The sequence below is a fragment of the Panthera tigris genome, chromosome C2 (genome assembly GCF_018350195.1).
Source record: "Panthera tigris isolate Pti1 chromosome C2, P.tigris_Pti1_mat1.1, whole genome shotgun sequence".
NCBI lineage: Eukaryota > Metazoa > Chordata > Mammalia > Carnivora > Felidae > Panthera > Panthera tigris.
In genome coordinates this window covers 149,414,758-149,991,473 of record NC_056668.1, presented here as the reverse complement: position 1 = coordinate 149,991,473, position 576,716 = coordinate 149,414,758, and the positions used below count along the sequence as shown (strand labels likewise).

Genomic DNA, 576,716 nt, shown 5'->3' with positions numbered 1-576,716 from the left:
TCTCAACTGTGTCCTATGATTTTATGTTATATTTACTTTATGTATTATGTCCTATTTCTCTGTGGTCCATCTTCTCTGCTGTTTGTTTTTTGTATTCCTTTTGGTATTTAGAAAAGTTTGTACTTTCGTTCTAGTCATTACCTTTATAGGAATGCCTTTTATAGTGTCCTTAGGTGTCTTTCTTTACTTAGACTTCCACTGATGATTTGTTCAGCCCTAAATTATATGCTTTTATTTAAAAAAAAATTTTTTTTTCTACACTTATTTATTTTTGAGAGACAGAGAGAGACAGCATGAGCAGGGGAGGGGCAGAGAGAAAGGGAGACACAGAATCAGAAACAGGCTCCAGGCTCCAAGCTGTCAGCACAGATCCCGACACGGGGCTTGAACCCACGAACCATGAGATCATGACCTGAGCCGAAGTCGGACACTTAACCGACTGAGCCACCCAGGCGCCCCATATACTTTTATTTTTAACTACCACTCATGCAGCAACCAATTAGATGATTTTATTTTCTCCTTTCTGTCTACCTTCTTCCCCTATTTTTAAGATGTTCTCCTAGAAAACATTCTGTTATTTTAAAAGTTTAACAGGATTTATCTTGAATACAACCATTTTAGATTAATTTTCAGTATTTAGATTTTGACTTTCTTTTATTTTTTAAACTATGTTTTATTAAAGTTTATGTATTTATTTTGAGAGAGAGAGAGAGAGACAGAGAGAGCAAGTGGGGGAGGGGCAGAGAGAGAGGGAGAGAGAGAAGGAGAGAGAGACAGAGAGAGCAAGTGGGGGAGAGGCAGAGAGAGAGAGAGAAGGAGAGAGAGAATCCCAAGCAGGCTCTGCACTATCAGTGCAGCACTGGTAGTGCAGAGCCTGAAGTGGGGCTCGAACCCACAAAGCCATGAGCTCATGACCTGAACTGAAACCAAGAATCAGACACTTAACCAACTGAGCCACCCAGGAGCCCCTATTTTTGAAAATACCTTTTAGAGTATAATTCCGTTATCCTCGTTCAAAGTTGAAAAGATATCTTAAAGACTCCAATCGTATACGTGTTGGTACTTTCTTACCTTGTTTCTGTCTCTGTTATTTTATCTTTGATTTTTTTCACTTCTTTCTTTATTTAGCTTTTGTTCTTTTGGCTTCTTTTATTCTTCTTCTCAGTGCTCCTTCTTTACATTTTTGGTCAAATCTGTTCTCTTTTGTGTACCTTACAGTTTAGTTCATTTCTGTAATGACTTTGCCTTGCTGTTGTTGTAATTTCTTTCTTGAACTTAACTCCCATTTCACATTTCCTGTGTTCTCTCCATTTCTATTACACATTTTAAGTGTTCTTATTCAAGATGATTTTTCATAATTACAAATGTTTGTTTATCAATATTTACCTTAGGTTGGGATGTCATGTAATTTTTTTTCTTTGCTTCATGGCTGGATTGTAGGGAGAAATATTAGGGGAAATGTTTTATTCCCATTTAAAAATTTCTTCTTGAGGTAGCTATGTATAGATGCAGCCTGCCATTTTCTTTTTTTATTAAAACATTTTTTTTAAATGTTTATTCGTTTTTGAAAGAGAGACAGAGTGCGAGCAGGGGACGGGTAGAGAAAAAGAGAGACACAGAATCTGAAGCAGGCTCCAGGCTCCAAGCCGTCAGCACAGAGCCTGACATGGGACTCGAACCAACAAACCGTGAGACCGTGTCCTGAGCCGGAGTCAGGCACCTAACCAACTGAGCCACCCAGGCACCCCTTCTGTCTCTTTTTAAAATGCTTATATTTTTCTGGGCCAGATGAGATCTGGGGCTAAGGAGTTTGGATAGCTCACTGGCTTTCTCCGTTCGAGACCATCCTCTCAGTTGGTACCGACGTGTAGTTTTTTTAATGGGTGGAGTGAGGAAGGAGGGATTAGTTAGCTTCCGAATTTTGTGACCCTTTGGCCTCTCAATGACCCTTACTCTCCACCTTTTGCCTCCTTCTTTGCATTTACCATGAAGATTCCACGAGACGCTCTCTCCTTTCAGTTGCCCCTCTTCCCCTGAGCAGTGTCTTTCCACAGTCTTCTCAATTTCCCCACAAACCACCCCAATCCCATCCCACAGCCAGTGCTCCGGCTTGCCAGGTTTTAGATCTGTTCTCATTTTTCTCTGCTTAGGGTGGGACCATCTCTTTCTGGTGAGTTTTATTTTGTATCTCATCACAGCTAGGCTCCTGCTATCCTCTGCTGCCCATGCAGTCTCTGGCCATGCTCCGTTTGGGTATGAATTCTGCAGCTGGCTCTGGCTTTGCTCTTTTGAATATTTATTCTATTACTTCCAGACAAGTTGATTATTGTAATAGTCCTTGCCTCCTGGTTATGCTATAGCATGGCTTATATGTGGCTGTCTTTGCTTTCTTTAATGCTCTGTATGTTTTCTGGAGGACATATAAGTAGGCTCTAATTTAGATGGGCCATTGTCCTTCAAAAACCTGGATTCTATTCACATCATTTTTGAAGGCATCAACATCTTTCAGACAGTCCCGAGGGTAAATCTGATACAAAGTCAAACTCTGGCATAAACTTGGCAATATAGAATGTTGGGGGCCTCAGAACACTTCTGCTCGGCCTTTTCTCTATTCTTGGGACAGCCGTTGAAGGGAATCAATGCAACCCCTCCAGAGAGCAGTATAGAGATCCTTGAGTTTGAGGTTGACTACAATCCCTCTAACACCAAGTATTCTACGGGTACCAGCTAGGAGCTTGCCAGTGATGCTTAATTAATAATAAGATTCAGTTCCCTGGAATGGCATCACAAACAGCTTAGTCAACTGATATTTCTTGGATTTTCCTCCTTTTCTTTAAACCACAGATTGTCTGGTAAGCGATCATAGAGACACAAGGAGTAGGGTGCACAGATGAATTCATTCCTGTGTATTATGAGCCCCTACCAGTGTGCTGAGTGAAAATCCCTATTTGTTATGAAAAATTGTCACTGTGCTAGAAAGCCTCCTGTCCCTGAAATGGAACTTTATAAGTGCTTTCTCTTCAATCATCATTTTCTGAAGGCTCGGTGCTGGATCTGCTAAAAATGGCTCCACAACATTCCCTCCCTCGTCTTGCTAATTGGCATCCATAAGCTTCCGTCGGCATTAACGAATTTTGAATTCCCTTCTGAGTTTCTGGTCTGATGCTCTTGATCCAACAGTCGGAAGCTTTTTCTAATCATGATGCTTCTTACCATGAATGTAGTTCTCTCATTCTTTTCCCTAAACCCTTTCAAAACCATTATTTCTCGAGACCCTTCTTGAGCTCAGCTGGGCAGGCATTCTCAAAAGTGTTTTATTTTTCATAAGATAAAACTAAGGCCAAGAGAACTGAAGTGACTTGTCGAAGGTCTAGTTGAGAAAACTAGATTTATACTTATTCCTAGACAAACGCACATCGTCCACTAGATTTCCTCAAATTTACAATTAACGTAGCCTAAAGTAGAAGGTGGGTTTTTTTTCTTTCCACTTTCCTAGCAGACATTATCCAATGGGCTGGTGTTTTTAACAAACATGTAGAGGGATGCATCAGACCGCACCACCAGGGCCAGGCCTCACAATATGTCGCTGGGCCATATTGCCACCTTCTACACATCTGGGCTCTGGCTGAGTCACAAGCACTGAAGGTGAGGGGTTGGCATCCAATACCAGGCATCATCTCAGCAAGAGCTGGCAGCAGTCGTCAGCGTGAGTGTGTTGGAAGGGAAAAGACAAGTGAACCAAAGCCCGGGAATCTCCTCCGATTCCCTTTCTTTACTATAAAAAAAAAAAAAATAAACAAAAACAAAGGAGCCTCCGCATCTCCCCAAGGCCTGACCCCACGTCACTTCCACTTCCGCCCTGACCTGCACGACCGATTTGTCCACACCAGCCGGGAATGGACGGGCGGTCTGCACTCGCCCTGCCGCACACTCCAGTTGCTCTCTCCCCAAACCAAGGCACAGAGAGCTGACGCGGGGCACCGCATGGAGGTGCTCTGCTCTGTCGACAGAGCCCGGAGGATTTCGCTGGTAAAGGGAGGGACAAATCAATACGGCTATTTAAAATGTAATGGCGGTGGCCAGACGGTGTCGGAAAGGCAATTTTAAGGAGGACAGTTTAGGATTCAAGGAAGAAGAGGAAGAATTTCAGTGGAGTTTTGTAAGCTTCATACTTTTGTCCTTCTTCTACTTCTAAATTGCCTGTTTCTGAAATTTCCTACTCCCCAATCTTGCGCAGAGATAGTAATACCTGCTCTTTCTTGACTACCTACAATGTGTCTGGAGGTTTGCACACAAAATCATGGGACTATTCACCCTAAAGATTTTTCTATCACTTCTATGACTACTAGGTTATTTCACAATTTCCAGTATATTTTGGGGAAAGATTTCTAGAAATGGGATCGCTGGGTCCAATAATGACAGGATAGCTAAAACAAAGGAGCTAAAGCAGTTTCTGGCTGGTTGTTGGAATACCCCACGCCACTGGAGAAGACTTCAATGGCTGGAGGCCCATGGAGGGATAGAGTGAGGTCATCCCAGAAGGGCCCATTTTCACTGGATTGGGCAGAAGTGCTTGATACCTTGGCCCAACCTCAAAATGGCTGCCTTTCTTTCCCATAATTTCTAGGACTGTGTGTGTTTATGCAAAAAGGATTGCACGGACAAATGTTTTCCATATAAGACCTTTGGGCCACAGTGCACAGAATTTTTGCAAGGAGGCAGTTGCCTAGACCCTAAACTGTGGCCAAAATGTTCCTCCTCACTTATAGGGTCATGAGAGGTTTTATCTTGTTCCATGAATATAGAGAAACGCAGCATCTTTGGCTTTCTTACTTGTAGTATTTACTACAATCCCTCTAAAACCAAGTATTCTACGGGTGCTAACTGGGAGCTTGCGATTGATGCTTTGCATTGATGTCCCACAGGTAAGACTCTCCACTCCTCATGACAGCTGGAGCTCTAAGAGGTTTCATCTTTTTTTTTAATGTTTATTTATTTATTTTGAGAGAGAGCAAGACAGAGAGGCAGAGTGTGCATGTGCACATGAGTGGGAGAGGGAGAGAGAGAGAAGGAGAGAATCCCACATAGGTTCCACCCTGTCAGCACAGACCCCGACTCAGGGCTTGAACTCACAAACTGTGAGATTACAAACTGAACCAAAATCAAGAGTTGGACGCTTAACCAACTGAGCCACCCAGGAGCCCCAAGTAGGCTTCATCTTATTATATTCCCCCCAAAAGTCAAAAACAGCATATCCTGACACCAGATAGTGTGTGTGTGTGTGTGTGTGTGTGTGTGTGTGTGTGTATTGGGGCATGTTAAAAGGGGAGGTGGAGGTGGGGGCAGGACACCAGACTAGGGGAGCAAATACCTAAATTATAGTTCTTCCCAAAGGCCTTAAAGCTACGGTTAATGAGAATACAACATAGAATCGATATATTTTGAAAATTAAAACCTTGAAAATTGAAGCTCATGTCTTCAATAGCCTGGCTTCCCACACAGGAAGGCTTGGTTAGCCTCGTTGTACCCACCTGCATAACCCCAGCCCCAGTCCCCTGGGATAAACTCTTCTCTTGTCCTTCTAAAATCCCCACGCCCTGTGAGACCAGCAGAAGGGACCCATCTAGGGAGGTGAGGAGAGATCATCTCTCTCTGGGAGTTGGTGTGCAGGCATTTTAGAAATACCTGTAATAAGACACCATTTTAAATGAAACTTTCCCAGGGACATCGATCCACTTACGTCTCCATGTTCTGGTCCCATTTGGCTTGGGTTCTATCAGGAAGTAGGAGTGCTAAGCCAAGACCCAAGATGTCCTCTTCCGTCCTTTCCAAACCCTTTCTTGATTTAAAGTATGTATACAGAAGATTTCAACATGATTAACAAGCTTGATCTGATTCATGTATATAGAACACTACATAAACAACAGCAGAACATTTACTCTAGTTGAGTCACACAGAACATTTGCAAAAATCATAGACCCTAAAGCAACAGACGTTTGAAAGGATTGAAATCATAAGGAATGCAATTAAACAAGAAATCTTAATAACACCACGCTGAAAAAATTGCATAAGTTTGGGTCAAAGAAGAAATGATAATGGAAATTTTAAAAATATAGAATTTTCGGGGCACGTGAGTGGCTGAGTCAGTTGAGCGTCTGACTTCAGCTCAGGTCATGATCTCACAGCTTGTGAGTTTGAGCCCCGCGTCGGGCTCTGTGCGGACAGCTCAGAGTCTGGAGCCTGCTTTGGATTCTGTGTCTCCCTCTCTCTCTGCCCCTAACCCACTCGCATTCTGTCTCTGTCTCTCTCAAAAATAAATAAACATTAAAAAAAATAAAGAAATATATAATTTTCAAATGAATGTTAAGAAAATGCTAAAATCAGTAATCGGAGTTTGCAGCTAAAGCTGAGCTTAAAAGAAAATGTATGGCCTTAAATAAGTATAATGGATATATTATAAAGTAAGAAAGGCCAACCATCAAACAAGTTAGAAGAGAAAATGAAACTCAAAACAGAGAAAGGAAATCATGAAGAGGAATAAATTAGTGAAACAGAAGGAAATTTAAAATATAGAGAATCTATAGCACCAAAAAAGTTTCTTTGAAAAGATTAATACAATTGCCATATACTGGCAAGATGGAAAGAGAAAGAAAGAGAGAGGGACAGGAAATTAACACAAATAACCCATATTAAGAATAAATGAGGGACATCACTGCAGACATTAAGATAATATTAAGAACAACTTCATGCCAGTAAGTTTGAAAATATACATGAAATTAATCAATTCTTAGGAAAAAACACATTAACAAACTGATCCAAAGAGAAATAAAATAGATCCATAGGTGTTAATGAAATTAAATGTGCAATTAAAAACTTTTTCAGAAAGAACTCCAGATCTAGATGGCTTGGCTGATATGTTCTATCAAATTATTAAAACTCTTCTAGAATATTGACAAAGAGAGGATACTTTCCAGCTTATTTTGCAAAACTAACATCACTTTGATACCAAAACCTGACAAATTCATTAAGGGAAAGAAAAATTACAAATCAATCTTACTAAAGAGATATTAATGAAATGTTAGCAAGCTGAATCCAGAAATAAAATAAAATAACCATCAAATATTAATAAAATTAACAAACTGAATTGAGCAATACAGGAAAAGTTTATTAGAATATGATCATGTAGGGTTTATTCAAGGCATGCAAGGTATGCTTGACAGTTAAAAATAATCAGTACAATTAACCATATTACCAGAATAAAGGAGAAAAATAATACAATCATTCCAATAGATGGAGAAAATAATTTGTAAAATTCAACATCTGTTTATGTTTAAAAAATGCTTTAAAAAATGGGTATGGAAGAGAACCTCTTCATTATAGTACAGGGGAGCTATAAAAATCTACAGCAGAAACTGTGCTTAATGTAATATGTTACCAAATATAAGCATATTTCAACTGGAAATTGGTATACTTATTCTGAAATTTATATGAAAATTCAAAGGGCCATGACTATCTTAAAGAAGAGAAGGTTGGAGGGATCACTATCTATCAAATTTTGTTGTAACCCTATATCAATAAAGATAGTATAGTATTGCTACAAAGGTAGGCAAACGGCCCACTGGAACAGAATAAAAAGTCAGAAACAGACCCAAATATATATGAAGCATTGACTTTGACACAGTTGGCATGACAGAGCAGTGGGGAAAGACCATCTTTTCAAAAAACAGTACCGAGTTGACTGGACATTCATGTGGGAAAAAAATGAATCTCAACCTCTACTTCACAGCATACACAGATCTATACACCATTCATGCCATACACAGATCTAAATGTAAAGGATAAGGCCAATAAGAATAAAAGGCCAAGGCATAGCGAAGAATATATTTCCAAGACATTTAAGTGACAAATGTTCACTTATAGAGCATGTGGAATATAAACCCAAAGAAAGAGACAGACAACCTAATATCAGAATAGGTGAAATGCATGAACAGGAATTTCACAAAAAAGGATAACCAAATGTGCAATTACCAAATGAGAAAAGCTCTGTCTCATCAGGCCAAAGGGAAATCATGATTAAGACTAGACGAGACCACCACACACCCTGCAGAGTGGGTAGAATTGATAAATAAAAACAAAGTAGTGTTCTGTAGAAACAGAATGGAACCTCAGCCCAAATTCGGTTTCAAAGTCAAGACTGATGATGCCACATACACACACCAAGAGGATCTGAATAGATTTCAAGCGGACATAATGTGGCTTCCTAGGGAGAGCAGTTCTGAAATGGCTTGAGGGAGCAAGGAGAAGCAGAATGGTTTGGGGTTTTTATTCTGGTTAATAAAAACCATAGTGTGGAGCTGCAGTGAGAGTTCCTATGCACGGTTGGAACTTAGCACCAATGCCCAAGGAGGAAGCACCTGGGCTTTCTTATCAGCCTCCCCAGATGTGAGGCACAGGAGAAGATCGAGGAGTGAAGCCTAAATCTTGTCAGAAATCAAAAAGTAAAGTCAGGCTCTTTATTACACAGACGATACCAAATATTGGCAAAGATGTGCAACACCTGGAACTCATTTACACTGTGAACAGGGGTGTTTTGGAAAACTCTTTGGTAGTATCTATGGTAGCTGTTTAAGGCAAAATGTCCAATTTAACCTCATGCTATCATAGCACCCAAGGTTCATGTGACATTTCCTCTCCCAAGGAGAGGAATGTCCTTTATGTCATCTCTCATCATGTCCTCACCTCCAGCTCCAAGGACCGACCTCACTGGATGATCTGAGACTACCTAAGGATGTTTCCCTCTCCCACCTCTAGAACTGCCGCTTCCTTAATTACTCTTTTCAGCCTCTTTATCTGACCAGAAACTTGCTTCTTAGAGAATTTCCTGATCTACTAGTCGGGCCTAGCTGCCTTTACTATTACTTTACTATTATTTAACTAATACCTGTTAGTTACCCCCATCGGAGTACATTTCCTGCTATGCTGTAAATGTTGATTTATTTGTTTGTCTCCCTGTTAGACTGTGAGTTCCCAGAATTTACTGTTGTCTCCCAGTCCTTAGTTGAGTGCCTGGCACATAGTCAAAAATCAGTGAACATACTGAATTGGATTGAATTGGTAAAATACTGTGGACTGTGGGTGTGAGTGATTTATTCTGTTTGCTTTGCTCTCTGTTTATTTTTTTTTCCCTAGAAAACACGAGATGTGGCAAGCCTTTATTTGCTCTTTTTATTCCTCAACTATTATAATAGAAGATGCTTCAGTGTCACCTAGTTCCAATTCCCAGTGCTTACTTATGAAGGAATTCTTTTCTGAGAAGTCTAGTCTAGCAATCCATTCTTCAATACTAACATCTAGGGAGGTCTGTACTTGCCCTCACCTTGAAAATATGGATGCTCAATTTTCTTAGCAACTAAAAGTTCAAATGAAACTATACTGAAATACCACTTTTTATTGACAAAATTAGCAAAAATTCAGGGTGGGTGAAAATGTATTAAATCTACTTTCCAGATGTAAAAGAATGAAGTTGCACCCCTACCTTGCACCATAAAAAAATTAACTTAAAATGGATTAAAACCTTAAATGTAAGAGCTAAAACTATGAAACTCTGGGAAGAAACATAAGACAAATGATAGTGGAGAAACCAGATCAACTGGACGTCATCAAAATGAAAAACTTCTGTGCTTCAAAGGAAGCCGTCAAGAAAGTGAAAAGACAACCCACAGAAGAAGAGAACATTTTGCAAATCGTATATCTGATAAGGGACTTGTATCTGGAATATACAATGAACCTTGTATATTACACCTTGTAATGTACAATATACAAGGTGTATATACATAATATACAAGGTGTATAATATACAGTTACCCCTTGTAACTCAATAGTGAAGACAAATAACCCAATTAGAAATGAGCAGAGCATTTGAATACACTCTTCTCCAAAAAAGATGTATAAATGGCCAATAATCACATGGAAAGGTGCTCAATATTATTAGCTATTAGAGGTATCAGGGAGATGCAAATCAGGGAGATGAAATACTGCTTCACACTCACCAGAATGGCGATAATCAAAAAGCCAAATAATAACAAGCATTGACAAGGATGTGGAGAAATTCGAATGCTCAGCAATACAGCCACTTTGGAAAACAGTCTGGCAGTTCCTTAAGTGGTTAAACATAGAGTTCAAATATGATCCGGCAATTCCACTCCTAGATATCTACTCAAGAGAATTGAAAACACATGCCAACACTAACACTTGTACGTAAACGTTCATAGCAGCATTCTCCATAACAGTAAAAAAAAAAATGGGAAAATCCAAGTGTCCATCAACTGATGAATGGATAAATTAAATGTGATATCCATATGACGGCATATTATTCAGCAATAAAAATAAAGGATGTGTGTTACATATGTGTCACGACATGGTTAAACCTTGAAAACATTACACTAAGTGAAAGAAGACAGGCACAAAAGACAAGAGGTTATATGATCACATTCATGTGAAATGCGCAGAACAGGTAAATTTATAGAGACAGAAAATAGTGGTTGCCTAGAGCTGAGGGGGCACGATGGCAGGGCAGGGGTGACAGCTCAGGGATATGGGGTTTCTTTCTGGGGCAATGGAAATGTCCTATAATTTGGTGGTGGATGCACAATTCTGTGAATACACTAATTGACTTTGGATTATATACTTTAAATGGGTGAACTGTATGATATGTGAATTATCTCTTAAAAATCTGTTTAAGATGTTTTAAATGTATTGAAACTATCACTCAACTCTATATTTTTAATCAGTATGAAATCTAATGCAATTAACTTGGATAGTTTCCTCAAGCATGTTAAAATGGATCTCTTTTGGTCCATTTATAAGGAAGGATATATGTTACATAACTATTGATAATAGTTAAAATTTAAAAACAACCTAATTTTCAGGGGCACCTGGGTGGCTCAGTCAGTTAAGCCTCTGACTCTTGATTTCGGCTCAGGTCATGGCCTTGGGGTCGTGAGATCGAGCCCTGTGTCGGGGGCTCTGTGCTGAGTGTGGAGCCTGCTTAAGATTTTTTCTCTCTCCCTCTATCACATGTGCTCTCTCTCTCTCTCTCAAACAAAACAAAACACTCCAAATTTTCAAAAATTAGAAAAGATTATAATGACATTGTAATTATACTTGCCCAACTTAAATGTGCTACATAGAAAGGCAGTCAACATCATCAGTCATAAGAGAAATGAAAATCCAGATCACGATGAGATACCATTACATACCCATTGGAATGAGTAAACAACACCAAGTCCTGGTGAAGAAACCGAGAGACTGAAACTCCACACTTTGCAGGTGGGAATGCAAAATGGTGCCACCACTTTGGAAGACAGATTTGCAGTTTCTTACAAACATACACCTGCCGTAGGACCCAGGAGTCATGAACACTTGAGTTCACACAACCGCCTGAACACAATGCTTATAGCAACTTTATCCATAATCTCCCCAGACTAGAAACAACTCAGATGTCCTTCCGCTGAGGAATAAATAAACAGTGGCATGGCGATGCATTGGGATAGTATCCATCAATAAAAAGGAAAGAATACTAATTACGTGCCACAGGAGGACGAATCTGAAATTCATCAAAGGGTTAAGGGAAAGTAGCCAGACTTAAAGGCTACATGCTGTAGCTACATGTACATTGTCATGACATTCTGGAACAGGTGAAGCTATAGGGACAAAACACCAATTGGTGGTTTCCAGGGGCTGGGAGTAGGGGAAAGGTTGACTACAAAATGGCACAAAAGATTTTTGGTGATAGAATTGTTCTATGTATTGATCGTGGTGAAGGTCACGTGCATTTGGCATGTACTTGTCAAGTATAAATTTGTCAAAACTCACAGAATTGTATGCTAAATAGGATGGCTTTCCCTGTATGTAAATCATATCTCAATAAAAAGTCTTAAAAAAAGTTTTTAAAAACTACTAAATACACCAAATTAATATACCTTTATTTTTGCTTCCCATTTTGTGTAAAATGTTGACCAAATATACAAAATCATGAAAACACATTTATGATATAAGAGTATGAAAAAATCTAGTGATTATATATTTATAGTATGAATAGAAATACTGTGCTTTTAAAAGTCTCACATATTAGGGACGAAAAGAAAAAAATGAACCAAAATGTCATTTATGACTGGAGGGGGGGCCCTGGGATGGCTTGTTGCTATATTTCTTTTCTCTTTTCTATGTGTAAAGTTATACTTAATATGTATGTATTGTTTTTTCACAAAGAAAATGGCATTTAAATTTATGAAAAGGAATATATAGGAGTGTGAATAATCCTTCCCACATATAAACATCGGCTCAGAGTATAAGTATATCCGTCTAAATAAAAGGTTCACTTTGTAAACAAGCCATTATTCCTTGTGCCTTTAGTTTACTTTTCTGCCAAATGAGAGGAATCCATGTGATAATTTTTGCTACCCTCACCTTGAAGGCAAAATAAACAAATGGCAGCTCATTCAGAGTGGGCAGCAAGGGGAGTCTGTAAAACCAGGAGCATTTATTTGCATGCCTTGACTTCAATTCCTATTTTCAATCAAGTATTTCCTACGGCTTCATTTCCCCCTTCCTGATGAAAATAGTAAAGCTCTCCCATTACTAAGCAACATGTTTATCTGAGCCACACTCTTATCCAGTCTACGACAGTGTGAAAGAAGGTCCCCTCGCTGAGCTCCGTTTCCATAGCACTGGCCAACAGAAAGCTATGTGGTACCCAGGCTTAGGAAGTGGCCCTTTGTTCGCGCAGGGACCTCCCCGATACCTCCAAGTCCAGAAGGAAAATGTGTTCTGACTCTGCCTGAGTAACCTCATGAGGGCCCACGGTGCTGCTGTGGGACTGTTTGTGGGATTAAAGGATTGTCTGAACTGAACAAGGAGCAAGGCCAGCCTACACATTTTTGAAAGATAATTGAGCCAACATACACTTTGGGATGCAATGAGAGAGTGACCTCAGGACCATTCTAACGTAAACAAACTGCCAGGAGGTCTCAGGGCTACAAAATCAGATAGACCTGGAGTTGACTCGGACTTCTACCTAAACTGATGGTAACAAATACCTCTTTAACTTCTGTGAGTCCCAGTATCCTCATATGTAGTGATGGAGATAATAAGGACTATTGTTGAAAAGTATAGGGATTAAATGGGGTAAATGACAAGTGCCTGGTATATAATAGGCACTTAATAAAATGCTATTTCTTTTCCACAGAGCTTCAGGGTGTTTTGTAAAAAAATAATAAGGAAGACTAACCAACTGTTCTAGAAAGAACAGTTGTGAGCGTCTTTGTGTGTGTGTGTGTGTGTGTGTGTGTGTGTGTGTGTGTGCATGTATGTGTGAGCGTGTGTGTGTTAGGAGTAGTGGTCAGAAAGAATCATGTGATGGTATGGATATACAATTTGAGGTGGAAAGTGAAGCCTAAAAGATTTGGAAGAGAGACTTCCAGACTCCTGGTGTAAAAGTTATGAAGAAAGAGAAACCATTAGCCAACCCATTTTAAAGGGTCAGGGAAAGCTAATTACAGGGTCATGGTATATTCTAGGTAACGTTATTTCCAAATTGATGGTGTCCAATTTTGTGTCATCTTTCAAGCAAAAACAAAACAAAACAAAACAAAACCCCAAGATTCAGAGAAGTGAAGGGAATTTCTGAAGGTCACACAATACTTGGGGAGCAGAAATGGGACCAGGACATTCCAAGGCCCCTGTTTCTGGAAAAGTAAGGCCCTCCTTGCCCTTTGAGAAACTGCTGACCCCTCTTTGAAATGTCTGTATAGATAGGCTCTGTGCTAGGTGCCAGCCAAAGTAAGGCGTGAACCCCCCCACCCCACACACACACATTCGCACACAGACCCTTACATTATATATGGTTAAAACTTGTTACTACTTTACATGGAGGGATCCATGAAGAAGCCATGTCTGCTCAGCAAAGAGAATCTGGGTCTTAAGAGATCACTGCAGAGGGTCGTAATGATGCTAGAGTTGCAAGGATTCTGGAAGGTTTTATCTGGCCACGTGACCTTAGGAAAGTCACTCAACAACCCTCTTCTCACTTTCACTTAAAAAAAAATTATTTACTTATTTTGAAAGAGAGAGTGGGGCGGGGTGGGGTGGGGGCTGGTAGGGACAGAGAGAAGGAGAGAGAGAGAATCCGAAGCAGGTTCCAAGCTCAGCGTGGAGCCTATGTGAAGCTTTATCATGGCCTGACCCAAAGTTAAGAGTCAGAAGTTTAATCGACTGAGTCACTTTCACTTTCTATTATGTTGCCTGAACATCCCAGGTCCTCACTAGCATGGGACTGCAACCAAGGTCATGGGAATGGCAATGGATAAATGAGTTAGAGCTGCCAGTTGTGTATTCAGAATGCCAAGCCCTTTTTCCAACTTCTCCCCTGTCCTTGGGAACTTCTAGTTCTTCTTGAGATATCTGGTGTCTCACCTACAATTTGAAGCCGATGTCTGCTCACTGAGCCTCAGGTGGCCCATTCCCAAAGGAGTGAAACTAATACGGGGGGCTTTACATTATCTTGAGATTCTGGGCTTTGAGCTGAGTGCAGGTCATAATGGGACCCCAGTTTGTCTCACTTACAGAAGAAGTTAAGAGTGTTCCCTATGTGGGAGGAAGAATAAATTGGATATTTGGTAAGCTACCGGACCGTGGTGGTGACCACTAGGTGTTGGCCAACACTGTTTTCCTTTTCTCCTAGGGTACACAGTGAGACTACACTTCCCAGACTCCTTTGCAACCAGGCACAGTCACATGAATAGTTCTGGCCAACAGAATGTCAGCAGACACTATGGTGTTATGGCGGAGGCTCTATCTGCATGAGGGCAGAGCTATGTGATGGAAAGAGCCCGGATCATGAGCCACTGAGTCAGAATTTACATAAGCAAGGAATCGGCTTCCACTGTGACACTATTGAGATTTGGAGGTTTGTGTTACACCTCTAGCCCACTCTACTTTCTACATTTCATTAACCGGAGATGTACACAATTCCGTATTTTAATATCCCTTCTTAGACTCGGTGAAATAAAGGACTGTAAGACTGTTAAGAGAGGCTTATCCACATGCTCAAATTCACACGGTTAGTGTGTTCCTGACATTCCACTCCAAGTCTCCTCGATATTGGACCAAACTTTGACATTCCACGTGGGGCTAATGAGGAGGGGAAAGCTACCTCATCACAGAAGCTGTTACTCTTGACTCACTCACCCACACTTTACTGTCATGGCGGATGGAACCATGGAATGGTATCCTTAGCATTTTGAATATTCACTCTCTAGATTCTGTGACCTACGTAGGGACCAAAGGCTGAACACTAGCTAGATTTGGGGGTAGTGGAGGGAAGGGCTGGTAAACCTAGTAAAGCACCGAGAGCCCTATTGTGTCCAGGAAAGGGGAAGCTTCTCCTTTGCAGAACGGAGCTCAATTTCCGTACTGTGAAAGGACAGAAAGGAGGTGCCTCTGCCTGCAGAAATAGTATGCGTCACCATCAAAGAGCCTTCAGATATTGGGTCTGCCATCAGTATCACGGTGTCTGGTGGCCAATGTTATAATGCTCTTCTTGGACAGAAAATCAAGTAATTGCCCCAAACCTGCAGTTAAAGGTCAGAGTGGGTAGAACATGCAGCCTTTCTGGCCTATAAAGGGAGAAGCATGCTGTAGGGAAAGCAAATAGTTCAGATTCCTCCTTTCAGGCCAAGCTGGTAAAAATGATCTGGGTTGAAACTTCAGAGATCAGCCCTAAATACGTGAGCACCTTGATAATGCCACAGTAAACCCATAACTGGACATTGGAGACGGATACTGGGAAACTGAACCCAAGAGCCCAGGTCTTTGAGGGGTCATGGTCCCACATGAATGACAGGTAATGGTGGAGAACTAGGAGAAGTACACGTCCCAGATCCTGTGTGTAACTTAAATAAAGTTTTGATTTTCTGCCATTTTGGAGCTCACAAGACTTAGGGATGGTGGGAGACATTCTCTGGCCAGGATCATTTAGTTCTGCAGCCAAAGCTTGAAGAGACAGACCACTCTGGCCATGGGGCCAGAGAAGTAACAGACTCAACTCTCAGGGAAAGGGAGCTACCAATTGCCCTGTGCTTGTTGCTTTTTATCCTTCTTATCATAATTTTCACTGGTATTGATGTTTTTAACAACATCGCTGCTACTTCTGCTTCTAATACTATGTAGTATTTCTGTCTACTGGTTTGTAAATAATGTCCAGTGAAAGCATTATAAATCCGGCACATGCAAGTGGCAGATGGGTAACTGTACAAAAACTCATAAACTGAAGTTTCCTTCCACATACCTTGGGTGCCCAGGGTACCCTTGGGTACCTCAGCAGTAATCAGTCTCAAACATTTCCTGTGTTACTTCGGAAAAATTCTCTGCTTATATAAAGACATATAAATATATTTTAACAGATGTGGGATTTAATATACATACTGTTCCTCAACATGTTTTTTTATCACTTAACACTGTGCCTTGGGCATATTTCCTTGTTAGCACCTATAGAGTTATATATATGAGAGATACAGATTTGGCAACATAGAACAGTAGAAAGAGCATGGGCTATAATTAAGGAGATGTGAAAAGATTTGACTAAGAGATGATAAGAGCTTCCTTCCTTCTTCATAATAGTGAGACTTTGGCAACGACCTAAGTGTCCATTAAAAGGAAATGTCATTATGGTATCATAGAAAAATACGTAGCAAAACAGCATGTTTTGTTTGACATTAAATTTTAATTGCCTTACACGAAATAGTTCTCAGACCAGATTTAGGACAATTTTTATTTCTCATGCTCCATGTGTGTAATTGATTCTTTTCCATAGCAGCTTGTTCAAGCTTCACGTTTCAAGAATTCTTTCTTCTCGCTCTGAAGCTATGTATTAAACATAGTTTAAATTTTTATTCTGAAGTCAGTCAGAGAAAGACAGATATCTTATGTGTTCACTCATGTGTGGATCCTGAGAAACTTAACAGAAGACCATGGGGGGAAGGGAAGGGGAAAAATAGTTACAAACAGAGGGAGGGAGGTAAACCATAAAGGACTCTTAAATACAGAGAACAAACTGAAGGTTGATGTGGGGGTGGGAGAGAGGGGAAAATGGGTGATGGGCATTGAGGAGGGCACTTGTTGGGATGAGAATTGGGTGTTGTATGCAAGCGATGAACCACAGAATCTACCCCCAAACCCAAGAGCACACTGTATAAAGTGTATGTTAGCCAACTTGACAATATATTATATTAAAAAAGAAAAGGAATTTATGTATTTATTTACTTATTTACTTCTTTCTTTCTTTATTTATTTAAGTTTGGTCTTCTTTCATATAGTTCATTCAGTCTGCTTGTCTTAAAGAGTGCTTATATTTCTTAGAGTCTGGGTTATTTTGTTTCAACAATTAACTTGGCTTAATGTGACTGAGGAAAAATATAATAAACCTAAGCCTTGAGCAATAAGCCTTGAGCCTTGAGCCTAAGCCTAAGGCTAAGCCTTGAGCAATAAACTTGAGCAATTCAAGCAATTTTCTTAGCTGAGTTAAGAAATGGATCAGGAGCATCTCAAGATGGAGAGGAAAGGAGTAGGTGTTGCCATCCAGGTTTCACTTAACCTTGTTAGTAACTTCCCACCTTTCTCAGGTGACTGTCATCCTTGAGGTACCTCTGCCCAGGAGCTTTTATTGTCTCTTGTAAAAGGCTCAACCACTGGATCAGGGGTGAAGGAACTGTGAGGTGGGGGGATGCTTGGAAGATTGTCAATGCGCTAGCCACGATTACTATTGGTTCCCCACTCCTAGCTAGGTGTAGCACTAGGGTGATCTTTGTCATGTATAAATGAGATCATTAACTTCCTGGCTTGAAAGTCCTAGCATAGCTTATCATTATACTAGAAAAAAAAAACCCAAAGTCTTTCTCATGGCCCACAATGCCCTGCATGATAGAACTCCTGCCCATCTCTCCTCCTTTATCTGCCCTCCCTCCTTCCAATCTTCAGGAATTCCCATTGGCCAAACCCAAATGGAAGCCAAAAGGACAAGAGAATCTATTAAGGTGATTCACGAAAGTCAGCACACAGGGGAAGAGAGCAGAATGGACAAAGTAGAGAGCAGGTCTGGAAGAGAAAGATATCCCAAGTGATAATCCCCCAAAGTTAAGAGGCATAGGTTAGTGGTTATTTAAGCTGAAATCCAGGACTTATTTGAGGAGGTATGTCTTACCTTGCCTCAAAGGTTATAGTCACTTAGTGTGAGGAGAGTCTGTATGTGGGGTGGGGGGCAGGAATGCTGACATCCCCCCCAGAAGGCACTCTTCTCTTTAGCCCTCCACCCCATGGGAATCAGACAATGCTCAAATAAAGTGAGGGGCAGATTTCCATTCTCTCCAGGACAGGTACTTTGGTTGACCTTAAGCGTCAACCGAACTTGCTCTAGTCAAGGTAAATGTTTTAGTCTGTACGTGGCACTTGCTTATAACATCTTGAAACCTTAGTCCAAGTGCTTCATGAGCATCAAGATACATTATTTTAAAAAAGTCTTTACAAATAGAACATTTTCTTAGCGACCGATGCAGAATCCTATTATAAAAAGAATAGAATGTAGAGTTTTTCTACCTAAGAATGTGCGAGTGTGCTTAAATGTTTGTGTGTGTGGAAGGAGGCCAGCTGGATTTCTGTGTGCTCCTCATTTTCCTCACCTCAGCAGCACTTGAGATAGCGGTTTGGAAAACAGTAGTAGAGTCTTCTACATAGCCCCATGTCACTTCATGGACAGGGAGCCCAAAATGAACTTAGAGTTCATACGGGGACCAGAATTCTGAATCTCTTAATGCTTGGTCTAGGGCTCTGTCCAGCTCCCTTTTCTGCCTCCCATATGGTTTCTGGTATGATCACAAATATGTCATTAAGCAGACCCAAAGCATATTTGATTTGGGAAGCATACCACATAGAGTGGTGGGGTAAGAGTAGGCAGTAGGACAGATTGAGGGAAGGAGAGTGGTACATGTCAAAAGAAAAAAAAAGCAAAATATGGAGCAAATATTAAATACAAAATGTGTTTTCTGGTGACTTTATTTTCTCCTCAAAAATGCCAAATGCTTATGTTTGGAAATGAGCAAGTCTTAATGCCATCATTTTATCAACTCATTAATCAAAAGGAAAGGCTTCTCATTCTCACAGATGTTAAGGATGAATTACTCTCAAAGCATGCAGGCCATAGATGACAGGTACTCTATCAGCCTAAAGTATTTTTGGAAGCAGGGCAGTCAGTGAAAACTGACCTGGTTACTGAAGTTGGTTGGAATGCAGCGCCATTTTGATGGTTACCACAGGAAGCAGATGCTACTGAAGAAATTATTGACTCGTCTGTTAAAAATCATCTAATTAGGAATTTGGGCTTTAGTCTCCATATAATAACAGACCAAAGGCCTTATTAAAGCTGTTCTGAGAAAAAAGCCAATCTGCCTGCCTTTCAAATTTAAAGCACATACCAAGGTGTCCACACAACTAGCTTTTGGGACATTCTCTTGTTGTGTCTCCAAGTTTTTGCATTTCCAAGTTTGGGCACCACACCTACCACTTCTGATGTGTGTGCATTTTCTTTTCTAGAAAAGCTCTAAACATTTACTGACATTTATTATCAAAAGTAACATTTTTAAAGGCGACAGTCGTGACAGCAATGCTACCTTACTGGAGAGGACAAGAAATGGAGGTTGGATTCAAGCCACTTGATTGCTCTCAATTCTGCTTCAGTGATTGAAGAGCTTGGGGTATTAGTCACTGGAAGACAGTAAATCTTGTTGCAAACCTAAACTCTTTGTGTCTTTCAACCAGTATCCAACTGTCTTCATCTTTTGTTGTTACTCTTATAAAAAGTTAAACCTAAGTTCTTGAATCTGTCATCTGCTCACCCAGAACCCATTTATCTTCTGTGTTTTCAGATACATGTGACATCCACGGCTATGTGGCTTCCTGACCCACTCAGAAACACACTGGAAACAGAAAACATGGTGGGATGACGGTAGCGGCAGGAATACAGGAAGGATGAGATGGACACGTGTGAGGAACAATAACTCCACTCACAGACCTTTTTTTAGTTTGCTAAAGCACGATAAAAAACAAGTTTGAGATCAGTAGGCTATGCTCCCTCCAAAGGCAGTAGGGAAGGGTCTGGTCCAGGCTATTCTCTTGGCTCCTGGTACTTCCTTAGCTTGTGTCAATATAACATCAATCTTTTCATGGCATTCCCCTTTTGGCTGTCTGTATCTAAATTTCTCCTGTTTACGAGGATATTGGTCATATTGATTTAGGGGCCTATCCTCCTCATCTTAACTAATGCATTTACAACATCCCTATTTCCAAATAAGGTCACATTCGGAGACTGGGGATTAGGACTTCAACATATAAATTTGGGTGTGGGGCAGCAGGGAGGGACAGGATTCTACTCAAAGATCTCAACAGCCTCTGATGGTGAAATCATATCACAGGAAAATCCACAATGAACTGTCATGAAGGGGCTACAAAAGAGGAATGATGGACTAGATTGGCCCTGAATTAAGATTTAGATCTGTATTCTTTCTAGCTGTGTAACTGTGGTCTCATTTCTTAATGATTCTGAGCCTTTTTTTTTTTTAATCTATAAAAGGAGATAATGAAAACTTTTCTTGTCTTGGGATGGTTGGAATCAAAATAAATGTGAAAGCCCCTTAAAGTTTCAAATTCTATTCATGTAGCATATAGTAAATGTACATAATCTACTTCGAGCTAATATTGTAATGATTTCCTTGCAATATAGGTTCAGTTATTTTCCATTATTTTTCATACTATAGGTGTCAAATGTACTACATTTTTATGCATTATAAATTTGACAAGGTAATGTATTAAATTTTACTTTAAACAGTCATATGTATTTTAAGCCATGTAAGAGAAAAAAGATCTGTTATATTTACCCAAATATTTACCATTTCTAATGCTTTTCCTACCTCCTTAAAATCTGAGTTTTCCCTTGGTACCCTCATTCACAGTAGCACATCTTTTGGCAAAAAATTCTTAGTTTTCTCCTATTCAAAATGTACTTATTTTCCCAAAATTCTTGAAGGATATTTTTGTTGGATATAAAAACGCCAGATTAACTGGGTTTGCTCCCCTTTGCTTGTAGCACCTTAAAAAGTGTTTTCCACTGTCACCTTGGCCTCTATGGTTTCAGATAAGAAGTATTCCCTATTTCAGATCATGCTCTTATATGTAACTTGGCATTTTTGTCTGGTGCTCTCAGGATTTCCACTTACCTCTGATTTTCAGAAGTTTGACTATGACATGTTTTAGCATGGTTTCCTTTTTGTTTATCCTGCTTGGAGTTTGCTGAGATTCCTGAACCTTTAACTTTATGTCTTTCATCAAACTAGGGAAGTTTTTGGCCATCATGGGAGGCTACCCCACCATTCCAGATGCAGAATTTCTATACTATAGTGGGTTAGAAGCTAAAGACTGGCAGAGCTATCTTGAGATGTCATTCCACATGGCATGTGGAAGTCAGAATTCCTGGGAACTGAGCACAGATGTACCAAAGACTCCCAATTAAGACTCTTTGCATTATTTCTCAAGAGAGACGACAGACATCTTTGTCAGCAAATAGAAATGGTGTACTGAAAGGACTAGGGCTTTGGGCTTTGTGTTGGGTAAGTGGGTCCTAGCTGCATATGAAGACATCCAGAAATGGCTAGAAAGGCATAAACTGGTGGGATATCTGCCTGAAAGCATTTGTTAGGTAAGCCTACCTAGTGGTGCCCTCTCTTCCACATGGTGTGTCTGATGGCTATGTGAGTCTGCAAAGCACTGGACATGTACTAATAGGTGGCTCTGATTGTAGAAACATACAAAGGGCCATCTGTTTTCTTTTCTCACAAGACTTTACTAGTACATATCCAGGCTTAAGATTCAGGGTCTCATCCATCTGAGCCATGAATTACAGGACAGAGGCTTGTATTCACTCTTAAATGCCTGTGGTACTGCTTTTCACTCTTCTTTCTTCTGAATTAATAAACTGAACAAAATTAAATGTGAGAGGTTATTACGCTGTGACTTGTGAACATAAAGTAGCTCTATCTGAGTTAAGGGTGATGGCCTTCTTAGGTCAGAATAAATAGTGCTTATACCCAAGCAGATGGTAGACTGAATATTTCAAGACACTCGTGTTTCCTCTGAGTTTTTAGTGCTTATTGGAAATCCGACAAATCAAGCAAGTTCCTGCTCTTAAACTAGACCACCTATCAGAGAGTCACAGCTTTTCTTCTGCAAATTATTTACAGCAATAGAAAAATCACTGATGTGTGATCCAGACTCTCTAGCTATGATTCATCAAGAATGAGCTTTAGTTAACAGATTAAATGCCACACTGTCTTTGGAAAATTAGGACATTAACCTCAGATTCTACTTAGAGTGTGTGAGTTTTAATTCAGGAAACAGAACGTTTTCTCCTATCATCAGTGTGTCTAAGAACTCTAGAAACGAGTTTTTGTTCAAAAGCACTGTGGTTACCAAATGCAGAACCTGAGGGCATTTTTATCTATGACCAGAGCATATGGGCCATGAGGCTAGAGAATCAGGACACTGGAAACTCTGATAAACTTTTGGATTTTTATAAAACAAAGATTCTACTGTGAGAATTTTCAGTTCTGGTAACAGTAACTAAATAATTCAGACCAACTTCTCACTAAGAACAATAGAAGAAAACATTTTTGAAGTATGTGTTTAGAGGAATCAATGAACCAACAAGAGAGTGAAGAATTACAGGTCCAGGATCTGGGAGGAAAGCAGAGCACAGAGAAGTGATCTGATCATTTGAGGCCACTATTTCATGGGGTTAGCACTATGGGAGGAGAGGATGTTAATCAATGTTCAACTAATCTGATGGCAGTTGGTAAAAGCTGCACACCCAGCATCTTTCTCACTCAACCCCTTCTGATTTACTTTGGAGAGTTTTCTATCCATGCCTTATACAACTAGTGGGGGTTCTAATCATGGCTCTCAACAGGGTAGGCATATGACCCAAGCTGGGGCAAACAAACAATATGCCATTCAGGAGAACAGCATTAAGGTAAACAATAAGGTGAGAACTGAATGGTGAAGAATTCCAACTCACAGAGGTACCTAGGGGATGGGTAGTAGGAAGAGAACCACATAGTGTGTGATCAGTCACATCAGGAGTGAGTGGCATCCATGGAGCCCAAGAGAAGAAAGTGTCATGAAAACCGAGGCCAACCATGAAAGATACTCCTGAGAGGTCAGAATGACAACAAAGGTGTCATTATATATGATAGCATGGAGTTTGTTGGTGACTTTTGACAGGAGAAATTTCAGGAAAAATGGTAGGAGAGAAGCCAGATTGGAGTAGGAGGAGAGATATCAGCTGATAAGGGAATGGAAACACTGTGTAGACAATTATTTTGTGATTTGGGTTTGGAGGGGGTAAAAAATGTGGCCATATCTGGAGGTCGATAAAAAGTCAAGGGAGTGTTTGTTCTGTTTTACTTTGCTTAAGATGAAAGATATTCAGGCCTGTTTGTATGGCTGCTCTGAAGTTGAATCCATTTTAATTATACATGAAACCAGCTTTTGTTCTAGTTTTAAGTTCTTATTCTTACACTGTTCTCTACGACCAACTTCTTGACATCAGATGTTGAGAGTAGATAAATTTGTAAGGCCTGCATTTAAACATAAATATTTGGGAGCTTTAGAATTGTCACTAGTCCAATCACAATGGGTCATGCTAAGCCATCTTACAGTTGGCTAATGACAGGATCTTGTCCTTGAAGACTAGGGAAGCCAGACATAGAACTTTAACTTCTCTGATGAACCTAATGTTACACAGGGCTCACATTCACTCTCAAAACTTTAAAAAATATATGTAAAGAGAAACAACTCCAAAACCTCCTTCCCCCAGTCTCCTGAGAGTGTGTGATACTGTTCTTTAGACCATGATCATGTTTGGGATATCGATAACATTGAATCTCTAGACCGTAATGTGTGTGATAGTGTTCTTTAGACCATGATCATGTTTGGGATATTGATAACATTGAATCTCTGGACCATAAACCTGGGGGTTGGGCCTTATAACTGGGCAAAGTTGTTGATGTACATTATGAGCCCCTAACTGGCCAGTTGGTTGGAATCTTCAGCTAGTAGGTCTATTTAAGGGAAGAGAGAGTTCGACATTCAATTTTCTTAATTCTTAATCAGATAATTGGCCCAGTGGGGGTCTCTTTCAGTTCTAAGCACCAACTCAGAATCTAGGCAAAGTTGTGAACTAAGCAGCCAGAATATAATGCTTATTTATGAGCACTTTTTGTAAGAAAGTGCCAAGAAAGAGCAAAATATGTGAGCAGGAAAACAAAAACAAAATCGAAGAGTAAATTAATATGGAGTAATCAAGCATTTGAAGCTTTCTAAAAATTTCTCTCAAAAAAGAGCAAATAGATGACTATCTTAAGCAATTGTCAAGCATCAGATTCAGCCTACGTGACTGAATATCACCTATCATGTATAGGTGACACAGCAAAATCAAAGTCACAAGTTTATTATCTCCTTAAAAACCCAATTCCCAAGTCCTTGTCACGGTCTGCAAACTTCCACAGATATAAAATTACTTGAAATAGATTGGAGCCCTCATCCCAGAGAAGCATCTCATGCAAGTATAGTTGTCATTACTAAAACAAGCAGTACTTTCAACAGGATATTAAACATCTGGCTCAAGACTTAAAAATCTACGAAACTACCAGATTTATGAAAGTGCCAGGCTTGACTACATTTGGTGTGCAGGCTGGGGTGGGGGTGTGGAGTGGGGAGCAGGGGCTAATTCTATATTTGAGCAAGGCATCGTTTTGAAAACTTTCGGTTTTTCAGGACTTCCTGTTTTCTTGTGAATTAACTAGGTTATTCCATTCTTTACTTAAAAACGTTCCCCTCAAAGATGCAAATAAGCATGTATGTACACACACACACACACGCGCGCGCGTGCGCGCGCACGCAGGCGTGCACCACACAGTAGATGAATGTCTTTCTTCTAGAATGATTGATAATAAATTTTTTTGCAGTTTTCCTTTTTCAACAATGCAAATTTTGATGAAAAACTGGGCAACATCAAGTTGGTGACATCGAACCCATTTCATCACGGAAGTGGCAGTGATTTGTCCTCACTGGAATAGGTTCTTGTTTAGAGAATGGATTTGCCTTCTCTGCTGGCACCAGCCCCACCATCTATGGATTTATTGAGTGCCTTAAAATTCATTACGTAACCCACACCACATAGATTCAGACTGAGCAACCCAGTTCACAGCATGAAAAGTATGCCACTTGGCTCTCACCTCTGGAGTTCTCAGGACTCACCATCTACTCTATCACTGAGAAGGAGCTGGCCACCTAAAATGGTTATGTTGCTAAATGGAAAACAAACCGCTGGGTGATCAGGGTGCTATCTCTCGGAATGTGGTATATATATTCTCAACCTGCAGCTGGTATGTAGAGCTTTAGAACACTACTACAAAGTTGTAATGACCCCTCTCATTATTACTCTTAATGATACAGTTTTTGCTTCCCATCCCAGAACCCGGAGATCTCTTGATCTAAAGGTCTTCATTGCCACGGGACAAAGAATGGCCGCATCAGATTTGAAACACAGGCTGTACCTGGCCAGGTTGGCTTCCTTATACCACCGAAACAACAGGCATTGAGACAACGTTAGTTGAAACAGTCATTGCAATGGGGCCAGTAACCATCTAGGGTGATTTGTTCCGATAAGTAACGGGAAATTGGGTTTCTGCTATGAAATGGTTTGGAAGTAGTTTCGTACGGAGGTTGATTTCTAGGTCGCCTGGAAATTTCCTGTTTGGCTTCTTAGCATTTCATCATCGGTGCAGCCAATATCCTGCATTAAATTTCCTCTGTTTAAAATATTTAGAGTGGTTCCTTAGGACCTTGATCGATACAGGCGTTGGTATCAGGAGTGGCCTCATGAAAAGCCCCTCAGGGTGGGATTCTAAGAATGAGATCTCATGTCTTTGAGCACAATTTCAGGGTCGTCTACCTTAACAGAGAGAAAATGGTTTGCCAGTACCCTCGGCATGAGCACCTTCTTCCTCTGCAGTAGAATCTCCGTATGTTATCTGAGCCCATGGCCACCCAGAATAGCTATCAGTTTGGGGCAACTTGACTTGCACTACGTATACTCATGTGATTAAGTCTGGCCAGTGGAATGTAAACGGAACTAGTATGTGTAACGAGCCATCTTTAAAGGGAGGGGATTGCAGCTCCTTTCCCCTTTTCGACTGCAATGTACACATGGAAACTGGTACTCCAACAGGTTTCTTGGACTATCCTTTAGGACAGCAGAAAAGAAAACTTGAAGGAGACTCGGCCTCCAATGAACTTAAAGAACTTTCTTATCTGCCCAAGGGCTGGATAAAACCACTGACATTGCCAGTGGCCCCGGGGAGGCCAGAGGCTCTTTCTCAGAGATAAGCAAGATCCAATATCTTAACTGGAGACCATGAAAACCTAGTAAGCAGGACGCCAAGAGGCCTCTCCTCTCCCACGAAAGGGAGATTTCTAAGGGTCCCCTTACACCCATTTGCCACACTGCGAAGGAGATTGAAGAGAGGGATTTCTGTGATAAAGAGATGATATTCAAATTCCCTGAATATCCACCCTAAAAAGACTCAGAGATCCAAAGAAAATGGTTTTAGCCAGAAGGGACTGAGACGCCATACACTGGAACATTCAAGGTTTATTTTTCCTTGCAACCCAGTGGGTGGGGACAGAAGGGGGACATTAGATCAGTCACAGGAAATAAAAAAGCAACATCCTCTTTGAATATGTGGGTATAGAGGGTGTGAACATCTGAAAAAACTGAGTTTTATATGGCTGACTTGGTAGAATGCTAGAGTCATAGTTAGGGAGGAATTATGCTTGCTAAAACCAGAAAGTTCTCACATTCTAGTATGGCTGAAGTCGTCAGGCAGAGCACGCCAGTCATTTCTTGTATCAGGAAATTCTATGTTGTAAACAAATGCCCACAGTGATGAAACAGCAAAGACTCTGATGAGCTTTACATGTACAAGAATAATTCACATACCCTGCAGCGATCTCTGCCAACATCAGTGCAAGAAGACATCTGTAAGCAAGTTGTAGAAACTTCAGGAAACGCCTCAGCCCAGGTCCTGATAAAACCAAGATCCTGAGCGTTGGTGACGAATGTCAGTCATCCCCCACTGGAGCCCAAGTTCCATAAAAGCAGTGACGGTGTCTGCTTTTTTGACCGTGTGTACCCAGTGCTCAGAACAAGGCCTGGCATCTAGTAGCTGTTCAATAAAGATGTGATGAATGTACAAATAGAGAGAGAGTCCATAGCCTTGTCTTTACTTTCAAAATCTTCAACCACAAGGAGATAGTGTATTTATATTTAGAAGGAAAGAATTATTAACATCTTCTTAGTAAATATGAAATGTAGTACTTTAAAAAGTTTCCCTATTGGTGTCTCCGAAAGAAAACACCAGAAGATAATGGAGCAAAAGCTACATACACTGGAGGAAGAAAGTTGTGACTTAAGTAGGGGAAATAGTGACGGGGGTCAAGGGCTTCTAGGACGCAGGGGACCAGGACTGCCACAGAGGGGAGGTGGGAGAGCCAGAGGCAAGGATGGGCACCATGGCGACATGTTGACTTTTATTTTCTCCCAAATATTTGGGGTGGCTACTAGAGGCAAAGCACTGTTCTGGGCATTTTATTTCTGTATCTCCTTTAATTCTCATAGCAATCCTGTCAGATAGGAATGATTCCCATCGAACAAGATCAGAGAGGTTACACAACAACTTGCAAAAAGTCACACAGCTGGAGGCAACTAGAGTGAGACCTGATTCAAGCTGTTTCACCCACAAGCTTGGGCTGATACTTCCAGACTTACGTGAAACGCCAGCTCAGGGGGGCACCCCTCTGCTCACTGGCTATCTCTGCTCCTCTCTTACCCCGGGCTCTGACTGACTTATTTCGCCTAGCATTATACTCTCTGTATCCACCCACGTTTTTTGCAAATGACAACATTCTTTTTTATGAGTGAGTAGTATTTCATTGTGTATATATACCACATCTTCTTTTTTTTATATTTATGAAATTTATTGTCAAATTGGTTTCCATACAACACCCAGTACTCATCCCAACAGGTGCCCTCCTCAATGCCCATCACCCACCCCCCCTCCCACCCCCCCATCAACCCTCAGTTTATTCTGTTTTTAAGAGTTTCTTATGGTTTGGCTCTTTCCCTCTCTAACTTTTTTTTTTCCTTCCCCTCCCCCATGGTCTTCTGTTAAGTTTCTCAGGATCCACACAAGATTGAAAACATATGGTATCTGCCTTTCTCTGCCTGACTTATTCCACTTAGCATAACACTCTCCAGTTCCATCCATGTTGCTACAAAAGGCCATATTTCATTCGTTCTCATTGCCAAGTAGTACTCCATTGTATATACCACATCTTCTTTATCCATTCATTGATCAAGGGACACTTGGGCTGTTTCCATAATTTGGCTATTGTAAATAATGCTGCAGTAAAAAACAAAACCTGTATATATGGCTAATAAGCACATAAAAAGATGTTCAACATTATGAACTATCAGGGAAATGCTAATCAGAACCACAATGAGATACCGCTTTACGCATATTTGTCTGGCTATAAGGATGTGGAAAAATCGGAACCCTAATACACTGCTGGTGGGAATGTAAAAGGGTGCAGACAACTTTAGAAAGCACCCTGGCAGTCCCTCAAATGGTTAAACAAAGAGCTGCCATATTACCCAGTGCTTCCATTCCTAGGTAGATACTCCAAGGACATGAAAACATATGTCTACCCAACAACTTGCACAGGATGGTCATAGCAGAATGGTTCATAATAGTAACAAAGTGGGAACAATCTGCCAGATAATAAATGGATACATGAAATGTGATATATCCGCACCATGGAATATCATCTGACAATAAAAAGGAATGAAGTTCTGATACATTCTACAACATGAATGAACCTTGAAAACACGACGCTAAGTGAAGAAGCCAAGCACAGCGGACCAAATATGGCAGGATTCCACTTATACAAGATGTCCAGAAAAGACAAATCTATGGTGATAGAAAGTAGATTAGTAGCTGTCAGGGGTTGGGGCTGGGGGGACACTAGGATTGACTGCCAGGTGGTGTAGCACAGTGAAAACTAGACGGTTCCCAGAAATCTATATAGATGAGGGGCTGACAGGGATCCCAGACAGGAGAGTGGCTGTCACACGGTCACATGTCAATTTCGTCCAGATTTTCAACTTTATTCCTATGGTAATATTTTGTCATGAACAAAATCTATTTCTTATTATATGACTATTATAATGTCTAATGCTGTGTATTTAGTTGGGCTTTCTTTATCAAATAGTAGGTAACAGTTATTGACTACTTAAAATGTTCTGGCAGTATATGCTGATACTAAGAGGACAGACACTGGAACACCATGAATGGAGTTAAATGTAGCCTCACCACTTGCTGTGTGACCCTCAGTCAAGTCATGTAAGCTGGGATGAGTTATCCAAACCTGCCCTGGTTGCTTACCTGTAAAATGGGAATATAATAGCTCGATATCATTGGGTTGCTGTGTAGTGCTGAGAACAGTGTTGGTGGGTAATAAGTGTTGGCTATTTTTCTTTCTTTCTTTACTGTAGCAGAATTATTTAGTCATGTTTATTATTAACCCTCCCCCCAAAAAACCAGTACATGACCTAATTTACCAGTTCTATTTTGTTGTTTCATTAAAACATAGTATATATGTGTATATATATATATATATATACTATATATATATATATATATAATACTATATGTCTGAGGGTATTATGTATATCTACATAATAGTAGATATATGTATTATATATATTAAAATATAGCAGATATGTTTATCTACTATCTACTATATATTTTATATATGTACATTAATATATAGTATATATATCTACTATATAATAAAGTAGATATATATATATATGTATCTAGTTTATTTTAATGGCATTTTAGGTTCACAGAAAAATATAATGGAAGGTACAGAGTTTCCATATTGGCCCTCACAATATGCACATAGTGTCCCCTATTATTAACATTTTGCATTAATGTGGTACATTTGATACAACTGATGACCCAATATTGATATGTTATTATTAATTAAAGTCCATAATGTACATTAGAGTTCACTTTTTGTATTGTACATTAATTGGGTTTTGACAAATCTCCAATGATTCATATCTATTATAATAGCATATAGAATAGTTTCATTGCCCTAAAAGTCCTCTGTGCTGCTTATTCATCTGTTCCTTCCCCCGAACCACTGGCAATCACTGATCTTTTTACTGCCTCCAGAGTTTTGCCTTTTCAAGAATGTCATATAGCTGGAATCATACAGTATGTAGTCTTTTCAGATAATCTTCTTTTCACTTACTAATATGCATGTAAATTTCTCCCGTGTATTTTTGTGTCCTGATAGCTCATTTCCTTTTATCACTGAATAATACTCCATTGTCTAGATGTACCAGTTTGTCCATTAACCTGCCAAATTACATCTTGGTTGTTTCCAAGTTTGGACAATTATGAATAAATCTGCTGTACACATTCATGTGAAAGCCTCTGCGTGAACATATGTTTCCAGCTCATTGGGGGTAAATACCAAGAAGCATGATTGCTTGATTGTATGGTAAGAGTATGTTTAGTTTTCTAAGAAACTGCCAAACTGTCTTCCAAACTGGCTATCCATTATGAATTCCCATCAGTAATAAATGAGAGTTCTTGTTGCTCCCATCCTTGCTGGCATTTGCTGTTGTCAGTGTTTTGAATTTTGGCCATTCTACTAGGTATATAGTGGTATCTAATGTTGTGTTATTTGCAATTCCCTGATGATATATGACATTGAACACCTTTTCATGTGCTTATTTGCCATCTGTATATCGTCTTTGGTGAGGCATCTGTTCAGATCTCTTGCCCATTTTTAAATCTGGTTGCTCATTTTCTTACTGCTTAGTTTTAAGTGTTCTTTGTATGTTTTGGATACCAGTCCTTTATCAGATATGTGTTTTGCAAAGATTTTTCACCCCGTCTCCTGCTTGTCTTTCATTCTCTTAATATATTTGTTTTTCTAACTCATTAATATCTTCTTTAACCTTGATGTAATTCTCCTGCTCTTTTTCAGATTTGTTCATTCTAACTTTGCGAGTCAAATGTTTATTAATGTAATTTCTTTATTTGCTTTTGTTTAACATGAAAATGTGCATGCTTCTGGATTGTCTTCTTGGTGCATTGTTGGCTGAATCCCATTTTTTTTAATAACTAAGGTTTTCAAAATAATGATGAGAAGTGATAGATAACATGGAAATTAAAAATAGTAAATTAGGATAAAAATGAAAAGACATGTGCTATATGATAAGAAATTATTAAACTTAAATGAGAGAATACGATAGAGTAAGTTACAACAGCCTGATGCTCCCCCAAGATTGACTAGGGAAGCTGGATAAAATACAAAATCCCATCTGTCTGGAGACCACAGAGAACTGGTGAGTACTCTGGGGGCCACGATTCTGGAGAAAGATGAGAAGAAGGCAGATTGGTGAGTAGACATTCTAGGGTTGCTCTGCCCTCAGGGAATTCTCCAATTCTTGGCACCAACCCAGGCAGAAGGCAGAGAAAGGAAGAGATTCATTGCTTAGAGCCAAGAAGCCAGCAGAAATTCTAGCAATCTCACACATCTGGGGAGGTAAAGGGGAGTTTGGGGTTGACCAAAAAGCCACAAGAGACCCCAACGGGAGCAGCTGGTCGTTGGAAGCGAGTCTGATGCTGTTGGTTTTTCTGGAGGCGTTTGTCAAATTCTTAAACAGTACAGGAAAGAAATATAAGACACTGGGAAGAGGGGCACCTGTGTGGCTCAGTCGGTTAGCGTCCGACTTCTGCTCAGGTCATGATCTCACAGCTTGTGAGTTTGACCGCCGTGTCGGGCTCTGTGCTGACAGTTTACAGCCTGGAGCCCGCTTTGGATTCTGTGTCTCACTCTTTCTCTGCCCCTCCCTCGCACCTGCTCTCTCTCTCTCTCTCTCAAAAATAAACACTAAAAAATTTTAAGATACTGGGAAGAAAGACAAAGGACAAAGCATATTTTTTTGCTCATGGTACTGAGAAAATAAAAATTTGAGTTCAGGACTGATCATAGGAGATAGGGCTAGTTAACAATCTTGGAGCTCAGTCAGGAACCCCAAAGGGCCACAACCTCGGAAGCAAGGGGAATCAGAGGTCGACTGTGCAAAAAGTGCAGTCCAACCTTGAATTAGCTCAGTCCCTGATTGGATTAAGGTAATCCATCACTTCAATGATCTGCTTGCCAGAGGATAGATTGAGCCTTCTTAGATAAAGAAAATACTGCTCAGAGTTGCTACAATTTGACACACAATACACAGCACTCGGGAAGAAATCGCAAAGCCTTCCTAAGAAACTGGACCAAGAGAAAAACAAACAATAGAAGCACGTTCACAGATGAGACAGCTGTTGGAGATGACAGACAGTGACTTTGAAATTTTTATAAATAACATGTTGAAGAAAAGAGCATTTCACAAGAGAACTGTAATATGTAAGTGAGAATCAAATGGAAATCTTAGAATTAAAAAATGAAATTACCCTCTGATCCAAGAATTCTACTCCTCAATATATACTGAGCAGAAATTCGCCCGTATGTTTTCTGAAGACCTGTATAAGAATACTTTTAGACTGTTAGTTTATAATAGCCCCGAGCTGGAAACTACTCAAGTGTCCATCAGTGGGCGAACGAATAGACCTGCTGTGGTGTAGCCACACAATGGAACACTACTGAGTGACAAGAAGGGAAGAACTATCAAATACACTGAACTCTTCTTTCCACATCCTCTCCTTTTCTCCGTCAAGCCCGCCCCTCCCCATCTTTGCTCAGAACAAAACTGTTGTAGTCAACTTTGACTGCCTTCGTTCTCTAAGATATGCCCTACGAGCAAATCAAGTTGACTCTGCTTTCAAAACATGCTTCTCTCAAAATAGCAATTTCTTTTCAAAATTTTGGTTCCAGACATTTCTCATGACTCCCCAGTCATCACACCGTGATCATAAGCCATGATCATTTCTCTCCTAGAGTCTTCAGGTGGGCTTCCTGCTTCTGTACTTGCCTTCCTAGCACTCCCAGATGTGAGCCTTCCGAAATTTATCTCACCTGCCCATAGCCATCCAATGATGCCCATCTCACATGGAATCACATCCTGAATGTCCCACATGCCACATATCATCTCTCTTCTCTTGTCAAGCTCCAGGTCCACAGGCCCTCTACTCGCCAGACTCCTCAGGAATTTTCTCTCTATGATCTTCTCAGAATTACCCTTGACTGATAAGGCCTCCTTACTTGGAGATGACTGGAAGGTTAATCTCCACTCCCAGGGAGTCTATTATTAACATAAGGCTATAAAACACTATCCCCTTGCCTCAAGGTGGGACAATGTTGGGATAAAATATACGCTCCAGAGCCTGGCTGAGGTTCAGGCCATGGCTGGACTTCACCTGGGACTATATTCTTGCTCAGCTACGTCCCCTGCCTCTTTTTGCTTCCCTCCAGCCCCTTCTCCTACCTCTTCCCCAATAAACTGCATGCATCCAAATTCCTTTCCCAGACTCCGCTTCTAGTTATCCAAACCTAAGACACAGAGCTATTGCAGAAGAAAGTGCAGTGACTTGGTTGAAGATAAAGGCTCTCATAGCCAGTTTCCTGTGCCATTTATATAAGTGGTAGGTTGCCCATTCTGTTCAGAGTGTCCTTGCGGATTTGGGAATTTCAAAACCTCAAGTCTTCAATGAGCCTACGAGTTAATTAACAAAATTTTAAAATTTAAAGAAATTGATGAACACAGGTAAGGGCTGAACTCTCAGACATCACTGTCAGCAGGGCAAAAGCCTTGGCATGTGGTCAACTTGGAAAGTTCAAAGTCTGGAAACCAAGCCAAAATAGAGAATACCAAGATAAGAGGTCCATAAATCTTATAGCAAAAGTTATGCCTGAATCCAGAGTAAGGAGTGGTTTCTCCTTTGAGTAATTCTATATTTAAGGAGACTTGATGGAAAAGTTCCAGGGAAAAAGCCAAGTGTTTCCAAGAGGAAAGATGTAGAGCCCGCTAGATCCCATTCCCGGGAACTGGGGGTTTAATTTCTCAGACTGCTACATGTTGAGGCAGCTTCCACCAGCCAGGGCAATCTAGGGAGTTCGCCCACATCAGCCTCTAGCTGCAGCGACTGTAGTGGTGGGGGATGGGTATGCCAGGTGGTAAAGAGAATTCAGGAGGGCATCAGCAGGGTTCATCATACCCTGCCGTCACTAAAAGCTATTAAGAGAGTGGGATATGAATCTCTGAGAGAGACAATAAGAAGCCAATTTCCTCCATGTCACTAAAAAGTAAATTACAGGGCTACTCAGGACTCCTGCCTTTTACTTCTCTGAGGGTAGCTATGAGTTTGGAGGCTTTTCCTTTATAAATATCCAATCCCTTCTTCTTGGGTTTCACATGACCGGAAGTGTTCCTCTTTACCCCCAAATGTGGGCTATCATAAACTCCTTACTCCTACCACCTAAAATATTAACCCAGTGCGAGTTCAAATTTTCACAGAAGCATATTCAGCGGACTGTCCCCACTCGGGACCTCTGGAGCCCCCAGCCTAAGCCGGCTGTCCTCCCATAGCATCTCATGACCTTCTCAGCCACGGACATGTGAGTGTCCGTGGGGCCTGCTGTAAATCATGACTCGAGCTGAACTTCCTGGTGAGCCCCCCTCCCCTCTCCTTTAGTTGAATTTTGCTTGAATCCAAGTATTACTCTTACATAAATGTAAAGATCAATGTCCCCAGAAAGGAGTCTTCCAGTCTCTTTCCCAAGATGCGTATGTCTGACACCAGAATTACTATGTCAGATGGGAAAGAGGCGCGTGAGGTGCCATCACCCAGGACACGGGCTCAGCTCCTCTGCTCCACATCTCACCACATCCTCAGCTGAGAGCGAATCTCCAGAATCCTCCTGCCAGTACGTTCCTAGGCCGCCGAGGGTAGGGGACAGATCTGATGGGTGGGTTCGATCACCTCCACGTTGACGCCATCAGCAAATTCTCTTCAGTGTCCCACCACAGACACCCTCCCGCCTCCCACAACCCTCCCAGGTAACTGGTGTGTGTAGCTTCTGCATCTCCTTTGATTCTGGGATGGAAGTTCACTTGTTTCTTGCTGCCTTCACCAACGGCAGCACCCGGTTCAAGGTTACCCGGTTAGTTACCAGGTAACCATTTCACTTTTAGCCTTTGGGAATTTATGGGAATTTATGTCATCTCCAGTTTTGTTGGACTGAACTCCTGTTCTCTTTGTTCTTACGAACTGATGGACTTCTTATTCTTTACCTCTCACTTTAATGGGTTTGTCAGGGAATAGACCTTCATGCTTGGGTTCAGCCTGGTGTATTTCCGGCCCAGACTTTTCAGAGTTTTGTATGTTAGTGGATCTTCCTCCACAGGCTCCTTGCTCACATCCATAGTAATTATCCAGAGAATCTGAGGTGGATTACAGAAAATATATGATTTTACTTTTAACCTTCAAATAAAGACCCAGGGAGAACGGAAAGGGCGAAGTCTGGGATGGAGGGGCCATCCCAGGGCACACCTGCCTTGTCCATGCCAGCATCTTTTTCTGGAAAGATTGCTGGAGCTGACAGTACCCCATCTACCATCCCAGAATCCAAACTAAAAATAAGCTCCTTCCAAAAACCATCGGAGTGGGGTTTTCTTCTATTCTAGACTTTCCTATTTTCAAAGGTGAGCTAGGAAAGATTGCTTCTATTAATTTGTGTTGTGAACGTTGACCTCACGCTTTAAATTTACAGAGAGCTTGTTCAGAAATAATCTGTCACTTCTTGGTGGTAATCAAAAAACATACAAGTCCTGCCAAAGAGTGCCCTTTGACTGTGCTTGGCTGGATCCAGTGTCCAGAATATAATTTTTTTTCCTTGAAAATATGGTCCTACTTCTAACTTGGTTAATTTCTAAGTCTGAAGTGTGATCCCGCGGATGGCCATTAGGGGGTGCAAGAATTTTAACTGTAAGGTCCTAGAGGATGCCACTCTTATCTTCCATTTAATGGGCAAAAGTGGACTTTTTCTTATGACTTTTATTTATTTATTTTAAAAAATTTTTAACGTTTTTTATTTATTTTTGAGACAGGGAGAGACACAGCATGAACAGGGGAGGGTCAGAGAGAGGGAGACACAGAATCTGAAACAGGCTCCAGGCTCTGAGCCGTCAGCACGTAGCCCGACGCGGGGCTCGAACTCACGGACCGTGAGATCATGACCTGAGCCGAAGTCGGCCGCTTAACCGACTGAGCCACCCAGGAGCTCTTCTTATGACTTTTATAAAAACTTTCAAACCACTGCATATTTAAAACATCATGTAGATCACCAAATGCGAACAAAGGAAGAAAGAAAAAGCAAAGAAAAACAAAAAACTAATAAATAACCAGACTACTGGTCCATGTTTCAGCATGAACCCATTCATTCATCCATTCAACAAATGTTTATTAAGTACCTACTGCCCACCAGATACTGACCCAGATGTTGGGGATTCAGCAACACACATGCATTCCTGCAGGTCTCACAAGTACTCAACTTGCTTTCTCTTCTTCATATTGCCTGTCTATAAGAATTCTGAATTCCAGAGACTTCCAGCAGATGACATCAGAATATTTCAGGGAAATTTTTGGCTAAAGGCCAGAGAAGAATCCTTTCCCTTAGCTAGGTACCAAATGAACTAACGGGTTCCTTTAAGAAGGTCACAAGGAGAACGTTTGGAACTTTAGAGACATCAATCAGCAAAGGATTTGGACAGAATTCAGTACTTTTCCTACTCAAGATACCATTGGGTAAAAATCTGAGGATACCTTCCATTTTTTCTCTATTCTCTTCTGGTGATGCAACCATCCTTTAATTGTTTCAAAGGGCAATCATACCTGCCCTGGGATCACCCAGGGTCACCCTCCCTGCAGTCTTAGGAGGAGACAAATAAAAAGTTCATCTATTATGAAGCGCCATTGACATGAACTGGTCAGTGGTTCTCCCTCAGGATAGCCTGTCTCCCTCCTTTATGTCCATGATGACTGATGATGATAAAGCTTATTCTGGCTTGCTTATTTATTTTTTTAATTAATTTGAAACAGAGATTGAGAGTGTGTGCCCACAAGCAGGGGAGAGGAACCAGAGGGAAAGAGAGTGAGAATCCCAAACAGGCTCCACGCCCAACATGGAGCCTGACTTGGGGCTTGTTTGCAGGACCCTGGCATCATGACCTGAACTGAAATCATGAGTTGGACGCTCAACCAACTGGGCCACCCAGGCACCCTGAGGCCAAGGCTTTGCCTACTCTCTGAAGAGGTATTTCAAAGTAGTAAGTGGGCAAAAATTTTATGCGGTGGTGCAAGAGCATCACATTCATTCATTTATTCTTTTCCTTTCTCGTAACATAACATTGATCTCAAAGAAGTGGAGCGACCCAGGCATTGCTGTACCCTGCTCTCCTATTGACAACTTACTATCCCATGTTCCCAGATCATAAGAGTTTTAGCACATGGTGATGGTCCTGAAGTCCTCTGGGCCTGATGAGGAAGGGCTGTTCCAAGATCTCAGGCATATGCTCATCTTTATATGCCCTTTGACGGGAAATATGGCCACCGACAACTCCCGAGGATTATTTCTTATTAATTGTACCACTGGAAAGAAACATTAACTCTCTAGATCCCAATGCAAAAATAACTATAACAAACAAACATACACACAAATAAATACTCAGATGCTATCCCTGGAACAAGCAAATGTCACCAAAAGGGGGGAATCGTGGGCAGATCGTGGATGGGAACCTCAGGGCAGTAGTGGAACAGCCGTTCTCAGAAGAATGGGCATGATGTGAAGACATAGCCATAGGTGTCCACTGTGGCAAAGTTCACCATTCCTTTTCAATATAAAATTAATTCTCACTTTTGGATACAGAGCTATTTTGGGTGTGATTGATATGGAAAAAAAAACTTTGGCTTTTCTTTTTTTTTTTTTTTAAACAAGAACACACAAAAGCTTTCAAGAATGGATCCTGGTTAAAATTATACTGAGGAATCCTTGGAGTCATGCCATATGGTATACCACAAAAAGGTAAAACACCATCAAATGTCACTGATCCCAGCGAAACTCAACAATGAATCTTTCATCTAGCATAAATGGAACTTAGCACAATTCCTAGTGAAAGACATACTTTCCCTGACCCCGTTAAATATCCTGTTTCCAAACCCCTTACATTCTCAACTATGATATCTATGGGCTAGTGGCAGAAGAAAAGAAGTTGTTTTAATTGCCCCATCTATAGAAAGAAGGGTGATCTCTAGAGAAACACAGTTTGAAAGCATCTGAATTTAGCACCTTTAAGTTAACAGTGGCAAACAGGAAGATCCTGCATCTGGCAGAGGAAAGACTTTCAAGTATGTAATGGAATTTAGTTCCTGCAGTCTGAAAAAGCCCTAAATATAAACTTTTGGGAGCGGCCTAAAAGTGTTTGTGGCTTCTCTGTTTGGATGAATTTGTTTTTTGCTTTGTTTTTCTGAGAAGTTTCATCCTGTAATTAACAAACGTGAAGAGGAATTTTAAGACATTTTCATTTCACATTCAGGGTTACACTAAAATGGTTGAACTTGTATTTCCAAAGATAGATTTTATTTCTCAGATTGTTACATAATACCTACTTAGAAAAAAAAATTTTTATTGAGGTTTAACATTCATCTCAAGAATACAGCTGGATGAATTTTTACGTGTGTATAATGTATCTGTGTGGTCACTACTGAGATCAAGATGTAGAAAACATCCAACACCACAGAAGACTTCTCATGCCTCAGTGTGGTCAACTCCTACCCCTACCCCTGGTCCTAGAGGTAACTTTTTTTTTTTTTGAAGTTTGTTTATTTATTTTGGGAGAGAGAGAAACCATGCACATAGGTGGGGAAGGAGCAGAGAGAGAGAGGGAGAGAGAATCCCAAGCAGGCTTTTGCTATCAGTGGAGATATGGGGCTCGATCTCACAAACCACGAGCTTATGACCTGAGCCAAAACCAAGAGTCAGATGCTTAACCAACTGAGCCACCCAGGCGCCCCCAGAGATAACTTCTATTCCAACTTTTATGACTATTTGAATTTCATAAAAATGGAAAAATTTGGTATATGCTGTCTTATGACTGGCTTCTTTCACTCAGTGTTATTTGCCTGGGATTCACCCATGATGTTTCATGTAGCGGTGATTCATTTGTTCTCATTATTCTATATTATTTCATTGTACGAATAGACCACAATTTCATTATCCGTCTATTGTTTTATGGTAGACTTATGCATTCATTTCTCCTAAACATACCCCTGGAGTGGAACTGCTGAGTCATTGGGTAGGCAGGCATTTATCTTTATGAGATAATGACAACCAGTTATCTAACTTGATTGTGCCAATTACACTGCAGCAAGAAAGTTGTTTCACGTTCCTAACAACTCTTGGTTCTAATCAGGCTCTCTAATTTTAGCCATTCTGGTAAGCACAGAGTTTTCTTGCTGAAGTTTTCCTTTGCATTTCCCTGTATGCTGCTAATGTTGTGCTGCTTTTCATATGCTTGATGTTATTTGGATTTCTTATTTTGTAAAGCGGCAGCTCAGTTATTTTGCCTATGTTTTGTTGGGTAGTTTGCCTCTTTCTTTCTTTTTTTTTTTTTAAATTGTCTAATGTTTATTTTTGAGAGACAGAGCACAAGTGGGTGGGGGGGGGGCAGAGAGAGACAGAGAGGGAGACACAGAATCCAAAGCAGGTTCCAGGCTCTGAGCTGTCAGCACAGAGCTCGATGTGGGGCTCAAACCCATGAACCGTGAGATCATGACCTGAGCCGAAGTCAGACACTTAACCACTGAGCCACTCAGGCATGCCTTTTTCTAACTGATTTATGGAAGTTCTTTATATATTTTGGACATGGGAACTTTGTGGGTTGTATGCATTGCAACTATCTTCTCCTAATCTGTAGGTTGCCTTTTTACTCTCATATTGATGCTTAATGAAAGTCAATCCATCAATTTCTTTTTCTAGTTAATGGCTTTTTTTTTGAATCTTAAGAAACTTCTTTTAGTTTTGAAAGAATCGTAGATCCATAGAAAGTTGCAAAATAGTGCAGAGGGTCCGTATACTCCCACTGGTTTCCCACAAAGGTAGCATCTTACCAAACTGTAGTGGAATAACTAACCAGGAAGTGGACATTGATTCAATTCAGAGTTTATTCCCATTTCACATCTTATATGTACTCATTGTGTGCACATGTGTGTGTGTAGTTCCATGCAATTATTTCACGTGTGTATATCATGTAACCACTACCACGGTTAAGATACAGAAGTATTCCAGCACCACAAAGATCCCTGGGCTACCCCGTTATAGCCAAATTCATCCCCTACCAACCACTAATCTGTTCTCAATCTCTAATTTGTAATTTCAAGGATGTTCTATAATGGAATCACATCGTATGCAACTTTAAGAGATTGGCTTTTATCACTCAGCACAATGCCCTTGAGATGCATTCAACTTATTACATGTACCGATGGTTTGCTCCTTTGGGCTATAGCAGTACCACGGTGTGTTTAATGATTGGCCCATTTAAGGACATTTGAGTTGTTTCCAATTTTTAGCTTTTACCAATGAATCTGCTGTGTATATTCATATACAAGGTTTTGCATGGACATAAGCTTTCATTTCTTTGGAGGAAATGCTCATGAGTATGGTTGCTGGGTCATATGGTAAATAGGTATTTTGTTTTTTCAGAAACTGTCAAACTGTTTTCCAGAGTGACTGTATCATTCTATGTTCTCACCAGCAATATCTGAGGAATCCAGTTCTCCACATCCTTGCCAGCATTTGGGACCATCCCCTCCATGTGTTGTGTGATAGTGTGGCATGATGTGATAATGAGGCTTTTCCCTCTGGTGTCTATTGTAACTTTTACTTCTTTAGGGTTTTTTTTTTTTAATCCCAACCAGTCATTTAAAACCCAAGTAAACACAGACCTGGGAGCAGGGGTTGGACACTGCACCTCCCTCCTACTCACTGTGAACAGCAGTGGTAAAGAAAGAGGGGACAGGAAGGGTGGCTAAAGTGAAACAGCACAGAGCCATCTCCTTCCTTCCCCAGGCTCTGGCTGGAGCCCCTCTGGCTAGGGGTGTGGAGTGGACAGAACTCCCCTCTAAGCCCTCTCCCCTCCTCAGATAGCCTTCCTGAGTGTTCAACCCATTTCTTCTGGCAAGAGACTGAGGCACAGAGAGAGGAGAAGTGGGAGAAGAAGACACTGGAGAGGCAGGGATGTGGAACAAATGAATTCAGAGGTGAGGCATGGTGAGGCCCCTGTTTGGAGGCCTCTGTCCACTTACCCCATGTCCAGCCCGGGGAGGGGTAAGGAAGTCATTCCATCACATCATATTTTTTATTTTAGTTTTTCTAATAAGTATGTAGATAATATATTGTCTTATCATGATTCCATTTCCCATGGATTTCCCATGGATTTCCCATGATTTCACATTTCCCTAAGGACTAATGACATAGGACATCTTTTCTTGTGCTTGCCAGTTTTTCCAATAAAATGTCTGTTGGTGGGCTAGACTTGACCCATGGGCCACAGTTTGTCACCTTTAGTTCTAGATTATTTGTTTGTTCTTTGCCTCTCCATTTCTTCTTTGTCCTAATTGTTGTGTTCTTTATTTTGAGTCATATGTCCACTTGCTTCTTTCATGTGACTACTTGTTCTGCATCATATTACCAATCTATCCTTTTATCTTAATGAAGATATTGATTGTGCATTGTCCGTGTCAATAACTCTACTTCAGACGATATATGTTACTTACTTTTTGTCTTCGGAACTGTGAGATAGTATGATGTTTAAAAGCTTTGGTGCTAGAACCTGTCTGCCTGAGTTCAAGTACTGGCCCTCCACCTACTGGTCAGTTAAGCCTCTAAGACTCTTGTGTAACTCCAGGAAGTGATAAAGTTCCTCCAGAATGACTGATATTGGATCACCACCAGTATAGCAAGTGGGAGCTTGGGGCCCAATTGAATGTGTCTCATAAAAATAAAACAATGTATTGTACTTGCATTGTGCACAGTGGAGCTAATTTAAGGCCACAACATCTACATCTAGTAACCATAATTATGATATGCCACATTGGAGAAGCTGAAGTAAACAGAATCTTAAATGTGAATCCGATAACATTGTATATTAGTAAAAAAGATGTAGTATAAACTTTATGAAAGAATATAAAAAGAGCCTTAAAAAATTCATGCCCTTTGGCCCAGTAATTTCACATCAAAAGCCTTTTTAAGCAAATAGTGGACATGTAAATATGGAGACAAGAAGCATATGTTAAGGATGATAGAGCAGGGACATAGAAGGAACTTGACTCCTGACAGAAAAATTGAGCTGCTCTGTCCCTCTCAGACCCTGTATCTCCCAACTTATTGTTGGACAGCTCAAGGCAATCCTAACTGATAGAAACTCAAACTCCCGACTACCAAAAATGATAAGTAATATTGTAGTCCATTTATTAGACTAAGATTTTTATAAAATGCATTGTAATAGCATATCAAATAGTTTATGGCGGGGGTGGGGGGAGTGAGAGGCATGATTTTATGTGCCACGTGTTTAGAACTACAAGGAAAGACATTTCCTACCAATGTTTATGCTTTAAGTAAGTTCTTGTTTTTTTTAAGTCTATTTATTTAGAGAGAGAGAGAAAGAGAGAGAGCATGAGTGGTGGAGGGGCAAAGAGAGAGAGAGAGAGAGAGAATCCCAAGCAGGTCCAGCACTGCCAGCATGGAGACTGATGTGGGGCTCAAACTCATGAACCATGACATCGTGACCTGAGCTGAAACCCAGAGTTGGATGCTTAACCAGCTGATCCACCCAGCTGCCCCTAGGTCTTGTTTCTTATCCTATATTTCGAGTTTCCTTTTTTAATATTTCATAATTATGAATATACAAAATAAAAACAAATAGTGTTTTCAAAATACATTTTCCAGTGAAATACTGAATCTGGTAGAGAAGTACCAGAAATCTAATCTATGCCACAAGTGTATATTAAGTAATGAAATAATGGTGCTGGATGGAGAGGGAATGCAAACTTCTGAATTCATTTAAGATCAGCTTTGCTTAAATACAGGGAAGGAAAAAAGCCTATTCAGCATTCCTAGTTTCCTTATTCTTAGTTTCCTATTTTTATTCCTAGTCTTATAATACCTAGTTATGCTATTCAAAAACCAAAGACTCCAGGCACCCATTAAATGGATGAGATGGATATTTCCTTTGAGATTCAGTGTCTCTGCAATGAGGCTGCAAGTTGGCTATGTTCAGAGGGATTGTATGCACAGTAAAATCATAAGTATTTTTTCTTCGGTTGGATTGGGGCAAATGTTAGTAATAAATTATTCTCCTAAGCTTAAAAGAAGGCAATTGGCAATAAATTTGAATAATCACAGAAGACTGAGCATGTTGAGATCATTAACATGGCCCAGGCCATGCAAGTAACTTACCATATTTAATTTTTTAAGCCATATTTAATTTTTAAAGAATATATAAAAGAAAGTTCTAGTTTCAGCAATGTTGCGGAATGAGAAGTCTAAAACTCCTCCTACTAAAAACATTAAGAAATGATGGCAAATATAACATCTTTGAATTGTATTACCAAGCATTTTGGAAATTTTCAACTGTCAGAAACTAAGAAAACTAGATACCAGAGATGTAACTTCACGAGTTTATGTTTGTGGCTTCCACAGATGTCTGGTGGTGAGAAGAGTAGTTAGTTTCGCCTAAGGACTGACCTAAAGAATTGGGCTGTGTTGGAAAGGTAGAGAAGGGAGATAAAGCCCAGGCCCATGAAAGGCATAACCAAGATCCTAGAATAAAGCTAGAATCTTTCATAGGCTCCACTATCTGCCTTAACTGAAAGGGCAACCTAGGGGAAAAAATCAATTTTATCCCCTCACTAGCAGTGGGTGTGGGGGATAAAAAGAAAGTCCCTCAACTGAGACTAAGAATGTGGGCCTGTCCCTGACCTGGGCTTTAGGTTAAAAAAATGTTTTAACTAAATGATACAAGAAAGTAATGTGTAAATTTACAGTAATACTCTTGGCCATTGGAAGAAAAGAAAATAAATTACTCCGAAGAATATGTCCTCAGCTTGTACTCTATAGAATTCTCACAGATAAAGTTCTGTTAATGATTAGCTCACAATCCCAAATTACAAGACACAGGAGGAAATAATTCACCATGATGAAAAAAACTACATATGTGATATAATAATCTGACAGAAACTACACATTTTAAGTGTTTAAGATAATTAAAGAAAACTTCTGACTCTGACCATGATAGAATAATGGGTGTCAGACTTACACTCCTGGTATGAACATCTCTAAAACAGGACAAAATATGTGAAGAAATATTTAAGACTTTGGACCACAGACAACACAGATCTGTGATCCTTTAGAAAAAGGAAAAAAAAACACATGAAGTGAACCCCACATACATCCTGGCATCTGAGGCATCTTGAGGGCACTTTCCAAAATGGTAGCGTAGGGAAGAGAGCACAAGCAGAGATCAGTTATCTGCCTGAGCAAAGGAAACACATACTGAAAATCAGAGCTTTGGAGGCAACTGGAATTTGCTGAGCAGGGAAGCAGAGAAGAGGGAGTGTACAGAGAAGGAACCCAAGAAATATGCATAGGAACCCCTTGAAGTCTGGTCAAATACTAAAATGGACATAAGCAGAACAAGACTCCAAAAGGCTTGGCAGAGAACAGCTACTCGGCTGTAAGGTGAACAGAGATTCTATTCACCTTTGAGATGAACAGATGTTAGAGATGACAAAGATAGATACGGTTTAGAATTCCAACCAGTCAGAGTGGAATGATCTCATTGTGCACCTAAAAATTCTGCCGAGATCCTATAAAGGCCACAAAATAAGGGGGGAGATACCCCTCCAAATAAAAATTAAAATCAAGATTTGATAAGATCAAGCTAAGTCTCCAGTAAAGGAATTGTTGGCCAAAACAAAGCTCAACATTTTTTTTTAAAGCTAACATAATGCAAACTCTCAACTACATAACAGCCACAATGTTCAGAACATAGACATTTTTGAAACATACAAAAAGGCAGGAAAATGTGGGCTATTACCAGGAGGGAGAAAAAGTAAAGAGAAACACATCCATGGAAAATACACATGCTGGAATTCGCGGACAAGGACCTTAAAAATTTATGTAGATAAATTTAGAAAATAAAGAAAAAGACAGACTGAATGAATGAACAGATGGGTAATCTCAGGGAAGAGATGGAAAACTATTTTCTAAAACAACTAAAGAGAAATTCAGGAACTGAAAAGTACAATATTTGAAATTCCCTGGATGAGCTTAACACAAGGTGGACACTGAAAAAGAAATGATCAGCGAACTTAAAAATAGATCAATAGACACTATGCAAATTAAACAGAAAGAAGAAGCTATTGGAAAAATACACATCTTTGGTGACTTGGGGAACAACAGCAAGTGGTCTGATACGTGAATAATTGGAATCCTAGAAGAAGAGTAAAGAGATTGTGCAAAAAATGTTTGAAGAAATGTCTGAAAATTTTCTACTTTTGATTAAAAAAAAAAATCAATCCAGAAGTTCAGGAAGCTACACAAATCCATGCTGGTTACACACAAGGAAAGCCCCACATAAACACATCATATTCAAACTGATAAAAAACAAGATAAAGAGTAAGTCTTGAAAGAAGCAGGGGAAAAAATATACATAGAAACTAATGATAAGAATCTCTACTTATGTCTTATCAAACACAATGCTACCAGAAGTCAATGTAACAGCATCTTTCATGTGCTGAAAGAATAAAACAGTCAGCTTAGAACTATATATCCAGCATGAGTATCTTTTAAAAATTAGGAAGAAATATGGACTTTTCAGATCAACGAAAGCTGAGGGAATTTACTGCCAGCAGACCTGCACTAAAGGAAGTCATTCAGAGAGAAGGGCAAAAATGAAATAATGCCAGAGTGCAACCTGGATTTACACAAGGGAACAGAGATTGCTAGAAATGGTGAATATGTGGGTAAATCACAAAGCTTTTTCTCATTGATAATGTTTAAAAAAAAAGAGCAATAATAATGTATTGTAGGGTAAAAACTTATGTGGAAACAAAACAGGTGACTGGAAGAGGGTAAATAAAAATATTTTGTTATAAGATTCTTAGATTAGATATAAAGAATTATTATATTACAGCAAGGTACACTGTGAGTAGTTACAGATATGTAAATAGCAGCCCTAAGAAAGTCAAAGTCTCTGTATTAATATTCAAAGTACAGTTCAAGAGCGATCTTTCAGTTCATAAAAAGACATAGGGGTCCTAAATCATTATGTTTCTATGAACAAAAATTCAAAATACATGAAGCAAAATCACAGAACTAAAAAAAGGAATGGATGAATCTATAGTTATAGTTGGAGAATTTATGCCTCTTATCTAGTTACTATTTGGACACTTAAATAAAAAATAATGTGTAGAGAATTTGCAATACTATCACATAAGTTAACCAACTACACATTTAGAGAAAACTTCACTTCATTATTCACTGAATAATACACAGTCCTCAGAAGTGCATAGGGACTGTTCACCAACAGACACCATATGCTGGACCCCTAAAAATCTCAATAAATTGAAAGGGACTGAAATCATATGGAATATGTTATCTGACCACAATGGAACTAAACTAAAAGTTCAACAATAAAATGATACATGGGAAGTACCCAAGTATTCAGAAATTAAACAACACACTTCTATATGACCCCCAAGTCAAAAAAAAAAAATCTAAAAGAAGATCTAAAAACAGATCTAAAAGCTCTTCTTGTGGAAGAGCTGAACTAATGACCACTAAAACCTAATATACCAGCCAAAGAAGTCCTTAGGTGGAGTCCCAGCTCTGGAAAAGAATGCTACAAAATCAGTGATGTAGAATTTCATCTTTTAAAAAGGATAGAAAATAAGAGCAATTAAACTTTAAGAAGGCAAAAGGAAAGAAATAGCAAAGTGAAATCAGTGAAATGGAAGACAGTCACACAATAGAGAAAAGCAAAGAAACCAAGAGTGGGTTATTTGAAAAGATCCATAAAATTGATTGGTCCTATCTATCCTAATGGACCTCTCGTAGGACTGAGAGGAAGAGAAAGTACTACCAGAAATGAAAGAAGGGACATTGCTACACAACATACAGATACTAAAAAGTTACCAAGCAATACTATGAATTATTTTATGCCAAGAAATGTGGCACCTTAGATGAAATCCATAATTCCTTGGAAGACAGAATTACTCATAGTGACACTAAAAGAAGTTAAAAGTCTGAAGAGCCTTGTGTCTATTAAAGACATTGAATTCAAAGTTTAAAAAGAGCTTCTCACAAGGAAAACGCCAGGCCCAGGTGGCTTTACCAGTGACTTCTAGCCACCATTTGAGGAAGAAATAATACCAGTATCACACAGCTCTTTAAGAGAATAAAAAAGGAAGGAACACTTCCCAGCTCATTTTTGAGGCCAGCACTTAGAACAACAGATAAAGATGTTTTAAGAAGAGAAAAATAAAATTCAGGAGGCTGGAGCTAATATCTGAGCTAAGGGAGTGATGGCTTTTGCTGGGTCAATTTTTCCATGCTATAACCCCCAGTTATTCAAATGCCAATCTAGATGTTGATGGATGGGGATTCTGAAGATGTAATTAATGACCCTAATCAGTTGTATTTAAGTAAGGAAGATTATCCTGGATAATTTGAGTCAGCCTGACTTAATCAGTTGGACATCCTTAAAAACAGGGCTGAGGCTTCTGAGAGAGAGCCAGCGAGAAAAAAAAGTTCCCTCTGTGGCTAACAGCTTGGGCACAAGCTTGGGGCCTGCTCATGAGCTCTCCTTCTCTGGCTGAATCCTGACTGATACAGCTAGGGTAGCATTAGAAGTTAGAAAAGTGCACAGAACCCAAGTATGCTAGTTCTCACAGGCTGTGTTAACAGGAAGGGGTTTTTCAGTGTCGTTGGATATGAACAGTCATATAACCTGAAGGTTTTCCCAAGAACTTGCTTAATCAATACCAACTTCTGCCCATCGAACTAGAGAAATAAAATGAGATCATATATTGGTGAGTTTAAAGAGAAATTACAACCACTTTATCTTTGGGAACTATATCCCAGGGACACGGCTGAAATTAAAAATAGAGTATATATTTATATTTATATATGTCTATATTTTTCTCCTGCTGTATAACAAATCAGCACACATGTAGCAGCTTTAAATATAACACCCATTTAATAACACACAGTCCGTAGGTCGGAAGTCTGGTAGGACTCAGGTCCTGGTAGGAGTCATAGGACTGAACCTTACTGGCTGTCAGCTGGGGTCACTCTCATTCCGAGGGGCTGTCCACATTCCTCCCCACATGATCCTCTCTATCTTCAACAGAAAATCCCTCCTCACTCGGAATCTCTGTCATGCTTTGAATCTTCCTGACTTTGCACTCCAACCTCTAGACCCAGGTTCGAAGGGCTCCTGTGAACAGGTCAGGCCCACCTGGGAAATCTTCCCTTAAAGACAAGTGTCCCCCATAACTTAACGTAATCACATAGCGAAACCCACCATGTTCACAGTGCTGGGGTTATAAAGTGCATGCACGCCAGGGAGCTGGGAAGCTCAGCCCATCTTCAAATTCTACCCACCACAATATCTATATCAATGTGTACTCTAGATGTATAGATCGGTAGGCACACAGAATGTTTATTCATAATGTATGTGTATATTCAAATACGTGTCTACTGGATATAACTGAATTCCCAACTCTAGGCCAGCCAGCCTGTGGTAGATTAAATAACGAAATACTGTTATTGCTTTGATGTATGTGTCCTTACATATGTTTCTGGGACGTTCTTGCCTGCTCGCTACCTCTAATGGCAATGTAATATCACATGGAATAGTGTGTGTGCAGTGATAATAAGAATTGAAAAACTGCATATTAGGATTCCTACAAGGATCAGATTGAAAATTGGGAAGATGGGGTTTTTCATTATTTTGTAGTTGTTATAGGGTGGGGGATGGGCAGAGAAAGAGCAAATGCCTTCAGATAAACAAAATGGGCTTCTCCTGTCTTCACCATTTGGGGGCCTCTGCTCACACCAGGCAAAATTGTCCAACTAACGGGGCAGAGGTAGAATGAATTTGGCAAGCACACGCTTCCGGTTGAAGCCAGACTCCCAGATCATTTCAAGGCTGTGTGCAGTTGGCTTGCAGAGGCAGGGCGGCTGGGGAGAGGGGTTCAGTGAGGAGGGCAGCGGGGGAGGGGGACGGGTGACTCAGCTCCCAGGGCTCCCTTTGCTGAGAGGCTCTGTCTGCCCCTGACTGTTCCCTTCATCTCTGAGTCACTGATCGTGAGTGACAGCCAGAGTAAATATAAAGTCCTTTTCTCCTCTTTCCGGCCAGCCGTCCAAACTCCGTTCCCCTCTGGCAGAGAGGCCCCATCCTGGTTGCTGACCGATCTCCCCAGGCCTTGGACAACCTTCCTTCACACTCCAGGCAGCAGACTTCATTTTCCTTGCTTTCCCAAGCAGGCTGCCCTGTCGAAGGCCTGGAGGGAAGAGGCCAGGCAGGGGAGAGAGGCCAGAAGCTTGCCTTCACACTTCAGAGACTTTGGTAAATGAGTTTTTCTTCGCAACAGTAAGAGCACTGGGACGGAGGGGCCGTGTCTGTTTGAAGCTTGTAATTCAGACATCCATCTTCCTGGTGAATTCGTGTTGTAATTTTCTCGGGAATCAGAGTAAACTAAACTTAGGAAGGCCTCTGTGCTTTCAAACAGCTCAAGCTAGGTCAGAAACTGAGGTCCCATGATGGCTGCTCCTTCCAGTGGGTGGTTGGCTCCTACCCCTTCCAGTTCCTGAGTCGTCCTGTAAAGCTGTTCTCCCCATTTCATGAGAGTGTTTTTAAGCTTTAAAAAATGTCTCCTTTCTCTTGCTACAAGTCACTGAGGGCTTTGAGGAGCGTGATAAATTTTCCTGTGCTTGACATCTAAGAGACTTGGAACAAATGTGCGTGGGCTCAGGAGATGGCAGTGCAGCTGAAAGGCACAGAGCTTCTTCTTTTGTTTTGTTTTTCTCCCGTGCCACGGTCCCATCCCTGACTTGCAAACAACGCAAGCCCACCCCCGCTCACAAACATAGGTAGTAAATCTAGGCCCACCACAGGTGAGGTGTTTTGTTTGAAAACTTCCTGAAATCTCCATTCACGTTCACAGTAAGTCTCTGAACCAAAGATCCCCAGGTCAGTGACTTTCCCCTATTTTTCAGACGATAAACAGGCCAGTAGAAGGGCCAGAATGTAATAACTGAAACAAAAATCCCAGGAAATCAGAAGACTTACAACAAACGAAGACAAACATTTCCTAGGGAATATAAGAAAAAAATGCAAAGAAGGCTCCATTGTGAAATGCGAAACACCAAGGATTTCTTTCCATTTGTCCAAATGAAAAGAAAAAACCAGCCAATTTTGAACACAGTTTGGCGGTTTCTTTAAATATTAAACATATGCTTATCATATAATGATCCAGCCGATCCTAGGTATTTTCCCAAAAGCAACAAAAGCATATGTTCACACAAGGACTTGAACGTTGAGTGGTCACAGTGGTTTTATTTGTAAGAGCCACAAACTGGAAGCAATCTAAATGTCCAGCAACAGATGACTGAATAAGCAAACTGTGACACATGCATATAATGGAAAGCTACTCAGCAATAAAGAAGATGAACAGCTGATACATGCAACTACACGGAGGGGTAAAAAAATAATTATGCTAAATGAAAAAAGCCAGACAAAAAGAGATTGCAAATGGTATGCAACCATTTATATAAAATAAAAACTCATCTATACTGGCAGAAAGCAGATCACTTGTTGCTGGGGATGAGGTATGGGCTACCAAAGGCATGAGAAAACTTTTGGGACAATGGCCTTAATTGTGGCGATTGTTATATGGATGTCATCAAATTGTACTTTGTATTTATTCATTTATTTATATTTTTAAAAAATTTTTAACGTTTATTTTTGAGACAGAGAGACACAGAGCATGAATGGGGGAGGGGCAGAGAGAGAGGGAGACACAGAATCTGAAACAGGCTCCAGGCTCTGAGCTGTCAGCACAGAGCCCGACGCGGGGCTCAAACTCACGGACTGCGAGATCATGACCTGAGCCGAAGTCGGACACTCAACCAACTGAGCCACCCAGGCGCCCCAAATTGTACTTTTTAAATATATGTCCTTTATTGTGTCAATTATCTCTCCATAAAGCTGTAAAAAATAGCAATGATTCTTTCCTTCATTTCAAAATGAAAAGTAAAAAAGAATATGCTGTGTCTCCCCAAGACCTGTGAGATGATTTAGACGTTTGCAATGACATATACATAGACATAGACGCTTTTGACTTGAATGTTTAGGACTGGTTAGGAAGGCCCAGAGGTCGGAAAAATAATTTCTACTGTTTGGGCTCTCCAAAAATATATAATAATCTGATTGTTCTGAACTTGGAATAAATTTTATAGCTTCATTTGCGACGTTTCCTCACAGATGATGTGCCTGTAGAGTAAGAGATACTGATTTGGTCCATGGGATAGGATCTGTCAGTACGTCCATTGGGAAGTACTTCCATTGGGAAGACCCTTTGCCCTTACACACTTTCCATGGCAGGAGAAGTGACTTACCTGATGGGCGAGATTAAAAGACATGGTCCTCTCTCTGGCTGAGCCTCACGGACACAGGCTGTTATTTTCTTCTGTCCCCCCCTCCTTCTAATGGCAAGTACACCTGGGTTGGGCCCCTTGTCCACCCATCTGATGGGGCTTGAGGTACATTCCAGATGCATCATCCACATGACTATAGGAGTCCCCTGTGCAGATGATTCCACCCCCCACCCCACCCCCAACCCTTCGTGTAGAAGCAAGGTCTACGTTTAAGGGTGGGGGGGAGAGGTCATTGAAAACAGAGTTTGGCCTCAGGTCTGAATCATATTCTGTAATTTCACTAACAATAAAGTGGATACTATGATTCAATTCCAACCTGTCAGTTGGTTCGAAATCCATGGAGATGGGTGGTGTAACTAGAGGATGGGATCATAGCAGGTGGTGCTGTAACTGCAGTAGCATTCTGCATGGAATGGAACGATGGGTGGGTTGTCATATTCCCAACAGGAGGGGGACTCTTTCCATAAATAACGTAGAAAGTAGGACTTCCAGCTAGAAAATAGATCGATGATGGGAAAGTATGGTGACTATAGTTAGTAATGCTGTATTGTGTATATGAAAGTTCTTTGTTCACAACCCCCTCGGGAGCTTCCAGGGTAAAATCTGAAACTGGCCCCCATACTGGAGGGCAGGGAGAGGTGAAGAAGGAGGCAGACGACTCCAGAGCGGTAGGTGGCAGGTTTCTTATGTACCAGGTTTGCCTTGGGCAGCATTGTGTCAAGTGGGTCCTTGTACTCACACGCCAAATCTTAAAAGTTTATAGAGAGGCCTTAACTGGGTTTATTCACATATGCCATGCAAGTATTCTCAACATCACACCATTATGTTAAGGCTGTTTCCTTGGAGCAGGCTCCGAGAGCGGGAAAGGCAAGCCAAACCCACATTCCAAGGACTGGGGAGGGGGTGAGGAGCCTCAAATGCCCAGCTTAGGTCTTATGGGTCAACTGGCAGTCACATTCTGTCAGTGACTTCCCCCAACAAAAGTTACTGAAGAGTAGATCTTAAAAGTTCTCATCAGAAGAAAAAAATGTTTTGTAACTATGCATAGTGATGGATGTTAACTAGACTTTCTGTGGTGATCATTTCACAATTACCATGTTCTAGGTTAACTCTATCTCAAAAAAAGAAGAGGAAAAAAGTGTTATTTTTAAAAAGTAAAGGAAAACGAAAGGTGAAATCGTTGTCATATTCCTAAATTAACCAGAGTTTCTTCCCCTCATTTGGCATTTTGATATAACAATGATAAAAAGTGTTACACCTTTAAATCAATAGGTTCACAGAAGAGATTAATCACCCTTTTACGCTAAGAATGCCAATGCTGCTTGATAGTATGTTACAACATTTTGATATGTAAAGGTATTTTTTGTCATTCAGTTGCCAAGTTGTTTGAGAAGGATTTAGAAGATGTTGAAGATATATGGGAAGAATTGTTATATAACATTTAAATGAGTAAACTATGAGATTATTTTTCCTGCATTCTTTACGACTTTATTTCTCTAAAATAAGAAACCTGAGGTCCAAAAATAAAGGGAAGAATTTAAAGCCATTCAGAGGTCCTTTTCCCTTTGTTACACATCTCTCCACTAATTTTCGAACTTGTTATGGCTGAGGAAAGGTTCGAGAAGTTTTGCACGGGAAGAGCCGGGGAACAGAATTGCCACGCGCACTGTGTTCCCTCCGGGCTCAGGTCAAAGGACGTAGCCTTGACACCTGCCATTCTCCCACAGGCCCTCTGAAATGTGGGCCGGGGAAACATCGGAGTCCAGTGGGTACCACTCGTGAGAATTTGCGTTTGCTGCTTATTACCTAACCCTCAAGCAGTAGTGACGGCAGTAATTTTGAAACAACAGGTACTTTTTCTGTAGTGCTCACCATGTGCCAGGCATAGTCTAAGTGCTTTACGTGCATTATTTCATTTAAATCTCCTATCATATCAATGGAAAAGCTAGGACAAATCTTAATTCATTAGAGATCTTCAAGCCACATCACACCACTTATAAAGTCTTGTGATCACTGCAAGTTTCCAGAAGACAATTTGTATGTTGATTCGCACTCCCAATCTCTCTCTCTCTCTCTCTCTCTCTCTTTTTTTTTAATGTAGCTTTGAAGACTGGCCCAGACTATGAGCTGTGTGTTCAGGGCAAATAAATACGAAAAAGAGAAAGAAACGGTGCCCAGAGAATCAATCTGTAGTAATAAGTAAGAACTGACTGTCAATATAGGGGCTTAGAGTGCAGAAAAGAGAGGTGTGTGTGTGGCGGTGGTGGGGGAGGGTGGTATGTCTGGGTAGCTTAGTCAGTTGAGTGTGTCCAACTTTGGCTCAGGTCATGATCTCATGGTTCATAAGTTCGAGCCCCGTGTCGGGTTCTGTGCTGACAGCTCGGAACCTGGAGCCTGCTTCAGATTCTGTGTCTCCCTCTCTCTGCCCCTCCCCCACTTGTGCACGCTCTCTCTCTCTCTCTCTCTCTCTCTCTCTCTCTGTCTCTCTCAAAAATAAACATTAAAAAAAAAGAAAAGAAAAGATAGGTGTGATGGCCCCATGGAATGATATACCCACCATGCATCATTTTTTTCATGTCATAGTACTCTCAGTTAAAGGACTAGGAGTCTCAGGTACACTGCCCAGATGGGGCAGCTTTGTGAATAGTTTCTACCACACACTTGCTGAGGAGTGCTCTTACCTTCTCCCATCATCTGCCACTGAGCCTCATCTCTCCCCAGCCCCATTGATTCTCCATCTCTCTTTCTCCTTCTCTTCCCTCTTTCCATCTCCCTCAATACTCTTTAACTATTTTTCATTTTAAAACCAGCTCATTGAATACCTCTTTTTTTTTTTTAGGGACTTGAGAAGCCCTCTCCAGGTGCAGTGGAGAGAGGCTCCAAGTTCTTGGGTTGGACAGGAAGTGCCACCAAAATGGTTTAGAACACAATCCTCTATACCGCATTTACTTCCAGTTCATGCTGGACTAGTGTTCTAGTAAAACTGCTGTCCTAGAGAAAAGAATTTTGAGAGTTGGTTGGACTGTCTCCAAAATAAAAATTGGATTAATAAGAAGCTTCATGGGGAGAATGAGGATAAATTAAGTGACATGTCCAAGACAGAGCTGGAGCCAGCCAAGGTTTGAAGCCAGCTGCGTCTGAGTTCGGAATCACCCTCTCTAACCACTACTCTGTAGGGTCTCCCAGCTAAGGGGCAGTTTACCAATTACCAGCCCCAAGTAGGTCAGTCTGCATAACTGTGGTTGTTTCTTATAGAGCTTTACCTTTTCGTTGTGAGTGGGGCAGTCCATGGCAATGTCTTTGGTCTTTCTCTTTTAGGAGTGCTTCCCAGGGTCAAAGGCCTTCTAGTCTTCTTTCTAAGTACTATCATTATTTCAGGTGTAACTGATAATTCAAGAGCCTAGCACTTTTAATTCTTAGTGTAACCTATGCGCTGCTTCTTGTCATTCCACCTGCCATGGGTTCCCGGCCTCTGGTCTCACCCCAAAGCCAGCCTCACAACACTATTTACTTGTTTCCCCAATTCCAAATCCTATCTGCAAATGTAGATTTTACTAAAGAATTTGTAAGAGAGGTGGAGGAAGTACTTTACATAGCACGATAGATGTGTTCCACTCAAAAATTCCTAGATATCTTCTAATTCTCTCTTCTGGGACTTGCAGTCGCAGAATTTCCTTGCTCTCCTCCAGCCATCTTCCTGTAGGCTCCTCCTCATCTTCTCCTCTCAATTCATATGCAGAGCAATGTAGCTCTCTCTCTGTTTCCATATTCAAGTTTGCATGGCTCCACAAAACCACTGATAGCGTTGTCAAAGGTATTGTTTCTGAACACAGAGATTTTTGTTTGAACCAAGCAAGCAAATGATTCATCAACCATTTGATGAATAACCAACCAGCAAATGAATAACCAACCATTTTAAAGACAGTGGAATATGGTGAATACTTAATGCAGAAGGAAGCAGGGTAATCAGGGCTGATTAAAACCCATCTTGTCCAGGAGGATAGAGAGCCTTCTTAGAGAGTGACTTCTGAAATCTTTAGAATGAACATGTCTTTAGAATGAACATCTCATGGAAACGTTTGTTCCTGGAGAGGCTTCTTCATCTACAAATGGAAGAGGCTGGGAAAGACCTTTGACAGACCATTCATCTGTATGAGGCCAATGTAAGGACCAATGGGACTGTAATTCACATGTCTAATGCTAGAGATCTGGTGGGAGGGTCAAGACCTCCCCAGGAGAGGCCTCATACTTGACCCAGAGTTAGGTGGAAGAGCCAGTATTTTATTTGCTCCTGAAAGAGTTTTTAAAGAGTTAAGAGTTTGTGTCCAGCAAAGATCTATAATACATGGCAGGACAATGACAATGTGGACCAGGGTCAAAGAACTCCATTTATGTAGGCACTTATTCTAATATCTTTTTCTTTTTATCAACCTGTGTCCTGCCATGATGTGGAGAAAGATAGATTTTCGTGAGGTTTTGCACAAAACTGTAGAGATGACAGCAAGCTTCCTAGCATCTCACCGTCTCCCACCATGATCTTTCCTAGCTTCCCAGTACCTCATCCACTTTTCTCTTTAGCCAGAATGAATTATACAAGAGGCTCAGTCCTACGACTGTGAAGATCCAAGATCTGGCATTTGTCGTGGAGAGGCAACTACAATGGAAGGATGTATTGGTTTCTCGCCATTTTATGTGCGAATGTTGATCATTTCTTCCTGCCAACTACTGAAGATCCCGAATTTGAGATACGAGCGAGAATCAGCTCCCTCCCTCTGACCCAGGATAAGAACCTAAGCGTCTGCATTTCTCAAAAACACCGGCAGCTAATTTTTGTGCAAATTAAAGTTTGGTAATCACAATGATAGAAAGATTATGGATGGAAGCTACCAGGAGAATATATTGGGAAGGGTGAGGGAGCAGTGCTAGGACATATGGGCCGAGGATGGTTTGACAGGCTGGATTCATCTTAAGAATAGAGAGAGTTAGTGAGGCAACTTTTGGTGGTTCCTCCAGAACTTTCTTACCCCTTGTCAGATATCTTCGCTGGATTGACATATCCTTGGCTGACTACAAATCAGGTCTGCCACTGTCCCACCATCTCCCTCTTTTCCACAGACACAGAGCTGCTGAGGTGAACTGGTTCATAACCCCTTGAGAGGAGCAGTGATGACACATTTGCATTAACATCTGTCCCTTTATCTTCAGACACAGTCTGGGTGGCCTCATTTAGGTAGATGCTCTACACTCGTGTCCTCCTAATTATCTCCTGCAAACTGCGTGTAGTCTTTGCAGCTGTTTCTGGAGTCTCGAGGGGCATCCACCAGGCCCTTCTAGTTTCCTGCCCATCTGTCAGCCTTTCTATCCTCACTCTCAACAGTGGGACTCAGCTGTAGCCACTGCATAGAGGTCAGGGCTCCAGCTGGCCTTTACCTGCTGCATAAGCAAGCCAGAAGCAGGCAACAGTGTCTTGAGTATGTTTCTCTCTGGCTTTGCAAAGGCTCACTGAGGCTCCCCGCCTAGGTATCCTGAGACCTTTTCCCTGGAAGAAGAGATGGGACAGCAAAGATATCTAAAAACCTCCTTAGAAGTCAAGCCTGATCCAGAACTTTAAGTGTTGTGGTGTTCCTCCCTGGGTCAGAGCCAAGAGGGCTCAGGCCAGGGTTGGTAGCTGTGGGGAAAGAGGACCTTAACGTCTGTTCTGAGGCTTTCTCCTGTCTTGACTTTGTATCACCTTTGAAGCTGAAGTGGGGAATGGTTTGTATCTTGAGATAGATTCTGCACAGTCTCTTAGAGCAGACTCTGCACTGGCTGGCCTCCTATTAGGGTGTTTTTCCCCACAAGGGAGAAGATAGGCATGTAATAACCCTTTAGGGAACAGGGTCAGGCTCTTTGAGCATAAGTTTATTCCCAAGACCTTAGAGCTAAAGAGAAGTTTCCTTTAACCCTAATAAGAGGAATCATGAAAGACTGATGGATGCAGGGAGAAGGGAAGGGAGATAATAACCCAGCAAGCCTAGCCTCTTGGTAACCAGTAATGAGAAGTGTCAGAAAATCTTCCACTATCAGTGCGCCCATGTTATCAGACTTGTGCTCATCTGTCTTGAGTTGGGTTTCTTAGAACAGAGCCCATGAGAGACTCCAGGTTATGGAATTTATTGATGGAGTGCTTTTCAGGAAAAACCTGTGAGGAAGGGAACCCGAATAGGAAAGTAGAAAGAGCTAAAGAAGGATAAAGTCTCAGCCTGGTCCCTGGGTCCAGAGAAAGGAATACTCCCTATACCTCAGCCTTGACTTCACTCCCCAGGGATTCTGCACCTCATTCTTAACTGCTGCCTCACTCAGCTCCACAAGCTTTGCTGGGTGCTGGCGGTGGGCCAACATGTCCCTGTCTTGAAGAGCTCACAGTGGTCATAAATGACTGTAGGCAAGCAAGTATCTTTGTTCTCGCACTTTTTGCTATCACTGGATTTCTATACCTTATACTGGGAAGTGAGTTATTTCTAGTGAATCTGTCTCTGCTCTTGGGCACATCAGTTCATGAACACATTTCAAACCTAGTTTTCTAATGGTTCTGAAATAACCTTCCTCCCAGATTTTGCTCTGGGCTACAACGGTGGGTTATTATTCCTATTAAAAAAAAAACCCTGCAAACATTTACTTCCTTTTTTAAAATCTACTTCTATTTTTAGGAGAGTTGCTTGTAATTTGGTGTTTTAGAAATGATTAACATATTGAGGTTTTCCTATTTCTAACTTAAAGTTAATGTCTCAATCAAAATGAAGGGAAAAAGAAAAAAAGAGAGAGAAAAGGAAGCAAACTATAAGAGACCCTTAACGATAGAGAACAAGCAGGGTTGCTGGAGGGAGTTGGGTGGGGCATGGGCTAGATGGGTGATGGGTATTAGGAGAGCACTTGTTATGATGAGCACTGGGTGTTGTATGTAAGTGACAGATCACTGAATTCTGCTTCTGAAACTAATATTATACTATATGTTAACTAACTAGAATGTAAATAAAAATTTGGAAGAAAAAAATAAGATGCTAAAATCAGTAACTATACACCATGATTTGTAACATGTAGATAAAGTTAATTTTATTTTAAAATTAAAGTTGAAAGCTTTAAATAATATCATCTATTTGTTTAGTGTGTGTATTTCCATATACCTATATAAGTATATTATAATTCATGAACAAAGGAAGCCTATGCATGATGAAAAAGAGGGAACTAGTAGCTTAAACCTGATGCTTGGAGAATTTAGTTAGCTCTTAATAAGAGGTCATAAAGAGCTGTTCTCTCCACTTTGTGTAACCTGCCCCCAAAACAGACATTTCTTGTCTCCCCCACCCCCCCAAATTCTCACTTGAGTGCTGGATAACTTTGTGTCTTTGTGCTGACTTTTGCCATGCTCTTGAATTACGTTATAAGCAAACATCAAAAATTCCTTTGTCTAAATTGTTAAAGCTCCTAGGTTACCTTCTGTGATGTCTATTTTATTTTATTTTTTTAAACTTTATTTATTTATTTTGAGAGAAGGGGGAGAGAAAACACGAGTAGGGGAGAGGCAGAGAGAGAGGGAGAGAGAGAATCCCAAGCAGGCTCTGCACTGTCAGACACAGGGCTCAATCTCACGAACTGCAAGATCATGACCTGAGCCAAAATCAAGAGTCAGATGCTCAACCGACTGAGCCACCTAGGCGTCCCTGCTGTACCTATTTTAAATGTTGCATTGCCACTCTGGTTAATAAGGGACCCAAGCTATTAGCATTTTTTATTCTCAGGCTCCTATGCTCCTATCCTAATGAAGAGGCCAATCTCCTGCAACAATTTTTTTTTTCTGGATATAATGCAACTTTATTACCTTTAGAAACATCTTTTATACATGTGTCTTTTCAGAGTGCAACAACTTTTTTTTAATGTTGCACCCACTTAACAGGATGGATTGGAAGCCCCTGGAGAGATTTGTAAAGGCTCTCCACAGCTACAATATCTTCTTACCTTCAGGGTAATAATTCAGCCTGACTTATTTAAAAAATATATATGTGCATGTATACTTAGCATAACATTCTCCAGATCCATCCACATTGCTACAAAAGGCCATATATATGTGCATGTATACTTAGCATAACACTCTCCAGTTCCATCCACGTTGCTACAAAGGGCCATATTTCGTTCTTTCTCATTGCCACGTAGTGTTCCATTGTGCATATAAACCACAATTTCTTTATCCACTCATCAGTTGATGGACATTTAGGCTCTTTCCATAATTTGGCTATTGTTGAGGGTGCTGCTATAAACATTGGGGTACAAGTGCCCCTATGCATCAGCACTCCTGTATCCCTTGGGTAAATTCCTAGCAGTGCTATTGCTGGGTCATAGGGTAGACCTAATTTTAATTTTTGGAGGGACCTCCACACTGTTTTCCAGAGTGGCTGCACCAGTTTGCATTCCCACAAACAGTGCAAGAGGGTTCCCGTTTCTCCACATCCTCGTCAGCATCTATAGTCTCTTGATTTGTTCATTTTGGCCACTCTGACTGGTGTGAGGTGATATCTTACTGTGGTTTTGATTTTTATTTCCCTGATGAGGAGTGGTGTTAAACATTTTTTCATGTGCCTGTTGGCCATCTTGATATCTTCTTTAGAGAAGTGTCTATTCATGTTTTCTGCCCATTTCTTCACTGGGTTGTTTGTTTTTCGGGTGTGGAGTTTGGTGAGTTCTTTATAGAGTTTGGATACTAGCCCTTTGTCTGATATGTCATTTGCAAATATCTTTTCCCATTCCGTCGGTTGCCTTTTAGTTTTGTTGATTGTTTCCTTTGCAGTGCAGAAGCTTTTTATCTTCATGAGGTCCCAATAGTTCATTTTTGCTTTTAATTCCTTTGCCTTTGAAGATGTGTCAAGTAAGAAATTGCTGCGGCTGAGGTCAGAGAGGTCTTTTCCTGCTTTCTCCTCTAGGGTTTTGATGGTTTCCTGTCTCACATTCAGGTCCTTTATCCATTTTGAGTTTATTTTTGTGAACGTTGTAAGAAAGTGGTCTAGCTTCAACCTTCTGCACGTTGCTGTCCAGTTCTCCCAGCACCATTTGTTAAAGAGACTGTGTTTTTTCCATTGGATATTCTTTTCTGCTTTGTCAAAGATTAGTTGGCCATACTTTTGTGTGTGTGTGTGTGTGTGTGTGTGTGTGTGTTTATCAGTCAAAGAATTCTATCATCCTCCATTTTTAAATCTCGTTTGTCACTGCAACAGATTAAACATTCATTTTGTTTTGTCATCAGTAGGTGGTCTCTCTGCTCTCCTCTCACTTTGCCTGAGGGCCTATTATGAGTTACAGACCAGAACCTCCAGCTTCTGAAAGTAACACAAAGAAGGACAGCCTCAGAGCATCGTAGGAAAGGCTGCACCAGAGTCTGATACTGATACTGTAAGGAATATATTCAGGGAAAAGCATCCAGAAGGAATGACGCCCATAAATAACCAGGACAGCTATACCAGAATATACTGGTTGAAAATCCATTGCACAATTATCACCTCTCCCTTTCCTCTACACCCACAACTTAGATTCAAATATCACTCTATGAGATGCTGTATCTAACTGTGACAATGTCCTTGACCCTTTGGTCTTCAGCCTTTTTTATTTCCTAATGCATTCATTAACTTAGAGAAAGTAAATCGAATTACCTGTAAAGTCCTCCCTTTCTAGGATGTAGGCTTCTGGCTTCTTAATGTTTTGCTGACCTTTGAGGAGAATTTTTTTTTTTTTATCACTAGATAGTAACTATTTAGGTTCAACACAAATATATCCAGGCTCCAGGCCAATAAACCAATGCTGATTTGCATGCCTACCCAATTTAATCTTGTTATTATTTTAGTCAAATAATTTCTCATAAAAATAATTTACTAATGATTTGTACTTTCATTATTCAAAGAGCTCTTATAAGTACAAGTGTCTCTTCAGTGATGTAAAACTTCCTTTTCTTCAAGATTAAATACAAAATTTTAATTAAAATACGCAAAGCAATAAAGTAAAATTCAAATCCCTTTATGTAGTCAATGAAATGGAATTCAAAGAGAGAGGAATAGTGGATTTTTAAAAAATGATCCATCCAATCTTTTTAAAAATTTCATTAACTTTCAAAAATAAGTTATCTGAGATAATGTTTCCTCTTAACAGGTGGCAGAGTTTTCCAATGAAGTTGTTATTATTCAGTCAATAGTAAAATAATCAGCTCCAGGGGATTTTGCATCCCTAAAATAAATGTCTGGTCTGCTAATGGACACATACCACCTCTTTCTAGGCCACTTCCATGTAATTTTATTTTATGTAGGTATATCTCATCTCGGCGTTCGTTAGGGAAGTGGAGACAATTCTCTCATTTTAGGGACTGCAAATATGCCAGCAGCAAGCAACCGTGTCACGTAGAACTTTCAGAATTTGCTCTACAGCATTTTAGTACACACCATCCACACCTGCAATTTCCACACAAAGTTGCTTGGCCTAAGTTGCCATGAAAAAGGTTAAAGTTCACTTGATCCTACATATATATGTATAAGGGAGAAGTTCTCTCCACCACCACAATTATGCTATTACACATCTTGTGTACTGTGAATGACGAATTTAACTATTCTAAGTGTCTCTTCTTGCACAAAGTTGCCAGCTCCCTCCTTCTTAAGATGCATAAAACCTTAAAAAGCTAATATGTAGTAATTAAAAATTACAAGTAACAGGAGAAGCGTCTGTTGAAGATTAGAAGAAAGAATCGTCTTTGAGAAAATGACTTGTATAGACAATAAAATAAAACTTAAGAAATTGTCATGTTCTATGAAACGGAAGGGGAAAGCTAGCATTATGAAATGAGAGTCACTCTGCCTTCTTCATGAGCACATTAGAATGTTTGCCACATAGTACTCATTGAATCAATATTTGTCATTTTAATAGTTGAAGAAAAAAATTTCTGAACTAAAAAGAACACCAGGGTATGCATAGCAGCACAAAATGCATCATGGGTAAATTTTGTATTTAAAGAATGAAAGGTAGGTAGATAGATAGGTAGACAAATAGATGAGAGAGAGGGAGGACAGAAATTTCTATGAGCATTGAATAAAGTGGGAAAAACTGGGAATGGAAATCCGACTGGCCTCACATCTCCTTGGAAGGAAATACTAGACCCCAAAGTACAATGAAGAAACCTCTATAGACTTTAGGAAAAAGTTACAACTTTTTCCTAAAAATGGAAGAGAGAAAGAGAGAGAGACAGAGAGAGAGAGAGAGAGGAGATCATGAGTGGGGGAGGGGCAGAGAGAGAGGGGGAGATAGAGAATCCCAAGCAGGCTACATGCTCAGCACAGAGCCTGATATGGGGCTCGATACTACGAACCATCAGATCAGGACCTGAGTGTAAATCAAGGGTCGGATGCTTAACTGATTGAGTCACTCAGGTGCCCATTCTGTCAAACCTTTATGCTTAAAAGCAATAGAAAAATAGTTCAAACATTTTGTTCTTATAATTATTTTTGAAATATTACATAAATATTTTATTCCAGCAGTCTTCAATATAAGATACACTTACCTCAGGAGTATACAAAGATTCTTTAGGGAGATAAATGGGCAAGTTTCATGGGAATCAATTCCTATATCCTGAACATATGCACTATTTATTAGAACTAGTTTGCTTGGTGGGTTTTTCTTTCCAAACTCCCATTTAATGATCACCCTTATCCCACTTGAAAAAATAAAGGTCCACTTCTTACCCACCCAGAAAACTACTACTGTACATGATTGCCCTTGGTGTAAATATCTCTGGCACAATTCAGAATAATGGTGTCAGGATTGAAAAGGTGACCCTAAAGACAGTAAAAACACTTTTGGAGATCAGGGAAGTGATCACTTTGGAGTGATCACTTTGGAGATCAGATGCTGACAAACAGCATCTGTTGTCTTTAATAACCTAAATGGTAAGCTGCTGGATTGCTTAAAAAATTGTTTCACACTAGTGAATGTGATTTTTGACTTATAACATAGAAGTCTAAAGAACTAACATTGTTATAGAAAAGACTTTCTATTGCAATCTACTTAAACATTATTTTGTGCTTCCTAGAGTTTCATATAAATGTACTGTTTTCAGTCTGACTTCTTTCGCTCAGCATAATACCTTTGAAATTCATCCGTGTTGTTGCATATATCAACAGTTCACTTCTTTTTATTAATGAACAGTACTTGATCCTATGGATATACTACAGTTTACTTATCCACCAGCTGTCAATGTGCGTTTATGTTGTTTCAGGCTATTATAAATAAAGATGTTATGAACATTCGTGTACAAGGTTTTGTAGGGACACATGTTTTAGCAAGTATCTAATATGAAACAACAGTTAATGTTCTTTACTCTTTTATAGATATCTCGAAGTGGCATGAGCAGATCATATGGTAAGTTATGTTTAATATTTTAAGAGGCTGACAAACTCTTTTCCGGAGTGGTTGTGCCATTTTATATTCCCATCAGCACTGTACGAGAGTTCCAGTTCTGCCACATCCCACCAACATTCTGTAAGCTGAAGCGAAAGCAGTGCTTGTAGAAAACGTATAGCTTAAATGCTTATACTAGAAAAAGAAAGTTCTAAAATCAAGCATCGAGTCTTCCAAAACAAGGATCTAAAAAAAAAAGAGCAAATTATATCCAAAGCAAGCAGAAAGAAGGAATTTATTGACATACAAGGAGAAATCAATGAAATTGAAAATAAAAATAGAGTAGAAAAAAATCAAATGAAACCAAAGGCTGGTTACTGAAAAGCATTAATAAAATTGGTAAATCTCAACAAAAGCAAAAATGAACTATTGGGACCTCATTGAGATAAAAAGCTTCTGCATGGTGAAGGAAACAATCAGCAAAACTGAAGGCAACCAACGGAATGGGAGAAGATATTTGTAAATGACATATCTGATAAAGGGCTAGTGCCCAAAATCTATAAAGAACTTATCAAACTCAACACCCCAAAACACCAAATAATCCAGTGAAGAAATGGGCAAAAGACATGAATAGACACTTTTCCAAAGAAGACATCCAGATGGCCAACAGACACATGAAAAGATGCTCAACATCACTCATCATCAGGGAAATACAAATTAAAACCACAGTGAGATACCACCTCACACCTGTCAGAATGGTTAAAATTAACAACTCAGGCAGCAAAGATGTTGGCTAGGATGCAGAGAAAGAGGAACCCTTTTGCGCTGCTGGTGGGAATGCAAACTGGTGCAGCCACTCTGGAAAATAGTATAGAGGTCCCTCAAAAAATTAAAAATACCCTACAATGTAGCAATTGCACTACCAGCTATTTATCCAAAGGATACAGGTGTCCTGCTTCGAAGGGGCACATGCACCCCAATGTTTATAGCAGCGCTATCGACAATAGCCAAAGTATGGAAAGAGCCCAAATGTCCACTGACGGATGAATGGATAAAGAAGATGTGGTATATATACAATGGAGCATTACTCAGGAATCAAAAAGAATGAAATCTTGCCATCTGTAACTACATGGATGGAAGTAGACTGTATCTTGCTAAGCAAAATTAGTCAGAGAAAGACAAATATCATATGGCTTCACTCATATGTGGAATTTAAGATACAAAACAGATGAACATAAGGGAAGGGAAGCAAAAATAATATAAAAACAGGGAGGGGGACAAAACATAAAAGATGCTTAAATACAGAGAACACACTGAGGATTGCTGGAGGGGTTGTGGGTGGGGGGATGGGCTAAGTGGGTAATGGGCATTAAGGAAGACGTATGTTGGGATGAGCACTGGGTGTTATATGTAGGGGATGAATCACTGGACTCTACTCCTGAAACCATTATTGCACTATATGCTAACTAACTTGGATGTAAATTAAAAAAAAAAAATTGGTAAATCTCTAGCCAGATGTACTAAGAAAAAAAAGTGAAGATACAATTTAACAACAGAAGGAATAAAAGAGAGGCCACTGCTACAGATATGCCAAAACACTAAAAAGATACTTAATTCATCTGTCATAAAGATGACATTGAAGGAACTAAAAAGATATGGGAATATTACAAAAGATAAAAAGATTATAAGGGAATATTATAAAAACACTATGTCTATAAATTTGACAACCTAGGTGAAATGGATCAATTCTTTGAAAGACACAAACTATCAAAATTCATTCAAGAAGAAGGGCAGATAACTTGAATATTGCTGAATTTATTGAAGAAATTGAATAAATTATTGCTAATATCGTTTTAAAGCAATAAAGAAGACTCCAGGCCCAGAAGATTTCACTGGCAAATTATACCAAACATTTAAAGAAGAAATAATACTAATTCTACGCAACTGTTTGAGAATATAGAAGAAAAACAAACTTCTCAAAGACAGAAGAAATCTGTAGGTCAATATCCCTCGTGAATATAGATACAACCCCCCTCCAAATATTAGCAGATCGAATTCAGCTATACAGAAACAGGATACTGCATCACAATGAAGTGAAGTTTATTATGGAAATGCAAGGTTGGGTCAACACTGAAGAATCAATACCATTTACCATGTTAACAGACTCAAGAAGAAAAGTCTTATGATAATCTCCATAGAGACAGAAAGAGAATTTGATGTTTCCATCCCAGTACTACCTAGCAGTGACCTCAGGCCAATGTACTTTTCAGAGCAGAAAGACCCTGTCAGCCGGTCAATACTTCCATGGCCAGAGGTGAGCTATGTTTGCTTATGTGTTCCAAGAAATAAAGACGGCCTGGGTATAAGGATATCACCTGGACAATAATCTTTTCAAATCAAGCTCCTTGAGCCCTCTCTCATGAATGGAGAACAGGGGAGGGGGAGGGGGGGAGGAGGTGAGAAGGCAAGGACCTTTTCAACAAAACATTTCTGCCCCTGTCATCAACATTTTGCAAAGAGCTGAGTTTTAAGAGAAATGGAACAAGAGAGGAGATCAGAATAGCTCAAGGGCCATCAAACTTCTTTTGATAATGTTTTAACGAGATTTGTGAGTCTCGTTTTGTGGCTTAAATAAAAGTCCTTCTGTCGAGAATTTGAATAGTTTTCGTAGACTTCATCTTTGTTATGAGACAACAGAAGGCAGTGATGAGTCCCAAGCATTTTTCTTGGGAAATTCCTTTTCTTTTCTTTGAGATGTTTCCCCCCTTTGGCCTTTGAGACAACAGCTGTGGAATATCTTCTAGTACCTGGTATCTCTAATACCTGGAGAAGAGCTCGTGGTGGATATGTTCTAATTATAATAAGGGCTTGAACCTGGGGTGCCTGGGTGGCTCAGTCAGTTGAATGTCCCACTTTGGCTCAGGTCATGATCTCACAGTTCATGAGTTCCAGCCCCACGTCAGGCTCTGCGCTGACCGCTCAGAGCCCGGAGCCTGCTTCGGATTCTGTGTCTCCCTCTCTCTCTGCCCCTCCCCTGTTCGTGCTTTGTCTCTCCCTCAAAAAGAAATCAACATTTAAAAAAAAAAAATAAGGGCTTGAAACTAATTGCAGCCCTACTTTCCATTCATTTGCTCATTGTTCACAGTGAAATTCAAAGTTCTCATCCTGGCTCACGAGGCCCTACAACTCTAGCCTCTTCCCCTGTAACTCTGTCCTTTCTTCTCCTCGTTCTAGTCACTATTTCATAAAGCCTTCCTAAAATTTGCCTTCAGACACGCTGTTCCCTCTATGTGAGATGTTCTTCCCTTCATTCCCCACCTGCTTACCTCCTATTCATGCTTCAGGGGTCCACCTAAAGGTCCTCCTCAGAGATAACCTGTCCTGAGCCCACCACCCCAAGTAGGAAATGTTCTCCCCTACACTTTCTCTCAGCACCCCTACTACGGCTTCATTGCACTTAGAATGATTTGCTGCTTTGTACGCATTTGGGATCTCGTCCTTGGCACTTCTCCCACTAGGCTGTAAATTCCATGCAGGCGGAAGCAATGTTCACTTCACTTTTTTTTTTTTTCCAGAAAAACTTAACAGGTTTATTTATAATTGTTATACAGTTGAACTTGTTCACAGAAGCATTTTGACTTGCATTAATGCTTTCTGTCCCCGCATTTATTTTAAAAATTCACCCACAAATGAAAATGGAAAAACTGCCAATACCTGACTTGTGTCCCCTATTTTTCCACTCGCAATCGTGTACTTAGGTGCCCTTCGGCCCCATGGGGAAAAAATATCTAATGTTTGGAACTATCAATAACAGGAAGAAGAGATTGATCGATTTATTTCTTTATTTCTTTATTTCTTTATTTCTAGGAACGAAACGATTTCCATCATAGCACCATGTTAACTGAAGCACGCGTTCCTCTGTGCAGTGCGCTAGCTGGGTGTCTTCTGGCGTAATTATTACACGTTCGGCATGGACAGCCCACAGGCTGGTGTCTTCAAACAGCCCACCAGATAGGCCTCGCTTGCCTCCTGCAAAGCACCAAGAGCTGTACTCTGGAAGGGCAGAGGTGTTTTGAAGTCCTGAGCAAGTTCTCGCGCCGGGCGCTGGGAAGGAAGTTTGCGAATCAGACGTCCTGCGGGCGTCTGATAACGTCTCATTTCACAGGATCAGGCCCGTGACCACGCGGTTTCTTCACCCCTCCAGTAGAGGGCACACTCTGGCCAGCAGCTTTTGTAGCCAGTTGCTTCCTCTGTGCTTTACCACCGGCGGAGTTGCGGGCAGTCGGCACGGTGTAGAGACCCCTTCCTTGATTCTCCTCCTTGGACAGCAGCGACCTGAGCCGGAGGGGGCGCGGGTGTTAGCGAGCCGAGGAAGGCATAGCGGTAGAGGCTGCGAACCCCGCAGTGTTCGCTTCATACACACACTCCATACATACACTCCAGTGCGTAAACAAGTACTACCACATAGTAAGCGCTCAATAAATCCTTACTGAAAAACTGTTGAATGGACTTCCATTATTCTTCTGGACTTTCCTACTTGACCCAGAGTGAATACTCCGGACTTAAGCCCGGTCGAAATATATTACTGTAATTAAAAACTTTTAATAACATGGCATACCTATTAAAATCACGTGCACTATTAGAATGAAAATGAAATTAGTGTAGTCTAAAAGAAAAAGGCACGGTTTTGAATGTTTAGTTACCTTGGAGTGCTGGAGAGTCAAGCAACCTCACCACCTGTGCCATCCGGCATTGCCACCACGGGTTGCTACCAGGTATGATCAGATAGCTTAGAAAGAAGTCGTTCTGCAAACAATTTCCACTAATTTGTTTCCACTTTTCTCTACTTTTCCCACCCATTTCCTAGTAAATGCTCATGCAGTGGGAAACAATTAATCATTTTATTTTTCTAGTAGGCTACTCTGTGCTTGATGAAGTGATCAGCACAGGGAATCCAAGAAGTGTATGTAATACAGGCTGTCTCCTCTCCTGCTAAAAATAGGATGATATGTTGGTGTCATTTGTTATATTCTAATTTTTTCCATTTTAAAAAGCGCCCCAAAGTTGGGGTAAGGAGGTTGAAATACCCAGTCTGTCTTTGCCTTGGCAGCTGAGCTACACATCCGTACTTTTCATTTTTCAGTTGCTGGACCACTACTGTGTCTAGCTACGGAGTGACAATGATAAGGAAATTAATAATGTTGACCATTTTGCTCCTAGACTAATGGTTTGTTTAATTAATTGGTTGCCAGGCACAGCAAACAGTATTTCAATGTCTCAAGCCATCCATAATGGGGACAGCATCTCTAATAGACTCAGGATCCAAGAGGTAAAGGAGACTGTATTTGAAATCAGGCCAACTACAATGACAGCATTATAACTTCAACATGAAGACATATGGTTTGATAAATAATTTCAGGACACTGATTCATCATGTGAGATTGGAGTGGCTCCAGGAAAAATCAGAATCAGGTTATCGTAGCCAAAATGTAAAGAAGAATGTTTGGATTCTCCAGTGTCCAAGGCATCCTTCCGACCAATGAAATGGAAAGGGGAAGCGAAATGGAGTCACTTCCTTTGCAGCCTTCTTGGGACAGAAGGAAGGGGCTATTGGCCTGGGACCTGAAGTGGAAGAAAAACCATAAAAAGCCTGCATGATACTAGGACCCAGAGAACTGGAAAAATTAGCAACCATGGCTAAGAGCAAGACAGACAGAGAGAGAGAAAAAGATAGTGACAAAAGCCATCTGGTCACAGGGGGGACCAAACTGAGTGACATGATAGAATTCTGTGCTCATGGACAGCTGAGGATCTGAATGGGGCCCTACGGAGAGGTGAGGTAAGTACATTGTGCATGCTTTTGTCACCCAGAAATTCCCAGTGGCTCTTTTCAAACTACATGCTTAATGTTTTATATGTGTTGTGTGTATATATGTAAATAATATATATAATATATATATATTTGTGTGTTGTGTTATATAATACTACGTATATATACTATTATGTGTATATGTAATATAGAGACGTTATATATAAATAAATGTAGTACTCTATGTTATTTAGATAGTGCTTACCCAATGTTTCAAATAATCTTCCAAGTGGTTGGGACAGGGGGTTGTGGTATCTGGCAACATTCTATGAAAATCATTAACTGTTTTCTCTCTCATTCCTTTCTTTTCTAGAGTAACACCAAATTTATTGCCTTTTTAATAAAGCATGATTCTGCCCAACCCCAAGTCCCTGACTCTCCCCTCTTTCCATGAGGCGGACCCAGTTCCTTAAGTGGAATACAGAAATAACTACTGCTACAATTGTATATACAGTTGAGTTATATCAAGTGGCATGTAGGAATATTCAGAGTTCTTTACGTTCATTCTTTGGGGAAAGGGAGCCGTGCTTTAGGCTGGTATAGTCAGTGTTTCCTGTCCCAGAACCCCTTAATGGAGCCAATGGACCCATCCCCTAGTGGGTGTGTGCCCTCACATGGCTCTCCACTGTCCCCTTCCCTGGAGAAGAACTGTTTTTGGCCAAGGAGAGCTCTTTCTGGAAATGCCCGGGAGGTTGTGTCCTCTGCATCCCCATGATTGATTCATATGTAGCTAAACTACTGAGTTGTTTAAACTAGGGAGGTCTGAGCAGGGGACTACAGGAAATATAAAAACGGCATTGTTTCTTCCCCAGAGGACCATCCTTCACCACTTAACTGAATGACCTACCTGGGGTCATTCTTTTGCCCAAAGGGGTGAGGTGTAACATCAACATTGACCCTTACCTCCACAATGGGGAGCAGGCAGACAACTGGCTGAGCAAACAGCATAGAGTATAAAACCAAAGCGAGAGACTCTTAACTATACAGAACAAACTGAGTTTTGATGGAGGGAGTGGGTGGGGTGATGGGCATTAAGGAGGGCACTTGTGATGAGCACTGGGTATTGTAAGTGATGAATCACTAAATTCTGTTCCTGAAACCAATGTTACACTCTATGTTCATCAACCAGAATTAAATAAAAACTTGAAACAAAAAAATAATAATAAAAGCTAACCACCACCCCCAACCCCCCCCCCCCCACCACCACCACCACAATGGCAAGAAAAGCCATTTCTGGGGGAAATAAATAACCAGCAGCAAGAACTTTGGAGACGGCATGGAAGGACACTCCATGGAGGAGACTCAGCACTTAAAACTACATCTGGAAAATCTTAGAATCAGACCTAAAATTAGCTGCAATTGGTAATAAGAACCTTCACATAAAAATAACAGTAATAAAAAGTAATAATAGCTATTGTTGATTGAGCGCCTGCTGAGTCTGGGGCTCTGGGAGGCTCTCTGCCAGGTTCCTTACAGTTATTCATCATAATCCCTGCAACAAATGTGTAAGGCTGGAGTGGGGCCAGCGCCTGCCTCCAGCCACAGCGCCATATTGCCCTGTTCTTATTCCGGTACAAACTTGCATGGGAAAGAGGGGTGTGGAACATGTAAAAAAAGAGAAATGGAACCCATAGTATCATTTCCTTCTTAGCACACAACACAGTGAGTGCCTGGCTCTGGTAGTCACTCAATAAATTTTTATGGAATGAATGAAAGACCGGAAATTTACATACCAAAATTTTAATAATACTTAACTTTGGATGGTGGGGCCAGGAGGTGCACTTTTGTTTGTGTGCCCTCAAGCTTTCTGCATTAAATTAATTCTTTCATAAGTTGGAAAATTATGAGCATATATAACTACATGCCGATACTTAAATATTTTGGAAATTATGATCAAATTATGTATACCAAAAAATGCTTTAATGAAGAGAATTTTTTAGTTTTTCCATGTATCCCTTTAGGCTTTAATTTATTAGTACACATAAATCCGAAGTTGCATAAATGCCTCTTAGAAATAACTGTTAGCACCAACTATGGCAATTTGCATTATGCCATTATGACTCCAACTGTGTCCCAAGTTGAAGTGAGCTTCAGCTTTCCCTGGGGGAGGGGGCCACGGTTTAAGACATCTCTTCTCTATGAAAAGGGAACTTTTACTTTCATCTGTGGCCATACAAACGTCCCCATAAGAGAGAGTCCTGGACATGTTCTTTAAATCATGGGCCTGTTTTTCATAACAAACAGCAACAAACAAAAGAAATCTCAGCAAATGTGATGGCAGTCAGATTCAAAAATTAGGATTCTAAGAAGTCTACTTAGATTAAAATATGCCTGGGTGCCATGACTCCGTTTTCTGGAATTACACCTCGGTGAGATAAATGAAAATACTCTGGAATGCCATTTCTTTTCCCCAGTGAGCCGCTTTCTGACCAGCCATCAGTCCTCTGCTGGGTAACCTGGACCCAGAAACTGAATTGTGTTCCCATTTTAGATGAAGAAACCGAGGCTCAGAGCCGTCTGCCAAAGAGCACAGCTAGCTGAGAGCAAGTCTGAAATGAGAATAGTTTTCCTGGTTGCCCTATGCAATCTCTGTGGTACCCACTGATGAGCACAGTTTTTTCTGGTTCTCCTGCACACGTTCTTGTCCAGAGGCCACTCGGCTTCCCCATCTCACCTCTGCCTCCACCCCATCACCACTTGCTTCTGGAAGAACTCAGCATCTGGTCCATCTCTCCCTGTAATGCTTTCCCCATCTGCAGCTGACATTTTTCCTGCCTTCAACCTATAGGGGGCAGAGGTGGTCCTTCCCGAGGGTCACCGTGCCAGGAGCTCCAGGGCGGGGCCCAGCCAGCCCTCTCAATGCCACTTTCTCTGACCCCTGTCCCCGAGCAGCCCTTTTGGCTGATCCTGGTCCTTGGAGGCTGGGCGCTTTCTTTCAGCTGTGGTTGAATGAAGCTCTCACTAGGTTCCGGCCAAGCAGCCTCCCCATTTCCTCCTAGCTTGGGGTCCTCACACTTGCTGGGCCTCCTGGAGAAGGGCTCCTCTTAACTCCACCCTGCTGGGTGCTCACTACATATTCGGTTAAACCATATTATCCATATATTTTTTTTTTCACCTACGGAAACGTCAATTTCGTTTGGTTTAACTTAACATGGAAAAGTCCTGCACAAACACCAAGACACCAGACATTGTTGCATTGTAAGTGGGTGAGATTTGAAAGAAAGGTTATCTTCCAGGCATTGTACTTTCCTTTTTGGAAAGGCTTGACTTTTCTAGTCACTTCCATACCATATAGTTATACATCCTCCTGTATACACGTGCCTGTGCGTGTGCGTGTGTCTAAACGCGTTATGTCTTAATATGTGTTGATGCTATTCTCGCTGACTACCATTTAACATGGGAACATAACGGTTTATAATTGAAAGCGAAGCCAGGGCTCTAGGTCCTGTACTCTTAGCACACGTGGAGGGGCTCTGTTCACAGCTGTGCCCTCGGTGGGTGGATTCCAGCAGGGACCACAATCTTCAGATGTCCTTCAGTGGGCACAGCAATGTCATTCTGCCACAAGCTTGGTTCCCTGCCAAGGAAACAGCTAAGCTCCAGAACAGAGAAGCCAGCACATCTGTCTGCTTAGGAGGAAGTTTTGGCCCAGTCACGCAGAAGGTCTCAAAATGGGGCGGGAGCAATTTGCAATTAGGCACCCTCATTTGCATTTTTGTTACAAACAGCCATGTCGAGAAGAGCTTAGACATGCTGGCTAATGATTCTGGGAGCTGGGTCTGCCTCTATCCACAGACCTGCAGGCGGAAGGGATTTTACCAGAGCATCATTTAAATACTTACGGGAAAACACTTATGAAGCAGATATTCCATCTTGCTTTTTGTGTTAGTAATATTTTATCTGTTCTCGGGACTGTTTACTACAGCACATACTGGATTTCTCCATAGGCTATCTGGGTGAGCTTAGACAAAGCATTCAACCTTTCTAAATCTCGGTCTCCTCATCTGTAAAATGGGATAAGAACGTGTTCCTCATAGGATTGTTGTGAGATCACGGTTACATTGTGGTGGGGCGAGCATCCAGCAAACCATGATCGTACTGGTAAGTGTTTGTTGTCGTTGTGATGAATGATGAAAAGGAAGCATTCAGGACATCATAAGAGTCACTAATGGGGATCTGAGTTGGTTGGGAGTAACTTTACATCTTAGGGAAGATGTACTGAAGAATAATGTCATTATGATACCCAGTTAGGAAAAGACAAGGGGAGCGTCCTGCGATTATTACCAAAGTTTAGGTCTGGGATGCATGGCTTTGGGTAAAGGAAGGAGCTAAGACACCATAGTTATCAGTAGATGCTTTTGTATTCTGTTAGTATTTCTAAATGTGCTTGATGAAGCAAAATAAAGGAAGTGAATAAATCAGAGGTAGGCATTTACTTCTGGTTCAGGGTTTTAAACACTATTGACATTTTGAGTGGGGTAATTCTTTGTTGTGGGGATCTGTCCTGTGCACTGTAGAATACTTAGCCACATCCCTCAGGTCTACTAACCTCCTAGTCATGACATCCAAAATGTCTCCAGACACTGTCAAATGTCCCCTGGTAGGCAAAATCACCTCCCATGGAGAATCACTGTTCTAGTGAATTCATCTTAGAATCATAGCATTTGGAGTAGATAAATCAATAGCAAATAGTCCCCCACTTTTGAGAAGAGAATAGATAAAAATAAACAAGCGAAAACAGTAACAAAGGCAGCCCAAGACTTGGTCAGCGCGCAGGGTGGGTCTTTCAGCATGAGGACGTCTCCCTGAGTTGGCTGTGCTGGGTCTTTCTGCTGTCAACTTTGTAAGCTGGAACTAGATTTCTCAGAAGCCCCATCCCTGAGCGGCTTCAGACAGGGCTGGTCAACAGAGGAACCTGCATCGAATCTGGGAGGCCAAAGTGAGGCACCAGCCATCACTCTCAGAAGACGTTCAGGGTCTGGGGGCAGACACACAGCCAACTCCAGCTTGTCCTCATTCTCTTCCACTCCTTGTCTGGTTCTTCCCGACAGCTGGTCCTGCTGACCGACAACGACCCCAGTTCACCACCAGAAATGTGACTGTGGAGGGGCAGAGATGGTGGCTGAGAGACAACAGCTTTATCTCCATGACAGATCTGCTTGGGGAACCGGACAGGCTTGGCTTCTCAGAGATCCCTGCAGCCTCTGACTTGTCCACCTGACTTGTGCTTCAGGACGTCTGGTGAGGGCTTCTCTGAGCTCCTGATCTCTTTCAGAACTTCACTCCCCCTGCTTTTCCCATAGTTGGGCAATGTCCAACTTCTATAAATAACCCAACCCCTTATTCCATAACACTCATCACAGTTGAATGACGGATCTTTGAGACCACCTCTCTGTCCCTTAGCCTTCCTCAGAACTGGAAATTCAGGAGCCACTGCTATCTGAGCCATTGATAGTCACATCCATCCCAAGGGAGGACACTTAGGACATGAGTCATCACCCAGAACAGAGGCAGAGGGAAACAGGACAAGCAGTCAACTTCCTTCCTAATTCAATGGGCACTAATAAATTTATCTCTACTATGCCTGTTCCAAGAGCTCAATTTGTTTTGTCTGCCCTGGAAGATTGTAGACTAGAAGAAAATTAACTCTTTGTAGGCTGGAAGAATAAGGCTGTCCCCTGAGCAGCCTCAGGCTTTAGATTTAAGCTGTGGTGATAAGTTCAGTAGAGCGGCCCCCGGCCCCACATCCCTACTGAAGGTAGTAACCACAGTGCAACTGTGGGATTCTTCTGTGTCTTAGTTCAGGTTCCCCAGAAGCAGACCCAGAGGCAAGGATTTGAGGCAAGCCGTTTACTTGAGAGATGATGCCAAGAGACACTGAGAGAGGCATGGGGAAACGGGGCAGGCAGCCGATAAAGTGTTCGTTATCAAGCTAGTGGCTGTGTGGCTAACTGCAGGTGCATTCCACTGGGGGGCTCTGGGAACCAGCATAGAACACACTGGGTTAACCCACCTGGGGTTGCTGCCTCTTAGGAAGGAGGAGTATTATGTTACTTCTTGACACGTACTTGTGACGTGCTCTGCACACAGGCAGAAGACCCCAGCGTCCAGAGAATGCAGATGTTATAGCTGGACGTTGGCCAGTGGGCACTAAAATGTTAAGGCCTAAGGGAATATGCAGAGAGCCACTGACAGCATCTGTTGTTCTCTGCAACACCAGGTTTTGTGCCTAAGAGTCAATATTCAGACAGAACCCAGATCTTAGAAAAGAAGCACATCAAAAAATGTAAAAGGGTGTGTCGGATGTCTTGTCCCTAGCCTCAGGAAGTGTTTGGTACCACTGTCTTTGAATCTTGAGTCCCAGAACCTTAAAGTCTTCCTCATTCATGTTCCTCTGTTTGATTTAGAGTAATGTGGAGCACAACCCATGTATTTGCTCAGTTTATTTGTTTCCTATTCTTTCTGGATTTACATCATCTTCAGACTTGATGGTCATTCCTATGCTTCCTCTTGTGTTGGTACGTTGGGCCACAGAAAGGAAAGAGGTCAGAGGTTGTTCCTGGAAACTTCACAAAATGAAAAGGGTGACTCTCGAACATAGGGATATATACAGGTATCCAGGGAAAAGAGCAAACTCAGAATGAAATGCACCCATGACTGGAGTGCCACTTGTCTTGGCACTCAAGGAAGAGAGAGAGAGAGTGATTAAAGTCTGGGGGAAGGACGAAGAGGAAGGAAAAGGGAGGAAGAAAGAATAGACAGGTGGGCCATAGTGCTTCCTGTTGCCAGCCGGTGAGATGGTCTCATCTTAATTTCGTGGTGATGCCCCTTAAGCTCAGAGACATTAAGTGGCTTCCCTATGGTGATTTAGCCAGCATGGCCAGGCAATGCTCACATTCAAACCAGGTCCGACTTCCTCCAAAACCAATATCTGTTCTACTTTGCAACCCAGTGCAACAGTTGTAGTTAGCAGACAGCCTGGGTGTGTGGGTGTGGGGGTTCATGGTACAACTCCCTGCAGAGGTGAGAAAAGCCCAGTAAATGCAGTTACTCAAGTGTCACCGGCAATACCTTCGTCTATATTATTAACGATAAGTGAATGATAAATAGCATTTGGGAAATTACTACATGCTGTGCACTGTGCCTGTCACTTAATCGTCAGAGCAACTGTGATAACACTTTAGAATTACCTGGGAGCTTTTAACTACATGAACACTTGCTGGCTAAAATGAACAAATCAGGAGACTCTAGATGCTGGCGAGGATGTGGAGAAATGGGAACCCTCTTGCACTGTTGGTGGGAATGCAAACTGGTGCAGCCACTCTGGAAAACAGTGTGGAGGTCCCTCAAAAAATTAAAAATAGATCTATCCAGCAATAGCACTGCTAGGAATTTACCCAAGGGATACAGGAGTGCTGATGCATAGGGGCACTTGTACCCCAATGTTTATAGCAGCACTCTCAACAAGAGCCAAATTATGGAAAGAGCCTAAATGTCCATCAACTGATGAATGGATAAAGAAATGGTGGTTTATATACACAATGGAACACTACGTGGCAATGAGAAAGAATGAAATATGGCCTTTTGTAGCAACGTGGATGGAACTGGAGGGTGTTATGCTAAGTGAAATAAGTCATACAGAGAAAGACAGATACCATATGTTTTCACTCATCTGTGGATCCTGAGAAACTTAACAGAAGACCAGGGGGGAGCGGGAGGGGGGAAAAACTTACAGGGAGGGAGGGAGGCAAACAAACCATAAGAGACTATTAAATACTGAGAACAAACTGAGGGTGGATGGGGGGTGGGGGAGAGGGGAAAGTGGGTGATGGGCATTGAGGAGGGCACCTGTTGGGATGAGCACTGGGTGTTTTATGGAAACGAATTTGACAATAAATTATGTTTAATATAAAAAATAAAATAAAAAATAATAAAGAAACATTAACAATTTTTTTTTAAAAAAGAACACTTGGTGGGTCCACCTGGGATCAGTATATTGGACTTGCTTGGGGTTGGAACATGGCATTAGTACATTTTAAAAACTCACTGGGTGCTTGTAATGAACACAACCAGAGTGAAGCACAATGGCTTATGACAGTGGTTTCTAGACCAGCGTGCTTCAGAATGCCCCCGAGGGTCGGTAAAAAGGATTTCTGGGCTTCCCTCTGAGAGTTGATGATTCAGTAGATCTGGGGTGGGGACCACAATTTTGCATTTCATACAAGGCCCCAAGGGACCACTGATTTTGCTGGTCTGAGGACTGTACTATGTGAACCATCAATCTAGAGCAACTTTGAGGATGGTGTTAGGGTGATGTCCATTTTTCATTTAATAAACTGAAGCTTGGTGGTGACCAGGCAAGAACTTGCACTCAGGTCTGGGATGCTTAAAATCTATTCTCTATTTGCCTAATTTTATACACAAGTAGATCAGGCCTGACTTTGCCGATTACTTCACTGAAAAGCAGCTGCAGCCAATTTCCAGCATTGTGTAAAAGTCTGCCTGGTGGGCTGCATTAAGTCAGTTCCAAATTCTTGCCTAGCAAGAAGAAAGAAGCATTAGAAATGAGAAAGCTAATTTGGCTTCATTAATCAAGATAACATTAATTGCTCCAATCTTCTTAATGAAAAACTGCTAATGCATACAAAAACACTTTATCCAAGAAAACTTCCAAGTGCCTCCTCCAGGGCTTGTGCTCAGAATGAAAGCTCTTCTGGATAAATGTTCTCTCCTGAGTGGACTCAGCTGTCTGCACTGCCTGCCTAGGTAGCCAGGATGTTCCTTAGAAAGTACAACTTCTGTTCCAGCTGATCCCCGGGGCAAGCCCCAGCCGTCCCAGTGAAGGAGGGCTTTGGTCTATGGGGAATTCAGGGACAGTCCTGGGTGGATTTAAATCCGTTGTGAAAGTCGGAAGTTAAAGCCAAAGAACATCATAAACAAATTGATTATGAGTTCAATTTCCTCCAGGATATATATTTTTTTATTGCCATGGAAGTGAATTTTGAAACCTCAAGCATCCAAGTGATTTCACTCCTAACTTCAATCAATTCTCAATTTAACTTTTAGAACAGGCTGAGGGTCTCTCAGATTCTAGAAGGAGGCCAGCCTTCCGTGTATATGCCCTCCCTCCCAGATCCTCCCTCCATGCCATCTTGCTCCTTATAACAGTGGTCCTTTCACTTAGAAGAGGGGTATGGAGCTGAGACATGCTCTGATCAGATTATTCCCTGACCCTCCTCTCTCCCTTCCATTTCTCCCTCTCTCCCTATAATATTCCTCACTTCCTTCCTTCCTTCCTTCCTTCCTCCCTCCCTCCCTCTCTTCCTTCCTTCCTTCCTTCCTTCCTTCCTTCCTTCCTTCCTTCCTTTTTCTCTCCCTTTTTTTCTTTATTTCCTTCTTTCCTTCCTTCTTCTTTCTTTCTTTCTTTCTTTCTTTCTTTCTTTCTTTCTTTCTTTCTTTCTTTCCTTCTTTCATGAGAGCCATACCACCAACAATCTGAGAGTAAACATAGAAAACTATCTTATGTGGATTCTCTAAAAGCAGAACCTGAGATGGCTTATTTGCAAATAATGGAAGGAATGATCTCAATTCCCATGAGAGGGAGGAGAGCAGGCAGGAGAGGGAAAGAAGCCAGGCAAAGATGTGAGTCAGCTGAAGTCTAGCCTCAGCCTGACTTCACGAGAAGGGTGAGTACAGTACAGGGTTCCTTCCCTGAGGCCAGGGGGTCAGCCTTCTGTACCCTGTGTCAGTCAGTGACTGGTATGCCACTGGTGGAAAGGGCGTAATAGATAGGCATTTCCAGAAGTGATTCCCAACAGACCAAGGGCATATCTTGGGATAAAGAGACAGCTATCTGACATTCACAGAAGCTGCTTATGGGAGCACCTGCCTGATAAAAGGGATCTGGACACCAATAGCATCACTACGGGAACTTCACAGAATCAAGGAGATTCTTTCTCTTGTGTGCAGATAGCAAGTGCCACTAGGAAGAAATCGACATTTTCTTTCTACAGAAGGTCCTTTCTTTAGGACCGCCCAGGGCCCTTGGCTTTCCCACCTCTCTATTCATACCTCCTCTGTAGCCCTGGGGTATGTTAATGTGTTTATTGTGTCCTTCTCCACCTTGAGACCAAGAGGTCCTTGAGGGCTGGAACCCGGACTTACTCCATCTTTGTATCCTGAGACAGCACCTGGCACATGCAGGAGCCTCCTGGTTTGCTAAAGGTATGATCCAAAGCTTTCCTGTCCCTCCTCTTCATTAACACTTCTCAGTCCAGTCCCATCTGGGCCACTTTCAGTGAAAAAGACGGCAATCAGGATCTTAAAAATGCACATGTCTGGAGCTTAAGCATCTTAATGTAATTGCAATTGTGTAGAAATAAAGACCGATTATTCTCTCTGAATGGAAGACAGTGCCAAAAGATTTAGTTATTCTTGAACTTTTCTGGTCCAAAGAAAGACCCACTTACTGGATCTTTAAAGGACGAGGCAACAACCTGCACAGAGATTAACAAGAGAGACATGGACCATTCTTCAGGGTATTAACTGGCACATTCAGAGATAGCATTTTGTATAACAAAAGTTGTTATAGAGAATAAAGGCAGAATAACTTGGGAATAGACGCTCATTTCGCAAGGCCGGTAGCCTGTAAGTAGATATCACTCTGGCATTGTTATAATATGTAGAAATTGGGTTTTTCAAGTATATTCCAAAACATCTTCTACTTAAACTAAAACTCTTTCCTTTCCACTTATAACCATGAAAAGTTATTATTGCAATACAATAACCACAAGCAAAAAACAACTTGCACAGAATTGATGCAAATTGCATTTTAAGGAAAGCAAAGATTGTTTTTTTGTGGTTGTGTGTGTGTGTGTGTGTGTGTGTTTAGAGAGAGAGAAAAAGCATGTGAACCAGGAGAGGCTGAGGGAGAAAGAAAATCCTATGCAGGCTCCATGCTCAGCACAGAGCTTGATGCAGGGCTCGATCCCATGACCCTGGGATAATGACCGAAGCCAAAAACTAGAGTCCGATGTTCAATTGACTGAGCCATGAGGCACCCGAGGAAAGCAAAGATTGTATCATGATGGCCACTTGAATACATGGTTTTGCCTAAAATCTCTAAAAATCACACATAAATGATGAAATCAAGGTCTTGATTTTGATCGAGAAGATCAAAGAAGAGCTCCATCTGGACACAGTGTTTCTGAAAAGATTAGGAGTGTTGGAAAGGGTTCTCTTGGACCACTACCCACATACTTAGCTACTGTGACATTCCCTTCTAAGAATGCGACTGGTGGAAACTGGGCGATGTGCCTAATCCTAGTGCCATTTTCATGGTCCAGTGGGTCTTTTTTTTTTAATGTTTATATGTATTTTTTTCAAATATGAAATTTATTGTCAGATTGGTTTCCATACAACACCCAGTGCTCATCCCAACAGGAGCCCTCCTCAATGCCCATCACCCACCCTTACCTCCCTCCTACCCCCCATCAAACCTTAGTTTATTCTCAGTTTTGAAGAGTCTCTTATGGTTTGGTTCCCTCCCTCTCTAACTTTTTTTTTCCTTCCCCTCCCCCATGGTCTTCTGTTAAGTTTCTCAGGATCTACATAAGAGTGAAAACATATGGTATCTGTTTTTCTCTGTATGACTTATTTCACTTAGCATAACACTCTCTAGTTCCATCCACATTGCTACAAAAGGCCATATTTCATTCTTTCTCATTGTCACGTAGTGTTCCATTGTGCATATAAACCACAATTTCTTTATCCATTCATCATCCTAAATGGTGGACACTTAGGCTCTTTCCATAATTTGGCTATTGTTGAAAGTGCTGCTATAAACATTGGGGTACAAGTGCCCCTATGCATCAGCACTCCTGTATCCCTTGGGTAAATTCCTAGCAGTGCTATTGCTGGATAGATCTATTTTTAATTTTTTGAGGGACCTCCACACTGTTTTCCAGAGCGGCTGCACCAGTTTGCATTCCCACCAACAGTGCAAGAGGGTTCCCGTTTCTCCACATCCTCGCCAGCATCTATAGTCTCCTGATATTTTCATTTTAGCCACTCTGACTGGCGTAAGGTCGTATCTCAGTGTGGTTTTGATTTGTACTTCCCTGATGAGGAGCGATGTTGAGCATCTTTTCATGTGCCTGTTGGCCATCTGGATGTCTTCTTTAGAGAAGTGTCTATTCATGTTTTCTGCCCATTTCTTCACTGGATTATTTGTTTTTTGGGTGTGGAGTTTGTCGAGTTCTTTCTAGATTCTGGATACTAGCCCTTTGTCTGATATGTCATTTGCAAATACCTCTTCCCATTCTGTTGGTTGCCTTTTAGTTTTGCTGATTGTTTCCTTTGCAGTGCAGAAGCTTTTTATTTCCATGAGGTCTGAATAGTTCATTTTTGCTTTTAATTCTCTTGCCTTTGGAGATGTGTCAAGTAAGAAATTGCTATGGCTGAGGTCAGAGAGGTTTTTTCCTGCTTTCTCCTCTAGGGTTTTGATGATTTCCTGTCTCACATTCAGGTCCTTTATCCATTTTGAGTTTATTTTTGTGAACGTTGTAAGAAAGTGGTCTAGTTTCATTCTTCTGCATGTTGCTGTCCAGTCTCCCAGCACCATTTGTTAAAGAGACTGTGTTTTTTCCATTGGATATTCTTTCCTGCTTTGTCAAAGATTAGTTGGCCATACTTTTGTGGGTCCAATTCTGGAGTCTCTATTCTATTCCATTGATCTATGTGTCTGTTTTTGTGCCAATACCATGCTGTCTGGATGATTACAGCTTTGTAGTAGAAGCTAAAGTCTGGGATTGTGATGCCAGCTGCTTTGGTCTTCTTCAAAATTGCTTTGGCTATTTGGGTCTTTTGTGGTTCCATACAAATTTTAGGATTGCTTGTTCTAGCTTCAAGAAGAATGCTGGTCCAATTTTGATTGGGATTGCATTGAATGCATAGATAGCTTTGGGTAGTATTGACATTTTAACAACATTTGTTCTTCCAATCCATGAGCGTGGAATGTTTTTTCCATTTCATTATATCTTCTTCAATTTCCATCATAAGGTTTCTATAGTTTTCAGCATACAGATATTTTACATCTTTGGTTAGGTTTATTCCTAGGTATTTTATGATTCTTGGTGCAATTGTGAATGGGATCAGTTTCTTTATTTGTCTTTCTGTTGCTTCATTATTAGTGTATAAGAATGCAACTGATTTCTGTACATTGATTTTTGTATCCTGCGACTTTGCTGAATTCATGTGTCAGTTCTAGCAGACTTTTGGTGGAGTCTATCGGATTTTCCATGTATAATATCATGTCATCTGCAAAAAGTGAAAGCTTGAATTCATCTTTGCCAGTTTTGATGCCTTTGATTTCCTTTTGTTGTCTGATTGCTGATGCTAGCACTTCCAACACTATGTTAAACAACAGCGGTGAGAGTGGACACCCCTGTCGTGTTCCTGATCTCAGGGAGAAAGCTCTCAGTTTTTCCCCATTGAGGATGATATTAGCTGTGGGCTTTTCATAAATGGCTTTTATGATGTTTAAGTATGTTCCTTCTATCCCGACTTTCTCAAGGGTTTTTATTAAGAAAGGATGCCGAATTTTGTCAAATGCTTTTTCTGCATTGATTGACAGTATCATATGGTTCTTATCTTTTCTTTTATTAATGTGATGTATCACATTGATTGATTTGTGAATGTTGAACCAGCCCTGCAGCCCAGGAATGAATCCCACTTGATCATGGTGAATAATTATTTTTATATGCTGCTGAATTCGACTTGCTACATTCTTATTGAGTTTTTCTGCATCCATATTCATCAGGGATATTGGCTTGTAGTTCTCTTTTTTTCTGGGTCTCTGTGTGGTTTAGGAATCAAAGTAATGTTGGCTTCATAGAATGAGTCTGGAAGTTTTCCTTCCCTTTCTATTTTTTGTAACAGCTTGAGAAGGATAGGTATTATCTCTGCTTTAAATGTCTGGTAGAATTCCCCAGGGAAGCCATCTGGTCCTGGACTCTTACGTGTTGGGAGATTTTTGATAACTGATTCAATTTCTTTGCTGGTTATGAGTCTGTTCAAGTTTTCTATTTCTTCCTGTTTGAGTTTTGGAAGTGTGTGGGTGCTAAGGAATTTGTCCATTTCTTCCAGGTTGTCCAGTTTGTTGGCATATAATTTTTCATAGTATTCCCTGATAATTGCTTGTATTTCTGAGGGATTGGTTGTAATAATTTCATTTTCATTCACGATTTTATCCATTTGTTTCATCTCCCTTTTCTTTTTGAGAAGCCTGGCTAGAGTTTTATCAATTTTGTTTATTTTTTCAAAAAACCAACTCGTTTCATTGATCTGCTCTACAGTTTTTTTAGATTCTATATTGTTTATTTCTGCTCTGATCTTTATTATTTCTCTTCTTCTCCTGGGTTTGGGGTGTCTTTGCTGTTCTGTTTCTATTTCCTTTTGGTGTGCTGTTAGATTTTGTATTTGGGATTTTTCTTGTTTCTTGAGATAGGCCTGGTTTGCAATGTATTTTCCTCTCAGGACTGCCTTTGCTGTATCCCAAAGAGTTTGGATTGTTGTATTTTCATTTTCGTTTGTTTCCATATATTTTTAAATTTCTTCTCTAATTGCCTGGTTGACTCATTCATTCTTTAGTAGGGTGTTCTTTACCTCCATGCTTTTGGAGGTTTCCCAGACTTTTTCCTGTGGTTGATTTCAAGTTTCATAGCATTGTGGTCTGAAAGTGTGTATGGTATGATCTCAATTCTTTTATACTTATGAAGGGCTGTTTTGTGACCAAGTATGTGATCTATCTTGGAGAATGTTCCATGTGCACTCAAGAAGAAAGTATATTCTGTTGCTTTGGGATGCAGAGTTCTAAATATTATCTGTCAAGTCCATCTGATCCAATGGATCATTCAGGGCCCTTGTTTCTTTATTGATCCTGTGTCTAGATGATCTATCCATTGTTGTAAGTGGAGTATGAAAGTCCCCTGCAATTACCACATTCTTATCAATAAGGTTGCTTATGTTTGCGATTAATAGTTTTATATATTTGGGGGCTCCCGTATTTGGCACATGGACATTTATAATTATTAACTCTTCCTGATGGATAGACCCTGTAATTATTATATAATGCCCTTCTTCATTTCTTGTTACCACCTTTCATTTAAAGTCTAGTTTGTCTGATATAAGTATGGCTACTCCAGCTTTCTTTTGACTTCCGGTAGCATGATAGATAGTTCTCCATCCCCTCATTTTCAATCTGAAGGTGTCCTCAGGTCTAAAATGAGTCTCTTGTATGCAGCAAATAGATGGGTCTTGTTTTTTTTATCCATTCTGAAACCCTATGTCTTTTGGTTGGAGCATTTAGTCCATTTACATTCAGTGTTATTATTGAAAGATATGGATTTAGAGTCATTGTGATGTTTGTAGATTTCATGCTTGTAGTGATGTCTCTGGTACTTTGTGGTCCTTGCAACATATCACTCACAGAATCCCCCTTAGGATCTCTTGTAGGGCTGGTTTAGTGGTGATGAATTGCTTCAGTTTTTGTTTGTTTGGGAAGACCTTTATCTCTCCTTCTATTCTGAATGACAAACTTGCTGGATAAAGGATTCTCAGCTGCATAATTTTTCTGTTCATCACATTGAAGATTTCCTGACATTCCTTTCTGGCCTGCCAAGTTTCAGTAGATAGGTCTTCCACTAGCCTTACGGGTCTCCCTTTGTAAGTTAGAGCCTGTTTATCCCTAGCTCCTTTCAGAATTTTCTCTTTATCCTTGTATTTTGCCAGTTTCACTATGATATGTTGTGCAGAAGATCGATTCAAGTGACATCTGAAGGGAGTTCTCTGTGCCTCTTGGATTTCAATGCCTTTTTCCTTCCCCAGATCAGGGAAGTTCTCAGCTATGATTTGTTCAAGTGCACCTTCAGCCCCTTTCTCTCTCTCTTCCTCTTCAGGAATTCCTATGATACGGATATTGTTCCGTTTGATTGCATCACTTAGTTCTCTAATTCTCGCCTCATACTCCTGGATTTTTTTTATCTCTCTTTTTCTCAGCTTCCTCTTTTTCCATAATTTTGTCTTCTAATTCACCTATTCTCTCCTCTGCCTCTTCAGTCCGTGCTATGGCCGCCTCCATTTTATTTTGCACCTCACTTATAGCATTTTTTAGCTCCTCATGACTATTTCTTAGTCCCCTGATCTCTGTAACAATAGATTCTCTGCTGTCCTCTATGTTTTTTTGAAACCCAGCGATTAACTTTATGACTATTATTCTACCTTCTTGTTCCATTATACTGCTTAAATCATTTTTGATCTACTTCCTGGAGTTTCCTTTGAGGAGAATTCTTCCATTTCGTCATTTTGGGTAGTCCCTGAGGTGGCTCCAAACCGCAGGGTGCTTCCCCTGTGCTGTCTGGAGTAACTTGTGTTGGTGGGCGGGGCCACAGTCAGACCCGACGTCTGCCCCCAGCGCACATGGGGGGCCACAGTCAGACTGGTGTGTACCTTATCTTCCCCTCTCCCAGGAGCGAGACTCACTGTGGAGTGGTGTGGCCCCTGTCTGGGCTACTTGCACACTGCCAGACTTGTGGTGCTGCTTCGATGGGATCTGGCATATTAGCTGGGGTGGATCTGCAAGGTGCACAGAGGCGGGAGGGGCAGGCTCAGCTCACTTTGCCGTTGGTGGTCCCCTGTGGGAGGGTCCCTGCAGCACCGGGAGGGAGGCAGGCAGACCCGTCGGAGGAATGGATCCACAGAAGCACTGTGTTGGGTGTTTGCACGGTGCAAGCAAGTTCGGTGAACTGGTTCCCTTTGGGGTTTCTGCTGGGGGATGGGCGAGGGAGATGGCGCTGGCCAGTGCCTTTGTTCCCCACCAAGCTGAGCTCTGTTTCCCGGGGCTCAACACCTCTCCCTCCTGGTGTCCTCTCGCCCTCCTGCTCTCCAAGCAGAGCTGTTGACTTTTAACATTCCAGATGTTAAGTCCCACTGGCTGTCAGAACCCATGGAGTCTGGCCCCTCCACTTTTGCAAGTCTGACTCAGGGGCTCTGCCTCCCGGGCAGGCTGCCCCTCCACGGCCCCAGCTCCCTCCCACCAGTCCGTGTAGCGCACACCCCCTCTCCACCCTTCCTACCCTCTTCTGTGGGCCTCTTGTCTATGCTGGGCTCTGCAGAGTCCATTCTGCTAGTCTTATGGTGGTTTTCTGGGTTATTTAGGCAGGTGTGGGTGGAATCCAAGTGATCAGCAGGACGAGGTGAGCCCAGCGTCGTCCTACGCCTCCATCTCCCTAGTGGGTCTTAATCCAAAGGTGGTTTCCCAGGAACAAAGGCAGATCCTCTTGTCCTGCCCTGAGCAGGTACCACAGCATCCTCCTTAGAGCATGTATGTGCTAGAAGGAAAACTCTCCCTAGCGCTCATGGATATCAGGGCTTTTTTGGTCGATCTCCACTCCTGCCTACCTTTCCTGAGCTCCATTCCCTTTTTTTGTGGTTGGTGGTGAGCAAGGGGAGGGAGTTGCCATTTGAGGGGAGTCACAGAAAGAATTCCTAAAAGATATCATGGTGATAGGGGTAGGGAACCCTTCAACAAGCCATGATGATTCCAGGTTTTTCAATTGTTAAGATTCCTAGAGCTCTAACTCAAAGATTAGCCCTGGGAGGAAAGCCTGTGTTTGTGTCACTTTCCTCGCCATGCCCAGTGCTTTCCACCTGGGAGATGCTGTGGCCGATACAGGCATCAGTTGCTATTCTAGATCCTCACCAGAGTGATAAAACTAGTGAAAATCTCCTTGATCCTGGAAGTCTGTCTACTTTGGGGCATTGACAGGAGTGTAGTATGTTACTGGGACTATGCAAAAGGCTGCTCAGACTGCATTCAACATGTCATTTTTACACCCAAAACCTCTAACTTTTAGTGGAATGTAGTTAATGTGACTGCTTCTGCTTCCAGCTTTTTAATGCCTGAACCACTTGGATGCTTTACTACCTGATGTCTTTAAGACAGATCTTCCTTCCATACACTTATGATGCATGAACTTTGCTCACCTACATATTTTGGTGTGTTTTTAAATGGTTTTCCATAAATCAGTCAGAAAAATACAAATACCATGTGATTTCACTCATATGTGGAATTTAAGAAACAAAACAAATGAGCAAAGGAGAAAAGAGAGAGAGAGAGAGAGAAACCAAGAAACAGACTCTTAACTAGAGAACAAACTGATGGCCATCAGAGGGGAGGTGAGGGAATGGGGGAATAGGTGATGGGGACTGGGGAGTGAATGTGTCCTGCTGAACACTGGGTGATATATGGAATTGTTGAATTGCTATCTTGTGCACCTGAAACTAACATAACGTTGTATGTTAACTACACTGGAATTAAAACAAAATCTTAATTAAAACATGGTTTTCCATAAGTGTTACTTAACCTCACAAGAAAAATCTAAGTGATCTGATAAACACTCCTAGTATTTTATCTAGTTAATTTTTCATTTTTCCCAATGTTTACTTTTTAAAAATTGAGCCTAAAATAAACTGAACAAATATTAAGTGTACACTGTGATTATTTTTTATTATTAAATTCACATATAATTAAATTACAGTTAAACATATCAGTGTCAAGTGCACAATATTATATGATTCAACAAACGGTTTGATTAATTTGACATGTTAATCCACCCGGGAACTTTCTCATCCTCCTCCCATTCAGAGGGAGCCAGAAGGTAACCACTATTCTGATTTCTGTCATCATAGACTTGTTTGGTCTGTCCTTGAACTTCATGTAAATAGATGCTGTTTTCCTTTTTTTTTTTTTTTAAGCATTTGATTTACTTTTGAGAGAGTTCAAGCAGGGCAGGGGCAGAGAGAGGGGGACAGAGGATCTGAAGCAGATTCTGTGTGGACAGCAGTGAGCTTGATGTGGGGCTTGAACTCAAAAACTGTGAGATCATGACCTGAGCCAAAGTTGGGTGCTCAACCAACTAAGCCACCCAGGTGCCCCTATTTTGCAGCTTTTCAAAAATTTATTTAACATAATGTCATTGAGATTTATCTTTGTTTCTGCATGTATCAGTAGCACATCCATTTTTTTTTTTTTTTTTTTTTTTTTTTTTTTGCTGAGTGGTGTTCCATTGTGGGAAGATTTTTGTCCTTTTGAAATAAGTGTTTCTATTTTTATTGAAATATATAGGCATGGAATTGTTGGATCACAGAATAGGTGTATGGAAGTCATTTCTTGTTCCACATGAATGATGAGTGTCAGTGATAGTGATTTAACAATCACAGACATTGAAAGCCAGAAGTTAATTTAACCTGTTCTCATAATCAAATTTAACTATGGGTATGGGTGAATTGACCTATGGCCAGGACCTCCCTGCTCAACAGAAACAATAGCCATATAAGGAGGCCAATCAGAGACAGCTAGCTACCACCTCTGGAGAGATTCCCTGCCCTTGGTGTGCCTTTAGAACAAGAAGAATTAGGAAAGGGGATTGAGAGAGTCAGGGATACTAAACATGGAAATCTGGTTAAAACAATTTTATTTGGCAATGTAGTTCTTTGCTGAAAGGGTTGTGGAATGTCCTGTGGTCCAATATTCATGGCCATGGGTGGGGGCCAGTGCTGGATCATGAGGACATTTATCTGCCAAGCTACCCAACTTACATTATGTTGAAGGCAGCAGGAAACCATTGAAGGTTTATAAGCTGGAAGGTATTGGATTGAATTTAGACTACAGAATGATCTTTTTCATCACGGTAGGAAAAAATAGATTAGCAAAAGAGAAGGATCAGGAGCAGGGAGACTAGCTGAGAAGATGCAGGGGTCATCTATATGAGAGTCAGTGGGGTCTGAAACCAGAGACGTAGCGAGGATGGAGTATGAAGGATCAGAATCACCCTGGATCGCTGGGACTGCAGATGATGAGAAAACCAAGGAGGTAAGAATGACATTCTGATTTCTGACTTGGCTATTTAAGGGGATGCAATGCCATTTGCTGCTTCCCAAGACAAAGGAGAAGGAGGGGTTTTGACGTAATAGAGGCATAGAGATGAGTTTTGGACACTTTGAGTTGGAGATGTACCTGTGGGACAACCAAGTGGAGGTGTCTCAGAGACAGTTGATATTTTGGTCTGTATCTCATAGCAGAGCAGGTCCTGTGGATGTGCAGCGTGTGGCAGTCACACAGGGCCCCGAGTTCAGAATAACCCCCTGCTGGGCTTAATGTTCTGCTGTTGCCATCTTGAAATTCATGATAAGTTTTTAAAATGTATTTTTCTTAATGTTTATTTTTGAGACAGAGAGAGACAGAGCATGAACGGGGAGAGTCAGAGGGAGGGAGACACAGAATCTGAAGCAGGCTACAGGCTCCGAGCTGTCAGCACAGCCCCACGTGGGGCTCGAACTCACAGACTGTGAGAACATGATCTGAGCCGAGGTTGGCTGCTTAACCGACTGAGCCACCCAGGCGTCCCATGATAATTTTATTGTGCATCGGGCCCCACAAATTCTGTCACTGGTCCTACTCAGTAAAGTAATCAGTTCTGGGGATACAAATTTGTAAGTAACGAGTATACAGGTGGTCACTAGAGCCAATGGAGTAAGAATCAACATAGGAATTTCCACAAGAAGAAAGTATGGAATGAGAAGAATCTAAAGGTGTCTCTGGAGAAAGACATATTTAAAGGATGAGTAAGAAGAGCCCCACAAAGGGAATAGAAAGCATCCAGCGACATCAATGGGGAATGAATCCGTGGACATTATGGAACCAGCATCTAGAAAGATGGACATGGAGAAAAGAGAACATGCTTATAGAATCCTGAGAAAGTTACATGCAGCTTTATACTTTTGATGAATGCTATCTATTGGTCCATATGGAGACTTCTGTCAAACACATATGAGCCCTTTTCCCCCGATCTTCCTCCTCCTTCTCCCCTTCCCCAGGATTCATTTGCCTCTTCTACACTCCTATCCTTCCTTCAGGGAGCTCATTTGTGAAGTAGACACACAAGGTTCCTGGTCCATGACAGCAGATCTTGATGCTCTGACCTTAGGAGTAGGGGGATGGGAGGTAGAGGCAACAGATTGTAGCTCGAGGCCCTTCCGATCCTTGAGAGTGCTATCTTCAAGGTGAACGTATCTTTTTCATGCTTATATTAGCCATCTCCCGTGGCATACCTTTAAGCATTATTATAGCAAGAATATTTCTATCTCCTTACTTTGTCTTACCAGAGACAGACCTCCATCTGGACCAGGTAAAATATGGGGCGGGAGAGAAAGGATAAAGAAAAAAGGAAATCCCAACCAATCACTTAAATCAAAAGAGACGAGAGCATTAAAAGGATGTGGTAGTTACCTGTCAAATCAACAGACAAGTCAAATAATAGAAGATCTCACAAAACCTGCATCAAACTCTACAATGTAAAGATCACAATTGACTTCTTCCAATGATGATGGAATAGCTTGTAACAGACCAAGACTAGCCAGATCAGTTATTTAAAAAATATATTGGAAGGCATAATACAGATTCTGGGGCTCCCAGGACTTCAAGGCCAGTATTCTGGAACAGGAAATCCTGAAGAGGTGGGCCAGCACCCTATAGTTGGTTTTGCCTTGGGGCATTTGCCTTTTCTAGGATCAGGAAGAAGACTTGGGAATCTGAGTGGCTTCCATGCCAGAGAGCTACTGTTAACAAGCAGAGAAGCCAATACATTTTGGGGAAGTCTTGTAGACCTAAAGGGATAAAAATATGAGACTTGGGTGGCAATACTGTGGAAGAAGAGAAGACAAAGAGTGAATGGTAATGAAAATTTTGAGAAGTTTGCCTTCCAAGAGGAGAGCAGAGACTGTGTAGGGACTTTAAGGATATTCAGGGAAAACAAAGCGGTAAAAGTGAGGGTCCTAAGAACAAATTTGTAGGACTCAGATTAACTGATTCTAAGATTTATTATAAAGCCACAGGAACTGAGACAAAGTAATATTGGTGAAAGGATGGGCACATAGATCACTGGAATAAAATTAAGACTCTAGAAATAGACACATGAATATGATCAATTGATTTTTGACAAAGGTTCAAAGATAATTCAGTGGAGAAAGGACAGTCATTTCAAAAAACAGTGCTGGATCAATAGAACATCCACGTGCAAATAAATAAATCTGACCTATGCCTTGCATCATAGAGAAAACTTGCCATTCACAAAGGATCAAAAGCAAAAAAAAAAAAAAAATGCTTATGAGTACATTTAACCTAAGGGTGGAAGATCCAATACACTGCTAACTGTAAGGTATTGATGAAAGAAGTTGAAAAACACACAAATGGAATTACATCACGTGTGTATGAATCGGAAAAATTAACGCTGTTAAAATGTCCATACTACCCAGAGTGGGCTATAAATTCAACGCAGTTCCTATCAAGATTCCAATGGCATTTTCCACAGAAATAGCAAAAACAACCCTAAAGATGTGTATGGAACCACAAAATACTCCCAAATAGCCAAACAATCTTAAGAAAGAAGAACAAAGCTGGAGGCATGACATCTCCTGATTATAAACCATATTTAGGGCACTCTTTGGGATGAGCCCTGGATGTCATATGTAAGAGATAAATCACTGGGTTCTACTCCTGAAACCAATAATGCACTGTGTGTTAACTAACTTGAGAACAAAAAACAACACAAAACAACAAAAAGACCACCCCCCTCCCCACAAAGCTATAGTAATCAAAACAGCATGGCACTGGAATAAAAACTGGCACATAAACCAATGGAACAGAATAGGAAGCCCAGAAATAGCCCCCACATTTATGGTCAACTAATATTCGACAAGGGAACCAAGAATACTCAATAGAGAAAAGATAGTTTCTTCAATAAATCATGCTGGGAAAACTGGATATTCGCATGCAAAAGAATGAAATTGGGCCCCTATCTTACACCACTCACAAAAACTAACTTGAAATGGACTAAAGACATAAATGTAAGACTGAAACTGTAAAACTCCTAGGAGAATACTTAGGGGAAAAAACTCCTTGATTTTGGCCTTCACAATGATTTTTTGGATATGACACAAGAAGTACACGCAATGAAAGCAAAAATGAATGAGCAGGGCTAAATCAAACTAAAAAAAAACTTCTGTAGAGCAAACAGTCAACAAAATGAAAAGGCAACCTATGAATGAGAGAACATGTTTACAAACTAGATAGCTGATAAGAAGTTAATATCCAAAATACACAAGGAGGGGCGCCTGGGTGGCTCAGTCAGTTAAACATCCAACACTTGGTTTGGCTCAGGTCATGATCTCACCATTCTAGGGTTCAAGCCCTGGGTCGGGCTCTGTGCTGACAGCGTGGAGTCTGCTTGGGATTCTCTCTCTCTTCCTCTCTCTCTCTCTGCCCCTCCCCTGCTCACACTCTCCCTCTCTCTCTCTCTCTCTCTCTCCCCCAAAATAAATAAATAAACATTAAAAAAATAAACCCAAATTAAAAACAAAACAAAACAAAATACACAGGGAACCCACACAGCTGAGGAATTGGGGTGGGAGGAAAGTGATCTGATTAAAATGCGCAGATGAATTGAACAGACATTTTTCCAAATAAGAGATACAGATGGAACAAATACATGAAAAGGTGCTTGGCATTACTAATCACCAGGAAAATGCAAATCAAAGCCATAACGAGACACCACCTCACTTGTCAGAGTGGCTATGATCAAAAAGACAGAAGATAACAAGTGTGGGCAAGGATATGGAGAAAAGGGAACCCTTGTATACTGTATAAATTGGCACAGTCACAGTGGAAAACAATATGAGACTCCCTCCAAATTAAAATACAACTACCATATGACCCAGAAATCACACTTTTGGGTACATATCCAAAGAAAATGAAATCAGGATCTGGAAGACATATTTACATTCCTATATTCATGGCAACATTATTCTCTGCAGCCATCATGTGGAAACAACCTAAGTGTCCATCAACGGGATGGACGGATAATGAAAGATGTGATATAATGGGATATTATTCAGTCATGAGAAAAAAGGAAATATTTTCCACAACATAGATGGACCTTGAGGGCATTATGTGAAGTGAAGTAAGTCAGACAGGGAGGGACAAATATATGTGGAATACAAGAAAAGCTAAACTTATAGAAACAGAGGGATGAATGGTAGTTGCCTGGAGAGGGGAGTAGGGGAAGTGGGGAGATGTTGGTCACAGAGTACAAACTTCTTGTAAGATGAGTAAATTCTGGGGGTCTCATGTACAGCATGACAACCATAATTAACAATACTATATTATATATTCGAATAGTGCTTAGAGAGTACATCTTTTTTTTTTTTAATGTTTTTATTTATTTTTGAGATAGAGAGACAGAGTGTGATTGGAGGAGGGGCAGAGAGAGGGAGACACAGAATCTGAAGCAGGCTCCAGGCTCTGAGCAGTCAGCAAAGAGCCCGATGTGGGGCTCGATCCCATGAACTGTGAGATCATGACCTGAGCCAAAGTCGGACACTTAACAGACTGAGTCACCCAGGTGTTTCAGGACTTTGAATTTTAGAACTGGGATTGTGCTGAGTAGCCCAGGATAAGTTGGTCACCCTAGATCTCACCTTCTAGGCTCTGAGAGATGTTTGTCACAAGAAGGGATTTGCAGAGGCTTACTCCTCTAGGGTCTCATGTGACTCCTTTCATGAAACTGGGGGGCTCAGTGGTTCTCTTCCTACTTTCACCATGTGCCTTTGCTCTTCTCAGAAACCTGTGGCCCCTGCAGAGAACACTGTCTAGTAAGACTCAAGGAAGGAGAAACCAAGGATTGATTTTGTTTTCTTTCTCTCCCACTCTGAGGCTTTTTCTGTTTCCAGTTCCCATGTGAGTCTGGGAAGAGCAGACGTCCAAAGGTCCAATCAGTCACCAACCCCCTTCCCGTCAACAGTGCTTCTGGTGCTCACAACCACTAAATCAGAATTAATTTAATAATTCTGGATCTTGCATTTATATCGCCCATTGCTTCAAAACCTCTTTGAGAACGATCCCTGAAAGAGAAACAAAATAATTCTAGCTATCGATGGATTTCTTTAACTTTCTGTTTTGAATGCATTTCAAGAGAAATTTCCAGTTGATTTCACTGAGGTTTTTAAAGTCATTGCCTGCAGCAGATGCGTGTGCTGCCTTCCCATAATCCCTCACTCTTGCTTCCTCAGGGCATGGCTGTCCAACTTCCAACTGGCAGCACCTGCCTTTCTTTGTTGAGAGTTGTCCCTGGTCTCCCCCCCCCCAAAAAAAAAATCACGTGAGGTGACCCAGAAGTGCAGAGGAATTAACATCTGCAAGGAGCAGCCCCCGGTCCATGACTGAGCTGTAGTAGAAACAGCCTATAGCTCCCTTGCCTTCCAGCAGAATAACGCTGAGGCCTGAGTTTCCAGCTGGCTCCAAATTTCCCCTGTGGGATTAAGGTTCAGGTGCCCCCCGTGGTAGCTTTGCTTGATGATACAGCCCTGGTTGGCTGTCTTCCCTTTCCTGTCTCACTTCCCCACTCACCCACCAGTGTTTTCTTCATTTCGCTAGGAAGCTGCCTGTTCTCCAGGCTCTGTGTCAGGTTCTGCTTCTGAGGAAACCCAAACTACAGCTCTCCCAGTTACAAACCCAGAGCAGGTTGTTTTCTTTCAGAGCACGCTGTTTGTTTCTTCAGAGCACTTACCACGATGTAAGATTATTGGTGTTGTTTTTTTTTTTTAACCAATTTATTTATTTTGAGAGACAGAGCATGTGTGACTGGGAGAGGGGCAGAGAGAGAGGGAGAGAGAGAGAATCCCAAACAGGCTGTGCGCTGTGAGCACGGAGTCCAATGCAGGGCTCGATCTCACGAACCGGGAGATCATGACCTGAGCTGAAGGCAAGAGCCGGATGCTTAGCCAACTGAGCCACCCAGGTGCCGCACAATGTAAGATTATTGTGTTTACTTGGGTATTAACTCTCTCCCTAACAAGGTAAGCTACGTGAGTTTAGTCTATGCCCATGTTCCTCAAGCCTTTCTCCTTCGAACCCTCGCAGAGCTTTGCATACAGCAGGTGCTCAATAAATGGTTGTTCAATGAATGGATGAAAGAGTGAATTTGAAGCAAACTGACTCAAAACCAGGAGATCTACAACCAGCTTACCCAATTATGTTTCAAGGAACACACACACACGGTATGTGTGTGTCTACACCAAGCTTGTCTAATAAATGATATGCAAGAATATCCTCCGGTCGAAACTGGAACCTGAGCCACTAGACTGATGTTTTCATCATTTAAAAGCAGTTATTACCTACATTATTCCCAATCACAGAGGCTTCCTGGGATCATTACAGTACTGTGCGTACGACACAGCTGTGAAAAGCATTCCGCATGCCCGCCTCTGGCAGACACTGTCCATGTCTGTGCGTGTGAAATGGGAAGAATAGGACCCTTGTCTCTGACGGAGGTTGAGGGCATCCTCAAGGACGCAACATCTATAATCACAACCGGCTTTCCAGAAGAGATCCCTATTTCCGTAAAGCACCTGGGTACCTGCAGGGTACCCGAAGCATCTGTTTTCAGGATACTGGCCAGCTTGTTTGAAAAGTCAGTCTGCTTAAAGACAAAGAGGCTGGAGTGCAGGGAAAGCAATTAAGGAATAGGCCGAAGTGTGAAGCCACAGGCCCGGATGGACGAAGCTTGAAGAGGGTGTAAGGGCAGAAGGCCAGCTCGGTTCACTGGCTCCCACCATGGTTCCTAGGATACTTTCTCCTCGTCTTTCAGGATCCTAAAAACAAATCCCACCCCTTGCCTCATGCAGAGCAACTTTTACTTTTTTCTTTCTTTATTTACATTTTTTAAATGTTTATTTATTTTTTGAGAGAGACACAGTGCAAGTGGGGGGGTGGACAGAGAGGGAGACACGGAATCTGAAGCAGGCTCCAGGCTCCAAGCTGGAGCCCCACGTGTGGCTTGAACTCACGGACCACGAGATCATGACCTGAGCTGAAGTTGGATGCTTAACTGCCTGAGCCACCCAGACACCCCTTTCTTTATTTCTTAATACCTTCCAACACCCAGGCCCACAGAACCTCCTCCATTTACATGGCTGTGTAAGGTGGAGGTCCCCAGAAGTAGAGTCTGAGACAGGGATTCACGTGCACAGGACATATTCGGTATGTGCTCTCAGGGGGAGACTTGAAAGGGAAAGAGAGAAGCAGATAAGGTGGACAGAGGGGCTGAGAGAGAATATGATCTCAGCTGGGGTCCAGCTTCAGCCCGATCCAGTGGGGAGCTCAGGAGTATGAGCTCAGGAGTCGGTCCCACTCTGAGACAGGCGGCCAGTATTTGAATCCCTTTGTCAGTCACTCATTGCTGTGGGGCTGTCCTGGGCTGCCACCTTGTAGTAAGTCAGCTCTCCTCTGGCTGAGGGCATCATTTTGGAGAGGGGACAGCTGTGAACCATAAGAGGTCTACACTCACTTCTACCCTTCACTTCTCAGTACTACAGTACTGAGGTGATGGGGGCACCAATTGAATAATGGGGTCTGAAATGGGTATCGAGAGCAGTTAAAACGGGGGTATGGAGTTACTTCGCAAAATGGAGGCACCGAAGAGGACTTAGGTCTTGGAATCTCCAACATGCTCATTTGTAATTATGCATCCCCCTTTCTGCACGTCTTTGGATGAATGGATTAAAAGCTATAAGAAGAATCCTATACCGTCCGTCTTTTTTTTTTTTTTTTTTAATTTACATCCAAGTTAGTTAGCATATAGTGCAACAATAATTTCAGGAGTAGATTCCTTAGTGCCCCTGACGCATTCAGCCCATCCCCCCTCCCACACCCCTTCCAGTAACCCTCTGTTTGTCCTCCATATTGAAGAGTCTCTTCTGTTTTGTCCCCCTCCCTGTTTTTATATTATTTTTGCTTCCCTTCCCTTATGTTCATCTGTTTTGTCTCTTAAAGTCCTCATATGAGTGAAGTCACATGATATTTGTCTTTCTCTGACTGACTAATTTCGCTTAGCACAATACCCTAGTTCCATCCACATTGTTGCAAGTGGCAAGATTTCATTCTTTTTGATTCCTGAGTAATACTCCATTGTATATACACCACATATACATACCACATCTTCTTTATCCATTCATCCATTGATGGACATTTGGGCTCTTTCCATACTTTGGCTATTGTCGATAGCGCTGCTATAAACATGGGGGTGCATGCGCCCCTTCGAAACAACACACCTATATCCCTTAGATAAACACCTAGTAGTGCAATTGCTGGTTCATAGGGTAGTTCTATTTTTAAATTTTTGAGGAACCTCCATACTGTTTTCCAGAGTGGCTGCGCCAGTTTGCAATCCCACCAACAATGCAAAAGAGATCCTCTTTCTCCACATCCTCGCCAACATCTGTTGTTGCCTGAGTTGTTAATTTTAGTCATTCTGACAGGTGTGAGGTGGTATCTCACTGTGGTTTTCATTTGTATTTCCCTGATGATGAGTGATGCTGAGCATTTTTTCATGTGTCTGTTGGCCATCTGGATGTCTGCTTTGGAAAAGTGTCTATTCATGTATTTTGCCTATTTCTTCACTGGATTATTTGTTTTTGTGAGTGTTGATTTGATAAGTTCTTTATAGATTTTGGATACTAACCCTTTATCTAATATGTCATTTGTAAATATCTTCTCCCATTCCATTGGTTGTCTTTTAATTTTGCTGATTGTTTTCTTCTCTGTGCAGAAGCTTTTTATTTTGATGAGGTCCCAATAGTTCATTTTTGCTTTTATTTCCCTTGCCTCTGGAGACGTGTTGAGTAAGAAGTTTCTGTGGCCAAGGTCAAAGAGGTTTTGCCTGATTTCTCCTCTAGGATTTTGATGGCTTCCTGTCTTTCACCCATTTTGAGTTTCTTTTTGTGTATGCTGTAAGAAAGGGGTCCAGGTTCATTTTTTGGCATGTTGCTGTCCATTTTTCCCAGCACCATTTGCTGAAAAGACTGTCTTTATTCCATTGGACATTCTTTCCTGCTTTGTCAAAGATTAGGTGGCCATACGTTTGTGGGTCCATTTCTGGGTTCTCTATTCTGTTGCATTGATCTGAGTATCTGTTTTTGTGCCAGTACCATACTATCTTGATGATTACAGCTTTGTGATACAGCTTGAAGTCAGGATTGTGATGCCTGCAGCTTTGGTTTTCTTTTTCAAGATTGCTTTGGCTATTTGGGTCTTTTCTGGTTCCATACAAATTTTAGGATTGTTTGTGCTAGCTCTGTAAAGAATGCTGGTGTTATTTTGATAGGGATTGCGTATACCATCCATCTATATGCCACCTATATACTGACTTCTATAATCATGCATTTGTCACTCATATCAAAAACAAAAACTGCCTGAAACTTGTGACTATGCCCCATCCTAGCTAATATTAGTTGAGTGCTTACTCTGTGCTTGCCACGGATCTAAGATTTTTTCTTTTTTAAATTTTTTTTTAACGTTTATTTATTTTTGAGACAGAGAGAAACAGAGCATGAACAGGGGAGGAGCAGAGAGAGAGGGAGACACAGAATCTGAAACAGGATCCAGGCTCTGAGCTGTCAGCACAGAGCCCGACGCGGGGCTCGAACTCACAGACCGTGAGATCATGACCTGAGCTGAAGTCGGACGCTTAACCGACTGAGCCACCCAGGCGCCCCTGATCTAAGATTTTTATATGGGGGCACCTGGGTGGCTCATTGGTTGAGCAGCTGACTCTTGATTTCGGCTCAGGTCGTGATCCCAGGGTCGTGGTACTATGCTGCTTGGGATTCTCTGTCTTTATCTCCCCCTGCTCCTCTCCCCTACTTTCACACTCTCTCTCTAAAATAAGAAATTAAAAAAATATGTTAAGACCTTTATGTGTTATATGACCTAGCTCTTCCACAAACAGAGGAGGTACTATTGGCCCCAAAGTAAACTGCTCTGGAACAGAGTAGAAGAGGTCAGACTTCCAAATTCCTTTTCTAAAAACCAATATAACTCAGATACCCAAACCTGACAAAGAGCACACGAAGGAAGGAAGAAAAAAAGGAAGGAAGGAAGTAGTAGATCAATTTCACTTATAAATAGGGACAAAATCCTACAGGCAGGAAAAATTTAAGAATTCTTTTATCACTGTAACTATATAACACATATATGTAATATAACTAATACCCAATATGATTAGATAAGAGAAAGAACAAGAGGTATAAATCATAGGATATTAGAAAGGCACAGGCAAAAATATTACTATATGTAGATCTTGTAATTTTATATCTGAGAATTTAAGAGAATCCATTGTATTTTACAATTCAGTGATCATATTTTTTTTCCTTGAAGGCATTTTTTTTCCTGATCTAGATTTCTTTCTATATCCCTTGTTTTAAATTTTACACTTACAGTGGCGTTATGTTGTTGTATTTGAGTCTTTTGAACTAAGCAGGGAGGAAAGCAGTGAATTCTCACTTAAAATGCTGATGGCAGGAAAATTATTCACTGTGCTGAGAGGTAGGTATCTGAAGCCTGAAGCTGACTGATCCACTCTCCCCTTTTCAAACTATTTCCATGATTGGTGGATATTTTAGATTTTAGGCTAATTTACATATTAGTGAAATATAGTATTGTTACATGTGTCCCTTTCTATTAATAGGGCCAAAGTAAGTTGTTGGGTTTTTTTTTCTGACTGCTAGAAGGGAAAAAAAGGAGAAATTGTATACTAGCTTTGGTTGTTGTGATTTCTTATTTGTTTGTTTGTTTGTTTGTTTGTTTGTTTAAAGTAGGCTCCATGCCCAACATGGGGCTTGAACTCATGAACTCTGAGATGAAGAGTCATAAGCTCTACCACTGAGTCAGCCAGGCCCCCCTACTTGCTGTGATTTTGATGCTAATGTCAACTCCCTACTACATTAAACTGGAAAGATTTTGAAGGCAATATACATCTCAGCTGGGAAGCCTAAAGGAGGACTAAACAGAAGGAGTGTGGGATGGTAAGGAAGCAAGTAATCTTGCAGAGTATTTTCAATTCTCAAAAAAAAAATACATTTGAAAGTAAGCTTTGCCACAACAGGAAATATTAGAACTATTCCAAATGTCCATTAAACATATCATCAACCTGTCTGAGCAAAGCTAGGATTGCTTCCTGGGAAGCAGTAATATTTCCAGAAAATAAAAATGTAAACATTCTTTTTGCCTAATTCCTCTAATATGGGGAATTAGCAATTAATTACAAACGTAATAGAAGGGCTTATTAAAAAGACAGAAAGTATCAGGGTGCAACTCTTTTCCTGGTTCCTCCACTTATTGGCTTCATGAGCCTAGAAAAGTTACTTAACTTCACTGAGCCCATGGTTTGCATCTTAAAATGAAAAGAGTATATATAGTATGCCACTTTTTGTGTAAGAGAAATAATGAAATAATAACACTATGTATGTATCTGTATATTTTTGCAAAAGGAAACACGGGAAGGATTGTTGGAGACAATGAGGATGTGACCGCTGGTTGACCCAGAAGCTGGACGCGGGTGGGGTAGGGAGCAGGGGCTAGGGGGTGGGGGAGCAGTTGGAATTTTCTCACCCCAGCTGCTGTCCTTGGAATGTACACTCTCCCCAGCCTTCCCACAATGGGAGCCGTTTTCAAGGACGCAGTCTTCAGATAGTGATGTGATTTTGAGACCATCTGCAGGGTATATGTGACTCAATCCTGATAAGCCTCTATATACACTTTTAAGATTCTGGTGGGGAGGCATGGGGATCTGCTGGTCTTGTAGCCACCAGAGACAAGCATCATAAGTAAGTTCCCTTTGCTTATTAAATCACCACCCTTTCTCCTTGCCCTCCATGTATGGAGCCAGTTTGTGAACTGACAACGATAAACCAAAAACTAATGGGATTGTTTACCTAAAGGAGGTGGATGTGAATGGGGTGGATGGGTTGGGGGCAATAACTCATATTCCTCTGCGTATTTGGTTTTGGATAGTTTTGACTTTTGGAACCATGGTGGTGTTTCATATAAACAACAAGTAAAATTAAAAAAAAATTACCAAGGATAAGAAGGGAACCCTAAAATAGAATAAACAAAACCAAATGTATTTAATTATACTTCAAATGAATAACATAACCAAACTGAAGAGGGGAAAAAAAGAAATAACCAATGTAACTTCTCCACACAGTATTTTGACTAGATACCCTCAATCTGAAATTAATAAAAAACTTAAGTAAATATTGAATTCTAGTTAGTAAGTTTCTTTTTTTTCCCACCATTGTGTGTTAGCAATTCTAATACTGCTTTTTATACATTCTAAGATTGAGCAAATAAGTCAATATATTAAGGATGGAGAAGGTACGATCAAAGCTGTGGTTTTGGATTGGAATTGAAAGCATCAGCACAAACTTGTGGTTTCTGACATAGAGATACATTGATAGGTGATAGATAGAGATGAAGAGATGTGTATATTTACATGTACATACATACATTTCCTAGCTCTGTCCACTGTGAGTCTGGAAGCTATGATACAGCAGTAGTAGTAAATACATCTGATGCCCAGATTGTAGTTGCTAAATATCATCTTCTAATGAAGAAAACCAGAAGTCCTTGGAGAAATGGCTGATGCCAGGGCTGGGGCTGGAAGCGTAAAGGATAAACCTTGACATTTTGTCGTGCCATGTTGACATAAAAGCTAAGGTAGAGGAGCACACCAGGCCAAATAGGGGACGATGTGAGGACCAAACAGAATATTGGCAGTAATAGATTAGAACACATGAATTGGAAAAAAAATCCATGAGTCCATAGTGACACCCCAAAATAGAGATAAACAAGGAAAGACCTTTTCTTTAGAGAAGAAAGCTGGCTAACAGATAGAGAAGAAATAATAGAAATTAGGGAGGAAAATCACCATCTTGCAACCTGAGTGTCATAACTGATTTAGGCAAGAATTCACAATGGATGCTGATATCATTTGTTGATAAGTTATTGGGAAACAGAATATTCAAATGGTTTCAAGTTACCTTTCCACAAACTACTCATTTGCAAAGGGAAAAATTTACCTTCTAATGGGAGACACAGGATACTACTTTTGCTTAGGAGAGGTATTTACAGCAACCAAGATCAAATAACATACATAAAAGGACAAGGAATAGGAGAGAGGCCAGTTCGCTCATCTGATATACAAGATTATAACATAGAACTTTGTCATTGCAACAATACAAGAAATAGGAATATGAGATGCAAATATTCTTCTGAAAAGATTAAACTCTGCGTGTAGCTGGTATGGCTATATGTCTAGAAATTCAGGAGAATCAAATGAAAAGCTATTGTAACCAATAAGACGATTCAATAAGGTAGCCAGAAACATAACCAACAATTTAAAAATTCAATCATTTTCTATACATCGGAAAATGTTAATAGAGAAAGATTGATTCACAAAGGAAACCAAAGCTAACAAATGACACTGAATATGTGCAAGACTTGTGTGAAGGAAACTATTCAATTACCCAGAAGGACGCAGACCATCAAGATCCCAATGGGACGAGTCGATAATGTAACGTTAACCGTTCTTTCCAAATTATTCCGTGATTTAATTCAATGCAGTGTTAATCAAAGTCCTCAAAGTAATTTTCCAGGTCTGTTTTCTCAGATGACAAAATTAACAAAGATTGCCTATATATTTTTGAATAGCTTTAGTGACGTGAAATTTACAAACATAAGGTTAACTTGTTAAAGTGTACAGCTCAGTTTTTAGTATTTAGAGAGCTGTGCAACCATCATCAAAATCTAAGTTTAGGACATTCTCATCATCCCAAACAGAAATGTGGTATCCATTTTCAGTTGCATTTTTAAAATGATAGCTTTCTTGAGATATAATTCACATACCATAAAGTTCATCTTTTTAAAGTATCAATTCAGTGATTTTTAGTGCATGACAAAGTTGCTCATAGATTGCCACTAATTCCAAAACATTTTCATCACTCCGGAAAGAAACCTCAAGTCCATTAGCAGTCGCTCTCTATCTGTTCCTCCAACCATCCCTGGCAACCACTCATCTCTTTCTCCACGGATTTGTCTATTCTGGACATTTCCCTGTAAATGGAATCATACAGTAGTGCCTTTTTGTGTCTGGCTTCTTTTGAAAAAAGAAGAAATGGAAGAATTTTGCCTGATATTAAAACATACTGTAAACAGCACAGAATTTTGGTAGACATAGAAAAGCATATCCCGATGATTAGTGATGTTCAGCAATTTTTCACGTGTTTACTGGCCATCTGTATGTCTTCTTTGGGAAAGTGTCTATTCAGGTCCTTGGTTGCCAGGGGGGAGGAGTGTGGGATAATGGGTGAAACAGATAAAGAGGATTTAGAGTACACTTATCTTGATGAGCACTGTGTAATGAATGTATAGAATTGTTGAATCATTACATTGTACATCTGAAACTAATATAACACTGTATGTTAATTATACAGAAAGAAAGATGGGGCGTCTGGGTGGCTCAGTCGGTTAAGCGTCCGACTTCGGCTCAGGTCATGATCTCAGGGTTTGTGGATTCGAGCCCTGCGTCAGGTTCTGTGCTGACAGCTCAGAGCCTGGAGCCTGCTTCGGATTCTGTGTCTCCTCCTCTCTGTGCCCCTCCTGTGCTCATGCTCTGTCTCTCTCTGTCTCTCAATAATAAATAAATGTTTAAAAATTTTTTTAAAAAAATTATACAGACAGAACAAAAGAAAGAAAAAAAAGAAAGAGAAAATAATGAATCTCTCCCTCCCTCTCTCCCTCTCTCTCTCTCTCTCACACACACACGCACACACACGCACACACACACACACGCACACATACACACGCACACACACACACACACACGTGCACACACACACACACACACAGCAGAGACCACCACTTTACACATGATAATGGTGGCCATTCAAGCCAATGGGAGAGAATGTTAATACATGATGTTAGAATAAAAAGTGACATTAGGGCAAATAAAAGTAAATACGGAAGAAACAAATTTAGAGCCTTCTCTCATGTCACACACAAAATTGAATTACTATTAAATATTTAAACGCCATAAAGCTTCAGGGAAGTATTATTATTATTAAGGCGGCAGAAGCTGTTCCTCACAAGGTATAAAACACATAAGATATATGTAAAAGGTTGACAAATTTGAAAACACCGAAATTCAAATTTCTGTAATAAATTGAACGATAATCTGAAAACTAAAACATTCATAAAGCCATATCGACACAAAGGAATGACTGAAGAATAAAGAAATAAGTGGTGAAGGGGAAAACCTTAACAGAAGAATTTCATATAATAAATGTAGATTCTTTCCCCTATTCCAGGCGGCAGAGCTTAATTTCCTTCCCCTTAAAGTGTAAGCTGGATTTAGTGATTTGCTTCTAACAAACAGAGAATGGAAAAGGAAAAATAATGACTTTGCAATGAAGAAATCTGGCAGACACCATCTTCAGTGAGTGATGAAGGCTAGCGTCACCAGTGGAAGGTCATGTGGATATTAGGTACCCCCGATATGATGCGGTGACAAGGGCACTTCACCTCCAAGGTGTTCTTCCTCCAAGTCAGATTGTGAGAAAATGCCAGAGAAACCCAAACTGAGAACATTCTACAAAATACAGATAAACACTCACCAGAAGTATCAACGTCATGAAAAACAAAGACTGAGAAATTGTCATAGATTGGAGGCAGCAAAGGATACATGATAACCAAATGCATCAGGGTGTCCTGGATGAGATCTGGGACCAGAAAAGGGGCAGTAGTGTGAAATCTGGTGGAATCTGAATGAAGCCTGTAATTTAGCTAATACTATTGTACCAATGTTAATTTCTTAGTTTTTGACAAATACATAATGATTATATAAGATATTCATATTAGAAGAAGCTGGGTGAAGAGTATACAGGAAGGAACTCTTTGTCCTATCTTGCAACTTTTCTGTAAATCTAAAATCATCTCAAGACTTAAAAATGTTTAAAAGCTTGATAATAATGAAGAATCCACACCACAAAAAGAGACAATATTATAATGACAGAACAGAAAGAAAATTATACATACATACATACATACATACATAAAAAGCCCCTGAAAATCAATAAAAGGCAAACAGTCTGGTACAGAACTGGACAGAGAATGTGAAATGGAGGGGCTCCTGGGTGGCTCACTCAGTTAAGTTTCCGACTTCAGCTCAGGTCATGATCTCACAGTTTGTGAGTTCCAGCCCCTAACTGGGCTCTCTGCCATCAGCATGGAGCCTGCTTGGGATGCCCTCTGCCCCTCATTCTCTGCTCCCCCCTCTCCAGCTCATGTGTGCTCTCTCAAAAATAAATAAACATTTTTTAAAAAGAATATGATGGAAAACAAACACAGAAAGAAATTCCTATGACTGATATTTCTATGAGAAGATTCTAAATACTCAGAAAAATGCAAATCAAAACAAAAAGATATGGCATATGCCAACACAGATGGCAAAAAATGAAAAGAATGCTAATAATGGGGACTGGGGGGCATGGAAACTTACTTTTTACAGCTGACGGGCGTGTAAATTGGGGCAACGTCTTTTGAAGGCAATTGGCAACATCTATCGAGCTTTTAACTTGGGATAGTCTTTATTCACAACTCAACCATTGGGAAAATATTCTGGAGAAATGCTCTCACTCATACACAAGTGTATACACACAAGGATAATCATTAGAAATTTGGTTTATAAAATCATAAATGCTCTAAATGTCCACAGAGGAAGGTATTCAGAAAATTGACAACAATGTAAATGTCTAAAAAAGAGCATTTAGGGGCATCCGGGTAGCTCAGTCAGTTAAGCGTCTGACTTCAGCTCAGGTCATGATCTCACAGCACATGTGTTCAAGCCCTGAGTCAGGCTATGTGCTGCCAGCTCAGAGCCTGGAGCCCGCTTCGGATTTGTCTCTCTCTCTCTGCCCCTCCCCTGATCATGCTCTGTCTGTCTCTGTCTCTCAAAAATAAATAAGCATTAAAAAATTTTTAAAAAGAGAATTTAAATTAAATAAGTGTATGAATATATGAAATATCATGCAACTCTAAAAAGGAGGGAAGAGATAGAGAGGTAGATGATAGACGAATAGATAGATAAATAAAGAGAAATGATAGATATGTGCTTATTGTCTTTTCTTCCTTTGACGCGACTATGGGCCCTGTGATTTCAGAAATACAAGCAACAAGAGGGATGAGTGAAACAAATAACGTACTTATTTTATATCAAGTGTACTCTTTACGAATACCTGAGCTTTGTTAACTTTGGGAAGGGCAGTCTGTCTCCTTGTCTTTAATGATCTTGAAATAGGAAGAATATATGATCATTATTTTCACCTCAAATGAAATCAAGATGCTCCGCATTCTGAGTAATGCTGGGAGAAGGCTAACGTTTTTGTGTGTCTGTTTGGTGTTGCATAGATACGTGCTCATTGTTTTGCAGGAGTGTGCCTCTGTGCGTGTATCTGGTATTTTGTGTGTGTGTGTTGAAATGCGTTTGTGTGTCTGGGTTATAAGGAGGTGCTGCTTCTCGCCAGTCCAAGAACTGTGTAAATCCTCTGCTGTCCTTGTCTCCCTGGTCCCCTATTTCCACCCATGGCAGCTGCATTGGCATAGGAACGTTTTGTTCTGGCCAAATGATTGTGCGCAAATGGCAGTATTAATGTTTTTGGATCAGGTATGTGCCAAACTCTACCAAGGATAAAGGGGAAAGAATGTTTTCATGCCCTGTCTACAACCACTACCCAGGCAGGGCTCAACTTAAAATATTTTATTCTCCCTACAAATCAGAAAAAACAATCTTTGTCAGACAATGTATCTCACTTAGAGGTTCAAAAAATACAGCCATTCAATCCATACCAGGGGATACTATTCATCAATAAAATAGCCCCAACTTCTGATATTGACTGCCACACGAATAAACCTCAAAAACATTATGTTCAGTGAAAGAAGCCAAATGCCAAAGACCACATATTCTGGTTCCACTTACACTAAATGTCCAGAAATGACAAATCTGTAGAAACGGAAAGTAGATTAGTGTTGCTTGAGGTTCAGGGGTGAGAATAGGGAACGTTTGCAGTATATATCTTTTGGGAGTGATCAAAATATTCTAGGAGTGGATTGTGGTGATGTTTGCACAGCTTTGTAAATTTACTAAAAATCGCTGTACACTTAAAATGGGTGAGTGTGATGTTATGTAAACTATACCTCAATAAAATAGCTAAAGATATTTATACAATCTTAAACAGAACAGTCAGACAATGCTGAATTTACAGCATCTACGGGGTCTATGTGGTACTCAATGTGTCGCTGCCTACAACTAGACTACGTCCCATATCCACCGAATGAGAGTTGCTGTGGTTTCTCATCTGACGGCTTACTCATCCATCGGAAAGTGCTCAAAGGCCACAGTGGCAGGAGGTTGCCTTTAGCCATGGGCACACGGAAGCCCTCGCCTTCACATACTGCCCTCTCCAACCCCTTACATACACCAATCAATATACAACCAAACAACTAAAAGAGAGGAACAACCATCGATGTTGATAGACACAGAGGCTTGGACAAGGTAGGCAAAAGCATAGCTCAGGATCATCATTCACATAAATATTGGGCAAAGAACAAGCCCAGTTAGAATTGTCCAACTTATAACTTGAATAACAAGCAGGAACATCCACAAAACTAAGGACTAAACAGCTTGCAAGAGAAAGATGGAGAAAACATATGGATTACTGCAACAGATCCCATACCCCCATCACAGAGGCAGAGCCATGGCCCAAGCCGAGCCATTCTGTTCTTTGTAAAAAAAAATTTTTAATGTTTATTTATTTTTGAGAGAGAGACAGAATGTGAGCGGGGGAAGGGCAGAGAGAGAGGGAGACACAGAATCTGAAACAGGCTCCAGGCTCTAGCTGTCCACACAGAGCCCGACACGGGGCTCAAACCCACAAACCGCGAGATCATGACCTGAGCTGAAGTTGGACCCTCAGTCAACTGAGCCACCCAGGCACCCCTGAGCCATTCTGTTCTTAATCTTTTGACCACACTCACTGATGTAGGGATAGGAATGTAATCAGGCTACCTCCTAAACACTCCTTTCTCCCTCTAGCTAGAGAGAAAGTATTTTGTCTCCCACGATGAAGGGTTTGAACGAGGGCCTGTAGGAACCAGGTATACCATGAGAGAGAAGGAAATTAATCCAATGATACAAGTAGAGGCAGGAGACAGAGAGGCTGCCGATGGCATTATGCCCCTAAATCCAGCTCCAACCCTGCCCCTCCTGCAGTTTGGTTATGTGAGCCAATAAATTTCCCATTTGTACTTAAACTGGTTTGTTTCCATCAGTCGTAACCAGAATCTTTTCTAATATAAACTAACACCGGAAAAAAGAATCAATGACAACAGGGACTCAATGAAACAGGAGTTAAAGAGGAGACACAGCACTTCAGAGAAGCAATAAAGCAACAGAATGGGATGTAGAGGTAGCTAGCAGGATAAATTAAAGAGACGGAAAAGAAACCGAAAACCGCCTCAAAGCTAAACATTCAAACAAGAAACAGCAAGAAGTAGGATTGACCAAACAGGAAAGTGTATCAGGGATATGGAGTGCAAGCTTGAGGGTGAAAAATCACAGAGAAAAATTACACAGGGATTAATAAAGCAATTTTTTTCTGAGATAAAAAGGCCCGCATCTGTAGAGGGAAGGGATCCACAGATCCCAAGAAGGGATAGAGCCATCACCAACCTTTAATGCCAGCATGCAAAAGAAGCAGTACACTTACAAAGGAAAATGAACTAGACCAGCCTCAGAAGAGGATAGAACAACACATATGACTGCAGAAGACACAAGAATATCGATACCGAGTGCCATCTACATGATAAGAAGGTATAATGGAATTTAAAATGACATGGGAGGCATTGATCTTACACCCTTTGCTTTTGTTTGTCTTGTATTTATGACTGGATAACTGAAACTGTGCTATACTTGAATGTGGATCAACACCTGATAGTTGTAGCTTAAAACTAATCAGCCATGTGAAGTCAATACTGGAACGTTCTCTGGTGCGTGAATGTTTTCAGGGATCTATGTCACAAAGAAACAAGGTGGGAGGCAAGTGTGTATGAATGTGGGTCAAAAATGACCTAAAGGTCTGAGTTAGACACATTTGAGGAGGAAATATTCCAAAGGCATTAAGGCCACAGAATTTACCTACCATCTCTGTTCATGGGCTATTCAGGGACTTGACCTAAGTGATATTCTGTGACACCAGAAGGAGAAGGACCAAACACTTTACACCGCTGTTCCAACTCAAACGTGTGAGGCCTTGGCGGTCCATGCCTGTCAGATAGTTCCAGAGCACCACAAGCGGAGATCCCAGTGTGCCCCTCAGCCCCACCTCAGCTGAATAATTACGGGAGCCAGCAATGGCTAGGTGTCGAGACTAGATTGGAAAAGACACAATTCCCCAAGATGGTGGAACCCCAGCCAAAGGAACACCCTGTCTTGAAAAAAACAGGAAAAGTAGAATAATGGTAGTTGGGGCCCTATCATGATTTCAACAAATTATATCCCAGTAAATGTTTCTATACTCCAAAAGCCTGGCTACCCAGAGAGTTCCATGTTATCTGTTTTAGGCAGATTGGGAAGAGAACTGGAAATCTTCGACTCCACTCTGACCGGGGCCATCCATCATAGAAGTCTTGATGGAGATGTGATCAAATATGCCAGGAAATCTAAAACGAATGCTCTCTAATGAAAGAATTTACTTCAGGGTATAACGCAGCCCAAGAGGAAGAGAGAGAAAGGGAAGGAGAAGGAGGCAAAACGAGAAGAACTCACAAAGGGACAAGCTGTGGCAATAAAGGCACAGGAAGTCTTGGCTCCATTTAAATATATTATATATAAACAGATGTCAGTGTATGATATATAGATATATATTGGTACAATATTACTACACAAATATATAAATATATATTAATACGCATAAGATGTAATTACATATATTAATCATAGTCTAAATAATTACAGTAATCTTGATGACAAACATAATGTATGTGTATAGTTCCTAAATGAAAAGATAAATAATGTAAAATATAATTTATCTTTAAGACACAGAAATATAGCTCAGAGGACACTTGCAAATAACGGGAAACGGGGCCAGAGGTGGGAAGAAGTATGAGTTGCTAATTTTCCCACTTTAATTCGGAGAAAATAGAAACTTCTTGGTTTCTGAGGTTGTTACATTGGTGTTGGTGTTGAGATGATTGATTTTAATAACCAAACTTCTGTCTGGTAATATCTGAGGCTTTTAGGAACTGTAAGTGGCTCTTCTGGAGAGTAAAATGGCATAACCTATCCAAGGTCTGAAATACCTTTGTAAATGTTGATTAAAAAATTCTACTTTTGGGAATTTTCCTAAGAGAGTAATCAGATGTACACAGAAGCACACAGATACATGCAATCAGATGTACAGCAATTTGTGTGCAATTTTGTTTACAGCACCAGTATGTATGTGTACAAGAGGTCATTCAAATCCTGTACAATCAGGAAGGTGCCAGTGCAAGTTGCATTCTAGCCAGGATATTTCTGAGAGTGAAAGGCAGTGCTGTTAATAATTATACCAGGATGGCAGGTGCCAAGAGGGATGGTGTCAGACACCAGCGTGTACTACGAGTACCATAGGTATATATTACCTTTATAGTCAAGAGAAAAAGGGTTACTTTAAAATCTACTAAGTTCTGGGGCGCCTGGGTGGCTCAGTCGGTTAAGCTCTGACTTCCGCTCAGGTTGTGATCTCACGGTTCGTGAGTTCGAGCCCCGCGTCGGGTTCTGTGCTGATAGCTCAGAGCCTGGAGCCTCCTTTGGATTCTGTGTTCTGCTCTCTCTCTGCCCCTCCCCTGGTCATTCTTTGTCTCTCTCTGTCTCAGAAAAATAAATAAAAAACATTAAAAAAAATAAAAAATATATACTAAATTCTTTTTTTTAATATTTATTTTATTTTTAGAGGGAGGGAGGGAGAGAGAGAGAGAGAGAGAGAGAGAGAGAGAGAATCCCAAGCAGGCTCCATGCTCAGCACGGAGCCCAACATTGGGCTCAATCCCACAACCTTGGGATCATGAACTGAGTCAAGATTTGGGGGGCCTCCAGCATATACAGGCTGAGATGCTGACATTCTAGCATCACAGGACTAGAGCAATCGAGAAGCTTGCCTGGCTGCCTCTCACCACTCACCGTCCCCCAGTCTGCTGTAAGACAACATGACTTTGATGATTCTCTGTTGTATACCTAAGATCTCTTAATCCAGAATTTTCTTAACTTTTAGGACATCAGAACAATCTAGCAGTATCTTAACCACACAAGGAATCAAACATCCAACAAAAGAAAAGTCATCCACTAGTAGGAGCACGTTCCTTCACATACACCTGTTAATGCACCAGGAATGACTGCACACAAAGAAAAGCTCTCAGGGAGTTTTGTGGAGGCTCAAAAGGCTGTCTCATTTAGCCAAGTTTTCCTGAAGGAAATAGGATCAGGGAGGCTCTCAGAGAGGAAGAGACATTGAGGTAGTCTTGAAGGAAGTCTTCACATGTCGGAATTTCACGAAGTCTTAGTGTAGCTGGTGCAGAAAATATAGGTTGAAAGCCCAAAGAGAAGCTTCCAGAAAGGAAAGAGTGAAGAGATGCATGGGTCCTTCCACTGCACTGTCTCACAGGCCCCAGCCTAGTACCTAACAAAATCATCCCTTGTGTTAGGAGGGTAAGCGTTTGCTGGGCCAAGAACCAAGTGTGTTTCGTTGGATCTCCACGTTCACAGCCTCCCTGGGCATAGATGACAATACCAGACACTCAACTGCTCCAAGCCACCTTTGTCCCAACTCTGACGCTATGAAAATGTGTTAGGGTTGCAGCTGCTAACAGACCTAGGAGTGACTGCTCTTCCCTCACCATTGTCTGCCCAAGGAGAAGGGGAATTAGCAGGAGTCTTCTACCAATGGGAGCGCTTTGAACTCTACCCAGCGTGAGCAGACACTGTGGGGCTGACCTACAGGAGTGGTGTGAACAGCAACAGGTTGCCCAAGATCTCTGAGAGGATCGGCATTTCGAAAACAATCTTGCTACGGTTGGTGGCGTCGGACAAAGGAACTCAATGGCAAGATTATTGAAACTGTTGAATTTGTACCTGATACGCAGATCGAAGGCTGACTTTTCTTCTCTCCCTTCAATCCACTGATCACCACGACACCGAATGGGCAGAACTCATCACCATAAATCAATTTTACTTTGTTTCTCACTGCCTCTTTCAAGTTTGCTCAGTGGGAGGACTTCTCCGCCCCTAGTTCAAAACTCACTCAGTAAATTGTTTTCTGATCTCTCATAGATCATGGAAGATCCTTCACACATTTAAAAATAAAGCATAGGGGCGCCTGGGTGGCTCAGTCGGTTAAGCGTCTGACTTCAGCTCAGGTCACGATCTCGCGGTCCGTGAGTTCGAGCCCCGTGTCGGGCTCTGGGCTGATGGCTCAGAGCCTGGAGCCTGCTTCCGATTCTGTGTCTCCCTCTCTCTCTGCCCCTGCCCCGTTCATGCTCTGTCTCTCTCTGTCTCAAAAATAAATAAAACGGGGGCGCCTGGGTGGCGCAGTCGGTTAAGCGTCCGACTTCAGCCAGGTCACGATCTCGCGGTCAGTGAGTTCGAACCCCGCGTCGGGCTCTGGGCTGATGGCTCAGAGCCTGGAGCCTGTTTCCGATTCTGGTTCTCCCTCTCTCTCTGCCCCTCCCCCGTTCATGCTTTGTCTCTCTCTGTCCCAAAAATAAATAAAAAACATTGAAAAAAAAATTTAAAAAAAAATAAAAATAAATAAATAAATAAAACGTTAAAAAATTTTTTTAAAAATAAAGCATAGAATCTCCACTGAGAAATTAAAGTTCTAGTCACCTATAATAATTTAGATTCCAAACTTAATTCAAAGTTAAATCTTCCCGGCCTTCCTAGTTAGGGCCTTCTGTAATCTTTCCCTTATATCCCTTCTGCTCACCAGCCTGGTTTCTGACCCACATTTGCTTTGCCCTGGCAGGTTGCATGAGCAGCCTCTTTACTCCCAGCCACTTCAGCCTGTCAGGTAGCAGCCTGCGTCTCACCCTTTGTCTTCTCAGTCAGCCCTCGGTCCACTTTGTCTCTCCAACTGTAGGTGATACGGTACTGTGCTGTGAAGAGTTTCACTGAGATGAAACTCTTGGTCTGAGATGAAGGGAAGCATCGCCCACCTTCACCCTTGCTCACAGCCCATGAACAGCTCCCCACAAATCAGTCCAAACTATGATAAGCTCCCTCTGATGCCCAGAAACCCAATCCTTTTATACTCTCAGTGTCAACGAGGAGTTTAAGAGTCACGTAACTGGTTTCTACTCATTCCTTTGAAAATTTTCATTTTGGTTTAACACCTTGTTATTCAAATGTGGTCCAAGGACCCTGTAGCATCGTCTCAGCGCTTGTTAGAAACAGAGAAACTCAGGTCCCTGTCTCAGACCTACAAAATCAAAATCTGCATTTTAGCAAGATTTCCAGGCAATTTGTGTGCATGTTAAATTTTGAGAAGTGCTGCTTTAGAAACTCTTTTCGACTGTATTTTGGTGTCTCGGTCAAAACTTCCTATTTAATTTTCTGTTAACACATTTGTGGTTCAACCTCCTTAATGTAGCAGCGTGGGTTCTATTTTCAGAAAGGAGGGATGCTGGTGTCTGTCCTTTGCAAGTTCGGATCTCCAACCGCCTAAAGAACTAAAGTAAATGTCTTTCTGCTGAATTCAAACATTCCTCTGTTACTTCCAATTCAACATAACTTAAACCGAAGTCATCATTTTCCCCCAGACTTGACACCTCTTCCCGACTCCTTTTACCTATAAACCTACCCATTCTTTAAGACCTGATAAAGGTCAGTCTCCTCCAAGGCTTTTCTTGACTACTACAGACCACACTGATCGCTCCCAAGTCTCATCTCACACACCATATCATCCTTCAGCACTTCTTATATGCTGCTATGTTTCATTTAAGCTAGACTGCCCTGAATTGGTATTTAATTTTTTATTCATTCACTAATATTTATTGAGCACTTACTATGTGCCAATCAATGTTCTAGGAGCTGGGGATATAGTGAAAAGCAAAACAGATTAATTTTCTGCCCTTATGAAATGCATATTCTTGGGGAAGAAAGAGACAAAAAAATAGATAAACAGATAAATACATAATCTTCTAATGATGACTATCAAATTAAGATCATGAGTCCCAACCTCTCCCTTTACCTGTAGCTCATACAGTCAGTTCTCTGCTCAGTATCTTCACTTGGATGTCTGACATGTGTCTCTAACTTAACATATCCCGATCGAACTCATGATTTTCACCCTAATGACCCCTTTCTCAGTGTCCTCGTCTCAATAAACGGCATCCACGTCCCATCGATCTCTCCTTCTGTCCACCCCACTTCTACTCCATCATCAAGTCCTGGTAACTCTGCTTCTAAACTTATCCAAAACATCGCCACGTCTCCCCACCTCCTCTGCTGCAGCTCTGACCAACAGCTCCTTTGGACTGTGACAGTAACCACCCGCCAGGTCCCATGCTTCTGGCTCCATCCATCTACCACAGTAGCACTCAACACAGGAGCCGGAGCAAACCTTTTACAGGGTGAGTCTGAGCATTCCCTAGCTCAAACCCTCCAGAGGCTTCCCACTGCACTAAGAATTAAATCCAGAGACGCTGCAGACTCTAAACTCCTTGTGACCACTGACTTTACTCCCACCTCTGTCCCCATGCCTTTCCTAGCCCAGCCACCTCAGCCTACTTGATGTTGTCCGACTCACACAGCAGCTCCCTCCCTAGGGCTTTTGCAATTGATTGTAGCACTCTTCCCCCAGAGAAGGCCTTCTCCCACCTAGGAGGCTGGCCTTCTCACTTCCTTTAGATCTCTACTCAAACATCACCTCCTCTGAGAGGTCTTTCCAGATTACTTTACCCAACAAGGCACTCCCTCACCTTCTCCTTTTCTTTTCTTCATGACATTTGCCCACTGTCCACCCCTGCCGCCCCCCCACCCACCACCACACGGAAGCACACATTTCTTCATTCACCTGTTTATTTACTGTCTTTTCACTAAAATGTAATTACCCTAAAAGGTAATTTCTACAGAGAGCAAGAAATTTGTTGTTGTGTGGGTTTTTTTTTTTTAATTTTTTTTTTTAACATTTATTTATTTTTGAGACAGAGAGAGAGAGAGCATGAACAGGGGAGGGTCAGAGAAAGAGGGAGACACAGAATCTGAAACAGGCTCCAGGCTCTGAGCTGTCAGCACAGAGCCCGACGCGGGGCTTGAACCCACGGACTGCGAGATCATGACCTGAGCCGAAGTCGGCCGCTTAACCGACTGAGCCACCCAGGCGCCCCTGTTGTAAGTGTGTTTTTTTTTTTTAATTTTTTTTTCAACGTTTTTTATTTATTTTTGGGACAGAGAGAGACAGAGCATGAACGGGGGAGGGGCAGAGAGAGAGGGAGACACAGAATCGGAAACAGGCTCCAGGCTCCGAGCCATCAGCCCAGAGCCTGACGCGGGACTCGAACTCACGGACCGCGAGATCGTGACCTGGCTGAAGTCCAACGCTTAACCGACTGCGCCACCCAGGCGCCCCCCCTGTTGTGTGGTTTTAAACTATTTCATGCCAAGCCCCTCGACCAGTGTGTAGGGAGTCGTTATTCAGTAAATATGTGTTGAGTAAGTGAAGCATAATCAGAGTACCTAAGTTTGCGAATTATTGACTTTGTTTAATGACAACCCAAAGTGTCCCTGTAATTACATCACTGTCACCAACTTGTATTTTAAAATGCTTCCTTAAGTAGGATTACAGCTGGGAACTGGCCCTCGCATATTCCAGCCTGACAGTGTCATGCACATGAGTATCGTCCATCATATGCATGGCAGTAGAAGGAAAATTTGAGAGCAGTTGATCTAAAATACAATTTCCAGACCCGTTGTGCAGGTAAGTTTTTCTTCTGGAGGCATTAAGTGACAAGGCGGGAGCTTGGCCTCAAGAAGCTGTCCCCTGACCTTCTCTGAGGAGTTGGGAAGATGTTGCCTCCCACATGCAGTGAGGAATTCACCCTGCCACCACCTTGCCTGCATCAGAGCAAAGATGTGGACATCAGTTTGATGGCGATGTCCTCTCAGCACGGCTCTGACTGTGACCCCTGACTGTGCTGTAGACACACACAGAAGTTTTTAAGAAACAGCCACACCCCTAGAGATTCTGATTTAATTGTTTTGGGTGAGCCAAAGCATTAGCACTTCTTAAAAGCTCCCCTGGCGATTTTAATGTGCAGCCAGGGGGCCAGCGTCTGGTCTATAATCCCCGGGTGTTAGCGCCAGGGTAACACAGAACAGAGGCACATTCTGGGCAGAGCCAAGTACGAGGCACTTGGGGTGAGACCCGGGAACCACAGCTGGTCTCAGCCTCCTTGAAGAGCTCACGGCCCTGTGGAGGGCTTCACAGCTGTATGCTCATATCCCAGTTAGAACACTGGGAACACTTCGGGGTTCGACAGTTCTAGAGGTGTGGAAAACTTAGGAAGATTCAAGAAAAGAATGGATGGAAATATCTGCGGTGTTTGGAACATGAAATATATGAGGCAAAAGTCAAAAATTAGGTTTAGCTAGCTTGGAGAAGTAGAGTTGGTAGGAAAGTTAGTAGAAACAGAGTTAACTTTTCGATCATTTTTAAGTGATTACATATATACCTACACGAAGAAAGATCTAGTGTACAAAAACGTGTGAAATAGACACAAGAGAGGTTAATTATTTATGCCTGTATTATACACACAAATACACACAGATTAGTTACAGGCTGATATTTACACAGTATTTACCATGGGCTGGGTCCATTCTAAACTCTCTGTACAGCTGCGTGTATATTCACTCATTTAGCTCTTTGGATAACCCGATGAAATAGATACAGATATTATTCTTATTTTACGAGGAAGAATCTGAGGCACTCGAAGGTTAATTAACTTGCTCTTGTTACCATATGGATCTGGAACTTAAATCTAACTGGACTGGTTGCAGTGTGATACACATATACATATGTGTATATACATGTATATATACATAGATATATGTTATATACACTGTGAGTTTATGCATGTATATATCCATCTTTCTAGATACATACTATAGCTAGCTATGTAGTACTATGGGTGAGTATACCCACCCATCCACAGACATACAGATGCACATACGTGTGTAGTAATGTCTTAAAGAACACACATACACATTTTGCTTTACAAAAAGATGCAGTTTGCTTTCAACAATAAGCAATACTTATTTAAACAATAACTTTTAACATTGGGATTCACAAACAAGTAAGCAAGAATTTTGAAGAGAAAAACACTTCCGTGATCATGTGATAACCCATTACAAATCCCTTGTTGGGAAAGGTTTTTGAGACAGATTAACTGGAAGGCACGAGTAGTTCAATGGAAAGTCTCGTACATTTGTTCTGAGTTATTTTAGCATGTGATGGATAAATATGGTGAAAAATGTGTTCTTTCAGGATTTTCCTGAGGGAAAACATAAAAGCCTGGCTTTTAAATATTAAGGCTCTAAAATTCGGTGACTCAATGACTTATTGTTCTCTAACTGGCTAATTGGTAGGGGGGCAGGGGGGTTGGTATTGGGGAGGATGGCATGTTCTTGAGGAGACTGCACATCAACAGGGCCAATAAAAAGCTTGAGTTTGGGTTTGTTTTTGCTTTCGCTGTTGTTATTTTAATAAATTAGGCAAGGTGCTTAAAGGATTGCCCAGGGAAGTAGTTGAAATGCCAGTTTTACAAATACCATCTAAAATTTTCTTGGAAATAGGTCTGGGTTTAATGCGATGATTTTTTTTTTTTTTTTTTTTTAATGTTTATTTATGTTTGAGAGGGAGAGAGAGACAGAGTGCTAGTGCAGGAGAGGCAGAGAGAGAGAGGAAGACACAGAATCCAAAGCAGGCTCCAGGCTCTGAGCTGTCAGCACAGAGCCGGACACGGGGCTCAAATCCACAAACCGGGAGATCATGACCTGAGCTGAAGTTGGACGCTTGACTGACTGAGCCATCCAGGCGCCCCATGCAATGATCTTTTAAACGACGAATATGCACATGGTTCTAAAAATTAAAATATTCTTTTATTTTCTATTGGTTTACTTGAGAGACAATTTAGAAACCTTCCTATGTGGGATTGAAATTCTTTAATTTCCTAAATATTTGTGATTTGATCATTATAATGCAAACTCAGCTGAAAGGTTAATTCAAAATGAACTCACAACATAATCATTTGGTCAATTTAATTAAGTAGTACTGAGTGTAAAGAGTGTGCAGCAATAATGAACAAACATAAGCTGAGGGTGAGGGGTGAAAGTCTCCGAAGGTCGAGGATGATGAATAAGTAAGGAGGGTGATACCAGTTACACTGGCCCTTGTTCCATTGTCCCGAAGTTGTTGATAGTTAATGAAATGTTTGAGTATCAAAGACAAGAGACAAAGGTGCTTTATGGAATACTGGTGACCAAAGTCTTCTTGTGAAAGGGCAGCCGCTCAACTTGGTTGATGCCCATTAAGGGCCAAGTTAGCCTATTTTTAAAACACAGAAGCCCTGCAGAGCCATCCTTTCCCTAGTTTCATATTCCCCTTTGTCTAGTAGGATGTGTGCTGTGAATGTAAATGGACTCTTCAGACGTAGTTACGAAGTGACTCGTGGAGCATCCATAGCATTTCTGTCCTGTCAGCCGGATTTCCTCGGGGGGCTGGGTCTGCCACCTCCCCTGCCCTGCCCTGCCCTATCCGGTCTCCCCTACGGTTAGGGATCTCTGGGGGACAGGGAGCGTTTTCCCCTGCAGCTCGCACCCTGCCCATTCTTAGCCAAGCTTTCTGCTCCAAACCTTTCCTTGTGTCCTGACTCTGGTGGTGAGTGGAGCTACATCTCTCTCGAAAAAGACCAAAAGCAGGTAGCAGGGCCACTGCCTATCCCATGCCCCTCCTCCTGGCACTGCCCAGATCTTGTCATCAGAGGCGACCTTCCACACAGGAGGTACCATTAGATCATATCAGCCCCAGGAGAGAAAAACCATCCAGCACTAGAAGAAAAAGGATGGCAAGAGTCTCAAAGAACTTATTTTAATCATCTTCACTTTTCCAGAGCTACCAACAATACCTGGCAGTCACGGGTGTTCAATAAATACTGGTTGTACTGAACTTAGACTCCTTTTCTTCCTCCTCCCAACGTCACCTTCAGGATCAGCAGCCCTATTGGGGGTTTCTTATGAAATTACCATAAAATATTTTACTTATAATGCCTCGCATGTGAATTGTCCCAGGTCAACAAAATTTCCAAAATTCAGATGCCTTAATTAAAAAAAAAAAACTTTTTAAGAGATAAGGTATGGTATATAATTTGGAATATAAGGCATAATAGTAAAGAAATGAGTTTTAAAACTCTGTAAGTGTTAAAAACTGGCAATTACCAAAATGCCCTTTAATAGTGGAATGGATAAATAAACTGTAGTATAGCCACACACTGGAATACTATATAGCAACAAAAATAAGCAGTCTACAGCTACACAGAAAAATATGAATGCATGTCGCAAATATAATATTCAGAGAATTAAGCCACATACAAAAGAATACAGTGTAGGAGTTCATCTATATAAAGCACAAAGCAGACTAAATGATCTATGCTATTAGAAGTCATGATAGTGGTTGCCTCATAGGCAGAGGTTCTCAACCAGGAGTGGTTTGGTCCTCAGGGCATATTTGGCCATATCCGGAGAGATAGTTTTCATTATCATGCCGGAGATGGGAGTTGCTACTGTGGGTAGAGGGTAGAGGCCAAGGATACGGCTCAAGATCCTGGAGTACATAGGACAGCCTCCCCCACCCCCAGCAAAGAACTCCGGCCCAAAACATTAATAGTGCTGGGGTTGAGAAGCCCTATCTTAAGAGGAGTCATGGCTGAAAACATACAGAGGAAAGCTTCTGGGGTCTGGTAATATTCTGTTTCTTATCTGCTTGCTGATTACACAAGTGTGCTCCATTGGAAAATTCATCAAGCTATACACATGGCACGTGTACTTTTCTAGATGTACATTATCTGTCAACAACATGTTTTTAAAATGCTGAAAAGCTACCTATGCTTTGGTAAACCTTTGTTTAATAAAAAATATACCCTAGGATTCAAACAAAGAATATGCTAAGCAGCTCTCAGCTTACATTAACCAAAATCATCTAGACTTAGTAGAAAACAGAAAAAAACAAGTAACATGTTATAGAAAACCCTAAATGTTTAATGATAAGACACAATTTAAATCTTTCACTCATCGAATCTTGCACTGAATATTAGAATTTAGGATGCACTTTAAAATGGCAATGACAATTTCATAAAAAAGAATCATGCACTAATAAAAAATGCATGAATGTTTTATTTACCAGAAAATCCTGCTTGATCTGTAGGTAGGAATCTGGCCAAGTCACTTAGAATCAGAATTTGTTGTGTCAGCATCTGCAGAGACCAAAGAAGAAATTATCTACTTTAAAATGCCTCAGTGCTTTCCATAGCTTCTTCTTGGGACCTCTCTTCAGCCTGCACATCTGCAGCGTCTCCTGCTCTGGGGTTGTTGGTTCGCAAACCAGACCCATACATGGAGGCCAGGCAGAGACCCAAGGAAAGGGTAGGCCACTCCAGATTGTCAGATGGCAGGTTTAACAAGCAAGGGAACTTACTTGCCAGGCTTGTCTTGGGTGGCCATGAGATGAGTAGACCCATACCTACTGCCAGAATCTTAAAAAGTTTACATAAATTCCTGGACAGGGTTCAGTCATGTATAACGACCTTCCAGAGGGTCTCAACACCACCTACCTCACTATCTCGAATCTGTGCCCTTGAAAATGGCTCCAGTTGTAGGAAAGGTGGGCAGAAGTTACATTCCAAGGACAGGAGAGGGGTTGGGGAATCTCTCATTACCCACTAGCAGCTTGTGGGTCAACTTGGGATCACATCCTCTTGATGACCTTCCCCAACAGTGATGAGGTCCTTTGGCCCATGAAATTTACAAGATTTTCACTGAATGAATTGTTCTCAACAGAGCGTTCTGAATGAGAAAGTCTACTGTGGTCATCCTGTCCTCACCTCCCATTTATATGTTGTATGTGTTGAGGGCAAATAACTTCTCTTCTTAGTTCCCAGGCCTCCAATCAAGCCTCATGTGGAAGGGGGTAGGTCCCAAAACCATGGACTCCAATCCAGATGGAAAGAGATCTTGGAAGGGGGTAAGTCTATTTTGCATGTAGAGGAAACAGGAATAATTATGGCCAGAACATAAGGCTGTGAAAGATCATTTACAAAAATGGCCATAGTTACTTTCTTCCCTCAATCTAGACCTCCATGAACCATGACTTTGCAGTTCTTTCCCTGGGGAGATGGAGTCCATTTCACCCCTGCTTGAAATCCGGACTGGACTTGGGGCTTGTTTTGATTAAAAGAGTGTAGGGAAAGTGAGGCCATTCCAGTTTGGAGCCTAATGCTCAAGAAGTCTGGCCCACTTCTGCTTACAAGAGCCATGCCCGTGCCTCGTGAATAAGCCTGGGCTGGTCAGCTGGATAATTAGAGACCACATGGAGTAGAGACAAGCCATTCCAGATGAGGTCATCTTAGACCAGCCAGGTCCAGCTAATCAAGGGGATGCCCACAGATATGCAAGTGAGTCCATCGAAGACCAGAAAATTAACTCAGCTGAGCCCAGTTCATATTGGCAGCCCACAAAATCATGAACCAAATAATTTAGAGTGATTTCTTGTATACCTTTGTCCTCAGAAAGATGACTGTAAGCAGCTCTGGCATTTATTCTATTCATGTCAAGTCCAGTTTTATGAATAGCCCCTCTTTCTCAATAGTTGGCCTAGCTCACGTAGCGTAACACTGTGGCCAGGGTGTTGGATGCTTGGTGGCCATATCTTGGTCCTTTTCAGAAACTGGGGTGATGGGATAGACTGTGAGATAGTGATGCTTCCCAAAAGGCAAAAATGCACAACGCACAGGTTGCACCGTATCTCATTGCCTCTAATGTGAGAATTTAGCTGCTACGATGTTTCCAACTGGTTGGTCACTCATTGCTTTGTAGATTCTGTCCTCACCACGGACACCAGAGAAATTCATTTATTCGTTATTCTACTTGCATGATTTGAAACATGAAGGATCACGAGGAAAAAAAGTCAATCAAAACAAGTTTTGTCTTTTGAACGCTTCAGTGTTTGGATTTCTGGATGACTTATCTTCTACCATATTTTATCCTTGAAGTATATCAGAGATCTTTTCTCCTGAGAGTGAAGGAAGTGTTGGCCAATTTTACACTGTGACATGTTACGGAATGACCCTCCTTATAGCAAATGCTCCTGTTTGTATGGAAAGTAGAATTAGAAGCATAAAATGAAGAAAGAGATGTTAATGCTTGAATAATAAGTACAGAGCATTGGCAGATAATGGACAAAAGAACACTATTTCCTTTAATCTTACTTAATAAGCTTTGTCTTCTAGCCTTTTGATTTTTTTCTGGCTGACTGCGGATGCGCTTGACTTGAATTTATTTACTTTAAAAAATAATGAACACTAAGAGGTGGACACGGTGCGCGAGTGGGAAATGCAGTGGAAAGCACTGACAGAGCTTACTAATCCTTCAGGAGATGAAGAGTGTGTGGGTTCCTTCTGTTGAAACATTGGTTTTGTGATGGGTAATTCACCAAATCATCCTGGTGCGTAAACCACTCAGGAATCAAGAAATGAATTCTAATACATTCATAGGATGGAATGATCTGCAGCTGTTGAATAGTGACAAGGGGAGTCTACATAACATTTTGCCAAGTGAAAGAAATTTCTAGCAGTATATTATATTATCATTTTCATTACACACACACACATATGTGTGTATATATATATATGTATGTATATATATATGTATATATACACACACACACACACACACACACATATTACATATATATTACCAGTGGGGTCTCCAAAGACAGATCATTTGAGTGCATTTCTCCCTTTAATGTTTCTTTATGTTTTACAGGCTCCCAGTGTTAGAATATATATATATATATATATTTTTTTTTTTCTGTGTCTCCTCTCTGCCCTTCCCCCACTTGTGCTCTGTCTTACTCTTTCAAAAAAAAAGAAAAGAAAAGAAAGGGGAGTCTGGGTGACTCAGTTGGTTAAGCATCCGGCTTTGGCTCAGGTCATGATCTCACGGTTTGTGGGTTCGAGCCCTGCATCAGGCTCTGTGCTGGCAGCTCGGAGCCTGGAGCCTGCTTCGGATTCTGTGCCTTCTTCTCTCTGCCCCTCCCCCACTTGTGCTCTGTCTCTCTGTGTTTCAAAAAAAAAAAAGAATATATATATGTATATAATATATATATATATATATATATATACACATATATATTACCAGTGGGGTCTCCAAAGACAGATCATTTGAGTGCATTTCTCCCTCTAATGTTTCTTTATGTTTTATAGGCTCCCAGTGTTAGAATGTATTACATTCATAATTATAAAATATAAAAATGTAAATGTATCAATTAACTATATTGATAGTCATGCTGACAAAATATTTGCAGCCAGAAAAAAACTGATTCCCTCCCTCCTCAAGGTGTGTCCCTCTTGTATGAATTTTGAAATCAGTATTGTAGTCTGATGGGGATATTCTTTTGAGGGCTGCTGGGTCTAAGCTAAACTACATAATTCCTGACATCTACAGAGGACACGCTCTATGTCAGACCCTGTTCTAAGTATTTCATGAGCTTACGCTCATGGGATAGTCACAATATCCTATGAGGTGGTGACTACTGTTATCATTTATGATATCATTTTATTTATCATCTCATTCCATGAGAACATGGAAGCGTGGAGATTTGAAGCTCAGACTCCAGGGTTCTTGCTCTTGACAAGTATTCTACAGTTCTCTCCTGTCTTGTGAGACCGGCCTTTCCAAGTATCACTCATCTGAAAAGGAAGCACCTCTTAGAGAAGAATGTAGAAGTGTGAACGCAGAGCTGAGGTAGCCACAGAAGGTCCTGATGTTCTTCCCTTTGTCTCTTCATGGAGGAATTCACCTTGAGTTTTCAGGACAGCATCTACCATTTAGAAGCTGAGAAGGATGTAGGGAAGAAGAGACTCCGGCACCCTATTTGCCTTATGTGGGTCCCCTTTGTAAGGCTTGGGATACAATTCAGGTAACCAAACTGATATCTCAGGACATGGTGTCCATAAGATATTGGTTGTGTGCTAAGATAAAATGTTCTGTACTTGAGAATCGCTGCACTAGGAAAAGTTAGAGGTCTGTTGCAGGACTGCTCAGAGCCTTTATTATGCCCATGTACCTTTTAGTATCCGTGAGTTAGATACAGTGTGCACCACTGCCCAACTTCGTTCAACCACAAACATCTTCTCATGGAGCAACTTCTATTAGTGCCCCCAAATTAGTGTTCTGTGGGGCAAAATTTGAGAAACACTAGTCTCAAATAATGGTATTCTTTTAAAAAAATTTTTAACATTTATTTTTGAGAGAAAGAGACACACACACACAGAGTGCAAGCAGGGAAGGGGCAGAGAGCAAGACACGGAATCTGAAGCAGGCTCCAGGCTCTGAGCTATCAGCAAAGAGCCCCATGCGGGGCTCGAACTCACGAACCGCGAGACCATGACCTGGTTTGGAGTTGGCCGCTCAACTGACTCAGCCACCTAAGCACCCCTCAAGTAGTGGCATTCTTGATGTTATTTCCATTTTTCCTAGTCTTCAGTGATTTTTTTTAACATCCCAACCTTATCTCAAGTGTTCTCTGGAGACACAAGGGAAAGATTTGTGTCCTTGTTTGGGTATGTTGATTAGAAGAAGAGTAGAAATCCACTGAGACCAACACGGTGGAAGGAAGGTGGGGGAAATAAATCTTGGTGCTGGAATAGGAACAGGGTCTGAAATTTCACCAAGTCCACCGTGAGCTCTCTCTCCATCTACAGTAAACTGTGGGAGGTTTATTGTTAATGAAGCAGTGTTTCCTTCTAGTAATGTTAGTTGAGCTTGGCCTGTTGAACTGCAGAACTTACTATATGATACACATGGTTACCAGAGGAGCATATGGAGGAGCTCATCACCAGTGACCTGATTCAAAAGGCACGATGGGGTGGGAATGATGCTACATTCTCGTTTTTTAGATGGCAAAGGAATGAGAGATGTTTATATAACTCAAAAGGTCGTGCAGAAAGTCCTTTTCCAAGTTTGCCTCCTGCACATGCTCATCTTCAAAAATACTGTAGAGTATATATTTGGTTGAGTTGTAAGGTTGTACATGGAAAGAAGTTGAACATTCATGCTAAGAAGAGACTGCCGGTCAATTATTAGGAGCATTACTGTGCTTGGTAATACAACCAACTGATAAATATTTCAAAAACGTTTTTGTGCGTGCCTTGGAATTACAACTATGTCTTATTTAAAGAATGGTGGAGAGGGAACAAGAATAATGAGGGAAAAGCATAGAAAATCACTAAAATAATTTGTTAGATGGCCTCTGACTTACAACCCATTTCATTCAGTTAGTAAGGCTAAGTTATCCGTTTGGCAGATGACCCACTTCCTCAATGACCCCAGCAAGATCAGCTGAGCCAGTCCAGTCCCAAAGAACCACCCAGCTACCCCATAGAATGATGAATTAGTAAGTGCTTATTGTTTGGGTTTTTTAAAAAATTTTTTTTTTTTAATTTTTTTTTTTTTAAATTTTTTTTTTCAACGTTTTTTATTTATTTTTGGGACAGAGAGAGACAGAGCATGAACGGGGGAGGGGCAGAGAGAGAGGGAGACACAGAATCGGAAACAGGCTCCAGGCTCCGAGCCATCAGCCCAGAGCCTGACGCGGGGCTCGAACTCACAGACCGCGAGATCGTGACCTGGCTGAAGTCGGACGCTTAACCGACTGCGCCACCCAGGCGCCCCTTTAAAAATTTTTTTAAATGTTTATTTATTTTTGAGACAGAGAGAAACAGAGCATGAATGGGGGAGGGTCAGAGAGAGAGGGAGACACAGAATCCGAAGCAGACTCCAGGCTCTGAGCTGTCAGCACAGAGCCCGACACAGGGCTCGAACTCACGGACCGTGAGATCATGACCTGAGCCGAAGTTGGACGCTTAACCGACTGAGCCACCCAGGCGCCCCAAGTGTTATTGTTTTAAGTTGCGACGTTTTGATGTGGTTTGTTACACAGCAACATCTAACTGATGCAGTGTCCTTGGCATGGTGAAGATTTGGAGTCTTTCCCTTGATGACCTGACCCCACTTTGGCTCTTAACGTCATAACAGAACCTCTGAACTTCAGCCAAATCCCACATCAGGTCTCTGGCCTTGGCAAACCACCTCCCATCCCCTGCAACAATATCGCCTACCCCCTCCCGACAGTGCCCCCTGCAGGCTTGCTGGCCCTCAATAATCAGTATCTTCCACTCCATACAGGAAGTATGCAGGCATTTGTGGATTTCTTCCACGCTGTATAACAGCTGAGGGAGTGTCGGGGTTCCATCTCCTATTCTTTCTCACCTTAAGTTGGACACAGTTCCACTCCTGCTTGGCAGCGGCTGCTCTGTGTTGCCAGATGGGAGCCACGCGGGGCTGTCTCCTTCCAGAGTCCCAGATGAGCTATGGAAATAAAGGAGTACCATGCAAATAAGAAAGCCACCATCGCTTGCATTTGGTAGAGTCAAAAGCAGACAGGAGAGTAGGAAAGTTTTATAACTAAAGAGAAAAGGAAGGTATTAAGTATGATCTGATTGGAAGCTGTCGGCATAGGAAGTCTGGATGCAGTCTAACTAGAAGCGGGGCATCTTACACGATTGGTTTAGAAAGTATATTTGGCCTTCTCTGTTTGATCCTGATTGGAAGCTGGGGCAAAACAATTAAAAAGTTGGCAATTATTAACAAAATGCTAATTGTTCTGGGCCAGATGCTACAGAGGTTGTGTTTTTGCTTCCTGAACTGGTTGCTGCAGAGGTTGTGAGCCAGCATTCTATTGTCATACATGGTCTGGTCATTTTCCTTTGTATATTCAGTCTCTCAGTCTTCCTTTTGGCAACTCTCTCACTCCTGCGAGTGATGGGTTGGCCAATTCAGGGAAGGCTACAGATCCAGAACTTCACTGTGGGGATGGTTCAGTTGTCTCCATGGTCAACTGCATAATTGCAAGATCACCTTGAGCTTTTGGTTGTTGTGTTGTCACGGTGATTATCTGTCAAGAGAGGAGCTATGCAGTAGGATTTACTATTCTGGATAGGATGCCAGAGACCAACATCATGACCACTGACAAAAACCAAGAATAATTAATAGTCCCTGTAAGACACTTACAAGAACCAGGAATCCCAACTGCCCATCCCAGGCCCAGTAAATGAATCCCAGGGGCCATAAAGATCAACCTAAAAATGTCAAGTAGCTGTTTCCCTAAGGCAACGTATTACCTGTTCTACTTTGCCTGTTTCTTTAGTCTAAGTATTAGCGAAGACTAGCAATGGCACAGATATCACCAAGACTAGCCAGCAAAAAATCTAGGGTAATATAATTGTCCATCGTTACTTGTGCCAGTGAGTTGAGATTGGTCTGTACATCATCTAGGGTGGAGGTGGTATTGTTAATCATTTCTGCCAAAGTTAATAATTATTTATTTATTTAGAGAGCACGTGCGTGAGCGAGTGAGCTAGGGAGGAGCAGAGGGAGAGGGAGAGAGAGAATCTTAAGCAGACTCTACATTCAGCATGGAGCCTGATGCAGGGGCTCAGTCCCATGCCCCCTGGGATCATGACCTGAGCTGAAATGAAGAGTTGGACACTTAACTGACTGAGCCACCCAGGCTCCCCACTGATAAGTTTTTTTTTCTAGATTTTCTGCTTATAAGATTTCTCCATTGGAAACACTGCTGTCATTCTTCACATAAACAACTGGTTAGTAATTTCTCAGAATGCCTGGATAATCAAGAATGGGCTTGTTTGGGAACTTGCATCTCAGTTGGAATTTGCTATGTTCATGATTTCTAGAATTAGGATCTCTGTATAGCGATGTCTTGGCATACTATTGCTAAAGTGCATGAAGTATGAGTCAGAGGCAAACAAGACCAGGCATTCTGGCTGCAAAAGAAGTAGTATCCAGTAGGGGGCACATGGAGACCCAGGAGAAAAGGAGTCCCTGATGGTGGAAGAGGAGGTCTTACATTAGCCCAGTTACAGTTTTGATCGCTATTAATGTCTTCCAGGTGGCAAGTAATTGGCCCATCACCCCATGAAGGTGGTTGAATTCCAATGTCTTATAATAATTGGTTCTTTTTCTGAGAGAAGGGCACTACCAAATTCATGTGTTGATTTAATTAAGGTCATTTGTCTATTTTGATGCAAATGCCATTCCTTATGGCCTTGCTTATTAAGACTGAAATCCCCCCGGGATTTTTTATCATGATGATCTGGTGATGGATGGCATATACAGCAATCAGCGAGACTCAAGGCAGTGGTTACTGTTTGGGATAATCCAAGAATGGCATTAGAATGCATATGTGCTGACCTAACAGTTATAATAAAGACCAAAAGGGCCATTATGGGTGGACAATAACCAAGGGTCTATAGGAAATGAGGAGAATGGTTATAAGTGAGCAGATGAGCAAGCTAATTCCAAAACAAGAATTAGCCAGGAGCCTCGTCCTATGTCTCAGGCAGTGACTGTCCACTATCCTAAGTTATTCCCATATTCCATAGACCTTGGGTCAGCTACCTACTTCCAAAAGTTGGCTGCTACTAGAGGATATCTGAGAATTTGAAATTTGAGGTCCTTTAATGTAGTAGACTGCCAACTGTGTGGAATTCTGAATGCTTCTTTAATTATGAAACATGGACCCAAGGATGGACTCCCTGGAGTTTCACTGCTATATTTGTTGCCAACAGTATGTGATAGGGTCCATTCCAATGAAGTTCAAGAGTAGTTTTTCTTTGAGGTCTCTTCTAATAGGTGAAATTTTCTGGTTTAAGATTGATAGGAGGCTGAAGCTGTTTAGGAAGATGTTGTGGGAGGGCAGCCTTAACCTGTTGATGATGGGAATGAGTACATGAGTCCTTTGCAATGTTTTGCCAACTCTGCAAGAAACAGGGTAGAATATCAGAAATGAAATCCCTAAATGTGTGGGTCTTGCAGTTACGAGATCATAGGGGGATAATGATGTGTGCCTGAGGGAGTGGACTGAATGGCCACAATCTCCTACAGCTCATCTTTTCTTTTTGTGTATGATTAAATTATGGTCTAATAAAATTCTGTTGGAAATGTTTTGGGTATGTCTTTTAGCAGACTTTTCTCTAATTTGGGGGGCCCTTTTGTACCCTCAGGATTATTACAAAAGAGTGACTCATAGACCCCTTTCTGTGTTTGTTCGATCAGTTTTTGCCATCCAGGATTTAGCATCTGATGTTTTGATCAACACGTGTACAAGTTGATATAGTTCAGGTAACCTTGGGACATATGCACCCAAAAGAAAGGTAAATTCTATCAATAGGAGCTGGCCTTCTCTGGGTTAGGGAAATTCTGAATTCTAACTGTAAATTCAGCTTGGATCCAAGGCATACCTGACTCATGGCAGGAATGAATTTTTAGAAGCAACCAGCATTTAGGGGTCTTAGGAAAGTCAGTAGGAAAAGATAGGGGATCTGGACAAGGGAAAGAAGAGAAAGAAGTTATCAGAAGTGTGGAAAGAGAGAGATCAGAAGGAAAAGAGGGATGAAGGAGAGCTGGATATAAAGAGGGAACTGGAGGACAAAGAGGGAGAATTTACTCAGGAAATGAGTCTAATTTGTCATTGCTTAGGATTGTCAAGCTTCTCATTGGCTTCGGCCAAAGAATCTTATGGTGAAGCAATTTTTTCAATCAGAATTTCATTTGGAGGCCTCTGCATACCAGTAAAAATGCTGCCTATTAAATCTGAGAAGTCTTGGATCCTTTGTTTTCTAAGGCACCTCCCAGATGAACAATTTTATTCAAGCCAAGTGTTCCCAGGGTGGCTACTGAATCTCCAAATCATCGCTGGTGAAGAAGTGCCATATTTTGAGAATTAGGATTATAAGAAGAGTTCAGGTAGAAAGCAGGAGTTTCTCCTGGAGGAGGAGGAGTAAAGGATTTAGACCGAGATGGTCCCTTGGGAGCAGGCAACCCTGTGTAAAGTGATGCTTGTGCACTTTGTAGCTTGGCCCCCAACCTGATGGTTTGGCTGCCTCTGAACACAGACTTGACCATCAGCACCTCCAGGCAGGCGGAAAACCGAAGAGAACATTCAGCAAAGAGAACATTTTCTCTGGATCAAAGCCAAGCTTTCAGAACAAAAAGAACAAAAAATGTGGTAGAAGGAAAATCTCACCCCGTCTTACAGGTAACGTGGCAAAATTTGCCCCAATGGGCTTTGCTTTGCTGGGAACCACAAACTCAGGCTCAAAGGGACCTATGCTTGCTTCCTATTCTGTGATTCTCCTTCCTATGGCAAACACTTTTGAGAGCACATCACACAAAACAGAAGCGCAAAAGAGCAAAACGGGTAAAAAAAAAAAAAAAAAGCCTGATTACATTAAGGGTGCCAAGCCAATAGGTACCAAGAACAGAACCCAGGTACCGAACTGAGAATAAATAGTGGAGGAATTCCACATCCAGAGAGCGGGGCTCAGGACCAGGGCTGGTTCGCAAATGTTTGGTGAGAACCTGACAAGCCACAGTGGCGAGGCACAGGGGGCCTCTGTGGGCACCTCGCCTGGTAAAGGCTGGGGTCCGTGGCGGTGGGCAATGCAGTTTGTCTCAGTAGAACCTTTAGGAAAACTGGAAATAAATGAAGACCACCCAAATGAAAATAAACAGAAGCTTTTTGTTCAGCACTTGTGTTTGGCAGAGGCTCAAAGGCAGGCAGGGGAATAGGAAAGCTTTATAATGAAAAAGAGGAAAGGCTTCCAGCAACCTCCCTTAATGCAGGCTGGGGCACGAGGAAGCCGGAAGCAGGCTACCTAAAAGCAGGGCAACCCTACGTGATTTTGGAGCGTATTTGGCTTTCTCAGTTGTCCCTAAGTTGGAAGCAAGGGCCAAAAAATAAGGAAGCCGGTAGCCAGTGACCAAGTCCTGATCATTGAGGGCTGATTGCCGCAGAGGCTGTGGTTTGGCTTCCTGCCTGGTTGCTGGAGAGGTCATGGGTCAGAGCCCTGTTGTCATCTCTGGTCTGGCTATTGTCCGTTTGTACATTCAGTCTCTCAGGGGCTCAACTCCGCCAGCCCCAAATGCTATGTGGTTTTCAATGTCTCACCACCTTTCCTCATTTGCTATTCTCAGCGCCCTGGGGACCAAGAAAGATTCACAAGATTCAGTCCTGCATCTTTGGGAGAACCAGCATTATTTTTTACCTACCACACTCATTTCAAATGATTCCCTTGCTCTTCTGGTAGAGAGATTTCTTCTTTTTCCTCCTCCTCCTTGCCTTCCTCCTCCTCCTCCTTCTCCTTGTCCTTCTAATTCTCCTCTTCCTTCTCCTCCTTATTTTTCTTCCTCATCTTTTACCCCTTTTTCTTCTCCTCCTTTTCCTTCTTCTCCTTTCCTTTTCTACAGGACAGAATCTTCCTCCACATTATATCCCCTTTCTTTCCAGATCTTTTTTGTCTCCTGGAGTCATAAGCCTCTTGGCTCTGCCTTAAAGGTAGTGATGATCATAGTGGAGGGGGGAATTACTGAGAGGAGAAATATCCTCAATGAACCGTCAACACTGCAGCCAGCATGGAAACGCTTCATCTCTGGAAAGAATTTCAAAACACATGAAAATTCAGGTCACCTGACTAAAAAAAAAAAAAAATCAATGTGAATATTCAGCATGCGCAAAAGCTTCTGAACATCTTTGAATTGTAAATGTTGGTGGATGAGCATTTTCTCTGGCATCTTCATTCGTGTAATAAATATTTATCCAGCACTTCCTATGTGCTAGGCTCAGTGAGCAAAACAAAAATCTGTGCCCTCATGCAGCTTATGCCCTAGTGGGGAAGACAGACAATAAGTAGTAAACAGAATAAGAAAGTTAATAGTGTGTTAAAGGGTGACAGGTGCTATGGAATAAAGAAAATGCAGAGCAGGGCAGCGAGGGAAAGAGGACAGGTTCACCTGCCTGGGGATGCCTGACTGCCACTGCAATGGCAACTTCATTGCTAAAGCCTCAGTGAATAAGATCACGGCAATTAAACCATCCCTCAGGCTTTGAGGATTGTTACGAAGGGGATGCACACTCACACACAGGGCACTGGCTAAGTTTCCGGGCATTATTGCTAATGTTATTAGTCCCCAGCACAACGGCAGGCTGAATCAGCTGCTTCAGACCTCAACTGGTTCAGGGTTCAGCGAAGCGTTCTATCTGATTTGGCTGTAGAGGTTATCAACCAAGCCTGGGCTTTATCGTGGGGACCTAATTTATAGTAAGAAAATTCTAAGAGAAGACAGTCGCAAATGAAGGCTCTGTAAGTTGGTAATCATCTATACTCCCGTAAAATAACATTTTGTATCAGTATCTCTTAGCAGCAGCAGGATTCCTTATTGGATACTGTAATCAGTGAATGACAAGATTCTATAATTACTTCTATACTGTCCTTCCAAGATAGAATCAACCTTACTAAAGAAGGCAATAAAGCTTTTTAGAAGCCATTATTTAGTAGGGAATGTATAGCTGTATAAAAAATATTCATTGTTCCAAAAAAAAAAAAAACACCTTGGAGAAAAATACTGTACTTACTAGAAACAATGAATTCTTTTCTAAGCATTTCTATTTCTAGTTCTGTTTCGTCTAGTATGATCTATGTCATCAACGCAAGATACACATATGGTCACATGTCTTTTGTTTTTCCAGTTAATCACTGCTGAAGAGCAGAGTCCAGGATGTCCATTTTGAAGCCTCCCATTTCTCCTTGGATTGTCCAAAAACATGAGTGTTCACTTAGTGAACACTAAACTCCATCCTGTTTCCTCATACGGCATGCAGACTGGATGTATGTTGTGGTCCTCTGCTCTCCTACCGTGGTGGGTGGAGCTCTGAGGACTGGTCCTATGCAGCTTGGTTTGTCAAAGTTGGTGTGAACGCATACGTTTTCATTTCTCCAGGACAAAGGCCCAAGGTGAGATCGTTGGGTTGTGTGGTAGGTTCGGTTTTTGTCGGAAAAGCAATAGCCACACTGTTTTCCAGAGCGGTTGCACCTTTGTACATGCCTACCAGCAATGCGTGAAGTGTCACAGTTTCTCTGTCTCCTCGCCGGGATTTGGTGTCGTCACAATTTTGTTATCCTACCCATTCTGATAGTATGTAGTCATACTTCATGGTAGTTCTCACTTCCATTTCCCTTGGCTAATGATGTCGAGCATCTTTTCGTGAAATATCTCTTCATGTCATTTGCCCATTTTCTAATTGGACTGTTTGGGAGTATACTATTGAATGTTGAGAGCTCTTTATATATTCAAGATACAAGTCCTTTGTCAGAGGTGTTATTTGAAAATATTTTTTCCCAGCATACCACTGTCTTTTCATCCTCTTAATAGGGTCTTTTACACAACAAATGGGTTTAAAACATTTTTTTGATGAGGTCCAATTTAGCCAATTTTCCTTTCACCCACTTGCTTTTCATTCAACAAATAATTACTACATGTCTACGGTTTATCAAGATAATGTTCCAGTTGCCCATAGGAATCAAAGATGTGACATGGTTCCAACTTCAAGGCATTTCCAGTCTAGTTGGGGAGATTGGTGATACACCCAAATAACTAATATTACCTAACAAGTGTTACGTGGAATGGAAGAGGTAGAGATACATGTTTCAGAATTTTGTTTTTGAAAATCAGATATTATGTTTTGGCTGACAGCAAAGTAGTGGGCAAAGGTTTCATCACTTCTATGCCAGCAGATGCCACAAAATGGTATGGAAACTTCCTTTATAAACTCGTTTTTTCCCAGATTGAAACAATCGTTTTTAGATAGCTAACATATTAAATCTCATTATGTGCCAAGAATTTCACAAACATTGTATCAATAATAATCTTGCCGGGCAGTGGAGAGGATTATACCATATTTTAAATTTAGAGAATCTAGGATTCAGCAAAGTTCAGTAACTTGTCCAAGGTCACAAAGACAGGAAGCAGTAAGGTCATAGGAGCACCCTGGTCTTTTGTGATTTTTAATTTTACCCAGAATCCTCCTGAGACATGTCCTTTTCCTGCCAGTATAAACTCATCAATCTTCTGGCTAAGAAATGGACTGTCTGATTTATGTTTTAAAAAGATGAGATACACATCCTTGGTGCACAAAAGTCAACGAGCTCTTCTTGATAAAGGAAGAATCCATTCAAACTTTTACAGTGGTCAAGATGATGCAAAAAAATGGAAAAACAAGCACTACCTGTGAGTCAGGAGAAGCAAAAGAAGGGATGGATGTTGCTGGAATTCAGTAAAATTTTGCTGAATGACAGCCCAGGATGGAGTGGTCAAGGGGGTAGCACTTTAGGTCACCTTCTAGCAGGCTGATTGTTACCCAAATCATTTTCGAATGCCAAACCTTTCGGGAATGTTTTAAAAAAAGTCACTAATAGCTCAGCAAAGGATGGATGCTGTGCCTGTTTCTGACCCTATAAGACAACAGAAAGGGAACTGGGGCTCTTTCTTGTGCATAATGTCCCTGGATTTCCATCCGTACTTTCTTCCTGTCTTATTTGTAACCTTGCCCAAATCGCTGAACCCTTCCACATTTATTTTTCTTTTGAAATGTTTATAACTTAGGAAAGATGTTAGGATCTTGATTCTGAAAGAGGCTGTAAAGTGGCGAATTTATAGATTAGGACAGTTTTGCAAACACTTGCATAATGTCAAATAACCTTCGAACCCAGTCCCCGTTCTTGCCAGGATGCAGCCACTACTCAGCAACCCCCAGGTGGAGAGTAAGTCACACCTTTACTCTGCTGGCCTGTGCCAAAAGTTAGACCTACCATTTTGCATAACAAAAGGCAAAAATGGGAACACGGGACAAATACATCTGGTTGATTACATTTTCTCTAGGAGGGTAACCGGGAACAGGACAGCAATGGGGCCCCCCCAGGGAGAGGAAATGAGAGGCTGGGAGCGTGGGTGGGAGGGTGTCTTGTTACCTGTGTACCCATTTGGACTTTCTGAATTTCGTCCCATGCTAATGGTATTCAAGTACAGGTAAATAAAATTAAAACTGAATGTAAAGAAAAAAGGAACAAAACACAAACTTTCTTCCACTTTAGCCCGTCTGTGGATAATAAAATCCCTTTAAGAGAGGAAATCAGATCTTTAGAGAAATCAACTCATTTTACCTTCCAAGTTCCCTTCCTAAAGGTTTTTTTCTTCCTTCCTTCCTTCCTTCCTTCCTTCCTTCCTTCCTTCCTTCCTTCCTTCCTTTTTTCTCTTTCTTTCTTCCTTCCTTCCTTCCTTCCCTTTCTCTTTCTTTTTTCTTTTCTTTTCTTTTTTCTGCTGCGGACAGATCAGCAAAGGAGCCATCCAATTCTACTGAGCAAATCCACACGGAGAGGACACTCTTAATCCACCGGCCTGCGAGAGGATTCCCAGGGCTTTAGGAGTCACCAGTGTAGGGCAGCTCCACAAACGAGTTATTTTGATGGAGTGACTCCCAGGCTGCAGCTAAAACCGACAATGTGTTTTCAGTCTAGTTGTCGGGGCTGAGGCAGTCAGTCTCAGGAAGATTCCCGGCCCTGCGCCTGAAGGATGCAAAGGCGCTAGGAAGCCCTGGCCTGGGGGGGAACCTTTCAACTCCCGGGCGTTCTTCCAGGACCTGGACCCCCTCCCTGCCAGGGGCCCGAATGCATCCGTCACTTGCGGCCATCCTCGGGCATCCTTCTGGCAGCGCGGGCTCACTAACCCGGCGGTGCGACGGCGAAGGGGTCTTGGGAGGTTTGCGCGCGCAGTAGCCCGGGGCGGACCCCGAGCCGGTGCGAACGCAGTCGGGGCGTGTTGAACGACTGGGCGGCGCTACACAGCACATTCCCGGGAGAATGAAAGGAATCCAGCTCAGGGAATGGGTCACCACGGTGACTTTAAATACCCAGGGACTGTGAAGAGAGGAAGAGCTGTGTTTGGAGAAGCGCCACGCCGGCCCTGGTGAGGCTCGGGAAAGAGGGCGCCCACACTCCGGAGGGCGAGCGGCAGCGCTGGGAGAGCCAGGCCCACCCCGGATTCGGGTGACGCGTCACTCCGCGGTCTGGGGGGGTCCGGGCCCCCGGGGCTGAGGGGCAGGGGACAGGAAACACCTTCCTCCCAGGCTGATAGCGACCTGAAGTCTCACCTAGGGGCTCCCGGGCCGTGGCCCCAGCACTGCACTGCGCCGCCAGGAAGAGCCCGAGAAGGGGCGCGGGTCCCCGCCCCGGGCGCGCGCAGCCCCAGCCCCGCCTCCTCCCCAGGCGCCCCGCCCCTCCCGGCGCGTGCCGCCCGCGCGCCCGGGGAGCTTCCGAGGAACCGGCCCGGCGGGCACCCCGTGCCCCGGCGCAGGCGCGAGCGCGCGCCGCCCCTCCGGCCGGGCGCCCCGCTGCGCCCCCCCCCCGCCCCGCCTCCGCACGCGCCCCCGCCCCGGGCGCCTCTGATTGGCCGTCGGCCGGGCCAGCAGGTGTCGGCGGCGGCTGCGGCCAGGCTGGCCCCGGCTGCCTGCGGCGCGGGCGCCTCCCTCGCAGCCGCTGCCACCGCCGCGCTCCCGCCTCCTGCCCGCTCCCGGGCTCCCGCTGCGGCTGCGGTTCTGGCGGCCGAGCCCCCGCGGCGCTGCAGCTCAGATCCGGCGCGCCGAGCGACCCGCGCGCCCCTGCCTCGCCGCTCGCAGCTCCCTCATCCACGCGCCGCGCTGCGGCAGGTGCCCCGGGCGTCCTGAGGCGCGGTGGCCTGAGCGCGGCCGCCATCGGTGACCCTGGCCAGGGACCTGCTCCAGCCTGGCCACCCCGCGTGAGTACCGTCTCCTGCCCTCCGGCGGCTTTGCGCCACTGTCCCCCTTGCGTTGCCGCAACTTCGGGGGTGTGTGTGTGGAGGTGCCTCTCACGCTCCCCCACGCCCGTGCGAGTCCTGAACCAGGAGGGTCCCCGGGCACGGCCAGCCTGCCTCTGCGGACTGGCTTGCGGGGGGCGGGGGCGTTGAACTTGCTCGAGGTTCGTCGCAGAGTCGCAACCGCCCCTTTCCCCCCTTGGCCGCGGCCGGAGCTCGTCCCTGCGTTTCCCTCGCGTTCGCCGTTCCCCGCCGGCCACGTAGCTCCTGGGCTGCGGTTCGCCGCGCACCTACTACGCTGCAGGTGCATCCGCCGGGCGCCTGGAACCACCGGGTAAGCGCCCGGGAGCAGCCAGCGCGGCGGACTTGGCTCTCTCGGACTCTTAATTTCTGTAAAATGGGGCTAGTCAGAGACTCACTCAAGGTCATGGCCCGTGCGCGGAGTAAGAACCCTAGTCGATCGCTTCCGGCCGGGTCCGCGGACCGCCTGGGGAGGGGCGCGCTGTGGCGGGTGGGTGGTCACTTCGGCTTCATCCCGATCTCTTCCTCTTACTTCCTTCCCTCCAAGTCCGCGGGATTTGCAGACGTCGGGAGCCGGTCCCGAGGGACCCTACAGAGGTTTGGGGGCGTCCGTGGGGGACCTTTGGGGGGAGCGCGGTACCGAGCGCTTCCGCGGCGGAAATCCCTGACCTGAGACATTTGCAGCATCCCCTCCAATCCCAGTCATTTAATTTGCTAACGTCTCGGCGGGGTAGGGGCATTTTCTAGGTGCCTGCTCTTAGAGAGTCCTGCTCCGTTTCCGTTTCCCAGATAGGCCCTGTCCCCAAGATAAGTATGGGAGAGACGAACTGGACATGTCAATTTGGGTCCAGGGACTTTGTAAGAGAAGCGGGTTCGCTCTGCTGTTGGTTTAGCCAACCCTGGCTCCCATCTGCTCTAGGAAAATGCCTGGAGTCTGGCTTCATTCCTGCCCTCCCTACTCCCTGCCCCTTGATCTGGGTTTGTTGCACACTTTCCCTGGGGAGGGTGGAGTCCAGTCCCAGAATGTGTAACTGTTGCCGGATGTCTGTCGTTTATTCCAGATCCTTTGAGGCAGTTCCAGTGGGTTGTGGGCGGTTCTCAGAGCTTTGGGCTTGGGAGAGACTTACCCCTCCTCTTTTGACATTGTTTCTCTGTCCCTCCAACTCAGCCTACCCCGCCCTTACTCAGCGATCACATGGCCACTTGGATAGTTTTGTGATGCGTGACAAACATCTTTGAGCCTCAACTTTTTTTCTTTTTAAAGCAAGCTCTGTGCCCAACGTGGGACTTGAACTCATGACCCCAAGATCAAGAGTCGCATACTCTGTAGACTGAGCCAGCCAGGCGCCCCCGAGCCTCAATATTTAAAATCTATAAAGCAGAATAATCCTTGTGTTACAGTCTTTCCAAGGCGGTAAGGGTTCAGGGGACATGGTGGAGGTGAAGGTAGAAGGCAGATGGTTCCAGACGATCTGAGCTGTGGGTGGAAGTGGAGGTGATTTCAAAAATTTTTTTACAGCAGTCTCTGAGACCCTAGGCACAGATGTAAAAATCTTTGTTTCTAGAGAAATTTACTCTGCCAAGACTTTGAAAATACTACTTTTCATCTTCCAGTTGATGTCTCTCACTTGGCCATGGGCAGCTACATCTCTCCTAATTACCCCCTGCCCCATCTGTGGTCTTTGTGGGCAGGGAGCTGGCTGTCTCTGCCGGGCTGGGGGCTGTCTGCGGTGGTGGCGAAGCACTGTATCTGTGTGTGGGGGTGTTGTCTCTGTGAAGGTGAAGTGTATCTCTGTGGGGATGTGTGTATCTCTTTGTGGGCTAGGTTTCCTGTGGAGGCGGAGGGACAATTGTTTGCTCCAGGGTCTGCTCGTTTTAGGAAAAGTGAAGGGCTAGCCAGGCTCAGCAATGTAAACAGTGGTATGGATTGTATCCTGTCTCCTTCCTCCCTGTCCAGAAGGATAGAAGGGAGCTCCTCTGTGGCCTTGGTCTTTAGAGAAGTCAGTTGGGGCAGACTGGAATACCTCAGAGAGAAATGGGCATCCCCTGTTTTGGGTTATTATTGTTTATGCAGTCTTTTGTTTCAAAGGCGAGTTAAAGAGGGACGACGGGTCTGAACTTGGTGACTTTATTTTAACGTTATATTCAGCTATGACATAATAACAGAAAATAGCACAGATCTGAACTGTACTCTCAGTGGATGTTCACTAGCTGGACACACCTGCACCTGCCCAGATTAAGACCTAGAATATTCCTCGTCTCCCCATGTCCTCCATAGATCTTATCCCTCAAGGGTAACCATCATGCTGCTTAGTTTTTTCAGGTGAGCTTGATTTTTATTTTCATTATTATTTATTTTACCAGTTTAGTGTCAAAGGTAAAACGAAGCTGCTTGGTGATTTTCTACTTCTTCTTTTAACGGATGCTAACCAAAGGTAGTTGCACATGAACCAGTCCAGAAAGCTCGTAGGGAGGATTTGGGCTTAAGATCTAGGTGGAATCTAAACTGATTGTCTCTTCCTCGCCCCCCAGCTGGTTCTTGGGTGGTGAAATAAGCCAGACCGCAGATACAACAGCACTGACATTGAGACATTGAAGCCAGGTTGTTCATAGAGTGTATTTGAATAGAGCAGACCTGAAATAGTATCATGAGAAAATATACATGAAAAAACATATGAATTAATTCTCATTTGAAACATAAAAATGGGAATATTGTGAATCTCTCAATGTTAAAAATTGGTAGAGGACCACAGAACTTCAAGGCTGAGTGATTTATAAGCCGTTTGTGCTGTTACCACATGGTGGCGCCACCTTGGCTGGAGAACGGCACTACCGAGCATTCTTTCCCAAGCCCCCAGTAAGGAATCCCAGGAATAAAATCCAACAGTGCAGTATCTCCGGAAATGATTTCCAAAGTGTGTGGCAGGCAGGCCTCCCCTCTGGCGCCTGCTACCCTAAATCCACGGATCGAACCCTATCCCAGCTTTTTAGGAGGGTGGCTTGTGTGTTGGAGAAGGTGGAGTTGGGACATTATGGCCTCTCTTTGGTAGTATGAACTGTGGTATGTCCTTGGAAATTTTTTTTAAATTTTTTTTCAACATTTATTTATTATTTTTGACACAGAGAGAGACAGAGCATGAACAGGGGAGGGGCAGAGAGAGAGGGAGACACAGAATCTGAAACAGGCTCCGGGCTCTGAGCGGTCAGCACAGAGCTCGGCGCGGGGCTGGAACTCAGGGACCGCGAGATCATGACCTGAGCCGAAGTCGGACGCTTAACCGACCGAGCCACCCAGGTGCCCCATGTCCTTGGAATTTTAAAGAGGGTTGACTGAGAAGCTAGCTCAGGTGTGTTGTGATTATTTTGGACTCATTTCACCCCGGAATTCCCCCAAAGGTATGAGAGAAGGAGTTCTCTTTCCTGAGCCAGGTAGCTATAGTCACACCGCACTGTCCATGGTGAACTCGAAAGAATAAATAGGTATAGGTGTAGTCAGACTGCTGCCCTCTGAAATGCCCTCTGTGTTCCACACAGAGGTGGGGGCCAAGTCGCAAGGGGAGACCACAGGGTGTGGGCTTTTGTAGCCAGCTGTGGAGAGGGCTAAGCAGACCATTCTAGTGCCTTTTCCCTTCACTGTCCGTGTGATCAAGATGCTGCCTAGAAGACTGTATTCATGATGGCCACCATGCTAAGAGTATTGCATATTGGCCATGTGCTGGACCATATATACATATATATCCCTGTATTTTATATATATATATATATATATATATATATATATATATATATATATGTATATGTATATATATACACATACACACACATATACACACACACACACATACACACATACACACACATATATATCCCTGTATTATATGTATACATATATATAATATTATATATATATATGGATATATGGATATATATGGGGTTGAGTCCATGCAGCCTGCAACATTGGGACTGAGTGTGTGCTCATCAGAATGTGTAGTCTTACTTTATGGTTAAAATTTTAGGGGCGCCTGGGTGGCTCAGTTGGATAAGCAACCGACTCTTGATTTCGGCTCAGGTCATAATCTTGCGATCTGTGAGACTGAGCCCCAGCGTCGGACTCTGCACTGACAGTGTAGAGCCTGTTTGGGATTCTCTCTCTCCCTCTCTCTCTCTGCCCCTCCCCTGCTTGCATGTGTGCTCTCTCTCTTTCTCTCTCTCTCAAAATAAATAAACATTTAAAAAATTTATGTAAATGAAGGTCTGTTAATTTATTTTTGTACTTTGCTGTTTTTCACCTAACATTGTTTTAGAAGCATATGTTGATAGCATTTGTTGATAACTGAAAGTTTAGTTGATGCATTTTAACATAGTATTTCCTTGTTTGGTATCATCAATACCTCATTGATGGACAAAAAGATATTTTTACTGTTTGCTATTATGAGAAATATTGCAGGGACTATCCTTGATAAGGTCTTGTAGAAATGTGTAAGTGTCTCTAGGATATATATCCCCAGAAGTTGAATAACTGGGTAGTAGGATATGCCTGCCTCAACATCTGTCTGTTACAGGTTTTGCAAATTGCCCTCCGTAGTAGTTGGCCCGCATTATATTCCTACTAGCACCGTGTTGGAGTTCCTTGTGTCCCCATATCTTTGTGCATCAGATGTTTTGATTTGGGTTCATCTGATAAGCATAGAATGTATTTCACTTTGCATTTCACTTTTACTTTGCATTTCCCTGAGAGTTTTTTTTTCTTTAAAGATTTTACTTTGGGCAATCTCTCCACCCAGTGTGGGGCTTGAACTCACACCGCTGAGATCAAGAGTCACATGCTCTACCAGCCAGGTGCCCCTCACTTAGAGATTGTTAAAAAATACATTTTGGTTTTCAAAGTTTCTTTTCTAGGCATTGCCATATTTTACTAGAGAAAACGTTCAGATCTTAAAACTCCTCTGAAATTTGTATTTCTGTATTGTGTGAGGCAGGGATCTAATTGTTTTCCATACTCAAAACCACTTCTCGCATTATCATTTATCGAATAGTTTCCTATTTTCTCACTTATTTTATTGCAGTCTTCATAATATGCCAGTTTGGTTACAATTTTGGATCTGTTTCTAAACTCTGCTTTATTAATCTCTTATGATTCCTCAGCTAATACCATTTTATTGAATTATTAAGGCTGTATAATCTTTTCTTCTTAGCTTTTTTCTTCAAAATGGTCTCGGTTATTCTTGACCCCCTAGGCTTCGACATGAATTTTAGGATCTTTCCTAAAGATCCATTTTAATGAAAAATATTATTACGGAAATTTGGTAAAATACCAAATAAACTATATTTTTGTGTTTCTTTTTCTTCAAATATGTATTGTGCTCATCAAAACTTTTAATTTCCCATAATTTGGTCTCCATTTTAAATGGATTCACTTTATGTGACTCTTCTCTGGCACCAGATATCTTGAATAATAAGGACCATTTGAATATGATTTTTCAAACACATATAGGATCATTTTTTAAATTCAGCAACATACGAGCAATGTTAAAGTCAATGATTATTCTTCTGTGACATTTGTATCCTCGTAATAATTCATTTCATTTATGTACCATAATCTATTTAACAAATCCTTCTTTTTGTTAAAACCTGAAGCACTTTATACTTTTTATTGTAACTTCATCCTTGTGCACATCTCTGTTTCATTTGTATGAATTACTTTGTTGAAAGTTGTTTACTTTTCCTTACATTTTTGGTACACATTGCCAATTAACCCCCCAGGAAAGTTTATAAATTGATTTTGCTATTAGTCGCATATGAGTATGACAGATCCCCATGACTTGCCAGCGATAAATACAATTATTCATCATCATTTCCAGTTTCACGGGCAAAGGAAAAAAGCCAGAATCCTGGGTTGTTTTGTTTATTCGTTTAGCTTTTCTTTTCTAGGAAGACAGAACATATCTTCATGTTTATTGGTTCTTCAAAGCTGACTTCACTATAGAATTTTCCACGAGGGTTGTTTCTCTTTTACTTTCTGTAAAAGAAACTTGCATTATCACTCTGCTTTTTTTTTTTTTTGAGAGAGAACAGATTGTTTTATACAAATCATGTTCATATTTTTAATGTTAAATATTCTGTCATATGAAAATACCGTATTTCAAAAAGCTGTTCCCCCGTGATGGACTTTAGATTATCTCTGTATTTTTTGGCTATTACGTATATACATGCAATAAACATCCCGGAAATGTATTTATGTGCATGCAAAAGAAATTCTTGAGGATCTGTGCCCAGAAGTGGGATCGCAGGGTCATATTATACGCAGTTTCACAGCTTGATGACCTGTTGCCAAATTGCTCTCCAAAGCGGCCATACTCAGTTAAACTTCCGTGGCACTGTGTATGGATACTGTCTGGCCCATAAAGGAACCGATACTATTAGAGAAGGGAGAACAAAGGCGTTGAAAGAAAACCTAGTAGGTATGTATGTTTGTGTGTACGTAACTATCCTAAAGTTCGTTTAGCAAAACTCAGAGGTTGTTGACCTTTTCATTTAGAAACTTGCATCATAGAAACGATTACATAGAAGTACATAGAAGTAAGACCAGAACAGCATGAAACTGCTAGAAGGTTAGTAGGGAAAAAGCTGGATGAGGAACTCGGTTGGAAACAGGCTGGAAACTTTACTGAAAGAAACCTGACCCCATTCAAATGTACTCTGAGAATCAAGTCTGCATTTGTGGAAGGGACCTAAAAAGAGCCTAATGAAACTGCGTAAATGCTGTCTGAAAACTGTTTCTGGTTTGGTGTTCGACCATGTGTTATATTCCCCCATTTTCTTCTGTCAGTAATTATGAGTTCGTTTTTTTTTTTTTTTGTATATATTTATATATCATCAGCTGGGGAAAGAAAAACACTCTGTAGAAAGTTCTTTTGTGGCTGTGATTTACAGCGTAATGCCACAGATACGACAGACACGCGGTCTGCAGCTGGGATGCACAAATCCATTCTGTGGGCTGACAATTTAATCTCACTGAGCAGACACTTGAGAAAAGAACGCAAGACGTGCAAGGAAGGGCGGGTGCGTGGAGGACGGAGGTGCCCGCCCGTGGCCCCAGGATCTGTTGTGGCTATTTGCCAGAGTCCCCAAATCATCTTCTGACACTGACTCGTGACTCAGATAACCATGTCCTTCTATACGGTTCTTTCTTTGTGGTATGAAATAGAACTACCTCAAAGTGTGCAGGGTCATTTTCTAGGCTTGGATGTACTATCTATATCACTGCCGAAAAGGAAAATTACCCGTCTCTTTGCATTGTTTTCTCTGAAGATTCACAGTCTGGATAAGCAGTGCTTCTCGCCCCAAACATCTTCCTAACCTCCTCTTGAAAACCATTGTCTCAAGCGTCATTTCACTTTATCTGTGTAGCTCCAGACTCAGAAAATATGGAAGGTGCTGTTTTGTGTTTGTGTTATATAAATGTGGTTTGGGTGTTTTGCCTTTTTTTGAAAAGCAATTTATTGATCATTAGGGACTTTGATTTACTAGAATGACATGTAACCAGCATAGTCAGGATTAGTCTCTTTTATGGCTAATTAGAAGAAAAAGAAAAAATGCTGTTTTAATTGAATCTTTGTTTAGTCTTTTAGAAATCTGTGAGTTGGTTTTTCGGCTTTGCAGTCCAGTAAATGTCAGGTGCCTCTCCCAGGACGGCAGATCTTGCAGTCTGGTGCCTGAATGCTTCGGAAATCCCCTAACTGTCCCTTTGGGCCCCCAGTCTCGAATCTCTCCCCCTCAGCTTCCGGGTACCTGATGCTTCCCTTCCCACTGTGGTCACCCTCACTTACTGCCTCAGTTTCCTTCCCTTCAGACTGCTGGTGGTGGTGGATGCCAATACAGTGCTGTTATCTTCCCCTTCTCTTCTTTAAATGATCCAGAACCGGTTAAGAGAATGAGAAACAAAAAGAGCCCAGGACCATTTTTGGCTAATCAGGGAGATGGTTAAAATTGCTTCCCCTAAGAGGAAGGGCTTCCCAAAGAAGTGAGATCTAGTGGGAGTGCTTTGGAGACGGGCAGATGTGCTGTGCTTGTTCAGTCAAGACCACTTCTCAGGAGGGCTGGGGCTTTTGGATGGACACAAAACCCAACTTCCTTCTAGGTCACAGTGGGATAAGAAAGCCTATAGAGTTGGCCACCACTTTCTACCCCCACAGCTTAGTGCTGTCCTCCTTTTTCTCTTGATCAATATCACTAGAGTTACAGTTTTTTTTCCCCAGATTTTCCAAAGAAATTTGGCTTTCTTTTCTCTATTGTGTCATTATTTTTTTATTTTATTAATCTCTGTTCTCATCCCTATTATTTCCTTCCTTCTACTTTCTTTGACTTCATTCTTTTTATAATCTCTTACCTTTACAAGATTTAACTCATTAACTTCCAGCCTTTCTTCTTACATACACATGCATGAGCCCAGTCAATTTGCCTCAAGTATTGCTTTAGCGATATTTGTATTCCACAGTTTTGATTTGTAGCGTTTTTACTGTTCACATGTAAGTTTTTCGCATTTTCACTAGGATTTCTTCTTTGACTTATGAGTTCTTTATATGCTTTTATTTTATTTTTTAAATTTCCAGAACCTTTTAGCCATTATTTTTTCTATTTTAATACATTGTGATAAGAGAATGTGGTCTACGTGAGTCCATTTCCTTGAAATTTGTGGCAATTTTGTGTTATGGCCTAGCACGTAGTTTTCGCAGATGTTCCCATGTTTTCGTGAAAATAAAGTAACTGGTTACAGTAGTCAATATATGTTCATTAGCTTAAGCCAGTTAATTGTGTTATTCAAATCTTCCCTCTTCCTTACTCATTTTTTGGCAGCTTAATTAATCAGTTATTGAGGGAGAATATATATAGAAATGAATTTGTCAATTTCATATTGGGCTGCTTTCAGTTTTTGCTTTGTATATTTTGAAGCAATATGTTATTAGGTGCATTCTAGTTTACTTTTTTTCCTGGTCAACTGAACCTATATCATTATGAAATACCCCTGTTAATGTCCAGTAATGCCCCTTGTTTTTAAGTCTGTTCTAATAGAGCTATGCCAATTTTCTTTTGCTTAGTATTTGCCTGTTTTATCATTTTCTTATATTTTCACTGCCAACAGTTATGTATATTTTTATTTCACTTGTGAAGCTGTTTTAAAGAGCATAAAGTTGCTTTTTTTAACCTGTATGTTTTAATGTGAAAGATACATTCATTTTCAGTGCTACCATTAATATATTTGGTTCTCTTTTACTGTTGTACTTTGTCCCACCTTTTATATGCTTAGTTACTCTATCTAGTTGCTTTCAGTATAATTTAGATCCTCTCTTCTACCCCACATTACACTTTCCCCTCTCACTTATTCAAAACTTTATGCTCTATTTCTGTTTTCTAGTGTTTATGATATGGTAATTTTAGCATACATGTTTACCTTAACAAAATTCAAACTGAGTCAGAGTCATTTCTGTCTTCCTGAGCAATTCAAGGACTTTATACTTAACTCTGATCACCTCCCTCCCCAATTTATATGTGAGTGCTGTCTGGTGTTTTAGTAAGATTTTAACACTTTATTATTATTTTTTTCACATAGTATGTGATGTGTTGACGATATTATTCCACTGTCTTCTAGCTTCTATTGTTTCATTCCAAGAATTCAGCTAATAATATGATTATTGTTCTTTTGTAATAATCTTTTCTTCCTGGCTGGTTTTAATTCCTTATTAGTGTATTTGTTGTTCTGAGTTTCACTATAACATATATAGTAATGGGCTTCTTTTTAATTGTCCCACTCAAGAATCACTGGATTTCTTAAATGTAAGGATTGCTGTCTAATCAGTGTTCTGGAAAATTCTCAGCCATTTTTTTCTTTGCTTCTCTTCCCCATTCTCTATTATCTTCTCCTGAAACTTTGATCAGAACCTTCTTCCTATATCATCTGGGTCCTTTAAACTCCTTTCTTATTTTACTTCTTTTCTTCCTGCTGCACTTTGGGTTATTATTTCAGCTCTCTCTTCCAATTTACCACTTATCTTCTCTGCTGTGTCTAGTCTGTTTTTTAGTATGTCCACTGAGTTTCCATTAACTTTTTCAAATAAATGTAATTTTTATAGCTTCTCGTTCACAGTTGCACTTTGATAAAGTCTTATTTCCAGAACCATATTAAGCATACTTATTTAATGTTTTGTATAAAATAATTTCATGATTAACAGGAATTTAGCAACTGGGGAAGACTGATCTGGCAGTCTAGTTCTGGGTTCTTTATTAATTTATTAAACAAGGGGTCATGTTGGGGACCACACGCTAGAACTCAGTCTTGCCCTCTCCAGATGCTCTACCCATGTCCCTCCCAAAGGGCAGTAGGGGTTTGTAAGCGTGAGTAGTACTGGGCTTCCTCTGGTATCCTCACCGTCCACGGTAGGCACCACAGGGCACCCTGCTCCCAAGCTGCCCCTGCTCAATAAAAGTTGAAAGGAGCCCCTCACGCTGGGTTAAAGGTCACGTCTACTTTGGCCTTCTGTTCTCCATTGACTTGGTCAAGAGGAAACTTGAAACACTCCTCCCTCTCCCTCTTGCCCCTTGTGACTCATGGTCCCACTCCCACTCTGCCTTGAATGGACCAGGACTCATCCCATCGTGCTCTTTATCCCCGTTTTTCAGTCCCCCTGACTCCAGGGCTGTTTCCTTTCAGTTCCTGATGACTTCAGCTCCAGATTTTCCACCACCCCCTGCAGCACTGCTCCTGCCTTAGAACTGGCACTTTGGTATACAGGTAGGGAATCCTTCTAACATCGAGGCCTCCCAGTTCCTTGACCTGCTTTGCTCTGATTTTCTGTCTTCCACCCCGTCCTGCCACCGACTTCCACAGTCATAGATGGACACTTTCATTCCCAGTAATGGCCAGCCCTTCATAATCAGTTTCGTGCAACCAACTTCCGTCTTCCAACCCTTTTCCTGTCTTCTTCCAAGTCCGGCAGTCCCTCAGTGCTCCTCACTCTCAGCCCATGACCCTAGACCCTTGAGGTCCTCTCCTCTGCCTTTTCCAGCCTATAACTCGTGGCATGCCCTGTAGTCAATCTTTGGAGCACACCCTCCGTTCACATACCCATCCTGGACAGCATCCTTCTCTCTGGTTCAGTCCCCATCTCTGCCTCTCCCTGCCTGCATCTTTGCCACTGAATGTGGCCGAAGGAAAACTCACAAGCAGTTGACTGGCCTCGTATGGCCATGAGCTTCGGGTGGGTGCCTGATATTTCCCTGGGCCTGGCCCTCTCCCGTTCTCTTCATTGATTGTTTCACACTCTCTCCCCTGCCTTCCCATTTGCCTCAGATGTGCTCACCTCTCCATCCTCATTCTTAAAGTGTCCCTGCTGTCACTCTCACTGAGAAAGCTGGAGCCATCCAGAGGGAGCTCCCACAGACTCACTCCACCATCTTCCCCCCACCTGCCTTCCTCTGTATCTACATCCTCTGCCCTGTGTTCTGGACTAACTATGAAACATCTGTGTTTGGATCTAAAGTGAGACCCTCCGCTCCCTGGCCCCGTAGCCCCTCCTACCTTGAATACTCAAAGATATCGCTCCGGCGATTCTCCCTCTGTATTGCCAGTTTTCTCTGTCTACCAGATAATTCTCGTTGGCTTACACACATGTTATTTCTCCTTTCTTGGAAAACACTCCCTCTGTAACTGACTTTTACCTCTAGCTCTGAGCCATTTCTCTGTTTTCCTATATACAAAAACAGCTAAAGAGAGTTGGTCGTCTAGTCTCACTGTCCACAAATTCCCTCCTCCCAGTCTGTGTTACCCCACCCTGCCCGCCGCAGATGGCCAGCTCAGTTTCACCAACTCCACCAGCAACTGCCTGATGATCCGTGAGCGACTCCACCTTACTGAACCCAAGGGCTGTTCTCACTCTCATCCTTCTTGTTCCATTAGCACCATTTGACTCCACCAGTCAGCCCCTCTTCCTCGGTATACTCTCTTCCCCAGGTCTGGAGGATACATTCGTAAATGCCTTCTACATCCTTCGTAGTTCTCTAGCTGCTGCTTTGTCTTTTGCTTGACCTCTGAATGTTGCAAGGCCCCAGGGCTGAGTCTTTGATCCGCTTTGCCTTTTTATTTCCATTTCCTCCCTACAGACCTCACCTCGGTCTTATTTCATGGTTTCAAATACCATCTATGCCAGTGATCCTTGACCCTTTATCCCTGGGCAAGACCTCTCTCTCAAGCTCCTCGAATAACTTACTTGCCCTCTCCTCCTGGATGTGTAATAATCATCTCAACTCTTTGAAAACCGAACCCTGATCTTACCCCCAAACCTCTTCTACCTTCTTTTTTCTCATCAAGTTGCTTAGGTCCCAATCAATATAATCAATCTAAAATTATTAATGCCTTCCTTTACCTTCTTTTTTGTTGTCGTACTACTCTTTGAAATCTGATGTGTACTTTTCAATCATGGAAGATCTCAATTTGGATGCTAAATTTTCATCAGAATTACTTGATTCAGGGGTGCCTGGGTAGCTCAGTTGGTTAAGCATCTGACTTTGGCTCAGGTCATGATCTCATTGTCTGTGGGATTGATCCCCACGTCGGGCTCTGTGCTGACAGCTCAGAGCCTAGAGTCTGCTTCAGATTCTGTGTCTTCCCCTCTCTCTCTCTCTCTCTCTCTCTCTCGCTCTCTCCCTCTCCCTCCCTGCTCATGCTCTGTCTCTTTTTCTCTCAAAAATGAGTAACCTTAGAAAGAATTACTTGATTCATAGTTAGATTTAGTGAAATATACAGTTAAAAAACTGCATCCACACACCCAAGTTGTTCTAAATTTATTTAAATGTTTTCCCATAGCTGAATTGACTATCATTTAACAGGAAAGGTTAGACTTGTTTTGCATAGCAGCTAGCTCTCTGTTGGTTAGAAGGAAGTCAAAAATTTTGTCTGGAGCAACTTTGCTCTCCTCTTTGGTGTCTACACAGTAGGATATTACCTAGGGTCAACTCTCTTTATAATCCTGTTGCTTAAATATCTTTGAATATGACCACAGTTTGAAGGGCCTAGCCGAACACCCTATTTTATCAGAAATATTTTCAGTGTCTCCTTCCTGAATAGGGGGGCAACCCTGGGTTATAACTCAAAACATAGCTGTAGCCACCTGGCATTAATTTTCTTCAAGTGATTCTTCTCCAGATTCATGGAAGAACTCCTCAAATAATTATCTTTCCAGGGGAAGGGATGTCTTGCTGTGTTTCCATTCCTTCTGTTAGAAACATGTGAGAAATTCACTTAATTGCCAGACCGAGACAGAGGCTGAGATCTTGTGTTTTTGCCCTTTTGGACTCATTATTCTGAAGTGGTCTTAGAAATAAGCTTTTGGGACTTGGGAGGACAGGCATTCAGTACTTAGTATTTACATCAGATACGCCTGATAAAATTGAAAAATTTTTAAGGAAGCACTATCAATGTACAGCCTGGGCAGTGTGGGCATATAACACTCCTTTCTCAGAAAGGGACTTACTGAAAACCTAGGCAGTGGCAAAAACAGGTTTTTAAAAAGAATCTAAAATTATTTGGGGTTCGGTGTGGAAGCAAAGGCCTAATTTTAGTGTAGAGCGGTGTTCCCGGTGAACCTGCACAAATGGGAGATCGGCTGTGGGCACACCATCATCTCTGTCCATTTTTGCTCATTAGGTGCCTTCACTGTTTAGATGCCGCCCTTCAGACATGCCGGAAAGTATGTCTCAGGAGCCTTATTGTACCCTTGGACTCAGCCATTTCATTTCTGGGAATCTAGCCTAAGGGGGAAAAGTCCTTAATGCGGAAAACCCTTGATGCACAAAGATGTTTCTCATAGTTCTCTGTGAAATTGTCCAAAATTAGAATCAACCCAGATGTACCACACTGGGAACGGGTCGATAAGGATATGCGCTGGATAAAATGTAATGTAACCATTAAGAGTGATGCTTAAAAGGGACTGTACCAACACAGAAATACACCGGAGGTAAGGTGTTTAGTGGACAACGGCACCTGTCTCTGTGCGTCATTGGACAAAACCCAAAAGTAGTCCCTACAAAGAGTGGGACAAATGGCACTTCAGCAAAGCCATGTGTTAGTATACGCTGTTTGTTCAGTAGTGTCATGGGATTAATTTTCTTTTATAACGTCATCCTATCTTTCAAATTTTCTTAAGTGAGCATTTTCTGGGGGTGCTGAAACCACACAAAAATTCCAAAGTAAAAACTCAAAAGGATGAGAAGGGGTGGAGATCTGTGAGAGGCTCCTTCTGATGAGCACCCGGGACATTGTTTCTCTTTGAGAACTGTTTCTGCAAAATTGAGAGTGAAAAAAAAAGGGAGAGAGATGGTAGAGGACAGGTGCCCCAGCTGGGCCAGATGGGGATACACATTGTTGGGAGGTTGTCTCCTCTGCCTGTCTGGAAAGGTCGGGCAGGGCTGCGTGCTGTGAATCTCAGTCCTCCTTTGTTGGACATATCTCTGGGCACACGGGGGCACCCCAACAGCGTTTGTTGACTGAAGAATCGATGGGCACAGACTGTAGCGGATTCCATTGGCCATGTTACAGAACACTGAAGATTATGCTCTTAGGGTGTTACCTTTGAATTTTGAGAAAAATCTGGAAGAAAAAATTTTCGCTTATATCCAATTTGAATGGAATGCCTATGGGCATTACTACTCAAGACTAAACTACCTTCCCCACCATCTCTCAAATTGCTGAACCCATTTATTTAAAATTTTTTAACGTTTGTTTATTTTTGATAGAACACAAGGCAGGGAGGAGAAGAGAGAGAGGGAGACACAGAATCTAAAGCAGGCTCCAGGCTCTGAGCTGTCAGCACAGAGCCCAACGTGGGGCTCGAACCCATAGACCATGAGATCATGACCTGAGCTGTAGTCGATTGCCCAACCAATTGAGCCACCCAGGCGCTCCTGAACCCGTTTATTGAAAATAAAGGTGTAGTTATTTTTGATTAGCTTCTGCTTCAGAGTTCTGTAATCTTGTCTATAGAATTTGTGACACACCTTTAATTATCCTCGAAGTAGCTAACTTTAATTAAAGCATGTGTCCCTGAACCCCCTGCTGATGGAAGATGTACTTCATAGCTGGGTTTGTGAAACCCGCCACAGATCAGGCTAATGTTAAAGATCATTAAATAATTTCCCTTCTGCCAAGGTACTGAATTGGAGATTTTTTTCTTTTATTGCCTAGAGCAGCTTTACTCTCTTCTTTGGTATCCAGTAGGATATTATCTAGGGTCAAATCTCTCTTTATAATGCTTTTGCTTATATATCTTTGAATATAACCACAATTTGAAAGGCCTAGCCTAGCACAATATTTTATTATAAGCTTTTCTGTCTGAAACTGTTTTCCCTTTGAAAATGTACACTCCAGTCTAGTTCAAACACTCATTTCAATGTTCACTATATTGAGACTTCAAAGAAAGAGAAAGAAAGAAAGAAAGAAAGAAAGAAAGAAAGAAAGAAAGAGAAAGAAAGGAAGAAAGGAAGAAAAAGCAATATATTTATCGCATGTGGGCCTTGGGTCATTGACGAAAGCACGCAGTTAAAAAGGATCAGATCGGAAAGGGGTTTTGAAAAGGATCTGGTCCAGAGGTAGAAAACTGGTGGGCCAAGAGTCATCAGTAGGTCATTCCCTTATCTCACCAGGTGATGTGCCATGTTGGTGAGACCAGTGAAGTCTATGGACATGAGCCCATGGCCAAACTACTTTTGCTGTAAAACGAGTTTCTTGGTCAGTCACAATGTGATAGAGGGAACCGTGGTAGAGAATGAAGTATTCGTCACTGACGGGCAAAGATACAGGCAGGAGCGTTACAGGCACAGTTGGCAAACCCCTGCTTGTCTATTCCAGGCAGGAACCAGTGCTCCCTGTGTGACAGAAAGGGACTAGTGTAATCACTCTCCACCAGGTAATTGGCTGGTTTCCTCCCCTCCACGTCCTGGGGAAGGGCTGGCACTGGTCTCTGCTATTGGGAAGACAGGCCTAGGCACTGAGCAGTGGTGACAGTCAGATGAAGCCTGCAGCGGGGAAGTTTGTGAGCTCGGACCCGCGTGTGGCCGTGTTGGTGGACCGTGTCCCCAGGGCCCACCGTATAGGGGCCCCGCTGGGGAAGAGGCCACCTGATCTCCCCACATGTCATCTTGTCCACCTGATTATCGAGAGCTTCCACAGAGATACTGAGACATTGCCCTGCTGCGCTCCTCTGGGGGGCCCATCGCCCACATACCTCTTCCTCACACCTCCTTGTCACTGGCTTCCCAGTCTTCTTTCCCATCCTGCCGTACTGTCAGCCACTGCCCCTGAATTGGTCTAGGTCCATTCTTCCAGACATCTCTTGGTCCAGACAACATGGAAAATCAATATACTGCTTGACATCCTGTCTGCCAGAAGGATTAACCTTCACTGTCACCCGTCGGGGCCACCCCTCAGCAGGGCTGTGATGTCATGGCTTTCCACTTTTGGAAATCTTGCAGAACTGTCTAAAGCAGGCTTGGGGGTTTTCTTCATGTTGGTGATCAGCAGCAACTTCCTGTGAGGAGATAGGTGTGGCTTGAGGGAGAGGAGACAGAGCACAGATACGGAGGGCGTGGCAGCCTGGGACGCCTGCCCACGCAGCTTACATCATCTGATGTTGCTTCAGCCTGATTGCCTCTATGCCATTTCCACTTAACAGTAGATGCCTACTGTCCAGCCTAACGAGAGGCTCAATGCTGGGTTCTTCTGGTCATGGTGGGGGGTGGGGGGTGGGGTCACTGGATGTCTCACTGTCACGTGTTCAGTACCAGAAGCCGTTTTGCACAAGGAGAACGCTTCTGTGTAGAAGAGGGCATGGCTGTGTTTTAACACCCTTAGAGGCCTTGTGAAGCCTCTCTTAGAACTTCCCAGAGGTCCTGCTCAGCATCTCTCTTTGTTACAGGCACTTCGTATGTCACTGGGTCTGTCGGATCCTGCGTAAACCAAGGGGTAGAGTGGCTTGCGTTGCTGCCCGGATCGCTACAGGGGCTTGTCTGACTTCGGGCCCCGCTCACTTCTGGCTGCCTTATAGTTTACTTAGGAAATGGCTGAGAGCAGCGTTCTTGTGTGTTTCTTATTTTTTTCTTTTTCTTTTTATTAAAGTTTTTATTTATTTATTTGAGAGAGAGCATGAGCATGGGAAGGGCAGAGAGAGAGGGAGAGAGAATCCCAAGGAGGCTCTTTAAGTGCAGAGCCCAGTGTAGGGCTGGAACTCACGAGCCGTGAGCTCATGACCTGAGCTGAAACCAAGAGTTGGACGCTTAACCGACTGACCCACCCAGGTGCCCCTGCTTATGTGTTTCGATGTGTCATCTTTGAAATCCAAAATAGCCCTCAAAGCTTCAAGCCTCTTTTTTTTTTTTTTTTACTGAAAGGCTAAAAGATGATGATGATGATGATGATAGCAATAATAAAACAACAACCCTAGGCTGTCTAGGATATTGATCAGAGAAATAACAGCTACACGCAGGTGGTTGGGACACGAGTCTGCAGCTGGCAAGGTGGGGTGCTAACTCTGTCACATCCTGGTGAGACCCAGGTAGACGGATAGGGGCGGGCACTCCTGGGGGCACAGATGCTTGTTCTTGAAACTCTTGGTTTAAAGTACTGTGGGAGCTGGTTTAGAATTAGACTTTTTACCGGGTGCCTGGGTGGCTCAGTCAGTCAAGTGTGTGACTTCAGATCAGATCATGATCTTGCAGTTTGTGGTTTCGAGCCCCACGTCGGGCTCTGTGCTGACACCTCAGAGCCTGGAGCCTGTTTCAGATTCTGTGTCTCCCTCTCTCTCAGCCCCTCCCCCATCTATGTTCTGTCTCTCTCTCAAAAAATAAATAAACATTTAAAAAATGTAGAATTAGACTTCTTACCATGGTTTTGAAACGTACCCCTCATTTGGGAGTTTATCATTTCTATACATTTCATTTCCTCTTCTTCAAGATTATTGTCTATATGTGTGTCTTTAGCTCATCAAAGGCCATGATCGGGGTCATTTTCTTTTCTATTTATGTATAGACCGTATCTCTGAGTTTCAAAGTCATATGTTGGGTTTTAGGCACTCGGTAGGCATTTGGGATGAACTTATTTGCCAGTTGGCACTGTCTTAGTAACAGCACTTGTGGCTGGATTTTATGAAGTTTGGCAAATTGTTTTTAATGGCCTACTCTGAAACCAGTCCAATAAATGCCACCAACCCATGAGTGACTGAGTAGAGGCAGAGGCTGGAAGGCCCCCTGGGTGCTGAGGGAATTGTCACCCACATGTTTTCCGAGCCCAGACACTTTTCTCAAGCCAAGTCTTTGCCAGTGAAGCCCTGCTGAACAGATACCCTGTGGCACCAGAGCCTCTCCCCCAGCAGAAAATCCATACTTCTGGGAGTCACCTGGAATCTGGATCTGAATACACAGATTGAAAAAGCTGAGATCAGAGGGGCGCCTGGGTGGCTCAGTCAGTTAAGCATCCGACTGAGGCTCAGGTCACGATCTCACGGTTCGTGAGTCGGAGCCCCGCGTCGGGCTCTGTGCTGACAGCTCGGAGCCTGGAACCTGCTTTGGATTCTGTGTCTCCCTCTCTCTGCTCCTCTCCCCACTCATGCGCTCTCTCTCTCTCAAAAATAGAGCTTAAAAAAATTTTAAAAAGCTTAGATCAGATTGAAATAATTTAAATTTACTATAAAACGAAACAACTTTCCTGCAGTCACAGAACGATTCCAGAACAGGCAGATCAAATAAGTGTGTGCCTTTGAAAGGGTGTACTAGAGAGTTGAAGTGTGTAGATAGTTTGGAAAATCTTGTTTTGAAAGATCTAAAATGGACTACAACAAGCACAGAAGTTGAAAGAGTTCCTTCCCGCAGCGTTCAGCACTTTTTCTTTTTTTTTTTTTTGAAGGCAAATCTATGAAGTATGTTGTTCCCAATTAGTGTCATCTCTTCCTAAAAGTAGTGCTAAATTTTTACACCAAGAAAGAGGAAGGCCTCATGAGCTATAATAATTTACAACTCCACGGGAGGAAGGAGTTGGAAAGAGAAAGGGGAGATCCAGGTCGAATATGCTAGAAGATGCTCAGGCTTCTGTATCAAACATGCACAGGAATGGTTTGCAGAGAAGGGAATGAATCACTTTTCAGTGTTCTTTCTTGCAGTTCAGCGAAGTTAAGAGAAAGTCTTTTATTCTGTGGAACCCATTTCTAAGATGTAGTGGGAACTCTGTGTTGGTAGATAAACCACAGCATTGAAATGGGAGCAGAAGGAAAGGACAAAGGATCTGAAATGATTTGCTGACACTTGCTTTACCTTCTTTCCACCATGGCACTGAACACCCCAATCCTCAAGTAGGCTTCCATGTCCCGTAACCAGGGCACGGTGAGAAAAGGGGTTTTCCCAGGATGCTTTGGGTCGTCCGAAGTTGGATAAAAATAGATAAAGCCATCTCTGGGCTCATCATTTATTTCTGAGTCTAAATACTGAAGACATCAAAACAACTACATTTTTACAAGGTGTTTTTAGTTGATGATGTGTTTGAAAAATTGTACCAGGGTAAGACTAGGGAGAGGTTTTCTTCAGTGCACAGAATGCCGCAGCAGGCCATGGGCGACGGAGGTCCAGCAAGCCCCGTGTAGAGATGGGAACTGCCAGGCACATCGTGGTGATTGCTTATAACCTGGTAACTTCTGATAACATAACTTGAAAGTGGGAACTTTCAAGTTGTCTCTCAGCCATTTTAATCTGGTAGAGAGGAGACATTTTTAAGACCGTAAACTGAAGAGTTCCTGTCCTCGGCAGTCCTTGGGCTTTGGTCTTCCTGCAGCCACATTTCATCTGACTCAGATGAGAGTTTCTTCTATAGTGGAGAGAGGCTGACTCTCCCTTAACAGACTGAGCTGTGAGGCCCAAAGGATGAAACGTGGGAGGTAGAGAGAAGAAATCCTGGCCCTTTGGGCCAAGCAGTTTGGGGGAGAGAGGAGAGAGAGAGAGAGAGAGAGAGAGAGCACAATGTGGTGAGGAGTGTATGTCCTGACCCTCCTTGCAGTGGGATGGAGGGCGGTGTGTGTGGATGCCATATGTTGGGCAGAGTAGAACCTTCAGCAGAAGGGACAGGGGTTCGAGAACATGGGGGGGAAGACTAGGCTAGAGGGCACTGCATCCCTCTCCGGGAAGTCCTGTATAACCACATGCACCGTGGCCCATGTGCGACCATGGAGCACTGATGGGGAGAGCCACCTCTCGGGTTGGGTCCCTCAGCCTGTGCAGGCCATGCAGGAAGCCAGGGGTTCCTGTGAGCTCTAGTGAGCGAGTGTTGAATGGCTGCATGGACAGCTGGAGCTGTCGAAGCCTGGGGTCCAGAAGGGGAGGCTGCCAAGAACAAGGACCTTGATGTTGAGATGCCTCGGTGGAGCCACGGTCAACAGCTCGGTGTGCCATTCATGACAAAGGACAGAGAGGGCTGGTTACCACTTGATAGATACGGTCCAGACACCAGACCGGCCCCCCTGCGGCAGAGCCCAGCCTAGAAGAACCCTCGTCTACTAGTCACCCTGTCCCTCATTGCCAAGAGAGCAGTAAAGCCTGCCCCTGGTGTCAGATGGCGTCTTGGGAAGGAGGAGGGATCACCAACACCTGGAAACCTCCCCATCTCTGGCTCCTCCTCCTTCTCTCCCACCAAGGGCAGTGACTCACAGTCCATTCCTCAGGTAGCCCTGACCACTCTGTACTTGGATTGCCCTTTATTGCCTGCTATCCTGACCTCCACTCAGTGAAAGTGTGAACAAACAGCACTCACCCCGGTCCCAGGATTAAGTGCCAGCATTTGTGACTCGGAGAACCCTCAGATCTGAGGTTTGCATACTAAAAACCCAGGCTCTGCAGCTGTTATTTGCTTACACTGTAATTGTAGTGTTTACATACAAACTGATACTTCTAAGTAAGTACCTGCTAATAATTTGCTCCCTTTGGAAGGTAAATATTCTCCTTTCCTCGTCTGCTATTAGTTGCTATTGGCTGTCCCTTTACTCTGAGAACAAATGGCTGAATTTTAGCCTACCATGTTTGATCACAAATTCAGAACTGATGAGGTCTGAATTAGTGAGGTTTTAGTGTGTATTTCTTCATAGTTTTATGTTCTCCGCTGTAATTATGTGATCTAATTCCAAATACAGCCAGCTGCCAACTCTTATCTTGATGCACTTTTATTACAGGCAGAAGAAATGTACCAGACTTTTATATAGCAGAGGGAGCAAAGAGCATCATTATCCAGTTGAAACTGAAGAGGAAATTCTCAGTGGGGAGAAGAGCTGTGTATTTTTATCGAGTGTTCATTAGCTGTCCTCTGTGCAGGGGATCTACATGAAAACACCCTTCCCTTCCCCAAAGGATGGGAAGCAGACAGAGAAAAAACCCAAACAGCAGGAGAGGCCTCACACAGCTTCCACTGTGTCCAGTGGCTCAGAAAACAGAAGTATGGGGTGTCAGGTGCTGCTTTAATGTCAAGATGGGAGAGAAAAGCGCTGGGCTTCATATAAACACTGGGCTTTTTTTGTCTCCTGTAAGTACAGTCATCACAGATGAAGCCAGAAAAATGCAATCAAGGTTTATTAAAGAGGTCAGGGTTGGTTTTTTTTTGTCAATAAAGTGTAATGTGTGTATGTATTAGGGTTTTCCACAAACAGGACCAATAGGATGTGTGTGTATAAATATACATATTTATATAAATGTGTTAAAGATATTTATCATGAGTAATCGATTACGTAGGGTGACCTATCCCATGTTTTGTGGCTGAAAACCCAGGAGAGTCAATGGTTAGTTCTAGTGTGAGTCCGAAGGACAGAACAGGAGAACCAGTGGTGCTGTTCCAGCCCAAAGATCAGCGGGCTTGGGAACCAGGAAGAGCTAATGTTTCAGTTTCAGTCCTGAAGCAGGAAAAAGCCAGTGTCCCAATTTGAACACATCAGGCAAAAAGAATTCTTTCTTACTTAGGGGGAGGGGTCACCCCTTTTGTCCTGTTCAAGCCTTCAACTAATTGGATGAGGCCCACACACATTAGAGAGAGCAATCTGCTATATTCAGTCTGCTGATTCAAATGTGAATTTCATCTAGAGATCCTTATGGACATACTCAGAATAATGTTTAACCAACTATCTGGGCACCCTGTGACCCAGCCAAGTTGACACATGGAGTGAACCATCACAGGGTCTGTGAGTGATTTCTGAACCCAGCGTCTACAATGATCCTAGTCCCTTATGCCTTCTTGTGGTGACAGTAATGACGGCCCCCTTGTGGACTCTGCTGGGCATGCCTGGGGATGCCAGGGCACAAAGAGCATGCTTTGCAGCTTTCGGTTTAGATCCGGGTTTCTCACCCATGGCATTATTGACATTTTGGACCAGATTATTCTTTGTTGTGGGGTACTGTCTTGAACATCACAGGATTTTGAGCATCAACCTCTGACCTGTACCCACTGGATGACAATAGCGTATCCCCAGCTGTGACAACTAAACAGCTCTTAGACATTGCTGATTGTCCCCTGGGAGGCGATATAATCCTCAGTGTAAACCATAAAACCACTGGTTTAGACTCCTATTCTCTTGCCCTTCCGCCAACCAGCTTCTGCTAACTCCCTCCCCTTTGTGCTTGGGGTGCGTGTGAGTGTCCTTCTACTGCCATTTCAAACTATCTCCTAATAGCTGTTGCCACCAGACAGAAACCAGTCCATAAATATGGGATATTTCTTCTGTGTTTAGTGTACAAGTCTTGAACTTCTTATGTTAAATTTATTTGTAAGTATTTTATTTTTGATACTGTTGTAAATGAAATTGCTTTCTTAACTTTATTTTTTGAGGATCAATTTCTAATGTTTAGAAATATGATCGATATTTATATACCAATCTTGTGTCCTGCAACTTTGCTGATCTCAGTTTTTTGGGTGTGTGTGTGTGTGTGTGTGTGTGTTCCTTAGAATTTTCAATATACAAGGTCGTGTTCTCTCTGAATAGAGATAGTTTTACATTTTCTTTTCCAATCTGGATGCTTTTTAGTTCTTTTTCCTGTCTAATTGCCCTGACTGGAGCCTTTAGTACAATACTGAATAGTAATGGTAAGAGTGACAATCTTGTCAATATTTGAGGAGAAAGCATCCATCCTTTCATCATGAAGCATGATGTTAGCTGTGAGCTTTTTGTAGACAGCCTTAATCAAGTTGAGAAAGTTCCCTTCTGTTCCTGATTTGTTGAGTGTATATATAATGAAAGGGTGTTGGATTTTATCAAATGCTTTTTCTTTTATTGAGATGATCATGTGGTCTTTGTTCTTTAGCTTATTAATATGCTGTATTACAGTGATGGATTTTCATGTGTTCAACCAATCTTACATTCCTGGCATAAGTCATATTTTTTCATATAGTATTCATAATCTTTTTTTATATGTTGCTAGATTTTATTCGCTAATATTTTGAGCATTTTTCATCTATATTCATGAAGATACTGCTGCATAGTTTTATTTTATTGTGCTATCTTTGTCTGCTTTTGGTGTAATAACCACTGAAGCCATCTAAACCTGTGCTTTTCTTTGTGGGAAGGTTTTGGTTACTAATCCAAAATCTTTACTGGTTACAGATCTGTTTTCTATTTTTCTTGAGTCAGTTTTTGTATGTTCTGTCTAGGAAATTTTTCGTTTCATCTAGGTTATGTAATATGTTTGCATACTGTTCTCAGTATTCATTTATAATCCTTTTTTATGTCTGTATTGATGTCCCTCTTACATTGTAATGATACAAATCTTGTATCTTTTTCTTGGTCAGTTTCACTAAAGGTTTGTCAATTTTGTTGATCTTTTCAGAGAACCAACTATGGGTTTTACTGATTTTTCTTTGTTGTCTTTCTATTTCATTTATTTCCTCTCCTGACTTTATTATTTCCTTCCTTTTGCTTACTTGGGCTTATGTGGTTTCTTTTTCTAGTTTTTAGGAGGTTATTGACTTGTGATTCTTCTTCATTTTTTTTTTTAACGTTTATTTATTTTTCGGACAGAGAGAGACAGAGCACGAACGGGGGAGGGGCAGAGAGAGAGGGAGACACAGAATCGGAAGCAGGCTCCAGGCTCCAAGCCATCAGCCCAGAGCCTGACTCGGGGCTCGAACTCATGGACCATGAGATCGTGACCTGAGCTGAAGTCGGATGTTTAACCGACTGAGCCACCCAGGTGCCCCGATTCTTCTTCATTTTTTAAATATAGGTATTTATAACTATAAATTTATCCCTAAGCACGGCTTTAGGTGCATAAGTTTTGCTATGTGTGTTTTCATTTTCATTCATCTCTAAGTATTTTCTTAAATCTCTTGACCCTTTGGTTATTTAAAAGTGTGTTGTTTAATTTCCATATACATGTGAACTTCCTACATTTCCTGCTGTTATTGATTTCTAATTTCAACCTACTGTGGCTGGAAAACATACTTTATATTATTTCACTTCTTGTAAATTTATTGAGATTTATTTTATACCTAATATATGGTCTATATGGAGAGTGTTCCATGTGCATTTGAGAAGAATGTATACTGTTCTATTGTATAGAATGTTTTGTAGATTTCTGTTAGGTCTAGTTAGCTTGTAATGTTCAAGTCTTCTATTTTCTTGTTGATGTTTTGCTGGTTGTCCTTTTATTGAAAGTTGGTATTGGAGTCTCCAGCTATAATTGCTGAATCCATTTCTTCCTTCACTTCTGTTAGTTTTTGCTACAAGTATTTCCTTTGGTATTTCTTGCAAGGCAGGTCTGCTAATCACGAAGTCTTTCTGTTTTTGTATATCTAGAATGTCTTATTGGCCTAATTTATCATTCATTACTATAGTTTTTCTGGGTATAGAATTTTTGGCTGATAGTTCTTTTCTTTCAGTTTTTTGACCTCCATGATTTCTGATAAGAAGTTTAGCAGTTGGTGGGATTGAGGATCCCTTGTATGTGATGAGTAACTTTTTCTCTTGCTTTCAAGATAATGTCTTTTTGGGTGGGTTTTTTTTTTTTTTTTTTTTTTTTTTGGCTTTTGATAATTTGACTATGATGTGTCTAAGTGTGCTTCTCTTTGAATTTAGCCTACCTAGACTTTTTGGTGAGCTTCTTGGATGAGAAGATTAATGCTTTTCATCATGTTTGGGAAGTTATCCACCATTATTTATTCATATATTTGTCTATGCCTTTTACTCACTCCTGTTTTTCTTGTGTGCTTGAAGGAGTTCCATAGGTCTCTGAGACTCTCTTCATTTTTCTTCATCCTGTTTTTTGTACCCCAGACTAGATCATCTCAATCTCAAAGAATCTCAAAACTTATCTTCAAGTTACCTAATTCTTTCTTCTGCCAATTCATATTTGCTGTTGAGTCCTTCTAGTGATTTTTTTCATTTCAGTTATTGTATTTTTCAAGTCCAGAATTTCTACTTAGTTCTTTTTCATAATTTCTCTCCCTTTGTTGATAGTATTTGATGAAATGTAACTCTCATACTTTGCCTTAATGATTTAGACATGGTTTCCTTCAGTTCTTTCATCATATTTATAATAGTTAATTTAAAGTCTCTATCCAGTAAGTCCAATATATGGTATTCCTCAGGAACAGTTTCTGTTGACTGATATTTTCCCCTGAGTCATTTGTCTATTCCTGTGTCATAATTTTTTTTAATTGGAGATTCCAAATAATATAGTATGGCCACACTGAAAATCAGATCTCCCCTTCCCCTGGGTTTGTTTGTTTCTCTTTGTTTGTTTAGTGACTTTTCTGGACTAATTCTGTAAATTCTGTATTCTTGGTAGTGTATGACCCCTGAGGTTCTTGGTTAGCTTAGTGGTCAGCGGATTAGACAAGAGATTTCCTTGGTGCTTTGAACCAAGTCTCCCAGCCTTTGCCAAAGGGGCTCTGTGTTTGAGTATGTTTTCAGTGCTGTGGCAGGCAATTTACACCTCTTAGTCTTCACCTCTTGCTTGCTCAGTCCCTGAAGGTTCCTCTAGAGATGAGAGATTGGAGTCTTTTCATCTCTTTCCTGAAGGTACACACAGCTCTGTGAATGCACACAGCTTTGTAGATTCCCAGGCATGTATTGAAGCTTTTCAGAACCTCCCATGGACATCTCATTTCTCAGTTTTTTTTTTTAAATGTTTTGACCAACCTCTTGTTATCCTTACTGGATATCCTGTCCTTATCAGTTATCCTTAACTACTCTATCCTTAGAGTACACTTACTCTAGAGTAACTCTTACTTTAAGAGTAACTACTCTATCCTTAGAGTAGTTAAGGATACTCTTTTCTGGGTCCCCTTATGTTCTTTTTACTCCTAACTTGTAGAGCCCTGTGCACTTCCTAGACTGAGCATGACTCACTTTCTATATGAGGTAGTCTGTTGACTTGCATATTTCCCCTCCTAAAGTACGATGCTTATCTAGACCAGTGATCAATACTTTTTCTTTTTGCATCTGAAAATGTGTAACATATTCCCAGATGTTTGTGGAACAAATGACTATTATGGACTCTGTAACACAAGGAAAATTCCTTATACATATGATATGTGGTGTTTCCATGTTGCATTTAAAGTTCTTATTTAGCACTCAGAATAGGAATTGTTTTTAGATAAACCTTTCTTTGCAACCTCTCACCTATTAGGCATAGACTTGAAATGTGGGAATTATTTATGTTTTTGAAATATGCTGAATAGCCTTCAGTTCCTGATGCTGGTTTGACAAGGCTGCTGGCTCTGGGTTGAACAGACCTGACCTTTTCAAACTAAGCCATAATTGTTACTGAAAGCTTGATATCGTTTACTAGAAGTATAGATTTTCCCGTTGGAACATGGGACAGAAGAGAGCTTGCTTCACATTCCTTAGTGTAAGCTTAAGTAGATGTGATATGAAACTGACATTTGTTTTTGGAAATAATAAATTTGACTCTATCTCTATCTCTACTTAGATATATTTTACTTATTTGATTTTAATTCCAATAAAATATATATATAACACAATACTTAGAACTGTAACCATTTTTAAGTGTGCAGTTCAGTAGTATTGAGTATATTCACATTGTTGTACAACTAATTTCTAAAGCATTCTACCAAAGACGTCCATTAGTACCTGTTTTTGCTAATTGAAAGAAATCCAGGGGCGCCTGGGTAGCTCAGTCGGTTAAGCATCTGACTTCAGCTCAGGTCATGATCTCATGGATGGGGAACTTGAGCCCCGCATCGGGCTCTGTGCTGACAGCTAGGAGCCTGAAGCCTGCTTCGGATTCTGTGTCTCCATTTCTCTCTCCCCCTCCCTGGCTTGCGCTCTGTCTCTTTCTCTCAAAAACGAATGAACATGAAAGAAAGAAAAGAAAAAAGAAAAAAGAAAAGAAAAGAAAAGAAAGAAGAAAGAAGGAAGAAAGAATGAGGGAGGAAGGGAGGGAGGAAGGAAGGAAGGAAGAAATGCAAAGAGGACTTTCGTATTTACCAAAAAAAAGAGGCCAAAAATGAAGATAGCATTCAGCTGTTTTCCAGTGAGCTAAGCCACTACAGAGGCAGTGTGCATCCTAAGCCACCAGACTGGTGCTGCCCAGCTCCTTCCCCAAGAACCTCACTCAGTGTCTCAGCATCAAGTGGTCATAGCTTTGAACTGTGTCTGTGAGCATCTTATTTTGATTTATTTTGTGCATCCATTAGCAAGATGTGTCCTAAGGTGTCAAAAAAGCCTAAGAGACGTTATTTTTGGGGTCTGGGAATGCTAAAAATTTTCCACCTGAATTAATGGTAATTGTGTCTTTGCTTTACACAATTTCAGCTTAAGAAAGTTTTCATAGAAACACTTTACTTTCAGATAACAGGGGAAACCTGTATTTTAAAAACTGAATTCTATAACCTGAAACTGTCTTGATTATTCAAGGGTGGTGAACCAGTTTTTGGAGATCCTTTGGGTCTGTGTCTGCCTCCCTGGTGAAGCAGTCTTCATACTTCATAATAAGCATGCTTGTTATCAGCCGCGGGGGAACCCAGAGCTAAAGGAGAGTGAGATCCATTTCTGTTAATCATAGGCAACTTCTATTACTGCACTGGTGGGCAAGGAGCTTAAGATATGGTAGGTGATGTTTGAGCCTTTTGGGTGGATTGCAATGAATCATGCTCTATGGAGGCGATGTGTCACAGGAGGCAGAGCATTGACTTTGGAGGGACACCATTGTTTGTTTTGAATAACTAGATTTGTAACCTGGGGTAAAGTACTGAATCTCTCTAAGCCTGTTTCCCCATAGGAAGAATGAGACTATTGATATCTGTTGCCTAGTTAGATAAGGATTTATAAAATTGCTGTTATTGACTGTCTTTTATTTGTTTGTGAAAACCAGAAAAACCAACTTTGTCTCCCTGTTACTTAGAATTTTGATCCCCTCCCCCCAAAAAACCCTCTACCATAAAAATAGCATAGTTATTTTTAAAAAGCTTTATGTATGCTTAGTAATAAGTTGATGCTTTCCAGCTTTAGTTTCACATGCCTAGAAGAGGATTTCAGCTTCTCTTCATATGTGGAAACAAGAGTCCTACTATTCATACGTGTGGGTGTGCTATTTGAAAATGATTTGATTGCAAAGGATAGGAGTAGCCTTTAGCTTACTCAAGCAGAACAAGGAAGTTTGGGGAAAGAGACGTGGAGGCCTCAGAGATTGAAACTAGGATGGCTGTAAGGATCTCGGCACATGGTAGTATGACCAGATGGAGAACCTCTTCACGGAGGAGCCCTCGGAATTACTCAGCTCCAATTATAAACAGTCTTTGGGCTACTTGGTACCAGAGTCACATTTTGGGGGAGAAAGTCTCATTGGCCTGGCATGAGTTCTGTGCCTGTGTTTTGCCTGGAGTGACAAAAACTTTAAAATAAATGGTTCTACCAAGCCTGCATGAAGTGTGGGACTAGAAGTTCCGAGGAATGGAGTTGGGTAGTATTACCAAATTGTTGGGCTGGGGGGTGGATACCGGGCAGGGGAAGACAACATGTATCTATTCTCCCAAGTACAACCTTCTAGGAATTGCCCGAATTGATCAAAGCCTGGTAGGCAGAAGCCATGTTGATGTGAACAGAATAAACACTGTGCTTTAAATTCAGAGGCGATAAGAACCATCTCCCCACCTTTTAAATTGTTTACAGTGTTTGGAAATTCCAGTGGTAAAGATTTATAAAGTAGTAGGTAGGATGGTGAAAAGTCATGTTCTCTGAGACATGGCTTCAGGATCTCGTGGGGTTCTGATATTGGTCTCTCAAGAGAGATACAGGATTCGTTCCCTCAGAATAGGGAGGTAGAGAGCCTAGAGCCCAAACTCTACCTGGATCTGACTCCATCTCTTTGATTTCTGTTGATCCTGCATCAGGCAAGTGTTTAATCAAGCTAAGCACCAGTTTTATCATCTGTAACAGGGGACTGATAATTTCACCCTTCATAGTTTTCATAGTTTCGTAGTTTTGTAACGTCATTACATGCAGCAGCTAGTACATGTTCTGATAGACCCAGCGTACTGATGTCTCTTCCCCTAAACTCACAACCCTCGAGAAAACATTTATTCAACCCCTTCTTGACTAGGCATTGAGGAAATTAAGACTAACAACATATGGTCTCTACCCTCAAAGAACTCTGCCATAAGCAGATGGTTGCAGGCTATCAGCACAAGGTGTGTGAAGGCAGACGGGTGGGCGGTAGGAAACGGGGGCATCTAGACTGATCAGGAAAGGTTTTCCAAAGCAGAGATGGATCCTGAGCCAGGGGGCACTGCATAGGTAAAATGATGAGGAGAGAAACCTGATGCACACAGTGCTTGGAGGGACTGCATTGGTTTGGCATGGCTAGAGTATAGTCGTACTCAGGGTAGGGACAGAGCTGGAGAGCCGGCCAGGGTTTACCTGGCTGGGAAGGACTAGGATATCAAGCCAAGAAGTTCTGTCTTTTCTTGTTCCTGGAAAACATCCTTCGCAAAGTGTAATCCTTCTGGGTTATCTTTACTTTGTCCTGAAAGAAGGAGGGAGGGGATATCTGATGCAGACTGAATAATTCTCGGGAATTTGGATGCCAGAAAAAGCTGGATCAGGTTGCAGCAGGCACCATTATTCTTTTTCACATTAACAGCCAACATGGCACAGAATTCTCAAATGATGCAGGTAGGATATGCTTTCATTTAACCAGAGCTAAGGCTGAGTTTCATCATAAATGTTTCCTCCTGGCTATAGGACTGCCTTAAGTTTAGCAATAATTTTTTTCCTTTTGTTTCAGTTTTTGATTTTCTATCCATTTTAGGAAATACTTATTTTAACGGGTATTTTCAATCAGTATTCCTGTCTTTCTCCCAAATCCTATAAATCAAGGAAGCCAAAGGAAACCAAAATATAAACTTGAATGCAAATTCTAGGTAATTAAAAAAAATCACTCCTTTTCATCTGCCTTACTCCTACTTAATTTGTGTTTTCCATTGACAACTTTAAATTCAAACAGACTTTATGAACTTAATTTCATCAGATGCTTCATCAGCTCTTTGAGCAACAGGGGAATGTGATAGCAGGAGTTTCTTTGGGTCTCGGCAAAAGATTATACCATAGTTGGTGATGTCCTGACAGATAAGTCTTGGTGAAAAATGAACAATGGCGTGTCTTCAGGTTTTCTGATCTTGATTCCTGCCAAAGAAATGATAATGTTTATATTCCAGTTGAGGATTTTCTTCTCTGCAGTCTCCCTTTTTGTGTGGGTAGGCTGTCAGACCTGCTGGAGTTTTACTGGGATTTAATGACACATCCCCCTGGGACCTTCCAGTTCTCTGTAGCTACATCTTCCACCAGAAGCCAGTGAGGGTTAATCTAATCTAAGAAGCTGGTACCTTTGGGGGAGGCAGATTGTATTCTGACAACCCCCAAGTAGGAAGATTCTGGGACATACGCTTGAATATATGCCACTTAAGTTAGATATTTTGGTTTAGCCAAGAGTTTCAAATGTATAAAACTGTTTGCAAGTTGGAATCTCAGTCACTTAAAACTTAAATGTAGGTTTGCATTACAAGTTCAACTTAAAATCAGCATGGACTTTGGGACTATCCTTTAACAGTCGTTTTCATACACATAGAGGGAAAGATTTTCAATGTGATTGCTTCTTATAATGACCCTTTGATGGTAGGATGGAGCAGGTTAGGAACAAGATTCTGGAGTCAAGTATCTTTAATTTGTAGGTTGGTACAGCCACTTACCAGTTGGTGACATTGAGTCGCTTGTTTAACTCAGTGCCTCAGTTTCCCTCAGTGAAAGAATAGGAACTATAATAACTGTGATTTTTGAGAGACTTTAGAGCAGAGCCTGCCACAAATAATACATTTTATAAAAAATGTTAGCCACTTTTGTTATTGTTAGTTAATGATAATCATCATTAATATCACTTAGACCCATATGTTTGGCCAACAGAGGTAGGGTTTGCAGAAAGCAGGAATGCTAATGTAGAAATTATGTCTGAGTTATTAGAATCATTTTTTAACTTTCTAAAAACAATTTCTAGTACTATTAGTATAAAGTAGAGAGAGTGATAAAAAGGGCTTACAAAGTGCCAACCATTATATATGTATTTTATAATATTGCACAAAATACATAGCAAAAATTGAACCCAGTACAAGCTGCTGTATATTCTGTAATTGTCTGCAGCTGTCACACATCATGGATGCCCCAAAGCTGTTATTAAATATTTTTGTATCTCTTTCTGTTCTTATCCCTGGAGGTGCATTTATAAACCATGGACTGCTGATGAATTTCCTGTCTCATGGCCCAGCTTTATTTTTCAGAAATCATGTAATTTTTCATTTACTTTCCCTCCCGATAAGAATAGCATATATACATATATTCTGTGTAATATCTATTATGTATGTGATAGTATATATATGTATACACACACATATATATGTATATATATAGTTTCTGGTTATAAAGTTAATAAATACTTAGAGGAATGTAAAGAATATACTATCTTAATAATTCTAACTCTTTCACTATGAACTTTGGTGTAATTTTTCAACAGTATGCACCTGGTACTTTCAGAAGGTGAATATTTTTGAGGATACTATGTATATTCATACCAAATAGGTTTTCTAATGCGTTTTTACTAAAAGATATAACAAGGAGATATCAATGAATGTAGCTGTCCCAAACTCTGCTCCTTCTTAAAGTGTATAGGTTATCAAACACATTGAATTTGTTACAGCAAATTGCCTTTGACATAAATACTGCAATTTCTGCTTTTTATATATTGTTTGATATATTTTTAATTATCTTACTTTTACCCTTTGAGTCTTTTTTTTATTAAATTTTTTTAAATTTTTTATGTTTATTTATTTTTGAGACAGAGAGAGACAGAACATGAACGGGGGAGGGTCAGAGAGAGAGGGAGACACAGAATCGGAAGCAGGCTCCAGGCTCTGAGCCGTCAGCCCAGAGCCCGACGCAGGGCTCGAACTCACAAACTGTGAGATCATGACCCGAGCTGAAGTTGGTCACTCAACCGACTGAGCCACCCAGGCGCCCCTCCTTTTGTTTTAAATATGCCTCATATATGGAATATAAAATTGGTTGTTAAATCTTTTTTGAGAGAGTCTTTTTTAAAAGTGGTTTTATTTCACTTACAGCTATTATAAATTATAGGCTGGTCTTAATTCCTGCTGTCTCATTTTTGTTTGCTAATCTTAACATCTGGGTTATCTCAGCCTATGTTTCCTTTTTCTCTTGGCCTTGAGTGACTTTTTTGTCCTATTTTTCCCATGTCTAATAATTACTGATTGTATATTGGACATTGTAGAGGATATATTGTAGAGCTCTAGTTTCTGTCGTTTTCTTCTAAAGAGTGTTGTGTTTTTTCCTTCAAGGCAGTTAAATCATCTTGATGTTATGGAGCTTGATTTCACACTTTATTAAGAGGGATGTATTTCAGGTTTTATCCTTAGACTTAGGGTGAATACCTTAATTTTGGGAAACAGTCTTTACTTTTGCACTGTGGCCCTTCTTGGTTTCAAAGGAAAAGCTTGAGGTGTTCATTCACCGAGATGCTGTAACTTGGCAGATCTCAAACTTTCTTCACTTCTTCAAAGAGCAGGAGCTGAAATCTCTCCTTATCTTTCTCAGTGTTCCATGTATTTATTGCTTTAAAATTGTGCTCCTTGGAATTCTCCCCCCGCCACCCCCCACAGGGATGAGGTCAGCCAAGGATGTGAGGGGAATTTATAGGTGGATTTTGAAGCTCCCCTCTAGGACTCCCCTTGTTCTGGGTCTACCCTCAACCCGCCACCTCAATTTCCAGCCACCCTGGCAACACTGAGCTCCGTCTTCCGATACTTCATGAGTTCCAGTCATCCTGCACCACACAGACTAGTAACTGTTCTCATTGGAGAAGCCCTAGAAATATGGAGGTTACCCCATGAATGTATTTCCCTTTTTTCAAGGGCCAGATCCCCTCAAATTTCTGTTTGCTTTTGATTGCTCCCTGGTACCTTCAAGCAGTTATATTTAATTTTTTCCAAAGTTTATAATTGTTATATGCAAGAAGTTTAGTCTGATATAGACTACTTGTCTATTACTGGAACACACTTGGAATGATTAAATTTTAATAGCTTGGAAAATGTTAATTTTGTAAGGAATAGGTGTTCTCAAATTTATTTAGCCATTTCCTCATTGAGGAAAATCTAGCTTTGTTCCTATATTTTTTTGCCTGTAAAAACCATATGCGTGCTAATAAGTCAGCTCTGGAACCAGATACCTTGGTTCATTTCATTAATCTCCTACTTCCAATATGTGTTACCTAGAGCAAGTTATGTGGTTTCTCTTTGCCTCCCTTTGCTCATCTGGTAAATGGGTATGATTGTTTCTGTCTCCTAAGTGTGATGATTAAATGGGTCAGCACATGTAAAATATGTAAATAATTATTTACCCATAGACTGCAATAAATGGTGGGAAATTGTGTTGTTAATCATTATTTAAACCATGTGTTCTGAAATTTGCTCTGATGTTCCTTGATGTAGGTCATTTTTTATTCATTGTTCGGGTCTCAGTGGATTCTTCTAATCTGGGAATGAATATCCCTCAGTTGTAGGAATTATTTGCATAATTTGTTTTGATAATTTATTCCTCTCCAGTCTCTCTGTTATATCTTTTTGTATCTCCTTTTCTTTTTTTCTTTTAGTCTTCAGTTTTCTGTTTTTTTGTTTCACTTCCTGGAGATTGCCTCAGTCTTCCAAACTTTTTTGTTGAATACGTTTTTGCCATTATGTTTTCGACTTACAGACGTTTATTTTTGTTCGTTAACTAAATATTTGTTTTTAATTTAGTGTCATTTTTTTTCTCATGGATGAAATTGACATCTTCCGTATCTTGGAAGGTATAGGGTGTTTTTTTTTTTTTTTTTTTTTTTTGCATTTTCTCTAACTCTGAGCATTGTATCTGTTTCTTCTATTAATCTTTTTGTTAGTTTTATTCTTTGTCTTAGCTGTGGCCTGAGCTGTCTGACCACCTGAGCAGGCTGTTTACTCATATTTATGTTTTTTTTTTTAAGTTTATTTATTTGGAGAGTGAACATGAGTGGGGGAGGGGCAGAAAGGTGTGGAGCCCTATGTGGAGGTTGAAGTCACGAACCATAGGATCATGACCTGAGCTGAAATCAGGAGTTAAACACTTCACTGACTGGTCCACCCAGGCACCCCTGTTAACTCATATTTAAAAATAAGTAATAGAATGCTGGTTAGAAGCTTCACGTGTGTGAGAGGCCTTACTGACGTATAGCCATCACCAAAGGCTGAAGTAACTTGCTGCCTTGCTACTCAAAAGTGAGTAGTACCTCCAGGGCTTTCCATTTGAACATACCAGTTTTTCCTCAAAGGAATCTTCTGGTCTTTTGTTCAGGTGTAAGCCTGAATGCCACCTTGCTGGGAACTGTGTATGGGGAGTGGGTTGGAGGCCCACTTTATGTAGATTTTTAATGAAGCCTGTTTTCAGGGTGATTTTACACTGACCTTCAGCTATGCCTATAGTTTGTGCATTCAGAGATTCTCTAGCTCAGTCTCTCCTGAGAGGAAACTATGTTTCTTCTTCACCCATCACCCCATTTTTAGTGGTCCTTGGTGCTCCCTGATTTTTTAATACTTTTTCAGCTGTTGTGGAACGGATCAGCTTTTTCCTGATGACTTTCCCCTCTGCAAACTTGGATTTTAGTTTTCTTAACTTCACCAAGTCAATTATCCTTCATCTGTGTGTTTCTTTCAAAATTTTGTTGACATCATTAATCTGTCTTTTCTTCTTTTGTTTCTTTGTTCCTGAGTTTTGTTTGGTTTTGTTTTTCTAATGATTTTTAGATTTCTTTACCATCTTTTTAAATAGCGTTTTGGGAGACGGAATAGAAGATAAATGCTTACTCCAGTATGTATAAATAGAAACATCCTTGTTAAATGTAATCCTTATTCTAATATTTTATCTAATTTATGAACATTAAAAATGGTATCTGAACATTTTTCCCTTTTCTTATTATGTTTTTTGCAGTGACTGTTGTATCTTGAGTGATGTACTGAAGTCATCCTTCAGTTTGAATACCTGTGGATTTATGCCCAGTCTATTCCACAAAGGTGGTTGATGCTTTGCATGTTAACTTCTTTTCCCTGTGGCCCCAGTTTCAGTTTAGAAGCTCTGAGAAAATTTCATCTTTTCTAGAATATCTTTCTCTTTTGCATCCCATAAGAGGATCTGTTGGGCCTGTCCATTGGACTACTTTGCATGCCCAGTTGGGTGCATTAAATCCTGTCACCAGTCTTACGATATTTTGTGAAGGGGGGTACCGGAATAGAGATTTAGGGACTCAAAATGGCATTGTAAGTGATCTTAAATATAATTTAATTTTTCTGTTCTTTTTCTAGAAAAAGATTATGCATTATTTCTGGATAGTTTCCTAATATGATTTTGAGAAATTTAACTAGGTGAGACTGCTTTGCTCGGTGGTTAGGGGCATAGACTCTGGAGCCAGTTACAGATGCATGATCTTGGGCAAGTCATTTGCTTTCTCTTTGCTTTAGTTTCTTTCTTTTTGAAATGAAGATAATATTAGTACCCACTTCCTAAGGAGGAAAAAGTTAATGCATGGAAAGTGTTTAAAACAGTGCCTGCTTTGTAGTCATTGTGATGCGTTTCCTGTTATGTGCTTTGAATCAGGCGTACAGAGTTAAGTAATCCACACGTAATCCTGTAATTTCCTCCTGTTTAAGATAGCAGAAGAGCATATCTGTTAATGGCAGATCAGGCAATTGGGACTTGCTCTTCTATTGATGATGACTGGAAACTCTGAATAAAATATATGGAAAAAATAACAAAATACCTCTGTTTAAGAGCGTTGGAGAGCTAACAAGATAGTGAAGACTCAATGGGCCAGAGCTTCGGTGGACGAGAGACCGTCATTTGGGGCTTTTCCCTGGGGCATTTGCCAGTTTGTGAGGCTGAGCAGTATTTTTGACAGCTTCTTGGGGCTAGGGAGATTGGACTTAGAGGCCTGACAAAGCCAACTTCCTTGTGCTGAGATCCCCAAGGGTTCCACCCTTCAAGTGGGGTGAACTGGGTGGAGAAAGCCTGTGCAGGAACAGCAAGCTCAGCTTCCGGTGTTTTCAGTTTTGAAGTTGAAGTTCAATCTTGAAGATAAGAGTGCTTGCTTGCGGTCACTACAAGGCCCCTGACACAAACAAACAAGAATCCTCCGTAGAGGAAAGTAACTACAACATAGGCTTCCATTTTCTTTTTTTTTTTTCAACGTTTTTTATTTACTTTTGGGACAGAGAGAGACAGAGCATGAACGGGGGAGGGGCAGAGAGAGAGGGAGACACAGAATCGGAAACAGGCTCCAGGCTCCGAGCCATCAGCCCAGAGCCCGACGCGGGGCTCGAACTCACAGACCGCGAGATCGTGACCTGGCTGAAGTCGGACGCTTAACCGACTGCGCCACCCAGGCGCCCCTAGGCTTCCATTTTCAAACCCAGTGTGCATAAAAAAATAATGGGGTACAAGAGGAAATGAGAGGAAATGAATACAAACAAGCAGGAAGAAAAGGGAAATATAAACAGACCTACAGAGTTCCCAGATATTGAGTTATCAGACAGATTCAAAAATAACTGTGTTACTGTATTCACGGAGATAAAGGAAAAGATTGAGAATCTAGAAAGGAAGAAAACAACAACAGAACAAGCAAGAAAGAATGAAATGGAAAATTTAGAATTGAAAAATTACCAATATTAAAAACTTAAACATAGATTTAATGATAGGCTAAAAATACATGAAGAGAAAATGAATAAACAATCAAAGAATTCTGACCTCAATTGGAAAAATATCCAGAATGATGTATGAGAAACAAAAAGGCATAAAAAAGAGACGAGTATATTGAGAAGGTCTGACAATCACATGTGCTTATATTACCAGAAAGAAAGAGAAGGAATAAAAGAAGTATTATTAGAGGGAAAAAATGCCTGAGAAATTTACAAAACCGATGGAAGTGTAGGAGTGTTACAGATCCAGGATTTCTCCACAAAACCTCTACAAAATGGAATGTAATTATGAAACAAAACACAACTGTGATGGCTAATTTTATGTGTCAACTTGGCCGAGCCACAGTGCCTAGATATTTGGTCAAACACTATTTTGATGTTTCTGTGAGTATGTTTTTTTTTTTTTTTTTGGATGTGATTAACATTTAAATAGGAATTTGAGTGAAGCAGATCACTCTCTATAATGTGCATGGACCTCATCCACAATCAGTTGAAAGCCTTAAGAGAACAAAGACTGACACCCTCCTTCTTCTACTGTGAGCAAGAACAAATTCTGCCAAGGGACTGCCTTTGGACTTAAACTGTAACTCTTCCCTGGGTCTCCAGCCTAATAGACTCCCGTATCAGACCTTGGATTCACCAAGCCTCCACCATTGTATGACCCAGTTCCTTAAAATAAATCTTTCTCTCCTCCTTCTCTCTATCCTGCTGGTTCTGTTTCTTTGTAGAACCCTGACCAATACAACAACCAAAGGAGAATTTTGAAAGAAGAGAAGCAAAAGCCAACTATCTGGGGAGCCCCGGACCAGAGAAATAACATAGTGGCATGGCATCTGATGATACTGGAACCAACAGCAGAAAATGACTCAGCTTCAGTGTTTCCTGAATTCCAACCTATAGGCTCATTCCTTCTCCAGGTTGAGCAGGCATCCTACAACAACAGCAGATGAACATGACACCACCCACAAGGGGAATCAATTGGGAGCCAAGTAGGGATTGGGAATCAAGTAGAAATGGGGAATCAGTGGTGGATCAAGTAGACAGGGCAAGCACCTCCCCCCCCCCCCCCCCCCCCCCCCCGCTGGAAGAAGGGGATGATTCTGCCCCAAGTACCTGGGTTGAGAAGCACTCGGTATCACCACAGGCTGGGGGTGTCTTACCACAGGTGCCCAGCCTGGGAAGCCTCTTCATCCCTATGGGGCTGATACCTTTCTCCCCACCTAGACATACTAGGAGGAATCCTGCCATAACAGGCAGTCTAGACCTAGAAGCCTCTTTACTTCCACGGGTGGGGTCCTCCTCACCACACTGGGCAATCTGGTTTAGGAAAGCCCAGCGCACTCCCTCATGAAGCACAACAGGGACCAATGTGAACCTCAGTGGCACGAGATAAGCCAAATGGATTTTTGAAGGCCATGGTAAGTAAATTGTCATTGGAACCTTAATCTAAAAAAGTAGGACAGGACCTTGTGCTAAATAAACCTAAACAGAGGTACTTCCTGTTACAACAAAATAACTAAATAGGACCCAGAGTCTCCTAACATAATAGCCAAAATGTCCAGGGTACAAATGAAAAACACTCATCATACCAAGACCTAGGATATTACAATTCGAATGAGAGAAGACAACAACTGATACTAACGCAGAGATGAATCAGATGTTGCAATTATCTGACAAGAATCTTAAAGCAGCCATTATAAAAATGCTTCAACGAATAATTACAGATCCACTTGAAACAAACGAAAAATAGGAAATCACAATAAAGGGAGTTATAAAAAAAAGAACCAAATAAGAAATTATGGAACTGAAAAATATAACCACAGAAAGAAAAACGAAAAAACTTGCTGGATTAACAAAAAAACTATAGTGGAGATGACAGAGGATCAGTGGACAGAAGGACAGACCAATAGAATGTGCCCAATCTGAACAAAGAGAGAAAACAGACCCCCCCCCCCCCCCCCGCCACACACAAAATGAGTAGAGCCTCAAGGACCTATGGGACAGTAACACAAGATCAACACGTTTAAGGGTAAGGGCAAGAGAGAGCAGGATGTGTTCTGATAACTTAATGTGCCTGTTGTTTCATAGAGATCAGGAAAGGTCAAAGTCAAGCCCAGAGAGAAGGAACAGGTTAGGATGAAGTCTTCAAGGGCCTTGGTGGTAAGCTGAAGTTCTCTGAAATTTGCCAACAAAACTGTAGGGAATAACAAAAGGTTTTTACGCATGGGGGTAACTTGATCAGTTTATCTCTTTTAAAACAGATTATATGTCAGTAAAACCTTGGATTATGAGTAACTTGGTCTGCCAGTGTTCTTCAAGACAAGCAAACATTTCTAATAAATTTTAACTTGAGAAACGAGCGATGTCTTCCAATATGAATAGTATGTGATTGCTCAATGTCACATGATCACAACTGAGCCAATGGTTTGCTTTGCTTTGATATGCAAGTGTTTTGGACTACAAGCATGTTTCTGGAACAAATTATGCCCGCAAACCAAGGTTTTACTGTATTTAAATTTAAAATATTAAATACACAATACATTTAAATCTTTCAAAATTTCAAAAGCATTAAAAAGTATGTTTCACATAGAACAGATGAACATAGGGGAAGGGAAGCAAAAATAAGATAAAAACAGAGAAGGAGACAAACCATAAGAGACTCTTTTTTTTTCTTTTTTCAATATAATTTGTTATCAAGTTAGCTAACATACAGTGTATACAGTCTGCTCTTCGTTTCGTGGGTAGAGTCCCGTGATTCATCACTTACATACAACACCCAGTGCTCATCCCAATAAGTGCCCTCCTCAATGCCCATCACCCATTCCTACCCCCCACCCCTAATCAACCTCAGTTTGTTCTCTGTACTTAAGAGTCTCTTATGGTTTGCCTCCCTCTCTGTCGTAAAGGACTCTAAATACAGGGAGCAAACTGAGGGTTGCAGGCAGGATGTTGGGTGGGAGGGATGGGCTAAATGGGTGATGGGTGTTAAGAAGGGCACTTGTTGGGATGAGCACTGAGTGTTATATGTAGGTGATGAATCACTGAATTCTATTCCTGAAGTCATGATTACACTATATGTTGGATTTAAATAATTTTTTTAAAAAAGTATGTTTCACATCCCTGACCATAGTTACCCTTCTCTTTAGGTAAGTCATGCTACTGGGTTTTTCCCATGCATTTTTCCAGAGATATTTATGCACATACAAGCAAATGTGTGTATGCACATATACATTAGAAACATATTTTGTTCTCTTTTTATACAAATGATGGTATGGTACACCTACTGTTGGGCACTTTGCTTGTTGTGCCTACTGTTGTGCACCCTGTACTTAACCCTGTATTTGAAGAATTTTCCGTATCAGCTCATACAGTTTCTTCATTTTTTTCTTAATAGCTACATAGTTTTCCATTGTATGACTAGCCCATTGTTATTTTTCACTTAGTTCTCTAGTGATCTTTCTAAATATGCCATTTTGCATAAACATATGTGTATTATCTCTGTGGGATGAATTCTTAGAAGTGGAATTGCTGAATGAAAGGATGTCTATCCATCCGTCCGTCCATCCATCCACCCATCCGTCCACCTACATATAATATCAATAGATATTAGCAAATTGTCCTTCACAGAGATCGTACATTTACAGTCCTCACAGCAATGGACAAGAGTGCCCGTTTTCTTAAAGACTTATCAGCACACCGTGATACTAAGCTTTTGAATCTTTGCAGATCTGATCGGTGAAAAAAAAGTCTTTCAATTTGCATTTGTCTTTTTATGTGTTTGATAGGTTTATGAGCCATTGGTAGTTCTTTTGGTGCACTCTATTTCTTTTTATTTTTATTACTCTCTTTGTCCATTTTTCTATTGGGTTTTTGCTCTTTTTTTTCTTACTCACTTGTCAAAGTTTTTATATTGAAGGAAATTATCTTTTTGTCTTTGATGTAAGATGTATTTTTCTTTCTTCTTTGTCACTTAACTCTGCTCATAATGTTTTGGTACCTTATTATGCAGACATTTCCAATCTTATGTTGAATTTATCCATTGTTTTCAATGGCTTCTGAATTTTGTGTCTTATTTAGTAATGGTTTTCCCCCTCTGAGATTATGAAAGAATTTTCTCCTGTTTTCTTTTATTACCTTTATGGTTTTATTTTTTTACCTTTAAGTTAGTCCTGTATTTTGGAATTATTCTGGTGCTGTGTGAGGTCTGCTCATGTTACCCATTATTTTTGTAGCTTACAAAAATTCAAAATTGAAAAGGTCATTTTTCCTTCAGACCCAGTGTAGTCTCAAAATCTTCAGGAATTGCTTATGTTCTAGTATTTCCATTTCCTTCTTTTGGGTCTCTTCTAGGTTTCCTCCATATCTACAATATTCTCCCCAATCTTACTAACTTTATTTGTTTCACTTTGGCCCCTTTCTCATGTCTTCTCCCTACCGTGTCTCTCACTTTGTTCCGCTGGTTTCTCAGCTACCTCGACTGCCTTCTTGGCATAATTTCTGTAGTGGTTGTAGTTTCCCCCACTCCTTTCCCAAGCACTGTCAATTCACATTTTATCATTTCTTGATACTTTGATATTTTTTCCTGTTTCTTCATTCATGGCTGTGATTTGATCAATAAGTGTTTAATTTCTTAAAAATCTTTGGTCACTCCATTGCTTCATCAAATGTCTTGTAATGAGAGATCTTCCCTTGCTGCTTGCCTTTCTTGCTCATTTGTTCTTCGAATGTTTTTATGTAGTTCCTGAGGGTTTTTTTCCTTTTTATTATTCATCATCAAAGGAGTTTAATTTTTCCTGAATAATTATTGTGGAAGGTTTATAGAGATTGGGGATATGGTTCTGCTAGGTGGAGTTTTGTTTTATTTTGTTTTGTTTTTGTTTTTGTTTTTTTAGAACTGGCCTTTATTTTACCAAAGCCAATGAAGAAAGGAAGATTTTTTTGTTTTGTGTTGATTTAACTCTTTTATTTTTGGGTAATGAAAAGATTGTGTTTTCTTTACGGCACAAAAGGAAGACCGCTTCCTGTAAATAAGTGTTCTTTGTGATTCCTTGTAAATTGTTGCCATTTTCTTTGTGGGGGAAGAAAGAAACAGACAAAACACTGGATCCACACAAGCTCATGGAGCCAGCTGGTCTACCTCTCCTGTTTCAAGCAAGAGTTAAAATGTCAGCCTGTGTCCTTTGCCTTCGAGAAGGGTAGTTTTGCCGGTGCTTGCTGAGACCTTCAGCTGCAAGCTCTGTAGCCTTTTCTCTTCTCTTCCTCCAACTTAATTTCCTCTGTTTTAGATGCTTTTCCACTTACATTCGGTCTCTGTAGTTTTAATTGTCTCCTGGTTTAGCTGAAATGAAACTTGCATTTTGTTTCTCATTTTCCTTGTTGATTTTTTGGATGATTTCCAGGGGGAGAAGGGGGAAATGTCGACATTCACACACGTGGCTTGAACTAGAAGTTAGTCTAGATTTTGTTTAAGCTACAAAAGGCCCAATAATTAACACCTTTATTTTAAAAGTCATTTGGTGGCATTTTCAGGTGGGATTGCAGCAGGCCACCAAGATCAACACACTCTAGCTGAATGTTAATAGCATTCCCCAGACAAGGGACTCTGCGATCCCTGGTCCAATCAGCTGTGCCCCAGTGGTGCAACGTGTCTGCTCTGGGCCATTCCTGTGTGTAGGGAAAGGGGGGGAGTCTCAGAGAAGCAGGCTGTTGTGGCAGGGATAGCCACTCTTAAAGGTGAAGGAATGAAGGTCATTGAGCCCTACAGCCCAAGTACCACTTGCTCCAAAGAACAGACCCAGTGAAAAATACATCTCGTGTGTGTGCGTGTCGGTGTGTATGTGTGTGTGTGTTTCTTTCCAGGTAAAGTTTTTTTTTTTTCTTCTTTTCTTTTTATCCTGGGAGAGTTCTAACATTTAGATTTTTTTCGAGGGCTAAGAACATTTATTTTCAATTCTAGTCAACATCTAGCCATGGTCAAAGAGGGCAGCTCCAGCTGTATTTACAGTTGTATCATTTTATCGCCTTCAGAATTTCGGACATTGCAAGTTAACCTTTTTACTTTTCTCTTTCTATTAGATTCATCATATCACACATTGTGGGTTTGTAAAGATCTCATTCAATTGTCTGTCCTTGACCTTTTTTCTTCTTAGTACCTTTCTAGAATGTCACTTGTGTAGATAGACACTGACCTTTTATGATGAACTTTCCGTAAATTATGTATGTATGCACTTAGTGTCCTTGGAGTTACTTTTTTTTTTTTTTCTCATTTGCGAAGTTTGTACTAACCAGTTTCCTGTAGAAGTGTCTGTGTCCTCCCTCATGGCTGTTACTTCTATCCAGGAATAATACAGACGATTCTACTTGTGTTGGGTCTTCTAACTTCAAAGTTATGAGCCATTTGCAGCTATAGAGAGCTTTGAAAATATAAAGAAAATCACTCCTGAACAACTGCTGCCAGGCATCTGCTCCTTTGTTACAATGTAGCTTCTGCTTTGCTTCTCAGGGTGGCTGACGCAGGTCGTTTTTTCTCTGACGCTTGCAATCAAACACCTCTTCCATAATGTCTTGCGGAAGTGCAGGTGAATACATGTGAGCACACTGCTGTTTCGTGTCACGTGGAAAGCCTCCAAATGGAAGCTGAGTATGATGAGACTTGGTTTGGTTTCCTGTCTAAGCTGCTGTCATCACATTTGACCACGCACAGGATTAAAACACTGTTCCGTCTTGAATGGGTTGCATGGTTTCATAAGTAAGACCCCCACCTCTTTTATAGGTGGGTTTTCTGTTCTCCACATTTTGAGAATTGTACTGTTTACAGACGGCCTCAGGCCAAGCTGTTTTCTTTTTGTTGGCCTATCAAGATTGGAAGGATTTACCCTTTTTTGCATGAATTATACTAAAATTTCCAATTATCTTTTGCGCGACCCCAGGTTTTTAAAGGTTTTCCAAGTCTTGAGATTTAAATATCTTTGGTTTCTGGAGCATATTAGGAACCTGAATTGATATGAGTTATTTATCAGTTGATGCTAATAGCGTATCCATCAGGCATTATTTCAAGGCTTTGACATAAAAAGGGATTTTTTAGTGATTGGTCTTATAGCTCTTCTTCTTTTAGGGTATCTGGAGCTATAAACTGATGTGAAATACAACATGATTGAGTAGTGAGCAGTTTTCAGACTCTTTCCTGTATTATGATAACATCAGGCTTCTCCTTTGACATTTTAGTTTTCATGATCCTGTTATAATGTCAAGATCATGTATTATAATTTTGGGTTACTCTTCAGTGTCATTACTAGCTTTGTTAGTGTTCAAAGTAACATTTATTTTTCATTAAGGAAGTAATCCATGTTCATTGTGGGAAAATTGGAAAGCATAAATAAGCAAAAACATAAAAAATAATTAAAAGCTTTAAGAAATCCAGTCATCCAGAAATAATAACTATGAGTGTTTGGCATATGATTTGTCATTCTATCCTTTTCATTTTTTTGGTTGTTCTTTCTTTTTAATATGAAATTTATCATCAAATTGGTTTCCATACAACACCCAGTGCTCATCCCAACAGGTGCTCTCCCCAGTGCCCATCACCCACTTTCCCCTCCCTCCCACCCCCCATCAACCCTCAGTTTATTCTCAGTTTTTAAGTCTCTTTTCATTGGAATTCACAGACTTTTTTTTAAGAAAAATAAAACAATTGAAATCACTTAATACAGTTTCCAGTCTGTAATTTTCAGTCATAAATATGTTGTGAGTATTTTTCCATGTCAATAATATATCATTTTTATAGCATTTGAATATACTGTCTCAGAGATACAGCAGATTTAACCAATGATCTGTCATTAGACATTTCAGTTGTTTAAACAGATTTGCCATTGTAAATAGCATTAAGGAGAATACCCTCATACATATCCTTGATAATGTGTGTTTAATTATTCAAATGGTGTTTATTGTAGAAGAAAGGGAAAAAACACGCCGAAGCGAATTTTCAAAAATTGCATCATACGAAATTTAACCATTCAGAGATAACCCTTGATAATATTTCTTGTGATTATCTTTCAGTGTATATTTTGAGTTTATCTGTTCACATCAGGATTTTACTGTTCATACTGTATTTTCTACCTTTTATTGAGCCATGTCACACATAGGAGAATACACAAATCGAAAGTGTACACGTTGGTGGATGTTCACAAATTGAACACATCTGTGTAACCGGCACCCAGGTCGGAAACAGCATTAACAGTCCCCAGCCTTGCCCTTTCTGGCCACTGTTTTCCTGCCCAGTGATGACCACTATCCTACTTTTCACACGACAGAATAGTACTGCCTGATTCTGAACTTTGTATAATTGGAATCTCCACGTCTAGCTTATTTTGCTTAGCATAATATTCATGAGATTCAGTCACACTGGTGTATGTAGTTGTAGTTTACCCATACTTACCGGCATGTAGTATTCCACTGGTGAATATACTACCCTTTAGTCTTCTATTGAAGAGTATTTGCCTAGTTCCTAGTCTGGGTCTATTATTCATAATGCTGCTTTGCACCAGATGCGTTTTCATCTCAGCAATAAATTTTCCATTTTCCTCTTCATTTGTTTTTATCGCTTTAGTTTCTTTAACTCACCAACAGGTGTCCTTAGAAATCTCACAAACCTGATATGATTGGCCAACTGACCCAATACCACTTATTGACCCATCTATCTATCTGACTTAGATGATCCATGAACAGATAGTTAGATACACAGACACACAGACACATATGGGACTTTGTTGGGACTTTCTGTCCTGACCTGTCCTAAGGTGGTCTCATGCCAGTAGTACACTTTAAAACCCACTATTGCAAATCACCTCGCATCATTTTTCCTTTTCAGAACTGTCTGGCTGACATTATCCATTTATGTTTCCAGATGAACCTTAAAACATCTTTGCCAAGCTGGGAGCAAAAATTCAAATGAATCTTTTATTGACTGAGGAATGTGTCACTTAACCTGGCAAAGATCTTCTGTCTTTACAGTATTAGGTATTCTCATAAAGGAGTGGAGAATAGGTAGGAGTTTATGCATACTTGATGATAACTTAAAAATAACACCCAACGTCTTGCTGCATAAAACAGGAAGTTCACATGGCAAAACATAAGATGAATAAAATTCAAAGGCCAGTGGCAATTCGGGGAAAAACAGGACAGATGATTATTTTAATATATTAAGCCTACTTTTAAAATACTAAGAAGTACATAAGGTTCTCTAAAAGATCAAATTACACAGCTCATGAAAGTAGATAATTCCACAACTATCAGGGTCCAAAACAAGGTTTAATGATATATTCCATATACTGGTAACCAAAGCACCGCTAATTATAATAACTTGCCATTTTCATTTAATAAGATTTGAGGAACACAAGCATTCATATATCCTAGTAGGAGAAATACAAGAATAAATGCTTTAATAGCAATCTGGCAGCTATTATCAAATATGCCTAAGCATTGACTCAGCTGTTTTGATCTAAGAATTTTCTTTAAGAATGTGCAAGGATATATGTACAAAGATGTTCATCTTAGTGTTGTTTATCTTTTTTTAAGTTTATTTGTTATTGACAGAGAGAGAGAGAGAGAGAGCGAACACAAGCTGGGGAGAGGCAGAGAGAGGGAGATACAGAATCCAAAGTAGGTTCCAGGCTCTGAGCTGTCAGTACAGAGCCCAATGCAGGACCCGAACCCACAGACCGTGAGATCATGACCTGAGCCAAAGTCAGACACTTAACCGACTGAGCCACCCAAGCGCCCCAATCTTAGTGTTGTTTATGATAGAAAAATATTGAAAATAAGCAGAAAGTATGTAAGTATGATTGGTTAAATTGTGCTACCGCCATACTATGGAATATTTTGGATCCATAAAACTGTCTTAAAAGGAAAGAATTTTATGACATATTAAGGGAAGAAATCAGATGAAAGATACAGCATGTAGTTTACCAAAAGTATGTGTTGTTACAATATTGTATTCTCTCTGCTACCATCACTTATAAACCAGAGAGACCCAGGAGCAAAAGCACTGTTCTGGAAACCAGGAGCTTCTGAACCAGTTTATGTGTTGGGGAACCCTCTTCCATTTCCTATGTTTACCCTCTCTCATCGGTAAACGAAGAGGTCATACCTAAGTGACCTGTGACTCGTGGATGTGAGGCTTCTCTAGCTCTGAGACGCTATTTCTGTTGTTCCATGGGAAATCTAATTGTGTTTACTCTAGAAAAGGAAGACACTTTCCCCATGTTCCCAAAAGGTTTTCTCATTGTTCTCCGCCTTGTCCATGTACAGCTACTTTATTTATTTCTTTACAGAAACCATGTATCCCTTTGGAGTCCCGATCATTCTATTTAGATTTGAGATGATCAGAGCTGCCACTTCTGTCTTTCACTAACTGGGCATCTTAGAAACTCAGAATTCTCAGAAGCCAAAAGCCAGTGAAGTGAAGTGAAGGGGACAGATAGGTCACTTTCGGGGAAACTCCAAAGTGCCATTATCACCATTAAAGGAATGGGGTGTTTTGAAGGAAGAAGTCAGTCTGCATTTTCCCTGTGCCCTCTGATCTGTTTCTTCCTGCTCATCGAGAGATTTGAAGATGGCAGTTTATGGAGTTCCCCTTGGCCTGGCAGCCTAAGAGTGGAGTCTTACTTCTAATTTACTTCTGCGGACCAGCAGGTGCACTAGGCTCTCTCCCTACCCCCACCGCCCCCACCACCCCACCCAACACCATGTGTGCAAAGCGGCCCACAGATTTACTTTTGACAAGTAGCCTAAGAGGCGTGAAAAATCTTTTTTCTTTTTTCAAATAGTTGGGACTCCTGTTGTGATATTTTAGCTAAATTTTGAGGTTCATTTGTGTCATACAGGCATGGGGTTTTAAAGTCATTTAGCAGAGGACGTTTAAGGACTGACACTTCTCTGTTCTCTGCGTTTGTTGCCATTATTTGGAAACTAAAAGAGCAGGTTACCTTTGTCTGAATAGCAGCCAAGTGATGGGATCCCCTGTTGTAACATGTTAGAAAGAGAGGGCAGGGAACTCTAGACCCCAAGGGTGAAAACCTGAGGTCTAGAGTTTCCCTCTGCATCTCACAGGAAGGCCTACACATGGAGTAAAGGTGTGGCCTCTGAGCCAGATACAGACCCAGTCAGACCCTAGCGGTCTTTTGTCATTTATCTGTTTTACAGCCAGAACGTGGAACTATGTATCCGCACCTTCTCATCTGTGAGTGGCGGCAATGGCTGTGGTTGCCTGTAGAATTTTGTGAGAGTTAAGAATATCAAGTGTAATATATCTATATCTGTATCTATATCTGTATTTATATCTGTATCTATATCTATCTCTGTATCTATATCTATCTCTGTATCTATATCTGTATTTATATCTGTATCTATCTCTGTATCTATATCTGTATCTATATCTGTATTTATGTCTGTATCTATGTCTATCTCTGTATCTATATCTGTATCTATACCTGTGTCTGTGTCTATATCTATATCTGTATCTATATCTATATTTGTGTATATATCTATCTGTATATAGATATCTGTATACAGATATCTATATCTGTATATCTGTATTTCCTCTGAAACATAGTAGGTGTTCAACCAGTAATGATCTATCAAAATCATTATTTAACAATTTACAATTTTTTATTGTTGAAGGATAGTTGGGCATACAGTGTTATTTGTGTTAGTGTCAGGTGCACAGCCTAGTGATTTGACAAGTTTGTACATTACTCACTGCTCACCACAACAAGTGTCGTCACCATCTGTCACCATACAGTGTTATTGGAAGATTATTGGCTATATTCTCCATGCTGTACTTTTCACCTTCACGACTTACTTATCAAAATCATTTTCATCATTTTTCTTACACTCCTCAGCATATTCGCTGGACAGTGTTTCAAATGTTTGCTCTAATGATGGTGAAATTACCTGAGTTTTGTTTAGTGTTATGTTTACTTGAGTTTATATGCTTATAAAAGATACCTTACAGACAAAAGTGTATATAAAAGTTGGACTTTTAATAATAATAAGTAATAATAATAATATACTATTAATATAATTATCACTTAATAATAACGGTAGTAATAATAAGAAGCAGCAGCAGTAACACTGTCTTTCCATTGAGAGCTGTGAAGCCTCTATGTAATTCTCCCCAAACCCTCCCTCTCCCTCAGTGATCCCATCTTGCTCTTTAGGGTTTTACCATATTTGTTCCTAAAAAATACATGCTTTGACTTTTTATGCTTTTGAACTGTTTATGAACAGGATTATAGTGTGTGCCTGCTGCACATGTGTGTACATATGGTGTGCTTTTCTGTCTCAACATTATGTTTTAAGATTCATCCATGTTGGTGGATAGACCTACGGCATGCCGTTTTTCACTGCAGTGGGGAACTCCATTATGTGAAATAAATATACATATCTGTTGACCTTGCCATTAATGGATGTTCAGGGTAGTTTGCAGGTTTTATTTGATTTGTTTTACTTTTTGTTTTACTTTTACTTTTTGTTTTACTTTTTTACTTTTTTTACTTTTTTACTTTGTTTTACTTTTTGTTTTACTTTTTTACTTTTTGTGACTGCTAGTAACGTCTCCTGCTAGGTCGAACTATGTGAAATAGACATTTTTATAAATTGGAGTGGTGCAGATTTAGAAATTTCATGTGAGCCAACCAAATCCCTACCTCTTGGTGCACGTTTGCAAGATTATATCTGAGGCATACACCCAGGTGTGGCAGAAATGCTAGTTCATAGGGTACATGCATCGTCAGCTTTGAAAATGATAATTGTGTCACAAAGCAGTCGGGTCAATATGTACGCGCTATGTGAAAGCCGCCATTGTCCCTCCTCCTGTCAACACTTGATAAAGGCTCTTTATTTTGGTGGGTGTGAAATGTGGTTTTGATGTGCAATTCTATAATTACAGGTGAAATTAAGCGTCTTTTCATCTCTTGTATTCTGTTATTTCTATGTAAACATGTGCAGGTGGCTTTGGAAGTGGCTCATGGGTGAAGGTGGAGGTGTCCTGAGTCACACGCTAGAAAAAGCCGAGGTTGCCTTGAGGAGACTGTTGGTGGAAATATGGATGGTAAAGGTGATGATGCTGAGGGCTCGGGAAGAAGAGAGGTACCTTCTGAGAGAATACGGGTATCGTTGTGAATAGAAAGGTGGTCAAAATGTGAATGTTTAAAGCACTTCTGTTGAGGGCTCAGGCAGAAATGAGGAACGTGTTATTGGAAGTGAAGGAATTGGATCCTTGTATAAAGTGGCCGAGAATTTGGCCAAGTTGTGTTCTAGTGTTCTGTGGAAGGTGGAACTTGTCAGTGAAGAACTTGGGTATTTAGCTGAGGAGACGTCTAAGCAAAGTGTTGAAGCGTGGCCTGGTCTGGCCTTGCTGCTTCTAGCAAAGTGTAAGAGTAGAGAGATGAGTTGAAGAAGAGATTGTTAAGCAGAAGGAACCAGGATGTTTAAGGTTTGTAAAGTTCTCAGTCTATCCATATTGCAAAACATGAGAAAGTGTGTCTGGGGAGAACATCAAGGGTGTGGCTGGACAGCCACTTGCTACACAGATTATGAGAACAACTCAGGGATCGAATCAGCCATTTCAGCAGAAACCAGGAACAGAGCTTTGGTTACCCAGGAGAGAGCTGTAGAGGACCCTCTTGTTTGATGGTTTGGCCTTCTGTGTATTGCATGGGAAGCCAACAGAGTTCTTGAGAATTCATATCAGCAGAAGCACTGCCAGTTTAGACTAAACAGAGACAGGATGAAATGAAAGCAGCCTGGCGTCCTCTGAGATTCTGCGGGATGTGGCCAATAGAGCTATCTGGCTTCACACGTTGTGTTATCCTTCAAGAAAGGGGAAGAATGAGCCCGAAGGCAATTCGGAGGTCCCTGGAGCTGGACTGCCACCATGGCCTGTGGGGTGGGACTCCTCCTGTGGCAAGGCCACCTCCTCAGTTTCAGCAGGGCAAGCTGCTGTGGCTACAGGGCCAGGGGAGTGGGATAGCCACCCTGGTGGGCTCAGAAGGGAGGGCCACTTGGGGGCACAGAGGAAGGGACTTATTCTTGAGGCTTAAAATCTAATGAAATTTGCTCTGCTCTCAGATATGCTTGAGACCCAAGACCCCTTTCCTCTGTTCAGTTTCTCCCATCAAGATTGGGAATGTCAATCCAATGCCTCTCCTGTGTCTTCCATTTTGGAACAGGTAACTTGCCAGATTTCACAGGTTCACAGCTGGAAAAGAATTTCACCTCAGGATGAATCATTGCTCACGACTTGCCTGTACCTAAATTAGATAATATTTAAAGGAGGGGTGCCTGGGTGGCTCAGTCGGTTAAGCGTCCGACTTCGGCTCAGGTCATGATCTCGCGGTCCGTGGGTTCAAGCCCCGCATCGGGCTCTGTGCTGACAGCTCAGAGCCTGGAGCCTGTTTCTGATTCTGTGTCTCCCTCTTTCTCTGACCCTCCCCTGTTCATGCTCTCTCTCTGTCTCAAAAATAAATAAATGTTAAAAAAAAATAAAAGAAAGAAAAGATTTGCCTTTAAAAAAAAAAATAAAGGAGACTTTGTACTTAGAGTTGATGCTGGAATGGGCTAAGACTTTTGTGGCTGTTTGGATGGGCTGAATATATTTTGCATGTGAGAAGGCCATAAATTTGGGGAACCAAAGGGTAGAGGGTGTGGGCCAAGCTGTCACCCTAAATCTCATATGTTGAAGTCTTAACCCCAGTGCCTCAAATTATGACTGTATTTGGAGATAGGACATTTAAAGAGGCAGTTAGGTTAAAATGAGGCTATTAGGGTGGACCATAATCCAGTATGTCTAGTGTCCTTATAAGAAGAAATTTAGACATTGATACATATAGAGAGAATACCATGTGAAAACACAGGGGGAAGATGGCCATCTGCAAGCTAGGGAGAGAGGCTTCAGAAGAACCCAACCCTGTAGACCCCTGGATCTCAGACTTCTAGCTTCCAGAACCATGAGGAAACTTTTTCTGGTGTTCAAGCCACCTAGTCTGTGGTACTCTGTTATAGCAGCTTTGGCAAACTAATACACCTGCCTGTATGTCAATACCACTCTGTCTTAATTAATGTAGCTTTATAATAAAGGCATTCCACACTGAGTAGAGGTAGTGAGAGTGGATGTTTGAGCCTTGTTCTTGACCTTTAGGGAGAGCATTTGGTCTTTTGTGATTGAGTATGATGTTAATTTTAGTTTAGGTTTTCTTTCTTTCCCTTTCTCTCTCTCTCTCTCTCTCTCTGTCTCTCTCTCTCTGTCTCTCTCTCTCTCTCTTTCTTTCTTTCTTCCTTTCTTTCTTTCTCTCTCCCTTTCTTCTTCTTCTTCTTCTTCTTCTTCTTCTTCTTCTTCTTCTTCCCTCTCTCTCTCTCCCCCTTCCTTCCTTCCTTCCTTCCTTCCTTCCTTCCTTCCTTCCTTCCTTCCTTCCATCAATGCCCTGCCCTATATATAATGGAGGAAATTTCCTTGTAGTCTAAGTTTGCAGAGGGCTCCTGTCACGAATGGGCATTGAACCGATCATATGATTTTTCCATTTTATTCTGTTAATGTGGTGAATTACACGGGTTGATTTTGAATGTTGAACCAACCTGGAACTGTTTAGATAAAACCCACTTGGTCTATGTATATAATCATCTTTTTGAAATCTTGCTGCATTGGTTCTGCTAATACTTTACGGAGGATGGTTGCATTCAGGTTTATGCTGGTCTTCAGTTCTAGGCGATTTTCTGGAATTATGTGTTTGATTTTATAAATGGATACAGCTCTTCATTAAAGATGATTTTCAAAAATACCGCTTCCCGTGATTTCTAGGCATGTGCGGCTGGGAGGTGCTCCTTTCAAATACCATCTTTTCTACCGCTGAGAAAATGGCTAAATAAGATGATTTTACTATATTTTTTCCTTTTGCAGAAGAGAGTTTATTGGTTTCTAGTTTATATTTTATAGCCATATGATTAAAAGATCAGGGGATAGGGTCTCCTGGGTGGATCAGTCAGTTAAGCCTCTGACTTTGGCTCAGGTCATTATCTCGTGGTCTGTGAGTTCGAGCCCCACGTCGGGCTCTGTGCTGACAGCTCAGAGCCTGGAGCCTGCTTCGGATTCTGTGTCTCCTTCTCTCTCTGCCCCTCTGCCTCTCATTCTCTCTCTCTCTCTCTCTTTCTCTCTCTCTCAAAAATAAATAAACATTAAAAAAGAAGTTCAGGGGTTATAGTGTATATAGGATATTTTAAAAAGTATTATAATTTATTTTATCTTGGAATTATAGATAATACTTAGAATTTAAAACTTCAAGTCACAAAAATTTAGAAGTTTTGGATCCTGTCTTTGGCATTTAGTGGCTAGGGCCACTAGCTCTCTTGTATGCTTGCTTCATTGCATCGAAAAAAGTAATTTATGTCTTTTTTTCTAATTTAAGGGTTGGGTGGGATGAATGAGACTGGCAGATGATCAGGTACCTTCTCCCTTTCTCTGCGGCCTGACATCGTCTGTAAATGTTTGCTGAATATGAGAGCAGAGCAAGGCACCATCTTAGATGAAACCGTATTAATTTCATGTGAATAAAAAAATGGGTTGATTTTGGTCCCTGGAGCGCATTCCTCTTGCCCTCAATTTGTGGTCTCTCCTTGATTTCTCAGGTCTTGTGTTATCGTCTGTGTTGGGTATTAAATCATGGGGAGGAAGCTGGACCTGTCTGGTCTGACCGACGACGAAACGGAGCATGTCCTCCAGGTGGTTCAACGAGACTTCAATCTTCGCAAAAAAGAGGAAGAACGGCTAAGGTGAGATGCGTCTGTTGCCCTCCTGGGTAGCACGGGACAGCTTTCCTGAGAATGTTCCTCTCCGCTAGCCCCGAGTTCGAAGTCTTTATGTCATGTACACACACTTCTGTTTATAGGAAGACTGCCCTGTCCTTCACAGAAAGGCTCACCAGCTTCAATGCTGGGCACCATAGTGCCCGTTCGGAAACATGCCTCCCCGTCAAGGTTTTCCTTGGGCTTCTCACCCTGCACAGTTTCAGCTGCAGGAAAAGTATACCTTGTGATGACAGTGGCTATTTGGAGCTTGCAACTTGGCTTTAATTTTCCTGTTGGCAGGTAGTAATCTTCCTGTTGCTGAAGAATAAAGTGTTAGGTGAACAGTTCTTGGAAGAATTAGACTCACAGAGTCTGTACAATCTCCTGTTAGAATACTCAACTCCCATGGTGCAGAAAAAGAGTTCCAAAGACCTGGTATAAGAAAAGTGCCATCTGGCTGGGCTGGGGTCACCTGGCCTAGCACCACCTTCCTCATTTTATAGAGGAGGATACTGAGGCCCAGAGGGGGGCTCTTCCAACGCTCTAGTTGGCATTTCCTCGTGGAATGTTCTGAGAAATACAGTTGCTGCTCATTTGGGTAGAAATGACTAAATTTGGAAGAGGTCAGAGTGATCAAAATGAGGTCATATGTTGGGTCTAGTGTGTTGGAACTAGAGAGTAAGTCATCATTACCTGCCCTCGTCCATCCGTCTGTTTTCCCTTGGAATCTGATGGGTTTATCATGGCACTGTCTTCTTCCTTAGCCACCGAGCTCAAAACCCCTTTGTAATTCCTCCCCTGACTTGGTCCCCACGCAGGGCTGGACCAGGCACTGCTGAATCTGCCTCCTCACCATCTGTCCCCGACTTTTCCCCAAGTCCAGCTTTTATCACTGTCATCCTGGGAACTGTCATAATCCTTATGGCCTTCTGCCTCCACTCCTCCAAATAGCCAGGGCTGTGCGACATCTGAGCCCCAACCATGTCCTTTCCTAATCAGCTTAAAATGTGGGTTTTTTTTTCCTTTTCACTTGGGGTACGTCAGACTTTCCATCTCTTTACGTATTACCTCCCTGACTAGATTATAAGCACTCTGGTATAATCATGTCTGTTTCTATCATGGGTTTTTTTCTCTGTCATATTATATATGGTTAATATGTGCTTGTTTGAAGGAAGACAAAAAAAAAAAAAAACAACCACCTGTTAATTAAATAATTAATTGATTTACAAACCATGTGCCAGGCACGGTTCAAGCTGCTGGGAACATGGTGAGCAAACCTAGTCTTTGTCCCATGGAGTTTATATTCTAGGCACCAATCATGGGTGCCTACCGAGCACTTGAAACGTGATGAGCCTGAGTTGGGATGTGCTGTGTGACATACACACCACATTTCAAATTTAGTGCCCGACAATGTGTCCTGCCTTAGTAATAATTTTGTATTGACTTCATTTTTGAAATGCTCTTGTTATACGAGATATACGAGGGGAAAGAAAAAAACATTAAATGTAATTTTCGCGGTTTCTTTTTACTTTCTCTAGTATGGCTGCTCGAAAATTCAAAATTCTGTGTATGTCTCATGCCATATTTCTGTTGGATGGCACTGCTCTAGAGGGAGGAGAGAGAGGGGAGATGAACAAATAAAAATGTGTTTAGATACGTTCAGTAGCGGTGAGAGCCATGAAGAAAGATAAAGCAGGGAAAGGGGCAGAGACTGGAGGAGGGTGGCAGGTGCTGTTTTTCTGTGGGCTGCTCAGGGAAGACCTCTCTGGGGACGTTGGGGACATTTGGGCAGGGATCTGAAGGAAGCGAGGGAGGGAGCTCTGCGGCTACCTGGGGGGACATTAGGCGCAGCAGAGGGACCCACAGAAGTCAAGTTTCTGACTTAAGGACATGCCTTGTATGTTTCCCCGAGGAGCTAGGAGGGAGTGAGCCAAAGAAACACAGTACAGAATGGAATCTCAGCAACAGCCTGAGCTCAAACCATGTAGTAAGTAGAGAATCTGTGGTAAAGCCCTGAATCTCACTCTAGGTGGAGGAATCACAGAGTTTTTAGCACAGGAGACATGGTGGCCTGACATCTGCTTTATAGGGTCGCTGTAGCTGCTCGGTGGGGGGTGGGGGGGAGGCATCACAGAAAGGCGGGACTAGCAGCGGAGGAACTGATAGGAGGCAGCGGTCCAGGTGAAAGGTCGGGCTGTCTCAGAGCAGGGGAGGTGCAGCGGGTGGTGAGTGGTGGTCAGATCCTGGATACGTGTCAGAGGTTGAGCCAACAGTGAATACTGCCGCATTTCCTTACTGGGATATGCAGTGTAAGGGGGCACAGAGTCAGGGAAGACCGTGAGGTTTGTGGCTTGGGTGACTGAGAAAATGAAGTTGCCTTTCACCGAGTGGAGAAGACAGAAAAGCAGAGAGATGTCAAGTCGGCAATTCCGTACTTGCATCTGGCGTTCAGGTGGGAAATCCAAGCCAGAGATAAACACTTTGTAATAGAAATGGCCACCAAAGGGCAGCAGAGTAGGCAGAGCCTGGAAGTACAGTATAATGCCAGTCAACACTAAGACTGTTGGGGGTTTGTGGCCACTCATTTCCACTGAGACCAGTTTCAGCACGGTAGTGTGTTTGCGCCGCGTTATCCAGCTTTTCTCCTCAACGGGACCACCAACAAGACTCATGTCTAACTCAGTTTTGTGCCTCAAGCTCTGGGCACTGGGCCTGGCACATAGTAGGCATGCCCTAAATATCTGTGGAACAGATGGATGAGTGTAGATGGGCTGTCAATCTATATGGCCATCTTTATGTGTGCCTTGAAGAAGCAGTCTTCCTATTTTCTAGGAGTCATAAAGACCAGCTGTGTATCATGCCTCATCTCCTGCAGACTCGGGTATGGGTAAACCAAGAGTGTATTCAGTGTCTTCTGACTGTGGATACTTGTCTTAGCTTCACTGGAGTCATGTGCTGGACTGCGTAGAAGAGTTGCTTTATGGCTTGGTTTAGGGAGACTTATTTTTAAGGGCAGTGCAGTTGCCATTACAGTAGCTTGCCAAGGTGGGCGCCATCTTTCTTTGAGGACTCTTGGCCTTTGGCCAGTAGTCAGTGACTCTCCTGCAGTTCCATACAAAAGCACACTCGTGGGAACCTGCATGTGTTAGGAAAGAATGATACTTGAAGCCATCAGTGCCTCAAGAGGAGTGACACAGCACCTCTTCTGTCCCTGGGAGTGGATGATTTTCCTCTGAAGACAGCCGTCACTATTGTCCTTCTACCCAAAGCCCAGTCAACATGCTTCCGTGAATGCTGACCAAACTCTGAATGATTTGGCCTAGGACCTTATTATTGGGTAAGAAGAGGTTGGGACATCACCACCTCAAAACCACCGAAATCATCAAAACATTTGCCTCACCTTTTCGGCATTGCTTGGATTTAGGGTGCATGGGAGAATCTAGGGAGCTGTGTTATAGCAGGCATTTTTGAATTCTTTAATATTTGCTTAAATGACCATAAGACTCAGAATGGAGGATTTTTATTTTAAAGTTTTAATTTGAATTACGTGTCTTTCCTCCTGATCAGCTGTTTTTTATTTACCTGGTTTCTCTCGTGAGCTTTGGTGGGGGTAGGATTGGGTTTAGAAGTTATGCAGTGTTTCTAATGATCTTCAGCGTGGACATAAAGTGCGGCAAATAAATAGGTGGTGGAAGTGTGAATTAAATGTCCTCAGAACAGAAGGGGAGCTAGTGGGACTGAAGAATTCAGCACAATTAGGTCATGGAAATGAATTCACGAAAAGAGAACTAGAAGGTGCAAAGCAGTCACCGTGAACTGGCACTGCCCTGGGTACTCTGTAAAGTCATCTTACTGCTTCCTCCCTGGAGTCTCTATAAGGTGGATCTCCATGTTACCTGGAGGCACCCAAGCACAGAGAGGTTGCAAAGCTTGCTCAGAGTAGCACGGCTCGTTGGGGACAGAGCCAGGATTTTGTTTCCCAAATTTCTCTCAGTTATATATACTAGATGAAGCCTTTTCAAAACTGTCTCCCTTCTTTCCTTCCATCCTCCCTCCCTCCTTCCTAGCCCTTTTTCCTTCCCTCCCTTCTTCTCTCCTTCTTCTCTACCCCTCCCCTCCCTTCCCCTTTCTGTATTTTCCTTTCCTTCCCTTTCTTTCCTCTGTCTTTCTTGTGGTTAGGACCTTGTTTAACCAAAAGATAGCCCGAGGTGGTGAAGAGAGTCTGGTTTTAGAGTTTCAAAGTATGAGTTTGGGTCTTAGCTTGAGCCCCAACCCTTAGAAGTACACTTACTCCTTCGGTTTAAATTGAACCTCTAAAAAAATGGGACTAAAGGCACTTGCCCTATCTATTCCATTATGTTGTTGTAAATACTGAAATAAATGATGCATTTAAATGTGTTTTATGGGGGCGCCTGAGTGGCTCAGTTGGTCGGCTCAGGTCATGATCTCATGGTTTGTGAGTTTGAGCCCCACATCTGGCTCTTCAGTGCCAGTGCAGAACCTGCTTGGGATTCTCTCTCTCTCTGCCTCTCTGCCCCTCCCCTGCCCATGCGCCGCGCTCTCTCTCTCAAAATAAATAAACTTTTAAAAAGTGCTTATGAGTTGTTAAAGATATATATGTAGATCATAGTAACTGACATAGATGGTCGGAGAGCATTGACCAGTAGTGGAAGCACCATGACTTGGGGAAGCCTTTCAAGATGGCGAGCCAGGACGGAATCCTCACGAACTGGAGTGACAGGCAGGTAGGATGGATAGTCTGTGCCTCAAGCCAATCTCTCTGTCCTGAGTTCAGGCCTACAGAGTACACTCTGGAGAACGGTTAGCACATGGCTTCCAGATGGCCCTCCCGGGACATCCCACAAGTACCTCCGTCTGCTGTGCCCAAACGGTGCACTCTCCCAAGGTGGCAGGGGATGGGGAGTCACAGACACTGGCCTGACTTTGTAGACCCGGCCTTCAGCAGGAGGAACAGCGGGCTTCTGCAGGGCCTTTCGGATTTCCCAGACATACCTGGGCGGTCCATTATGATTTAGTGTGCTCTGGGTAGACTTTAAAAAAAATAATGGCACATTTTAAATGAAGGTTAGGGCTCTTTGCTCAGTTTATTCCTAGGTTAAACTGCCTGTGGGCTGTGGGGAAACGATACTTAACAGACATTTATTGGGTGCCTACCATTTGCCAAACACCATGGTGGGTACTGAGTATAGAAGATTAGTGAAACAGTTACATGTCCTGCCCGGGGACAATGACACACATTAAGCAAGCAATCCTACAAGTGGCTATGTAACTTCAACTGTGGAGAGTGCTCTGAAGGAAAATTGCAGGATGCTTCATCAGAGCATACACAAAAGAACGGGTTAGATGCTGGGGGGCATAGAAGACATTCCCAGGAAACTGACATTCCTGCTCATCCTCAGGGCTGATCTGGAATGAGCCGCGTCAAAAGTTACGTGGATGTTTTGGTGGCAGCTTTGGTATGTGTGCCCAGGATCACGTTGTACCAGGCTCCCATCTCCCCACCTTGGGCAGTGGGATGGTGTCACTGAGCATTTATATACCAAACTGGTTTCAGCAATGCCTGTGCTTGGCTGTAGAAGGTTCTCTGGTCACAAAAACAGAATTAGATATAAGAGTATAAATGAAATGTGTGAAGAGGTGACAGGGCTTCTAAGCCGTTGCTTGGGAGCATTGCAGAATCTGCCCCCGGACCAGGTGTCTGAAGATTCGACACATCCTTTTTTCTGGTTCGCTGTGGAAGGGGGAGAGAGACTCCCTCACTGATGATGAGCCCACAGAGTAAAGTCATCATTAGACCTCACGCCCATGCTGTTGTGGATCTTGGTCCCCATGCTGACGTGTGGATCAATTCTAAGCCCATCTTGATAGGCTGGTGGAGAACTCAGTCATTATTAGGGTGGCCTGTCGCCCTGCTTCTGCAAAGATCCCAGGTGGGTATAGTCCTGAGGTATTGGAGATTCTCTCTGGTTACCTGTCCATCCACATAGGTTTCTTTTTTGATGCCCATTATCTCAGGCCACGTGGTCCTGTTGGTTGGGCTGCTGTGTTGCCACATCCAGTGTAGATGTCCCCCTGCCACTCTGCCTAACGACCTGTGGTCTCCTCCTGGTCTAATGGAAACCTTTCTTCGCGCCCACTTGCTGCCCTTAATGGTTGCCCTCCCCGCCTTGCTCTCCTCTGAGTCCCCAGGCAGCATTAGTAAGTAAGTTTGGAATCTATAAAAGATGTGAGGAGCCCTTAACTTCCAGCAACTTCTACTTCTTGCCCTGTAAAATTTCTGCAAGCCCAGAATTGACAAAAGCAAATAATACCCATAAATCTGTAGGGCTCGTATATGATTTGATACCTTATGTTGGCAAGTGACCTTGTCTTCTGTGCCCAAGGTATCTTCACTTGGCCGTGGTCTCAGTCATAATTGAGCCCTTAGCAGCTGTCCTCTCCAGAAGTCCAGAGTGAAATGTTTCTCCTTGGGCTAGCTTCTTATGTGAAGAACATAGAGTCAGGTTTGGGTTTTCATTTATAATGAGAAGTCAAACCAAGCATCATTGTATTTTTGTACGGGATTACATTTTTGGTTTCTAAGATGAATTTCACATAAACTTAAGTGCACATAGCTTACACGTGTAGTTGAACTTTGATAAATATATGCACAAATGGGTGTGCCTGGGTAGCTCAGTTGGCTAAGCAGCTGACTCTTCGTTTCGGTTCAGGTCATGATCTCACAGTTCATGAGTTCGAGCCCTGCATCGGGTACTGACAGTACGAAGCCTGCTTGGGACTCTCCCTTTTTCTCTCTCTCTCTCTCTCTCTTTGCCCGGCCTCTCTCTCTCTCTCTCTCTCTTTCTCTCTCTCTCAAAATAAATAAATAAATAAACTTTTATATACATATATATGTGTATATATATATATATATACATATATATATATATGGATGGATGTATACACACACACACACACATAAATGTAACCAATATGCTAATGAAGATGTAGAACATTCCATCATCTCCCACAGTTCCCTGCCTCCAGTCAGTCCCCTTGTCTCAGTAGTAGTGACTGTTTTGATTTCTTTATTTTTAAAAATTTTTTTTAATGTTTAGTTATTTTTGAAAGAGAGAGAGAGACACACAGAGTGTGAGCAGGGGAGGGGCAGAGAGAGAGGGAGACATAGAATCTGAAGCCGGTTCCAGGCTCTGAGCTGTCAGCACAGAGCCTGACGCGGGGCTGACTGTTTTGATTTCTATTACATGGTAGGTACTCTTTAGGATCTGGCTGTATTGATGTATGTATGTATGTATGTATGTATTTATTTTTGCTCAGCACGGTGGCTTTGAGATTCATCCATGTTGTGGTGTACATCAGCAGTTAGTTCCTTTATTTTGCTGGGTAGGACTCCCCGGGGTGATCCATGCTGCCCCAGCTTGTGGACCCCTCCTCCTGTTGTTAATTGCGTCCTTTCCAGATTCTAGCTGTTACGAACAAGCTGCTATAAGCGTTCTTGTACAAGTCTCTGTGTGGGCTGTGCTTTCATTTCTCTTAAGCAAATACTTAGAGGTCAAATTGCTTGGTCTTAAGGAGGTTCACACAAGTAGAAAGTACAAAAAACCAGCGTGTATCCACTCCAGTCGTAGCAACTACCGGCATCCAAAGGCAGTTGCGGACATGGTATTATTTTGCCTTGAAATACTTCATCATGCATCTCAGAAAAGGCGCTTTATTACGTGGCATAATGCATGTTCACAGCTAACAGAATTAAAATAATTCCTTACTATCCCCTGTTATTTGGTAAGTTTATCCGGTGGTCTTTTTTTAAAAGGTCTTTTTACGGTGAGTGTTTTCAACGGAGAATGAAAAGTGTCCACTCACTAATAAATGTTTTGAATCTAAAGTCCCTTAGTTTTGTCATGACTTCTGACTTAAATCAGCAGGCCAGAGCAGGACTGGGTGCCTTCCGGGAATAGTTTTACTTTTGATTTGTTGTTCTCATGGTCAGGCAGAGTTAGAGATGGAGCTTAGTTTTGTTGTAATTTTCCCCTAAGAAGGTCCTTTGTGGCAATTTTTTCCATTGATCTCCCTCCAAATTCTATTAAAAAATTTCTTATCCATAACTTAAGTGTTCTTTTTCTTCTCCCAAAACCATGTATTTAGGTTGGGTGGGATATTTTAACACATGCAGAAAGGACAGCATGGTCGTCAAGGTGGGTGAGTGGAGAAGGGCACAGTGTGGAATGTTACAGCCTCCATTTTTTCTAGGGCTCCCAGTGAGCGACCAGAAGATGCCTGTCCCCCACTCCCCCCAGCAGCTTATGATGGGCACAGTCACATCACAACTGGGGTGTATACATCAGCTCTTATGTATCACCTCTTATGCGCACGCAGAGGTCTTACTACATAAAGTGATTCTGTGGACCCCATATCAGTAAGATTGCGTGCTTTCCCAGTGCTGCAGATGTGGGGCATTGAACATTTAATTTCATGAAAGACTATGTGTAGAGTGGGACTGTTTGGAGAGAGACCAAGACCTGGACAGTCCTGAGACTGGTAGACATGCAGTACCAGAAAGCGGAGGGGACACTTATTTGCAAGTTCAGTAGAGTGAATGCCGATGCACTTAGCTCTAAGACACACAACAGCATTGAAGCTACAAAATAGAGGATGTTGGAGAACACAAGACATGTTGATTTCTGTTCCTACCTTCCAGGGAGCTTGGGTCTAATCTACTCAGGCACAAGTGTAGAAAATGCACATTATACTCGGTTGATTTTATTCTTTGCTTTTTCTGTTTTTGTCAGATGATTTCATGCAGACAGTAGAAATCAAAATGGTAAAGAAGATCTTATAATGAAAAGCACAATGCCCTCTGCTTCATGTTTAATCATCTTGTTCTTAGCTCTTAGTCTCCCTGGAATTACCCCCATAAATCTAAAAAGTATGCTTATGTTGCTGTTTCTTGATGAATCAATTTTAGACATTCCTTCAGTTCTCTGCTCTGAATGGGCTTTTGCTCACTCACGCTACCATTAGCTTTTGTTTCTTGATGTTTCTTATCTTTGTTTCTTGATATTTCTTGAATTACTTTTGGCCTGGTTTTCTCTTAGTCGTCTTTCAACCTTATATGATAGATACAGACCTTTGAGTCTTACCCCGTCAACTTTTCCTACCCCTTCTTGATTCTGACAGTGCAGATGTGCATATTGGTGCCCCTGCCTTCCCTCTACCACTCCTTCGGCTTTCTTTAGCTCACATCTATCTTTGCTCTTACATACTCAAGGCCGAGGCCATTCACAGGCTCTTCTGCAAACATACTTGAGCCTCTCCAGTTTTGTTCAGAAGTTGACACTAATGTTGAAAATCAGCAAGCAGCCCTTAAGTAATTATGATGGAACATATTATCTGTGCTCCCTCTCCTTTTTTAGAACTTCACTGCAACCTGTAGGTGGCTGATTGTTCTCCTTTTCTCTTTACTTTTATAAATTAATTGCACTTTTATTTCTTTGCTGTCATTTTGAAGTAGTCTTGGGAAGGAGGGAGAGGCAGCTAAGTGTTTGTTTAGTCTGCCATCTGGACTTGCTGGTCAGGGCCGTGAGGTGCAGAGGTGACGAGCACTCCGGTGGCATGAACCCAGAGCACACTCGCGGTCCAAGGGATGTGGATATGTCTCCTTCTATCACCTCTTCTCTTAGGCTTGGTACCCAGCTTCCTGAACCTGGGAGGTCAAAAGGAGTCCAGAAGAAGCTGGTTCATTGCTGTATGGGAACATTGTCCTATTCGCAGGAAAGTTGACATTTCTGGAAAGTCTGTCCTCACTTTCACTTCACCTCTGTGGATAGAGTGTTTGGGGGTGGGGTGGGGGGAAGGCAACCCATGCGATGGACCCTGTTCTTTCGGTCTTGGATCCATAATTCCAGGCATCAGCGATTCCTGCTGAGAGGCACAGCCTCTCATGGATTTCAGGTTTCTACATTTTTCTTTGCTTGACTGCCCTCTCTACTTCTAGTGTTGGTCTCCTTGACAGAGGAAACTGGGTTCAATATATTGTCTACACAGGATTTACTGAGAATAATAAAGTTAATTTGTATAAAAACTCAGTGTGTTCAATGCCGTGTTCAACGGTGTGCCCTAACAGCTAATGAGATTCGTCATCGGCGTGTGAAGTTTCTCTATTGCCTTCTTTCCTTAGTTATGCAACTCTTAAAGAATCTTTGTATGGTAGAAAAAAGTAACTAGACATATCTGCTGCACTGAAGGCCATGCTGTTCCAGAATCTTACCCAACCACTTTATTCCTTAGAATTTGAGTTTCTGGGGACGGTTGGAGTGTGGGAACCCCGGCCGGGATCAGTGTGGTATCTTTAGCAGCTCTGAGCCTGGCACCAGGCTCCATTGAAGTTCTGGGCCAGCCAGGATTTTGATGACATCATTTATGGCAGCAACAAAGCCTCAGAGGGGGAGCAAGGCCCTGATTGGAGGAAGAAGTGCTAAACATAGCTTCCTAGGCTGTAGGCAGACTAGTGGACAGACCACCATAGGGCAGTAAGGCTGAGGGTGGGGACGGCCAAGTCGTGCTGCTTCTTTGTTGGACTCCTCGTGCTTCCCATGTGACTCAGATCCAGGAGGCCCAGCATGCATCTGAGCGTGCCAGTCTCCCTGTGGTAGCCTACAGAGGGCCCGGCCCCGGACTTGTACCTCGTCCCTCTTCGGGGGGCTGTGTTCGCTTGAGTATTGGGCATTTGGCCTGGCGTTCCCTTCTATCTGCCTCTCTGCGTTTCTGGCATACTTAATTTGAAGAACTTCTTTTTCTTCTGTGATGTAGCCTATCGTGATGCTCTGTCAATATCTGCTCAGATAAACAGATTAAATTAGTAAAATAAATAAATGAGGTGTCATCCGTACGGTGGAGATAGAGAGTGCTCGCCAAATATGTCATGTGTTCCTGCACATTTCCCAGCCTCCCCTCCTCCCCTGCGGTGAGGTCGAGGCCATGTAACTAAGTCCGGCCAATAGGCTGTGGGAGGAAGGGTACGTGGCACTGTTGGACCAAGACACTTGAAAGCTGATACTCCTCTCTATCCCCCTGCCCGCTGTGGGGACCCTGGAGGCCTCATGTTGAAACGTGGCATCACCGGATGGACGGAGCCCAATCCCTAAGACATTGGATGGAGCAGAGTTTCTGATGGCCAGCAAGGGACTTTATGTGACAAAGAAATAAACTTTTATTGGGTTAAATCGCTGAGGCCTCGGGGTTTATTTGTAACAGCAACATACTCTAGTATTGCTTTGAATAATATAGTTTCTGGGAGCTCAAAGGGACCCGAGTATTCATTATTTCTCTGCCCTTGACTTGCAGCTGAAGAAGCAGGCTCAAACAGTGCAGATAGTGGGAGAGCCTGGCCAGGCCCTGAGGTTCTGGATGCCAGGGCTCCTGGCCTTCTTCCACCATCTGGCCCCTCGTGTGGTAGAAGATACCGTGGAAAGAACTCCAGACACGCAGCCGCATCATAGTTTAGACCCTATGATTTTACATCGTCAGGCGCGTTTACAAAGTGGTTTTAACAGTGACTGTTAATTGCACGGTACTCTGGTGTTCAAATTGAGTCTCGGAGGCATTTACGAGATAGACACAGCCTTTACAGGTTTTCATTTAATACATGCTTGCCAGAAGCTAGTTAGCAGCTGGATAACTTCCAAACCTTTGCTGGTGCTCTAGTGGACCTGTCTGTGGTGGAGCGGGGGTTAGAGGTAATGAAGTGGTTTCCTGTAACTGCGACTGGCCATTAGTTGTCAGCGTTCGCTGAACTGGCGGTCTCCTTAAGCCTACCACGCACCGCGGGGCCAGGCTGGACCGGGCCAGCGGAAGGAAGGGAGGGAAGGGTTGAGAGCGCTTCCTGCCTGTCTTTGTCTGAGAGGCTCTCGGGGATGGGGGATGGCAGTGTGCGAGCTTCTCCCCCTTTCCCTGTGTTAAGGAAAGGGAACCGAATGCACCTGGAGACCTGCTTCTGCCGCCCCCTGGTCTCAACTGCTCACTTCTGATAGGACCCGCACCTGCTTTGCCCCGTGTGGGGGAGGGCGGTACTCCACCGCACAAGAGTCAGGTCCAAGTGTCTTGAGGAAATAAGAGCTGCCAGGCGTGTGGAAGAAGCCCTGTAGGGAAGAGAAGCGTCTCCCCCGGTCTAGAAATAGTTTGTGTTTCTAGTCTGTTATACAGACGCTCCTTTGAAGATTCATCGCCCTTTTTTATTAAAGTAGAAAGAACACAGTACTTTTAATAAAATGGGTCAGTGATCCTTCTTCATTCAAAATTCATTTTAATTTTCAACAAATTAAAATCGTATTACAAGAACTTGAGTGTTCAAGAAGTTTCTTTTTCCAAAAGTAAAACGCCTTTGTTCTCAGTGTCTTTTGTTGGGACGCTTAAATCGAGCTAACGAATGAACAAAGGCCCCCGGTTGTATCCGTCTCTGAATTTGGAAGTCCGATGGCCTTGTCTTTACTCGGTTGGAATAAGTGGGCCCTACGGTTGATGAGATAGCTGGGCGTTCACGGAGTGCCTCTGCCTGACATCTCCACACCGGCCCTTTGTAGCCCCTCATACTCCACACTGACACCGTGGCACTGACCTGTCCAGTTAATGAATCTGTCATCTCAGAGGGGACAGGAGGGACTCCCTCCTCTGCAGCAATAAATCAGCGTGGCCAGCCAGTCACCTGGAAGGGCCCTGAAAGAAGAGAGCCCAAGAGCAGGTGCATTTTAAAGTCCAGTGGAAGGTCTGGTATGCTTCTGTTTGAATGTCACTTTGGGAAGGGGAAGGCCCTGTGAGAGTCAGAACCGGGAGACATCGGGAGAGAGCCTGGAGACCTGTGGGGACAGGTGCAGGGACCTCAGAAACAGGTGGGGGGCGCAGGGTATAGAGTATCAATCTCAAACTAGAGGGGACCTCCCAAGATTTTTTTAAGAATCTCCTTTTTACTTATTATTAGAATTTTTATTAATAATGAAAAGGTCAAATATACTAAATCAGAGTTGTTGGATTATTTCAAAATCATGGACTTAATGTCAGGACCCTCCTGGGCAAATGAGAAGGGAATGAAAGGGGCAGAGGGAGAGAGGGAGAGCTTTATAATTTTAATAAGTGTCTTAGCTCTTGAGGAATAGTCCAGAAGGTGGACTTACATGTATAGTTAAGACTTACATGTATAATTAGAATGTTCTAGAGAGTTAGAAATAAAAACATCAAGGGGCACTTGGGTGGCTCAGTCGGTTAAGTGTCTGATTTTGGCTCGGGTCATGATCTCACAGTTCGTGGGTTTGAGCCCCACATTGGGCTCTGTGCTGACAGCTCAGAGCCTGGAGCCTGCTTTGGATTCTGTGTCTCTGTTTCCCTCTGCCCCTCCCCCACTTGCACTCTGTCCCTGCCTCAAAAATAAACCTTTAAAATTTTTTTTTGAAAAAGAAAGAAAACCATCAAGGCAGACCCACGGGAATACCTACATCTCGGTGGAAGGTAGGAAAAAGGAAAGACTTCCTTAAGAGGGGAATTTTTAGATCTGATTCTTGAAGACGGACAGGATTTTTTAAGCAGATTAAAACAAAGGTCTGGGTAACAGGAAGCATCCTGGGCAAAGTAATAAGGACATGTTTTCTCAGTCCCACATCGGGACCTGTGGGGGGCCGTGGAGGAAGACAGTAGTTTTGCATCCACTGTTCCTGATCATAAGGGATAGAGTGTGGTGTTTCAAGAATGTCACCTCCTCTTATTTCTAGTGACCCTCAGAAAAACGGTTTCTTATCCATTGCCAAAAGGGAGAAACTGAGGATCCAAAAAGATGTTAAGTAACTTACTCAGATTGTACACAGTGAGAGGTAAATTCAAGCCGAGGCAGTTTCACCCCAGAGCTGAGGCCGGTAACTAAGATAGATAGCACATAGCCTTGGCATTGAACCAAGGCCACCCAGGCGCCATGGGACGTAGTAGGGGAAGTTAGGGCCATCTTAGAAAATCTGGTACCTGTGCTTGCTAAAGCTTTGCATATTGGAGGGGGGAGCTAGGAGGGCTTGATTCAGGATATGGGAAAGGGTAGTTGGGACATTATAGTAGTCGTTAGTCCCCTGTGGCATTGAGCTCTTCAAATATGGCTTGTCCAAATTGAGATGTAGTCCAAATATAAAGTACACTCTGGATTTCGAGGATCTAGTGTGAAAAAAAGCTATAAAAGATATCAGTAATCATTTTTATATTGAAAACAAAACGTACCTAAAATTACATTTTAAATAAAAATACAGTTAGAATTAATTTTACCCATTGTTTATTTTATTTTTATTTATTTATTTTAAATGTTTTTATTTATTAGAGGGGGGGGGAGGGACAGAAAGAGGGAGAGAGAGAGAATTCCAAACAGACTCCATGCTGCCAGTGCAGACCCTGACGCGGGTCTTGAACCCATAAACCATGAGATCATGACTTGAGCCGAAACTAAGTCAGATGCTCAACCCACTGAACCACTCAGGCACCCTGTTTTTTTGTTTGTTTTTATTTCTTTAATGTTTTATTTATTTTTGAGAGAGAGAGAGCACAAGTGAGGGAGGGGAAGACAGAGGGGAAGACACAGAATCTGAAGCAGGCTTTAGCACAGAGCCCAACGCAGGGTTCCAACTCACAAACCATGAGTTCGTGACCTGAGCCGAAGTCGGACACTTAATCGAGTGAGCCACCCGGGCACCACCCCCGCCTCTTTTTTTTAATGTGATTGCTAGACTACTTTATATACATGTTTCACATTAAGCTTTTATTGGACAACACTCGTTTGGAATGCAGGTTAAGCAGTTTGGAATTTATAAGACCAAAAAGTAAGCTTTCTTTCTCCATTTTGTTTGGGGCTAGTGCTTTTCTGTATGAGGTTTTTAGGTATCTGAAGGGTCCAGGCAATGTCTTAGCTACCAAATTGTATATTGACCTTTGCTTTCAAGTATTGTCGTCTCTCTCAAGTGAAGGTGGTCTCAGAATAATGTCCTGGTTTGGGCCTTACTATGTAGTTTAAAAGGAAAGTCCATTGTGTTCATGCTATATTCACTGCAGAAAGTTTGCACATCTCAGGATGGAATAAATCTTTTGATGTCTCTTTGAAGTTAATGGTTGACCAAGTATGTCATGACCTTTGAAATAATATGTGGCTTTAGAATAGCCTTATCTTCATAATTTGTATAGTGTCTCTGGCACCATAAAATTAAATTATCATATATTTGCCTATGGGGCCTGCCTTTAGGAATGGCCAGGGGAGTTTGTTGCTGCAAATGTGGTTGCAGGGTAAAAGGGAATGATACTAAAGCTTCCATTCACTTTTAAATGTGTAGCCCATCGAAGAAGTGTAGTTACTAATTGGGAGGTTCTGGTTCCATTCACCCCGTAATCCCATAGTCTTTAATAACAGTTTCTTACAAGGTTGCTTTTGTGGTGTTAAGTTCCTGATCTTATTTACTTTTCCGCTGCAAATGCCAGAGCTTCAACTCTGTTGGGCTGTGATAAAGCTTCTTGGCACAAATTCTTGGCCTAGCCCTCATTCCTCCAACCCCTGGCTGCGGAAGGCATTTCTTCGGCATTCGGTGTGCACAGATTTCAGAACTTGAAAGGGAGGAAGGAGGAAGGTTTCCACAGCCACTGAAAAAGCAGCTGTCTCTAACCACAGTAGTTCAGGCGCATACACAATCATCTCACCAGAGACACAGAGCTGGTGAGGGCAGATGGGCAACATGGAGATCAGAATTTCTTGTACTTCCTCGCCCTGTGCTGTGTTGCTAGAATAACTTGCTTGTTCCGTGAACAACTTCAGTTTCTGGATATGGACCCTAGCCTTGGTGGCCAGCAGCTGCCTTCCCTTCCCTCCCCACCAGCTCCTAAAGCCAACAGTTCCTAAGCTGACATGTTCATAAGGAAATTCATGAACAACCTGTTTGACTCACAGGTGACTTTTAATGGGCTCCTTCACCCCAGTGGGAGACTCCTGGTCCAGGGTAGAGATTCCTTTGCTGGAAATTGGAGCAAGGCCTCTAATTCGAAGAAGAGCTCGGCCCCAGGTGCGCCTCGAGTCCCAGCCTTCTTCAGCTCACCCTGGCCCCTGTTGGCCTGACTCACGGGCTCCCCTTCTGCATTAATTATTAATGTGTGTAAGCCTAGGAGGCAAGTATCCTGCCCTGGCTGATTCTTCTCCCCATGCCTCAGGCCAAACCCAGAGTGCCTAGCTTCTGCATGCCTAAGTAGATTCTGGGTCCCAACACGTTGACATACCCAGTAAGTTGCCAGGGTCTTTGGAATTAGTTCAGGAATGGAGTGTCTCCTTTGCCCCTACCAGGCTTCCCCAAATGTTGGTGTGTGGTCAGCCCCAGTAACTGTGCTGGTTTAATGCTGGTCGTCTCCCACAATGTAATGCTTCGCTTGCCTTTTATGTCTTCTGGGCTGAGCAACTCATAGCCACCAAGGCCTGCTTTGCCCCATTCCATGCCAGGAATGTGCCTGGAGCCTGCATTTCCTCCCTTCCCAAGGCTGCTCCTGGCCACTGGTTAGACAGACATGGTTTTGTATTGCTCTCGGAATCCCGTCTCTAGAGCTCCCTACCCTACTGCTCTACACACCGGGGCTGGCATCTACCTGAGTGCTCTTGGCAGATTGCCACCCTCCCCTGAACCAAGGCTCAGGCAAGGTCCGGTCAGACTGCCCGATGTCTATGGCTTGTGTCCCTCCCTGAGCCGCATCTCTGAGCCCCAAGAGGACCGACACTTCCCCAGACCCTGGACATTTGCCATATGGTCTTGCCGTACCCTGCTCTTGTGTCCTCCCCTTTTCTTCCCTTGCCTTCTCCTTCCCCTCCTGGGTCGGCTCCCCCACAACCAGGTTTATCCAACTGGGGGGTCCAGGACAAAAATTCTAGAAGCTTCTATTCCTGTGAGAGCATAAAAAACATCTGTGTGTGGTCCTGAAGCAGAGCATAATGGCCTACGTTGTCTGCCGTGCTTTGGTGACGTGTGGTGACAGAGGGAGAGAAAACTCTTAAAATTCATTGTTGACCGTATTTTTGATCCTCCTTCCTTGACACAGTATTTATTCATTTTTACATGAACCTCAGAGCAAAAGCGTGGGGGTGGTATGTAAGGCCAGATGCTCAACTGTACTACGTCTCGTTGAAAATACAAGAATGAAGGAGTTCATCAATGTTGGTTTGCTTTATAGCCGAAGAAGCCTCACCTGACACGTGACCATGGATATGTTCCTTGATCTTTTGTGCTCTGCTTTTCCCACTGTGCAGTAAGAATGATGGAGGTGCCTATCTGGGGGCTGTGAGGGTTCCATGAATTAATACACGGACAGCCCTGTGGACAGATTTGGGACATAGAAAGGACTCGGAAGAGCTGTTGGTGGCTTGCTTTTGGCCGGTTCATCTGGTGCAGGAGTTAAATCATTGCAGTTACGTTTATATTTTCATATCTGTTTAATACACTCAAATGGTTTTATGGCTTGGCTTTTCCTAAAGCGAGATACGTTCTCTTTTTGATTATTAGATGATTCTCGACAGGTAGAAAGGAATGCTCGAGTTTGTTTTATAGCCAATGCTTAATTGTTTGGACCTTTTAAAATAAGTTTTCATTTAAATTCCAGTTAGTTAACATATAGTATAATATTAGTTTCAGTTGTACACTATAGTGATTTAACACTTCCATATTAGTTTCAGTTGTACACTATAGTGATTTAACAGCACCCGGTGCTCGTCGTGACAAGTGCCCTCCTTAACCCCTGCCACCTATTTAACCCATCCCCACCCCACCTCCCTTCTGGTAACCATCGGTTTGTTCTCTACAGTTAAGAGTCTGTTTCTTGGTTTGCCTTTCTCTTTTTTCCCCCCTTTCCTCTTTTGTTTTGTTGAAATTCCCCCCGTGAATGAAATCATATGGTATTTGTCTTTCCAAAAATACTAATTATTTGAACCTTTGATGTCTGTCTCCACTTTGTATATTCACTCGAGTCCTGACCCACCATGGCCAAAGGAGACTTTTTTCCCTTAGATTTGGACACTCTGACTCCTTTTCATTTAGGGAGGTTGCTCTATATAGTTTCTGTTGCCCTGCATACCTTCTGTAGGGCTGTTTAGTAGCTTCTTTTCTTTCTGATTGTAGAAACAAAGTATTCCTATATGAAGTAGAAAATGGCTCAGTGGGCCCATGAAGAGTGGATTTATGAGAAAATCACACTTTCTGCTTTGACAGCTTAAGTATGAAAGGGAAGCTTTTAAATATAAAGTAGAAGCCCTGTACGCAGGCAGGCACCCCAGCGGGACTATAATTGACCTTAGGTGCTGCCACCGAGAGTGTTTGTTTTCTCTTGGAGCGACATTTCTGTCTCCAAGGCAGTTTCCAAAACCTTGCGTGTCACAGCTCTACAGTCAGCAGGGCCTCCGAGCACTGCACAGACAGCGTCCAACCTTTAGTCCCTTTATTCTGAAGGCTCTCTGCCCTCATGTGACATTAAAGCCCTCAACATTGCTGATGTGCTCAAAGCCACCTGACGCAGAGGTGATTCTGGTCCACCGTTGCCATTATTGGGGACAGCAAAGGATGCCTCTGGTTGGAAAAGCTTTACATTGAGAAGCCTGTCCCTAAAACTGACATTGTCAAACCTTCGTTTCTTCTCTGAAGTAGAGAGAAAATATTCCAGAGCAAATGACGGGTTTAAGAGCTAAAATAGGATGTAAACATCAGTCCTGAATTCAAGCATAGCCCGCTCGATTTATAAATGAGGAATCTAAGTCCCTGGGAGTTAAGCGTGTTACATAAAGCAACACAGTGAGTGATACTGGCAGTCTCATCCTGTTCCCTCAATCATGACAGCGTGTCTCTTGTTTAGTCTTTGTTTTGCAGTGCAGTTAGGCATTCACTTAAATGTCAGGAGAGCTACACTCCACGACCCCCACCTACTTTCAAGGGAATATTTAAGTTAAGCCCACTGTATTGTTGAAATACAAATAATCATGATTTAAAATAAATTTGTTTTTTAAGGCATTTGATTTTGAAAATTGAGAAATGAATTTGCATCCTTCATTATGAAACTCACGCATATTCACGTGGGATATTACAGCCCAGCTCTAGGTACGTTGTACAAATGCCAACAGCTGGCTGATTTCTGCTTCCGGGAAGTGGAACAGAGGTACTTCTCCCTATTCCTTCTGCTAAGTACAACTAAAAACGCCAGACACTATATCTAGACAAATGGAAGGAGACTGTGAAAGGTAGCTGGAAGAAGGCAGACTGGCTCAGTGCCCCTGGAACGGAAGAATGACACAGTGGCAAGTTCCCTGGGCTTTCTTTGTGCCTCGTATAAATCTGAGATTTGGAAGTAAAATATCTGGCAGCTGGAAATGCAATGGTCATAGACAAAAAGAGCCTCAACCCCCCCACCCTGCCACCCCCCAAACAAACAAGACCATCCAACAAAAGCCAAAGAACCAGGAAAGGAGTAGCTGAACAAGACTGAAAACTTGTAGACAACAACTGCTCTCCTCGATCCAAACACCAAAGAAGAGGATCTGGGGCTCCCAGCCCCACCCAGAGAAGGCCAGGTAGGGAGCTGAAGCTCTTAGCTTCAGTGGCCACTAACAAGCCCCCACCTCTCTTGTGGTGTAAACGGGGCCCTGTAGGGAGCCAGACTTCTACCTGCACCCGGCAGAAACAAAGTGCTTCTCCCCATCCCTGCCATGGTGGTGTCAGTGAAGGACTAGGGAAGAGTCAAAACTTCCAACATTGGCAGAGATAATGAGGCCATCTGCCCTATGGAGTTACTGAAGACCATTTGGGGGGGCTGCAGTTCCTACCCAGCAGTAATGAGGAGCCTCCTCCCTGGGTGTCAACAGAAGCCAGTGGGGAGCCTACGCTTCTCCCCCTATCTGGCAGCAACAATGCCACGCTGGTGTCAGAGAAAGCCAGCTAAAACAGGCTTAAATAAGACCTAGAGTCTTAGAACATAATACAAACATGTACAGGCTTCAGTAAACAAAAAAATTGCATACCAAGAACCAGGAACATCTCAAACTGAATGCAAGTGGACAGTCAGTAGATGCCCATGCTGAGATGACAAATAGGATGGGAATAGGCAGTATTTGGAAGCAGCCTTGATACAAATGGCTCAGCCAGCAATTTTGAACATGTTAGAAACAAGCAGACAAAACAAAACGAAAAGCCTCAACAAAGGAGTAGAAAGTTTGAGCAAAGAAATAGAAGGTATGATGAAGAACAAAATGGAAATTTTTGAACTGAAAAATATAGTAACCGAAGCTCAAGAACAGAAGGGAAGAGTAGAGGAAAGAATCAATGAGCCGGAAGATACAACAATAGAACTTACCAAATGTGAACAACAGGAGACCGTGAAATGAAACAAAAAAAGGAACAGAGCCTTAGTGGCCTGTGGGACTATCATATGGTATCTTACATTCGTGTTATCAGAGTTTCAGGTGAAAGAGGGCTGAAAAAGTACTTGAGGAAACAACAGTTGAAAACTTCCCAAAGTTGTCAAGAAAGAAACACAAGCCTACAGACTTAAGAAACGGATAGAATTTAAAACAGGGTGAACTCAAAGACACGCTCTTCTAAATTAAGAAAAGAAAAAATCTTGAAAACAGCCAGAGGAAAATGGCACCTTACATACAAGGGAAAAACAATGAGAATGACAGCAGATTTCTCAACAGAAACTGTGTAGGCCAGAAAGAAGTGGTACTATTATTATTATTTTTTTAGCTGCTGAGAGAACTGTCAACCCAGAATCTAATACACAGTGGAGACAGTCTTCAGGGATGAAGAGAAAAATCAAGACATTTTTAGGTGAAGAAAAACTAAAGACTGGCTAAAGAAAGTTCTTTAAGCAGAAATGAAGTGACAAAAGAAGTACATTGAAAACATCAGAAAAGAGGAATTTGATAAGCAAAAATAGGAGCAAATACAATATTTTTTATTCCCTGGTAAATATGTTTTTTAAATTATGCTTCACAGTTGAAGCAAAATTATGCCATTGTCTGATGTGATGCTAAATGTATGTAGAGGAAATATTTAAGGCAATTATGTTGTAAACAGGGTAAAAGGACTTAAAGGGAGATAAGATTAATATATTTCACCTGCGCTGGTAAAAATGACTACATTAGTAGACAGTACTATGTTTTGTATATATAAAATGTCATACCTACTAACCACTATAAAAGTTATACAGATAACATTCTAAAAACATTAGATAAATCAAAATGAAATTCTAAAAAAATGCCCAAGTAACCTGTAGGAAGACAGGACAAAGAAAATAGAGAATCAAGAGAATAAACAGAAAAAAAAAATAGCAAATTTAAGCCCTAACATATCAATAATTACGTTAAATATAAATGGCCTACATACACCAACCAATTAAAGACACAAATTAGCAAAGTGGATAAAAAGACACATCCCAAAGATATGCTGTCTATAAGAAACCTGCCTTAAACATAACAATAGAGGCTGGTTGAAAGTGAAAATATGAAAAAAGATATATCATGCAAAACTTAATAAAAAAAAAAAAAGCAACAGGGGGCGCACCTGGTTGGTTCAGTCAGTTAAGCGTCCGACTTTGGCTCATGTAATGATCTCACCTCACCTGAGTTCGAGCCCTGCCTCAGGCTCTGTGCTGACAACTCAGAGCCTGGAGTCTGCTTTGAATTTTGTGTCCCCATCTCTCTCTGCCCCTCCCCTGCTCATGCTCTGTGTGTCTCTCTCTCTTTCTCAAAAATAAATAAACATTAAAAAAGAACCAGGAGTGGCTATATTATAATGGATAAGCTATATTGCAGAGCAAAGAAAATCACCAGAGACAGAGGAAGAAGGCATTACATAAAAAAGGGTTGATGTACCAAGAAGATGTAGGAATCTTAAATGTGCATGTACCAAACAACAGACCTTGAAAATAGGTAGAGAAAAGCAGGTAGAACTGAAACCAGAAATCGTCAAGTCAACAATTAGAGATGGAAACTTCAACAACCTCTCTGAACAGTTAACAGAACAACTAGACAGATAATCAGGAAAGATATAGAAAAAACCCAACACCACAGTCAACTATGGAGAGGCAGTAGGTTACTGTGGAAAGAGTCCAGCACCAGGGTATAAAGAGCCACCATGGAGAAGAACATGAGTTGGAAGATGCCTCCAAATTGGAAATTGGTAACTTTGTCCATCAGTCTGTGCCCTCAGAGCGAGTCTTAGGTCTCCCCGTCAGTGTCTGCAGACCTAGTGTGTGCAGGGCCAGAAGAGGTCAGAGAGTCCCGCAGTCGATCCTGAGAGCTCACTCGGTCCTCCCTCCACTCTTGTGACTAACGGCACTGAGGCTGCTCTCCACCCCTGGTGGTCTGTGTATTAGGCACTGACAGTGCCCAGCGTCAGGGATGAGACCCTCAGGCCTCACTTGCTAGCAGTATGCTTGCATTTCCTCAGAGCATCGGCCCAAGCTTCTGAATTGGATATGTTAAAGCAACCATAATCTGCATATAAAATTTAAAGTTACATTTGCATGAATGGTGTTACCTCTAAAAATACGTAGACCAAATTTTAAACAAGGACAGAATGCACAGAATCTCTAGAACTACTTTAGAATAAGTGACCCTCTGGCAAACTGCATGAATCTAGAGGCAGCAGTATGAACTCTTAGCTTTTTAATTTCTTGCCTGATCAACCATCACTGAAAAGTTTATAGCTCAGCATTAGGAACCTTCTCGTGCAGAGATTGGCAAACGATGGACCCACGGGCCAAATCTGGACCGCCACGTGTTATTGTATGTGAAGTTTTATCGGAACCTAGAGAGCAACATCAGAACCATCTGGGAACTTGTTGGAAATGAAATTCTCCTGCTGCACACTATTGACTCAGAAACTCAGGGGGTGACACTCAGCACTGTGTGTTGGAGAAAAGTTGGAGAACCAGTGGATTACCCTGTCCTACCATACACTGGCTAATGCTGTGATATGGCAGTACCTAATACCTTTGTCTTCTCTAAGGATGCAGTTCAGCCAACATCCCTGGATGCTGTGGCCATGCAGCTGATCCCTTGCTGTGCCTGAAAGTACACAGGCTCTGGCCTCCCGGGGAAGCAGGCACGCAACCACAGTGTGGCGTGTGGAGTCTTCTAGGGATGCGTGAGCTCTGCAAGCCTGGAGCGAGGAGGACGGAACTACCAGAAGTCATAGACTTTTCTCGTCACGTCTGTGTTTCTGGAGGTAGGGTGTAAGGTCACCCTTGAGACGGGCCTCAGGAAGCAGGATGAGTGAGAGCCACGCCCAGGTTGCAGCGGTGAGCCTGGAGCCCAGGCTCGGAGCTGGAGGAGGACAGCCCAAACTGGAGTGCCAGGCAGACGGGATCACCACAGCCCAGGCAGCAGCAGACGGCTCAGGGAAGGACGAGACTGGGCCAGAGGGAATGGAAGAGTGTTGCTTTTCTTCTTTCTTTTGCATGCCTCGGTGTGCTGGGCTGCAGGATCTGAGGACGTGATTCAGGATAAAGAACCTAGCTCTGGAGTCCGGCTGGAGAAGAAGCAGAGAGCAGCAGTACCTGAGGTGTTCTTATTGTTTCTAAAAATCAGAGTCGCGCTCACAGATGAGAGGTGTTATGAGTCTCCAGCGAGGCATCAGCCAGGAGTTGAGGGTCAGAGGAAGTGATAGAACACTCCGTTATTCAGGTGTAATTCAGATGAAGGCTCCATCACTGAGACTGTAGCTACATGTAATCTGAAAGTTGCCCCACCAAAGAAGTGGGCAGAGCAGGTAGAAACTGCCTCTCTTCTAAGCTAAAGTGGCAAAAGTCATTTTGAAAAAGCCAAGAACCAGGTGACAGGGATACCTCTGTGATGGAGAATGAACCCAGACATCATGAGGCAGGAACGTTTGGTTAAAAGGTTGAGTTTAAAGTTGTCCAGAGACAGGGTCTGAGTGAGAACATGTTAAATACAAGTGGGAAGGTTCCAAGGCAGTGGCTGAACAAGGTCTTTGTCAGGTGGTTATTATGTGTTTATGTGGTTAAAGGGCCAGACACTGGATGGGATTGGTGTGTTACCCAAGATGTGGATAATAAAAATATGCAGTGAATACAAATGAGATGACCTTTAAAAAAAAGAGAGAGAGAAACCCCCAACTTGTGCTTCCTTCTCCCGTTCTCAGGCTGATCCCTTTCCTCCTTCTATGACGGGTGATGTTTTGTTTCACTCCCCTGACTTGTGTGTCAATGACAACATCCCTGTCTCTACTGGTATTGCTCTGTGCTCAGGCATTAACTGGGATAGGGGATCTGGGGCTGAGCTCTTTGCCTGGACACACAGCTCCCTCTCTAGAACACCACGCGTCCTGAGTTCAGATCGTGTTCCTTATGCTTTTCTGCCCCAGCCCCCAACCCTCAGTTTAGAATTCTTTTAACAGTGCTTGGACAGGAATCACAGGGTGAGGCAGCCATAAAGCGGGCCTCGAGGGACTGGAAAGTCTCCGACAGGGGTGTGTGCAGTTGGAGTGACAGTTGTCAAAGACGGGGAGCTGCTGGGGCACAAGGCAAGAAGGGATTCTGTAAATCACAGACAGTCGGCGCTCAGAGAACGGTGGAGTTAAAGCATAAAGCACATTCATGAGCTGAGTGGACTGTCGAATACAGCCCAGGAGTTGGGAAGAGGGCAGGAGCCTTCCTGCAGTTTCAGGGTGGGGAGGTGAGCCAGAGTGTTGGGGAAATAGCTGTGTGGGAAACAATGAGGAGAGCAGGAGGCCGGACATCCCCACTGGGAGTCTTGGCATGTGTCTCCACGTGGGGATTCCTTCCCAGCATGACTCAGGGTGTTTGCACACTTTCCCAAATCCCTAGAAAAATCGGTAGAGGCCTCATGACAATAGGAGGAAGTGTTAGAATTTTTCTGTGAGAAATGAAGCTTACCAATCAATGGAGAGATGTTAATTAGTTTGAAGGAATCCACTGATGTCAAGCAAGGGCAGGGACAAAAGCCACGGACACACGATGTTGAAGGTGAAGGTCAACATTTCTGGGAACAGGACAGAGCAGTCAGGAGAGAAGCAATCATGGTCTAAGTGGTCATTCTTGCTTACGTCTCTTTCCGTGTTACAAGTGTGGGTCTATAGCCCTGGCTGCTGTGAACCCAAGTCATTGTTTGCAAATGGAATAAATATTAAAAGTGTGTAGTCATAGTGTACTTTAGTCAAATTCCGTGAGTGATATTTCAAGATACAAGTTTTTGAAACAAAAGAAGTCCTTTTGGCCATTTCAACATTAAAGCCGTGTGGAATTGTTAACTTTGCTAGGAGATCAAATATTTCATTATTCATGTACCACCATGTAACGTTCACTCTTGTTTTCCAGTGTTTGAATATTTGGCGTAGACCACAGTCCTTTGTAAGTTCTACTAAACAGAATATTTGTTTTCCTTACACAGTTTTTAGGTATCTGTAGTAAAGACGAGAGGGTATGAAGAAGTGAGTATGGTGAAGTAAGTTTTCAAGAAACTTACGATTTTGAGCTTTCCCAAGAATGCCAAGAATTCTAGCTTCTCATTCTGAATCACATTATCTTTGGGGAGTTTGGGGACACTAGCTAGCTAGCTACGGTCCCCTCATAGGAGGAGACAGAACCACAGTATGGCCAGTGCAGCCTCTGCAGAGGAGCGCTGGGGATTCGTGGAGCTAGACAGAGACAGGAAGGAGCGAGAGACGGCCACTGAAGGTCAATCAGATGGCTGAGGCGTGAGCGTAACCTGGGAGCCCCGCTGTCTCCAGAAAGCCAGCACGATGTGGTGGGGTGGGCTGCCGATCTTCGAACAAAGAGGTCTCTCTGGGACGTTCACATTGGCCATGTCTGAGCGCACAGCCAGGTGTTTCGCAGTGAAACTCTGGAGATGGGAAGGGCAGGAAGAACCAGAAGGCAGATCCTGTAACAGCAGCATGTAGGCATATGTTTACATCATGGCAGAGGAGGACTTCTGGCAGATTCTTCCCAGGGCTCTAAGCACTCTCTTAAGCATTTGTGATTTATATTTAACCATATATATATAAAGGTATATGATATGTATACGTATACGTATACGTATATGTATATGTATATGTCTCCTTTGCTCTGAAGTTAAGTAACTGAACCATATTCAGGTTGTCATTCTCCACACCCTTGAACCTGAAGCCCGCCTGCATTTGTGGTCTGGCTTTGTTCAGCACTTTATGCACTTGGCCTAATTTAGTCCTCACTTCAATTGTGTGAGGTTAGGCATTATTGTCCCTAATTTACAACTGGAGGAAGAAAAGTCACTGACACAAAGTCACTCAGCTCCACCGGTGGTCAAGCCCAGACCTGCCTGTCCCTCCAAACCTTAACACCTGGCCACCGTGCTCCAGCCCAGGTGAAATCATCTGGTGCTTCCACCACTGGATCTTAGAAGGGCCTTCAGGAGATCACGGGCAGCCTGTCCCTTGCCTACAGGCAAGACGTTTTCATCCTCACGTTGGAGATGATCTGTCCGAGGTGTTAGCATTTTGCATGCGTTTTTGCACAGACCCCAGGAGTAAACTGCAGAAAGAGAGCCTAGAGCCTTGCGGTTCCTTCTGTCAAACGGTGCTGTGCTTTTCTTGGCTTGCACCATTAAGAATGGACAGTTTAGCTTAAGGGATCAACAGATAGTTTGAAAAGGTCATTGCAGACCAGACCTGTCCTTTGTTCCTGCCCTTGTCTGTCAGATCGCTGCCTGGCACGACTGGCCGTGGTTGCGTTAACGTCCGCCCATGCTGAGGATTCCTTTTCCAGCCAGGATATTTAACGTCAGGTGCATGAATCTGGCCGCTTTCCCGGTAACAGCGGCCTGACGTCGGTGTGTTCATCTTCCAAAGACAGACAAGGCTGCCTTCAGCATACTTGGGGGCAAGATGTGTGTTTGCCGGGACGACGGCAAGGTTGTTCCGTATGACTGCTATGCCGCTCTCACTGAGTACTCTTTTCTTAGGAGTCGGGGCCTCTGACACTTTTATTTACACCAAGGTTTCTGAGGCGGAAATCTGGTACATTGTACCCATGTCCTTCACCTCGTCATTTCTGAGTGGGAAAACGGTGTGCACATTCCCAGTGTGCTTTCTCTGTGCCGGGGCACCCCTGAACAGCATCTCAGGCTGGGGCGAAGCCTCTGCATCGGAGTTCCAACACGCGCCTGCTCTTTATCCTCAGGTCCAACTGGTCTCTGTGATGTGGACCGCCCAGTATTTATGTATTCAAGGCTCGTCACCATTCAGAGGGACTGGAGTTTGTCCAGTCACATCCAGTGTGGACTCTCTTAGACCTCCGTGCATGAGCCCAAATGAAAAGGGAGCTAACGAAAGGGGCTCAAATATGAGCTGCAAAATGCTTGAAGGCCTGAAAGATACGACTTAATAAGAAAAATGAAAACAACTAATGGTAGGTTAACTGGTACATTACGGCCACTGCTGGCTCTACCTTCCATGACAATAGTGAATTACGTGTTAGTGGTGCCGAGAGAGCGTTAGGTTTCCCTGAATTGTCACCAGGGGAGAATTAACCTCCTTCTGTATATATGATAGGTAGGAGCTTTTGGGGGAGGAAGAGGGATAATTTAGAACTTCAGTGAATTAAATCAGAGATAGAATTATAAAGAGAGAGAGAGAATAGGATCCAAATAAGAAGAAGAAATTAAGGATGAGGGCACAGAGAAGCAGCAGCCAGCCACCTTTAGTTAAACCGTGGTCTCTGTGCTGGAAGAAGACACGGGAGCTTGGCACCAACCTTGACACTGAATGCCCCCGTGTAACAAGCATCCGGATCGAGAAGCAGGACGTACGTGACCAGCTTCCAGAAGCCACTCTTCCCCCTTCTAGTCACTAATGCTCAAAGAGAAGGCCAATCTGTGCCTCTAGTGGCAGGATCAGTTTGGCCTCCTTTTGAGCGATAGACTCATAGAGTATATATTCTCTTCTGAGTTTGGCTTCTTTTGCTCAATATTGTTTCGAGATTCATCCACATGATACGTGTAATTGTGGATTGTGTATTCTCACTGTCCCATAGTATTCAGTGTATTCGACTGTCTGCGTGGGCATCTGCATAGTGCCTAGTTGGGGTCCTTGCAGATACATCCACCGTGAGCACTCTGTCTTGATGAGGCCACGTGGATGGGTTTCTGTTACGGACACACCAAGGAGTGGGATTTCCTGTCAGAAGCATGAGTGTATTGCCAGGGAAGATATTGTCAAACGGTTTTGCACCAGTTCGCACCTCTAAAGGTTCTGATTATCCTCATCAGAACTTGTATTTTCTCTCGTAATCTTAGCCGTTCTGGTGGCCACTAGGTAACGGAGGAGAAAGCTGAGGCACAGAGAGGTGTCTGATACTCCATACCTCCCAAGCGGTGAAGCTGGTGTTTGTACCCTTACAGCTGGCTCCGGGCTTCATGCCCCCCCACCCCACCCTCACGATCTTCCTTCCTCCCAGGAGATGCTTCCTTTCCTGTGATGACCCATGTTGGTCAGCCCTGGCCAGCCACCACACCAATAACTCAGTCAGCTTCTGTGGGCCCCCGCCTCAGATATTTTAACCAAGCTCTGTCGTCGGCCATTCGATTGTCAAACCAACCTCAAAATGTAATTTCTGGACCCAGAAAAGCTGCACGCTGCACCCCAAATCGCACTTTGGTTTCACATTTAAAATTCCAAATCCCATTAATGAATTTCCCAGCGAGCCCCAAAAGCGGCTGACTTGTGGTTCACTCTTTGTCTTTTCTGGCCAACCTCTGAGGGAAGAGGCCAGTTCTGTCAGACAGCAGGAAAAGAGCGACCAGCGAGAAAACGGAAACAGCCAGAGCGGGCAACATTTTTGCCTGAGAGGGTTCTTTCTGCAGACGTTCGTGGAGACTGTGGGAAATGGACCAGACATGACAAATAGGCAAGGAGTAGTTTAAAAAAAAAAAAAAAAGCAAGATCTAAAATGTTACGACCATTGAAATTACATCTAATAAAGCACGCCTGTGCACCTGAACATGTGTCTTTAAGCTAGCAAGAAAAAACAAATGGCTCATAGTGACATTGTTTTAGGTTGACAGGACAGTGCCTAGGGGTTTGTAGTCTCTTCTGTATTTCGTGGAATTTTTTGCAAATTGCTTACGTTAGTTTTGTAAAGGAAAAAAAAATCGCTTATATCTAAAAAGATTGTTTTCCTTTCATGTTTTTGCTGCTTGCATTTGGGGAAAATAATGTAGAACTGTAATCATTTGAAGCTCTGCAATCATTGTGTTTAAAAATCACAGAACCATCATGTAACAATTAATGGCAGGGTACTACAGTGAAATGAGTGAAAGCAGCCAGTGTTCCAATAAGGAAATGAATCTATATTAATAAAATGGGACCTATTCCAGAAGTAGAATTAAGGAGGTTATAATCTGTGTGTGTATAAATGGATGTATCAGTAATTATGCATATGTACATATATCTGCACATGTATACGTTGGTGTGTATGCAAACACATGACTCAGATTCACTATACACACTATATATATGTAATTTATCAGTCTATTTCTGCTCATTCTTATTAGTCTCCCTCTTTTTTTTTGAAGTTTTAGTTATTTTTTTTGACAGAGAGCATGCGAGCAGGGGAGAGGCAGAGAGGGAGGGAGAGAGAGAATCCCAAGCAGGATCCATGTAGTCAGTGCAGAGCCTGATGCAGGGCTTAATGTCATGAGCCATGAGCTGAAATCAAGTCAGATGCATAACCGACTGAGCCACCCGAGTGCCCTAGTCTCCCTCTTTTAAAGATAGACAGGGATGCTAAGGACCTGGGAAGTAAAATATGTATAAATGTGTATAATAGTAGATTATATATATCAATAAAATATATATGCTAAAGTATACATTTTGTAAGTGTGTATATTTTCATATAGCTGAATCATATATACACAGGTCTGCATGGAAATACACAAAATAACATCATTGCTATTTCTTGGTGGTATTATGAATAGTTTTCCTTTATACTTTATTGTATTTGAAGATTTTTTTACGATGAACATGTGTTTAAATGAAAAAAGTCGGAAGGAAGGTCTTAGGTAGCATTTGAAACTTCTAAGTCCCCTTTGTAAGGTGGGTGAGGACCCTATGAAGGAAAAGGCAGTGTTGTGGAAAGATATTGTTCTCTGTTTTTCAAAGGAACATTGAATTGTATTGTTCAAACCACAGCTCTCTTTAAGTAGATAATACAGTAAAAAAATTGTGAATGTTATGTTAGATTTTTTGCCAACAATGAGGATGTGTTCTTGGCTTTGTTCTCTTTTCAAGGTCTGTTTTATTTTCTATCAGATTTATGGATTATTAGACCCCATTTCTTGTCTTAACAGAGACAAAATGAATCCTTTTATTCTTCTTAATGCTCAATGTTCTGTTCTACTTGGATAGATAATGAGACATTATTCATTTTGTGCACTTATATGTTTAGTAAACCAAACAAGGGAATAGAAATGTATTAGGCAGCAAATAAATATAATTTCATCTATTAAAATTCATTTATTTAAAAATGTTTTCTGATTACAAACATGTGACAGCATACAAAACTAAGAAAAGGGTGTAGAAACTTAAAGAAGGGGTGCCTGGATGGCTCAGTTGGTTAAGCATCTGACTCTTGATTTCAGCTCAGGTCACGATCTCACGGTTCATGGGTTCAAGCCCCATGTCAGGCTCTGCACTGACAGTGTGGAGCCTGATTGGGGTTCTCTGTCTCCCTCTCTGTGCCCCTCCCACCCCCCCTTTATCAAAAATAAATAAACAAACATTAAAAAAAGAAACTTAAAATTTTGCATAATTGCACACTTTAGAAATAACCACTTTAGAAAACAGTGGTGAGTTGCCTTCTAGATATTCAGCATTTATTACCAGTTATTGCCTTTAATGGGTATTTACTGAGCTGCATGGTTTGCATTGCTGTATTCTGGGGAAGAGTTTGTGAGCAGGACAGACAAGATCCTGCCCCCACATAACTTACTGTGTCTGCCTGGGCATCACTGTGTGTGTGTGTGTGTGTGTGTGTGTGTGTGTGTGTGTGTGTGTGTGTTTAGAGGGGTATGCAAAAGGCAGAGGAGGGAGGAGGGAGAGCAAAACAGAAGAGTCCTCTATCAGTTCAGTGCGAAAAGTGCTATTATGGGGGAATTGTAGTCTTCTAAAAATTGTGTGCAAGTTTACACACATACATGCATACATATATACGCAAGTACGTGCATGTGTGTATACAGTAGCCAGATTGTTAAAAAGCAAGTTGGCATTCTATGTAATGTTTTCCCATGTTAATATTATATTAAGCAGTATCCTATGTTGTCAGATATGGCTATGCCATGTGATATTGCAGTGTCATATTACATCACATCATATCATACACATGCTTGAGAGCGAGGTTGAGAGAGAGGGTGTGCATGCGCCAGATAAAGGGGGGAGGGGCAGAGGGAGACAGAGACAGAATCGTAAGCAGGCTCCATGCCGAGTGTGGAGCCTGACGCAGGGCTCGATCTACCAACTGTGAGATCATGACCTGAGCTGAAATCAAGAGTCGGATGCTTAACCGAATGAGCCACTCAGGTGCCCTACTTGCTTCTTAATCTAGTTAACCCTTCCTTGATTGATATTTGGGATATTTATGATTTTTATACTATAAAGAATGTTGCAACAAATATCCTTGTATATAATGAAATTTTGTCATCTTCCCAGTCTTTTTTCCTTAAAATCCATTCCTGAAAACAGAATGACTGGCTTAAATGTGTGAGATGAAACTTTTCCAGGCTATGGGACACGCCATCAAGTTGGTTTCCAGAGGGTAGTGCCAGCTGCCTGCCCATTTTTTGCTCACTGGGGAAACCTTTCATATTTGCTTCTTCTGAAACTTGTGGACCGCATCCAGGGGAACACGCCCTGTGTTAAGATCTTTATGGCAAGTGCTGTTTGGCACGGTTCTCTGTTTATTGTCAATTAAGCAAATGGAGCTCAGTTCCACCTACAACATAACAGTGATAGCAGCCCCATGAAGTTAGTACCTCTCTGTGCATTCAGAATAGGAAATGGGGGTTAAGTGGAGGTCAGAATAACAAACGAGAGCCATGTCACTGGAGTTTCCTTTGATCTCATTTGTCTGGCTTGGAAGGCAGAAAGGACCACCACTAATATAAGAAACAACAAGCCCTATATACTTTGTTCCAGAATAAAAATTTTGTCATACGAACCCTGCCGAGACTCTCTCCTAGAAACTCATATCTGACATCTCAGATGTTTGGATTTTATAGAAATGGGAATTAGCAAACTTCTTTTGTGTTTTAGATATGTCAATTTAATCAGCAAAGACAAATAGCTTTCAAAAAATTAAATGAGATACTTGTTGGCTCTGGAACAGTGCTGTGCTTAAAGACACGATAATGGAGTGCCCATATAAGCACTCTTATTTCTGATGACCTTGACTCTTGACCCATCTGGGACACCCACGACTGAGACCATGTTTAGGGATGTAAAGCAATCTTCATGCTCTAGAGATTTTCTGTCTCTGATATGGATGAGCTATAGAGCTCATTAAACTTTTGGGCGTAATTGCTCGGATGACCACCATAATTTATGACAACATTCTTGTTAGTTCTATATTTTTATAGACCCTACCCTTTGGTTTAATATTGTTAAGGTTTTATGGTGGTCCCATCCAATGATGAAAAGTAAGTGGCAAACATCTTGCCCTGGTTTCCTGTGCTTTTTACCAGGCGGGTATCCCATGATAGGGCAGGTCCTGAAGGTGAAGTGAAAATGAGTGTCCCTTCAGTGTTGAGAGAAAGGTCTCGGTGGATGAGGGCTGAAGTGGGATGGGCTGGAGGCAGCATGACTGTGTGTCGCGGTGCCTCTGTGTAGTGCTTCGACTTTGGTAACTGCCTTCCCCTCCTTAGTTATCCAGTAGAAGACCACTGCTCTATGAGATCAGTACATTCCCCTGGAATTACCTCTTAATTAACTTTTCTGGTGCTTAATCATCATAAGCCTTATTTAATATCTAGGCAATGTAGGATAGTACCGGATGGGATTTCTTTTATTAGCAATAAGATAAGGTCCCCTGGAGCCTGTTAAATCAATTCTCATTAGACATTGATTCATGGAACCAAGAACTCACCAGCACTCTGCTGCTTTTATGTTGAGTTTAGTGTTTTTATGGGCTTTGTAGAGATGCTCACATTTAATGGATTCTGGACACTAATCATTTCAATATGTCCTGAAGCTTTATAGCGATAGTGTGTTTTGTGGTATTCATGTGTCATAGGGAGAAGAGAGTGAGAGGAGCCAGGATGTTTGGAGCAAAAATCAGAGCCCATTTGAGTCTTCTTCGCACACCCATCCCACACAGCCACACAAAAAACAAACAAAAAATTGGGGACAGAAATTTGAAAATACCATATAGTGTGCATTGGAGCTATTAAAAATCATGCTATATTTACTACCATACGACCCAGCAATAGCACTACTAGGAATTTACCCAAGGGAGACAGGAGTGCTGATGCATAGGGGCACATGTACCCCAATGTTTATAGCAACGTTCTCAACAGTAGCCAAGTTATGGAAAGAGCCTAAATGTCCATCAACTGACGAATGGGTAAAGAAGATGTGGTTTATATATATAACAGAATACTACTTGGAAATGAGAAAGAATGAAATCATGCCATTTGCAGCAACGTGGATGGAACTGGAAGGTATTATGCTAAGTGAAATAAGTCAGTCAGAGAAAGACCGATATCAAATGTTTTCTCTCATATGTGGAACTTGAGAAACTTAACAGAAAACCATGGGGGAAAGGAAGGGGGAAAAATAGTTACAAACAGAGAGGGAGGGAGGAAAACCACAAGAGACTCTTAAATACAGAGAGCAAACTGAGGGTGGACGGGGGGTGGGGTGGGGGAGAGGGAAAATGGGTGATGGGCATTGAGGAGGGCACTTGTTGGGATGAGCACTGGGTGTTGTATGTAAGCCACTTTGACAATAAATTATTTTTAAAAAGTGTCAAAAATTAAATCATGCACTTTGCAACCTTTTCAAAAAAATCATGCTATAGTAGGCTTATACATTACTAGATGAAAGTATAAATTGTTACTTGCTTTCTGGGGAGCAGTGTGGCTATAACTATCAAAATTACAATATGTGTAGCCTATAACCTAGTGATTTCATCATCTTCAGAACTATCCTGCATAGGTACTTCACACATTTGCAATGGCATACTTGAGGTTTTAACTGTAATATTGTTTAATATATATACCACTAAGTTATTGGGAAAATAAACCATGGTATATGTGGACAATGGAATATTGCACTGTTACAAAAAAGAATGAGGGAGGAAGCAGTCTTAATATACAAAGATCTCCAAGATATGTTAAGCAAAAAGTAAGTTTCAGGACAACTGAATGATACAATTTTATCAAAAGGAACAAAAAATTTTTAAAAAATATATATATAGAGAGAGACAGAAGGGCAGCAGGAAGAGGCAAGATAGAGGGGGAAGAGAGAGAAAGAGTCTATATATAGATGAAATATATCTGGAAGGATATATGGGAAACAAATAACTTGGTTTGACTGTAGGGAGGGCAGTTGGTAGCTGAAGGACAGAATTAAGGGCAAAGAAACCTTTCTGTTTTAAAAGCATTTTTTAAATGTTTTATTTATTTTTGAGAGAGAGAGAGAGAGAGACAGAGTGTGAGTGGGGGAGGGGTAAAGAGACACAGAATCTGAAGCAGGCTCCAGGCTCTGAGCTGTCAGCACAGAGCCCCACACGGGGCTCACACCCATGGATCTTGAGATCATGACCTGAGCCAAAGACGGACACTTAACCGACTGAGCCACCCAGGTGCCCGGGAGGAGACCTTTCATTGTAAACCTTTCCATACTTTCTAAACTTTGAGCCACATCACTGTAAAACAATTGTAAATGGAGCCTAAAAACAATCATAAGAGTCTTAATGGCTTATGGCATTGTTGGATGAATATTAAGGGTTCATCAGAAGTTTATTTTCTTTTCCCTAAATTGTAAAATAACGCGATTGTACATATCCTTCGAAGAAGTATTGTTTATAAGTTTCTACTTTCCTTTAGAAGCAGGGTACTGAGAGAAACATTTATTTTTTTTGTCCTTTGAAATTGTTTATCTGAGTAGCGTTGACACACAAGCTTACATTAGTTTCAGGCGTATAGCATAGTGATTCAACAAGTTTCTACATTATGCTGTGCTCCTCACAAGGACTGTACTACACTATTGCAATACCATTGACTAGATTCTTTATGCAGAAGTATTCATTTTTATATTTGTTGTCCCTCACTGTGTGACCGTGAATCTTTATACACGTATCAGTAGATTTCATTAATGTTTTGCTGGAACTTAATTTTTCTGCTTTTATGGAGTAGTGTGTTGATAGAATATTAATATTTTTATTTGTTTTACACAGTCTGGACTTGTGCATCTGGGAGAGTCTCTAAGGTGATCTGGTTGGGCCCCATTAAAGGATATGCATAAGGTCCGCAGCTAGTCAGAGATGCCGGGATGTTTTCATGGGTTTTTTGTTTTGTTTTGTTTTTTTCTGGTTTTGTTTTTGTTGTTGTTGTTGTTACCTTAAGTATATATTTTGGCCTCAGAAATCACAGTTATTCCTATGCACTTAACCTCATTCGAAAGGCCTATCAAAATAATAGGAGCTTCATCAACAAGCCAGAAACAAGGGAATACCTTCTAGTCCTCAACCCAAAGGACTCCTCAGCCCATCCAAGGACTCAGAATTGCTAAAATTGTCCAGTCAGTTAAAAATTTAATTGAAAGAGAGACCTCAGATTAAAGGAAAATGAAATATAAATAAGTAGTGGGTAATTAAATTTACAAAATTTGAGTTAGTGTTAAATAATTGTTCTTAATGATTGTACAGCTTAACATGACATCATTGTTAAGAGTCATGAAAAGCATTAATATTCTAATCTGAATAATAAGGCTATGATTCTTTCATGTGGCAGTGGCGGGGGGTAAGAAGAAGAGGGAAAGTTTCATAGGCCTATCTTCAGATACTGTTTTATTCTTTATGATGATAGAGAAAATAGGATTAAATAGTTTAAAAACATGCAGGTAATTGCTTAAAAAATTGAAGAGACTACATAGGACTTCTGGATGACCAGAGAAAGAGAAGAAAAATCAAAGGAAGCTTTGATCCCTGCAGGAAAAGATATTGAAGCTGGTAGGGGGGCAAGGGGACAACAAGAAAGCACAAGATAAAATGACACAGGAAGATCAAATATAGTCTCCCAGTTAATGTGAATTTGTTAAAGTTATTTATTGAAAAGTAAAGATGCTCAAATTTAATAAAAAAGCAAAGTCAGTGCTATTGTGAAAGATCCACTTAAACATGGTAATGTAGAAAAGATAAAAATAAAGAAATGAATGTGGTGCTTGGCAGAATTTTAAGATCATCCTCAAGGTCCACTCCATCTGACCCCATCCTGGTATACAAGCCCTGCGTATCCCCCTCCCCGCCCTATGATTGTGTCATGTGATCTGGCACAGCTGGCCATTAGGAAAGGGACTTGTCCAGATGGGCCTGACCTAATCCCATGAGCCCTTTAAAAGCAAAGCATTTTCTCTGGATGATAGCAGAAGGGAAAGTCAGAGAGATTACAAGTGTGACAGCAGGGATGTTCCCTGTCGCTGGGTGGGCACAGGCCACGTGGCAAGGGCCCGAGACCAGCCTCTAGGAGGCAAGTCACAGCTAGAAGACAACAGGGACCTCAGTCCTGCAACTGTAAGGAAACAAGTTCTGCCAACAGCCTGAGGGAGCTCGGGGAAGGATCTTCCCCTGGTCAGTGGAGTCCTCTGGTTGATATACCAGCTGGCAACGCTTTGATTTCAGCCTTACAAGACCCTGAGCAGAGGCCCCAGCTAAAACACCCAGAAACCCCTACCCCATGGAAATGGTAGATAGTACCTTTAGCGGCAAAGTGGTATTGCCACTGAGTTTGTGGTGATTTGTTACATAGCAATAGAAAACACACACACACACACACACAAACACACACACACACACACACACACATGTACAGTCTGGACAAGAAAGTTGGAGTGTTGCTATTAATGTCAGACAAGTTAGAGGTCACAGCAAGATGCATTACATGGGACCAAGTAGGCTTTTTAATTAAAGTAATTTTAAATAAGGTTAGTCTGGTGTGAATTGATTTTGCATTGTAGCTCGGTCACTTACAGCGGAACTTTGGACAAATATACTTGATGTTTAGGAGCCTTGATGTCTGCATCTGTATCATGGCAGTATGCCATGCACCTCACTGAGGTGGTGTGAGAACTAAAAGACATGTGATATCCAACAAAAAACCTTAGCTGTATATGGGGCCACAGATTGCAGTGATTTCTAACCCTTTGGAGTCAGCTTTTTTCCAAGAGCCCATTAACCACCTGTTTCATTGACTGTCTTTCTAGACTTTAATCAGGCATCGATTTGAAACTTTACCTTTAAAATCTACCTCCTTCTCTTCTCTCATTTGAAAAGCGGAATACCACTGATCTGGCTCAGAACTCTTGGTGTCTATCCTCAGAGACTATTGACAGTGATTTGTGATCACATTTGCAACTTTTGTGGGGGCCCCGATGTGATTTGTCTCAGGCAGGCACCTGGAAGTCAGTATAAGGCGCCTGTGTCCTATATTGTTTTAACTCATTTTACCTCTTGTCTTGGATTCCAGTTTCGTATTTAAACTGGAAAATAGTTTCTCCAGTGGAGAACATGAAAGAAAAGAAGATGTTGAAGCGCCCTGAATTTTCCACTAGGCTCCATGAAACAGCATTATACCACCTGCTCCAAGCAATATCACTTTTTGTTTCTTATTCTCATTGCCCTGTGACATAATTTCAGATACCATTTATTTTGAATGTCTTAGCTTATTCTGAGCTTTTCTGTAAATATTCTTGTACATCCATGCCCCTTTCTAAAATAAATTTTTAAACACACTCTTCAAAAATATGAGTTCTTCTGTGTTTAGTTTATGCTTTTAAAAATATGGCCTCATTAGAACACAGCACTCTGCACACGGCTGATATTCCATGTTTGTTGGTTTGTGTGTATGAGTGAATGAATCAGATAATTTTCCATATAGCCACACTAATGATCAGTTAAGATTTCTTACCCTTTATTCCTTATCAAGGGCACTCACAATTATATTATCAGTTTTCATTTATAAATATTTCTTTCTGAGTTGTCCTTCACGGGCTTCACCTTTTGATAATACACCTGTTTTTCATATGGTTTAAACAAATATACTTCCCTTAGTTCTTTTCTGCATTTGATCACATCCAGCTTTTATTTTTCCACCGTTACAAATTCCAGAACCGTGTGTTATTTCTGATTGTATCTTTCTGTTTTCAGGTTTGGTGCTCTTCAGCAGAAATCCTCCTTCTGGAGGTGCTTTGTCGCAGGGACTGGTTAATAGTGACCAGCTCAGTTAATGTGTCTTGAAACACTGACTGGGAGGCAGCAGTCGTCTTGGTCCCTTCTTTTCAGGAGACTCGAGAACAAGGTAGCTTTGTCACAGATAGGTACATTTAATCTGCCAGGGATTTCGTTTCAGATCACTGACCTAAAGCTCCTTTGTGTACTGATTTTCACAATTTGATGTGATGTGAAAATAAAACTCAAGGCCTCTGGTCTTGCATCCATGGTTGATGGAGAAGAGTGAACTGTAGTCCTGGTGACTGAAATCAGCTAAAGAGCTTTTTAAAAACTACACTGTCTGAAGTTTGTCAGTGTAATTCGTTGGGCAAAGGGGAAGGAAGCTGATGGAATTCAGTTGAGAATATTTTTTTTCAAACTCCCAGATGGTTCTAATGTACATTCAGAATAAAGAAGCACTACTTTAGAACAGGTGTTCCCTTTTTCTGTAAAGGGCCAAGGAGCAAATATTTTAGGTTTTGTAGGCCATAAGTTTTCCATTGCAACCACTCAGCTCTGCCTTTGTAGTACAAAAGCAGCCACAGACAATGTTGTAAAGAATGAGCATGTGTATACTTCTATGAACTTTATTTATGGACATTAAAATTACGACTTCATGTAATTTTCACATGAAATGAGAGATTCTTTCTTTGGGATTTTTTCAACCATTAAAACATGGGAAAACCATTCTCAGCTTATGGTGGATCTGAGCAAAATGGGTCGTGGACCTGACTTGGCCCACGGGCCAGAGTTCAGTGACCCCAGCTCTAGGTACCTCTGACAAAAGATCTCTCCTCCACTGAAACACTTCTCATGGTCTGGGAGGAGGGTTTCATCATTATTTTTTTTTTAACGATCACTTTTTAGTCACTGTGGTATTTGTCTTTTTAGGCTCTTTATCCCAGCTTTACTGTGGTTTAATTTACATGCCATAAATTAACCCATTTTAAGTGTGCAATTCAGTGATTCCGAGTAAATTTATAGATTTGTGTGCAATCATTACTACACCCAGTTTTAGAATATTTTCATTACCTTCCCAAAGATTTCTTGTGACCATTTGCATTCAGTCTCTTTTTCCATCCCAGCCCCAGGCAACCACTAATCTGCCTATCTTTGTAGATTTGCCTTTTCTGGATATTTCATATACATAGACTCATACAATATGTCATCTTTTGCATTTGGCTTCTTTTGTGTAGCATACTGTTTATGGGTTGTTCTATGTTGTAGCATGCATGAGTAACTTACTCCCTTTTACTGCTCCATAGTATTCTATTGTATGGATATACCACATCTTGTTTGTCCATTCACAAAATGGATTGTTTCTATTCTTTAGCTGTCATGAATAATGTTTCTGTGAGGACATTCCTCTTCAATTTCCTTTGTTGAGAGTTTTTGTCCCAAAAGAACATTGGATTTTGTGGAATCCTTTTTCCGCACCTATTAAAATGATCATGGATTTTTTTTTTGTCCTTTTCCTACTAATATGGTGTATAACATTAGTTGATTTTCAAATGTTATAAACTTAGTCATGGTATATGATCCTTTTCATATGGTCCTGGATCTGGTTTGTAATATTTGTTAAGGATCTTTGTATTTGTATTCCTGGGGGGTATTGCTCAGTAGTTTCCTTTAATTATGATATCTTTATGTAGCTTTGGTATTTGGCATTTGGTATTAACCTCATAGAATGAGCTGAAAAGTGTTCTCTGTCTTCTGAATGTGTTTGTGAAGGATTGATAGCAATGAATTTTCTTATCCGGCAGTGTCTTTATTTTGCCTTCATTTTTGAAGGATAGTTTTGCTGGATATTGAATTCTTTGTTGATAGGAATATGGATAGTGAGGGTCCTTTCCAGTCTCTACTGAGGGTGTGTACAGCCTTGCTCTTATACACTGCCTTCCAGAACCCCAGGGATATATGGAAGTTGAGGATTATCTACTGCGACTTCCTCACCTGCCATGTCTCCCTGGTAAATTTCTGGCTTGTCTGCTGCTCTGTTGTTTGGCTCAAATAAGATCACAACTTTTGTCTTTCCCCATTCTTTTGTCTCTGGGATTGCTCCTGTTTCTGACAATGCCTAGGGACGTGAGGTTTTTCCGTGTTCTGCTCCAAATCAGAACGGCTTCCTTTGGCAGCCTAACCACAGGTTTTCATGGCTTCCTTCACCTTGGTAGAATTATCAGCTGGCAAGTGGGGATGGGTGTGCGTGTGGGTGTCTGCCTCACGCTAAAACGTACAGACTTCCTCTGTTCTTACGTGAGGCTCAATAGTGTTATTTGAATAAATGCTTCTTAATTTGCTGTGTTCCTTTGGACCACTTCCAGAGTCCTGAAACAGTCGTCTTTGACTTTTTTTTTCTTTTGAATTTTGTCATTGCTTTTTGGAGAATAACTTTTTTGTGTTTTATCATTGGGGATTTGCTGAGCTACTCATGCTGCCATTCTACAGTCTTTTTAACTTATTGATTAATGCTTCCTTTCTTAGGCAGCTTATGGAAAATCTACTTTTCTTTTGTCACTGTCAATAAAATCTGTAACAGGATTATTGGCTCAAGAAAACTTACTGGATTTTATTCAGGGTATTCAAATGTGCTACTAAAACGGGATTTGTGTGGAGGAATGAAATTTTAATATTAAACAATTAGGTATTATTAAATATACATATTATAGATTAAGTGATAGCATAGTTAAATATATTTTTGTATAAAATAGTTTTCTTTCTGAGTGGTAGTCCTCCTGTCTAGCACCGTCACACAGAGTTCTTTCTTGTTCTGGGAGGGCCCTGAGTGAGCCAGAGGAATGAAGAGCCATGAAAAGCAGTTCATCCCTAGCCTCCTTGTCCACCAATGTAGGCAGGTTGAATTGAGCAGTCTTGGTATCAGGTGCCAAAAGGGTAGGAATGAAGACTATTGGGTAGAGTGGACAAGGCAGGAAGTGACGTCAGCTTCCTGGGCCCCCACAGCATCTCCCATTCCCAGAGCCACGACAGGCTGTTCTCTTGGTCTTGGAATTATCCCTGGAGATGAGAAACCAGCAGTAGATGTGACCATGACTTTCTCTTCTAGTCCCCGTTACTGGCCCAGGGTACATCAGAGAGTCAGTGGGTTTGGGTCTTGGAAGTTGGTGAGAAATGGAACCTACTACTAGTCCCACCTCCTGACCGTTGTTCAGTCTATTTATAGTGTCCCCTCCCACCATCCCCATTCTTTCCTGTCTCTGCCCTATCATGCTCTCGAAAGGCCATCACATCAAAGTAGGAATCAGTTCTCACTGAGCATCCTCTTGTAAGAGAGAGATGCTCTTGTAAGAAGCATGAGCCCAGGTAATAAAGCCATTAGTGAATTTTATGTAGAAAGGCAAGGCTGAATAAAAGCATGCAGTAAACTGTTTCTGCTTATGATTATGCAATTCTTCTGTTTCCTTTATTTCCCTGACCAAGGCATTTGTAGTTCATGGCTTACTTTCCCTTCTTCAGCCAGCAACCAGAACTTTAAGAAATCCATACAGCTTCACAGAAGAGCAATATTATGTAAAGACAACACTGTACCCACAATGAAACCAGTATGGCTAGCTTATATGTCTCTGTAATGCTATTGGCACCATGCACATTTGTTGGGCATTTCTTCTGGCCAAGTTCCAACTGAAAAGAATTGAGTATTCTGGGCTTCCATGTGGTGGTTTAGCCATAACAGGTTGGTAACCGGGGGATCAAGACAGAGGCAGATGTTGCCTTCAATATGAGCTTACATAAGCCACGTTAGTCAGTGCTGGGTTTTTTTTTTTTTAAGTTTATTTATTTATTTTGAGAGAGAGAGAAAAAGAGTACAAGCAGGGGAGGGGCAGAGAGAGAAGGAGAGGGAGAATCCCAAGCAGGTTCCGTGCTGTCAGCGCAGAGACTGACACAGGGCTCAATGCCAATGAACTGTGAGATCAAGAGTCAGATGCTTAACTGACTGAGCCACTCTGGTGCCCCATAGTCAGGGTTGGTTTTAAACAATTCCATTTCTTAGGAAGCTAGTTGCACACTGGATCTTCCTCCTAAAAATCAGTGCCTTTCCCCTCACGAAGAGGGCGCTATGCAGACAGGAACCTCACGGCAAGGAGAAGTGTCCCTTGGATTGTTGTTGTGCTTGTAACGTCCTGCTAAATGGAATGGGACTTTGCAATCTCTCAGCCCCAGCAGTTTCCTCTTCTCATCCAAATCGAAGCACACAAATATTTCCCTAACTATGGTTTGGATCCAGAATGTTTATCTGGCAGACCTGGGCAAGTTGAATTTTCTGGAAGGAAATCTAGCTTTAAAAAACATCTTAGAACATTGTGTCCAGGGTTGAAATCAAAGACCATGTTTCCCACACACGTTGTTTTCCAAGCAGATTTCCCTGAGGTTCACCCCCCACCCCTTCCGAAGATTGGAGCTTAAGGTGGGGGAGGGGAGGAAACAGCAGGAGACTCAGAGAGCAAACGGACCCACACACGTTTCCCTAGTGACATTTGCTTTATTCATTGACACCTCTATTTGACTTCAGAAAGGACTACTTGAAGTGGCTTCCTGATGTTACCACTTTCCGCCAGGCAAGGGGAAATACGGGGGTGGAAAAGCAAGAAGCGATGAACCCAGGTTACTCTCGAGGGAATCGCTGGGGATTCCTACCACTCGAGGCCCATTTTCCTCTATGCTCTGGAGACCCAGTGGGAAAGCAAAGTGTTGTCCGCATGGTTGAGGCTTGGGGGGTAGGCACCGGCTTTGCAGGACAAGATTAGCCACAACGCCCTCATTGCCTGGCCTTACCCTCTGAAAGATTCCAGATTTGGATTTTGAATGAACCCCTCTATTCCTAGTTGGGGTGTCTACTGTCAGAGGGCCACACAACTGCGTCTTTTTGCCCTCTTCCCTCTTTTTGTCTGTTTAGAATTAGCTCCGTCTGTAAGGCACATTTTTCCTGTTCTGCTGTGAGGTAGCCCCTCTTCATTATGGCAGTCAGCCACATCTTGCGGTAGGACCGTTCAGCACATGGGGAATTAAAAGGAATGGAAAGCCAATATTTCAGGTAGGACCAATGGCATAGGGTATTATGTGGCTGGTTACATGGATGGAGGCATCGGGATTAAACTGACTCACTGTGTGATTCTGTTTCATGAACAGAGGGTGAATGGACTTCCCTAAAAGATCTCCCAAGGCCAGTCACAGGCCCGGTAGCATAGCCTGCTGATGTAGACACTTCTTTCTTTTTAAAAAAATTTTTTTAAATGTTTGTTTATTTTTGAGAGAGAAGGAGACAGAGCATGAGTGGGGGAGGGGCAGAGAGAGGGGGGGAGACCCAGAATCCGAAGCAGGCTCCAGGCTCTGAGCTGTCAGCACAGAGCCTGATGTGGGGCTCAAACCCATGAGCCATGAGATCATGACCTGAGCCGAAGTCAGACACTTAACCGACTGAGCCACCCAGGTGTCCCTAGACACTTATTTCTAACCCCCTAATTCATCTGGGTACCAACTGCAGACCTGCCATTTTTTAGCTGTATGACCTTAAATAAGTAATTTAATTTCTCAGAGCCTCAGTTGGCCCATCTGTAAGATGACTGTAAGAATGCTACCTTTCTCTAGGTTATTATGAGGGTCAGAGAAGATTATGCACATAAAAATCTTAGGTATCACCTGATATGTGACAGTGCCTCAGAAATGGCAGTGGTTATTGTGTCTAAACCCCTGAACCTGTTGTTGTTATGACTTGGTAATTTTGCATTTTCATTGCTTAAGAGACTGACAATTAGAAGGAAAAAAATTGCCTATCAATCTCCTGGAGAACAATTTGGAGACGGGGAAGAACGCAGAGACACTAACAGCTATATGTTCTCTGAGTTCAACAAAGGGGCAAGAACAGAGCATCTTTAAAATTCGCTGTAATGTGGGGGTTCTCTGTAGGTGAAAGGGAGCTGTGTGCTTGTCCAGAGAAACACAGCCCACCCAGGAGGGCCTCAACTGCACCACAGAAGGAAGGGCTCGCGGACTCTGGTGCAGTTACCTCCGCCGAAGACATTGGTCCAGAACGTCCTCCACCAAGGACATCCCAGAGCTGGGACGAGGGGCCAGAGGCACCCCGAAATCTTGGAGAATTGCGCCTCATATTTTAGAGCCCTGCATTGCTGACTGTGGCCGTGACTTGGAATCACTGTGTAAGAAGATAGAATGTCTCCGCCAGCCCATTTCTGGCCAAGACACTCAGATAGATGCCAAAAATCACTTGACTTGGAAACTATTTCTGTGTCAGAGTGGTAGAATTCTGGATGATTGAGTTGTTTTCAACTCTGTTGTGTATTCTAAAGTTATCACCGCTCAGTCTTGGGAGAGAACATATGCATGAGACAAACGGAGCGAAGGAAAATTAACACAATTCTATGCATACAATTGCATAAGCTCGTGTATGAGAGGGCCCGGTACCATCTAGATGTCATAGAAAGGTAAAGAGGGAAAGAGCACACTTCGTGTCCTGGGTTTGAATCCAGTCTCAGCACTTTCAGAGTGACAGTGCCAGGGCATGTCCTGGCTCAGAACGTCGGTCTCGTGATGGACACTGTCCACCTGACTTAACAGCCGCACCCAACAAATGAGATGACGGGTGTGAACTGCCTGCCCGCATCCATTCCTGTGCATTGTCCCCAGCCGGGTTTGCGTGGGGGTGCTCGATGGGGTGAGGGGGGAAGCATGAGCGATTTGTGAAGATTTGTGATAGAGTGTTAGAGGGGGGAATGACTTCCACTGAGTTGCCGGTGAAGCTTGTCTGGTTTCTTTCTGTCCATCAGTCTGTCTTCCACCTTATTTATTCATAGATGCGTGCATTCCTCCACGGGTGCATTCCTGCTACCCGTGCAGCCCTTTTTATTGAGCATCCTGCAGTGTGCCAAGCACAGATGAACAAAATAGGAGTTGAGACATGGCACCAAACAGGAAGTGTAGAGATGTCACCTTCTTCCTTACACACTCTCACGTGCTGGTGTTTAGATATAAAAACACGGTCACATTGAACACATAAAGCATATTCCTAGAATCATCAATACCAGGAGAAGTTCGATGATCTGCGTGTCCAAAAGTGATATTTATACGTACGTGTGAACATGTGTGTATTTGTATTTCTACTGATCACTTATCTGTATTAGAAGTAAAAGCAGTGGGATCTCATTTCGCATGGAATCTCATTTGCTCATTGTTGTTTCCTGCGTCTTTTACCAATAAATCTGCATATTCATGTTATGTACCGGAAATCTCCATCTTCAAAGATCAGTTATTTTAGCTTTATGTTTAAGAACTACTCTTAAATTTTTTTGAGAGAGATAGAAGGCACAAGTGACTGAGGGGCTGAGAGAGAGAGAGAGAATGCCACAAGGGGCAGAGAGAGAGAGAGAGGGCGGGTGGAGGGAGGGAGAGAGAAAGAGAGAGAGAAACGGAGTTCACCTGAAGCAGGACTCATGTTTACCTGAAGCTGGCTCGAGCTTACCCGATGCGGGACTCAAACTCATGAACCATGAGATCATGACCTGAGCCGAAGTCAGACACTTAACCGACTGAGCCACCCAGACGCCCCTACTTTTTAGCTTTTTTTTTTTTTAATTTTTTTTTTTAACATTTATTTATTTTTGAGACAGAGCATGAACGGAGGAGGGGCAGAGAGAGAGGGAGACACAGAATCTGAAGCAGGCGCCAGGCTCTGAGCGGTCAGCACAGAGCCCGACGCGGGGCTCGAACTCACGGACCGCGAGATCGTGACCTGAGTTGAAGTCAGACACTCAACCGACTGAGCCACCCAGACACCCCTACTTTTTAGCTTTTAATTACCATTATGAGCAACTTGGTTCCGTTCCGGTTGTTTTACTTCAGAAGAAAACTTAAAAAAAAATTGTTTACAAAGTATTTTAAGCAGTATGAAGGGTTTTTGAATGGCATGCATGACAGTAGAGCAGGTAAGAAATTGCTGGCAGGCATTCCAAGCAAAGAGGCAGGAAGATATTACGTAGCGGCCCATGCAACGAAGAGGCTACAGCGTGGGGCCCTGCCGCGGGATTCTGGCCTGACTGTGAGGAGAAAGAACTTCTCTGTTCTCCTAGAGCCTTTTCTCTGAGTTATTGAGTGGATCTAGATAAATACTTGACATCTGTTCAAGGTCTTTGGTTCCTCTTTTTAAAAACCGGGTGCAGGTTGTTTTTTGGCTTTGGGTTTGTTTGGTTTTTTTTTTTTTTTTTTTTTTTGCTCACAGTGGAGTGCTATTCAGTGTTAAACTAATGACAAGATCACTGAGGCCTGAGTAGATGCTGTTCGTGAAACCCTTACTGCAGGGTCAGGCTGCCGGTAAAACATCATTTGGAAGAGGTCTGGCCTTCCAGGAAATTGTCATGAAACCGATCCAAGAAGAGCTTGGAATTCTAGACTGCTTTGGAGCGCGCTGTAGGCTGCGATGGAATTTGTTCACAGCTTTCATGGAAGATGACACTGTTTGTAGAAGTTGGAAACTTTTCTCATAGTCTTCATTTAACTGTGGACACATCTGATTGGTGTAGCTGCTTGGAGAATCATGCCAAGGATAAATCTTGGGTTATTTTGATACATACCCTTTCTAGTTTTGAGAGGAAGAAGGAGAGGTGTATTTGCTAGAGGGGTAATAAAGAGTCAATTTACAAACTCACAATGCTTTAATACATACCTTTGAAATACTTTAAATTTACAATGAAATTCATATTTGCGATCGTGTCTGAGGTGCAAGCTAACAATGCAGTGAAGTATTTTATGTAGAAGCACAAATTTAGTAGAAATTATTCTTTATAATTTTCTCCGTGTCTTCCCATAAATCCACCCTCCCCCCGCAAGTGGACATGTTACATATTAAATTTGGTTTTATTGAACTTATTAGTATTTTGACCCAATTGGAGGCAGCCTTCTTTATGTACATATTTGTGGATCCCAGGAGCCTCTAGGTGAAGCCCTTTGGACGATATCTCACACATTTCTTAACACCGTTTCCCGAATGCCACATAACTGTGAGTTGTATGAAAAGCGAAAGCATTTTATAGAACTAAATGTGATTTTTCTCAATTTAAACTTGGTATTCTTCCCATTTGGAGCTACTTAATGATTTGCTATTTTGTCCCTCTATCCCCTGCACCCCAAATCAGTGCAGCTTTATTTTTACTTAATTATAGCAATTAAGAATATTTTTAAACTCTCAACTTTTTACTTTTCCTAGTAGATATTTGTATCAGTCAGGGTCACCCAGAGGGCCAGAACCAGTATGGGATATGTGTGAACATTTATTGCAAAGAACTAGCTTCCGTGATTGTGTGAGCCGGCTGGGCTTGTCCAAAATCCACACAGCAGGCTGTCAGGAAGGGCAGGCTAGGACTCATGTGAGAGCTGAGCTGCTGTCCACAGGTTGAATTTCTTCTTTCTCAGGAAAGCCTCTATTCAGCTCTTAAGGCCTCTCAGCTGATTGAATCAAGCCTGCCCAGATCATTGAAAATAATCTCCCTTACTTAAAGTCGACTGATTATGGACTTTAATCACATCTACAAAATACCTTCACAGGACCACCTAGATTAATGTTTGAATCACTGTAGACTATAGCTTAGCCAAGTTGATACATGAAAAAGGAGCATCACAACATTCAAATGCAAGACATTTCAAATTCAGCAAAACCGATATAGATTTATGCATAATTATATTTGATATCAGCTGAAACCCGTCATTCCCTTGGTGTTGCAATGAAATGCACGTTTGGAAAATAAATGTTCAAGTCCCTCCTGTCTTGGCAGAGGGAAAAGGGCATTAGAGAGGTGATACGGGTGGTCGTCCCTTGTCGCAGACTTTGAGTCCGGAGTTCTGTCTTGTCCAGCAACAGAATGGATGCAGAATTGAATATGAGAGAGGCTAATGCCTGGGAGGAGACAAGAGCCCCAAACAGGGGTTTTGTCTCTGTATTTATTGAGCTCTCAGGTTTTCCATATGTGGTGAACGTGCAGAAGAAAACAATAAGATAGTGACCATTAATTTGTGTATGTAAGAAGCAAAGGGTTTGCAGGGTGAGTGTCATTAGAAGTTGAGATTAAAGTACAATGATATATTGGAGCCTGATGCCAGATGGACAGTGTTTCTCTGTGGGTGATACGGTCGAGTAGTTGTTATCTCCGAAGTGTAAGATTGCCAGAGCACGCTGCCTCAAGGCTAACAAGGCACCCTTTCCACTAGCTAACCTTGGGTGCTTTCGCCCTGTGGTAGCTTTCTGCCTCTCTGCTTTGTCTTACTTAATGACTGGCCTTGGGCACTTCCGCCCTGTGGCAGCTCTCCGCCCTAAACCGTGTTAACCCATTGGTGCAAGCCTACAGAATTCTTAAACTTATTTCCCACAGTCCCTGAGATTCTCTGCCCTGCAGCTAAGACAGACAGTCAGTAGGGTAATTCCAGGATTTCAAGGCAAGTGCACCCCAGTATGTCCTGTCTTCTCTCAAGTTCCTCAGATCTCATCTTTCTGAGGGGCTCTGTCTAATAAGTCAAGAGGGCTTTCCTTGGCCGTTCAGAGCGTGTCTGTTGCTGAATGATTATTCAAAACAGCCAGGCTTAAACCCAGAAGCTTTGGAAGCCAGGGGAAGGCACCCTGAATTTTACCGACTATACCTATGATGGTGAAGGAGTGGCTCCCCAACCATTGCCAGAAAAGGGGTGACAGACACTAGGCATTTGAAACATGGAGTGACTGCTGCATTTGTCTGCTTCTGTTCCACCTCTGAAAATGAAAGCTTCTTGAGGGCACAGACTATCAGTGCCCAGAGCATGCCACAGTAAGTAGCACATGTACCAGTTTGGGTCCCAGCAGGAAACAGTGTACTCAAATCTGGATAATTTCAGGAGGGGTTCACCAAAAGGCCTAGGGAAACCCTAAATGATAATGCGGCACTCTATAGCCATTATAATCTCCAGTCTGGAATTAGGGGTGGGGGAAGTCACTGGAGGTCTGAAGACAAAGTCTGGGATGGAGGGACCATGGCCTCTGGTGACGGGATAAGCCAGCCCTCTGGAGATGAAGCTGGGGAAAAGAAATACCCTTGCCCTGAAAATGGACCACATTATCTCCTTCTTTTCACCTGCCTGGGCTCCCCATTGGCTGAACCCACTAAAAATCAGAGGGCCAAGGAGTCTGCTGATGTGTTCCCTTCAAGTCAGTCACTGGGAGGCACAGTGGAAGGTGGATCAGAGGGACAAAATTAATGCTCTAGACAGCTCCAGGTATGTGAACTTGAACAAGCTGAGTAATTTCTCTGAGCTTCCATTTTTTCATTTAAAAATGGGATGATCATAGTTATCTGGCTACGTTAGTTTAGGGGCAGAGAGTATATGTGGATTACCTTTAACAATGGGTGGCATTTCATAACTGTCTCAGCTCTTTTTTAATGTTTATTTCTTTAAAAAAAATTTTTTTTAATGTTTATTTTTGAGAGAGAGAGAGAGAGAGAGAGAGAGAGAGAGACAGAGCACAAGCAGGGGAGGGGCAGAGAGAGAGGGAAACACAGAATCTAAAGCAGGTTCCAGGCTCTGAGCTGTCTGCACAGAACCTGATGTGGGGCTTGAACTTACAAACTATGAGATCATGACCTGAGCCGAAGTCAGATGCCCAACCGACTGAGCCACCCAGGCACCCCATTTATTTCTTTTTTGAGAGGGAGAGAGAGAGAGAGAGAGAGAGCAAGCAAGTTGTGAAGGAGTAAGTAGAGAGAGGGAGAGAGAATTCCAAGCAGGCTCCCCACAGTCAGTACAGAGCCTGACGTGGGGCTGGAATTCATCAACTGCGAGATCATGATCTGAGCTGAAGCCAAGAGTCGGATGCTTAACCGATGGAGCCACCCAGGCACCCCTGTCTCAGCTAACTCTTAACATAGACCGGACCTTCACATGCCAATAATAGGGAAAGAGGTAAGATATTTAAGAAGCATTTTAAACTGTTTTAGAATAACCGTAGCATCTTACATACATATATACATACTTTAACCTAAATTCTGATCATCAATAAAACAAAACTCCCATCTCCTCTAGAAGCGCCTTATTACCCCAAAATTTCACTTTTCCCTACCTAATTGCCAGGGATAAAAAACAGATTAGTAACTTCCCCACTTTGAATTGCATTCCCCTACCTATCTCGTAAAGGAGAATTTAAAGACAAGGAAAAAGGACAAAAGATTTTAAGAGAGAATCGGAGACTAATGCTCATTTCCTGACTTCACTGTTACTGCAATTTGATGTGATTACATGAAAACTGTGAGTCTATATAGGCAGATGAAAAATGTGAATATAGGCATTGTGATACAATAACTGTGCCCACCTGTGTAATTTCTCGTCTCTGGAGTATTTATGATTAGAAAGGAGGATTTATAGATAAGGTAACATAGATAATAGTATATACATAGTACAGATTACTGTGCTTTGTAAGTTAGATCGTTAAGTCACATGGAAAACCAAATAGAAACATCTTAAGATTTCATCTTAGGAACGATACAGAGGGAATCTGCGGTCTTTGCAAAGAAAGAAATCTGCACCTTCCAGGTCCTGCCCCAGCATCTGATTTTGAAAGACATTCTTACTGGTTCCTTAGGACAAACACTTGATGTTGTCTGCGTGGATGAGACTCCTGCCTGTGAATAAAACCAGGTCGGAGGTTTGCCACAGTTTATCAAGATACACCTATGAGTAATTCATGAGCCATCTGTTGACCAAAAAGCCAGTTAAGGAATTCTAATAAATGCGTGATTTCCATTTCCTAGGGTAAAGCAGCGTTGGCATTTACAACCTTCCTCAGCAACAAAATGCCAGTAAAAATATAACTGACAGTTATGGGTCTTTGCTATTTCTAAGCATTAATCACCTCAAAGGCAGTATCACAGATCTTCCTTTCTAGAACTATGAGCTACAAAACGTTGGCAACATGTTAAACTTCAATTACTTCTTAGAATACAACATCTTACATTCACATGAGCAAGACTTAATGACTCACAAAGACAATTTGGAATAAATATGGATATTCACCCTGGAATTTTCTCTTTCAGTGGCAATAATTATTAACAACACTAGTTTCTTCTCTGAGGTAGTAATTTTTGGCAGTTTAGATCTTATTCAGAATGTACTGAAGATGTGATTATTCTTAGTGCCTCTGTCTTTACCAGCTTGTAATAGCTCACATGGTAATTTAATTTCTTTTTTGTTGGGTGAAGTGGCACTGTTATCAGCAGAAGGATACGATTTTAAAGTATCATGACACAGTGATTTTTAACGTGAACTGTTATGATTCTGAATCATTTTCAGAAATCACAGAGATTGCTTTTTCTGACATCCTGATCGCCCCAGGGAAAAATAAGGAAGTTATACTTTATGAAAGTATCAAACCCCAATCAGACTTTTGTCGCGTGGATTATTTTTGTTTCTGAACATCCCGTCTCGCATTTTTTGGCCCAAGGACGTGATCTGATTACTCTGTGGTGAACAACGTGGGAATGTCTGAGAATCTCACCTAAGTGGGTTAGCAAATAGAGGCGTGTGTTATGCAAACCTCAGGGCTGGCCACTACTGTGCCAGATCCTCCTAGTTTTTTCTTCTAAAATGAGAGAATAGACCCTTCTTTTCATGGCGACAGAGGAGCTACCTTCTGTTTGTAAGCATCTCCTTTGGGCCAGAAAAAAATTCATGCCCTGCAAAGTCTTGATTTTATCTCTCATTCCAACTGACTTGAGTAATGTGACTGTCTATTAAACTGTCTTCGTATTTTGAAGATAAAGATGATGGGTATATAATAAGACCCCAATTTTGTAAATAAATAACGGGTTTTATATGTGTATCAGTACTGATTTTTAAAAGACCTAGAGGGAATATTGCTAAAAATGGAAAATGATTACTTCTGGGTAAGTTCTGTTTTCTCTCTTGTATTTTATTTTCTAAATTTCCTTTAATCACACAGTAGTTTATTAAAAAAAAAAAAAAAGTTGGTAGTAAGTAAAAGTGTTCATTTCCCTCCTCACCTCATCCACTAAGGAGCACAGCCAAAGAAGGCACTATAGGAGTTTGAAAGAGGGGGTGTGTACTAAGGGGTTGTGAGGGTGACAGGTCCTTCCGGCCAGCCACTCGTTTGGTCAGTGCACCGAGAGATCTCTCCGAGACGACTCCCAGGATGAGGTTCCCAGAATCCGACAGGGACGTCGGCAGCCCAGTATGATGGTTGGGCAGTTCCAGCCTCTGGGACAAGGATGCCCCTGTTGACGTGACTGGGGTGCTCTCTGCCCTGCTGGCTCCAGAGCGGACGTTTGTCCAGTGTGCACGGAACCAGGGTGGGGCTCCCTCTCTCAGGCTGATTGCCTTTGGCTTCCACCTCCATGGGAGGGACGCACTGCCCTTAGAGTGTTTGGCACGAGAACTTTTGGTTAAACACGACTGGGATGAAGCTTGCCTTTTGCAGTGGAGACCTGCACAAAATCTATTGAAATGGAAAGAATGAAACCTGCAAACCTTGAGGCTATTTAATTTCTAGGTCAGCCTTTATTACTTACCATTTGCATTTTCTGACCTCCTCCTCTGTGCTTTCTTTAGACCAGAACTTCCAGGCTTCCTGTGTAATACTCTTAACCTTCTTTCCACATGGTCAGTACTGGTCATCACCTCTCAGGACAGGGTCCAGCTCTCCCTTCTTTTGTGTTTGCCGGGGAACTCATCCATCGATGGCTGTGGAGTCCCTATTGTATATGTCCTAGGTCCTGGGCAGGGTAGATGCCCTCGTGGACCCGTGAAAGTAACCTCCCTTCGTTAACAAAAAGGCTCTCCAGCCCTCCTCTCAGCAGGACCTCTTAGAGATGAGTTCATTGTTCATTAGCCTTCGCCTTCTGGATATGAGTCTAGACTCAGGCTTCATACCATGTTACTACTGACAAGGGCTGGTCCCAGTCGATGCCTTTGAATTGAGACCTGGGTGGTATGCAGTGTGTCCATTACATTACCAATGTCTATCATAGTCCTCAAGTATAAATAGACAAATTCAGACTAGTGGTATATTGTGCATTGGTATATATCAGACCTGTGTGACATCAGAGGTTTCACTGGTGTAGAGTCACGGAGCAGGTAGCATCTCAGTTTGATGCACAAAGGCTAAAAGTGGGGGACGAGACCTATGGATGTTGGGATGTCTGTGCTATGGAGTTTGGCTGGTGTCCCCCACAACCGTCTGTTTTGCCTGTCTTCAGGTGACCTTGGGGCTGTGCAGAGTGAGTGCCCGGGCCCTCCCCGATCATTGCATCTTGTCTCTTTTACACAGTAAAAATAACTGGGGATGCTATGTTCCGCCTGGGATTATGATGCCTCATTGCCATATGTTTGTGTGGACATGAATAGTCTTCTCAGAAATTTGGCACAAGCCTGGCCACATGCTAACTGGGGACTGGACTTCCTAGAGATCACAGAGAAATCAGTTCCAACCTGAGCCTTGATCGGATTATTGAATTTGAGTTTGGTGCTCTAACCTTCCAAGTGGGTAGCTCCATAAATCTTGTCAAAGACAGTTATTTGGAAGAAAAGTGCTTCAGAACTTGCCATTGTGTCTTACTGAACTTTGTTGCTTTCGTGAAAATGTAACTGCAATCCTCATGTCCGTCACCTAGGCCCCCAGCCTCTTTTATGTTCAAAGTGGTAGCATTTTTGCACTTTCAACATGATGTGATGCTCATTTGCTCCTCCCCCTACTTTTAAAAAATGGTATAAAATGGAGAGAAATTACACAGAGGGTGCAGCCCTCGATAGAAACGGCCCATCGATTCAGTGTCCCATTAGTGTTGACTGTTGAATGAAATCCAACTCAATACCTGCAGAATGCTTAGGGCCTAATGTTTTCATATTCTAGAGCTTTGTGGAGCACTCAGCCCAGATTTTTAATGAGTTTGTCCCTCTTGGGACTTGCAGCATTTAGTAACAAAAACTAAGCAGCTGGCTTGCCAAATATAGTCAGGTGAACAGCCTTTGATCACACGTTCTCCTGGGGGATGCAGGCGACATTCGATTTCATGGCAATTAATAGGTAACTTTTAAATGGCCAATAAATTCGCAGTTGATTATATTTTCAAATGAACATGGCCACCGCAGAAATACCATGTCACCTTTAGTTAACATCAACATGACACTTTTGTAATGACAATTAGCATCAGTGGCTGAAAGACTTCTACAAGATCTGTTTAAAAGTATTTAGGGAATGAAGATTGCTGTGGTTGGTGCTGAGGATAACAGAAGTGAGCACAAGAGTTCACATCCAGTGGGGAGGCAGAAATTAGCCAAAGATTGGCAGAAGGAGTGTGAAATTACAGCTGTAACACAGGTAATGAAGAAGGATCATAATGCTGCTTAGCATTATAGGTTCTCTAGAAGCAGAGCCTGAGGCAAGGGTTCAGATTTCATGATTTATTGGGGAAGTGCTCGTAGGAAGAGGAGAGTGTGCAAATCAGGCCAAGGCCGTGGAGGTGAGATCTCAGCTGGACGGAGCTTTAGCCTGATCCCATGGGGAGCTCTGGAGCACGAGTTGTACCCAGAGTTGCCCCACCTTAAGACAAGGCTGGTCTTTCATAGTCTCTCCTGCCCTGCACTCGTCAGACATCAACCAGGGTCTGACCTGCCGTGGATGGGTATGTCCTCTGGGCAAGCGGGCTTCTGTAAGGTCAAGGGCACCACCCAGAGGAGGAGGAAAGCAACAGAGAGAATGAGTGTGTGGACCTGTTAGAGGCCCTGGGTGTGGCACCAGCTGCATGCTCCAGAGATGCGAAGAGAACGTGTGACACAGTATTCTTCCTTATTCAGAACCCTCTGGTGGCCTCCCATATCACCCAGAAAAAGAGCCACATTTCTGGAAAAGACTGCCATTGCCTGTGGCGCCTGGTGGGGTGAACTTTCAGTTATCTTTTCTATTTAAACAGCAAAATCTATTTTGGACCCCGTTTCACATTTCTTCAGCATGTGTTGAGGCACCCACTTTTGTTGTCTTACATTTTTATTCCAAAGATCTGTAAGTGCCCTCGAATTTTGCTTTAAGGTGCAACATGACATATGGGATGACTTACCTGGCTTCAGAGAAATCTTTTTTCCTTCACCAAACATGACCAGAATTCCTGTCTCCTTGAAATTGGCCCAGGGTTGAAGAAAGAAAGAGTCTTTGAGGTCAAGAAATACATACATACTTTTAAAATCACACAAAAGTTTTGCTACATACAGTGGACTTCTTTATCTGGGCTATGTCCTTACTTATAACATCTGCCTTTCCTCCCACATTTGGGTTTGTCTCTTAGATCTCTGCGGTCTCGGGTCTTTTCACAACTTTCTCCAGTGCCTGTCTTTATTATTTGGTATCGGTTCACTTTTTTCCTCCTTGAATTCTCCACCTTTCTGAGTTCTTTCTTAACATTTGCTTCTCATCATATTGCAGATCAGAGGAGGTGCCTGAAATCTAGTCATTTGTCAAAATCCTTTGCTGCCTCCTACTTCCCTTAGCATCCATGTCTTTGAGGCCTTGGTGGGAGAGAGGCCCCCTGTTGATGCCATTGCGGTCCTTCCTTGGAGATGTTTTGAGTCCTTGTCATTATCACCCTGGCTGCTAGATCTGAAACACTGCCAAGTTCCCGAAGAGACAGTTCCATCTGATAAATGTCTTCCAATTGTAGGAATGTATGTTACTTATAAGACCTGTATCTAAGGACCGATTTAATGTTGGAGGTTAGAACACATCAACTCATGTTTTCCTGTATGCCAGTGGTGGGGGCACAGGTTGTGGGGGGGGCTTCTGGTGCATCGGAAGAGATCGGGAACTATATGTAGTTTTAATAAAAGTGAACTAGGGGCACCTGGGTGGCGCAGTCGGTTAAGTGTCCGACTTCAGCCAGGTCACGATCTCGCGGTCCGTGAGTTCGAGTCCCGCGTCAGGCTCTGGGCTGATGGCTCGGAGCCTGGAGCCTGTTTCCGATTCTGTGTCTCCCTCTCTCTCTGCCCCTCCCCCGTTCATGCTCTGTCTCTCTCTGTCCCAAAAATAAATTAAAAACGTTGAAAAAAAAATTTAAAAAAAAAAGTGAACTGGCTGGGGCGCCTGGGTGGCTCAGTGGGTTGAGCGGCCGACTCCGGCTCAGGTCAAGATCTCGCGTGATCTCGCGTGAGTTCGGGCCCCGCGTCGGGCTCTGGGCTCATGGCTCAGAGCCTGGAGCCTGCTTCCGATTCTGTGTCTCCCTCTCTCTCTGCCCCTCCCCCGTTCATGCTCTGTCTCTCTCTGTCTCAAAAATAAATAAACTTAAAAAAAAAAAAATTAAAAGTGAACTGGCTGGTTTGGAGAATACAAAGATAAAACATTTTGAGTTTTCGAAAACCTGAAATACTAGAAGGGGAAGTGGACTTATAAACACATGATTCAATAAACTGTTAGGTGACTCAATTTCCTTGTCTGTAAACTAAGAGCAAGACTTCTCTTTTGAGAGTATTAAATGAAATAGTGCATATAAATAGTGCATATTAACAGGATGATAGACTTAATGTTAGGGTGCTATTTGGTAGAGATATGTACACAGCAGGGAAAAGGAGTTAATTTTGTAGAGTAGTGGGTGGAGAAGTGTATCCAAAAACACTTAGAGTTAGCACCTGAGAGTTGAACAAGATTTTGTGGTTCTATCCATCTATTCGTGATCTGCATTAGCAGCAACACCCATATCTGTTGGTGACATTCTGTTTATATAGGGTGAGAAATTGGACCCTGGTGGGTAGGTCTGACCCCCTCAAGTGGCCTGCCATTTTTGTTCATGGAATTACCCGTTTTATCACCAACTGACAGTTGCAGTTAAATATTATTTACAAATACCTGATGACCTTGATCATACTAAACAACAAGAATTGCTAATCGTTGTGTTTCAGAATCCTAGGCCCTGCCAAGTCTCTTGGGAAGGATGCAAAATATTTTCATAACCAATTTAGTAATTTTAGCATCATAAAATATCTATTAGGGGATACTAACCGAGTACATATTGTTAATCTTAAAAAGGATTTGAATGTTTTTAAGTAGCTTCCACGTCCAGTGTGGGGCTTGACCTCACAGCCCTGAGATCAAGAGTCAGATCCTCTAGGGGCACCTGGGTGGCTCAGTCGGTTGAGTGTCCGACTTTGGCTCAGTCATGATCTCATGGTTTGCGAATTTGAGCCCTACATTCGGCCCTCTGCTATTAGTACAGAACCCGCTGAATTCAGTCTGTCTCTGTCTCTCTCTGTCCCTCCCCCACTTGTATGCACTCTCTCTCTCTCTCTCAAAAAAATAAACATTAAAAAAAAAAGTCAGATGATCTACTGACTGAGCCACCCAGGCGCCCCTTAAAAAGTATTTTTAAATGAGAGGGGAGTATCTTTTTATTATTTGCTCTACATTCAATTTTTTGTCGTTGCCTGAATCATTATCCTAACAATTAGGCCTAATTTTCACTGAAAATGGACTCTCAAAAACACTTCCTGGCAAACTGAGGCAAAACTGTATCATGGTGCATTGGCAAAATCTCCTCCAGGATTATTTACCCAGTAATGTCAAACTCTATAGATACAAGAACGTGTCAACTCCATTGTCCATGAGTTTGAGTTATCCAGAATAATACAGAAAGCATTTATTGTGATGATGAATGAGAATGAGGGTTTAAAGGTTAGAAATATTTAAAGCCTAAAGCAACCATAGAAACCTAATTCTTCATAAATCTTTTTGAAATTTTGCTTTTGACGAGGCTTAATCCATAACCAAATACCATTGCTAAATATAAACTTGAAATACAGGTTTCTGATATTTGAAAAGGTGGGCCTGGCCTACATTTCAGCCTTTATGTGACCCAGCTCCTTCCTCCCTGCTGGCTTCTGAGCAGGATATAGGGCACTAACTGAAACATTGTCAGGAAAATGTCAAATAGTCCTGCATAGAAAAAAGGAAAATCTAAAACAAAAAAACAAAACAAAATACAAGGTAACATTGGTTTCCTTGGTTGAAACTGTTTCCTTTGGATGTCAGGTATTTGTGTATATATTTTTACCTTTTTGTTGTATCACACGGTTTTTAAGCCTAAAGTTTGAGTCATATGAGTCACTAACTAGAAGTATTCCTCATCACTAATTACTCAGTTTTGATTGTTATGCTAGATGGTTTTGACCCTGCAGAGTTTAGTTCTTCATGCCTTTTCTGCTACACCACTTTAACCTGATGCTTGACCTATCCTATTTATTCAAGAAATAGCTGGCAGCCTGCTGTTTGACCCCCCGGGAAGGGCTGTGCCTGCAGTGGGGAGCCACCCAGACCTGGCCCCGCCCTCAGGGAGTTCTAGGGGAGGAAGCAATTAACAAGTAAATGAATGAATAGGTATGTAAAGTCATCAGTTACAGATTGTGATAAGATCTGGGAAAGAAAGAAATAGAGCAGAGAATAGACATTAATGGGGACACATTGTCTACAAAATGTTTGAAGACGGGAACCTTTATGTTAACTTGATTTCCCAATGTAAACAGGACATGAGACATTTAATTTAGGATTAGGTGCCAGAAAATGCTACCTCCTTTGAGGAACTGGAGAGCTTCCTTCTTTGTATAACAGAAAATTATCCAATTTATCCTAGTCCCCCCCTTTTTTTTTCTTTTTCTTCCTCACCAGTCCCCTCCCCCCCCCCCCCACTTTGGTTTCCAGAAAGCTTGGAGAAAACTTTGATGCCCAATTAAAATCTCTCTTCTGGTCAGTGTGATTGTGCAGCAGATATGCTAAGCACCACCCTGGCCCTCGTACCCCCAACCCAAGGATGTGCTTATAAAATAGTGAGTGGTTCTGGGGCAGGCCAGGGCCAGCCTAAACAGACCAGAAAAGAGATATTTCAGACCAGAGCAGAGACAGCAGAGATTTTTTTTTTTTTTTTTGAAAGAGAGAACATGAACATGCGTATGTGCAAGAAGGGGAGGGCAGAGGGAGAGGGAGAGAGAGAATCCCAAGCAGGCTCCACACTGGGCTGGATCTCATGACCGTGAGATCGTGACCTGAGCTGAAATCAAGAGTCCGGTGCTTAACCAACTGAGCCGCCCACAGGCCCAGAGCAGAGGTACTTGAAGGGGAGTTTTTAAAAGGAAGTTTCTCCGTATGATGTGCGACATAACTCACACCTCCATTTCTGCACCAAATTCTCAGTAAAATCTACATTATTCTCTGGTGTGTGGTAGGAATTGGATTTGTGTTTTGGAATGCATCCAAGTGTTGCAGCTGACCTCAAATTGGCTGTAGAGTTAGAGCAGATGTCCCGAAGAGGCCAGCTGCATTCTGTTTACATTTTGTTCTGGAACCTTTCATTGCTTTTCCTTATTACTTCTCTTCCTGGTTCGTTGATTTTATTGGGTTTATACCTTTGTGTATGTGAACATTGATGATAAATAGAAATAAATCCCTCTCTCTTGAGTACGCTGAGAACCTACAGTGTGATAGGCGAACAGACCTGGATTAAAATCCTTGCTCTGACACCGACCGGCAGGATCCTTGGACAAGTTGCTTTCCAGTGGGTGCTCCAGTGCCCCCACCCGGATCCCTTTTACCGGTGCAGGGCTCCCATAGCCCAGTGGCTCTGAGTGTTGACTGCTGATGGCTCGTAATTGCTCCCATGTTAGACTTTCATCCCTAGAGGGAACAACCCCTTTGGGTCAGGGGGTGGAGTGGCCTCCCACACACATGACTGACCTACACAAGGATGCGAAAAACTATCCTCTTTTCTCAGAGTGGCACCAGCTCTTAAGTATAATTCCAGAGCCCCCAGAGCTCCCATGGGGTTGGATTGAAGCAGATTCCACTGAGACTACATCTCTGCCCGACTCCTTCTCCTTTCCTCACCTGCTTCCTTTCTCCCCCTTTTGAGAACGTTCCTACAATAAATCATGTGCACAAGAATCCCCATCTCAAGCTCTGCTCTTTGGGCCTCTATTTTCTCATTTGTAGAATGAAGAGAGCTCATCACTGCTAGAATTCTTTTGAAGATCAAGTGAAATAATATATGTATAGTGTCCAGAAAGGCTTAAAAAATAAGTGTTCAGGAGCTAATATTAACTGTTATATGAGGGAAGGCCACATCACATGGCTAAAGGGATGTTGAAAAACTGAAACCTTATTGAACACTTCTAGAGTGTCTTGTTATTCACTTGGATGGTGCTAGTCATCATGGTCCCGCAGATGACAATAATCTGATTGCTAAGCAGTAGACTTTTTCCAATTTCTTTTTTTTAATAATTTTTTTTAAGTTTATTTATTTATTTTGAGAGAGACAGAGAGGGCAGGAGCCAGGGAGGGGCAGAGAGAGAGAAAGAGAGAGAGAGGGAGAGAGAGAGAGAGAGAGAGAGAGAGAGAGAGAGAGAAAGAGAATCCCAAGCAGGCTCCACAGATTTGGCACAGAACCCGACACGGGAGTCAGACTCAATAAAGCGTGAGATCATGATCTGAGCTGAAATCAAGAGTCGGACACTTAACCAACTGAGCCACCTAGGCACCCCACCTTTTTCCCATTTCTAAGTGCAGGGCTGCCCTCTGCGGGACTCTGAATAAACGTTAGTTGACGATATTAGGTTATGCAGTAAAACTCTTGCACCCAATGGCAAACTGTGTGAAGATTGTTCTCTCTAAGCTTTAACAGGCTTCCAGTTACCTCTAGAGACAAACCCTGGCAACCAAGTGTCCTCAGAACTTGTGTCCCTGTTGCCTTGAGGCTTGGGTTTTAGGACCCAGTGGAACCTTTCATATCTGCTCCTACTTATCATTTTCAGAGAAGATACTCAGAATTCAGAGAGGCAAAGTGGCCGTTCACTGCCCCATGATGAATGAGGAGAACTGAATTCAAATCTTACTTGAGCTCTAGCTTCCAACTCAGACTGCTTTTGTGTGATGTGCTGCTGTCTTTGTGGGAATGGATTTGTTCTCTATGAATAGTTCCCATCTGTTCAATGACATCGACTACTGCTTATTTTTCCTACCTGCCTACTTGTCTCCACTTTGCTCACTTATCACTAACCAGCCTGTCATCATGCGGTTTTTCCAGCACGAGAGGCAACCTTCCTACTCCAAGACCTTTGCTCTGGCTGTTCCCTTTCTCTGCCATGCTCTTCCAGGTACTGCTTCAAGTCTTTGCCCAAATGTCGCCTTCTCACACTGGCCATCCTGTTTAATATGGCAGCGCTCCCCCACCCCCACCCCCCGCAGCACTCCAGGTTTCCCCTTGCCCTGTTCTTCTTTTTTTTTTTTTTTTCCATAGCACTTATCACCTCCTGCCACACTGTATAATTTACTTATCCATTATGTAATATGATGAATGGAGGTGCCCCGAGAGCTGGGATCTCTGTTTCTTTTGTTCACTGACATAGTCCATGTGCCAGGAACAGTGCATAGCACAAAATATGGACTCAATAAGTGTGTGTTGAATTAATTAACCTTCCAAAATGCATTTGTCACCTAATGGAAACGTCACTACTCCAGTGTGAAAGTACAAATCTCTGGGACGTCTGAGAGGTTGAACAAATATCCTGTGCCTCATGAAAGGTCAGGTCACTGGTGTCTCAACTCTGTCCACCAAGAGCCCAGTCTCAAGAGGTACACTGTGCTTAGAAACCCCTTATCCACCCTTCACCGCCTTCATGCCCACAAGGCCAAGCCTCCTGTATCCCTGGGCTCTCTCCCCCTGCAAGGCAGGTCAGCCTGTGCTCTGACTCCGCCTCCCCATCTCCCCCAAACACTTCTACTCTGCCTCCAGGCTCATCACCACCAGTGGCAGAGGCCCCTGTCCTCAGCCTCTTCTCTGAGAGTTGCCATTGCTGTCTCACTCTTCTACTAAGCTTTTAATAGAGAAACTAAGGCTTAAGTTACCTTAGTCTAATCTTTGCCCCTCTTCAAAGATGGGCAACTTCCCTTTTAAAGAGAGTTGAGGCTACTTTCTATCCAAAGATACACAATGTTAACATTTTGGTGTTTACTCGTCCAAATTATTATTTTTTAATTTAATATCTTCTTAATTCAGCAAGAAAACAAAAGTAATTGGAAGCCACCGCCTCGTCTTTCCACCTCTCCTCCAAGGACACCATTACCCCAAAGCCTTTTCAGATGGTGGCTGCTTTGTCTCTTCTCCCCTGTACCCCTGGGCCAGCTCCAGACCAGAACCTCACCCCTTTGAAGCACTTGCCGTCTGAATGTACTACTCACCACTTGACCTTGCTCTGGGCATCTGTCAGCCTTGCGGCCAGTCCCCCTCATTCACAGAATATTTTGTTACCTAGACCTCTGTCTCTCACTCTCTGTTCCTGTGACCCTTCCACTTCTCTTTGGTGACCTCAGCATCTCTGCAGTGACCCACTCAGCATCCTAGTCTCTCAATTCTCTGCCTTCCATTAATCTTCCAGTCCATGGCCCTTCTCTAGCCCTTGGCATCCTCAACAATGTCCAGCTCTTACATTCTTGACCTCGAGCATCCCGGTCTTTGACCACCACTTCCTATCTTCTAGAGGCCTGTCTCCATCAATTCTTCTTCTCTGGGATCCAGTGGGTCCCATGTTTTCATTGTCAAGGCCACCTCTCGTCCTGACTTCATCCTTACTAAGCTGGGATTCCATTAACGTATTTGGTTTTTGTGTGTTCATTTTCAGTCTGTTGGCCTCTGCTTCCTCAGCCGTACCCACCTGGGAAACCCCACCCCTGGTAAACCCCCAGTTGCCCTCTGCACCTCCCCCAGCACCTGAGCAGCTAAGTATGGATGCAGGGAAATGGACCACCATGCTGACTTTCTGACCATAAGAGTCAGTGGGTCCTCAGCTCTGCCTGGTGTTCCTAAATCATTTCCATAGTCAATCTCCACTCTCCAAAACGTCAGTTATTCACACCTCGTCCTCTGTTCTCCACCCTTCTCACCCATGTCCCCCCCTCATTCTCAGCTAATTAAATCTTTTTTCTTGAAGATTAATTTTATTTATTCCTTTCTAACTAAGAATAAAGCCACATGTTTTATTAATAGAGGAGTCCTATCCTCCCAGGCATGGTTGCTTATTAATAATAATGAACCAGTAATTGAAATTTCAACTAGAAGTAAATTGGACCTAAGAGAAAAGTCAGCTAGTACCCATTCAATTTTTCCCTCTTCTACTAAACTTTGTATAGAGAAATTAAGGCTGAAGTTACATTAGTCTGATCTTCGCCCCTCTTTGAAGATGGACAACTTCCATTTTATTTTATTTATTTTTTTTAATGTTTATTTATTTTTGAGAGGGACAGAGAGACAGAGCGTGAGTGGGGAAGGGGCAGAGAGAGAGGGAGACCTAGAATCCGAAGCAAGCTCCAGGCTCCGAGCTGTCAGCACAGAGTCCGATGCGGGGCTCAAACTCACTAACTGAGATGGTGACCTGAGCCAAAGTCGGACCCTCAACCGCCTGAGCCACCCAGGTGCCCCCGGCAACTTCCATTTTAAAGAGACCTGGGGCTACTTTCTGTCCAGACATACACACTGTTAATATTTTGGTGTTTATGAGGCCAAGTTTGTTTTTTTCAATTAAATATTGTTTTAATTCAGCAAGAAAACAAAAGCAATTGGAAGCAACTACCTCATCGTTGTACCACCAGATCTGCTCTGTCTTTCGTCTTCGGGCAGGTGACTAGACATTAAGCATGGGTAGCAGTAAACAATCTGTGGGTAGGTGCAGTATCCCCAGCATCTCAGAGCCCGAGAGAGATGGGCATAGCAGGCCTGAGTGTTTGAGGTTATAAGACTTTGACCTTGTGCTAACTCTTCTCAGCCTTCAAAGACTGTCAACCTTCCAGTTACTTTCTTTACAATGATTTCATTGAAATAATGACATCATTTTTAATCATACGTCTGTCTGCTTTTAATTTGCCTGCTAAATTAGCATAACGTGAACTTGATAACTTAAAGGATTACTTTCAGTATAGCTTAAACTATAGTTTAAACTATAAACGGTTCTTTTGTGATTTAAAGCATACTTAATGATTACAGTATGAACACTTCAAAGAGGAGTCCCAAGGACACAGAACTTACAAATACGAAAAGAACGGATGAATGTAACCTTATAAATGCTATAAGTAAATGTATGCCACCTGGTTACTGCAGGGTGAGATATTATCATCCATAAAGACAATTCTCCGTGTTTCCAAGTAGATTGCTGTCAACCTTTCCTTGCAGTAGCATAGCTAGAAAGAATGTACGAGGTTGTGCTGGAAACAGCATCTGTGCTTCCAGGAAAGGCTCCTTCCTTCCCACGGCACAGATGACTTAAGTCTTAAGTTCCAAAGCAGAGAGTAAAGTGAAAAACCCACACAGACTGCCCCTGAAATCCTTCAATCATGCATGAAGCTAGTCCACAGACTGTGTCATGTGTGTCAAGGTGCACACTATATATCTTTACACAGACTCACACCCAGGAGAAGATACTTCAGGGACTTAGGTTTAGTGGTGTCTATGTTGCTTTCTGTTCCTTCCGTAATTTTTTTGAGTCTTAATTTTTGGGAGGTGAGAGCCAGATTATAAGCCAAGACATCTGATGGGACTGGCATAAAATGCTCCCCGTGTGGTGGATCATCGCACAGACAGCCCTGAGCAGCCCACAGCTGTGATGACAGGTCTCTGCAAGGTTTTACAGATGGAAATTATACATGCTTGCTCATTTCTCCTAATCATGTCCTTACATTAGAAACATGGCTGGCTGCCTCCTCCTTTCTCCTACCCAGTATCTGAATACCCGGAAAACGTTAGAAGTGTTTGCAGTTCAGTTGCAAAGGAATTTCATAAAGTCCCTGTAGCAATATTTCCCAGCGTGAGGCATACAGGTAGACCAGATGAATGTGGGTGGTGCTGGATTAAACGTCTTTTATATTAATAGTTATGTTTTTGTTTTAATGTGTATTAGAAAAAAAATTAACAAAACATATCTTGCCCAGTATTTCATGGATGTAAATACCTAGAATCAGTCAAAATAAGGATAGTTAAGTTCTTTTAGGTGAGATGATTAAGAGCATTAAGTAAATAGTAATAAAGTTGACAAATGCATGTGGCAAAAATTGTGTAAGCAGCCCGCAGACCTGCAATGAGAAGGTGATGCCCTCAAGGGCAGACCATCAGACACAATTTCTTTTTTTTTAATGTTTTTATTTACTTTTGAGAGAGAGAGAGAGAGAGAGCATGAAAAGGGGAGTGGCAGAGAGAGAAAGGGAGACACAGAATCTGAAGCAGGCTCCAGGCTCTGAGCTGTCAGCACAGAGCCCGACTCGGGGCTCAAACTCACAAACCGTGAGACCATGACCTGAGCCGAAGTCGGACACTTAACTGACTCAGCCACCCAGGTGCCCCCATCAGACACAATTTCTTACATGGCAAAGGATACGGAAGCTTTCGAAGACCATTGCTTAAAACGAGACAACTCAACATAATCCCTTATGGAGAGATTTGCTTCTTGGGCACTCAAGTTTCCCACTGGAGAGTACAGCTGCCAGTGATAACTACCCGTGCAGAGTGGGCATTACTTTACCATTCTTACGGCGTTTTGTCTCATGAAGAAATGGTAGGAACCATGGAGTCTTTTGCTTTCAGAGTCCGCAAATAACCACCTAGGGACTACAACTGAATTCCGTCAGTCATTCATTCAACAAACGCTGCAGAGCACATGTGTGTGTCAGGCGCTAGGCAGGGGCTGGGGCTAGAGGAATGAGAAAGTCACCTCTGGCAGGGTGTTAAGCTTGGGAGTGACTTCCTCTGAAAGCTCATCCTGGCTGTCCCTGTGACTTGACGGGCAGCAGAAACAGAATAGACCGGAGAAGAGGTAATGCAGGAAGACACGATGGTGGTGGCAGCAATGGAGAGAAACGAGCGGGTTCTAGAGATACTTCGGGGTAGATCTGATAGGATGTTGCGGATGAGAGAAAGACGGGAGTCGGGAGGAATGCTAGGGTTTTGGCTTCAGAAGCCCCGTGGGTGGGGGGATGTCAGGTCCCCGGAGCTCACACAGCACATTGCTGGGGCTCAGTATCGCATTGTCTGGGAGGTGCTGCTGTTGTGGCCTGCGTGTCATTCGTCCTGAAGGGAACATCCTTATTCTTCCGGCCTGAGGCCAAGCGTGTAAAAGGCATTCGACCAACGTTGGCAAATGGGCTAGTGGAGAACGTGGGACATAAGATGACATGGGTGATTGACTTCCAGTGTAGAGCAGTCACCTCTGCCCCATTTTAAATTTCACCTTGAAGATCATTTCGAAACTAGACTCCTGTATTACCTTGTCACACAAGGAAACACAACAGAAGCCCACCCTTCTGCCACAGGGACATAAGAATGTGCTTGGGGACAGGCAGAGCTGAGACCAGGTGAGCAGATTGAGGTGACACAATAATGGAGAGAGAGGCTGAACACATTTGTTGAAAGCCAGTGGAGGTTGGTGCCAGCATGTCTGAGTTCTTTTTATTCATTTATTTATTTATTTTAACGTTTATTTATTTTTGAGACAGAGTGAGACAGAGCATGAATGGGGGAGGGTCAGAGAGAGGGAGACACAGAATCTGAAACAGGCTCCAGGCTCTGAGCTGTCAGCACAGAGCCCGACGCGGGGCTCGAACTCACGGACCACGAGATCATGACCTGAGCCGAAGTCGGCCGCTTAACCGACTGAGCCACCCAGGCGCCCCATGTCTGAGTTCTTAAACTTGCTGCTATGCCAGTGTCTTCTTTCCAAACATTCATTCATTCATTCATTCATTCAAATTCAAGTTAGTTAACATATAATGTAGTATTAGCTCCAAGAGTAAAATTCAATGATTCGTCACATGCACACAACACCCAGTGCTCATCCCAACAAGTGCCCCCTCCAGTGCCCACCACCCAGTTAACCCATCTCCCCCACCCACCTCACCTCCAGCAGCATTACACTACTGTCATATTTCTTACCTTTACCTGAGGGACTTAACACTAATCAAAAGAGCCAGAGAAATATTGGAGAGTGTATACCGTTAGAACATAGAGCCACGGAGCAGAAGCCTTGCGAGAAAGAAGTCTGCGATGCCCGGGAAGAGTTTCCATCTACCCCTGTCTGGGCTACGAGGTCGGTGTTCCATCGTGCCCACGGATTCTGGCACACCCCACATCGGGCCCACTCTGAGTCCTCCACATCCTGCTTCTTTCTAATCCCCACATACGTGTGTTCTGAGTCCCTCTGCTCCTGTGTGCTCCAGGCTCCTGTCCTACTGACCCCCCTCTGTGGCCTACAGCACGTGACCCTGTGCCGTGAGCAAGTCAGTACCAACTCGGTCCTGGTGAAATGCATGAAATAGCACACGTCTCTGCCCCAGGCTTTAGTTTTACCCTCAGTTGTTATCCCTACAAATAATTCAGGTCATTCTTTGGCTTCATTCGCCATTTCACCCTCTCTTTGTTAATGGCTCCAAGGTAAAAGTGGATGCACAAAATCACTGAGGTAGAGCAACTGGGGTTTTCAAAAGGATGCAGCCGAGAGCGTGACGGTGCGGACACAGGCTTCACGAGCAGGTGATTTGAAACGATGCGATTTGACTTCACGGGCACCGAAGCGAAATAGTAACGGAACCATCAGTGGCGTTGCCCCTTGCTGTCCCTGGCCCACCCGGTGGCGGCCTGGGCATGTCGGACACGTGCCATACTCATCATTTGAGAGTTTTGTCTCTATTTTGCAGCACGGTGTATATATAATGTCACGTGATATTTTGCAAGTCTCTTCTGTAACTGAGTCTCTAGTGGCAAAACAAAAATAACCACACGTGTGTGACTAGAGATGAAGTTCTGGGAGGACCACGGGGGACTTGCTTTACTCTGAAGGGCAAGGGAAGTCCTTTCATGGAGGAACGGAGGAGGGTAGATGGACTCGGGCTGGGGGAACTTGGGGGAGAGGGGCTTTCCAGGAGAGGGGTCTTGTGGGAAAACCTCGGAGGGGGCAAGAGCATGGCATTTTCCAAGAACAAAGTTGAACAGACAGCATGGGGAGAGCCTGATAAGGGGAGTTTGGAGGCAGGCGGGCCATGTGGCTCCTGTTCTAGCTTGAGAAAAACTGGAATCTGTGAAGTCATGTTAAGCAGGTGGGTAACCCAGTCAGGCATTCAGTTTTATGTTTTATTTTTTATATTAGAGAGAGAGAGAGAGAGAGAGACAGAGAGAGAGCGAGTAGGGGAGGGGCAGAGAGACAGAGACAGAACCCGAAGCAGCTCCAGGCTCCGAGCTGTCAGCACAGAGCCCGACGCGGGGCTCGAACTCACGAACCGTGAGATCACGACCTGAGCCGAAGTCGGATGCTTCACTGACTGAGCCACCCAGGCGCCCTGGCATTCAGTTTTAGAGATCCTTCTTATTGTAGTTTGGAGAAGAAATCAGGGAAGAGAAAGAGATTTCATCAGTTGGAAAGAGGTTATTGGCCTGGTCCCAGGGGATGTGAGGTGGGATGGGACTGTGGGGTGGCAGCTAAGACAAGCACATGGATGCCAGGTATTTCCCACTCAGGAGCTAGAATGTATAGACTGGCTCCTACTGGACTGGCCATGGTACGTAAAGAGAGGCAACAGCAAGAAAATATCCCGTGTCTGGCTTTAGCCGCTGGGTGGATGGAGGGGTCGCTCCCGGAGGCCAGGAATCCTGAGGAACCAGCAGCTTGGCAGGGACTGATCCAACATGTAAAATGTTTAATTTGAGGTGTCTGTGAAATGGCATCCACGTATGTACTTGAGGAATCTGTGATTGAGCGCCATCTCGCGGTGGTGGAAATGTCCACGTTAAGTGTTAACGGTGCTACCCCTGGAATGATCAAGGCTATTCGTGTCACTCGGGAACACTGTGTATCTGCAGCGTTCACTGGCCACCATCTGCACCCACTTTGGCCACTATTCAGGAAATGAGGAGAGCTGTCGGGTTACACGGCAAATTGCCATGGTTGTGTTTCCCGTAAGTAGCCAAATCGAATGAGGGGCACGCGGTATGCGATGGCCTCAGCGGATGCTTGGGAAAATCTCTTTGCTTCGGAGAAGGAATTCATATCAGTTTAGTCTTCAGAGTCACTGGGAGACAGAGACAGCCTCTATTTTTGTCAGAGTTCTGTTTCAGGCTAATGCATCCAGCCATGGGGAAAGTGGTTTCAGAAGAGACCGGATCAGGTGTCAGGGAACAGTTCACGTTGAGACAGTAGCACCAGGGCCTTGGCTGGTCATCATTCTCCCATGAGCTGCTGAGCAGACTGTTCTCTGATTTTATCTTTATTTAAATCTATGAGAAAATATGCACAAAGCGTGGCTTTTAAAATAGCAGAACCAATAAGGAAGTTGTGGGAGGAAGTAAGACAGACACACTAATGCACACAAATGCTCCCGGCCTCACCTAGGCCATCCTCTCCTGTCAGTGCACGCAGCCTGGGTTCACATCCTCTCCCAACCAATCCCTCGCTGAGTAATGAGAATTCAACCTTCACAAACCTCAGTTTCTCCTGCACACGCTGGCCATGTGTGTAGGGTGCCTCACGTGACTCCTGGCCCATAGCAGGTTGAAGTAGTCCTCTCTAGAGAAACAGGACCAATAGGGAGTGTGTGTGTGTGTGTGTGTGTGTGTGTGTGTGTGTGTGTGTGTGAAGAGAGAGAGAGAGAGATTTTATGGACTAGGTTCCTGCAGTTGTAGAAGCTTGGTAAATCAAAACTCTGTACGGTAGGCGGGCAGGCTAGAGATCATTCCAGTCCAAAGGCAGTCCGCTAGCAGAACTGCTGCTCCAGTGTGGGTGGTCAATCTTTTTTAAATTAATCCAACTGATTCGGGATGCCTGGGTGGCTCATTCGGTTAAACGTCCAACTTGGGCTCAGGTCATGATCTCACGGTCAGTGGGCTCGAGCCGCGCTTCGGGCTCTGTGCTGATGGCTCAGAGCCTGGAGCCTGCTTTGGATTCTGTGTCTCCCTCTCTCGCTGCCCCTTCCCTGCTCATGTTCTGTCTGTCTGTCTCTCTCTCGCTCTCTTTCAAAAATAAATAAGCATTAAAAAAAAACATCCAGCTGATTGGATGAGGCCCATCCACATTATAAAAAGGTAATCTGCTTTACCCAAGGTCTCCTGATTGAAATGTTAATCTCACCTAAAGAGTACCTTAGCAGCAGCATCCAGACATGTTTAACCAAATACCTGGTTGGCCTAGCCAAGCTGACATCTAAGATTAATTATCACACAGGTGGTCTCTACAAAACGCCCTTCAGACCAGGGGTGCCTGGGTGGCTCAGTCAGTTGAGTGTCTGACTTTTGATTTTGGCTCAGGTCATGATCCCAGGGTTGTGAGATCGAGCCCCATGTTGGGCTCCACACTGGGCGTGGAACCTGGTTAAGATTCTCTTTCTCTGTCTCTCTTTTCCTCTGCCCCTCTGCCCCTCTGCCTCTCTTCCCTACTTCCCTTCCTGTGCTCTTTCTCTGGAATAGAGAGAGAGAGAGAGAGAGAGAAGGAGCAAACAAATGCCTTTCAGACTTCCCTAGCTCTCCCTGCCCAGGTGAACCCTCAGAAGGGCTCTCGCCCTTTTTCATGCCTCCTGTTACTTGCCTCCATGCATGACTTTGTCCTTTTTTTTTTGGTCTCTGAACCCTCCTGTGTTTAGGACATTATACAGCACAAGGTAGCATCTCCATATCTGTTCATTTAATAAAGAACCACATAAATTATATAGGATTCATTTATAGAAGCAAAAGATAGAAAATTCAACAGGCTGTGAATTTATTTATTGAGTAAAAATTTTAAAGCAATGGATACATTTAGATGCAGGCTTCAGGACACACATCTTAACATACCGTTAAAATAAAAATATACAACCAAAGCCCACGGAGACCGTTAAATTAATGCTGTCGTTCTTTTCCAAATGGTCTTTCCCGTATTCAATTTCAGACCATGTTGTCGGGCATAGCTGGGCTGTAAGTCCTCGTCTGGGCCCTGGTTTTCTCTCCAGGGGACAGAGAGCATGCTGGAAGACAGCTGCGGGAGAGAGCTCTTCAGCGATTTTGGTGATTACTGCAGGACCCTGCAGGACACCTAACATCACGGCTCTCCGTGTGGACACTCACCCTCAGGGGACCCTGCCACCGCCAAGGGCAGAATACACACTCCTTCCGATCAGCACCCTCCCGCCCCCCAACCAGCGGCGTTGCTTAAGGAACGAGAAGCGCACAGAACTACAGGTTCTCTGCAGTCACTTTTGGCTCCTGTCTTCCCGGTCCATTGTTCCCAGACGGGGCCGCGAAAACGTAGGGATGCAGACAAGGGGTGATGCAGACTGACCTCACTGAGTCAGTCTCCCCTCTGACTGTTTTTTTGCCTCCTTGCTTAAAGCTTCTGCCTGCTCTTGCCCCAGCACTGGGGTAGGGGCAGTCGGACTCACTGTCGTAAAGCCGAGGCAAACGGGGTAGGGAGGGGAAGGAAGTTACAACACAGGGGTTCCCCGCTGGAGTGGGTCTTCTAGCTCGATCATCTGCGACGGGCAGACAGGGAGCCCAGAGCTGCATGGCCCAGATGTGGAGCCGACCAGAGCCTGCTGCTGAGCCCTGTCCTGGGCAGGGTCACCATGGGCAGGTGGAGGGATGGAAGGCTGTTAACCTCCAGCGTGATGGCTTGGGACTTCCTAAGGAGTGATCTGAGATGGGGTTCTAGGGGACACAGGTCTTCTGGATGGATGGTGGTCTCCTGGGGCTGGAAATCCCTCAGTTGGAGAGGCCATGTCCTAGCAAAGGACTGCATTTATCAACGTTTCCATAAATGGTCATATTGATATGACCTACTAATATCATTACAACGATAAAACCCGTGATTTTATTATATGCCCATGATGTACAGGTGCTGTGACTGTACATTTCATCTCTAGTCCTCTGACAGCCTTCCGAGGTAAGCATTATTGGCCTCGTGTTATCGATGAGGAAACTGAGTCAGAGAGCTGAAATACCTCACCAGGTCACGATTCTCACCCAGGTCCCTCTGATGCCAAGGCCTGTGCTCTTCATGAAGAACTTTCTTGATAAAGATGATTTTTCTTTCTCCTCCGAGGGAGGATGAGCCCAGGGAAAGGAAAGTTATCCTGGGAACTAGGAAGGAAGGACAGCAAATCAGAGTCCTAGGAATATGGCCAGCCATTGAAGGGCAAGCCAATGGGGGTGGGGGGGAGCTGTATATCCAGGCAGGGAAAGGCAGAGAGAATGGGCCAGTGCTGGCCACTCTGAAGCACAGAGCCAGGAGATTTCTGGGAATTGTGCTGGACAGCAAGGCCACGGGGAAAGAGCAGTGCCAAGACTCGAGGAATTCGGGCCCCCAGAAACCCATGGAAAGCTGGTTTCTGAGAGCCGCCGCTGAGGAAGCTCTGGCATCCAGGGCCCAGAAGGGAAGAGAAAGGGCAGAGGGACCCTGGCCACCCCGAAATTCTAGTAGGAAGGACCCATAGCGGTGACAAATAGCAGTGACCAGTTGTAAGCCCTACAGGACCATGACATGAGGGCTCCTGATTGACCTTCATGTTTCCCTTTGGTTCCAAGATAAGAACAGAGGGGCCCCTAGTGAGCCAGTGAACGAGGAGATGTCAGAAGCCCATGCATAGAAAGCTGTCCCACAGCAGGGTCATTTTTAGACAATCTTCACACCCAGCCCCATTCTGTGGTGGGTTTGGCATGTTTCTACACACAATACTGTGTTTTGCAGGGGTTCCCCAGTCCAGTATGGTGGCTTTAAGTTGAGGTACCTCCCCTGCCCCAGTCACCACCTTAAAGGGGACTTCAGTAATCTCTGGGATGCATGGTCTTCGTTTGGGGCTGCTTGGGTCCTCCCTTCTTCTTTTCCATTCCAACTTGCTTTCAATCCTGCCACTCTCTGCCTCATCACCCAGCTTTCCCTTTCCATCCTTACCTTGCTCTCCTTGACCTTGGCCCTGCCTTCCTCTTTCAGAGTGAGTCTTATCTGCATATGAGAAAGAAACCCAAAGTAACAGTGGATAAACTGGGTAAACAGTGATCAAACAGGATAGGAGTTCATTTCTCTTTCACATAAGAGAAATTCAGTGGTGAGTTCAGGACTAGTGTGGTGGCTCTCCCATGTCACTGAGGACCCAAGCTCCTATGTTTCTGATCCACACAGCTTCCCAAGCTCAAATCATAGATCAAGATGGCAGTCGGAGCCCATGCTATCAAGAGCACAGAGCGAAATGGGGGAGGAAAAGCAGAAAGACAAAACAGTGCCCCTACTGGCTGAGAGAGCTCCTTCTAAGCACCCTGTGTCCCACACGTCTCTTCCACTCTTGTCTCATGGGCCAGAATGTAGTCATATGGCCGCACTGTAGGAAGTGCGGGGAAGCGTGGTCTTTATTCTGGGAAGCAAAAGTCCAGGTTCCGTCATTGAGGAAGAAGAGAAGAGTGGGTATCTTCCTTCCCCTCCCCCTGTGCCTCCTTCTTGGCAATGACCAGGCTCACCATCAGTCATGGTTTGGGTTTCCTTCTGGGTTCAGTGTCTTTAGCTTCCTGCGTATGGATGAAAATTAAGACATGTCTAACCTGAACTTAGCGCCAAGATTATAGCCAGGCTTTCAGCTTACCTGTCTTCTTGTAGGGACGGCATTACTGCCACTGTGTGTGCTCCAGCCCCCTGCGGGGACCCAGACACACTGTGCTGTGATCACACCCGGGGAAGGCAAAGCCCTAGAGCAGCTGAGGACAGATGGAGTGTGCCCTGAGTTTGTTCTTCTTTTATTTCATGAACCAGCCTTTACAGACAGAATTAGAAGCAAGAAAATAGAAATCCTGGGGCATGTAAAAGGTAAACAATTCCCACTCCAACTGTAGAAGCTCTTTTAAGCAAAAACAAGTGAAAAAAATACACAAAATGAAAAAGCTCAAAATCTACAGCCTCAAGGTATCCACATTCGGTGACTTTCAGCCTACGTAAAGGAACCATATTAAAGATAAAACCTCAGGCCGATTCCCAGTGTGTAAAGCTAGAAAAGCGGTATTTTATTTCCATTAGTTTACTTAATATTCAAATGTATACTATTTACTTATAAATCCCGCCATGAAATAAAGCCACATGAGTGCGCAAAACTACTTGAAATCAATACTTACAGGGGTGGTCTTGACCACAAGGTTGATATTCAGTTTATTTTGCGTGTATCTTCAGACGTAATATCGCAGCATATTTCATGACATCATGGAGATCTGGATACACATAGATGAGTGATTGTAAACGGTAACACCATTGACAGCTCATGTCACAACTATTTCTGCTCTGCCGTGTGGTCTACACAGGAGGAACAGCCTTTATGTGAACCTGCCCGGCCCACAGTGGTAAATGACCCTTGACACTTCAGGCTAAGCCATTAGTGGCTTCGAGATATTAAAAGATAGCACGTAACGAGAAACAGACCCATAAATGCAGAAAGCAAACTGGTGGTGCCAGTGGGCAGGGAGGTGGGGAAGGGGCAAGCGGGGTACAGGGGAGTGGGACGTACAGGCTTCTAGTTGTGGAATGAGTCCATCGTGGGGACGAAAGGCACAGCACAGGGAATATTGTCAGTGGTATGAGGGCTGTATGGGCACTGGCAGTAGCTACCCTTGTGGTGAGCACAGCCTAACAAAAGTTGTTGAGTCCCTGCGTTGTACGCCAGAAACTCATCTAAGTATAATTGTGTGTCAATTATACTTCAATTAAAAAAAAAAAGAAATTCAGGGGATGCCTGGCTGGCTCCGTTGGTCGAGCGTCTGACTAAGGCTCAGGTCATGATCTCACAGTTTGTGGGTTCCGAGCCCCGCATCAGGCTCTCTGCTGTCCGTGCAGAGCCCGCTTCAGATTCTCTGTCCCTCCCTCTCTGCACCTCCCCTCTGCTCACGCTCTGTCAAAAATTAAAAAAAAAAAAAAAAAATTAACATTTTCAAAAAGTCAGAACAAAATATAGAGTACATAACAGGTTTGAATGTGATCCTGGTTTTTTTTTTTTTCTCTTACGATTTCATAAATAGTGAAGTGTGTTAAAAATGAAACAAAACCCAGAGCCACAGAAGCCCTGGAATACTGCCGGCCACGGCGGTGTCTCCAAGTGGAGAATCCAACGATTTGCTCTCCCCAAAGTTGCCTGTGTCACACTCCCCAGCCTTCCCCGTCCTGCTACTTCTTCTCAAGTTGTCTGCCCTTCCCTCTTGTCTCTCCTGCCAACACTGCTGCTACTTGCTGCCCCCCCTTCTCTGTTTTCTGCCTGTACAGCTTCCCTCTGGTGACCCAGTGTCCCCCTCCTCACATCTTTCTTTGTTGCACGTCCTTGGAGGAGGTAGGGGTGGAACGGGCAGGATGCCGAGTTGACAGGAAAAATCACATTTTTGGACTCCCCTTCATTACCCTCAGTAGCCACCCTGGAGAAGGAAGAACCCTAAAGTGTCTTCCTTCTGTAGTGCATGTGGACAAACCAGTGTGCAAAGTGGTCTCTTCCAGAAGGCAGAAACCTTTTATTTCCTGTGGAAGGAGAGAGACCACGGATGCAGTTCACAAAACGCAACGCCAGATCTTAGGAGCCGGAGCTCTGTGTTTGCAGGTTCAAGACTGGAGGGTTCTCATTCCCAGTTCTCTGAAATCTTGCTCCAAGATTGGAACATGGGCCCTCACCCAGCAGCATCTTACTGCAAAGAAAGAACCTTTTCAGTGTTTTCCATGGCCAGCCATGGTTTCCTTACCAATCGTGGGCGGTGGTCTACTGTGGGAAAGGGAACCCGGGGTTTTGGGTGGGACGTCTGCATTCAGCCCCAGGTTCCACCACTCATGAGCTTTGTGGGACAGAACAAGTTTCCTAACCTCTCTATGCCTCAGTTTCCTGATCTGTAAGCTAGGAAGGTGAGAGCTGCCTGCCTCTACGACACATGGTCTCTGGGCAACTAGATGGAACCAGCATCTTTGACAGTTCTGTGAACCTACGGAGGTTACCCGCGGTCATTTTGGGCAGGTGGGCACACTTGAGAGCTGGGGACCAGCTTATTAATTAAAAAAAAGGGGGTTGCTTAAATTCTCACCTCTTTTCTCGTCCTTGTCTGGTTCATATTCTAAACACAGCTCTTGCTGTATTGGTCCCCACTGCCAGAAGCACTAGAATCTATTGATGTAACATGAGCATTAAATTTATTCACGACCTAATCTTATTTTCATAAAGAGAGGAAAACATAGATCTCTTAGGACATCTTGTAGACGCCGGTGTTGGGGAAGATATTTATAAGAAACTGTTTTTTGAGTTTGCTTTTCTGTGAAACCATGTGATGATTTAGGGATCTCATTTAATTAAATAGATCTTTCGCCATTTTTACCCATATGAGCAAAATTATGAGTGATTTGTATACATTTCCAAAATTCCCAAGACCAAAATATTGTCTTAGAATGCTCCTTTGGTAGAATTTATTTTGGTTTTATCCCTGTGCCAAAGAAAGCTCCAAAAAATAATAATAAACCAACATTTTTAATATGAAACAGTACAAGTAATTTACCGAAATAAGGCTTTTAAGTTTCTTTGACCGTGATGTTGCAGGTTTTTTGTTTTGTTTTGTTTTGTTTTTCCCTGAAAGCATTTAGCAAAGTCCCTGGAGTCTTGGAGACAGAACAATTACCACCATTAGTGTGGTTCTGAAGGAAACAGGGGACAGTGGGAAGAACCTGTCCTCTGCAGGGGACAGTGTGGACCTCCACCCAGAGACCACTGCTCCCTGGGCAGGCGCCCCTCTCCTGGACCTTAGTTCCCTTGCCCGTACAGTGAGGAGCTCCCCCCACTGCCCCTTCCTCCCGCCATCTGGCCTATGGCAGTTTCCTTCTTCCTGGGCAGGTCTAACAAGTCAAGCATGTTACGTGGGGTTTAAAACGCTGGTGATCTTCACAGACCTTAACCCGACTATACACATTTTGTTTGATCCCTACGGTATTTTGAAACTGGAGAGCTTTCATAAAAATTCAATCAAGAGCTTTGACTGAAAAATCGGAGGATTTGCAACGCTGGCTGTCTGGTACAACTGCTGTCCACGCTTGAGTTATATGGCCACCCCTTTGTCGAGTCAGAGAGTCTGGGCTCTCCTGCTCCCTACCTGTCCTAGTCTGGCTCACCCAGGTCACCTGCCCAGGACTTGTGCCCACCAGAGTTGGGTGATCCTCATAGAGTAGCTGTCTGGTGCCTGTCTCAGCCTATCCATAGTAATGCTGTTGGCTAAAAATGCCCGGGGGCACCTCCGTGGGCCCCAGTGAGCTTCCGACAGACATCTCCCCTTTCCAAACTAGTATTACCACTTGTGGTAACCCTTGTGGTTTGTATTTGATTGCAGGATGCCCGTCGTCAACAGCCATCAGGAAACTTTGAAAACAATAAAGGTCTATACCTACAAGACCTGGAAATTACACAGCACACCTGGGACCACACAGCCAGGCCATGGGGAGAGAGAGGGAGAAGGAGAGTGAGTGCACTGGGGCCCATGCACATAGGGGCCAGGCTTCTCCTTTTACTGGGGTCAAGGGTGGGGGCCTAGGGTTTCTCAGGCTCACTCTTGGTGAATTTAAAATTTAGGAGTGGGAACGTAAAGCAAAGGAAGAGAAAAAACAAGTGGCCCAAATGGTCAGTTCTCAAAATCAAGCGACATCTCTCAGACAAAGGTGCCTCGGTAGGGGAAGGTGGCCTGGCAACATGTTGCCTCTTTGAGATGAATCCCTCCCCACTCAAAGCTTAATAAGGCAGGCACTTCTTTACAAAAACAAAAACAAAAACAAAACTGTCAAGGCTTTACACTGTAGTAGCAGAATTCATTCTGTTCTTCTTTCCCCTCAGAGATTTGATTGTGAGTGGAAATATCTCTAAGAATGAAAGAAATGGTTTTAACTTTCCATGGGTCCATTTTATAAGCACAACCGAAGGAAAACCCTACCTTTCAAAGTTGCATGTTGTCATTGCTGATTGATTGATTGATTTTGAGGGAGTGAGAGCAGGGGAGGGGCAGAGAGGGAAGAAGAGTGAGAGAATCCCAAGTAGGCTCCACACTATCAGCACAGAGCCCGACACGGGGCTCAAACCCACGAGCCACGAGATCGTGACCTGAGCCTACTGAGCCACGCAGGCGCCCTGACCCTTGCTGATTTCTCGTGGAACTCTGCAGGGTAGTTCTGGCTTACGTGATTTGCTCTGAAAGTGGTTAGGTTGGTCTGAGAAAGTCAGGCTGCAGGTGAGAGTTCGGTTATAAATTTGTTCAGGTTTTTTGTAGGCCACTGCAGCCTACCCAAGAGCCCCGGGGAGCAAGGCCCAATCACCGGCAGGCTCAACGCATGAGCCTGAGCGACATTTGAGGCTTGTGACAATAGCATTCCAAGAGCACCTGCCCAGTGGACGTGGATTCTGGGGCCGGCAGTCACATGGCAGGGCACTGACGGAAGAGGGGAGGTCTAGGGGCCCCTGCATCCCCCTCTCCGCGGGAGCTGGACCCTGTGCCAGAGGGCGGGCACCGCACAGCTAGTTTAGCAGCATGGCCCGGTGAGACAGCCACGGCGGGTTGCTCACCCAGCCCTGGGCCCTCCACGTGTATCCACCATTTGGGCGTCTGTGCATGCATGCTCTTGGCAGTCGATCTGGTTTTGTACCTTCGTATCTTTTAAAGACATTATTGCGATGCTAATAAGCGACGCATTTAAGACAGGACACTTATTACCTACCATCATCACATACCTGTTTTTACATCGCGCTAAGGAGAGTTTATCTCACAAGCCATTCTTCACCGTTGCCTGGCTGGCTTCCCTCCTCACCCCTCACTGCAAGCGTGCCTTCAAAAGTCACTGATCGGAGTAACTGTGGTGGGACACCTTTTGGGTCTTCGATTGCTTGAGCTCTTGGCGGAATTGGGCAAAGGTGACCGTGCTGTCCTTGAAGAATTTTTCCTCCCTCCAGCCCCGATTCTTCCTACCTTGTCTGCCATCCGTACAGATAGGTACATGGCTTGGTCCCGGATTCCTTCTTATCTTACGTCTGCCCTCTCTTCTCAGATAATCTCACCCATTCCCATCTCTATGCTGACAACTTCTATACTTTCATTTTATGCCCAGATTTCTCCTCTGCGTTTCAGATCTCTGTGTCTTCCTACAGAACATCTCTGTTCCAATATTTTCATAGCTATTGGTAGCGTCCCACCCAGGTCCCGGTCACTGCCAGGCCTACCCATCCCCCAGCTGCTGTAGCCCGTTTTCCAAACAACTGCCCTCTACCTAATTGGACCTGCCTCCTTTTTGCCTCTACCCCACCCCAAGGGAGGATCTCTGCCAGCTCCCAGGTGACATGGGGTCATGCTACGACATGGGATGACTTTGGAATGATTCCTGCTGCAAAGCACCCATGGGATCAGGCTGCAGAAGACTGCTGAGACCTTGCTCTTGCCCTGTCCAGTTTATCTTACATCCCGTGTCCTGAGGGAAGTATTTTCAAGAGAATCGTCATCTCAGACTCTGCTTCTGGAGCCTGGGCTAACACAACTGTGATATTGACAGCTCAGAATTACTATATCTAAATGTCCCCCACCTCCTCACATCTTATTGATGTACACAAACCTTGAGTGCACCCAGTTAAAATCGGTGTCTCTCAGTCAAGTTACAGATTGTACTGTATTTCATGGTCCAGTCAGGTTTCTTATAAAGAGTTGGACCAGGCTGATGGGGAGGTCCAGGTGTTACCTTCTCCAGATGGGAAAACTGAGATTCTAAGAGGGTATGTACAAGGTACACGTTGCAATGATTTCTCGAACTAGAAATGCAGTTTCCTTCATTGACATAATTACAGAGATGGAATGCTATACTTTGGATCTCTGTCACGTGTGATTTCTCCCTTTGGAACTCACCATCCAAAGCAACTGAAGTTGTTGGACATATATTCCTAGACTGTACAACTTTAAAGCTGGAAGGGAACTTAGAAATTACACAAGAAGCAAAACCAAATGCTAGCTCGCACTGTCTTACATATCTATGAGCAGAGCAGACGTCATTAATCAAACATGGCACTCTTTTCCAGAGTGTTTAGATGTGCTCTCAGAACCCATCTTAATATGGTCTTAATAAAGCTTCCAGATGACCACTCCCAGTCCATGAGATAGATACATAGGGAGATACAGACAAAGACACAAACTGAAACAAATATATAAACTGAACTTATTCATAACCTTTATCGGGTTCGATCCCTTTGTTGAATATCTGAGCAAGCTGGGTTCTGATTAAGATAAGTGACTTTCCCAGGGAGAGGCAGACTATTGGCAGACAAGTCAGTTCTCAAACCTAACCCTACAGACTAATGACTGTGTTCTTTTGGATATCTTCTATACATACTTGCATCTCTGCTCCTTTTGTTTGAATACTTAACCACCAGAAGTTTTGCTGATGAAGATACGTGCATAATTTCCAAATTCCACTTAATCAGGTTGATTTTCTGGCAAACGGTAGAGAATCTGAGACAAAAGACATACAATTCTTTTCCCCTGAATGTGAGTAGTGTTGGACAAGGGAATTATTTACTCTGGGAATTTCCAGATGGGGCCACGTTTTGCGAGTTGTTGAGGGGAAGAGTGTATTTGATTTTTAGTTTAGCAGATTAAAATCCATTTTATTTCGGGGCGCCTGGGTGGCTCAGTCGGTTGAGCGTCCAACTTTGGCTCAGGTCATGATCTCACAGCTCGTGTGTTCAAACCCTGCGTCAGGCTCTGTGCTGACAGCTCGGAGCCTGGAGCCTACTTTGGATTCTGTGTCTGCCTCTCTCTCTGCCCCTAACCCACTCGCATCCTGTCTCTATCTCTCTCAAAAATAAATAAATGTTAAAAAAATTTTTTTAATCCGTTTTATTTCTCACCACTTAGCCTAACGAGTAATCACCTTATCGAAGCTTTTTTGTTCATTTGTCTTTCACTAGTTTGTGACCATTCGTTTGGAGTTGGGTGTTCCTGTGAATTTTCATGGTCCTTTCAGGTAACAGTAAATTCCAAACGGGAAGACATGAATTTTTCATGCAGTGAGTTCTAACACAGTTGAGACCTGTGTGAACTTTAAACTGGAAGCTTTCTCTTTGCCCTGTGAAATGTGTCAGTCCTAGCCCAGCAAGGTGTGTATGGATTACCGTTTTCTGTCCCTTCCCCGAGGACACCCCTCTTTGGCCACTGTGTTACTACATTACCGACACTCTGACTGATGTCTTAGTTTCGTCCACGACTGTTTTCCCCCTTTTTCCCTGACTATTGATGTGCCCCAGTCCTCAGCACTCTGCTTTTGTTCTTTCACCCTCAGAAATATCCTCCCAGAGGCCCGGTGTGCTTTCTTGTCACCTGCTACACTCGGTCACTTCGTGTTCTATTCATTGCTTGGAGTTAGTGAGCCAGACCTAGACTCACCATATGCTCGCCCGTCCTCAACGTGACTGATTTCTTCATGCACACGGCAAGGGCCTTTGTCAGTGAGCCATGAAAGCTGAAGACAGTGGTGGTCTTTGGATCCCCCATTTCCTATATCCTGATATTCTAGGCCCCAGATCCCCTCGGATGTTTTTGTCACGACGTGACTCACACCCGTGTCAGCCCTTCAGCTCCCACCGCCACCTCCCTGGTCCAGGCCTGGGCGGGATGAGCCCTTTGTCCGCTTCCCTCCCAGCATTCATGCCTCCTGCAGGCCATGGAAGTGTAGCAATCCTGGGATTCCTAGAAGAGCTCACTTCCAGCTGTGATGCCTTTAACATCAGGGACAACCAAATCGATAAGGTGGTTATAAAAGATAAATAACATGAGAAGAAGGAAGGAAATGATCGCAAATAACAGTACACGTCACCCACCTGGTGATCCGTGCTAGAAACCCGTTTGCCATCTTTGGCTTCTATGAATCCCAACGTTCTATGAGGCCTACTTTTTAAAAATTTCTCAAATTAGTTTCTTCTTGAGTCCCACTGCCTTGGTTTTCATTTATAGTCTCAGCCTCAGTAACCATCCCTGCGACAAAAGTCTCAGCCAGCTTCCCTCCCCTAAGTCAGCTAGCACCTTCTAATCTACTCTCTTGGGTCAGGACTTCCCTTTTTGAAGCAGATTTCACCTTGGTGAAGACCATCATTGTCTTCTTTTTATTTACTTTTACAAATCTTTTTTTTTAAGTTTATATTTTTTGAGAGAGAGAGAGAGAGAAGAGAGAGAATGAGTGGGGGAGGGGCACAGAGAGAAGGAGAGAGACTCCCAAGCAAGCACTGTCAGTGCAGGGCCCAGTGCAGGGCTCGAACCCATGAACTGTGAGATCATGACCTGAGCTGAAATCCACAGTCGGATGCTTAACTGACTGAGCCACTCAGTCGCCCCACAAATGCTCATTCTTTCCGTAGCTTCCAAGGCCCTTTAAGACCAGCCACAAGCCCTCACCTCTGGCTTGTTCTCCTCCCTCCATTTCTTACTCCAGACACCAAACCAACAACTCCCTCCTTCTCAGACTCTGTTCAGTGATGTACCTGCACTTTTGTGCAAGGTGGCCTCCCCACCTACAATACCTTCTTCCAAATACCACAGGGTATCATTACATGTGGAATCATAAAGAAGATCACTCGTAGAAACTGAGAATAGAAAAGTAAGGGCTGAGTGTCGGGGAAATAGGGAGAGATTGGTAAAGGATACAGCCTTCTAGTAATAAGATTAATGGTTGTACTCTGAGGCTCTAATGTACAACCAGGTGACTGTAGTTGATAATAATGCGGTGCATAATTGAAATTTGCTGTGAGAGTGGAACGCGAGTGTTCTCACCAAAAATAGAAATAATAAAATAAAATACAGGTTAACATATGAGGTGTTAGACATGTTAATTAACTCAGTGGTTGAGAATCCCCTCACAATGGATACTTACAAATATTATGTTGTACACTACAAATATATTGCAGTTTTGCTAATTATACCTCGGTAAAGCTGGGGGGAGATCTCCCTGCATCCTCCTGCTGGCAAACTCCTGTGCATCCTTCCAGACCTAGCTCAAGCCCCCCAGCTTCTATGAGACCAAACTCCATCTCTCCCCGTCTGCTGCCTGCAAATTTATACCCTTGTCTGTCGCACCTCGGACATTATCCTGTAGCTCCCTGGTCTTTGTATTGTCTCCTCTTCAAGGCTGTGAGCTATGACTTACTTGATGTCCCCACAACCTGGCAGAGAGCCAGACACAGAATGGGAGCTTTAACCATGTTGGGTGAATGAATGAATGAATGAATGAATGAAGAATGAATTTTCCAAGAATAAAGAGGAATGAACTAAATAATTTCCTTTTTGTTGGAGACATGTGTAAAGTATATTTTTAGAGTGTGAGTTAGCATAAGTGGTAGAAATTATTCAGATTAGTTAGAGATACTCTATTTTGGCAAGAAAACCTTTTTGAACATTCATATGGGATTAGTGAACACAACAATTAGTGTCTCTAATAGGTGATAGAGACATGTTTTGAACTGACATATTTTGAGATGTTTTTTAAAGTTCCTTTTGTATTTGAATCCATATATTTAATTGTGTTTAATACCAGTTTATCCTTACCTAGTATTACTTAACTTTTAGAGACATGATAGTTTCAACAGTTACACCTGTTTAAATTATTCAATTGAGTTTATTTCTAAAAATAGAATTTGTACTTCTTTACCTATACCTTTTGAATTTTCTTTTTTTTTCTTAACGTTTATTTATTTCTGAGAGAAAAAGAGAGAGAACGAGCACAAGCAGAGGAGGGGCAGAGAAAGGGGGAGACCCAGAATCCAAAGCAGGCTCCAGGCTCCGAGTTGTCAGCACAGAGCCCAACGTGGGGTTTGAACTCACCAACCATGAGATCATGACCTGAGCTGAAGTCAGATGCTTAGCCAAGTGAGCCACCCAGGTGCCCTACCTTTTGAATTTTCTGAACCGGTGTTGCCTTTGGTCCAAGGCGAACTGTTTTGTGACCAGTCCCACCAGGCAGTGATTAAATTTCAAGTGAAGGGTGATCATTAATGACACGAGCAGACAGGTGACCGGCTACGGGACCTTGCACGTGTTAGTTTGCACCTATTTACCTGCCTGTGGGATGAGAAGGGTTGTGCCAGAAAATAAGGTTTTCCTTGAGCGCACACATTCTGGATGTGGAGTGTCAGTTGCAGGTATGGTAAAGGCATCCAGGAAAAGCTGGGAATACATCAAATAATATACTTTATATGTAGAATAATTACTTTCCCGGGGCCGCTCTGATTTTTCTGACTTGCAGTTTTGGTACTTGTACATGGTCTGCAACCGGCTGCACACATCCTGACACCATCGTAACCATCACATTGTCATCAAGTGCTCACGTGGGCAAGCCACGCTTCTAGATGCCCTGCAAGCAAAGGATTCCACTCATGTCCACGGGTTGCTCATCATTCAAGTACAGAACACGGCACCTGCCAGCACCCTCTAGAAAGCAGCCTGAGTGAAGTGTGGAGGCCCCTCCTTCTTTGCCTCAAAAACGTTTTGGAGGGATCACTTCTGCCAAAGGCCTCACACATAGCAGGCATTTCGCAAAGGTGACTGCCATTCCTTTTATGGAAGCGTGACTGAAGAAAGGAAGTCTTGACTTCCCTTTTGCTCTGGGATGGGAGATGTCAAAGAAATATAATATTTATCTTATTTTTTTAATTTAAGTCCAAGTTAGGTAACATATAGTGTAATAGTGATTTCAGGAATAGAATTTAGTGATTCCTCACTAACATATAACACACAGTGCTCATCCCAACAAGTGCCCTCCTTAATGCCCATCACCCATTTAGCCCATTCCCCCATCCACCTCCCCTCCAGCACCCTGTTTGTTCTCTGTATTTGAGTCTCTTTGGTTTGTCTCCCTCTATGTTTTTATCTTATTTTTGCTTCCCTTCCCCTGTGTTCATGTGTTTCATTCCTTAAATTCCACATCTGAGTGAAACCATATGATACTTGTCTTTCTCTGACTGACTTACTTTGCTTATTATTAGCACAATACAGTCTAGTTCATCCACATTGTTGCAGATGGCAAGATTTCATTCTTTTTCATTGCTGACTAATGTTCCAGTGTGTGTGTGTGTGTGTGTGTGTGTGTGTGTGTGTGTGTCTATATATATATATATATATATATATATAGACACACACCACATCTTTATCCATTCATCAGTTGATGGGCATTTGGGCTCTTTCCATACCTCGGCTATTGTCAATAGTGCTGCTATAAACATTGGGGTGCATGTACCCCTTCAAATCAGCATTTTTGTATCCTTTGGGTAAATACCTAGTAATGTAATTGATGGGTTGTTGGGTGGTTCATTTTAATTTTTTGAGGAACCTCCACACTGTTTTCCAGAGTGGCTGCACCAGTTTGCATTGCCACCAACAGTGCAAAAGAGAGCCTCTTTCTCCGCATCCTAGCCAACATCTGTTGTTGCCTGAATTGTTAATGTTGGCCATTCTGACAGGTGTGAGGTGGTATCTCATTGTGGTTTTGATTTGTATCTCCCCGATGATGACTGATGTTGAGCATCTTTTCATGTGTCTGTTAGCCATCTGGATGTCTCCTTTGGAGAAGTGTCTATTCATGTCTTTTGCTCATTTCTTCACTGGATTATTTGTTTTTTGGGTGTTGAGTTTGATAAGTTCTTTCTAGATTTTGGATACTAACCCTTTGTCTGGTATGTCATTTGCAAATATCTTCTCCCATTCTATAGGTTACCTTTCAGTTTTGCTGATTGTTTCCTTCGCCGTGCAGAAGCTTTTTATCTTGATAAAGTCCCAATAGTTCATTTTTGCTTTTGTTTACCTTGTCTCTGGAGATATGTCAAGTAAAAAGTTCTTGCAGCCAAGGTCAAAGAGGTTTTTGCCTGTTCTCTCCTCTAGGATTTTGATGGCTTCCTGTCTTACATTTGGGTCTAAGAAATATAATATTGTAAGAGGCTTTACAAAATGTTTCTGTGAGTTTTCCAATAGTTTCCTTTTTGTATTCAGATTTGGAGAAGGTAGTTCACTATGTAGTATGAAAGGGGAGACCCAGGTCAGGAGACTCAGCTGTGCATGAGCATTAGGGGGGTAAGTGCCTTAACATCTATGTCTCATCACCAGTGAAACTTGGCATCTCTCCGCAGGCTGACCTAAACAGTGACTTCTTCTAGATGGAGAAATCAAATATTCATAGAATTGAAATAGGTGTTCACACACAGTGCACGATGCATTAAATGTCAGAATACGTGTGATGGTCTGCAATGTAGAGATTTTCTGAGCCTGTGTCCAGCCCAGGTAAATGAGAGAGAATGAAGCCTGGAACATTTCTGTTCCATTCACAACAGCCTGGAGAGTGATGACAGTTCCACTTCTCATGGGAGAGTTTTCTTGCTCAAGGTCAGATCTATATCAACTAGCTGAACAGCAGGAAGAAAATTCTCTAAGGAAAAAGTGTCTGTTTCTGTGGATGCGATGGCCTGCAGCTTCGACTAGCTGCAGAAGCGGGCCTGTGCTCAACCACAGAGAAACTTTTATTTGCATATATTTGAATGATGAGTAAGAACCTTCCAGATACTGAAATAGTCTCTCTTATTCAGAAATAAAAAAGAAGAGTCCTATCCGTTCCCTCATTATATGTGTTTTGCGTTCTTTTAACTTTCCTCTGGTGCTTTCCCTTCGGTGAATTGTAAGCAGCAGAAAGCAGAACGTCTTGACCTGCGTAATCAGAATTCACAGATGCAGAGTAAGAGTTGGTCAGGTGTTTGGTTGTTTTGTATACGGGTTCTCCATAATGGTGGAAGCCTAAGCAATTGATCGTCCGGAGGTTTTTATGTTCCCCTGGCCAGCGCTCTTGTTTGACTGTAATCTCCAGCCCGGTGGCAGAACTTGCTTGGAAAGAAAAAATACACACCGAAACACGCAATCCAGGCCAGGCCTTCCGTGCCGGGGAGGAAGGAAGCCACCGGTGCCCTCCTCTCTGAGGAACTCATTGTCCTGTAGAAGGGACATGAACAGATGATTAAAATCCAGCGTGGCGAGTGCCCTGAGAGAGTGAGACACAAAGTGCTAGTCATGGGAAGGCGACACCTGAAGTGGGTCTGGAAGGAGAAGAAGTGTGCCGGGAAGGTAGCGGGGGAAGACACCCCACGTGGGGGAGAGAGCACAAGCCGGCGTAGGGACAGACTGGTCTTTGCAGCTCAAGGGAGTGCCATACGGTCAGAAGTCATCATCACGCCTCTCTCAGTAGTGGTGAAGGGCAGCCACGTGTGTTTTCGAGGCTGGTCACTACGTATTGTTGCAGGGGGCTTGGAGTAGATAGAGTCTGATGCGGTCGTGCAGGCTGCTGAGGCTGAGGGCCCAAGCTAAGGGGAAGTGTGTTTAAGGGGGATTGTAGTGGCAAAATGGACAGGATTCGGTGTGCAATTACAAACAAAAGTAAGGAAGAGTCGGGGATGGCTCTGAGGATTCCAGAGGGGCCTCGGGATAGACGTTAGTGCTCTTTGGGGAGATATCTGGGGAAGGAAGTAACAACTATAATTTCAGAGAGTCGGAGTTCAGTCTCACCTAAGGTGACAACCTGGAGATCTTGGCTGCTCCAAACCCTAATCTGAAGCTTAGGAGACCAGAGGGGACCAAACGTGTGAGAACTACCAGCACATGAGCGTCATCTGTGATGCACGTGGGGCTCCATTTCTCAAAGGGGGAATGTAGAAGAAGACGAGGCAAAAGGAGCAACCTCTGAGGAAGACGTAATGAAACGTGAATTAATCTGGAGAGGAGATCCGTAGCCAGAGAGCAGGGTGGTCAAGAGAGCCGATGTCAAGAAGGTCAGATGGAAGGGGGACTTCAAAAAACTCTCTGGATATGACAGTGTGTGACTTCCACTGTCTGAAGATGTGTCAGTCAGGGTCCCATCAGAACAGAAGCCCTCTTAATATTTCATACAGAGGCTTTTAAATTCAGGAATTGGCTACAAAAGTATTGGAAGAGATCATAGAGCAACAGGAAGAAAGCGATGTTCCCCAGAGATCAGTCACCATAGGCGCTGCTTCTGCCTGGAGGGCTGGGTGGAGAAAAAAAGAAAAAGTGTAACTCAGATCCCGCAGGCCTGCACTTGATGGAGTCACTGCTGTTGTCACCTTGCTGCTGAAGGAGCGCCCACTGCAAAAAGGAGACCAAGGAGCCACATTCACCGACGGTCACCTGCCTCTACTGTAACATAAAGCAGAAAAATGGCGTCTCCCTCCCACCTTCCGGTCTCACACAAATGCCTCCCATTGGCAGAGTCCAACCAACACCAGCAGGCAAGTGGGTCTAGGAGATGTAGTTTCCAGGCTTCCCGCCCCCTTTGCTACCTGGAGGAGGCCATGAAAAAGCAAGAAAGAGGCATAGTTCCAACAGCCAATACCTGGGAGAGGGGACTAAGGCAACTGTTTTTATATACTGGGTGTGCTATTAATTCTCTTTTATAGAAATGATGGTATGTGACATGTGCCAATTTTTACAGGACGTGTTTCATGAAGTGAGGCACGATGTCTTGTTTTCTTTCTATTCCTAGCGCCTGGATTAGTAGGTGCTCAATAAGTGTGAATTGAGTGAATAATTGGCAAGCTGAGCAATAGTGTCTGTGACCATGAAGTGACAGCTCATAGCTATGGGTCGGAACTCTGTCTCTTTGATAGAAAGCAAGTGACATATGCCATCCCTTCTCCCTGCTACACCTACACGTGACAGACACGGCTAACTTATCATGACTCTCTAGCTCCATTGAGCCTGTGTGCCTCCTCTCAACACATGGTGCTTCACCATCTACCAACCAATCAGAGTTGGCGTGGCAGTGGACAGAGAAACCATAAAATGTTGCTAAGCTTTTCAGATGTCCGTTGTAGTTGGGAGGGGGCTAGACCAGATGTTGGATGCCATTGCTAAAAACCAGACTAACCACGGTCAACGTCCTTAGTCATTTGGAACAGGCAACTCAAAACCACGAGATGTCACTTTGCACCCACTGTTCCCTGTACTCGAGCAACAAGTGAGTACTGAGCATTCTTGTCCAGATATGAGCACAAAAACCTTCCTGACATACAAACGAGGTGACTCAATGTTACAGATACTCAGACCACTGGGTTTCTTGCTAATCCAAATGAATAACTACTATTTGCTTATTGTTGCTTTGCTCATTTAAAATCTTGAGGCAACTCTAGAAAGTAGAAATTGTTACTGCCACTCAAAAAGGATGGGGCTGTTGGTAAGTGGCTGAGCTCAGCTACGCCCTCCAGCTTCTGACCCATCCCTCTTTCCCACATGGCTGACCATTTGGGGCCTGGTGCTTCCCAGGACATGTCAAAGCAGGTACCTGGTCTTGCATGATTCTTGGTTGATTCTGCAACCAGCTGCTGCAAGTTCTCCTGTATAATTCTGTTTGATGTCTTTCTCCTTGAGGTACTACAGGGCATAGAATGTGATAAATGAGAGATGGTTCCAGAAAAGGGCATGCTACTCCTCCACTCAGCCTCTGGTTCAAGACACTCCATTTGCTTAGAACAAATTCTGGAGGGTTTGGTACAGTTTTCTTATTAGATACTCACTTTTAAAATGCCATTGGAGTTTGCAGCCCTGTGTATCAGGAAACAAAACTCATCAAGCTCAAGTGATCCTGTGGATTGACTTCACAGAGCTCTTTTGATCCCCAAAGAGTTTCCTTCCTGGATGTTTCATCCCATTTAATTTAGTGTCTCTGAAATATCAATAGAAGCTGGTCAATTGCTGAGACTGTTCTTATGTTGTTTACAGATGTCAGAGCTGTCAATGACTTAGCTTCTGCTCTAAATCTGAGAGCCTAGAGAACAACATCTTCATGCCTTAAGGGAAAAAAAAACAAAAAACCTCTACTTGTTTTCCTGTAAATACTTCGGCCAGCCAAGTATAACTGATCAGCTGGCCTGATGTAGCATCCCCTTCTAATTCTGGATTTAGCCTCCCCCATCTGCCCATTACTTAAGCAACAAATAAGTATTGGGCACTGTTATGCAGACCAGGTAGTCCTGCTCATATCCTGGCAGTGTTTAAGCCAGCTCAGGACACCTGAAAATTGACCTGCAAACACTCCTGAGTTGTTATGGAAAGATGTTTATGATACATTGCTGTTAAGTGAAAAATGAAGTTATAAAACCATACATAAATTTCCAGCTCTAGTAGCAAGGTAGGATAAGCTAGTGCAATCCTTCTTTGTCCAAAAAACACTAATAAAATACAAGATTTAATATGAGAAAGAGAAGATATTTGCAAATCATGTGTCTGGTAAGGGACTTATGTCCAGAATATATAAAAAAAACTCTTATAAACAACAACAAAAAAAGCCAAATAAATTTATCTTCTTTTGTTTTAATTTATTTTTTAAGGTTTATTTATTTTTGTTTTATTTATTTTTGAGAGAGACAGAGAGTGCAAGCAGGGGAAGGGCAGAGAGAGAGGGAGAGAGAGACAGAGAGAGAGAGAGAATCCCAAGCGCCTGGCTCCACACTTTCAGCCCAGAGCCCGACGCTGGGCTCAACTCATGAACCATGAGATCATGACCTGAGCCGAAACCGAGAATCAGATGCTCAACCAACAGCTACCCAGGTGCTGCCCCAATAGTCTAACTTTAAAGAGGGCAAAAGGTTTGAATAAACTTTTCTCCAAAGAAGATGTACCACTGGCCAACAAGTACATGAAAAAGTGTTCCACGTTATCCGTCATTAGGAAAATGCAATGGAAACCTCAATATGATACCACCTCACTGTCCCTAGGATGGCTATAATTAAAAAGACAGACAATAGCAAGCGTCGGTGAGAATGTGGAGAAACTGGAACCCTCATGTATTGCTGGTGACGATGTAAAATGATGTAGTGATTTGGAAGAGAGGCTGCTGTCTTAGAGGCTTCAACATAGCGTTACTATACGACCCAGCAATTCCACCCCCGGCATTCCAAATATGGATTCACACAGAAACTCGCACACGAATGTTCACAGCAGCATGGTTTGTAATAGCCAAAAGGCAGAAACCGCCCAGATGACCATCAGTTGTATGAACGGGTAAATAAAATATGGTGCATCCACAAATGGAATATTCTTTGGCAGTAAAAAGGAATGAAGTGCTGATACGTGCTACAATATAAATGAACCTTGAACATGTGCAAAGAAAGCAGCCAGACACAAAAGACCACATATGGAATGATTCCATGTGTAGGAAATGTCCAGAGTAGACAAATCCATAGAAACAGAAAGTAGGCGAGAGGTTGGCAGGGGCTGGGTGGGGAGGCCAACAGTGGGGAGTGGCCGCTTGATTGGTATGGGGTTTCTTTCGAGGATGAGGAAAATGTTCTGGAATTAGATAGTACTGATGGTTACACACCTTTGTGAATGTACTAAAAACCACTCAAACCGTTTAATAGGGTCAATGTTATGGCATGTGGAAGTATATCTGAATTTTTTTGAAGTCGGGGAAAAGTAAAAAGGGAAACTCCCAGAGGGTGGAAGTAAAGAGGGAAGTAAAACCAGAGTGGTGAGCCTAGTCAGAAGGGAAGGAAGGGGCTACAGGCTCTGACGGCTAGTGACTGCAGTGTTAATTTCTGTACGGGGGCAGGAGATGTGGCTTGAGCCTTTGGAGGACAAGCAGATGGAAATGAGACACATGTATAACATTCAGCATTGGAGGGTTTCACTCTTAGTGAGGGGGGCACCCGGGAAATTTCTACTCACTGGCTTACGGGAACTACAAAGCAGGTGACCTTTGCCTAGACCCCTGGGTGGAAGAAAAGAACTCTCCATTAAGAAATCAAGCCTCAAAGCCCCAATCCTGCAGTACACACAGGATTGAAAATCCGAACCTTATTATTCATGTGGCACAGGATTCTCCAAGGTGAGAAGTGAGTATGAACCTGGTCTGGAATCAATAACCTCTCTGTGATGCCTCGTGAAAGCAGGTGCATAGCCGCTCTGCCATGACACCTGCACAGAACAGGTGCACCACAGGAGGAGTGAGCTTGGCTGACGAGGACCGCAATCAAAGTGATAAACCGTGAAAGCAGAGACTTCACCCTGAGTAAGACTTAATAGACACATCCAGTAGAGGACTTAGCACTCCTTCTCAGAATTTAAGATAATGTAAGAATCAGGAAGAGGGTATAAAGGAAGTATGTTTAAAATAATTAAAAAGATTTAAAAAAATCAATAGAACTTGTATTGACTTGCACAAAAGAGAGAAGACAGGCAAACTTCAGTGGGAAAAAAATCAATACAACTTCTGGAAATGAAAGTTAAAGTCAGTAAAATTTCAAAAGAGTTAAACAATGGAGAAAACGTGAGTGAAGAAAGAATTTCTAAACTAGAAGCTAGAACTGAAATATGTGTCCTGAATGTATCTCAGAAATACAAAGAGATGACAGAAAGATTAGGAGGCATGGAAGAACAGGGAAGGCTTGACATAGAATTCCAGAAGGACTGATTAGAGAAAATAGAGCAGGGGACAACACTCAAAGTTATAATTGGAAAATTCTTTAAAATTAGTGAAAACTTTGGGGCTCCTGGGTGGCTCAGTCAGTTGCACATTTGACTTGTGATTTCGGCTCAGGTCATGATCTCACGGTTCACGGGTTCAAGCCCTACATAAGGCTCCATGCTGACAGTGCGGAGCCTGCTTGGGATTCTCTCTCTCTCCCTCTCTTTCTGCCCCCCCCCCAACTCATGCATGTGCTCTCTCTCTCAAAGGAAGTTTTAAAAAATACTATAAAATGAATGAAAGCTTAAAAAAAATTACCAACAGTTCCAAGCAGAACAATGCAAAAAAATCCTCTTTTAGACACTTTATAGTGAACACCAAACGGAACACCAAAGACAAAAACAAAACAACAACAGCAACAATAACAACAACAACAACAACAAAAACAAAATAAAAACTCTCAAAAGTAACCAGTGAGAAAAATGAGATTTCCTACAAAGGAATAATCAGACTAACAAACTTCATATTACAACTTTTGATGTCAGAAAAAAAAAAAAGGACTAATTCTTTTAATATTATCTGGTGCTTTTGGAAAAGAACTGTCAACTTAGGATTCCATACCCATTTAAAACATCATTCCACTTTAAGGATGAAATAGACACTTGCAGCAAATGAAGATTGCTCGCGTTTTCCTTGTGGGAAGAATTACAAGAAGTTCAGCAATTAAAAAAAAAATTAACAGGAGAGGAAACATCAGAGGCAAGAAGAAATGATGAACAAAGAAATCTGTAAATGTGGATAAATCTATACAAATGTCAACTTAAAAAATAGCAAATGAATTCTGCCTCTGGTATTGACGAAGTAATCTCCTATTGGACCAACCCTCTTGCAGATAAAAAGTATACTTTCTGGGCACAACACAAAACCATTTACTGCACAGCACCCCATTTGCAACCAAATCCAAGAGGTACGAGAGGGATGTTGCCACTTGGAGGAAGGAAATGACCCCAGAATTTCCTGTGTTCAGGGCTTTTCATCTGAGAGCAGGTCTCAGACTGCATCACAGGGGGTGGCTAAAACTATGGCTGAACAATATTAAGAATAATTTTTGCAGTTACAAAGCAAGATCGAACCCAAACACTCTCAATAATAACATAGACCATTAGAGGGAATTAACACGATGTTGATGAGGGGAAAGCTGTTAACAGTAGGTGTTAATCCCAATATGCATGGTAACCACTAAAAGAAGTAACAAAGAACATAAAATGCCAGATCATGCTTGGGAAAGCAAAGACAATGAAGAAAATCAATGTAATAGAAAGGAGAAAAGGAGAAAAAGAGGAAACAAATAACATTAGATAGAATTAACAGTAGATATAACAGTAGAAATAAATCCAAATGTATTAGTAATCTCAATATAAATGGTTTACACTTTCATGGGAAAAGAGATTCTCATACAGTATGAAAGTAGAAGATTCAGCTACATTCTGCTTATAATTATCCCAATCTGAAATATGATACATATGGTGAAAGTGAAGAGGTATAAAAAGATATACCCCGGCACACCATCAGTTTCAAAAATCTAAAATATTAACAAAATAACTAATATAGACTATACATATAAGACAGACTTTAAGACAAAAAGCATTATTAGGGATGAAGAGGGTTGTGTGTGATCACAAAAGGAATATTTCATTAAGTACATAACATTTATGAAACTTGATGCACCTCACATTATAGTCTTAAAAAACATGACATAAAAAATTAACTAGAATTGAAGAGAAATGGTAAATCCACAATTATAATGGGAGAATTTAATGTCTTATTCTCAATGGATAGGGAATAAATATTCTTTTCAAACACATATGGACTTTACAAAAATAGAGCTTGTAGTAGGCTATCGTGCAAGTCTTAACAAGTACCAGAGAATTCACTTCTTCCAGACCCTCTTCTCTGATAAAAATGTAAAAAAAAGTAAAGGTAAAAATCAATAACAAAATCCATATATTTGGAAATATGTTCAATTATTAAAAGTAAGTGTGTTTTACTTTTTTAAGGTTTATTTTTTAGAAGTTAGGGAAAAAACTATATGCAGAAAATCCTGAAGACTGAAAAAAAAACCTGATAAATGAATTCAGCAAAGTCTCAGGATACAAAATTATATACAGAAATCTGTTTCATCTCTACACAGTAGTAATGAAGTACCAGGATAAGAAGAAACAATCCCATTTAAAATTGTACCAAAAATAATAAAATATCTAAGAATAAACTTAACCAAGGAGGTGAGAACTACAAAACATTGATGAAAGAAGTTGAAGGCAACACAAATGCAGAAATATTCCATGCTCATGGATTGGAAGAATCAATATTGCTAAAATATCCATAATACCCAAAGAAATCTACAGGTCTAATGCAATTCCTATCAAAATACCAACGACATTTTTCACAGAACTGGAACACATACTCCCAAAATTTGTATGGAACCCCCAAAGACCCCAAAATAGCCAGAGCAGTCTTGTCTTGTAAAGCTAGAGGTATCACAATCGCAGATTTCAAGACAAAGCTGTAGTAATCAAAATAGTAGGGTACTGGCACAAAAATAGACCCATAGATCAGTGGAACAGAATAGAAAGTCCAGAAATGAGCCCACACTTATATGGTCAATTAATCTACAACAAAAGAGGTAAGAATATGCAATGCAGAAAAGACAGTATCTTCAATAAATGATGCTGAGAAAACTGGACAGCTACATGCAAAAGAATGAAACTACCATTTTCTTATGCTATATACAAAAATAAACTCGAAATGGATTAAAGATCTAAATGTGAGACCTGAAATCATAAAATTCTTAGAAGAGACCACAGGCAATAATTTCTTTGATATTGGCCATAGAAACATTTTTCTAGATATGTCTCCTAAGGCAATGGAACCAAAAGCAAAATTAAACTATTGGGACTACACCAAATAAAAAAAACTTCTGCATAGCAAAGGAAGTCATCAATAAAACAAAAAGGCAACCTACTGAATTGAGAGAAGATATTAACAAATGATAGGTATGTCCAACAAAGTGTTAATATCCAAAATACAGAAAGAAGTTAACAACACACTCCCCAAAACAAATAATACAAAATCTATTTCTGCCCATAAAAATGGGCAGAAACCTGAATAGACACTTTTCCAAAGAAGGCATACACATGGCCAACAGACACACGAAAGGATGCTCAACATCAGTAATCATCAAGAAAATGCAAATCAAAACCATGAGATCTCACCTTACACCTGTCAAAATGGCTGGAATCAAAAAGACAAGAAGTAACAAGTGTTGGTGAGGATGTGCAGAGAAAGGAACCCTTGTACACTGTTGATGGAATTGAAAACTGGAGCAGCCACTGTTGAAAACAGTATAAAGCTTCCTCAAAAAGCTACAAATAGAAATACCCTATGTCCCAGTAATCCCACTACTGAGTATGTACCCAAAGAAAACAAAAACACTAATTTGAAAAGATACACGCCCCCTTGTGTTTGTTGCAGCATTATTTATAATAGCCAAGATATGGAAGCAGCCCAAGTGTCTATTGATAGATGAATGGATAAGAAGATGTGGTATTTACATACAATGGAATATTACTCAGCCATAAAAAAGAATGAGATCTTGCCATATGCAACAACATAGATGGATCTAGAAGGTGTAATGGTGACTGAAGTAAGTCAATCAGAAAACAAATAACATATGATTTCACTTATATGTAGAATTTAAAAAACAAACAAAGAAAAAAGAGAAACAAAAAACAGACTCTTAACTATAGTGAACAAACTGGCGGCTACCAGAAGGAAGGTGGCAGGGCGGGGGTTGGGGGGGGAATGGGTGAAGGAGATTAAGAGCACCCTTACATGATAAGCAGTGATTAATGTATAGACTTGTTGAATCACTGTATTGTGCACCTGAAACTAACATAATATTGTATTTTAATTATACTTCAATTGAAAGAAGAAAAGAATAGAGCAAACTCAAAACCAGTAGAAGGGAGAAGTGGTAAAGGTGCGACTAGACTTTATTGCGGCGGAAAATAAATAAGCAACATAGACCAGCAACCAAATGCTAGTCCTTCATTTAAATTAATAAAATAAATAGACCTCACAACTTACTGATCAAAGGACAAAAAAGCTTAGGGTCAACTAAACAATATTTGGAAAGAAAAGGAGACATGATTACAAATATAGCAGTGGTCTTAAAGTCGTGAGAGAAATCTGTGAACCTCTTTATGCCAGCATTCTTGAAAATCGAAACAAAACAGACCATTTCCTAGGCTTCAAGATCAAAACAGTATATATAATACCATTTTAAAATAAGAAGGCAGGGGAGGGAGAGAGAGGCAACAGAAAGAGAGGGGATTGGGGAGAAGAAGAAGGAGAAGGGAGGGAAGCTAAAATAGCTCTGAGTAGTAGAATACAGGTAATTCTAATATTTGTCCTTTCTGCTTACCTGTGTCCTGGTTAATTTATTCCCATCCCTAATGTGTCAGGCAAGGGCAACTCCTATCCACGCAGCCATTGTTCACCATTTAGGCCATGGATTTTGAGAATTTGCTTCTGGTCGGGTGGGCCACGGAGGCCCCTGGAAAGAAAGGGGTCAGGAGGAAGCCTGGATGTGCAGAGATGGGACAGCATCATGGCTGGTGGTGGGCCTGGGGAGGCAGCCTACGGGCCAAGACGGTTGAGGACTTGAGCCCCATCTTCTCATTGTCTTCTCCATTGTGTGTCTCCTATAAAGACACTTCTCATTGGATTCGGGGCCCGCCAGGGTAATCCAGGATGATCACACCTCAAGACTGTTCACTTGATTACATCACCCTTTTCCCCAAATAAGGCACATTTCAGGCTATGGTGGTGGGAGCACGGACATACCTTTCGGGGGCCACCATTCAACCCACTGCAGGGGCTGTATGACTGAGAGGTTTATAGAAAAAGGAAGTACTTCTAAATGATGAAAGGTACCATATGGCATGTAGAAAAGACAAGTGCAAGACGGGAGAAAGTATTTGCCACATACATTGTAGATTTATCTGGAATGAACTGCACCATCACAGACTGAGGGTGGAAAAATGAGGTACTTTGCTGTTACTGTTTGTGGGCATCCACTTTTGTGGCAGGAAAACCACTCAAATTTGCCAGGTCACAGTAACTTGGCTACTTGCGGTCAGTTTTTCCTTAAGTAACTCGGCCTGTTTGGGGGCATCCTTGCCTCTCCGAGCTTCTCTTCCCTTCTCCCTGAGTGTAGACAGAAAGGCAGGCAGCGTGGTGTTTTGCATTCATATGGCTGGCCGTGTGCCCAGTATGACCGTGAGCTCTTCGGAAGAAAGGATTGTCTTTGATCCAGTTCTGAATCAGCAGTGCTTGGGATTTGCCCATCACCCGGGGAAGCTTTATTGACTTACATCGATTTGAAAGCTTTTAAAATCCCTGGGTGCGTTAGTTTCAGGGGAGGTTAAAGAGGACCGGGGCTGCATTTATCGTATTCCCAGCAGGGCTGTTGTGAGAATTAATGTTTTAGCATGGATGATCTCCTGCTCCTTTAGAAAGGCATTAATTAAGTGAAAGGTTTTATTTTTCAAGGATGTGCTTAGTTTTATGATAATTTGTATCTCAACCTACTGTCTGAAATAGAAGTAATGAGGCTCTCGGGCTTTCTCGTAGAGAATGCGACTCGCAGAAGTGCGCAAGAATTAATCCGCCAGTAGGGCTCCTCTCTGGATATGGCGTCAAGCAGTTGGTCTCTTGGAGTTTGTCGTTTGGAGGGCAGGTCGTCCAGGGCGGCGCGGCCCGTGGGGGGGGGCCCCCCGGGGCGGGGGGTGCTTTACGGAGAGAGCGTCCTGACCGGGTGCGCTGTTTCTCTTCTCCCCCCCCCCCCCCCCCACCTGCTGGCCCAGCGAGATGAAGCAGAAGCTGGCCGAGGAAGGCAGCAAGTGCAGCATCCTCTTGAAGCACCAGAAGTTCGTGGAGCACTGCTGCATGCGCTGCTGTTCGCCCTTCACCTTCCTGGTCAACGCCAGGCGCCGGTGTGCCGACTGTCAGTTCAACGTCTGCAAGAGCTGCTGCTCCTACCAGAAGCACGAGAAGGTGTGGATCTGCTGCGTCTGCCAGCAGGCCAGGTGAGTGGCCGAGTGGGCTCGTCAGGGGCCCGCTGGTGGCCCCGTCTTCCTTCAGCCGGGTGGGAGCAGCAGAGGCCGGCCGGGCAGGACGAGAGTCCTGACCGCGTGCCGTCGAGAGATGGCCCAGGCGCACGGGACGCCACGCGCCCTTCACAGAAAGAACGAGGGAGGGCGACGCTTCTTGTCCGGCCTGACCAGTCACCCCTTCGGCTGCGGGGGCACAGAGCACGGGGCCGCCAGCTCTAGGGTTTGGAGAAAGCTTCCCAGGAAACAAGAAATAAGGGCAGGATGGTAAAAGATGAAAAAGCAATGCTAACGTGAAAGTGGGGTGGGGATGATGGTCTCCACGTGAGGGAAACGGCTAGCGTGGAGTCTCACGGGGACACGTATTTCTATTCTTCCCTCAGTGACTGGCAGAGCGTCGGTTTGATACATTGAGTATTTGGAAACCGGTAAGCCTGATGAGCCAGGGTCTGGCGTTTGTCCTGTGGAATTCTTAAATCTTTGCTGATCCCAGCATCTGCCAGGCACATTCGTATTCATTGCGTCCTTCATAATGCCTCGCGCCGTGAGCAAGATGGGGTGTGGCCGGTCCCAAGAACACACACGGGAGCCCCTGCCCCCCTCATCTTTTCCTTCTTTCTTCCTGCTTCGTTTGTTCACTTCCATCCTTTAACGTATCAAGTCCCAGCATTTTCCCGTAAAGCTAGTTAAAGTGGATGACTGCCAGGCGCCCTTGGGATCGATTCCCAGGGAATCTGTCTCTGAGCTGTAGATACCAGAGATACCCACTGAAGCAAATGGGGTTTGTTGAGCACTCGTTACCCAGGGTGGGGTGCCGCCCAGGCTCTGCGTATGACTTTCAGAGCAAGGAATCCATCCGAGTCTCCATATAGCAGCTCCTTGGTAGGAGGAGGAGAAGCTCTGTGGCAACAAAGAGAAGGAGGAGACTTGAGTTGTACGTGAGCCTACGATTGAGAGTGGATGATGCAAAGAGGTACATCCTGTGCCTTCCCTTTCTCGGTAAAGTTGGGTTAAGGTCAAGTGCTGATAACAAGAGAGTTGCCTGTCGGAAGAGATTGTGTGCAACAGAAGTTGGAGACCCAGGCTTTGGAGCTGGGTTCTAATCATTGATTTGTGTACTTGCAACCAACGGGATCATTGTGTGTTTTGCTCCAGCCGTGCTCAACCTCACGTATGTAGATACGAGGAAAGTAGACGGCCGGGCTCTTCCTGGATTGGTGGCGGGGGTGGGGGGGTGGTGCGTTTCAGAACTTTAGGACAGATGCAAGGATACGGAGTTCAAGATATTTAAAATGTAGAAATTAAAACGATAGACTAATCTGGATGGTGAAGGAAGGAAAGTCAGAAAGGAGCTGTAGATGGTGGGAAGAGGACGAAGAGGTCAGTCAGCTAGAAGTCCCTGGTAAAGTTGAAGAACTGTGACCATGGGGGTATTTAGCAGAGAAAATTTTGTGTACGGGAAAAGCTGTTTGAATTAATGGTCTCTGAAGTGGATCCATCGGGAGGTGAACATGGGTATAGGAGGTTGAGGTCTAGCTGAGGAAGCCACGGAACTAGAAGACAGGTGCACACGGATTCCAAAGTGACCAGGTTGATGGCAGAAGTATGATGGTGATCCAGGTGACATAATCTCATTGAGCAAGGAGGAGGAACTAGCAGGCCGGGAGGCAATAGCAATAAGGAGTAGAAGAGTGTGGTGTGGCCGGATATCACAATTGTGTATCCGGGCGGGCGCCACACAGCATTTGGCTCAAACACCTGCCACGGCACCACAGCGCCGCACCCGTGTTCGTGACCAGCCTAGTCTGTGGCCAATACCTTCAACTCCATTTGGAGTACCAGAGCCCGGCGTGTAGGAGACACGCGCATCTCTGTGGGTTGAGTAACAGAACAGGACAATGTTCCAAAGCAGCCAAATGCATGGTACAGGTGAGACTTCAGGAATTTTAAAGAGAAGGGATCCAGAGAGTGTTGGGGCATTCTTTTTCTGGAAAACAGGGGGACCCCAGATGGTACTCAGGTTGGGAAGAGGCATCACAGGGCACTCTTGGACAGGGTGTGCCATGAGCCAAAAAGATCCCACAAGGTGTGCGGAGGGCCCGGGACAGAGCACTCTTGCAATGGCATGTAGAATTTAGGTCGGTTTAGGTGAAGAATTCGGGTTTGATCCCCAAGAGGTTGTGGCATCATTGAAATTCAAAGCATTGAGACTCTAGCAGTCATCAAAATATGCTATTCTGTACTATTCTTCATGTATTCATCTCCACACAGCAGGAAATACTAGCTCTTGCACGATCTTGTTTCTTTTCAGTTTTTCTCTTTTCCTCTTCTTGGTGGATCCGAAAAATCGCCACCTTTACTCAACAGCTAATAGCAATAAAACATGCAATCACAGCCTTTCAACCCCACATCCACCCCAAGTTGTGTGTATGGGTCTGTTATCAGCTCCAGTTGAATGGCACATTGCTTTCCTTAAACAGTAGTGATGTTAAGTGGGTTCTATACTGCCTCGGGATCATATCACTGATAAATGGAAGAACCTTGCCTTGAGAGCCAGTCTGCTGATTGAATGCTGTGCTGTTTCATTTATACTATTTCTAGATTGTCTCAAGGAATAGTCAGATATTGAAACATGAGCCGTAAATGGGCAGCAAATGGTTTATAAGACTATAGTTTAAATTTCCATTTTACATTTTGAGCCACCAAAAGAGGAGGCAGGAGGCTCAGGTGACCCCATTGACCTGAATCTTGTATCATTTTCATGTCAACATCGCGTGACAACTCCCTGAGTCTCAAAAGAAGGACGTCAGAAAATAAAGAACCCTTTGTAGAAGGGATACCTTGAAAGATATCCCAAAAACTAATGTAAATTTACTCCCATTAGTTTTTTAAAGAAGGGTGGGGATTCCTGAGAAGTCATCCACATTCAGTGCGTCTAGCACAGATAGAACACACCCACACTTGTTTAATCAAAGTTGGCAGAAAGAGGATCCTGAGGAGAAGTTGGGAATTTTTCTGTTTTAATCTTGTGTAACGTCACGTGGGGACATTTCTGGGAGTCTTAGGATTGTAATAATATTGTCTGAAATCAAAGGAGATGAAAAAGTGGAGCTTGTTCCCTGTTTTCTTCAAGTTCATCATAGGAACTCGTTTAGGGAAAAAATCCGTGATGCATGTGGCAGGTTTTTGCTTCTAGAAATTTCTCTAAGGCCCAGTGTGGTAGAGAAGTATGCCTGGGTCAAAGCACCTCAGATGTAGGACCTGTGGGCTGACAGTCTTTTTTTTTACATTTTGAAGGATGCCTCAGAAGAGTTTATTTTTCTGATGTACTAACAGGCTGTGTGACTCCTCATTGCCACACAACAGACACAGCTAAATTCATCATGTGAAGCATTTAAGGGCCACTGTGACTTGAATCATGTCTGAAAAATTTCTGACTAGTAACAGCTTTTAAACCCTGTCCAGTTTCTTGAAACAGGAAAAAAAATAGTTTACAAGAGATTACGGAGACTAAATACAGATTTTACCTGGCAAAAGCTGGTGTCATGCTGGGGGATGGCATCGTGGGCACTGTGCCTCCCTCCATGTTGTTCATTGGTTCCTCTACTCCTGGGGCAATCTGAAGTTCACCTCTTGGTCTAGAAGTGATTTATTTTATTTTGGATATTCTTCCAGTAGATTCACAGTCAAGCAGTGAGATTTAAAATCGCTGTATATGTCAAAATCTATGAAGAACACATTCCGTGTGTGTATGTGCGTGTGTGTGTGTGTGCACGCGCGTGTGTGTGTGTGTGTGTGAAATCTCAATGAAATGGTTGATAGCTCTGTGACATTGTAGAGGTGAGCACTTTGGTGAGGCCACATTTAGACCCATTTTTCACTGCCCACTGGCCATGATGTGCTTTTTCCCTTCCTATGTAAATTAATTTCATTTTTGTTGCATTGGTTTAATTTCAAGCTGTTTATCCAGTGGCTATACCATATGCATATGGAGCCATGAATGACTATAATGATAAGAATTCTGGTCCACAAAAAATTAAGGGGCTAAGAGTCGAGGGTAGACATTTATGCAAAAAAAATTAACAAATTGCATCAGAAATAAATGACTATCAGGCACCTGAGCCTGTCTCTGGTATAGTTCTAAATGAGCGATTTGGATTAGAAATGTAGGGTTCATCAGGGAGGACCCAAATTGTGTCTAGTCTCTGTAAAAATAGTAGAATCTGTAAATTCACCTTTCTTCTTTTTTGTCTCATGTCCTGGTGTTCTGTTTGGTTATTTATTACAGTAAAAATATTTCAATTTTAAATGAAAATTCCCTTTTAATGGTCATTGCTAAAATTATGATGCTGGTTAGTTCATCATCTGTTCTTTTGCTTCATATGTTTTGCATTAAAATATATTTTTTTTGTCAGTTTAGAATTTTTAACTTTGGGAAATTAACAAACCTTAGATGAATTTATTATAGAATGAATGATGGATTACTTATTTTAGAGATTATATAGCCAATTGGATACTACTGAATCATTCCATCATATACATATATATATATATATATGTATATACATATATATATATGTAAATTGATCTTCTCAACAACTTCTTGTATAGATTTATCCAAACACGAAAAATAAGGATGTAATAGTAGTTGCATTTGAAGAACTTCTACAGGAAACAAAACTTTCAGAATGAGCCCAGACCTTGCTTCCCAGCCACTGTCATTTGCGGTCCAATTGATTCAAGAACAACACTCCTATTTTCCTTGGGAACAAATTGGCTTCCTAGTTCTTTGCTTCATTATAAAAATTGTTCTCTCTGATTTTTGTCACTTTGTGCTATTATCTTTAACACAGACCAATTTGGGAGATTGTTGTCAGGGAGTGAGAAAAAAAATTATCCCTGGAATTGAAATCAAAACACATCTCCTCATTATGCTTGTGTCATTTGCCTTGTTTTTTTCTGAGACAACTTAAGGCTTCGTTTCTTTTCACTTGGAGCTGAATATCCTTTACTTCTACCTGATCATTTATTCCTTGGGTCATCACACAGTCCACATGATTCATAAACTAGCATTACTGACCTTTTGGTATAAACTCCACAGTATGTTTGAGAGATACCCCAGTGGATTTGCAATATCCCTGAGGAAGATACAGTAATATTAAAAATTCTCATCATATGATAAAGACATTCACAAGGGAGCAAATATTTGGAAAATATTGAACTTCACTAGAACGCAAGGGGGTAGAGATTTATGCTTCAAGTAGTTTTGTTTTCCTCATTAAATTAGTGATTTTTTTTCACCATTCTACTCAGTGTTGATGACGGTAGACTGAGAAAGGCACCCTTATCCATTGCTGGTGGAATCGAAATGGACATTATCTTTTACCGACACGTATCAAGAGCCTTTAGCATGTCCAAGCCCCTGAACCCAATCATTTCATTTTTGAATACTGCACAAAAATGAGGTGTGCTGAATTATTTGTAATACAAAAACAGAAGTAATCTAAATGTCCAACAGCAGAACAGTGGAAGAAAATTAGGGCATATTCAACTTAATAGATTATGATGAGGCCTTTAAAGTAGTGTATACATTGTATTAGCAAATACAAATTTACAAGGGTAAATTCTTACATTAAAACATTATATTAAAAACTGCAATGTAGGGGTGCCTGGGGGACTCCGTCGGTTAAGCATCCGACGTCAGCTCAGATCATGATCTCGCGGTTGGGGAGTTCGAGTCTCCCATGGGGCTTTCTGCTGTGATCACAGAGCCCACTTCAGATTCTCTGTCCCCGAGTGTGCTTACGCTCTCTTTCTCTCTCAGAAATAAATAAACATTAGAAAAAACTACAATGAAAAATGTGTGTACAATATAATTGCCATATAATAAAAGAAACAAAAAAGACTGAAAGGGAATACACTATCAATGCTGTTAACATTGGCATTGGGAGATAACATATGGATAAATCATTTTTCTCTTACCTCTATTTTCCAATAAGTTTCCAAATTTCCCACATTTTACGCATGTGCTTTTATAACCAGGTGTACATAAAGCAAACATGAAATCTGGGATGTGCTCCTTTCTCGCCTTCCCATTCCAAATCCTCTCGCCCATCACCCCAGTGCTGTTCCCCCAACAGCACCCTGCTTTCCACCACAGAGCTAAAACCACCCAGCTTCCCAGGGAAAATGGACCCGTCAAAGGGAACTTGTATTTTGAAGGCCCATATAACGGGCACTTTAGGTTACGGATAGCAGCCTGTCTATAACAGATCTCCACAGAGACTGTGACTGCAGCACTCAGACTAATCATTGTCAGAGTGACCTGAATCATGAGGCAGTTGGGAATTTGGAAAACTATAAATTGTCCCCAGTGAAAGCTAAGCATCTAAATTCTGGTCACTGATTTTTTACTATGAATAGATTAAATAACAAATATATCAAGAGTGCCTACTAAGGGCATGGGATTGAATTTGCCTTTTCAGATGAATTATTTCATGTAACCCTCATAAGAACTCTGAGAGAGGGCAAGAGATTAGCCCCGTTTTAGAGGCAGGGCGGTCTGAAATGTGGAATGACCAAGTGGCTAGCCAAGGTCACTTTGTCAGTCTCAAGTTCAGGAGTCTCCTTACAATCTCCCCAGGAATGCAGCCTCTGGGCCCCTCTCCTTCAGCTGCCCGGCAGGCCTCCTTGCTCAGCCAGCCACCTGGACCCTATTTTTAAGTCTGCAGAAGCAGGGGACAGCCTGTGCTCCCAGACGGTGTTAAAGGGATAGTGTAGATTTCAGTTCCTCTTGACGTGCGCATTTGCACTTCCTGTACAGCCAGAGCAGTGAGGACACACTGAGACACGGGAGGGAACATCAGGGAAGGAGGACAAGTGTGGTAGCTTCACAGCCCATGCCACCACACGGCACTCCCCTCCCGTTGGCCCTTTGGGCTCCTCACAGCCCCACTTACCTGAGATGTGTCACTCTAACGTGTATCCTATCTGTGCCATCAGGGTCGAGTGGGTACTGTATCCGTTGAATGACTGACTGAATCTCCAAAAGCCTGCATTTTTAGGGAAGATACAGACTATGACATTGTGTGACATTGAACATTAAGAGCATGAGCTAAATATTTGAGCTATTTTTGGTAAACCAGTGGCCTCTGAACACATCATTCTAACAGGTTTTAAAAAAGAAGATTTACTTTGATATAAAAAGTTTAGTAGGCTTTGATTAAATCTGCAGCATTCACAATGAGCATTTAGGATACATTATTAGGCTGACAACCATGGGTTTTATTAGTGTGTTTACATAAGGAGCTATGATGGCTAATTTTATGTGTCAGCTTGGGTAGGCCACGCTCGCCGGGTATTTGGTCAAACAATAGTCCAGATGTTGCTGTGAAGATATGTTCTAGATCAGATTGGCATTTAAATCAGTAGACTTGGAGTAGAGCAGATTACCCTCCATTATGTGTGAGCCCCTGAGTTGAAGGCCTTTCGAGAAAAAAGATTGATTTCCCCAAGGAAGAAGGAATTCTGTCAGCAGATGGCCTGTGGTCTCTAGCTGCAACAGCCACTCTTCTCTGAGTCTCCAGCCTGCTGGTCTACCCTAAAGAGTTGTTTTTTTGTTTTGTTTTTTTGACTTTCCAGCCTCCGTAGTCCTATGAGCCAATTTCTTAAAATAAATGTCTCTTTCAATAGATGATAGTAGATAGGTAGATAGATCGATAGATAGATGGATATAATCTCCTATTGGTTCTTTTTTTGGGGGGGTAACCTTAACTAAGAACGGGACCTTCAAGGAGGGCAGGACAATGGGAGATGGGAAGTGGAAAGGAGAGAAGTAAAATGGGACCCCTCATCATATATTGTCCAGCCTGGCCCCTGAGAGAGAGGGAGCCACAGGCAGAAGCAAAGAAGCCATTTTCACCATGGAACATGGGACTCAACAGTGTTGCTCTGCAGCCTAGGGCACAATGTATGATATAGACATGGGGAGAGAGGCACTGTCCTTTGAGGACAGAAGCTCAAGCACAAGAAGGATTATTGTCCCTGGTAGCGCTGAGGGGAGCTGGACAGTGATTTGGCATTTGCCCAGGAGAGCAGGGCTTGGCAGCAGAAATCCAGTGGTTTCTCTACAACTGGACGTTAGCAGGGGCTGGAAGGGGGACGCACCACTAGTGACTTCCTGCAAGACTTCCCGAGAACTCCAAAAAACACCTAGGAGACATACCGTGGGTGGAGGCTGATGTCCTGCTTCATCCAGGAGGAGACACAGAACCCATACCGTTGGAATTGTTATTAAGATGACCTTACATATGTGTTTCCCACAGGCACTTGGTGAAATTCGGGTTGCAGTGGTAAGGCAGGCATTGATTTGGGCAAAGCGAGGAGAAAAGAAACCCTAGGATGTTGAAACATTGGTAGATGGACCACCTCAATAAGCAGGCCTATGACCCTGACAATGCCAATCTGATCCTCTCTGGGAATTTGAATCTTGGGTGGAGCAACACATCGATTGAGGACGATTAGAGTTGAGTTATCCCAACATGACAACGTCCCAAATGTTGACCAGGGGTGGTTCCCATTAGTGAGAGCCCTGGTCCTGCCACCTCAAGTCTTGGATGTTCAACTTTCCCCTTAGTTCTTTAAGCCACCGGATCTTTCCATTAAATTACCTTTTCACAGAAGTCACCCAGAATTCATTTTTATGGCTTAAAACAGAACCTAAAGAACCAGATCCACTACAGTAGACATAATGCAACCAGAGCTGCAAGATAGAAATTTTAGACCAAGAAAGAGTAGAGGCAGGTGACCACCCTGATATGGGACTAAGAAGGGGATATTGTTGTTTCTTCCATGTTTCCTATCTTCCACACTTACATGTGGTGTCTCGAAATTGGCAGGCCTGACTACTAAGTGTGACCTGAAAGAAAGAGTTCTTGAGTTTCTAATTTTCTAAGATCCCTGTTGCGTAGAAAACAGAAAGGTTTTCAGCTATGACATTAGTTAAATATGTGTTGGAAAGAGAAGAGCAGGTCTACAGGCATGGTGGAGGATATGAGGGTATAAGCGATGTTTGGGCAAAGGCCAGGAGTGGTACAAACATGTTGTCGTACCTAAGAACTGAGAAGCGACCCCTTTTGTAGGGCAGGTGGTTTCTGCGTCTTTAGTTTCAATCAAATTAAAGGAGGACCTGAATGGCCACTAAAGGTACTATTGGGTCGTAGGTAGCCATGTGATTTTTGGCATATAACTCAGATGGGGCTCAAAGTTGAAGGACATTGCTATAAAAAACAAAACAACAGGGGCGCCTGGGTGGCTCAGTCGGTTGGGTGTCCGACTTCTGCTCGGGTCATGATCTCACGGTCTGTGAGTTCGAGCCCCGCGTCAGGCTCTGTGCTGACAGCTCGGAGCCTGGAGCCTGCTTCGGATTCATTCTCTCTCTCTCTCTCTCTCTCTCTCTGCCCCTTCCCCGCTCACACTCTGTCTCTCTCTCTCTCTCTCTCTCTCAAAAAAATAAGTAAACATTAAAACAACAACAACAACAACAAAAACCAAACTGCTTCCATTCCCGTGTAGAGGGAAAAGTTTCCTCAGAGCTTAATTTTTTAAAAAGACCTAAAACTAGTGCTGAACACAATCTCGTTCAGATAACAAATGATCCCCATCTGTGCGCAAAGGAACCAATAAAAAAGCCATCTCACTGCAAGATGTATTTCCAATAAACGTATGCTTATGTTTTGTTGCTACTTATCAGAATTGGAATATATTTATGGGGTTTTCTTGTACTCCAATAGAACTTTATTTATGAGCCCTGAAAGTTGAATTTTGTAGTTTCCATATGCTATGAGATACTGTATGTTTATGTTCTTGATCAACTGTGTCTTAATAATCAGAATTGATAACTCAATTCAAGATACGTATTTTGACACTTTGAGCCTCAAGGCTCAAAAAGTTATTAAATTCAATTTATTACACATATTTCTGTGACAAAGAATGATAGCAAGGTGATAAATAAGACTGAAACATCAAAATATATGATATAAAATTAAATTCTGAAAGGGAAGTAGATGAGATAGAACTATCTGTTCAAGGAGGAAAATGGAAAATGGTAATATTCCAACTGTTAGAAGAGTTGGCAAACTATGACCCACAGACCAAATCTGGCCTGTTACCTGTTTTTATAAAAAAAGCTTTGCTGGAACACAGCCATGTTTATTCACGTACATGTTGTCTATGGCTGCATTCAACTACAACAGCACACGGGAATAGTTACAGTGGGGACCAGATGGCCCACAGACACAAAAATATTTGCTATCTGGCCACTTACAGAAAAAGTTTGCTAGCCCCCAGCTTAGACCAATCATGGCCCATCCCAGCGCATTTCCACCATGAACATACTGGGACACTCTCATCATACCCTCCCAGAATGCAGGGGGTATGGATGTGATGACAACCATCAGTGGCTACCATGATGCACAGTTTAGAATATCTGGGGATCTCAACCACCCCCGCAAAATGTCACACAGGCTGGTAGCACCATTTCTGTTCGTTGACTCCAGACCTAGGGACCACAGAACCCCACGGAGAGAGCCACACTTTGTGGCCTTGGAACAGATAGGGAACTTAAGAAATCATTGGTTCTTTGCAGGATTTTCTTCTAACATTGATCAGTCTAGCAGGTGTCCTCATCATGAACTTTGCTCCTTGACATGGTAGGGGAAAAAATGCCCCAATTTTTAACCATTAGACTCAGATATTTAAATTTTTGCACTCAATCTTGATGCCAATAGTCATTTCAACCCAGCAGCACCTTTTTTTAGCCTGTAATTAACCAACCACCAGGCCCCCAACTGATGATACATTAACAGAGAAAAACATTAGAAGATAGTCTTTAAAATTGAACCAGTGGTGAACAGTTTGTTGTCATTTGAAGAAAAAAAAGAGAGAGAGAAGAATGTAGAAAGCACCCATGCTTCAGATGCTTGATGCTTTTCTGGAGATAGAGCATGCCCGCCTCTCTGGTTTGCCTCACATCACCGGCCATACCGTACCAGACATGAAGAGGCCTTATGAAAGATGGTCCCTGTTATAACAATACTTTACCTCTCCCTAGCACTTCACTGTTTTCACATGTCTTTGTTGAGGTGTATTACATCCAGAGCTAACAGACCTTCTCTTTTGCCAAGAGAAACAGCTCCTCCACTGATGCCAGTCTTGGACCACGATCTAGGCAACAGGTGTCAGCCCAAAGCCCCAGAATAGATTCCACTTTTAACATTAGCTGGAGGTTCTCTTTAACCTGATTAACAGAAACAAGAGAATTCATTGGGAATGACGGAAGCCATGCCATGGACTTGACCATATATGATTATGAACATTCACATAAACATCATAATTCAACAAATACAGAACGTGGGCACATCTCAGAGATATTGTGTGTTGGGTTCCAGACAACTGCAATAAGGTGAATCTCACAGTAGAGTGAGTCAGATGAATTTTTTGGTTTCCCGAGTCTTATAAAAGCTATGTTTACACTCTACTGTAGTCTACTGGGTGAGATGGCATTATGTCTAAAATGACAATATACATACCTTTATTTAAAATATTTGTTGCCAGTCCTGGGTGGCTTAGTCCGTTGAGCATCCAACTTTGGCTCAGGTCATGATCTCGTGGTTCATGGGTTCAAGCCCTGTGTTGGGCTCTGTGCTGACAGCTCAGAGCCTGGAGCCTGCTTCGGATTCTGTGTCTTGCTCACTCTCTCTACCCCTACCCCATTCATTCATTCTCTCTCTCTCTCTCTCTCTCTCTCTCTCTCTCTCTCTCTCTCAAAAATAAACATTTGAAAATATTTACTGCCAAAAATGCTAATCTTGTGAGTTTTCAGTGAATTATCATCACTGACCGCAGATCATCATCACAAATATAATAATAATGAAAATGTTTGAAATATTGTGAGAAAACCAACGTGTGACAGAGACACGAAGTGAGCAAATGCAGTTGGAAAAATGGCCCTGAGAGACTTTCTGGACACAGGGTTGCCACAGACCTTGAATTTGTAAAGAACACAATGCCTGCTAAGTGCGATAAAGCTCAACATGACAAAACAAGGTTTGCCTGCACGTCTGAATTCTGATGTCAATGTCAAATCCCTCCCCACTGAAGAAGGGGTGAGAGTCCAGCCAAGAGTTAGGAGAGACAGCCCTGTCCCTGTCCCCATCCCCATCCATCTTCCTTGTTCTTCGTCTGGCAGCCACACTTTCTCTCCAACCGTTCCCAACCTGCACAAGAATGAGTGTCTCATTAATCCAAGGCTTTTACAACAATTGCGAAGACACAGTCTTCCTGCAGTCGCTCAGATTTTATAGTTTAGAAACAATGTCTTTGGCAGGAATGATTCCAGAGGTCCCAACTGGCCCCTGCTTGGGTCCATGAATCCTTGAGCTCGCCTGCATCGCCTGAAACTTGAGCCCAGTCTTGTATTCTGCACCTTGTCGGTGAGCACTTTTCAGCAACACCTGAACTTTTTCAGCTTGGGCTTTTTGTTTAGGGATGTGAACAGTTTCTAGGACAGAAACCAAGAATGCACTGTCTTATATCAATTGATCGTGGCCAAAATATGCAGGGCAGTCTTGTTTCCTGTCCCATAAACAAGGAGATTGAAGCCAAGAGGCTTGGGGGACTCACCTGAGTTTACACATTTGCTGGCCTGTAGACAAAAGCTCGGCAGCCAGCGTTGAGTCCCTGGAAGCCGGAACCCCGCACGGGGATCGGCTCCTGGCACATAATAGGCTACCAGTCATTGGTGGCTGAAATTGTGAAAGAATAGCAACTCAGTCCTGAACCCAGCCTCCCTCTACCAGTACTCTGCCAGGCTGCATGGTGAGGAATAACCACACCTGTCACAGATCCATTCTCTTCAGATGAATCCTATCAGTGGGAATGAGACCATGAAAGATTAACTGTAGCTATCGAAGCAGTTATTGGAGATGCCTTTGAATAAAACCTGGGAATCAGATAGGCAAGAGGAAGCAGGAGAGTTAACATTTGGGAATTTCCATTCAAAAACATTCCTTCCTGGGGCACCTAGTGGGCTCAGTCAATAAGGCATATGACTCTTGATTCAGGGTTAGAAGTTCAAGCTTCACATTGGGTGTAGAAATTACTTAAAAATAAAATCGTTAAAAAAAATCCATTCCAAACACATTTAATAAATGTCCATTATTTTTGTCAACACTGTGTTTTACACAGTGATAGAGTGATAAATAATACATGGTTCTTGACCTCAAGGAGCTCGTAGGTGAGTAATTGGAGTGAGCGAGCGAGAGAGCAGGTGGGTGGCCGGGGGAGGGGTGGGGATAACCAAAACTTGCAAGCATGTATTTACAATGTAATTAATTGTGTAACTGCTCGAATTCATATATAAAAGATGTGTTTGGAGAAAGAAACAACCATCAATTCTGGCTTGAGAAATCAGGGAAAGTTCTACAGCAGTCAGGACCTGTCAGAAGGGTCTTGGAAGATGAGGAGGCCAACAAAAAGATTGGGTGGTAGGCAGGGGTGGATATTGTAAATCAGAGTGAACCCTATCTTTTAGCGTAAGGGGAATTAACAAGCAGCAAAAATATCTACAGGTTACGTCTTCCAAATTGTATATTTTTTTATTTTTTATTTGAAAAGATTTAAAAAAAATTTTTAACATTTATTTTTGAGAGAGAGAGAAGGAGAGAGGCAGAACGTGAGCAGGGAAGGGGCAGAGTGAGAGGGAGACATAGAATCCAAAGCAGGCTCCAGGCTCTGAGCTGTCAGCACAGAGCCTGACGTGGGGCTCGAACCCACAAACTGTGAGATCATGACCTGAGCCGAGGTTGGATGCTTAACTGACTGAGCCACCCAGGTGCCCCCCAAATTATATTTTTAATACAGAAAAGCGTTATCTGCAACTGTACTGAGCATTCTTTTTACTGTCCCCTAACTGAAGGGTTTTCTTTTCCTTATATTTTGGGGGAGAGGGCTGGGGCATGGTTAACATTTTAGAGACACCCTCACAGGCGTGACAGGCTCTATCTGGCTGTGATGCTTTGGCACTGGCTGCATTTTGAGCGTGTCATGTTGGCACCAGAGGTCTGCTACAGGCTCGAACAGCATACAGAAAGCTATGGCTTGGGTGGTGAATATATCTGAACGGGTAATGAAGATGTGGCAATGTATTGGGGACTGGCAGGTGAGGGAGGATGTATAGCAAGGTCAAGATTTACTTACTCGGCAAACAAATAATCCTCTTCCTTTATCACCAGCCCTATGGACGGTGAGAACGCTAAAGGCGTATTTTCTTGGGCACTCCTTTTCCAGAAATGGGCGTGGGGGGCACGGGAGGGCCCTTTCGTCTTTCCACACTCTGCCCTGACCGTGTGCTGTCCCTGACAGAGCAGGAGTGGGCAGCAGGGCAGCACCCGGCCTCGGTGCTGGGACGGAGTGGCTGCTTGGGAAGGGCTTGCTCAGGGTAGGTGCCTGCATGACCAAATGGGAACTGGATGAATCAGCCGTACGATTTTTATTTTCTCTGGTCTTAAACTAGGTCTTGGACCTTCTGTAAAGCCAGTAAGACTGTAGCCGTTCATCTGTGCTCTAGGTGGGGTGAGACCGGAGCTTGAAACTCTTTGGGAAGTTGAGGGAGCCACAGATGGTTCAGCACAACTAGTGTGCAGGGTGCCACTGGGATGTCTGGGAAGGAGGCAGGAGGCCAGGGCCCAGGGTGGCTTCGGGCTCTTTGGAGAACATCTGTGGTTCTTTGTTGCTGAGCAGCAGTGCTTCCAGAACCATGCCTGGACATTATTTCTTTCCTGGGATGGAATTCAACATGAACGTAGTTGAGGCAACCCCACCCCCACATGCATCTTGTGGTTCAACTCCGTCTTGACACTGTTTATTCTACAATTAGCGATTTCAGTATCGTTTTTCCCGATGGAGAAGATAGAACTCAAGGGCTCAGTTGTCAGCTCAGTACCTGTTGACATTAGACCTTTGGCTTCAGACTGGAAGCCTGCATCCTCCTTCGACACCCTCACACACAGCAGGAACCTTCTTTGTTGCCTGCCTTCCAAGTCTCCCTCCACCCCAGGTTCCCGAGCTCCTGTTTTTCTCTGCTGGAAGAATATGGCCGTTCTCCCAAATGCCGCAGGGCCAAGCTTTATTTAGTGAGAATTTTATATAACAGCTACTTACGTAACACTGTAGGTTAGGCATGGCCTACGAGCATTATAAATAGTAATTTTTTTAATATTCATAATGGTATTTGAAGTAGGTACTATTATTTGCCCCTTAAGCAGGAAGAGGTTAAATAACTTAGGTTACATAGATTAGATTCTATTAAACAGGTCTGTTTCAATAGATGGGATGGGATTGGCTGAAAAACCATAGCATATCCTAAATTCAGCAGGTTGGGCACTTACTGATAGGAGTCAGTCCGTGCCGTGTTGGAAATAGGACGGATGCTGGAATTGCAGACCTGAGTTCAAATCCACCACTTGCTGCCAAGGGCACGGGATACTAATGCCCTCCTTTTGGAGTTACTGTGAGAATTTAGTTGAGGGGACCTGTTTCAGTGCCTGACATTTGGGTGTTTGGCAAATGTCAGTTACTGTTGTTATGACTGCTGTTGATGTCATGATCATAGTGTGGCTGGCTTCTCTGGGGACCCTAAAGAGGAGCCCCCTTAGTGATTGTGGAGCATGCTGATATCGACCCCCCCCCCCAACCTCCCATTTCCTACTCTCTTCACCAGCCTTCTTATGTACTGGATTCTGGTGAGCCCTGGATGCACAGAAAGAGCCTCAGTTAAGACTTCCAAGAAGCCTAAACAAAACCCTATGGCAAAGGCTGCCTCGAGCCAGTGTGTTCTTCACATTTTCCTTCAGCCTGACGCATCCACACAGGCTTGTTACTGGGATCGTATTTTGGGGTTAAGGCAGCCGATCTTCCACAGTGGCTGAATTTCATAGAAAGATCATGGAAAGCTCTCTTTTCTAACCCAGCAGAACTCTTGAGTGGAATGGAACAGCCACGAGCAGCCATTTGTGTTCCTCTAGGCAGATGACGTATGCCACTGGCTAATTGCAGAGGAAAAGGATGCTGACCCATGAACATGGGTCCCAAAGTGCCTTGGTGACCCTCAGTGAGTCCTGTTCAGGGGCCCTAGTGGCCACCATCAGACCATCATTGTCCCATAACTCTTTCCTTCCCTAATGTAGTGGTGCACACACATGGGGTGACGGAACCTAAAATATATTGTATACGAAAGGTGGTCCTCTACACTGGAAACTTACGTTGATGGGAAGTCCAGAATTGTCCTCTGTTGACAGCACTTCCCGGAGGAAGGGGTTGGATTGGTGATCTCTTGAGGTTCTTTTCCACCCTGTATTCATTCCATCCAACAGCCTGCAGTAGACACACCTAGGGTTTGAATCCTGGATCATCAGCCACGTTTTTACCATGTGACCCTGGGCAAAGTTATTCGATCCTTTTGAATTTGGGAGTTATGAGACTTGCCTTAAAAATTACTATAACCAGCAGGAGAGAAAAGGTATATAAATCACTTAGCAATACTTTACTATAATAACGAATAGCTCTTATTATGTTGTTTTCATTTTTTTTTTTAGTTTTTTTTTAATGTTTTTATTTTATTTTTGAGAGAAAGAAAGACAGAGTATGAGCAGGGGCAGGGCAGAGAGAGAGGGAGACACAGAATCCGAAGCAGACTCCAGGCTCTGAGCTGTCAGCACAGAGCCCGACACGGGGCTCGAACTCACGAACCGTGAGATCATGCCCTGAGCCGAAGCCAGACTCTTAACCGACTGAGCCACCCAGGTGCCCCATATGTTGTTTTCATTTTGAGGTTGTCAAATAGCTATTCCCTTTACTTTATAAAATATTAAGCACAGTATAGTTGCCTCTAAACATGAAGCATGGGAAAAATAATTTCGTTTTATAATTAATTCTTATAGTTTCTTTCCCAGCATTGACCAAGACAGTTAAATATATCACCACTCAACAAATGAAAACACTGGTCCACCATCTGAAAGATGCCATAGGATCACTAAGAGAGTGTTTGAGGATATTGGCTTAAACCACTAATAAACTTAAGTGTGCATTGCTTTAAATTTTAGTGCTGCTAGGAACTTAAAAAATGTGCACAGCAAACTATAGCTTTAATATAAGCATCAGGTAAAAACCACTTGTACTGTATCACAATATACATTTCACTTTTTTTTTCTACTGAAGTAAAATGTTTACTCATCAGGCTAAGTTACACAGCTGATGTTTTTTTATCTTGGCAGTGTGAATGTTATCTTTAATAGCCACTGTTTCTTAATTTACTACGTAATAATAAAGTTCCACAAAGGGAATTAAAATGGTTTGGCAAATAATTATGGATTCATCCCCCAGATTTTTGTGTTTTTTTTTAAGTTTATTTTATTTATTTTGAGAGAGACAGAAACAGCACGCGTGGGGGAAAAGCAGAGAGAGGGAGAGAGAGAGAATCCCAAGCAGGTTCCACCACAGTCAGTGCAGAGCCTGACGTGGGGCTTACCCACGAGGCCGTGAGATCATGACCTGAGCCGAACCCAAGAGTCAGAGGCTTAACCGACTAAGCCACCTAGGTGCCCCATCGCCCAGAGTTTGAACTAAAATTTTACCTATCCTAAAGGAAGCCCCTGAGTGTCCCCCTTTCATTAGCTCTTCCCCCCTTCTTCTGGAGGTAGCCACCATTTTGAACATGGGACTTGTTGATTCATTCATTGCTGCAGACCTTTGGTATGACTGGACAAATCCCTAAAAAAAGTTGTATTATGTTGCTTGTCATCTTTATGTAATTGGTATTATGCTATCTATATTGTTCCACAGTTTGATTCCTCATTAAACTTTGTTACATCTATTCATATTACATGTATGGTTCGTCTACACAGAAGAGACACAGTGTTCATCAAGTATGCCTTATGCTCCCTGTATCTTCCGGCCTCCTTTACAGACCCATACAATTGATTCTGGACAGACGCTGAGCAGAAAAGTCACATGTCGTGCTCAAGTCAAGGCAGTTAACTAGAGGGCCTTCTCTCTTCCCCTCCAATGACAGCCTTAAAGGCCTAGGGTTCAGATTATGCAGCTGTAGATGGCAAAGTCTTGCACAGCATGAGTCTCTAAGTGATTGTGTGGAACAGAGCCTCCTGTCAACCCACACTGAACATGTAATATGAGTAAAAAAAGAAAAATCCCTTGAAGTTTTAAGCCAACTAAGATTTGGAGGTTAATATATCAAAGCCTATCGTATCTTGAACAGGACAGCCACTCAACTGCTAATATAGTTCTCCATTGTATGACTGCCCCATGATTTCTGTTCTCCTCTTAATGGATGTTTACATTATTTCACATTTTTAGCTGTTATAAAACAGTGCTACCAAGACATTCTTATACATTTATCTACATATGCAAGAGTTTTTCTAGGGTATAGAGCTAGGGTTGTAGCTATACCCCAACTGTTCTAGCTATACCCCAGCTGTTCTCCATCAGAATTACAGCAGTTTATATTCCCACAATCAGTTAAAAAACAAAACAAAACAAAAAAGCCTCCCTTTGTGTCACAACCTTACTACCCATTGGTATTAAAATGTATTTTTAGGGGTACCTGGATGGCTCAGTTGGTTAAGTGTCTGATTCTTGATTTCAGCTTAAATCATGGTCTCATGGTCGTGAGATTCAGCCCTACATCAGCTTAGGATTCTCTCTCTGTCCCTCCCATGCTCTCTTTCTCTCTCTCTCAAAATAAATAAATATTAAAAAAAAAAAAAAAGAATTCTCGGGGCACCTGGGTGGCTCAGTCGGTTAAGCGTTCGACTTCTGCTCAGGTCATGATCTCACGGTTCGTGGGATTGAGCCCTGAGTCGGGCTCTGTGCTGACAGTGAAAAGCCTGCTTGGGATTCTCTGTCTCCCTTCCTCTCTGCCCCTCCCTCACTCATGCTCTCTCTGTCCCTCTCAAATAATATTTTTTTAAAAAAAAAACTTAAAAACAACAAATAGAAGTTCTTTTTATGTCGTGAATACCAATCCCTAATATTTTCTTTGTGCTGCCAGTATCTTCTCCCAGATTGTGGCCTGTCCTTTCATTTTTTTGACAAATAGAAGTTTTAAATTTTAATGTAGTCAACTTTTTCAGTCTTTTCCTTTATAGTTAGAAATTTGAGTCTTGTGAAGAGATTCTTCCCAATTCTCAGGGCATAAACATATTCTACATATTCTTCTAGAAGTTTTAAAGATTTGCTTTCAATGTACAGTACCCACCCCCCACCCCCCATCCACAGTTTCATTTTCCACAGTTTTCAGTTACTGGCCATCACCCGTGGTCCAGAAGCAGATAATTCTCCTTCTGACGAATCGTCAGAAGGTCCGTAGTAGCCTGACGCTCTATCAGAGTAATTCACCTCACTTTATATCTTCACACAGGCATTTATTTTATCATCTCACGTCATCACAAGAAGAAGGGTGAGTATAGCACAACAAGATATTTTAAGAGAAAGAGAGAGGCCATATTCACATAACTTTCATTACAGTATGTTGTTATAATTGTTCTATTTTATTATTATTGTTAATCTCTTACTGTGCCTACTTTATAAATTAAATTTTATCATAGGTGTGTATGTATAGGAAAAAAATAGCAATTATAGGGTTCAGCAGGTGGTTTCAACCATCTGCTGGGGGGGGGGTCTTAAAATGTACCCCCCCTCAGATAAGGGGGGACTACTGTAATTCTTTGATCCCCCTAAAACTGATTTGAGCCTAAGACTTGAGGGAATATGGATCACAGTTCAGGTACAAATAAGGAGGCCAATCTGCCTGTTTTGAGCAGAAAGATATTTAATCTAGAGAATTAGATGCTTGTGCATTGTTGGCAGGCCTGGAGAAGCATGCTCCAGGCCAAGTTTCGTGGAAGGACGCCCAGAACAACCTGGAGAACTGACCTAGGAAAGGGATCGCTTCCTCTGCCAAGAGCAGGAAGGGGGAGACTTTCAGGAGGCCCCAGAAATCAGGGCTCTCCTTCCCAGTTCTGGCTCCGGGATGACCCATCTCAGCCACGACCCCTGCTGGGTGGAGATCCCACCCGGCTGCCTTCCAGAGCCACAAAGGAGGAACTTGACCCTGGGACCTCTGCCATCCCTGCCAGACCCGTGCCTGCCCGCCAAGGAGAAGCACGCGGCCCTTTGCCTTCATCTCATTTGCAGATGACATCTGTGCTCATCACCAGTGCTTTTAACACATCCACCTGTTCCAGAGGTCATTTTTTTAAATGTTTGTTTGTTTGTTTATGTATTTATTTATTTATTTAGAGAGGGACAGAGAGAGAGAGAGGGGAGTGGCAGAGAGAGAGGGAGAAAGAGACTCCCAAGCAGGCTCTGCACGGTGAGCACACAGCCCGGCGGCGGGGCTCGAACGCACAAAACTACAAGCTCATGACCTGAGCCAAAATCAACAGTAGGACGCTTAACCGACTGATCCCCGTCCCCCACCCCGGGGGGGCCTCCATTATTTTGATTATGTATCTTCTGTTTGGTTGGTTGGTTTCATCATGAAGCTTTTTTTTTTTTTTAAGAAAATTTAAAATCGTGTCACGTATACAATTCTGTGATCACAGGTTTCTTCCCTCTCGGGCCCTTTATCAGTATTGTTTTTGGTAGACATTAGCCCTGTTCACTGTAATTTCCAGCTCTCGTCTTCCCAGGCACGTGGAGGGACGGTCTTCTTCACTTTCCGGAGGACAGGTGTGGCCCTGTGGCTTGCTCTGGCCAATAAAATAGGAGTGGAGGTGACCCAATGTGCTGTAGATAGTTTCCTGCCCCGTATGATATTTTGACATTTAAAAAGAACCCTTTCTGGTTGGGGAGAAACTGCCCTTCCTGAGGCTAGCCAGTTCTTAGAGACGGCAAAGGGAGCAGCCCACCGTGTGTCTTTGATTTGCAAACTAAGCAGTCCCGGTCTTGCCTCCTCTGTCTGACTGGTACATCCCAGAAGGCAATGTTCCTCTGCCTCAGTCATCCCAGGGTCAGGTGCCTGCCAACCAGGGACCCCCTCGGAAGCCCATAGCCTGCAGAGATTATTCAGACTAGCCAATCCCAAACCGTTCAGCCCGTCTTTGCCCTTCCCACGGGAACCCCGAGAAAGGTCCTGGCCTAAGCGCTCCCCTCACTCCTGCCTTCAGCCTCCTGACTGCGTGGGTGTCTTTCCTGTGTGACTCTGTGTGGCATTCTGTGCCTCTCATGTCTAGGACCTGTGAGTATAATAACCTTCATTGTTCCCTGGGTCTCTCTTCAACCCCCTCTCCTGGCTGCCCCTGACTGATCGTCTCATAGAAGAATACAAACACCCATGTGTCACTTTTGGATGGAAGCACTCAGTTGCCCTTGTGAGAATCTCTGGAGCCCTCCTCCCTTGTCTTGGAGGATGTGGCATCACGTGTTGCTGTGGAGGTGCCGTGCTGAACCTTCACAGGGAAGGGTGATGGACCTATGGCAGATTTTGCATGATGGCGAAGTCGGTTGTTGAGGACAAAAGTCACTGAGAGGTGAGGGCTGTTTGCACCCATATCTAGCCGGCTCTGATCAACACACAGCTCCACTGCTTTCTGGTCCTGGGCTTCCGCTAGTCCCTTTATCAGGGCTTTTCCATCCATCAGCTTGTTGGCTGGATTTTGTTACTCAGGAGGTATTTGTTTTTTCAAGAAAGATTCATGAGTAACTTTTTTTTTCATAGCTGAGAATGTCTGCCTGATGCTTTTCTACATTCTTAACAACAGTTTGCCCCAGGGCACTGTCCTCGGATCACATCTTCTTCATGAACTGCAGGAGTTGCCCGTGAATGTCAGTGAATGCTCCTCTGGAGAAATTTCAGGCCAGATTGACATTTCCCCCATTTAGGTCACAACCACATTTCTGTCTGATTGCCTGGAGTTCTGTCCATATATATGAAGTTATAACCTCACTACCGTAAGGCTCAACGTAGCAAAAGTTTTTATGAAAATATTGTGTGCCTTTGGGATATACAGACTCAATCTCTCATTCATTTGAATGAAATTTTCTGCTATCATATCTCTCTCTATATTTTTGTTGTTGTTTCATTTGTTGCTCACTGAACCTCATGAACAGGAGTTGCCCTTATGTTGAATATTCTCCATGTGCCTTGCGTATCTATTCTCTTAAGGTCGCTTGGTCATTCTCCTACAGATCCATTCTGATTGTTCCCTGTTTTTTATTTAGGCCCACAATTTGATTTTTATCTGCTGTGTTCCTTCGTGTTCTAATTTATGTAGTAGTTCAGTAACAGTGGTGTTTTATCCTGTTTGTTTCTTCAGCTCTGTGATCGTCCTTCCATACTGTCCTCTTGTTTATCATTTTTTCTTTAAGTTCTTGAGTACTTGTCTTGTTCAGTTCACGTTCCTATTAAGTTTCTCCATAGTGCCAAAACCTCAAGGGGGAATTTTCTTCTTTTTCTTGGGTTCTCTTGGCTTCCAGACTGGATTGTTTCCTGCCTTTGACATGCTATCTATTTTTTTCCTCCCTCCCTCCCTCCCTTTCTTCTACACGTTCATAATCTTTCCTGCCATCCTTCCTTGTGTTTCATTCCCTTTGTTCTCTTTTTCTTTGTGGTCCCTGTTTGCACAGTCATGATCCTGATTCTTTTCACTGTGACCTGGCTGAACATGGGAAGCTCTGTCCAAATCCTCTGTTTCATGTAATGTGATGTATTGGAATTTTGCAGATACAGCTCCATTACTGTGGCCTTAGAGCACTGGGGTGGGGCACTTTGTCATTAATGGGTCAGCCTCTCTGCTGAGATTCAAGTCATCTTCTTGCTCCAGGTTTCTGCCCACCCCACCCCCCAAAACAGGAGTATTTTCTTTCTCATGGTGGAGGGAGGAGATTGTCCCTCTGGTTTCAGATCATATGCCCATGTTCAGCACAGATCCCTAGGCAGGGATGGGCTCTGATGAATCTTCATGTGATGAGGGTAGGGCACTTGGACAGCGTTGCACGAGGGGAGGCTCTTACAGCAGGGGTCTGTCCAGAACTACCTGGGGATCGCTACTCAGAAGGAGAGAAGAGCATGGGGACTTCTGAAGGAGAGGGATGTCCCCTAGTAGCACTGCAAGGCTCAAAGTAAGAGAGTCCTAGAAAGCCATAGTAGCTTGGGGTGCCTGGGTGGCTCAGTCGGTTGAGCATCCGACTTTGGCTCAGGTCATGATCTCCTGGTTCGTGAGTCCAAGCCCCGTGTTGGGCTCTGTGCTGACAGCTCAGAGCCTGGAGCCTGCTTCAGATTCTGTGTCTCCATCTCTCTCTTTCTGCCCCTCCCCTGCTTGTGCGCTCTCTCTCTCTCTCTCTCTCAAAATAAATAAACATTTTAAAAAATTTAATGTAAAAAAAAAGGCTGTATTTCTTTTGTTTTGAATGCAGAGCATTCTTCCTCTACTTGCCCTTTGAGGAATATTCATGGGGCAGAGGAGCCTTAAAAGTCTAGATGAGGTAGCTGTTAACCTGGAATTTTGGTCTGCTACCACAGAACACATTCTCAAGGGCTAGCAAGATTTGCCCACCCTTACACTGAGCCTTGCATGCTACAATGTGTGTGCATGTGTGCATGCATGCGTGTGTGTGTGTGTGTAAATGAGTTGTTAACATTTACTCTTCTAGCTGTCTAAACTCAGTCTCTGGGGAAGCTTGTCACCTGTACTCTCTCCTCCATCCTGCCTGCTTCCTTCGAACATGGCTCCCCGTGACTCACTTTGTTCACCTGCCCCTATCCTGCCAATCCATGCTGAAGAACACCAGTAGGATCTCATAGCCTACATGTGCCTTGACCTTGCTGATCTAAGCCAGGTGTTTTGTGACTGACCGGGTGCTAGATTCACACTCCATCTAAAATTGTTTGGATGTTAAGACTGATGACCCCTCATCCACCAAGAGGATACAAAAGGGTTTATTACTCACATGATGTGACTTTCTGGGGACAGCTGGAAGGCTCATGACAATCCACATAGCAAGCAAAGCAGAGAGTGTTTGGGACTTTATAGTGCCTAGGTCGTAAGACAGGAGATGGAGGGGAGGAGTGTTCCTGTGTGGGACTCAGGTCTTGCGTGGGGTGAGTGGGCTTTCTTATCTGCTTGCCCAGATGTAGGGCAAAACGCGGGGGAAAGCAGGGGACTTCAAAGTTGTCAGCTGTCAAACAGCAAAAACAGAGTCTTTTTCTCAGTTTCTCCGGCATCATTAATTTTGCCCCTTAGGGTGACCCCTGCTTTGGAGGACTCCATGCTCTGACCATTTTGCCTGAGAACTGTGAGCTCTTCTTAGATGGCGTGAGAGAAAGGAGCAGACAGTGATGCCTCTGCTCTGTTTTCTTTAAACCAGAAACCTCCTGTCTAAATGCCTCTTTTATAAATGATATTGATGGGTGGGGAGAGTTCTGCCACTTTTGGTTTGTGGACTGTGTTCTAAATAACCTCAAAAGTTTTCTTAGTTTTCCTTATCCCAAGGGAAAAAAAACACTGACAAAAAGTATATATTCTGTTCATGATGATTTTGCAAACAAGACCTACATATGCGTGGTTATACTTGAATATTTCAGAGGGCCATGTTTCTTGGGGAACATTAAGGATTTCAGTATGAGATTTTTATATTAAACCAACAAATTAAAGATTTTAGGCTTACACAGTTGGATTGGATATGCTTTCCTAATCATTCAATAAGATATGCACATGGATGTTGCTCTAGATGTCTTTGATTAAAAGCCTCATTCTATCATGCATTTTTAAAAATTCTACTTTCTTATGGAAATGAGAGACAGTATCAAAGGATTTTAAAGCACTATTTAGTATAAACATTATACTAAATATATTTTATTTTTAAATAAAGTTCTAGAGTATGTGCAATTTGTAGGAGAGCTACCCAGAATCCCTAGGTGCCCAAATCTTGACTAATCAGATAAGATTAAGTCTAGATGCTGTTAATTGGTCAGAATAAGATGCTCATGTTTTTACTCGTTAATGATCCTGAAATCAGGATGTGTCTTAAAAGTGATTACCAAGCACCAGGAAAAGAATAAATTGTAATTATAATTGTCCCTTCACTTGTACACTTGGCCTTACATAAGAGGTGCCTGTTCTTGAAATGATCGCCTCAGTTGAGTTGTGTTGGTAGAGCCGTGAGCCAAACTTCCATTTAGTTTGCATTGAAAGATTAGCTCTTGAGAGGTCTTCACCCACCATGATACGGCAAGTCAAAGAAATGTACTGTGTGCTTGGAAACTCCCATCTTACATAGGGCTGTTCAGTGGAAAAACTGTAAAACTGACAAATCTCTTGACTAGACTGACAAATCTGAAGGAAAAATAAATTAGGAAAAGTTGATGTGAAGGTCCATTCAGGTACTGCCTTTCCAAATATCAGAAGAAATCTAACTGATCTTGAGGAAACATCAGACAAGGACACATTGAGGGATATTATACAAAATAACTGGCTTGAAGGGCACCTGGGTGGCTCAGTTGGTTGAGTGTCCAACTTTGACTCAGATTATGATTTCACGATTCGTGAGTTCGAGTCCCACATTAGGCTCACCGCTGTCAGCACAGAGCCCACTTTGGATCCTCTGTCTCCCTCTCTCTCTGCCCCTCCCCACTCATGCGCGCGCTCTCTCTCTCTCTCTCTCTCTCTCTCTCTCTCAAAAATAAATATATAAAAAAAAAACTGGCTTGAAGTGTTCAAAATGTTGATGCCAGGAAAGACAAAGACTGAGGAAATGTTCAGGTTAAAGAAGACTAACAAAACATGACAGCCAAGGGGCCCCTGAGTAGCTCAGTCGGTTAAGTGTCCGACTTCTGCTCAGGTCATGATCTCACTGTTTATGAGTTTGAGCCCCACGTCAGGCTCTGTGATGACAGCTCAGAGCCTGGAGCCTGCGTTGGATTCTGTGTCTCCCTCTCTCTCTGCCCCTTCCCTGCTCGCTCTCTCTCTCTCTCTCTCTCTCTCTCAAAAATAAATAAATGTAAAATAAAAATTTTTTAAACATGATAGCCAAATGAAATGCCTAATCCTGGACCAGTTCCTAAGGTGAGGGAAAACAGCCATAATGTATATTGGGACAATTGACAAAATCTGAATATGGATGATAGTAGAATAGTATTAGATTAATTTAAAATTTTCTGAAATAGATCACTGTACATGGAAATACACATGGAAACATCTCATGGCAAACTGACATATTGTTCACTTCTTTCCTCCATAAATCCTTCCTGAGTTCAGTCTGCACAGGAGGCTTGCGGTAAAAAAAACTGTGTCCTGCCCATCACTGAGTTTCTAGAGAACTGTTTGTTCACATTTTCATTTGTGTTGTTTGTTTTATAACTTGGGGGGTAGGAAGTCTTGGTGTGCCTTTTATCCTTAATGATTCTTCTTTTTATCCTGAAGCCTCTTTGCATAGTTAAGGGCTGTTATATGGGGGAAAGGGCCAGCCTGAGAGTTTGATCTCTTTGCGATTTCTTTGTGTGATAAGCAGAGATGTTAGCGAATGCCCAGGCCCATGAAAACTGCCAAGCTTGGAGAGTCAGAGGGATCACTGTACTGCTCGTGCAGCCCCCATGGTAACCTTTATGAGTGGGGTTTATGAGTTTATGGGTGGGGGGGGGGGGGAGGGGAGAGAGAGAGAGAGAGAGAGAGAGAGAGAGAGAGAGAGAGAGAGAGGCTCCTGGGAAGGCAATAATGAAAATAAAAGTCTGTGAAACACTATCTAGAGCCAGACAGGCAAGGACAAGTGTCCTCAAACCATATAGGTGCTGAGATGCCTGAGTCAGGTTGACATTTCTGTTCCTTGAGCTAATGGCTTCCTTGGCTTCGTTAGAAGCAGCTGGATGGCCCCATGAAAGCCGTGGTTGATCTTCTTTGTAAAAAGTGACAAAATGAGCTTTTGTTGATCCAAGAAAAGAATCCTCACCCTGTCAATTCGTTCCTCACCCTGTTCAAAGTGACGGGTTGGGCGCAGTGTGTCAGAGGAGCATATTCCCAAGAGGGGACAGAAGACAGCTGTGGTCCTGGGTAAATGACATTTAGGGAGTGATGACCTACCAGACTCCAGGCTGCCTGCGGATGACTAACATTACGTAGGGCTGCTGTGACAAAGTACCACAAACTTGAGTGGCTTAAAATGACAGAGATGTACTGTTTCCCAGTCCTAGAGGCTAGCCATCTGAAATTGAGGTGTGGGCGTGGCCACGCTCCCTCTGAAACCTGTAGGGCAACCTTTCCTCTCCTCTTCCTGGCTTCTGAGGGCTCCTCTTGATCTGGATTGTGTGGCTTGCAGCTGCCTAGCTCCTATTTCTGCCTTCGTGGTTGCATGGCATTGTCCCATTTGTGTCTGTCCTCACACGGTGGTGTCCTTATAAGGACAACAGTCATCACCTGTCATATTGGACTAAGGGCTCCACTATGACCTCCTTTTTACTTAATTCACCTGCAATAACCATGTTTCCAAATAAGGTCACATTCTCAGGTTCTACATGCTATTAGGACTCCACTGAGTCTTTTTTATTTTTTTAATATTTAATCTTGAGAGAGAGAGAGAGAGCAAGAGAGAGCGAGAGAGCAGGGGAGAGGCAGAGAGGGAGACACAGGATCGGAAGTGGGCTCCAGGCTCTGAGCTGTCAGCCCAGAGCCCGATGTGGGGCTCGAACCCACAGACCGTGAGATCATGACCTGAGCCAAAGTTGGATATTTAACCGACTGAGCCACCCAGGCACCCCGTTTTTTTTTTGAGGGATGGACTACACCATTCCACTTATAACACCCTGTTTCTGTGTTTCTTGTCTCTTACCCGTCAGTGTCATTCAGGCAATGTTGATGTCAATGCTGTAGGTTGCACCCTCAAAGCTGGGACCTCAGGGTGTTAGTCTGGGACTGGCGTCAGTGTGATTGAAGCTTAAGAAAGAGATAGCAACGTGCAGTGGCAAGTAGGTAGGAAAAGGTCACAACCTGTGGGCACCACAGACAAGGTGACAGTTTTAAAACGAAAGGGAGATGCTTTTAACGCCAGGAAGGATTTCACACATCTTGCATTTCACAGCATCACACCCCCAAGGAGCCACTGGCTCTGTTGTCCCCCAGCACATGGCTGGGCTTCATTCTACCAGCCCTGGAAGATGGGGTCGGGTCTTTGTACCCCCACAGCTCAAGCCCAGCGTCTGGCAGATGTGGAATTGAAGTCTCAGGGCCGGGACAGTGTCCCATGGACCGGCACTCCTGCAGGGCAGGGCAGAGCCTGGGGACATGGGTGAGTGACGGCTCAGCCCACAGATGTGGGCTCCTGCTCTCGATTCTGGGAGGAGGGCTGCCCGGGTGGCTCAGTCGGTTGAGCGCCTGACTCTTGGTATTGACTCAGGTCATGATCTCATGATTCATGTGTTGGAGCCCCAGGTCAGGCTTTGCACTGACAGTGAGGAGCCTGCTGAGGATTCTCTCTCTCTCCCCTATCTCTGCCTCTCCCCTGCCTGCAAAAAATTCCAGGAGGGAAAGGACTGTGTCATGGTGGAGAAGGATCCTGTAGCTTTCTGTACAGCCTCGCGGGGACCATATAGTGTGGGAGCAGAGGTGGGTTTAGGGTTGCTGTGGTGCTCACTGTTTCAGAGAAGCACGGATGGAAAGAGGAAAAGCAGACCTCTCAGATGAGACCAAGGAAGCCCTGTGCTGTCCCACCCCTACCAACAGACACACACACACACACACACACACACACACACACACACACACACACACACAATGTGGCCTTTGTCCTGCACTTTCCCAGCTGCATTTGGAAGACTCTGCCTTGGAAGCTGTCACACACTCAGACTACAGACTTTCGGGCTGATATGTTAAAGGAAATCCCTCCCCAGACTGCACCTCTGGGGGGGGGGCGGGGGGCAAGGGAGGACACAACATAGCCTTTAGGCCTGGAGATAACCATTTTCCTTTATTTTCGTGACATCCCCACTTCTGTGCAAAAGGTGTTGGCAGTGCTTGCTTGGGGTGGAATTGGGAACATGCTGGTTTCAACACTGTAGTAAGGACTTTTTTAATCCATGACTTAAGACTCTTGATGTAAATGAACACCTGTGGTGCCCTTGAGGTCATAAGTCTAGTTTAAATGTATACCAGATTCCTAACTTTTGAATTCTGGTTGAAAATTTTTTTAATTTTTTAAGTGTTTTTTTTTTTTTTTTTTTTGAGAAAGAGAGAGTGTGAGCTGGGGAGAGGCAGAGAGAGAGGGAGAGAGAATCTGGGCTGATAGCATGGAGCCCATCTCAGGGCTCCATCCCGCAAAACATGAAATCGTGACCTGAGCCAAAATCAAGAACCAGACATTCAATCGACCAAGCCACCCAGCCCCCCCCGAATATATTTTTTTAATTAGTGAATTTGGAAGTCCTAAAATTTACTCAATGGAATCTTGTTACAGAGAAGGTTCTCTATTCTAAGTAATTTACTCTTAATACTCACTTGGATACTCACTTGGATAAGACTGCAGGTTATGCCATAGGAGCAAATGGATGATTAAAATACTAATTTTTGTCTAAGATATTTTCAGCAGTCTGCATTGCTCCCACCTTGCACTTACTATATTCCTACCAAAGGAATTTAATTTGGATTAAATTTAAATATACTATTTAATGCTATTTAATACACTATGTGCACAAATAACATGTATGTGTATGTGCGTAAATTAAAAGCAGTTATCTCTCCATGTATTAGGCCACTTTTATATCCCTTTGCTGTTCTGTAGTTTCCAAAGTTCCTGCAATCAACACTTACATAATCAGGAAAACAGTGATGACCTTTCAGAAAAAAAAAAAAAAACAACTCTTAAACCCAGGTTAAGAATGAAAATAATCTGTTTCCTTTTTCAGAGACCGTAAGAGTTGGGGGTAGTAAGTAAAGATTCTAACTCTGGGCTTTTCAGAAGAGAACATGCCTACAATTAGAAATGCTATAAACTAAGCAAGCATTCAGGAAGATGTGCATCTCTGATCCACACGTGGATGGGTTTGAACAAAGGCCTTGTGCAGGTGTAAAGCAAGGCTGGGGTCTGGGTGAGGGTCTGGGTGAGGGTCTGGGTCGGGATGGACCCAGTGGTTCCCACGGGTGTCAGTATCACTGCCCAGGGGGAGTTCAGAAATATCTTCAGTGGGAATGTTTTGATTATCACAGTGGGATTACTCCTGGCCTCTGGTCCCTAGGGACCAGCCATCTCTCGGTGTGTGGGACAGTCTCAGCCAAGAAGAGCTGTTCCCTCCAAAATACCGGGAACATTCTAGGGAACAAGAGCAGTCAGTTATATTGTGTGCGTTTTCCCCTAATAGAGAGGAGGCTGAGGGGCTCCGCAAGTCAAGCTGGATATTTTACTCAGAACGAATGATAGGCCTTATTTCTGCACAGAGAGACCTAGTTAGCTCTGCCTTTGTTGTAAAAGGAGCTATTCCACATAAAGCCCAACTTTTCTTCTTCACGGTATGCCCTAGACACCCTGAAATGAAGTCTAAGAGTCAGTGGCACCAGTATCCGTGCTAACATTTATGGATTGCCAGTCAGAAACCGGGTATGGTCCAGCCCATTCTCCTCTTACCTTAATGGAGTTATCATCATCTCTACGTATTAGCATCCATAAAAGCCCATATTTTACATGGTGATCATCATGGTAATACCTACTCTTTTACTTAAATACACCAACTTTTACCCACATCTTATCCAAATTTCTATTCAGCATTCACAACCCACTTTTGTGTTTAAACGTTGGCATTCCTTGTCCCAGTTTTGTTCGGCACTTACAGGCAATACTTCCATGAACATCTTCATGCAGGTGCCCTTTTACTTCTAGTTATTTTCCTAAGAAAATCTCGGGGTGTAGAACTCTTGGTTCAAAGACTGTGTATATATCTCTGACTCTTATTAAAGAGTACCATACTGCGTTCCCGCAGAATTTTCCAAACTTTTTCTGCCCTCAGCAGTAAACATCAATTTCAGTGCAAACGCCAATGTCAGGTTCTCTCAATTTTTAAGCTCTTACTACTTTGCTGGGAATAGAACAGGGTTTTCCTGCAGGAGAGTCAGCTGTATCGATGACTTCGAATGCTTTCCTTCACTGAGGCGAGGGGGCACACGAGAGGAAAAGTTACATTAGCTCTAGCTTTCGTTCCAAACCCTTTGCTGGTTTTTCATTAGTGTTTTAGCAGGTGGTCGTTACGCTTCTATGCAGAGAGCACTGTTAAGGCTGGTTTTAGCGGTAGCAAGATGGAGTGTCCGGAAGGCTGTGAACGCATCGTGTCTTTGTGGATGCCCAATTTGAAAACGTGCTCTCCGTATCACCAGCTGCAAAACCTGAGCACAGTCCCATTTTCACTCACCTCTTCGTTATATTTAAAAAACAAACAAACCCCAGGGCGCCTGGGTGGCTCAGTTGGTTAAGCGTCTGGCTTTGGCTCAGGTCATGATCTCGCGGCTTGTGGATTCAAACCCCACATCAGGCTCTCTACTGTCAGCACAGAGCCCACTTCAGATCCTCTGTCCTTCTCCCTCTCTCAAAAATAAATAAGCATTAAAAAAAAACCTGAGAAGCAAAGCCTGACTTGTCCTGTGTATCATCTATCTATCTATCTATCTATCTATCTATCTATCTATCATAATATAGTCCTGCCTTTCTAAATAAATGAATATATTGGTAGCTGGTATTCATGGGACAAATGACTGGAGACAACCAATGGGTTCAGTAATATGGCCCCTTTGCAAGAGCAAGAGGTTGTTGCCCATTTTAGGGGTGCACCTGGATATCTTGTCTCCCTCTGGCACCGGGCAGTGGCTACACAGAAATCACACACGCCACCCCTTTGTCCCTAATGCCATTATACGAGTGACTCTTCAGTTAGTCCTTTCACTTGCTCATTTCATCTAAAAACACTTACAACACCTTTTAATCCAGCCTACCTCCAGGCCAAATCTCACAAGATACTTTAAAAAAATTTTTTAATTGCGATAAGATATGCATAACCTAAAACCTATGATTTTAACCACGATTAAATGCATAGTTCAGCATTTTAAGTACATTCCACTATTATGCTGCCACCACCATCCATTTCCAGAACTTATTCATCTTCCCAAACTGGAACCCTGTACCCCCTACAGTCTCTCCCCATCCTGTGCCAACAACCATTCTCCTTCCTGTCTGTATAAATGTTCCCTCCTTTACATACCTCATGTAACTGGAGTCCTACAATTTGCCCTTTTGCGTCTTACGAGTTACATTGGTAAACATTTCCAGTTTTATACCAGCTTCTGTTAACGTGGTCTGTAGTGCCTTACGAAAAGGTCTTCTCTAAAATAGAAAGATACATGTAAAGAAATTTAGAAATAGGACCAGGAAAATGTAAATCAGCTATAATGCAAAAGCACTCCCTGCAGTAAACGACACAATTCCAGATGTTGGACCACACGTTTGTATCTGAGTTCCTTGGTGGCCAAAGCAGAAAACACAACTCGATGGATTATGTAACTCTGGGAGAGGAAACTATGACTTCCAGGCAAAGCGAGGGTTTCCAAGCCCTTTAATTCTGCAAGACTTTTCTCCATTTCATTTTTTTGAAGGGAAGCATTTATGTGGGGAATTATATTTTTGATAATGGCTTCATTAGGATTTCACAAGACTGCTCCTTAGTGAACTTCTAAAGTTAGCCCAAGGCCTGACTCCGCAGAAGTACTCTGAGAAAGGCCTTCAGCGTACAGCCAAGACAGCATGGGTGAAGTTGACATTATTCATGTAGTTGTTTAACGTGTATGTATTAAGTCACCTGTAAGCATGGGAATTACAAAAGCAAATGAGACCTAGTTCTTACCCTCAGTGAGATCACAAAGTACAGCCTAGTGCTTTTGATGATCAGACTTGATTCAGGGGCTAGAAATCTTGGCTTTGTGTCCTTTAACATCCTAAATACCATTTTCTCTAACCATGCGTTTGTTCAATGTTGGGCATTGGGACAGGCATCTTCCCTGGCATTCCACGTGGGGGTTTATGGTGAGCTCCAAACACCCAAAAGCATAACCAGTATGCGGTGGGGTTTGTGGTACTCACTGGCCAGATGATACTTTCTCTTCCACATGGAGCGAGTCAAAAAAGGTATCAGGCAAAACCCAAGTAAGAGGCATTTGCCTTTTGCCGTAAGAATCTGGCTGGGAAGAAAACATGGAAGGAAGAGCCATTTCAACATTCTCACCTGCAGTAAGAGCCATCCCCCAAATCTTCTGACCTGACTCATTCCCTGATATAATTTCCTGGATGAAGAAGTCCCTCAGGCCACTCAGGCAGGCATTAAGGATCTTGTCGGGGTCAGAATGTGGGCCATAAGAGAAATGGCAGGAGCAGAGGACTCAGACAATTATATGAGTGGAATAGTTTGTGTTTGGAAGGGGTACAGGGTCAGGAATGAAGGCAAGTGGATTGAAAATGAAAGATGTGGAAATGCAGACAGCCCATCTAGACAGCTCTTGGCAGTAGTTTGCCATAGAGAATAGGGTGATAACTGGAAAAGATGGGGGCATCAAGGGGTGGGCGTCTGTTTATTTACCATGGGTGATCTTAAAACCTGTGTGATGATCCAATAGAGAGGGAAACATTGGTGATCGGGAACACAATGGTAACTTTGGGTATGAGGCTCTTGGGAATCTAAGAGGAGATGGGATCTAGAGCATGAATGGAACTGGATTGTGATCAGAGGGGCACTCCCACCATTACTGGATGGTGGGGAGGAGGGTGCTGGGAGGCTTAGGGTGGGAGATCAGGAACTCACTCTTTTTATCCCTGAGGAGTGAGGCAAGGGCATTAGCTGGTAGGTTTGAGGAGAGAAGACACAAAAAAGAGTTGACTTTGTGAAGGGAAGGGCATTGCTAAAGAAACACAAAAGGACTGCTGATCAGAAGGGCATGCTCACTTAAGTCTATAGCCTCTATTTATTGGGAAACCAAGCCAGATTGGTCATGTGATTTTTCTATAGCATCTTCAGTGCCTTGGGGTTCGGCATGCAGAAGGCAGGTCATAGAACTCATCTGGGACAAGCATCAAGATAGGTGCTTAGTTCACTAAATTTTCACCTTTATTCTGTTCTATTATATACATTTGAAAGCATAAATTGTTTTCTAAATACTGTTTTACTATAGTTACAAATGTTTATAAATAGTACTTTTGTTATCACTCAATTCAATATGTTACAATTTTTATTATAATTTCTTCTTTGACCCGTGAGTTATTCAGAAATGTGTTTTCTAAATTTCCAAACATAGAAATAGGTTAGTTACATTTATGTTACTGATTCTAACCTCATTGAGTTGAGATCACAGATGTCTGCTGTGTGATCTCAATCCCAAGAAATGCTTTTAGACTTGTTTTATGGTCCAGTGTATAGTTAATTTTTGTAAATTTTGTATGTATTTTTTAAGTTTATTTATTTATTTTGAAAGAGAGAGAAAGTGGGGTAGAGGCAGAGAGAGAGATGGGAGAGAGAGCATCCCAAGCAGGCTCTGCACCACCAGCACAGAGCCCAATGTGGGGCTCGAAGTCACAAACCGTGAGATCATGACCTGAGCTGAAATCAAGAGTCGAATGCTTAACCAACCAGGTCACCCAGGCACCACTGTATGTCTTTTTTTTTTTTAATGTATACTTTGCGGTTGATGGATGCAGTGATCTGCATACATATATATGTATATAGATCGTGTGTGTGTGTGTGTGTGTGTGTGTATACACATATATATGTGTGTGTGAATATGTACATCATATTCATATCCATACTCTCCTATGTTCTTAATGCTCTTTTAAGGTATTCCTTGCATAATTTTTGGAAGAGGTATATTAAAAATATTCCAGTATGGTTATTTGTCTGTCTGTTTCTCTGATAGCTCTGTCAGTTTCTGCTTTATTTCCTTTATATATCTGAGGCTATATTGTTAGATGCATACATATTTAGAATAGTTGTGTCTTCCTGATAAATCTTATGGTGAATTATTTCTCTTTATGTCTAGTAATGTTGTTTTCCCTAGAATCTATTTTTCTTGAGTTGTCTATAGGTACAACAAATTTCTTTTGGTTAGTATTTGCATGATATATATACTTTTTCTATCATTTTTCTTTCCAACTTTCTGTATCATGCGTTTTTAGATGTGTCTTTTCTAAGCAGAATATGTTGTGGTTGTTTTTGTTTTTTTTAATTACTGTTATTGTTGCCTTATTTTTAAGCATCTTTATTGAGGTATAATTGATACACTAAATATGCCCATATTTAATGTATACAATTTGATGAGCTTGAAGATATGTGTACACTTGTGAAACCATCACTACAGTCAAGACAATAGACATATCCCTCACTTCCAGAAGTGTCCTTGTGTTCCTGTGCGTGCGTGTGTGTGTGTGTGTGTGTGTGTGTGTGTGTGTGAGAGAGAGAGAGAGAGAGAGAGAGAGAGAGACGTGAGAATACATAACATGAGATCTACCTTCTTAACCAATTTTTAAGTGCATAATATGCTATGTTGACTGTAGACATTCTGCTATACAGCACATTTCTAGAACTAATTCATCTTGCAAAACTGAAACTTCATACCAGTTGAACAATAATTTTCCATTTCCGTTCTCCTCTGGCCCCTAATAACTACTGTTCTGTTCTCTGCTTTTAGGGGTTTGGCTATTTTTTTTTTCAATATATGAAATTTATTGTCAGATTGGTTTCCATACAACACTCAGTGCTCATCCCAAAAGGTGCCCTCCTCAATACCCATCACCCACCCTCCCCTCCCTCCCACCCCCCATCAACCCTCAGTTTGTTCTCAGTTTTTAAGAGTCTCTTATGCTTTGGCTCTCTCCCACTCTAACCTCTTTTTTTATTCCTTCCCCTCCCCCATGGGTTTCTGTTAAGTTTCTCAGGATCCACATAAGAGTGAAAACATATGGTATCTGTCTTTCTCTGTATGGCTTATTTCACTTAGCATAACACTCTCCAGTTCCATCCACGTTGCTACAAAAGACCATATTTCGTTCTTTCTCATTGCCACATAGTACTCCATTGTGTATATAAACCATAATTTCTTTATCCATTCATCAGTTGATGGACATTTAGGCTCTTTCCATAATTTGGCTCTTGTTGAGAGTGCTGCTATAAACATTGGGGTACAAGTGCCCCTGTGCATCAGTACTCCTATATCCCTTGGGTAAATTCCTAGCAGTGCTATTGCTGGGTCATAGGGTAGGTCTATTTTTAATTTTTTGAGGAACCTCCACACTGTTTTCCAGAGTGGCTGCACCAATTTTCATTCCCACCAACAGTGTAAGAGGGTTCCCGTTTTTCCACATCCTCGTCAGCATCTATAGTCTCCTGATTTGTTCATTTTGGCCACTCTGACTGGCGTGAGGTGATATCTGAGTGTGGTTTTGATTTGTATTTCCCTGATGAGGAGCGACGTTGAGCATCTTTTCATGTGCCTGTTGGCCATCTGGATGTCTTCTTTAGAGAAGTGTCTATTCATGTTTTCTGCCCATTTCTTCACTGGATTACTTGTTTTTTGGGTGTGGAGTTTGGTGAGCTCTTTATAGATTTTGGATACTAGCCCTTTGTCCAGTATGTCATTTGCAAATATCTTTTCCCATTCTGTTGGTTGCCTTTTAGTTTTGTTGATTGTGTCCTTTGCTGTGCAGAAGCTTTTTATCTTCATGAGGTCCCAGTAGTTCATTTTTGCTTTTAATTCCCTTGCCTTTGGGGATGTGTCAAGTAAGAAATTGCTATGGCTGAGGTCAGAGAGGTCTTTTCCTGCTTTCTCCTCTAGGGTTTTGATGGTTTCCTGTCTCACATTCAGGTCCTTTATCCATTTTGAGTTTATTTTTGTGAATGGTGTGAGAAAGTGGTCTAGTTTCAACCTTCTGCATGTTGCTGTCCAGTTCTCCCAGCACCATTTGTTAAAGAGACTGACTTTTTCCATTGGATACTCTTTCCTGTTTTTTCAAAGATTAGTTGGCCGTACTTTTGTGGGTCTAGTTCTGGGGTTTCTATTCTATTCCATTGGTCTATGTGTCTGTTTTTGGGCCAATATCATGCTGTCTTGATGATGACAGCTTTGTAGTAGAGGCTAAAGTCTGGGATTGTGATGCCTCCTGCTTTGGTCTTCTTCTTCAAAATTACTTTGGCTATTCAGGGCCTTTTGTGGTTCCATATGAATTTTAGGATTGCTTGTTCTAGCTTCGAGAAGAATGCTGGTGCAATTTTGATTGGGATTGCATTGAATGTGTAGATAGCTTTGGGTGGGGTTTGGCTATTTTAATGGACTCCATATAAGTGGAATCATGAAGTATCTATCCTTTTTTGGCTGGATTATTTTACTTCACATAATGCTCTCTATGTTCTTCCGCATTGTTACAAATGGCAGGATTTCTGTCTTTTTTAAGACTGAATAATATCCCAGTGTTGGTATATACCACATTTTCTTTGTCCATTCATCTGTTGATGGACGTATGGGTTGTTTCCATAACTTGCTTATTATGAACAGTGCCGCAGTGAACATAGGGGTGCAGGTATCTATTAAATATCCTGATTTCAATTCTTTTAGTCTATACCCAGAAGTGGGATGGTGAGATCATATGGTAGTTCTATTTTTAAGTTTTTGATGAACTATCATATAGCAGCTGCACAAGAAACAAGGAAGGTTATTACATAATGATTAAAAGGGTCAATTCATAGGAATAGATAACAATTGTAAATATATATGTATCCAACATCAAAGCACCTAAATATATAAAGCAAACATTGACGGATCTGAAGGCAAAAATAGACAGCAATACAGTAATAGTAGGGAACTTCAGCACCCACTTGCAACGATGGATAGAACATCCAGACAGAAAAATCAATAAGAAAACAGCAGGCTTGAACTCCAATGTAGAGTGAATGGACTCAACAGAACATTCTACATGTACAGAACATTCTACCCAACAACCACAGAGTACACATGCTTTTCAAGTGCACACAGAACATCCTCCAGGATAGATCACATGCTAGGTCATGAAACAAGTCTCAACAAATTGAAGAAGATTAAAATCATACCAAGTATCTTTTCTAACTATAACCGAATGAAACTAGAAATTAGTAACAGAAGAAAAACTGGAAAATTCACAAATATGTGTTGCCTTTTTGGCTTTTTTGTAGTTATTTGTTTTTCACTTAGTCTGATAATTTTTAAAACTAAACTGTGTAGTCCATACACTTTTAGAGTAATACCATATATTTGGGTTTCAATATACTACACTCTTATATGCTTTCTATTTGTCATATCTCTCTTCTGCCCCTTTTTCTCTCCTTTCTTGATCTTTATTTAGATTGCAGGAGTAATTTTTCATCATTCTATTTTCTCTTTCTACCAGTTTAAAAGTTTTATTCTCTTATTTATATTTTGGGGGTTATCCTAGAGATTATAACATACGTCCTTGATTCGTGGAAGTCTAATATTAACTCCAAATTATCACCTTTATCCATCTCCTAAAGTTATAGGCAAGTATCACCTTTATCCATCTCCTAAAGTTATAGACAAGTATTTCAAATATTTGTTAATCCCCTCTTGATTCCTATTCTAGCTTTGTTGTATTTTAATATTGTATCAACATATTCCAATACTGAATTCTTAAAACAGTTTATTGGGATATAATTTACATACCACCCAGTTCACCCATTTAACATGTACACTTCAGTAGTTTTTAGTGTAACACAGAGTTATATCAACCATCAGCACAGTCTAATTTTAGAACATTTTTATCACCCTGTAAAGCAACTCATGCCAGTTATAGCCATCACTACCCATTCTCCCCTCCTGTGCTGAGCCCTGGACAGCTTAATCTCCTTTCTGTTTCTGTGGATTTGTCTCTGTCCATTTCATATAAATGGAACCATGTAATATGTAGTCTATTGTGACTGGCTTCTTTTCACTTAGCATAGTATTTTCAAGGCTTATCCATGTTGTAGGATATGTCAGAACTTCATTTTCTCTTTATTGCCAAATAATATTCCATTTTATGGATATATCACATTTATTTATCCGTCCATTGATAGCCATTTGCGAAGTTTCCACTGTTTGCCTTTGTGAATAATGTGGCTATGAGTATCTGTGTATAAATTCCTATATTTTTGAGACATGTGTTTATTTATGTTGAGAAAGAGAGAGAGTGTGCATGCATGTGAGCAGGTGAGGGGCAGAGAGAGAGGGAGAGAGAGGATCCCAAGTGGAGCCCCACACGGGGCTCGAACCTACGAACTGTGAGATCATGACCTGAGTCCAAATCAAGAGTCAGGGCCTAACTGAGCCACCAGAGGCCTAACTATATTTTCTAATTACATGGCATACATATGTACCCACACCCCACTTGGCAGACTACAGCCAGCAGGCCAAAATCAGCCTGCCATAGGCCAAGTCCAGCTCCAGCCATTTACATATGTATTATATTTAGCACTTCCATGCCACCATGGCAGACTAATTGCCATAGAGACCATATGGTCCACAAAGTCAAAAAATGCTTACTATCTGCTCCTTTACAAGAAAAGTGTTTTGACCTCTGCTTTACATAGTCACAGTACATGCGTATTCGCTAATTTCTACACTTTTCACATGACTGAAATGAATTTCCTTGTGCTTAGCATTCTCAAGAATTTCTGTGATGGCTGATTTCATGCTGGCAAGTTATTTTGGTCTGAAATGCCTGATTGAAAATGCTTTGATGTTGTCTTCATTCTTGAAGGTTCTTTTCTGTGGTGGGAGATTCTGGGTCGGCAGTTATTTTCTGTCACCTCCTTGACCACTGTGTCTCCACTGGCCTGTCACTTCCGTCCAGTGTTGCCGTTGAGCCATCAGCTGTCTGTCCCTCCTTTAGGTAATCTGCCTCTTTTCTCTGGTTGCTTTTCAGATTTTCTCATTATCCTTTATTTTGTTCAGTTAACTAAGGTGTATCTAGACATGCTTTTTCAAAATCTTTTTTACGCATCATTGGACATCTTGAACCAGTATGTTATGATGTCTTTCACTGGTTCTGGAGAATTCTCAGCCATTTTTTTCTGGGCCAGGCACCAACAGCAACTGTATGTGGGTAAAGACAACAAAGAATATTTTGTACTAAATATTCACCTTTCGGATGTTACAGACTATAAATGTTGGTGGCCAGTTACAGACAAGCCCTCATGTAATACAATCGGGGCTTCACGGGTTTGTAATCCCCCAGGGAATGATCCGACTGAAGTATGCATACTTGAAGCCTTTTTAAAACTTAAAACATGTAAATGCAGGTCTATTTGCCAATACTTTCATGGAGGAATGAGCTGTGATCCTCAATGGTGGATTTAGTGAAGTTCTGTATACAGCATATTCATAACGGGCCATGTTAAAATTCCAATTGCAGTGTCTTTAAGATAGGGCAAGAAGTTGAATATTCTTGCAAAGAATCTGGAAGCAGAATTCTAATTTATTTAGTTTTTCCTATCTTTTAGTTTCTTGCCCATACCTAATTTAGTCTACCCAATCTTCCCAAATTTTCAATTTCATTTTAAGAGAACACTTCTCTTTTCTTTTATACGTCTTTCATTACTTCCATACTATGTAACTAAATTATGAATAACTGAAATAAACACATGTGCATACTGATTCTTGATTTACAATTCAACTGGCAGAAGCAGAAATGTTTAGGTGTCATAGACAGTGTGATCTTTCAGTGTACCTTGAGGATCACATGCTTTATAGAAAAAAAGTGGAAAGATGGAGTATTGACTTAATGGAGGCTGATTTTTCTCTACTACAGCCCTGCTTCCTAGGATTCATCACCACTAGCCTTTGCCCCATTTCTTCACCTTAACTGAGAATTTTTTAAGTGTTTATTTATTTGAGAGAGAGAGAGAGTGGTGAGCAGGGGAGAGTCAGAGAGAGGGAGAGAGATAATCCCAAGCAGGCTCTGTGCTGTCACTGCAGAGCCGAAAATGGGGCTCGAACCCACAAACCACAAGATCATGACCTGAGCCAAAACCAAGACTTGGATGCTTAACCAACTGAGCCACCCAAGTGCCCCAAGAATATGTTTGAATTATTTATTTTGAGAGAGAGAGAGAGAGAGAGAGAGAGAGAGGGGCAGGGAGAGAGAGAATCCCAAGCAGGCTCCATGGTGTCAGCACAGAGCCCAATGCAGGGCTTGAACTCACAAACTTTGAGAACGTGACTGAGCTGAAATCAAGAGTCAGATAGATGCTTAACCGACTGAGCCACCCAGGCACCCCTAACTGAGAATTTTTAAATCATTCAAAGGCTTCAGAGTACAGAGAAAAATTTTTACACAATGCTAAGATAGCACCAAAATCTGAAACAATAGTACAATATATGAAAATGTCAGATCAGTCTCATTTATGAATGTTAATGCAAAATCCTTAAGTAAAAGACAAGCTAATAGAATCCAGGAATACATTGAAAGAACAACACCTCATAATAAAGTGCTTTTCATCCCAGAAACACAAGGAATTCAATAATCTATTAATACAATATCACATGTTAATAAGCCAAAGGAAATCAACCATGTGAGTCTCTGAATCAATGTTAAAAAATGCATTTGACAAAATCCGTTATCTTTTCCACTTTAAAATGGACAAAGAGAAAGAAGTGAATGTTTTCTTAATGATAAATACCTGAGTGCCTGCTTGCCTACCCACTCCCTCTCTCCTGAAGCCAAAGGCAGTTAAGTACCAGGAGCGTAGGCATTAAAGCCAGGATGTTCACAATCACCACTGTTATTTAACATAATGGAAAAAGAAGTCAAATGTCTAAAAATGTAAAAAGAGGAGGCAAAATCCCCATTATTTTCCAATGGTATAACTGTGACACTGGAGGGTGGGCTACTGAAAACCACTTACAGTCATGAGGGGTAAATGACAGCCAGGCTAGGGTATAAAAACCAGTAGGTCTCCTACCTAGAAACAGTTACAAATATAATGGAAAAGAACATCCCATCTATAACAGCAGCAATAGAGAAAAAGGGTAAGATGCCTCAAAATACCAGGAAATCCATAGACTCCAGATGGAAACACAAAACAAAACAATGTTAAATCTCTACCGGCCATAAAAGAAGACTTCACTAAGTGGAAATATGCCCCTTGGATGGAGAAGCCAACGTGGTAGAAGCCTGGTTCTCTCTAAATCGATCTGTAAGTCCCATCTGAGCCCAAGGAAATTCTCAACAGGATGGGTATTAAAGCTACCCGAGCTGAACGTAGAAGTTCACATGGAAAAAAATAAATACAAGAAAAACTCGGAAAACTCAGAGAAAAAGATAGAACAACGGAGAGCAATTTTGTCCTGGTAGATAACCAAACATGAGGTAGTTCTGCTATAAATAGAACAACAGCATACTGGCCCCTGAATAGGTAGCTCTTGAAACAGAGAGCTTAGAAATAGGCCACATAGGATTGAAATGGACTGGTGTAGTTTGTGACACTGATGGCATTTCAATTCAGTGGAGAAGGGTTCAATGAATGGTATTTGGTTTAGCTAGCTGGCCAGCTTGGAGAAAGAGGGGGGGGGGCTATCTCCTTAACTTATCTCCTTACATAAAAACAAATTCCAGGTTAATCAAATATTTCAATATCAAAGACTGAATGTTTTAAGAAGTAGATGAAAACACAAGAAAATGTATAATCTCAGAGGGAGTCGAACCCCAAATGCAGAAATTCTAAACTACATCTTAATTTGATCACATAAAAATTAGAAATTTGTATAATGAAATTTAAGCAATCAACTATATATATTTATGGAAAAAAAAAAAAGGACACGCTGGGGAAGAATATCTGTACCATGAATTCGAAGGGATAGCATCCTCCAATTATAAAAGTTAATACAAAACCAAAAGAAAAGATACGGAAATAGGGGAAAAGGCATACAAGCAGGCAGCTTATAGAAAAAGAAATAGCAATACCCAGTTATATATGGGAAACAGGCGTTCTGTTGCACAATTAGTGGGACTATAAACTGGTACAAACTTCCAGAGGACAGTTTTACACATACTTCCAATTCTAAAAATGCATTCAGCTGCACAATTCCCCAAAAAGTGGCAGACGTATGGGAGCATCGTTTCTAATTACTAAGAAAAATATATATTTACCATATATATAATACTTATTACTACATATTATATTACTGTGTATTATATTATATTACTATATATTGTATATTTATATATTTACTATATAAATGCCCATTCATCAAGGACTGGTTTTAAAAATTGAGACATCCTTTCTATGAAGTGGAAGTAGGTCCGTCCGTCCTGATGGGAGAGGTGAGGAGCGAGCATGGCTTTGGAGCCAAACCTCCTGGGTGCAAATCCCAGTTCTGCTATATACTAGCAGTGTAATCTGGGCCAAGTTACTTGCATCTCTGTGCCTCAGTTTCCCCATTTGCAAAATGTGAGTAGGAGGACCTACCTCGGAGGGATATTTTTAGGTTTCAATAAATTAATAAAGAGGTATTTAGAACAGTGCCAACCACAGCGTAAGCTGTCAATAAACGCTGAGGATTATATATTATTAAATGGTGCGAAGGCAGGGTACAGGCCAGTGTGTAGTGTGGTTTCTTGTGCGAGTGGAAGAGAGGGAGTGAGTGGAGTAAGGAGATGTGATAGATCAACCTTGATCTGAGCCTGGAAATGGTTAACTGTAGTGGAAGAGACTTTCTTCATTTTACACTTCTGTCCATGTTTCCCAAATTGCCCAACTGTGTTGTTAGGAAAGCTAATTTGTGATAACAGAAAAAACTCCAAAAACGTGATTTAAAGAAGAGGTGGTTACCTCTCTCCCCTGAGAGTGTTGCACGTTGGCCAACGTGTTGACTCCACACGGTCATTCAAGGCCTCAGGACTCCACCATCCCCCAGGGCCAGGGAGTTCCCAAAGCTGACTTCCTGTTAGAATCCTCTGGAAAGCTTTGAGAAAATCACGTTGTCCAGCCACACTCCTTTCCCATTCAGTCGGAATCACTGGCGTGGGACCCAGATGCCAATAACTCTTACAGTCTTCCAGGAGATTCCTCCACAGCCAAGTGCCCTGGGGACTTACCAACCGTTACTAACGGTTGAGGCCAAAGCCACTTGGGGTTTCCGCCCCCAAGAAGGAGAGGAAAGCTATGGAGGAGGCCCACTCTCATATTAAGGGCCTGACCCCAAAGGGCACACGTCCCCTGTGCATCCACTCTCTTGTCCCAGAACATAGTCACACAAGGGAGCTGGCCACCACATGGCTAAAATCCCATTACCAGAGAAGAAGAGGAGAAGGCATTCTGGTGGCCAGCTATCGTGACACAGATCGTTCGAGAGGATTCTTCACCTCCCCCTCCCGCCCCCCGCAAATAACAAGGATTATCCAGAGGGGAGGGCTATGGCTGAATTTCTTCCTTAATAGCTTCATGTATTTCAGCAAGTCTAATGTGATTTTTTTAAGCTGGAATAAAAGAAACATTTAGTTTTCTTTTGAGTTTTGTGAAATAAACACACAGTTCTCAACTTGTGAAAACGAGATGTCATTACTATGGAGCGAACGTACTTCAAGGCGGCTGTCTCCGGTGACATTCAAAAGCGAGGCACAGCGATAAACAGAAAGGAGGATGGCATCTCATTAGCGAATCCGCTGGTACATCACAGACGCCCCAAGGGCGGTTGTATTAATATTGATAACTGCTTTCCCACGGCACGCGACAGTTTACAATGCACTGCCGTATGACGTTCTCGTTTCCGTTAGAGGGTAAAATAGAACCACGAGCCTTTCGCATAGCGATTTTCGTGTCACGGTTTTAAAATGCAGTTTAGAAATGTGCGTGATATGTGGCTGAAAACACTGCTGAATTCAGGATCTTCTTCCCTCTCTCCCGAGTTTATATATGGCTGAGCCTCCCACAGGCACCTCAGCTGCCGGTAAGAAAGGCTCCAGTGGTTTTCTCTCCCTTTCTCGCCCCCACGCCTCCCAGATTAGTATGTGTGGCATTGCTTCTTGGGCTGTGGCGGGCAGGTTGTCTGCCAAGCATTGGCTTGGGCTCCGGAGAAAAGAGCCCGATTTTAGGAGATACTACAGCCTGGCGGTACCGTAGGCGTGCTGGGACTTCCACCTGTCAGAACGTGATTTGAGCTCCTCTGGAAAGTGGGATGTGCGTCGAGACCTCGGAACCCTCCTTCTCTCTCAGTCACCTCGGTTCTCCATTCAGTCGGAAGCCTGTAACCCCTAGGATGAGGCCAAGCAGCGCGGAAGGGACTTTCAGGAGAAAGAACAGAGTCTCTAATTTAGCAGTGACAAGCCCAGACAGTAGATAGAAGCTGGCAGGGGACTCGCTCCATTGGTATTTGTCACTAGAGATAAAGCGATTTTAAAATGCTGCATCTGGAAATTAACTATATGTAAGATCGCATAATGCATCAGTTAAGCCTTCTAGGACACTTTTGAGAGTAAAGGGGAGTGCCTTTAATTGCACTACGATCGGTAGATACGAACTGGGACTGTTCTGGGTGAACGGGACTATGTGGTGTCCCTAATTATGTGGCCCTCATTTTCATTCACAGAAAAGCCCTCCTCGGGGGGTGCCTGGGTGGCTCAGTCCGTTAAGTGTCAGACTTTTGATTTCAGCTCAGATCATGTGAGATCGAGCCCCGCGTGTGGCTTGGCACTAAGCGTGGAGCCTGCTTGGGGTTCCTCTCTCTCCTTCTCTCTCTCTCTCTGCCCCTCCCTGCTCACAAAGTCGTGCCCTCTCTCTCTCTCTCTCTCTCTCTCTCTCTCTCTCTCTCTCTCTCTCTGTCAGTAAATAAGTAAACTTAAAAAAAAGTCCTCCTTGGTATGTATTTCTAACTTTTCATGGCCAGTGGGCCGGCCTATCACCCTAGATCTGGGGAGCTAGGATCAATTGAGCTCAACTCAATTATTGAGTCTGAGACATTCAGCTCTGTCAGGGAACAGTTGCCACAAACCCCCCTGAAGAGTCCTTTTGGGGGCTCACGCCTCTGTCAGAGCCGACCCAGACCCTCCCCTTAAAGCAGTTAGCTTTCAGATCACGCCCTTGTGCTAAAACGGTCAGGACTTACTCTGGTTGGTTGTGAGACAGAACAGGTGCCCCTGTTAGGGGCATTAGCTAGGCACACTCTCCTTTTGCAGGATTCTAGGCCCTTTCGTTCCAAGACCTTTTGCAAAACCAACATGGGATCCTGAAATGCATGTGTGCTGGCTAACCTGAGGTATGAATTCCTCTTAGTTGGTCAAGTTCAGAGGGCTGGGGCCAAGTGAATGCGAACTATAGTATTATGCACAGGTGTTTCACGAAAGAAGATACTTCCTCAACAATTCAACATAACTTTGCCACAAAGCTTGTGTGATTCCTTTTTAAAAAATAATTCTAATTATTTATATGTTGATTTTCAGGGTTTTCTAAAACTATTCTTACCATATAGGAAGAACTAAGTAATCCTCATAAATTTCATTTCTTTTCTTGTTTTTCTGCACTGCCCAACCCCCTAGTAAAAGCTAAATAACATTAGGGATCACCACCAACATTATATGGTTCCTAATGTTAAAGGAAATGGTATTAATATTTCACCAATGTGTGTGATGTTGACTGTATGGAGTTTTAGATGTTCTGTTCCAGAATGAGCAAGTTCCCTCTTATTCCTAGATTGCCAAGAGATTTTAACATAAATGGGTAATTTTTCTTCCTATTAATATGATGAATTAAGTTCATTAGTTTTCTAAAAAGTAAACTAACTTGCATTCCTGGCAGAAACCCAAATTGGTCACGTATTGTCTTCTTATACTCTGTTTATATTCGTTAGGACTTTTGCATCTACGTTCACTGATGAGATTGGCCTGTAATTTTCCATTCTTTTACTTTTCTTTGTCAGATTTTGGCTTTTGGTACTAATGGTACACATTATCCCCATAAATTGAATAGAGTATTGTGCCTTCTTTTTCCATTTTCTAAAAAAAAAAATTATATATGAAATAAAATTATTTGTGTTCTGATTTGTGGTAGAACTCACTTGCCTGGGACTGGTGGTTTCTTTTTAGGAAAAACATTTTATTGTTGATTGAGTGTCTTTAATAAGTGTAGAATGATTCATGTTTTCTATTTTATCTTGAGTTGGTTTTCAGTAAGGTGCATATCCTAGGAATGCATCATTCCATGTAACTTTCCACTTAGTTTGCATTCTTTTCTTTAGAATAGCATTTTATTCTCTCTCTACTTCCTATCTGCATCTGTAGCATCATTCCTACCAGTATCATGACTTCTTTCCTCCTTTTTTAAGATGGAAGTTTATTTACTTTCTCATTTTTTTAAAACCAGCTTCTGATTTGCTAGGTTATCTCTATTGAATATTTGCTTTCTAGTCTATTTCTGCTTTCTTTTCTCCCTTCTATTTTCTTTGTGCTTTTTTTTTCTACTGTTCTTTCTCTACTTTCTGAATGTGGATGCTTACCTTATTTATTTTTGGTCTTTCGCTTTTCCCCTAAATGCCTCTCAGTGTACCATGTTAATGATGTCCCATAAGTTCTGATTTGTAGTTTTCAAAATTATCACTCAATTGTAAGAGTTTTTAATTTGTTTTGATTATTTTTCCTTGACCTATGTGTTTGATTCCTCCAAATAAATTTTTAAATTTCCGTTAGGGCTCCTGGGTGGCTCAGTCGGTTAAGGGTCCGACTTCAGCTCAGGTCATGATCTCGCGGTTCGTGGGTTCGAGCCCCGCGTCGGGCTCTGTGCTGACAGCTCAGAGTCTGGAGCCTTGTGTCTCCCTCTCTCTCTGCCCCCCCCCCCACTTATGCTCTGTCTGTCTCTCTAAAATAATAAACATTTAATAAATAAATAAATAAATTTCCAGACTATGAGGTTTTTCTAAAAAAATTTTAAGTCTGTTTATTATGAGAGAGAAAAAGAGTGTGTGCATGCTGGCAGGGGAGGGGCAGAGAGTGAGGGAGAAAGAGAATTCCAAGTAGGCTCCAGGCTATCAGCACAGAGCCCAATGTGGGGCTCAAACTCATGAACCGTGAGATCATGAACTGAGCTGAAATCAAGAATCAGACACTCAACTGACTGAGCCACCAAGGCACCCCCAAACTATGAGGTTTTCCTAATTGTCTTTTGTTATTATTTCAAACTTACTTACATTATGCTCCCAGACTGTGGTCCATATGATGCCAGACCTTTGAAATTTGTTGAGACTTGCCCAAGTCATGGTCATCTTCTCTAAATAGTCCATGGGTGCTTGAAAAGAATATATATATATATATATATATATATATATATATATATATATGAATTACTAAGTAGAATGTCCTATGCATGTATGATCATTAGATCAAGCCTTGTATTGTGCCATTTAACTCTTTTATATCCTTGCTCATTTTTTGACTGCTTGATATATTAGTTACTAAGAGAGGCATTTCAAAATCTACCACAGTAATAGATTTGTCTGTGTCCCCTTGTAATTCTATCAGTTTATGTTTTATATATTTTGAGGCTATGTTATTAGGTACCTACAGGTTTACAATTGTTAAATATTCCTTTTTCAATTTGGCTTTCTGTACTACATTTTGGATAATTTGTTTACGTCTCTCCTTCATTTCACTAATTTTCTATCAAGTTGTGTTTAATCAGCTGTATAACATGTCCATCAAGTTTGCAGTCTCAAGTATAATTTTTTTTCACTTTTGGGAATTATATTTTATTGTTTGAAATTGGATTGATGATCATATAATAATTGTTCCTTGCTCATAATTTAAATGCTCTCTTATTTCTTTATACTTATTAAACATAGTTATTTTTTTGTCTGATAATTCTAATATTTGAGATGTTAAGTGGTCTGATTCTTCTGTTATTTCTCCTGATTCTTGCTCAAGATTATCCAGATTTAGCAAATATTGCTTTAATTTTGTTTTTGCTTACCAATAAAGGTAGTGAGAATTTAGGCTAAAACTCCAAGAAAGTTTTGTGGGTCTGACTTGAGGTGATAAATTTTTCAGAGGAAATTTTAAAACACCCATTTTCAAATACGGTTTATTCCTTTTCATCATGAAAATGTTTCTTCGCTGGCCCCTTCTGCCATGGTGGATTTATTTCTAGGTGACTGTTAGACCAGAAGTATAACCTATGGCATCCAAGCTTCATATGAAGGGTTTCTCATATTTTTCTACATTGGTGGGAGCCCTAAAATTCGTATTTGATGCCTTGCACCCAGCACAGTTGTCAAAAAGATAAGGATTGCCTGGAGTCAGCTGAAACCCTCTGAGTAAAAGGCACCTCCATATTTGCTTACTTCCTTGAATTCTCATTTTTGCATAGCTTTGAGCTTTGCAGATTTCCCTTTTTTTTCGCTGTTTTTAGGAGTTTATAATTTAAGGAACATAGCCCACCATACTCCTGGGAATGGGAGTCAACTTATACCTTTTTAGGTTACAACACCACCAAAGTTTAGTGACACTCTCATGGACAAGTTTCTCAGATCCCTCCTGGCATTTCTGAGCCTTCCAGTAGCTGAAGCCACAGCAGAAACTCATGGCTGAAGTCAGTAGTTTCTGTGACTCTGGCGGGTGTACGTTTAACCAATTCCAACAGCTTTGAGCTCTCTTAAAATTACAGATACCTGTCTCTTGTGTATGTTTTTCATTAATCATTTAGTCAATTTATATTTAATTACCCAAAACTATGAACTTCAAGCTCATTTATCCTCCACGCCAGAAATCAGCGGTTCATCTCTCTAGCATTTAGTGCACTGTATGCTTTACCTGTGATCATTAGGGTTTGGAAACCCTATCATTCTAATTAGGGCCTAGTGACCAAGTTATTTAAAGTATAAATCTTATTGTCAATTCAGTTACAGAGGCTGAGAAAAACCAAAAACAATGAATTTTCACCTGCTTATTACATGGATCTTTGCAGCAAGGCCACCTACATTTCTTTAGCAGATAAAGATGAGAAATTAGTCCCATAACTCTTTCTATAACAAAACACTTAATAAGATAAAAATCTGATTAAAATCAAAGTATCTTCCCATAAAATAATACTGGATCGTTTTGAGTGAGGACCCCAATTTGAGGAAGCTGAGCATTAGCTTACATTTAATAGGCAATTAATGTCCATTAGTAGACATTGGAGTTTTCCCAAGATAACACAAAAATCCCTTGGTAACCCATTTAGGAGCTGACAGGGATTTAGTCATTTGTTCAACATGTATCTAATGAGTGGCCATTATGTGCAAGACACTGTGTTCCAGCATTAGGGATTTGGAAGTGAACGGAACCAGACACAGGTTCATGGACCTCATGGCCTAGAAGGAGAATAAGCAAATTACTGTGTGATTCCAGTCAGGGTAAGTACTGAAAGGGAAAGATATAGTGCTGTGAGACAGAAAGATTTAGGCTATGGGGACCAGGGTGGGGGGGTGACGTTTCAGTTCTCCTAAAAGGATGGTGGGAACTGGTCAGACAAAGGCAGACTGGGCAGTGAGAAAGGCAGGAGGAGAAACACATCCCAGAGAAGGCCAGATGTAGGCAAGACTGCTTCCTTCCTTATTTCTCTTTCTTCTTCATTTTTCCACTCTCCTCATTTCAGTTTCCATCTTCAACAGTAAAACGTGGTAGTGGTGATAAAGGCAAAGGGAAGAGTCTTGAACTATCAGAAGAACCCTGTATTTGGAGCTCCCTAAATACTGGACCTCAGTGAGACCTTGGGGGCCAGGGGTAAAAGTACCATCTCCTGCAGTGTACTTCACAAGAGCTACCCCAAGCAGGCTTACTTTAGAGATGCAGATTCTAGAACCTCTGGTTAGATTCTGCTCCTTTTATCTCCTCTTTTCCTACTTTTGCTCCTGGTTATGACTCCATCTGGCTCCTTGGAAGTACCCATGCCCTGGCTTTTTGGGTTACCACCTTTATCGTTCTCCTAATTATAGCTTTGCTTCTTCATTAGCTACACACTCAAGTTCAGCTAAGCATCCAGACCCTCCCTCCTGCCAGCACAAAAATCTGCCTCTCCAAACCTTGCGTATAAAACTCAGACAATCTTAGCAAACCTACTCCTTTTGCAGATAAGGAAACTTAAGTGACTACTCTTCTATATTGCCTCTGTCCTCAGTGCTTTTTTTTTCTGAAAGGAAACCAGTCATATTTAATTTGGATATCAAGTTATTTCAGCACCATTGGTACAAAGATGTTTCTCCCCTTGTTCGATTGCTTTGTCCCTTTGTTGAGTATCACATGACCATAGAAGTGTGAGTCTATTTCTGGGTTTGCTATTCTCCACTGATCTATTTGTTTATCCTTTATGACAATACCACATAGTAATAATAGCTTACTATAAATTAAGTTTAGAAAGCAGATAATGTACACTCTCCAAATTTGTTCTTTTTCAAAATTGCTCTGACTGTTTTAGGTACTTTACATTTTCAGGTAAATTTTAGAATCATCTTGTCACTTCTACAAAAATACTGTCTGGGATTTTGATTGGGATTGTGTTGAATCCACAGACGACCCATCTGGGGAGAATTAACATCTCAGTACCAAGTCTCCTAGTTCATGAACATGGTATAACTTGCCATTTGTTTCGTTCTTCTTTAATTTCTCTCAGCAGCAATTTATAGGTTTTCAGTGTAAAACACTTGAACATCTTCTGTCAAATTTATTCCTATTATGTTTTTTGATATGATTATAATAAAAATGTTTATGTTCTAATTATGTGCTGCTTGCATGTTAAAGTATAATTCAGGCTGTCTGAGCAGAAGGGTTCAAAGCACAGCCAGGACAGAAACCCCCTAGGAAATAATTGTTTCTAGAATTTTCTTCTACCCTTCTGATCCCCGTAGCCTATGACTGAAAGGTCCTTTTATACCTAACAGAGTCTCTTGTCCTCCTTTCACCTCTACCACAGACTTGGCAGAGAAAGTTAGATTTGACTCTTAGTTTTGCCAACTGTGTAGCCTTTAGCCTTTTATTTCTCATCTCTGCTCATCATTCTTCTCATCTATAGATAAAGATACTAATACCTAACACTCAGGGTTGTAGTGAGGTTTAAAGGGGATGCTCTGACAAGTGCCAGGAGCCCATCACTAGTAATTCCCTTCTGTGGGCAACCCTAACTGACTTCTGCTCTGCAGAGGGACCGTTACTTTCCAGCTCAGGAAAGTAGAGAGATGCTGTAGTCATTGTGCCCTGTTATTCTTATAGCCAAAGTACCAACGACCAAAAAAAAAAAAAAAAAAAAAAAGTGAGGCCAAAAATTAAGTGTAATTAGGTAGAATCAGAATATCTCTATCACAAAAATGGGAAGAGGCGTTTCTTGCCCTTTTTCCATTCGTTGCAGGAACCTTATTATATCCCTGACCCATGACGGGCTCAATGCTAGGGTTCATGGCCATTAAAAGCCTAAAGCAGCCAATTTTCCCTCCTCAGAGATCCAACTCCAACACTTGTTTGTGGACCCAGAGCTGACAGAGAAGAGAACTTCTCCCTCAGGAGCCCCCACATCTTCCAGGCCTTGGGAAGTATAGGAATGCATCCAAGAATGAGTCTCCAAACACTTGTGAAAGATGGTTTTGGTCTAAACTGAGAGGCAAGAGGAAAAGTTTAAGCAGTGATCACATGTGAAGCATGCCTCAGCTAGTTTGGAAAGGCAGACAACGCTCTGGCACCCAGGTGGTGTTGGCTCACCAAGGCTGGGACCCAGACAGGGCGACGTAGAGCCCCTTCTCAACAGGAGAGTTTTCCCCCATTTGATTGGGTTTTAAGCTTTCATTCTGTATATCAATATGGAAATTTGGGCCTGAGTTTTTTTCCATCTTTTTTCCATGCCTCATGCTTTAAAAAATTATCAGCAGTTAATCTACAGATATGTACTAAGCACTTAGTGTGTGTCAGCCATTGGGCTAGGACCTGGCTGCACAGTGTTGACAAAATGCACATAATTCTCGGCTCGCTGGGGCTTATAGCATTGTGGGAGAATGTGACTATGCTGATATGACCACAGAAATGCATGCATATTTTCAAGCAGTGCCAAGGACTGTACAAAAGAAGTTTACAAAGATGTGAGCGCCTATAGTGGGGATACCTGGTATGGGCTGGAGGTAAGGTAGCCTTCCCTAATGTTTAAGCTAAGATCCAAAGGTTGAGTAAGTGTTGACAAGGCCCAGTGGATGGGCAGTGTGGAAGAGAAGTTCCCAGCTAGAGAGAACAGCATATGCAAAGGCCCTGAGATGAGTGGAAACGTGGCCTAAATAAAGAACCTAAAGGCCGGGGTGTTTGGAGCTAGCAAAGGGGAGAAGAGGGGGAAGGTGTGAGGATGGAGGCTGGCAAGGGCCTGGACTGGCCTTGGTGAGAAAGTTGAGACCTTTAGCTCAGTAAATATTTACTGAGCACCTTCTCTGTTCAGGCCTGTTCTAGGTGCTGAGAGTTCCCCAGAACAAAGAGCAGAATGCCTGCCTCATGTGCTTCTGTTCCAGGGGAAGCCTTGTCTGATGGCGACTGCAATGGCCCAGGTTCATGGTGAGGGTGGGGAGGTGCAGGGGTGGGTAGGCGAGGAGTTTGAGACCCAGCTCATGTATCTTTTGATGGAAATTTCCCATGGCCCGCAAGGCTCCCTTGATACATATTCTCATTTAACATTTCCTACGCCAGTGCACTTCATGGTTTGTAACTATACATTCAGTTGTCCAACTATTTTCTTATTCTTACTTCACTTTTCCCTTGAATAAGGCTCTATGGGCCCTGTGGCCTGGCCCTTGCTGGGTCCCCAGCGCCTGGCACAGCGCCCGGTGCTTACAGGTACTTCGTAAATAACTGCTAGCTGGAAGAATGCATTGGCTGTTGGGAAATGAGGAAGGGATCAAGGATGACTGCCTGGTTCCTGGATTACCATCGGTGGGAGGAGGGTGGCCCCACTGGTGGAGTTAGAGAACAGTAGTGAAGTACCATTGGAAGGACAAGATAAAGATGATGGATTTGGTTTTGCGCGTGTTGGGCGTGGGTGCCTTTGCTGTGGTGTCTCAGGTGGGGAGCTAGCCAGAGCTCAGGGGCTCGTAAGTGCTTGGATGGTGCCTGGGGCGGGAGGGAGCACACCAACGTTGAATGGTGCAGTGAGGGGAGAACAGGGTGGAGGGTGAGTCTTACGGGTACAAAATCAAAGTTCCCCCAAAGAGTCAGAAGCTACTGCAAAATGCTTTTAAATATTTTGAATTCTCATCGGACAGCAGGAACAAGGGGCCTAAAGAAAGCAAGCTGATTCAGCATCGCCTGGGCTGTGTAAGCTATCCGCCACCATGGGGATTCCTAGGAATCCTACCTGAGGTGTGAATTGCTCTCAGAATCCCCATAAAGGCGTCTGAGAATATTCTGCTGTCTGTAATTCAGGGCAGCACTAGATGGGGAGTACAGGTTTCCCCTGCTATCTGAAAGGAGAGCGTGCCTGTGAAGCATTGCGTAAGCTGAAATGATGCAAAGCAAAGAAGTAATTAGCATTAACTTACATAGAAAATTTTTTGAGCATTCCCAGAACCCAAAAATTACCTCTTAGGCTTTTCTGATACCTTAGGGCACATCTTGCTAAATGGATGCACAACATAATTCAAGATAAAGCACAGATGTTCGCTCAGTCCAAAGCTGTGGCGGCTCCCTGTGAAGATGCTGGGGGAAGTTCCTGGGGAAGGACCTTGGCGGGGCCACTCTCGCTGCTTGGATGCTTGGGGTGCGCTGCCCCTGAAATGGCTTGCTGTAAAGCAAACACCAAGTGCTTTTTCACTTCTTGCCTTTTTTCTTGAGAAGGAAAATTCTCTTTAGATTTCTTTCAGTTAGCAAAAATAGGCACCAAAGTAGGACTTTTGTAAAAACAAAGTGGCATAACGTGAAATTTCAAAGAGCAGGAGATCCCTGGGTTTAGGAATTCATTGGTAAGGGAAGAATTGAAGAGGCTTGTCATTTATAGTGGCAGAACTGAGGTTAGAAGATAATTAAGAAAAGAGGATCTAATTTATTCTTTTAAAAAAAGTTGTGCCAAGAACCACAATTGCCCAGTCAGGTAACTTCCAGACACTTGTCCAAATGAAACCACACAAAGACATGTGCATTTTCGAGGGCTGTGTGTCCCTCAGGTGATTTCTTCAAGCTGCGGAGTGAGGTTCTCATGCCAACCTCTAAAATGAGATCCCTGGAGAGATGTGTAGGAATGGCCTTCTAAATTCAGGAAGTGTCACAAATTCCAAATAAGCTGAATAACTTTAGAAAGTCTTTTTGTCAGCTGTGCCCTTCAGATAGAATCATAGAGCACTGAAACTTTTTCAGTGCTTCTAATCAATGTAGCATATGTCTCAACTTTGGGAAAAATAATACACCATCCAATAGGTAAGCTATGTCTTGGCCATTGTTTTATCAAATAGAAGGAATTTGCTTCTTGCCTTTCATAAATTTCCTATGTATTAAATTATGTCCTTTATTTGTTTATTTTTTTTTTTTAATGTTTATTTACTTTTTTTTTTTTCAACGTTTATTTATTTTTTGGGGACAGAGAGAGACAGAGCATGAACAGGGGAGGGACAGAGAGAGAGAGAGGGAAACACAGAATCGGAAACAGGCTCCAGGCTCTGAGCCATCAGCCCAGAGCCCGACGCGGGGCTCGAACTCACGGACCGTGAGATCGTGACCTGGCTGAAGTCGGACGCTTAACCGACTGCGCCACCCAGGCGCCCCTGTCCTTTATTTGTTTAAAGTGACCTTCAGGGAACCAAAACTTGTATAATCTATATAAATAAAGTGTGTGTGTGTGTGTGTGTGTGTGTGTGTGTGTGTATGTGTGTGTGTGTGTGTGCGCGCGCTCGCGTGCGCACCCGTGTGTGTCCTAGGTTTATTTATTTAGTATTTCTGTCCCCATCCACTTACAGTTCTATCAACCTGCAACAGAAAGAGAGGGAAGCAAGCCTTCATTCAAGCAAAGATTTGAAAGAGAGGTGGAGCCTGGCCTAGGAGGGGTGGAGCAGGATGCAGGGTTGCGAAAGAGCGTGTCTTTTCTAGGAGCAGCAGAACGGGTGTGCCTGAAGCAGGGGTTCATTACTGGGGGCCAGTGGGGAAGTCAGTGGATGATGTGGGAGGTTTAGGAACATGTAGAGCAATGCAGAGTATGAGATGCCGTAAAGCGTGGGAGGTGTGAGGGTGTGCTCCCGCGTGCGTGTTTCTTGGAGAGGCAGGACCTGCCCTTGCCTTGCTTCCAAGAGCTCACCAAGAAGGGATTGAAAACTGCTTGGGGATCACTCTAAGAACTTACTCAGAATTCTTCCTACTTAAGGCAATAAGAGTCTGCCTTCCCTGTGCCCCTGTGGCTAAAAAGAAGAGAAATACAATCTCCATAGCAAAAGCAAACACATAGAATAAAACAAAACCGAACTTCCTGCTACATGGCGGAACCAGGCAAGAGGAGCCTCCATTGCTTTTGTATGATGGTGTGTGTCCAGGAAGGGCGTGCACACAAGTGTCCATGTTAGCTTCATCTGTAATACCCCCAGACTGGAATGACTGTATAATTTGTACTGTATCCGTCTAACGAAATACATCCGTCTAATGAACTACAGAGGCATGTAGCAGCGTGGATGCACAGACATGATGTTGAGCCAAAGAAGCCAGACACAGATGGGCACATACCACATGATCCCATTTATGCAGACTTCCAGAATGGTCAAACTGATCTATAATGAAAATCAGAATGGTGATGGTCCTTGGGGGTAGGAAGGGTGACTGAATGGGAGGGGACACAAGGGAGCCTCCTGGAGCAATTAGAATGTTCTATATGTTGACTAAGTGGTGGTATTACAGGTATACACATATGTGAACATTCCCTGAGTGTGACACTTAATTTTATTTAATTTTTTTTTTTTTAATTATGTTGATTTATTTTTAAGAGAGAGACAGAGCATGAGCAGGGGAGGGTCAGAGAGCGACGGAGACAGAATCTGAAGCAAGCTCCAGGGTGTCAGCGCAGAGCCCATCGTGGGGCTCGGACTCACAAACCATGAGATCATGACCTGAGCGGAAGTCGGACGATTAACCGACCGAACCACCCAGGCTCCCCTATTTAATTTTTTTTTAAATTTTTCTATGTTTATTTATTTTTGAGAGACAGAGTGTGAGTGGAGGAGGGGCAGAGGGAGAGAGGGAGACACAGAATCGGAAGCAGGCTCCAGGCCCTGAGCTGTCAGCACGGAGCCTGATGCGGGACTCAAACCCACAAACTGTGAGATCATGACCTGAGTCGAAGTCGGACACTTAACCAACTGAGCCACCCAGGTGCCCCTATTTAATTTTTTTTAAGTTTATTTATTTTGAGAGAGAGAGAGAGAGAGAGAATGCACACCTGGGTGGGGGGAGGGGCGGAGAGGGAGAGAGAGGATCCCAGGCAGGCCCGACACAGGGCTCAAATCTCACAACCAACCGAAAGATCATCGCCTGAGCTGAAATCAAGAGTTGGATGCTTTACCAACTGAACCACCCAGGTGCCCTACACCTTATTATATGGAAGCCATAGTGCCCCGAAATAAATTTTAAAAAATTAATTGAAGCATTTACCCTGGTGCTACCATTTAGCTGTGTAGCTACTGGCCAGTTGCCAAGCATCTCTGAGCATCATTTTCCTCATCTTAAAAATGGGAATCGATAATATTGGGCCCATAAGGTTTGCTGAAAGATTAGAGAAAGGGTGACTTGTGACCCTCACAGTGTCTGTCGCACGGTAGGAGGCGCCTCGTGAGAACTTAAATTCTTCTACGTAATGGTCTGCAGTCCGAAGCCCCAGGCTCAGGCAGCTCCAACTTGGATGGCACAAGTAGCCATGCTGAGCCCCCGCGGGAGTGCCACCGGGTGGCATTTCCCATGACAAGAACATCGCTTCTAATCACACTCACTAAAATATCCCAACTCCCCCCTTTCATTGCAGTAGAGGATTTCCTAAGCAGGGGTGGAGAAAATTAGAAACTTCTAAAGAAGGCTTGTGGGTGGTACTTGTGGGAAGCGAAAACAGAATAAACTCACTGGCTACTGTTGAGGAGGAAAAAAAAGTCATTCTTTGAGAATAATGCTAAAATGTGATCCTGAAAAATAACCACACAACTTGGAAAACCAAATACGTTCAGATCCAAGCCAAGATGCATCATAATTAAACTTTTAAAAGCTAAAGAGAAAGGAAAAAATTCTCAAAAGCATCCCTATAGACTAACGCATTTCTTATAGGGGAAGATCTACTCGGGTGACAGCAGATTTCTCCTCTGAAGCCATGGCCGCCAGGAGGAAATGGCACAACATTTTTCAAGTGCTGAGAGGCAAGCCCTGTCAACCGTACATTCTAGGTGTGAGGAAACTCTTCTCCAGGAATGAAAGAGCAATCAAGAGAGTCTCAGATAAAGGAAAATTAGAAAAGAATTTGTAGTTGGCAGACACGTCCTTAAAGACTGGCTGTAGGAAGCTTTTCAAACAGGAGATAAATGATCAGAGAAGGAATCCTGGAGCATTAGGAAAACAGAAGCAGCCATGGATAAAGCAGAACTATGGGTACACCCAATGGACTATCTTTATAAATCACATGTTGGGGGGTGGTGCCTGGCAGGCTCAGTCAGTAGAGCGTATGACTCTTGATCCCAGGGTCATGAGTTCAAGCCCCATGTTGGGCATGGAGCCTGCTTACAAAAAAAATCAATTGATCAATCATATATGAGGACAAGAACAAAAATGATAATACCATCTGATATTCGAGACAATGATATTTAAAAGTGGGAAAGGAGGGGCGCCTAGATGGCTCAGTCGATTAGGCATCAACTTTGGCTCAGGTCATGTTCTCAAGGTTCATGAGTTTGAACCCCGTGTTGGGCTCTGTGCTGACAGCTTAGAGCCTGGAGCCTCCTTCGAATTCTGTCTCCCTCTCTCTCTCTGCCCCTCCCCCAATCGCGCTCTGTCTCTCAAAAAAAAAAAAAAATTAAAAGTGGGAAAGGCAAGGGGGCCTAAATGTAATTAAGGTTTGCACACCTCTCTTGAAGTGGGAACATGTTCATACCAGTACACTGTGATCGGGAACATATGTTGTGTTGCCCAGAGTAATTGCTACAAAAGTTATACAAAGAGATATACTCGAAAACCCCATGAATAATTCAAGATAGAACCCTAAAAGTAGCACACAAGAAGGCAGGAAAGGAAAAAACAAAGGAACGAGACCCAAAAGAAACAATTTCAGAAGGAATTGCCAAAGTGTGGGCAAAATCAGGAGAAATTCTCCTACTGGGTGTTTGGAAAGTTCTGCATCTTCCCAGGTGAGCCCCAGTATAGACCCCAGGACAATGACTTCCTGTGTGAAAGGTCCACTCACACTAGGGTGTCCCACAAGACACGGAAGGAATGGAAGTGGTCCCCTAAGTGACCTGAGCTACCCTTACCTTAGCCGCCACCTTAAAACAAAGTCAAGAACTTCCTTCTTACTGTGTGGACTCTTCCTTCCAAAGGATGAGAAAACTTTGTGGCGCCAGGGATGCCCACAGGATAAGGCCACAGCTCAGCCCACTACAGGGTCCTGCTCACAGGGGCTGGGATGGGAGGCTGGGCCCACCGAGAGGGTCACCAAGGTGGGGCCTGCTGTTCTCGGGGCCAGGTGCCAGGACATGGTGGTGTGAATTGGCTTCCCCGGCCGCTCAGAGGCCTATCCCCTGCCTTCCACTCAGGACCCCTGGTGTTGTGGAATGCTGGCCCTGCCATGAGATACACTGGCCTAAACCCTGGCTCGGCCCCTACTAGCTCTCTGTCCCCCAGTCCGCCATCCATCAGGCAGAACTGATGCTGGTTTGGGGAAGTGCTGGGAGTAATAACCAAGAGACCCCAGTTCCTACTGCAGTGGACCTTCAGTGAATGTGTATGTGGCCAGGATCAGAGAGGCCATCTGAATGGCTATGGCTCCTGGGAGCCTCAACCCAGAAGGAAGAACGGAGCCGCAAATGAATTTCAGGGTGGGCACTGAGGCCGGTTGACGTTCAGAGCTCTAGGATGGGGACAGGGAAGCCATCCCCATGCCCTGAGCCCGGGATGAAAACTGAGGACGGTCAGGGAATTCATAAAGTGCCACAAGGCATTATCAGTGAACCCCCCCTCGTGCCATTGCTACACAGAAGACGATAAAACCACGGCCACTGGTATCGGACATATGCAGAGGCATGGTTGTCCCTCCAGAGGGAGGCCCCAAGAAAGAAGCAGGGCAGGTGACCCAGTGTGGCCATGACAGTGAGGCGATAGGGCTGAGACAGCTTGGGTTCTGGTGCTGGCCCTGCCTGCCCTCGGGCAAGGCTCCAAAGCTTAGTGTCCTCCTTGGTCAGATGAATGTAACAATAGTCCTGGCCTGACAGCACCGTGGATGAGGTTCAACGACAAGTACACACCAGAGCTCAGCCTAGCAGCTGGCCCATAGTGAGCACCAACAGATGTTAGCTATTATTACTGTCGGTATTGTTGCCATGAGTGGGTGGTAAGCCAGGCAAGTAGGTCGAGGGAACCGAGAGTACGCACTGAACGTTCACTTCAAGGAGGGGGAGTATTAAATTATGGAGATAGGTGAAATGTCCATCCGCTGATGAATGGATAAAGAAGATGTGGTACACACACACACACACACACACACACACACACACACACAATGGAATATTACTCAGCCATAAAAAAGAATGAAATCTTGTCATTTGCAATGGCGTGGTTGGAGCTAGAGAGTATTATGCAAAGTGAAATAAGTCAGTCAGAGAAGGACAATTACCATGTGACTTCACTCATATGTAGAATTTAAGAAACAGAACAAAGGATCATAGGGGGAAAAAAGAGGAAAACCAAGAAACAGTCTCTTAACAAACTGTTAACAAACTGATGGTTCCCAGAGGGGAGGGGGTGGGAAGATGGGGGAAATAGATGATGGGGACTAAGGAGCACACTTGGGATGAGCACTGGGTGTTGTATGGAATTGTTGAATCACTACGTTGTGCACCTGAAACTAACATTACTCTGTATGTTAACTAAACGGAATTTAAATAAAAATTTTTTTAAAAAGAAGGGAGGGTACTGTGAGGCACAAGGGTTTGGTCATGAACAGGCAGGTGGGGAAGGAAGGGGGACCAAGGACAGATGTTGGAACTAATCAGTGTTTACGAGTTTCCAGCCTTAGAATTTTTTACTCCAGTGGTTCAGGTGGCCATAGCTGTTGGTAAACGGTGTGTTCATTCGGTCAGAACTGGCTCAGAACCTGGAGCATGACTGGGACACAGGCTGAAGCCCACCAGCCAACCCAGCTGATAGCTGTAGGGCGGGGGTGGCGCTCAGATACCTGAAAATCAGAAATTGTTACCCTCCTATAGCCTGAATGTTCACCAGTTTCCTTTCTCCTCTTTCTTTCTCTTTCTTTTTCTTTTTCTTTTTCTTTTTCTTTTTCTTTTTCTTTTTCTTTTTCTCTTTCTTTCTTTCTTTCTTTCTTTCTTTCATTTTTATTTCTTTTTCTTTCTCTCATTCACTCATTCATTCATATCTAGGCACCATGCACAAGCTGGAGACACAGCCCCGGATAGGATGAGGTTCCTGCCCACCAGGAACTGAGTCCAGTATGGAGAGTAGGGGAGATAGAAAGGCCCCATCTGTGACCCCACAGCATTCAAGACCATGCTGGGAGAGCACCCAGAGGCAGTGCACAGGTCCTGAGGTGTGAGCCAGGAAATCCGGAGAGCAGAGTGGAGAGTGTTGCCATGGCCGGAGCCTGTTTGGCAGCAGCAGGGAGAGGCTGGGCTGGGGCAGGGAGGGAGTGCAGGGCCCCACCCCAGGGCCTTCTCAGACCTAATAAGGAGTTTATGATTATCTTGAGAACAAAAGACAGACTTCAGGTGCAGAGGCAGACACGCGCAGATTCCTGTTTGAGGAGGATGCCTCTGGATGTGTCCAGAGAGGGACGCATCTGGAGGCAGGAACACAGGCCACGGCAGTCACCGATGGCTGGGATGGGAGCCTGGACTCAGCGGTGGCCGTGGGTGTGGTAAGGCACAGACAGCTTTGAGAGAGATCTAGGCATGTGGACGGTGGGAGCAAAGAGTAGGGGTCAAAAGTAATTCTGGGGTTTCAGCTCGGCCCCTGGATGGATGCTGGTGTCATTTGCAGGGAGACGATGCAGGAGGAAGAGAGGCTCGCACGGAGGGTGATACGTGAGTGTGGGGCTGTCGTCCCCCCAGTGTAGATGCCCGACACAGGGACCTAGGGAGAGGGATGGCCATCAGCACCCTAGTGCCTGGATGCAAAACTGGACCCTGGGTCATTAAGAAGAATACAGCCACGTCTGATTTGGCACTTAAATTTCAAAGTAATGTGCTTGCGTTATGTTATTTTCACATCTCAGCCATCCACGGGGTATGTGGAGCCAATATTCTGGTTTTGTGACTGAAGAAATTGATGCTTGTAGAGATGGTGAAAACATGGTCTCTTTTCATTGGTAGCCTTCAAAAATCATCTTTGGCATTAGTAGCTTTCCACGCAGGTTTAAGAAAATAATTAGTATTGGGGCACCTGGGTGGCTAAGTCGGTTAAGCATCCGACTTCGGTTCAGGCCGTGATCTCACAGTTCGTGGGTTCAAGCCCCACATCGGGCTCTGTGCTGACAGCTCGGAGCCTGGAGCCTGCTTCGGATTCCGTGTCTCCCTCTCTCTCTGCCCCTCCCCCCACCCACGCTCTGTCTCTCTCAAAAATAAAATAAACATTTAAAAAATTATTATTGAAGTGTAGTTGACCTACAACATTATATTCGCGTCAGGTGTACAACATCGTGATTCAACAATTCTAAACGTTATGTAGTGCTCACCACGGTAACCGTAGCCACTATCTGTCATCGTACAGCCTTATTACAATATTATTGACTATGTTCTCTGTGCTCTATTTCTCTGTGACTCCGTGCAGGTTTTTAAGACTCTGAGATGTTCTCCTGGCATCTTAGATCGGGATGCATTCACGCTGCAGGAAACTTGGGTCGTAGATTTAGTTAGAGCATGCCAAGATGCAGGCAGTGATCTTTAGACTTGTCTGTGGCTCAGAAACATCAACTCAAACGAGAGCCAGTAACAAACAAACAAAGCTGAAAGCAGAATTTTTTTCTGAGGTTTTGGAGGTTTCATAGAGCTGGAGGTTTTGAGGTTTCATAGAGCTTTTGTACATTAGTTCTGACGGAGATGTCTCTCTCTGTGGGACATTTCTGGGCTTATTGTCTTGCGATGGCCTTGGCAATGGATTGTTTGTGCAGAATTGCATTTGCTTCCCTCAAACCACTTTCTACAGATTTCTCTTTTCTTCTCTCAAATTCTACACAGGATCTTCACACCAAGGTATCTGTAAATGTATAAGAGCCTGTGAATCTATTTCTGTGGGACAAGGCCAAGGAAATAGATGTCTGTACTGTGCGCACCTCTGATCGTAATATAAAAGTGCTTCTCTCCATGCTTTCGTTTTTGACCTTGGGAAAATCGTTCTCAGGAGCTTAATAATAAGTTCCTAGTGGGTGTTGTGAGACCTGAAAAACACTCCATGAATAATTGCTGCATTCACAGTTGCATCCAGAAAAATCAACACATTTGGTTTTGTTTCTACTTGGACTTTTTTTTTTTCTTGCTTGGTGAGCTTTAATACCTTGTACAAAATCCCTGACCTTTCTGGGTGCCCCCCCCCCACCGTGACACATTCCTCAAGAGCACCCAGGGGGCGGCCCTGGGAGCCGGACTGGGGCTCGGCACTGACATCTGCTGATGTCGTGGAGGGCGGTGATTGTGTACAGGTGGCATCGTGCATGTGGACGTGGGGGGCAGTGTAACTCCCCAGGACAGCTGCAAAGGGGGGGGGAGGGGCAGCAGAGGGGTTTACCTTTGCTAGGAGCCTAAAGCCCCCAGAGAGAGCCCTCTCTCCTTGGTGACCAGCCCAACTTTCTGCTGAAGGAAGGTTTCATCTCCAAAAGCAAGTCAACTGTGTTACGGGCTGTGGTCTCACTTCGGGGAAGGACACCCGAACTCAGCTGACCAACTTCATTCATTTTTAACTCATTATCTGTCAAACCTGCTGGAATATGCACTTCTCTGCCCAGAGCCGTTTCAGAATAAAAGGCCCAAAGGGGACGTCTCATGTGGCCCGAATATCTGTTCTTTCTTTCCCCAGCGGTAGTAGTCCCACTTCTCCTCGGCGTGTGTCCTGTGTGGGTGTCTGCCAGGGACACACAGTGTTGAGCTGTGTTCTAGATTGCTGGGGCCGTGACGCCTTCAGGAGTGCCGCGTCCCAGCTCTGTCCTCGGGCACTCGCGCGGAGCTGAGGTGGGCGTTCAGGAAGGAGCCAAGAAGATTCCTTTTCTTCCTTTTAAGCGTGGGTTCTCAGGTGTAAAGTACAGGAAGTCAGGGACAGGAGCCTGTGATTAATCCCCTCCTCCCCTCCCCTGTGCCTGTCACTACACCTGCCCAGCACACTGTGGGTTCTCAGTAGGGGGTTGGGAATCCCATCCACTTACTTCAGCCAAGCCTATGTGGATCCCCAGTGACAGAAAACCCAACTCAAGCTGGCTTAAAGAAAAGGGAATGTATTAGCTTGTGTCATCAAAGAAGTTCAAGGGCACTGGCCTGGCTTCCGGCACTGCTGGATTTAGGGGTTCAAACTCCCTTCGGGACTCACAGTGTCTCACAATGTCAAGGTGACAGCCCAGCCCTACACTCCCTTCTCTCAGACACACGCCCCGGTGCTCTCAGGGCTGGACGAGTCCCAGGCGTGGCTCACATTGGCCTGCCTCAGGGTCACCTGCCCCTCCCCGATGCAGTCGCCCTAGTTCAGAGGGGCCAGACCCACCATCACTGCTGAGAGTGAGAGCTGGGAGTGGGGAGAGGCCGGTCCCCGAGTATTTGGAGTACTGTTTCACTAGGAAGAGGAGGGACGGATACCAGGCCCTGAAAACGAGATTTCCCAACCTGACCTCACACCTCCTCCAAACTTGACTAGTGCGGCCCTGTTTCTGTCCGTCGCAAGGCTAGGGCCTGACTTCCGGTTCCTCCCGTCCCTTCCGGGAAGGCTCTGTCAGGCCCCTGTCTGTGAACAGCTCCTGGCGTCCCCCTCGTGGGGCGGAGAGGGTGGGTCAGCTTCCAGCTGCTGCTCCGAGAAACCCCCAGGGTGGGACCGGCAGCCTCCCCAGGGAGGACCAATCCATCCGGCTTAGAGCCAGGCCGACTTCCGCAGACCCAGACCGGAAATGGGGCCCTGGCCAGAGAGCAGGACCCTGGAGGGGCCTCCCCGTCCCCTGCCTGCAGACGTGGAGAAGGCAGCCTCGCTGGAGAGCCAGGCAGAGGAGAGAATTCCCCAAACCCCGTGCCTGTGCTTCCTCAAGGAGCTCGGAAGTTCTCTGAGAAATGTGTAGGCAGGGGCGGTGTGTGTTACTCCAGTCACTGGTTATAGCTGCCATGCACCACGCGTTGGTGCTCACAGACACAGACATGCACACACACACACGCACACACACAGACATGTACTTGCACGTACACACCACATACAAACACATAGACGTGGACTCACGGTATACACACACTCACAAACACATAGGCGTCTGCTCACAGGTACACACACCCCCAGGTGCCCTCTCTGCCTCTGCTCTGTCTTGCTCTCTCTCCCTCTCCCCATTCCCTTTTTCCCTCACATACTCAGAATGCTGTCACCCAATGTCTTCCTCGAATACTCCACACCCTCTCCTCCCTCTTCTCCCTCCTCCCCTCCTCCACCTCTCCCTCCTCCCTCTCCCACTTGCCCTTCCCCATCCTTTCCTTCTCACAGGCCCCTAACATGGATAGTGCCTGTCTCTCTGCTTCTCTCCCACGCACACACCCCCTTTCGCTCGTATACGCCCAAGGCGTACAACGTAACAGCTCCCCACTCTTCCCCTTTCCCTAGACCCCAACACACACCCTCCAACCCTGAGCCCTCGGATCATGAGCACTGATCCTTCAAAGGTTGGCCTCCGTGGGTTTTCGCAGGTTTTCCTTCTCTGGATACTCCCCAAATGGCAGCCAAACCCTAAGCTTATGTTCCAGCTTCAGAAACTGGACCCGTGCTCACACGGAGTACCTCAGATAAGAAAACCGTGGTCAGAGAAGGGAAGTGACCCGAGCGTGGTCACAGAGTGGCAGAGATGGGCATGGGGCCCATCTCTCTGGCCCCCAGGCTGCTAATCCCCACATGTCTCTTCTGATTTCAGGTACACCCCCCTGTCCTACATGCTCACTGCATAGTAAGGGACACACTGGAGTGGAGGCCAAATCTAGTATACTACCAAGGTGTATTGATATATCAATGCAGAGATCTCTGTATGCAAACGATTTCGAGGCCTTAAGTCCAGCTCCCTTCTGACAAAACCCCCAACTAAATAACCAAAGAGGGGCGCCTGGGTGGCTCAGTCGGTTAAGCGTCCGACTTGAGCTCAGGTCACGATCTCACAGTTCGTGGGTTCAAGCCCCCTGTCAGGCTCTGTGCTGACATTTCAGAGCCTGGAGCCTGCATCAGATTCTGTGTCTCCCTCTCTCTGTGTCCCTTCCCTGCTCTCTCTCTGTCTCTGTCTCTCTCTCTCTCTCTGTCAAAAGTAAGCATTTTTTAAAAAGTTAGAGACGGAGGGAGCCAAATCATAAGTGACTCTTAAAAACTGAGAATAAACTGAGGTTTGGGGGGGGGGGTGGGAGGGAGGGGAAAGCGGGTGATGGGCACTGAGGAGGGCACCTGTGGGGATGAGCACTGGGTGTTGTATGGAAACCAATTTGACAATAAATTTCATTTTAAAAAAGTAAACATTTAAAAAGATTTCTTAAACACTCTCCTTAAAATAAATAAATGACCAAAGAAATCAAAGATCACTTTTTTAAAAATATTTTTTCATGTCCATTTTTGAGAGCATGAGCGGGAGAGGGGCACAGAAAGAGGGAGACACAGAATCGGAAGCAGGCTCCAGGCTCTGAGCTGTCAACACAGAGCCCGACGGGGGGCTTGAACTCACGGACCGCGAGATCATGACCTGAGCCGAAGAGGGACACTTAACCGACCGAGCCACCCAGGTGCCCCAAAGATCACTTTTAACAGGCCTGCTCTAGCTCCGGCCACAGGGGTGGCCATCCCCGGCCAGTTCTGAATGATCCATGCCACGGATGGCACAGAGCAGCGCAGGACCAGCTCCAGGTGGGTCCCTCCCAGAGCAGTGGGGCAGGGGGCATAAACAAGGATGAAGCGACGCCTTTGAAATGACGAAAGCTTTTTTTGCCAGGCAAAATGACAACTGTAAGAAAACTCTGGGCGCTCCTGAGATCGAGCATCTGTGCCGCCTGGCAGAGCCCTGGTTTACTGTTTGGGTGAAGCAAAACGCTCCCCCCGTCTTCCTCTCTCCTTGCTTTCTACGTCAACGTGCCTTGGTACCAGAGGCCCTGCCAGGCCCAGCAGTCAGGGAAAAAAGGCCCATCTGTTGCCATGGAGGCTTTCAGCTTCTTCAGAGGCTGGGCCTTGAATCGCTGCCTTCGCAAATAGATCCCATAACCAACAACAACCAGCTTGTGTAGCTGGGAGATTACCTGTCGGTATCGTAGCCAACACTGAGAGCTTGTTCTGTACTGTTCTGGCACTCAGTCACCCTGACGACGACTCCATAAAGCAGGTATACTACGCCCGTTTTAGCAACGTGGAGACTGAGGAGAGAGGTCAAGAACTTGCTCACGGTCTCACCTCCGGGAAGTGGAGGAGCCAGGTTCACGGCTGGGCAGACCGGCTCCATGGCGGCCATTCTTACCCTCCACGCTGTGATGCTCTCAAGAACTCAAAAATGCAGATTTTCTCAAGAATGGGATCGCAGGTCCTTGGTTGAATCCTGGCCGGCAGTTTCAATTTTGGTGGGTCCCCTCTAAAACAGTGTATTCAATTTTTCAAGGCTTCTCTTGAGAGACGTTTTTGGCCACATACAGATGGAATAGATCTTTCTGTGCAAAGCCCTGAAGTCCACCATGGTGGTTAATGCTAAAATAAAATCCCTCCCCTCCCCCCCCACCCCCAACACCACCTACACACACAAGATCTTTGGCCAGGCTCCCACTCCGGAGGTGGGGACTGGTAATGTGCACCCTTTCCATCCCTGAAGGAAGTGTCTGTCCCACAGTGTGGTGCTCGGAACTCAGAGCCCCCTGAGTTTCTCCGTAGGCAGAAATCCACAAGGTCTGGCGGTTGCCACGGAACCCAGTTGGCGGTCCCTTCTGCTCAAACAGCGTGGACACTGGAAAGGGATTTGTGACCTTCTCTTGACAACATGGAAGACAGAGGTGGTGCAGAACTTGCAGAAGAGGAGCTCAGTGACTGAACGAGAAAGGAAGTGCTACTGGGAGAATTAGCTAGAAGATGGTTAGCGCATCCTGGTATCCCTCTTCCTCTCTCATCTTGCGGCGCAACCGTGGAAACCGATCCTTTGTAAGTCAGCGTTACCAGCACCTTCAGATGATTTGCATTTGGCCCCCTCGGAGACTTTCAACTTCTTTTCAAGTCAGACAATAACAGCAGCCTTTTCTTGAGATTTACACGTGAACAGAAGTACATTAAGTTCACGTGTGATTTGCAGAATTTAAATTTGTTTCCATTTGTGTAAGAAATAGCCCGTTGATTTATGCATGAAAATGAGCGGGTGAGGCATGTGCCTTTGCAAAGTTTGTGTTTATGTCCTGGCGTGTGTGAAGAGGACCCATTTCTAATGCAATACAGTCCGTAAAAGTGTCAGCAGGATTGGGCACCTGCGCATTTGTCCAGAGGAGAGGGACCCATCGGCAGAGGGTTAGCAGTGGGCAAAAAAGAACCAGTTCCTTCCTTTCCGCCTTACCACCCCGGGTTTATCTATAGGTCCTTTTTCAAGTAAGCGCTGCGTATAGAGGTGGGTGGACTCTGGTTGACAGAGTGACCTAGGTTCTCATGAATATTCTGAATCATGCACACATACTCACAGACGGGAGCTGTGGGATCACTTGCACAATATTCTGCCTACCACTCCGCGGTAAAAGGGTGTGCACGCTCTTCAAAATCTTGCCTAGGTGCTTTAGAGAGAAGCTTTTCCCAGTTCTTTCCTATCAGATGTTCTGCTCCCGGGAGGGAAGGGGAGGAGTGCCCGAGGGAGCGTGCACGCAGGAATTGTGGGTCAAGATGTCACATTGTATTTAGCACCAGAATGAGATCTTATCTGAAAAATCTATGCTGGTTTTGGACAGAGAGCAGACTGGCCCAGCCGAGACCTGCTACTTGGACTTGCACTGGGCCACTTGGCAGCTTTTTTTTTTTTTTTTTTTTTTTTAAGAACCTTTTAGTTTCTGGCGACCACTTGGATTTGTCCCGCCTACCTAGAAGGGAGGATTCGCGGCAGAGTGGGAGGGACATTGCAGGAACAGCTTTGCAGTACGTGCTGGGGTTACCAGTAAACGTTCTGCGATAGCACCTTCATAGTTGGTATGATCGGAGGAAAACACTTTTCTGTGTTTGTGAGTAATAGTACTTACGCCCAAGCACTGAAACATGCAAGGTATAGTAACTGGGTGTACTACAAGCGTGATCTCTTTTGATCCTTTCAGCAGGGTGGGGGGCAGGGATGACGTCCACTGTACGAACGAGGGGACATTTCCTCCATGAAGTTTTCTTAGGCGGGCGGCTTTAAAGGAAATGCAGCCCCTCTCCCTCCCTCTCCCACGCACACGGATGGGTTTTTCTCAGCCCGGTTGTCTGGGATTTCCCAGCTCCCCGTCACCTCCCTTCTGGAGCGGGTGATAGAAACAGGCGATGTCACTGTGCTGCACCTTTCCCGGATTTGCCGTCTGCCCCAAGTTCTGTGTCTTCCTAAGAAGGATTCCTGGCTCATGTTCTGGCTCGGGGCTTCTGTGGGCATAAGGACACAGAGTGAAGATGTGAGGACTCCATTCCCTGTGTCCTGGCATTTAACTCTCTCTCAAGACACTTGAACTAGGTCTGGGTAGAAGAACCTGGCAGAAAAAAAAAAAACAGAAAACAAATAACCACTGTTTCCGGCCATTTGAATAATTAAGTGATGTTGACTTGTCCTTTATTTCACAGCTTACTGTTATTGATTATTTACTACAATCCTTCATTTTAGGCTGCCTGGTTGTCGTGATTGATGTTTTCCAAGAGAACTAGGTCTTTTTTTTTTTTTATGTTTATTTATTTCTGAAAGAGTGAGAGAGAGAGAGACAGAGCATGAGCGGGGGAAGGGGCAGAGAGAGAGGGAGACACAGAATCTGAAGCAGACTCCAGGCTCTGAGCTGTCAGCACAGAGCCCGATGCGGGGCTCGAACCCAGGAACCGTGAGATCATGACCTGAGCCAAAGTCAGACACTTAACTGACTGAGTTACCCAGGTGCCCCCTCCAAATTTTAAACAGCTTGCTTACATTGCTTTTATTTTTTTTAATCTCTTCACTTTCTATTGTAAAAAGGCTTTATTCTCTTATAGCTCCAAGTTCCCAGCACATACACCTGCCCCTTTCCTCTCTTCTTTCAGTTATTTATGACATAGTCTCTGTTACATCAGTTTCAGTGTTTTACTATTGTGACTATAAAAAACAGCCTTTCGGTGTTGCTACTGAGTGGTCCAAAGTCATTCTGATGTTTGATCCTTTTTATGTGGCTCGCCCCTCCCTCACCCCCAAAAAGTTGATAGGATCTTCTCTGGTCTCAGTGATTTCACAGTAATGTGTTTTCACTTGGGTCTTTTTTTCGTCTATCTTACTGGGCTCCTAGAGACCATTCCACTTTAGAAGCTCAGCTCTTTCAAGCTTAGGAAATTTTCTGGAATTATTTCTTGGATCATTTGGGTTCTTAATATCTTCTTTTTTTTCCTTCTGGAACACAGATATGGGATCGCACAGATTAATTTTCCAGTTTTCTTTTTCTCCTGAATTCTGTCTGTCCTTTTGTTCTTTCTGGAAGGTATCCTCAACTTCATCTTCCATTCTATCTACTAAGGTTTAAATTTCCAGAATAATTGTGTTTAATTTCTGTTATTTTTGTTTCTCTGTTCCTTTTGGAGTATAATGTTGTTCCTTCATATCTGCAGTGTATTCCATTATTGATGTTCTGAAGCTTTCTTCTCCTTTGAATTTCTTTATTCTGTTTGTTTTTGGTGTATCTCTTTAATGACAGACACTTTGATCAAGCAGGAGATGACCCAGGACTGTGAAGTTCATCTGAAGAGCAGTGGGGCTGAGTGGGGCTTGTTGGCTGGTGGACTTTCTCCTAGAATGATCTGACTGGACCGTTTTAGTGGAGGAACTGTCGGGAGGTTTTTTTCCTTTGGAGATGGTCCGTTTCTTCAGAGAGGAATGTTCTAGTCTCTTACTGGAGATGTAAGTCTCAGAGTTAGTTAAGGGAGCCCAGGGCAGAGAGGGGCCAAGGCCTGATCCAACATTCAGCATGGGGGGCTTTCCCTTGATTCTCCTGTTTTCTGTGGGTGTCCCTGCCCTTGATGTGCTTGGAGCCCTGGTCTCAGATACCTGTATGAGCCTTTCTAGCACTAAACCTTGAGTCTTCTGCTGAAACGGATGAGGGCAGTTACCTGGACGAAACAGAGTGTAAAAGGGTACCTGAGGGCCTAACCGCTTTCTATACCTGTATTCCCACTTCCAAAGGTAACTGATGCTTGTGATTCCTGAGCCTTGCTGGGGTTCTGATGTCTCACTCAGGCTTCCCTACTGCAGCATCAGGGTCTACTGAGTCATTTACTTATGCTTCATCTGCTTTCCAGGTTCCCAGATGTCATTGCTGTGGCGTCTGCATGTTATTTGTATTTTCCTAGGGTTTGGGAAAGAGCAGGGGTAAAGTCATGGGTTTAATTGACCTTGTTCAGCTAGAAGCCTGATCTTTGACTCCTGCTCCCATTGATGGAATCGAGGCTACATGAGGACCCATCTGGGAACACGAGACACCAGTCTCAGGCCGTGGCAGTGGCACAAAGTGTCATTCCTCTCTGGCAGCCAGAGGGTGGCCCCTGAATCTCATAGTTGGGCACGACCACCCTAGAGGAGGGCAGTGCTAGGGGAGGAATGACCCACATTAAGAAATTCAGTGTGGGGCCGCTGGGTGGCTCAGTTGGTTGAGCATCTGACTCTTGGTTTCGGCTCAGGTCATGATCCCATGGTTCGTGAGTTCAAGCCCTGCATCGGGCTCTGCACTGACCGCGTGGAGCCTGCTTGGGATTCTCTCTCCCTCTTTCTCTGTCCTCTCTCTCTCTCTGTCTCTCTCTGTCTCTCTCTCAAAATAAATAAACTTTTAACAAATCTTAAAGAAATAAATAAAAAGAAGAAAAGTTTCTTAAAAGAATTTCAGTTAAGCTCACAACCTAGGAGGCAGCTACGTGCACTTCTGTAGGTAAAACTCCTGTATAGAAAAAGCAGAGGTCTGGAAAAACAGTACCTACCCTTGCCACTGGCACAGCACTCAGATATTTCTAATCTGTTTCACTTTTTTTTTTTTTTAATGATCCTCTCGGCTCATTAATGGGTCACAACCAGAAGTCCGAAAAGCACTAGTGACCGGAGGCCACACTGGCAGCATTATCACCGCGATTGTCACTGTTTTGCTTCAGACTCTGCAGAGCTCTCTATCCATCTATCACACTCGGGCCATCCTGTATCCCGCACGCAGCATGTCCACACGGTGGGGGGTGCCCCCCCCACAGCGGTAACTCCGGCACGCTTTCTGCCCCCCCCCCCATCTGTAGCCCTTTCCTGACAGTGGTTTCCCTGCCTGAGCACCCACGCCCCCCAGCTTGCGCCCGTGAGCTCCACGCACCCCGAGAGACCCAGGCAAGAAGGCCAAGCGCCTGCGAGGCTTCCCCTAATGTGCACGCAGAATCCCAGGTATCATGGGGTCAGAATGCACATGCGTGTTTTCCATTTGTATCACAAAGCTGAACTATGGCCAAAGAGCACAGAACATAGAAAATTAGGGAAGCACCAAGGAGGGAAGGCGCTGTCCAATGTATCCCACCGCCTGGAGACAATGGCCATAAAGACTCTGGTGTCCATCCTTCCCGCTCGCCCTCAGTCATGTATTGCTCGGGGGGTTTCCTGCTTTGTTTTGCTTTGATATAGAAGTAGGTTAGTCGTGTGGGAATTAACTAGTAACAAATGTCAACTACTTTTACGTGAAAAAATACTCTTCTAGCATACAGTGCTTATAGTATACCCTCCTAAAGATATGCTGTAATCTATTAAGCAATTTTCTACTGTTTGGTATTTAAGTATCTCTTTGACGTATCGTGAAGAACTACCTTGTCCACGTCATTGTACAGAAGTCTAAATCCTGTAAGTACAGCACTTTGACTGGATTCTACATACATGCTTCCAGGTCCTCCAGAAAGAACAAACCAGTTCAAAGTCCCACGTGTGGTGAGAATGCCTCTTGAACTACAGGCTGGCCTCTTCTAGTGATTACCATTTTTTTAAATTTCTCTGCTAATTTTAAATTTTAGTAGGGTACCATGCATCAGTCATTTCCTTTACAATTCCTACCTCAGGGTCATGCTTAAAAAGGACTTCCAGAGGGGCGTCTGGGTGTCTCAGTTCGTTGAACATTCGACTCTTGATTTGGGCTCAGGTCATGATTGAGGGTCACGGGATCAAGCCCCGCGTCAGTCTCCATATTCAGCATGGAGCTTGTCTCTCTCTCTGCCCCTTGCCCTTCTTCTCTGCTCACATGCTCGCTCTCTCTGTCTCTGTCTGAAAAAAAGGGAAGGGGGGGCACCTGGGTGGCTCAGTCGGTTGAGTGGTGAACTTCAGCTCAGGTCATGAGCTGGCCACCCAGCTAAAATGCTAATCCCCATTTTCACATGGAAAAATGAACAGAAGTAGAATTCTGTCCATCTTTGACACATAAACTTTTAGAGGGATAGGCAAAGTAATTTGATGCCTTCTCATAAAGCTATTAATACATGCTTACCTTTAAAATCATTCATGGTGGGGGCACCTGGGTAGTTCAGTCGGTGTCCAACTTCGGCTCTGGTCATGATCTCGTGGTTCGTGGGTTCGAGCCCTGTGTCTGGGTCCCTGCTGACAGCTCAGAAACTGGAGCCTGCTTTGTTCAGATTCTGTGTCTCCCTCCCTCTGTCCTTCCCCCCCCCCCACTCACTCTGTCTCTCAAAAAAATAAATAAATAAATAAATAAATAAACATTTAAAAAATTTTAAGTAGCTCATTGTGTATAATCATGTATTAATTGGGAAGCGTTGCCTTTTTCCTCTGTCATTTTGCAAAGGGGTTTTCCTGAAACCCTTTGTATCTTTGCTGTCAGCCTCCTTTTCATCAGAACCATCCAGAGTCACGCAACATGGTTTCCCCAGTACAGCAGCCGTGTTTCCATCTGAGCGATCTCGAATCTACAGATTGCTCTGTCACTGGCATTTTTAATTTACAACACAGAGACAGTCTCATAATATTAGCTTTTAAAACTATCCTGAGGGTGTATATTGTCCTCCACAATGAGGCAATTTACTCTGTGTTTTTAAGGTTTTACTTTTCCTAAAGATGTATACGCACAGGGTTTAAAAGAGTCAGGCTCTGTTGTGAGAAACACAGTCTTTCACTTTTCTCCAACGCGTCCCTCCCCGAGCAACCCCCTAGGGCAACCGCTTTGGTCTCTTTCACTTATTTGCTTGATAAAATTGTCCTTGCTGTCTATGGTATGCCTAGTTCCTTGGTGATTGCTCAATTTCAGGCATTCTCTGTTACGTTCAACCACAGAACAGGATTTACACCCTGTACTCCCTCCCATCCCATTCCCTCACCTTCCAGTAAAGCCAACACCATAATTTAGTGTTTCATTGTTATGGCTGCATAAATGCTGTTTCCAGCTGAGCTGTGCACTAAACTGTGGTTAATGTTTTTCTACTCTTTTTTTTTTTTTAATTGCAAATGTGTCCTATATCCCGAAGAGTGTATAATACGTATTTGTTGTATGGCGCGCCTGGGTGGCTCAGTCGTTTAGTGTCCAACTTTGGCTCAGGTTATGATCTCACGGTTCGTGGGTTCGAGCCCCACATCGGGCTCTGTGCTGACAGCTCAGAGCCTGGAGCCTGCTTCCTATTCTGTGTCTCCCTCTCTGTCTGCCTCTCCCCCACTTGTACTCTGTCTCTGTCTCTCAAAAATGAACATTAAAAAAATTTTTTTAAATATGTATTTGTAATGGATAGAAGAGAATAATAAAGTGAATGTCTGGATTAAGGAAAACCACCTTTCCACCGTCACATCCCCTTCCTCTGCCCAGTTACATCTCTCCTTGTGTGTTAATCATCCTTTCCTTTAGGGCTTTATTTACCATTTTCATAGATAGCCCTGAACAGTACTAACTGGAAAGGTCCAGTGAGAGGAACTGCAGTGGAAAAGTGGCAACCTCTTATGGGGTCAAGGAGCACATGGGTGCCTGGGGTAACCGCGACTGAATGTAAGACAGTCTGCCTGTCTGCATTACACGTCCAGCTGCCCACAGGCTCCCCATGCCGGTCTCACCTACGTGTGAAAAGAATACAGAACATATGTGGAATTTGAGAAACTCAACAGATGAACATGGGGGAAGGGAAGAAAAAATAAGATAAAAACAGAGAGACAAGCAAACCATAAGAGACCCTTAAATGCAGAGAACAAACTGAGGGAGAGGGGGTGGGTGGGGGTGGGTTAAATGGGTGATGGGCACCCACTTTCTGGGATGAGCACTGGGTGTTCTATGTCAGAGATGAATCACTGGGTTCTACTCCTGAAGCCAGGACTACACTATCTATTAACTAACATGAATATAAATTAAAAAACAAAATACAGAACAGTTGGAAACACCACAACACAATTAGATGTTTTATTCCTTTTTGGGCAAAAGCTATTTAAGAGGAATTTTTGATGGGGGGCGGGGGATAGGTGGATATCGGATTTCCTAGTGGCTTGAGTGCCCCCATTTATATGCTTGTTATTAATGCCTACCTTTATAAAGTCAGAGAATTTTATCTGGACGGTCTCTACTCCGAGGGATCTGTTGAGGGTTTTTTTGGTCAGGAATGTGATTCAGTTTTATGAGTTCTCCTGGCACCTTTGTGGGGAAACGTGCCCTTTCTGTTTCAAAGATACCACATTTATGATTCAGCCTATTACAGACCTCATTATGGGTCATTCCCTTTCTCAGTGGAAAAATCATGATCTGTCCTATTTCATGGATTTTTCTTGAATTTGTTTTATCTGGTTTGTTCTCCTTGTGTCTCTGTGTTCAGCCGGTGCTCTGCGGCCTTCTCCTTCATTTTTAATCTTCCCTTTGATTTTTTTTTTTTTGACATGTTTCTTGTCAATAGCATGTAATTGGGTTTTGCTTTTTTTTTTCTTTCTCCAAGCATCTATTAAATTCGGACTAGACCTCTTGACAGGTATTATGATAACTGACAAGTCTGTCGCCTCTTGTATGCTTTATCTGCAAGCCGCTAAGGTGGCCCAACAACTCCCCCTTTTTGCCACTGGAGAGTGATGGGAGCGAGTAATAACTAGTTGGATACCCACACATCTCCCCATTCATAAATTGTGCAAACAGTTACTGCATCTCTGCTGGGTACCGGCTTCCAGGCCAGGCTCTGGGGATACAACCGAGGATATAACCGAGCTCCTGCCCCATAAGCAGGGCTACCTTTACGGGCATGGTGGCTTCGTGGCCCCAAGCTCCGTTGAATGCTCTGTCACTGTTGTTTTGAAATTCTTAATAATTTTTTTAAAAGGGAACCCGCATTTTCACTCTGTAGGGAGCTGCATAGATTCTGTGCTTGGTCCTGCCTGTAAGAACACAGAGAGACAGAAGACAGGAAATTTCAATATGGGGTAATCGATGCCCTAACAGGAATTGGCAGAGGGGACTGTGACAACACAGCAGGGCTTCTTGGCAGTCTGGGAGGCCGCCAAGATGCAGCTGACCACGGGGCTGAGTCAAATGAGGAGTAGGAGTCGCCCTGGAGGGGCTAAAGAAGGGGCTAAGGAAACTGTGGGGGCAAGGCCAAGGTCTTTAGAGAGGATGAAGTCTGTGGCCAGAGCACAAATCATAGGTATCCCTGAACAAAGCTAACTGAAAGCATCAAGTTCAGAAGAATTATAATCTAAACATCAAAAAAACATTCCAGATACATATACCAGATGTTAAACTGACTGTCTGCATTTTAATTTTTTTTAATGTTTATTTATTTTTGAAAAAGAAAGACAGAGTGCAAGTGGGAGAGGAGCAGAGAGAGAGACAGACAGACAGACAGACAGAATCCAAAGCAGGCTCCAGGCTCTGAGCTGTCAGCACGGGGCCTGACACAGGCTCAAACTCATGAACCGTGAGATCATGACCTGAGCCGAAGTCAGACGCTTAACTGACTGAGCCACCCGGGTGCCCCATGCATTTTAAGTCTTACTAACAAGCTCATTCTAGAATTTACAGACTTTATACTAGGCCATTTGCCAGGGCTACAGGAGCCAGTGTGAGGGAGAGAAACAAATGAAGATCTCTGAGGGCCTGGAACACCATCAGAGAAGGTTCTGCCCTCATCCTGAGTTAATGGGGAGCCAAACTGACCACATCAGTGTCCCTCATCAAAGTGATAGTGACCATCTGGCTTCAGCATGGAGCTTCCCTTAGAGGGGTGAGGGGGAAGCTGGATGATGAGAAGGCCTTGCATGGTCATCCAGGTGGGGGTGATGGTGGCTGGAAAGAACACGTGGGTAGAGCAAGTGAAGTAATAATATGGTTTCAGTCAAATGCAGAAAGGAAACGGAGAGGCACTAACAACTTAGCTATGGTTGTAAGAAAGAGGGAATGAGTCAGAAATGACGGGGTGCTTGGCAGCCACTGAAGCAGGGAGTGGAGACCCACACCCATGCTTGTGGGAATAAAGACAGTGTGCTGACCTTGCATCTGGGGTGGGAGCCATAAGTGGAGATATGCAGTGAGCAGGAGGGTTGGAGTTTAGAAGAGAGAAGCAATGGCAGCTGAAGCCACGGGGGTGTCCCTGGATTCACTGTGGTGACTTCAGGGCTGGGGTCTAAGAGTACTGACGGTCAGTGGATAGGGAGAGGGGCAGACTTTACAAAGATCTGAGATTGAGAAGGAAGAGCCAGAGATGAAGGGAAAACAGCGTTTTGGAAGTCAGAGAGTGTCATAGAAGCCAAAGGAAGAAAAGCACTTCAGAAACAATGAGAAGGTCAAACACATCAATTGTGGGCTGAACCCGCACATGAGCTAAGGTCAGCAAAGTGGCCCTTCGACTGGGTGGGGAAGGAGGGGAGCCTCGGGAAGAGGAATTTCAGTGGGATGGACACTGAATTATCTGCAGAGGGAGGGGGGATGAGGAAATCACAATGGACTGTAAGGCCGGGAGCTCCTGCCTGCTAAGGAGAGAGGGGCAATAATTAGGTTTTTTAGGTTCTGTATGATGCTTTCCCATGTGGGGCCCTGCTGACTCTGGAGGGACAGCTTATTTCTAAAGACATTCAACAACTCACCTGTGGGTACACCTTTCAAACACAAACCAGCCCCTCCAGAACCCCCTGCCACCATCAGGCTGTCACAGTGGGCCACTGTCCCCTGCGCTAATCACCCGAGCCAAGCACCAGACAACAGAGACAGCCCCTATGCCCAGAGCCCTCGGAAATTATTCACACTAGCCAATCTGAGACCGCCTTGCCCGTTCCTTCCCATAGCAACCACAACACAGACCCTCACCCACACTTTCCTCTTAGTCCCTCTGCCTCCTGACCCTTCCTGGTGCTTCCCTGAGACCCTGCATGGCATGGCATGCCCCCTACTCTTGGGAGCTGTCAATCTTTGGATAATAAACTACCTTTTCCATATCAGTTGTCTTCCAATCTGTTGGCCCCACCGTATCTGAGTGATAATGAAACTTACATTTTCAAACAAGAGGGAAAGATAGTGGTCAAGAGGGGATTGGAGTTTTTGTGTGTTTTTAGCAGACGAGAGAGGCCAAATGTAAGTCAGTGCTGACCGGAAGGGGCCAACCTCACAAGTATGGATAGTTCAGTGTTGACGGGCTGGAGAAGTGGTGCTTAAAGGCACTAGTGGTGAGGATGCGAATCGGTATAGCTCCCTTTTTTGGAGGGTGGTTTGGCAATAGCTACAAAAAATGACAAACACGTAACCTCTGAGCTAACAGTTTCATTTCTAGGAGTACAGGGTAGAGAAGTGTGCCTATACCTAAGAACATTCATTGCAATATGGTTTGTAATTGCAAAACTGGAAACTATCTAAAAGTCTCTCATTCGGTGCTGTAAATACAATATGGTGTAAGCTTCTACTAGAATATTCTATAGGGACGAGGGGAAAATGAAGTGTTTCTATATGTGCTGTTACGGAACTATTGGTATGATAATAGGTCTGTCTATGCCCAGAGATTTGGGGGGATACAAAAGAAAAAGTGGTTGTCCCTACTGTGAGGTGGAAAATCTGGAGAAAGAAGAGGACAAAATATCCCCTTCCTACTTGCCGAGCACATTTATTACATTATTAATTTTTTTTTTTTTAGTGTTGATTTATTTATTTAGAGAGAGAGAGCATATGAGCAGGGGAGGGGCAGCGAGTGAGGGAGAGAGAGCGTTCCAAGCAAGCTCTATGCTCAGCACGGAGCCTGATGCAGGGCTCAGTTTCATGACTGTGAGATCATGACCTGAGCCAAAATCGGGAGTTGGACGCTTCACCAACTGAGCCAGCCGGGCGCTCCACACTTTTTTATTTTAAAATAAAATTAGTATTTTAAGCCGTATATCCAGAGTTAGACTCCAGGAACTGAGCTAGCAGACACCTTAAACATCTTCTCTTTCCACTCTCTTAATTTCAGAAGAACCTGATGCTTACTAAGTCCACAGTCACTCAGCAAGTTAAGCTCAAGAAGAAACTTGGCATGAGATTTCCTACCTCCTGTTCAGTTGTTCCTTCTTCTAGGTGATGCCCTTTGCTGTGGAATTTACTTGGCTACTTTACAACAGAACGTGTCAGTTTCCCCAAGTGCGTATAAACACACCAAAACTGGTCTGAGAGCCATGTCCTCCTGTCCCCTCACTCTGCTGTGGTGACAGCCATGCCATTGCAGGTATCAACAGCTCCACAGAGTGACGTGGGTGGGTGGAACGGGAGTACAAATTGGCACAGACTAGGGAGGAGTCTGAATTCTCAAGGGCCGTTAAAGGAGCTGGCTGTAAGGTTCATGTGGCAACCAGAGAGCTCCCTGGAATGGCCATCCTTTTGTGTTTCCATCCACATTTTCCACCTGATCCCTAAAAGAGCAGGCAGCCACATCCCTCTAATGTGTGTCCTCTTGTCCCTGGCAGTGGGATCTCTACCCCCTCAAACCACTATTAAAGAACCTCCTTCATTGCTCTCTTGCCCTTGGGGGTAAAACAAGGAGAGGACCCATTGCTTCTAACACTTTATTTTCTCTACATTTGGCAATCTTTGGCTCAGTTCCATTTTATCTGATCCAGAGTAGGAAGGTTCTGTCTGTCTGCATCTTTGCCGCAGGTTTCAAGAGCCATTTTTAACCTAGAGTTTTAGTATATAGCATTTTGGATTTTGACAAACTTCAAAGGATGCTCACAGGACTGGAGAACAGAATAGAACATACTGTAGAGATTACAGGTTCTTAGCCACAAATCAATTCATGAGTGTACTACACCAAAATAAAAAGCTTTTGTACAGCAAAGGAGATCATTAACACAACAAATAAGGCAATCTAATAAGTGGGAGAACATATTTGCAAATGATACATAAGGGATTAATATCCAGAATATATAAAGAACTTGGGAGAAGAAGATGGAGGCAGAATAGGAGGACCCTATTGTCACCTTGTCCCACAAACACAACTAGATAACAATCAAGTCTAAATACCCTAGAAACTGACCTTAAGACTGAAAAAACAAACTCCACAATTAAAGGGAGAGGCCATATTGAAGAAGGTAGGAAATATGGAGATATGGTTTAGGGGAGAAACAAATTGTGGATGCTGCAGAGGGGAGGGAGCCATGCTCATAGAGAAGGGTGAGAGAGAGAGGAGCACATAGGGGAATGCCCAAAGAGAACATTTCTCCAAAGCTACTGATTTGAAAAATGAGAGGGGCTGAATTTTGTGAGTTCTTAAAACCAGCAGGCCTTAAAACCTTGAGTATTAAAGGTCAGCTGGCTTGGCAGGATAGAGCCCAGAGAACCCCATGCTGCTCCTGGAGAGAAAGCAGGCAGACCACCCAGGGGCAGACAGTGTGGAAACAGCAATCTGAAGAGCACCTGGGGCACACAGTGGGGAGATTATTTGCTCTTCTTGGAGCATGTCCCTGAGAGGCACTATTCACAGAAACACCTCTCCAGGGAGAAAATAGCTGGCCAATGACACTTCCCTTCCCCCTCCCCCAGCATAAGCACAAAACCACCTGTGGGAAGCAGCATAGCACCTACACTGTGTGCCTAACTTGCTTATACCAAGCTCCACCCTGCTGCACTCCAGTGGGACTGCCCTTCTCAGTCAAGCTTGCCTTAGTCCCAGCACAGTGGGCTTCTCTCCCATAAGACCAGCACAAACTTTCGCCCACACCACATTTTCTAACCAGAGAGTTCTGCAGGGCCTCAGTTCCAGTGGAGGTGGTATCAGGTCTTATTTCACAAGCAGACCAGAGTACACCTAGTTAAAACTCACCACACTCAGGACAGGGACCAAACACTGCCCACAGAAGGCAAGGAGAGCCTCCGAACATGACTTATCTTAAGGATAGAGAAGCCAAAACACACAACAGAGCACATGTAGCACACCCCGGAGACACTCCCTAAAGCAACAGGCCCTGGGCAGTACGTGACCTCTTCATAAGGGCATTACTTTCAGGAGCAGGAGGAATAACTGACTTTTCTAACCCATAGAAGAAGGCAGAGAGTTAGATAAAATGCCAAGATGGGAGAATTTATCCCAAATGAAAGAATAAGATAAGGCCACAGCCAGGGGCGCCTGGGTGGCTCAGTCGGTTAAGCGGCCGACTTCGGCTCAGGTCATGATCTCGCGGTCCGTGAGTTCGAGCCCCACGTCGGGCTCTGTGCTGACCGCTCAGAGCCTGGAGCCTGTTTCAGATTCTGTGTCTCCCTCTCTTTCTGACCCTCCCGCATTCATGCTCTGTCTCTCTCTGTCTCAAAAATAAATAAATGTTAAAAAAAAAATTTAAAAAAAAAGGCCACAGCCAGAGATCTAAGTGAAACAGATATAAGTAACATGCTTGATGGAGAATTTAAAGCAACAATCATAAGGACACTCATTGAGCTTCAGAAAAGAATAGAAGACATTAGTGAGACCCTTACCATGGAGATAAAAGAGTTAAAAAGGAATCGAGATGAAGAGAGCAGTAAACAAAATTGGAAACAGGCCTGATGCAATGAACAGCAGGCTGGAAGAAGCAGAGGAATGAATCAGTGACCTAGAAGACAAAATAATAGAAAGTAATGAAGCTCAACAAAGGAGAGAAAGAAGAATAGATTTAGGGAACTCAGTGACTCCATCAAACATAGTAACATTCATATTATAGGAGCCCCACAAAAAGAAGAGAGAGAAAAAGGAGAAGAAAACTTATCTGAAGATACAATAGCTGAAAACTTCCCTACTCCGGGGAAGGAAACAGACATCCATATCCAGGAGGCACATAGAACTCCCATCATAATCAACAAAAGCAGGGTTGGCTGGGTGGCTCAGTCGGTTAAGTGTCTGACTTTAGCTCAGGTCATGATCTCATGGCTTGTGAGTTCGAGCCCCACATTGGGCTCTGTGCTGACTGCTCAGAGCCTGGAGCCTGCTTCAGATTCTGTGTGTGTCTCTCTCTCTGCCCCTCCCCCATTCACACTCTGTCTCTCTCTCAAAAATAAGTAAACATGTAAAAAATCAACAAAAGTAGGCCAACATCAAGACATATTGTAATTCAATTTTAAAAATATAGTGCAAAAGAAAAAATCTTAAAAGCAAGAAGATGAAAGAAGTCCTTAATTTACAGAGGAAAACCCATAAGACTAGCTGGACATTTCTTAAACAGAAACCTGACAAGCTGGAAGGGAGTGGCATGATATATTCAACGTGATGAATGGGAAAAATCTGCATCTAAGAATACTTTATCCAGCAAGGCTATCATTCAGAATAGGAGAGATAAAGAGTTTCCCAAACAAAAACTAAAGGATTCCATGACCACAAAATGACCCCTGCAAGAAATATTAAAGAGGACTCTGAACAGAAAGGAGAGATCAAAAGTGACAATGACAAGAAAGGATGAGAAAATCTCCAGAAACAATGACAAAAAAGTAATAAAATGGCAATAAATACATATCTATCAATAATTACCTGGAATGTAAATGGACTAAACGTTCTAATCAAAAGACATAGGATATTAGAATGGATTAAAAAAAAAAAAAGGTCCATCTGTATGCTGCCTACAAGAGACTCATTTTAGACCTAAAGACACCTGCAGATTGAAAGTGAGAGGATAGAAAAACATTCATCACCCAAATGGATGTCAAAAGAAATCCAGAGTAGCAATGCTTATATTGGAAAAACTAGACTTTAAATCAAAGACTGTAACAAGAGATAAAGAAGGGCACTATACAATCATAAAGGGGACAATCCAAACCAGCAAGAACATAAAAAAATTGTAAATATTTATGCAACCAACTGAAGCACCCTAATATATAAAACAATTAGTAACATTAAAGAACTAATTGATAATAATACAATAATGGTAGGGAACTTCAACACCCCACTTACATTAAAGGACAGGTCATGTAAACAGAAAATCAATAAGGAAACAATGGCTTTGAATGGACTAGATGGACTTAACAGATATATTCAGAACATTCCATCCTAAAACAGAATACACATTCTTTTAGAGTGCACATGGAACATTCTGCAGAGTAGATCACATATTAGGTCACAAAAGAGGGCTAAATAAATACAAAAATATCGAAGTCATACCATGCACCTGTTTTGACCACAACACTATGAAGTGAGAAGTCAGCCACAGGAAAAAATCTGGAAATACCACAAATGCATGGAGATTAAACAACATTATACTAAACAATGAATGAGTCAACCAGGAAATAAAAGAAGAAATTAAAAAAAATCTATGGAAACAAATGAAAATGAAAACCAAAGGTCCAAAACCATTGGGATGCAGCAAAAGCGGTTGTAAGAGGGAAGTTTATAGCAACAATACAGGCCTATATCAAGAAGCAAGAAAAATCTCAAACAACCTAACCTTACACCTAAAGGAGCTAGAGAAAGAACAACAAACAAAATCTAAAACCAGCAGAAGGAAGGAAATAATAAAGATTAAAGCAGAAATAAATGATATAGAAACTAAAAAGACAATAGAAGAGGTCAATGAAACCAGGATCTGATTCTTTGAAAAAATTAGTAAAATTGATAAACCTGTAGCCATACTTATCAAGAAAAAAAAGAGAAAAGACCCAAGTAAATAAAATCACAAATAAGAGAAGAGAAATAACAACTAACACCACAGAAGAGAATATCATGAAAAACTATATGCCAAAAATTGGACAAGCTGGAAGAAATGGATAAATTCCTAGAAACATATAAATTACCAAAACTGAAATAAGAAATCAAAAACTTGAACAGACTGATAACTAGCAAAAACATTGAATCAGTAATCAAAACATTCCCAACAAACAAAAGTCGAGGGACCAGATGTCTTCACAGGCAAATTCTACCAAACATTTAAAGAAGAGTTAATACTTACTCTTCTCAAACTGTTCCAAAGAAAAAATGGAAAAGGAAGGAAAACCCCAAATTCATTCTATGAGGCCAGTATTACTCCAATTCCAAAACCAGACTAAGACACACTAAAAAAGAGAACGACAGGCCAGTATCCCTGATGAACATGAATACAAAAATTCTCAATAAAATACTGGCAAACTAAATCCAACAATACATTAAAAGAAATCATTCACCACGATCAAGTGGGATTTATTCCTGGGATGCAATTATGGTTTAATATGTGCAAATCAATTGACACGATACACGACATTAATAAAAGAAAGGATAAGAACCATATGATCATTTCAGTAGATGCAGAAAAAGCAGTTGACAAAGTACAGCATCCATTCATGAAAAAAACTCTCGACAAAGTAGGTTTAGAGGGAACATACTTCAACATACTAAAGGCCATATGTGAAAAACCCACAGCTAATATTATCCTCAATGGGGAAAAACTCAGACCTTTACCTCTACGGTCAGGAACAAGACAAGGATGTCCACTCTCACCACTGCTATTTAGCATAGTACTGCCAGTCCTGGCCACAGCAGTCAGACAACAAAAAGAAATAAAAGGCCATCCAAATTGGTAAGGAAGAAGTAAAACTCTATTTGCAGATGACATGATACTATATATAGAAAACCCAAAAGACTCCACCAAAAAACTTCTAGAACTGATAAATGAATTCAGTAAAGTCACAGGACACGAAATCAACATACAGAAATCTGTTGCATTTCTATATACCCATAATGTAGTAGTAGAAAGAGAAATTAAGAAAGCAATCCTATTTACAACTGCGCCAGAAAAGGAAGATACCTAGGAATAAACTCAACCGATGAGGCGAAAGACCTGTACTCTGAAGACAATAAAACATTGATGAAAGAGACTGGAGATGACAAAAAGAATGAAAAAACCTTCCATGCTTATGGATTGGAAGAATAGAATTGTTGAAATGTCTGTGCTACCCAAAGCAATCTACACATTTAATGCAATCCCTATCTAAATGCCGCCAACATTTCTCACAGAGCTAGAACAAACAATCACGAAATTTGTATGGAACCGTAAAAGATGCTGAATAGGCAAAGAACCTTGAAAAAGAAAAGCAGTGCTGCAGGTATCACAATTCTGGTATTCAAGTTATATTACAAAGCTGAGGTGATTGAAACAGTATGGTACTGGCACAGAAATAGATGCATAGATCAATGGGACATAATAGAAAACCCAGAAATGAACCAATAACTGTTCATCTTCAACAAAGCAGGAAAGAATATTTAATGGGAAAAAGACAGTCTCTTCGACAAATGGTATTGGGAAAACTGGACAGCAACATGCAAAAGAATTGGGCCACTTACACTATACACAAAAATAATTTCAAGATAGATTAAAGACCTAAATTTATGACCTGAAGCCAAAAAAACCCTAGAAGAGAACACAGGTAGTAACTGTTTTGACATTGATCATAGCAACTACTTTCTAACTATGTCTCCTGAGGCAAGGGAAACAAAAGCGAAAGTGAACTACTGGGACCTCATCAAAATAAAAAGCTTCTGCACAGCGAAGGAAACAATCAACAAAACTAAAAGGCAACCTACAGAATGGGAGAAGATATTTACAAATGACATATCTGATAAAAGATATGATCAAGAGTTGTGTCCAAAATATATAAAGCACTTAAACACCAAAAAACAAACAATCCAATTAAAAAATGGGCAGAAGACGTGGATAGACCTTTTTCCAAAGAAGACATACAGATGGCCAACTGACACATGAAAAGATGCTCAACTTCACCAATTATCAGGGAAATGCAAATCAAAACTTCAATGAGATATCGACTCACACCTCCCAAAATGGCTAAAAATCAACAACACAAACAATAGGTGTTGACAAAGCTATAGAAAAAGGGGAACCCTCTTGCGCTGTTGGTGGGAATGCAAACTGCTGTAGCCATTGTGGAAAACAGTATGGAGGTGCCTCAGAAATTAAAAATAGAACTGCCCGTGGGGTGCCTGGGTGGCTCATTCTGTTAAGAGTCCAACTCTTGGTTTCCACTCAAGTCATGATCTCACTGTTTGTGAGTTCGAACCCTGTGTCAGGCTCTGAGCTGACAGCTTGGATCCTGTTTAGGATTTCTCTCTCACCCTCTCTCTCTTCCCTTCCCACACTAGCACGTGCTCACTTGCTCTCTCTCTCTCAAAAGATCAATAAATAAACTTTGAAAAAGTAGAACTACCCTACCCTACAATGTACTTACCCAAAGAATACAAAAATACTAAATCAAAGGGATACATGCAGCCCAATATTTATAGCACCACTATCTACAATAACCCAGATAGGGGAACAGCCCAAGTCTATTTACTGATAAATAGATAAAGAAGATGTGATATATATATAATGGAATATTGCTCAGCCATAAAAAAGTATGAAATCTTGCCATTTGCAATGATATGGTTGGAACTAGAGAGTGTTATGCTGAGCGATGTAAATCAGTCAGAGAAAGACAAATACCATAGGATCTCACTCGTGTGGAATTTAAGAAACAAAACAAATGAGCAAAGGGGAAAAGAGGGAAACCAAGAAACCTTTAAGTATAGAGAACAAACTGATAGTTAGCAGAGGAGATGGGGGGCAGGGGATGGGTGAAACAGGTGATGGGGATTAAGGAGTGCCCTCATGATGAACACTGGGTGTTGTATGGAAATGTCGAATCGTCTATTGTGCACCTGAAACTAATACTACATTGTATGTTAATTAACTGGAATTTAAATAAAAACTTTATATACATACATATGTATGTATGTATGTAGGGGTGTGTGTGTGTGTGTGTGTGTGTGTGTATAAACAACTTATATAACTGAGCACCAGAAAAAAAAATACCCCAACTTAAAAATGAGCAGAGGACCGGAATAGACATTTTCCCCAAGATCTACAGATGGCCAACAGACACATGAAAAGATGCTCAACATCATTAATCATCACAGAAATTCAAATCAAAACCACAATGAGATACCACCTTACACCTGTCACAACGACTAGTACAAAAAGACAAGAAATAATGAGTGTATTTAAGAAACATTAAAATGATCTGTCGGCTTGAAGAAGATTACTTTGCAGTCTCAATGGAACTGTTATTCAAACTATGAAGCCCTTTTTTTCGGGAGCCATACAGAAATATATTTCAAGCCATTCCTCATCCGTAGCTGCATGACCTCCATGGAGGCCACACCTACGTTAATTCCCTGCCCTCCCTCTCCCATCTCTATCTCAGTCGGGGACACGTAGCCAAGCCCACGGCTGTGACCTCTTGGCAGTTCCCTGCCGATATTACTATAGCATCCGGTAAGGCCACGTGTGCCTTCCAATCCTTTTTCCCCCTTTCTGGAAGTTTATTATTTTGAAAATTTTGTAACCGCACCATCTTTCAGTGGTCACGTTAGGAACATTTGGTAATTAAATTAATGAAGACATTACATCCTCCATCTAACATGTTGATCTGAGAACCTGGAAAGACACATGGTACATAAAGCAGAAGTGAAGTAACAGCACTGATTCTGGGAACTGGAAGTCAGAAACGGAACTGAGAGTCCTACGCTACAACGTGTGATTCACCAGAATCACTTGGGTTAATAGAAAAGTAATTCCATTAATAATCACATCACAGACTCCACCCTTTTAGCTACTATCCTCCACTGCTTGAAGTAACCTGTGACTGGTTTGCTTCTGCCCATGTGTGTTCTCCTCCTTTCCAGATTATTCCCACTTCTATGTACTTAGGTTTGTTTTTTTTTTTTTTAGATTTCCAAATTGAAGTGTCTTTTATTTACTGTATATGTCTAGCACCCTCACGTACCTTGGTATTATTTCTTCCCTTGAGGGTAATGGCACATCTGAAGAAAGAACCCTCTGTTATCATCAATATGATATATTGATTCCCTGGTGCATTCTGTTAGTGTAGAGACAGAAAAGAAACAGCAAGCCGTAGGATATAGTGGGAGGCAGTTTTGCAGGCGTATCTGGGTTCAGATCTTACCTCTGCCTGGAAAACATGTGGGTCTGGATACTTCCTGCCCACCAACATCAAACTTAATTTCAGTCAGTTCATTGCGGTTGTACTAACATATAGAGGCTCCTTCAAGTCCAAAAGAAAAAAAGCCCAACAAACTAATAATAGATAAAGGGACGAGGAAAACGAATCGAGAGTTTTTAGAAAATTAAACACAAATAGCCCTTGAGCAAATGAAATGGCACTTAGCCTCCCTTATAATATGATAAATACAAATTAAATTACAGTAGCACACCCGTGCTCATCTATTAGATTGGCAAAGATTTAAAAAATATGATAACAAGCTGTTGGTAAAGATTCAGGGAACTCACATTACAGGCAGGACGGGGAGAAGTTGAGGTAACCCCTAGGGGACAAAATTGTGCACAGTCTGTGAAATTCAAATGCACGTACCTTTCAACACTCAATCCTATTTACCCTGCGGACACATTTACCCATATGCAAAAGGATGGGTGTATTGATGGGATAGCAAAGTAGGAAACAATTTCAATGCCCATCAATAGGGCACAGGTTAAATAAATTATAATATACCCCTAAAAAGGAATGAGGAAGCTTTTTATTTTTAACGGGATGCTCTCCAGACTGTGTTCTTGTGAAGGGACGCTTGGGTGTCTCAGTTGGTTAAGCGTCTGACTCTTGATGTCCACTCAGGTCAGATCTTGTGCTTCGTGAGATCGAGCCCCTCATTGGGCTCTGTGCTGACAGTGTGGAGCCTGCTTGGGATTCTCTGTCTCTTCCTCTCTCTGCCCCTCCCCTGCTCATGCTCGCACGCTCTCTCTCAAAATAAACAAACATTTGAAAAAAAGAGACAACAGCAAGTACAAAGCAGCATGTGATGGCCTACTGCCTGCCATATGTGCAGACAAAAAAGGAGAAAGGAATATTTGGTGAGCATTTTCTTGGGTGTGCAATAGGTACACAAGAAACTGGTGACGTCGTTTGTTTCTATGGAGAGGAACTGGAGGGAGGGGGAACGCGGATGGTATTTTAAACTCTGTGACCCATCTTTTAAATTTTTTTATTTAAAAAAATTCATAGGCAAAAAGAGACAATGTTGGCTTCCCCTTGCCCAGCTCTGTAGGCTTTGTTTGACCTGTGTCAGTCTTATTTTTTAGGACTAAAAGGACCTAGCTCCATGGCAGGCACGTAGTAGGCATTCAGCAAGTGGCAGAGATTATTATATACATGTCAGCCCCAACAGTTTCAACCTAGGTATTTTGCTATGAACAAACAGCGATGTTTTTACGGTATCTTTAACCGCTCGCTTAATACAGCAGAGTCCTTGGGGCGCCTGGGTGGCTCAGTCGGTTGAGCGTCCGACTTCAGCTCAGGTCATGATCTTGCGGTCTGTGAGTTCAAGCCCCGCATCAGGCTCGTGCTGACAGTTCGGAGCCTGGAGCCTGTTTCAGATTCTGTGTCTCCCTCTCTCTCTCTGACCCTCCCCAGTTCATGCTGTCTCTCCCTGTCTCAAAAATAAATAAACGTTAAAAAAAAAAAAAAAAAAAAAACAGCAGAGTCCTTGACTTTCGCTTTGCACAGCAATACATCGTGTGTACATTATAGCCAGAGCCCAGAATTGGCTACTATTAACAGTAATCAAATCCTGTTCCAACAACCAGCTTGGAACTTAATTTAAAGGAAAAGGGGCACCTGGGTGGCTCAGTCGGTTGAGCATCGGACTCCAGCTCAGGGCATGATCTCACAGTTTGCGAGTTCGAGCCCCGCATCCAGCTTGCTGCTGTCTGTGCAGAGCCCGCTTCGGATCTTCTGTCCCCCTCTCTCTGCCCCTCCCCCACTTGAGCTCTCTCAAAAATAAACATGTAAAAGAAAGTAAAGGGAAAACGTCCCACCATGTAGCATAACGCTACCACTAATCGAGCTGGTGAATAAACCGAAGGGGCACTGGACACGATTCTAGATACGAATGGCAAGATGTTATCAGAGCGAAACCAGCACAGATCAGCGTGTCAGGGACATGAGAAATGAGGTAACATCCGATGCGACCCCGTGTCCCTGGAAGTCTGGTTGGAGGAAGCTGTGACCATTTGTATTCTGAGGCCATGGGAGGTGAGACGCATGAGAGATAAATTGACAGTCCGAAGGCCACACACAGAGTGATGTGGTTGGGGAAAGAATCCAGATACGCTGACTGTTCTTTGCTGTCTCCGTCCCCAGATCATGCAGATGAACACAGGAAGGGAGCAGGGTTGCTCTCCGGGGCCAGCTTGGCTCAGAGTGAATATTTCTTTGTTGTTGTTGTTGTTGTTGTTGTTGTTGTTGTTGTTGTTGTTTATTTATTTATTTTGAGAGAGGAGAGGCAGAAAGAGAGGAAGAGAGGAAACCCCAAGCAGTCTTGGCGTGGTCAGCACAGAGCCCGACACGGGGCTCAAACTCACCAAACCGTGAGATCATGACCTGAGCCAAAACCAAGAGTCGGACGCTCAACCGACTGAGCCACCCAGGCGCCCCCTCGGAGTGCAGATTTCTGCAGCGACAGCAAGGACAGCAGCTTTTCAAATCAACACCCGTAAATTGGCTCACTCACTCATTCATGCTGAACGAAACCCTGTCGTCCCCCACACCCATCATGACAGCTGCCTGGTTGCATAGGAGTCAAACCTGCTGCGCCATACAGAGTGAGTCAGGCAGGAGGGCAGAGCTGGGGGCCATGGAGACCACCTGAGAGATGGAAAGTTTAGGGCAAGGTCAGTGCCAGCCGCCTTAAGTCTGAGAGGGCTGCTTGAGGGCCAGATATGGACAGCTGGGCAGGTCCTGCCGAGGCCAGAGTGCCTGCAAAGAAGAGGCACAGCAGTGCCTGAATGACGCCAAAGAAAGTCCTAGAAGGGACAGAGGTACTCTGATACATCGCCTCCGGACCTTCCCTGAAACGTATTCTCTTACAGACTTTTCTCGGATGACGATGTTCCATTGGTTTTCATCCCTAACTGCTAACGCAGGACCCCAGCCTTTCAAAGCCCTCCTGGCTACCCTACCCGTCGGGATTTCTGGGAGTCTAGGCACAGGGCTCAGCAGCTGGCCCGTGGCGTCCCGGAATCTGTTTTCCTTTTGTTTTTCCCCACCGCTTCTCCTCCCCAGTGTATGTATTTCGGGCAACGCCACATCCATTCCCCACCACATCCCTCTGGGTACAGCCGCCGTTCTCTTTGGGCTCCCCCTCTCCTGGGATCATCTGCTGTACTGCACACTTTCCTCCTTTCCACTAGCACAGTGCCCACCACCAGGCGCCCCGTGGCCACCTTGGAGCCCTGGAGTCACAGGTGTCAACATGGTGCTGCCCCATCAGGGCAGAGGTTGGGGTGAGGTGAGCAAGACCCCCACCTCAAGTGCAAAAGTTAAGGTCGTGCCAGGCACCTGGGTGTCTGTCATTAAAGCATCTGACTTCGGCTCAGGTCATTCACGATCTCACGGTTCTGAGTTCGAGTCCCATATCAAGTGAGCTGGAGCTCCACTCTGGGTGAACATGAACCCCACTCTGGGTGAGCTGGTGAAAAAACACCATGAGCCCGCTTCAGGTTAGCCCCGCTTCTCTCTCTGTCTCTGTTCCTCGCTCACTTGTGCCCTCTCTCTCTCTCTCCCTCGCTCTCAAAAAATAAAAATAAGAAAGTGAAGACAGTGCCAAAAACGCTAATAATCAAGATAAATAATATTGCAACGTTTTCAAAAGACCAAAACAATGTAAAATCTACCCAAGGGATACAGGAGTGCTGATGCATAGGGGCACTTGTACCCCAGTGTTTATAGCAGCACTCTCAACAATAGCCAAATTATGGAAAGAGCCTAAATGTCCACCAACTGATGAATGGATAAAGAAATTGTGGTTTATGTACACAATGGAGTACTACGTGGCAATGAGAAAGAATATGGCCTTTTGTAGCAACGTGGATGGAACTGGAGAGTGTTATGCTAAGTGAATTAAGTCACAGAGAGAAAGACAGATACCGTATGTTTTCACTCTTATGTGGATCCTGAGAAACTTAACAGAAACCCATGGGGGAGGGGAAAAAAAAAAAAAAAGAGGTTAGAGTGGGAGAGAGCCAAAGCATAAGAGACTGTTAAAAACTGAGAACAAACTGAGGGTGGATGGGGGGTGGGAGGGAGGGGAGGGTGGGGGATGGGTATTGAGAAGGGCACCTTTTGGGAGGAGCACCGGGTGTTGTATGGAAACCAATTTGACAATAAATTTCATATATTGAAAAAAAAAATATATATATATATAAAGGACCAAATGTAAAAATTTTGAATAAAGACAAGATCTTGTACAAAGTCTCTGTGTTAGAGACTGGGACATGAGGAATTATGTTTATATGCATTTTTAATGGTTAATTTTTCTAGAATATTAAAAAGTCTGGAAAAAGAGACATTTAAAATTGAAAAGTAGGTGTATTAAACTCACATTAGTTTAAGTTTAAATATTTTATTTAAATAAGAAGCAGAGCCTGCTGCAATTTCAGTTTCCTGGTCTTAATGGAACCAGGTTCATTGACAACATTTTCAAAAATCTACTTCTGTGCTTCCTTGTTTTCACCTGAGAGCTGTAAGTTTCAATGAGAGAAAGGAGCTCTGAAAGTCCGTTCGATGAGCGTAAGACTTTAACAAGAGAAATGACCTCCCAAATTTGAAAATAAATGACAGACAGACTGGAAATGTATCAATTTGCTGGGTCAGAGTATCAATTCTTACAGGAAAGTGGTATTAAAATAGAAATTAAGAAGATGATAGATGTTCTTATTTCACATTGAAATGGAGATACAAAAATTAAACAAAAGGCCTGCAGATTATGACTTTTTAACTTGAGAAGAGTTATTTTCTGTGACTATGTCTGACTTGTAAAAAGCAGCCAGTGGTTTGGCTCTTGACTGGCCTGATAATTTAAATCCTATAGAAATGTCCTCTGGCGTAGATTCAAGCAACATGCGATAATCAATCATTTGTAATAAAAATCGCCATCGTGGTTGGATCTTCTAAAGCTTGGTGTTACCCAATTTGGAAGTGTTCTTGAGAATTGTTTGTAACAACACCAGCCACCCTGGCCTCCTGTGAAAGAAGTTCCAGCAAGTGGAATGGAATTAAACATTATTTCACATTGTAATTTGTTTGGAAACATTACCAAACGTGGGCACTTCTTTAATTTGAAAACAGGATGGACTCAGTGGCTGTGGCTGGAGCCAGCCCTCCCCATAGTCTCGTGGCCTAATGGTCTCAGGACAGCTCTGTCTCTTATGCAGCAGTCCCAGACTTCCAGAATGTTCCAAGCAGCCTGGAACAGAAGTGCAGGACTTCTTGTGACTTAACTTCAGAAGCTCCAGAACAACATGTCTGCCATTTTCTTTTCCTTTAAAAAAAAATGTTTATTTTATTTTATATTTTTGAGAGAGAGAGAGAGAGAGAGCAAGCTCGGGGGAGTGGCAGAGAGAGGGAGACAAAGGATCCAAAGCAGGCTCTGCACTGACAGCGGTGAGCCCCAGTGCAGGACTCGAACTCACAAACCACGAGATCATGCCCTGAGCTGAAATTGGATACTAACTGAGCCACCCAGGCGCCCTCTGCCATTTTCTAATGGACAAGCAAGTCACCAAGGCTAACATAGATTCAGGGGGACAGAGAATTGAGACCACTTTTCAAAAGGAGGAATAGCAAAGAATTTGCAGCCATCTTTCACCCATCCTGTCCCAGTGGAAAGACACTTCCATCAGAGCCTGACTGCAAAGCCTCCAGAAACTCAGAGATCTGAGTGCCAGCTGTGGCCCAGCCATGTCACGGGCTTCCTTGGGCCAGGCTCCTCCCTGTACCAGGAGCCCTCTTGAAGTGCTCTCTGTGACGTCAGCACCCTTTGATTTTTACAGCCATGAGTGGCTCTGTCTAAAGAAAGAAGTCCCACACTTTGTCAGCTCACTGGGAGAAGGAGGAGGGGACTGATCACTCCTGTGGCAAGGGCTGGAGCTAGGGGTGTGACACAGGGAGAGGACAGCCAGGCAGCCCACACTCTCTCCCTGCACTCACTTCTGTCCCTGTTTGGGGCTTTGCAAGCAGGCTCAATCCTGGAGAGAAAGGCTGGCCCGAGGGGGTCCTTGGGGTTTAGCAGAGGCTGGCAGGGTTGGCCCTGCAGAGTAGAAGGTGAGAAAAAAAAATGTGATCGGATCCAGAAAAGATGAGTCCGAGTGGGTCAGCAGAATGCAGCTGGAGGGGGGCAGCTGGGATCTCCACACAGACCCCCACAGATACCACCAGCCTTTTTCAGCAGCTGCTCTGTAACTTTTTTGTTTTAATGTGAGCTCTGTGCCCAACGTGGGTCTCTAACTTACAACCCTGAGATCAAGAGCCGCATGCTCTACCCACTGAGCCTGCCAGGCGCCCCTCTCCTCCATAACTTTAGACAAGCCACACACTTCTGCTCGGCTTATTTTTCTTTTGAATCGTCGCTTCATAGAAGGGAGCCTGTGCAGGGCAGTGACGATGGACACAGGCTCCGAAGCCAGGCGGCTGGGCCCCATCCCGGCTCTGCCTCCTACTCCCATATGTCCTCAGCAGGCCATGTAGCCTCCGGTTCCTCTCTTGTGAAATGGGTAGTAAGAAGAACACTACCTCATAGAGTGGTTGTGAATCTTAGACAGGTGAGTTTGCATAAAGGGCTTAGAACATTGCCTGGCATGTGGGAGGTACAGGGTGGGTGTTTTCACATTACATCCATAATCCGTGTGGTCCCGTGGAGACGTAGGGGCTCTGCAGCCAGATGGAGCTGGGGCCAAATCCCAGTCCTTTCTCATGGACCAGTGATACCCCGTTGTATATATACCACATCATCTCCGTCCACTCATATGTTGATGGACACTGGGGTTGCTTCCATATCTTGGCTACCGTAAACGAGGCTGCAGGGCGCCTGGGTGGCTCAGTCGGTTGAGCGTCCGACTTCAGCTCAGGTCACGATCTCGTGGGTTGTGGGTTCGAGCCCCACATCGGGCTCTGTGCTGCCAGCTCGGAGCCTGGAGCCTGCTTTGCATTCTGGGTCTCCCTCTCGCTCTGCCCCTCTCCCCCCCAAATAAACATTAAAAAACTTTTTTAATAGTAATAATGCTGCAATAAACAGGGGTGCCTGTATCTTTTCAAACTGATGTTTTCGTGTTCCTCAGGTATACACCCAGTAGTGGAATTACTGGCTTATATGGTGCTTCTATATTTAGTGGTTTGAGGAGCCTCTGTACTGTTTTCCCCAGTGGCTACAGCAACTTACACTGCCACCAACAGTGCACGAGGGTTCCCCGTTCTCCACATCCTCACCAACGCTTGTTATTTCTTGCCTTTTTGGTACTAGCCATTCGGACAGGAGTCAGGTGATAGTCCACTGAGGTTTGGGTTTGCATTTCCCTGATGCAATAATTCCCTGATGGGGATTGCCGATGAGCATCTTTTCCTGTGTCTGTTGGCCATCTCTAGGTCATCTTTGGGGGGGGCAGGGTGGTAAATGTCTATTCAGGTCCCCTGCCCATGTTTCAATTGGGTTGTTCCTTTTTTTTGGTGGGGAGTTGTATGAGTTCTTCTTGCCACTTGCAGCAACACGGGTGGACCCAGAGGCTGTTACGCTAAGCAAAATAAGTCAGAGAAAGACAAATACCGTATGATTTCACTTACAGGTGGAATATAAAACAAAACAAAACAAAACAAAACAAAAAACGAAGGAACAACCAACCACAAAGAAACAGACTCATGAATACAGAGAACAAACTGGTGATTGCCGGAGAGGACGGGCAAAATAGGTGAAGGGGTTCACCTTAAGAGGTTCAAACGTCCAGTTATAAAATAAATAAATCATGAGGATGAAAAGGGCAGCATGGCGAGCATAGTCAATACTATCGTCATAATGTTGCACGGTGACAGACTTGTTCACCTGACACTAATATAATATTGTATATCAACCATACTTCAATTAAAATGTTAAAAAAAATTTAAACCTGATTGAGTCACGAGACACTAAAAACTTTTAAGATTTAAAAATCCCAGTCAAGCCGTGTGACCTTGGGCATCTCAAGTGTCCCTCAGCCTCAGTTTCCTCATCTGTCTCCCCCTGAATGCCGTGCAGACTTCGCGACATTGCGCGCGGAGGGCCCAGGAGCAGCCGTGGGTTTGTCAGACAACTCGCTGTCCTCCCTTCTCAGTATTTGTCTGCTCTAGCTTCTCACCCTTCGCAGGATGCTTCACATTAATGGCCATTGTCACGTATCAACTGAACGTGACGCTTGCAGCCTCCCGGCGAGTCTGTCTGCAAATTCCCAGTGACACACAGGGGTCCCAGTGTGAGGGCTGTTCTTTTCCATCCAGCCTCCCAGTCTCTCTTGCCTTTTCAAAACGGATTGCTCTGACTCAGTGCTCCAGGGCCTGTCTGCTGTCAGGGCTGAAGGAGCCTTGTTTTCCAAACCCCTGACTGTCAGTCTGTTAGTTTGCCCACGGTCCTGAATCCACAATATCTTTGTGAGCTCCTTGCAACCTGCCAAATCTGTCCTCGACCTCGTGGCTCTCTGGTCTTCTGGCTAGCACCATCATCTCGCCTGGGAATCTGTCCGAAATGCCCATCCTTAGGTCTCTCCCAGACCTACCAGACCAGAAGCTCTGGACAGGGCCCAGCAAGCTGGGTGGTCACACGTTCCACAACTACTAAAAATTAAGAACCGGGGCGCCTGGGTGGCTCAGTCAGTTAAGCATCGACTCTTGATTTCGGCTCAGGTCATGATCTCACGGTTCGTGAGATGGACTCTGTGTTCGGGCTCTGTGAGGACAGTGCAAAGCCTGCTTGGGATTCTCTCTCTCTCTTTCTCTGTCTCTGCCCCTGTCGCACTCATGCTCTCTCTCTCAAGATAAAGAAATAAGCGTTAAAAAAATGAAAAATTGAGAACCACTTTAACCCTAAAGTCTCCTTCTGATTCAGATGAAATGTAAGGGTGGAACACATTTCTTTCCAAGTCTAGTTTTACTCTTTATTTATTGATTGTATTCACATCCTTCTAAAAAAAAAAAAAAAAAAAAGAATGCAGAGGGCTTAGGATAAAATGACGGTGTTGATGATAATAAGAAATGACACGTCCTGGACCTTACCCTGGGTGAAATAGTGTGCTCAATGTCTCTCGTGTGTTATGTCATTTAATCCTTATAAAAACCTGAAGAAATATTTATTTTCTTCATTTGCATCTGGGGACACAAAAGCTCTGCTAGGTTAAATAAATTGCCCAGGATCAGATTTAGGGGAGAAAAGTTTGGTGGGCTCTTTTTGGTGAATTGGGCAATCCTGCCTTGCATTTATTTTAGGGACACTGTATCCAAAGAGTTATCTAGAAATCATACTTTGGGGTGCCTGGGTGGCTCAGTCCATTAAGTGTCCGCCTTCAGCTCAGGTCGTGATCTCACGGCTCGTGGGTTCAAGCCCCACGTCGGGCTCTGTGCTGACAGCTCAGAGCCTGGAGCCTGCTTCCGATTCTCTGTCTGCCTCTCTCTCTGCCCCTCCCCCGCTCATGCTCTGTCTCTCTCTCAAAAATAAACATTAAAAAATTTAAAAACAAAAATAAAAATAAAAATAAATAAATCCTACTTTCTAAGAGTTGGGTCTCACTGAGCAGAATAGGACTGAGTGATTCTGGTAGCAGGGCAGTCCCTGGGCCCCTCCGCAATGCTGAGCGCTCATTCGGGTGAGCTGCCCTCAGCAGGATGATGGACCCCAATTAAAGAGTTCTGGACTCTACAAGCCTGTGCTGGCAGGAGACGCTGTGTCCTTGTCGCTGAGGGAAGCTGTTCCTGCACACGGCTTCCCTCTGAGATACATCAAGAGGCTGAGACCCAAGGTGATGTCAGTTATTGGTCCTAAAGGATAAACCCAGGTCTTCCTGCTGACCTTGTACTGTGGTCCACATAGGGGGCGGGTGGCTCTTTGTTTGACTTCTTTAGAGAAAAAGCCTTGCTTGTGACAGAACTTAGATTTAGTGAATTTGTAGTTTCTTCTGAGATTAAATACCTATTTTCTTAGTGCTTACTGTGTTCAAGTAACGGTAGATGCATGAGCCCATCGGGCCAGTGATGCCTCGTAAGACTCTGCCAGATAAATATTGGCAGCTGCAGGTTGCAGATGAAGAACACAGCACCCAGAGAGGTTAGTAACATGCCCTTGGCCACAGAGGTGGTAAATGCTAATGTCCAGTCTAATACCCAGCCCCCTGTCTGCCCCACACCAGCAAGTTCTAAGGTATGTTCTGTGGGCACATGGCTGCCAATCGACCCCCAGACATAATTTCTTTCTTCCCTTCTTGTGGCCAAATGAGTCACAATTCTGCAGACTTAAAATTTCAACTTAAAACCAAGGCTACTTAGTGGTGCCTGGGTGGCTCAGTCAATTAAGCTTCAGCTCAGGTCATGATCTCACGGTTCGTGGATTTGAGCCCTGTGTCAGGCTCTGTACAGACAGCTCAGAGTCTGGAGCCTGCTTTGGATTTTGTGTCTCCCTCTCTCTGCCCCTCCCCTGCTAGCACTCTGTGTGTCTCTCTCTCTCAAAAATAAATAAACATTAAAAAGAATTTAAGGGCACCTGGGTGGCTCAGTCCGTTGAGCATCCGACTTCGGGCCAGGTCACGATCTCTTAGTTCGTGAGTTCGAGCCCCACATCGAGCTCTGCTCTAAGTCAGAGCCTGGAGCCTGCTTCAGATTCTGTGTCTCCCTCTCTCTCTCTCTGCCCCTCCCCCTCTCCCTCTCTCTCCTTCTCCTCCTTCCCTATTTATTTATTAAATAAGCATTAAAATGTTTTTTTAATTTTTAAAAAAGCTAAGGCTACTTACTGGTAACCTACTAAGAGAATTATTAAGGGCCGTTGGAGTCTGGTGTTCATAAACATTCCATGTGTCCCGGTCATTGGCTGTGTGATCCCAGACCCTGCATCCTGGCTCTTCCTTGCTCTGCTCTGTTTATCATGGGCTGACTCTCTTCTGACCTTGGCCAATGGCAGGCCTGGAGGGAGATGGGAGGGCGGGAGGTCAAGAGAAGACCAGGTACCAGTAATTTCCCCCATCTGTCCCTGGCATCATTTCCTCGGTGGCCCCAGCTCCTGGCTCCAAGACTCTGCCCCTGGCAATGCCTCCTCCAGCCCTGGGGGGGCGGCAGCTTCCCTCTGTTGTTTGCTTCTAGAGTCCCTCACGGTCCCCTGTTTAGAGTCTCAGCAGTTTCCTTATCTCTGAAACCAATTGCCTGTATGCAAGTCCCTCTGTTTGAAAGGCCTGGAGCCCTTTCTCTTTTACTGCTATTCAGTGTGTCATTGGCGCTTGCTGAAGCTTCTCATTTTGCATCCTGCACAAGCGAAAGCCCAGCTCAAGGTCACAGACGTCCTTACAGGTTTTAGGGGGGGATGCCTCCCTTTCCAGACATCATCAAAACTGTCTTCAGCCGGTCGTGGGTTTTAATCGCTACTGTTCTTAATTTTCACCAACAAAGAAATGTTAGTTTAGGTTAATGGTTATCAATTTATTTGGTTGTAGGTTGTTTGGAGGAACAAACAAAATCGCTACTGTTTATTTGGTTGTAGGTTGTTTGGAGGAACCGTGCTGCGTATGATGATTTACATTTGTGTCAACAGTATTTTTGGCATTTTATTTTCTTAGAACGAATGCACCTGAAATTTGGGGATGTCATTTATTCTGTTCCTTTTTTTGTTTTTTGTTTTTGTTTTTGTTTTTGTTTTTTTATCACCCAGCTCACTTCTTTGTCCTTGGAAAGTGGGAAGGAGCGAGGCAAGTCAGCTGCTCTGTCTCCCGTCTATGTAAGTGGGTTGTGGTCAGAATTGAAAAGAAAAATGAATGAAGTGGTCTCAGAAAACACTCTGCTAATTGTGCTAGGCACGTGCTTGTCAGGCTTTGAGGAACAGAGTAGTCACTTGGGAATCTTGCCAAAATGTGTGTTCTGATTGGGCAGGTCTCAGGGTGCGGGTGGAGGTCTGGGATTGTGCATTTCCGTTTAAGCCTTCAGAAGGCACCCAGGGACCATACAGGAAGCAGAGATAACAGGATCTCAGTCTTCCCCCAGCGTGAACTCAGTTTATGCAGTGCCCTGCCGTGCTGGGGCCGAGGGCCTGAAGACTTGCTTCATCACTAGCAGCCAGGATCTGAGCAGTTTTTATGTAGGCAAATTCCATGCTTCCCACAATTATATTGTTTTAGTCCAATGAACCACAATCAGTCTGGCATTCTTGGGCAAAGCTTCATGTGATTGTAATTTCAGTGCTGCTCTTGTGCTATGATTCTAGTCTTCTAACGAGACTTCATCGTGTTTACAAATTGAGTCATGTCAGAGAAAAAAAACAAAGTAGACAGCTGCTTACACAATAAGTGCCTTGAAGTGTTAGTGTTCACAGTGGGATAAGTAGAGGGTTCTTTAGCAAAACAGTACAACGTTTTTAGGTTTTCCTCTGATTCCTTGATTTATGGAGCTTTCTATTAGCTTAAACTTTCAAGCAGAAACCCTAATTTTCCGTAAGAACATGAACCGGGATTTCTGGAAGGAAAACACAGTCTGATCAGACATCAAGACACTGACCCAAGAATAGGGTCTGTAGTCTGTTCCCAGATGTGCTGGTTCAGTGACAAATCAGCAAATTACCTAACGTGTTTCCATTTTCCTCCGTAAGAGCAGATGAAGATCTATGCCTCTGATACATCAATTATTTACTGCTACCCATGGACCAAGAATTCCCAAATCTATACTTCTCGTCCGGATTTCTGTTGCCACTTGGGGTTGCAATGGGCGCCCCAAATTCAGGTGTCCTCATTGAACTTCCACCTTCCCCCCAAACCTGATCCCCTTCTTATATTACCTCTCCTGGTTATGTGACCAGGTTGTGTGACCATTATAACCTCCTCATCCAAGCCAGGAGGTATCATTCCCTGTTAAACTGTGAGCTCCTTGAAGCAGTAATTGGGCTTTACTCGCCTTTATAAGCACAGTACCCTCTGCCGGACTCAGCGCAGCAAAAGGCTCAAAAAATACCTGAATTGAACGAAACTTCGTAAAGATGGATGGTCCTTACAACTCCCGAAAGTTGTTTTTAAGAATTGTGGAGAATCACAGCCCCTGTCTTGCCAAAGAAAAAGTGAATGTAGGGGTGCCTGGGTGGCTCAGTTGGTTAAGCATCTGACTTCGGCTCAGGTCATGATCTCAAGGTTCATGAGTTCGAGCCCCGTGTCAGACTCTGTGCTGACAGCTCAGCCTGCTTTGGATTCTGTGTCTCCCTCTCTCTCTGCCCCTCCCCCAATCATGCTCTCTCGCTCTCTCTCTCTCTCTCTCTCTCTCAAAAATAAGTAAACATTAAAAAAAATTTTTTTAAGTGAACGTAGCTTTTTTGTTGATTATTTCTGCCGCCAGGTTATAGTGAACTGCCATGAATCTAGAATCCATGTGAGCAAAGCTTTGTACTTTTCTAATTTATTTTATATTCTGTGATCTAGATGTATCTGTGTATTTTCAGCTTTTTCCTTAACACGTTTCTTGCAGCCTGTCCCTCTCCTTCGTGGATACATTCCTACCATGTACCTTTGGGATGCTATCTTTCATTTCACAACCTGGGAAGTAGATTTTGTAAACATCATTTTAAAATGAGAGGACACTGAGGTTCACAGAGAGTAATTACTGACTTTCCCAATATCACACAGAAGTGAGTAGGCTGGAGTGCCTACCCTTTCTTCCCCATGGCCATAGACCTTCTTAATATACTATAGAGGAATAGGGTCTCTCTGCCTTTTACTTGGAAACTTCATAAAGACGCAGTACATTCTTTTCTGTTTATAAAATAGTATACGTTTGGGGTGCCTGAGTGGCTCAGTTGGTTGCATGTCTGACTTGATTTTAGCTCGGGTGGTGATCCCGTGGTCATGCGATCAAGCCCTTGTGTTGGGCTCCACTCTGAGTATAGAGCCTGCTTGGGATTCTCTCTCTCTCTCTCTCTCTCTCTCTCTCTCTCTCTCTCTCTCTTTCTGTTTCTCTCTCTCTCCCTCTGTCCCTCCCCTGCTCATGCACCCATTCTCTCTTTCTCTCTCAAAAATAAATAAGTAAATTAATTAATTAATAAATAAGTAAATAAATAGTATGTGTTTGCACAGTTTGAGAAATCAAAGTTACCCATAATATCACTGCTCAGAGATATCAATAGTTATATTTTATACATTGTCTTCCAGGTTTCTTTCCTATTTGTAATTATATTTTTTTAATGTTTATTTATTTTTGAGATAGAGACAGAGCATGAGTGGGGGAGGGGCAGAGACAGAGAGAGACACAGAATCCAAAGCAGGCCCCAGGCTCGGAGCTGTCAGCACAGAGCCCGACGTAGTGCTCGAACCCACAAACCATGAGATCATGACCTGAGCCAAAGTCGGACATTTAACCAACTGAGCCACCAGGCACCCCTGTCTTTATATGTTTAATATAACACACTATTTTAGTTATTATGCATTTGTTTTAATATCTTATAGGTCAAGTTTACCCTGCCCCCATATTTTTTTCTTTCTTAAAGCTTCCCTTAGCTAGAAAAATATCCCTAATTTTTTTTATAATTTAAAGTTTATTTATTTTAAGAGTGCAAATAGGGGAGGGGCAGAGAGAGAGGGAGGGAGAGAATCCCAAACAGGCTTCATGTTGCCAGCGCAGAGCCCGGTGTGGGGCTCGAACCCACAAAACCACGAGATCATGACCTGAGCCAACACCAAAAATCAGATGCTCAACCAACTGAGCCACCCAGGTGCCCCTCTAATTTAAAAAAAATTTTTTTTTAACGTTCATTTATTTTTGAGACAGAGTGTGAACGGGGGAGGGTCAGAGAGAGAGGGAGACACAGAATCTGAAACAGGCTCCAGGCTCTGAGCTGTCAGCACACAGCCCGACTCGGGGCTCGAACTCACGGACCGTGAGATCGTGACCTGAGCCGAAGTCGGACGCTTAACCCACCGAGCCACCCAGGCGCCCCTCCCCTAATTTTTTTTTTTTTTTAAATGAGAACTTCTCTAAATCTTCTACTTTGTGGGAAGGGGCTGTTCTGAGTTTCTAGACACAGCAGCAAGAATTCTCTCCGTGCAAAAAAAGATTCCATTTGAAAAAGCCTGGATTGAGGAGGCTCTCGATAAATGATGGCAAAAATCCATTTAAACTGGGCTTATATCATTTTTAAGAGACCAGTTTCCTTAATGACTATGGAACTGCCAGTTTCTCCCTGATGCCTTCCTTAAGTGGGGAATTAGTAAAGACATCATGACACAGGATAATGAGACAGGGCGGAGAGAAAATGGGGGAAAAGGCTTTAAAGAATGCAGAAAATAGGTTGCTGATTCTCCGTAGCTGCAGGAAAGGAGCTCCATCTTTTGTTTTGGTTGGACTTTAGCCGCAGAAGAGAACTTGACTCCAAGCGGGTGCCCCGTTGTCATCCCAGATGTTCCCCTGGGCGCCTGGGGGCTCCTTCGGTTGAGTGTCTGACTCCTGATTTCGGCTCAGGTTATGATCTCACGGTTCGTGGGTTTGAGCCCTGCATCAGGCTCTGTGCTGACAGTGTGGAGCCTACTTGGGATTCTCTCTCTCTCCCTCTTTCTCTGCCCCTCGTCTGCTCTCTCTTTCTCAAAATACATAAATACACTTAAAAAAAACACACGAGTTTCCCAAACAAATGTACTTACCCCCCGCCTCCCCCCACTTTTCAGACTGAAAAGATTGGGCCCCGTGGCTGTGGACCCGGAGGTGCTCAGCTCTGACTGCAGCTGCCTCCTCTCCTAGCCCTTCTCTGTGCCCACCTGTGACTTTGAGAACCAGACTCTGTCACACTTTAATACGTCCAGAGCTAGACTACTTGGGTGGCAGACCAATTTCCCAGAAGCCCCGCAGCTGGGGGAGTGGAAACCATAAGACCACAGTTAGATATCTTCCTGGGCCAGGGCTAGACCAAGAAGAAACCCCGGTTCCCTCTGGGTGTTGACCCCCCAGAGAGTCTGGCACCAGACAGACCTCTTCAGGAAGCCCGACCCTGGGTGCATGAGGTTGCCATCCAGCCCTTCCTTCCTGGTTGGAACACGGGCCGTCCAAGAGGGTTGAACCACCGCAGGCTGTCCCCAGGGATGGTGCAGAATCTTCACCCGACCCCGAGCTACACCGGGGCCATGCGCAGAGACGGGCACGGTGTCCAGCGGCTGAGCCTGTGACGTCACACAGCATGGGCTAGCGGTCCGGTCTGGACGTGGACACATTCTCCCATCCCAGACCAGCCCTCCTTCCTTGGGGCCTGGTGGCAAATTGGGTTTTGTTGGGGCTGACACACAGCCGTGGGGAGACTCCTGTGGCTCATGGACCATTGGTTCATGGTGGGGATTAGCAAACGTTGAGGGGCCGATGGCGTGGGGTCAGAGGTCACTGTGCAGCCCACACAGTTTTCCGTGCTGGGGAGAACGTAGAGCTTGTGCTGGGGGGGTGCCTACGGTGGTAGCATGAGGAGGAAGGTAGACGGCATGAGATCTGCAGTGCAGGGCACGAGGGAGATTTAAAGAAAGTGATGTCTGTTGAGTCAACCAGAAAAACAAGAATTCATCCACCCGCAGACTAAGAACCCTCCTTCGAAGCCGGGAAAGATAACAACTTAAGAGCCGGTTATGGTTGGGGTTTACAAAAAAAAAAAAAAAAAAGGAAAGAAAACCCGAAGCAATATATTCTTGTTCTCTTCGCGGAGATCATCTTAGGAGACGCGGCATCATAGTGCAAACTGTGAAGTGTGTCTGCAGAGGCTTCTTCTCTTAGTGGACACTTAACTTAGCAGTGATGACAGGTCCTAAAATAATTTATGAAAACAGCGCCGGAAAGTGCTCCAATAAAGGTTTGTGCTTAGAGAACAGATGAAGAGGTTGGGTGAGGTTTTATTAAGAATGAGGACGATAGGTGGCAAGATATGTGTTGTGGATTCTGCTGGGCTTTCTTGTGTTTATACTGTGGACTGCTCCAGGCCTACTCCAAAAGTTCCCGGCAGGCTACAAAGACACCCATGGGCCAGTCGTGTCCGTCCTGATGGGGCAGCCCTCGTGGACCCCGCCGGAACAGGTTTTACGGTGGGGCGCCTGGGTGGCTCAGTTGGTTAAGTGTCCACCTCTTGATTTCAGCTCAGGTCATGATCTCAAAGTTTGTGAGTTCGAGCCCTGCATCCGGGTCTGTACTGGCTGTGTGGAGCCTGCTTAAGATCCTCTCCCTCTCTCTCTCTCTCTCTCTGCCCCTCCCCTGCTCACAACCCCTCTCTTTCTCTCTCTCTCTCTCTCTCAAAACAAATAAACATTAAAAAAAAAAGAACAGATTTTATGGAGATGAGATATTACTGACTCTGTTGAAGCTCCATTGTGAGCCCTCTCTGACTCCAAACCCTTCTGTCCTTGAAATTGGACACATTGTTCCCATATAGATAATTCACTTTTGCAACATATATATAACTATATATATGACTATACATAGTCACTTTATGTGATGCTTCCAACTTACGTTAATGGCATGATCGGCCCATAGGGTTCTGAAGTTTGTTTTATAGATTAAACATGTTGATAAGGGTAGATCTGGCTCATCCGTTTAATATCACTGTGTAATCTTTTAATCTTTTGTGGAGTGAATAAACCGCAGTTTACTTAACCATTCTCTCATTGACAGACTCCTCACTTTGTTCACTCCCCTCCAGACAGTTACCTCTTTGTTATTATCGTTCAGATATTGGAAGCAAACCAGACCCCAGGGCCTTTGCACTTCCTGTCTCCTCCACCTAGAATGTCTGAAACCTTGTCCATTTTGTCCGTTGCAGGATACGGTGCTCACCCCAGCACCTGGCGTGTGGTGGGTGCTCACGAATGAATTTGTATTTGATGTACGAGCGAGTGAATGAACAAGGAATGAATGAATGAGCCAAGGCTGTTCACAGTTTTTTTTTTTCAGGGAATACCCCTGAGGACACCTGTGAGTGCTTCTCTGGGGAGATTCCAAGAGTGAAACTGCCAGACCATCGGGGACACACGCACTCCTCCTTCGAGCACTTTATAAGGAAGCGTCAGTCTCCTCAAAGACAGAACAGACCATTAGGGGTCGGGGGAGGAAGTTGGGCACTTCCGTCCGTGAAGGTGGGGTGCTCATGTTTCTTTCTGATGGGAGGTGGCGTTCCGTCCTACCTCCCGCTGTCGGTCCAGCCTGGAACAGGGCTCCTGACCTGTCTGCCTACCCTGCCCCCCCTCACTGTCACACCCCGCTCTCTTGTCACCCTCTCAGAGTGGGACACCTGACCCTCTTCCTCTACATACACTTCTTTTGAAGCGCCTCGAACTCAGTGAGGACAGCGGTTGAGTTGCGTCAGGGCTGAGCACTTAACTTGGATTTGCCCGTCAGCTGCTCCCTACGCGCTATGGTTGTGCTTATCCCCATCTTACAGGTGAGGAAACGGAGGCAGGGGGAGGTTAAGTGACTTGCCTGAGGTGGGTTTTTGCCGCAATCGGCACGTGCTACATCTTTTGTTTGTCACGTCACCTCTCCGGCTACTTTGCAGAGGGGGCCAAAGCACCAAGAGGCGGAGTGACCTCGCAGGATGGCAGGAGAACCAGAATTCGGACTGTGCTTCCCTTGAATTCCAACAGCTCTTTCCACAGTGCTGTGCTTCCCCAGTGTAACTCGAGGGGCTCACCCAGCCTGTCCTGGGGCCCAGCACTCAGTCACTCCTTCGGGAGCTTCATAGTAAGGTGGCCACACCCATGGCCTCGGGCCCTTGGGCACCTTCTTGTCCTGACAGGTCTATGAGGTCTTGGAGGACAGTCCAGGCAGACCCCTGTGCCATATGCTTAGTTGCATCACCTAAGTAGTTTGTCGTGCCCAGTCTTGTTTTCTGCCTTGTCGGTAACATCTCTCATTGCAACATGGGAGCGGAGTAGGAAGGGACGATGGGGAAGGGCTTATCAGCATCTCCAAGAGCAGGTGCATCTGGGGGGAAACCCTCCTGCCAATAGATAGTGCCATCATCCCCATCAAAGCACATGCCCCACACGGGATCACGCGTTTGCAGCGTTTAGTGAATACGGACGTGGGAGGCCATGCCCCAAAGATGTGTCCACTCACATCAGACTCAGCTGGCACCGTGGGCCTGCCCTTTCTCTGAGCACCCTGGGCTGAGTTATTTAATTCTCCCTCCAGCCTTGCGAGGTACCATTAATATCACATTTTCCAGAGGACGAAGTAGCTCCCAGGACCAAAAGTCATCAATTCTGCCTATGTTGTATTGCTGAAGTTGAAAGGTTCGCTGCTGACTTTTAAAACTCTTTAGTATTTAAAGAAACGTTCACACTTAAGTTGGGGAAACTACAGCGTGCTGAGAATCGCTGTGCAAACATCCTTAGGGATAACTCGGGATCGTTTACAGAATAAGCCAGGGAAGTCAAGCAGGGTCCCTCTGGACAGTTCCGGGTTGGGAAGCTGTTGGCAAGCCTCGTCACCAGGAGGGTGGCTCCCACCCCTGCCTACGTCTCCTCTCCTCCACATGCAGTGTCGCATCCACCGGTGGGAATAATCCAGAAGCCAAAGCCTATGTCCGGCCACTCCTGAGACACCTTTGGCTTCCTTTTGATCCCATCTCATGGCACCTGGCACTCTTTGAGATTAGTCTGGCAGCACTGAGGGGTAGCCGCCTTATCTGTGTGTGACCGCCGATATCCCTGGCACGGTGCCTGCCCCAGGGGGCACGCAAGAAATAGCGAGGGAATTAAAGAATGGGTGAGTGGACAAGTGAAGGAGTCCACATGCACGCACAGGATTCCATTCTGCCTTCCACTGGAGCAGGATGCCGACACGAGGTTCCTTCCTTCCCGTCCGCTCTTGCCTGCAGTCGTGTCCGTTCGGGCGGAGGCTGGAGACCGGACTACCCTGAGGTCTCCAGCCTCCCTGAGACCAGGGAGCCCCCAGGAGCACATTTACCCAGTCCCCGCTGGTGCTGGCATCCTCACAGCCCCCTCCCCACACCCCTCCCCCACGAATCACGTGCGTCCCATGAGTTTCCTCTGGGCCCTGAGATTTTACATAAGTGAAATAAGAGTGCTAATATGAAATGAAGGTCATCCTGACCGAGCCTTGCCTGACTTCCAGGAAAGCTCTCCACGGTAACGCTAAGTCAAAACATAGTCTAAAACACATCACTTTGTAAGAGAAAAGCTTTCTGCTCCCAAATCAGGCTGTGGTTTGGACAGTCATTCTCCCAGGATTCGGTGCCGGCCTCCCACCTCCCAGCAGCCCAGGGCGGTGCCCTGGTCCCACTCCAAGACTTGAGCACACTGGGGCTTCCACTGTAGACGTCATTAACGTGCTTCTGAATGCCAAAAGTTTGGGTGCAATCGTGGAGGAAAGAGCTCATCCTTTTGTATACTTGAGGTATGAAGACTCTTGGTTGCCAGTAAGGGAAACCAATTCCAAAAGGTGTAAAAGAGGGAAATTACCGGCTCATGTAATAGACGAGTCCAGGGCTTGACCTTGGGCTTGAGGAGATACACGTGTTCGAAGTGTAGCAGCAGGATCCTGTCCCTTTCCAACATCAGATCTGCTTCTGTCCAGAAGACCACAGGTATCCCCCCAAGTGATGGGCGGGCTGGCCCCAGCAGTTCTGGGCTTTCCTTCCTCTGTGGGGCCAGCCCGGCAGGAAGGCAGCGCCCCGCTTTCCAAGAGCAGCAGCAAAAACCTCCATCTTGACCTGGGTTCGCTGGTCTGTGTCGTGTGACCACCCGCATGCTGACCAGGGCGGTGTTGGGGGGGGGGGGCGAGGGGAAGGGGCGCTAGGTTTTCCAGAACAACTTACCCTCCGCTAGGAGGGAAGGGTGAGTGTCCCAAAAGGACAGGGAATGTCCTTTGGTCAAAGGAATGTGGAGCACAGTAAAACTGTCCCCCAACAGTACCATTGTGGACCCTCAGCCACATTGCTGAGCCACCAACAGGTCCTTTGTGACGGTCGACGGCTCGGAGAGCAGGGCAGTGCACCGGGGATGTGGCCTGGAGAACATTTCTAGAGTCACATTCCGTTTGTGCTTTTAAAGCTATCAAATAAATCGTAAGCCCAGATGTTATGGTTTCCAAGGACAAAGTCTTCTGTACTTTTTCTCCTGTCTGCCGTGTTAGTGTTTATTCTGAAAATAGCTGTATGGGTTTTGGATAAAAGTGACAGATGCTAAACTAAATGACAGTTATTATTCTTTGTAGTGAATTAAAACGCTACAGGAAAATACACTAAGGAGAGCCAATCTCTCTTCCCTTTGAATGCCCGTGGCGAGCACATCTGCATGGTTGAGCTCCCGTTTTGAATCCCTGCTGACGCGCTTTGCTCCTTTGGGCGACACAGTCAATCTTACTACATCTCGACTTAACCATCTATCCCAATGAGGCTCGCCCTTGTGGAGCTGTCTTAAGAAATCCCCGAGCCTGTCTTAAGAAATCCCCGAGCTGTCTTAAGAAATCACATTTCGCCAGGCAACTTACTGCTTGTGTTCTATCATTTAATCCTCAAACCGCCTTACGAGGTGGTTACTGTCATCCCCATCTTATAGACGAAAAAACTGAGGCTCACAGACAGGAATTTGCTCAGCACCCACACAGGTAGCAAATCCCTGGGCCCGTCCCAACCTGCCTCAGCACGCATGGTCTTAACTCCCCGTGCTATGCTCTGTGAATTAAGTAAAAGGATTCGAGGAAAGCTTTTGGCACAGTGCCTGAGACGGAACAAGCACTCGCATAACCGTGTCCATTTGTTTTAATAGCGATGATACGGGTGATATAATGCAGTTTTAAATAAAAGGGATGAGACATTTGGTACGTGCTGTTGGATAGCTGCTTTTTTCCCCTCAGTGGAGACCAGCCTCTAAATGCCCTCTTGGGGGTCAAACCGGAGTGCAGAGGAGGTGATGCTCGCTTTCCTTCCTGGGCTGCACGTAGGGACCACAGGTGGGCTTTGCACGGAGCCGTCAGCCACTCCTCTGGGGCTTTCTTTTCCATGTGAGGCCACTTTGAGGATTTTAGAATCTCACGCCCAGGCGAGGAGCAAGCTTTCTGGTACAAACTTTATGAAAGATTGATATCTGTGAGCCCAGTGATTCCGCTTCCAGAATCCACAATCGTGGCTGTGTGAAACCATAGCCACCAACATACGTGTCTTAGAATTGTTGTTAATAGAAAACAAAATGGGGAAAAATTCTGCGTCCGAAGATAGGAGATCAGTTACGTAAAGCAGGCTGCATCCAAACCGCGGAGAACCCTGGGACTGCCAAAGGTGCCGTGGGGGAAGACTGGTTAAGGACATTGAACTCAATCAGGAATAGCAAGAAAACAGTAGGTTAACACAGTGTGTGTCCCTCACTCACCGGATTTTATTGAGGGTCCTCTGTGTGCACACGGTGGGTCTAGGCACTTAGGATACAGGAGTGGGAAAAAAAAACCCTGTTTCCCATGAGCTTATTACGTTCTGTTGGAAAGGAGAAAGAAATCATGAACAATTTAACAATCATTAATTAATGCATCAACATATTAACTTGTAAGTAACTCTATACAATTATATATAATGACGCATGAGGGGCAAAGAAGTACTCTATGGGGAAATGGAGAGAGAAAAGGAGACCGATACAAGACGTGTTGGTGTGGTCGTGGTATTCTAGCCAAAGTGGCCAGGCAGGGCCTCACAAGGGGGTGACGTTTGTGCCGAGACTTGAATGAAGTGACAGACTGAGCTCTGCAGGCATCTGCAGGATCGAAGTCATTGTGATCCCATGTTTGTTAAAAGACGGTGTCGGGGTGGGGGTGGGGGGGCGGCGCCTGGGTGGCTCAGTCAGTTAAGCGTCAGACTTCGACTCAGGTCATGATCTCACGGTTCGTGAGTTCAGGTCATGATCTCACGGTTCGTGAGTTCGAGCCCCGCGTCGGGCTCTGTGCTGGCAGAGCCTGCTTTGGATTCTGTGTCTCCTCCCCCACTCAGGCTCTGTCTCTCTCTCTCTCTCTCTCTGTCTCTCTCTCTCTCTCTCTCTCTCTCTCTCTCTCAAAAAATGAATACACGTTAAAAACAAATTAAGAAAAGACAGTGTGCATATTACCTGTACTGGAGGTCCCTCGCATGTGCTCAGGAGCAAGCCCGTCCAGAACTTCTCTTCAGTGAAGTCCTGAGCCTTTTAGGAGGGGTGCCCCTCCACTGCCACCCTCACTGCCTCCTGGGTACTCTTGGTGGCTGCACTGATGCTGCCCCACAGCTTTTGTCGGCTGGGCTTTATCGGAAGGGGGAGGAGCTTCCTCCCTCTTAAACGTGGTCCCTCAGAGCGACACTGGCCCTGGGGCCCCTTCTGCACCAACAGACTTGAGACCGACACTGTCTTCCCCATGTGTGTTGCGTTAGGCACGCATGCACACACGTGTGCACACACATACACGCCCATACATACCACCTGTTCCCAGCGGCTATCCTACAATGCCGCAGACTGAGTGACTTCTAAACAGCAGGAACGTATTTCTCACAGTCCTGGAGGCCGGGAAGGCCAAGATCAAGGCACGGGCAGACTTGGTGTCTGGCCAGGAGCCGCCTCCCAGCTCATAGACGGCCGGCTTCTCTCTGTGTCCTCACACGGTAGGAGAGGGGACGAAGCGCTCTAGGGTCTCATTTATAGTAACACCATCCCGTTCATGAGGGCCCCACCTCCCAAAGCCCCCCACCCGCAGGTAACATCACATCGGGGATTCGGTTTCAACATAGGACTTTTGTGGGGATATAGACTTTCAGTCCATAACAAACACTTCAGATGTCAAGTTGCAGTGGTAAGACTTTGGGGTGATTTTTTAAAAAAATCTTCTTTTACTTATGTGTGGTTTTTTTTTTTTTTGAGAGAGAGAGAAAGAGAGATTGAGAGCATGAGCTGGGGAGAGGGTCAGAGGGGGAGGGAGAGAGAGAATCTTAAGCGGGCTCCACGACCAGCACAGAGCCCAACGTGGGGCTCGAGCTCATGACTGTGACATCACGACCTGAGCTGAAATTAAGAGCTGGACCCTTAACTGACTGAGCCACCCACCTGACCGAGACGCCCCTTTTGTTTTTATTTCAGTGCTTTTACGTTAATGCATGTACCTGGTTAAAAAAGAATTTAAGCAATATAAAATGATATGAAAGTTAAAGGATCTCATGCCCCCAGCAACATGCCAAGTCCCAATGCCCCAAGCAGTCACCTGTAAACATTCCTTGGGGTTACTGCTAAAATTCAAACTAACGTGTTGATCTTACCATTTCTTGATTCGTCAACTTTAGACTTTCATGCCTGGCCCACGTCCTTGCTACCTCTTTCCCCTCCCCCCAAAGTTTTATTAAAACCCGGTGACCTCTGTCACTTTACATGACATATTTAAACCGTGATTGTTGTCCATATATTCGAGAAGCCGGTCTGGACCCCACTGTGCAAGATGAGGAAGTTAGCCTCTGTGAGCCTTCTGTGTTGTTCCTGCCTCTCTCTGCATCCGGGCTTCCTTTCAGGCCAGCTGATGACTTGGTTTCGCCTTCAGCCAAAAATGCAAATGTCTTGACAGGGAGGGCCTTTCATGCTTTGTCTATAAATAGAGTGTGAAAAGTAAAATGGTGTTTTCATTATACATATAAAATTATAATGCATATATTATATATGTAATACAATATATACAATTTGCTATAGACCAAAGTCTTGTCGTGAAGTCTGCAGAGAGAAGGAAATGTGATCCTTGGCCACGAACCTGGGCCACGAGCCGTTTGCCTCTTTTCTTCTGCTTCGTTAGTTGGCAGAATCTGACGGCCTTGAATGTGCTTCCTGATTAGACCATCGCTTTCTAGAGCTGCTGTTTTAGTTTTGGTTTTGTTTTCCCTGGGGCTTCTAATTATCTCTCTTTATTCTTATTGCCAAAAGAAAGATGTGCCTCCTTCTTCAGCATCTCTCTACATTCATTTGGCCTCTTAATCATGTGCTTATTGAATGGCCTGTTTGCACTGCCCGCCTTTCATACCTGCTGTGCAGCTGGCACCTGAGACTTCTGCCCATTGGATCCCTGCACTGACTCCCTCTTTCTAGAGGGCCATGATTTCCTCTTTCTTAGATGGTTTTTTCACTCTCCTATGGTTTAAGAATTTTTTTCCTCCCAGAAAGCACATAAACTTTCTGAGATCTTGCATGGCTGAAGATATATTTATTGGGCCCTCCTCCGATGACAGTTTGAGCATAGAACTCTGAGTTCCTGTTAGTTCTTCTCTGGGCTTAGGAAACCCATGCTCCATTGTCTCCTTGCATTTGGTGTTATAGATTTCAAATGTTAATGTCATTCATATTTTTGTTCATTTGCAAAAATGCCCTTTTTTTCTGTCTGGAAGCCTTCAAAGCCTCATCTTTTTGAGGGTCTGAATCTTAGATGTATGTAGGTAGGATTGTCTCCTGTATTTTGTTTGGTATTTAATTTATTCTGCTTGGCCTTTGGTAGACTCTTAACCTAAATACCTTTGCCTTTCTTAGCTTGGGCCCCTTTTATTCTGTTATATGTCTGATGTTTTTTCTTTCCTCTTCTCCCTTCCTGGAATCCTGTTAGATGCTGAGCCCACTGAATTGATCCTCATGTTCCTTTTTCTCCGATAAGTCCTATCTTTTTGAATTCTTGCTGTGCATTCGGGAAGATTTCACCGATCATAGGTTCTGTGTCCAAGAAACTATTATTGCCTGATTACTTACTTTTCACACCACGTAGTCTTGTTATATGGATGGGATACAGTGTCGTTTCAAATCACTGTTATTTATTAGAATGTTTAGAGCGATTTTCATTACCCTAGATTACCTTCATTTCTCTTTTGAAAAGTTCTCTCTTAGTTTCTCTTGGTCCTTCTTTCCCAATCCATTGGATTGTTTCAAATTTCTAGTGATCTCTGGTTGTCTATTCATATTTTTTAACAAAGGACTTGGCTGATTAATAAAGATGACTAACATGGATAGGCTAGTATTCCCAGCAGACCTGTCCTTTGAACAGGGGGTGATGTGCTGACTGACAACTCCCAAGTTTGTCGGCCAGGCCCATCTTCAGGTAGATGGACAGGATCTGGTGGGCAGGTGTTGGCGGGGGGGGGGGGGGCGCGCTCCTCCAAAGCTGCCCAAGGAAGGTTTCACTCCCAGGTGTGACCCTTGTATTCAAGCCCTAGTCTTCTTCAAGTAGATAGTCCAATTTTATTACAGGACTGTTTTCAGTTTGGGGCCTAAGGACAAAGCATCCCTGGACCAGTTGTCCATTTGATTAGGAATTGGGATGGAGACCGAGAGGCCTCACTGTTGTGTATGCAGCTATTAGATCAGCTTTCTGAGTTCCTTCTCACAACCAGTGCTACTCTTGGCACAAGCCAGCTCCAAGTTGGACCCCTCGGTCCAGGAGGCCCAGATCCTGTACCTGTCTGGAGGACAGAATTCTCTCTTACGTTCATGCTATCATCCACTTTCGATTTTCCAGAAATATGTCAAAATCTCTGGTGTTTTGCTCTCACCCCTGTTCTTTGTTTGTGTAGATTTTTCCCTTTGGGTATCTTCTCCCATTTTACTGGCATCTGGGGAGGAAGAGTAGATACAGATGTGCTTGTTCATCCATTGAATTAGAGGCCTTTATGTTCGTTTCGCTTTTCTGAATTCTCTAAAGTGAGTATGTGTTATTACGTTCATAATAAAAGTAACAATAAAAGCTATTCTTGAAATGGAAGGGCCTTAGAAATATGTCATCAAGCGAAAAAGAGAAGCATCTTGGGGGCACCTGGGTGGCTCAGTCAGTTAAGCATCCGGCTCTTGGTTTTGGCTCAGGTCATGATCTCGCGGTTCGTGACTTTGAGCCCCTCATCAGGCTCTGTCCTGGTGGTGGAAGACCCTGCTTGGGATTCTCTCTCCCTCTCTCTATGCCCCTCCCCTGCTCGCTGTCTTGCTCTCTCTCAAAATAAATAAATAAACTTTAAAAAATTTTAAAAAGAGGGGCGCCCGGGGTGGCTCAGTCGGTTGGGCGTCCAGCTCCGGCTCAGGTCATGATCTCACGATCGTGCACAGGCTCTGTGCTGACAGCTCGGAACCTGGAGCCTGCGTTGGATTCTGTGTCTCCTCCGCTCTCTGCCCCTTCCCCGCTCAAGCTCTGTCTCTCAAATATAAATAAACTTTCTTAAAAATTTTTTTAAAAATTAAAAAAAGAGAGAAGCATCTTGTCAGTGTTCTGGACCCACCGTTCCAGCACTGCCCAAGAAACTGCTTTCCCTCCGTGCTCCCAGCTGAATGCATAAGTGGCTGGAGAATCTTGTCTCTCTCGTGCTGAGTGAGAGGTGTTGTCAGTGCAACAGGAGTATCACGTACAAAGTCTGCTATTAAGCAGGTGTATCAGTCAGTGGCTTAAAATGGCCAGCATTTATCCACTTGCTGTTTGGATGGACTCAGGTGCATGCTTGCTCTCCTGGTCCTTCTGCAGGCCACTCATGCATCTCCAGTCAATTGTTTATTTGTTTAAAGAGAGACTGGCTTTAATAACAGCCAAGGTTTGGAGGAGGGGAGGAAAACGAACAAGGCGGAGGGCTCACAAAGAGACCGCTGGAAACATGCGTTTCTGTGCACAGTAATCGTGTCTGCGCCAGTCCCGGGGGCCCTGGGACTCGGTCACTGTGCCTGGAATCCAAAGCTGTGGCTTCACTGCCAGCCTCCTGGGCTGAGTGCTCACTGCCCCTGGGGGTGAGACTGGTACTGTGGCTCTGGCTGTGGCTGCAGCTCCCCTGGCCACCCCCCGTCACTGCCACAGGCTGGCCTGTGTCCTCATCACCAGAGTCAGCTGTTTCATCTTCTGAATCCACACCGCTGCTGAATATCTCTTTGTCCGGGTGGCCTAGACCTCATCCTCGCTGCTGTCCTCCTGGCTGCTATCACTCTTGTCACTCGCCAGGTCCCTGTCACCTTTTCCCTCGCTCACCTGTCTGAGATGGGCTGGTCATTGCCTGAGGCGGAAGGGGTGATCTGGGCCAAGTGTCCGTGGGCACCCCGAAGGCCAGCTTGGGCTTGCTCGCGTGGTCACGGGGTGCAGGGTCTCCAGGAGCGGCAAGAGAGGTCACCGTAAGGCTCAAGATCTGCAGTATCACACCCACCCATCTCCGCGGTCCGAACAAGTCACACACGCGCACCAGCCCGGACTCAAGAGTGGAGAAGGCAGCTCCACGTCTTGATGGAAGGAGCTGCGGAGTATCACGGCACCTTTGGCCACCCACCATTTTAATCACTCCGGTTTTTAATTCTGATTTTGTTTTCTAATTCTGTGTTTTCCGCAGGCTTCTGAGGACCCAGTCTCTGGAATGGTTCTACAATAACGTGAAGAGTCGCTTCAAACGCTTCGGCAGTGCTAAGGTCTTGAAGAACCTGTACAGGAAACACCGGCTGGAGAGCGGGGCGTGCTTCGATATTCTAGGTACGTGGGCGGTGCTCTGCTCTGGGAGTCTTGGCGGGGCTGGTGGGATGGAAGGAGGCCGGGCTGGGAGGCCCCCGACACCAGCCACACTCAACTGGGACCAAGAAAGTTGCTTAACTATCTGGCCCCAATGAGGATCAGAAGTAGGAGGCTAAATACCAAAGATTCTGTTAAGTTTGAGTTACCCCGTGCCAGCATCCCCACTGGGCTGTCGGATGTGCTGAGAAGACCAAAGTATTGGGGCCCCTGGGTGGCTCCGTCACTTAAGTGTCCGACCCTTGATTCTGGCTCAGGTCGTGATCTCACAGTTGGTGAGTTCGAGCCCTGAGTCGGGCTCTGTGCCCAAAGCATGGAGCCTGCTTGGGATTCTCTCTCTCTCTCTCTCTCTCTCTCTCTCTCTCTCTGTCTCTCTCTCTGTCTCTCTTTTTTCTGCCCCTCTCCCCCTTCAAAATAGTAAATAAATTAACATTTAAAAAAAAAGACCAAAGTATTTCTGCGTGTTGTGGACATATTAATTCTAGATCCCTAGAAATCAAAGATTCTGGATCGTCTCCCCCTAACAATTAAAACGTCAGAAAGTCCTCTTTGTTTGATCACATAGACTAGTCTGTACTCTGAGGTATGCCCTCCACTCCCCTGCTCTCCTACTCCAAAATTCTACTCACACCAGTTCCAGAACTTGATGTGTTGGGAGAGTCAGGAAAGCACGGGCTTCTCTCCCAGGAAGGCTGAAGGACTAATTCTACCTTCGCTGTTTTTATACAGTTAAGACAACCAATGTAATTAGAATGAGAAATTATATTCTTCAGTTCTATTAGACCAGCCAGTAAAAAGAAATCGTTGTCAGAATATGAACAGCGTATCCTCCAAAAAAAGGCTCGTGTTTGTTGTTTTTTTTTTTCCTTCTATCTAAAGGCAGATTTTTTCCAACCCTTTGCTGACACAGGTAAATGCTTTTTATCCACGAGAAAGAGGGAAGGAAAAAAGATCTCATCCGTCTCATTCTGGAGCTTTTTCGCCATCATTATTTTACATTGTTGTATTTTCAATAAAGTCTATGGCCATGTCTTATCTAAAAATATGCCAGCCACTGAGACGAGGGAGGAAAGCATTAAAGGACGCATTAAACACAGAGAATCATTAGGGCCTTTTGTGGTGGTTGCTAGACTCTATCTTTCAAACCGTTCAGGAAGCCTAAGCTAAGAGAGCAGCGCTGAAGGTTTGTACAGATTATTTTTATCTTCCCTTTGCTGGTTTTTCGAAAAACCTTTTCTCCAGGAATGGAGGCCAAAAAGAAATAAAGCCTGAGAGGAATCCTGTTAACAGTCGTTTTTCAGCCCAGAGAGATACCTCAGGAAGTTTCCAGAATATTATTGGCTCACTTGACTGCATCTCATCCTTTCTTTTCTCTCACATACACCCCCAGGTCTGCTTGGTGTACCCCTATACCAGTCACCAAATTCAGACCTCCACTGCCTACTGCAAGACGAGGGGAAAAGCAAACATGTGGAGAATCCCGCCGAACAGACCACAAGTCTGCTCTCCTCCCCTGTCTCCCTCAGGCCCCAAGGGTGGCTCAGGCAGACATGTGTCCCAAGCGGGCCAGCTCAGGGCTTTGAAATTTTCACGTGCCACTTTCTGAGGAAAACCATCCACTGGGGGTAGCTGTCTGCCACCATAGAGGCAGATCTGGGTTCTGGGCCTTCCGGGATTCACCACTTCCTTCATCCGGGCCTTCAGGGAATGCTTTACACGCCTCTCTCCTGCTCAACCCTGTGAAGCAATAGCTTCATCACCTCTGTGTCCCCAAAGTGTGGCTCAACCCCTGGCACATCTTCTGTCCTCAGCGTGGCACTCGCTTAATCTTGAAAGCATTTTGTGGCTACCAAGACGCTTCGCTGAAGCATTCCAGCCAGTTGCCTTCATGATTCGGGGCGCCATTTAAACTAAGATTTCTGTTTAACAGAAGCGAAGACCAGGGGACAAGAAACGGTTTGTGAGATCATGTTCAAAGCTGATAAGCCGCCGTCATGAAACAATGGGATTTATTCTACACACCGCCTAGAAAATTCAGTCACGCCTCGAGCAGGGGGAGATCCCCCAGGGCACGCGTGGCCTCCCGGTTACGCCAAATGACTGGGGCGCCCTCACAATGAGCTCCCACCTGTCACCCAGCACCCTTGCATTGTTGTTACCGGCCTTCCTCAATCCCGACCGTACTCAGTCCGGAATCACCTAGGGGGCTCTAAAACAGTGCACAGGGTCATCTTCCACGCTTAGCCACGTACTTCCGAATCTGTGGAGGTGAGCCCAGTACAGATACTTTGTAAAGCTCCATGGGGTATGTTAAGGCACAGCCGAGATGGAGAGCCCCAGAGAACACCTGACCACAATTTGTGCAACAGCATTCTTTTTTTTTTTTTAATGTTTCTATTTATTTTTGAGACAGAGAGAGACAGAGCACGAGCAGGGGAGGGGCAGAGAGAGAGGGAGACACAGAATCGGAAGCAGGCGCCAGGCTCCGAGCGGTCAGCACAGAGCCCGATGCAGGGCTTGAACTCAGGGACTGTGAGATCATGACCTGAGCTGAAGTCGGATGCTTAACTGACTGAGCCACCCAGGCAGCCCTATGCAGCAAGCATTCTAAATAAGATGGGCCCATCTTCAGCTCCAGCAAAGGGTACTCATTTTCAGAATCGTGATGGTCAGAACATAACATGCAATATCTACGGCACGCAAGGCATGTGCTCTGCTCCAGAACTCTCGGGGTGGACCTCCTTGTACCTATGAAACCTCTCCACCCCCAGGACCAGCGTAGTTGGCCTGAGCACCCTCAGTCCATTGAAAATTCACTGAGTTCGTAGAATCTTATGGGTCAGCCACCAGGTGCCCGCCCTGCACCCACGTCAGTCCTTCCGGCCCTCCCAAGCTAGGCTTACTCCTCCCACAGCCCGTATCAGGTGACCCGGATAGGCCAGGCCTACAAGGAGACCCATTAGTTCCATCAGATAGATCTAAGATGTATTCATTCCTTTAATAAACATGCAGCAAACATGTATTGAACACCTACTGTGTGCCCACCTGGTTTGAGTGACAAGACAGACAAGACCCTACCATCCCAGGGCCAGCAGGCCAGTTGGAGAGTTCAGATCATAAGTAAATAAATTTTTTAAAAATATAGTGTCCAATGGTAACGAGTGCTCACCTGATTCATCCGATAGATTGAGCGTGACATTTTTAATGGTTACCCTAGAGAGAAGCGGCACTACGTGAAATGATAAATGTAGTCGTTATTAATGTACTTAATCTCTAGACAGTTGGATAAATAACATACGCGTTTATTGGATAAATAAACGTTTATTGGATAAATACGCGTTTATGGGATAAATAAAATGGGAGAAATAAGCCCTGCCTTTTTATTCATGAACACTGTATATCTATTTTGGATGTGATTCCTGTAAAGGTCTATAACATCCTTCATCTGGGATTTGACTGACAAACGTGGTCTTCTGAAAATGCTGAGCCGTGTGAAATCAGAGGTTCCTGCAACTCACGAAAGATAGGATGACCTGGTGTGACTGCCACATCAGTGCTTTCCAGAACAGTTCAGCCGCTTTCTGCCATTCCTAAATAACACTGAAAGATCCCACCTGTGAATTTAAAGGGACACGGGGGGGAGAGATGCTGTACTAGAAAGTTCAAAATCATGCGGAGCAAGAGCTTGCCCTCTGGGCAGCTCATTCTCCCCAAGATATTTCTAGATCTTCTCTCTGCTCATTCCCCCCTCCACCCTCCCCCATTCTCTCGGCAAATGACCGCACCTTCTCCTTCACAGGGCAGGTAGTATGCACCCCTACACTGGATCCTGTCACCTTCCAGGAAGGTCTCAAGGTCATGCATCCCTTCCTTCTTGCTAAGCCAGCCTCTCTCTTAACTGGTTCCTTCCTATTGATCTGTAAACATGCCCGGGTCTCTCTGTTTCCCAGACCATTCCTGGTCTGCACATTCCCCCACTTGCCGCCCTGCCTCAGTACTCTTCCCAGTAGGTGGCGGAGACCCTCAACCGAGAGCACACTGCACTCAGGGCTTCCACTCCCTGCCTTTCCTCACTGCCCCCACCAAGCCGTTCTCCCGATGGCAGCCAGAGCACACTTGGACGTGCAAATCTGACCAGATCACCTCCATGGAAGCTTCACTGGCTATTCATGTGGCTGTTGGAATAAAGATCAAAAAATAAAGATACGGCCACCATGCCCTGTGTGGTCTGGGTCTCCAACCCAGCCACACTGCCTCCTATTTAGGTCCTCAGATGCACCTGCTACCCCCACCGCCTTCCCTGTGCACGCTGTTTGCCCGCCTGCCCACCACCCCTCTGCCTGGTGACTCACTGTCCCTGTTAGACACGTCCACCATACTATGAAGCACCCAATCAGGGCACTTAACGTATCTATAATTTTACATTGACTTACATAAATCTTTGATTGATGAATTCTTTCCCACTAGACTATCCAATTGGTCAGGGCAGCAAGGATTTCTGGCTTTGCTCACCAGTATACCCTAACACCCAGCCCAGAGCCAGGCTCCTAGTTAGTAGGTGCTTGTGGACTCTTGGCCGGATGGATGAATGAATACTGGCTGTAGCCATGCCACAGTGAAATATTTGCACTTAAGATCTGTAGCTTAGGGTCTGCAGAGATGACATCTTAAAGCCTTACATCGTAAGTGAAGACACTGAGGCCCAGAAAGACAAAGCCACATCTTCAGGGTCACAGAGCTAGAATAAATGGACTTCATATATATTATGAAAGGCTGGGCAAAAAACACAAACACGGAGAATGATATATGGTCAGACTGAGTCGCCATGACAGGCTACCCACTAATGGCTTGTTTCGTGAAGGTAGCCGGCTATTAAACCTGCCTCAAATACCTATAGCATTTACCCCTGGATTTCCCACATGGGAGCCCCCCTAACAGCCATCCAAGAAAGCACAGGGTGTATTATAAGCACTGGAGGCCTGTTGCTTAGTTTGACATAGCATTACTGGCATTTGCCCCGTTTTGAGCTAAGGCACATAGACCCATATTTATTTTCTGGGTTCCATCAGTGTTCCCACCAACATCCAATCCAATCCATTTTTCTTGAGCCACCCACTGTTAGGTGCTATCTTGGGTACCAGGGATGTAATATCCAGTGACTTTAAAAGAGTCCCATCATCGCCATCTTCAGAGATCTCATTTGGTGAATGAACACATATCATAAAAATCCCCAACTTGGAAAAGGGCTTTAAAAAGGGCTTAGCCAACTGCTCTGCCCGGCCTGGATTAAGATTAGGATTGTGTGTTCGATTCAAAGAAGACCAGAGGAGAGGCAGCGGGCCTTCAAAGATCAGATGCCAGGGGGTTGACCTTGGCTATCTCTGGGCTTGTTCCACGTGGACTCCCTTCTACAGAAGAGAAGGGTGATAGTTAAATCATTAGCTAAAGGCAGCTGTGTGGGTCAGTGCCACAGACCGCAGCTAAAGACCAAACCCACAGGGTCTCATCACCGTCACGAGCTCTTGAGATTTCTCTTTCTTCTAGTAGGGAAGCCGAGCGTCCGAGAGGTTAAGTCACAGACTCAAGGTCACATGGCTAGTAATTTGCAGGTCCAGGAATCAACCTTTCATGTCTCTGACTTCGATCTGTTGTTCTGTTTTTGACTCCACGCTGCCTCCAAAGAAGGTACCGGAAGAAAGCTAGGGGAGGCAGCAACGTTACACCACGAATCAGTGTGAGAAGAAAAGGGTGACTGGTCCAAAACTGTAGCATTATTATAAAACCCAGAGGTTCCCTAAACCTGTTTGCAAAGCTGACTTAATCAGAGTGGGTACGGGTGACCTGCCAGTTCTGTGACCGTGCACCTGTGCTCCCTGGGGACCTGTGATAATCCTATTCTCTGTCCCGCTTTCTCCCTCCCTGTAGGAGGAAGCTTTTTCGAGGCAAACCTGGAGAATGAAGGAAGTGTGTCAGGCAGTGATTCAACATTTTATAGACAGTCTGAAGGTGAGTTTGCCTAAGAGTTTATAGCTAACGGGAAGTTGGAGGGCTAGGAACACCTTCAGACCCCGCTGGACACAACTACTTGTGGCTGTGTGGGAGTCTCCACGGGCATTCTTGTTGTTGCCATTTGTGTGACTCCATCGTCGAAATTGGTGAGTATACGCCAGGCGTGGCCTAAAGAAACGCATTTGCTACCCCACCCCTGGGTACCTCACATCACCTGGTGAGTCACAGCTCCAATACCATCTTCCGGAGTTGGAATATAATAATGAATACACCCGCGTAGCTCATATTAAAATATTCTTACAGGGGTGCCTGGGTGGCTTCGTAAGTTGAACGTCTAACTCTCGGTTTTGGCTCAGGTCATGATCTCACAGTCCGTGAGCTCGAGCCCCGCATCCGGCTCTGTGCTGACAATGCGGAGCCTGCTGGGGATTCTCTCTCTCCCTCTCTCTCTCTCTGCTTCTCTCTCTCTCAAAATAAATAGATAAACATTTAAAAATAATAATAAAATAAAAATATTCTTATAAAGAATGTGTCATTTCCTGATTCACTTCTCCTTTTTTTATACCGATATAATAGTCCCCTTAGAGCACAAGTTAAAAGCCAAACAAACTTCCGGTTTCAAATAAAACCTTCTCCACTATTTCACCTCCTTCTCCTGAGCGCTGGACCTTGAGAGCCTCCTGAGTCCCCGGCTTCTGGCGCCCTACAGCTGCTCTCCGTTCTCTCCTTTGGGTGCCTTCCCAGGAAGGTCCCATCCTCCTCCATCCTTGCTGCCTGGAACCTCTCCACGGGGTACCTTACACCCTTGTGCCCCCCGTGCACCTCCATTCACTGCCGAGGCTGCAATGCCCGGCACTCATTTCAGCCCAGAGATCTAAACTCACATTTCCAAAGCTTGATTATTAAGCCCTGTAAATCCTACAGTGATCTGAACCTCAGCCCATCCTAATCAAGGTCCTCAACCACCTAGCTCCACTGGCAAGAGTTCCCTTTCCCTCAGCCCCCCTCCCTGCTACTTCGCCCCAGCCACTCAAGTTCTGTCAGCTCTGTTTCCAATTCTGTCCTTCAATTTCTATCCTAGTATTCTGACATCCATGGCCTGAGCACCTCCTGCCCACAATTCCCTGGTATTGATATTGCCTTCGGTGACCGTTCATATCCACCAGGGTCCTCCAGAGAAGCAGAACCAGTGGGACATACACACACACACACACACACACACACACACACACACACACACACACAGATTCATTTTATTTTATTTTATTTTATTTTATTTTATTTTATTTTATTTTATTTTATTTTAGGGACTTGGCTCACACACAGTTGTGGGGCCTGGTAAGCCTGAAGTCTACAGTGTAGGTCAGTAGCTGGGAGACTCAGACAGAAGTCCATGCTTCAGTCTTGAGACAGGCTTTCTTCTCTCGGAAACCTCAGTTGGTACCCTTAAGGCCTTTGCTCTCAACAGCTTGGATGACGCCCACCCACGTTACCTAAAGGGCAGTGCCCTTCGCTTCAGGTCAACTACTGTAGATGCTAACCACATCCACAAAATACCTTCATAACCCCAGTTTGATTACATAACTGGGTACAGTAGCCTAGCCAGGTTGATGCCTATAACTGACCATCCCGTTGTCTGCTGGCCTTCTGAGCTTAGGTCAGTCTGCCTCTGGCTTCTTCTCCTTCCTCTACACCCCCCAACAGTCTTTCCCTCTGTGGCACCGATCTGAACTTCACTTTCAAGCTAAACCATCTTCAGTGCTCCATTTCCTCCTCCTCTGGAAGTCATGACCGCAGCATCCAGAGCCTTTGGGTTATGGCTCCAGGCTCGTACTTGGTGCGGGACCTGTGGAGCTGGGTAATGATCCCCGCCACCCAGAAGCACACAGGACCGTGGACTTGGTTTGTCTCTCAAGGCATCATGGGGCCCCTCACAGAACCAGCAAGAGCTTACAAGCACTTCTTCTGTGACAAATATATTGGCTAGTATCTTGAAGAAGAGACATGGGAAATCCAGTGTCCTCCAGGAGTACTTGGTGTCATGATAACCTCAATTTTGTAGCCTGTTCGTGTGGAGACATTAGGGAAAATACATGTTCAGTCGGGCACCCTGAGGTGCGCAGAGCCTCGACCTGGGTCGCCCCGATCCGGGTGTCTTGTGACTATCATCATAGTCCGCTTACAATGGACCCGTCAGCCGGCTGGATCGCTCTGAGCTTGACCGGCTTGGCTTTAGAGATTTACTCATGTCTGCCAGATGCCAATCTGGGTCCACGTTTGTGTCTTTAGGAGCCTAAGAAGCTTGAATTAAGTTTTTTTGATTGATTAATGAGTGAGTTGATGTATTTACACCTAGTCTCGCTCTACAAAGGATTTGAGGCAGCTTTCAGGAGGTTTGCATGTGTTAAATAATGCATGAGGACGAGATTATAAATGGAAACAGGAAGTTGAAATCCAGGCAAAGAAGACATAGGCACACAGCCCTTGCAGACCTGTGTTCTTGTGCCTGGTGTGAATCAGGTTTCCGGGCTGAACTAAGAGAGGGATGATAGAAATTCGCACTTTCAAGTAAGAAGAAGAAATCTAGCTTCTGGGGAAGCAGAACTCTTCCAATCACTTAGATCCAAAAAGAATTTGGTTGGGGCACCCAAGTGGCTCACTTGGTTGAGGGTCTGACTCTTGATTTAGTGTCAGGTCACCCCCCAGGGTTCCAGGACCAAGCCCTACATTGGACTCCATGCTGAATGTGGAGCCTGCTTGAGATTCTCTCTCTCTCTCTCTCTCTCTCTCTCTCTCTCTCTTTCTCTCTCTCTCTCCAAAATAAAAAAAAATTAAAGAATTTTGTCACCTGCAAAAGTCCTTTGACATGGGGACATTTCTATCCACCTGTCGCCATTTGCAAACAATATGCCATTTGCAAAAAATACGCTTGCTAAAAATAACGATAGCATTAGACTCTAAATCACGTTAGCTTGTATTTGTCTCGCTTTTGCGGTTAAAATCGAGGGCTTTGGAGACAGTCTGGATCCCAACTTCATCTCTCTTCCTGTCTCCCTGAGTTACCTTGGCCAAGTTGTTTGACCTCTCTGTGCTTCAGTTCTCTTGTCTGTCAGATGGCACTTACTCAGTGGATTCTTGTAGAGATTAACTGTGGCCATGGATGTGACACTCAGTCTGGGGCCAGCAGGTGGTTGAGCTCGGTGAACTTGGTCAGAGTTGTTAGTGATAGACTTGGTTTAGAAGAACCAGTATTTCCTTACATGGAGTCCCTCTGTGCAGTTATCCGTAAGCCACTCTGTGTGTCGGGAGCCATGCTCGGTGTTAGGGCACAAGAGGGACCGTGTGATCCAGTCGTGCTCTCTGAGAATGACCTGTGCGGGGAGGGACAGTCTTTCTGGCCCCACGGGAAGGAACTACAGGACCTCAGATGGACATCCAGCCAAGGTGGGTGGACAGAAGAGATCTGGACAGGAGGATTTTCAGAGGAGGAACGCTTGGGCCCAGGCTTGGGGTCCCCAGAAACCAGCTCAGTTACAGAGCAGGGACCAGAGGAAGGAAGCCCAAGATATGGGGATCATAAAGGGAGAGATAATAACTCTGCAGCAATTCTGTTGTGGCTGGAGTTGAGGGTGAGTGGGAACCACTAGGGGCCAGGGTGAACAGTGGGGAACTTCTCACCGGGCCCCTGCAAGACTTAAACAGAAGCAGTAAAGTGGAACCATCATTTTACTTGTCTTTCCCTTTCCGAAAGTGGTCTGTGTTCTGTTTCCTGTCTAGGACACAGCATGATGGACACATTGGCTGTCGCCCTGCGGGTGGCTGAAGAGGCCATCGAGGAGGCAATTTCCAAAGCAGAAGCCTATGGGGACAGTCTGGTACGACGCCCTTCTCCTCCCTGGGGGGAGGTGCGGGTCAAGGTCCTGGCCGCCAGGACAAAGTATAGGTTCTCAGCAAACCGGCCTCACGGTGTCTGTCCTTGACTAGGGCCGGGCCCACCCTCCCTCTGCCTCTGTGGTCAGAACTCCCAAGAAAGTGATTGCCGGGTCCCCCAACCCACCCACAGCATGCGGCCCTTCTCTTCCCTCCCTCCGCAGGACAAGCAGAATGAGGCCAGTTACCTGCGGGACCACAAGGAGGAGCTGACAGACGAACTGGCCACGACCATCCTGCAGAAGGTAGGTAGACCCTGGCCTCCCGCACTGCAGTTCGTCACCCTGGCCCAGACCAGGGCCTCTGGCCGGCTGAGGCGCACCTGTGGGCACCAATGTTGCCTTGGGCGCCGTTTCTGTGCCTTGTCACTCTCCCCTCTTGTGCTCTGGGGGCCAGTGCAAAAGGATTTGCATTGCCCGGCAAAACGTAAGCAGAGGGGTCGAATATGGTTGCCTTTATGGATGGAGCTAGTGGGTGGGGAGCCAGGAACTCAGCACGGAGCAGGTTACTCACTGTCTTCCTGTTCCCTGGGCCTCCCACGAGTGTGTGTGTGCACGCGCATGCGTGTGTATACGTGTGTCCTCTTCTCACACCTCTCAGATAGTCTCTTGCTGAAGAAAACCTGCAGTCACCCCCTGCTACCTCTATGCCCTAAACTGTCCCTTACATGGTGTATCAGTTAATTACTGTTGAGAAGCCAGCCACCCCAAAACTCTGTGCCTCTGAGCGGGATTATTTCTGTGTTCCACAGGCAATTCTCTGACGCCACAGGGGTGTTCTTCAATTCAATTCAATTCAGTTCAATTCAATTCCATTCAATTCTGACACTGTCTACTCAGAGTTAGCACAGACCTCACAAGCCAAGGGCTCAGCCCCACTAGAGTGCCCCCACTCCAGATACCAGTGATGTTTCAGGTACGCCCAAGTGACAGCACTCCTGTCCAGCCTACTACTCATTCAGGGATTCCCATGACTGCCCTCAGGTCGGATGATTTTCATAAAACTCGGCAAAGCGCTATACTTCCAATTACTGGTTTGTCATAAAGGAGACAAATGAACATCCAGATGAAGAGATACATAGGGTAACAAGGCCTGTGTAGGAGGGGTGTGCAGACCTCCATGCCCTCTCCGCCCGCCACACTCACTCCCAGCACATCAGTGCGTGCACCAGTCGGGTGCATAGAGTTCCTCCCTTGCCCCGAGGGAGGCTGAAGGTGGGGCTGAAAGTCCCATGGTTCACATGGTTGGCTTTTCTGGCCACCAGCCTCCATCTGTATAGTGGTCTGGCTCATCACCTCATTAGCCTAACGACGACACTCCAAGCTTTGTGCCGGGAACCAGGGTCAAAGACCACACATACGTTTCATCATACCGCAGTCTCTTTCTCACGCGTGCATCTGCAGTGACCGCACCTCGAGCTCTGGGTTGGGATCTAGTCCGTGCAATGTGTTCATTCTGGGGCCGGACTGAAGGCACGTCAGCTACACAGCCAGGACAGAAGCACAGGAGAGCAAGAGGAAGCAGTGGTGTGGACGAGGGCCCAGGCTCCGCCCTGACACCTGTCGCTACCCACTCCCTCCTCACCCGTCATTGGCCAAAGCAAGGCGCACAGTCAGCCACAGCCAAGGTGGGAAGTATATTCTCCCTGTCCTGGGAGCGATGAGGAGTCACCCAACAAAGGACTGCGTGCGGGGAGCGATGAGCACGTTCGGTCGTCCTTTTGGGTCACAAAAATCCATGTCCCTGATGCCGTGCACACTCACTCCACCCAGAGACCCCCAAGCGTCTCATCCCACCCACAGCTCAAAGTACGTTCAACCCAGATTCGGCTGCTTCTAAGCTGGAGACCTACGAACCAAGCAAACAAGTCACGGGTCGAACACACCCTGTGGGGGCACAGACAGCTGGTACAGGACTCTGGAGATGGGGGTACACCTCCATCCGGCCCTGGTCTGCCCGAGGGCGTGGTGAACATCAGTTCATCACTCCCCCTGGCTCTCAGCCTCCCGCTTTCTCATCCTGTCTGGTCTACAAAGACATTGAAGGATACACTTAGATCAGTGGCTCAGCCGTTCTCTCAGCTGCTTCCTGCCTACAAGAGGTTGGGAGCCCAGACACCAGTGTATAAATGGACTCATTATATCCAAATGGCTGTGCCCCACGTAGCAAGCGGTACAAATGAGCAGAAGCCTTCCCTGACGGCTCTTGGTACCTGCCCGCTTCACAGACTCTGCCAGCGCTTCCTGAAACCAGAATTTATAGCCAGAGACTCTGGGTTTGAGATGCAGCTCCAGTATTCATGAGCTCTATGGCCTTAACTGATGACTTAACCTCGCCGAGCCCGTTTCCTCATCTGTAAAATGGGAAGAGTTATAGAACATAGCCCTGAGAATTATTTTGATGATTAAATGAGATAGACCATATACAGTGCCTGAAACAGCCTGACATGTGCTGGCCCTTAATAAATAGAAGTTGTCAGCATCACAAAAGGATTACTTAAAAACCGCAAAGTGCTGTAGAATGTTTAGGGCTGTAGTTGTGTCGTTTTTACCCTAAGGCAGATCTGAAACGGGCTGGTACTCTGTTGAAACTAAGCCCTTAACTGTGGCTGAAAGAAAGTGGCTAAAAAAATCCCAGAGGTGGCCCCTTGCTCCACCCAGCACCCAAAGGCCTTGCCAGTAACTTGCCCCCTTGTGTCACCCACTTCCTCCCCAGATCATAAGAAAACAGAAGAACAAAGGCGAGCAGCAAATGGGAGAAGAGCCAGAGTGGTCACAGCCCCAGAGCTGCAGTGCAGAGGCCGCTGACGAGGGGACCGCAGCCCCCCCGGGAGGCCCCCGAGCTCCCTCCACCCTCTGGGTGAGTCCCAGGTCCCCCCTCCCATGCAGATGTCCTGCATCAGGCACAGGTCAGAGCCGTTGTCCCCATGGACGTGGGGCTGCCACGCCCAACCATCTGTAGTTGACTGGTGTGCCAAGGGTTCCTGAAGGGGGGACGGGGTGCGGAACAGAGAAAGTGTGGGGGTGGTGGCTGGGAGGGGACAGAGGGAGGAAACACAGTCGGGCTCCTAAGGAATATGGAGGCGGGTTTTTACACAGAGACCAATTTAGGAAGAACAAAGGTGTCAGTAAGCATGCTCCTTCTGGAAAGAGTTGTACTGGCCCTGTGAAAAGAACACCTGTATGAGGGCCACGTGTGTCCTTACAACTTCCGCCCCTTGCCTTAGCGGACCTGAGAGGTGACCGTGAGAAAATTGCCGCCAAAGTGGCCACGGCCACATCTGGACACGGCTGGGAAGTCGGGAAGGAAGGAGCTCCGGCCTTTCTGCCTGTCACCTTGAAATTAAGCCAAGGGCCGAATCACAAAGCACGGTGGCCTTCCTGGGACCCAAGGGTCTGGGCCTGCTGATGTCTCTGTAAAATCCTTCACTGGTTTAAGCGGCCCCACGGGGGACACGGGGGCTGCTGGGAAGGACGGAGGCTAAGGCTGCGGAGCCGGGCCTTCCGGGTGGAGATTCAGCCCGAAACACAGGGACTGGTAGGCAGGGCTCGTGTTCTAGAAGCTGTCGGCGCCCACGGACCTGGCAGGGGGAAGGGACCGGGCAGCACACAGGCGCTGTGCCGAACTGGGCAGTCGGACGTGGGAAGAGCGATGCCAAGCCTGTACCCTGCCCCTCCTTGGGGTCAAGGGTCGAGAAAAGGGCGTGCACACCAGCTGCGTGGTCGGCGTGCAACTCCAGAAGTGATGCTCCGTGGCCTCACCCGCACTGATCCTCCCCACGGCCTCACCACCACCAGATGCACGGGGGGTGACGAGAGGCACCTTGATGGCTTTGTCAGAGCTTTAACGTCATTGATTTATTGGCAGAACCTTCCCTTGCCAACATGCTGTCAGCTTGACTGCTGTTCGTTGTGTGTGCTCCTCCACAGAATAAGTAGGAGACCCGATCCCAGCCCTCCGGGACTCAATAGCCTGGTTGGCAAAGCAGGACCGGGATACGAGTCAGTCCACGGAGATAGGCACTCGGTTGAAAGGTTGAGACCAGAGATGGATTTGGGGTTCAGAGAAGGGAGAGGCACACGACCTTCAAATAGCCTGTCATTCAGATGTTTTGCTAAGTGATCCCTGCCCTCGCGGGCTCAGGCTGCATGCACAGCGTCACCCTGCTTTCCGGGGGTCTTTCTGAAGCAAACTCGAAGAGTCAGGTTTGGGGGTCTCCAGGAGGTGCAGATCTCCACAGCACCCCAGACCTGGCCGCGAGCTGAGGGGTCAGAGGCAAGCCCAGGGGGCTTGGGCGCTCTGCCTCTGGCACTTCTGGGCATGAGAGTCTGGAGTTGCCCTTAACCGTGACCTCGAGCAGCTGTTTAGTAACTGTCTGTAAAATAGGGATAATAAGAGAAATACAAGGGGACAAACTCTAGTCATTGTCGTCAAGAGGGGCCAAGAAGATGGCAGGAACAGAGTACTGAGGCAGGTGAAAGCTTGGCTAGGAGGCCGGTCAGGGAAAGCCCTTCCTAGGAGGTCACCTGAGACTAAGGTTTGAGAGACTTGGGAGCAGTGAGAGGAAGAGCATTCCCACAGAAGGAACAGCATGCACGGAGGCTCAGAGCAGGAAGGAACTTAATGTGTTCAAGGAATAGACTAGAACAGTAACTAAATGAGATGTGGCTACTGGCCACTTTGCATGGAGATGGCATTCCCCAAATGATAGGTATTGTTCTTCTTGTCACCTTATTTCTACGTTTCAGAACTGAGGCCACAGTACCATCAAGGGACCTCTGCGAGTTGCGAGCTGAACCCGCTGTGCTTTGGTCAGCTAGGGCAGCAGCTGTCAGTGGGTCACTGATCTGCCTGCTCCGACTCACAGTCCCCCCACCCCGTTCCCCCCCAGCCCAGCCCCTGCCTCGTGTCCTCCCGGGTGCCCTCTCCCCACCCCTCCCCCTGCAGCCAGAAGGCATCATCTTGCTTCTCTGCCGCTGTCTCAGCTCACCCACTGGGTGCCTCTGGCCACTCACTGCATGTTGGGCCATCCTGTTTTTTCTTCATGGGAGGCCGGAAGCTCCCCTCCCCCACCCTGACCCCGTGCTGCTTCCCCAGGGCAGGGGAGAGACTCACTCCCCGGAAACACACTCCTCCAACGCTCCCTGGTCACGTCAGTTGCCCGCAGCTCTGCACAGTAACTAACGGATGCAGACAGACTTGGGAGTCATCATAGAAAACGTAACTAATAAATAGCAGTAACTGAGGGATTGTCGGACATCTATAGGAATAGCATATGGTCAATAGTTTTCCCTAACGTAGGCTTTAAACTCACAGGGTGTTCCCACGTATTATTTCATTCGATTCACGCAAGAGCACCAGTTATAACCCCCATTTTACAGGGCGGTAAACTGAGGCCTACCTAGTCTGAGCCACTGGAATGAAGTTGGGGGAGGAGGCAGGACCAGAATCCGGGTCTCCTGGCTCCGAGCGTTTCCTCTGCTCTGCCCTGCTCCCGTCCCCTGGCTCATTGGATATGAACTGCCTGTTTCCCCACCAGATGTTCCGGGGGACCCCCCGTGTTCACAGCGCAGCCTAGAAATGATATTCCTGTCCCCTCACAGAGACTGGAGACACTCTGCGTGTCACCAGACACGTGGGACGGTGGGTGCTGGAATGAGCCAGAACGCAGCGGCCCCACCTTTCCGCAGCGGGGCGACAAAGTGCTTCACGCACACCCCCCAGTCAAGCACTGGCCGAAAGCAGCCCTGAAGCTTCCCGGGGGGGCCCCCTGCTCAGCCCCTCGGCCGGCTGGAGAGACTCTAGTCCACCCAGGACGCAGGCACACGGCGGGCACAGGTCAGAGTCGCACGGGACTCCCGTTGCTACGTCAAAGCTTCTCAGGGGTCCTTTTCTCACCAGAAAGTCTGTCTTGCCCAACGCCTGACCTCTGCACAGCACAATTGTCATTTTGGCTTCCACCATCAAGGCAGACAAAGCTGACGCATTTCTTACTTACTTTTCCTGAGGCAAATGGCAGAATATGATTTGTTTCCAGATTTCGACATAGACCAAGGCCTAATGGAAGTCCTCTCAGATCGAGTACCTCTTGAATCTCTTTGATGCAGTGCTTTGCAAGCTGTGTCCACCTAACCCAGGGCTTGCATCCACCTGTGGGAGAGGGGGTGGGAGGGGGTCCTTGAGGCTGTAGTTTGGGAACACCCCATAAAGGACATTGTTACACCTTCTTGCATAACACTTTAACCACCCAGGTCATAGGGCTTGGCAGGAGTGTGGGCACCTTACCGAGGGGATAAGATCATGAGCTGGCTGCTATCACTGACAACTTCATCTTTAATTTTGATGGGGGGTTTTAAAATTATTTTTAGTGTTTTATTTATTTTTGTGAGAGAGAGAGAGAGAGAGAGAGACAGAGTGCAAGCGGGGAAGAGGCAGAAAGCGAGGGAAACACGGAATCCGAAGCAGGCTCCAGGCTCCGAGCTGCCAGCCAGGAGCCCGACGCGGGGCTCGAACTCACGAACTGTGAGATCATGACTTAAGCGGAAGTTGGACGCTTCAGCGACTGAGCCACCCAGGTGCCCCATGAATTTTGATGTTTGATCAAAGAAGTCCTCTGCTGGCCTCTCCCTGTGAGTTGTGCCCATACTGTGATTTGCAATATGTAAACAGCATATTTTTGTCAACAACATCAGGCAGAGAGACATGAATGCTTCGCCTTTCTCCAAGCACATTGTACTCATGGGAGCAGCCCCAAACAGAGCAGCCTGAATCTGGAAGTGAAGGGAAATCCAGCATGCAGCCGGGTCCCTGGCACAGCCTGTTCCACATAGCGGCCACTAGCGTCAGCCCCCGGTTGTCACTGGTCACGTATGTTCTGGCGTTGGGCCAGCTCAGCATCAGGCACGTGGCAGGGGTTTCTCGGATACAGGGCCGTGGCCGCCTGATGGCAGGATGTTGATCTGTGGGGACTCAGTCATGGCCCGGACTTGAGCGCTTCCCCTCTGGCTTCCGGGATACCCGTGAAGGAAGGAGAACATGTGGATTAAGGTCTCAGCAGAACGCTGTGATCCACACCCTCGCGAACAACCATTTGTAGCTCCTGGTTTGGTTTAAAGACAGCAGTGTGATTAGAGCTTTGCAAAAACGTCTGGAAGGAGAGCCTGTGCCTTACCCAGCCCTCGGTGATAAGAACCCTTCGAGTCTTGATTAGCTGGCTGTTCGGAAAGGCATAAGCCAAGTTCTGGCTGTGCGGGGACAGAGAAGCCTGCATCCCTCCTCTGCCTGAGTTGCCGTCTCATTTGGCTGCAGCCACATTAACAAACTAACAGGACAAGCTGGCCGGCCGAGGCCCCCAAGAGGGCCTGCAGGACAGGGCAGGGCCCCTTCCGGTGCCCCTGACCCACCACTTTCCACCATGTTTCATGCCTTCCTCCCTCTGTCCCTGTCTCTGGCCTGTTGCCTTCCTCTCTTGCCTTCAGACTTCCATGTGACGCTACACCTGGGGCTTAACCCCTGGATAGACCGCAGCCTGACTTCCCTTGGTCAGGACCCCAAGCCCTTTCCCTCTGAGCGGCACCATGGCAGGGCCAGCCTGGGGCCTCAGGCGGTGACACACCCAGCGGACGAGGGTCAGCTTCTCCAAATGCTTGCCCTTGAGGGCTAAGCTGGTGCTTTCTGCCGGCCCTTGGCCTGCACTTGGCCCCACTCCCCTGCCGTGAAAGAGTCTGTGCCAGCACCACATCCGGAGTGAGAGCCTAAGGGGGACTTACCCTGGCCAAGACCACCACACTGCACAGACATTCACCTAGAACCCGGGCTGAGCGGCAACCCCTGGGTTGTGCAGCCTGGTGACTGCTGATGAGGCCATGTGGGGAGGGGACAGCAGTGCATACGGGTCAAGGAGCAGGCACTCGTTTGCCCACCTCAGGGTTCTCTTACCCCTCACCATGAGGCAGGGATGCGCGTATTATTGAACCCATTTTATAGATAAGTAAACTGACGCTAACGCTTTACCATAAACTGCCTGAGGTCCCACAGCCTGTGATTGGTGGGGCTGGGAGATGAACACCTTTCTCCTGTTCCAAAGCCTTTGATCTAGCTTCTTCCTCTATAGAATGAGATCAGCAGACTCAGTGACCTCCAAGTCCTGGGGCTGTGCTCTCCAATATGGTGACCACAAGACCCAAGTGACCGTTGAAATTTAAATTAGTTAAAATGAAACAAAGCTTAAAACCCAGTTCTTCTGTCACACTGGCCACATTTCCAGTGCTCAGCAGCACCTCTGGCTGGCGGCTACAATATTGGGCAGCCCAGATGCAGAACATTTCCATCACTCCAGAAAGTGTTATTGCACAACATTGGTCCAGGGTTTTAGAAAAAGAGGAAGTGATAAACAGAGGAAGAGATAACCAGAGGAAGTGATAAACAGGAAGAGATAAACAGAGGAGGTGATAAACAGGAAGTGATAAACAGAGGAAGAGATAAACAGAGGAAGTGATAAACAGGAAGAGATAAACAGAGGAGGTGATAGACAGAGGAGGTGATAAACAGGAAGTGATAAACAGAGGAAGTGATAAACAGGAAGAGATAAACAGGAAATGATAAACAGGATAAACAGGAAGTGATAAACAGGAAGAGAGAAACAGGAAGTGATAAACGGAGTGGTAAACGGAGGAAGTGATAAACAGGAAGAGATAAACAGATGAAGTGATAAACAGCAGTGATAAACAGAGGAGGTGATAAACAGAGGAGGTGATAAACAGGAAGTGATAAACAGGAAGAGATAAACAGAGGAAGAGATAAACAGAGGAAGTGATAAACAGGAAGAGATTAAACAGAGGAGGTGATAAACAGGAAGTGATAAACAGAGGAAGTGATAAACAGGGAGTGATAAACGGAGGAAGTGGTAAACAGGAAGAAATTAATAGATGAAGTGATAAACAGAGGGCATAAATGCAGAACTATGCCTGGTCACTGGCCAGAGCCCGGACATGAAGCAGCGGGCCAAGTCTTGGTTCTCGGGGACTTCGTGGAAGTTGGTCGTCCCCACCTCCCCACCTGCTGTTCCCACCCTGGATGCTCATCTGCGTCACCCGCCAGAGCCCCGCTCCAGCGGTTCTGACTCATGGGGTCTGGAGTGGAGCCTGGGCCTCAGTGTACTTGACCCAGATCTGCCCAGGTGAGGCCAACAGGCTTAAGGACAGCCTCTTTCTATCCCAGGAGGACTCCCTGACCTCCGGACCGTGGACGGCCCTGACCGTCTGCGTGGCCTCAGTGCCCCATTGACCTGGCCCCCGCTGGCTCAGGGAATAACTATGCAGAATCCCAGACAGTGCAGGCCCTGTGACTTTCGCTGATCTGCAACCACACTGAGCCCATCCCCAGGCAGACAGGAGCTCTCGTCCCTTCTCTTGAAAAAAGTTGACTGTGATTATTCTCTTTTTAATTTCCTCCCTTATTGTGTGGTTCCCTGCCAGGAGGGGGGGTCAGTGCCACCCAGCTTTCCAAGCCTTAAGGTGCAATATCCTAAAACTGCAGGGGTTGTGATTCATTTAAGGCCTGTCTCTTTGGGCGTGTATATACACAAAATTGCTTTAGTAATAATTTGATGATCCTACCGATAATAACGATGGCAACAGCAGGCACCAGACTCTTAGGATGTGCCCGGTGACCAAGAGGCACCTCTCTGTCCCTTCTCTATTCCTCCCTATTCTTCTCAGCCTTTCCTCTGGTGTTTCGGTCCCTTCCTCCCTCATATTTGCTCTCTCCTTTGAGGGACTCCAGTATAGACCTAAAGTATTTCTCATCAGTTATGATTACCAGATTGAATTTAGTATCTATGCCTGACCCTAAAACTCCAGAGCAAAAGCTTGGTCTCAGTTGTTATTCATACAGGCGCCACTGTTGATCCCTTGGCCCCCAAACGCCTGATACTAAAATCATTCTCTCCCTGTGGCGCGGCCTCCGTTGAGAGCAAAGGCCACTGGGGAGCCATGGTCAGGGCCTCAGGGAGCCTGCCCCGTTGATAGCCCTAGCCACCATCGCAACAGCATACCCTTCCAAGGGCTGTGGGCAGCACATGATGCAAAGGAAGCTGTAACAGAGGTAACTCGTGGTCCTGCTGCGTGTTTCGCCCAGAGCAACAGACCCAGCTGGTTCAAGTGGCAAATCCCGCCGGGCTGGAGCATATTAGCCAGGAGCTCATTGTTCCCAGGCTCCCGGCACAGGCTCCACACAGCATGGAATAGCATCAGCCTGGAACCAGACAGACCCGAGCTCAGGCCCTGCCTCTGCCCCCTGACCAACGATGTGCTTGGGCATATTAGTCCACCCCGGCCTCAGTTTCCTCGTGTTTGTTTCCTCGTTGTCCGGGCTAGGTGGCAGAGCTTAATAAACACTCTTGTTTTGACTGATATTCATCGAGTGCTTTTGAGGTGCCAGGCCTGACACTGATCCCTTTACATGAGGAAACTGAGGCGTAGAACAGCTGAGGTTCCACCCAGGATCCCACATAGCAGGAGGAGAAGCTGGCACAGACCCCCTGCCTAACATGCCCCATTAATTAGTGCCTGAAGAGTTGAGGCAGGCCTGTTTCCAAGCTCAGGTTCTCAAGTTCATCCCTGCGAGGCTTTGCTGGCTTTGCAAGCCTCATATTCCTGGACCGTCGATTCCACCAACCATTCTGGCCCCTCCTTGCAATGCACGTGCAGATGCTAACTCAGGTCAACCCTTCCTGACATCACCAGCCCTGTTTCTTCCATGGACGCTAGGGCGGGTAAGAGAAGGGAAAGGGAAGAGAAGCAGAGGTCATGGGTAGGAACGAAAAAGTGGCACAAAGGTCCAGCCAGGGTAATGAGCAAGTAAATGACTCAAGTAATCCCATCACTTCCCAGGAGCCAGAGGTTGAACTAACTGGTGAGTAAAAGCATTATCGTGGCGCCATCTGCTGGACCATGTGCTTATTGCAATGAATTTGTGGCAAAACCAGATCTGGGTCTCAGAACTGGGGTTTTTGCACCCTGGCTGGAGACCTGGCCAGCAGCGTCCTGAGACCTGTAGAAGCCAGGTCTTGGGGTCTTCTGTGACTGTCAGGATATAGTTCTCTTCTAGTGTGAAAGAGCAGCTTGCCTGAAATAGATTATAAAAGTCTGGTGTCCCCAACTCTCATGAAGAACACAGATTCCATCTTCCATGTTGGACCCAAAGCCCCCTTTCATTTCTTGGGCTTGGCTTTTGTAGGTGGGGGCGCATTTTTGAGCCATAGAAATGGACCCAAGCCACCTCTTAAAGACACATACGGACATACATAAAATACCATGCGAACCACCGTAAAATGCAACATTAAGTATCATTTTTGTCATGATGTAAACATGTATTCAGTGGTTTATAGTTGAGAAGCTTGCAAATATAAAAAAGGAAGAGCAGGGCATATAAAATTGCTCATTGTGTCCTTGGCAATAGATCATCAGCTCCTTTAGCGCCAGACCTCCGTCTTACATCCTGTAAATTCAGTCACAGACGTGTAACCAACCATCACATCCAAAAGACCATCCCTGCCTTCAAGGAGCTCACAATCTTTGGCAGAACTGACATGTCATAATAATGACTGTATCAGAGTATGGAAAGATCTGTGCGATGACACAGAAGGGCGGTCTTCTTGCCAGACCTTGGAGGGATGAGTGGTCAGGGATGTAGCCCCTGAATACACAGGAGTTTGCCATAGAAGGATTTGGTCCTTCATTTTTTTTAATGTTTATGTTTGAGAGAGAGAGGAAAGCACAAGCAGGGGAGGGGCAGAGAGAGAGGGAGACAGAGGGTCTGAAGCGGGCCCTGCACTGAAAGTGGAGAGCCCGACGTGGGGCTCGAACCCACAAACTGTGAGATCACGACCTGAGCCGAAGTCAGACACTCAGCCTGCTGAGCCACCCGGGTGCCCCTGTCCTTCATTTCTGGGAACTTCACTGGACCATCAGGCTTGATCTCTGTTCTCTCTGGTAGCTGATCATCACCTGTTAAGGATCTAGCAAAATCATATAGATGGCTCCCTGACTACCCATCTCCATGAAAACCTTGGTTGTTGTCAAGCATCAGAACTGTTGACGCATTTACTGTGTGCAGGACAAGGCTAAGTTTCCACATCTCCCAGGGAATTCAGTCATCTGGCCAAGGTGTCGTAGCAGAGGCCGTGGTGGAGCCCAGGTACGACTGAGTCCTGACCTGGCTCCGACCACCGCAGGGCCCTGCTCACCACTCTCCCAACATGCTCTCCTTTTTCTCCTATTCTTAGCACCTGTGGTGGAGGGTGGACCTTACCAAGAGCAGCGTTTCTCCCTGGAAGGGAAGGCAAGGGGGGCTGTTGGCACTGAGGTCTGCCAGCAGGGGGAGACAGACTGCCCAGGGGCCGGCATTAGAGCTCAGTGCCTTGTTTCCCGTGGGAGTCACAGAGGCTTGGAGTGGCTCTGTCCTTTCCCTCCTCACTTGATCAACACGAAAAGAGCAAAATCAATCACCAGGGAGGGATAATCCCTTGATGAAATGACAAAGGGAAAAATTGGCCTCTTTCTGTTTGATGAAACTCTTTAAATACAGAGAACAAACTGAGGGGGAGTGGGGGAGGGGGAAACGGGTGACGGGCATTGAGGAGGGCACTTGTTGGGTTGAGCACTGGGTGTCGTAGGTAAGCGATGAACCACGGGAATCTACCCCCGAAACCAAGAGCACACTGTTTACAGTGTGTGTTAGCTAACTTGACGATAAATTATATATGTAATAATTAATTTATATATATTAATTAATATATATAATATGTACAATTAATATATAATAATAAGTTAGTATATGTAATATATAATATATACATATAATTCTTTGTAACATTCGTAACATATATATGTTTGTGTATATGTCGTAACATATACATGTGATACGATTCAAACGTGTTTCCCCCTCACCACTTCTTAGGTAGCAGTGCCTTTTCCCTGCTGTGTGGGAACATGTTGCAATAGTTGTAGGTTTGTGGACGGCCACACTTGGCTCACTTAGCCGTCGTAGCATTTTCATGGTGCTAGATCTATCTGTGCTGCAGGAACTCTCGGGTTTGGAGGTCTTTGGGGGGAAGATGCTTTCCTTTTCCGGCACATTTGGCCTCAGAAGTGTTGCTGCATAAAAGGAGCCTTACGACACAGGCTCTGTCGGAGGCCGCTGCGTCTCTGACACTTTCCGGAAGGCCTGGCCAGCTTGCGGTGCAGCAAACAGGGCACCGTTCCTGTCGTGATACAGCATTATGCACTGGTTCGCAGCTTTTAAGCCTCAGCACAGGAAAAGCCATCCTGCCTTCTCCACGTCGTATCGTCCGCCAGAAAGCGCAAGGCTTTCCTCCCGGTGACTCTCGCTCAGCTCACCCTTTTCCCCTCTTGTCTCTCCTCAGCGATCCCAGTCTGCGTTCTCACTCACCAGAGAAGATGCCCCGAGGACCCCTTCGCTGGAGGCTCTGTCAAGGCCGCCCAGGGGCCAGGACCAGCCACCGAGGGAGGAGGCGGCCTTGCCCATCTGGAAGAGCGTGGACAGGCTGGACGACACAGGTAACTGTTTTAAGCAGCATCTGGTTGGTCTGTGGGTCTCCGAAGTGCTGTCTGGGGGCTTCTTGGCTGTTGAGTGGCCCCCCTCCATCAGCCCGAGTCGGTGTGTGCCCCCTTGGGGCCGCTGAGCCACCAAGTCACGAGGCCTCTAGCCCGGTACACGCTTGTAATGTGGTCGTGTTCCCCACTGGGCAGGTTCCTGCTGAGACCCACGGGCCAGCGGGGGGCTCCTGGGCCAGTGCCCTATGGTCCTTGGCTGCACAGTCTCACTCCAGCCTCCTGTTCCACGTGGGCCAGGAGAATATGTCTCAGGCAGGCCAGAAAGGCTAATCCCACCTGGCAGGGCATTTCAGCGTTCAGAAGGATTTGGGTCCCAGCGTGGGTTGGTTTGAAGAGAGTCCTTTCTAAAACCCGACATACTAGTTGGGGTAGCACTCTCTACTGTCCCAAAGGAACCAAACATTTAGGCGGCTCAACACAATGGTTTAATTTCTCACCACACACCGGTGCAGTGCCTCGAACGGGCCTTCAGAGGCCAGAGGCTCCTTCTGCTTTGTGGCTCTGCTGTGCCCTGTGGCCTCTGACTCTTCCACTGGGTCCTTCACCTCGGCCAGCAGTTAGAGGAAGGGAGAATGGAGAAGTCAGTGCACCTGCTCCCTACCCGCCTCAGCAGGGAAATGGCCTGCAGGGAAATGACCGCAGGCCAGAACCGGTCACACAGCCCCACGTTGATGCAGAGGGCCTGGCAGACGCAGTCCTGGCGTCGCAAACACATTCCGGCCACACAGCTGGGCCGTGAGAGGGGCTTTCGTGGCCAGCTGTCATCCCCGCCACACCTGAGAATGGCGTGCTCCCCATTCTTCCTGCTCCTGCTTCTGGAAGGCCCTGTCTCTGCACAGAGCCCTTGAACTCACCTCTCCAGAGACCCAACATCCACAACACGCGGTCCCTTGTAAACCTGTCAAGTCACGTAACCCTTCCCAATGAGGAGGCTCGAAGTAGCCTGTCGCTTTCCCAGAGTCGCACCTCAGGAGGCCGTGAGGGGGTTGGAACCACGTGGGTAACGGCCGAGGGCCATGGAGCGGCCTGGCCAGGCCACCTCGGTCTCCCCGGCCTGTGACTGACTGTCCACGTCAAGATGCTCACTCCACCCTGGCACAGGCCTGTTCTTTCCTCACCTAGATACACGTAATGAGAGCTAGGACCACTGTCCTCACAGGAAGAAACCACAAAAGGATTCTCAGCTCCCAGTATATGTCAGCTCTGCACTCCCCTTTTCTGAACAACACCACAAAACTTCGCAGCAAAACATTCGTCTTAGAAATATGCTTTTAAAGATGGTGCTCTCATTGCTGCTCTCTAAGGGAAAAGACTGAAGTAACAGCTACTGAGGCAAATTCCGATGTTGCATGTTCTCCCAGGGCAAAGAATGGCCAATGCAGTGTTTACTACAGTCGTTCTAAAACTTTTTTCCAAACAGGTCACTTGCATGCGTCCCATGTAGTAGAACCCATCGGGAGAACCTGCAGGGATTCGGTGAAACACATGAAACGGTCTTCCTTTATGTATATGGTTTGGGGTTTTGTTTTGTAATTGCATTCTTCCATTTAAATTTTTTTTTAATGTTTATTTTTGAGAGGGAGAGAGACGGAGTGTGAGCGAGGGAGGGGCAGAGAGAGAGAGAGAGGAGAGACAGAATCTGAAGCAGGCTCCAGGCCCGGAGCTGTCAGCCCAGAGCCTGACGCGGGGCTCGAACTCACAAACTGAAGTCGGATGCTCAACCGACTGAGCCACCCAGGCGCCCCACGTTCTTCCAATTTAAATGAGCTTTACTTTCCCTTCCTCCTGCTGTTCATTCATTCAGATTCTTTCTTGTTTTCTCTCGTTAGCTCCCACCAGAGACTGAAAGTCCCCACAGAGAAGGGACTGTAAAAGTTCCACAAGGCATGTGAGGATGTCATATAATAGATGGTCAATAAACAATAATAACTAACTTTTAAAAATACTCTACAACGTACAGGGTTCATCTGCAGGCACTATTTTATTCATTCCTCCAGGGTCATTATCTTGTGAGGGGCAGTGAGGGTGAACGAGTTTGAGATCCCACAGCTAGTGTGGCTAAACCCAAACATCGTGGCCCCAGCTTGCGGGCTCTTTCAACCGCTGGATGATAATAAGTGCGTCCCAACTCCATAAAAGCAAACCAATAAACAACAGCAGCGACAAAGAGCCTTTCAGAATCCATGCTTAACACACTGATACATTTAGAAGAGATTATAAAAACGTCTGACAAACACTCCAATTCATGAAATAGTTCCCTGCTGAATTATGAGCATTCCAAATAAATTTGGAAAGGATTTTAATTTTCAAAATGTAATTTTTTTTACCTAATTTTCTGTAAAATAAAGCACCCATATTATAATTCACCAGTTGTATATAAACAAAATTTAGGGGTGCCCAGGTAGCTCCGTCGGTTAAGCATCCGACTTCAGCTCAGGGCATGATCTCATGGTTCATGAGTTCGAGCCCCGTGTGGGGCTTTGTGCTGACAGCTTGGAGCCTGGAGCCTGCTTCGGATTCTGTGTCTCCCTCTCTCTCTTGCCCCTCCTTTGCTCGTGCGCTCTTTATCTCTCTCTCTCTCTCTCTCTCTCTCTCTCTCTCTCTCTCAAAAATAAACATTAAAAATTTTTATATATATAATTTAGTTCAACAATATCACACACAAAAGATTTCATACTCAAAAGCTCCATGCATCCCTCAGGATGGAGATTTAAAATTACAAACATATAAAGCCCTTGTGCAGAAAACTGCAGGGTGTTTTGAGGATTGCTTGGCCTTGCTAAGGTCTCCAGGCCAACCCCAGAGGTGCTGAGGGATGTCTGATATGTTTAGCAGGAAGCAGATTATACCCAGGGCCCTTGCCCCATGTCAGCGGAGCAGAAATGGAGACCATCGGAGACCCAGAGGTGGAGAGCATCTTAGGTTAATGTCCACTGGGCTATTTTCAGCACTTCTGTGTATGCCTCAGGGGAAAGGTCGCTTCCAGAGCCTGCTAATTCACGGTCAGGGTCAGCCGTAGGGATGCTGTGGGCTGAGTAAACAAAGCAGATCCACTTGGGGCCTTGGCAGGGCCGACCGCAGTCCGTGGATGTCTCCCAAAACACATCTTCCCCTTACAGACCTTGGCTGCGTGCACGGCATGTGCTCGGTGCTGGACATTGCAGTCAGGGGACAGCCCCTGCTCTTGAGCTGTTGTCTGCACCGTCGTGAAAGAGGATGTGGAAAGAGGAGAGAACGGAGGGACGCAGGGTCCCCGGTGCATATTCCCGGAGGACTGAGAGCATGTGGTATTGGAGCCCAGGCGCGGCCTTGAGCTGTTCCAGCCAGGAAGCTAGACAGCGAGGTTTCCATCGGGTCGGGCATTCAGGGAGCCGGCTCTGTTTTTGCGGAGATAGAAGTCGGTCAACTTCTAGCTTCCGCAGAGGCCCGTGGTAGATGGGACCGTAAAAGGCGGAAGAGAGGAGCCAGCAGCGGGCTGAATCCCTGCCCGCCCTGGGGTGGGTGTTGAAGGCAGATGCGTGACCGCAGAGAAAACACAGTCCGCCCTGGAGCCAGGCAGGAGCGGCCTTCTCAGGGCCTTTCTCTTTTTGGCTTCCTCCCACGGCCCCAGACAGCCTCGCATCGAGAGTTCGGCCTCGTCCCTGCAGCCTGTGGGTGTCCGTGTTCACTAACAAGTAGTCTTTACCAGCCCGGGACAGGTTCCAGAAATGCTCAGGGACTGGAGGTAGAGCGGCAAAGAAGACACAAGCTGTGGTCAGGGTGGCGGCGGGCCAGGAGTGATGGGGGTGGACGGCCAAGGAAATAAGCTGTAGTGTAGTTTAAGGGTTTAAAAGTGAAAGCTCCCTGGAAGAGCCCAGAGAGCAGAGGGGCCAGTCTGCCCAGGAAGCAGCCGGTGAGTTGGGCCTCCAAAGACCACCCAGAAGGCAGACAGGGTGACCGATTGTAAGGCCCCAGGGCCACACCTCTCCCCTCGGAGTGAACGCTCCCCGCGGCCAAGGCGGAGTCTGCTTTGCATCGTGGGGGATGCAGACTGTATGTATTTTTGCAGACTGTTTGCAGACTGTAATGTGAAGACTTGAGGACCTGTGGTTTATTTGGAGGTGAGCCCAGGAGACACAGAGAGGGGAGGGGACAGGAGACAGGAAGGGAAGGCAGGCAAATGACTCATTAAACAGGATGGCGGTTCGTCCCCACTGGGGAACTCTTAAGAGCCAGCATAGAATACTGTCCTGCGCAACAGGCAGGGGAGTGGGGAGACTTATCCACCGGCTTCCCCTGTCATTCATTGAGGGCTGCGTCCAGGGGGCTGGGATCGCCCCCCGCCCCTGGGGCAGCCCAGCAGTCTCTGGTAAACAGAGCACACCTCAGGCAAAGAATCACAAGTGCTGGCAGTTGGGAGCCCAGAGGATATATATACCCTGAAATGATCCACAACGTCTGCTGCAGAGAAAATCAACATTGCCACTTACTGGCCATTCGTAGCCTCACTGAGAGAGAGCCCGGGCATTTCTGGAGAAACCCAGGTGGGCTCTTTGGTCCCTGCCTTCCACACCAGCTGACTGATGCTATTGGGATGTGGCATTGGGAAAGTGCCAGCAAAATAGAGACCCTTTTTCCCAGAAGACCTCCATTACCACCACGGCAGGTGGAGCCCATAACAGGTAAATGGTAATAACACCCTCACTGGCCTCTCTTCTGAATGTTTCCATGGCCAATGAGAGCAGTGTTGCTGTGGTCCGGAATAGCAATTATGGGGTAGATGCATACATATACACATGTATGGAGTTCGTGGTGCTGCCCTGTGACGTCAGATAAAAATAATGATAGTATAAGCCCATTCAACAGGTAGAAAAAAAAAGGCTGAGGGGTAGCAGATAGTATGATCGATGCTTTACACAGGATGTCTCGTAATAATCCTCTGACCGCCACGGAGGGCACACTGTCTCCATTTTCAGGTCAGGGAACTGGCACAGGAGGTGCTCTCTGACCAAGGTCGCCTGCCAGGAATCCCAGTAACTGGGGCTCAGCCCTGGATCTGCCTGAACCCACAGTCCCTGTTCTTCACCCTGCCCTAAAGCAGCCCAGGTATGGGCGAGGGGAAGAGTGCTATTATGACCATCCCCTGCTCTGAACAGGCACATGTAACACCCTTGATGGGTGTCCTCTCATTTAAACCCCACACCCCACCAGGGGGGGATTAGCTGTACCAAGGCTGAGAGGCTCTCAGAGCTTTCTGCCCAGGCCCCCTGACTCCACAGCGTCTGCTCTCCCCTCTGCACAAGCTGGCTGTGGGGCAGAGCAGGCTGGAGAGGTCAGAGATGCAGCCCCAGCCGCGGGGCCTTGTCCGGGGTGGGGGCGGGGGGGGGGGGGGAGGGCGTGGTCATGCGCGTGATCTACCGGAACATGGATGGGGTCATGGAATGAGCCCGACAGGCTATCACACCAGGAGGACTCGGGGAAGGAGGAGGCCACATCTGGGCAGGGGGAGAAGCAAGTGCTCTAGGAAAAGGGGGGCCTAGGACGTGAGGCCTTTGAGGGGTCACCAGAGCTCTGCCACATGGAGATGTGCGGAGGGACCCCAAAGATAGCGGAACCAGCCAGAGAAAGGCAGGACCCAGGCCCTCAGGCTTCTGGGAGGGCTGTACTCCAATCAGCCGCCACCGGGCTCAGAATGTAGAAGGCCCGTGTTCTGACTCCCGGAGAAAAAAGGGAACTCAGGTGTCCTGCCAGCCTGGGCGGCTAAATTAGAACTGGGTCTCTGAGCTGAGAAGAATGTCCAGCCAACATCTGAATGCCCTTCAGGCTGTAGTTCTAAAGCAGGGTCCTGGCCAGGGCAGTCCTCTGTGGACAACACCATGAAATACTGATAACCTTCATTTCATTACATGAGACAGTAATCATCTAATGGGTAAAAATGAATCTGTGTTTTAAGTGGCATGTGACAGAACTCTGCCCCCATGTCCCAGCACAGCAGCGCTGTGGCCCTGTAGGCCTCAAGCCCAGGAGCTGGTGTCCACACACAAGTTAGTCCCCAAAGCCCCAGGATCCTCATCACCCAACCTCCAGGGAGTCCTGTAAGGCTCCTCATAAAGGAAACAGCTTCTGGTGGCAGTTGCTGTGCCCAAGGCCGGTGAGCTCTGCCAGGTACTCAGGGCTGAGAAGGACCGTGTACATGGTCCCCAGGCACATGGGCAGGACACGCTGTCCTTTTAGGCTTTGGCAAAAATAAGACAAGGCAACTTTCACCCCCTGGCGTGCAGATCAACCCTCGGGGCCCCAGTCAGCAGCCATCACAGATGCTCTGAGCAAAACTGAGCCTAGCTGAGGGCCAATCCAGACCATGACCCTGAACTGAGGACCTCTCCAGCCTCACAGCTGACCAAGGGTTTCCACAGCACAGGCTGTAAGGCAGGGCTGCTTTGGCCTTGGGTAGAGAGGCCCCTCATCCCGACTCGGCCCGTTACGGGCTCTGGGACCTTTGACAAGTTACGTAGCCTTGCCTACCTTTGTTCCCCCATCTGCAAGGTAGGATTGGGGATACCAACTGCTTTCTCCCTCAGATCCTCTTCAGAATGGGGCACGTGCCCTGAGTTGAAGAGAAACGTACATGCGGAACAGGAACAAACCCTCACTCCTCCACGACCCACACGGAACGCTTCTGGGGCCAGATGTGTGGGGTTTTTCCATATCAACCAACTCGCTGACCACAGCCGGGTATCCTGCAACTCCATGCTGACCCTGTCTCCCTGGAGTGAGCCCCAGTCCCGCAGCCAAGGGCTCAGGACTGCGTGACTTCGGATACCAATCGCAAGTCCCAAGTTGTCACTCGCGTTTTGACCAGCCAGCTATACTCAGGGTTCCCACGACCTCCTCCCGAGGTGCAGTAGTTTGCTGGAACGGCTCGGCTCACAGAACTCGGGGAAGTACTTATGTCCGTAATAAAGGACACAGATGAACAAGCAGATGAAGACGTACATAGGGTGAGGCCCTGGAGGGTCCTGAGCACCGAGGAGCTGGGGTGTGCCACTCTCTAGGCACATGGACGTGCCGACCGGGAAGCTCTCAGAACCCCCTACTTCGGGGACTTTTATGGAGGCCTCATTCTGTAGGCACAATCAATTATCAACTCATTTTCCAGCCCTTCTTCCTTCTCTGGAGTGTGGGGGTGGGGCCGACAGCCCTAAGTTTCTACTCATGGCTTGGCCTTTCTGGTGTTCAGTCCCATCCTGGAGTCCCCCAGAGTCACCTCCTTAGCATAAAAGATGCTCCCAGAACCCAGGAAATTCCAAGGGATTTAATTTAGGAGCCCTGTGTCAGGAACTAGGGCCAGAGACCAAATGTTAGCAGGAACCTGGACAGAGTCTGGAGTGTGTGTGTGTGTTTGTGTGTGTGTGTGTGTGTGCATGCCTTTATCTTCTTTCATATATGCCTTCTCACAAGGCTGTGATTGGTGAGATCTGTCCAAGTGCCAAGGTCAGGCAGGGTGTGTTAACCTCGAGGGAGGCCAGGGAGGGTGATGGAATCATCTCCCATCCAACCAGGGGAAACCATGGCCCAAGGGCAAAAGGCCAGCCCCGGGGTTGCCAACAGTAGCTCTCCCTTCACCTCTTCTGTGCCCAGCCGGCCTAGGGGAGGAGGGGGGGCCATTCTGAGGAGGCCGAGGTGACCAACTACCCAGGTATATGTGCAATGGAAGCCTGATCTCTGAGTTTCTCCCCATCTGTGGAGCACTGGGGCCTCAAGGGACTTCCTGGGGACCTTCAGCTCTGCTAAAGAGGCGTGGCCTCGTGGACTTCCTAGAGTCCGCCGATCCAAGGACCCCCACAAGCCGGTCGTGGGAAAGAGACAGCAGCCTCACCTTGCTGTCAGGTGATAACAGCCCTCTCTGGTTTCTCTCCTCCCACCCGCAGACCTGGCCGCGGTTTTGCAAAGCCCCGACGGGAACTGGGTGGCCCTGAAAGATGGCGCTCTGCCGCCCACCCGCCTGCTGGCCAAGCCCAAGAGTGGCACGTTCCAGGCCCTGGAGGCAGCCTCCCGCGTGACATCTGCCTACGAGGAGATGGGCTCCGAAAGTGAGGAGGACTTTGACTGGAGTGAGGCCTTGAGCACGCTGTGCCCGCGGCCCCCAGGCCTGCCCAGGAGCCCCCAGCCTCAGCCCACACAGGCCCAGGGTTCGGACCAAGGCCCCTCGGCCACCTCCGCCTCCTCCGGGCTCTCTCCCAACCCCGAGGCCATGTGCTCCGACTCAGAGACGTCCTCTGCGGGCTCCTCCCGGGAAGCTGGGCGCCGGGCCAGACTGTCCTGGTTGCAGAGGAAGGCCCCCAGGGACCCCGCCGCGGAGAAGATACGCCTGCAGGGAGAGCTGGACGTGAACTTCAACCCCCAGGCAGCCAGCAGGGAGACCTCGGACAGCAGCGAGCCCGAGGAGATGCCCCAGGCTGCGGACCGGAAGGCCAGGAGGTGGAGAAGGGCCCGTGTGGGCTCAGAGGAGCCGAGCGAGGAGTTGTCTTCTCCCAACGCCCATTGCCAGGGGCTGGATGCACATCAGGTAATAAAACCAGCTGCCTGCAGGTGCATGTACACGCTTCTCAGCAAGAGGTGCCCTTCTGCCAGCATGACTGGTGCCGAGAGGGCTGGGTTTAGAATTCACAGACCCAGATTCTCACCTTGGTTTGCTGGGAGGTAGCTGAGTGGCCCAGACAGCTCGCGTCACCTCTCTGGGGTTCCATGACCTCCTCTCTGGAGACGAGCGCCGACAGGTCAAAGTGGGTTTGCAGTGTTGCCCCCAGACCATCAGCGTCAGCACCACCTGGGAACAAGTTAGAAATGCAAATTCTCAGGCGCCGCCCCACCCAAAAACCCTGGGGACGTGGTGCGGCATCTGCTGGAACCAGCTCTCCTGGTGAGTCTGCTGGACCGAAGCGTGAGGGCCGCTGGCTTAGGGTTAAAGTTATGGGGTCTAGAGTCAGGCTGCCTGGCTTCAAATCCGGCTGTGTGGCCTTGGGCGAGGGTTCAGTTCCTTCCTCTGTAAATGTAGGTGATTTTACCAGCCATTTCAAAGAACGGTTCTGATGCACGAAAAAGGTGAGGTTTATAAGGAACCGAGCTCTGTCCTAGACAGAGGGCTCAGTAAATATTATTCCAGTATGATAGCTCAGGCCACAGTTTACTCACATTCTGTGATTCTTTCGTCCACCTCACACCCCCTCTACGTGTCTTCAGTGGCCTTGCCAACATGAATTAGTTCATGAGCCTCCTTTGAGACTCTGTGATGAAAGTTACGGACTCTCTACCTGGAAAAATGCACCCGTACACACACGCACTCACGCACCTGACACACACACAAATATACACACACATACACATACACACAGGCATGCACTCGAATGTCATTTTACGTACAACGTCAGGTAGTTCGTGCACCCGCAACCAGATTAATTCTGTATTCTCCAAAGACACCCTGCTCGCTCGCAACTCTGTGCTGGGATCACGCTGTGCCCTTGCCCCTCCCTTGCCTCTTCCCGGCGAAGCGCGACGCGGCCAACTGAATGTGGAACTTTGTGGAGCCCGCTCTCATCTCAATATTTTCTAAACTGAAAAGCGACACAGGTGGCCCGGAGAATTGAAATGACTTCATGAAAACAATGGGTTGCATTTGAAACTGAGAGTCTAATGGAAGAATCTAGTTAGGTTGCCCCTGCCTTCTGTAGGCTCACATTACTGTCGGGTTGACCTTTTACACTCCTAGAGAAAGCACACCCACTTCTGGAACCTCACTGCTTTGCCAGTAGCCCTTAGCCACCGTGCTCTGCATTCCTAGTTTCCGTCTAACCAAAAGCAGACGCTGAGTCAAGGATTTGGATGCAGGTTTAGGTGGGAGGAGATCCTAGGAACCCCAAGAGTGAGCCAGGGTGGCGAGAAAGGCCTGTTAAGGCTGACTACTGAGGCTGTGCTCTCCAGCAGGGACCCACTGAGAAGCCACATGGGACACGCCTCCCCCCTGAGGACAGGAGCATTAGTCACAGTCTCCTGTCTCCCATTGGTAGAGAGTGGCCCCACCCAGGAGAGAATTAACTCGAGACACAAGCAGTTTCTGGAGAAATCCTGCAGGCAGACACCCGGGTCTGAGGTGGGAAACTATCAGTAGCCAGAAACTATCCCTCAGGACTTCAGGCAACTCAGGCACCTCCAGCGGATACAGGCTGGGACGTCACCAGTGGCTCTGACAGTGCCCTCTTGGGAATGCATCAGCCAGATCCCTGCTCTTGAGAGACCCCGTGGTGAAGATCGTTGGGGACTCAGAGGCCCTCGGGTCACAGAATCTGGCATCGGTCCTGCCTGAGCTGCTAATGTATCCCCTAGAAAACATCCTTTCTTTGCTCCAAGGTCTCATTTGCTCCTCTGTAACACCAGACCATTATTATCTAGCTCAAGTGGAGACTGTCCTACAGAGACTTTGGGTGACTTACCTGAAGGGATGTTCTTGAGGGCAGTCGGCCTGACTCACAGGCAGGTATCAAATGCCTCGTATCCACAACAGCTGGCTGCATGAAGCTTCCTATTTATTCTGAAGTGGCTTGAAAGTTGTCTTCCGGTGGCAATATTTGCAAGGCATTGATAGAAGGCAGGACCGGCAGAAGAGCTCTTGGGACCAGCGTCGCTTCTGCCTCCCTGCAGTGTCCTCTCCTCCCCAGTAGGTGGCAGTGGTGTTGCACCAACAGAGACTTCAAAACTGGCCCTCCTAGCTCTCCCTCTTAGTTTACTAGGGCAAGTCTCTCTTCTGTCTTCTCAAAAACAAAACTAAATAAAAATAAAAATAAACACACACACACACACACTCACACACACACACACACACATCTCCAATACTGAGGGATGCATCATTTTTTGAGAAAAGTATGAAATCTTTTGTATATATGCGTGAACATATATATACGTGTATATATATGTATAGTATTTTTAACTACATGCTTTTTATGCAAATTTATATTTAATATAAATAAATATATATTTTATATGGTTAGATATATTTCATAAGGTTAGATCTTATATGTGTGTGTACATATATATATACATGTATATATATGTGTAGTTATTTTTAACTGCATGCTTTTTAACTATGCAAATTTATATTTACTTTTTTTTTTTAATTTTTTTTAACGTTTATTTATTTTTGAGACAGAGAGAGACAGAGCATGAACGGGGGAGGGCCAGAGAGAGGGAGACACAGAATCCGAAACAGGCTCCAGGCTCTGAGCTGTCAGCACAGAGCCTGACGCGGAGCTTGAACTCACGGACCGTGAGATCGTGACCTGAGCCGAAGTCGGCCGCTTAACCGACTGAGCCACCCAGGCGCCCCTGCAAATTTATATTTAATATAAATAAATGAATGTAGTGTAAAAAAGTTGTGAACGTACAAATACAGTCCCCCTTGACCACCATCTAAATCCCTGCCACGTCCCCCAGAATAACTGCAGCTGTGTTTGTGCATTCGTACACATAGAGTACGTTTAGAAATACAGTTCTGGGGGCACCTGGGTGGCTCAGTCGGTTGAGCGTCCGACTTTGGCTCGGGTCATGATCTCGCAGTTTGTGAGTTCGAGCCCCGCATCGGGCTCTGTGCTGACAGCTCAGAGCCTGGAACCTGCTTCACATTCTGTGTCTCCCCGTCTCTCTCGGTCCCTCCCCTGCTCATGCTCTGTCTCTCTCTGTCTCTCAGTAAATAAACATTAAAAAAAAATTTTTTTTTAAGAAATACAGTTCTGGAAAGCGATCTGTATTTTAGCAAAACGGGCCTTTACTCTCCATATTCTCTCGCCACCTGCTATTCACAGTGATAGAAATGTCAGCGCACATCTCCACGCAGTGCCTGCAGAAGATTGCCTCCAGGTGGTCCCTGGAGACGGGGGGAGCATGGGAGAGGGAACAGTGTGTTCAGGGTGCAAGCAGGAAGGGTGCACTTCCGGTAGAGAATTTTAAAACAATAATAAGTTCAACAAAAGTCAGCCTTTTTGTTGTCACTTGCACCATGCCGGGACAATTCTGAGTAGCGTAACTTACGGTTAGGCCTTCAGTGGCTCTCTGCTCTTTGCTTTTCCGGATGATACGTGGTAAGATCTGACCTTATTTTTCTTCAAATGAAGCATTTGTCACCAAATCATTATTAAATAATTCATCCTTTATCTGCTGGCCTCAGGTGTCCCCTTTAATATATATGAACCTTCTTTTATTTCCACGAGCCTGGTCTCCTTATGCTCTATTTTCTTCGCTGACGCAGAAGTCCATTCATGTACAGATACAACTTTATTTTCACTGTAATAACATCATAACGTACTTTGCTATCCGGTAGATGATCTTCCCTTCGTGGTGGTTTTTGCCGAGGATCTTTTATAAAGTGTCTCAACTTGTCTCAGGCCTTTACTCACATAAATGATTTTTCACAATCTTCTCTTCCAGTTGAAGAAAATTTTAAGTTTTGATTGGATTGCTCCAAATGCATTTATCTATTTGGAAAAAATGTGTGTCTGCGTAATACTGAGGCTCCCCATCCAACGGTGTCCTCCTTGTCTCTATTCATTTACTTTCTGTCAAGTTTTAGAGATTTTTTTCAAAGCTCTCCTCTTTTTGTGAAGAAGTTTTTAATTATGTACATTTTATTGACATTGTGGTTGAGATCTCTTTTTAAATTTTTTTTTAATGTTTATTTATTTTTGAGAGAGAGACAGAGTGTGAGTGGGGAAGGGACGGAGAGAGAGGGAGACACAGAATCCGAAGCAAGATCCAGGCTCTGAGCTGTCAGCACAGAGCCCGACGCGGGGCTCAAACCCACGAACCGTGAGATCATGACCTGAGCCGAAGTCGGACGCTCAACCTACCGAGCCACTCAGGTGCCCCTAAGATCTCTTTTATCCATTCCCTGTTCTGAATTCTGACGGTGTATAGAACACTATTGACTCTATGTTTGTAATTTTATAACTCAGCCCTAATAGATTCTTAGTCCTAATAGTGTTTCCCATGGTTCTTTTAGCGACTCCTGGTAGATGATCATCTTGTCCACAAGGAAGGACATTTTTATGGTTTTTTCCATGACTTACACTTATTTCTCTTGCTCGTATTATGGCCCGGCGACAATCGTGTGCTATACTACGAAGGAGTAGTGACACCCAGCATTTGGTGTCTATCTTGCTGCGGTCCTTAGCCATCTGCTTTCAGTGGCGACTCCTCTATGCTTAGTAGATATGGTTAAGTAAGTTACCTCCTGTACCTTTAGTAGATATTCCAAGACAGAGAAGCATCTGTCTGTTCCTGGCTCCCTCAATGATTTAAATCAGGAATGTGAGTTTTATCAACTGCTTTCTGCCATCCTGTGAAATGATCCCATAGTTTTTCTCCTGTTGATGTTTGTAAGTCCCATTAATAGAGTGCTTAATTCTGAAACATCTTTTCATTTGCTGCGTAAATCTTACTGGATCCTGGTTCCTTTGTACAAAAACTGGTTTCTGGTCGCAGGTTTCCATTTTCATGCCTCCTTGTTCAGCTTTGCTGTCAAGTTGTACTAATGACTTGACAAAGACTCTCTATTGTTTACTATTTTCTAGAACGCTTTATATGACTTGACAATTTTCTGAGAGTTTGGAAGAATTCACCTATAAAGCTGTCCAGGTCTGCCCACAGCTTTAAAAGTGAACTTTATACGTGAAATATTTTATGTATTAGAATCTGTAGAAAATATATATTAGAAATATATCAGAAGGCAAGAAAGTAAAATGAAAAAATTAATATAAAAGCAAAACAAAAAAACCTTGAGATCAATTAATAAAATGATAATCTGGCTCAAATATATATATATATATATATTCATTATATATAATGTAATATATAGTGTGTGTATATATGCGTGTATATATAATGAATTTCCCTCAAGTCAGCTTTGTTAGCATCCCGTAGGCAATGTAGTGTACCCATCGTCAAACTTTTGCAAGTGAATTATCATTCCCAATGTGATTCTCTTTTCAATCAAAATGAAGAGGTAATCAGAAGAGTAGATAACTTTCTGGTTGGTTTTGCTTTGTTTTTTACTCTTTGTTTTAGTCTTACAGCATTGTGAACAATAAATATGGCTTATGTGATTTTGCTGTTGGGATTTCCTTTGTGGCCCGGTCCATGGCCAGTTTTCATGACTGTTTCATTTGTGTGTTTGAAAAGAACACATATTATCTGTCTGTTGAGGAGAAACACCATGTACACAAGCACAATGTTGTGTACGTCAGCAAGATAGACAAGGCAGTGCCTCAGAAGCTCATGTTCCTTTGCCTTCCTGTCCGTCAGGCTTCATTCCCCTAACTCCCCACTCTTTTCTACTGTCGTCTTCATGCTTCTGTGGTTTTCTTACTTTCTGTCTCTTCGGACTCTGGCGACTCCCTGGAAGACACACCAGCGGGTACTGGAGGCTCCACCCCCTGCTGGACCCCTGCCGTCGCCAGCCCTGATCAGCAGGTAGAGCCGTTGAGGGCAGAAGTCCTGTCCCACATTCTCTAACTGCACCCCCAGCCTCCAGTCTCACCTCACACATAACGTAGCACATGGAGTCGCTCTGTCATCTGTTACCATAGACTGCTGAGCACATTCTCTGACCTCTGGAACCCCAACCCCTGATGTCCACGGATGGGATGAAATCCATGCGGCTAGATCACTTGCCCTCCAAAGCCCTGCAACAGGTATTTCACCATCTCTAGCCTTGGAGTGAATAGACGCCCGAAGACATCCTAATTTTTCCTTTATGTGTAACGATTTTCTCTTCTCTTAGACGTTTGTTTGGTTCGCCGTTATCTTTAAAGAGCAAACAGTTTGCCAGAACGGTAGTGTCTACTCATTTCATGCTGTTGCACATAATACAAAGACCTTTTTTCCTACACACTTAAGTATTGTTCCAACTCTAGTGTTTTCTTCTGCCATTTTGATTCTTACTTCTTCCAGCTCACCTGTAGTTCTTATGCTGAATCTTGATTCTCTATCTTCCATGTCTGCAGCCCTCTCTTATTGTTTTCCCCTTCTCTTATTGATCTTTTTCTCAGCCTCTAGAATACCTTCCCAAGTTTGTCCTCCCCGTCACTCATTTGTGTTCCCAGGGTTAATTCAGCTATTACCATTGTCAGATATGAGTTCTAATCCTGCTGCCATGCCTGCAGTCTTTCGGGATTCTTTTGCATCAGCAGTCTCCCCATTTTATCTCATGCTACTGCCTTGCCTTTTAGTCTGGGTGCTTAGCCCTCATAACTTTCTATACCTCTTCATTGAGACTCTGTATTATTATGCCCTAATGAAAATGCAAAACCACCATCAGACATGGTGCCCTACTTGTTAGTGAAATTTACGTGATGCCTCTGAGCTAGCTTTTGTTTCCTTTGCTCTGCAGTATTTTTCCATAAGTTCCATGTTAACGTGTTTCTGTTAGTCATCACTAAATGAGAATAATGCTGTCTCCACTGCATTGTTTACCAGTATCTAACATGCTCAAACCATTTCCCCTCTGCTAGCTTAAGATACAAGCTTTCTCCTACTCGCATTGTCTTGCTTTATGTTTCTTTGGACAAATGGCTAAGAACCTACAATATGTATATGTATGTTGAATGAATGAACGAATGAATGAATGGAAAAGAACAAAAATCATTCTATGTTTCTACATGGTTTTATAGTCTCTGCCCCTGGTGCTTTATATTTCATGACCATACCTCCTAGGAGGCAACATGGTACCATGGTGAGCTCTTTCCTCCGCCCACTTGAATGTTTGAAGAAGATACTTCCTAAGTAGCTATAAAACAAGGAGGAAGTAAAAGGACTAGGAGTAGGGCTTATCTCTGGATGTTTCAAATGGCCAATACCACAACAGCTTGGATAATGTGCTTTTGTTTGTCTGGTGTTGTGTTTTGTTTTGTTTTGTTTTGTTTTGTTTTGTTTTGTTTTGTTTTATTGTGAGCATTTATCTTATACTCTGAACCAGGAGGAGGTACTCTTTGGTAGGAGGGCAACCAATTATCCTGACCACTGAAGAGAGGGAGAGAGTGGACAGGCCTCCGCAAACATTTTTTTTTCTCTCCAGTTCATTTCCCTGGGCTTTGTACTTAGTGAAAATTGTTCCCATCCATTTACCAGTAATGAGCCGACTTCCATTCCTTTTTCGTTACATAAGTTTTCACCTTTATCTGCATCTTCCCACACAGTTCTGGTGGAAAATTTGGAGAAGCTGTAGAATGATGTTTGCCAGATGCCATTTTAAAATGGAAACCTGCTAGTTAATTTTTCATTGATGGAGACGTCAGGATTGCAGGGGCTGCTGTTTTCAGTTTCCTCTGAGGTTTCACATTTTGTTGTACTCATTAGTGAACCTTGTTTCCTTGGGAGAAATTTGCCCCCTTGTCTAGCGTGCTAGGTCCCAGTTATTCTCAAAAGACATTTTAAGAATCTCGCCACATTGAGAAGCTAGTAATCCTTTATAACTAAGAATCTGTAAATATTCCTTTATTTTTGCGTGTTTATGCCTTGCTACGGAGAGAATTTAAAGTGGTTTCTATAAATGTAAACAGAAGAGAATAAAATGAAAATATAAGAAAAGTAGGACAAAGGGGAAATCAGGATAGGAAAAATAAATGAAGCTAGGAGTCATGTTAGTTCCCAATACGGATGCAGTGAGGTTCCTAATCACAGGCTAACAGTACCAAAAATTTGGCTCTGAGCTTTCCAGAAGACAATAGGAAGAGAATGATGCGAGCAGCTTGCTGAGTCAGGGAAACCATATTAGAACAGTAAATCCATTCCTTAAAGCGGGCTGCTCCTGGAGCTGAGATCCATGAGAAATTTATCCCATGGGTCCTCATGGAGAGAAGGCAGGATGTATCACCCTTTGCTATAAATGCCTCCAAACAAGCACACACATTGGAGGCTGCTCCTCATAGTGTCCCTCAGCGTGAACCAGTATATCACCGAGGGCACAGTTCCATCAAGTCAGTCTATCAGGGGCCAAATACACCAACCTCTGCTGGTCCAGGTTGTTTGGGATTCAGTTCGCGATATGTGGAGGAGTGGATGGCTGCCCCCGCCCCAAGCCCTGGTTCGTGAGCGTTGTTAAGTTCCGAATTCAAGGGGGTGCTCTCTGACAAGTGCTAGCAAGACCCACGGGTATTGGGGGTAGTGTGACGCCCCCCGCATCCCGAGAACACCGAGGCACCCAACAGGTGCACCTCCCTCTGAGGTGTGCCAAGAGAATATCCCCCAAGCAGGCCCTTCAGTCTACTCCAGTTGAATTTGAATTGCCTCCAGTACACAGACCAAAGGGTGGTAATCCCCACACCCTGCCCCCAATTCTTCACCTCCAATTGTCTTTTTTTTAATATTTTATTTATTTTTTTAAAGCAGGCTCCACACCCGATGTGGGGCTCAAACTCAACCCCACGATCAAGAGTCGCACGCTCTACCAACCGAGCCAGCCAGGCGCCCCTTCGCCATTGATTTTCAGACCTTTTTAGGCACGGAACTTTGCCTGAAATGCAAACTTAAGGAGAAGACAATATATAATATAACTGAAAGCAGAACAGCTCTGAGACAGGGCTGGCCTCTGGCCTTGTCCCTTACTCCCACCTACACAACAGCCTAAGCAAAAACAAATAATAACCTGGAAACAGTTCCGAATGGGGGTGACCAATACCCCCCCTCAACAGGAGCAAAATCTTCAGTATCTGGCAAATGATTCCCCTTGAACATGAGGACTGCTGGGTGTGCCCTCCAAGGTAACCTCCCTGCAGAGAACAGGTCTAGAAAACAAGGAGAGACACTTGCTGAATAATGGTGATTCTTAAATATGTTTGTGTCGTAGGCCCTATTGAGAACCTGATGAACACAGACGCCTCTCCCCAGTGTGTGTTACATGGGGCAGCGGAGGGCTAAAGGGGGTGGGGGGCGGTGGCGCATAAACACAGTCACTCAAAGGTTTACATCCAATGTCAAGGAGTTTGGGGGGCAGGAGCTTCCCTGAGGCTCCACAGACTCTGGGTGAGAAGTCCTGCTGTGGAGGATTTTTAATCAGGAGTCATTAGACGCTAAGTAAGAATCATCCACCAAAAATGATGACATTAGGTTTGCAATAAGTTAAAATGTAGTCTTTATTTGGGGCAGATATCAAATACCAGGGCTAATTATCAGTTAAGACCTTTACTTCTTTGTGGCAATCCAACCATGCTAACTCCGCAAGGAAAATATTGGCCTCTCTATTCCAAATGGCTTGGACCTGAACCTAGCTCACTCAACATCATTAGCAAGTCTTAGAAACCAGTGAAAAGAAGGGGATCTGGAACATACCTCAGTCCCTGTACCCCAATCCCTGCCCTGAATGTCCTCACTTTTAGGAGACTCTTCCTAACCATTCTGACTCTCGTGCTGGCATTAAGGTCCAAGTCTAAATGGCCATCAGAATCCAAAGGTCACAGAACTTAGAGACTCCCCTCAATTGCAATGGAGAGTCAGAGGAAAAAAAAAAAAGATGAAATCCACTGTTAATGATGCTTTATTCCTAACAGATTTCTCTACAAAGCAATAGACCAATTGTGGTCAGTATGAAAAAATACACAAATGATTGTGTCTCAAATGCCCGTCCCTCGAGTAAATACTGACCCGAGAAGCCCAGGCGAGTGATTTTCTAGCTGTTTTATATGGAACTGCCATCATTCTGGCCCTTTCAACAAACAGCATGGTCTAATTCCGTCAGAGAGGAGATTATAAAGAGAGGGAACACAGACGAGCAGAAGAGCCCATCAGTCAGGGAATGATTTTCTGTTCTGGGAGAGGGAGATGTGCCCCAGATTAGATTCAGGTTTTGTTCATTTGGTTTTTTGTTTTTGTTTTTTAATTTTTTTAATGTTTATTTTTAAGAGAGAGACAGAGAGTGAGAGGGTGGAAGGGCAGAGAGAGAGAGGGAGACACAGAATCTGAAGCAGGATCCAGGCTCCGAGCTGTCAGCACAGAGCCTGACGCGGGGCTCGAACCCACCAACCCACCATCAGGAGATCATGACCTGAACCAAAGTCAGATGCTTAACCGACTGAGCCACCCAGGCGCCCCTTGTTCGTTCGTTTTTAAATCAATTTTATAATATGAAAGACTCAGAAAACAGCCTGGGATCCACACAGGACAACGGACCTGTAATCGTAAAAGCTAAAATTAAGCCTTTCGGATCAGTATGTAGGTGCTAAGTTTTCACAGCCTCCTTCACCAAATGCATCCGCAGCAGCTGGGGCCGGCATCTGCCTTCCATACAGTTCCACCGGCCAAACCCAGGTCCTTCCATGTGAAGGGGTTCTCACAGAGGCAGGAAGAAATAGATGATCGTATTCAATTTGATAAGATTCCAGGTGATGTGTTCCCATTTTAACCATGATAGTTGGCCAGGGATTTGGTGTGTAGCTGTGTGACTGTTCTTATCACACCAGTTACAAGAAAAATAAGTGCCTTGATCACCAGGGCACAGCCTGTGAGCAAAACTGGTTTTAGGTTAGTGGCAGTACGTCGAGAGAGGACAGACCTCTGCCTTAAGGCACAAGAGACGGAAATCGTCCGAGTCCTCAGAAGAAACAGGCCGACGGTAGAGCCAGCCAGCGCTGAGGCTCATTCTCTCTTCTCCGGCTTCTGGAACAACTCTGCCAGAGCATCTGCAAGGAAAAGTACGTGCATTCGCCACGCATGGTAGTCCCAGGGCGGTGCACCTGTAAGCCAGGCCCCTTCTCTGAAGTTCACTGGAATACCTAAAAGCAAGATGCAGAACTGCTTTTTTAGGTCAGGTTCAGTATTTTTCATCAGCAGGAACAGAGAGAACCACGAGAACCCGGGATATAATCAACGACGGCTGATACCTAACATGTGAAAGTAATCCTTTAGCCGGGTTTTTTTCAAAGGTGGAGAAAATGCTAAGCCTCCCACCTCTCCCTCAAATGACCTGGCAGATGAAAGACGGGCTTTGTGAAAAAGCGTTCCTGGGACCGGGGTTGCTCAGTCTAGAAGACATTGACATTGCTTCCCTTCAAACATGTGGAGAATTTTGATAAGGACGATGGAGAGGCGTAATAGGAGAAAAACTGCTTTAAATTAAAGCAGGCAGGATTTCAGGGTGCATAAAGACAGATCACAAGGGTGAGTGGAGGTAAGAACACTTTATCCTCTAAGGAAATCTGAAGGTAGGCATCTCCAGAAAGCTTCCAGAGAAAGTATCTTCTCCCCCATTTACACTTGTGCTTCATGAAAGAGATTAAATCCTTTGCCTGTCGGGTTCTGTCCCTATTCTGTGGTTCTGCCGTCTTTCTCTAATGAGCGTGGCTTCATCCAGAGCATCTGGCCTTGTCTTGGAAAAATGGCAAGAGCGTGGCCTTCAGGGTCAGGCTGTCTGGTCACATGACCTCCGACAGCCTGCTCAACCTCAGGGCCCTCGTGGATATGCAGGGAATCGTCAGGACACGTGAGTGAGACCCCGCGTGTCCTGTGCCCAGCTCCCTGCTCACCCACGCTAACGTGCACAGCCACAGCTGTCCAGTTCCGGCCCCCCACTCTCACATCCCCATCACTTTCTTACTTAGCCGGGGTCTCCGGGTTCCACGCGCTAAATTGAAGTGTGCAAGGAAAAGGTGACCTTGTGTCCTTCTATAACTGCCTTAGCCTTCCTCCTCTGCCTCCCCACGCTGCGTAGCCAACGATGTAAACTAGCCAATCCAAGAACACCTTGCCTCTTGTGATTGCTCTCTTTAAAACTGTCTTTCCTGGGGCCCCTGGGTGGCTCAGTTGGTTAAGCGTCCAACTCTTGATTTCAACTCAGGTCATGATCTCACAGTTCATGAGATCAAGCCCCTTACCAGGCTCTGCACCGAGCATGGAGCCTACTTGGGATTCTCTCTCTCTCTCTCTCTCTCTCTCTCTCTCTCTCTCTCTCCCTCTCTCTCTCTGCCCCTCCTCCACTAAATAAATAAATAAATAAATAAATAAATAAATAAATAAAATGGTCTTTCCTCTTCTAGGTAGATAATCAGTCCTCCAACCCCTCCACTCTCTCCACTTTTGCCATCTTGGGGCACCTGTGGGGGAGCTTCTGTGTCCTTGTGGCTGTATAGCCATCTTAGAGTTCAGCAGGGTCCTCTGGGTCCTTGCAGGTCTCTTCAGTGAGGGGGTCCCTGTTCACGAAGTCATTCCCACCCCGCTGCGTCCTAAGGCTTGAGAACCGGTGGTCTGTTCCCTGTGTGCCTGGTCAGAACCCAGTATCTCTCCCTCGGGCCGCCCCCCCTCCCCTGTGGCCGTCACTGTCATCACCCTTGGGACCCGGCTGTCCAGCCCCAAGTCAGCCGCTTCCTTCCCACCTGAGGAAACACTACTAAGCTCACCTTCCGGCACCACCAATGATCTTCTGCCAGCCGGCTCCTGGATGCTCTCTGCACCACACACGAGCTCGGGGAGACCAGGAGCCCCTTCAGGTCCCTCTGAGGCCCTTCCTCTGGGTCTGATTCAACCCTGGCACAGCAGCCCCAAATTAATACGGTCCAAAGGGTGAGAGGCCACAGGCAGCCTGTGAGGCTCCTTCTCCCTGGCCCCCAACTGAGGAGCAAGCAAAATCCAGCATTTGAACTTTAGGGAACTTGAGTCTCTAGAAGCCTCTTCTCTCTTTCCATAAAATCTGGCTTTCTACATTATCACCATGTCAAAGAGGTGGTGGAGTGAGCTGATCCATGATCCTTCCATTCTGGATCTACACTCTTCTCCCCTGGGTAAAATGCTTAGGCTTGGCTAAGAAAAAGGAAGTGCGAAGGAGTGTTGTTTTAATGGCAACTGAAAAACATTAGTTTCTTATTTTCAAAGTAATGTCATCCCATTATACATACCAATGCCGACCTATAAAGTGGAGTGGGCGGGATTGAGAAAAAGCACCAGTGGAAGGCAATTATGATTTTTAACTGATTCTATAAAATGTCTTATGCCCAGATACGCATATTGCTATGTTATCCAGCTTGCCCTTCAGGAATTCCATTCTATGATTATTTTATTTTTCGAGTCGCCAAAGTTTCTTAGAATTCTCCACTGTCTTCATAATGCTCCTGGTAATCCGTTTGAGTCACCGTCCAACATTTTCATTTTCAAGGTCCCTTTGAGGTACAAGAATATAGTCTTCAGGCTGGACATTCTGCAGCCCTTCTCATCTTCTCTAAACCTTCTGTCCAGGCTCCCAACAGACTCTGGAAACCGACTACACTTCTCCCCCTTCCTTTGATTTCAACTGGAAGTTTGCTATTTCATATTCGAGTAACGTGTATCTGTCTACTGTTGTCTTATCAGGAAGTAGGATTATTTATTCTTTTCCTTGTTTCTTAGTCTTTTGGGGCCATGGATGCCAGTGAAAATCTGATGAAGGCCGGTAACCCTCTCCCTAGAAAATTGTGCATGGAAACTGAAGTTTGAAAACAGTATCAAGGATCCCCAGAGGCCAACCACAGACCCGTGTTAGCCGAGACCCCAACTTAACATCTATTGTTCCAGCTCTCATGGAGACTGACATTAAAATCAATACATGGGGGAAACCTCTAAGTTTATAACAGAGCAGGGATGATTCGATCCTCTGTAGACTGAAAACACAGACCCATTTTTCTTTAGAGATGTAACTATTTGTTGACGCACTTAATATTACGTAAATATTACAGGGCCAAATATTACTTAAGTTAGTTTTGAAGCTCTCGTGGCTTTTGATAATGATGCTTTCATCTACGTTCATGGTACTACATCTCCTGATGTCAGATCTCTGTGTGTACGACTACAGTGTTTATTGAACTCTGGGACCATCGTGTATCATTAATACAATTCTCAACACTCAAATAACACTGGACATATATCCCGATAATCTCTAGGACTTTATCCTTTAAGATTCTACTCAGCTATCACCGATTCCTCTTTCTTTCCTGACAACATCCATCCAACGAACTAGGCGAGGGCTCCCCCTGAGTCTCATCAAATGCTCACGTGTGTGTGTGGTACCCCATGTGTCAAGATGACGTCCCTCCACCACCAGAGAATTTCCCCAGAGCGGCATGGTTTTCACTCCCACCTGTGGGCTCCAGTGGCCAGCACGGGCCCAGCACATAGTAGGCATTCGGAATGCGTTTGCTGAATGTAGACTGAATCACCATTGACCAAGTCTTCAAAGGTTCCGGTGAGGTAAAGACATAAGCCAAAGCTAAAGAAAAGCAAACTGAAGTTAAGACGAATTGCTATGTGTGTTAAATCTGTTGAGTGAGCTGAAAAGAGGTTGCTGGATGTGGATTTGTGGCCAGTTGCTGACTTCCAGGCTAGTGTGGTATACACCACAAGGCAGCAGCGAAACTCTCTGGTAGACAAGCTCAGCTCCTTGGGCTCATCCTTCACCCTCTGCAGTCTGACCCAGGCCCATTTTCTCCTCCCTCCCAACCCCCCCCCCCACTCTCCCATTTCTGAGCCTTAGTCCTCCAGCTACACCAAGCAATCTCATGCTCCCTGGGTCTTACTGGCCCTGCTGCTTCCTCATCAAGAATGTCTGACCCGACATCTGCATATTAAAATTTTCCTCATCTTTCAAGAACCTACCCAGAGGCCATTCTCCCCATTGAGCTTCCCTGTATCCCCAGGCAAAAGAATTTCTCCTTCTCAAGCACGCTGGGAGTACTGGTCACCTCCCATGAGGCCAGTTCATCACGGATTCTTGCTCAGGACCAGAAAAACAATCATTTCCAGTGGACTTTTTTTCTTTTATCAATCCAGTCAGGGGCTCTTTATTTTCATTTCTATGTCATCTGTTTGCTCCTACTCCCCTTTATATAGACTGCTGCCTTTAGCATCCATCCAGTTACAACTGTGTCAAGTAAATTTGATGCGCAAACGTCACAAAGAATGAAAGAATCTGTCACACATTTTTTTAGCAGAACAGGACGGTCCCAATTCTTGCTATAATATGGTATATGATGAAGCCCTTCCTGTTGAATGGCCAACTGAATGAAAATACCATATTTCCTTGTGTCCTTATAAATGCATTATTTACTGATCAGATTCTTTAGTCTGAGGAAATTCACCTTGAGGCACTATCATCTGAAGACTCTTGGGCTGAGCTTTTACTCATACAGGCAACTTACCATCATCGTTAGCTCTGAAGAGCCGCTCTCCTTCTCTTTGAATTCATCCTCTGAGTCATCTCATCGTCATGAAATGTTGTTCTCTGTCACTTTCCTTCTCTTTGCAGTTATGAAAAATTTTGAATTCTCAACTGTATGCAGTGAGCTAAAAGCAGAGTCAAAACGGCAATGATTTATTTCGTTACTGAATCATCCTTCCAGGCAATTCCATTCTTCTGTTGTATTATTTTGGTGTCTGTTAGCATAATTGGGCATAATTGATGAGTAATGATGGAAGATAATTCCCAGGACAATGAAAGAGCAAAATATTCCGAAAGATAGGAAAAAGAAGATCACAAAGATCCCGTCATGTACCATAGATTGATGAAAGGGTCCAACGAACCCACGTAGTAATTACAAAATAGAATGAGTCTTATTTTATTTTTTAAAAAATCAGTAAATTTTCTCTTTGTTCTTAAGAAAGCCTTCAAGAAAGAATAAAAACAATAAAACGTCAAGCCTTATAAATAGATAGAGCAACTCAAAGAGGAATTAAAGAACTGAAGTCTGGTCTAATGGACCCCAATGGTTTGCTGAGGGTTATCTTGTTAAAATTCCATGCACATCTGTCCACCTTAAGGCCAAGGCCAGAGCGAGAGTCACAGTCTCCATGTCTTCAGGGATCTACTCCCAGAAGAAGCTTAGGAGATACCCACCAAGTGGACAGTAGGAGCCAAAGGTATCATTATTAAGCTGGGACTGTAATTATCAAAGGAAGGTCACACAGTATTGCTTACCTACCTACAAGGACCTCACACCATCTCAAAATCTTTGCCCTTTGCCCAGAATGCTGTCCTTCCCTATCTCCCTTTTAGCTCGGTAACTGCTGCACTTTGTATGGCCATTACCATGAGAAAGCTTCTTCCATCTTCCAGCCCTCAAGTGCCCCTTAGGGGGGCCTTCAGAGCATCCTTCCCCACCCCCTTCTCGGTGCTTACCACCAGGACAGTTAGCACCTGAGGTTTTAGTGTGTCCCTTCCACAAGGGGGTCGCCAACCAGGTGTCTCAGCCTCCTCCTACTCAGCTGCCTCGGTGGGCGCCCCGTAAGCATCTTGCGAGCGAAAAACGCTGAGTTTGAACATGTTTCTGAGCACAGGCGCTCACCTGCATGGTCGCTTTAACGAAGCATTAAGGTGCATGTATTTGAGAAAGTAAAAGTGGAAAGTAAAAGGCCATCTGTAGAGCAAGCAGGTCAGGTAAGAGAGCTTGATTTTCCTGGACAGTCCCTTCCCCGGGGGGTGATGGGGAACGAGCACCGGGACTCTGGCAGAGGAGTCCTCAGCTCCTGATTCTGACTTGCATTTAGGCATCCGGTGATTTGTCGGAGACCGACACCAGCAACGACGCCAGGCACCCTCGGAGCCGGGCGGCCGCCACGGAAGAGAAACTGAGAAACAGGCTGTACGAGTTAGCAATGAAAGTGAGCGAGAAGGAGACCTCTTCGGGGGACGATCAGGAGTCGGAGCCCAAGACGGAGTCTCAGAACCCCAAGGAGAGTCTGTCCTCTGAAGACAACAGCCAGGGCGTCCAGGAAGAGCTCAAGAAGGTAAGCACCGTGAAGCCACCGGTGGACAGCTTGTTTTGTGTGGCCGGGGTGCGGGGAAAGTTCTATATTTGTGCCGAAGTGTCCTGTGCCCCCAAAGAGCTGTCTTTCAAATGCCTATCCTGTGCACAGGGGAGACCCCAGAAACCCCAGTTGTTTAGCACTGAGTAGTTCAAGCAGGAAAAGGGCCCCGTGTGGCCCAGGCCTCCCGAGCCCTGTTTCCTCCTCCTGCTGTCCTTCACCAGACAGCCCTTTACTTTCGAGACTATAATTTTTTTTTTAATTTTTTTAACATTTCTTTTTGAGAGACAGAGTGTGAGCAGGGGCCTCTCACTCACAGAGAGAGAGGGCGACACAGAATCCAAAGCAGGCTCCAGGTTCTGAGTTTTCAGCACAGACAACCCCACCCCAACCCAACCCCACCCCACCTCGAGCACCTACGGACATTGCTTGAAAAACACAGCCGGAAGGACCGCTGGCAGAAAGGGGGTCCCAGACCCCCTGCCCCCCAGTCAGTGCTCCACCCCCTGTCCTTCCCTCTACAGCTCCTCAAAGCACATCCGTGCTAGACTTGGCCACATTAGAGTCGGGATAAGGCTGCTTCCAATGGAAGAGGAAGAAGCTAACATTTGCTGAGGGTCTCCTATGTGCCTGGTGCTTTGCTTATGTTCGTTCGTTCATTTCATAAAAACCCTCTGAAGACGTACAGGAGGAAACAGGCTGAGGCCCACAGCTAGTAAGTTTCAGAGCTGGGGCCGCTTCACAAACCTGCTTGGCCTTAAATCACAGGCTCCTTCCCTTACAGCAAGCTGCTTCTTCTGTAACTCAGATAAGATCTCGCCTAGAAACACTTAGATTTCTTTGCGCTTGTGGTCAGGTCTGTCCCCCTATTCTGAGAGTACGTTACATAGGCTAACAAGTTACCGGTAGCCCATGTGAATGGGGGAAGAAGCCCTCTTCATCTGCTCTGTAGGCAGGCTGTTGGAGCCAAGCTCCGTAGTACAGATGGGTGCCATGGGGGAGCCAGGCCAAGCCAGGAATGACCGCAGATGGTCAAGAGCAGGCCCAGAGGGCTGTGGGGACCATCTCCCATCGCTGAGCCGCCGAACCCTCCGACGTCTCAGACTCTGCCTTTCACTCATTCCCACCCCACCCTCCATAACCTTTGAGTCCTTATACTCGTAAATCTATCAGGTCATCTGCCTGTGGACAGTGCGCACATCTTTCCACTGGCCTGCCCGTGGGCTGGAGCATGGAGCTTGGCCCTCGCAGGCAGCCCCTCCCAGGGGTGTGGGCTCCAGCCCATTGCTTCCTCAATGGTAGTGGGCTTTGCTTCTCCCCGTTACTTGAACCAATACCCCATTACTGTCATCATTTGTCTGCCAGAACTAAGAGCCAGAGGGTAACTGAAGAACATCACATTATTTCTTACAATGGCTCTACATCCTACTGGCTTTGCTGCCTGATGGTCACAAGGCTCCCAAAACTCCCGCTGTTCTGGCATTCCAGACCCTGATGAGTCATGCACTCCCGCCCGCCACCCCACCCCTCCATCAGCCAGCAGGCGTCACCTTCTGGAGGCACAGCCACCAATCTGCACGGGGTTCTCCTGGGCAGAGAGTGAACAGGGGAAGGAGGAGCCAGTGGGCAGAAATCTTAGCTCCCCTGTCCTTCCCCATGCCTCGCTGAGCAAGAAACGAGGAGAGTTGTTGAAGACGCTAGCTTTTATTCAAGCTCCCAAATATGTCCATTTCTCGAAATTTAAGTCTTTCCCCAGCCTATCATGAATCAGTGCATGAAAATATCAATCAGATCTGTTGTGTGCAAAAATCCACGTAAGCAAACAAAAACAGATAATTAGCACATATCAGGCAGAGGGCTACTCTGGGATGGGAAAACAAATACAGGTTTCTATCTTCAATATTATTTAGAAGCAGAAAGATACAGGGATAGGCTGCGCGATTAGACTGAGTTTGAATACCAACCATGCAATTTGCAAACTCTGTGAACTGTGGTTAATATCCTAACTCGCCGCCAGTGCTTTGAACAAGCTGGCGCACCCTACCCCCAGGCTGCTCCCCCCTGTCCCTCCAGGCCCTGCGTGGTACTCCAGTCCTTTCTGCACTCAGCAGCCGGAACTGCCTTCCAGTCCCTGAGCTTTGCTCCCAACACCACCGACAGGCCCACACCTGTCTTGTTTTTCAGTTCATCCCTGGGACCCATCCCAGGGCTTCATTGTTGATTAGCTAAACACATCTTGGCCTCATCTGTAAAATGAGGATAATCATACCCACTAATAGAGTTGTAAGGGTTGAGTTATACAGCATTGGGTTTAGCACATTAGCAGGAGGCCAGCAAATATCATATCCCCTGGAACAACCTCCAGGAAAATAAACTTCACTGCTGTGAGATAACATCCGTCTGCTGGGACTGAAGGAACAGCTCTGCACCTGGTTGCAGTCAGCACCTGGTACGTCAAGCCTAGGTCTGTAACCACCTTTGGGGCTTTGTCATGCAACGTAGAATGTAAGTGGAAAGGCAGGGCATCAGAACACCCCAGGTTCCCATCTTTAGGATCAGAATAACTGGGACTATCTCTGGGACACCTGGGTGACTCAGTAGGTTAAGCATCCGACTCTTGATTTCAGCTCAGGTCATAATCTCGTGGTTCATAAGTTCTATCCCTGCATCGGGCTCTGTGCTGACATTGCACAGCCCGCTTGAGATTCTCTCTCTCCTTCTGTCTCTGCCCCTTCTCTGCCTGCACTCTGTCTGTCTCAAAATAAGTAAACCTAAAAAAAGAGAGAGAGAATAACCGTGACCTTGGCACAGCATGGTTTGGGAGTGGAACTCACTAAAGTGACTATTTCGGAAGCTGCCGGTACTCCCCGAATCTTCTTACTGTGGCAGTGCCCCCTGGCCCAAAGTCCCAACTGCCTGCGGACACCTGACGGGGCAGGAGCCCCTCTTCCTGCACAGAAGGCAGGCTGGGAGCGAGAAGAAAGTAAATGCTCTCCAGCTATTTGGCCCCCACTGGCATGATGATTCTGGGGCAGAGCTACACTGACTCCCCGAGCCTCCCCGGCACGCTGAGCTCTGGGCACCCACGCTGATGAGCCGTCCCCAGTGACTCCCTTCCCATCCCTGCCCCACTTCCCCCTCCTCCACCACTACTTCCCCAGGATCACCTCCCGAATGAACTAAATCCCTATCTCAGATCGGCTTCTGGGTGAAACCAGACTAGGCCAGTAACCAAACAGGAGAAATGTAGGGTCCCCGATTGGCGAGTACTCCAGGGTTGTGACCGTACGTCGGTGTTCACACGTAGGCAGTGAGGAAATCCAGATGCCCGATTGGCTGCTAATGGCCTCTGCCTTACTAAGAGGAGCCTTGCCTCACACAGAGAGAGCTTTGCTCAGGCCCTACTGTCCCCTGCCTCCACCACTGGCCCTGCTCCCCAGGAGCCAAAGCAGAGGAATGTGCCTGTTCCCGTAGACACATGACATCAGTGGCTGTTTAGTGTCCTTAGTATGATGACCCATGTGGGAACTGGGACTTCAGAATCCTATCCAACAGCAGAAGAACCATTTCAGAAACATTCTTTATCTTTCTTTTTTTAAATGTTTGTTTATTTTTGAGAGAGAGAGAAAGGGTGCACGCACGAGCGGGAGAGGGCAGAGAGAGGGAGACACAGAATCCGAAGCAGGCTCCAGGCTCTGGGCTGTCAGCACAGAGCCCAACACAGGGCTCAGACTCACGAACCATGAGATCATGACCTGAGCCGAAGTTGGATGCTTAACTGACTGGGCCACCTAGGTGCCCCTGAAACATGCTTTACCTTGATGGGAGTCAGCCCTTTGCTGTAGGCAAACTTGTCATATAGGTAACACTTGGGGGATAGTCAGCACCATCTGCATTTTAACCAACTGTAGAACAAGTCTGTGGAGCTTGGGGCAAGCCCAGAAACCTCTTGGGAACCGGATTCCCAAAGAGTCGTTCTTTCCTTAAGTCATCGTATTCCGTCAAACCTCAGTGGTCAGTCCTACAAACCCTGTGATCCTTCGAGCCCAGGAGTGAGCACTTACTTCTCCTCTACCACTGGGCAGGTGGTCATGCCGATGGTTCTGGCAGAAAAGTCATGGACAAAGCGGTTCTTACAACTGTCTGCTTCTAGGTATGCAAGCGCAGCATTCCTGAAAGAAGGAGTGAAAGAATGGCTAAGAACTCCTGGCCTGAGTTTGGAGACTACTTTCAGGGGCTGGATCTCCTGTAAGCCCCCTAATCTTTCCAGGCTTGGAGCAGTGGTCCCCAATGTCCCTTCAGGCTCCAAAGTCCCATGGTTCTAGATATGTAACAGATTAGATGGATTTTTGTTTCCTGACATAAGTATCATTTATGACACTGTTTATATGACAAAAGATGTCCATGGAATGTTGAGTGTCTGTTGAAGGCCCAGATTAGTAAATTCTTACATTATAAGCAAATGTTTGTATATCCAGGCTCCTAAAAGCATTTTATTTAAAGTGGCTTTGTTTATTATTATTATAAGTGGCTGGATCATTGTGCTTTGCTTTCCAACGGAGTCACAGACTTGCGCATATCACCCATATTTATAGTTTCTTGAAACAATTTTCATTAAAGTATTAAGACTTCCCTGAACTATTAAATGACTTTCTCCCCAAACAAGAGACAAATTTGTGTATCTCCTGGCTGTTCCCCATTTACTAACCTCAAGGGACAGAAAAACACAATCCTGGTCAATGATCAAGGAGACCGATCTACTAACTGTTCCAGAAAACCTAGAGCCTAGGGTTTCTAAAGTTTAATGTGCTTGTGAAAAACTTTTCGTTGATATCAGTGTTGACATAAAGGCAAGTTTGTCCACATGTGTCATACCCCATAAAATAACTCGCCATTCACATAAGGATCCAATGTCTTTCATCCAAGGTCATATTCTATTTGAGAAGAATGTCTTCATCTTCAGTTGGTGCCAGAGAGAATATAGTGTTAGATACTGACTTGTATCTTACAAGTGACTCATCTCAGTAGGCCTGTGCCTGTTGAAAAATTAGAGCCTCTTTTCTAACTTTCCATTTAACCGTTGGGGTGGCGGGGAGAAGCTTTAGCCATCCTCTGAGAACTACAGCTCTTATCCACGGTGCTTGAACGGGTGAGGAGGCTCCATACCACTCAGGATGTCATTGGTGTCACTGATTCCCACAACCGTATCCTGTGTGTATATGGGGAGGGGCCTGGCTGCCTGCCTGGGAAGAGTTGCAGGTTCTCTCCTGGATCACTGGGGTTGCAGCAGAACACCATCTTCCCTTGGCAGAAGATGAACTGACTAGAGAAAGATTGTCCAGAACTCCAGTGCAAAGATTCCTTAACATCTCTGTGAAATGCAGGTATTATCTGAAAGGCCAGGAAAAACTGAGGTTGCCTCAGCGACAGCAATAGAATGGGACATAGGACAGATGTGGTTGGAAGAAAGAAAGGCAGAGTTGCCCTAGAAGGCTGCAAATAGGAAAGCACTGGTTCAGAGTTCTTGGCCCACAAAAGCTCAAAAGTAGGATCCCCTGGGGAAATGGGACCACAGGAGGTAAGAAGGGAGAGAGACCAAAGAACATACTGTGTGCAGGCAGCTCCCCAGAATAAGTAGGAGTGTGCTCGTGGAAAACACTTCTGGGTGGAGAGAATATAAGACCAAAAGAAAGAAATATATACCAGTCTGACCTACAAACACACATACCAAAATCCTAAATAATTAGCAAACTAAATGTTGTAATATTCGAATTGCATGCCCACACAACTAACACATTTATTCTCAGGATGAAAAACTGGAGGCAATAGCAGGACACCCCACTGTTTTAATAAATTGCTTAGTAAATACTGTGTTTTTAAAAACACACGATAATCCCAACTGATGCCAAAATGGCCCTTGGAAATATTCAACACATATTCCATTAAAAGAAAAAAAAAACTCCCAATGAAATAGATAATTCTATGAAGGATATTCATCTCAAAGCACCTAGGGAGTTTTTCCTGAATGAGAACTCGTTGTAAATATCAAAAATGTCTTGAATATTATAATATTTCATTATTGATCAAATCCATATATGATGAGTCATGAAGGCAAATTATTTTGCATAAATGCTTATCTTGTTAATCAAAAGAGCATGTACATGCATTTGAAAAATAAGTATGTGTGGCTTTAAGATTTATGTAAAATTATAGGTGAATAATTTGATATTTGTAATGATTTTTTAAATATTGAGTATTTAAGAGAAGTAAATGAGCAAAACGGACCAGACAGAAGAAATTGGCAAAGTGGTCAAAGAACTATCATCAAAAAGAAGATAGTCCCCATGATCTTGCCAATAAAATCCATTAATCGTTCATGGTACCAATTACTCCCATATGATTTAACATTAAAAAATTAAAGGTATACAAGTCCACTTTATTTATTTAAAAACTTTGAGTCCAACCCAAAAATCACGTACCACCAAAAATTTGCGTACTATCTCACTGGTTGATAAATATTCAAAAATTCTTAATATGTTAACAAAATGTTTCCAGCTGCATATTAAAATAATAATTTACAGTGGCCAAGTAGGATTTTGTCTAGGAATGTAATCACATCAATTTTAGGAAACCTGTTAATACTTTTCATTATATTCACAGATCAAAGGGGGAAAACATAATTATTTTGATAAATTCCTAGATTGGTGTTTAACATGTAGTAGGAAATTCATGAACACTCATAAGTATTGAGTGAAAAATAGTTGATAAATTGGAAGATAAAAACTCAACAGTAATGACCCTTTTGAGTCTCGCTGGTCTCTTTAGGAATTTGATGAAAACTATATGCTGCTCTCCATAAACCTGTAAAGAATGAAAAGGATTTGGATAGGGTCCCAGGATGAGTCTCACTCACTTATGCATCAAGTAACAGGAATACAGAGCCCAGGCCCAGCTGTGGACCTGATGTGTCCCATCAGCCAGCTGCAGCCCATCTCAGCCATGGTCTAGAAGGCCCTGGAGAACACTGACCTAGACAATTGCACATATGCGGTTGGGAATGTGGAAGGTCCAGGAGTCCATCAGAGAAGTTCCAACATCCTGTTGGAGCAAACCCAATCTGAGCCTGGACACGTTGGAGATGGTAAAAGTAACAGTTTGACTTTACCTGCCTCACCCCTCCCCCTGGGTGGCGCATTGCCCATGATGTCTCCCATGGGGGAAAGTAAGAACATGTGAGTGAACACCCCGCCTCCCCAGCTGTGCAGGACACTACCAAAGAGGTCAGTTTCTCGCTTGCCCCATCCAGAATACTGAGTCATAAGCTACATGAATAGGGGCTGGCGAGAAGCTACAGGAACAGCAGCCAGGGCTCAGAATGTATCAGATGGACTCAGATCCTGTTAACTGCATCATGGACTCCTTCTAGAGTCCTGCCTACCACTAGGACACCTCATCCACAGGCTCCCCAACAAGGATACCCCCAGTGGCTGCAGTGAGAGGAAGCTTTGCCAGATGGCTAATGAGCATGCACACAAAGCAGGACTGAACCTGTGAGCATAGGAGAGGCCACAGACTTGATAACAGCACTGCCCTTTGGAAAGCAAAAGGCAGGCTGTCAGCACTCAGCCTGGTGCACTGCAGAATTGACAGAAGGCATACAAGTTCAAGAATTCTGCCTCAGGAGGGAGGAAGAAGTGTAGAGCATGAGTGTCCATAGAAGGTCTGAGAAAGCCTCAGAATCCCTAGTAAAGCTGCTGGAAGGTATTTCTCTCCTGAAGTCAGCCAGTAAAGATTGGAGGAGGTGACTGCTACTTCAAATGCAAAGGCAGCAACACGACTTAAAGGAACATGGAAAATCAAGGAAACGTGATGCCACCAGAGGATCAAAATAATCTTTCAGTAACTGACCCCAAAGAAATGGATATCTGTGATTTACCTGATAAAGAATTCAAAACAGCTTTTTATTTATTTATTTATTTATTTATTTATTTATTTATTTATTTATTTATAGAAAGAGATAGCACATGCAAGTGGGGAGCAGAAGGAGAGAGAGAATCCCAAGCAGGCTGTATGCTCAGCACAGAGCCCGATTCAGGGCTCAATCCCATGACCCTGGGATCATGCCTTGAGCAAAAATCAAGAGTCAGACGCTCAACTGACTAAACCACCCAGGCACCCCAAAACAGCTTTTAAAGGAAGCTCAGTGAGCTATGAGAAAATACAGAAAGTTAATTCAACAAAAGTAGGAAAACAGTGCATAAAACAAAATGAGAAGTTTAACAAAGAGGCAGAAATCATAAGAAAGAACCAAACAGAAATTCTGGAGCTGAAGAACACAGTGAATGAAATGAAAGCTGCAGTAGAGAATATCAAGGGCAGAATGGATCAAGCAGAAGAAAGAGTATGTGAAGTAGAAGACAGGACCTTGGAGAGTATCCAGCCAGAGAACAACAAAGGAAAAAGAATGAAAAAGAGTGAAGAGAGCCTATGAACTATGGGATACTATCAAGAGAAGCAATCTGTGAATTACTAGAGACCAAGAAGGAGAAGAGAGGGGGAAGGGGCAAAAAGCTTATTTAAAAAAATAATGGTTGAGAACTTCCCAAATCTGAAGAGAGATTTGACCATCCAAGTTCATGAAGCTCATAAGTCCCCAAAAAGGTCAAAAATATTTTCTCTGAGGCACATAATAATAAAACTAACAAAACTAAAGGACCAAAAGAGAATCCCAAAAACAGCAGGAGAAAAGAAACTTATCACTTATAAGGGAATCTTCATAAGGCTATCAGCAGATTTCTCAGCAGAAACCTTACAGGCCAAGATGGAGTAGAATGAGGTACTCAAAATGCTGAAAGAAAAAGAAAAGAAAAGAAAAAAGAGAAGAGAAAAGAAAAAGGGCACCTGGGTGGCTTAGTCTGTTAAATATCGAACTCTTGATTTTGGCTCAGGTCATGATCTCAGAGTGGTGAGATCAAGCCCCACATTGGGCTCCATGCTGGTCATGAAGCCTACTTAGGAGTCTCTCTCTCCCTCCCCCACTGCCCATTCCCCTCCTAAAAAGTGCTGGAAAAAAAACCCTGCCAACCAAGAATACTTTAACTGGCAAAGCTTTCCTTCAGAAATGAAGTAGAGATAAAGACATTCATTCCCAAACAAAAGCTGAGAGAGTTCAGCAACACTAGACCCGCCTTACAAGAAGTGCTGAAAGTTCTTCAAGCTGAAATGAAAATTCACTAATTAATAATATGAATGAATGAAAATATACAACACACTGAGAAAGGTAAATATATAGTCAAATTCAGAATACTCTGATACTGTAATATGGTAGTGTGTTAACCACTTAATGCTAGTAAAAAGACTAAGGACAAAAATATTAAAATTAACTTATAGCTACAATGATTTGCTAATGAATACACAATATAAAAAGAGGTAAATTGTGACATCAGAAACATAAAGGGGGAGAATAGAGGGTAGTTTTGTATGCCATTGAAGTTAAGTTGTTATCAGCATAAAGTAGACTGCTATATCTAGAAAATGTTTTGTGTAAGCCTTACGATATAAAGCAAAATCTATAGTAGAGACACAAGATAAAGAGATGGGAGTCAAGGCATACCATGACAGAACATCATCGATTCCCAAAGGAAAACAGCAAGAGAGGAAGAAAGGAACAAGAGAACAACAAAACAGCTTAGAAACCAGTTAATAAGATACATTCATTAGTCCTTACCTGTGAATGGTTACTCTACCTGTAAGTAGATTAAATTCACCAATCGAGACACAACTACACACTGCCTACAAAGGACTCACTTCAGCTTTAAGAACACACATAGGCTTGAAGTAAAGGGATGGAAAAGATGTTCCATGAAAATGGAAACCAAAAGAGAATAGAGGTAGCTGTAATTATATCAGACAAAATAGACTTTAACTCAAATGCTATAATAAGAGGCAATGTCATTCTAGAATGATAAAGGATTCAATTCATTAAGAGCATATAAATTCATAAATATATATGCACCCAGTATTGGAGCATTTAAATATATTAAGCAAATACAAACAGGTCTGATGAGAGAAATAAATAACAATACAAGAAGAGTAGGGGAGAGACAGAAAATCAATAAGGAAAGGTTGGATTTGAACTATACTTTAGACCAAATGGACATTTGCACCATTCCATCCAATAGCAGCAGAACACACATTTTTTTCAAGCTTACATGGCGCATTCTTCAGGACAGAACATATTTTAGGTCACAAAACGAGTCTTAACAAATTTAAAAAGGTTGATATCATGCTAACTTTCTTTTACAGCCACAGTGGTATAAAACTAAAAATCAATAAGAGGAGGAAAACAGGAAAATTCACAAATATGTGGAAATTACACAACGCACTCCAAAAAATCAGTGGGTCAAAAAAGAAATCAAAAGGGAAATAAAAAAAGCCACTTCAAACAAATGAAAATGGAAACTAAATATACCAAAACTTATGGAATTTGGCAAAAACAATTCGAAGAGGGAAGTTTATAGTGTTAAATGCCTACGTTAAAAAAGAAAGATCTCAATAAACAACCTAACTTTATACTTCAAGGAACTAGAAAAAGAAGAACAAACTAAGACCAAAGATAGCAGAAGATAAGGAAATAACAAAGAACAGAGCAGAAATAAATGAAATAGAGTCCAGAAGGCAATAGAAAAGATCAGTGAGGGGTAGCTGGGTGGTGCAGTTTGTTGAGCGTCCAACTCTTGAATTCAGCTCAGGTCATAAGCTCATGGTTCATGGGACTGAGGCCTGCATCAAGGTTCATATTGACAGCCCAGAGCCTGCTTGGGATTCTCTTTCTTCTGTCTGTCTCTGCTCTTAACCCAACTCGTGTGTGCTCTTTCTCTCTCTCTTTCAAAAAATAAACATTAAAAAAAAAGAAAAGAAAAGATCAATGAAATTAGAGCTTGTTTTGTGGGTAAAATCAAAATAGACAAACCTTTAGCTAGACTAAGAAAAGGGAGAAAAGACTCAAGTAAAATCATAAATGAAAGAGGAGACATAACAACCTATATCACAGAAATACAAAATACCATGACAGAATATTATGAACAATTATATGCCAACAAATTGGATAACCTAGAAAAAAATTCCCAGGAATACAGAACCTACCAAAACTGAATCATGAAGAAAAATCATGAGTCATCATAGGAAATCTAAATAGCCAATAATGAGTACTGAATCAGTAATCAAAAGCCTCCTAACACAGAAGAGCCCAGGACCAGATGGCACAGTGGTTCATTCTACCAAACACTTAAAGAAGAATTAATGCCAATCCTTCTTAAACTCTTGCAAAAACTTAAGAAGAGGGAGTACTCCCAAAGTGATTTTATGAGGTCAGCATTACCCTTTTACCATAGGCAGATAAGGACACTATAAACTACAGGCCAATACCCCTGATGAATACAGATGCAAATATTCTCAACAAAATATTAGCAAACTGAATTCAACAACACATTAAAGAATCCTACACCATGATCAAGTGAGATTTATCCCTGGGATGCAAAGGTGGTTCAACATATGCAAACCATTAAATATAATATACTACATTAATATAATGAAGGATAAAAACCTTGATCCTCTCAGTAGATACAGAAAAAGCATTTGACCAAATTCATCACCCTTTCATGATAAAAACCCTCAACAAATTGTGTATAGAAGGAACATACCTCAACATACCTCAGAGATGACAAGCCACAGCTGACATCATACTCAGTGGAGAAAAACTGGAAGCTTTTCCTCTTTTACAAAGGGGCCCACTCTTACCACTCCTTTTCTATATATTACATGAAGTCTTATCCAGAATGATCAGGTAGGAAAAAGAAATAAAATGCATTCAATTTGGAAAGGAAGAAGTAATATTGTCATTGTTTTCAAGTGATATGAGCTTATATAGAGAAAACCCTAAACACTCCACCAAAAAACTGTTAGCACTAACAAAAGAATTCAGTAGATTTGTGGGATACAAAATCAACATACAGAAGTCAGTTGTGTTTTTAAATACTAACAAAGAAACATCTGTAAAAGAAATAAAATCATCTCATTCATATTAGCATCAAAAACAATAAAGTGGTTAGGAAGAAATTTAACCAACTAAGTGAAGGATCTGTACTCTGAAAATTATGACTTTGATGAAAGAAATTGAAGATGACGCAAACAAATGGAAAAATACCCCGTGTTCATGGATCAGAAGAATTAATAGTTAAAATGTTCATACAATGCAAATCCATTTATAGAAGCGATGCAGTCCCCATCAAAATTTTATCAAAATTCCAATAACGTTTTTCACAGAAATGGAACAAACAATCCTAAAATTTCTGTGAAACCACAAAAGACCCCAAATAGCCAAAGCAGTCCTGAGACAGAAGAACAAAGCTGGAGGCATTGTACTTCTTGATTTCAAACTATGCTTCAAAGCCAGAGATGTGAAAATAGTATGGTACCAGCATAAGCAGAAACATACAGATCAATGACACAGAATCACGAGCCCAGAAATAAACCCTCAAATACTCAGCTAGGAGTACGGAATGGTAAAAGGATAGACTCCAATAAACAATATGGGGAAACTGGATAACCTCATGCAGAAGAATGAAAATGATCCCCTGTCTTATACTACTCACAAAAATTAACCTGAAATGAATCAAAGACTGAAACTCTAAAACACCTCAAGAAACAGGGAAAAATTTCCTTGACATTAGCATGGCAATGATATGAAAATACACCACCAAAAGCACAAGCGACAAAATAATAAGGAACTACATCAAACTAAAAAGTTCTTGCGTAACAAAAGAAACAGTCAGCAAAAGGAAAAGGCAACCTACAGAATGAGAGAAAATATTTGTAAACTGTCTATGTGATAAGGGTTAATATCCAAAATATATAAGGAACTCATACAATTCAATAGCAAAAAAAAAAAAAAAGCAAAACAACCTAATTTAAAAGTGGGCAGAGGAATTCAGTAGATATTTTTCCAAAGAAGACATACAAATGACCAAGAGCCAGGTGCATAAAAAGAACCCTTAACATCACCAGTCATCAGGGGCATCCAAATCAATACCACGTTGATATATCACCTCACACCTGTGAGAATGGCTGTCATCAAAAAGATAGGAGAAAACAAGTGTTTGTGAGGATGTGGAGAAAAGGGAACCCTTGTGTATACAGTTGATGGGAATGTAAATTCGTGTAGCCATTGTGGGAAACAGTATAGAGGTTCAACTACCATATGGTCCAGTCATCCAACTTCTGAGCATTTATCAGAAGGAAATGAAATTGGGATCTGGAAAAGATATCAGCCCTCCCGTGTTTATGGCAGCATTATCCAGTAGTCAAGATATGGGAACAATCTAAGTATCCATCTACAGATGAATGGATAGAGAAAATGTGGCATATAGGTACAAGGGAGTATTATTCAGCCATGAGGAATAAGGAAATCTTGCAATTTGTGACAAACTTGAGAGTGTTATGCTAAGTGACATAAGTCAGAGAAAAATAAATACTGTATGATCTTACATGTGAAATCTAAAAAAGCTGAACTCATAGAAACCAAGAGTAGAATGGTGGTTGCCAGGGTCTGTGGGATGGATGGAATGGGGAAATGTTGGTCAAAGAGTACAAACTTCCAGTTATAAGATGAATAAGTCCTGAGACTCAGTTGCTAAGAGTAAACCTTAAATGTTCTCACTATACACCAAAAAAAAAAAGGATTATATGAGATGATTGAGGTAGTCACTAACCCTATTATGGTAATTCATTCAAAATATAAAAGTGTATCAAATCCTGTTATACACCTTAAATTTACACAATGTTCTGTCTCAATTATATCTCAATAATTCTGGAGGGAAAAGACATGTTGATTTTTCACAAACCATAAAATTAAAGGACAAATAACTGGAAAGACATATTGCTTAAAAATATAATGGGCAAATAATTAATAGCCTCAGAATGCTAATGGATAAAAGGGCAATGCATGTAAGCAGGCAATTCACCAAAAAGAGGAAGGAAGGAAGGAAGGAAGGAAGGAAGGAAGGAAGGAAGGAAGGAAGCAGAAAGAACGTGAATGACCAATAAGCATGTGAAAAAAATATCTCACTTCATCTGTATTTCAACTGTATTCTATAAAAGGGCAATGCATGTAAGCAGGCAATTCACCAAAAAGAGGAAGGAAGGAAGGAAGGAAGGAAGGAAGGAAGGAAGGAAGGAAGGAAGGAGAAAGAACGTGAATGACCAATAAGCATGTGAAAAAAATATCTCACTTCATCTGTATTTCAACTGTATTCCATAAAAGGGCAATGCATGTAAGCAGGCAATTCACCAAAAAGAGGAAGGAAGGAAGGAAGGAAGGAAGGAAGGAAGGAAGGAAGGAAGGAAGGAAGGAAGGAAGGAAGGAAAGGAAGGAAGGAAGGAAGGAGAAAGAACGTGAATGACCAATAAGCATGTGAAAAAAATATCTCACTTCATCTGTATTTCAACTGTATTCCATAAAAGGGCAATGCATGTAAGCAGGCAATTCACCAAAAAGAGGAAGGAAGGAAGGAAGGAAGGAAGGAAGGAAGGAAGGAAGGAAAGGAAGGAAGGAAGGAAGGAAGGAAGGAAGGAAGGAAGGAAGGAAGGAAGGAAGGAAGGAAAGGAAGGAAGGAAGGAAGGAAGGAAGGAAGGAAGGAAGGAAGGAAGGAAGGAAGGGAAGGAAGGAGGGAAGGGAGGAAGGAAAGGAAGGGAGGAAGGAAGGAAGGAGGGAAAGGAAGGAAGGAAGGAAGGAAGGAAGGAAGGAAGGAGAAAGAACGTGAATAAGCATGTGAAAAAAATATCTCACTTCATCTGTATTTCAACTGTATTCAATACAACACCTAGCCCAGAACTTAGCGTATGGTTTGCGCATTCGTCTTTCCCGTTCAACAAGTGCACAGTGAGGCTCTGGGAAGACAGCCATGAACAGGGCAAAGCTCATCATTCGTTTAGACAAGCAACAGAAATGCAAATTGAAATAACGAAATGTCACTTTGCCTAACAAATTGGACGATTAAAAAGAACGATGACCAAAGTCGGTAAGAGCTCAGGGAAACAGGCAGTCTAAGAGACACAAAATAGTAGGGGCACATGTTAGCACAGTGGTGACTGGGTAACGCTGAGCAATCAAAGGGGGCATAGCATTCGATCCAGCAATTGTACTTTCCATGCTTTATCCTACGGAAAAACTGAACAAGCAGCCAAGGGTATATCAGTGCAGTTCACCAAGCATCGCATTATTCTTGTAGGGAAACAATGACCTTACTGTCCAACAATGAGGGATTCGGGGGAATGGAGGGGGATGCGGTCCAGAAAACAGATGGGGCACCAGCCCTGGAATAGCAGACAGATTTGGTCCAGACACAAGGAAGTACATAAATTTGATGTCAGGAAGTTGGAGAAGCCTTATGTTCTGGGTTTTTCTCCCACTCTCTGAACTGGAAGGCAAGTCTGTCTTCTGAAGGTGAGGGGGTATTGGAATTGAAGCTTCAAGGTTTGAAACAGCTCTAGCATAGAAAGGGAAAGGAAACTGTGGGCAAATAGAAAGGGTCCCCACACGGCAAGGAAGGCCTGGGTGAGATCAGTGACCGCAAACATTTACCTGAGACATAAAGAGCAAGTAACCTTGAGCACAAATAAATGCAAAATAAAAATCCATTCTATTCAAAGAAAAGGTCTGTTAGTAGCAGGTGTATTCATAAATCCACATCATTCAGCATAATTACATAGGACAGCTCAAGCGTCAATTCTAGGATTTACATTACGACTCTTCATATCAAGCGTTTCTAATTGAACCATTAATTTGCGGTGAAATTTGTAGATGAATCTCAACCCAAGTTTGGGAGTTGGGGAGAGCAAATAAAATGGAAACAAATTATATATATATATGATATATAACAATTACATATATAACATATATAATATATAACATATATATAAATATAACACATATATAATATATAACAATTTTATATATATATATGTAAATATATATATGTATATATATATACATATATATATATAACTTAAAACTTAAGAAAACTGAAGTTCTCCAGGAAACCTAGCAGTCTGATGGAAGAAAAGATAATGTAAAAGAATTCTTCCAAAATTAGGGTAGAAGTTTAATGTTGGTCAAATCAACATCTGAACCAGATGTTTTTTAAGTTTTCAAATGGATTCAAAAATCATCGGATAGGGAAGAAAGTCAAGAATAGCTGAGAAATATTTAGAAAAACCAATGAAGATGACCCCTGTTTTAAGATATTACAGTATGCTTTAAAGGCACAGTAATTAGGGGTGACTCAGTCGGTTAAGCATCCAACTCTTGATCTCAGCTCAGTTCGTGATCTCAGCATCATGAGTTCAAGCCCTGCATTGGGCTCTGTGCTGGGTTTGAAGCCTACTTTAAAAAAAAAAAAAAATTAAAAGGGCACCCGGGTGGCTCAGTCAGTTAAGCATCCAACTCTTGGTTTCATCTCAGGTTATGATCTCACAGTTCATGGATTCGAGCCCCACATCGATTGAGATTCTCTCTCTCCCTCTCTTTCTGCCCCTCCCCTGCTTGTGCTCTCTCTCTCTCTCAAAAAAAATACATAAACTTAAAAAAAAAAATAAAGTCCTAGTAATTAAATTTGTGAGATAATGATACAAGATACAATGAAATAGTCCAGAAGTACAGTCTAGAATATATTAAAATTTAACTCACGATTTATCTCATGATTCCCACCCACCTGTCACCCCTGTTTGGAAAAAGAACACTTTCTAATAAATGGTGTTGGGACAAACATTCACTAGTTATTTGGAGGAGGGGAAGATGTAGCGAGAGAAGAACGTCCTTAATTTTCCCTCCAATGAAGGAATGAATGGATCTTCCTGGTCTGCAGGCCCAACAGTACTTACAGGAGACAATAAAGAAAGATTAAAGATCTGAAGTCTGAATCCCTGTTCGTTTGCCATTTATCCAACAAATAATGGTTGAACTATTCCAAGAGCTGCAATACAGCAGGGATAAGAGAGAAAAGTCCCCTGCCTCGTGGAATTTACCTTCTACTGGAGGAGACAGCTGAGAAAGATGTAAACAGGTTGAGGGCAAGGTGTCAAATAGAGAGAAGAGCTCAAAAGAAGGTTAAGCAGGGCAGTGATGGAGGGAGTTGGGAGGAGGGGGAGTCCTGGAAGGTCTTTTCAGACACCATTCCGGCCAAGTGTCCCCTGGATTGAGATCTGAAGGGCAAGACAGAAGAAGGCAGGCAAAGAGCGAAAGGAAGCGCTTTCCAGGCAGAGGAACACAAGCAAAGCCATACTTTGGAAATGACCTGGACAACTTTAAGGAACAGATTAAAGAGCCAGGGTGGCCCGAGCACCGTGGCAAAGGGGAGGGCAGTGAGGGAAGGTGACAGAGGGCCAGCCGGGGAACTTCTGCTTTGACATAGGGAGCACCTGGGAAGGTGTCAGCAGAAGTGACAAGGAGGACCCTACATTTACCAAGATCACCCAGGCTGCCATGTGCCACTTCCGTCCCCAGTGAACGTGGAAGGTGGTTTCACGTCCCACTAAGCTTCTGTAGATATGAGCATGTTCCTGGGCAGCATCCTGGCTACCGCCAGCAGTGGAGAAATGTTTCCAATCAGAATCAGGAACTAATTTTTTTTAAGTTTTTATGTATTTATTTTGAGAAAGAGGGAACAAGCTAGGGAGGGGAAGAGAGAGAGGGAGAGAGAGAGAATCCCAAGCCATTTCTGCACCGTCAGCACAGAGCCTGGTATGGGGCTTGAACCCACAAACCGTGAGATCACGGCCTGAGCCTACACTAAGAGTCAGCCACTTAACTGACTGAGCCACCCAGGTGCCCAGGAACTATTTTTCTTTCTTTTTTTTTTTTTTTTTTAATGTTTATGTATTTGAGAGAGAGAGAGAGAGAGCATGAGCAGGGGAGGGGGCAAGAAAATGCCCTCAGGAAAACATGCAGACCAGTGAGTTTAATTCTGGAACAAAACTGCAGATAGCACATTTTCAAAAACTCATTTCTGTAATCACCATTAAAAAAGGAAACCTTGGGGCACCTGGGTGTCTCCCGTGAGTTAAGCATCTGACTCTTGGTTTTGGCTTAGCTCAGGATCTCACGGTGGTGAGATCGAGCCCTGTATCAGGCTCTCTCTTCCCCTCCGCCCCTCCCCCACTCGCTCACACGCTCACTCACTCTCTCTTTCTCAAAAAAAAAAAAAAAAAAAAAGGAAAATATTTATTTCTTTCATAAATGGCCTTGGCCATGAAAACCAAGATGATTTAAGAACCTAAACATTCCTAAGAGGTCAGTTCTCTAATCTCTGTTACGGTTCGTAGCTTCGTTTTATTACACATGCTAATGTATTAGGTTTGTGCTCCAATTTCTTTCTACAATTCTGTGTCACCCACTTTCATCAAGTCCCTCCAGGGACATGAGTCTGTTCATGGAGAACATATTTTGACGGGTTGTAGAGGCATCGCCAGAGCGCCTTCTGTTTTATGAGAGCTGAAACGTATTTGCATTTAGTTTTTCTAGCAGATTTCTGTCAACTATTTAAGAGGACATATGGAGTTTCTTTTCTTACCTTTGAACAGGGAAAAAAAAATACATGAAATCGGGGCTTTTGGACAAATTTCCTTGCTTCCTCTGGTTGTCTGATGGAAGCGTTTTGTAAAGCGAAGAAAGCACCTGTAATATGGGACAGAAAAGTAATGAGGAGACCGTCAAGTCTGGACCACACTTAGAGCAGATTTCCTTATAGACCGAATTCCTTCCCACTGAGTGTTCTTGGTGCCCCAGTCCTAGTGGGTTCAGTAAGGCTCAGAACTAGACCTTGTCACCAGGGAGATCTCAAGCTCTATTGTGTGGCTTGGTGGTTGGTGTGGCCAAATTCTTACGGATGTCAACCAGTCAAGGGTGTAGAACATTCCGAAGGCTCTCACATGCCCTTCTCTCGCTGATCTGTTATTCCCTGACCTGATTATTCAATTCAGTTCAGTTCCACCATCACTTCCTACAGACCATTGGGTCCCAGGAATTATGCGCACGGAGGAGGTGCTATGACAGGTGGGAAGGAGCATGGGCTTGGGAGACCAGTCTCTGGGTTCAAGTCCCAGCTCTGCGTCTGCTTCGCTGAGCCATAGTTTCTTCATCTCTAAAGATGGGATTAAAACATCAACCGTGTCCAGTTGTTGTGAGGGCTAAATGCAGTAACGAGAAGCCTGGAGTCACAATGGCACCGGATGGACCCACATTAGCTCTGAGTTGGCCGCCTTCTTTCTTCTTCTGTTCCCTCCTAGAGGGGTCTCGGGAGCAGCATTCGGCAGGGGCCCATATGTGTTTGATGCACCGTGAGCTCCTGAAGGGCTTTTCTGTGCTGCATGACAGCCCCCCCTTTGTGTTCAAACCGGTCCCTAGAAGGGCCCTGTTAAAAAGTTCTTTCCTCCGATACCTGGGATGTCTGCTGTCCTGTGAGCCCCTTGAGGAACACTCACGTATCACAGAGCTGAAAGGAGACCTGGAGGGCTCCACACTCCCACCATCTTCCCTTTTTTGCCAAAGCCAGCTCTGGAGGTTGTGTCCCCCCAGTCTGCTCAGGACACTTGACATCGAAAATGATAGATTCAAAATAAAGACTAAATAGACGACCTGGAGGTTTTCCATCCCGGCCGTTGGTAATCACAGCCTCTCGGGTTGTCAGAAAGGAGCTTTGGGGCACCTGGTTGGCTCAGCCGGTTAAGCGACGGCCTCTTGATTTCAACTCAGGTCATGATCTCACAGTTGGTGAGATTGAGCATCGGGCTCCACGCTGACAGCTCGGAGCCTGCTTGGGACTCCCTCTCCCCCTCTCTTTCTCTGCTTCTCTGTCTCTCTCTCTCTCCCTCCCTCAAAATAAGTAAACTTAAAAAAGAAGGAGTTTTGAAATATCACATTGTCCCTTATTCCAAGAGCCCAGTGAACCGTTCTTTCTCTGCCGGCATCTAAATCTCCTTACTGGTGCGTCAGTTTGCACCCGCTCCCTCCACTGGGATTACAGCCTGTCCCGCCGTGTCCCTCCCCACCCTGCAGCCACAGCATGCTCTGAGCTCTCTTTCCAGAAAACTGCTCACCACCTACTCCCACGCAGCTGCCCCACCCCGGGCCCCGGTGACCTTGGATTCCAGCTGCAGTCATAGTTTCCGACGCTTTTCTCTGCCACGGGTCCTCCCCAGCCCTAAATCTGTGCCTCCTCTGCCGGTCAGAACCGCCTTCCTGAAGCCTAAGCCTCTTGTGCGGCGTGGGAGGAACCTGGCTTTGAAATCGGGCGGGTCTGGGTGCAAAGCCGACTCCTGACGAGCAAACCCCCCTCTAAGGCCCATCTCCTCATCTGTGAGATGTGATCAGAATACCTGCCTCCGAGGGCGCTCAGGAAAGTTCGGGGAGGCAAGGCCAGGCCAGTGCTTGTCCCAGAGCTTGGCATGCAGTCAGTGCTCAGGAAATGCCAGCTCTTGAGAACAGCAGCAGCGAGGACCCGCGGTGGCGCCTGATTGCTGGGAGCACAAAACTCAAACTCCTGAGCTTGGCGTTCGGGGCACTGCCCTGCCCCCGCCTCCCTCCTGTTTGTCATCTGCACCCCCCAGGCTGTGCCCTCCAGCCTCCGAGGCCGGTGCCCTTCCAGCTGAGGCCGGAAGCCCAACTTCGCGGTTTCTTCACCTCTTTCTTGTGCCTCCAGACCAACCCCAAAGTCACATACCGGCGTGGCCTCTGCAGGTCTGCAGCCTGTGGCTCACGGGCAGGGTAGGGCCTCCCCTCTGCTACCTGCTGTTGGTCTTCGTGTCCTTCTCCCCTCTCTGCTCTCTGAGGACAGGGACCACGGCTTACTCACCTCTGCATCCCCTGCAGGGCTCCACGCCAGGGCCCTGGCACAGAGGAGACTCTTCCCGAAGGCTTTGCATTAAGTTAGTGCCGGTGAGAAACAGCAGACAATGTTTGAGGACCTGATTCGTTCAGTTTCCCAGCTAAGCAATGACATACCTTGCTTTTATTGCATCAGCAGTACATATGGTTCAGTCTGCTTGCAGTCAGAGGGAGATACAGGGTCGGGGATATGTGTGAGTGCCCAGGGCGGGGGGGTGGGGGGCTGTCCGAATGTCCATGTCAGGTCACCTACTGTCGTTGCTTAGGATAGACCTTCTATATTGTGATATTATGTTCTTTTTTTAAAATTTTTTTAATGTTTATTCATTTTTGAGAGAGAGAGAGACAGAGCGTGAGTGGGGGAGGGTCAGAGAGAGAGGGAGACACAGAATCCGAAGCAGGCTCCAGGCTCTGAATGGTCAGCACAGAGCCCGACGCGGGGCTCGAACTCATGGACCGTGAGATCCTGACCTGAGCCGAAGTCGGCCGCTCAACCGACGGAGCCACCCAGGCGCCCCAAGTTATCTCTTCTTTATGAAATTGTGGTGATGTTGGTAGGCAATACTAGATCACAGTGTTGTTGTTGTTTTGTGTGTTTTTTTTAAAGATATTTTTAGTTGACGAGGAAAAGAACTGGGAAATGGAGAGCAGCAAAGTTTAACTTTTTTCAGGAAAAAACAATGAAAAACATTCTTCAAAACACCTCGTAGGCAGGGAAAGATGCTTCGAGAACATGGTACATAATGGAAGGCATGTAAGTCAGACAGTAACAGGCCCATCTAGAGCCAGTGGGGCAGTTTGGCGCGGGGAGGAGGGACGGCTCACAGCTCTGGCCCCAGACACTTTGTGGACACGACATATGCTGTCTGATTTAATCTCAGAAGCCCCTTGAGCTGGGTGCTATTATCTCCATTTTGGGATGGAGGCTCAGAGAGGTTAAGTTATTTGCCCAAAGTGTCACAGAGAGTGTAACCTGAATTTCCCAAGCCTCGTGGTCTGGTGTGTGCAATGGGGAGGTCACATTAGCATCAATCCTCAATAGGAAGCCGCAGGACCACAGCACCTACACCCACCGTCTCCCTCCGTCATCTGGGGGAAGCTCGGAAAGGTTCTCCCAAGTGTGAGTGGACAGCCCCCTCTCACGGGCCTGCCTGGGGGCCTCACTAATATCTAGGGAGGACAGCAGTGCCCCCAGAGGACAGGTCTCACCAGGCCTCTGCTGCCCACATGCCTTCTCACAGAGGGGCTCCAGGCCAGCCACATCCAGGCCAACTTACGACTTCTTGCGCCCTTCCCTTTGCCCTCATGGGCCCTTTGCTCTAGAAAACACACTTGCGAATCAAATCTTACAGCTGTGTTGGTATATAGATTAATATATTAATATTATGTATCAAAACATGCTCCCGGGCCTAAGAGTTCTCTTTTATCTTCTGATTTTAAAGCATTTGTATAGGCTTCTAAAAGAACGATGAGCTGTAGGCTCGACACCTGCTGAGCCCAGTGGGCAAGGAGGCCCTTTGCAAGACCCTGGCCACTGACCATCCCTGTCTCATGGAGTGACCCACGGACCTCAAAGCGTACCGCCTGCCTCCGTATCTCACAAACACCCTGGTGTCGCTGTCCTTTCGGCTTCTACCAATTTAGCTTTTCTGCTCCTATGACGGGACTCAGAGCAGTTCCCAAACTAGAAAAATTCCTCCTCTGCCCCAGATACCTGTACATATAACTTAATCCTCAAAGCTTCCCCCCGCCCCCGACCTTGTATTCGATGAGATCATCGTAAGACTCATATCAAGTCAAATAAATAGACACCCCAGGCCTCTGTCACACCCCAGTTCATCACACGCAGCCAGCCATGGGGTCTGTTCTGGCCCAGCCGAGGCAGGCAGACACGTGCATGCACATGGGTAGAACCGGGGCCAGAATCAGCCGTCTGGCATCCACAGTGTTCCCTCTGGATTAAGCCAGGCATTTCACGCACCCCCGCTCTTTGCGTGTTGGCAAGCTTGGGGTATTCTGGTAAGGAACATTCCTGTCTGTTCCAGCTTGAAATGAGTCTGCATTTCTTTGTCCAGCATGGAGCTTTGAAATGAATGATGACGCCGGAAAAAAAAAAAAAAATCTCAGGGGAGTTTGCAAGGGTTGCTAATAAGCAAGAATAGCTAATGGTTAGGATGGAAACCATCTTTTCCGTAGAACTCCACAGGCTCAGAATCTCCTCCTGGCAACACCCTGCAGTCTGCATGCCTTTGGAAAGCAGTTTCTAAGGAAGAGTAAATGGAGGGGGAATTTGTTCCAGAACATGTTTTATCTGAATAGGGAGTGTGTGGGGACAGGAGGGAGAAATCACTGAGGCGAATCTCTGCAGTCCCTAGTGAGAGAAGAAGGATGCTGGGGTTTACGACTTGGGTCCTGACCTGCTCTTCTGCCATTGAAATGGCCCCCGTGGCAGGACCCCCGCCTTTGAGCGGTACGTAACCTTCTGAAAGGTCTGCATCGGTCCTATTGTAGGTTACAGGCGGACAGGAAACAGGAGTCTTTGTTGAGGTTGCTTGTTCTGCTGCTGCTGTGAGCGATCGAGGGCACTGGAGAGCTTCTCATCACCCTCTCTGTACCCCGAGTGTAGACTGTTTGTTTCAGCCCCAGAGGTAGCAAAGTCGGCATGATGTATGCGATGTTCCATATGAAGTCGCCATGAAGTTATGCAAAGTCATGCTGGCCCACGCAAGCATTTTATTTTTTTTTTTAATGTTTATTTATTTATTTTTGAGAAAGAGAGAGGAGAGAGAGAATGAGCAGGGGAGGGCCAGAGAGAGACACAGAATCCAAAGCAGGCTCCAGGCTCTGAGCTGTCCGCACGGAGCCCGACGCGGGGCTTGAACCCATGAGCCGTGAGATCATGACCTGAGCCGAAGTCGGACACTTAACCGACCGAGCCATCCGGGGGGCCCCCCACACAAGCATTTTAAATGGGAATCGCACGGGTATCTGGTGCCTGATACAATTTGCCATTTAACTTGTATCTCTTTGACAGCTGGGAGGTTGAATTTGTTACTGTGTGGCCGTTTTCATTCTGTCATCTGTGGGGCCTCGGCCCCAAGTGTCAGTGAGGCCACCTTCCCGTTTGGTAGTTGTCCCTGCTCTGTGGGCTAATGGCCACACTTTCACCTCTCCCTATTTGATCCCATGAAACCGTCGCACTGGACCCATCTTATAATTGCTATCTGGAGTACCATCGGCTACCGCAGTAGCTCGCTTTGGGCTCTGCAATTGTGTTCTGTTGGTGCCATTCAGCTCGGCTCCCTGGGGCTATGAGCAATAAAGCAGAGGGTCCTTTACCTCTTCACTTCTCCCACACACGGGGCTCCCTGCCAGCACCCCGGTCCACACCAGCTTTTCATCTGAACAAGATCCCGTCCAGTGCTAAATCTAGCTTTATTTAACGTAACTGTACGAGGTGCTTTCTACTTTTAACTCTGGACCGGGCAGGGAGCGGGACATTTACATAACAAGTCCGTGTCAGCCCTGCACCAAATCTTCTGGTCTCCTTAATTGGACCAGCGAGTAAACCAAGGAACAGGGAGGCTTGGAGCCCCGCTCCTGCCATGTGGCTAATTAAATCCCAGGTATCTTAACTTCCAACCCACGCACTGTTCGCACCCACCCCCACGTCCAAGCAAAAAGCCCCGTCAGCCCTTTGTAGTGGACAAGTAGACCTGATTCCCTGCCGGAGTTGATGGCTTCCAGTTTGCACTTGCCCACGGAGAGCTCACCACCAGACAGAGGGCAGTGGTCCCGCCGACTGGCTCACCAACCAGAGAGATCTTGTCCAGTTTTCATATTCTTTCTTTCTTTCTTTCTTTCTTTCTTTCTTTCTTTCTTTCTTTCTTTCTTTCTTTCTTTCTTTCTTTCTTCCTTTCTTTATTTTTGGCCACTTCCCCCAGCTGGCGGCTAGTTCGCTTCTGAACTTTCCCGGGGCTTCCCCCAGACCACAGATCTTCCCATTAAAGCTGTGGTTGCTGTCCTCGGACCGGCCGCCAGGGACCCCACGCTCTGACTCAGCGGCACATGCAGACGGCCTTCAGGGGACAGGAAAGTATGTCTGCACGTCCAGTGGCGGGGGTAGGACTAGAGGCGTGCCTTGAGGGCAGGGACTTCATCCACTGTCCACTGCTTCATCCCACCACAGACCACCCCCAATGAAATATGTAGGGTGAGCCGTGTGGGGACTGCAGAGACCTGGGAAGTGCATGTCTCAAGGAAGGCATTCTCGTCAAAAGAAAAACCAAAAGCATGCCTCTGGGCAATGTTTGGCTTCCAGCGTGCAACCCCTGTGGCTGAATAAACAACACTATTTCTGGATGGAATGGAACAGTGACCGCCAAGCAACATGGATGCCCAGCTTTGACGCGATATGTTCAGTCGGGGTCAGGATGCAGATAACCCTTCCTGGCGAAGCACCTCTTAAACCCTTACCATCAATAACCCTGGCCCTTGAATGACCCTGCACCCACTGGGGACGTGTGTCCATCTTCACACTTTTCCCTCCTACTGTGCTGTGGTCCTTTTTTTCTTCTTCTGAGTCTCCTAGTCATACGTTTTTCTTTTCAAAAAACTGTGCAAGGACACCTCTTCTACCAAAGAGGGGGCAGAGTTTCTAAACACGAACTCACATGCTAAGAGCAGGGCAACGCATCTGCTTTCGTACCTACAACGTTGCCTCTTCTGAAACGGACGCGAGCCGACGGTGGTAGAGCCGTGTCGTGCCAAAGTCATGCCGACCCCGTTCATCCTCGCCTGGTGCCACGGCAAGTCCCAGCGTCCTGGAAAGGGGCGGGGTAGCCCCTGCAAGTCCCTCCTCGGATAAAGAGTTGGCACTGGCTTCTCCCTCGGACACTGGCCCTATTCTACTGGGTCTGTGTGCTGTCCCTTCCATTCCCTTCTCCTGACACCGCAGACCGAATTGTTTGGGTTTATGGCAGATCCCTTAAACCGAAAGGAGTGTGGCCGTTGGGTCAGGCAAGCAGCTGTTGTGGAGTGGACGGGCTCGATGGGGGGCCCTCTTATCACAGGCGCCCTAACCCTACAAAAATTTGACAGATAGGAGACCATGTGCATGGAAGCCCAGAGCCAGTTTCTAGACTGTGGACTCACTCACTGATTTGTCACTTAAACACTTTGATTCCCTAGTGAATTGGGAAGGGTGTCAAAACATCCTCTGGGGCGCCCGGGTGGCTCAGTCGGTTAAGCGTTCGACTTCAGCTCAGGTCACGATCTTGCGGTCCGTGAGTTCGAGCCCCGCGTCTGGCTCGGTGCTGACCGCTCGGAGCCTGGAGCCTGTTTCGGATTCTGTGTCTCCCTCTCTCTCTGCCCCTCCCCTGCTCACACTCTGTCTTTCTCTCGCCCTCAAAAGTAAATAAACATTAAAAATTTTTTTAAAAAATCCTCCAGCAAAACAAAACCTGCAGTAGCATCATCTGTTCGGAGGAACAGGCTTTGCAAAATCGAGCCGTAGCTGCCATTAACTATTTGGCCAGGATACGTGAGTCAGAAAGGTACCTTAGAAGGTACCAAAGGGATTAAAATTCCAGATTTTCTTGAAACACTTTACTGGTAAATGGTAAACACACACACACACACGTGCATCCACAGTATTTGAGTTCCAATTTACAAACCCTTCGATAGGATAAACAAACTTGATCATAGGTAGATGCCATTACTATCAAGAAACATTGATCTCCAGCTTATAATGATGTTCTATGTCCTGATGAACTCGAAGATGCAGATAATTCTTGGTGGTTGAAGTGCCTCTGCTCCATCAGTGACTTTGGCCCAGATCCTGATTGTAATTTTCAGCCATGAATGTAAAAGCAGGAACTGACTTACGTCGGTGAGGAATCTTTTCAGCCACAGATAACAGAAAAAGAAGTGGGGTAGGAGAACATCAGCTAGATCTCTTCACTGGGTTAGGACAACAGGAGCTTTGCTAGAGACCCCCTCAGCAGGCTTTCCTGTCGGGCTCACTGGGCCCGTCACTGTGTCACATGCCTGCCCCTGGCTACAGAGGGGTGGGGAATGGAGTGCTCTGTCCCGCCTCTGTGGTAGAGGAGAGCAAGGGAGAATGGGCTCGAGAAGAGGTGTGTGTGAGCTAACACACGGGGGGCTACCGAACCCTGCAGGGAAACTCTTCCACTCTCGTTCCACACATGACAAAACAGAGTTCCAGAGGCACGAAGTCACTTGGTCGAGATCCCAACACCAGATGAAGGGAGAACCAGATCTGGAGCCCAGGTCTCTTAACATCCAGTCCAGACCTACCAGACCACACCATGGTTTGACAGAGTCTGTGACTGACGTTCTGTTGAGGACATAGAATGCCATGCAAACAGTGAGGTGATGCGTCTAAAACCACCAGCCGTGGGCCAAAGATGTGGTAGCCTCGGCTTGATGTCTCCTTCCTTCTCGAGGGATCAAATAACCCGGTGTGAGTCACAGAAGCGAGGCCGTGTCAAATCAGGCCTCCTCCAGGCGCCTTCCTGCTGTGTAGATTTTTTTTTAGCTTCTCGTTCCTTCGGCACAGCGATGTTTATGTGTGTTATGATGGAATAAGTCTCATGATGAGCACCAGATAATGTGGAATTCCCTTGTCACTGTTAATGTGTTGTTCTTGTCTTCTGTCCCCTTCTGTTATTGGGCCAAACAGAAGTATTCTGCTGTTTCTCTCTGCAACATCTCCACAGAAGTCCTGAAAGTCATCAACGCCACCGAGGAGCTGATAGCAGAGTCCGCAGGGCCCTGGGAGTTCCCACCTGTCCCTCCCGACAGAGAGAAGGGGACATTTCCTCTTGGGACAGACCAAGTGAGACTGGATGAACAGCTGACTTCTCTGGAAGAAAACGTAAGCCGGTGTGGGTGTTCCCCGTCTCGGGCAAACGTGAGAAGAAACTGATGACGTTGTGACCCGTCACAGGCAGTGCAAGGACACATGCACGCCACACAACGTAGCAAGTATATCCTCAGGGAGGGTGTCAGGCCGGGTCCTCCAGAAGCAGACCCTGAGGAGAGGATTGGCTTGCAGGCGATTTCTTTCGGAAGTGCTCCCCCAGGGAGGCTCATCAGGGAGCGGGGAAGGACTGGGGAAAGCTAAGAGGTCAAGCAAAGGTGTGACCTTAGACCAAGAGTCGCTTTGACCTGTAGGGAGCCCTGGGGTGTTAGCTGCATCTCAGGGTTGTCTTGACACGAGCCAAAGGAACTGGCTTTTTCTACAGCCAGCAGGCACTTCGGTCTCTTGGCAAGCAAGCCAAATGTAGACACTTCTGTCTACACTAGCCCCAGGCGTTCTGGTGTGTAGGGCTGAGCGGGTGGGAACCCAGGCACACTGAAGCTTGGGGGGGTGGGGCGATCCAGAAACTACAAAAGGGCCCCGGGGAGGATCCAGGTGGAGCACTCCCAGTGCCACTGCAGGGCAAGGGCGTGGTTGCCCACGGAACTTAGGTCACAAGTGGTCTGCCCAGCTTACAGGTCTGTTTGCCAGTAGGGTGTTTTTCTAGCCTCCGTCGGGAGGAAAGGATGGAGGGAACAGATTCTTCCGTACAAGTATCCCCGCTCATCGCCGAGCGTTTTCAGAAATGTCTGATGAGAATTTGCCAACACTTCAGACGAGGGGGTGACACAGAGAGATCTGGAACATTAGCCCCTTGGGCCACACTCACCATCACTGGCTGGCAGAGTCCTGCCCATGAATCAGATACCAAATGAAGTCGGGTGGTTCCATCTTTCCACACCCAGCAAGAACCAACCCTGATTTTGGGGTGCTGTCAGGAATGTAGCTCCCAGAAATCAGGACCGGTTGGTAGAGGCAATTTTTGCAGAAAGTTGCAACAGCGACAAATCAGGATGCCTCCAGGTTAAAAAAAAAAAGTGCCGATAGTCGCTTTATCTTAAAAGGTAAAGACTCTCTCCCTCTGAATTCCCATAAAACCTGAGCAGAGGTCTATCTGCCAGTTAACGTCACTTGGCTGCCCTTTCTGTCCACCCGTCTATCCCCATTAGATCGGCACCACTTACATTTTGGGTTCGATAATTCTTTGTTGGGGGGGGAGGGCGTCCTGGACGGTAGAGCATGTTCAGCACCCCAGCACCTACCCACGAGATGCCGGTAACAGCACCCTCCTAACTGTGGCCATCAAAATGTCTCCAGATGTTGCCAAACATCAGAGAGGGAGATGCACGGAGGTGCAGTCGCCCCCAGATTAGGAATCAGGTGTATAAATCCCTGAAGACCGGGGTCCTGCACATCACGAGCTCCAGCCCTTGCCCAGAGCCTGACACAGAGGTGCTCAAAGAATGTGGTTACCTGATAGAAGGTTCAGATGAATGAAGTCCTTTTTTTTTTCCTTTTTTTTTTTTTTTTTTCCTCCGGAAGAAATGTTTTGCTTCTGATGCGTCGGGTCTCTGTTCTTTAAATACGTCTATAATACAGTTCTTTCAGTGCTGATGGTCCTACAGTGGCCGTAATCCCCTGGACACATAGAAGTGAAAAGGTGAAAGTCAAGATATGGTTCACCAGGCAAGGGGCGTGGGTTTTTGTTTGTCCGTTTGTTTGTTTTACAAGGTATTGTATTTAAAAATATATATATATATACAGTGCGTGAAATATTCAGATTTAAATGACAGCCATGGGTTCCCGTGGCACACACTTAAAGCGAAGACAACCTGCCTTTTCTGCCCTCCAAGGGGGATATCGTGGGGGGTTTCGTTTTGTAACGTCCTGTTATTACACGCTGTGTCTCCTTTCCTGGGGTTCCTTAACACTTTCAGTTCAAATCACATCCACTCAGCCGCCGATGTGAGAGGTCCCAAACCCCGGCAGGGACTGCGTTGCAGGCCGCCGTCTGTAGTGCACCTCACCCCTGCCCAGCGTCTGTAGTTTACTTCACCCCTGCGCCGTCCTGGGAGAGGCCTCTCCTGGTCCCCAAGAGTTAACTGCCTCTTCCTCCTCCTCCCTTCCCCCCACCCAGCTCTTCAAACTGCACCTCAGAAGAAACTCCATAGCTGTTCCTTTGAATTCTCTGGGTTTTGAGTCAGAGAAGGGATGGCTGTTTTCTTTATCTCTTTAGAGACAGAGATCACAGCCCTGGGCGGGTCTGGCTCTGCGGTTTCCAGGATGGAATTCAGCGGAGCAGCAGAAGGGCAGGGAGATTCTTAAACCGGCCTCTGGGTGCAGTGGTTTAATTAAACTGGGGCTTTTGTCTGTGTTCTAAAGAGCGGCTCCCGCGTTCCTCGTTTTCTCGCTGCCTGGCTCCTTTGTGCTCAGGGATGGGGACTGTCAGAAATAGCAACGGGGACACCTCTTGTCACCTTCTGAACATTGGCCACCGCAGACCAGCCCGGGGACTCAGAAATGAAAGAGAACATTGGCTCGAGAATGTTTCACCTTCAAAAATACTTCTGAAGGTTTCAGAGCTGCCTCCGATAACAAAAAAATGTCGTTCACATGGCGAATCTCCTGTTTTCACAAGGTGCCTTGTTAATCCACTTAATTAGAGTAGGGCTTGGGGACTTCAGAATTCCCTTAGTCTCTCTGTGTTGACACTTCTCACCCGCTGCCTGGCTGGGCACTGTGAAGTCAGCCCTTGGCTCCCTTGCAGGCAGGGGGATCCTGGGGCCAATCCCAGCCTCCCCTGTGCACCACGGGGAGCTCAGTCCCTTGGATTGCGTGCCTGCGTCTCTTGTGTTTGAAGCTCTCGCTGACAGCTGTGGGTTGTAGGGTTCCATTGTACCTGCAGGGACTTGGCTGGGAAAGGCAAGTTTCGGGAAGGGACTACAATCTGAAGTGTGGGTAAGGTCCAGGGATGCCGCAGCCCCCAGGGAGTAGCGTTCGGCGGGGAGGCGGGCAAGCGGTCACCACCCCTGGGCAGTGGAGCCCAGGGGAGAGCTGGAGCCGGGGGGATCGCCCCCTAGTGGGAGCTGTCACCAAGAAGCCCACACAGAGAGGGAGCAGGGGAAGGGAGACTGACTTCTTTCTCCTCCTGCCTTTGATCTCCTGCTGGTGTCTCCCCACAAGGGGGCCTGGGTGATGAGGTCCACACAGGGCAGCCTGAGAACAGAGTGGGGCAGAGAAGAGTGGAAAATGGATCTAGGAGTCCACAGAAGAACGGGCATGACCGTTCTCAGACCTGTGGTGTGAGCAGTGGGGACCCCCAGAGGCCATCTTGTGGATTTACGCAGGGTTACGAGAAGGAGGGATGAGTCAGCTGCCTCACCCCTCCACTGCCACCATTTGAGGAGCTCCCAGACGGCCTGGGGCACCCCGTCATTCCCAGCACAGAGGCAGGAGAGGGACAGTCCCGACTTCCCTTTTCGCACTACCCCGTAACTTTCGGCAACACCAAATCCGTCGCGTGGGTAGTGGCTGGAGACACCGGGGGACTTCCCCTTGAGGGGCCCCACTCTGCCACAGAATCCGGGACCGGGCAGAGGGTGTCGTCGGTCCTCCTCCTCAAGGCTCTCGGGTACCCCTACAGCACCGGAGAGGTTGTGGCCCTGGAGATGGTCCTGGCCCATCAGGTGCTCCTCTGCCCTCGAGAGCAAGCAAAGAATTGCTGTCGGTTCCTGTGTAGCCTTAGTTCTCTAGAATGCGTTTCGTGGAAGGTAAGTCTGACGAGACGCGATAAGACCAAATCAGCTTGATCAATCCGGACAGTGTCTTTCTAGGATCGTTGAGATACGGATTAGCACATTAAAGACTCCAAGAAGTCCTGCAGCAAAGAAATATGCTTCACTCTCTTCATCCTACAGGCTTTGACCACAAGGCCTCTTGAGACCAAAGTTATGTCAAGTCCCTCCCTAAGGAAACACCTGTTCTCGTCCCCTGACCCGCTTTGAGAAGGGCGTTTTGAACCAGGAGCCAGTCCATGGGGTCATGGGCATCAGTGGCTGGAGCTTGGAGAAGACACAGATTGCACAGACGTGGTAGCCTTGGTTCTTGCCAAAAGTGGGCCTTTAGCCAGCCAGCAATTCCAGGTTCATGGTTTTCAAATGGGTTGTTTTTTTGTTGGTTTGGTTTTTTTTTTTTTTTAAGATTTGAATAACATTTCCACTGCTATAGAATGTTAACGTTTGTTGTTTTAGCCCCCGCAACAGAGCCAAAGTCATGTTGATCTATAACCACAGTAACTCTAGAACTTTCAGGTCAGAGTTCAAAACGTAAAAAGTCATAACATAACGTGGCAAGCAAGATTAAGTATCAGGCCACCATAGGACCAGGTGAATAAAGGCAAGGGAATTGGCATCAGCCCCCAGGAGCTCAAATCCCAGCTGCACCATTTCCCAGCTGCGAGGCCTGGGGAAGTCACCGGAACTCCAGGACCCAGCGTTGTCCTCTTTCACACCGTGACTATAATAGCACCCACCTCAGGGACTGCCATGAGCAGTAAAGAAACGTCACATCAAAACCCTTGGCTCAGCGCCTGGCTCCATAAATGTGTGTCGTCACCATCATCACCATTATGGGCCCTTCCGGCGCCATCACCTTGGCGGTGAGTTCCCGCTCAGCCCGCGTCGGTGCCAAACCACAGAACCTTCCCTTCCCCCTCGTGCCAGGAGAGCAGGCTTTCAGGGAACACAGAGTAAAAGACGAACATTCTGGCCTTACTGAGCTATTTCATACGGGAGCTCGGAGGCTTGGAGCTATTTCATATTGCTTTGATTTGGCAGAGAAAACAAAGAACGTTAGCGGATGACCATGCTGAAGACAAAACAAGAGACCGTTGAGATGATACAGCTGTAGGGTGTGATGATGTTGAGTTTTGTGTGTTTCTGGAAAAATCCAGGCTCTTGAGACCCAAGTCACGTCGAGTTGTGTTTAACCCCATTGTCACACTCACTCAAATTATTGGTCTCATTTAAATAATAATTCCAAATTTTGTTTCACCGTGCAACGCTGTAAGTTTATATTTAAAATTATCCAGGGGCGCCCGGGTGGCCGTTGGGCATCAGACTCTCTGTTTCAGCCCAGGTCATGATCTCATGGTTTCATGGGTTCGGGCTCTGCACTGACAGTGAGGAGCCTGCTTGGGATTCTCTCTCTCCCTCTCTCTCCACCCCTCCTTCGCTCACACTGTCTCTGTCTCTCTCAAATAAATAAAACTTAAAAAAAAATTTTTTTAATAATAATAAAATAAAATTGCCTTACCAAGGGGTGCCTGGGCAGCTCAGTCAGTTAAGCTAAAGCTAAAGCTAAAGCTCAGGTCATGAGTTCGAGCCCCATGTCAGGCTCTCTACTGTCAGCCCAGAGCCAGCTTCAGATCCTCCGTCTCCCTCTCTCTCTGCCCCTCCCCTGCTCACTCTCTCCCTCTCAAAATTATATATTTTTTAATTAAATAAAATTAAATATTTTTTAAAATTAAATAAAAATTAAAAAAATAAAATTATCTTATCGAAATACATTTACCTTTTATCCTCCCTCCTTGTCTCTTCCTCCCTCTCTTTCTCTCTCCCCTCAATTTTCTTTCCCTCTGAAGAGAAATTTTTAACTTCAGAACTTTTAAGAGACTAATTTTTAAGGTTTTCTACACTCAAATAGCTTTGAAATATTCATCATTTCCTTCAGGTGACAAACAATAAAGGAGTGTATCTTGTTTTCAAGGCAAAGAATAAATGTCTTCTATTAAACTGTGAGGATCTTTTAGAAACACAAGTTCTCTGATACTCACATATGACCAAGAAATGCACAACTAAGGGCAAACTGAAATATGGCAATTGTCAACAGACATTTGATTCGTGGCCCACCATGCGACTGACGAATCGCTTAACACGACGGATGTCCACTACCCCAGTCAGTGCCGGAAGCCCCCCAGCCAAGCCCATTGTGCCTGGTGTGGCACCAGTGCTCATTCATCAGACTTGCACCTGCCTTTGCTGCACTCTGAAATGTTGTGTAAAATTGCCAAGTTTTTTTTTATTATTATTTAAAAAATGTTTAATGTTTATTTAGTTTTGAGATAAAGACAGAACGTGAGTGGGAGAGGGGCAGAGAGAAGGAGACACAGAATCCAAAGCAGGCTCCGGGCTCCGAGTTGTCAGCACAGAGCCCGACAGGGGCTGGAACCCATCAACTGTGAGATCATGACCTGAGCCGAAGTCAGATGCTTAGCCAACTGAGCCACCCAGGTGCCCCTAAAATTACCAGTTTTGATGGAGATGCAGGAATCGGGCTAAGGAACTGACGGGGTTCTCAGTGTTCTTTCCCCAACTCAGCAACACTCGCTGTAGCTCAGTGCAAAACGCTTGCTTGTCCTGTGTGCACAAGCTCTTGGCTTATCCCAACTCTGCTTTATTTAACTCAAGTTAAAAGAGCTTGTGTGACCACCGTGTGTTTTCATTCAAATCAACTCCAAATTGCTGCAATCACATGCTTAGAGCTTTGTGGATGTTGATTAAATTTCAAAAAACCCCTCGTAAGTAATTAGCTTCTTTAGATCAAAGAGGTCCGGTGTTGGTCATTTCATCCACGTTATTCTGTAGGCAGAAGGGAATTTGTTTTACTCCTCCCGTGGTCTGAATGATTCCAACGATGCTACCTTCTGTTTGCCCACTTTTACGGCAATCGCTGTATTAACTCCTGAGTCAACGTTTTTTTCCCTTTAATTTTTCCTCACATCACTCCCTTCGTCTGACTTCCTCTTTAATTTTCAGTAGCTCTCAAAAAACTGTCTTCCTTGACAGGTGAATAGAGTTGACAGGTTTGTTTTAACATCGCGCTTTTTTCTAAGAAATAAACTATTTTCCTGCTATGAATTTCAGGTCCCTTTTAATGCCCTTCATTCATCTGCTCCAGGCAAGCTGTAGGTAATCAATCAGAGATAATTCATTCGAAATGTCTTAAATTGTTGTTTTAAATTAATTTCATCTCTTTTATGTTTTCTGAATTTTTCTCAATTACTAAATGCCAAGCAAAAAAAAATTTTTAATTTTAATTTTTTTTAAATTTTTATTTAAATTCAAGTTAGTTAACATACAGCGTACTAATGGCTTCAGGAGTAGAATTTAGTGATTCATCGCTCACATATAACACCCAGTGCTCATCCCAACAAGTGTCCTCCTTAATGCCCATCATCCATTTAGCCCACCCCCCCAACACCCCTCCAGCAACCCTCAGTTTGTTCTCCATGTTTAAGAGTCTCTTATGGTTTGCCTCCTTCTCTGTTTTCATCTTATTTTTCCTCAAACAAAATTTTTATTGGAAAAATCACATCACGAGTTGTTCTTTGCTTCTTCTGTCTTGGTATTCTGGTTGTTTGAATCACCGGACAAATTTGCAACTTATGTGGCTGACGCCATGTACTTTGGAGTATTTTATCAGATTTTCAAAACTTATAAGTTGCTTTTTCTTGCCGGAAAGTTGAGGCAGGGGAGGTGCAGTTGACAGTGAGGGGGTGGTAAGACCTCATGCTACCATTTAAGCGTGAAGAAGGTTTATAGATGGGGGCATTGCCTGGCTTTTCCCCCAGTGCTGAGCCTGAATCACCTGGGCGCCCGTAAGGGACCCCACCAGTCCTGGTTCCAAATCCTGAGCTCAAGGCTGCACCCCCTCTGCAGGTGTACCTGGCGGCAGGCACCGTGTATGGACTCGAAGGCCAGCTGAGTGAACTGGAGGATGCCGCCCGCTGCATCCACAGTGGCACCGATGAGACCGAACTGGCAGATCTGGAGGACCAGGTGGCCACGGCTGCAGCCCAGGTTCACCACGCTGAGCTCCAGGTAAGAACCCCTCCCGCCCAGATGGAGGACCACCGTGAACGAGGGGAGAGCACCCCGTCTTCCACAAGAATTACTGCAAAGCCTTTGTATCAGTTTCCTAGCACACTCGCCTGGTCCTTTCGGGTGGATTCCGCCCAACCCTCCTTCTAAAAAATTATAGCCTTGATAATATATCAGAATTTTCTTTAAACCTTTGTCGCCTTCCTCTTTGACAAATCCTCTGACCCACAGGCAGATCTCCTTGCTATATAGGTTCCCATTCCATCTCAAGACCACCCTCCCCTAACCTGTATCACACTGCTGATGACTTACTTGATGCCCTTTTCCCCTCTATACACTAAGAGCCCCATGAGGACATGACTATAGCTGTCTAGCTTAACCCGGTAACTTCAGTGCCTGACATCTGACACGGCTTTAGCACTTTGAATAAAACTGGGGTGAATAGCTGAGTGAAACTGAAAATGTAGATTTCTTTATGAAAGAAAGAAGGAAAGAAAGAAAGAAAGAAAGAAAGAAAGAAAGAAGAGAAAGAAAGGAAGAAAAACAAAAAAGAAAGAAAGAAAAGAGAGAGAAAGAGGAAGAAAAACAAAAAAGAAGAAAGAGAGAAAGAAAGAAAAGAGAGAAAGAGAAAGGAAGAAAAACAAAAAAGAAAGAAAGAAAGAGAAAGAGAAAGAAAGGAAGAAGAACAAAAAAGAAGAAAGAAAGAAAGAAAAGAAGAAAGAGAAAGGAAGAAAAACAAAAAGGAAAGAAAGAAAAGAAGAAAGAGAAAGAAAGGAAGAAAAACAAAAAGGAAAGAAAGAAAGGAAAGAAAGAGAAAGAAAAGAAGAAAAACAAAGAAGGAAGAAAGAAAGAGAAGAAGAAAAACAAAAAAGAAAGAAAGAAAGAGAGAAAGAGAAAGAAAGGAAGAAAAACAAAAAAGAAAGAAAGAGAAAGAGAAAGAGGAAGAAAAACAAGAAAGAAAGAAAGAAAGAAAGAAGAGAAAGAGAAAGGAAGAAAAACAAAAAAGAAGAAAGAAAGAAAGAGAAGAAAGAAAGAGAAAGGAAGAAAAACAAAGAAGAAAGAGAAAGAAAAAGAAGAAAGAAAGAAAAGAGAGAAAGAGAAAGAAAGGAAGAAAAACAAAAAAGAAAGAAGGAAAGAAAAGATTTCTCAGACCAGTATTTTGATGATTTAGATATGGCCTTTTCAGAACTGAAATGATATTATCTGTAAGACAGATAGTACCATTGTGATATTAGCTTGTGAAGACACTTGTTTGCAGCTTGCATGGATATCCCCGTGGCCTCTGACTCTGGATCAGAATTGATTGTGGACTAAGTCGCTGATGCTCAAAGTGGGGTCCTTGAGACGTGCTGGTAAGACGTGCAGTGTAAGCTCAGTATAAGCCCCTGGTTCACGGACGGACACCTGGCACCCCTAAACTGTGTCCTAGGAAAACTGGGGTCAGTAGAAACCACCTATGGAGAGAGAAGATGACAGTCTTGCGTGCTAATTATTTTTTCAACCGGGATTTTTGTTTTAGAGAGTCAAAAATCACAACCGCCACTGACAGCGGGAAGCACTCTTGAGAGTGTGAGCACGCCCGTTCTCCACCCTGTGGGTGCGTTAACACTGTGCTATAGGTGTGGTCTCTTTGGACGCGGCCCCGTCAACTATTCATTATCAGCAAGAATGACTGAAGAGCGTCTGTCCCCAAATACAAATCATTTCCCATAAGTGCCACCCAACCTTTAATCCGTTTGCCATAAAGGCTACAGGAAGTGGGATCAAATCTTTTCTTTTCTGGGGTACACTCTGCAGCAAATAACTTCTTGGATGGTTTAGCCAGAAGTTATATTATTTGCGGGTGTCTGGGAGGGTTATGTTGGATAATTAGTTATTCCTGCTTCTAGATTTCTCCGGTCTTCAATTGTAAGAGCCGTGTTTTATGGGAGAAAATCCTGGAGTCCAAACGACCATTTTCTGTGTTTGAATGTGCCTGGTTTTTCTGCGTTTTTAAACATCACAGTAACGTTATCAATAATACCTAGTGTTCAGCGAGCCTGTCTTTGTGCCAAAAGTTGTACTTGGCGCTTGACCTCAGTATTGTAATGAATCCTTCCAGCAACTCCACGAGGGGCTCCGTGACGTGTCCCCTTTCATTTCTAGGGAGACTGAGGCTCAGAAAGGTTATCCCACTTGCCCAAGGTCAAATAACTAGCAGGTGATGGAGCCAGGGTTTTAACCTCTCTGACCTCACGGCCACGTTCTTCACCAGCCTGCGCCGTGTGGCTTCCTGAGAAACGTGTCGGTGCTGCCTTCAGACACGCAGACACTCGCATCAGTGCCCTTCATTGGCAGAGGAGGGCATCAGCCCTGCCTCCGGTTTTATGGACCTTGTCTCGATCCGGGAACCGAACTGCGGGCCGCTGTCAGAGCAGGAAGCCTCACACTCCCTGTAGTCTGCCCTTAAAGGACAGATGTGTCGCGAGCAGCTCAAGAGAGTGCAGGGATAGGGGAGGGAGGGGGGACCTCAGGGCAGAACCCACGCACACTGGCTGCAGCCGCCTTTCAGGTTTCCTGCCTGACACCCCGGTAACACTCAGGCTGCGTGGGGAGAGCAGCAAGACGGCTGGGACCCCTGCCTCCTGCCGCCCCTCCACCGGCCCGCTCCGGCCTCTTCCTGTGTCCCCCACGGCACATCCTCTGAGAACGTGGCGGTGTGGCAAGAGCATGAGCGTTGGTATGAATCCGGAGCTCTGCCCCAGACCAGCTGTGAAACGTTGGCCGTATTACTTACCCTCGGAGCCACGGTCTCCCCATCTTTCAAAGCACGGTACCTGCGTCATAGGTTCACGAATGAGTCCGTGAGCGAAGCGTGAACGAGTTCGCATATTTAAAGCGCTTCGCATGATGGCAGCACATACTAATGCTCTTTTCCGGGAGCAGGGACTGTTGTCTTCTTCAACCCTGGGGACCTGATGGATCAGGCTTCTTTCTGGGCCCTGAGTAGGCTCCTGCTCCCTGCATCTGCCTTAAGACTCTGCTGGGGAAAAAAATTCTCTCTGACCTTCTGATGTTATAGTCGAGGAAACTGACGCCCAGGGAGAAGAGGGAGTCTCTCAAGGCACTTGTCCTTTTAGTGAAAGAAACGGACTCGAACCAGGGGCTGTTGGACCTCCCTCCTAAGAGCCGGTGCTCTGCGGTTTTGATTCATGGAGTCATGGGAGATGGAAGGGCCTCTAAATCATACCTGCCTTTCAAAGTTCACATCAAGTGTTGCCTGCTATAGAAGCCTTCCCTGACCACCTTTCACACCCTCCGCCCCCGGGCTGAGCCAGAAGGCCCTGGGCCACGGTTCCCATCATGCCCCAGGCTTCCATTTATCCCCAGAAATACTCTGACAAGGGTGTTGATACAGTCTGGAGCTACCAAGCTAGACATGTAAATTTACAAAGAAAAACCTATGCTGTTTTTTTACTATGGCACTAGATAGAGAAGGGCCTCGTAGAAGTTGAATGAATGAGGGGCACCTGGCTGGCTCAGTCAGTAGAGCACGGGATTCTTGATCTCAGGGTTGTGAGTTCGAGCCCCACGTTGTGTGTAAAGGTTACTTAAAAAATAAAATCTTAAAAAAAAGCAAGTTGAGTAAATGAGTATACATAAAGGCATATTTAATCTTTATAGATTCCTAACACTTTTTTAAATTTTTTTATTATTTTTAAGAGCAAGAGACAGAGGGCGAACGGGAGGGGCAGAGAGAGAGGGAGACACAGAAAAGGAAGCAGGCTCCAGGCTCTGAGCTGTCAGCATGGAGCCCGACGCGGGGCTCGAACCCACAAACTGTGAGATCGAGACCTGAGCCGAAGTCCAACGCTTAACCGACTGAGCCACCCAGATGCCCCGAGGTTCCTGACACTTTTAACAAAGATCCTCCCCTCCTGTGCTTTTTCGCCTACCAATTCTGTCTTTCTGTTGCATTAAGATTTCTGATATTGAGAGCCGGATTTCAGCCCTGACCATTGCAGGATTAAACATAGCACCGTGTGTCCGCCTCACAAGAAAACGCGATCAGAAGCAAAGGAACCAGGTGCGTTTGTCCCTCACTCCCTCTGTTGGAATATTGCACCAGCTGGAAAATTTGGAAGATAATGTATCTTTGGCTTTGCAAAGGCGTATTGATTGCTGTGTTCTGTTTGTAGGTACAAACCATAGACACATCAAGGCAGCAGAGGAGGAAACTGCCTGCCCCACCAGTGAAAGGTGTGCTTAAAGGAAAACAGTAGCAGAGCTATCAAAGAATTAAGGCTGACTTTGAGTGACTTGGTGATCTGAGTTTGAGAACCAGACCTAACGGGGAGTTCTTACCTAGAAGTGCTCTTGTGGAGAATGTGTCTTGACTTGAATCCCCCCCAAGAAGCAGATCCATGGACAAGGATATGATTTGGAACGTGATTGCAAGAAATCGTGGTAGGAAAAGAGAGAAATGATTCAGGGAAGGAAATTAAATCAGTACAGTCCAATGTCTTTTTTTTAATGTTTATTTATTAATTTAGAGAGAGTGTGTGTGTGTGCAAGTGGGGAAAGGGCAGAGAGAGAGAGAGAGAGGAGGAGAGAGAATCCCCAAGCAGGCTCCGCACTGTCAGCACAGAGCCCGATGCAGGGCTCGAACTCATGAACCGCGAGATCATGACCGGAGCTGAAATCGGGAGTCAGACTGAGCCACCCAGGCACCCCGGTACAGTGCAATTTAGTTCATAGCTTACTTCTCTGGGCAAATGAGGCTGAATCCTGCTGGGGACTTCTGGGAGACAGTATTGACTGCACCTCAGAGTTTCCTGCCCAAAGAACAGGAAGCTGAGGATATCAGCTGTCAGCCCTCAGCCCCTGAGGTTTCCGGTGGGGGTGGGGAGGCATTAATTCCCTGGTACTTCTGCCCCACCCCATGCATGAGCCAAGGGAGTGACGGTGCTTGTGGTCACATGCTTCCAGAATGTGCCGAATGACAGAATGTGTGGTGATGTCAGGGAAACGTGGGCAGGACACCGAAAGCATCTAACACAGCGCCCCGCCCAGAAGGGAGTCCAGCAATGCCGGGGTGGCATCCTCATCCACTGGGCATTTTGAACACTTTCCCTGGATTTAGGAGCCGCTTACGATGATGCCAAACCAGAGATTTAGATCTACAAAGTAGAAGAACAGACAGAAGATAGATGTTTGAGTCTTGGTTCCACCGATCTTTTCTTCAACAAACATTTATTGAATGCCTACTTTATATTCCATGAGACCCTATACAATTACAATTTATTACAGATCCACGGTCCCTTATCTGAAACCCTTGGATAAATATATGTTTTAGGACGTGTTGGACATCAGAAAGCTAAGACGGTACATGTACTGTATATTTCATAACAGTCCCCTCCCTCTGGTGTCTGGGGAAGCCTCTGATAAACACATTAAATCCTTTCAGCAAAGCTCGAGAATGTTCACACTGGGTGGGATGGACCAGGATTTTAAATGGCCACATGTCAGTTTAAGTCAGGGTTTCCCATCAGACAGTTTTGGCCCCAAAGTTATAAAGATTTTGTCTTTAGAGCCTTTTATAGTCCAGAACTGCAAATAAGGATTTACGAACTATGTTCAGTTATCTCCAAGCTACCTTTTCCTGGAAAGCCGCTAACAATTCTTGAGTTCATTTGGTGCATATCATAAACATAGACACAAAATTTAGAGATTCTACCGTCAGACCTGTGGACTGCAACGAGATGCCAAGTCTAGAGCAAAAATCTGGGTGATGGGGACACCTGGTCTTTCTTCCTCAACACTCGGCCCCGCTCCTGGGTACCACTTACTTCCATGTGTTTCCTTTTAGCCGAAAACATTGAGGCATCTTCAGTGACCACCATCAAAACATTTAACCGCAACTTCCTTCTCCAAGGCTCCTTGACAAACAGGACTAATGAAAGGAAAAGCACCACCAAGGATTTGATGGTAAGTCAGCCCTGTCTCAGTGCCCATCGCTTCCACTGCCGACGGTGCCTCCAGTCTGTGGCCCTTCTGTCTGCAGCTCCCCCGTCAGAGCCCCAGGAAGCATCCTCCGTGGATGGTTTCATGGTCCGTTGGCGGGGGAGACGGGCGGGGGCGGGGGCGCAGTGAGAAGTGATGAGCACCCTGCCCGGTACCGCTCACCTCTTTGATACGTGGATACATCCTCTCAGCCGTACATCCAGCTCCTTGTGGGGTTTGATCCGAGAGAAGTAAAAATACGTACATGGGAACGTCAAGGTCTGGTTGAGGTGCCAGAGTCCTTCTCCTGTTTTTGATCCAAATTCACTCTTCCTTAAATCTCTTCTTAGCCCTGAATGACTTGTGCTCCTGAGAAAAGCCAGCAGCTGCCCCTAAATGCAAAGGGAGGGACAGGACATCATTGGCACGTAAAGAGGCGATCGCGTAAAGAGGGCTAACGGACTGTTTGCCTGAACACCAACACATGCTTCAGATTTGGGCAAAGGCTTGGTGCTGTTGATACGGGAAGTGATAATCCAGCTAACCTGCCTCAGTGGTACCAATATGCTGAGGGCAGATGATGTCTGAGTGACAGGATTAGAGCAAGGGCCAGTTTATTCTGTTGTCTTTTATGCCTCGCCCCTCCCTCCCTTCCCCTTCCTCCCCCCCCCCCACCCCCACCGTCCCTGTGCTCTGAGTGCGGAGCACCAGGTAATGATGTAATGGGGGGCGTGCCCTTTGGGGTTCCGGATTACTGCGTCTCTCAGGCACCCCATGGCAACAGCGCTGCCCGCTAGCTTTTCTTCACTGCTCAGCCGTTACCCTCGACCTTTTAAAGTCCAGTTACTTTGCTCCTGGCCGTCAGAGCGTTACTTCAAAGAGTGAAAAAGATGCATTACGCACTTAAAAGGGCAGACCATTGGGGTCAGGGAAGGAATCTGTTATAAATAAGAGAGTTACAAATAAATTACCTTTCATAGAGACAGAACACAGATCAGGGGGTGCCAAGGGCTGTAGGGAGGGGCCGTCGGAAGAAGCCACTCGGTGGATAGGAGGTTTTACTTTAGAGGGACAGGAGGTTTTCAAACAATGGCTGCACAACATGGTGAATGTACTAAATGCCACTGGACCGTTCACTTTAAAATGGTTAATGTTGGGGCGTGTGGGTGGCTCAGTCCGTTGAGAGTCCAACTCTTTTTTTTTTTTTTTTAATGTTTTATTTATTTTTGAGACAGAGACAGCGCATGAGTGGGGTTGGGGCAGAGAGAGAGGGAGACACAGAATCCGAAGCAGGCTCCAGGCTCCGAGCTGTCGGCACAGAGCCCGACACGGGGCTCGAACTCACAACCCGTGAGATCATGACCTGAGCCAAAGTCGGTCACTCAACCGACTGAGCCACCCAGGCGCCCCGAGAGTCCAACTCTTAATGTCGGCTCAGGTCATGATCTCAGGGTAGTGAGATCAGGCCCCACACTGAGAGGGGAGCCTGCTTAAGATTCTCTCTCTCTCTCTCTCTCTCTCTCTCTCTCTCCCTTCCTCTTTGCCCTTCTCCCCTGCTCATGCTCTATCTCTCCCTCAACATAATAAAATAAAATAATAAAATAAAATAAAATAAAATAAAATAAAATAAAATAAAATAATAAAATGGTTAATGTTACATCACCTAAATTCACCTCAGATTATTTTGAAAAATAAGTTACCTTTAGATAATACAGCGAGGTTAAAAATGAAAGAATGGACAATATTTCCTAAAGAAATGCAAACAAAAAACAGCAATATCACTTTCAAACAAAGTAGAATCCAAGAGAAAAACATTTGGAGAAAACGGGGAAGGAGGATGTTTTAATTTTGATTTAAAAAAATCGGGGTGCCTGGGTGGCTCAGTCAGTTAAGCGTCTGACTCTTGGTTTCAGCTCAGGTCATGATCTCATGGTTCGTGAGTTTGAGCCCCACATCGGGTTCTGTGCTGACAGTGTGGAGCCTGCTTGGGATTCTCTCCCTCTCTCTGTCCCTCTCCCACTTGTACTGTCTCTGTCTCTCTCAAAATAAACAAGTAAACTTTAAAAAATAAATAGGTAAGTCCTGAGCCTTTCTTGATTCAGCATGCAAAAGTGATACAATTCATTGTGCCATGGCTGGTGACTTTAAAATTCCCTTAGCAACCCTGGGAAGCCCAAATATGCCAAAAATAAACACAAATTACGAGGAGCCCGGGTGGCTCAGCTGGTGAAGCGGCCAACTTCAGTTCAGCTCATGATCTCACGGTTTGTGAGTTCAAGCCCCGTGTCAGGCTCTGTGCTGACAGCTCAGAGCCTGCTTTGCATCCTCTGTCTCCCTTTCTCTGTGCCCCTCCTCTGTGCACACGTGTGTGCTCTCTCTCTCTGTCTCTCAAAAATAAACATTTTTTTAAAAATTAAGTACAAAAAGGGGCGCCTGGGTGGCGCAGTCGGCTAAGCGTCCGACTTCAGCCAGGTCACGATCTCGTGGTCCGTGAGTTCGAGCCCCGCGTCAGGCTCTGGGCTGATGGCTCAGAGCCTGGAGCCTGTTTCCGATTCTGTGTCTCCCTCTCTCTCTGCCCCTCCCCCGTTCATGCTCTGTCTCTCTCTGTCCCAAAAATAAATAAAAAACGTTGAAAAAAAAAAATTTAAAAAAAAAAAAAATTAAGTACAAATGAAAGCATGTGAAAAAGAGAGACTCTCCAGCCGCGCTGTCATGCAGAGCTCTCCAAAATGACGGATATGTTCTCTGTGTGGTGTACAATATGGCAGCCGCCAGCCACATGTGGCTGTTGGGCCCTTGAAATGTGGCTACTGCCTCGAAGGAACTGATTTTTTAAATTTCACTCATTTTAATTAATCTAAAGAGCCACATGTGCCTAGACCACCAGAAGTGACAGAGCAAACCTAGCAAATTGGAACAAAACTTAAAATACACAGAAACTCTACTTGGAAGTTAGAAAGCACGTACACCCACATACACGATGCATTCCAGACATCAGAGATAAAGGCAGAAACCAATGAATGCAAGCCAGAAAACTATAGAAATGATCATAAGTTCAAGAGCTTATTCTTCGAAAAAATAAAAAGCAGAGTGTTTTGTAAGCCAAATCAAGAAAATAAATAAATAAATAAAAATAAGAGACTCTAACAGATGTAAATTTTTAATTTAAACATGCCATGCGATGTAAATATATAGTAATGAATTTTAGAGGCTTAATTCTAATAAAATAAGAATTACATCAGAATATTAGTAAGAACTGACTTAAAACTTAGTAAAACTTAAAGAAAAGATTGTCTGGGGCCACCTGGGTGGCTCAGTCAGTTGAGCATCTGACTCTTGATTTTGGCTCAGGTCATGATCTCACAGTTCATGGGAGCAAGCCCTGCATTCCAAGAGAGCGTAGAATTCTCTCTCTCCCTCTCTCTCTGCCCCTCCCTTGCTCACTCTCTCTCTGTCTCTCAAAATAAATAAACATATTAAAAAAAAAAAAAAAAGACTGTCCGGACAAATAGTTTTGCTGCTAAATTTTTTAAGTTTATTAATTTTGAGAGATCGCAAGCAAGGGAGGAGCAGAGGGAAGGGGAGAGAGAGAATCCCAAGTAGGCTCCATGCTGTCAGCACAGAACTGGACTCAGGGCTCAATCCCATGAACCAAAGTGAGGTCATGACTTGAGCCAAGATCAAGAGCGGGAGGTTTAACCAACTGAGCCACCCAGACGCCCCTCAGGGATAGATTTTTTAAGCAGAAATTAATTCCAGGCGATATAAAGTACTCCGGAACACTTAAAAAAACTTGAAAACTCAAAGATTCGTGTTGTGAAGCTACACGTACGTGTGCGCACGTGTTTCGTGCCTGCTCACACACACACGCGTGCACACACACCCCACACAACAGCTCTCCTTCTTCACATGTACACACACGCAGCTTACTACATAACGCATCAGCGAGTTCACTGCAGCAGTAACTTCTACAGAAATGCAAGGACACCTTTAAGACTGAGGTATTGATTACTCAGCTACATCAGTAGTTCAACAAGAAAAGTCATTTCTTCCCAAATTAATTTGTAGTTTAATCCAATTCTCATAAAGCTCTCAGTGGGACTTTCTTTCGAACTAAAGTTCCTGAAAGAATGACTCAAAGAATAGACAAAAGCATTTTTGCAAAATTAAAGTGATTTTCCTGCTAGATTTTTTTTAATCTTTATTTATTTTTGAGAGAGAGACAGAATGTTGAGCAAGGGAGGATCAGAGAGAGACAGAGACAGAGACCGAATCCGAAGCAGGCTCCAGGCCCTGAGCTGTCAGCACAGAGCCTGACGCGGGGCTTGAACTGACGAACCATGAGATCATGACCTGAGCCGAAGTCGGACGCTCAACCGACTGAGCCACCCAGGCGCCCCTCCTGCGAGATTTTAAAACAAATTAAAAGCTATAAAAAATGGTCAGTGGAAAAGAAGGCTCAGAAGAGGTACAGGCATATCTGAGAATGTGTTTTTGATTTGTTTTAAAGTATTAGGAACTCCCTTTTGCAATTGCACCAAAAACAATAAGATACCCAGGAATAAATCTAACTGCAGAGGTAAAGGATCTGTACGCTGAAAACTATAAGACACTTACGAAAGAAATTGAAGAGGGCAACAAAGAAATGGAAAAGCGTTCCGTGCTTATGGATTGGAAGGACAAACATTGTTCAAACGTCTGTACTCCCCCGGCTGCCTGAGAGGCTCAGTTGGTGATGTGTTCGACGTTGGTTCAGGTTATGATCTCACAGTTCGTGAGTTCGGGCCTCGCGTGAGGCTGTTAGCGGGGATCCTGCTTTTCTGTCTCCCCCCCTCTGCCCCTCCCCGCTCTCAAAAATAAATAAACAATAAACAAATAAATGTTCTTTTAAAAATAAATAAATAAACGTCTATACTACCCAAAGCAATCTACACATTTAATGCAATCCCTATCAAAATACTACCAGCATTTTTCACCGAGCTAGAACAAACAATCTTAAAATTTGTATGGAACCGCAAAAGACCCCAAATAGCCAAAGCAATCCTGAAAAAGAAAAACAAAACTGGAGGCCTCACAATTGTGGATTTCAAGCCATATTACAAAGCTGTGATCATCAAGACAATACGGTACAAGCACAAAAACAGACACATAGAGCAGAGGAATGTTATCAAAAACCCAAAAGTGGACCCACGACTATATGGCCAACGAATCTTCAACAAAGCAGGAAAGAATATCCAATAGAAAAAAGGACAGTCTCTTCAACAAATGGTGTTGGGAAAACTGGGCAACAACATGCAGAAGAATGAAATAGGACCACTTTCTTACACCATACACAAAAATAAATCCAAAATGGATGAAAGACCTAAGTGTGAGACAAGAAACCATCAAAATCCTAGAGGAGAAGAGAGGCAGCCACCTCTTTGACCTCGGCCGCAGCAACTTCTTACTAGACACATTGCCGAAGGCAAGGGAAACCAAAGCAAACGTGAACTACTGGGACTTTATAAAAATAAAAACTTCTGCACAGCGAAGAAAACAACAAAACTAAAAGGCAGTCTATGGAATGGAAGAAGAGAGTTGCAAATGACAGATCTGATACAGGGTTAGTATCCAAAATCTATAAAGAACTTACCAAACTCAACACCCAAAAAACAAATAACCCAGTGAAGAAATGAGCAGAAGACATGAAGAGACACTTGTCCAAAGAAGACATGCAGATGGCCAACAGACCCATGAAAAGATGCTCAACACTACTCATCATCAGGGAAATACAAATCAAAACCACGATGAGATACCACCTCACACCTGTCAGAATGGCTAAAATTAACAACACAAGAAACAACAGGTGTTGGCAAGGATGTAGAGAAAGGGGAACCCTCTTGCACTGTTGGTGGGAATGCAAACTGGTGCAGCCACTCTGGAGAATAGTATGGAGGTTCCTCATATCAACAATAGCCAAACTAGGGAAAGAGCCCAAATGTCATCAACTGATGAATGGATAAAGAAGATGTGGTTTATATACACAATGGAAGATTACTCAGCCATCGAAAAGAATGAAATCTCGCCATTTGCAACAATGTGGATGGAGCTAGAATGTATTCTGCTAAGCGAAACAAGTCAATCAGAGAAAGACAAATACTGTATGATTTCACTCATACATGGAATTTAAGAAACAAAACACATGAACTTAAGGAAGTGGGGGTGGGAAGAGAAGAGAGGGAAGCAAACCACAAGAGACTCTGAACATAGGAAATTGGCCATGGGGGTGGTAATGGGAAGGGAATCAAATTACATAACTGCTGTATTCCACATGCCAAATAAATTTCAGACAGATTAAAAAGTACAGGTAGGGGCACCTGGGTGGCTCAGTAGCTTGGGCATCCGACTTAGGCTCAGGTCATGATCTCATGAGTTTGTGAGTTCAAGCCCCACTTCGGGCTCTCTGCTGCCAGCTGGGAGCCTGCTTCGGACCCTCTGTCTGTCTCTGTGCCCCTCCCCTGCTTGTGCTCTGTCTCTCTCTGTCTCAAAAATAAATACTTTTTTAAAAAGTACAAGTAAAAAATGCATCACTTTTGGGGTGCCTGAGTGGCTCAGTCAGTTGAGTGTCCAACTCAATTTTGGTTCAGGTCATGATCTCATAGTTTGTGGCTTCGAGCCTGCTTAGCATTCTCCTTCTCTCCCTCTCTCTCTGCTCCTCACCTGCTCATGTGCATGCAGGTGCACCCCTCTTTCTCTCCAAAATAAACTTTTTTTTAAGTATCATTTTTTAAATAATTAAATATTCCCAGTCAACGAGCACAAACATTTTTTATGATATAGAAAACAGGGGCACCTGGGTGGCTCAGTCGGCTAAGCATCCAGCTGTTGATCTCAGCTCAGGTCTTGATCTCAGGGTCTTGAGTTCAAGCCCTGCATTGGGCTCCATGTTGGGTGCGAAGCCTATTTAAAAAGAAAAAAAAGAAAAAAAGCAGGAGACATTTTTAATTGCCTCTTCTTGCCCTTGCCAAGTGGCTGATGACCATGCGCTCATTGTCTCGCCGTAGGAGCCCAGTCTGGCGTCTGCTGTGATGTATTAGTGCCACGGAGCTCCACTGCCAGTGACCCACTGCCTCCGGCCGTACACGACAGTGCCTTGACCCAACAGCCATCCAATACTGTACCGATTTCCACCCGAGGAGGGGGCCTGGGGGGGCCATGGTGCACCACTGCACAGGGCTGTCCTGATACCTCACCCAGAAAGCAGCCCCAGACTTGAGCACTGCGGTCTTGCCCACTCGCTGCCTTAGGCTCCCAGGGGAATCCAAGACAGAAAACCGAGACGCTGGCTTCCAACAACAGAGCTCCCTGTTCAAAAGACGCATCTTCTCCGTGTTCGCTTCGCTACTGTGTGTTGTCTTTAAGATCTCTCTTTTTTTTTAATCCCTTTGATTCAACTGAAATTATATGTCAATAGTTATTTGTCCAAAGGAGAACCGTTGGGAGCTGGGGGGGCGGGGGGGTGGAAAGAAGGGAGATGGAGATTATCGTTTAATTCAGCACCAGTTCTTACTAATCTCTCAAAACCACGTTTGTCCCACAAACGCTAAGGAAAAATGTGCAGATGTCCCCGCAGTGAACATCGGGACCGTCCCATCTGGGGAGCGCGCACCCGGCAAGGATGCAGGTCTCCCTTCAGCCGCCTCCTTCCTGGGAAGCTCCTAGCTACCCCTCTCCCCACACCACACGACCGTAACCAGTGGCCCAGTCATTTCCATCGCCTTGCAATCACACACCACGGAATGGAAAGTTCTGACTCACCCACGCCAGGCCCAGGTCTTTCCGAATCGAGGTCTCATGGAGAATTTAGGGTTTCTCCTTGGACTCACTGACAGGTTCCCCACTGTGAAGGGGAGAGGAGCTTGAGAGAGCTCACCATTGGCTTAACTTTGGGGCGCTGTCTGGAATCCACGTGATGCAGCTTAGTGATGGCCGTGTCTAAGTGGATTCTAACCACATGAGAAAATGTCCTCCAGAATTTATTTCCCAGTAGATAATTCGGCAAAAGTAGTAGGATGACCTGAAAGGAAAAAAATGGTTAAAAGAATAGCCTTGGAAAGCTCACAGGCATGAAAAAAGCAAGGACAAACTGTGAGTTTAACAGACACACGAGCCGACACGTGCTCCACGTTTGTGGTCTCGAAGGCATGACCGTGTAGAGTGTGCTTGTAAAAGCCAGTGGAGCAGAATTCCGCTCAATGAACTGAGCATTTACAGCCTTTGTTAAAATTTGTCCCTGAGACATTCTGAATCTTAGGAAGAAAGCAAACGATGGGGGGCAAGGGGATAGTTTGACCGAAATGTTTTAAGTGACTGCTTTGAGGAAGGCAGTTTCTTCTCATTTTCATCCTCGGAGCAACCCTCTTCAGTAGGTATCCCCACTTTTCAGATTTGGAAACTGAGGGGGCCAGAGAGATTAGTTTGCCAAAGTCACACCTCTAAGCCAACTGTAATCGGAATGCCTCCCCAAAGCCTCACCCTGCGTTGGTTTCAACTTCTACCTTCTTTTGCTGCTACACACATTGCCAGACCTGATTTGCTGCTGAAATGTGTGTTCCGATCCATTCCTGATGCGATCTACCTATCTTCCGGTGACACCCTTTGCTGATCCTGTGTATGTGCTATCCAACAGAAGTGACTTCTTTGAAACACAGTAAATCTTGGCTTTTTGTTCTGTTGGTATGACTCAAAGCAGACAAATACAAATTTTAAAAACACAACAACAACAACAACAACAAAAGATCTGAGTTCCAAATCGAATGTTTCCTTTAAGAGGCATGAAAAGCAACTATTGGTGTGTTCCAGTGTTAATATTCAGTTTTCTTTGACAAAAATGTGTACTGTGTAAGCCTTGCAAAAAACAAAAACAAAAAAAAAAAAAACAAAAAGAAAAAAAAGAAGCCTGCTCTATGGCGTTTGAAATTTTATAAAGGTTTCCTTGTGCCAAATAAGTGCAAAGATTTAATTTACTATTAAAAACCATAAGCATATGTTATAGTTTCGGAAGAATTATTTTGTCATCAAGTGATTTTGATCTTCAGTGTCAATATTTATATTTAGATTAATTTTTATAAATGAAAATATTTTAATGGTTTAAGAAAACGAGGACAATAAGACCATATCTTTGATGACTTCTGAAAGTTATGCTTGCCTTCATGTTATATGCACATCGCCAAGAATTACTGTCAAGAGAAATGATAAAGAAGTAAAAGTCATTTATGAAAATAATGTGTGTGGGGGTGTGGTTTTTGGGGGTTGGGGAAGACTGGGAGTGGAGAGGAGGCAGGGAAAGAAGTCAGTGGCCAGTCATCGGAGGGGCCGAGATTCAAGGCTGCTAGCCTCACACCCCACGTTCCTTCCAGTTCCACCACTGGCTTTTCCATTGCTCGTTATCCTGAGAACAGAATTTCCCAGCATAAGCCCAGCAGTCTCAAAGCAGGAGACGGGAGGGGAGTGGTGTGATTTAATCCCTCAGGAGACCTTTTTGATTGTCATAACTTGGCGGGGCAGAGGGGGGGGGGGGAGGGGGGGCGGGTGCTGCTCCTGGCATACAGTGGAGAGTGGCCGGGAATGCTGGTAAATGCATAACCACCCACAACCAAGAGTTATCCAGCGCCAAATGTCCATAGTGCCCAGGCTGAGAACCCTTAGACCCTGCAGGTAAGCCTGGACATCATCGGGGAGGCCCCTGCCCATCCCTGCAGGGACTGCATAGCCAAGCAGGAAGCAGGACCGTGACTCTCCCAGAGTCTTGCACGGGATCGGTGGCAACTGTTGCTTCTCTGAGGCTGGCCTCCCCAGACCCTGGCCCCTGCCATCCCCGAAGAAGAGTAGGAACCCTCCTCTAACCTGAAATGAATGAATGAATAGTAATTCTAATAGAAGCCACCAGCCTTCTCTATCTGGTGGCCTAACACAGTAATACTCCAACTTGAGTGGCACCAGAATCACCTGTTAAGACACAGATCCATAGGATTCACCCGGTCATCTCTAGCTTTCTCCACACTCCCGTGAATGTGCCTGGCACATCGGTGTTTGCTAAGCATTGGTGACAAACGAGCTAACATTTAAGTCAACAGGGCATTTCAGATGGGGGAGAACAACATCGTCGACCCACCTGAAATTCTCTTCAGGCAGCGTTTCCTGGCTGGAGTTCCTGATTTCTCCATCCTTCCTCCCCACGGCCCCAGCCCTGCAGGATAGGATAGCAAGACAGTCAAGAGAGGCCAGTCACACTCAAGTGACGGGAACAGTCCGCCTCTCTAACCCGCAGAAGTCCCCAAAGCCTGTGTTGAGCAACCAATCGGCATCATCAGTGTAGGTTTTCAAGAGAATCCATTTGAGCCAACAATTTGAATATCAAGAGGGATGGGCAGCTGTGCTCACAGAAAAAGTACGGCACTTCTTGCTTCTGGGGTATTAGAACAGTGTAAGAAAAATATTTCCCCCTAAGAGGTCAGTGTTTGATTTGCCACAACAACAACAAAAATGTGACCCAATAGTCAAGGCACGTGAAGGCTGCCAGAAAAAACTAGGCTCCACTCCTAGACTGTCCACGTCCTAGCTCCTTGGCCTGTCACCTTGTATGTGAAATGGGTTCTAGTGGTGTTAAAAGGTTCAATGAAATAACATGGGAGAAAACTCAGAATCTTGGAGTACTATAGGTACTCAGTGCTTGTGTCCTCCTTCTCTCGGGATAAGAAAATCCTTCACACACGAGCACCGTGACTTGTACAAGATGCTATGCCTCACTTTTCCTACTGATAGTAGAAAAGACCCTTGTTCTACAAATATGCACGCCTTTTACACCCTAACTCTGAGAAGAGGGCACCACCCTTGACATTGGGCTTGACCACAGGACGTGCCTTATGGTCGGTGGAACATACCTCTCTCAGTCCACTGGGGCTCTGTGATGAAATACCGGAGACCCAGCAGCTCATAAACAACAGGAATGTATTTCTCACCACTCCGGAGGCTGGAAATCCAAGACCAGGGTGCCAGCATGGCCAGGTGCTGCCGGAAGCTGTTGCGGACTGCCATCTTCCCACTGTGTCCTCCCATGGTGGAAACAGGCGAGGAATCTCTCCGGCGCCTCCTTTAAAAGTACACCAGTCCCAATTGGGAGGGCGGACCCCTCATGACCTAATCACCTCCCAAAAGCCCCACCTCCTTATACCATCACCTTAGGGGTTAAGTTTCAACATATGAATGCTGGGGGGGGGTGGGAGGCACATTCAGATCATAGCATTGGAGTCTCCAACCCTTGGTTTGGACTTGGCCACATGACTTGCTTTGGCCAATAAGATGTTACGGTGAGAGCTGCATAAGGGGCTTGAAATACGTTTATGGAGGTGGGTTTGTCCACTTACCTTTTGCCACTCGCTATGAGAACGTGTCACAGGTCCAAGGAACAGGGCCAGACCCAACCAACCTACAGCCTGCAGCCAAGCTTGGCTGAGCCCAGCCGAGATCAGCAGAGCCACCCCACCAACCTTTAGACAGACGAGCAAGAATAAACCACTGAATCTGGCAGTAGCTTATGACACAGGAATGGCTAATGGATACGCTACCTGAAAGATGAGTTTTATCACCTTAGATGAATCCTGCTGGGGAAGAAGTGAAGGTGAGTGGCTGTCAAAGAGAAAATCACGTGCCAGTATGAAGGATGCATAAGCAAACTATTGGGCTGTTTGTTTTCGACATTTCACAATTGATGTAGGCAACTTCTGTTAGGTTTCCATCACGCGCCCTAAAACATAGCATCGCTCTCTTGCTGTCACTCTCGCGTGTGCGCGTGTGCATGTGCGTGTGTGTATTGATCTCTCACAAAGGGTTCTCTTTCATTGAGATTTTCGATAAAACACTAAAGCACGGGAGACATTTGGTGTGTTCTTGTAAAAATAACCTCTCTCACAACAGCCACTCCATTTTCTCCCCGGGGAAGTATTTCCCATGCACAATTTGCATTCTACGGAAGAGTTGGCTGTGCGAGCCTTCTGTCTCTGCAATTGGGTTCCAATTATGATAAAGTGCAGGTAAATAGAGCTGCATTTTAAAGAGTGTTCAAAGGGCTAGAAAACTTTAATACCCACTTCAAACACTGGAAACCTCAAAGAAGTTGTTTAGAAGGATCCAGGTTGGTAGAATCAAGTCCTACAATATGGAAAAGTATGTTTTATATCAAAGTTAATCAGGTTTCATAAAGATGAGAGCGTTAAGGTAGCGCTTCTCAGGGCACCTGGGTGGCTCAGTCGGTTAAGTGTCTGACTTCAGCTCAGGTCGTGGTCTCGAGGTTCAGGAGCTCGAGCCCCCGGTCGGGCTCTCTGCTGTGAGCACAGAGTTTGCTTGGGATCCTCTGTCCCCCCTCTCTCTCTGACCCTTCCCCAATTGCACTCTTTCCCTCTCTGTCTCTCTCTCTCAAAAAATAAAAAATAAATAAGCACTCAAAAAAAGTAGTAGTCCAAAGTGGGGTACAGATAACACACAAGGTATAGAATGTGGTCAACTGCGGACAGGTGAAAGAAAATACTAGAACTTCTATTTATACTTATTTTTTATCTGGAAGCAAGTTTACCAATATTAAATACATGATAGATGACAGTACATGTAAATAATTTATAAATGAAACTACATCTTTTGAGCACGCATCATCAAACAGTTTTTACTCATGGCATATGTAGCCAAAAAGGTTTGGAGACCACCCACGAACTAGAACACCCAGTACGCTTCTCATGACTCAAATTCCCCTTCCAGGTAGTCCCCACCCCTGCCCTGTCAGGGACCGTGCTAACTCTCAAGACATGACCCAGGGCTTGAAGGGCAGCGGAAAGCAGGGCAGAGGTGGGGAGGTCATCCTGAGAGCCCCAATCTATTGGTTTGCCTGGGATGAGTGTCCCTCCAACCCTTCAGAGAAAAGCTTTCGGTCAGTCTTGCCTTCCTTGCTCTCCCCCCACCCCCCCAGCCCAGGGAGGGAATGTCTACTTCCTGGCCAGCCATCTCGACTGAGCTTCTAAAGGACATCAGGGCATTTTTGCCCAGAAGCAACCCAGGAGGCAGCCTTGAGGTGTGGGGATTTCCAATCAAGTGTCCTTGTGGCTCTCTGAAGTGGACCCAAGTTAAATCTCTGCTAGCAGAGGTAAGAGCCACGTGGCACTGTGAGGCAGGTGTAACAGCCTCTCCTCTATCCCGTTCTGCGTCCCTCCGGTTTATAGCCCCCAAAGCCCTCCAGCCAGGCAGGCTCAGCCGTTCACAAGCCCAGCAACCTAAGGACCTCCAGGAAGTCTACTTGCACAGGAAAAGGGCACCGAACATCCGTACATCTGCCATCTCTTAAGATCTCGCGTGAGTCCAGGAGAGGCTGTACTCTGCTCTGAGCAGAGCAATTTGGAGAGTATTCCCTTGGCCCTTCCCCGTCAAGTCTGCCAAGTTCTCAGTCTGTGCTTGCTCAGGAAGGTCTGCGAGACCTGAGAGCCTTGTGGCCTGAGGACCGCGAGAGCCACCTTCTTCCCCGTGTGCTGTGTGATCAAATGAAAAAGTGATGCTGGCCCAGAGCCAGGGTGTGCCACAGCCATGGGGTGTTAGGATGACAGGACGCGAAGGCACGTAATTGCCGTCCTCATTCATTGAGCAATATGGCCATTACTTAATGGAAGCTAAAAGAGCAGTTTGCAGGCAGTCGGGGTAGGATTTTTTGTCGCACTTCCGTCTCCAACACGCCCCCCCTGTTTTCTGGTAATGACAATAACTTGGCACTTTCAAGCCTGTCTTTCCTGGTTTATTCTTCCCTTCTGTTTTATTCATTTCATGACAAACGCACTCAGAAGTCAGAAAAAGATTGCCGTCTTTGAGGACGGGCCAGTCTTTAAAAGGGGAAGGCTGGACAAGCATTCTTTGCCCTGAGAAATGTAGACCATGTGTCGTGAATGCTCCACCGGGAACAGACTGTGAATGAGCATTTCCACCCCATTTGTAATGTGGGTCTTTGTAGGACCATCCTGGTGATGAATGGGTTTGCTCTCCTCAGTCTGGCAGAGTTGAGGTTCTTTTTTGTCTTTGAATGACACTGTTTTTGCTTTTGCTGTGCCCAGCAGCGATTCTTCCTAGTGACCACGGGCTATTGAAATGCTGACTATCTGAGGTTCAACAGCTCTGCTGATGTCACTCGGCCAAATGTCAGCTTGGTGCCCGTCGATTGTTGAACTGTCTGATGACAAAAGAATAATAAGTAAGTCCTTCTTGACTCGAAGGAGTTAGGATTCTGCTCTACTGGCCTCCACTCTGTCTTTGATTGCAGGGGAAAATAAACATCTTGGCTAATGTTGAAATAATAGATCTACAATGTGGTTAGAAAGCCCGTTTCAGGCATTGTCAGAGCTGGGCTGTACCAGATGGGAATTCTGGACCACAGCTCCTGGTAGGGTCCCATTTACCCTTTGTGGGTCACAAGCCATTAAAGCGAAGACCTTTCTCAACTCTGTGTCTTCCCACATCATATTCAATCCTCTGGAATGCCTCCCTCTGACTGGGAAAATCCCTACCTATTCTTTAAGAAGGCTATGCTCAAGTGTCACCTCCTCTCTGATGGCGCCGGATCCCTCGCAGCCTAGGAGAATCCTAGTGTAACCCAGGTTGTTGGAGGGGGGTGCCACTCAAAATCTAGGTTCAAACCTATACTGGTTCAAACCCTTAATTCTATTTCCTGTAAAGCCCAAAGCCTTTCCCCAAAGTCTGTGAGTTTGTCCTTTTGAAGATCTGTGGTTTCTGATCTCTGCTTCCCTGCTGCAGGCTCTGTTTCGCACTGCAACAATCCAGAGAGGAAATTTAAGCCCGTCGCCATTTGCATTTAAAACAACAACAAAGACAACAACCCACCATTTCTAAATAGTAGACCTCACTGAAGGGCTTCAGGGCAGCAGGAGCTGGCAGAGGTTGGGGGTGGCGTGGGGGAGCAGGTGGGGGCATATACATGTCACCTAATGGCTAAAAATCCCACCGAGACATTCCTGTTCCTCAAAAGTCCTCTTTCCAACCAACAGTGGACTTTCCATTTGGCACCAGTCTCCTGCTGTGCCCTGTCTCCTCCTCTCTGACCTCCAGGATTGCTTGGCCAGCTCCACGGGCCTCCGTGACGTTTTGGCCCCACTGAAAACTCAAGGCATACAATCTGTCCCACTTTCTGCCCCAAGCACTTGCCCAGAGACACCTCTCCACCTATGCAGAGTGCCGGGACTCACTGTTAAGCTATCATTTTCCACCTAGTTGTGTGATTCACTCCTTCCTCTCTATGCAGACCATTTTGCATGTTCCCCCACCACCATCCCATTTATCACAGATAAATATCATTTATGTGCAAGTCTGGATCAATACAGTGAAATCCTACGTTTAGTCCATGATTTAAGGCAAGACATTGAAAAGTTTGGGAGGGAAGTGACCCAGATTTGTGAGTTATTCTTTTTAATTGCTCTGGATTTTTAGCATAAGGAATACATTGCAGCAAGACAAAGATTATGGGGAAACTAATTCAGAGACTTCCCAGAGAGTCCAGGAACAAATCAAGACAGCTTGGATCAGGGCAGGGAGGAAGGAGAATTTCGGTGGATCCAGGAGACATTTTGGAGGCAAAAACGGGATTGGGGAATTGGTTGGATATGGGGAGTAAAAAAGATTGAGGTGTGAAATAAGGAAAACGTTGCTCCCATTCACTGAACTGGCGGATGGTGAAGGAAGATGCATTCCTTTTGGGATATGTTCACTTTGAGATATTGGCCAAGTGGAGAGGTCCAGGAGGTAGGTGGGTCTACATTTGCAGAGATCAGGGCTGGAGGTGGAGATCAGAGGGCGACTGGGACATGGATGGAACCAGAAGTGTGCACATGGATGAGGTCACCAGGGGACTTTACAAAACCAGATAGGTACCGAGGGCCTGGACCTATGGAACCGTATTGGCCGAGGAAGAGCAGTCAGAAAGAAGGAAAACCAGGGGACAATAATGTCTCAGGAAACAGGAAGTTTAAGAAGGAAAAAGCGAGTGGCTACTGACGACTCAAGTTGTGGGCACACCAGAAGACCTCAGGGTTCTGACTGCTCGACTCCATTCCACCAACCAATATGGAAGTAGAGGCACACGAGTAAGCACAATCCAAATAAAAAGATCAGTTTGGGGTCATGTTGAGTATCAGGTGCTTTTGGAACATCTTGATAGAGATATCCAGGTGCAGATTAGAAACACACATTCACTCACTGAATTCAGCAGCATATGTTTAGTTAGTGTCTACCCTTTGCCAGGCACCAGATAGGTAAAAAGTAAAGGATTTGTAATTCCGCCCTCTGGCAGTCTGCAGTCTAGGAAGACACAGAATTAATGACGCTGGCATGTCCATTAGAGAAGGACATACAGTCAGAACTGGGTAGAGTCCTATTGCCCAGAGGCAGGCTGGGGGTGCAGGGGTGGCCAAAGATCAGTATTGAATATCTCAAATCTGGGTCTCTGGCTTGTCCCGTTTTATTTCATGTTCTCTCACATCTCCTTCCTGGTGCCTTTTTGTCCTTTATTTTGCCTGAATGACGCATCTGGGGTTTAGAATATCTGTTCCTGCTGTGAAAGATCTTGTATTTCCTTTGATCTTCCGAATTTGTATTATACCTTCAGGTTCTTAAGTGTGATGGTGGTGGGGAGGGGAATCAGAATCCCCGGGGGTGCTTTTTAAGAATACACATGCCAGCCCATGCCAGCCCCCTTTCCCTACCAAAATTCTAATTTCACACAATCTTATTCCCTATCTGATAGAATAGGCAGTTAGCTAGATATTAGCAGGGAATAGGATTTTCTGACCATTAATCAAACAAACAAACAAACGAATATAAATAAATAAAAATCCAGAACACAAACAGCTAGGAAAAGCCCCAGGGAGCACACATGTGCCTTTCCCTATAACCACTGCCCTAAAGCAACCTATAGCTTCATTAGAATACATTTACTTTGTAGTTTCGACTCCCCTTTGGAAGGGAAGGCTGCCATGACAGTTTGGACAAGGACCCTATAGGGCCAAAAATTCCCCCCTCCCAACCAGTAGGAGGGTCCCTTAGTTGACTGGAAGCAATCTCAGAGACTGCCCTAGCTATGGAGGCAAAAGCATAAAAAGAGAAGTCACCCCCCAGCCCTGGTGCATTTGCCGTCTCTGAGCCTGCCTGCTGTCCCATCCTGAGAGTGTACTTCTGCTTTTGAACTTTCTAATAAAGCCTCGCTTACTTGAGAGTTTGGCTCTGCATTCTTTCTTGGACGAACTCAAGAACCGGGGTCTGCACAGAGGCAGGGAAGGGACCCACCCTCGACACAGCCCCCTCCGCACCCAGGCCCAAGGCAATAGTGAGGCTGAAAACAGGTGTTCAAGGGTTGGAGGCAGATGCGGAGGATCAAGAAGAAAAAGCAGAGAGAAGGGAAGAAAGGCAGGAAGGCCCCCAGATTTCCTGCTAGGGCTGTTGGGTCAGTAGCTGAAACAATGGAACAGATACGGGATATAGTAGTTCTTGCTTTTACTCTGAAGTTTGCTCAGATTTTTGCTTGAACTGATTTTCCCACCACTCCTGTAACTTAGCACCCCAGCTATGTAGCGGTGATGTCCCCACCGCTAACCACGCAATTACATAGAAAAAATAGGGGGGTGCCTAGGTGGCTCAGTCAGTCGAGCGTCTGACTCTTGATCTCGGCTCAGGTCATAATCTCATGGTTCATGAGTTCGAGCCCCTCGTGGGACTCTGCACTGACAGAGCAGAGCCTGCTTGGGATTCACTCTCTCCCTTGCTCCCTGCCCCTCCCCTGCTCACTCTGTCTCTCAAAATAAATAAATAAGCTTTTTTAAAAAAGAAAAATATATGTGTTTGCTATGAAAACCAGATTTGGTTTTTGTAACTGGGTACTTATTTTGGAACCTCTGACATTGCAGAGGGGAAACTAACGGCATTTCTATACATCAAGCACATATACAAAGTCATAATAAGATTGGGTACTTTTAATACAACTGTTTCTAAGACAGTAAAGATATTCACTCTTTTTTCCCCTGTAAGAAAAAGCTACACAGAACCCCTTTCTGTGCTTACTGTGGAAATTGCTCTTGAAAATAGTCTGTTATATTGCTTGGGGTACTTCATTTAGCTTGGAATAGCCCAAGAAACAATGATGCTGCCCTCCAAACTCATGGCCCTTATTGATAGCTCTACAAATTTTCATGTTTCTGCATTAAAGAGAACTAACATTCAAAGGGAATTAAGGTGCCCTGAACTAAAGAGTAGATTTTGTTTTATTTAATCTGTTTTCTCACCCTCTCTCCATGTCCTACCCACTTCTTAAGGTCAAATGCCTTTATTTACATAATTGCCCACCTTTGTTTCCCTTCCTCAAAGGTGTTTTTGATGCATGATGCATCAGTCCGTTGAGCATCCGACTCTTGATTTCGGCTCAGGTCATGATCTCAAAGTTCATGTGTTTGAGTCCTGCATCGGGCTCTGCACTGACAGTGCAGAGCCTGCTTGGGATTCTCCCGCTCCCTGTCTCCCTCTGTCCCTCCCCTGCTCATTCTCATTCTCTCTCCCTCCTTCTTTCTCTCAAAAATAAATAAACATGAAAAAAAGATGTTTTTGATGCAGAAAAATTTCCTCTCCATCTTCATTCTTCTTTAGCTCAAGGGAAAATTCTAATGCATTTCCTTCTTGCTGGTAGATTACTGTAACTAGTATAACCAAAATGTGGATGATCTGAGACCCTCCCTGGTCTCCCGAGTGTTTGGAAATAGCTACTTTCTCTATTTCAGCTCTATCCTCCTCACCCTGAAAGCATCGTGCCACCGAATAAAACTGTGACTTTGCCAGGCCACTGGGCTTGACTGTCCTCTGCCGGTGACTACTCCTCCTCACCCAGCCTCTAGGATGCACCCTTCCTTCCCTTGGTATCCAAAACACCATCTTCGGATTTTCCTCCTTTCTTGATGATCACACTGACATAGTCTGAGCAGAGAAGGAGCCAGCAAACGTGCTGGAAATAGTGTGACAGAAGATATAGAAGAAAACCAAGAGAGGGTGATGTCCTACAAACCAAAAGAAGAAAGGAGTAGTAGTTCACTTCATCAAATTCTGAAGTCATGTAAGGAAAAATAAAAATGAAGTTGCATTCAACTGGCAATATGGAGGTCAACCAAACTCGGACAAGTATACTCTTGGTGCGATGGAGAGAGAAGCCTGTTTGGAGGGGTTTAGGAGAGATAGGTCTTGAGCAAGTGGAGAGAGTAATATAGACAGCTCTTTGGAAGAGCAGAGAAATGGGTCCTGGCAAGACAAGGAATGAGGTCAAGGGAGGTTTTTACTTTTGTCTTTTTGAGATGGAAGATTCTAGAGAATACCTGCATCCTGGTAGAACTAATACTATACAGAGAAAGACATTATAAATACAATAAAGAGAAGGGGATTCTTCCAGGACCAACATCCTAGAAAGGACAAAAGAGGAAAACAGGGATTCTACATCGATTGTAACAAGAGGCAAAGTAGAGAGCAGAGGTACAAATGCAAAGAAATTTGGAGATTTCATGGCTGGATGATGTTTGTTCCCATCTGATTGTTTCTATCTTCTCAATAAAGTATGCGCAAGGCCATCAGCTAAGATGAATATACGGGGAGAAGTTGGGTTTTGCAAAGAGAGAAGAGGTCTGAAATCATCACTGTAGAGAGTTAAAAAAGGACATCCCAGGAAGTACAGCAAGAAGTGAAGTGCAGACTACCCTTTTGAGATTTGTGGTCTCAAATTTAAAATGAGGCTGGCTAATGAACACAGACGTATTTTGTGTAAAGCACTTAGCCCTGACCTGGTATATAATGCACATTCAGTAAATGCAAGCTATTACTATTTTGCCACATGAATATGTCTTTGCTGTTTGCTTAGATGAGATACAATCCCGTCCAAAGAATGGATGGAAGGAAGGAAGGAAGGAAGGAAGGAAGGAAGGAAGGAAGGAAGGAAACAAAGAAAGAGAAAATGAATCTTGGGTGAGATGGCTTTACCAGCATTGTAAGTCCATTAAATACAGAAAACATTTCCGATAAAGTAAGATGACTGAATTTAAGAGTCTTGAAAAGTAGACCTAAAGCCTAAGGAACCAATGAAACATGAAGAGCGTGCTATCAGTTAAATAAGATTTTATACAGACATGGAACCACAAGTTTGTCTCATTGTGGCTACGGCATTGTGATAGCCTTGTGCAGCCCTGTAACATAAGGGCATGGTTGGCCTGGGATTACAAACCTTGGTGGGCAGACTACAATATGGGTATGTTGCACATAAAAAAAATAACTTGTGCCTTGGTTAAAAGAGTAATAGAATCGATTAAGCAGCTCTTATATTGAAGTGAGCTGTGGAAAGAATTTGGGGAGGCTATTATTACAATGAAAATATCAGCATAAATCTGGAACTTGGAAAGGTCACTGGTCTATCCTTGAGATTAGAAGCAACAGCTCCTGCATCATCCCACTCGGAGAAAACATACAGGTGATCTAACATGAGGCCTTAACCCCCACTGTGGTCCTTGGCCCTTCTCATACTGGGGACAAAGCCAGGCAGGGGTTGTGGGGGGGGGGGGCTGTCCTTAGAGAACAGAACAAGGTGATTGATTAAAATCACTTTTTATTTCACCTTATTGAGAGGACCATAGAGCTGGGGTTCTTTAATGTATCAATGTCTTGGGGAAGAGAGCGATCCCTCCTTTTACAACATGGTGGTGCATCACGTGCTTAACTAGGAGTTACAGCCTCCATGCCACTTTCCAAATGTATATGATCAGCATCGCTTTCCAAAGAGCCTTTCTGAAGTTAGCTGATTGTACTTATGATGTTGACCTTTCTTTCCCATGCTGTCAAGGGGTCTCATCTCCTCCATCTGGCAGATGCGGGTCTCCATCATCTCCACTTGAGTATCGCCAAGTCTCCATTCCCTCCTTGAGTGTCCCAAGGCCCCTTCAACCTTATTAACTGAAAGGAAACTCCCACGAGTGGTCTTGGTTATATATGGGTCATAAAAGCCTTCATTCTGATGTGTTAAAAACTTGCGGTGTGGAGGGTTCCTCAGTGTGGAGAGTTGGTAAACATGTCTCCCTGTTCCTCCAAAATGGCAAAATCCTGTATTCAAATCCTTATATATTAAATGCTGGGTCTTTTACTGTAATTTCAATAGTACATTTACTTATGCTTGATTACCCTTGCATGTCTGGGTTAATAATATTCTTTTTATTATTAATTAATAAAATATTAATAATTAATATTACTATTATTATTTATTATATTAATAATATAATGCTGTCAATGTATTGACAGGAAGTAGGAGAAACTGGTGTTCACTTTTTTGGATTACTCTTCCTTTTTATAACAATTTTAGAGAGATACCAAATTCATCTACCATACAATTCACCCATTTAAGGTGTAGAATTCAATGGTTTTTTTTAAATATATTTACAGAGTTGATGTAACCATCACCACAATCAATTTTAGAACATTCTCGTCGCCCAAAAAAAAAAAACACAAAAAATAAAAAAACAAAAAAAACACATACTCATTAGCTGCAACCACCCATTTTCCCCTTACCATGCACTCCTAACCCCAGGCAACCACTAGTCTACTTTCTGTCTCCGGAGATCAACCAATTCTGGACACTTCACGTAAATGGGATTATGTAATATGTGGTCTTTTGTGACTGGTTTCTTTCACTTCGCATAATGTTTTCAAAGTTCATCCGTGTTGTAGCATGTAACCTTCTTTTTATGGCTGAACATCCATTGCACGGAGGGACCACATGTTGTGTATTCATTCATCAGTTGATGGACATTTGGGTGGTTTCTGCTTTATGACTCTCATGAATAAGGCTGTTATGAACATTCATGTACAAATGTTTTGTGAACATACAGGTTTTCATTCCTCTTGGGTATTTACCCTGGAGTAGTACAGCTGGGTCATATTACAAATCTGTGTTTAACCTTTGGAGGAACTACCGGGCTGTTTTCAAAAAGACATTCCATATTCCTACAAGTAGTTCTACAAGCAATTTATGAAAGTTTCAATTTCTCCACATCCTCAATAACATTTATGATTATCTCTCCTTTTGATTGTAACCATCCCAGTGGGTATGAAGTGGTATCTCATTGTGGTTTTGATTTGCCTTTTCCTGATGTCTAATGATGTTGAGCACCTTTTCATGTGCTTATTTACCAACTGTGTTATCTTCTCCAGAGGAATGTCTATTCAAATCTTTTGCTTATTTTAATTGGATTATTTTTTTTATTATTGAGTTGTAAGAATTCTCTATGTATTATGGATACAACTCTCTTATCAGGTATATAACTGGCAAATATTTTCTCCCATTCTGTGGGTTTCTGTTTCACTTTCTTGACGGTGTCCTTTCAAGCACAAAAGTTTTTTAATTTTGATGAAGCCCAATTTATCTTTTTTCTTTTGTTATTTGTGCTTTCGGTGTCATACCTAAGAAACCATCGCCTAACCCAATACAATGCTTTCTTCTAGGAACATTATAGTTTTAGCTCTTACATTTAGCTTTCTTGTCCATTTTAATTTGTATGTATGATGTGAATTTAGAGTTTAACTTCATTCTTTTGTATGTGAATATCCAGTTGTCCCAACACCAATAGTTTGAAAAAACTATTCTTTCCTCCATTGAATTGTCTTGTCACTGTTGTCAAAAAATCAGTTGACCATAAATTTTAGGGTTGTTTTTTTTTCTCTGAACTTTGAGTTCCATTCCACTGACCTACAATGTCTATCCTATGCCAATACCACACTGTCTTAACTACTGTGGCTTTGTAGTAAGGAGTATGAATCTTCCAACAATGCTGTTCTTTTTTAAGATTGTTTTATCTATTTTGGGTCTCTTAAATTTCTATATGAATTTTAGGATCAGCTTTTCAATTTTTGCAAAGAAGCCAGCTTGAATTTTAATGGATATTGTGTTGAGTCTGTAATTCAGTTTGGGGGAGATTAGCACCTTAGCAATATTAAGCCTTTTGATCCATGAACATGTTTCTTCATTTATTTAATGTCTTTCAAGAATATTGCATTGCATAGTTCTAAAAGTATAAGTTTTGCACTTATTTTGTTAAATTTGTTGTTAAGTATTTTATTATTTTGATGCTATTATAAACTATTCCTTTTGCTTTTAGAGTTCTAAAACAAGTTAGAAAGGTTTCCATCTTTTTCTATGCTTTAAAAATCCCATTTTAGGGGCGCCTGGGTGGCTCAGTCGGTTAAGCGGCCGACTTCGGCTCAGGTCATGATCTCGCGGTCCGTGGGTTCAAGCCCCGCGTCGGGCTCTGTGCTGACAGCTCAGAGCCTGGAGCCTGTTTCAGATTCTGTGTCTCCCTCTTTCTCTGACCCTCCCCTGTTCATGCTCTCTCTCTCTCTGTCTCAAAAATAAATAAATGTTAAAAAAAAAATTAAAAAAAAATAAATAAAAATCCCATTTTAAATAACATGGGATTTTTGATGTGTGATGAACTTGACCATCAAAAACTACTGGGCCAGGTTCCTTCTTTAAAAAAAAAAAACAAAACTTTTTTTAATGCTAATTTTTGAGAGGAAGAGAAAGAGTGCAAGTGGGGAGGGGCAGAGAGAGAGGGAGACATAGAATCCAAAGCAGGCTCCAGGCTCCGAGCTGTCAGCACAGAGCCTGACGTGGGGCTCGAACCCACAAACCCCAGACCATGACCTGAGCCAAAGTTGGATGCTTAACCAACTGAGCCACCCAGGAGCCCCACCAGGTTATCTTTATAAGCCCTCTTCCTCTTTCTTGTTCGCAACTGCCGAGAGTTTGTCTACTTTGAAAGCCTTTAAAACAAAACAAAACTTGGCTTCTTACTGATCAATAAGTTATACTGATCACTACTCTTGCTTTTCCTAACTTACTAACTTTTGCTTTGCTCTTTATGATTTGGGGGATTTTCCCCATATTTTTGGACTTATTTTGTCCTTTTTCTAGCTCTTGAGTTGAAAATATAGTCCGGGTATTTCCCATGTTCTCTCGTAAGTACAAGTAATGCTATGCATTTTCCCCTAATGCTGCTTTGGCTATATTCCCTAAATTTGGATGTATACTGCTTTCTTTGAAAAATGAATTTCTTGGGGTGCCTGGGTGGCTCAGTAGGTTAAGCGTCTGACTTCAGCTCAGGTCATGATCTTGCGGTTTGTATATACATGTATATGTGTATATATGTATATGCCCATATATATATGTATATATACACATATATACACCCCACTTTTCAATTAGCAGTTGCTTGCAATAAGTTTTTCAATCTCTGTCACTTGACTTTAAATGTGTCATAACTACAAGCTAGATAAAGTTGTGAAACCACTTTTAATTGAAACCAGAGGTTGTATTATAACCAAAAAATATTATCATTCACTTTTTAACGTTTATTTATTTTTGAAACAGAGGGAGATGGAGCGCGAGTGGGGGAGGGGCAGAGAGAGAGGGAGACACAGAATCTCAAACAGGTTCCAGGCTCTGAGCTGTCAGCACAGAGCCCAATGCGGGGCTCGAACCCACGAACCATGAGATCATGACCTCAACCAAAGTCGGACACTTAATCGACTCAGCCACCCAGGCACCCCATATCATTCACATTTTTTGTGATTACTGATAATAATGTACTTTATTTGTTACCACTTAATGTTTGTAATTTACTACATGGTTTCTTCTGGACTTTATCCTTTTCCTTGCCTTTTGTTTAATTAAAAAATGCATTAAATTTCTATTCTTCTAGAAATCACCCATAAAATATTTCACTCTCATTACATACCAGTATGATTTAGACATAACCTCAATTTTTACTGATTTCTTTATATACCTATATTTCTTTTGTCCCATGCCTTTCTTTTCTGTGGGTTTTTAATTTTTAATACTGATTTCTTTATATACCTATATTTCTTTTGTCCCATATCTTTCTTTTCTGTGTCATCAATATTGCCTATGGAAGAAAACTTTCTGAGTTCTTGAATATTTTAAAAAATGCTTTAAAGGGCCTTTATTTTGCCTTCTTTCTTACATATTCTTTTACTTAAATATAGGATTTGGGGTTCAAAATCTCCAAATTTTGAAGATATTCTGTGATCTTTAAGAATCCAATGGTGCCAGTGTTTAAATATGCAGTTTCTTCCATCAACTGATTTTCATCTGTTTTTTCCTTCAGGTGGAAGGAAATGTCTGATCCAAAGATAGTATACCCTTGTTGTCCAGTGCCAGATTTATTCTGTCCCAAAATATATCTTGTCTGAGACCCTCAGGGACTTTTTGATGGTAAAGATGCCGAGTTAACCATCTTGAGCCAGTTACTATTCCCTTCTCTTTAAAGATAGTATAACCTTTTAGGGGCGCCTCGGTGGCTTGGTCGGTTAAGCATCTGACTTCGGCTCAGGTCATGATCTCGCTGTCCGTGAGTTCAAGCCCCGCGTCGGGCTCTGTGCTGACAGCTCAGAGCCTGGAGCCTGTTTCAGATTCTGTGTCTCCCTCTCTCTCTGCTCCTCCCCTGTTCATGCTCTGTCTCTCTCTGTCTCAAAAATAAATAAACGTTAAAAAAAAATTTTAAAGAAAGATAATAAAAAAAAAATAAAGATAGTATAACCTTTTAGTATGATGATTACTATTAATGATCTGTCATCCGAGCTCCTACTGTAGGTTAAGTAGGTTTCTGGGGACATGATTTTACTTTTGGCCGGTGCAAATACGCCTAACAATGAGTTCTGCTGTGACAGAATTCTATTTTCAGTGATAAATAAAAGAATTAAATCCTTCTGCCTAGTAATGTTTCCAGTATTTCCTTTATATCACACGTTGCTGATACAACATCAGGTGTTCATAGTAAGTTGAGATTTTTTACTCTTTCTACCTGACCTGGACATGAGAGGGTGTCTAACAGGCCTAGAAACATAAATAGTGTATTTATTGTACTTGTTTCAAAATAAAAAATAGATTGGACCTATTGCTTTAAGCTTAGTTATTTCACCAGAAAAGTTTTCTGGGGGTTCAAAAAAAATATCTTAGGAGAATTTGAAAATGTATTTGAAACGTTATTTGAAAATGTAATTACTATGCTTCTAAAAATGAGTTCAAATGTTATTTCAAATGTTATTTGAAAACGTAATTAATATGCTCCTAAAAATGAGTTCATCCTTACGTTTCTTGACTTTTCAGACATTCTGTAATTATTTCCGTTTGCTCCAGCTCTGTGCATCACTGAGGTATGTTTATCCAATTTCTGCCCAAAGAGTACGAGGGAGTTAGAGCATAAGTCATCATGAGACTGGATCAGAAGCCCTGGATTCAGGTCTCAGCCTTGAAGCTGTGTGAGCATGAACAAGATTCTTAACCCCCCTCTTAGCCTCAAGTTCCTGCTACATAAACATAAGAGAGTATCACCTGCTTTATTTAGCCTCATTTAATAAAACAATATATATATATAAACGCTCTGGTTTGGACATTTTCAGCCAGAATGATTGTATGCTTAGAGTCTTAGGATTCAGACATTGAAATATATGGATAATATAGGGAACAAGTCGTGCTTCTGTTTGGTGGCCTTAAAACTGCCAGATAGGGGCACCTGGGTGGCTCAGTCGGTTGAGTGTCTGACTTCGGCTCAGGTCATGATCTCGTGGTCTGTGAGTTCGAGCCCCGCGTCGGGCTCTGTGCTGACAGCTCGGAGCCTGGAGCCTGCTTCGGATTCTGTGTCTCCCTCTCTCTCTGCCCCTCCCCTGCTCATGCGCTCTCTCTCTCTCTCTTTCTCTCTGTCGAAAATAAATAAACATTAAAAAAAAAAATCTGCCAGATAAACCATCACATGTCTTGGTGTCTAACTGGAACCAAATTTATTTCTTAAACTGAAATCTGGAAAGGCTAGTATTTACATTTGGGACCAGGCAACTCATCTTCAGGACAACAATTTACAAGTGACTGAGCCTCTCCATGTCAATAAGGCTCCAGGTAAATTAAAAAATCATGAATATCGGTCATCATAAACAAAAGAAAAGGTGGGAGAGAGTCCAGACAAGTATTTCCCCACAGCTCTCAATTACTGTGAATGAATTTTAAAAACCTGTTTTTTAAAACGTATTTTACCATTTCAAAAGGGCTTTGCGTATTTACATACATCGCTTCATTTGATTTTCCTAGCAGGTCGTTTTGGCAAGTACTCTTTTTCCCCCCATTAATTTACAGATGAAACTGAGGTTCAGAGAGGTGATGTTACATCCATGAAGCCATGTATGTGGTAGACAGAGTGAGCCTTTGGGCCTTTGGTTATTGATATGAATCTGCTCAGACGTTCCCATGATGGACCTTCACTAACCAACTCTCCAAGCTGCTCGACCCCTTGCTTCCGTCGATCACCCCGCCCTGATGCTGCTGCCCAGTCTGGCCGGGTCTCCACCACGTGAAACGCATGCCCACCAGGAGTCAGTCGTGTTTGCTCCCAAATCTGTTTGTGCAGGTTTTACATGTTATTGCAATTATCTAATTCAACTATAATAAAACTGAGCGAGTGAGTGCACACAGAAAGACGGTCGTCACATCCAGGATAAATACATGGGGTATTTATTTGGAAATATGAGACAAAAGCAAATGGCTGAAGAAAATTACGGTCAAGTAAAGTACAAACAAAACCAACAAATGTGAGCGGGAAGTAGTCATAAAAATCTAGACAGAGTTTGCATTGAGAGCTTAAAAATACTCTTTAAGCGCTTACGTTAAAAACACAAAAAGAGGACACTGTAACCAGTGTGTTATTGGTAGAATTTGTGATCCCAGGGAGCTCCAGTTAGTAAGCCGATCATCAAAAAAAAAAGGCCTGAGCCCAATATTGAAAGACTATCAAATTACTTATTTTAGTAAAATGCAAACACATAGTATGTCTATCGCTGCTATAGATCTTTAACGGACTTTTTTGATTAGTAAACTCTACTGTAAGCAGCCCAAAAATACCTGATAAGAATGTCTATTTTACTACAGGTTCCAAATTCCTCCCCACAAACCATAAGGCCCCACAATCCCTGGATCCAGCTTGGTGGAGAGGGAGCGCTGCCCAAGAATTTGCTTTTCCAGAACTTAAAGCAAAATGTAACCTACAACATTGCCGCCCTTTGCTACTGTTGCTATGCAATGGGACTCCAGCATAGCAAGGCCTCTACCCCGAGATGGGTGGGGGATTGAGGGAGGCAGTTAAAACTGCTCTGCAGGATAAGGTACCAGAAAACGTTCACCTTCCCCTGACGAGTGGTTTCCTTGCCCGGAACGCGGGGAGACGATGAGTCACGTGGCAGTGGGAGGGGTCTCAGGAGGCAATGATGCCTAACCCTGAACTTGGAAGTTGATCCCCAGCCCGTGCAATGCTGTAGCCTCTTGGGTTCTCTCCAATTTTTCCATAAACGTCCTAGGCGCTATCACCCTGTGTTAGCACTGTTTGGGGAAGTAAGGGAGGAAGAGGGGCAAAGAACTCCACCAGTCAGAACTGAAAATAGGAGAGGGCCAGGAGAATGCAGACCGCCAGAGAATCCTTGGGAATTGTAGGTAGGGTGCAGGACGGCCCAGAGCCCCGTGGGATTGGACTTGAATCAGTTTATTTATTTATTTATTTATTTATTTATTAACGTTTATTTATTTTTGAGACAGAGAGAGACAGAGCATGAACGGGGGAGGGGCAGAGAGAGAGGGAGACACAGAATCCGAAACAGGCTCCAGGCTCCGAGCAGTCAGCACGGAGCCCGACACGGGGCTCGAACTCACATACCGCGAGATCGTGACCTGAGCCGAAGTCGGCCGCTTAACCGACTGAGCCACCCAGGCGCCCCTTGAATCAGTTTATTAACAAAAGGAAAAAAGGAAACAGTAATCTCAGAAGACGCAGTGCTTGGATATGCCTAGATTACTTGTTTATGGAAATCACGAACTAACTGCACTCTCCCTGTTTGCCAAAATGCAGATCAAAGCCGACAGAGACACTGTTACTGTGCCTACCTTCGATTGAAAGCAACGTGTCCAGGTATCATTCTACAAAGGCCGTAACTGTACTGAAGTGGTTATTTGTAAAACCATGGTGGGAAGAAGAGCTTAGAAGTGTCCCCAGACATGGCATTTAGAAAGAACATCCTCTTCGGGTACTTCCTGTTTGTACTTTACAGCTTTGAAAAGTGAAGTTCCTAATTGTTACTCGGTATAAATCCGTGATGAGTTCGTGTTGAAATTCCGCTGAGGAAAAAAACATAAAATGCCTGTGTATTTGGGTTCCTTTGATCACCTATCTACTTTGATTTTCCGTAACTTTTGAGTGTTTTCTCCCTTCCATCCTCCCTTCGTTTCTTCTCTGCTTCATTCCAGAAAGGTTGTAATAAGGATACTTACAAAGACAGGGAGAAGGGAAAATTGGACACTTATAGACAGGTTTGTAAGATTGAAAAAAAAAAAAAAAAACCCAAAAAACACACTTTTCCCGGAGTAATACAACTGTTTTGCTTCTAAAACCAGTGAAGCAAGTCTCTGAGGATTCTTATAAATAGACACTGTGATATAAAAAACACACACACACAGCTTGACAACGATCTGTAAGACAGATGACAGAGAGAGTCATTTGTGCCGGTCCCTTCCCTGTCTCTCAGCACAGGCTGATGACATCACCCAAAACAGTTCAGCAAGACCCCGCTCTGCAGAGGGTGGGAGGCGACAGGAACAAACTGAAACAATATACCCGTTCTCAGTTCCTCTGCTGACCTGATTTGATCCAGGACTGGACTCTGGAACATCTAGAACAATACCCTCCACAGTGTTTCAATCAAACGACTGACAAAAATTGGGCAGCAACGAACACGTTGCTGGCAAAATGAACACTGTGAGCTCAGATGCCTAATTTTAAAAGTGGAGAGGGCCCAAATCCAGGAGAAATTTTGCTGTTTTCGTTGCTTGTTCATGCAATGGTCGAAGAGGTCCAAAGGGACGAGGGGGCATTGGGGGGGCTGAGCAGTAACTATTTGCCGACCAGCACGGGCGTATTTTAATAATTTAACAACTTGTATGGATGCGGTCACGTACACCAGCTGGATGTCAACCCTCCAACAAATACAACCAAATTCTAAAAAGCCAAAGAATGTTTATTTAAGACTTTTTAAACTTGAGCTTTACGGACTCTGCTTCCAGTTCCACGGGGAGAGTCCAGGCGCGTTGTTTATAAGGCAGACAACAAACAAGGCTAAATTTCACCAACTCTTCCCCTTAAAACTCCCATAGGCTGCCATCTGTCACCAGTGTTTATGGCAAAGATGTGATGAGCCCAAGACAGTTGATGGACATCTGCCCGGCCAGGTGGCCTCTGAAGTGTCAGGAGACACAATGTAACATACTGTCAGTTTGTTTCTAGCATATCCTCCTACAGCCCACGTTGGGCGGGCCCAACTTCTCCTGGATCAGGCTAGCACAGAAGGCATGATCCATGCCACAGACAACCCCAACACAGGGCACTGGGAAAGTGCACGCCCAGCTTCCCTGGGTCCGAGGGTTTCCACTGGGGCAGCAGCACTCTGAAGGCTGGGTTCCGCTTCATTGAACAGAAAACCCAAAATAGCAGAGGCTTAAACACGTGGGCTTCCTTCTGTCACGTAACAAGACCAGAGACAGGCAGTCCGTGGCCCCAGGCTCCCTCTATCATTCTGAGCCACCAGCGGCAGCACAACCATATGGCGAGGTCACCTTATCGTCCAAGATGGCGGTCACACTTCCAACATCGCGTCTCCATTCGAGGCAGCAGGAAGGAAGAAGAGAGAAGGGCAAACCGGGCCCTTTTCTGAACCGAGTCGGCTTCCGTTAAGTGAATTCTTACAAAGCCCACTCAACGTTTGTGCCTATACTGCATTGGCCACATCTAGCAAGGCCAACTGAAATGGAGTATATTCTTCTAGCTGGGCACGCTGCAACCCAGAATGAAACTGGGTTTTGTCTGCTAAGAAAGAAGGGGAGAACGATACTAGGTAGCAACCCACAATCTCTGCCACAAATCCCAGGGCACAGAACGGCGAAACAACACAGCATGGCATTGCTGACGTATTATGCACGCTGGACTAACCCAAGTCAGGAGAGGAGCCAAAAACTCTGTACCACCAGATGCTCTCTCAAGCCAAAAGGTTCAGTTTTAACTTTTTAATACAAAACACAAATTCCTTCCTCCAGGACCCCGCTCTTTGACTCGGTACTAAACTCTTCCCCAAATGCCCCCTAAAGTGGAATAATCCAGGTCATGAGTGGTTCCACCGCTTTCTAATATTTTCCTAATTCACTGTTTGTTTGTTGTTTTTAATCACAATTCCATTAACATCATCCCACTGCCTGGGCCATCGGAAGTGAAGTATCTACAGATCAGCCTTGACTTTTTTTGTTTTTTTTTTGAAGATAAGCAATAAACGTAGATTTTTTTTTTCTTAAGGGAAGACAGAAATCTCAATTGTCGGGGAACCTGGGCAGCTCAGTGGGTTGAGTGTCCAACTCTCACGGTTACAAGATCGAGCCCCACGTCAGGCTCTGTGCTGACAGCGTGGAGCCTGCTTGGGATTCTCTCTCTTCTCTCTCTGCTCCTCCCTTGCTTGTGCGCCCTCTCTCTCAAAATAAATAAGTAAACATTTAAAAAAAGAAATAAGAGGTATTGGGGCACCTGGGTGGCTCAGTCTATTTTATACAATTTTAGTGAATATACTAATTCACGTTCAAAAAAATAATGAGTGGGCCCCCAGCACATACTGAATTACTCCCTAATTGGTTCAAATATATGTATCTTGTCACAGCACCAGGCTGCCTGATGCTATCACTTGGCCAATGAACTTGTACCCTTCATGGAGGGACGAGTTTCAGGGCTGCTTCAGAACTTGGATAGGGTCACGGAACTGAGAAATAGGAGCTTGGTTATCATGAAGAGGAGATCCAATCACTTTTTTTATTTCCAGTGAATGAGAACACCGTGGTTTTACACCTGCTTTGTTAGCAACGAAAACCCTGGCATTATGAAAAATTAGCGTTAGTGTATGTTTGACACAAGCTTTAGTGACATCTATATTCGTGAGCGATTTTAGGGCATCTATCAGCAACCACTGGAACTGTACTTTCCTGGTCCATGTGTTACATGTTTTCAACTGGCCACATTTTCCTATTCTTTCCCTGTAAAAATACTAATACACATAGTGTGGCTCACAGTGTATGCTTAACCTCCATAAAGGAGTAAGAATATAGGATAAAGAGCATAGAATTTGGAGGCAGACAAACCCAGGTTCAGATCCTGGCTATGCCGTTTACTGGCTACAGACTCCTGAGGAAGGAATACCCCTCTTTGTGTGTGTGTGTGCATGTGTGTGTGTGTGTGTGTGTGTGTGTGTGTGTGTGTAAGTAATCAACTTCCTGAGACTCATTTTCCTCATCTGTAAAATAGGATAATAAACCCACCTCACAAAATTATTATGAATGGTAAAACAATAATGTAAAGTGCTTAGCACATCTCCTGGCCCACATGGAATATAGAAAATATTACTAGCAATTTTCTTTGGTCATTTAGTGCAGGCCTCAGTTTAGAATATGCTTTCTTGCTTTTTTTTTAAATTTTTATTTAATTTTGTTTAATGTTTTATTTTTATTTTTGGGAGAGACAGAGCATGAGCAGAGAAGGGGCGGAGAGAGAGTGAGACCCAGAATCCGAAGCAGGCTCCAGGCTCCGAGCTGTCGGCACAGAGCCCGACGCGGGCTCGAACTCACAGACTGCGAGATCATGACCTGAGCCGAAGCCAGACACTTAACCGACTGAGCCACCCAGGCACCCCTGTTTTCTCTTTTTAGCCATAAAGTAGGTCAACTCACACTTACCAAATACTCATAGTATATTTAACTCCCTACACAGTACTTGCAAATAACTAAGAAAATTTTCAAGGTCTCAGGTATAAAAGTGGATAGGTGGGCAGACTAACACAACAGGAATTTAGTTAACGTAATTTATAGGCTGATTCATTTCTCTGCCATAAAGCAACCCAAAGTTTCCCTGCTATAAAATAGCACTTACAGAAATACACATTTGTAAAGGTCTTCTGAAGGACCAGTTTTTAGTACTGTAAGAAATGTGCACCATCGGTGGATAGAAAATTTGCACACACATACGTGTTCACCACTGTAGCACATCCACATGGCAAGGTCACCGTGCCGTCCGAGCGTCAGACACCTTCACAGCGAAAGGTTTAACCTCAGGCTGGACGCCAAGGAGAAGCTCATTCATTTATTCCAAATTCATGTAGTGGACTTTTGTTGTCAACCAAGATGAATTTCCTGAATTTACTCTCCACCTAAAATAACCAAAACAAAGGACACAATATGAGCCACCACAGATTTTCAAGAAACTCTATGTCAAAGGATAGCGATCCCTAAAAGATGAAAAACAAATGAGGTGAGCCCTGTGACCACCGCATCTCACTGCCTTGAAAGAGTTTGGAGGGAAACACAGGCAGAGCCCAGCAGACTCCCTAAGCTAAGTAGAAACAGTGACGAGTCCAAGGCAGCTAGAGTTCATAGACAAAAGTCCTGGAAAGAGCTTCCGAGAAAGGGGGAACTCTGAAGAGTTCTTGGGCCCTCCTCCAGTAATCGGCAGGATACTGATCAGCACGTGAATATAAGGCAACCATGTGGAGCTTAGGAAGAAAGCACCCAAAAGGTTAGGGGAACAGCGCGCAATACCCCACACAGGGCTGGGAATGGCGCCTGTATGTATCTCTTGCCGGTTCTACTTCTCTAGTTGAACACACACAAATATATAGAAAGGAATTTGTTACAGGGGATGATCGGCTCATGTGACTGTAAGGGACCTTTAAGTAGCTTCCTTAGGACTGCATCTCTGCATCCGATGCAGGTAAGGGAAAGAAGAGAAGATCCAGGCAAGTCGGAACCCTACAAGCAACCACATGCTGGAATCGCACGAAGATGGCCTGACGCTCATGTCCCTTCTTGTTGCCTCTGAGCTTAGTGCGAGAGTAGACCCCAGAAGCTGAACCTTGTGTCCCACCCAGCATGGGGTTAGCGTACCAGTGTGGGTCCTCTGAGAGGCAGACACTGAGATGGGTTTAGATGCGCAGGATGTGTGGGGGAAAGAGGGAGGAGCCAAGAGGAGGTGACCCTGTGAAGGAGGAGGGAAGAAGGGTTGAATAAGAGACTCAGACCTCAGCCCAAGGTTAGGAAAGTTCACCCAGGCCAATGGAGAGTCCATGAGGAAAGGTGCCCATCAGTTGAGTCCCACATCTGGAGAACAGCCCGCACCGGCACCCCTGTTGCACAGTCACCTGCTGGGAGCAGCGGGTGGGAAGTGTGGCCTCAGCAGTAAGCAAGGTAGAATTCAGAGCCCAGTGTCTGGGGCTGTTGGTCAATTATGCACGCTGAAGCAGGGAGTCTGAGTGGCGCATTATCACCCGCCTGCCACAGAAGGATGGATGAGGACCCAGGGTTCTAACCAGACAGTACATCTTCATAACTAGCAGATATAAAAAAGAGCTGCATAAAACCCACCATTGTCTTCGTGGTAGGCAAACTGCTGGGGATGCTGTCCACTACATCACAGTGTCTCCTTTATGAGGACCCAAGAGAAACATCTAGTGTGGCTCAGGGCCAGGCAAAGTCATTCCTCCTGCACAACTGGTATGTTTTCATCCTGTAGACCTACAAATTTTCTCATTGATTTTCCCTTTGTCTTAACCAGTTAAGATCCAGACCTGGGGTCTAACTTTAGCTTTGGGGCTTTTATTTTTCAACCATTCTACCTTTGTTCTATTCTTTCCTGATTCCTTTAGTCAATATTCTTTTTCCCTGCAGGCGATCTATAATCCTTTCTGAAATAAGGCGGGATATAATCACGTTCAACTAGGCCAGTACCTGTTAGAACTAAAAAGAGTAGTTTTTAAATGCTTCAGTTTATTCCTTTTACTTTTATGGTAACTTTACATACAGGTCAACCCTTCTACTCTCAACCAGCCCTAATAGAAACAGTGAGCGACCCACGTGTGATTTTAAATTTTCTAGTAGCCACATCTTAAAAAGGAAAAGGAAATAAATGAAATGGAAACAATTTGAACCTTTGAAAGGCCAGTGTATACTTTATACTTAGAACATGTATGAATTTGGACCAGCCACACTACAAGTCCCGGCCCAGTGGCCACATGTGAAAAATGGTTCCTGTATTAGACAGTGTAAGCCTAAAACAGGCCTACCAATGACCAGAAAATCAGAAGAGTTTTTAAGATAATTGTATCTAACCTATGTGATTGCCTTTTATTAAAGATTTCTGAGGTCCTGGGGGTCTCTGACACAACACTAGGAAGTAGAAAGGAGTTCTCCCAGGGGTAATGATCATGAAATCCCTAAGATACTGTGTGTGTGTGTGTGTGTGTGTGTGTGTGTGTGTGTGTGTGTTTAACTTCTCTATGTATCTTTGTTATTTTATTCTTCACTAAACCACCCTTGTCTCCTGCTGAGAAACAATGTAATATAAAATGGCTAAGAAAGAAAACAGAAAGAGATATGCATTTTGTATGTCCTGTGCTTCATTACAGTAGTATTAAAAATTACTTTAAAACATGCTTACAGAGGTGTTAAAACCAAAGAACACAAACCATCATAGTTGTAATCAACAAATGGGCAACCAAAAAAAATGCCTGATTCTCCTTGTTTTGGAACCAGCTCTAAAACCTTTTACCTAAGTTTGGATTTAAAAAGTATTATTCATTTACATCAAGATTGGAAGACCAAAATTGTAGTAAGATACCTGAGAGTTAAGAATTTGAATTTTTAAGGCAAATTATTTAACCTAGGAAAGCCTCCATTCCTACATCTTTTCAATAGTTATAACTAAATCACAGAATGGCTATGAAAATATGTAATAATATTACATATAAGTCCAACTGACAAATAGTAAGCACTCAGTAAGTGGTACCCATCATCATTAACTAGAAAAGATTATTAAAGCCAGGTATTCTTAACTTGGGGTCTACAAATACCTGGTCCATAGACAAAACTGCAGGGTTGTGGGGAATCCCAAAACGTGGATGGGGAAAAGAGATTACATCTACATTTTCGCTAACCTCTAAGCAAAATTCAGCATTTCCCAATTATGAATATTCACCACAATAGTATTAGAAGAACCTGTCTCTTTGCACTAATAGAAGTTACAGGTGTTTTCATGTTACATTTCTGATGTTACAGTTATGTCAAAATATCTTTTATCATCTCTTGGAAATCTAGTTGTCGTTACACCTGGTGCTAGATCTTAATGCGTGAGTAAAGAATACTATGTTATCAACGTTTGTTTTTAATTTCGAGAAGCGTAGTTTGCTTTGTAATCCTCAATGTTTTATTTTATGCGCTTAAAGCATTATTCTGAGAAGGGGTCCATGGGCCTCACAAGACGGCCATGGCACCAAAAAAAGGTTAAGAATCCCTACATTTTAGTCTCTCTCTTTCCTTCCAGAAAGCCAACCAAGTTGGACAATTGAGCCCCTGCCTGGGTGAGCCCATTCCTAAAGTCTCAGGTTTGTTTTCTGTCCGTAGCTGGCTGGAAACGATATTACAGTCCTGGAACCCGACTCTGTATCAGTCAATTTGCCAAGCTCGCCTTCCATTTACGCCTGGCACCTGTCCTGTTCAAGGTCCTGTGTCCCAAGCTGACAGGCTGCTTTTCTGGTACGTTCGGATGACACAGCCCTGGCCCCCGCGGGACGCCGGGCCCCCGGTGAAGCGGGGCAGTGAGTGTGCAGCGTGGTCCAGGCCCAGTAGCATCTGCGTCTCCTGGCAGTTTGTCACATTTGCCAATTTGCTGGCTCTCGGGGAACACCGCAGCCCTGAAACGCACCCGGGGCTATCGATCCGTGTTTTATCAAGCCCTCCGGGAGATGCACGCTGGACTTGGACAACCACCCGTAGGGAACGGGAGGGCGGCCCCACCCGGGGCGAGGGTGGGGGTGGGGGTGGCGGAGGAGCTCTCTCGCCTCCAACCTCGGAGCTGGCTCCCACAGCTGCGGACCAGGGACCGGGGTCGGAGTCGCGGGACGGAATTGCGACGCAAGAGGCGCTGAGCGGCGGCCGACGAGTCCCAAACCAGGGCCGGGGTGCTTGTTTTGCTCCTGCACCCCGATTTTACTTACATTCCCCCGAGCCTCGACGGTGAGTGATGGAGACTGTGCACCCAGCACCGACCCCTCGGCGCCGCAGCTGCACGGCGAGAGAAGGGGAGTCAGGGAGAGCGAGCGAGGCACGGGGTGCACAGCCCCCCCCCCAACTCCCCGAACCCCGCGGGCTCTGCCCCGACGGCGCCGAAGCCCCCGGTGCCCTCCCGGCCCGGCCGCCGGCGCTGGAGGGCGTGCTCCCTGCCGGGAGTTGCGGTCCCGGAAGCCCGCCGGCCCCGGGCTGGACGGGCTCTGCCGCCTCGAGAAAACTACAAGTCCCAGGATGCCCGGCGCGGGCGGGTCACGAGGGAGGGGCGGCGGGCGCGGCTAAATAGCCTCCGTCGGCCATTTTGTGGGAGAAGCCACAGCGCCGCCTCTTCTCTCGCGTCCTCGCCTCCGTGGCCGCCGCCTCTTCCTCCGCCTCCTCCTTCGCCTCTTCCTGCCTCCTCCCGGCTTCCGCCGCCGCCGCCGCTGCTCCAGCCGAGTCGCAACCCCGGGGCGAAGCGTCTCCTTAGTTATTTACGTTTTTCTCGCCACTGCAGCCTCCAGACTCGGTGATCCGGGCGGGCCCCGCAGCAATTTTATCCCCTCACCGGCCTCACACTAGTGTCGCATGTCCACTATCCAGAACCTCCAATCTTTCGGTAAGATCCGGCCGCCGCCCCCTGCCCGCTGCCCCCCGCGCGCCTGCCGGCCCGCCCTCGGCGGGGCCGCCGGCCGCCCCGCGGCCCCGAGGACCACCCCACCCCGCCCCCCGCCGCCCTCCCCGCACCCCGAGTGGGGCTTTGTCTCGGCGCCCAGAAAATGGCGACTGGGCCCCTGGCGACCCCCTCCCCGAGGACGGCTGCAGCCGCCGCCGCCCCCCCCCCCCCCCCCCCCCGCGGAGCCCCGGGCCCTGCCCCCGCCGCGCCCGGACCTGCCCTTCCGCTCGCGGGGCGCCGCGGGGCCGGGCCCCCCGGGGATCGGCGTCCTTCGGCTCCGGTGGGAGCCGATGCCCAGCGGCTCCGGCGGGCGTCGGGCTGGAGACGCGGGTCGCGGCCTCCGATGGGTCATGGGCCCGCGGTCCAGCTTCCCCGGCGGGGCGCAGTAATCTGTAAAATGACGCCTTTGGGGAGACCCGTGCTCGTGCTTGTGCGTGGACGTGGGTAGCTTTCTCCGTTTCGCTGCTTGCAGACGCGGCCGCGGTTAAGTGCTTGGGGTGGGCACGTTCGAGTGCCTCTGTTGTCATCAGAATGGGGGCGAGATGACGCACGTCTTTATCGTAGCTGTAAAATCGTGTTTTTGAAATCCCCCCCCCCCCTCGTTAGAGGACGACGCTCCCCGAGAAGTCTGCCTGGAATAGCGTTTTCTGTTCGGATGTCGGGGGGCGTCGGCCGTTCAAACGTGCCTCTTTCTGCGAGAGCACCTTGCCCGGGGGTTTTGGTAATGCCCCACCCCCGTCACCGCCCCGTCCCCACCCGCAAAAACAGCAGAGGCACTAGAACCTTCTTTGGCGCTGGCCTGGATCGTAGTGGGCCGTACACCGGGGAATCACTTTCTGGAAGGTAATTCTTCCGCTTTGGCGTTTTTTGTGTGTGTCCCTTTGCAGACCCCTTTGCTGATGCAACTAAGGGTGACGACTTACTCCCGGCAGGGACTGAGGATTACATTCATATAAGAATCCAGCAACGGAACGGCAGAAAGACACTGACTACTGTCCAGGGCATTGCAGATGATTATGACAAAAAGAAACTTGTGAAAGCTTTCAAAAAGGTAAAGGTGTTGGGAAGGAAAGGTTAAGCCACAGCTACTGATGCGCTTCCGAGCAGGACACCCTTACTCGACTCCAACGGTGTGGGCGAAAGCGATCCGGCTGGGGAAAGCCTGTTGGTTCTGGTAATTAACACCCAGGCATTTATGGGTGGCCTCCCATTTCGAACTGAGATGTGAATGGCTTTCAAAAGAAACGACATGTGGAATAGTCAGTTCTTGGTGTTCTAAGTAAAATCATTGCCCGTATGTTTCCTGCTGATTCACTTGCAAATCAATTTGGGAGTGTAGGGGAGACCAAACGTGTTTCCTAAACACGATCAGCTCTACTCAAATGGTATATTGGTCTTAATAGGCAAAGTGAAACCTCCTTGTTGTATCTGACTCCATTGTGTGACACATCTCCTTCTCCAGAAATTCGCTTGTAATGGTACTGTGATTGAGCATCCCGAGTACGGAGAGGTTATTCAGCTTCAAGGTGACCAAAGAAAAAACATTTGCCAGTTTCTCCTGGAGGTGAGTGATTGGGTGCTTTATGTACAAGCTTGAGATTGCTTCCAAAATTGTATTCAAGGACAAGGTGAATTATCTCCTACTTCGTTAAAAAAAAAAAAAAAAAAAAAATCACGTGAATGAGGTAAGTCCGTTAACTGAGAGAGAAATACAGTATCGGCACTTTAAAGGCAGCGGAACCGTTTTTGGTTTATTTTGTCATTCGAATGACGTGACCGTTCTTGTATCTGCACAGCCAGTTTTGGGGCACGTCAAGGTATGTCAGCGTCTACTGAATTGCTAACGGTAAACGCCACGAGGAACAGTGTTGCAACAGACTGTTAACCCTGATTGTTTTATCATCGGGGCTCCGCGTTTTCTTGGGGCTGAAGTCCTGCATCCCTCAGAGCGATTCTCTTATGTTTGTCTTGCAGGTTGGCATTGTCAAGGAGGAACAGCTTAAGGTTCATGGATTCTAAAACGAACCCGAAGACGTGGAGAATTTCTTGAGTGATTTTGTCCTCTAAACCCGGTGTGGCTGCCTCGTGAAATGACTCTCTGCAGTAAACGGACTTTTCATGTATTTAATCGTTCAAACTCCCATTCACACCTGCATGATTACAGAGAACATGGGGTATGTAGGCTGGTAACACACAAGAAAATTGCAGTAAGATGGTAACGAAACCCCGTATTCATCTTAACATGTTTCCAATGGAAAATATTTTGTTTTGAGTGTTTATTTGTTTATTGTTCAGCTTCTTTTTCACCTGATTAAATGCTTTTTTGTTGTATTAAACCATGTATGTTGCAGCTTGACAATAAAGAAACATCTCTGAATCCTTTTGTGAGCAGTCAGGCTCCCAGATCTAAGCAAGTAAATACGCAGGTTTTGTCTTTCAGAGTCGGAGTTCTCCTTCTGCAAGTGTTCTTTCTGCTTAGTTTTCACCTGCTGTTAAACCCAAAGCCAGAGGGGCACCTTTGTTATGTAACCTGTGTTCTTCCTTTACTGACTTACTGATGAGAATGAGAACTGGAGTATAAGCTCAGCCGGAGGCAAGATTTATCAGAAGGTGTTGTTAAAGTTTGAAAATAGGAAGTACAGTTTAAATTCCCAGGTATTAGCACGTAGAATTCTTCTGTGTGCCTTTATCGCTGTCACTGGACTACCCACATGAGTCTGTCCCCAAGTCCAGATGATACGGCAGGCTCCCGACCCCAAATAAGTTCAGTCACATGCGCTGTCCTGCAAGTGTTGGTGGCTGGTGTCGCTGTCCTGCAGACGGAAGACGAGGTGCAGATTATCTGGCCGGGAGTGCTGGGCATCGGGGTGCCCGCTCAGGGCTCCCGGGCCAGAAGACCCGTGTTCTTTCACTGCGTCTTGGCTTTGGTATGTGTTCCGCCACAGGAAGTGAGAGCCGTGGGTGATCTCGCAGGGGACTGGGGACGGTGTGAGGAATAGATTCGCAGCTCGAGTTCCACTGTGGATGGTGGATGGTAATAATTTGCTCGGTTACATAAGCCATGCCCTTGAAACCATTTTGCCAAGAGGCGTCCACGAGTGTGTCCTCTCCGGCCTCGTGATGATGTGAGAGATGTCTCACGTGGGCCACCAGTTCTGTACCAGCTGAACCTTTGCCCCTATTTTGAGGGGACTGCTTTTGGACAAGCAAAATGGGCCCCATAGTTGACCTTTTAAAGACACTAAGTGATAGACTCACTTTCTCACCCCATTACTACTTAAGATTGGTCCTATTAAGTGAGAATACCAGAAGACGGTGCCAGATTTAGCAAGCTCATTTCTGAAAATCAGTACAATTTGAACAAGAAGATTAAGCTGTTGAGCATTCTTCAGCTTCACTGAGCCATCCTCAGTTTTCTATCCGTAACATTTTACAACGATTCCGCCTCTAGTTGAGAGGTGCTGTGGAAACGGTTTATGAAAACGATAAAGCAGAAACCTGAGTTAACAGGTACGTTCCAGAGTTGCCTTTTCACTGTAGCGTATTTAAAGTCGAGTCAAACTATTGCCCAGGAGAGAATTGACTTAAAACTGAACACAGAAAGGGTGCCTGGGTGGCTCAGTCGGTTGAGTATCCAGCCTCCGCTCAGGTCGTGATCTTGCGGCTCGTGAGTTCGAGCCCCATGTCCAGCTGTGCTGACGGCTCAGAGCCTGGAGCCTGCTTCGGATTCTGTGTCTCCCTCTCTGTCTGCCCCTCCCCTGCTCATGCTCTGTCTCTCAGCAATAAATAAATGTTTAAAAAAAAAAAAAAAAGGGAGGAGGGAAACTTCAGATGAAAAGGGACCTCATCTGGGCTCCCATAGGTAAGCTCTCCCATCGTCCATGCGTCAGGCCACTCCCACCGCATGGATCAAAAACCTTGAGCAAAACTGGATTTTTTTGAGGAGCACCTCTCGACCTCCCTTTAGCCTGTGAGCCCCAGATACCTGATTGGACTTCTCACCTGTAGGGCAATCCCCATCCTAGAGCAAGAACAGGTCATGTACCCTTTCCTCTCTGGTGTTTGCGATGCCATGGAAAGAAAGGACGTAACTAAGAGCTACGGATTTCTGAAGTTTTACCGAAACTTCATCCAAGGATGAACTTGGAATAAACATCACCCTCACGTGGAAAAGCTCTCTGAGAGCCTTAGAGGTACGTAAGAGCACAGGAGCAGGACTAACTGTGCTTGTCTGCTTCAGGGGCAAAAGGGACTAGGCAGCATTGTATAACCGAGGAGGGAAAATAGATCACGTCTTAAGCGCACCGAAAATAACTAGCCGAGGGGCGTACTTCCTTGTGCTGCTGGTGTGGGAGTATTTAGATATGCAGTGTCGTAAGTGGTCTGTACTTTGAGGAGGCAACATGGAAAATAATAGAGGACAAGGACATTTGTCCCTGAACCCCTAGACTTGGCAGAGGTCTTGGCGAAGCCTTTAGGAAACGAACCTTTGGGTTGAGGCGCAGCCTGGAGGAAGGGGCTACTAGCAGTGACGTCCTCTGCCCTCAGATCTCAGAAGCCCTGAGGCAGAGGAAAGCCTGGAGAAGCCGCCCGGCTCCAGGTACAAAGGATTCAAGTGCCAGTGGCTGTTCTCAACCATCCTCGGAAGGGAGCGACTCTTCACACAGAAGAACAGTTCTCCCAGGCACACGGCAGTGGAAGTAAGAAACACAGAACGTGAATAGATTTCTGTGTGCCACCTGCCACCGCTGGGCTCCAGCTAAAGGAACGGGTAGCTCGTGAAAAAACCAGCCTCACCAGATTGCCCACAACCTCATTAGGGTTGTTCCACTGGGGCTCCTGAGGATTCCCCTTACCAAGCCAGAATTCCTTGGTGGGGGAACAAGGGAGGCATGGCCCTGCCGTAAGGAAAACCAAGGGAATCTTCATCTGCGGCGGATTGCAACCAGCTGCCCTTGCTCGACGGGCAGGCGGTAGCCAGGTGACACGATGCTTGTCTGGGGTCAAGGGACCAAGCAAATCAGCTACGATTAAGCAGGAGTCAAACCATGTAAAGGGCCCTCAGCGTTGACAGCCCCTTTCGCGTGGCCATGTTGGCGTTAACTCCCTTCATCTGGATAATGGAAACTTGGAAAAAGAAACACCATTAATCAGAGGAATGGCCGCATTTCCTCACTCGTGGAGAATCATTCAGAGTGGAATTAGTGCCAGAAAGGGGAGAGAATTTCCAACTGTCCTTGGATACTCCTCATCCAGGCATCATCGTGTTCGATGCCATCAGCCAGTGGGGAGCCTCTCACCTGCACAGAACTGGAATGCCCAGCTAAAGTCAGCCTTGGCTGTGAGGATGCCTGGGGGTCAGGCAGCTCACCGAGCGGCTCATCAGTCTGATTTTGAACCTAGCAGGGGGAGCGGTAAATCTGCCGCGGTCTGTAGTTCTCCCGATGAATTGAGGGCATGGTTGGAATTATGGTTGGTGCCTTCATCTCAAGGGAATGAACAACCTACAGACGTTTTTCATGCAAAAAGCAAGTATACACATAGGTGCCATTCATTCAAGGCACAAAAGGGGACTCAAGTTCAAAGTCAAAATTCCTCACGGGGAATCTAAGTGATCTCAGCCCCCCAAACGGTGCTTCAGCTGAAGCTCTCTTCTCTAGCCTGGCGGGTTTCACGGGGCCTCTGGGCATACAGAACGGTCTTAAAGGAGGCTAACTGTAACCCTCAGGTTTGTCTCCACGTGTCCTTCACACATTTTTTTTTAAATTTTTTAATGTTTATTTATTTTTGACAGAGAGAGAGACAGAGCATGAGCAAGGGAGGGACAGAGAGAGAGGCAGACACAGAATCCAAAGCAGGCCCCAGGCTCTGAGCTGTCGGCACAGAGCCCGACCCGGGGCTCAAACCCATGAACCGCAAGATCATGCCCTGAGCAAGATCATGACCTGAACCCAAGCTGGATGCTCAACCCACTGAGCCACCCAGGCGCCCCCCTTCACACATTCTTATCAGGACCCCAGGTGCTCGCGACAGCAAACAGCACGGCAGTGGAGATAGAATCAAAAAGTACTTTAATCCATGTAAACCATGACAAATTCCGCGGAGAAGACATCGCCAAGGATTTGGAGAGAAGCATGACTATTTGAAGTAGGCAAGAGGCCCACCTACTCCCTGGTCACGAACTGAGGGCCACTGTCAGCTCTTTGTTGCCACCGACTTGTTAAAAACACAGGAAATGTGAGCCCAATATTCAGATTGGACTACAGGAACCCCTAGCGACCTCCTTGGTAGACCAGGATTGTTGAAATAAAACTGCATAGGGTGCAGGGGCGAGTTGGGCTATTAAAGAGACGGGGAATTAAAGGGGCAGGTGAAAAGGGGAGGTGATTGGGGCAAGTGTGTAGCCCTTTAACGCCCCCTTGTGGCCACTTTAAGAAAAAAACGATAGCTCCTGGAAGGCAGTTCATCGTAAACTGCCGAGGTTTAAGTTGTTGGCGGGGGATCCTTAAAGCACCAGCTGACGACTTTAATTTTGTCGCCCCTCGCGTATTAGGCCGAAATTGGTCCAGCCGATCTTTTATCACTGCAATCCATAAAAACCTATTGCGATCTACTTTTACGTGGGAGAGACCAGAAAACGTTTCTGCAGCCTCACCCAGGGGAAGTATAAAGCCACGTCACCTACTATCGACCACAATGTTATTAGAAGGAATTTCACTCAAATGTAAACAGAGACATCTGTTTAGAGCCTCCAGAGAACAAGTGCTGCTCCTAAACTGTCACCTGTTGAAGAACACAGTTGGAGTTTTATACACAGAGAGAGAGAGAACTCAGATATATAGTGCTCTCGATTTAAACCTGTGTCACAGGTTACTGTGCCTTTTTGGCTACTAGAGGCACACCCACACAGAGGGTCAGCTGCACATCAGCGATTTTTATCTGGGAAAAGTACTGACGGGATTCCCTAAAAGCTCGTAAGGCCACGATACACGATGCCGTTCCATTAAGCCTGGAGAACCCAGAACAGAACTCATTTGGAGAGGCTCAATGTCACAAGCAGGGGAGACGTGATGAGGGCTCGGGGCGACAGGGAAATTGTACTGTAGGGATCTGATCCTACGTGATCAGCGTCAGCACCATGAGCTGGGCCCCCGACCCTGAAGATGCCTTCTAAAATTCAAATGAGATTACGTCAGTTCCCTGCACAAAATCTTTGTGAACACTGTGCTTAATATTAATGCTGAACATATTCTAGGGGCTTACGGGGTCCCAGTGACCTGTTCCCTGCCTGCCTCCTGTTCTACACCTTTGACCTTCCACTCTGCTTCGGGACATACTGGTCCCCTGCCTTGGTGCTTTTGCACTCGGCGTTCACTTTGCCTGGGATGCTCTGCCCCCTCCCCATCTCCCTCCTTGTCACTCCATTTTAGTTCCAACCTCAGGGAGGCCATCGCTGACTATCTAGTCCTCACAAGCCCCCCGCCGTCCATTGCTAACAAAACACCCTGTATTTTGCTTTCTTCATAGTACTTCCATTTATGCAAAAGTATCTTGTTCATTACCTGTTTGCTGGTTTCCTTTCCCTGTAAGGTCCAGGAGAGACTCTTGCAGGAGACGCTGTCAGTGTCCCTCATTCCCTCGGCACTCACCATTCCTGTGCACGTTCCCTGGGTGTTCCATCTACAAGCAGCTGTGGCCTTCGCTTGAGGGCTTTCTCTGGCCACAGGAGCACGCTGGGCCTGCACGGGGAAGGGAATTAACGCCCGCGCCTTGCCCCTTACTTCAGTGGCCCTCAAACAGTGACTGGTGGGAATTGGTATATTGTACCCCAGATCCCTCGCCCGCAGATGAGAAAACTTGGAAGCATGTTCTATCCTGGCTCCCAGAATTCCCCAGCAAGCTGGGACCTCAGGTGCCCATAATAATAACCTATCGATATTGCGCCCTTGATCGGCTTTCTTTCTTTTCCCGTCTCACGTCCCCATTCTTCTGCCAATGCTTTCTGAGCTCACCTCCCAGATAAAGTACGGGCACTTAAATCCTTATCGCAGCCTTCCGTGGGAACCCAACCTAAGACGCCCCTGTATCTCTCACCCCCAGTGCTTAGAATGTGGTCTGGGAAACAATAGATGCTCAGTAAATACTTGTTGAACAAATGATTAAGTCTTCCTTCCTTTGACCTCCACTCACCCTTTGGGAAATTCCAATCCAATTAGATAACTTACTTAGCTGCGGATCGTTCCGGTTGCGAAGGCATTTAGAGCCCACCCATCCCCGAAATGGGAAACGGCTACACTTTGTGTCATCAGATTGTTTGAACACAATTCTTCCTGGCGAGCTGTCTCCTCGCCCTGCCTGTCACCCATGCCGTCTCCCTGGAGTGGGGGCAGAGGAGAGGAATTCAGACGCAGGAGAGAGAAAGCTGGCAGGATGCCTGGCGGAGGCATATCCTACCAGGGCCTTGGGGAGACGGGGACGCTGGGCCCCGCTGGCATTCACCAGCATTACCCAGTGCCCGGCCCTGCCAAGATGCTGGATGAGACTTAGTTACATTCTTCTCACAGGCCTTCTATATCACAATGGGAATCCACTGGGGGAAAGAATGGATTGTTTGGTTGCAGGTGTTGGGAAATGTGGCTAAATGGAGAAGAAGTTGGGTCTCCACTTCGCACGATGAATAGTGGTGGATTCCAGACGGATCAACGATCTAATTGTGAAAAGCAAAGACTTAACGGTAATCAAAAAAATGTAGTAGGGTACGTTGTGACTTCGAGACGCGAAAGATTTTTCTATTGTGAAACATACCTAAGATGCAATTTACCATCTTAACCGTTTTGAGGTGCAGTCAGTGGTGTTAAGTGCATTCACCTTGGGTCGCCACCACCACCATCCTTCCATGGAACTCTTCTCATCTTGCAAGACTGAAACTCTGTGCCCATTACATAGTAACTCCCTCTTCTGCCCTCCACCCACCCACCCCCCATCGCTCCTGGCAACCACCATTCTGCTTTCAATCTCCATACATTTGACCATTCTAGATTTCCTATACGACTGGAGTCCGACAGTATTTGTCCTTTTGTGCCTGGCTTAGTTCATGTGGCATGATGTCATCGAGGTTCATCCGTGTTGTAGCAGGTGTCAGAACGTCCCTTAATTTTTTAAATTTATTTTGTATATTTTTTAATTTTTTTTTTAACATGTATTCATTTTTGAGAGACCGAGTATGAGCAGGAGAAAGGTAGAGAGAGATCTGGAGACACAGAATCCGAAGCAGGCTCCAGGCTCTGAGCCGTCAGCACAGAGCCCGATGCAAGGCTTGAACTCACTGACTGCACGGTCACGACCCGAGCCGAAGTCGGACGCTTAACCGACTGAGTCACCCAGGCACCCCTATTTTACTTTTTTAGAGAGTGAGAGCATGCGAGAGCTGGGAGAGGGGCAGAGGAAGAGACAGAGAGAATCCTAAGCAAGCTCCACACTCAGCACAGAGCCTGATGTGGGGCTCGATCCCACAACCCTGGGATCATGACCTGAGCTGAAATCAAGAGTTAGACGCTCAACTAAGCCACGCAGGTGCCCCTTTCTTTTCTTTTTAAGGCTGAATAATAATTACTCCGTGGTATGTATGTGCCACATTTGGTTCACTCGTTCATCCCTTGATGGATACTTGGGTTCCTTCCACCTTTTAGCTATTGTGAATAAAGCTGCTATGAATACGGCAGAAAAGGAATTTTGTAACAGGACCCCAAACAAAGGATAAGGAGACAAATTGATGGTTTGGTCGCCATTAAAATTAAAGACTGTGTTTTGTCGAGGGGCGCCTGGTGGTTCAGTAGGTTAAGCGTCGGGCTCTTGGTTTCGGTTAGGTCACGATCTCACGGTTTGTGGGTTTGAGCCCTGCATCTGGCTCTGTGCTGACAGCGTGGAGCCTGCTTGCGATCCTCTCTCTCCCTCTCTTTCTGTCCTTCCCTTGCTTGCTCTCTTTCTTTCTCAAAACAGATAAAGTTACAAAAAAAAATTGAAAACAAAGACTGTGTTTTGTCAGAAACACACCAGGCGAAGTTAACAGACAATAACAGAAGATATTACAAAGCCTAAAACCTATGAAGGTTTAGCGCTAAATTCTAGAATATATAAGGAATTCTTGCAAATCAGCAAAGAAAGCCTTTTGTACTTGAGAATGATTTTTATTTCCACAATGTTCATTGGAGGATTTTCTGCCCCCTTCTGACTATTTAAAATCCGGCACCTTCAAAAATTAATTGATTTGGCCAAATTTTTAAATTTATGCTTTCAGAAACCAAACAAAAGAAAATCTAAAACAACAAAGTTTAAAGACACAACCAAACTAAAAAGAAACATTTTCAATATATACCAAGGGGTTATTAAGCTTCTTTCAAAAATATGCACATATCATGGCTTTCAGAAAAAAAAAGAGAAAAATTTTTTACCTCCATTTGAGGGAAGACAGCTTTGTGTTTTGGCTATTAGAACTGGAGATAATTAAATGAAAGAATAAACTTTTTGTTTTTCATGAAAGCTTGAACTTTTTTATTGTTATCTCTGTAATGTGTGGGGTTTTTTCGGGCCTTTTGGAAAACACAGAAAATCCAGAAGAGCTTAAAAAAAAAAAGTTACCCATAATTCCACCATGCAGGGGAGACACTGTATCACATAAGTATATAACCTTATAGCTTTTTGGGGTGCCCAGGTGGCTCAGTCGGTTAAACGTCTGACTCTTGATTCGACTCAGGTCATGATCTCATGGTTCATGGGATCGAGCCCCTCGTTAGGCCCTGTGCTGATAATGCAAAGCCTGCTTGGGATTTTCTCTCTCCCTCTTTCTGTGCCCCTCCCCCGCTCATGCGCGCGCTCTCTCTCTCTCTCTCTCTCTCTCAAAATAAATTAATTAAAAAAAAAAATAATCTTATAGCTTTTGAGGGTTTGGGGTATAGTTGTTTTTATAATGAAAGTAGGATTAGCCTATTATATTTTGTACCCCATTTTATTGATTATTTTCTCTCTCATTAACAATTTTTTATGTCATTCATTATTCCTTCTCCAGTGGTTGATAGCCCCTCCCCCCTAGGACCTTGCCTGTCGAGACTCAGGTGTGGAAATTCTGGGTGTTCCCATTGCAGTTTGGCGAAGCCAAACTTTGGATTTCAGAGGAATCTACGCAACAGACCTTTGTAACCAGCTCTTTGTACCATTAGTTTCTGCTGATAATTGCCTTCCTGCAATTTGCTGTCCCTAGAAACTCCCAAGTCCTCTCCCTTTTTCTTATCACTTGTCCACAGAATTATTGTTCTTTGCTACGTGGACCCAAGTGCTAACCATCCCTTTGTGGTACTCATCACCGAATACTCCTGTGTGTAAACACGTGTTAATACACTTCTGTCTTTTGTTGTCTCCTTTGCAAGGTCCCAGGGGAGGCTCTCGAAGGATAAGGAAAGGTTTTCCTCCCCCGCAATACCAGTACCTGAGGTTCTGTTACCCAACAAGGTCGTCCGCCCTGGCTCCTGAAACTCCAGCCAAGGACGGAGGCTTTCAAAGGCCCAACGGCAGAGCAGAGCAGCTCCAGGTTAAAAACCCAAGTGAGCTGTGTGCAGCAGACCTTCTTATAATGGCTAAATGGCCTTTATTTCAATAATCCAACTCCATCTTGGAAGTGACTGTGTTCCAATAAAACTTTATTGATGGACCCTGAAATTCCAATTTCATAGATGTTTCACAAGTCACAAAATAGTACTCTTCTTTTGGTTTTCTCCTCCACCACTTAAAAATGGAAACACCATTCTCTCTGAACTTACTGGCCATGGAAAAACAAGCAACAGGCTGGATGTGGCCCAGGATTCATAGTTTCCAGACCCTAATTTCATGTGACACGGGGATCATGGCACATAAAGAAATCACACACAGGACCAAGAAATACCGTTCTGATTACGATGGCATTTTGCAAAGCCACACTTCTCTCTAATGTAAAGCAGGTTTTTATCTGAAGCTCCTCAAAGTAAAATGTAGTGGCCCATAACAGTGGATGAAAGCCTGTTTAAAGAGTTATTTCCAAAACAGGCAGGAGAGTGAGACTTGAGGTAGAGGCCACTTGGCCCCCAAAGCCTTGGAAACCTCCTCCCGGTATTCGGGACCATGTGAATGCCCACATCTAGGACGAGACTTGCATTTATGGATTCATCCTGAGTCTCAAAGCATATCCCCGCTCAATTTGGAGAAGGAGAGGAAAAAATAAACAAGAGTTGTTGATGTCACTAGGACGTTGGTCAAAAAGGCCTGGATTCTGTTGTCTGCTTGGTCCGTGACTGCTCAGCCAAAAGCCTGGCTCTGGGATACGAGGCATATTTCACTCTGGCTCTGGGATACGAGGCATATTTCTCCATGTCCCAAACCTCAGTCTGCTTATCTATAAAATGGACATGATGATGATAACCTCAGGGACTCATTGTGGGGATAACTACACGGTGCTTGGCACATAATAAGCATTTAACAAATGCTTTCTCCTTGAGTTATTATAAAGGAGAAAACATTGGTCGTGTCCACTTTACAGAAATCAACGAGGTGCGTGATGAGAAAATGTGAGATCTAAGGTGGCATTTCACCCATCCTGTTAGAAGCAGGGCCTGCACAGTCCTGGGGACCAAGTCCATGCATTAAGTTGGGGGCCGGGCACAGTGGCCCCTGTTTACGAAGAGTCAACTTTGATCTTGAACTGCTTAATCTCCATAGCATTGTAGTTATGACTCCACTTTCATTCTTTGTTGGTACCTTTTCTCCTTTTCTCTTGATAAGTATTGTCAAGAACGTATCCGTTTTGTTAAAACAAACAAATAAACAAAGAACCACAAATTTCTTTGGTTTCCTTGACCTAATATGGAAAGCTAATATGTCTATTCTTTGGTTTCTTTCATCTCTGCCCTTTATAATTTTCTTCCTTCCACCCTCTTTGTTCTATCCTTTTGGTCACTTTTTTTTTTTTTCAACGTTTTTTTTTAATTTATTTTTGGGACAGAGAGAGACAGAGCATGAACGGGGGAGGGGCAGAGAGAGAGGGAGACACAGAATCGGTAACAGGCTCCAGGCTCCGAGCCATCAGCCCAGAGCCTGACGCGGGGCTCGAACTCACGGACCGCGAGATCGTGACCTGGCTGAAGTCGGACGCTTAACCGACTGCGCCACCCAGGCGCCCCCTTTTGGTCACTTTTAAAATTAGACACTGAGCTCTCTCAGGTTTAACTTTTCTTCTTTTCCACTGTAAGCATTTAAGGATGTACATTCCCCTTGTGCAGCCCACAGGTTTTGATAGCTAGTCTTTTCATTATCATTCACTAAGAGATATTTTCTAGTTTCCATTAATTATGGTCTTCCCGAAGCTCCTTGGAGAGATCTGTGCTCTCCCGCCCTGAACTCTGCAGGCATCCTCAACCCGATTTGTGTTTTTTGTTTTGTTTTGTTTTGTTTTTGTTTTTTTTGAACCAGATTCATTTTTACTGCTGGTGTCAAACTCTCTTCAAATATTCTATTTGGAGATATCAGATGTCAACTTATTGCCTTGAAGATCGCACTGCTTTTACACTCTTTGTGGTTTTGCTTTGTTACAGCGTGGGCAGGGCTGGGGGTGCGATGGGGAGACAATTTGTCTTAGTTAACCACAGATCTCCAAGTGTAGCTTGTAATTTTAAGTGGAAAAAAAAAGGAGATGCAGTACCCACATACGGCCAATAGATGATGCTATTGACCCATTTAAGGCCAGCTCTTTTATTCCGTAGGGCTCTCTAATTTCTGTTGATTTGCAGGTGAGCTTGTTTCAAAGAAAAGACCCCAAAGTCAGAAGAGGTAGAGAGGTTATATGATACTGGCTAAACAGATGCTCCAGGCACTCAAGATATAAGCATAATAAATTAAAACTTTGGTTTAAAAGATGCAGAGAGGGGTGCCCGGGTGGCTCTGTCAGTTGAGTGTCTGACTCTTGATTTCAGCTCATGTCATGGACCTCAGTGAGGTCGGTGAGATTGAGCCCCGCATCAGGCTCCCTGCTGAAAGCGTGGAGCCAGCTTGGGATTCTCTCTCTCTCTCTCTCTCTCTCTCTCTCTCTCTCTCAAAATAAATAAAACTTTAAAAAGTAAAAATAGATAAATAAATAAATAAATAGATGCAGAGAAATGTCCCTGTGAGAACTTCTCATTCCAGAGGTCTAGTGAAGGAGCATTTGTTTTCCCTCCCACGTCCTGATGTCCCAGTGATCTGCCCAGTCAGTCCCTGGTGATGCTTCTCCTGGCGCAGTCACCTGGATGATTTGTTTTGGATTACAAATGAACACTCCTCCCAAAACTCACCTTCCAAGGGTTAAAAAGGTTAGAATCTATTTGGGCACGATTTTCCACCAGAGTGAAACAGGTTGTGGAAGTGACAGTGAGGGAGGGCATCCGCCTTTGCATGATTACCTTTCCAAGGTACACATATCCTCGTGTTTGTGTCCTGTCTCTCTCAAATGCCCTCTATTCAAACCACAGCCTCCTAAGTGCTCCTTGAGACTTAATCTGATTAAGAACCACCAGCTGTCCCACTTCTGGGTATCCATCTGAAGGAAATGAAATCCCCATTTCAAAGAGCGATCTGCACTCCCATGTTCATTGTAGCATTATTCACAATAGCCAAAATGTGGAAACAGCGTAAGTGTCCATTTATAGACAAACGGATAAAGAAGATGTGAGGTGTGTGTGTATATGTTATAAAACAAATAAATATGTATGTTATATATGCATATATATGTTATATGTATGTGTATATGTATGTATGTATGTATGTACATATATATGTGTATAACAGAATATTACTCAGCCATTAAAAAAGAGGGGTCTTGCATTTGGGACAACATGGATGGACCTTAAGGAAATTATGCAAAGCAAGATAAGTTGGACAGAGAAAGGCAAAGACTGGGGGCGCCTGGGTGGCTCAGTCAGTTAAGTATCTGACTCTTGATTTCGGCTCAGGTCATGATCTCCCGGTTCATGAGATTGAGCCCCAAGTCGGGCTCTGTGCTGACAGCACTGAGCCTGCTTGGGATTCTCTCTCTCTTTGTCCCTCTCCCCACTCGTGCATGTGCTCTCTCTCTCTCTCTCTCTATCTCCAAATAAGTAAATTTAAAAAAGAAAGACAAAGACGGTACAATCTCACTTATATGTGGACTCTAAAAGCTGGAACTCCTAGAATCAGGGAGAACGGTGGTTGTCAGGGGCTGGTGGTGGGAGAAATGGGGCGATGTTGATCAAAGGATACAAACTTTCAATTATCCAATGAACACATTCATCCCTAGCCTGGTGACTGTAATTAACAATCCGGTAACCTGTACTGAAAAGTTGCTGCGAGAGTAGAGTTTCAACAGTCCACCAAAACAACAGCAACATAGTAATTATGTGAAGTGAAGAAAGTGAAGGATATGTTAACTAACCTTACTTTGGTAAACATCTCACAATACATACAAATCATCACATTGTATGCCTTAATTTACATAATATTATATATGAATTCTGTCTCAAGCTGGAGGGGAAAGAATCCCCTGATGGTTTCATTAAAATGCAGATTATGTTTAAGAAACCGAACAGATAAACATATGAGAAGGGAGCAGGGGTGGGGGGGAGACGAGAGGGAAACAAACCAGGAGAGACTCTTAATGATAGAGAACAAACTGAGGGTTGAAGGGGGGGGTGGGGGTGGGGAATGGGGTAGATGGGGGATGGGTATTTAGGAGGGGACTTGTTGTAATGAGCTCTGGGTGTTGTACGTAAGTGACGAACCACTGAATTCTACTCCTGAAACCAATATTGCACTGTATGTTAACTAACTAGAAATTAAATTAAAAAAAAAAAAACTTTTAATGTAGATTCTGACTCAGGAGGTCTAGCCACATGCGTGAGAGTCTGCATCTCTAACAAGCTCCCAGGTGATGCTGGTAGCATAGGTCTGCCAGCCACACTTTGGGTAGCAAGCGTTCATGGCCGTGGTCTAATGGCAGGAGTCAGGGTGGTGGTCCCTTCAGAGAATCTCTGGGATTTGGAATCAGAAGGCCTGCCTTCAAGTCCAGGCTCCACGCTGAAGTGTGAGCTGACCCAGCCAGAGAAGCTCTCAGAGCCTCAGTTTCCTCAACAGTGACTTAGGGATGTTACACTTAATAACACACAGGGTGAAATGGAGTGATTTGATTATGGCTCCCAACCCAATGCCTCGCCAGGGTAAGAGCTTGGTCACGTTTTCGGGAGATGTGACACTTTCACGGAACGTGGCAGTGTGAATACTGATACAGGACGCCCTGGCCCACTTCTAGTTTGTCACGGAAACGATCTGCGGACTCATTTTCTAAATCTGCCCGAGATGCTATGAAACGCCACAAGCCCGTGAGACCCTTCCTCTCCCACATCTTCAGAATGTCAGGGGAGGGAAGGGACTCAACGTTTTAACAGGTGCCCAGAAACGTCTTGAGATCGCGCAAGTCTGACACACTGTTGTACAGAATTTAAAAATATGGGAAAACCCACCCGCCTCCTTGCTGGAAACTAGGGAGACAGACCATCCATCCGCCTGATGCAGCGGCATTGATCTCTTAGTTTTCATGACGAGGGAGTCAGAGGAAGCCCAGAGAGACAGCTCAGCCCTCTCGTGGAAGATGGAGGAAGGGAGAAGGGGACAGCAGTCACCAGACGGCCCTACAAACCCCCTAACGTGGAGGGACGCGGGCAGGCCTGGGACGAGCCTCCAGGCTTCCATCCACGGGGCAAGGGCCACCCCCGGAGGCAGGGCTTCCTGCTTGGCCGCAGGGAGACCACTAACCCGCCAGCCCTTCCTTCTCTGGGGTCCACGGCTTCTCCCGGGAGAATGAGAACAGGAGGAGAATCCTCAGGATCACAGAGAGTGCCCACTTTTGTGCAGGGCGTGTTACCATTTTCATATCAAAGTGTCCTGTACGAATTCCCTTCCCTCCTAGCCATTCCACTCTGGGGCAAAGCGGAATGCATTCAGATGTTTCGGGCACCGTGGTTGAAACGACCAATCCCAGAGCCAGAATGAGTAAATACCTTCAGCCCGAGGAGGATCCAGGCAGGCCAAAGGTGGGAGGTGGCAAGCTTCAGGATGTGGGCTCGGCAGACACAAAGGGCCCCCCGTGACAGAGCAGATGGCCAGTGTGATGAGAGCACTGAGCCAGAGGGCAGGTTGGCAATAGAGGAGGAAGCTAGAAAGCCAGGCGGTCAGACGGGCTCATAGGCCCGGGCCACAAGCGTGAGCGTTACCCTGAAGCATTGGTGTGTTTAAAATTTTTTTTTTTAATCTTTATTTATTTTTGAGAGACAGAGAGAGACAGAGCATGAGTGGGGGAGGGGCAGAGAGAGAGGGAGACACAGAATCCGAAGCAGGCTCCAGTCTCTGAGCTGTCAGCACAGAGCCCTATGCGGGGCTCGAACTCACGGACTGTGAGATCATGACCTGAGCCGAAGTCGGACGCTTCACCGACTGAGCCACCCAGGCGCCCCAGCATTGGCATATTCTAAAGCAGAGAAACAGCCCGATAGAGTTACTGGACGAAGCCAGTTGTGGCTGCTGCACAGTGAGAGGAAGGGAGGTAGGGGGAGCAGTAGTGGAAGTGAGGAGACCAAATCGAGGCTACCGCACCGGTCCAAGCAGGAGATGGTGGCAAAGAGAAGAGTTGGGCGGGTTACGCACTTGTTCTAGGGACAGAACTAACAGGACTCGGGGTTGTACTGGACTTCAGTGACCAGGAAAAGATGACTCCCACATCCAACCTTTAGAAACCGAGGGGCAGGAGGTGACATGACCAAAACGAGGAAGGCTGGGGTAGAGACACACGATTAAGGAGTGGAAACACGAATTCTGTGTGGATATGCTATGTGTTAGGGACTTTAGACACACGCCCCTTTGGAGATGTCAGGCAGGTAGTTGGGTGTATGAGGCTGGCGGTCAGAGAAGACATCAATTCAGGAGGTATGGACTCACAGACTATTTAAAGCCATGGTGAAATTTTTAGGGAGAGGGGCGCCTGGGTGGCGCAGTCGGTTAAGCGTCCAACTTCAGCCAGGTCACGATCTCGCGGTCTGTGAGTGATCTCACGGTCCATGAGTTCGAGCCCTGCGTCGGGCTCTGGGCTGATGGCTCGGAGCCTGGAGCCTGTTTCCGATTCTGTGTCTCCCTCTCTCTCTGCCCCTCCCCCATTCATGCTCTGTCTCTCTCTGTCCCAAAAATAAAAATAAAAAAAAAAAAAAAAATTTTTAGGGAGAGATTGTATAGAGAAGAGGTCCTGGAAGGAATCCATGTGGCACATCAGAAATGCTAGTTTCAAAGAAGTATTTCTCGTGTGACATCGTTTTGTATAAAATTTTAAAATTTGGGGCATCTTGGTGGCTCAGTCGATTCAGCATCCGACTCTTGATTTTGGCTCAGGTCAGGATCTCACGGTTCTTGAGTTCAAGCCCCGAGTTAGGCTCTAGCGTAGAGCCTGCTTGGGATTCTCTTTCCTTCTCTCTCTGCTCCTCCCCTGTTCATGTTCTCTCTCTGTCTCAAACTAAAATAAATAAACCCAAATCTTTTTTTTTTTTTTTGATTAAAATGACATAGAAAAAATCTGCATGAATATTCAGCAAACTGTTCGTGGCGGGTACCTCTGGAGGGTTGGGTGGGAGGGCTTTCCTTTTCTCCACTGTATGTCTCTGGCACATTTGAATTTTTATAAAGTGCATGGTTCTCACCTTTGTCCTGAGAGAAAAACGATAAATGGAATTGATTTAAATGATAGCTCCCGTGATTGGTGAGGATCCTGTGACGTGGGCGAATGCGTCCTCTTTGGAGAAAGCGTAAGTTGGCACAACTTTCTAGAATGAAATTTGGATTTCATTTGAAGGAAAGTACATGTCGGGGCCCTTGAAAAATTGAGACCTTTCCGCTTCCAGGCACTTTCGCTGGGGAAACCGTCAGAGATGGTTGTTAGGAAGCATGGAAAGGTTTTAATAAATCCACGATGGCACGTGAACGCTATCGATGTCCCCAGACTCGGCTGGATCCAGCCATTCCTTATCCCCGTTGGAGTCCTTCGGGAGCTGGCTACTGGGGAACGCTCAGGATGGGAATTACCACCTGATCATTACCCATCCTGTGCCTGCGCCCTCCCCTGCAGGTCTCCGGGGAGCCCCACACTTAGTCTGCGGCCCCAGGGAAGTTGTCGTCTCCCACATCCAGCTTCTGGTTGAAGAGAAGCACCCATGAGATGGGGAGATGGCCAAGTTCTCCCGGAGAAGACCAGTGTCCCTGCATGGTTGAGAAAAGAACATCAGACACAGGGCCCGTGCTCAAAGGCTCCGGCTTCTAACGGCCCGGTTTGACCCCACCGAATGTCGCCTTCCACCCCAACCACCAAAAGCGCCTTATTATTGGACCCGAGCCGTGACCGGCTCGCCCTGAAACAAACACGCTTTCAGATTCAGGCCTCCTCCAGGACCCCAGGCTAGATTTGCATGCAAACCTCTCCCTCCCTTTGTGAAGAGTGTCTGAAGTTGCATGAGCCTGGGCCCCCGGAGATGGGGGATTTTCCCGCTGTCAGAAACCTGAGCTGAGCTGGAAAATAGGGAAATAATCAAACGGTTAGCAGGCCCCGTGGCTTTCTGAAAAGAAGCCCGGGAGAGGCCGGAGGAGAGCAGGAGCGAGGGCAGGCCGAACATTTGCCTACAGGGGGTTAGGAAGCGTCACTGGTCGGAGGGGGGGGGTGGCAATGGGGTGAAATGCCTCCTGGGTTCTGCCGAGGAGACGACGTGCGGAAGGGTGTGAGCATGTGCTTTGCACAGTCGCTGCTCCCTGGACTTTCCTCTCAGGTTCACCATCATCGTGTTGGTGTTTCCGGGAAGGCCTGCCAACTCCATTTGCTGAAGCCCTGGGACGTGCCCGTGGATCCGGTTTCAGTCACCCCAAAGCCTGGTACCACGGGGGTCTGCTTTGCAAAGCAGAGTTTCGGTTTCCATGAAACTCTGTCTTCTTCATTGCTGTCATGTTCTGGCACTGAAGGCTCATGTGTCCTAACCCTGACAGGCGTCATTGTCTCCCGGACACCCCCCAGGCGGGCTAAGGCGAGGGACTGTCATCCAACCGAGAGGACTGTGGCTCAAATGGCTTCTGGGTCTCACCCAAAGTCCCAGAGCCAGGGTGTGACAAGGCCCACTCCCGAGCCCTGATTGTGGCTTTCCCGATCTTTTTTACTTTCTTTAATGTTTGTTTATTTTTTTATTTTTTTATTTAGAGAGAGAGAGTTAGAGAGCAAGCAGGAGAGGGGCAGAGAGAGGGAGACAGACAATCCCAACTCATGCGGGGCTCGAACTCATGAACTGTGAGATTGTGACTTGAACCGAAGCCAAGAGTCGGGCGATGAACTGACAGAGCCGCGTAGATGCCCCCCTTTTCCGATCTTCCGGTGACTTCTCTGAGCAGGTAAGTCAGCTTGGCAGTGGACAGAGAAGCTGGCTCACCCATGCCGGTAAAAAGTACTGAAGGCTGCCTGAGGGGCCCGGGAGCTAAGGGGCCCAGAATTCAGGGCTCCAGGTGGCTTACAGGCCCAGGAACCTAGTCTGCATTTCCTCCTCCAGACTGCCCCACGCTAGCGGTCTGTGTTTGTACCGCCATATTCCTCCACTTTTTTGTATCCCCTCTGCCAAAGAGAAAGAAAGGTGTCCCACAAAACTGCCCTTGGGGGGACTGATCGATCACACACCAGCCTGGGACAGTGGTGCAACGTGGCCGGGGTTTATGCTGCCCTGTCGAACCTCGCCCACGGGAACTACCCAGGAAGCAACAGGTCACCCCATCCACAGCCGAGTTTCACCTGTAATTAAACGTGAATTCACTCATGCCTTGTCCCTGTGCCCACGTGCTGCTGGGAATCTGAGCCACAGTAACCTGGGCTGAAGCCAGGCCTCTCAGAACAGCACCAAGAGGCATCAGGGAGTAAAAATAGACTCCTGATTATTAAATCCAATATCTCACTCGGGGAGCTAATGAGAGCACTCCCAAAGGAAGCCGAGAGCTGCCTCTGGGCACAGAACAGGTGCTTCCAGTAAATGCCCCCACTCCAACACACACACACACACACACACGCACGCACGCAGGCGCGCAAATTGGGATTACACAATTACCTATTTAAATTCATCACATTTCTGATGGGAAGCCATCAGGACGAGGATGTGAAAGCAAGAACTTCTAACCTTTCTCGTGGAGGAACTGCTCATTTGGTGCCAGGCACTGTGGGGATATGAGGTGAGGTCACCTTTCAGCAAACGTAGCCAGCACCCCGCCCACCACGCACCTGGAAATCACCTACGGTCCCTCAGCCTCCTACCCTAAACCCCCGCACGTCTCTGACTGGGGGCCATCTCTGGCTGTGGGACCTTGAGGCATGTGAACAGGACTGTCGCAAAGTGCCCCCAGGAGGGGGTCCGGTGAGGGAGGAGCTGGCAGACAAATATCACGGCCTCCTCACCCCTTGTCCCACTTGGGTTCCCTGGGGCCCCTGGGTGGGAGGAAGCCCCCGTTGCCCACCCTGGCCCCCTGCTCATTAACTTTCCCTGCCTTGGCCTTCCTCCCTTTTCTGACTCACTTTATAGAATCGCTTTTCAAGTACAGAAATACAGTGTATTTGCATCCAAATCCTAGTCTCAGCATCTCAGCATCCTCTGCTTTCAGAGGAACTCAAACTAAGACTCAGTTTTACTCTTAATCTCAGTAATGACATTTCCAAGGTAGCTTTACTAAGAGTGAGCATCTCATACCCAAATATCTACAGGCCAAAGTCAATGAGTGCAGAAGCCAGGAGGTGCATGAGGGGTCCTGGGGCAGGGGGGGCTATGTCCTCTCTTGGGGATAGCTCCTACTCTGCTCAAGAGACTGTTGCCATGCAAGGGTGGGGGGGCACTTTTGCTAGATCTTTCCATTTTTAAAGAGGCTGAAACTCTGCTTCTTATTATGGGTTTTCTTAATTTTTAAACTTTGGAATCGATTCAAACATGTTCAAATACTGTGAAGTTACGAGAAACCTACTCATGCACCACAATCCCCAGCTTGCAGCCTCTGGTTGCACTGGATTTGTCAATCAGACATCCATGGGGACCTTTCCTGGGGTAATTTAAGTTGAGGAGGGGGGCCAGAAGGCATATTGTGGAGAGCTGAGGAAGGAATTGGAGGTGAGAATAGAGAAAGCCAGTGTACGGGGTTCATTCCAGAACAGAGGGAGAGTAGTTCTTGAGGTCGAGGAAGCACTTTGGTTTTTAAAGTTTGGTCACTTGAGAGTATTTGTAAGCAGAGAGGAAAGATCCAACAACAAAGAGGAGACTGGAAACAGAGGAGACAGGCAGGGTAGCCGGCTGAGAAAAGTTCCTCAAATGAGGGCAAGAATGGACTCAGTGATGCCAGATGGGGACTTGACCTTCATGATGAGGAAAACCCATTACTCTCAGAGATCAGCCTGGGGGGCAAGGGGGCAGTGGGGTGTGGGGTCCCTGACACCCTATGGTAAAAATGTTCTGATACACCCCAAGGCAGAGGGACGCATCCCTTTGAAAATAACATGTATTGGATGTATTGGGTATTTTTTTTCATTTTAATTATCTAATTACAAAATTGATAACACGCTTGTTGTGAGGATGTTGGAAAATGCAGAGAGGCATAAAGAAGAAAATAAAAATGTCCTGTTGTCCCATCACCTAGAGATAACCACTGTTCGGATTTTGCACCTATACCTGTTTCCTTCAGACTGGAATCACACCACCCACACTGTTTTGTAATCTGATTTTTACTTCTTAACATGTCTTGAATGTTTTCCCATGCCATTAGACATTCTTTTAAAATACGATTAGTTACAGTCACAACCATGTTACCCAAAGATGCCCACACTGGAGTAGATCCCACACTGCAATCTCTTCTGACATGCGACGTTGACACATCACCATTAAGAGGTGGGGTCTTTGTTTCCTCTCTTTGAACCTAGCCAGACTTTTTTAACGGTCACAGTCAACCAAAGGAGGCGTAGGTGATGCTGCGTGACTTCCAAGGCTAGATCATGAAAGGCAATAATATGTCTTCTGCCTGACTCTTTCTTTCTCTTCCACCTGGGAACCAAACCACGATATCATGGGGAAGTCCAAGCTACGTGGAAAAGCCCCACGTGAATGTTCTAGCTGAGCTCCTGGCCGATCATCAGCATCTGCTAAATACGTGAGCAAACCAACCATCACATGATTCCCGCCTTTAAGTTCTCAGGCTGAGCCCCCAGACGGCACAGAGCTGAGATAAGCCATCTCCACTGTGTCCCGTCCGAATTTCTGACCACAAAAACCATGATTAGAAGGAATAATGGTGAGGTGCCTGGGTGGCTCAGTCGGTTAAGCGTCTGACTCTCGGTTTCGGCTCAGGTTACGATCTCATGGTTTGTGGGATGGAGCCTTGCGTCGGGCTCTTCGCTGACAGTGTGGATGGAGCCTGCTTGCAATTCTCCCTCTCCCTGACCCTCCCCCTGCTCTCTCTCAAAAATAAATAAACTTAAAAAAACGATGGTATAATAAATAGTTACTGTTTAGTAACTGAAGCAGTATGGCATTGCATGAACGTATAATAATTCTCCTTTTTGGGGCTTTCGGTTGTCTCCAATTTCTTATTAGTCCAAATAACAGTGAGATGAGCCTCCATATAGCTGATTCTTAATTAGTCATCTATTTCCTAAGAATAAAACTAGGTCAAAAGCCACTATCCTTTTAGAACGATCTTTGGGAACACATTGCTAAATCGCTTCCTAGAAAGATTGTGTCAATTTACATTCCCATCAGTAGTGGATGAGGGCGTATGAAAGCATCTAGTGAGTTGTTCTTAGTCAGTGAGTTGTTCTTAGTCACCATCCTCTGGCAACCTCACATTTCTTGTCCTCACGCCGTCGGTCATTTTTTGAGGTATACGATTCTGAGGTTCCTCAACAAAACCGTGGATGCCATGTTGGGAGTTGATCAAGGCAAGGGTTGGCTGGTGGGGCTCCGGGACCCGACAGCTTAGCTTAGAGCAGGGGTCCTTGGGGGGACTGCTGGCCTTAACCACACCGCACACCAGAGGCTCCTCCTGTCCTGCTTAGATGGAACCAAAACACTAACCCCAGAAACTATGTCTGCTCCCATCCTCCTCTTAAACGTGGATGATAATAGCAGCAGGAATATCCTTTCCTTCTATCCGGTTGTTGAGACGACATTCACATAACATAAAATTAGCCAATTTAAAGTGATAAATTCAGTGGTACTTAGCAAAATTCACCGTGCTGTGCGACGACCGACCACCTCTATCTAGTTTCAAAACATTTTCGTTGCCCCTAAAGGAAACCCCATTCCCATTAAGCAATTTTCCCCATGCCCCTCTCCCTAGCCCCTGGCGACCACCAATCTGTTTTCTGTTTCTGTGGATTTGTCTATTCAGAGTATTTCGTATAAATGGGGTCATGCAGTCAGTAGCCTTTTGTGTCTGGCTTCTCTCACTCAGCATGATGTTTTCAAGGTTCATCCCCCTTGAAGCATGTATCAGGACTCCATTCCTTTTTATAGCTGGATAATATTCCATAGTATGGCTATCCTACAATTTGGTTATTCATGGGTGGACATTTGGATTGTTTCTGTCCTGTTCTTTTTTTTACCAAGATACATGTACTGAAACTTGTCCCCCAGATACAGTCATTTGTTGTCATTTCTTTGTCTGAATTCTTCCCAGGTTCTTCCACTCAATGATTGAGGAATATTTGTCACTCTATTTTTCATCCCTAAAAACCACCTGATTCCTTATCGAAGCCCTCCTTTAACCTGATCTGGATTCAGTTTCTCCCACTTACTTTCAGAGCAAAACAAAAACCGTCCCAGAGTCTATCGCATGAGTCAAAAACTCTTTTTGATAGAATAGGCTTTAAAAGAAGATATTCAGGGGGTGCCGGGGTGGCTCGGCCGGTTAAGCGTCCAGCTCTTGATTTTGGCTCAGGTCATGAGCTCATGGTTTGTGACATCGAACCCTACATCAGGCTCTGTGCTGACAGTGTGGAGCCTGCTTGGGATTCTCTCTCTTCCTCTCTGTCTCCCCCTCCCCATCTCGTGCTCTCTCTCTCAAAATAAATAAACATTTAAAAGAAGAAGATATTCAAATGGAGTTGAGGCAGCTATGGAGTTCTTAGAAGGCATTTCTGATTTAGCTAGAGAAATTTGGGCCAAATAAATGGTTCTCAAAACTCTCCTTTGTGCTTCCACATGGTTTGATAAATTAAGCATGTGACTAAAAATAGAAAAGAAGCCAGTCGTTGGAGTGTTAGATGCCAAAGAAGGAGTTGGTGGCCCTCCCTGTCTCTACCCCGTCTTTTTTCCCACCCCTGGCCTCAACACAGGCCTCTCATTGTGACATGTGATGGGCACATTGAGTATGAACTCGATTACCCCCCTGGTGCCAGAACCACAGTGCAGCTGCCCCATTCTTCACGTCCAGTCGTTGGATCCATGTGGGAACACGAGGGGGCCATGGCTGACACGTTAGAGTTAAGGGCTTGTATCTCATTCACTAATTCCATCCAAAGACCTACTGAAATGGGCGCTAAATATACTGGGCTCCATTGGTTTATCTTACTCCGAGAAAAAAATTTCAAGTTCACCGCAGCTTAAGAATGAAAACCATTTGCATGGCCAAATCTTACTGCCCCTAGGTGTTGCTGTTAAAGGTCAAACACCAACAAACGACCATCAACATCTTGATCTATTGAGCAGTTCAAACCAAATCTATCGAAACCGTATGATTCTTACATCTTCTCCAAAGTAAACACTCGGCAAACGGCTCCAAGATTCTGTTCAGTATTTCCCAGTCCCAGAGATCAAGCAGAGTAGAGGTTTTCCCCCACTCTCTGAAAACAGTGCCCCTGTGAAACCTTGCATAAATTGAAATGGCGTGAATGGAAAAAGCATTACCATTTTGTGGAGACAAAATTCCTCTTCAGCTTTCAGCTAGCAAAAACACGTAGGCCTTTTGTCAGTAGCAAAAAACTGACGTTGGCCTTTTGTAAAAGGAAACAGGCATAAAGCAAGCTTTCAGGGAGCGGGGGAGACCTCTATTTTGATCTGGGTGAGGGTTTTCGGGTACTGATCAAAGATATAATGATCAGCAGATAAGATGCCTGAGAATATATACCTCCCCTGGACGAGCACCTCTCAAGTGGCAATTAAAGTCAGGTTTCACAGGTAAGCTGTCTTCTCTTGTCCGCTGCCATTGAGGATGTAGGCCAAAAGGAAGGGGTTAGGTCAAAAGGCAAGATAGTTTGCAATATAAGCAGAAGCATTGTATTATTAGTCCAGACTGTTTTGGTGGCCTGTGCCAGAAACATAGCACAAGTTAACTAAAGCATAAAAAAGCAAATTGGTTCACCAATCTTCAGTCACGGCTGAAAATACACCGATGAACAGAACAGGCACCCCCTCTGCCTTCATGGAGTTTGCATTTTAAGGTCAATATACTTCATTATGACTCCATCCAGACTAGCTCCTGTCTTCCTGAATCACCACACAACAGCTAATGGGAGGCGTATTAAAGGCCAGAGCCCGAGACAGGTACCGGGCGCCTATGATTTACAGAGGGAGTGTTCTTAAGAGAGAGGAGAGGGAGGGAAACAGGGTGCAGGCTAAGCAGGAAAGTGGTCTCAGCTGGAGTAAGCTTCAGCCTGATCCCCTGGGAAGCTGTGGAGCCTGAGTTGTACCAGAGAGTTGGTCTCAGCTCGAGGCAAGAGGGCTGGCCGTCGGCACCTCCATGTCAGTCACTCATGGGCTCTGGGCTGCCCTGGGGGGACTGGGGGTGTGATATTCCAGGCCAGGTGGCTCCTGTTCCGGCAAAATAACCCTCTGAAGGGGAACGCTGTGAGTCATTCATGACCAACACTCCCAGCTGCTGGGAGTGGATTCAATTAGCTAATTATTCACTTAGTTAACCGATATGACCAAAGAGCAAACTCAGGTAGTAGTGTAGTGGTAGTAATTATGGGAGATGAATGAAACTCTCTTTATGTCTTTCCTAGGACCTCGGTGATTCTTCTAGGGAAAATAATAATAAAACTAAGGCCACATGGTAAGCTGAGTCTTCCGCAACAATGCCCAGGGTAATGAGGGAATTTCAGGGAATGAGGTTGAATACTGTAAATTGTGTTTGGCAGCTGGAGAGCCCATGTCTACCAGGAAATCTCTGCTTCCTAAAAAATGGAAGCGCTGATAAGGTCAGGACAATTACAGCCTTTAGTTATTTGTAACTAAAACCTTGTAACAGAATAAAGCGGGAGTCGAAAACTCAAGATCTAATTTGTCACCAACGGACAACACGTTATGTCTTCTGGAACGTCCACTGCGGATGAACAGTGAGAAGTGTTGGCAAATATTTTACTGTTTCTTCAATTTCAAATGATTCTGTTTGTTACGAATTGCATTTTCAACGACTACAGAAACTTTACGAGCTTTAGGAAGATGTCAAACGATCCGCCATGTTCTAGCATGGGAATGGAAGGCCTGGGGGCCCAGAGTCAGCAGGCATAGTGCAGTCGGGGCTGGAGGGCTGGAGGCCGGCACCCAGTGTGAGGAAGGGCCCGGGAGGTTTTTGTGTTGAACCCACAACCCGCTCCCCACTACACAGAGTGTCCTGTCTACATTAACAGGACTTTACTATCTCCATCATATTCATGAGCGTAATTTCACTATGCCAGGAGACTCCTGCCCAGGAAAGTAACTTGAAAGTCCATTATAAGAACCTCCCAAAAGACACATCAATGCCTCTCCAGGAAGCGTCAGCAGACCGCTGACTTTCTAAACTTCTTTGGATCTCTCACCTCAAAACCCTTGCCTTGCTGTTTCCAGAAACTCTAAACCATTATGCCATGCTCTTTATCCAATCCTAATCGAGCATCTCACTGAAAGAGTCACTTTAAATAACACGTCCATTTCTGGGGCGCCTGGGTGGCTCAGTTGGTTGAGCGTCCAACTTCAGCCCAGGCCATGATCTTGCGGTTTGTGAGTTTGAGCCCCGCATCGGGCTCTGTGCTGACAGCTCAGAGCCTGGACCCTGCTTCGGATTCTGTGTCTCCCTCTCTCTATGACCGCCCCCCACTCACACTCTGTCTCTCTCTCTTTCTCTCCTAAAAATTAAAAAAACAAACAAACAAACATTAGAAAAACCCACTTCCGTTTCTCAATAAAGTCCAGCTTTGCCTTTGCCCCTCGGAGTTCCGTTGTGGTGGTGTTCTTCCTTTCCAGAGTAAGCAATCAACTCAGCACTGTCTTAACAATAGGTTGTGTTGGTGGTATTTGGGGAGCTTGTATTTGACAGATTTTAATAGCTATAGCTTTTCTCAGACATAAAACTTCATGCTTGCTTCTCTGCCGTCCTCAAACTCTTCCTCCAGGGCCACGTCTTGAATCTCTGCTCTTAATATTGTGATGTTTCACATCTTCCTCTAACCACCCCCCACCCACAATGAAAACAGGAGATGTACCCAAATATTAAGAGTAGGTAGAAGAATTATATACGTGAACCTTTATGCACCTAGTATGAAAGCTTTGAAATCTGTGAAACAAAAATGGTAGATGTACAAGGACAGATGGACAAATCCACAATCTTTATGACAAAATTAAAAGTCTCAGACATTGGCAGAGTCGGTACAAACAAATGAGAATATGGATTGAGTAACAGTTGATAACATACATTAAATGTTATCGCCTCAAAACAAATAATATATTCCTTCTCCTTGATTCACTTTCTACACTGAGCCTCCATGATCCATCCTGTGTTTTCTTCTCACTTCATTGGTGCCTCTTTCCCAGATCTTTCCTTGTTCGTCTCCTTCCCTCAGACTTAACATGATGCTGGAGCTCTCCTCTCTATTTACATCCACTCCCTTGGAAACCTCGTCTGGTCTCTTGGCTATAAATACTAACTGCCTGCTAACAGCTCCTAAATTTATATCTCCATTCTGACCTCTCTTCTGAGCCCCACATTCATAGATCCAATCGTCTATGCAACACAACTCAAATTTAGCATTTTGGACATTGAATTCCAGACCTTTACCCCCCAACCTGACTTGTCAACAGTCTTCCCCATCTCAGCGGATGGCGACTGTGGAAAGTCACACAGCACAAACCTTGACACGATCTTAGACTCCAATCTTGGACTCCCCATGGCTCATCGGTCAGGAAATCCAGTTGGCTCTACCTTCAAAATATATCCCAAATCCAGGGTACCTGGGTGGCTCAGTCGGTTAAGCATCTGACTCTTGATTTCGGCTCAGGTCAGGATCTCAAGGTTCATGGCTTCGAGCCCCGCATCAGGCTCTGTGCTGACAGCGTGAAGCCTGGTTGGGATTCTCTCTCCCTGTCTCTCTCTGCCCCTCCCCTGCTTGTGCACGCATGCGCACTCTCTCTCTCTCAAAATAAATAAACTTTCAACTATATATCTATATCGCCAGTCCAATCACTTCTCCCCACCTCTACTGCTGTGATCCAAATCATGTCCTACCTGAACAACGACATTAACCCCCTGGACATCTCCCTGCCTCCACTTTTCACTCCCTACAGTCAATTCCCCACAAAGTTATCAGTGTGAGCCCTTGAAAACTGAGATCATGACACTCCTCTGTCCAAACCCACTTCACCAGGAGTCAAGGGGTCTTACACAGCCCTACAAAGCCCTACAAGATGTACACACACGTGCACACACACACACCTACCTACCTCCTCTACCCTCACATTCCATGTCATTTTGAGGCCTGTCCTGACCACCTAATTAAACTGCCATCCCAATCCAATTTACCCTACTCTATTATTTTGGAAAACATTTGTCCCTTTCTAATGTACATACATCACTACTTTACAATTTGCTTATTCATTGCGAGTATTGCTTATCGTCTGTTTGCTCTCAGCAGGATCTTTGTTTTATTCACCGATGGATCCTAGGAATCTGGCACAGTGCCCGGCACATAGTAGGACCTCAATAAATATTTGTTGAATGAATATGCATTTTTCATGCTAAGATGGAACATTAGCAAATTTTGACTAGGTATTAGGTCACACAGGGAATGTTGGCAAACTTCAAAGAGTGGAAATTACTAGGTCACATTTCATGACAACAGTGTAATATAATTACAAATTAACCAAACAATACTTTTAAAAATCTTTGCCCTTTGATATTTTAAAATACTTTTTGACTTCCTTTTCTTCTTCCCTTCTCTCTCCCTAGCCCACCTCGTGCTGGCAACCCCCCCCCCCTCAACAACTAGTCCATGTTTTGTGCTAGAGATATGCTCAGTTCTGAGCTGCAAGGCTGTGGGAAAAGAGGAGTCCCTGGAGGATGTGGTGTGGGGTTGTCCGTATCAGATCAACAACCATTTCTATGGTAAGTACAGGTCATGATCTGTCTATGAGATCAGCAGCTCAACGGAGGAGAAAACTGCAGGGGGACAATGAGGTACAGCACTCTGCATGGTGACAGTGAGTACTTCCCTACTGACCTGAGATATGGTGTGTCCACCATGGGCAGTCAGGCAAAGAACCCAGGCCTGGAGACCGGACTGAAGTTTTCACACTGCCTATGAGCACTGGTCCATCTCTGTAAGTTGGTTTTGTGATTCACGTGTCTCCAAGAGTTGTTGTGACCATGGGACTTGGATATCTGATGTTCATCATATTCTTTTTCATTTTATTTTACTGAATACGCTTTTTTTGAGAGAGAGGGAGAGCATGAGTGGGAGAGTGGGGCAGAGAGAGAGGGAGAGAGAGAATCTTAAGCAGATTCCACACTCAGCACAGAGCTTGATGCAGGGCTTGATCCCACGACTGTGAGATCCTGACCTGAGCCAAAATCAAGTTGGACACTCAACCGACTGAGCTACCAAGAACAGCCCATATTTTACTGAATACACTTCTTACATTCAGAAAAACATACAAATCATTGGTGAATAGCTCTGCTATGGACTAAATTGTATCCCCCGCTTCACTCCCTAAATGCCTCCGTATGTTGAAGTCCTAACCCCCAATGTGACTGTGTTTGGAGATAGGGCCTGTAAGAAGATGATAAAGGTTAAATTCCATAAGTCATCTAGGTCATAAGGGAGGGACCCTAATCCTATAAGATGCCCTTATAAGAGGAGGAAAAGACATCAGAATGCTCTCCCCTCTGCCCCCCTTCCATGTGAGGGCACAGGAAGCAAACAACCATCTGCAAGCCAGGAAGAGGGCCCTCAAATTGGCTGGCACCTTGACCTTGGACATCCTAGAAAATGAGAAAATAAGAACTATCAGAAAATAAGTGTCATTGTTTCAGCCACTAAGTCTGTGATACTTCGTTAAGGCAACCAAAGCTGCTGACTAACACAAGCTCAATGCATCTCACAAAGCAAACACACCCATGTGATCACCAAGGGGGTCAAAATAGAAAATTATCAGCATTCCAGAAGCCCTCATCATTTCCCCTCCCAATCCCCCTCTTTACCAAAGTTAGCCAATATATTAACTTCCACTAACCATAGATCAGTTTTGCTTAATTTTGGACTTTAAATAAACAGAATTATACAGGGTAAAAAATAAAAAAATAAAAAAAAAACAAGTAATTCCTAGTCTAAGCACCCCCCAAAAGGAAACTAAACACTATTATATTAAAAAATAAGAGGATGATCTATAAAAACCTGTGATGCAATCTAGTTATACTTAAAGGAAAATTTTGAGCATTACATGAATTTATTAAAACAGAAAAAGATTGAAAATAAATAAGCCCAAGAATCTGCAAAAGAGAGCAAGTGAATCAAAGCAAAGAAATTAGAAGAAAGGAATTAATAAATTTAAAGGCAAAAAAAAAAAAAAAGATGAAATAGGAAATTAACATGGACCATCAAATCAAATGCTTGCTCTTTCAGGGGCTCCCCTGAGGTAGCTCAGTCAGTTAAGCATCCAACTCTTGGTTTCAGCTCCAGGTTGGGGAGATCGAGCCCCGAGTGGGGCCCTGCGCTGACAGCGTAGAGCCTGCTTGGGATCTCGTCTCTCCCTTTCTCTCTGCCCTTCCCCTGATAATGCTCTGTCTCTCTCAAAAATAAATAAGTAAACTTAAAAAAGAAATGCTTGTTCTTTGTTTTTACAGTTTATTAAAAACTTAAGTGTCTGAGTCAGGCACCTACCCAACCGAGCCACCCAGACACCCCTGAAAAGCTTGTTCTTTAAAGGACATCTTCCCTTTGTCCCTCGAGAGCCTTCACCTTCTCCACCAGATTCTATGTCCTGAGTGAGATACTGATCACTGTGTATGGTGTCCGGGGGTCTCCGATCGGGTTTGGCCACTGGGGAGCGCTAGCTTGTGTTGGAAGAGAAAAAAGAGTCAGATTAAAACTTTTATTCCTTTGTTCCATGTATGTCCCTTTCTTCAGACTGTGTCTGCCTGTGTATCTCATTGTCAAATCAGAGCTCCTTCCAAGGCGGACCCCCCGCCCCGCCAGGGTTCTCCTCTTCCGGGTGTGGGTCACTGCTTCCTGCCCTCACCCGTTCCTGTCTAGGAGTGATAATGCCCCCACCAATGCCAGCCCCTGGCATTTCCCTGTACCCTGACCACAACTTCGTAGAGTTCTTTGCTAAACGCCTCTCAAATTATCCTATTTGAGAGTGGCAACTGTTTGCCCCCTATAGCAACACACCCCAAATTTTGAAATTACACATCAATTAAAATTTGAAATATTTTGGCAAGTGTCATCAAGTAAAAAGAGAACACACACACACACACACACACACACACAAGAAATGATTGCAAACATGGAAGAGTTTGAAAGGGATAAATCAATTATGTGAAATTTTGCATGAATAGATTTGGAAAACTAGAGGAAATGGATTGCTTTCCAGAGTAATACAGATAATAAAAAATTGGTTTGAGAAAGAAAACAACCAGAAAAGAAAAGGCAGTCAAAGATCTACCCTAAACAAGGCACCTGAGGTAAAATGATTAAAACAAGGTAAGAATTTCCATGTCACATAAATATTCCTACAGCAGAGAAAAAGGTGGATATGTCCCCAACTCATTTAGGATTGTGGCCTAAAAATCTGATAGCAAAATTAGTGAATTAGAAGAAAGTGATTGGTCTATTCTGCTTAAGAACATAGTGGGAAAATATCCCAATAAAATACTCGCAAATTGAGTCTGGCAACGATTTAGAAGAATAATGTATTATGAATTTATTCTAGAAATAGAAAGATGATTCACCATTAAGATATCTATTACTCTAATTGAGTACAGTAAGAGATTAAAGGGGAAATACATTATCATCTCACTAATGCTGAAAAACCATTTGACCAAATAGAGATCGTCCCGCATTGTATTACTGTCAGCCACACGGCAGAGGTTTTATGAGAAGGTGGGGTGAAAAACAATAATCCTTTCCCCACCCTGGATTGTAAGAGAATAAAAAGTCATGCGGGGGAAGCACTCCCAGTAGACATGAGGGGGGTGGGGTTAAAGGCAAGGAGGTGGGGAGAACATTCCCAGAAGTGGTTGAGGCAGGACATCCACACAGCGTTTCAGGAAGTAGAGAACGGTGGTGACCACGTCAAGGACAGAGAGGTACACAGCATGGCAAAGCCACAGACAAGGCAGCAGAGTGGCCATCATCAAAGCCAAGTACTATGTCCTGGGTGGTCCCAAGGGGTTTCTGAGGGCAGACAGGATTCCAGAACCTTGCCTTCTTTATGAACTCCTTCCTCACACAGAGCTCTCCGAGAAGAAGCTTGCTGTCTGCCATTTTTCCTTCTACTGTAGAAGAGGCTCACGTCTCACACACCCCAAGGCTTCCAAAGGGAATTATGCTGGGGCACAGGGCACCCCAAAACTGGAAACGCAAAGAGCACGTCGCCTCCTGGGGGAGACTCTGGCCCTACTTTTTCTGTATAGTGATGCGGTTGTAAAGGAGTAAGCGTAACATGTTTATTTGAATTTTAAATGCAGCAACTTCTAGAAAAAATAAGCCCAGTCTGCTGGTTGGGTTTGACCATGAGGACTGGCGTGGCTAATTGGATTGTACCCAGGCATTTCCATAAATTAGACAGGCTAAGTCTGCAACCACAGTGTTTTGACAAAGATATATTTAAGATTCATATGTTATATGGGCACACTGGGATTCTGTCCTTTGCAGGATTCTATCCTTTATTTAATCTTAAGGCGAGAAGAAAGTAGGTGTTAACTTAAAATTGGGTTAACAGAAGACCATAGGGGAAGGGAAGGAAGAATAAGTTACAAACGAGAGGGAGATAAACCATAAGAAATCTTAAATACAGAGAACAGAGGGTTGATGGGGGTGGGGGCTGGGGGGAGCGGGAGAAATGGGAGATGGGCATTGAGGAGGGCACTTGTTGGGTATGGGCACTGAGTATGATATGAAAGCGATGAATCACGGGAATCTGCTCCCAAAGCCAGGACTACACTGTACATACACTGTATGTTAGCTAATGTGACAATAAATTATTTTTAAAAAGTTGTGTGAAGGTGCACAGTTATGATGTATGCTTTAGGCCCAAGAGCTTGAAGAAAAGTGCAGTGGAAATCTGGGAAGATGGGCACTGGCTAAAGAAAATAGAGATTTTAACCATCTCTTGGAGGTGGGGGTGAACACTGCAGGGCTCAATTCACTTGCATGAGTCATGGCGACCCAGCAACCTTGGACCCCACAACTATGGGATGGGGGAGGGAGAGCAGCCGACATGAGGAATCATTACGTTATTCTTTTGAAATCTCTCTTCTTTGTACCTTTCCTTTCCTTTCTCGCTGTGTCTCTGCCCTCCACCCTTTTTCTTCTGCTTATTTCTGTCTAAATCCTATCCCTCCCCACCCCTGCCCTGCCCCCTTCTCACTTTCTGATTCCCTCCTCTTTCTGTTGTTCTGTTCTTTCCTCCCCCTGCACCCCCGTGACTGAATCAGCATCAGTCCTGAGCTAATGAGTATGTTCTGCTGTTAATTCATGTTTTCGTGTTTCAGGCTCCTAATTCTTTTGAAAATTGTGTGAGACGGATTTTATTTCTCTCTCTTTCAGAAAGTATAACTAGAGAAGAGCCTGTGTGGAGTATATCACAGTACACGCTTTCCCTCCAGGAAGATCCTTTCCATTCTCTTAGAAACCTGTGGAGTTCGAGCCCCGTGTCAGGCTCTGTGCTGACAGCTCAGAGCCAGAGAGGTTCCTGACCCTCGGGAGCAGTTCCCTTCTCCTTGGCAAAGATGCTCAACTGAGTTGTTCCTTCTGTGAAAAGTCAAGGTGCCCCTTTAGTCATGCATTTTCCAGAACCTTCCTATCATAAGAGATGCAGAATTTCTATACTCCTTTCACACCTTTAATATTAATCTACTGCATGGACCCCAACCAGGTTGGAGACTGGTTTTCATCTCAGTGCTGCAAATACCAGTGAGATTTTGGGCCAGTCTCTTAATGTCACTGGGCCCCATCTGGAAAAATAGCTTTTTTTCCCCCAAGGTTTTATTTTTAAATAATCTCCACACCCAATGTGGGGCTTGAACTCACAGCCCTGAGATCAAGAGTCGTGTGCTCTATTGACTGAGCCAGCCAGGTACTCCTGGAAAAATAACTTCTAAGGGACCAAATTTATTTTTTTTTAAGTTTTTTTTTTTGTTTGTTTTTTTGGAGATGGGGGAGAGAACAAATGGGGGAAGGGCAGAGAGAGAGAGGGAGAGAGAGAATCCCAAGCAGCCTCCATTCCCAGTGAGAAGCCCGACATGGGACTCGAACCCCTGAACCATGAGATCACGACCTGAGCCGAAATCAAGAGTTGGACCTTAACGAACTGAGCCACCCAGGCGCCACAAAGGGACTGAAGTTAAGATTCCATCAAGTCCTTTATTTAGTTGGCGTCACAGAAAAATACAGACCATCTTGCCAGTGAGCCCCTGTCAGCCTCAGTCCTCCCCTCTGTAATTCCTGAACACAGCCCAGTGTTGACACATGGCAGGCGGTGAATAAAATTTGATGTTTGAACAAATACACAACAGATTTCCCCAGACTCTCTGGAGCCGGCTTTGTCACAGACGCGGTCAATGACACAAAGATCACTGAGGTATAAGGACTTACGAAGCCTGGGCCTCTCTCACCTCCTCTACACTTAAACAAGGCAGCCGAAGAGAGCCAAAGCATAAGAGACTCTTAAAAACTGAGAACAAACTGAGGGCTGATGGGGGGTGGGAGGGAGGGGAGGGGGGGTGATGGGTATTGAAGAGGGCATCTTTGGGGATGAGCACTGGGTGTTGTATGGAAACCAATTTGACAATAAATTTCATATACTAAAAAAATAATAATGAATAAATAAATAAATAAATAAACAGGGCAGCCTTGGGATGGTGTTCCTCTGCCCCACCCTGCCCCCATCCCGCTCTCGTCTTCCTGCTGGATATCATGCTTGGGAATGACTCCTCAGGGCCCCGGGGGGAAAAGTGTTTAGCAAGCACTGGACAAAACACAGTGTGCTTAATAACAAGTTAGCCTGCCCCCAAATCGCATCTTGTCTTTACCAATATCTGTAATTGACTTCTAAGCAAACCAGCAGCTAAACTCACCACTGGCTCTGGGAGAAGGATCCAATGTCAAGCCTAACGGCAGAATGTTTGGCTTGAAGTCAGCTCCCTCTCATTCTAAAAGTGGAAGCAAATCCAGGAACATTACAAGCTGGGCCCATGCCTCTGAGAAAGAAAGAGAAGTTGTAGTTATTGTAAATCTGTTGATTTTTAATTTAATGACATGATTCTTTTTTCCAGAAAAACTGTTGTTAAAGCAAGAGTGTAGACTACGATCGATGATGTCAAGGAATGATGACATTCTACGAATCTGCGGCAAGAGTCACTTTGTTGCATTGAGATTTAATTTATTTCACGGATGCCCGCCTTACCAGATCTTCTTTTTGCCTTAACTCCTTTGAAAGTCACAAGTGTTCGGGGGCGCCTGGCTGGCTCAGTTGGGAGAGTCCCTGACTCTTGATCTCCGGGTCATGAGTTCAAGCCCCACGTGGGAGACAGAGATTACTTAAGTAAATCAAACTTAAAAAATGAATCTTTATTTTAATAAAAACTGTATAAGCAAATTATCCTTGAAACAGCACATGAGGAAAAACATGTTGGTCACTTCTGCAGAGGGGAACTAGGTGGAAGGAGGCAGGGAAGGAGGGAGACATTTTATTGTGCCATTTGAATTTTGAAACATCTGAAAATACTTTCTATTATAAAAAATGCAGCTAAGGGGCGCCTGGGTGGCTCAGTCAGTGAAGCGACCGACTTTGACTCAGGTCATGAGCGGTTCATGAGTCTGAGCCCCGCGTCGGGCTCTGTGCTGGCAGCTCAGAGTCTGGAGCCTGCTTCGGATTCTGTGTCTCTCTCTCCCTGCCCCTCCCCTGCTCATGCTCTGTCTCTGTCTTTCTCTCTCAAAAATAAATAAACATTTAAAAAATGCAGGTCAAATAACACCAGCACAGCATTTAACAATCAGTAGTATGAAAGACAGCTCTCTCCCTGACCTACCCCTACCCCCAAACTCCCTCTGTCCTTCAAGAAGCACCTGCTTTCAAGCCGTTCAGTGCTGCTTCTCGTACCTAGTCTCACACTATGATTTGCTTCCTTTTATAGTGGTCTGTTTTTCCCTAGTTTTTATTTGCTTAACTTTCCGTGGAATTTTTTTAAGTGACCCCTCAGAATGGTTTTCATTCTCCCCATCCTGTGATTATCACCTCTGGTTATCAACAGCAGCACCCAAGGGGACTCCCTCCCTCCCTAAGAGCCTCCTTTGTTCCCGCTCGCTTTCACCGAGACTGTGTTACCAGCCACGGTCCTACTTGGAAAAAGATAAATTGAATTCCGTTTCCTCCAGGGATATGTCCGCCTCTCCAGGGGCTGCCAGAACATCCTGAATGTTCTTCCCTGAAATCCCTCTCCTGCCTCACAAGGTAAGTGGGGCTCAAGGTGTAAATTCACCTATTCACATCAGAACACGTTCGAATGTAAAAAGCTGGCTTCATCAGTGGACAAGGATTCGTTTTTGTGCCCAGGCTCACGGTGGGTGCGGAATGTACCGTATTGTCAAAGACACCAAGTCAGGCTTATGTGGCATAGGGGTAGGACAGAACCGAGAAGAAGTTCTCTTTCTCCTTCCCTTTCTCCCCAG

The 576,716-nt window shown here is 44.2% G+C and overlaps 2 protein-coding genes, 3 long non-coding RNA genes and 1 pseudogene across 9 annotated transcripts; 2 read left to right on the top strand and 4 right to left on the bottom strand.

The window, feature by feature from the left end:
• Positions 1-68,260: 68,260 nt before the first annotated feature.
• LOC102972565 lies at positions 68,261-71,001 on the bottom strand (annotated as a pseudogene).
• A 67,285-nt stretch (positions 71,002-138,286) lies between these two features.
• LOC102962809 (myosin VIIA and Rab interacting protein) lies at positions 138,287-508,419 on the top strand. 2 transcript variants are annotated; one of them, XM_042957164.1, is made up of 17 exons: positions 138,287-138,357; positions 192,434-192,577; positions 291,589-291,810; positions 409,255-409,391; positions 415,353-415,433; positions 419,214-419,311; positions 419,531-419,611; positions 422,082-422,225; positions 432,793-432,946; positions 440,914-441,551; positions 458,525-458,764; positions 486,424-486,618; positions 494,322-494,483; positions 498,445-498,549; positions 498,662-498,722; positions 500,332-500,450; positions 507,509-508,419. In XM_042957164.1, the coding sequence occupies exons 2-17, from the start codon at positions 192,468-192,470 to the stop codon at positions 507,539-507,541; spliced, it is 2,580 nt and encodes an 859-aa protein (XP_042813098.1). In that variant the 5' UTR covers positions 138,287-138,357; positions 192,434-192,467; the 3' UTR covers positions 507,542-508,419. The 2 variants fall into 2 exon arrangements, with proteins under 2 accessions (XP_042813098.1, XP_042813099.1); XM_042957165.1 differs by lacking the exon at positions 486,424-486,618.
• Positions 412,647-425,515, bottom strand: LOC122230749. The gene is made up of 3 exons (XR_006207820.1): positions 425,365-425,515; positions 413,861-415,126; positions 412,647-413,041 (listed from the first exon to the last, which is right to left on the bottom strand). It is a non-coding gene; the product is annotated as an uncharacterized LOC122230749 (long non-coding RNA).
• Positions 462,568-479,772, bottom strand: LOC122230750. The gene is made up of 3 exons (XR_006207821.1): positions 479,689-479,772; positions 477,409-477,512; positions 462,568-462,954 (listed from the first exon to the last, which is right to left on the bottom strand). It is a non-coding gene; the product is annotated as an uncharacterized LOC122230750 (long non-coding RNA).
• A 5,392-nt stretch (positions 508,420-513,811) lies between the features above and the next one.
• LOC122230748 lies at positions 513,812-538,879 on the bottom strand. Of its 4 annotated transcripts, XR_006207818.1 has the most exons (4): positions 534,879-535,095; positions 533,710-533,891; positions 529,549-529,779; positions 513,812-514,704 (listed from the first exon to the last, which is right to left on the bottom strand). It is a non-coding gene; the product is annotated as an uncharacterized LOC122230748 (long non-coding RNA). The 4 variants fall into 4 exon arrangements; XR_006207819.1 differs by lacking the exons at positions 513,812-514,704; positions 534,879-535,095 and adding an exon at positions 538,666-538,879 and having other exon boundaries at positions 529,377-529,779; XR_006207817.1 differs by lacking the exon at positions 513,812-514,704 and having other exon boundaries at positions 529,377-529,779; positions 533,615-533,891.
• Positions 538,172-540,827, top strand: EIF1B (eukaryotic translation initiation factor 1B). The gene is made up of 4 exons (XM_042957166.1): positions 538,172-538,393; positions 539,338-539,501; positions 539,913-540,014; positions 540,425-540,827. Exons 1-4 carry the CDS (start codon positions 538,363-538,365, stop codon positions 540,467-540,469), a joined length of 342 nt encoding a protein of 113 aa, XP_042813100.1. The 5' UTR covers positions 538,172-538,362; the 3' UTR covers positions 540,470-540,827.
• Positions 540,828-576,716: the final 35,889 nt, after the last annotated feature.

Bases quoted from the DNA above. Each gene is read 5' to 3' on its own strand.
- LOC102962809 (XM_042957164.1), top strand. From the start codon at position 192,468: ATGGGGAGGAAGCTGGACCTGTCTGGTCTGACCGACGACGAAACGGAG. The intron at 441,552-458,524 runs GTAATAAAACCA...ACTTGCATTTAG, and splicing joins AGGGGCTGGATGCACATCAG to GCATCCGGTGATTTGTCGGA. The intron at 458,765-486,423 runs GTAAGCACCGTG...TGGGCCAAACAG, and splicing joins TCCAGGAAGAGCTCAAGAAG to AAGTATTCTGCTGTTTCTCT.
- EIF1B (XM_042957166.1), top strand. From the start codon at position 538,363: ATGTCCACTATCCAGAACCTCCAATCTTTCG. The intron at 538,394-539,337 runs GTAAGATCCGGC...GTCCCTTTGCAG, and splicing joins CCAGAACCTCCAATCTTTCG to ACCCCTTTGCTGATGCAACT. The intron at 539,502-539,912 runs GTAAAGGTGTTG...CTCCTTCTCCAG, and splicing joins TTGTGAAAGCTTTCAAAAAG to AAATTCGCTTGTAATGGTAC.